Here is a 468,213-nt window from a genome sequence, read left to right on the forward strand (position 1 = left end):
GGTGCCTTTTGCACTCCAGAAGCAGGGCAGGGCGCCGCGCCCCGCTAAAACAGCCTAGCGGGAACGCTATGTGTATATATCTATATATACATATCTATATAAATATATACAGTATATACATACATACATATAGTATGTTGTTCACTATTACACACAACAGATTAATAGAGGAAAAAAGGGCCTTTGTACAACTAATCTTTTCATGTAGGTCATTAGCCTATAAATTAAATTGTCCAGATCAAAGGTAAATTTAGCATTAATTATGTGGGCACAACAAGCAGTCATTACAACAATAACATTGAATGCTGTGAATAGACTGGTTTAGAACCCTGGGCCTGATTCAGAGCTGCTCGTAAGCGGCCACTCGTTCGCTCCGAGCGATGTTCGCACAACTGCGCATGCGTATGGGTTGTAACCAGTCAGTGCGATCGGAAATCGAGCGCTCGCCAAATAGCGAGTGCCTGCTAATTTGAGTGATAGGATGAGGCGTTTGTGGGTGGTAACAGGGGAAGGTGCTTGAAAACGGGGAGTGGTGATCTGAACGCAGGCGTGCCAAACGGTCAAAACGGGCGTTTTAAGGCTGTGCATAATTAACAAAGCAGCGTCATCGACCACGTCACTTGGTTGTTTCTTAGCCTGAACTGTTCGCATGATTGCGGTAGGATAAACCTACCACAAGCACTGTGAGCAGTTCAGATGCCTTTCGATGTACTCGATTAATCAAATAAATAGCGGAGATGACGTATGATGCGAGCGGCCAGGGGGCGTCTTTGCAAAATAGCGAGCGCATGTTTCGTTCGCTCACTCAGACATAGAGGCGTCAACAGACCGCAAAGAGCGAGCGCTCAATTTAAATAGCCGGCCCCTTTTTCTGACTGAGCTAAGCGCAAATAGCGTCCGGCTCTGAATCAGGCCCCCTATCTATACAGGATCAGTGATCAACATGTGATCGTTTCTGGTTGCTATTGTTAATCTATTGTAATTGCGATTGCATACGCAACTGTGTTTGCTAACACAATACTGTGTATGGTGGGTGTTCAAAACCTCAGTCGCAGTCCTGCTGATAATCGCATTCGCACATGCGTACTCGCAGTTGTGATCCATAATGAATCAGGCCCTGTATATGCATTATATCGTTTGTAAGGGAGTTCAAGGGAAATCTGGATGACCATCACATCGTTTGCTGAACGTCTAATGTGTACCCAGCTTGAATGTCTGTATTTCTACAAAAAGAAAGGTTGCTCTAGCAAACGCTTTTATTTTCACATGGAAATGCGAAATAATTTCTGGTTGCAATACATGCATCGTTCTGCATTCAACATGATAGTCACCTTGTCATTAGTTTTTATAAAATGAGACACTGAGCAAACAGGACGTTCCGTCCCAGGAGCATTATAAGTCGGGTGCTGGATGCGGGGCACTTCCATGTCACATATTATCTCCCCACAGAACAAATCACCTGCTGTCAGGCCAGGACACCAGTGACCAGACACAGACACAGACACAGGCAGCAGCAGCAGCAGCAGCAGGGTCAGTCAGTGTGAGTGTGTGATGCGATATCCGAGCACAGCACGCTCTGACGTCACTGCCAGCAGGCTCAAAGTCATTGGCACACGCTGCGGCCTTCACGCAGGTGCAGCAATTCCGTGCGAACTGATTGGTTACTTGAGCTCTGGTGACGTCACCGAGGCGGAGCCGCCGCTGTCGTTACTCTGTCCCTGCTGCCCAGTGTGTCAGTGTGCACCTGCTGCCCGGCCCTGGGGGTGACGCGCTGCGCGGGCACAGGCTGGACCTAATCCCTGCATGTATTGTTCTTGCGGCGCACACAAGGTAACTTGCTGGTTCGGTGCTGGGGTGCAGTGTATGGGAGCTGGGGTGTAAGAGGCCAGTGCCCGCTGTTCCCTAGTCTGACGCGCTTCCCGAGAGAGGTGCGGGAGCGCGCCCCCCTCTGTCATTGTGTGTGTGTGTGTGAGAGGCGTCCAGCGTGCATGTAACACCCTCCATATTTACTCACTAGTGCCCGTGCAGTCAGTGGGGTGACACAGAGGGCGTCTCGTATAAACAGAGCAGTGCATCGCTCCCACCCAGGTGGTTTCATGTGGTAGTTGGCAACATAGTGTTACTGTTTCTAGGGACACTTTACAGTATGGTTTTGGATGTTCCTTGGTGGGCTATAATTCTCATCAGGACATGTTTACTAAAGTTAGTGGTAATATATATTTTTACATTTCTAATCCTCATCAATAAATATTGCATTCTAAATCTTAGTGCATGAGAACAACTAGTAAACATGATACAGAATAAGAGTCATTGTCAACTGGTCAATAATGGAATATAATTACATTTCCAGGAACAATTCTTTACATATTAGGACTGCCCTTGAAAAGGAGGAACAGAAGTCAACTAACATATTTCAATAGCAAGGTCTCCTTTAATAGGGATTACCACTACCAACCTTAATCAGATTAAAATTTACTTAAACAGATCATATTTAATCGGATAAAGAGATCTGTACCCGACATGGAATGTAGTCATTCTACCTACCATAGGGATGCCGGCTGTTGAAATCCCAGCACCGGAATCCAGACCCACGGCCAGAACACCGGCGCCGGAATCCCGACGTCAGTTGAGATGCTGACTACAGAATCCTGACAGCCGGCATCCCGATGGCGGGGCCGGGTTAGCTGTTAGCCACTGGGGGGTGGGAGGTTGGAATCGGTATGTATGACTGCCGGACCTCAGCCTGGCGGATCAAATCCCGACGCCGGAAGGCTGGCGGATGAAGATCCCGACTAAGGTAAGTAACTACCCAATCTCTGGAATGCCCAATTAGACATTCACTTAGCCTCCAAGCCTTTAAAAGTGCCCTTAATTACTCATCTCTTCATTCAAACATAACACCTCCTCCTAACTCTCCATTCTCTGCAGTCCCAAACTCTGCTCCCCTTGTGTCCTGCGATGGCCCCTCTAGAATGTAATCCCTTGGGCGCAGGGCCCTCTCTCTCTTATTTTTTTTTTTTTTTTGTTATTATGTGGGTTGTATTTATGAAATCACATATATATTTGTTAACTTGTCTGGATGATCGTATGTAATGGGGGAACTCTATTCAGTTTGCTGTTGAATAAAGCCAGGACTAAGTTCCCAAAGCTTTTTAATTGGGTGTGCTGTAAACCCGCGACTAGACGATTTCTGCTCGCACTCTCCTGAGGTGCAAGCAGAAATTCGACTAAACTAGTTCCGTGATGTTAGTTGCTGGCTAACAGCATCCCTCCCGGCACCTAAGGCCGGTTTTCAATTAGATGCGAAAAGTCGGAAACTTTTCGCCTATTGTACATTTTGCCGCATTCGCCTGTTTAGGACGCAAATTCGCAGCATGCACGCCCCCGCGTTTCGCCGTGATCATTGCAGAACAGGAGAAAACGCAAATAGGCGAATGCATAACAGGTGGAAAGTAGTGAATAGAATGGGGGAATTAGTCTGTACCCCAAAATAAGATGCACTGACACTGGGAATCATTACAGACGTGTACTATTAGCCCTAATAAATGTACTTTGTGTCCTTAAGTTGTGTTAAAAGCTTTCTAGAAGCATATTTGTAAAAGTGGTAAAGAATGATAGAAAACAGTATTTTTTGTGGAAATTAAATAGTCCAGTCAAATTTGGGGTACTTGAAAATGGGTGCTTGCATATTTTTGTGTCTCTAAAGTGCACTTAAAAAAAAACAAAATTTGAAAAATCCACATGCTGCAAGCACCTGCAATCCCTTTAAACACCTGTCCCATCCATACAGCCTCCCAAGAAACCTATTTTGCTACTTTTATTCTTGTCCTCCCCCCCCCGCTTTTTTAATTTTTGCCCCAAAAATGACGTCTTTTTTGGGGTGTTCTAAGGTCATTTTTTAATTTTTGGAGGGGGCTGATTTGTCCTTTGAGGGGGTGTCCAAAGGGTTCTGAATCAATTCCCCACATTTGCACCCCAAAGTAGAGATTTAGCATTTTTTTCCACATGCCATTCATTGGAGAAACCTTTCCGACTGTTTCAGTGCATTGAGTTTCCGCTTTGGTAAATTGGTCCTGGAATAGAATTTGGAGATAAGACGCAAACAGGCGAAAAGCGGCAATAGGCGAAACTTTTTCACCGATCGCGGCTTTTCGCATCTAATTGAATCTATTTACCGCGACTAAACCCCTGTCAGTAGGCGTGGTAAACTTCATCACCCTACTTAAGTGCTGGCTGTGTAGCAGACAATTTAATAGCCCCGGGCACTCATTCCCGGCACTATTCAACATCGCATTTAATTGAATTTAATGTGTTGTGTGTTTTATCCCATTTCTACGGCTATTCCTAGCTCTGTGCAGGGGCGTAACTACAATAGGTATTTGAAGGCCCCATATCCAAAATTTGTAAGGGTACCTATGTACCACCCAACACATGACTTTGCCAAGGAAGATGGCCCCCCTCAGCTCTGTGCCACATAGCAGCTGCACCCCTTGCACATATGGTAGTAACACCCATGGCTTTGTGGTTTAAAGTTGCAACATGTCATCCAGAAAATAGTCCCTCGATTTGCTTGTGTTGTCCATATTAGGATCGAGTGCCTAATTTAGACTCTATGGGGGCGATTCAATTCAGCACGCTGTTGATAGTACCGGGAAGTAGTTCCTGGAGCTATTCAATTAAGCGCCCTGTTAGCCCGACTAAAGGGTTTCTTCTGGCACCTTCCTGAGGGTGTGAGCAGAAATCTGACTAAAGCTTCGGCTGCGAGGCTGTTTGCCGGCTTAGCGTGGTGCTAACAGCCTCGCCACTGGCACCTTAGATGGAGAATGCGGGTTCTTGCGATTAAACACCCAGTTTAAGTCGTGAGAACCGGCATTGTCTGGCTTAAGCTGTAATAGTCAGACTAAACAGCGCGCTTAATTGAATAGATCCTGGAACTCCTTCCCGACGCTATCACTAGCACACTGAATATAATTGCCCCCTATATCAGGAATTCTTAACTACAGTCCTCAAGTACTACAACATATTCTGTGGATTTCTTTAATCATGCACAGATGAGTTAATCTATTTTGCTGGGTCAATAATTATCCCAACTGTTTCCACAGACAGAAGTGCTCAAAACTAGGTATGAGTGGTTCAGTTCTACTTGGTTACATTTGAATCGGAAAAATGGCGCCTGATTGGCTTTCTGGCTCTTATGTGCTTTGGATAGCTAATGAGATAAATCCGAACTTGTGTGAATTTGGCTAAAAGAGCCAAGCAGAACTGAACTGCTCATCTCTACTCAAAACATGACCTATTGGGTAAACTTGAGGGTTGAGAGCCACTGGGTTAAATTATGTTGAAGTGTTGTATTGATATTTTTGTTTTAACAAACTTGTGTATACACACTTAAGTGTCATAACAGAAACATTTTAATGTACTCCAAAATACTCTAAACACTTTTATTTGCTGAAATACAGTTGGCTATAATTTTGCCATCACTTATAAGTTCCAAAAATTAACCATTTTACACCATTTAGCTGTCTGCAATATTTTGCTTATGGCCACTAACAGCCTTCAGCACTGTCCTGCTATCTTATTTGTCATTTTTTGGGGGTTCAGGATGATTTCTGCCCTCTTTCATGTATTTCACAAGGTTGCACACTGCACAATTAATGCGCGACATCCACGTCTTATCATGTCTAATTGAACTGAGCAGTATGGGGAGCGTGCTTCATGTAAATATCCAGCAAAGATGCACGTAATGATAACCAGCGAGCCAAGTGCACAGAACTCACAGCTAATTGAATCTCCCCCTCAATGAAATGTTATACCTTACATAGTGTTCATTCTAGGTCCGGCACGAGACAGGGCTCTGGACCGTAGAAAATCGGGCGTGGTCATGAGTAAAGGAGGCATGTCTTTAAGATGCGCTCCCTTTTCATCACTCTTGGGGGTGTGCCCAGCACTTTTGGACATGCTGGGCTGCTCTCAAGCTATTACCTCACAATTAATTTATGCTGTGCGCATGCACACGGCATCTATTCACCGGCGGTGAGCGCTACACCGCAACTTTCCCCTCACGGAACACTGCGGCCCGCGGGTGGGGACAGCACCTGGCATGTTGTTTTAGCGGGGCGCTACCATAAGGGCAGGGTGCTTTCTAAATCAGCCTAGCGTGAACACTACCTTATAGTGCCTCACTGATAACATGGATAGCCCAATGTACAGAAGCATAATGATTACATAGCTAAGTATTCTGCTACTACACTTAACAAAAATCTGAATCTGCATTCTTTTTCCCATCATATTTCCATAAATGAAAAACAAGGTTTAATCTATATTTTGCATACAAAAATGTTAATTTCTAGTAGACTGTAAATAATAGAGTGAGGCTGTCATTTTTAGTTAAATCCTGCGTTAAACCTTGACAGTAGAATTAACAGGAAGGATTTTGATCTGCATAACTTACAAATCTATTACCCAGATACAGTGCAAGTTATAACTTTACAGCCTAGCTGTGTTACTTTCTTGTAATAAAATGGATTGCATTAGGGCCTAACCCTCTTCACATACAGTAAAAAGAACACTATTAACAACAGTTTAACCACACTGTTACCATGCTTCTGTGGATAAAGCAACATTTGTGAAACTTAGAAAACATTTAATAAGGAATTTGCAGAAAAAGTAAAGCAATACATACTACACGCGCAGAGATACTCTAGTAGATAGGAGTGAGGCTTCTATATAGTGGCAGTAACTGTGAGGGGATGGCCCCCGCTGTCAAAGCTCCATGTATGTGTGTGTTTTTATTCACAGCTTGATGATGACCTGGGTGGCCAGATCATACAACACTTGGTGCTTAACTACTTGGCATTTACAGTATACACCTGGCTGGACCATTGTACAGAACAAGCACCTGTGCATTGTATTTCTTTTCTCACACCTCTTATATTGTATGCTTCAGCAGGTAGACATCTATCACCTTTTGCTCATTGTTCTCCCTTTCTCTATATCCCTTTCACAGGAACATTTCAGAATTAATAGTGCATGGCCTGCTGGAAAATGTGTTGACTTGTATATAAATTGGGGTGACATAGGCAGATTGTGGTATGGTGTGTTCTTTATGTTCTATAAAAGACTGATACATGCATCCTGAATGTTGTTAGATACAGTATCCTACAGACAACACAATTTTTAGTATCATTTCTTCTAAAGGCCTAGTTTGCTGAGTAATTGCACACTACAGAAAATGGACCAAGCCCTTTAATCGGTCTTGGATAATGGCACTCCTGGCAGCTAAGATCGTCTTACCCAATATTCTTTTCTAAGCGTTTAGCATGCATTATCTTCCTCTCAATTTACTTAGCAGAATGTGCATTGTATATTGTGTGCTAGCTCAAAAATGTTGATGATGTAAGTTATACGCAGCCACTGGTAACTGCTAGAATATTTTTTGCAGTATTCTTCGTCTTGCCTGAAAGATGTAAGAGAATTGATCTTCCACTTGATGAAGAAGGCATCATCATTGTGCTTTGATTTATGGGCGCCTGGAATAATACAGGAGTAATCTACTTCTAGCTTCTGAGGCCTGGAATGTAGACTGTCAAAATAGATACTAGTTAAAGTTGTTATCTGTGAAGAGAAGCGAGCCTGCTTGTGAATTAACTTATTTGTTTGGAATGTTTACCTGCAGTCAGGTTGTTTGAATGAAATCCAATTGCTTACTATTGCTATTTTCGCCTTTCCATTTGTGTACAGATGATATACCCAACTTGGCAACTGTTAGTAAAGTAATCCTTCAAGGATATTTCATTCTGATTTGTTTGCTACTGTCTCTAGCAAAGCTTCCACAAGCTTCTCTGACAAATATAGCGGTCTCATGGAAAATATAGCCCAGCTCATGGTTCCAGATCCCATGACCTAAGCATCGGCAGAATGGGGCAATACCCTGATAGAGGCTAGATGTATGGGCCCCAAAACTCTTGAACTTATGATTTTACTGTGGTGGAGAAATGTAGCGTTTTGGAGGAATAAATCATTTATGATGGGAGCTGCATCCCCTCCACCACTTCCATATGGAATTCAGAGATCTATTCAGGATTTATGGACGCTTGTTTCAGCTCCGAAACAAGAAAACATTGTGACTAGTTTATAAAGGATGGATGATTTAGAAAATGTAAAAAGTTTGTTGCTGTGAATTTAACAAATTGTTTTATTGAACGCGGTCTGTCCTACATGACAACTGTAGAACAGATATAATTAATCTAGTAATTTCATGGTATATTATTATTTATAACAATTGAAAAAGCCCCCACTTTGGATATAGGGGCGAAATGCGTCAGTAGATCTCCATTTGCCATTTGAATGATTGAGACGCTGCTATTATTGCTGTCCGAGACGCAGATTTTGCAGGAAATAGAGTGCTAATACAATCCAGCGCTCTCGTGTATGCCGCTGTATTATACTCCTGCTGAGTACTGGAAGGCGGCTGTTGTCTGCAGACCCAGAAGGGAATTGCAGCATAAGACAGCTTTTTGCTGAGCCGCAGATACATCACCTCGGGAGAGGGTCTCTTTGTGCACTAACCTGGGTAAATATGGACTTATTCCCCAGCACCTGTATAAGCCGCAGCACACAGGATTTGCTATATAACATATGATTAATACAATTGCTTAATCACCCTTGCCTGCATGATGCTGTTGGATACTGATTATTGGACACTGGACATTAGGTGTTTCAAATTATTTTTTACACTACAGTTTTATGTCAAATTAATATTTGATGGCTAATGTTCAATATTTATTGAAATCAAATGTGTGATTTTTTTTTTTTTACATATAAGATCAAGTTCTGACTATTTATATTCTGCCATTTCAAAATACATTTAGAATTAATGAGCGCAGAGTCTAATTGTTTTCTGTAATATTATTATTTATGTACTTATTCCACTTTTGTATTGCTGAGCCTAATGATGATCACTAGAAATGTATGCTTTAGTGATTTTTGGAATTTCTTGGTTCTATTTGATGATGGCTACCAGATTTTGCTGCCTGGCTTCCAGATTTTCCAGTGAGGGAGGAAGCAGATCCTTATCAGCTCAGGCGGAGACTTGTGCCTATAGTATTGCGGTGTTCATATCATGCACAGGAGTGCATGTGCTGCGTGTCGCCTGCGGTGACTACTGTGTCCGTCCCGACCTGCGCGGACGACTCCTCTCTATCCTGGCCTGCTCTGATCCCTGCTGTCTGTCCCAGTCTACGCTGATCCTCCTGTACGTCCTCGCTGTCTGCCTCCGGCTGCATAGAGCTCTGCGGTAGTAGGGTCTATGCGTGGCCAGGGATTGCGGAGCGGCTTCAGAGGGATAGTGGTGTGACTACGAGGGGAGGGGGGTTCTGTTGTACTTTCTGGCACCATTGGTTTATGTGAAATGTGGTCCGTTATTACTGAAGGCTGTGGGGTGGAGCAGGGGAGCTGTGCAAAGCAGTGAGGGGGCCTCCAATTTACTCTATCCATTCAACTGTGACCATTTTGTGGACTAGTATAGTGTGTATAACAGTTGCATAACACACAGAGCTGTGCTTCTTCTGTAATAATTTTTTTTGGGAGGGCGGTGGTCTGGCTCCTGCCATTTCATCCTGGCTCCTAGATTTTAGAAAAAATCCACTTAAAATAAACAAAATTTCTGTTTATAAGTAGTTGTTGATTAAGTAGAGATGCAGTGGAGACATTCCTTACATACCAATCATATGTCTGAATTGATCAACGTTTTTATGCTCTTGCATTTATTAACTTTCATAACTTTCACATTCAGCGACGCTGGGTACACACTATTATGATCTATCACACAATATATCGTTCCGACGTGGATTGGAACGATATAAGTACACATCGTATTGTGTGTATGCCTGATCTGTCGCTCACTGCCTTCGTTCATTGGGTCATCCTATCTGCTGTGATGCACATCAGACTGGACGATTCCTTGGTGTGTATGGTGATGCAATGTATATTTACTTCGCATTGCAGGGTTGCACCTCCATTTAGGTGTGTACCCAGCTTTAGTGTATTCATAAAACCAAAACTCTCTCATGAGAAATTGATTGATATGTTTTTGGAGATTTCATTACTCCACTGTCCTAAGATGGGGCGTCCAACTTCAGACGGTAATGTTTTTTCTGTTTGGGCAGATATGTTATTTGTTGCTCTTGGATACAAGAAGCCGCCTTTTATAGCTGTTCTTTCACAAGGTTAGTATACTAACATTAGTGTTCACATTTTTTTTATTTTTCTGTGCACTAAAGCTGGGTACACATTAGACCAGTGGTTCTCAAACTTGGTCCTCAGGACCTCACACAGTTCACGTTTTCTAGGTCCCTAGCAGGTTCACAGGTGTGTTCATTACTCACTGACACATTTTAAAAGTTCCTCTGGTGGAGCTAATGATTTCACTTGTGATTCTGTGAGGAGACTTGGAAAACATGCACTGTTTGGGGTACCGAGGACCGAGTTTGAGAACCTGTACTTTAGACGATATATCGTTTTAAGGCGGATCAGAATGATATATCGGGTACATTGTCTAATGCAGAGGTTCTCAAACTCTGTCCTCAGGACCCCACACAGGTCATGTTCTCCAGGTCACCTAGCAGGTGCACAGGTGTATTCATTACTCACTGACACATTTTAAAAGATCCACAGGTGGAGCTAAGTATTTCACTTGATTCTGTGAGGAGACCTGGAAAACATGCACTGTTTGGGGTCCTGAGGACCGAGTTTGAGAACCTGTGGTCTAATGTGTACCTGCAATTGCGCGATTCCATGGTCGTATGCAATATTGTGTGATTGGCCGTGATGTACGACCAATCGCACAATATCAGGTGCTGTACAGTGTAATGAAAGTCAGAACGAGGTGTCGTTCATTACATTGGGTAATGTGTATCGGCAATCTTGCATGGTCCGGGGTGAAGGTAAATTTCCCCGAATATCGTCAAGATTGCCGGGTCGTTTAGTGTGTACCCAGACTTAGATTAACATTTTTAAGGGGTATTTCCTGGAGTATAGTGATTATATCAGTAATTAAACTTAATAGTATAAATGACTTCTAATGTTCAAAACTCAAGATATAAGCATGACAGCATCATAACAATATTAGCGGGGCACGGCGCCCTGCCCTCCTTCTGGAGGGCAAAAAGCACCCTGCCCTCCAGAAGAAGGGCAAAAAGCACCCTGCCCTCACAGCATGCGGGTGCCGTCTCCACCCGCGGGTCGCAGTGTCCCGCGGGTGGAGAAATGTGCGGTGACCCGGTCACAGCCGGAGAATAGACGCCAGGCGCATGCAGCGCTTGGTGGCTGACCGGCGTGTCCGTAAGTCCCAGACACGCCCCTAAGAGTGACGAAAAGGGGACGCGTCTTATAGACACCCCCCCTTTTCAATGGCCACGCCCCCTTTTCGGGTGCACGGAAGTGCCCTCTCTAGCTCAGGCGCCCTGCCTGCCGCCGGATCTAGAGTGATCACTAAATAACATGCATGTTTTGGTATAAATTAATATAAATATAAGCTTATGTAAACTGAGGGCCTAATTCAGACCCGCTCGCGAGCACTGAGCGCTCGCAAGCGGGTCGATGGTGCCCTAATGCGCATGCGCACGATGGAGGGAGCTAATGGTGACTGACAGCACGCCCCCTTTGGTGGGCGTGCTGGGGGCGTTGCCGCCCAGACGGAGGCGTTCCCATGGGAACGCCTTCCGTCTGGAGCCGGCCCCACTGACATCACTAGTGATGTCAGTGGGAGTGCTTTTGGCTCTGATAGAGCCAAAAGCACTCCTGGGCTTGCGGCAGCGAGACCCTACCGCAGGGTCTCGTCGCAAGCCCGATGGTCGCGATGGTCTTGACCATCGCTACCATCTTTTTGGCCTCTCGCATAAGCTGAGGGTGGTCACCCACAGCTATGCGAGCGGCCAGGAGGCCGCTCCATTTTTAGGTAGGAGGGGCCTGATTCAGAGCGAGCGCTCTGGTCAGAGCGTCCGGCTCTGAATCAGGCCCTGAGAGCACTAGGCAGTAATGATGCTGCCAACACTGTATATTGTGTTCATTCGACCACCCTGCAACACTTCATAAAGGGCATGATTTGTAGCCAAAAGATTCCACCTTAAACATGTCCGGCTTCACGCAATGCCATGTTGTGGTCAAATTTAGTACTTTTGCTTTTTTTTTTTTAAAGCTTCCGATCAGTTTGCAGACTATGGGGGGAATCTAACATTTGGAGGCATTTCTATTAGACATATTTTGTGGGATTTCCTGCAAAATGTTAGCACCCCCTGAATGTACTTCGGGGTTCTACATCAGATTTCGGAGATATCTGCTGTGGTTGCCCCATTTCCAATCGCAATAGCAGCCCCCATAGGTTTTTATGGGGGCTGCTACATTGTGAACTTTGCAAAACTCTAGAATGCTAGGAACAGCCTATATTTACTAATGGTGTTTTGTCACTGTATCCTTTTTTCCACCATTCAGTGTCTCCAGAGTACTGGAAATCATTATGGTGGGTTGGAGTGAGTAACCGCAAATAAAATAATGTACAAACGGTCTATGAAAAGCCTGGTACATTGTCCTGCTACATAGGGATTCCAAGACAGTGTGTGGTTTTGTTATAGTAGTAATAATCTAGGTCAGGGTTTCTTTTTTTTTTTTTTTTTCCCATTCTTTTTTTTTATTGAATCAGAGACATATATGTAAACAATTCGATTCAACAATAGGTAAAAAAAATCATTTGTGAGTACAAAATGCTTTCAATTTGATTTGACAAAAAGTCAAAATATATAACATACAGTCAGGGCCGGATTAACAATGGGGCGGGTGGAGCTACAGCTCCAGGCCTCCCATTGAAAATAGGCCCACGCAGATTGCATTGCAGTGCAGGCAAGAAAAAATTTTTTTTTTTCTTTCCTGACACTACCAACTAACAGCCCAGGCCACTCACCTAACAGCCGCCAGAACAGCTTAGCTTAGCCCATTCTGACCCCCTCCTCTTGGACAATCCAGCCGGCCAGGCTGAAGCCCCGCCCACCCGCGGCAGCCGAAGCCCCGCCCACACTCGGCAGATGAAGCCCCGCCCACCTTTGGTCCGCCGAAGCCCCGCCCCCTGTTCCTTCCTGCTCTCAACCAATCGCCAAGCTGAAGAGGGAAGGAAGCTCAGCCCAGCTTGTCCGTTTATACAGGTCAGTGTGAACATATTATACATGTATATGTTACATATACATGTGTATCCTGTATATGTACATATACATATGTGTGCATATATATATATATATATATATATATATATATATATATATATATGAATCCAAAGTACAGGGAGAAAGTGCAGCATTCACTGAGTGAAGTATAGTACAAACGCAGGGGAGCCCTGACAAAGTAATCCTTGCACCACCTACAAGGTTACTTGTATATCAGCCCAGCTTGTCCGTTTATACAGGTCAGTGTGAATATATACATGTGTGTACTGTATATGTACATATACATATGTGTGTATATATTTATGTATATATATATATATGCATATTATATATAAAAAAATCATTAATAATTGTTTTCTATTAATAATTATTAGTTTTATTAATGTCGTTATTTTCTCTTTTGGGGTTTTATTTGAGTGCGCCATATTATATGTTCACATTTATTTAATATGGTGATTGGGCCATCTGTGTATCTTGGCGCTTAATATCTTTGTCTTATATGTTAGTCTGTTTGCCAAGTTTTTGGTGCCTGTCAGACACTCACACTGTTAAGGTGCGTACACACTACACGATATGCTCCCTGAGCGATATCGTCTAGTGTGTCCCCGGCAGGGTGTGCTCAATGTCGTTCATGACATTGAGCACAGCCGCTGAACGATATCATTAACGATATCGTTCAGCGCCGGGCTCTCTCCCCCATTCCCCAACATGCAGCAACCTGACGACATCGTCAGATTGTGCTGCATGTTCAGGCGATGGACAATGTTGGAAACGACCAGCGGGAGTGCGCATCGCTGGTCGTTTCCGACATAAAAGTGCACGATTTGTGCACGATTACTGAGCGATTGCACGATTACGATGTTGTAATCGTGCAGTCGCTCAGTAATATCGCCCAGTGTGTACCCACCATTAGATCTTGTCTATGTTTACCTATGTTGATTTCTATGGCAACACCTATAACATTTATGTCAACGCCTATAACATTGATGTTCCATTGACTGAAACAAACGTGATGTATGTGAGTCACGTGCTTCTAGCTATTGGTCCTTGTTTGATGGCCGTGATCACATTGCATCGTGTCCGGCCCCCAGGAGACACACTGGCATTGGCCCCTTTGCAGCGTGTTTCTCCCTCTGGGCGGACCTATTATGCCTGACCATGTGTCCGGCTGGTTAGATGGAACTCTCTGTGACATTGATTCCGGGACGCGGCTGCCAGCATGTAGTCTGGCCCCCGGGTGACAGGTGAGATCTATGTATGTTTGTTTGATTTGGCGCCACACTCCCTATTTAACACCATGCTTTGACACTTAAGGGGCCTATCCATTAGGTGACTTAAAAACTGAACGACTAGCGTTCAGTCCTTCAGGTCGCCTAGGTGCGGTGCCCGCACTGAACGGCGTTCACTGAACGTCATTCAGTGCAGGAGACCGACCTCCTATCTGAGAACATTCCGAACCTGACGATCATCGTCAGGTTGACGGGCATGTTCCACAGATAGTCGGCAGGGACCCAGCTTGCACACGCATCGCTGGTCCTTGCCGGCTATCCATTAGATGATTTTCTGAGCGAAGCGACCAAAACCTCCTGGTTTTGGTTGGATTATTCAAAAAGTCTTCTGATGGATAGGCCCATTTACTCTGTGCTCATGATGAAGGTGGTTTGCCACTGAAACGCCTGTCGGGCTCTTGATTGAATATATACATATGGTCACCAGGCACTGATAAGTATAACAGGAATCTACTGCATAGCAGATGTGACGTGCATTTGTGTATAACCCGATTAAGCATGGCTGTGTTTTAATACATTCCATTTTACATGCATTAAGTTAAAGGTGTGCTGGTCTCGTTTTTTGATCCCTTGGGATTGAATATGATATATGCTACAATATGTAACCTCAGCATCCGCTAATTCTATTAAGTGTGTGCGGTGCTTCTTTGTGGATTTTTACACAAATGTGTGTGTGTGTATGTGTATAATATATCTCTCTCTCCCTCTCCATATATATATATATATATATCTCTATCATACACACACTGGTAAATAGGGAGGGTACAGGAGCTTGAGGCACAGTTAAGTGGACTGAAGCGGGTGTGGTGTGATATGTCAACATTCATCATGTTGATAGGAGATTGTCAACATGGTCATAGTGTTGAAGTTATTCATGTCAGTGATAGAATGTCGACATATCATCCCTGTTGGCCCAGTGCTGTCGAACCTGCTCCTGACGGCTGCAGTGACTCTAGTGCGGCTTCTGGGTCCCAGCGGTCATGACCTCTGCTGCTCTAGCCTTCCTGTGCGAATTCCCCCCTAACCCTAATGCCTACCCCTACCTTATAGGTCTTTACCTTAACCTCCTCCCCCCCGCAGTCTAAAGGCGTGTATCCTCTAGACGATATGCTCCATGAGCAATATCGTCTAGTGTTTCCCCAACAGTGATGTGCTCAATGTCATTAATGACATTGAGCACCAACACTGAACGATATATTGTTCAGTGACGTCACCCTCTCTCAACCCCGTACTTGCAGAACCTGACGATATCGTCAGGTTGCCCTGTAAGTACGGGCAATGATAGATGTCGTCAGCGAACATGGGGTGCCTAACCACCCCATGTAGCCTAATCCTAACCTCCTCCATCCGTAGCCTAACCCTAACCTTCCCCTAGTGCCTAACACCTGATGTCGACATTTTCATGTTAACATAATGAATGTTGACATTATGACTGTCAACATATCTCACCACACCTGCTTCGGCCCCCTTAAGTGTGCCTCAAATTCCTGTACCCTCCCAATTTACGTGTATATGTGTGGGTATGGGTAAATCTGTTTAAGTTTTCAACGCTTCAGAACTTGTATTTATTCTTACATCAGGATTACTGAGAGGACGAATACAAGTTCTGAATTGTTGATAACTTAAATGGATTTTTAGTGTGTTTTATACAATTCGCCCAGAGTGCCTGCCGCCCATTCAACTGCTACATGGTTCCCTCCCTTCACAGGCAGAGGTAATTAGGAGGGCACCAGACGCCATAGCACTATACTTTGCACAGGAGTGCCGGCCTACACATACACATCGGCGTACCAGGACCGGCTCCGGAGCGCCCTGTGACGGCCCTGTACCTCTTAAGTGCATGGCGTCATGCTGTTGCGCAAAAGTACTGAGGCCGCCGGCACCTGGAAATGCAGCACTGCATTGAGCGTCCTAAGAGAACGCTGCACAGGCTACACCCCTATGTAAACCCCAACCACACTGCACTGGGCATGACCCCACATTACCAGTCACACTGCTATGGCACTTGCCACACCCCTTGCAGCAGCACACAATAGGCCCATCATAAATTTCAGCTCCAGGCCCATGTGTACATTAATCTGGCACTGCATACAGTACATAAATATCATTGTACTAAAAATGTAAATATAAATAGTAATATAGTTGAAGGGTGCATCTAGGTCAGGGTTTCTTAATCATTTTATCATGTACCATCTTATGTAAAAGGTTGCCAAGTGCACCCAAACACCTAAATGTTTAATGATTATCCCTCTGTTTCAATGTTTCACTTTAAATAAATGTGCCCAATATAATGTTTTATAGTGGGCACATAGGTCTAATTTAAAAGCTAACATATTGGATATTTCCCTTTTTATTCCTTAGACTTTGCAATTTAATTCCAATGATTATTTTGTGGGCCTTTTGCACAATATTGTAAAGTTGTTCCATGTATCAGACTGGAGACTTCTGCCATCTTTGTTGTGCATTGTACTTACTGTCTTTCTCTTTGTATTGTTACTCCAAGCTCCCCACTAAAAAAGCATTAAACATGCATGAGAAGCCTATCTCATATTTGCTTTCCTACAATGCTGTGTAATTTTACCCTTGCACGGGGCATTCTCAATTGCAGTGTACTGTAACATGAGGCTAGCATTCCTAGAGCTTCCCATTAGCAAAGTAACACTGGTCACATTGCTGTAAAATGAATCAATATTTTGCTACTTCTATTAATATTTGTAGCCATTCACTTTTGTAAATTAGTTACATTATGCATTCAAATAGTCATAGTTCAAATAAGCAGTATGTGTTGTGTTGTAGAGCTGGTAGTCTTTTAATTATGGGGTTTATATGCCACTTTAACTACTTGCTGACCTGAATATTTACGAACTTTTAGAATTATTTTTTCTATTCATAATGAGAATAGCATTGTTACATGCTGTTTTCAACAGACACTTGTTTTTCTGTATTGTTCCATATATTAACATTTTGCTTCTTGTAGAACAGTGACCACAATGGACGCATTTTATGTAATGGTAGATGACATGCTTGACTTTACAGACCAATATTAGTTTTGTCCATATGTTTTGAACTGTTCTATATATACAGTTGACCTTTTGTGGCCCAAATGCTATATTATTAAGGAGCAATTCTATAAAATGCACACTTTGTAAATCTTTCTGCCTTTTAAAATTGGTCCCTTCCAAGTCCGCAAGACAATTGCTGTATTGCTTTTTTCCATTGATACATTAGTTTCATTTTATGTTGCTAGCAGAATCAATATGAACAATTGCAATTATCCAAAAATACAATGTTCTCTATACAGAGTAATGTCTACTTATGTTTACTTGCTGATAAATTGGCTATGTACTCTGTTTATGGGTTAGACATGAATTATTTTTTTTTATTTGGGTTTGGTAAGGGTTAAACATTATTATTTCAGTATATTTAAAAATAAATAAATAAATTAAAGAAAATATTGAGCAGTAGTGTGTATATGTGTGTGTGTATATATATATATATATATATATATATATATATATATATAGCCACTATAGGCAGAGTTGGTATCGTCTATAATTTAACTTGACCAAGGAGGCAACTTATTGTAATGGCCTACAAATACGCAAAGTGAGGTTATTCAGCAAAGAGAACTACTTATGTATTATGTTGAACTGTTGTTGTGGGTGGGAATAAAATGTAGTTATACATTTTAGTAGTTTTATTGGGGTGCACTTATTGGCCAGTTACGGTGTCCCATACATCGCAAGTTTTTCCTTGTACCTTTATTGGGAGTGAGGGAAAACCGATGCCAGGATATGGGATGTGCTGTTCCAGAATGGTACATCGCATATATGTTGGAGAATTAAATTCCCAACAATGTGTTTTAGCTTATCAATATTCTAAGCACATGGGTCTTGCAAGGTGGAATGGATCAAAGTTTGCATCTTCCAATGGAAGGATTTGGTTGTGCCCATATTTTTCCTTTAGCTATGTGCTATCCTGTGCCACCTATTGCACAGTGATGCACAATATGGCAGTCACTCAATCGATATGTGTCAAACTTTTTAGTAATGAATCTATAACAAAATCCTCTGGTCAGTCTTATTCTTGTGTGATGATTCTCTTGTAATACAAAAACTTGGTATAGCCAGGGTTGTATTTTGTTGCTGTTACATGGCCAGATCAGAGGGCCAAAAAAAGAGAGCAAACACAAGGAGACCGTGACAATTTCCTTGCTTGGCTTGACCTCTATAGAAGAATAGACTGTGGTAAATCATGACAGTTCTTTTAATACAGAAGATTAGAAATTTCAAGCTTGTCTCCATTGAAGGCAACCACCTGGTTAAATAGGAGCTTATTTGGTTAACTACAAATTCATAGAGGTCGATTCAATTACCCGCGACGGACGCAAGTTGAACTTGCAACGGCACCTAAACCTCCCCCCCTGCCACGGCCTGGACTTGCCCTGGACTCTGTGAGTTACTGTAAGTGATGCATACAGCTGCACTTTCTCGTGGTCGCTAGTCATTCGCAGCTAATTGAATAAACCCCATAGAGTAATAACCAGTACAATTTTATACAATTTTTGTGGGTGCAATGTTTAAAAGGGAACTGTTACCGGGTCATCTAGGATTCTATTATTATTATATATTTATAACTTTATTGCATAGGACTTTGTGTACTATGTACAGATGTGTATTCATACACTAATCCCTTTTGTGCTACAATATATGGCACTATTCCCGTGTTACATACATACGTACATTCCTCAATTTTGCTACTTTTTCCTGTACATTTCCTCAATCTTACATTTTAGTTCACCAATTGTGTACTAGGCTTTTGGAGATTAAGCATAATTATACACGATGAGGGTAACTCGTATTAGACTTATTGTACCTTGTCATGCTCTTTCATCAACTTTGCTACTTTATCGACCTTGCTATGTTTTGTTGCTACTTTATCCTCATCATTTTTTTACTTTTTCCTGCTATTTATTCTTTCATTGTGCTACAATTTCCTCAATCTTGCATCTTAGTTTGCAAATGGTGTTCTAGGCACTTAGGATTAGCGTGTTGGTGCCGCTAAGTAGCAAAGTCTATCGGTGCGAGAAACAGGGCTATGTGGCACGATTTGAGGATAGATGTATGCGGACACAACTGTAGTATACCGAAAAAAGTCAAGATTCCGTGGAAAACAGCAGTTCATTCATAATGTTCTTTTAAATCCAGACAATTTATTATACATGACAAATTTTTGAGGCTTAATTTTTTTTGTTAATGTAATATTTAATTGCAGAAGTTGCCAGACTAGGATACTGTAAATGCTGAATGTGGGCCTGGCATCCTTGTTTTAAAAATATGGATAGTTACAGATGTGTCCTCATACACCTAGTACCTATGCGCCATGTGGTGCTAGACTGAGATACTCCAAGAGGAGTAGTGTACTGCAGTTTCCTTTAAATTTTGCACTGTGTTCGCATTGCGGACACAGTTAAACACTACTCACATGTACTAAAGACGCTGTCCTGCGACTTTATCCGCACAGGAATAAATTTTTAACACGTACAAAGTTGCACATTTTGAGCTAGAAAGACGCTTGGTGTGGCCGAGTCGCCTACAACCTGGCGCACAGAGAGAGTCTATCTGCAGGGACTTGAGCGATAGTATTTGTAGACCTATCTGTACAGCATTTAGCAGGGATGAGAGAGTGCTGAAAGGAGGTGGAGGAGGGTTTAGGAATAGCCATCAGAGATACAGCAGGACAAAGGAAAGGGAATTAAAGGAATTTTGAAGGAGGTGAGGAACGTTTTTGTCTTCAGACTGGACAACCAACTAAAACGCAGAGTTATTTATATTTTCTTCTTCGGGGTCCATGGGGTCCACAGCCATTACGTTGGGGTATGAATCCCGGTCACCAAACAGTTAATACAAACGAGCTCTCTGCTTCCAGGATGCACCGGGTTTCCTCCTCATATACCCCACCTCCTGCCTCAGGTAGCCAGTTCTTCCTGTTTGGTGTGTTCACCACACAGATAATGGGACTGCTGGAGCAGTCCTGCAGACAAGTACAAAAAAAAAAAAAAAAAAGAGAGAGTTTTACTCTCTATCTCAGCGGGTGGTCTGAGCTGTCCTGGAAGCAGCCTCACGCCAATTGGAGGCACACCGGCCACGCGCTGCAACTACCTCCTCCGGCGCCACACCACTAGCCTCGGCAGGTCCTTGGCAGGGGATTCGGCATTGGCTTCTGGCCCTGGACCGCAACCGGATCAAGGGGATGGCAGGTAAGCAGGTGGTCGCGGCGGCCGCTGACGCCGGGACCACGTGGCGGTCCGGCCGCCGGCGGTGAAACTGGCCGGAGGCGCGCTGCAGTCAGGAGACATATGGCTTGTTCTCCTAGCCTAGACCGCCGGGATTTGATGTTCCTGACCAGCCGGGGCTTGTGGCGGCAGCCAGGTCAGTTTACCGGGCAGGTCCAAGCAGCATAGGGGAGGTACGCTTCCCCGGCGGCCCCTCCCCCAATCCACACGCTAGTTCAGTCCTCTGGCACAGTTGATTGTGGATTGTTCCTCCCAGCCTCCATATAGGGCAGCCAGAGTGTATGTAAAAGAACTGTAATTCCTGTATACTGTCACTGTCTCTCCCCTTCCCTTGCTACAGGTGTGTGGGTTGAGAGTAGAAAGCAGCACATATACACTCAGAACCAGTGGCATAGTGTTATGTCTAAGGAGTCTGAGGGTCAGGTGGCGGGAGCCCCGTTGCTGATATCCTATGTAGCCTGCGAGACAGGTATGCCCCACAGGACTTTCTACAAAATGGGCTTTGTGGGAACTGTTTCAGACAGCCACCACACCAATTAAGTTTGCCTGTTTCAGGCCCTGAGCCTCCTTGGGCATAATTTTCTCAGGTTATGGCTCAGGTGGCGGGACGGCTGGCTGCCCCGGTACCACCGGTTTGGGGTTTGCCTCAGCAGATGCATCCTATGCCCATGATGTGGTCGCCTTGGATGGACCCTGGTGCTGGTAAGGTTATGGCATCATCCTCGGGGGTTTTTCAGCCTCAGGCTGTCAAGCCAAAGCAGCCTAAATCTAGGCGCCATGTACCGCCTTACATGGGTGGGTACTCGAGTGCCTCCTTCGAGGAGGAACAGGCACAGGACTTTTCGCAGGAGTCTAGCTCCGAGGAGGGTGGTGATCATTTCCCAGTAGCCGATGTCCCTTTTCTGATAAGGGCTGTAAAATCTGTGTTAAATATCGAGGAAGGGTATCTTCCGCTTAGGAAAGCCCCCCTGTTCAAGTGCCAAAAAGTGGTTAAGGCAGAATTCCCAAAGTCTGAACACTTATCAGAACTTATGGAGGAAGCCTGGGTCTGTCAGGATAAGATAAGCCATTCTTCTAAAAGAATGGCGCTTCTATATCCTTTTCCAGCAGAGGACTGTGCCAAGTGGGAGAATCCACCATCAGTTGATGCGCATGTGGCACAGCTGATTAAACGTACCACTTTGCTAATCCCAGCAGTTTCGCTGAAGGAAACCACGGATAGGAGACTGGAGTCTTGTCTCAAATCAATTTTTTCGCTGGCAGGAACGGCCACCCGCCCAGCTATGGCTACTGCCTGGGTAGTAAGAGCTATTGAGGAGTGGGCCAAAACTCTAACGGAGTCTTTACCAGATGCCTCTAAGGAGCAACTGGATATGATCTCCTTTATTAGAGAAGCGGCCTCTTATTTGGGTGATGCTGCCTTGGATGCAGGGATCCTTTTCTCTAAAGTTTCAGCTGAGTCCGTGGTGGCACGTAGGATCCTCTGGTTGAAGGATTGGAGGGCAGATGTCTGGTCCAAAAAGGCCCTAGAATTCCTTCCAGTCACAGGAGGTGTGCTCTTTGGTCCAGAACTGGACAAAATTGTATCCTCCATGGCAGTCTCAAAGACGGCAGGTTTACCATCAGCAACCTTGTCTAAATTGAGGAGGGCGTCCTTTCGGGGGTTTCGGCCGCAGGGCAAGGCCAAAGGTCAGAGATTTCCACTAAGAAAGGCAGGACCCAGGAAGCCCTGGCAGAACAAACGTCCAGGATAAACCAGTGGCCTGATGGGACGGGCCTCCCCCTGGGGGATCCCATGGTGGGGTGCCAACTGCTTTGGTTCTCAGAGCCCTGGCACCTCACGATGGAGGATGCCTGGGTTCGGGGAGTTGTTCCCGAGGGTACGCCCTGACGTTTTGGAGGACTCCTCCTCAAAGGTTCTTTTGTGTAAACCCGCAGGTGGGTTCAGAAAGAGCTTTGGCCCTTTAGAAGGCTATTCTTGCCTTACTAGCATCAGAAGTAGTGATTCCGGTGCCAGAGAACCAGTTCTGAGAGGGGTTTTACTCCAATCTGATCTTGGTTCTGAAACCGAATGGGTCATACCGGCCTATTCTAAATCTGAGAGAGCTCAACAAGTTTGTTCGAGCCCCCGAGTTCAGGATGGAAACATTGCGATCGATTGTGTTGGCAATGGAACAGGGGGACTATATGGTGTCCCTAGACATACAAAATGCCTACCTTCACATCCCAATCACACAGGCTCATCAAAAATTTCTTCGTTTTGCGGTAGGGGAGGAACATTTTCAGTTCCAGGCCCTGCCATTTGGCCTGTCCACAGCCCCTCGGGTATTCGCCAAGGTGATGGCAGTGATGATGGCATGCCTCAGGCGCCAAGGCGTCAGGATTTTGCCTTACTTGGACAACCTCCTTTTGCTGGGGCAGTTCCCACAGCAGTTACAGGATCATTTGAGGCTGACAGTATCATGTCTGTACAGTCACGGCTGGATCATAAACTGGCAAAAGTCACCCTGTCCAGTACAACAGATGTGTTATTTGGGAGCAAGATTGGACTCCGTGGTGCAGAGAATATATCTGCCGGAGGAGAAGATCCTTGCTCTACAATCACGAATACACAGGTTGCTTCGCAACAGGCAAATATCCGTTCTAGTAGCCATGCAGGTCCTGGGGTCGATGGTGGCCACCTTCAGGATGGTGGAATACGCTCAATTCCCCTCCAGACCACTGCAGCAATTTATTCTGTCTCGCTGGAACAAGGATCATCGCACGATCAGGTCCCAGCTGCTGCATCTCTCTCCAGAGGTACAGTTGTCCCTGACCTGGTGGTTGCAGACAAAGCATCTCAGGCAGGGTCGCCCCTTTTGGGTGTCGGATTGGACATTAGTCAAAACCGACGCCAGTCTTCAAGGTTGGGGGGCGATGACGGGGTCACACACTTTCCAAGGAAAGTGGTCAGTGACAGAAAGCCGGCTACCGATAAATATCCTAGAACTAAGAGCTATATTCAAAGCTTTAGTGCAGGCTCAGGAAATCTTAAAGGGTAGGTCGGTGCAGATACAGTCGGACAATCGCACCGCGGTCGCCTACCTAAATCATCAAGGGGCCATGAGGAGTCGGGCCGCCTTGGCAGAGGTATCAAGAATCCTGGTATGGGCAGAGACTCATCTGCCCACGATATCTGCCGTGTTCATTCCAGGAATCCTGAATTGGGAGGGCGATTTTCTCAGTCGGCAAGAGATAAATGCAGGGGAATGGGCCCTACATCCACAGGTTTTTCGGAACCTTGTGGACAGGTGGGGTCTACCAGAAATAGATCTGATGGCATCAAGAAGGAACAACAAGGTTCCCAGGTACGGATCCTGGACAAGAGATCCGAGAGCCGAGTTTGTAGACGCACTGACAGTAAAGTGGCGTTACAAGCTGGTATATCTGTTCCCCCGTTTGCTCTTCTGCCCAGAGTGGTCAGAAAGATCAAACAAGAGGGCAGCACCGTCATATTAATAGCTCCAGCGTGGCCGAGACGGAACTGGTTCACAGATCTACGGTCTCTCTCCATAGACACTCCATGGCCTCTGCCATTGAGACCGGATCTGTTGCTACAGGGTCCCTGCTGGTACCCGGATCTTCATCGGCTATCTTTGACGGCACGGCTCTTGAGGCCTCAGTCTTGAGGGAAAAGGGGTTTTCCGAGTCTGTTATACGGACGATGCTGAAGGCACGGAAACCATCCTCACCCCGTATATATTATAGGGTTTGGCATACTTTCTTTCAGTGGTGTGAACTGAAAGGGTATGATCCACATAAATTCCTGATATCCAGAGTGCTGGATTTTCTTCAAAGCGGTCTGGAAAAAGGGCTACGCCTGGCCTCTTTAAGGGTACAGGTGTCAGCTCTTTCAGTCTGGTTCCAACATAAAATTGCTATGAGACCGGATATAAAGACCTTTTTTCAGGGGGTGTTGAGGATTCAGCCTCCCTTCGTTTCCCCAGTTGTTCCGTGGGACTTGACTCTAGTTCTGAAGGTTTTACAGGCTCCTCCGTTCGAGCCTTTAAATTCAATAGATATCAAGTGGCTAACAGCAAACACGGTATTCCTCCTTGCTATGGCATCTGCACGTAGAGTGTCGGATTTAGCTGCGCTTTCCTTCCGGGAGCCGTTCTTGATATTTCATCAAGATAGAGCAGTACTACGTACTAGGGAGGGTTACCTTCCGAAAGTGGTGTCTAAATTTCATATTAATGAAGAAATAGTAGTTCCTGCATTTCAGGGCACAAGTCTCTCACAAGGTCAGGCTTCCCTGGATGGGGTCCGTGCGTTTAGAATTTATGTTAAACGCACGAGCAAATGGAGGAAGTCCGATTCACTTTTTGTGCTTTATGGTTGTCATAAGCGTGGCTGGCCAGCCAATAAACAGACACGGGCCAGGTGGATTCGCATGGCAATTTCATTGGCTTATACACAGGCTGGTATGCGTGTGCCGGATTCAGTGACTGCACATTCTACTAGGGCGGTAGGTCCATCATGGGCGGCCAGCCGGGGTGCTTCTGCTGAGCAATTATGTAAAGCAGCCACATGGTCTTCCATCCATACCTTTGTCAAATTTTATGCCTTTGACACTTTTGCCTCTCAGGATGCCTCCTTCGGGCGTAGGATTCTCCTCTCTTCCGAGAGTCAGGAGCGTCCCCGCCCATAGGGTTAGTGCTTTGGGATATCCCCAACGTAATGGCTGTGGACCCCATGGACCCCATGGACCCCGAAGAAGAAAATAAGCGTTCTGGTATAACATACCTTTTTGTTAACTTTTTCTTCGAGGTCCATGGGGTCCACAGGACACCCACCCAGACGCACCTGTAGTTCTGGGGGAGGTTTTCCGTAGTTTCTTCTCTTGAGAGTCTGGACTCGTAAGTATGGGTCTTTTCTTTCTTACCCTTTGTTTGTCTCTGCCTGCTTGAGCTTGGTAACGAACTGGCTACCTGAGGCAGGAGGTGGGGTATATGAGGAGGAAACCCGGTGCATCCTGGGAGCAGAGTGCTCGTTTGTATTAACTGTTTGGTGACCGGGATTCATACCCCAATGTAATGGCTGTGGACCCATGGACCTCGCAGAAAAAGCGTTAACAAAGGTATGTTATACCATAACTCTTATTTTTGTACTAAAATAACTTTTAGTTGCAAATGGGTCAAGCAAGGAGTACAGTCACTGCAGTCAACAGCGATTTGTGACACAATTGACCGTCATGGGGGCATTGCCTTTTAAGTGACTTTGAAGCACACAGCACAACCTCTGTGCAGAGGTTCCAATCAACGGGAAGGGATATGTGATCTCCAGGGCATGGGCTCTAGTGAGCAGGAGAGAGTGCCCCCAGTGATTATAGCTGGAGCTGGCATTTGCAATGCTGTTCTCTGCCACCATTTTCAAAATGCTTATTGTGTAAAGCTGTGACCTATTTTCCCCACATACTTCTGTCTTTACTATAATTAAGGTCACTGGCTGGTGTAAGATTTTGTATATTGTCTATTTAGATACTGTAACATTGGTTGAGTTATTACAGCTGAGCAGTGCTACTCTGAGTAAAATATATACTGTTCATAAATCCTGTGTATGCCTTTTTTTTTTTTTTTTTTTTTTGTTTAGAACATTTTTATTGACATGACAATAGACAATTCATACACAAGTCTATCAGAAAATCAACATGCCAACATAACACAAATAGGCACCAGTCATAAAATATTGAGGAATATTAAATAATGGCAATAAGACACACTTAATAAAGCTGTAAGAGTATCAAAACAGCAGGCAATGTTTGACTTCAAAATGAATGCAAAGAAAAAACCCCCCACATAAGACAGTCCACTAGTCCAATTTCAATAGTTGTTGGGATACTGTAAAGTTGCAAGAATCGAAGACATAGTGGAAAAACAGGTGGGGTTGCCACCCACTAGAGGTAAAGAAACTGGGAAAGAGGAGGAAGAAGATAAGTAATGGGGGTGACGAAGGAGCGTCAGGTCAGCCAGACCTTCCCATGGACTCAAGAGGGTATCAGATGTTCACTCATGTGAGTACCCATGGCGTGGAGGTTGTGTTGAAAGTTAGTCCATGACTAACATATTTAAAAAATGTACTTGGAGGAATCATGGAGGATATTAGTCATGTATTCCATTGTATAAATATGCCAAACTATAGCTACAATTTTATTGTAGACTTGGTACTGCTGTTTTTTTTTCCTTTCGCTGCCAATTGACACATGGCAGCCGAAATGATGCGCCTAATTAGTTTATTTTGATGGCGTGATATGTCTGGGATGCTTAATGGCCCACATATGCCTTTTTAGCACCAACATATTCTTCATATTTTCACAGTAATATCATATTATGATAGTTGAAGTAGATGAAGATTTGTCATTAGTCACCTTCCTATTGGGTGATTCTCAGAGAGTCCTGTGCATTGCACAGAGCTTTAAAAAATTCCAGAAGGAACGCTTTACTGTAGTGAAATTTTTTCTGGTGTATATTTTCTACAATGTAAGTATTTAAGAATTGGACACTAGAAAAAAAATTGTGATATAGAAACCGTTCACGTACTTGAATGTGTGTAAATGTCCTTTGCGTCACACAGAGAATCACTGTATTTCTATTTTTGGACATTGTTTTATTAGATTCTGCAAAATTCCCTTTACATTAGCAAAGGCACCATGGCATTCAGGGAGGGAATTTCTGTGTGAACGCTCTGATGGTATGTGTGTGTGGAGTTCTTCATTGTTATTATACCTGATCAAACAGAACTGAATTTTAATTGGTCTATTCATACTACCAAATCACATATGCCGGAAGGTATGCACAGGGCTAAATTTAGAGGTGGTAGCGTGCTCCTCAAGTGGGGATGGTGCATTCGCGCCAGATCTTTGCTTTTTCTACAAAGTATTGATCAGTGTCTCTTGTATAAGCGAAATGGGTTTTGTTCAAAATTTCCTGGCACTTGCATGGTGCACGTTTTCTTTATATTATTTTATATCCTAACCAAATGTTGCATAGAATTTTGGCTTTAAGATATGAGTCTCAGCAACACTATATTTATTTCAGGTCTTTGTCTGATGCTTCTACTATGGCCAGTGACCCACTGGAAGGCTTTCATGAAGTAAATCTTGCTTCACCCACAACTCCGGACATTGGTGCTATTGATGTAAAGCCTCAGGAACCAAGAACTTCACCTAAAGTTCTCTACCGACATTTAAGTGTCAGTTCAAACCCCGCTCAACCAAACACACTAAATGCGTCAGACCTTCCAACTCAGCCTGTGTACTCTTCTCCAAGGCATTTAAATTGCCGGGACATTACAGGGATAAGGTAATTCATATGTTAACCAGAAAGCATAATAATTATAGGTATTGAACTTTTAGATTATTGACTGCATTGTACTAATAGGAAGGATACCAATCTCTGTTATTTAACTTGAAATGGTGTAATACTGACTCTCATACCAGCTAGTATTAGAACATTATTGCATGTCAGCTAAAATGAGGGGAATGTAGTTATGAGACCGGCGGGCGCGATGTTGCCGGTCTTAATCCCGATGCTGGAAGGCCGACAAGGGACTTAAAATAGGCATCAATATACTGACGCCTATCTTAATCCTGACACCGGAATCCAGGCGCCTTTAGTGTTAGCCGCGGACGGGAGGGTTAGGTTTAGGTAAGATAGCGGGGTTAGTGGTAGGTTTTGGGGGGGTTAGGGTCAGGCACCCCTAAGGGGGGGTTAGGGTTAGGCATTAAAGGGGGAGGGTTAGGTTTTAGGCACTAAAGGAGGAGGGTTAGGTTTTAGACACTAATGGGGGGGGGTTAGGGTGCAGGGTGGGGAGGGTTAGGGTTAGGCTACAAAAAGGGAAGGTTAGGGGGAGAAGGGGGGAGGGTAAGTATACTTACTAGACCTCTGTCGGGATGCTGCTGTGGCCCATATGTTCTATAAAACATATTTTTGTGGACTAATTAGCAGCTTTATGCGTTTAGCAATAAATCAGTGATCTTGATCAGTGGTGGCTCCTACCGTCTTAGATGAGGGGTGCTGTCGCCACCGAGAAGAATCACCCCGATGGGGACTCGTCGCCGGCGTAGCTATTGGCCGGGTCCCGGCGCCTGCAAAATCGATGCAACAGGCGCCAGGACGGCGCATGCACCCTAGCGGCGGGGAGCAGCGCATGCGCATATTCACCGGCTTCCAAAGGGCTGCATCGTCTGGGCTGGCGGAAAGGCAGAGTAACGTCTTCCTCCTGGAAGCCGCTCTCTGCAGTAGCAGTCCCGGGGGGAGGAGACGCCTCTTCCTGAGACTGCCTGTTGTGTATCTGACTGGCAGATGGCAGAGACTGCCTGTTGTGTATCTGACTGGCAGATGGCGCTGACTGGCAGATGGCAGAGACTGCCTGTTGTGTATCTGACTGGCAGATGGCGCTTCCAATAGGAGCCACTGCCAGTCAGTGTAGAGAGTGTAGTCACGGACTGCACTGACTACACTGAGGTGGCGGATTTTGCTGGGGGGGCTGCAGCCTCGCAGCCCCTAGGCAAAAATCCGCCACTGGCTCTTGATCATACATATGTAATATATGTATACATTTTAAGCTTGGCTCATTTAGCTTTTATCTCAAGGAAGAAAAAAATTCAACCTTTCCTTAAAATAGGTAAATAAGAAATAAGTACTTTTGCATGTTTGCCTAGCAAGCAAATTAATTGAAACACTGTCTATATATTTTATGTCATTTACAGCACCAGTCTAACAGATACTTTATCTTGTTCTACCTCTGGATGTCAGACATGTTCCCCCAAACACAGCCGGAGGAAGGACAGCAATCGCGCAGAGAGAGAGTTCTTGCAGGGGGCTACAATTACAGACACAGTGGATGGGCCAGATGATGTCCTTGGCTGGAGTACAGACAGTCTATCCCATTTGCGGAGCCCATCTGTACTAGAAGTCCGAGAGAAAGGATACGAGAGACTAAAAGAGGAACTTGCTAAAGCGCAGAGAGTAATATGCACTTTTACGCATGTGTTGCTTATTATTTTTTTATTGGTTGTCTCAATCTGTTTCTATCAAATTCATGATTTATCACAATTACTGTATATATTCTCGGTGATGTGCAGAGGAATGTCTCCTGAGCGGCCATGAAGAAAATTCACAGCAATGTTTCCTTTATAATTTTTACTGGTACCCTTTAGAGATGCGCAGGAAAGTGAGCGACGATTGCTTACTGTATTGAGTGATAATGTGTGAAGCAGGACATAGCAGTGCTATCCAGCAACACATTGCTGTGAATTGAATCATTGTGATTAGTTTTCATTAATAATATTTATAATCACAGTCATTGTGAAGGATTTAGAACATGGGTATTCAATATGTAGCCCTCCAGCTGTTAGAACTATAATTCTCAGCATTCACTGCCACAGTTTTAACATGCCCTAATAGCAAAACTGTGGCAGGGCATGCTGGGATGTGTAATTCCACAACAGTTGGAGGAACACATGTTGAATATCGACCTTGTATACCACACTTGTATGTAAATAGAAGTCACTGCTATGTGCTTGTATCATGCAATTCTATGTAGAAAAGATGGAATGCACAGAGGGACAGGCTGGGGAATTAGGCCCCTGTATATTGTCCTCTGAGGGGCAGTGTGAGAAGACCTCCTGTGGAGAGTAATACCACTTGTGAAGCGTAGAATGGCAGCTGACCTACAAGTCATGTGCTGTAGTGGAAAAAGGCGCTCAATACTTATTTTAATGTTCTTGTACCCCATGAGGTGTAAGAGATGGTCTGGCACCCAAGTTGTTATCTGATTTATCATCATACACCTGTACAAACACCTGTGTATACGTCTTTACCACTTTAACTAATAGTTATTTCTTCTTCAGGGTCCATAGGGATCCACAGGGATACCATGGAGGGTAATGTGGTTGGAGAGATCCAGGCACCAAACTGTTAAAGCTTTCGGCTCCCAGGATGCCTCGGGTCCTCCTCCATATATACACCATCCCCAGCCACAGGCCTTCAGTTGTTCGTTTGGTGCGGCAGGATTCAGACGCACCTTTGTAACAGGGGACTGCCCAGGCAGTCCTAAGCTTTTATTTTTATGTTTTATTTTATTTTCTATGTTTTGGGTTGGCAGTACGTAGTGTCTGAATTAAGACGCATATACTGCGACTCCTACTTCCGCTGAGTCACAACAACAGTAATAGAGCTGTTGATTCCAGTGGGTCTTGGCTGAGCGTGCTAGCAGCGATGCTGGGACCCGGGCTGCAACCTGACCACGGAGATGTCAGGTAAGGCGATTCCTCGCTTACGGGGAACCCCGCGCAGCAGTCTTTGCTTCCGCCATAGGAGGCGCACCGGAAGCCGCTGCAGTCAGGACCCGGAGCGTCCGCGTCCTCATTAGACCACTGGGACCTTATTGTCTGAAGGTGGGGATCGGTAGCAGACTCTTCTGCTTCCACGAGGCCAGCATACCTGGTTGATTGGCGCAGCTTAGGGGAGGTAGGCGCTCCCCCGGGAAGCTTCCCTCTCGACCCAGACCCTGTCCCATCAAAGGTTTTCGCGCGTCTGGGTCTCTCCTCCTACCCTCCTCGTGTATACGAGACGCTCACGGTCCACTATCTGTGCGCTGCGGAAGCCGTTGGTCTCAGGAGGTTTTGGGTCAGGTATATAGTGCTCTATATCCTACCAAGCATTGTATTTTGAGTAGTTGATTCAGAGCCCATTGCAACTAAATTGCATATGCATTGCATGTGACTGTTTGCTAGCTGCTGTGTTTATACTGCCTTTTTTCTGACTCCGTTATAACTATCATTGTTTTTCTCCTCATCCCTCTGTTGCAGGTGTGTGGGGTTTTTTTTCTTATGTTTCACATTTAATTGTTATTTGTGAAAGTTATCACATTACATTGCATTGTTACCTTTAAAATTGATATGTCAAAAAGTAAAGGCAATCAGGAATAGGGGGCCCCTGTGCTGATTTCATGTAAGGCCTGTTTAGCTGCTTGACCTCTCTGGACTTGATTAAGTATGGTTTGTGTGCTGTCTGTTATAAAGAGCCACCTTACCAGTCCAGTATACCAGTCCATGTACAAGAACCATCTTGGGTGTCTTCCTTGTCTCAGGTTATGAAGTAGTTTGTGGATCGTGTGGCTACTCCCATGATGCCTCCTTGTATGGGGTACCCACAGCATGCTATGTTTACACCTCCTATACATCCTTCCTGGATGGATGCTTATAACCACTCAAGTCAGAGTATGGCTCAGTCAGCGGTTGCAAGTAGACCGGGAGTTACTAAGGCGTCTAAACGCAAGTTATCTTTTTATCGGTCTGTTCAGCATTTGGATTCAGACGCATCATCAGACAAATCAGATGACGCGCAGGGTTCTTCTCCAGGGTCTAGCTCGGGAGAGAAGGACCATCCGTCTTCAGTGGATGTTCCTGCTTTAGTGATGGCTGTTAAATCGATCCTAGATATTCAGGATGATGAACAAGCTCCTAGTAAGAAGGCTCCAGTATTTAAACACCAGAAGGTGGTCAAAACGGAGTTTCCTATATCTGAGCAGCTCACTGAGCTTATGGAAGAGGCATGGGGTAACCCGGATAAACTGTTTTATGTGCATAAAAGATTAACATTGTTGTATTCTTTCCCAGCTTCTGAATGTACTTAGTCAGAAATGCTACGTTGCCTATTCCGTCAGCATCTTCTCTTAAGGATTGTACAGATAGGAAAATTGAAACATGTCTTAAGGCAATATTTTCATCATCGGGAGCCGTTACTCGTCCAGCTGTGGCTGGAGCCTGGGTAGCCAAAGCTTTTGAAGATTGGACGGGGGCATTAGAAGACTCTCTACCAGATGCTACCAGAGAACAGATGAAGTATATCTCCCACATATGGGAAGCGGCCTCCTATTTGGGAGGAGCTGCAGTAGTTGCTGGAATTTTATCTTCTAAAGCGTCAGTAGTGACTCACAGGGTCCTTTGGTTAAGATCCTGGAAAGCGGATACAGGATCAAAGCAGGCTCTGAAATCCTTAAATTTTTATGGAAATATACTTTTTGTAGTAGAGTTAGATAAGATCATCGCTACTCTGACAGCTTCAAAATCTGCAGGTCTGCCATCTACAGCTACATTGAAGTCTATGTAGTTTTCTTTTCGGTCTTTTCTTCCTCTGGGACAAGCAAAGGAACAGTCTTCCTCCATGTCGTCTAGTTTTTGCCGAACAACCAGGTGTCAAACTAAGAAGTCTAGGCCGGCCAGATGTCCAGCTTCTAAGCCGGACCACAAACTCTTCGGCTTGATGGGACTGGACTCTTCCTGGGGGGGCTGACTTCTTCAGTTTGCAGATTGCTGGCATCAAACAACAACAACAGATGCCTGGGTCCGAGAAGTGGTCTCTCAGAGGTATGCTCTCACTTTGCGGAGGTATCCTCCCCAGAAGTCTTTTTTTGTGCAATTCCTCAGGTGCGGTAAAAGTGGCCCATCAGGAGGCCATTCGTTCCCTGCTGCAGGCATGGGTAATAATACCAGTTCCTGTGTTACAACAAGGAAGGGGTTATTATTCCAATATATTTTTGGTTCAGAAACCGAACGGGTCTCATCGGCCTATTCTAAATCTGAAAACCCTCAACAAATTTATCCGTGTACCCAAGTTCCTTATGGAAACTCTCCGGTCAATTATTTTTCCAATGGAACCTGGGGATTTTATGGTTTCCCTGGACATTCAGGATGTGTATCTGCATGTTCCTTTACACCATCCCACCAACAATTTCTACAGTTTGCTGTCCTACAGCAACATTATCAATTCCAGGCGCTGCCTTTTGGCCTATCAACAACCCCTTGGGTATTTACCAAGATAATGGTGGTCATGGCGGCCTATCTCAGGCGTCAGGGAGCCAGAATACTACCATATCTGGACGACCTTCTGATATTGGCACAAACTCCAGTTGTTTTACAACACCATCTACCGCTAACCATAGCCTGCCTACAGAAGCATGGCTGGATCATCAATTGGAAGAAATCCTCTATTTCTCCAACACAGCAGATGGTACATCTGGGAGCACTTCTGGACTCTCGGGCACAAAGGGTCTTTCTACCAGAGGACAAGATTGCGGCTCATTGAGAGTACGCAAACTGCTACGCAAGCGAAGGGTATCCGTTCTATCGGTGATCCGGGTCCTGGGATCAGTGGTATTCACCTTCGACATGGTGATTTGGTGGGGTATGCTCAATTTCACTCCAGACCTCTGCAAAAATTGATTCTCTCCAGGTGGAACAGACAGTATCATCTATGTCCCAGGATGATCCTTCTCACTCCAGAGGTTCGTCTCTCTCTCCTGTGGTGGCTGAAAAAGGATCATCTGGACAAAGGGCGACCATTCTGGATTTCAAATTGGGTGCTTCTCACCACGGACGCCAGTCTTCGCGGTTGGGGAGCAGTGACAGGTCATCACACCTTTTCAGGGAAGATGGACAAATCAGGAAAGTCTTCTACCAATAAACATTCTGGAGCTGCGAGCAGTATACAAAGCACTCATCATGGTCCAGATCCAGACCGACAATGCGACCACAGTGGCCTATCTCAATCATCATGGAGGCACGCAGTCATGCAGCCATGAAGGAAGTGACAAAGGTTCTGATTTGGGCAGAAACTAATTTTCCGGCCATCTCGGCAATATTCATACTGGGAGTCCTCAACTGGGAAGCAGACTTCCTAAGTCATCAGGACATACACGCCGCAGAGTGGTCTTTCCACCCGGGAGTGTTTCCCCAGGTATGGGTCCAGGTCCAGAGACCCATCAGCGGCGCACTGGCAGTAAGATGGGGCTTCAAGTTGCTGTATCTCTTTCCTCCAATTTCCCTCCTCCCAAGAGTCCACAGAAAATTCACACCGGCAGGCGGAATAGTAATACTAGTGGCTCCGCCTTGGCCCAGACGTCATTGGTTCACCGACATAAAGAATCTATTCATAGACAGTCCCTATCCTCTTCCTCCTATGGAAGGATCTGTTAAAGCAGGGTCCCTGCCAGCATCCGCACTTACCTTGTCTGGCTTTGACGGCGTGGCTCTGAATCTTCTATGTTAAAAGCCAATGGTTTCTTCAGCTCTGTGATTCAAACGGTGCTTAGAGCACGAAAGCCTGCCTCTGCCCGCATTTATTACAGGGTTTGGCATTTTTTTTGGTCAGTGGTGTTCACACAGGAAGTATGACCCTAAGGAGTTTAGGTTTCTCAGGTAATGGCTTTTCTCCAGACTGGTTTAGACCTTGGTCTCCACCTGGCCACTTTGAGAATGCAGGTTTCTGCATTCTCAGTCTGGTTCCAGAGAAAGATTGCTTTGTTACCAGATGTTTCGAAATTTTTTTTTCAGGGAGTTCTGCGAGTTCAGCCTCCTTTTGTCCCACCAGTAGCACCGTGGGATCTGTCTTTGGTTCTTAAGGGGCTACAAGCTCTCCCATTTGAACCTTTGGACTCTCTAGATTTGAAATGGTTGACCGCAAAGACATTTTTTTTTCTCCTCACTATCTCTTCTGCATGCAGAGTCTCTGATTTAGCAGTGCTCTCTTGTCGCTCCCCATTTTTTATTTTTCACCAAGATAGAGCTGTTCTTCGTAGAAGGGAGGGTTACCTTTCTAAGGTAGTGTCACGTTATCATATAAATTAAGAAATTGTAGTTCCAGCTTTTCAGGCTCCAGACCTTTCTGTAGGTGAAGCCTCCCTGGATGTAGTTCGTGCCCTCCGTATATATGTGGAGCGTACAAACTCTGTTGCTCATTTTGTATTCTATGGTTTTCACAAACGAGAATGGCCAGCTAATAAGCAGACCCTGGCTCGATGGTTCCGTATGACTGTCTCTCAGGTGTATATACAGGCTGATCTCCCTGTCCCAAACAAGGTGACAGCGCATTCTACTCGTTCTGTAGGGCCATCATGGGCTTTTAGCCGTGGTGCCTCTGCTGAACAATTGTGCAAGGCAGCCACGTGGTCTTCTGACCACACTTTTCTTAGGATCTACGCCTTTGATACTTTTGCTTCTCAGGATGCTTCATTTGGATGACGAGTTCTCCGTTCTGCTCAGGAGCGTCCCCCACCCTTAGGGGAACTGCTTTAGGACATCCCCATGGTATCCCTGTGGATCCCTATGGACCCTGAAGAAGAAAATTAGTTATGGTAGACCTACCTAAATAACTCCTTTTTCTTCGAGGTCCACAGGACACCCACCCTGATGCACCTGGCTGCATTGGGTAAATTTTCTTTTCTTTCGACCACGGATTCCCTCATCTTGTGTGAGGAATGTTTCTGCCGTTCGATTGTTCTTCCTTCTCTTTCCTTCTCCTGCCTTGAGACTTGTTTGTCTGAATGTCTGGGGATGGGGTATATATGGAGGAGGACCCGAGGCATGTTGGGAGCTGAAAGCTTTAACAGATTGGTGCCTGGATCTCTCCAACCACATTACCCCCCATGGTATCCCTATGGACCTAGAAGAAAATGAGTTATCAAGGTAAGTCAACCATAACTCTAATTTGTTTTCCCAAAATGCCCTTTAAAAATTAACTTTTTAAAAAAATGTTAAGAGCATATTTTAAAAAATGTATTAAAATATTTTATTAAAACTAACATATATGCCAATGTGGTATCTAGCACCCCTGTGTGTCCATAGGTCGCCATTGTAAAATTACCTATAACGCCTCAGTGTCTATATATCTCTGCGAGTATTAACCCCCCACCACCTAATCGTAATATATCCAAGTGGCATAAAGCTCCCACTCCCAGTGGCACTACACTCCCAGTGGCATTTGTCACAATGTACATAGTTACCCCCCTACTACCTTCCGGAGCCAATTGTCCTATGTGCCATTACCCATGTGACGGTGCCAGTTCCGTGGTTAATGACTTTGATTTAAAACCAATATGAACAGGGATACTTTGTATGCATAACAGCCACATCCATGAGCTTGCCTGCTCAGAGGAAAATGATCGAGGAGAGGTGCACTACCACATATGCACATTGCACAAAGTATGCAGTGAGAGGGGTTTTCAACATTATTCAATAGCCTTATCTTATATTATGTGTTTTCTTCTAGGAGCTGAAACTGAAAGATGAGGAATGTGAAAGGCTTTCCAAAGTGCGGGACCAACTGGGACAGGAGCTGGAGGAGTTGACAGCGAGTCTGTTTGAGGTAAGTGTAAATACTGGAAAAGATGAGCACACTCCAGTGGACTAAATCTGTCTGCGCATATTCCTGCAAAGTTTCTTGGGCAAATTTGGCAATTAAGTGTAGAAATGTCTTGCCTAATTCTTTTAGATAATAAAAATGTTTTTCTATTTGAAGGAACTAATCTATTTTTTTTCTTAAATCTCTTTTTTTTAATGTTAAAACAACCATGCCCTTATTACAGAAACCTCAGTTGTAGCACACTGGTAGAAGAACTAGGGCCACTAGAGTATAAATCAGGCATTTCTGTAAGAAAAAAAACAACTTTGTTCACATATGGATGGTATAGGTTTTTGACCAATATAAACAGTATGTTTTTGATCCATTTTACTTTTATACTTCAATACCTTAAACAAGCAAGCGCAGTGTGTAGTGAAACTTATGATATTTTAATATATTTTTTATGCAAAGTTAGGCTTATTAACTACTACAGTACTAAATCTTTATCTTACTGATTTCAATTTGTATAGCAGGTAGGATTTCATTTCTTCTTCTTCATCTTGGGAACAGCAATGTATAATTGACGAAAATATTAGATGATCCAGAAATATCCAGTAGTGCTTAATAAAACTTACTAGCAGTAGAAAACCCATTCATTCAGCATTGTCCATGTTATAGCAAGTACTGTCCTTCATATGCCAACTCTGCCAAACACAGTATAGGTAGAGCTTGTAGGAGGGCAAATTTACAGCTGGCAAACTCTGGAATCTCAATTGGAGTGCAAATTTGATGTGGGCTGGGCTAACATTTCCTGTGCGCTGAGTATATCTGTTATTTTATAAGTTCCTGCTCCAGTGCTTCCAGCATCCAGATAGATTTTAGCCTGCCGCAGCAGATTGTATATCTGCCACTCATTGCTCCAGCCTTCCCAGGAGAGCATAGTGGTAGAAGATTGATCCCTCCACCCAGGTCTCATCGTTCCTAGCAAGCATTTCTATTGCTACTCTAGCAGGTCTAGCAAATGGTAAATGAGGCTCATACTCAAGAAGATGGCAGATTTGGCTAAAGACAGTTGCTCCCTTCTGGGGTTCGGGCACACTGATCCTCAGGAATCCATGAGGGGCAGTAGACCCCCTCCAACCTTGGGAGTTCACACTTGTATATTTTCCAATTGCCAGAATAAATTACCTGCATCTCTCTACAGTCCCAGGCAACACCCTTAGGGGCCTAAATCCTCCAGGTAATGTCCGGACCAAAATTCACTCTGTACCCAATGCACTCTGAGGTTTGTATTTTCCTTCTACCTACCATGGCGTTGAGGACTCGAGGACCTTGGATGTTTCTGCCCTGGCATTTGCCTGGACTAAGCTTGTGGTTTAGTCTGTTACAGACACTTCGCCAAAGATTAAAGGCTTACAGTTGTCTTGTATTCTTAAATGCAAGTATTGTCCTTTTTCTCAGATTAAACTCTTGGAGGATATTTTGGATGGGGGTGTGGTGGAGACATCTCTGAGTGAAGAGTAAGTCCAAAACTAGGCAGCACTTCTGAAGTCCTGCAAGTCCCTCCCTGAAACCCCTACTGTGTCAGAACATTCTGGAGTCACAAAACCAAGGTGAACCACTGTGTTCTCTATTCAGAACTCTATCCCATTGCCTAGCTGTTTTTCTTCTGCAGACCATGGCACCCCTGACATATGGGTTAAAACCTGGTCAACTGAGAAGAGGCAGGAAAAAGTTTACACCCAATGAAAGGTATACAGTATGACCAGAGGTGGCCCTGGGTCATACCGTATCAAGTTTTGCGGAGTCCTCGATGAACAATTAAAAGGGGCTCCATAAAACAATGTTGCATTAAAAATAATACATTTGTTTTTTTTTATTATATGGGATGTAAAAATATCACAGAACACCTTCTACATCTATTGTAACTCGCAAGATGATTTTTGGAGCAAAACAGTAAAATGAAGAGTGTAGTACACAAGGTGATTAAATATCTATTGGATAAGGATACAATCAAATGGAGAAGTACAAACTTATTTTAAAAATGACACAATGTTTTCCCTTCAAGAGACTGCTATACCATTGGAGGATGGAGGTCCAGATCCTCTGATTGCAAGAGCCCTGAATATTATTATAAAACATAATACAAGTGATAGCAATGCTTCTGTTTTGCACTTGCATGTCATGGTTTTCTGTACCAAAAGTGATCCTCCTAGAGCAACCGTGGCATCTACCTCTTCAGCCAGACCTTCAGCATTAAGGACTAGTTTTGAATCCAAATCTAGAGAATATAGAGATTCCAGTCATACTGAATAATAAAGGTATTGTTATTGAAAGGTAAAGTTATTGAGTTATTAGTACAGATTAGAAAGAGAGTAATTCAATTCTAACTACAAAGTAAACATTTATATATTGGTGAACATCCAACTTGATAATTCTACAGGATTCTACAAATATTGAACTTTCTTAAGGAAGATTTACAGAAAGGTGTTTCAATTAGTACATTGAAAATACAAGTATCCGCACTAGGTGTAGTATTGGATACAGCAAAAACACATAAATGTTTTAGCAGGGGTAAACCTTTATAGTACTGAAATAATAAATCAGGTGTAACCTGCAGCTGTACACTAGAGGGGATTTGCCATTCCCTCAAAACTGATTTGCAGTTTTACAGAGATGGTGCAGGCGCCGACAGTCTGGTAATAGATCAGTGTTAGCAAAGTACTTAAAGTTGCAATTCAAAACAATATACAATATTTAATAGAACATAAAAGTTAAAACCTATAATGAGCACATAAATGCAGAAAAGGGGGAGAATAAAAAAAGAGACTGGAAGATCTCAAATATATTTGATGCACAACATAGTTCTCCAGAGAAGTGAATGTGTGTAGATAATACACTGTAGATGTTGATGATCAAGTCAGGTGAACTAAATGTCAGTCAGATGAGTGTTGGTCAAAGCCCAAGTCCAAGTAAATAATTTAGCCTTAGCATCACAGCTTGTAAGCAGCAGATGTTAATAGAAACATTTAGGAAATCTAAGTAGAAATGAACCAGTGGAGAGGTTGACCTGCTTTAAACTGCATACATCCCTCCATGTAGCTTAGTGTATGTGTAAACATTGGCAGAATTGTATTGCAGGGTTAGTAATCATTAAGTCCAGTCTTTTGTGTAAAATCGCTACTAGGAATACAGCTGCTTGCGGGTAAAACATAAGATGATGTGCAGCGTAAGGCGCAGTATTCACCAGTCAGCGGTGGCCACTTGTCACGTATCATGTGCTTGGCAAGCCCGTGCTGTACTTGATACTCCTTTCAAACTTTGACACATTTCAGTGGGAATCCTGTTTGGGTTACAGGTTTCTCTTACGATAACTGCAATTATTAGTCACTTGTGGAATTTAGGGGTGTGACTGACGTGTAATGAGCAACTTTTTATTTGTTCCAGGAAGCACACAAAATGGTACGAGAGGCAAATGTAAAGCAAGCCACAGCAGAGAAACAGCTTAAAGAAGCACAAGGAAAGGTATATGGAGAAAAGTACATACAACAAATCACAGTATTGGCCCAGTCTGCACACACATTCAAGGGTCAAATAGAGAGCATTTATATGTGTTGCACAGCACACATTCAGCAAGGACATCCGTAAATACAGAAATTCCACTCAAGTCGCTTCCGGAAAAACCATAACCACTATGGACACTGTCACACATCAACTTAGCCCTCCTCACATGTGCACATCAGCAGAATCTAAGTCATACACCTATGACAATACAGCTAAATGTGTGCTGAGGCCTTTGGTAAGCGTGCATTCTGTAAAGGTAACTTAGAAACCGTGGCTTCACAATGTTTATTTACAGTATATAAGCAAGTATACTGTAGCTATTTGTCTCCTAATACATTTATATGTGTTCACCCACTTTATGGTATTCGGTAATTCCCTCGTAAAATGGCACCTAGCTTTGTGGGTTGACCGATGCTCTGCAAAAAGTGCAAAATAATAACATTTAAGGGGCAACAGTGGTGTATAATCTGCAGATCTTAAGCTGCATAAGGTTGTTTTTTGTAACCCTCGAATAGCATGACAAATAGTTGAGGGACTTATGAAATTGCAGTAGTATTTTTGCCATGTACCACATTGGTTCACGCTGTGGCTGTGGGAGTGGAAGTCACTTGGAATCCTTAACCCAAAAATCTAAATGATACCAGCCCCTTGCCAGTGCAGTCATTGTGGCACTGAATCAGAATGAATGAGCTGCTAGACTATTGCTGTACTGCAGAGCTTAGTTTCGCTACTAAGACATGATCAAAGTCTTGCTTGCGAGAGTGCATTACACTGCCGTCTATTATATTATGTAGCAATTATGTGCTCTAAAACACATGCCATCTATTCATAATGTACTGTTCAAACCATATTTGTGACACAGCATAGGGAGCCAGACACCTACAGTCTATACGGCAGCTTGGTGAAGATGGCAGCAGCTTCAGGGCAGCTAAGTGCTACATAACCGCTGCCATGTTTTTTTTAATAAAAAAATGGTCACAGTTAGGATATGGGTTATATGCACTGCTTTGTTTTGCACATTAAACCATAACTATATAAACAATCACAAAAGTAGAGTTAGCCTTTAAAAGTAAAAACAAAAATAAAGGAAAAGTAATGGTATTTAGGGTTTCTATGTGTGTTTTTTTTTTCCTTTTTTTTTCTTTTTGGTTAATGAGACAATATTTCATCATATTAATCTATTTTATTATAGATCGATGTACTCCAAGCAGAGGTTGCCGCTCTCAAGTCTCTTCTATCTACCTCCCCAACCTCCCCCACAAAAGAGCTGCAGACGGGTGGGAAGACCCCATTCAAAAAAGGCCATGCACGGAACAAAAGCACAAGCAGTGCTATGGGTGGCGGCACTCATGACCTCTCTGTAATGCAGCCACTTGTGAAGAAATGTAAAGAGGTAAATACATTTTAATTTTTGTTTTATAAATATCACATTTAAATACTTTTCTGTCATCCTATTGGGGTACACTGAATACCATGGGGCGTAGAGGAGCAGGTGCAAACTAAGCTTGTTTGAGGGCTACCTCCTCCCCCTCTACATCCCATAGTGTCTGGGGAGGGACTTTTACTTGGTAAGGTAGCGCATCTTGCACTGCAAGGAATCAAGCTCTGCGTGTTTCTGGAGAAATGGCCGCCAAGATGGTGTAATCAGCCTGGGTAAAGGACTTAGTGCAGTACTTACTTAGGAGACTATCCTAAGATCAGATAGTCAGCATCTGGTGAGTAACCAGTTCTCCCTGTCCCCTTCCCCTGTAGCAGCCCCTCCTACTGATCCCAATCCTTTACAAGTCCCTCTGTATCTGGTTGGGGTCGATTTCCAGTTAGGGAGTCGGGCTCCCTCCTGTGGTTAGTTCAATGCAGCAGACGATGGCCTCCATGTCCTCGTTGCTGGATAGGCTTTGTTGGGCCGCCCTCACAAGCGTCAAGGCTCTGCGCATGTTCAGCTTCCAGAGGATTCTAATTTCTCTGGGGCAGACGAGGGGAAAGTTGGTGGGAGCTTGGATCTGGAAGGGGTGGGGGATTCTACAACTCTTCAAGGAGTGGAGGAATTGGTTTTGGCAATCTGGCAGGTTTTGGATCCGGTGGAATGGATCTGATGTTCCTTTGTTCTCCCTGTTGAAAGCTGCTATTCTTTTCCCCTCAATCTCTCACCTTACACATGTTCATTCTGCACTGCATGAATTTGCTGGACAGCATGGTATCTTGCTTCTTACAAATCCTGACTTGGCGTCTCAAGTGTTTCAGTTGTCGCATACAACTCGCCAATCACTGTTGTGGTGACTCAGTAGACGAAACCTGAAACATGGTCGACCTGGCAGTAGGCCATAGTGACCAAAGATGCCAGTCTGCAGAGCTGGGGTTCAGTGAGGTTGGGTCTCTGTATACGAAAGATTTGGACTCAGAAAAAGGTAAGACTTCTATTAAACATCTTGGAGTTAAGGTCCATTCATCTGGCTGTCCTTCAGGCACAGTCTCGTCTTCAAGGAAGGTTGCTCAACATCCAGTCGGTTAATGCCATAGTCGTGGCTTACATCAACCACCAAGGTGGAACATGCGGTTACATGATGATGGCGTAAACAGTCAAGATCTTTTGATGGGCAGAAAGGCATGTGCCAATGATATCGGCAGTGTTCATCCCAGGCATAGACAACTGGGAAGTGGATTTTCTAAGCCAGCACGAAACAACCACAAGGTACCAGTCTACGGCACGCGCACGAGGGATCTGAAAGCAATCCTGTTGGATGCAATGACTGTCTCCTGGATGTTTTGCTTAGTGTATCTGTTTCTAATGATTCCACTGCTCCCTCACATGCTGAAAAAAAGCAAAAGCCAAGGGAGTTCCCATCATCCTGGTGGCTACTAACTGGCCAAAGTAGTCGTAGTACGCAGACATCCTCATCATGCCGATGGATCATCCTTGATGACTACCCATCTGACCAGATCTGCTTAGTCTTTGGTCATGTTTTCATCAGGCCATAGCTCGATTGACTTTGACGGCAATTCTGTTTCAGCCATGATCTTACAAGTTAAGGGCCTCTCTGAGCAGGTAAGTCAGACCATGATAAAGCCATCCTTGGCTGCAAATTTACATCTTCTGGTGTGAACAGAAACTGGCCCATACTTTCATTCAACTTGGCTCATGTGCTGTCATTCCTGCAGAACAGCTTAGACAGTGGGTTGAAACTATCTACATCGAAGGTTCAGGTTTCAGACCTTTGCAGGTCACCTTTCTTTGTTTTTCATGAAGCCAGGGTAGTTCTGTGCACCAGACCTTCTCTTCAGCCAAAGGTCGTTTCAAGGTTTTATCTTAACCAGGCTATTGTGACTCCAGCTCTGAGTGATGACTTGTTTTCTGCCAGCAAGAATATTCTGGGCCTTCTTGATGTTGTCAGAGCCTTGCATATCTATGTGGAGAGATTTGCGGTATACCATAAAACGGACAACCCTGGTGCTCTATGTTGCTCACAAGAGATCCAACAGTTGGTGGCCAGATGGATCACGGTGATCATCCGACAAGCTTATGTTTTGGCGGTAGCTCCAATTTCAGATCCCCTGGTGGCCCATTCTACAAGATATGTGAGCGTCCCTTGGGCGGCCCTACAGAGTACCTCTGTGGAGCAATTATGCAAGGCGACCACCTGATCCTCAATCCATAATTTTTCGAAGATCTACAAATGTAATGTTTTTTGTAGATAGAGATGCCAGTTTTGGGTGAAAGGTTTTGCATGCAGCCTTAGCTGAGCGTACCCTCCCTTAGGGGCATCTTTGGAACATCTCCATGGTGTCCAATGTTTCCCAGATAGGATACTCACTGTTAAATCCATGTCGCATAATCCATTTGACGGACTCTACTCTCCCTCCCTAACTGTATTCTACTCTGCTTTCACTCTCTCTTGTTTGAGTGTTGTTCTTGTTATGTGCGTTAGCTCTATCTCCTATGGGCTTATTAAAGTTGAAACTAAGGCACTATGGGATGTAGAAGAGGGAGGAGGCAGCTCACAAATAAGTTTAGTTTGCACTTGTGCCTCCTTCTTGTACAGCGCCCTCTACACCCCATGGTATCCAGTGTCCCCCAGATGGATTAAGAGAAATGGATTTAATAGTGAGTGGCAAAAATCTTATTTTCTATCTGAGCATTGTCCAAGATAAGTTCAGTACTGGTAAAATGACATCTAACCACAAAATGTAGCTGTCCTAGAGATCCTGCGCTCTCACGCCTTGATGTACTATGACCACTAAAACATGTTCTGTAGTCTAGTTTTTACTAGCAAAAGAGACTCTGATGTTTTCACTGGACAAATGGACAGATAAAATACACAAAAATAAGGATAGCGTGCTGCGCTTGAAATTTGTATGCAGCAGCTCCGTAATTAATGTTATGTTGAAAACACTACAACCTTGCGGCTGTGGACTGAGCGCTAAGCTAAATCACCCAAAAAAAAGGGGCGGGAGGGAAATCAAATAAACAGAATTGAAGCGGCGAAAGGTAGAAATAAGGATGGGGAAGGGTTAGGACTGGGGATGAGAATAGAAAGATTGAAAAGCCAGAGAATTAAAAACAATGGGTCATATGACCACAATGGTTATAGCCTCTTAGGGACTGGTTGGGGGGCCAGTTGCCGGTTTAGTCCGGGGTTGTGGAAGTGCTGTCCCTAACTTACCCTATGCTGTGCTAGGACAGCTTCTTTCCTCTGCAGGGTGTCTTGCAAGGAAGCCGTAATGCTTTAACCACGGCGGGTGCTGATGACGTCAAACGCTGCGAGTGTTGTGGCGTCTGGGTCCCGTTTCCTTGCGTCCTGCCCTTGTGTGGCCCTTTCATCTGACTCCATCAACCCCGAGGTTAAAGCATTACTGCTTCCTTGCAAGACACCCTGCAGACTAAAGAAGCTGTCCTAGCTCAGCATAGGGTAAGTTAGGGACATTACTTCCACAATACCGGCAACTGGCCCCCCCCCAACAGTCCCTAAGAGGCTATAAGGCTATAACCGGTGTGTTCATATGACCCATTGGGGCAGATGTATGATAGCGGCACTTAACGTGCCGCTATAACGCTTCGCCTCTTTACCGAGGCGAAGCAGGAAGCACTACCGATGAGATGTATGAACATCTTATCAGCCAGAGAGGGGGAGCGTTAACTTCCCTCCTCCGGCGCTACCCGCTAGAGACCACAGCGCATCAGCCTAGTGTTGATGCACTGTGTCTCAGTCCCGGCCGGCTCCACTGAGCACGCGTGGGATCTAACAAGTATCGCGAGATCCCCGCGTGCAGCCCTGGAGCCGGCAGCCGCCACAGCAGGGACAGCGCCAGGCATTTACCGCCCAGACCCCCGATCATACATCAGGGAGAAGCGGTATCAGCGCACATAACATGCGCTGATACCGCTTCTAGGCTTCGTACATCTACCCCGTTGTTTTTAATTCTCTGGCTTTTCAATCTTTCTATTCTCATCCCCAGTCTTAACCCTTCCCCATCCTTATTTCTACCTTTCGCCGCTTCAATTTCTTTTACTTTTTTTTTTTTCGGTGGCTTTAGCTTACCACTCAGGACCTCGTTCAGAGGCGGTCGTTGGATGCAAGCGGTCGCATAGAATCAGGGCGGCCGCTTGCATCCTGAACGGCCGCCTCCTTGTCTATCGTTAAACTGTGGGTTACCACCCACAGTCACCATCGATACCATCGGGGCTTACGACCAGACCCTAGAGTAGGGTCTGGGCACTCGTAAGCCCCAGGGAGCTTTCTGCTCTGAAAGAGCAGGAAGCTGCCCACTGACATCACTGATGATGTCAGTGCGGCCGCCCACAAAACGACAAGCGTTCGTAAAGGAACGCCTCAGTTTTGGAAACCACTCTCCCCCCCCCCCCCCCCCCCCTCCTACCAAACGGGGGCAGCTGTCGACCATCGACAGCTGCCCCTTTGGTAACGAGCTCCGGAGCGACAGAGTTTCTCTGTCGCTCCGGGGCTTGCTCACGCGCAGTGTGGCCACTGTGCGTGTGCATGCCAAACCATCGAGTCGGTTACGAGCGCATCGGCGCTCGCTCGCGACTCTGAATGAGGTCCTCAGTCCACAGCCACAAGGCTGTAGTTCTTTTCGAGATAATAAAAATACACTGCTCTTGTGGAAAACAGTTTTTTTGTGAAAGCTTTTTTTGTGCAGGGGAGGTGGGAGAAAGACCACCTGCTAAAAGAAGCTATAGTTAAATAATCAAGCTGGGGAATGTTTGGAAGAAGACTAGAGAGGGAAAGAAGCAGGGGAAGGGACAGCTAAATTAATAGGATGGCATTAGGAAGAGCTGGTGGAAATGGATTTACGGAAGAGGAAGAAAAAGCAGAGAAAAACCAGAGGTTTATGTACAGGGTGTACAGTATATGACCTGTTTTTTGCCTTTTTACCCTATGAGCCGTATTCACTTTGAGCCGAGCCGCGTTAAATTAACGCGGCCCGGACTTAACGCCGACTTCGCCTGTTTTGTAGGCGTGAAAGTATCGCGCGCGCACGCTTTACCCCGTATTCAATTTCAAAGTTCGCGTAAACAGCACCCGGCGATAGTGTAACAAGCGGAAATTAGTGTCATTTTTGGGGAAATCAGCCTGTCACCCCCCCCAAATGATGCTCTGACATGGGGGTTCACTATGGTACCCCCTGATTTGGCTCGCTGAAGGTATTTGGTGTTTTTAAATGGGCTCAATAGCTGCTAAATAGCGTTTTTCTATACCTAATGCAGAATAGTATTTAGGAGTATTTTTTCCAGAAAATAACTTATCCCAGCAAATTTGGGGTACTTTAAAATGGGGGTCAGCATATTTAAAGATGAAAAAATCGTGAAAAATCCACCCGCCGCAAACACCTGCAATGAAAAAAACACCTGGGGCATACTTGGGGACCCCCTAGAGTCAAGTTCGCTAGTTTTTAACTTTGTACCCCAGCATTTTTTTTGCCCCCTTTTTCAAAGTAAATTTTTGGGGTGTCCTTAAGTTTTTGTTTTGTTTTGTTTTTTTTGACACAGATTACCTTTTGGGGGACTGTCTGAAGGCAGCATGGGGGTTCCTGAAACGTTGCACCCCAAAACCCCAATTCTGAACTTTTTTCCACCTGCCATTCATAGGCGATACTTTATCGCCTATTACATTGCATTGACTTTCTGCCTAGGCAGAAAGTCTTTCAAAAGAATACGGGGTAAAACCAAAACAGGCGATAATGACGTCATCGGCAGTAACTTAACGTGGATCCGGACTTAACGCTTCAAATTGAATACGGGCTTATATTGTGTACATTTTCATCGATTGTGCTACCTTATCCTAAATTTTGCATCTAATTTCACCTAGTTACTTAGAATGTGTTTTGGCGGCTAAGGGGCTTATTCAATTTGAAGCGAAAAGAACGAGGTCGGATTTTTCGCCATCAACGCTGTTTTTGCAGGGGATAAAGTATTGGGGTCGTGCCTGCTTATCCCCGTTTTCAGTTAGGAATCAGCGAAAACTGGACCCAGCGGAAAGATAAGTATCAAAGTCCTGTCGCTTTTGGGGAAATCGGCTTGTCACCCCCCCAAAAGATGGTCTGACATGGGGATCACTATTGGTACCCCCAAATTGGCCTGCTAAAGATAATTGGGGTTTTTGAACAGCTGCGGCAGGTGCATAAATGCGTCTTGGAAGAAGTGGTGAAGAATAGCATTTAGCTTTATTTTTTTTTTTTAATAACTAGTCCCATCAAATTTGGGGTACATGAAAATGGGTGCAAGCATATTTTTAAGTCCCTAAAGTGAATTTTAAAAATTCTTCAAAAATCCACCTTCCGCAACCACCCGCATTCTAGAAAACACCTGCCGCATACTTGGGGACACCCCCTGAGTCAATTTCGATAGTTGTTAAGTTTGTCTCCCAACTCTTTTTTTTTATTTCTTTGCCCCCAAAACGAAAAACACTTTTTAGGGGTGTCCTATGCTAATTTTTTGTAAAATTTTGACACATTACATTAAGGTGACATTCCATAGGCTCCAGGCTATTTTTTTTTTTTATAATTCTGTACCCTAAAACCCCAATTCTGCACTTTTTTTTTCGCCACCTATGCAGTGGTGAAAACTTATCCCCATTTTTTTACAAAGACTTTTCGCACCTGCGAAAAGTCTTTGAAATTGAATATAGGGATAAGTGACAATGGCGAAATTTACGTCATCTGCGATAAATTATCGCTGATAACTGACTTTTCGCTCCAAATTGAATATGGCCCTAATTCGCAAAGTTCATGGAGCGCTAAACAGGACTATTTGGAGCAATTTGAGGATAGGTGTATGTGCACACATCTGTATGTTTAGGTATGCACAATACTGTGACAGAATAAGTCCTTCAATTAATAATATCTAAAATAAACTCATCTGCTTATTTAGATCTATGTCATACGTCCCCGCAGAGACCCCAGAACCAGACCCGTTACTTACCTTTGCGGGCGCTCACCCGCGGCGTCCTTGGCACTCACATAGTGCGGCAGCGGCTCTCTCCTCTCCCGCTGGCTCTGTCAGTGTCCTCTCTCCTGCACCCGCAGTCTGCTCAGGCATCTGTGGGGTTGGACTGCAGCCCTCCGGTCCATGGGCGCGGCCATGTTGGATTGCCCGTGTGACTCCGTCTCCACCAATCAGCATCCAGCAACCTAAGTAAAAGGATTTCTGCTGCAGCAACCAGTTGCCAGTGCAACAGGACTCTTAGCCTAGTCTAGTGAGCTCCCTTACTGTGCTCCATATAGCGTTCTTGCTGACTTTTCTAGTATTACATTGCTGTGAGTTCCAGCCATCCTCCATTATACCTGGAGTCCAGTTACCCTCCGGTCCAAACCGGAGTTCCAACCGTCCTCCATTATACCTGGAGTCCAGTTACCCCCCCCCGGTCCAAACCGGAGTTCCAGTCGTCCTCCATTATACCTGGAGTCCAGTTACCCTCCTGTCCTAGCCGGAATACCAACTGTCCTCCATTATACCTGGAGTTCAGTACCTCCTGGTAGTAACCAGGGTACCAGGCGTCCCGTTCCACTCGTAGGATCCTCCTGTCTATTTGTTCCTTCATGCGCAGGAACTTCATCAGACCCAGTCTTCTTTAGAGAGCATCTGAGTAACCAAACAGATCCAAGGCCAGGCCCGGGAACACAGCCTCAATCCCCTTCGCCTGTGACAATCTACTGATCATATTACTTTAGTTTTTACCATACATGTAGAATTTCCAACATTATATATTTTTATTTTATACAAGTACATTATGATTGGGATCAGTACATCTATTTAAGATGAGGAGGCACTGCCCTGGCATTTTGTGCCTGCATAAAAACGAGATTCCTCATAATGGGAATCTTATTTCACCCTCTTCACCTCATTATGACATGGTAGTTTTAATTCTGTGATGGGCTAAAAAAATAATAGATCTTACTACTATTTTGTTTTCTAGGTGTAAATTACAAACAGCATATTTCCCATAAATAAATATTAAAGTATGTTGTTCCCATAGATGTGTAGGAATTCAGATCGGTATTCTACATTTATATTGGTTTATGTAGGAAAGATTCCTGGACTGCACACCCTGAATATATATAATGGGAGGTGCTACCTGATGAGACTAATTGTAGGCACAGAAACAGACAAATCTCAGGTGCACAACTCCAAATTGTTATTAATATATAAATGCAATAACATTTTTGCAATCAATAGAGGTTTTTATCATAATCATGGCCAAGGTTATAGGCCTACCCACCAATTCAGATCGGTATTCTACATTTATATTGGTTTGTATGGGCATATTCAAAAAATAAATGCAGTCAATTGCATTTTTTAATTCTGATCTATGTGTTTTCATTTTACCCTATCTGTGACAGTAAACAACGTAATTGTCCTATTTTTACATACTGTGTAGGGGATTTCTGTTGTGATGACTCATTGGAGATTGTTAATGCATTTTTTGCATTCCTGTCATTGCAGCTGGCACTGTCGGTTCCCTGATACTGTCTGGTATTTTTGTCACCATTAAATACTGGCTGCTGAAATTTTGGGACAGTCTTCAATTTGATATCCAGATATATTGTTTTCTTTCTCTTAGGTCTCGCTTGTTTTAATTATTTGCTGTCAACGCACATTTGACCTCTGCTTATTGAAAGGTCACAAGTCCAGACTTCTAAAAAATAATGTATATAGGGTAAAAAGTTGAATGTGGATGTTGCCGTCATCCTAAATATAAAATTAGGGTTTTCCAGCCTTTAAGCCGCGTACACACTAGATGATAAATTGAACGACAACAATATCATTCATCACGTTCAATATTGTCAAGTGTGTATGCAAGATATAGTTTGATGAGCGCTCCCGCATATCATTAACGGTGTTTTTCATCGCCCATACTTTCAGGGCAACCTGGCGATATCATCAGGTTCTGCAAGTTTGGGGATGAGGGAGGGTGCCGTCACTGAACGATATCGTTAATGATATCATTCAGTGTGTATGCTCAATGTCGTTAACGACATTGAGCCTGGCAGTGCAGGCGAAACACTTAACGGTATTGCTCATGGAGCATATAGTTAAGTGTGTATGAGCCTTTAGTCTCGCTCTATGTGGGTTATTTTACCGAAAAAGAGGATAACATTGTGTACACTGGGCCTGATTCTGACCTGGTTGCAAGCGCTGTGCGCTCGCAACCAGGTCGATGGTGGGGCAGTGCGCATGCACACGACTGAGCTGGCTCCGTCGTGCGCATGCGCGAGACCCGGATAGCGACTGACAATCCGTCGCTCTGGGTCTTGTACCAAAGGGGGCGTGCTGTCGATGTTGAGTGACAGCACGCCCCCTTTGATGGGCGGGCCGGGGAGTGGCTGCCCAAACGGAGGCGTTCCCATGTAAACGCCTCCGTTTGGGGCCGGCCCCACTGACATCACGAATGATGTCAGTGGGAGAGATTTGGGCTCTGTAAGAGCCCAAATCTCTCTGGGGCTTGCAACAAAGAGACCCTACCACAAGGGTCTCGTCGCAAGCGCGATGGTCTTGACCTTCGCGACCATCTTCCTGGCCACTCGCTATAGCTGTGGGTGGTCACCCACAGCTATGCGGAAACTTATCCCCATATTCGCCAGTGCGGAACTCAATGCATTGAATCCGGCGGAAAAGTTTTGTCTATGAATAGCAGTCGAAAAAAAGTGCAGAATTGCGGATTTGGAGTGCAAAGGTGGGGAAACCACCCTGCACCCTTAGGACAGGTCCCCAAAGGTAAACTGCGTCAAAAAAATCCTAAAATAATTTAAAGAGCACCCCAAAAAAAATATCTTTGAAAAAGGGGGCGAAAGTTCAAAGTTGGGGTAGAAACTTAAAAACTAGCAAAATAGACTTTGGGGGGTCTGCAAGTATGGGGGTGTTTTTTTTTTTTAACTGCAGGTGCTTGATGAAGGTGCGTTTTTCACATTTTTTAAAACCTCACTTTTGCGATTTTTAACCATGCTTGCAACCATTTTCAAGTACCCCAAATTTACTGGGAGTAGTTATTTTCACCATAAAAAACTCCTAAATGCTACTCTTCACCACTTGTGAAAAGACGCTAATTAGCAGCTAATGAGAGCATTTAAGGACCCCAAATAGCTTCAGCAGGGCTATTCGGGGTCATCTACATCAAACCCCAATGTTAGTGCATCTTTTGGGGGGTGTCAGGCTGATTTTCCCCAAATCTGACAGCACTTTTCGCCTGTTTGCATTTCGCCGGCTGCCGTTTCTGGTGATTTCTAATTGAATACGGGGATAAGTGGGGACGCGCGCGATACTTTTCCGCATGGAAAACTAGCGATGCTGGCAAAAAGTCCAGCATGTGAAAAGTACAGGACTTTTCGCACCTAATTGAATATGCCCCCATATATAAAATTGTATTTATTTAAAGGTGGAGAGTGAACTTTTCAAGCTAAAAATAATTGCAAATCACCTATAAAGACCAATAAAATAATATAAAGTAGATGGTAACCTCAAAATAGCTGCAAAGCCTATCACAGATTTGTTTGCTTCTATATAAATCTCTCACACCTCAATATGCGAATGACCTACCTGTGGAAGCAGAGGGAGTTAATGATAGAAAGATAAACCAAGTCACAAGGTTAGCATAATAGTTAAGGGATCTGTTAAAAGTAACTCAAAGTACTGGCAATATATGAAAAAATGCATATGAAAAGATATAGATGTAAATACATCTATTATATATGAAAATGGGCACTATAGTGTGGGAAGAAGAATGTAAACAATCAATTAACTTGCATGTGGGGTCAGAATTGGAGGGATTTGTGCCACCTTGGTCTGGATCCATTAGAGAGGAGTGAAACTTTTAACTGAAATAGCACATTGCCATGGCATCAGGCAGTGGATTCCTATTGGTGGATGCATATGGTAGTGTCTAAATCAGTTGGGCAGTGAGTAAGTTTCGTGGATGCATTCTGCAAAGGTTGCTCGTTGGCTTAGCACTTGGCAGTTGTTTCCCAGTGTTCTGCCAATGCTATATTTTTCGGGTGGCATGGCCAGTAAAATTTCCCTGCCACTCGGCACTGACACGTGGCGAAAGTAATGCTGCACTGACGTTTCCAGATGATTTAAATGTTGTCAATGTAGCGACCCCATAGGACCAGGTTCATTAAAAATGTTCTACTTTTAAATTTTATTTTTGTCTTTTTTTTTTTAATACTTATGTTAATTGCAATTATTTTATGCTTTAAGGTTGAAGGGTCTTCATATTTGAATAAATAGTATTTTTTTTTATATATTGATTGTCTCTTAAATTGGGAGGACCATCCCTAATTAGACATTCATCTTTCTAAGAAGATCCTAGTAAACCAAGTTATTTATTTCCTTATACCGCCTTATAATGAGATAACTGGAAATTATTCCATGACAATTAAACTGACATTATAAATGAATGTCAATGACGAATAACCTATTCAGAAAAAGGTAAGTACGACCTTGAAGGATTTATTTTGTCCGATTCACCATATGCAATAGTACTCCGTTATTTTTTGTATAACCCTTTGAGTTTCCTGAGGACGACCTACCAAAAGGTTTGAAAGAACACCATTGCAATCTGCAATCACTTATGAGTAACGGTGCAATATTACCTAAGGCTTGATTACATCCAAGAATCTGTATACAGTATATCATTGTGTTATAGTGTACACTATGCGAGTCTAAAAATACTATATATTTGTTTTCCTCCTTTTTTGGTAAAATAACCCACACATCCTGAGAATAAAGGTTGTAGAAGTGCTGGAGCTAACCCCCATTTGATCCCGCTATCTTCTAGGAACTTATTGGTTGAGTTTCAAAAGTTCAATACTCCAAATCTTCTTTTTTGTTCACGCAAGTTCTCTTCACTTCGCATTATCATCCTAACTATGTCAAGAATAACAATATATGACATCCGTTTATGTAAATTTACCTAAATATAGCTCTGCCTCTACAAATAACGGTGCATACACATGGTCAGATTTTGTGTCAGATCTGAACGATAACTATTTTAAAAATCGTTCATATCTGAAAGAAAATCTGACATGTGGGCCTGCGACGATGAGCGATGCCTGTTCCCGCATGTCAGATAACGATATCTGACATCGTCTGTGCTTACTGTCAGATTTTGATAATTTCATTCATTTTAATACTGTCTGAAATCGTTCTGAAATCGTTCAAATCATTGGTAAAATCGTTCAATCGTTCATCTGACAGATCTGACGGTGTGTATGCACCATAAGTTTAGTATTTAGCATCTTTACTGCAACTAATGAGTGATATTCTTGTGATCACTCGCTACTAATCTTAAATGGTGCTCCAGGTCCTAGCTGTCACTTTTCAAACACATGACAGTTAGGTCCTGATTGGTTGGAGCACCATCTAAGATTAGTAACAAGTGATAACAAGAATGTCACTAGTTGATAAATAGGGCTAAATGTAGTTTGTCTAAACAAAATGAATTATATCCGGAGCTGAAGAATGGATTGTTTTTGACTGGCAGCTAAACTTCATTGACCAAGACTTTCAAAGCAATCAACAATGAATCGCTATCATAATTCTTAAACTATCACAGAACAGTAGTGATGTCGCTGCAGGTTACTTCAGCCAATTTTAGAGCTTGGTCAACTGTTATTCGGCTTCTGTAGGGAGTATTGATCTTATTTGGTATTGAGAAATGTTACAAATTAGATGACTTCAACATATGTATGTTCAGAAATATGTGCTATAATTTATCACATGTATGTGTTATGTCCATCTTTTAGGCTGATTTATCTCTTTACAATGAATTCAAAACTTGGAAAGAGGAGCCATTGATGGACAGGTCATGCTTGTTTTTAAAAAGAATTTATGAGGAGGACATCTGTCCCTGTCTAACATTTCCAAAGAATGAGGTAAATAATCCCTCCAGCAATTTTTGTGTTCTTTTGAAATCCCACCTACATGCTGGGACAACAAATGTTAACTTGTACCTGTATGTGGACATATATTTTTGTATTCCCTGTTTGCATGGGTGCTTTGTGTTAGCAAATTATCCTTGATATCTAACTGGTGAGACCCCATTGCAGCTCAGGGAATTAGGATTAATGTAGGCAACTAGAAGTTCCTACACATATGTGTTGTAGATTAAGCATAAGTGGAGCAAGTATGTTTAATTTTACATGGGCAGAATTGTTAGACTGAAGGGCAAAAGCTTGCTACACATCTAAAGATTCTGTCCAACCAGCCAACTAGTTGATTGGTTGGAATGAAAATCTGGTAAGGTATGAAAGCAAATGACAATCAGCAATTTGCTCCCAAACGCCGGAAAATGGACAAAAACAGTTTTTTTAACAAATTGTTTAAATCAAACATTTACAAACTTGTCTGATGACCATTTTCATCTGTTTTCTGGCATTTAGGAGCAAATTGCTGCTTATCATTTACTCTCATACATTACCAGATTTTCATTCCAACCAATCAAGTAGTTGGCAGTAGTTTAGATGTGTGGCCAGCTAAAGTCTAGCAGATTCCTTGCACACTAAAGGGGCCTGTGTGCAAATTAGTCACACAGATGTAACTAGAACTGAACAACTGTATCCTGTTGGGAAAAATTAGTGTTGATAAAATGCTCTGCTTGGTAGTCTGAACGAAAAGTGTATGAGTCTTAATATTAAATGTTATGTAATCTAGTTGCAGTTTACGTATATCCAGGTTACCGTTGTACCTAATGCAGTTAGTGAATAAAGAGAGCCAATCTTCTCTCCGATCTCCTACCTGCTCTCCTATAGTGCACCTCTCTGAGTTAATCCTCCTTACATCATCGTGATGTTACTGGGTCTCCCACTGAATATTAAATATGGCCTTACTTTGCCATATACATAATCTAGTATTTAATCATAATAGATGTTAGTCTCTACTGAGAAGTCCCTATAAAAATGCTGAAATAGAAGTAGCTTTACAAATAAGCAGCCAACAAAAATAATTTTCTTGTTTTGTAGTTGGCTGCATCTGTCTTGGAAGCTGTTGAGAATAACACTTTGAGCATTGAGCCTGCTGGTCTGCAGCCTGTGCGATTTGTGAAGGCATCAGCCATTGAATGTGGAGGACCAAAGTAAGTAACAATGAAGATAGAAAGGTTGAATGCCAAGTGGTAATTTTAAATAATTTGAATAAACGCATGCTCTGGGATCACACATTCTGCAGACTGAAATGCTGTTCTATAAAACGTATCGTGTTCCAATTCCAGCAATTTACTTAAAGTGGATATTAAAAAATATTGAATATAATATAGAGTTTAGACCCTGGGTATTGAAAGTGTAACAACACTGTTGCAGGGTATTCTGTAGTTGGCCGATTGTACATGAACAGTTGACATATTTTGATGATTGTACAGCTGCTCGCCTTGACAAAAGGGCTAGTTAGGCTCTCTGAAACGCTGACTGTACGATGTATATGTCCTTATAAAAACTTGTTGAAAATTTACCTTTTGAGTGCCACTGCCTACTTTCTTTGAATATCCTAAACCTTTGCAGAAGGCACCCAAGTTCTGTGAATTACAAGGAGTTGAGTGCCGGACCATGTGGAACATGGGGCAGCACAGACAGTGTAATGTCTATCACTACTGCCTCACAGCACTGCGGTTGTTGGTTCGATTCCCACTACAGTCCTAACTGTGTGGAGTTTGTATATTCTCCCTGTGCTTGCGTGGGTTTTTTTCCGGGTACTCCGGTTTCCTCCCACACTCTAAACATGTACTGGTAGGCTAATTGGTCCCCAACAAATATTAACCCTAGTGTGTATGTGTGTGTACATGTGGTGGGGAATACAGATTATAAGCTCCAGTGGGTCAGGGACTGATGTGAATGGCCAGATATTCTCTGTAAGCGCTGCGGAATATGTGTGCGCTATATAAATAACTGATAATAACTGATAATGGTCCATAGTGCTATATAAATAACTGGAAATGGTACATAAGTCTTAGGCCCATATTCCATTAGAGGCGAAAAGTAGAAAAAGTTTCTCCTGTCTGACTTTCCGCCTGCTTCGCCTGTTTCAGATGCGAAAACTTTCCGTGCGCGTCCCCGCTCTTCGCCCTATTCAGTTGCTAAACAGACGAAAGCCGGACAGGTGGAAAATACAGTCTGAATTGGGGAAATCAGTCTGTACCCCCAAAAAAGATGCACTTACATAGAGAATAAATATAGATGTGTACTAATAGCCCTAATAAAAGTGTTTGGGGTACTTAAATTGTTTTAAATTGCTTCTGCTTAGCGTCTTTGCAAACGTTGTGAAGAATGGCATAAAGCAGTATTTTGTGGTAAAAATAAGTTGTCCAGTCAAATTTGGGGTAAAGTGAACTTTTAAAAAAAAAGGCACCTGCGATGTACCTGCAGTCCTAAAAACACGTGACACATCCTTGCAGACCCCCAAGAAGTCTATTTCGCTAGTTTTATGCTTGTCACTCCACTTTTTTACTTTTTCGCCCCCAAAACGAAAGTACTTTTTTGGGGTGTTCTGAGCTAATTTTTAGAACTTTTTTTGTTGATTTTTCCTTTGGGGGGCTGTCCCAAGGGTTCTGAGGTGTTTCCCCATGTTTGCACCCCAAAATAAAGATCTTGCACTTTTTTTTACCTGCTATTCATATAAATACTTTTACTTATAAAAGATACTTTTATACCGCCATAGAGTTACCTGCACCACAGATTGTGGTATATGCTCTCATTTGTCCCTGCTAATTGTACTATATTGGCAAAACTATAAGACCATTTCGCGAGCAAATGGCCAATCATAGGTCATCTATTAGATCAGCCCTGACGAACGGGACTTCTGATAAACCGGTCGCTCGACAATTCTGTGAACGAAAGCATCCATTATCTACTGTGAAATGTATAATTATCGACTGGGTGCCACCACCAAGCAGAGGAGGAGACAGCGGTAAATTGCTTCTGCAGAGGGAAGCATTATGGACACATAAACTTGACACTATTTATCCAAAGGGACTTAACGAAGCAGCCCATTGGAGTATGTTCTTGTGAATTTTTTCATGATGGGTGCACTTCCAGCATTTTTTCATATATTCCAGCATTTTTTCTTTTATTTATTATTTTTTTTATTATTATTATTTATTTTTTTCTGGAGACTAATGCTGGGCATACACAGCCAGATAAAATGTCTGTCAGACCGACAGACATTTTATCTGGCCGGCTGCCAGCCGCAGATGTCGCCGGCATACACTGAGAGAGAAATCTCAGTGTATAGCCCGACATCCGCGCTCCGCCCCTGGGGGAGGAGACATTTCCCTGTTCTTCCGTAGGAAGGAACACAGGAAATGTCTGTCTGTCGGCCACGCTGGACATACACTGCCAGATGCGGCCGACAGTTACCGGGTAAACGTCGCATCGGACAGGCATGCTGGACAATCCTGCATGCCCGACCGAGCAATATTTAACCCTCAGTCGCCCGCACACACGCTACAATTATCGGGGCGATCCGCCAATATCAGGTGGATCACCCTGATAATTGTAGCGTGTATGGCCAGCATAATGGAGAGCCATGAGTTGTGTGTCAGTGGGTTATAAATATTTTTTTTATTTGTTTATTGTTTTGTTTATGTTTGACATGCATTATTTAAATATGTATGGCATGCATTTCATGCAATATATTTGCATGTTTTTGGAGGATTGCACGGTTCCTTTGCCTATCACACTTGATTTTTCTTTATTGTAAGAAGTTTTACAGTTCACTAGAAATACTAATGGTCACTTTGGGTCGCTCTGTGTGCGTGTTGTCCAGTATAAGAAACAATGACTGGAACACACGCGATTGGCACATAAACCTGGCAATATTATCTTTTTCCGTTGTTTATGTATCCATGGTAACAGGGGAGTTTGTATTGCAGCCAGATGACTGGACAGCGTTCCCGTAACTGGCGCTGTTCATCATGACTCTGGTTTGAGTCACATGATTTAAGTGTTTGTCTACTTCCTGGATGCATCTCTAGATTTTTCTGGTAACCAGGGTGTGTGCGTTCCAGAAGGGGGAAGTAGTAGTAGCTGGAATGCACGCTGGCACTTCATGCTGGATTATGGTACACAGAATGGTGAGCAATCTTTATAGGTCAACTAAGCTGCATTTGTGCTCATTATTTATCTATTACTGAGTTTCAACAACAACTGTTTGTTTAATCTAAATGCTAGATATGATTGTTTATAGTAGTACATTGGTATATTGCAGGTGACCTAAGTGGAAAGTACTTGTTTATGTTAATTGTTTAATCATGTAATTAGTATGTGTATATGTGCTCAGTGTTACATGTACTTGCATCTTGACAAAGGTCCTTGGACTGGACCGAAACGTTGATGGCTGTACTTTTAAGATGACCTAAATAAAATCAAATATTTTATGAACATTCCTTGAAGTCTGGTGAGTGCACCCTCATTTTTTGGAGATTGTCTTTTAGCAAGGTGTTTACCTTGCTTGGGTCAGCTACCCCAGCATTGAACTTCACAAAACGTGAGTGTGGACACTATGTGGTATACACGAGAGCCGGTTGGAAAGTAACGAAACTGATTTTTTTAAATTTAGTATCGGATGACTCCACAGGATCTGAACATTTTTCTTTTTCAAAGTTGTGTCCTTCACATTCAATAAATGTTTGTAGCGTTTCAAAAACATGCAGTAGACTGTTATGTGACATCACTTTTAGTGTTGCAGCTGTGGCATTTTTCACTTCATCTTTTGTTGAGAACTTCTTTCAGGGTTGGGAATGCCCAGAAATCACAGGGTGCTAAATCCGGGCTTTATGGAGGATGTTCCAGTGGTATCCCATTAATTTCAGTCAGTGATGCCAATGCAACATGTGGTCGGCATTGTCTTAGAGTAAAAACCACTGTTTCTTCAGCAAATGTGGTCTTTTCTTCCTCATAGCTCCATGCAAATGGGTTTTCAGGACGTTGCATAGTAGTCACCATTAATTGTTTGTCAACTGGGAACCCAGTGCTGTAGGATCATACCATGCGCATCAAAGAACAGCAGAAGCATGACTTTACATGCCGAAGGAATCGCACAGAATTTTTTGGGCGGTGGCAAATTAACGTGTTTCCAATACACTGGACTGTTTGGATTCCGGATCATAATGACAAATCTACAATTCGTCACCTGTCATATTCGATGACAGGAAATCGGCTATACTTTCCGACATTCGAACTGTGGGCCTGATTCAGACCCGCTTGTGAGCGCTATGCGCTCACAAGCAGGTCGATGGTGGCCCAGTGCGCATGCGCACGACGGAGCCGGCTCCGTCGCGCGCATGCACGAGACCCGGATAGCGACGGGCAAACCGTCGCTCCGGGTCTCGTACCAAAGGGGGCGTGCTGTCGATGTTGCGTGACAGCACGCCCCCTTTGGTGGGCGGGCCCGGGGCGTGGCTGCCCAGACGGAGGCGTTCCATTGGGAACGCCTACCGTCTGGGGCTGGCCCCACTGACGTCACAAGTGCACTCTTGGGCTTGCGACAACAAGACCCTACCACAAGGGTCTCGTCGCAAGCCCAATGGTCACGATGGTCTTGGCTATTGCGACCATCATCATGGCTGCTCGCTATAGCTGTGGGTGGTCACCCACAGCTATGCGATCGGCCAGGAGGCCGTTCTGCAAAACCAGAGGGCCGGCCCTGATTCAGAGCAAGCGCTCTGTCAGAGCGTCCGGCTCTGAATCAGGCCCAGTGTTCTTGCACGATTCAACTCATCATCTCATTTACTCTTCCGTGAGATTTCGGGGTACCCACCTGGCGCACACACGATGCATTTTCAGTTTCTTTGTAACAATATGCTGAACCAGTTTGAATGAGATGCCAAGTGAAGACGAAAGTTTGCGAAAAGTTAACCTTCTGTCGTTTTGCAACATCTCCACAGCTTTGGCAATGTTGACATCTGTAACCACAGTGGATGGTCTCCCAGAACGCGCTTCATCAGTCACTCACGTATTGCCTTCTTCTCAGTGCTTACACCACCAAAATACTGCAGCATGGCTAATTGTTTCTCCACCGTATGCTTACTGTAACAATTCATGAGTTTCGTTTCCACTTTTTCCAAGTTTAACAGAAAATTCAATTGCACATCTGACGTAATCTCGCAGACACGTCTTCCTCATCCGCCATGACGAAACGTACGAAGATCTTCCACTCACTGTGACCAAACAAAGACGACTATGGCAGTCCAACCGCAGGTTCAGACACATCTATGTATGAGCTAGACACATCTATGTATGAGTTTCACAATAACCAGCATAACATTGTAATGTTTATCTATGGGACAGAAAAACAGAGGCAGTCTCCTTACTTTTCAATCAACCCTCGAGTGTGTGTGTGTGTGTGTGTGTGTGTGTGTGTGTTTATAAATCCAGGTATATTTCCCAGGTGTGGAAAATAGGGAGCTCTCACTAGAGTTAAAGTATCACGCTATTTAATCTTTCAACTTCATGGCAAAGCCAGGTATTAAGTTGTCGACATTTCAGTCCCGGAGGACCTTTATCAAGACTCCAACATCACAGCATAATCACCATAGTGTATATACGATATTTCACAAAACCAGGCAATATACATAAGTGTAATATGGACCCTCATTTATACCCCCCTTACCTTGAAAAGTGCGCCAACCAACATCACCTCGTCGGGCAGGGATGCGGTAACAGATGCTGGCAAGACCGGAGGTCGCATCATTTAAGCATCCGGGTTGCTAAGCAATCGAAGTTGCCAGCACACAGAACGCGCCCTAGCAACTTCACCAATTTGAACCCAGAACATGCAGTACATACGAAAAATGCTTCGCTAGGTCTGTTACTACGACTGAATCGGGTAATAACAGATGTGTTTGAAACCTAACCGGCTAAGCCATGCCTTTTTATGGTTTTTGGGGATTTTTTTTATTGTAACATTTCGCCAATTTGTAAGTGCAATTATATTTGTCCATGGACTCCATTGGCAAACGCAGGGGGGGTTTCCGTCTGCCTGGAAACCCCCCTCCCAAGCCCACACCATGACCACAATAGAAATAGTAATGTAATAGAATTTTAGTAGTGCTGCATGTTCTTCACAGTATCACAAATGAAATAATTAGCACCACCTGTGGATCTTTTAACACGTATCAGTCAGTAATAAATAACCTGTGCACCAACTAGGAGATCTGGAAAACATTCACTGTTAGGGATGCACTGCTATAGAGCCCAATATGTACATATATGTCCAGGGCAGTGCTAGGTTCTTCTGCTGCTCCCCCAGACTCCCGGACTTGATCTAATACTCTGGAATGGTGCCCACATCTAAAATAATGGCTTCTGTGATTGCTGGTCCTCTATATGCTGGAATTATGACACACAATATACTTTGTATGATGCATATTAAGCTGGTTAAGTGATAATTATACCCTCTTCATGGACTGGCCACACTCACTCTAAAATCAAGCATTTGGAACCCCCCCCCCCCTCTAGAAATCCTGCGTTTGACACTGGACTCTGATTCAAAATGGATCATTTCCAGTGGGTATTGAAAGCTGAGCCCCTATAGATGCAAATGATAATGCACTGTTACTCCGCCTTATCGTCTCCCAGCCTCCTGCCAATCAGTGGCTCGTGGAAAGCAGAGAAATGAGGCGTTGCTTTTGAGGCGCAAACCCGGTGGCGATTGTCTGGGAGTTGCGAGTCTGGAATCGACGTGTTAGAGAAAGGTGAGAGAAGAGCGTCCTCCGCAGCAGTCTCATGTATTGTGCCGACTGCGCGCCCTCCCTCATTATGTAATAGCTACGTCACGTAACCAGACGTCCAATCAGGAGCTGAACTCTGCAGAAAGTAAACAGTGTCCGCACATGGCTAGGGCGTCGCGTCCATGTGAAAGCATAGACCACCAGTAGTGCGTGAGAACAGCAGCTGGCGGCGATCACCCCTATCCCGCTTCCCCCGGGTCACTGTGCTGGCACTGTGTTCTGGTAGTTTTCTTGACATTTTAAGGTTCGCTATACCAAAGTTTATTATGGTTTTTGTGTCTTTTTTTTTTTTTTTTTTTCAATTCAATTTTATACAGTTTTTACAGTTACAAATTCTGTAATTTATTGATGCTTTGAAATCCGTTGCAAGAGAATCACATTAATATCTTACTTAGGGCCTGATTCAGACCCGCTCGCTCTCTGCATACGCTTGCTTATGCATATGCAAATTTGTCAAGGTGACGCCATGGGAAGCGAACGCTCGCCAAGGCATAAGCACGCCCAACATGTCTTAGCGAGCGGCCACTTTGTCTGGGCGTACGCCCAATCGCACAGGCAGAACCGCCTACAAGCACACGTCATCTCCAGGAAGTGTATTAAAACATTGGTACATCGAGCACCATCGGATGCTAACGCAGTGCTTACGGTTGCTTTACCCTAACGCAAGTATTGCTAGGAAATCAGTGTAAAAAGAAAAGGCAAGTGACGTGTACTATGACGCTGCCTGTTAATTATGCATGCCTCTAAAACGGCGTTGAAACACTCAGGCACGCCTGCGTTCGCATCTCCAACCCCCCATTATTAGTGTCCTGCCCCTGTTACCGCCCACAAACGGCCTCTCCCTTCACTCATTACCCTGGTTTGCCTTTGCTGGGCGAGCGAGAGGGTTGCGATCGCAGTGTGTAGTTCGCGCATTCGCAGAACGAAGCGTGTGCATATGCAGAACATCGGGCCGCTTGCGAGCGCACAGCGTGAGCGAGTGGCTCTGAATCAGGCCTTTAGTCTTTGAGATATTCAAAGAGTGGTCCGGTCAAAGAGACCAAGCAAAGAATATATATGTGTGTGTGTGTTCTCCCCAGAAAATTTTTCTAGCCGGGTGGGGGCCTTCGCAATAATAAACTCTGTTGGCACCACAGATTTTTTTTTTTACAGCTCCCAGATCCCCACAGGTTTTTTTTTTCAGCTCCTGCACAGACAGAGAGTGGACACAGGTCTACTCTTTCATGTGTTCAGGCGACTGTTCCCACCCGAACAGCGAGCCCTTGCTTTTATACAGGGGGAGGGATCTCTGCCCTCCAGCCTGTCACCACCCTGTGCAAGGCCCGAGATGCACCACCCGGCACTCTCCCCTGCCCCAATGCTCCACATCCCCATGCAACCTACTGCCCGGCACTCCCCCCGCCCCCAATGCGCCGCGTCTTGTCGCCCAGAACCCTCACGTGTCCTGATGGTGGGCAGACACAGATGCCAGATAGACTGGGAGCCTCTGATGGGAAGAACGTGACGTCGGCACAGCTTGACGTCACATCCAGCATCTGTGTCCATGGCAAGGCTACATTGAGGGTGACCGGGCAACAGGGGATGCGGCGCTTTGGGGCGGGGGCAAGTGCCGGGCGGTAGCTGTTTCTTGCAGAGTGGTGGACACACATGCGCACACACACATGTGCCATGGAATAGAACCCTATTTCTTGTAGGACCCCATCTAGCCTGGCGAAGTGCAGCAACTCGACAAGTGGACGTTTTGGGACCGAAGACACTGTGCATTATCCTGCTGGAATTTTCCATCATTGTGGGGTACATGAAGTCTTGAAGGGCTGCAAATGGTCATCAAGCAGGGCAATGTAGCAGTTACCGGTCAATGACTTCTTCAAACGGATCAGTTGATCCAATCCATGTCACGTTAACACACCCCACACCATTATGGACCACCACCAGCCTGCACGGTGACAACTGGGATACATGGCTTCATGGGGTCTGCACCACACCGAAACCCTACCATCTGCTCTAAACAACTGGAATTGTGACTCATCGGACCATGCCAGTTGCCAGTCCACCAGGGTCCAATTAGCAACGTCACGAGCCCAGCTGACGCACTGTGTCCAGTGTCAGCAAGGGCACTCTCTTGGGTCTTCTGCTCCCATATGCTGTGGAAGCTAAAGAACGCTGCACTGACCTGCTGGATATGCGTCCGGTATCTCCTGCATTGAATGTGGATGGGATTTGAGCCAGTGTCGCTTGTCTGTTATCACGGACACTTCTGGCCAGACAACGCTGGCCATGATCATTAAGCACCTGTGGTCAGCCACTGTGCTGTCCATGGTGGAGTGGTAATGTCTTCCATGAGGTATTCTCGGTACACACGTAACAACATAGATCGATTTATTGTTGAATGGCCACACAACTTCGTAAGGAATATCCCATCCGTCGGGCACCCACTATCATGCCTCGTTCGAAATCTGATAACTTTGCTGATTTGTACAGTTGGATGATATATGCACCCACAGGCAGAGTGAAAATGTAGTTGACTCTAAAATGTTTTAGAGTAGGATACCATTTTTTTTGTGAATGGGGGAAACACACAAAAACTTTAGTGTCCCTTTGATCTATCAAATATAATGCTTAAACTGTATCCAAGGAAACAGGCAGCACCAACCAGCACATCAGCTTTGTAGCAAAAAAGACAAACATTTATTTAAATGCAAAAAAGGCATATGCTGCATTCCATCCATATAGATGACATAATGATACTTATCATATCGTAGTTATTATAGGCATATTGATAGCTCCCAGCCCGACAGCTGTTTCGGTGTTGCCACCTTCCTCAAGGGTCAGCTATGCCAACTCTAGCAACGAATGCCCTTAAATACCTAACACCCCCATAATGAGTACTCTCACCTGTGCATGCACCTGACATGCATCACCTCCCATCTGAACGGCCATCACATCCCGTAAGACGGACTCTCCGCAACCACACCATGATCCACATGGCGGGACGCCGTCCTCCGTCAAACCGGAAGTGACGCGCCGGACACAACGGAACTACTGTGGCTTCCCCACCAACTACTATCAGCCACAGGGTTCCGTCTGACAGGAAGCGGCTGTCAGATCTCTAACATTACAACCCAATCCAAAGCTACTAGCGTCTCATCACCATAGCAACCGGAGGCACTCAACTCAAATAGCTGTCCTCCAGCGCTGCTCATCAAACGCAGCAGCGCTACCTATTTGATCTAAATAGATCATAATGGGCAACAATTTGTAAACTAGTATGATCAGCTCAAGTTGTGTATACTGCATAATGTAACGGTTAACTATTGATTTTCATCCCAATATTAAGTGTTAATAATTACAGTGTTGTGATTTAAATTTTTTTAAAGTAATTCTTGTAATTTAAGATGCTTCTACATTTTTATTTATTTTTAGGAAATGTGCTCTGAGTGGTCAAACAAAGTCTTGTAAGCACAGAATCAAACTCGGAGACTCTAGCAATTATTACTATATTTCTCCATGTTGTAGATATAGGGTGAGTAGTAATTACATTTTGTTTTGTCGATCATCTGTGCATAGATGAATATGCTGTATGCTAATGCACTGTATTGTGATTGTTTTAACAGATTACCTCCGTATGTAATTTCTTCACATATATTCGGTACATTCATCAAGGACTTGTAAAGCAGCAGGATGGTGAGTAAATCATTCTAGAATAGTTTTTAGGACAACACATGACGGTACACATTTTGTGACACGTATTTCAATAAAGTAAGGTAAAACTATTACTTTTAATTTAATGTTATTCTAAATGTTGCATTTCTGACAGTTTCCACAGAGTGTTATTATGTTAAGATAATTATACAAAGTCAGGAATAAGACTTTTAAATATTATGGTGATGAAGGACTTGTGTATAAATGATTATCAATTTTTTTTTTTTTTTAATATATTTCTGGCAAGTTACAGTACATAGTAATATATTGGCACTTTATAATATTTAAAATAAAAATTGTCAAAAACATTTTATTTTGGTAATTGGTTCTTTATTATCCCTAACCAGTTTAGTGTAAACATTTATTTTGAATATTTATTTTTAATATGACAAAAAAAATGACTAAACGCCCACCAGATAGGCAGAAGTCAAAATTAAAAAGCATAGAACACTTCCAAGCACTTTTCACATCTTCTCAATTTATTATTAAGGATATTACTAATGCCAATGGTGGTGTCACAAGCCCATCACAATCTAATTTATTTAAAGCAGCACCAAATGAGGTCTGAGGAGATACAATACACAGAATGCCCACACTAATTTATTCAAGCATTATTTTGATACATAAGTAAACCTTATAAGAACTACAAATTTGTTTCGACATAATGTTGGAATTGCAGGGTATTTTAACATCTAGTGATCGTTTTCTTGGCATAGAAAGCAATGCTGCCTTTAGATGTAAGAGTGGGTTGAGGAGATTTCCAGACATCCCCATAGGTCTTAAAAAAATAATAATAAAAATTAAATTAAAAAAAATATATATATATCTATATCTATATATATATATATATATATATATATATATATATATATATATATATATATATCTATATATATATATCTATATATATATATCTATATATATATATCTATATATCTATATCTATATATATATATCTATATATCTATATATATATATATATATATATATATATATATATCGGCAGTAGAAACAAATACAAGGTGAGAAAATATTTAAAACAACTATGTTAGAAGTAGAACAAAAGCATTTGCAAGAGGAGGAAGGAGGTCCAATATCCATGATGGACAGTGATGCAAACAACGATGATAGGGCTGGAGGGGTAACAAGTGGCAGGGGTATATTGCAGTAGTGCTTAAGGATGGAGCATAGGCGAAGATGATAGGTTTAGATAAAATTAGCGAAAGGGACAAGTGGAGCATGAGAAGGGAGGTGCATGGGATGGACGGATGGACCAAGATGGACATGCACGATAGGGTTGGGTTTTGAAGAAGCTCTTGAAATGGCATGTCAGGCTGCACATGGAGTTTCAAAGGAGGGTACTGTGAGGTGCTTAGAGAAGGTGATCTGAAGATCATTATTAATACTCCCATTCTCGCCAACTCTGTCAAAGTTGGTGATTTAAAGAGGGAGGCATTAAAGAAGTATTTTTACTTGAGTGTAAGCAGCTTAAATTGTACTGTGGAGAGCCAATGGAGTCCTTTGCAGAGAGACACAGTGGAAGAAATTTGGTGTGCGAGAGAGATTATTTGTCCTGCCACATTTAGGACAGACTGCAGAGAGAGACAGATATGTGACAGACAAGCCAGAGAAGAGCAAATTGCAATAATTAAGTTTGGCTTTGACGAGACTAAACAATGGTCTTGATGACATCCAGGCAGGAGAGTGCGAATTCCGGTAATGGTGCAAAGATGGAAGCGACTGGATCATGCAATTGAGTGGATGTGGGGAGTGAAGTTGAGGAATATGTCAGTGATGACGCCTAGCCTGTACACATGGGAACATGGGTGAAAGCATCATCTTGAACCTTAAGGAAAATGGGAGGAGTGAATACAACACTAGTGATGGAAAGATCTGCTAAGTTTTGCATATGTCGAGAATGAGCTAGCGTACAGCCATCCAAGTGAACATGGAAGAATAAGAGAAAGAGAGGTCAGTGGATAGTCATCGGCATAGAGGTTATATTGGAGACTGAAAGAGCCGATTAGTTGTTCAAGAGAGGAGACCTAAAGAGTGGGAAATAGTGAGACGAGAACAAAACCTTGGGTGACCCTGGTAGACAGAGGGAGAGTAGGGATGCAGGTGCCAGAGGAAGAGGCAGAAGGAGAGATAAGAGTGGTAGTAGGTAAATCACTTTGAAAGTCTCAAACAAGAGCCATTGCTATAGACTTGCTACCTATATCTCTATGTAAGTGAATATCCTAAGACAAATGACATGAGTTGCTGGATTGGAAAACCTCAACTGTGTACAGATACTTTTTCTGCAGTTGATCACTAAAAAACCTCAACTGAAAGTACAGATACATTTTTCTGCAGTTGAACACTTATCAACTGTGTCTCCATTCCGGTGAAGGGAATATGACCTTATTGGCGGCCACCAACTAATTGCGAATTGATCAAACCTCATAGTTTGCATTTATACTGCTAACTGTCCGTCTATTTACATGTGTGTGTAAAATCTGTTTATTTGGATTTTAAATAAATGCAGTACGTTAGTTACATATTATATACTCGTAGATGAAAAAGTAAAAAATGGGTATCTTATATGGCGCAGTAGAAATAGTAAAAGCAGCAGAAAAGCGTATAAAGAAGTAAAAACTTGAATAGAGGTAATTCAAATGGTAATAATACACCCTATAACGCGCTATTACTTATAATGATGTTCAAGTATGAATTACCCAAAATAAATTGGGAGATCTGCACTTGAAGAAGGGCTCTGTTCCGAAATGCATCGTGCAGACGTTATGCTTACCATTCGGGATTCCTGAACACATTTCACCCAGAAGGCTGCATGCCCGTGGTATTCTGTTAAACCTAGCCCGAAAGATTCCGAACTTTTCTTTGGCTGATTTTTCCATCCGTTTACAAACACCACTAGCCCTAAAGGGTATGTTATAGGAATTTCCCTTTTATGTTTTACTATGTTTTAATACACTTGCACTGTTCCCTCTTTTTTTGGACCTGCAGTCAGGTGCATAAATATTGGGATATTGACAGAATCTTCATATTTTGACCTCTTCACCACCACAATGGCTTTGAAATGAAACAAACAAGATGTGCTTTAACTGCAGACTTTCAGATTTAATTTGAGGGTAATTACATCCAAATCAGGTGAATGGTGTAGTAATTACAACGGTTTCTATATGTGCCTCCCACTTTTTAAAGGGCCAAAAGTAATGGGACTATCAACTCAAAAGCTATTTCATGGACAGGTGTGGGCTGTTCCCTCGTTATTTCATTATCAATTAAGCAGGTAAAAGGTCTGGAGTTGATTCTAGGTGTGACATTTGCATTTGGAATCAGTTGCTGTAGACTCTCAATATGAGATCCAAAGAGCTGTCACTATTAGTGAAGCAAGCCATCATTAGGCTGAAAAATCAAAACAAACCCATCAGAGAGATAGGAAAAACATTAGGTGTGGCCAAATCAACTGTTTGGAACATTCTTAAAAAGAAAGAACGCATTGAAGAGCTCAGCAACACCAAAAGACCCGGAAGACCACGGAAAACAACTGTGGCGGATGACAGAAGGATTATTTCCCTGGTGAAGAAAAACCCCTTCACAACAGTTGGCCAAATCAAGAACACTCTCCAGGAGGTAGGTGTATATGTGTCAAAGTCAACAATCAAGAGAAGACTTCACAAGAGTGAATATAGAGGGTTCACCACAAGATATAAACCATTGGTGAGCCACAAAAACAGGAAGACCAGATTAGAGTTTTCCAAACAACATCTAAAAAAGCCATTACAGTTCTGGAACAACATCCTATGGACAGATGAGACAAAGATCAACTTGTACCAGAGTGATGGGAAGAGAAGAGTATGGAGAAGGAAAGGAACTGCTTATGATCCAAAACATAACACCTCCTCAGTGAAGCATGGTGGTGGTAGTGTCATGGAGTGGGCATGTATGGCTGCCAATGGAACTGGTTCCCTTGTATTTATTGATGATGTGATTGCTGACAAAAGCAGCAGAATGAATTCTGAAGTGTTTCGTGCAATATTATATGCTCATATTCAGTCAAATGCTTCAGAACTCATTGGACGGCGCGTCACAGTGCAGATGGACAATGACCCGAGCATACTGCAAAAGCAACCAAAGAGTTTTTTAAGGCTAAAAAGTGGAATGTTATGCAATGGCCAAGTCAATCCCCTGACCTGAATCTGATTGAGTATGCATTTCACTTGATGAAGACAAAACTGAAGGGAAAATGCCCCAAGAACAAGCAGAAACTGAAGACATTTGCAGTAGAGGCCTGGCAGAGCATCACCAGGGATGAAACCAAGCGTCTGGTGATGTTCCAGACTACAGGCTGTAATTGCCTGCAAAGGATTTGCAACAAAGTATTAAAAAGTGAAAATTAGATTTAGGATTGTTTAGTTTGTCCCATTACTTTTGGCCCCTTAAAAAGTGGGAGGCACATATAGAAACCGTTGTAATTCCTACACCGTTCACCTGATTTGGATGTAATTACCCTCAAATTAAATCTGAAAGTCTGCAGTTAAAGCACATCTTGTTTGTTTCATTTCAAAACCATTGTGGTGGTGAATAGAGGCCAAAATATGAAAATTCTGTCAATGTCCCAATATTTATGCACCTGACTGTATATTAAAATTTAATTTTATGACTTACGCCATGGTTTTCCCAATTTATTTGGGGTAATTTATACTTGAACATCGTTATAAGTAATATTCCTAGATGAAGGCCACCTTGTTACTAAATGTTGACACGATCAATACCAGCAATTATGCCTACTGATTTTTCTCTGAATTAGTAATTCACAGCATTAATATCAGCGCAGGGCCATTCTGTATATGTTTTCGTAGTAGGTAAACCAGAAAAGACTGGTGACACAAAAGCCATGGAGTGAGGGGAGTCAAGGAGGAGAGTGATCAACTGTGGCAGATACAGTAAGTCAAAAAGCAGGAGCAGGCAAATGTGGCCCTTCGACTTTGCCAATAGTAGATCATTAGTTGTAAGGGGAGAGTGAATGGTGAGAAAATGTTAAATGTTTGTAAACCAGCTGCTCCAGAAGTTTGGAAAGGTGTAGAGCATGGCAAGTGGGGGAAGGGAGTGCCATCAGGAACAGATGTTGCTACTGATAGCATTGATATTTTCGTAGACCTAAGTAACAGTCATGGGTGGTGGGGGAGGAGGTGGAGGGCAGAGAAGGGTGTTGATGGCGAAAAAGAAGCAATGGAGGTTGTTGGATTGGGTGTTTGGAAGTAGGACAATTTGGCAAGAGAGAGGGAATTTTAATAGACAGGATAAATCTGAGGTGGATAAAGCCGGCATTGCATTGGAACTTTCCCCAGAGGTGCTCAGCAGAATGTGAGCACTTTTGTAGGTACAGATGTGTCCTCTTGCATCTCTTCCGCTTTTGCAGCAAATTGCGCCACGCATAGCATGAGTTGCATACCCGCGAGTGGGTATGCGCGCTGCGTTCGCACCCGCGACTCCATAGGATTGCATGGTGCAAACGCAGCACGTGGCATGGTGTAGCATAGCACACGCGGTTAATTGCATGGCGCCATGTGTGGCACAATCGGCGAAGATGCAAAAGGACACATCTGTAGCAACTGACTTGAAATGCCAGGGATGGGGGCTTGGAATAATGGAGATGAAGTGTGATAACAGGAGCAACTTCATCCAGGGCTGCTGAAGTGGTGTAATTGCAAAACCCCACTACTGTTTTAAGGAGAGAGATGGTTACAATCATTCAGGTTGTGCAGTGTTCACTAGATTTTGGATTTGGAAGGGGGAGGGGGGAAGGGTGAACTAGAAATTTTGAGATGTGAGAGAATTCAAAGTCATTCGTGTGTTAAGGTGAGTGGGAGAGGAGGCCTGCTGGAAGAGACTATGGGCATCTCCATATAGCTAAACTTGCTTAATTTTGGGTTAGCCCATGTGTGATTCGGCAGGAAGTCAATGGTGGAAGAGGGGGTGTAACATAGCCATGTCTTTAATGCCATGTCACCTCCTGTAAAGGAGAGCCTGTAAAATACACTTTGGGTAGTTTGATGCCCTCCAGACAGACCAAGAAAACTGACTATTGAGAGTATCGATATAATGGACCATGTATTAAGATATCATAACTGAGGAGTTGTGGAACATATCTAAAAACTTTGACAAAACAATATATTTTTTGACCAGTTGACTGTCAGGGTTATTTTGCTTCAGGTTGACAGTCTGCTGGACAGGGAAATATTAGGGTGAGGCGACTACACCAGGATAGTTAAAGCAGTCAACCCTCTGTAGTGGAGTCGATGAGCCATGCATCATCCAGGGAAAAATAAATACACAGACCAATTTATTACAGACCTGAATATTTCTCAAAAATAGTTTTAAACAATCCAATCTAAAACCAGGGATAGCACCAGTAACTTTTAAAAACGCTATCAAAAGAGAAATTGATAATGGAATTGCCTACACGGGGACCCCTCTGTGTTAAGAACACAGCGAACACTGAATCAGGAATTGTAAGCCCTGACATAGGCTATTCGGTCCTGCCAATAGCCTATGTCAGCTTGTACATCTTCAAGGGTAAAATAGAAAGTAGTGGAGCTGCATTTAGGTGCTGACTCTGTTTATTGCCTTCTATTAGAGAACAGCAGTATAGTTTATAAGGTGATACATAGTGCAAGTTCTATAAGGAGAGAGTGTCTCCTATGGTGAGGGTCCTCCCAGCGTTAGCTGAGAACTGTATATCGCAAGTCTTACTTATATAACGGACACCGAATAAATCCTTAGCAGTTGTGAATCAAGTCACCGTTAAAATACCTTGTATTGGTCCCTTGTGGTTGTACCGCTCCAGCCGTTTCTGTGGATATCTTTTATTAGCAGTGTTCCTCTGGTTGGTCTTACTGATAAGTATCGTCGCTCCCTCCGATTGCCCTGCAGATAATATCCCTGGCCTTCCTACTTACACCTCCTTCCCCAGTATTTATGTCCCAGTGTAAACTGGTCCGGTGTTTGCGGAAGTAAGTCAGTCTCTGATTAACCCCCTCTGCGGGGTGAAACGCGATAGAGGCTACAGGTGCCACATAAAGTACGTATCTGGTGGAATCATCCTTGCTTGAACCGCTTTCACTCTGCAGACCCACTGATCAACACAACTCACCTCAGCAATCACTGGAACATCCTGAATATTGACATAATTAGTACATACCATTTGCTGAATTTCTGAGAGAGCCCATAATATTGGATTGAAGAGTTCTTTAGCTGGCAACAAGACATAAGCCAGTGATGCCATCAGAAGACCAGGTGAAATGCTGTGGGAGGTGTATTGCTTAAATGTTATATATACAAAAGTAAAGACACATCTTTTGCAATGTTTCTTCTCCCAATCAGTAGACATGCAAATCATGACACAATTGCAGTATAGGATTAAAATAAAAATAGCAGGTGTTCTTCATTACTAGTGGGCTGATTTTGAACAGATCCAGTTCTTCAGTATTAATGGCCCATGACCTTTCATAGATGCAGCATGAATCTGTTCGTACCAGACCTCCCTACTGAGGTGCGACCAGAAATCCACAGTAAGTAGTGATTTCATGGCTTACCGCGGCTGCCTACGAGCGATCAACCCTCAGCTCTGGGCGCTTAACCCAGATCTATGGGTTACCGTACAAGAAAACAGACAGTTGATTGATTTGCTCCAGGCATTAAACCTGGGAACTGCAGCCACGTAGTAAGACCTGCAACTAATTGAAGTGCGCCCGTAGTGTTTTGGTCTTGCTGTTAAAGCCAGCCATCTTACTCCTGTGGGTCATTAATTTACAATAAAGGCAGTTAAAGATCCCGGAGCCTATGCTCATACATTTGGTTATTTTTACCTGTAGGGGAATAATTTAGGGTATGGGAAGAGATTTGTGTAATTTTTTAAATCCCTCCACTGTATACAATCGGGAAGTCGGCTGCCTTAATACCGGCAGCCGGCTTCCCGACTTTCATATCCCGGCGAGGGTGAAATGCTGGGTTAAGTTAGGTTAGTCAATACTTGCCTATCGACGATCGGGATTTTTCCAGCGCTGTCGGGCTTCCGCTGCCGGGAACTCTGCTTTAGTCGGCCAGGCGCTGCTGGGAATTGAACCGCCAGCCATGCGGCCGGCTGTATTTCATACTGATTCCCTCTCCACAACCCCCCTCCCCCAGTTTGTAGCATTCTATTTCAAAAGCTTTTCAAGGTATAGTCCTCATTTTGGGTAGGGGGAAAACAGTACCTGAGAATCGGTATATTGTACTACATTGTTAATTAAATATATGATTGGAACATGTTATGCTTATGGGACACTGTTTTCTTCAAATAATTTCGATAAAATTTAAGTTCTATCAGACCCATTTGATGTAAACAAGCCAATGCATACAGCTTTTCTATATAATAAGTATTAACAGGATATTTCCTTACTAGCTGAGTCAAGGCTGTGTTCAAGATGTTGAAACACATAAGTATATGGCATCATTCCAGTAAACACATTTTCATTTCCACACAGAGGCTGATGCACCAAGTCGGATGCAGCTGTACCCATATTATGTGCATGAAACTAAGGACCGTATCCAATTACACATGATCATGTGAAAAGTTAATCAGAATTTAGGGAAGTCTGTCTGTACCCCCTAATAAGGCTAACTGACATAGGAAATCAATATACAGTAGAAGTGTCTAGCCACTTCTTATCAGCTGATTGCGGATTGACTCCTCAGCTGATAGTACTTAAATTATTAACAAATCTGTTATACTATATGAAGTTGCTACTGTCTACTTGCATTACTTAATTTCCAGTTGGCCATAGACAAGGGATTTGTTATATATAACCCATTTTGATATTTGGGCTGGATTTAATATCACCACCCCAAACTGTTGGAAAAAATTCAATCCTGCCTTCCCCTCTTTTGGATGGGTTAGTTCTGCTTTAACCATACTACTGTAGGGATTAAGTGGCCCATATATCTGATTGTTGCCATTGCCCAGTCCCCTGATTCCAGGGTCTGGCATCGGGGAAATCCAACATGTTGGATTTCCCTGATTTGCCGATCCCAACCTAAAATGATCATGATCAGCTAGTCGGGGAGTTTTTAACATGCAAAATTTCCCTGATTACCCGATGGATCACCAATAATCGATGCCTGCTGATCGACAATTTTGATCAGCATTGGGGAACTGCGGTGCTAATGGATGGCCCACATTAGGTGAATCAGAGTATGGGGGGAATGTAAAGGAGTGCGATTTGATAAAGGCCCTGCTGTAAGTAATAGAGGCTAAGAGCCTGAGTCTTAGTAGGGAGTAAAGCAGGGCAGATTTAAAATGTGCAGAGGGATTTAGATTTGGGAGGGGTGTGTTCAAACTCAATCTAAATTGCAGTGTAACAATAAAGATGTCCAGAACTTGTGCTCTATATAAGCAAAAGCAGCAAGTATTTACCCTACATGCAAAAAATAAATGTATTTCTACCCCTTGCATTGCAACATGGTTTGTTCCCAACTGTGAATCTGCCCCTAAATCACAGAAAATTGGCAGAAAACTGACGTTTTAAAACACGAATCACCATGCCAATTTATTCCTGGATATTATAAGCACTGAGCTCACAAGTCACCGCCAAACATGCCACAAAAAGTTGGTGAACAATAGAGGTGCCCCTGGACTGCAAGGTAGCTGCTATAACCTGTCCTACTGAGGCAGCAAAAGGTGTGCTGTTCTCTCTGTCTGTACAATTGGCCTGTGCTAGTCAGTTATTTTAACCAAGGTACCACATATAGTGACTTTAAAACAGGACACCCCCAGAGGGGTTGTTTGCTTGGTACGCATTGTGTGCTGCTATACTACGTAGTATCTAATCAATTTAGATACCGTATAGTACAACATCATAAAACTTGCAACATTGATCAAGAGCTTAGAGAGCTTGCCAAAGGCTTGGTATCAAAACCTTTTTTTCACATAAAACTACAGATATTGTAGATTACTCTTCTAAATCAACCAGTGTTCGACAGACAGTGCCCACAACCTTTCCCCATGATAATCAGCTCTAGGGTAGTGGCATGGCACAAATGTATTTGTTTTCCAAAAAATTCAAGCAATAAACAACTGTAAGCTAAAGGCTATAGTACTACAAGCAGCAGCATGCACAGACAGACAGTGGCTATTAAGAGTTTGCTGGAATTTGTTATTCAACAAATGAGCTTAAATAATTTTAACACTTTAAGTCATTACCCTTTACACCCACCACCCAAAGGATGACTGGCGAATCTCCATTGCTATTCAGCATGTGGCTGTATTTCCTTAGGTGGGTGTTCAACATGGATTTTGCAATGTCTCATTACAGTGTGAGTATCCCAGGCTGACCATGCTAATTGTTTCTCTGCTGTAGCAGTAATTAACCCAAGCTGCAACAATGGTGCTGATTATAGGGTAAGGGCACACAGTGTTTGTGTGTTTGTGGAACCTCATACAGTATCAGTGGGAAAAATATATCACTATGATGTCTGTAGGAGAAAGCAATACTGAATTATTTTTTAATTGAGACAATGCTTTTGAGTATCTTGCCAAAGTGATGTAATATGTTCCCTTAAAGCACCACAACACATACCTTGAATGGCAGTGTGACATGCCCGATGTCCGTTTAACACTTGCTACATCTGTCCCTAATAAGACTTCTCCAATTCTTTCATTAGAGAGTAAAAAAATTAGTTTGATTAACTCCATTGTTTGGGATGACCGTAAAAAGCTAATGGTGCGTACACACGGTACAATATCTATGAATGATAACGATATTTCGTTCATATTGTTAATTTTTATGCAGTGAACGACCAACGATGCTCGTTCCTGCATGAACGATGACGATATCTATGATCGTCCGTACATGCAGGCCAACTGGCACGATATTGTCAACGTTGCCTGTTCAGAGATGTGCCAGGATGACTTTACTGAAAGATATCTTTCAAGTTGTTGGTGGTACAGATCGTACCAAGTGTATGCAGCTTTACTCTTCAGGTTTTGCATATAAGCACGTGTTTATTTAATAAGTGCAAAAACTCCCTGTATATTTGAACTGTATTTAGCAAATTTGTATCTGCTTATTTAAATGTATGAGAATTTTATCATCTATATATACTCCATTGCATATTATATACAGTAGATTGTATTTTTTTTTTTTTCACCAACTCCTAACTTGAAAAACAAAATAATAGAAATAATAGAAAATCTCTGGGTGGCAGCTCTGAAAGAGACTGAGGACCTCATTCAGAGCCGGTTGCACAGAGCGTGCGGTCGGTCTGAATGAGGGGAGGACGTCTTGAATTTTCAAGACGTCCTCCTTTGCGGTGGTAAGGCTGTGGGTTAACACCCACAGCCTTACGACCGCCTAAGGTGATGGTCGCGATGGTCAAGACCATCGCGACCATCGGGACTTACGACGAGACCCTAGGGTAGGGTCTCCCTTGTCGTAAGCCCCGGAGAGCTTCTGGCTCTGTCTGAGCCGGAAGCTCTCCACTGACATCACTAGGGAACGCCCCCATTTGGGCTGCCACCCCCCCGGCCCGCCTTCCAAACCGGGTGAGCTGTCAATCAACATCGACAGCTCGCCCCCTTTGGATCGAGACCCGCTACGACCGGCGCTGTCGGTCGTAGCGGGTCTCACGGCGCCGTCGTGCACATGCTCTGTGGGGGGCCATCGACCCGGTCCGAGCGCATCAGCACTAACGACCGGGTCTGAATGACCCCCTGAGAGCTTTGCTTTAAAGTTGGGTACACATGGGAGTGATGTCTGCCCGATTTGCCGTTTCGTAACGACAAATCGCCAACATCGCTCAGTGTGTACGCTAAATATGCGCGTGCCCGCGGTTGCTAGTCAGGATTGAAGTGTTGCACATTAAACCTGACTATATTGCATGCGACATAATGTATGTTAATGAAGGCTGGAACGATATATCGTTCCGTCCTTCTAGTGTGTATGCTCAATCCCCGCTCAAGGGAAATTAATGGTTAAACCTGACATAATGTGCATCTAACAATGCAGTGCATTCATGGATGCAGGTTTTTCAGCATACAAGTGTCCTAATAAAAGTAGGATTTTTGCAAGTGCCAATTTTAAATTTTAAAACAATTAAGCATACGTTGCTCCAATTATGCACATGTACTACACATTTTATATTTGTGGTCATCAGCATATATCTACCTGTGAGGGGAGTCTCAATGTTTAGAAATAAATATTTAAAGTTACAATGTATTTACAACAATCATTTAAAGTTCTATCATCCATCTGGGGGACCCTGGGGTGTATTGAGGTTATGGGAACTAGCTCTTAACTGGTTAAAATTCTCGGGTATAAGGCTCCTACCCCTTTCTTAGCTTAAAACTAAAAGGGGGATTCAGACCCGGGCGCTAAGCCGCAGACGCACGCTATGGGCGATTGTCGCCAGTCTACGCATGCGTATGCATCGCAGTGTGCATGCATGAGCCAGTCATTGCGATCGGGAATCGTGCGCTCTTAACACAAAGACTAAGCGCTACTTTGAGTGAGAGTGCCGTTTGTGGGTGGCAACAGGGGAAGGTGCTTGTGAACGGGGGAGTGGTGGTGCAAACACAGGCGTGTCTAGGCATCAAAACGGAGTTTTACGGGTGTGCATAATTAGCATGGAAGCGTCATTGTACATGCCACTTGGTTGTATTTCAGCCTGTAGTGCTTGCAGTGGGGTAGAGTCTGCCCAAAGCGCTGCGAGCAGCTCCGACGGCTCTCGATGGTTCTGATTAATCATACACTTCCTGGAGATGACGTGTGCTAAGGAAGAAAAGTGGGCGTCTTTATACCGGCGTGTGCTCACTCTGCCGTCGCTCTCTAAAACATAGAGGCGTCCTTACAACAGACAGTGCGATCTCGGAATTTGCATACCCGGCCCCTTTTGGCAGCGAGAGAGTGCAGCTTAGCGTCCGCTCTGAATCGACCCCTAAGTTCTGAAGGAGTAGGCAGCACTGGTGGGTAGTTCTTCTGCTAAGAATTTCAGTTTATGTATCCACAGGAACTGCTTATGAATACCTAATATTTCTTCAGCGTGGGTTTCCAAGGCTACAAAATAAGTGATTGTATACCTTTCAGCAAAAGGTCAGACCAGATCTCAATAACACAAAAAGTTAGTGACTAGTGCGCTAAAAAAGCAGCTAGTGGTGTGTATCCTAAAGAGGTACCTCACTCCTCCACCAACATACAGTATATAGAAACAAGAATCAGAATACCAATCCACCAGCACTTTCAGATTAATTAGTGTACAGTTGAGCTTGGATTAATCCCACAATCATTCTCAGGTTGGCAGGCGTCTCGTAGGGTTGATCAGTTAGTTAGTAGCCCAAAAAGTAGAGGAACAAAAAATACATAGTATAGTTCCGTTTTAATAATAGATTAGACACATATAATAAATAAAATGAATAAATACCATAAAAAATATCTGTAACAATTTATGCACCGTGACTAAGAGGGAGACCCAGGACTGCAGCCGGGAGTTTCTTTCTGCTCATGCGCTTAAGAACTGTCTGCTGCCATTTCTTACTACTAGCTGGTAATTTTCATCTTTTCAGCCACATACGGATTCTGCTTATGAATGCCATAAATAGCTTACAGATATTTTTTGTTGTATTTATTAATTTTATGTGATTTATAGATTGTCTAATCTAGTATTAAAACTGAACTATACTATGTGTTTTTTGTTCCTCTACTTTTTCGGTTACTAACTACTGATCAACCCTACGAGACGCCTGCCAACCTGAGAATGATTTGTAGGATTAATCCAAGCTCGTCAGTAACCTAATTTATCTGAAAGCGCTGGTGGATTAGTATTTTTATTCTTGTTTATATACAATCAGAACTATCTAAATCTCTGCTCCTTTCGATTGCAGATCAGATTAAGATGGGAGCAGATAATTTTGGTGAGGCTGCATTGGATGCATCCTTACAGAATTCAAAGATTTCAGGGTTAATGTGGGTGTACACCTGATAGACATATCTGCAGACTGTGCAGAACATATTTTCTGCAAACAGTATGCACGGTCCGTCGTGACTGACGTCACAACTGGGCGGGCATTTACATGCGCCTTTAGAAAAACACGATATAACAGACAGCGCTGCAAATTAGTAAGATTAATCACACATTTAGTTCAAATACTTTTGAAAATATTTAATAGATAAATAAAAAGAAAAATAATAAAAATGGCCATGAAATATCCAAAAAGACAATTTATTGGGATATAACCCTAAAATTTGCAAATACAACAGACAACTCCTGTAAAAAATTACAGGAGTGATTGAGGAGCACAGCTCTGTGTGTTATGCAACTGTTATACACGCTCACAAAATGGTCGCAGTTGAATGGATATAGTAACATGGAGGCCCCTCACTGCTCTGCACAGCTCCTCTGCTCCACCCCCACCCTCCAGTAATAACGGACCACATTTCATATAAAAAATGATGGTGGCAGAAAGTACAACAGAACCCCCCCTCCCCTCGTGGTCACACCACTATCCCTCTGAAGCTGCTCCGCAATCCTTGCCCATGCATAGACCCTATTACCGGGGAACTCCATGCAGCCAGAGATAGGAGACAGACAACCGGGGCGTACAGGAGGATCAGCGTAGACTGAGACAGACAGCATGGGTCAGAGCAGGCCAGGATGGAGAGGAGCCATCAGCGCAGGATGGGATGGACAGGAGGAGTCAGCACAGGCTAGGATGAAGAGGAGGAGTCTGCGCAGGCCGGGATGGACTCCGGCACAGCAGTCACTGCAGACGACACTCAGCACATGCACTCCTGTGCATGAAATGAATTCTGCAATACTATAGGCACCAATCTCCGTGGGAGCTGATGAGGATCTGCTTCCTCCCTAACTGCAAAATCTGGTAGCCAGGCAGCAAAATCTGGTAGCCATGGCGACCTGGCCCCTGGGATTTGTCAAGCCCTGGCTTACTCCAATGTATTAAACATGGCAGTAGGTCCAGGGCTCAGACTCCCGCAATTAAACAATCTGTTTTTCCGGTGACCAATTCTCTGTCAGGACATTCATTATCTAAATTTAATGGCATGGCTCTTGAAGCAATGATCTTAAAACAGATTGGTTATTCAAAACATGGTCAAGTCTAGGATGCAGGTATCCTCAGACAATTCTCAGAGTATGGAAAAACGACATAGTCTGGTGCGAAAAAACAAGTTATCCTTCATCACCATTTTCTTTGACCAAGGTGCTTTAGTTCCTTCAGGCCGGTCTAGAATTGGGACTTTGCCTAGGTTCACCTAAAGGGCAGCTGTTGGCTCTGTCAATATGCTTTCAGAGAAGGTTGGCTCCTATCCCGGAAAAGACATGTTTACAGGGGGTTTTACACATTCTACCTACATATGTTCATCCCAAAGAACATAGGGACCTTAGCCTAGTGTTATCACCTGTTCAGTTACCACCATTTGAACCCTTGGAAAGAGTGGAGATTAGGATATTTTTACTTGGAAATTGTTTTCCTTTTAGCTATTACATAGGCTAGAAGAGTTTCTGAATTGGGGGCCCTGTCTTTCAAGTCTCCATTTCTAATGATACATGAAGGCAGGGCAGTTTTAGCACACAACCATGCTTTCAACTAAAGGTGGTGTCTGTTTTTCACCTTAATCAGGAAATTCATTCCTGCTTTTGGGAAATCTAGTATTGCAACCAATCAGGGTCAGTTGCCACTCTTGGATGTTGTAAGAATCTATCTTGATAGGACGGTCAGTATACATACTGTAAGACTGGGAGTTTACTAGTTCTTTATGATGCTAAGAAAAGAGATTTTCTGGCATCTAAGCAGACCATAAATAGATTGGTTAGGTCCTTAATTCAGCAAGCATATCTGGGAGCTGGATGCCCAGTTAGTATGTGTCCAAAGATGCTAGTTTTTGGATTCAGTTAAGTCTGAGCGTATCCTCTTCTAGGGGCAGCTTTGGAAAGTCCACATGTTCAGCAGTGTCCCCCTGATGGATGAGAGAGAAAATAGGTTTTTTTTGTACTTACCATTAAATCCCTTTCTCTGAGTCCATCTAGGGGACACACTGATCCCTCCTTTTTGTTTTGTCAGAGTAGTGTGACTTTTATCATATTCTTGTACAAACCTGTCCTTTTGGCCTTGTAAGTTGAAATTGAGTAGGGAGGGAGAGCTTTACACCTGAGAATTTTAACCAGTTAGGGTTAGCTCCTATACCCTCCGTACACCCCATGGTCAGCAGTATCCCCCCAGATGGTCTCAGAGGAAAGGATTTAACTGAAAGTACCAAAAAGCCTATTATTTTACACTGAATATATTTCTATATGCACGTTTCTTGCAGGTTAATATGTGATTTCTGTTTTTGTTCCCTGTACAGTTGAGCAGATGTTCTGGGAGATAATGCTACTGAGAAAAGAGATGTCTCGAGCAAAACTTGGATTTTTCAAAGAAGAACTTTAATACTCTAAAAGACTGTACTTGGACTTGATCTCTTCAATAGTAGAGAGACAGAAGATCGTGATAAATGTATCTATGACACTGAATAATTGCATATCACAATATATCTATCTTCTGTACTTTGTAAACTGCGTCCATAGAGTTCATGAGATACGTGAGAAACTGAGCTATACTGTGAGCGTTAGAGACTATTTGCTGCTGAGTTCTGGCAAACATTTGTAGACATGTACTGTACATTACTGGTGGCACATGCAAATTTCAAGAAATAAACTGTAGTTTTCAATTTCCTCCATGTATTCTACTGTGACATTGTAGTGGAAATACTTTGTGGGAACAGGTATCATTGCTTTATTTTGCAGTACTTCTCAGGCCTGCCTAATAGTATCAACACCTATAACTTTAGTAACACTTTGCTTAGATTCTCTTCAGCCCCTCCAGTTTAGTGCAGTATTTTGCCACAATGCTAAATAAAAAAAGAGATATCCTCATAGGCGCTAAGGTCAAATTAGAACCACCAGCAGCTGTTGGGAGGTAATGTGGTAGTGTGGATCCTCTTATTTTATCCACCAGGCATAAACAAGATACAGAGCAACAAAATTACTGAATATATAGTATATAATTACCTGCAGGCTGTGTGTATAGGGTGTATATAACACACAAATGCATTCTGTGTTTAGTTTTGGGTCCCATTCCCAAGATATCTCATTATGGTATGCAATTATTCCAAAATACAAAATATTCCGATATCCAAAATACCCCTTGTCCCAAGCATTTTGGATATGGGAGACTCAACCTGGGAACAAAAATAGATAACAGCGTTTATGGTGCCTAAAATAATCAAATGTGAATTGCACAATCTGCGGACCAAATAAAATGTAACAAATTTTAATAGAATGTATTACCTATATGGTTTTTGTCAAGTCTGTGTACTAATATGCTCTAATGGCAATAAAACAACAAACGTACTCAGATGGAATTTTCAGGGTAAAATAAAATAATGTCTTTGAATATTGTCATTTACCACATTAGTGGTGAAAGTAGAAATGTATATGTTGTAATAAGGGGTATATTTATTAAAGTGCAGGTTTTTAGAAGTGGAGATGTTGCCCATAGCAACCAAACGATTCTTGCTATTATTTTCTAGAAGGTGCTAGATAAATGTTAAGTAGAATCTGGTTGCTATAGGCAACATCTCCACTTCTAAAAACCCACACTTTAGTAAATATACCCCTAAGGGTGAGCTTGAATATCAAGGAGTATGGATAATACTGGAAGTCAGTCCAGGGCTCAACAGGCAAAGCCAAATCTGATTCATTGGCACAATAATCTAGCAATGTTGATACCATTTTGCTTTTTCCTCTATAGGGGACACAGGCTTTACTCTGGTATAGGTTGGTGGGATAAAGCCTGGGCATCACACAGTTAATACATGAAATGCCTCAGCCCTAGTCCCCCCCTCTCTATACCTCAGCCAGAGGCACCTCAGTTTTAGTTTTGGTGCCTGCAACAGCGACACAGGTTGTCAGCTGTGCAGACACTTTATACTTTATTTACTTTATGTTATTATTTTATTTTACTGAGTAAGCAGTGCTATGCATCCTAGACGCCCGCGCTGCTGGTCAATCAGCCCATGCGCTGGCGACTAGGCTAGTGTCCTCGGCCGGAGCTCCAGGCACACGGAGTTTGAAGCCTCAGCTGGCGCAGAAGGGGTAAAGGTAAGAGCTTTCTGGAAGCCATGTGATCACTGCTTCTCACTGCTGGTCTGGAAGATACCGGTGGTGCTGGCAGAGGGGCCCAGGTCCTCTCCGCATCCACACTAGACCACCTGGGCAACAGGGCGCCGCAGTGTATGCGCCCTGTTAGTTGGGGTCCATGCCAGAAGGGGGAGGTAGGCTCTCCCCGTTCGCTCCTCACCCGCCCCTGGGTGCTATCCCTTAAGAGGCATTCCATCCCAGGGTGTTCTCTCTCCCTCTCCCTCTCCCTTTCTCCCTTTCTCCCTTTCTCCCTTCCTCTCCTATACAGCTCCTTCCTCCCCTCTTGGGTCTGGTTTGTTGAGCACTTATTGCCTTTTGTTTAAAAAATTGCATTGAATATTCTATGTCTGTGACTATATTGTGCACTTTGTGTAAGTCTCAAGTCTTTGCATTGTCCCACTTATTTTTTTATTTGTTGTGTATTTACATTCATTGCTCTATCCCTTATTGGCACATTACTGTTTGTTACTCTAGTGTGTGGGGACTTCCTTGGAATTCTATACTATATCTTCCAGGGAAAGGCCCCTAGGGAGGGGGTGCTTCTGTGCTGCATAATTGTAGGACTTGTGCTGCTGTGTTTTTTTTTTTTACAAGGTCCGGGCCATGATGATCTCTGCATTCGCTGTTTTACAACCTCACAGTAGGAGACTCCTTCAGCTTCACCTGCTAGTCAGGAGCCTGCTTGGGTTTCCTCGCTGTTCCAGGTAATGTTGCAAGTGGTGGATAGGCTTGCATCCCCTGGGTCCATTCCTTTTGGGTTGTGTCCCTCCAGGCGCAGCTCATTTATTTAGTGTGATGCCGTCCCCTTTGTTGCCCTCTGCTGTAGAGCCTCCTTGCGTGCAGTCCTTTTTCACAGTCAGTGCAGAGTTTAGCGCATGTATCTGAATCTTTCAAACAAATGCTGGACAGGGACCGAACTTCTAAGCATAAGCCTTCTAGAAGGGACAGCTCTACACCCTTATCTGATATTGAGTCAGATTCTGAGGTTTCCTCTGACCATGAGGAAACTGGGACTATAGCCTCTGACTTTGAATCCTCTTCTATCCCGGAGGATTCTCAACCCTAAGTGGATGTAGTTTCTTTGATTGAAGCGGTTAAGGCGTTACTGCTAATCAAGGATGCTGAGCTGGCCCCTCTGCTCCAGTATTTAAGCATCAAAAGAAGGTAGTTTCAGAATTTCCTTTCTCTGTGTAGCTTGAGGACCTTTTGGTGGAGGTATGGTACCACCCTAATAGGCACATTCAGGTTTCTAAGCGTATTACTTCCTTTATCCTCTGCCTGCTGCTGATTTGTGCTAAATGGGAGTCTCCTCCAGTTAATGCTCATGTTGCCCGCCTGATCTAAATATCACTCTTCCTCTTTCTAATATTTCATCTCTTAAGGATCCGACTGTTAGGAAACTGGAAGCTTCTCAAATCTATTTATTCCAATGCAAGTGCGGTAGCTCCTCCGACCCTGGCTTCTGCTTGGGTTGCTAAAGCCATCGATCTCACTTCAGGTACTCATAGGAATGAGCTTTTGTCTCTCGTGGAGCATATCCAGGAGGCATCTTCCTATCTGGGGGAGGCAGCTATAGACACGGGTATATTAACTTCTAAGGTATCAGCGTCTTCCGTGTCAGCTAGAAGAGCCCTCTGACGTGCTGATGCTGACTCTAAGACGGCCCTTGAGGCTCTCCCCTTTTCAGGGGATATTCTCTTTGGTCCGGAATTGGACAAGATAGTGGCTACGATAGCAGCATCTAAGACGGCTTGTCTCCCCTTCTGGGGCAGCCCCTAGGGCGATCTTCTAATTTTCGTTCCTTTCGTCCACAGGGTAAAGCCAAGGACCTGTTGTAGGTGGCCGGCTTCTACTTTGTTCAGAAATTTGAGGGGGGTAGTTTCCCAGGGATTCACATTGATATTTCGGGAGTGCCCTCTGGCCCGTTTTTTTTCCATAGGTCTTCCTTTTGGATCAAGAAAAAGCAGGAGCTTTGAGGGAGTCTATTCACTCTCTTCTGGCCTCCAAGGTTATAGTTCCGGTTCCTTCACCTCAGTGGGACAAGGGATTCTATGCCAGCCTCTTTCTGATGAGGACACCAAACTGATCCTTCTGGCCGATTCTCAACCTAAAGTCACTCAACAGGTACTTGAAAATTCTCAAGTTCCACATGGAATCTCTTCGCTCCATCATATTGGCTATGGAGCCGGTTGACTTCATGGCCTCCTTGGACATCCAGGATGCCTATTTGCATGTTCCCATCTGTCTCAGTCACCAGCAGTTCAGGGGGAGCATTTCCAGTTTCGGGCTTTGCCATTTGGACTGTCCATAGATCCTATTGTCTTTACAAAGGTCATGGCGGCTCATCTTCAGAGCAGGGGAATCCGAATATTTTCACACTTGGACGACTTGCTTCTCCTAGTCCAGACTCTGGAGATCCTCAGGGATCACATTGGGGTTACCTTCTCCAGGCCCACGGATGGGTCATCAATTGGAAGAAGTCTTCTCCGGCGGCCTGCTGAACTCCAGAGTTCAGCGGGTGTTTCTTCCGTCGGACAAAGTTCGAGATTTACAGTCCACAAATTACTTTATTTCTGAATCATCAGAGTGTTAATACACTCTCTTGCATGCAGATTCTGGGTTCTCTGGTATCCACCTTCGACATGGTGGAGTATGCTCCGTTTCATTGCTGACCTCTCCAGTTCGAGATTCTAGCCTGATGCAACAGGTTCCATCTGCAGCTTCTCTCTCAGGAAGTGCGTCATTCCCTCATGTGGTGGCTTCAAGGGTCTAATCTGATCAGGGGACGCCCATTCTGCATTCAGGACTGGGTCCTTCTCACCACCAATGCAAATTTTCGAGGGTGGGGGGCAGTAACCTGTCATCAGATGTTTCAGTGTCAGTGGTCGGCTCAGGAGAGCCAACTACTGATCAGTGTCCTAGACCTCCGAGCGGTTTACAGAGCTTTCTGTCTAGCTCTGCTTCTCTTCCAGCGTTGTGCGGTCCAGGTACAGTCCGACAACGTGATGGCAGTCGCCTACATAAACCATCAAGGTGGCACTCTCAGTCGGGACGCCATGAGGGAGGTCAGTCGCATTCATAGTTGGGTAGAGAGACATCTTCCATCCCTGTCGGCAGTCTACATTCCCAGAGTACAAAATTGGAAAGTGGACTTCCTAAGCCAACAGGATGTTCATTCGAGTGAATGGGGCCCTACATTCATTCTCATTTCAACTACCGGTTGTTCGCTGGGGCCTGCCGGACATAGACATGATGGCGTCTCGGCACAGTTGCCAGGTACTGCTCATGCACCAGAGATCCAGAGGCCTTTCTGGTGGACGCCTTGGCGGTCCAGTGGACCTTTCTGCTCTTGTACATCTTCCCTCCAATCTCTCTGATTCCACGGGTCTTCCGCAAGTTGTAGTTGGAGGGCGGCAAGGTGATCCTAGTGGCTCCCGATTGGCCGCGAAGGGCATGGTACGTGGATCTTCTGGGTCTCTCCATCGATGCTCCTCTGCATCTTCCACTATGGCCAGACCTTCTGTCTCAGCGCCCGTGCTTCCATCCGGATCTAGCCCACCTCGCTTTGATGGGGTGGCTCTTGAGACATCAGTCTTAAGAGCTAAGGGGTTTTCCAGGTCAGTCATTAGTACGATGCTCAATGCCCGTAAACCCTCTTCTGCCAGAATTTACCATCGGGTTTAGAAGACTTACTTTGACTGGTGTTCGGCTAGGAATCTTGACCCCAGGTCTTTTCATCTCTCTCTCGCCTGTGTGTACCGGCCTCCAGTCTCCTTCTCGTTCCTTGCTTTAGGCTTGTTGACTTAAATGAGGTGCCTGTGGCTGAGGGGCAGGGTATAGGAGAGAGGGAACATGGGCTGAGGAATTTCATGTATTAACTGTGGTGCCCAGGCTCCATCCCACCAAACCATACCAGAGTAAAGCCTGTGTCCCCTATGGAATCAAACAAAAGGATTTAACCAGTAAGCACATAAACCGCCTTCTTTGGGGTTTATATAGTTGCTGAGGCATGTCAAGTAGAATCATTCTGTGAAATCTAGAGTCACGGCACAGCTCTCACCACACAACTTTGCCAATACCCGCCGGGATCAGAGAATCATGCAAAACATTCCCCCTGCATCTCAACGGGAATGCTATAGCTATAAAAGATCACAAAGCTTACCTGCAGGCAAGAGGTTTATAAAACGGTCTCTAATACCCAATCTTGTTACATATTATAGGGGTTTGTGACCGTGGTTTCTTCATAATGAAACAGTTGTCGTGTATGTGCCTTCAGAGTTGCTGCACTGTTAAGTTGTATAAAGTAGATGTTCTATTTGTGGTATTGCATATGTTTTGTATTTAATAATGAGTATTTTCATAAAGTTTCATTATAATAGTCTCTCATAATGCCTCACAGCGCTATTAGATCCGTGTAAACTAGATGAAAGTATGATCGTTTCAATTTGCCCTGAATTTATTAGTGATGGTAAAGGGGAAAATGATGGGCCTGATTCAGAGTTGGGAATAGAGTAAAATATACCAAGTAATTAGCATCTTGGTAAAACCATGTTTCGCTGCTGGTAGAGCAGATTTAAAATGTGCAGAGAGATTTAGATCTGGGAGGGATGGTCCAAACTGAAATCTAAATTGCAGTGTAAAAATAAAGCTGTCAGCATTTGTGGGCTACATGCAAAAGCAGCCAGTATTTACCCCACATGCAAAAATAATGTATGCATTTGCACCCCTTGCATTACAACATGGTTTGTCCAGGTACACAGTTACTTGCCCTATCTTACTCTATTCCCAAGTCTGAATCAGGCCCTATTTGTACTAGTGTTATGATACACCTGCCTATTTTGCATAATCCCTCTAGAACCATATGCTGAGGTCTTCTGCCTATAACAACCGCCCATATTACTCTCACCGGTACTGAGATACTCAGAGTAGTAGAGGTTTATACAAAATTACAGGCGATTACATGATAAAGGCTGAATTAGTAGAAGACCACTTGCAATACAATGAGACTGGTTGAATATGTGTGTAGATAATCACAGGGGGGAACTTAGTACACATGGGGCAGATGTTGACGCTCTGGGAAGTGATAAAGTGGAGAGTGACAAACGATCAACCAGTTGGCTCCCAAATGTTGTTTTTCAAACATAGCCTGTAACATGACAGTTAGGAGCTGAGTGGCTGGTAGTTTATCACTATCCAATTTATCACTTTCTAGAGCTTCATACATCTGCCCCACAGACTGTAACAGATAGCAAACAACAATGTCATGGTTCCAAAAGTAAATAAGGTGATACTTGCCGTAGCAATAGATGTTTTGCATGCAGTATGAGACCAAAGATCAGACTTGCTACTCACACAGCAATAAAGGAATCCAACAGCCATGAGTAGACACCAGAATCAGCAAACTAACTTCAAGGCAAGAAGCCATAACCGGCAATGCAGAGAAAGGCTGACTGCCTTTTAATTACAGCATGGGCCAATCACTAGTCTCCACAGAGACCAGCCCTCTTATGAACAAACTAATACTGATGAGCGGCTGCACGTACAACTAGCATCCCGGCTGCTAGGCAACAGGTGCGACCAAAAGCCATTGCGACTGCCTGTAGTCCCAGTTGCCTAGTTTATTATATTTTCATGTTGGCAAAGGGGGGCTGTATAAATTTTGTTTATTTCTAAGAAGTATTATCTACATTCTGTTTAAAAAGTCAGAAAACATTCATTACTGTTCTCATTACCGGCTGATTGATTTAGCTTCCTCACCTCACGAGTATTTGTGAGCAAACGGATCTGCAATGTAGGAAGGCAGTGCCTTGGAGTCCAGATAGAAAACTGTATGGGACCACTATTGAGCAGAATGCCTATTTTGGTAGATCAGACTTATTCCAAAAATCCATATTTGATATGGTTGGTTGCGTATGTGTGGTTTCACATTCATATGTTTCACAATGATTATGTGTAGCGTATATTTACACAGTTTATTCCAAGTATTTTATTATCAATCTATTATCTATTTATTATAATTTTATTATCAATCTAGTTCATATAGCACCAACTAAACTAAAACTGTGGGCCCCATAGCAGCATTTTAAAGGGGCACCCAATGTTATTATAGACACCTCCCTAAGCAGTAGTTTATTTTATGTCCCCAGTAGTGCCCCTAGTTTATATTATGACACTTTGGAGAACTCAATTCACATTATAGAGCCCTCCATTTAACATTATGCCACATTGTAGTCACCCCCAGTTTACATCATGCCACATTGTAGTCACCCCCAGTTTACATTATGCCATTGTAGTCACCCCCAGTTTACATTATGCCATTGTAGTCACCCCCAGTTGACATTATTCCACACTGTAGTCACCCCAATTTCACATTATGCCACATGTAATGTTAATTATACCCATTCTACCCTGATATAAGCCAAATTAAAAGATGTTGATGGCTGCTTAGAAACCTGTTGTGCAAGGTGATTGAGCAGTACACTTTGTCATTGGGCTGCACGGTCTCTACAAAGGGCGGAATTAATTACTTTATCTGGATGGTCAGGAGCCACAGAACGTGCCCCTCTCTCCTCTCTCCCTGTAAGTTCTTTTGATCTTTTTATTATGCAAAAAATTGTGATTGTAATTCTAACAGCTCAGTGAGGTCAAAGCCATTTTCTCCCTTGTTGATCCAGGCACTGGATGTCAGCTGGGTACAGGGAAGGCACCATAACAATGGCACCCCCTGCACCAACTATAGTTACACCCCTGGAATTATGCTTTATATATAAAATGTGGGTAAAGAGCAAGAAAAATACTGAATTAACTAAAGCAAATACTGGTAAAACAATGCATAATACTGAACATACAAGGAGGAGATGGAAACATGTAATCGGAAACCCCTTCAAAAATAGGCAAAAGTTTTGTGGGAACATATTTTCATTGAATCTAAAAGTATTTGATTAATTTTCTCATTACTTAAAATGTACCTGTTACTGTACTTTTTCATAGCATAACAATTATAAAATGTGTGTATTCTCACCTTCACCTGTACATGCGCTGCAAGAGAAATGGGGAGCAGACCTTTCTATACACTGGCACAATTAAATCTAGACAGGGAGATATAGGGGTCTATGTACTAAGCCTTGGATAGAGATAAAGTACCCAACCAATCAGCTCCTAACTGTCCCTTTACAGGCTGTGTTTGAAAAATTACAGTTAGGAGCTGATTGGTTGGTAATTTATCTCAAACTACTTTATCTCTCTCCAGGGGGTATATTTGCTAAAGTGCGGGATTTTAGAAGTGGAGATGTTGCCCATAACAACCAATCATCTTCTACTTAACATTTAACTAGCACATTCCAGAAGATAGTAGCTAGAATCTGATTGTTGCTATGGGCAAGATCTCCACTTCTAAAAACCCGCACTTTAGGTTATTTACCCCCAAGGCTTATTATATAGACCTCTTAATCTTTAAATCTCCCACCCTCATTACTTCCAGGATACCTACCCTATCTCTCCTTTCCAAGCTAAAATTAGCTCCAACCTGTGGCAAGCCAGATCCCAGGTCAGCAGTCTACCGGTTCATCACAATGCTCGGTTTCCCATGAACTGGAACCAGAATGACAATTGAATAACACTATAGGACCCCGATTCCCATTGGACTAGTAGGGCGAGTTAAAACATTATTTTACTAAACACATTTTATAACATTAAAAATACATTTATATACTTTAACAGTGGACCTAATGCTTTTCAATTCTGCAGTTCCGAACATCTAATTCTTCTGGTGCTATGGTGCTGGCCATTTTCTATAACCTTACCCACACCACACTATGGTGTGTCAGTATGTATATGAGCCCACATAAACAGGTTGGCAATCACTGTTCTAATCCCTTGTAGCCAACACAGTACATTCTTTCTTTCCTTGTTAATATTCAGGACATTTGAACCTCCTGGGAGATATTGAAGCTTGATAAATTGTAATTTTGTCATCACTTCGGGTGTGTGAAAATATAACTTGGATTTTGCTGGGTTAAAATAAAAATAATTTTTCAGATCAGTGGAACAGAACCAACATCTCCTCATGCATCCTAGACCTAATTTATGGTAAAATATTAAAATGACAGCTACCTGCGATGCCCATACCAATCTTTGGCTTGCAAAGCGGCACATCATCGTTAAAGGGCAAAATTTACTAAGCGGCGGGTTCTAAACCCCAGCGGTTTGACGGTGGGTTCTATTCTGTTCTAAACGCCGGGGGCTTGGTGGCGGTTTTGCACCAGTTTCTAAATGACAGCCCTGTTCTATTCCATTCTAAAATGTGTTTTGCCATCGGTTTTGCTATCTGCAGATTTACTAAGGCCAAAACCGCTGAAAACCTGCTGCAAAACTGCCGTCAAAACACACTTTAGAATAGAATGAGCTGTCATTTAGAAACCGCTGCAAATCTGCCACCAAACCACTGGGGTTTAGCACAGAATAGAACACGCCGTCAAACCGCCAAGGTTTAGAACCCGCCGCTTAGTAAAGTTTGCCCAAAATGTGCATTGTTTGGACAGATGGACATGGTTTGTGTGATTTGGAGACATGACTTAATTTGTAAAGAGTACACACACACACAACACTACAGTTTTACAAACACTGGAGAACTACATAAAGGTACCTTGAATGGGTACCACTTAGAGGGAGAGAGCATGAGCCAAGTCAGTTTGAAATGAGAAGAAACGGAAAACAGAAAGTGGGATAGTGGGCTGGATGCATCAAGCATCGCATTTTGCATCTGATGCATCCCGCCACTCATCACATTCATGCCAGCATAAATAATGCAGGTATGCGGGAATAAAATAGCAAATGGCAGCTCTCCCGAAAAGAGCGGTCCTTTTGCAAGAGAGTGTCTTCCGAGTTAATGACCCAAAAGTCCCTCTGGTATCCTGCGCATGCACAGACTGACGCACATAGTCCATAGGCTTCTATTGGGCAAAGCTATCTGAAGATGGCGTTGCCCACCGGGCCAAGCTTCGGAAAGTAAAGTGCATATGAGAAATGTGGTCAGACCCCCATAAACGGCATTTTCGAGTGTTTGACCGTATAAGAGATCATAGTGCATCCGCCCAGTGTGGGGAAAGGGAAGGAGAAGCCATTGGAGTGGAATTTCAGAGCTACGGTTTAAGTAGTGATGTGAAGAAGTAGAATAAAGTGTGAATATTGCTAAACAACTTGTAGTCTCGGGCGATACAGTGAATTTGCAAGTAATGATACCAATTGAAACAAAAGGAGGGTGTGTTATCTTAACTGCGAGAGAACATCGTTATAAGCTTGAATGAAGGGCTTTGGGACAAGAAATGCTAATGGGAGAGAATTTCTCTAATACTGTACCTGAAAGGTTTGAGCTGATATACAGACAATAATTACTGTGATGTAAAAATTCTTTGAAAAACGTTCACGCTTTTCCATACGTATCTGAGTGCAGATTTCAGTAAACAAAATTATAATTTTTTCACAAAATGAAAACTTAATTTGGCTATCCATTGATTCTTCTATTATTATGTATAAACCTATTATTTCAATTTTAGCCCCTTTTATTTACAGAATTTAGTATGAGAAATCTACTGTAAATGATTAATATAGGCTCCTGGCACCTCTTTCTTGTGGTATAGAAATAATGAACAATATATTCATCGCATACTCCTGGGAATTGCAACATATAGATACATGTACTATATTTATAGAAGACTGGATAACCTCATACAGTTATTTTATCTCACATTTGTCTTTACACATGTCTTATTTGCAGTTAAGAACTGCAAAAATCCCGGCGCTAATTTCAAAAATGAGTATGGTAATCAGTGCCAGCTGCGAGTATTAGGGTTTTAGTCAATAACCCAGAGACAATAGTCTCTATAGCAAAAAGCAGAAGAAAAACAAATCTATACTGCGCTATGCACTGATGTATTATTAAATATAGATATCTATAATAGGTTTGCTGTCTGTTAATAAACAGGAGGCTTCATTTGAAAATAAAATTGATATTTTAATCAACACAATATAATCCACATAAAAAAAACGCCAAAATTGCAATCATGTGCACATGAAGGAATATATCCTATAGATACATATGGCAAGTAAATAACTTTTTAGCTGTAATGTATTGCTAAATGCATTTAAAAAGGTATCGTTTAACTGAGGTATCACAGCATAACATTCTAGAGAGAGCCACTATTGTAACAGTGTGGCTAAAAAATAACAAATGAATCCTAGTGGAAAGATGGTCAAAGCAGCTGAATTCCGCTACTGTGTTACAATCACTGCTGGCGTCCCAGAGTGAAGTAAAGTTAAATTGGAGGATGGACAGTGGAAAGGGGGAAAATTGCATGTACCTCTACCCCTGAATGGCCGTGTCCACACTGGTGTCCGTCCTGGCTTGTCTGCTTGTTGTAAAGCCGCGGCTGAAAGGGGTCAGCTGCCGTGCAGTGGGAGACCAAAATGCCTGTAAGGCAGTTGTCGTGTTCCGGCTAGCAGTAATCCAGGGACAAGTAGTTGGCCGTGAGTGGCTGTGTCCACACTGTCGTCCGTCCTGGCTTGTCTGCTTGCTATGATGTCACGGATGAATGAGGCCGACTACCATGCAGCAGGAGACCAGAACTGCCTGTAGAGTGGATGCCGTGTGCGGCTAGCAGTGCTCCCGGAACAAGTGGATATTTCTGTAAAAATCGTCCAGAATGCCAAACGGCAGGTAGTATTGTTACTGTGAACGAACCTCAGATGCCTGGGTGATGACATCAATGCGTTTCGTCCCGCAAAAACCGGGACTTTTTCAAGACACATGTCTTGCAGTATATCACTGTATTTTAAATATTTTACTATCAAAACAAATATATATTTTAAATCAACATAAGTTACATTTTAGTTAGTATTTAGTACACCCCATATAGACTCCCCCCTCCCCCACTTTTCTCTAGTTTCTTTATATTTAGTCTGTGGCAGGGGATGCGGTCATAATACCAACAGTCGGGAGGCCAGCGCATAGAATGCCGGTGCCGGAATCCCGACACTTGCCAGAATCTCGGCGCCCGCATCCCGACCAACCGCATTCCGACGGTACGTACTGGGGTTAGGGGGAGAGTTTGGGTTAGGGACTAAGGGAGGGTTAGGTTTAGGCAGTGGGGAGGGTTAGGATACTGTCCGACAGGTGTCTGTATTCTTCTAACCCTCTCGGGATGCCAGCGTCGGGATTCTGACCATCAGGATCCCGAGCACCAGCATCCGGTACCCAACAATGTGGCAGAACCCTCTATCCCATAATGAAAATTGATATGGGAATTTGAGAAAATTAGGGTTTTTTCTTCAATTTGATAATAATTACTTTAGATGTTCTGTGCAATAGACCCCTTTCTCTCTTTTACATAAACCCTAACCTTAAAATTTCTATTGACATTTTGGTTATCAATATTGTGATTGTCATAATGGCTACATTCCATTCTTGGGGAAATTCAAAGATCCCAACTGTAAGCAAATAGTGGTAAACTTGGTAAAAAAAATAAAATGCATTAGTTTGTTTGATAAGCTGGATAGTGCACTTTATGAATGATCACTTGGAATATTTTCCTGAAAACCTTGGCACCATTAGTGAGGAGCAAGGCAAAAGATTCCACCAAGATATGAAGGAGAAGTAAATGTCAACATGATTGGAGACTACAGTTGGATGATGCACAGAAAAGACTTGCAAGCAGTATACTGAAGAAAAAGCACCAAGCGAAGCTTTGAAGGAAATAAAAAAAGGCATTATATACAGCATGGCCAAAAGTTTTGAGAATGACACAAGTAATGGTTTTCACAAAGTTTGCTGCTTCAGTGTTTTTAGACTGAAGTAAAATTACAAGCATTTCATGAAGCCCCCTATCCTAAGAAAAGTTGGCTCCTCACAAAGATGTTTCTTGTTTTAATTAACCTGAATGAAGACACTTACAATTGAAATGGATTCAAATGGTTCAAAGATTTTATTACCATGAAAAACTATCCTTTTAGGTGGCGAAGAAAATAACATTGCTTCCAAAGCTCTAGTCCACTATATAATACTAAATGAGGCTACTTGAAGGCCTCTGATGCAACCTAAGTTACTTGGCTAAGTACTACTGTGCCCAACCTCTAGGAAGAAGTCCAGGTCCCCCCTTAAGGGCAGAGACAACTTGCCCTGCGAAAGGAAGGTGTCCTGCAACTACCACTTGCATCCTGTTGGGCCGCTGAGAAGCAATGCTTTCTTCGGGTTCCATAGGGTCCAAAGGATCTACTTTGGGGTATGTAGTTGAATTGCATCCAATACACCAAACAGCAAAGCTTTGGAGCTCCCAGCATGCACTGGTCCTCCCTATATACCCCACCCCCAGGCAATCCGGTTTTTTTGTTTGGTGCGCGGCAAGACGCACCTGTTAACAGCGGGACTGCTAGGCAGTCCTAGGCTTTTTTCTTTGATGTTTTACCTTTAAGTTTTTTCGAACTTCAGAGTTTAGCGGTACCAGGCACCGTGAAAGACGCTTGAACCTCGACTCCTGCCGACGCCGAAACACCAGCACCACTATATGCCCTGAGGTTCTCGGCAGGCCTATGCGTGGCTTGCCTATCGGCTTCCTCTTGGGAAATCGTGAGCGAAGCAGTCCCCCTGCCTCCGGTGTTGAGACGCATGACAGGTGGCTGCGGGTGAAGGCCTCGTGCAATGTGTCCTCACAAAGGCGGCCTGGGCCATGTCTTCTGTTGCCGAGGACGGGTAAGACGCACTAGAGCACACTAGTCAACATCTTGCTGTCGTGAGGTCAGCTTACCCAGCTGTCAAAATCGCAGCCTAGGGGAGATCGGCACTCCCCCACCCACTCCTCCCCCCAGATGCAGGCTTCCAGGTACGGATTCCCATGTCTGGTTTGCTATAATTGACCACCTTGTGTGTGAGACACGCGCAGTTTAGCGTTTGTCTGTGCACTGCTGAAGTGGTTGGTCTCAGAGGTTTGGTCTGTCTCTCTACCTCTCCCTAGGGTTTGGCATATAGCGCACTCTATATCCTACCATTACCCCTTTGGAGCTGGTCAGTTGATCCAGAGTCCATATTGCTTTAGCAAATCTGCGTATTTATGCATTGTATGTGACTGTATGCTAGCTGCTGTGTGTACTGTACACTGCCTGTTTTTTCAAAACTGTCGGGTACATCTATCACTGTGTTTCTCCTCATCCCTCTGAAGGTGTGTGGGGTGTTTCATTGATACAAAGTCACATTGTGTTTATACTGTATACCTTATACCATTTTTACATTGTCATGTCTTTTACATTGTCATGTCTGAAAGGAAAAGGTGAGGAAGAGAGCCCTCCAGTGCTTTATATCCTGTAAGTCCTGTTCTGCAGGCCTATCGGACCAGGATATTAACCAGTATGGATTGTGTAATAATTGGATTGCAAACAGCTATCCAATATATCTGGTACACCTGCACCAGCACCAGAGTCATCTTGGATGGCCATTACGCCTGAGGTTTTGTCTTATTTAATAGGCAAAGCCACGGAGGTTCGGGCTCCAGCTGCTGCAGTGCCTCATGCTATGGGGTACTCACATCATATGCATCATGCTATGTGTATGCCCCCCATGAATTCCTGTTGGGTTAATTCTGCTGCTCACTCTAGTCAGAGTATACAGCCGTTTTCAGCCTCTCCGCAGGTGGATAGACCAGTGGTAGTAAAAAAGCAGGGACATAAAAGAGGTTCTTGTCATGTGTTGCCTCAGGAGTCTGACTCGACCTCCTCATCAGACTCTGATACTCAGAGTTCTGGGTCTGTCTCAGGGAAAGAGGACCATCAGTCCTTGTGGATGTTCCCAGCTATCTTTTTAGGTGGCGAAGAAAAAAGTATTGCTTCCAAAGCTCTAGCCCACGATATAATTCTAAATGAGGCTACCTGAAGACCTCTGACGCAACCTGAGTTACAATAGACTACACCCCCCTTTATTTGGCTTAGCACTACTGGGCCCAACCTCTAGGAAGAAGCCCAGGTCCCCCCTTAAGGGCAAAGTCAATTTGCCCTGCGAAAGGAAGGCGCCCTGCAACTACCACTTGCGCCCTGTTGGGCCGCTGAGAAGCAATGCTTTTCTGCCAACGGTAGGTTCATAATGAACCACAGTTCGCCACCCAAACACTACAACTCCACCCCTAATGCGGAAAAAAGGCTACGCAAAAACAGGAACAAGCCCGCTAAATTAAGATGAACCCCATCAGAGAGCGGAATAAACTGGGGTCATCATATTTGATGTAAGGGTGTTTAAACAAAAAAAACCTTTTTGATATGACAAATTTACCAACAGTCATTCACTTTCCTTCTCACCTGGTCTAAAACCGCTGCAGTATAAGAGCATCGCTGCTCGCGATGCTGAGTGATATCTGACCATACTATTCTAATGGGGCACCGAGCCTGCACCTCCTCTAAATCAGCTTTAATTTGGAGGATAAGGCTGATGCCTGTTCCTTTACCCAGATCATTACCGCCGGCATTAAAAACCAAGCACCCAGGTACGCCCCATTTCGCAATGGACTCTTCAATAAGTGGAAGGACTCCCTCCCACTTAAGCCCTCTAACTCTTAACCTCCCGACCACCAACTAAAGCTGCTGCCTTGGCAAATAAATGGGATTGCTCCACCCAGAAAATGAAGGAATGCCCGATAAACCAAATAGGGGAACCGTCTTCAGATGCATCTGTAATCCGATTAATCCCAACACAGTCCATAGCCATACCAGAAAAGAAAAAATATAGCTATAACATTATACGCTCATTCAGAAAAACAAAAACAGCCAATACAAGAAAAACAAAAGGGGGCAGCAGAGAGAAGGGAGGGAGGGGTGGCGCAATAAGAGGAAACGGGCGACCCAGGCGAAGATAAATCAATCTAAAAAACCCTCGAGGACCTTATATTTCTTTTGTTTATTTCTTTGTTTCATCTTTTCTTTCTTAGTTCTTTTGTATTTGTTTTTATTTGTTTTTTATTTTTATTCCCTCAGGCAATAGTGTAAGCATTACTGCCATAGTAGTAGCATTTACTCTGCAACCTTACTGTATATGCACTATGTGCCTGATATATTATGGATCACAATTGCAACCGTAAAAACAGATCGGACGATGGTGCGTACTGCATCGCAGTGTGCGTGTTCGCATTGCTATCGCATAGCAATCACCCACGCAGAAAGAAAGCCATCGCAGAATGAGGGACGGGACATCGGCGTTTGGGGGTGGTGACGTGGGAGTGGTCGAAGAAACGCAGGCATGTCTGTCCATTTGAACACTGTGTTTCATGGGCGTGCATAAATTAGCCACTGTGACAGCATACGCAGCCTGATTACTTACTGCGTGCGACGAGGTTAGCAATTTCTGAGTAAGGTTAGACCTGCTGTAAATCTGCGATGTTCCCGTTGTATATGCAGGACTGCAAGGTATTACGGATGTGAGATAGCGGTAGTGGGCGTCTCTATGCTGGTTGTGCGACGGCTTGCGATTGCATTCATTAGCATATTTTTGCAGCAGACCTGCGTGCACAATTGCGTCTGCGATCGCTATAGCGATTCATAGTGAATAAGGCCCTATATCAGAGCTGGCCCACAGTGAGGGCAATGTTATGTCTATAATTTGTATGTGCTGATGAGTCAGCTTGGCTTGTTAGAATACAGACACTGGCTTTGCTTGAACACATCTCTCTCCATGGATAGGGTATACACACAAAAAGGAGCCGAGGGACAGTTTAGTTGGACAACAGGGGGTCCACACACGGAATACAGTACAATGACAAATGGGGGCTATAAGAAAACAAGCCATACAAGAGAACAAGGTAGGTGTGATATGTGGGGAGACTTTGGCTCAGATCATGCCAGGTATGTGCTGCAGAAGAAAATCATTGTAAAACACTGTTAGAACCAATTATGGGAATAGTATTTAGGTGGCTCAGGAAAGGACTTTTAAATGGTTTTCTTAAAATAAATAAAAAGCCTTCTAAAATCATAATGTTCAGTATCAAGTAAAGTTTGCAGAGAGTGAAGAAAGAAAAATTTTGTGTAAAAACAGTACTGATTGGCTGAATGTTTCCCAGTGCCTTGTAGTATTGTAAACACCAGACCATCCAAGTTACATTCCATGACGATTTCCTGGATTGCATGTATTGCTTCCTTGCAAGTTTTCAATTATTATATTTAGACCTCCTATCTAATGTTTTTTTCCCCAGGAATTATATGTATGTTATCTTCTAGTGAACTGTGAAATGATCATTTGTAAATACTGGGCAAATGTTGCAATTGGCTATTTCTATTTTTTGCAGCTGTACAACATTTTAGCTCCATCACTTGCTGCAACAATGTGAAACTCATTACTGAATGCTTCTTATATAAATTATTTTTAAATTGCATAGCCCTGGACGTTGTTCGGGCGCTAATGGATCCTCACAATCGTCGAAAAACGGGGATTTTTGCCGATTATCCCCATTTTTCGCCAATGTTTTTTTCATCCTATCCTAATATTTCGAACGTAATAATAGGATATATTTCACAAAAACACATAGGAACAAATGTAATAGGGTGTCAGTTTTAGTAACAGTACAAGCTCGCAGTTTCTCGCATATTTTAAAGGTGCAAGTTTGTGCTGTTACTTGCAAATTCAATAGCCTGCGAACTTTTCAGCTCGAGGCTACTCCATTTGCGAGTTTAGGCGAGTTATTCCCTAGGTAAACTGACACCTTTTAATGCTGCTAGCATTAAAAGGTGTGAGTTTTAGAGAAGCCATCACAGATCAGTGAGATCCGTGATGGCTTCTGTCTTTATTTTTATTTTTTAAATTACATGCAGCTTCCCCCCAAAGCCTTAGCACACTTTATTTTACACCAAACACTAACACTATCAACCCGGCACCCACCGCCCTAGGGTGCCGGGAATAGCCCCAAACTATCAGTCTAGGCCTGGGGTGCCCTGGAGAGGGGGACCCCTTTATTGGGGAGGGTCCCCAACTCCCCAGGGATCCCTGGCCTGGACTGACTAGCAGTCAGGGGTAATGCTTTGGCTGGGGAAACCGGTGAAAGGTTTTCCCTGGCTGTGGCATTACCCCCCCCTAGAAAGAGTCTGGTACTGGTTATGGAATTTTCAGGGGACTCCTACTCGTTTTGTCCCCTGACTTTCCAGAACCAGGACCAGCTCAACAAAGCCCTGTGCTGGTTCTTAATGTACAGGGGCCCCCTATGCATTTTGGCCCCTGTATTTTTAGAACCAGGACAGGCTTTATAAAGCCCGGGGCTGTTTATGCTTTTGGGGAACGGGTGCACGTCATTTTTCTTAAATTATAAAACCTTTTACATAAGTACACACAGAAACATGCACGTATCTCATGGATATGTGCATGTTTCTGTGTTAAAATTACCTGCTCAGGATATACTCGCTAGCCTGATGCAGGTCTATTATTTGGGGACTTTTGGTTATCTTTTTTTTGCGAGTCTAAAATAGACACTCTATTACATTGGGCAAGTTGATTGTTTTCAATGTGAAAACATCTGGATGCGAGTTTGAGAATGGGGATTTTTAGTAACTGAAAAATGCGAGTTAGAGTGAACAGACACCCTATTACATTGGAGAGTTGTGAAAAATTGCGAGTTTAGCACAAAACTCGCAATTTACCAAAACTGACACCTTATTACATTTGGCCCATAGGGTCCGTGATAAGCTCGCAGACCTATGTGTTTTGGTCTCTTTTGGGGTGAAAAAACGTCACTTATCGTGAATTATTTTTCAGGACACAACAGGTTCCGAAAAATGTCCACGACAAGTGCTGGCATCGGGTGGCACTTCAAGGCTAATAGGATAGCCCAGCCGCAATCAGTTAGTAGCTAATTGGATACCGCCCTAAGTATGAGAAAGCAAATGTGAGCATTAAACTTATTTCATAAAAAAAAAAGACTAGGACAAATCCCATTTCACTTTTTTTTTTGGCATTATGTGTAGTATCCCCTCACACACACAATCACAATGACCTCTGCTTTATGTAGTTAAGAATTTAATTTTGGAGTCTAAAACACAAGAAGATTAATGGTTGGAGCCAAATGACACAGCACTAGTAATATAATTGGGTTTCCTAGGAAATGTTGTAGGGTAGAAAATAAAAACCCATAAAGTGATCATAGGATAAAGCTCTGGGGAAAAAAAAAAAAAAGATTTACTGTACTAGGGCCCCCATTTACTAACGAGTTTTATCACCAAAACAAGTGATAAATGTCACTGTGTATGATAAATGGTGCTGCAGCCAATCAGCTCCCAACTGTCATTTTTCTAACAGTTGACAGTTGGGAGCTGATTGGCTGGAGCAACATTTATCACACACAGTGATATTTATCACTCGCTTTGGTGATAAAACTCATTAGTAAATGAGGCCCTATTTTAGCTATTAACGAAAAGATATTCACTGTAACTTACTGCTTTAACATGTAGGCACGATATAAATAGCTGCTATCTACGGTATTATAAAATTGGGGCCTGGTTTGAATTGGGTCGTCATGTTTGTTTGTGCGATAACCTAATCACTGCTTTGGTGCATGCACAGCGCCCGCCCCAGCTCCGGCTGCGCACACCGGCCGTATTAGTAGTGACATGCCTATGCATGCCAGGAGAGGTGAGGACCGGGAACAGGGGAGGTTAAGTATTAGCAATGGGTGGGAAGGGAGAGGATGGAGAGTGGGCTGGAAGGAGTGGGTGAAATGTGGCTGGCAACCAACTGAGCTTACCTCAGCAGATGCCGCATCCATAACTATCAGCAAATAATAAATAGCATTTACTTTAGAATATCCTTTACAATATAAGCTTTCAGGAGCGAGGTCCTCTCACCTACTGTTTTGCAATGTAATTATGTATATTGCAGGTTGTACTTATATAACTTATGTATTTATGTTAATTTTTGTACCCGTCTGGAACTGTCTAAATTGTTTACTTTGTACCTTTTTAAACCTGTATGTTCTATGCCTATTGTGTATATATGGCACCCTTGTGGTCCCATATAAATAAAAGATAATAATATGTGTGTTTTGCATTGCATGAATGACTTCCAGCCAGCTTGAGCAGGTAATGTGTGCATCTTCCTCAGGAAACACAGCAATTGATAAGAGAGGTTTGTGCTATATACTTTCATATGTACAAACAGTTTGGCTTTATAGTCAGTAGTGCAGATCTGTCCCCTGTAAAGGACCTGGTACAAGAAGGATTAAAGGTTTTGTGCTTCCTGTATTATTTATTATAAAATAATTTCTTTAATTTTTGAGTGAACACTACTAGTAACTGCTTATATTGCATACTGTGGGATGCAATCGGGAAGCCGGCTGACATTCTACCGACAGCCGGCTTCCCGACTGTAATATCCCGGCGAGGGTGAAATGACCGGCGTCTTAATGTAGACGCCGCTCATTTCACCGACGCCAGGTGCCGTGAGCGGACAGCCGCAGGGGAGGGGGGGGTTAGGTTTAGGGCTCCGGGGGGGACTTAGGGTTGGCACCCCCCCCGGGAGATTAGGGTTAGTCTAGGGGGAGGGAGGGTTAGGGTTAGGCACCCCCAGGGGGAGGTTAGGGTTAGGCACCCCCCCGGGGGATTTGGGTTTAGGCAGCGGGTGAGGGGGGGTTAGGGTTAGGCACTTAGAGGGGGGATTAGGGTTAGGCACTTAGAGGGGGGAGGTTAGGGTTAGGGGGTAGGTTTGGTTAGATCATACTTACCTGGGGACGATCAGGATTTCCAGCGCTGTCGGGCTGCCGCTGCCGGGATCTGATCCACTGTCGGCCTGACGCTGCCAGGAATCAAACTGCTGGCCATGCGGCCGGCGGTATTATATACCGATTCCCATACTGTATAACACCAAACATGCAGTATTTTCTGCCTGTGTAGTATCAAAGCGTGAATCACTGAAATGTACGAGACTGTATGTAAGTATTTAGATTTGCATTGTTGCCCCCACACACATTTAGCATTTGGTGATCATCATAATGTGCATTATGTATTCATGTTCTAGAGCACAGGTACTCAAACTCGGTCCTCAGGACCGCACACAGTGCATGTTTTCCAGGTCTCCTCACAAAATCACAAGTGAAATAATTAGCTCCACCTGTGGATTTTTTAAAATGTGTCAGTGAGTAATGAATACACCTGTGCACCTGCTAGGTGACCTGGAAAATGTGACCTGTGTAGTGTCCCGAGGACCGAGTATGAGAACCACTGCTCTAGAGTCATTGGGTTAATACAAAGTTGAATGTATGACTGTTTTATGTGTGTTCGCACTGCGCATGGTTCGGAAAAGAGCGCTAGCATACACATTTCATTCGCATCTACACTTGTGACAGAAAATGCAAATCTGTGCTGCAATGGTGTGGTCTGACCATAGGCCTGAATGGAGGCATAGATTGTGCACCTAGAATAGGGAGCAAGTTTGGGACATTATACGCTCAATTTGCTTTCATTTCTATATTCGTCCTAATGTCTGCAAAGAATGCCAACAATGATGAGAAGACTGACGTGTGTCACCTTTTGAAATAAGCATTTTGCCACTTTCTGTAGAAGTCTGTATACATATTTGTATAATGTACATTATTTGTTTCCTTTGTGCTCAGAAGTTAATGTTTGTACATCATAATACTGCAGGGGGTACTCTAACAAGTTGTCTGTAGAATTAAGCTGGTTTTCAGAAATACATGAAGCTGCTTTTGAGCCACCTGACCATTACCTGAAGGGGCGTATCATGATCCCTGATTGCATACATTGTAAAAATATTTTTGCTGCATGGAAGGACAAACGTTAGATAAGAATTAATGGTTATTACTCTTGTGTCTACGCATGTGTTGTACAGAGCTTGTATTCCAAAGGTCTTATAACCAGGAAGAGACGGATATGGAATGATCTGCTGTATATAGTGAAATTAAAACAATCTTTCGAACCTACTTTAAGGGATACTCTGCCATCATTTGTACATTTTGGTCTCAAGAATGAGTGTACAGAGGTGACCAATTACCGGGACAGAAGCAGCTTTAAGTCTGTTATGCCACAAAATGTCAGGAGTGTGCATTATGCAGCCTCACTTTGGCATTGTGGCCTAGCCAAATCACTTCTGGATTTTTAACCACGTTTGTCAATATTGCCGTCTTTGAGCAGAGCCGTGGAAGTTGTCATGGATCGTCTGGATGTATTAGGGGAGAATGAAGCATTGCAGCAATTCTTTGAAGGTATGTCCCTACTACAGTATTTAACATTGATATAATAATCTCTTTAGTAGCAGAGGTTTTGGATGTAGTGGCTTATTGGCTGTTAAATTTCAAATTTTTTTTAAATAGAGTTTGGATTACCATTTTGTATTTAAGTGTATTTAAGTTTATACATAAACCATGGGTTGTGAATATGTATATGCTGAACTTCTGCATTTTTACTTAACTTAGGCTGTTCTTTCTCCTGGGTCACTTATTTGGACTGCAGGCTCTCCTTTTTTTGTTTTACTGTGGCAGCTGTTACTTCTACTTAGCATTTTCCTATAATTTTATAGTGCTTTCTGTACTCTAGGACTCTAGGATGACCAGTTAAATTAACTTATAAGTACAGCAGGATCCTGATGGGGGAAATTGAGGTGATTGCTCCCCCAATCCCACCTAGCAGGGATGGGCTTTTCTGGGTAGCCCCAAGGCAACTCCCTACCAATAACATTATTACTTACTATGCCACACTGTAGTGCCCCCAGTTCAAATTGTCACTGTAGAGCACCCAGTCTCATTATGTCACCCTGTAGTGCCCCCAGTTCACATTATTTCACTGTAGGGTCTCCAGTTTGCATTATGCCTCCCCAAGGCTAATCAACTCCCCTGTATGCTGATTTGTGCTCCTCCAGAGTCCTCTTGTAGTGGCAATAATGGTCACGGTTGTGATGTAACGCTTAAAGGGCACGGAGTCGGGAGCTGTTCTGAATTAGGGATGGCTATCAGAAGAGCTTTGGGATGTTGCAGTGTTGCTGCCTTCGTTACAGTTACATGCCTTATAATGGCAAGCGACCATGCTATTCCATTCCATTGTGCATTTGGGGAGATGTGCACGATACAAAGCTGGTCTGCACATGTGCAAAGGAGTGCTGCCAATGGGTCAGTGTTTCTCTGTGTAAAAGCATGCAATGTGGCATCAAAACTAAGCATAAGATGGTGGCAACAATAGCGATCTGCACATCAAATGTCAATATTATCTCCATTGGATCTAAACAATCGATTTATAGTGGCCAGATGCATCCGGAAACTGGTGCTGATGGGTATCTGCTCTCGGGAATTGGGAAAAAAAATGCAAAAGCATTGGGACCAGTGTGACCCTGTGTGGGGGCCCCCAACCACCCCATCAGTAATCTGGCACTGAATTTAGAAGTTGTTGCAGTATTTCCAGAATATAACATTGATTTGCTTACCTTTTGCATCACTTTTTAACCCTGTGAACTCCATTTTGGTTATTGTGCCTAACCAGTTAAGGTAATGATATAGGCATGTGAAATAAAATAAATCGGATTGATCCTCATCTTTAGAAGTGTACCCTTCTCAATATGAAGCAGGAAGGTGTTTTAAACCCAAATCAAATATTGGTCCCTAATCCTTAAACAGCAAGCTATAATGATAACCCTATGACAGATATATGTATATGCATACTTATAACAGTTTCCAAATTCCAAGTAAATGTATGGGATCTAATTTAATAATACTTGGGGTTTAGCAATCTTCTGATGGTTTATTTACCATAATTGTAGCAGCATGGCTAGTGTCTATTAGATGACTTGTTATACATCTTTTCTTTATGTATTCTTTTATTTTTATTTTAGTAATTTACAAAAGCAAAATAACAGATTATTGATGAGACACGTGTGATACATTCACAATGCAATTTATCTATATACTACCTCCTTTATTAGAAGATAATAATACAGCTAATCATAGTCCTGCTTTTTAATATCCCTTAGCCCAGTAAAGCTACTACATCTGCAAATAGGTGATGAGAATATCTCTCAAGTTACTTTAGAAGAGACATCTTGTTACATTGCATAGTCATAGCTATATTTGATCCAGGGTAATGTTTCAAGCTAGATCTTCCTCTATAGGTGGCATTGAAGGTGAAGCATCGGTTGCAACTTTAACCTGATCTTATTATCTGGATAGATTACAATCTGTGATTGCTGCAATGCATATGAAACAGGCCACAGTTTCTAAGCCATGGTACTGCCGCCACCACACGCACACACACGCACGCATACAAACACATACACTATTTTTGGTGCCAATGTCATCAATGTACACATTATACTCCCAAAGTGAGTCAGTCTGAGATAAGTTTCATTCATGTCAAAGAACAAACTTGTTAAAAATAAAAATTGGAAAGAATTATCATTTAATGGGGTAGATATAGCAGTGGAGAGAGATAAAGTACCAACCAATCAGCTCCTGTCATTTTTCAAACACAGCCTTTAACATCACAGGAGCTAATTGCTTGGTATTTTATCTCTCTCTACTTTATCTCTGTCTAAGGCTTAGTACATCTACCCCAATAAGCTAATACATGTAAGGACAGACACTGATATGACCAGTTGTTAATGCTTTATTGCTTTTTTTCATAAATATGTTGTACCAGTCTACAAAAAATACAGTATTTTAAGAAAGATATCTATTGTTACCTAGCATATTTAAATTCTTCCTATTTTGTGCTGTGAGAATTGTCTGGCAGTGGATCGCTGACCTCCCGATTGTGTCACAAGATGAGACTAAGAATAAATGTGTTTGTACTGCAACTTCTGATTTTAATATTCAAATATTTGGGACGTGAATGAGACGTGCAGTAGCCGGTTCCCTAAAAATGCATCCAATTCCCATAGTGATGCATCTGGTGTCTGTTTCTAGGTTCCATTCATTCTGTGATTGTTCCATTGGTCTGGCACTATATAAGTAGAGACTCCTACTTCTTTGCAGTGCTGATTATATTGCTGGCCTGGGACTACCTGCTCTGCATTGTTTGTTGCTCTTAATGATTCCTGTTGCTGACTCAGATTATCTTGACCAGCGTTTGAGCTCTGGTTTTCCTGACCTTGGCCTTTTAACTGCATTTTCTCTCTTCTTCTTGCCTGTCCCTGGACCATAAATCCCTCCCTTCACAAACACCTGTGAAAGACCATTAAGTTGATATGAGTAACCACTATTTTGTATTGCTATTCTGAGAGGCATGGATGGGACCAGCATTGGGAGGGTGTGCTGGTTCCTGTAGTGCTTTGGAAGTTTCTGGGGTTCCTCCTAGGTGAGTTGTCTCTCAGCGTAAATATATTTATATATGTGCTGTTATCATGTGGCACAATAGTATGCAATTATATGACCCAGAGTGGGTGCTATTATTATGTAGCCTTAGGGACGCCGGTATAGAGGAGCCTTGACTGGTCCCGGACCTTAACCATATATTTGAAAATATATGCAACAAAGACCTCTGAATTGTTATTATCATGTAGTATACAAGCCATTCTGCTGGTTTTTTGCAGTGTGCTGGAGGGAAACTTAAAAAAAAAAAATGTTTTTCCTGTAGTTCAGAGTAAACCTCGCCCTTATAAGCACCTGTGAAAGACCATTAAGTTGATATGAGCAACCACTATTTTGTATTGCTGTCCCTGGACCATGCCCTAGACTCACCCATAGTCTGCTACATTTGATTATCAGCATGTCTGTCTGTGTCCTGCCCAAATCCATCCATATGCGTTTGAAATTAACCAGGATGGCCATGACATGCGGGGTTCCATGGTTAACACCTGACCCTCGGTAGACTCCACGCATGGGCGTCTTTAGAAAGGTGGGGGCCCGCGTGCATCCCCCGTCACGGACCCCCTCCTCTCAACCCGGCGGCTGGCAGCCGACTAACGCGGCTGGTCGGCCACCGCAGAATCAGTAGACTCTGGGCACTAGCGTGTGCCCAGAGTCTACTGCAAATGTGCAGATCGCTAGGGAAATGGTGCGGACGATATTTTCCCAGCGGTTTCCTCACCGTGCATGCGCAAAACGCCGGAAAAATGTCCATGGTGGCCATTTTCCGGCATTTTGAGCAGCGCTGAGAGACCCGACATGGGACCTCGGAGAGGTAAGTTTTAGTTAACATGGGTTCAGGGTGTGCGGTGCGCCCCCCCTGGACCTGGGTGCCCGTGCACACACCCTGCACCCATTATAGATAAGCCCCTGACTCCATGCCCTTGGCTTAATTGTGCCAAACCATGTTGGTTGTGTCAGAACCTCATCACTTTCCTAACTTGTTAGTTGTTTGGTCTCATGTCTTTTTAATGTTTTCCACTCAAATGTCTTTGTCTATTTGCATGCCAGTGGACAGCTACACTAACCATTCCCTGTCTTTTTTAAATTGAATAACATTTCTATGCTGAATTACAGATAATTTTACACCATCAATTATTTTCTTTCTACATACTCCTCAACTGCTTGAATATTCTCTACATTTAGGAGAACTGAAGCAATTAATTTGACACTGAGTTACAACCCACAATTAAATAACCTATAGTATATTGTAAAACACATTTTAGATATACTGTACATTTACTCAAATTAATATCAGTAACTTCCAAAATTATATATTTGAGTGCAGCTTATCAGCGATGCCTGTGCCCACATCTGTCATCACGTCTGTCCTACCTATATTTTGACATGACCATGCCAGTAGTGTTTCTACAGAAAATACAAAAGTTGTACTTTTTTTTTTTTTTCAGTACTGTATCCATGAACAAGAGATAAATTACATTAAGAAAAAAAAAAGAATAAAATAAGCAAAATATGAAGAGGAATTAAGACAATTTTTTTTATTAAAGCCAGAGCTTGTAAAGACCTACACAAAAAGTTCATCATGTAGAGTTAAATGCAATTTGGCTGCAGATTTCCCCACATAGCGTGAATAATACAAAATTCATATATTCACCTGTATAACGGAAATATACAAAAGTTAATTTTTAAGGGACTTTAAAGGATAGTAAACTTGCAGACTACATTATCCAGTCTAAGATGCCTTAAGACTCGAATGGACACTAAGCATTCTATGCAGGGCTGTAACTAGAGATGCGTAAGCGGTGCCATCACACAGGGCCCTGAGCAAGAACAGAACTACTACCGGTGAGTCACACTAGGTGCCCCTGGGGAATAAAGGACCCCCTACCGCTGATTGGATCATCATTGATGGTCCGCACTGCCGGCAGGCTTGGAGAGGTGATCTCGTGAGTGACACGGGCATAAGGAGAGGGCCTCTTGGAGTCCTTTGATTTGTCTATCCACTACTTCCCGGACTGCAGGCTCACTGGGACCGGTGAGCTGCAGGAATGAATGATGTCATCAGTATTGTCAGTATTGCTCCTCCCACTATCACCCTCTACCTGTCACCCTCTGCCTTTTCCTCCATCACCCTCTGCCGGTCACCCCATCACTCTCTGCCAGCAGACCAATATGTGCTACCTCCGAGCAGCGCTGCTGACATCAGACACTGGTGAGTTTAAATGGGGCTGGTAGCTGCAGCCTCTCGACACCCTGCTGTCTGTAGAGCCACCTGGATCCGGATCGCCCTAAGGGGTCTATTCACTGGTTCCAGCAACCTCGTCCCTCTGGCATGACATCACATGCTCGGTGGCTGGGCTGGTACAGGGCGGCACAAAGCATTACTCTGGCACTGATTATCTGTCTTATTAAATGGAATCACAGGTCTATGTTGAATAACAGATAATTTAGACCATCAATTGTTTTCTTTCTACCAACTCATCAAATGGCTTGAATATTCTCTACTTTAAGGATAATTTATTTTGGAAGAGGTGCTTTGAGTAACATAGATCACATAAAAAGACCAACTTCTTTAAGCCGCGTATTCACTATACGATATAAATGAACGATTACAACATCGTTATCATTCAATCATTCATTAATCATGCAGTGAATATTCTGGCAACAACCAGCGATGCGCGCTCCCACTGGTCATTTTCTGCATCTGTCATCGCCTGAACCTACTGTCCAATCTGACAATATTGTCAGGTTCTGCAGGTTCGGGGGATGGGCACAATATCCACTGCACAGTATAATGAACGATAACGATGTAATTATCATTCAGTCGTTCATTAGTTGTGTAATGGATACGCGGCTTAACACTTCTAAACTACCTCTTTCATTACATACAACAGCCTACATAAGCCTGTAGCTTGGTACTTTGGTTGTCCAGCATGACTGGCGCATGGTTGCCCTACTTAATATACTGTAGAATAAGAGCTGTACTGCATCATTTGTACAAAATTAAATAAATAAGGGAATATTCCCAGAATGTAGAAAATGCTGGCAAATAGATATAACATGGTGCTCAAGCTATTTAGTACTGGTGCAGTGTCTGAATTATTTTAACTGATTGTTTATGATGTGTAAAGTTTATTTACTTTGCTTATCTTGGGGCTCTGTAACTGATGGTGTCCAATATGCTCTTTCAGCAAAGAATGAGTAACAGTAAGAAATACTAATGATTATATTAGTAATTCCTTATTATAAATTCAGGTCATAAAACCTGTTGCACTGTGTTTCATACAACCTTACAATTGTAGTTAAAACATATTAAATGTCAAACTTGCAGGGCAAGACTTGCACAGAGCCCTGGACAATCCGATGGTGGACACAAGTATGCTGGAGGAATACATAAGCAGTGACTTTGGGCTTGGAGCGCTGTAAGTGATCATACAAAATTATAACTTGTTACTGTCTCTGAGTGACATATTTATTTTAAGGCACCAATGCGATAGGACTTCATCCTATATATCAAGGAGACAGCACTGGCGATAGCACTGGGCTTTCAGTTCCACTAAGTGTGAGCAAAGTTACACATATATCCCCTCAGATCTGTCCGGCAAAGCTCCGTATACAACTGCTCTGTGTCAGTGGGAAATTTATTACAACTTCTAAAGAGGGCCCATAGCAGCCCCTGAGATTCTACAGTAGCTATCACTTTTATAGAATGCACTAGATAATGGCAAGTATCTGATTGGTTGCTCTGAGTAACACCTCCACATGTCTTCTTTAGAAAGTTTGATAAATCTTCCCCTTGGTGAATTCATACTGATAAACCACTTCATTCGTACTGCACACTGATACTATGGGCTCTATTTATTATCATTATTTTTACTAAAATAAAGTGAAAAAGGGTGTTTTCACACCCATTTCACATTATTTTAGTAACACCTATAGTTATTACAGGGCACTCCAACCCCTAAGTATCACTTATTTTTAGTAATCAGATTGCATGTCCCATAATTGTAATGGGAAATGTGATCTGCCTGGTAGTTACTAAAAATAAATAGTGAAAAAAATACCTAGGGAGGCTCTGTGATAATCCAGGGTCTCCCCCGGTTACTGGGCTCCTACTCTGCTGTAACGGGCAGAGCAGAGCCTGGAGCCGGTCCCAGTGATCAGTTGTGTGGTCTAAACAGACCGCAAGCTGATCTCTGCTAAAAAAAAAAAAAAAAAAAAGTAAAAAAAAAAATGTACTTACCTGACTCCAGGGACCGGTGATCGCGGCGCCGGTGATGTTCTCCCTCCGGTCAGCTGGTCTCCCATAGAGCACTGCGGCCCGGTCATCAGGTGACCGTGTCCCAGTGCAGTATGGGATGTCAGCTGACTGGAGGCATGGAAGACATCACCGGAGCACCGATGACTGCAGGTAAGTGCTATTGAGGGAGGGGGGGGTCGCGGGGGGGGGCCGCGATTCGGGGGGCAGGTCTTAGCAGCGACGGTCGGTCGGCGCATGCGTCAGCACTTTGTCACTGTATTTTTTGCAAAAATACCGTGACTAGTGTGCGGAGGGGATTCGCAGGTACAGAGCTTTATCGCAAGCTCTGTCCCTGCAAGGGATTTGTAGTAAATCCCTGTGATATTGCCTGAATTCGCAATGCGAATTCAGTCGATAATATCACACTACAATCTGCATTACAAATGCGGATTGTAGTAAATAGAGCCCATAGACCCATTAGTTTGGATTCTCATTTAGGGGAATTGTTTTTTTCAGATCAAGTATTTTTATTCTATTTGCAGAGCATGGTGCTATCACCAATCCACAAAGCACTTGAAAACATCCAATCCGCATGTCATAGATTTTATTGTGACTCTACAATGTTTTCCATTACCAATCAGGCTGCTGCTAACTCCACACTGCAACTGGAGCAGCAGCTTATGCGCAGAAAATAAACATTGGTCAATTGCGACCGAATCGAAATTGTGTCCAGGTCTGAATCAGGCTCTGAGACATAAATATTTACAGCTATGCTACTATAGACATGAGTGCTGAGAGTGAGTGGGGTAGCAGTGCTGCAAATACTTTTTTTTTTTTGTGCAAGGAGGTGTGGCCACGTCACCTTACATTAGGCTACGCCCCCCGAGATTGCCAGGGCCCGGAACAGCTCTCTAAGGCCCTGACTATAGGTAGCTAGGTAATAAATAAAAATCAGAATGAGTTATAGAAGTCAGTACAGTGATTGTTGCCTTGCACTGTAGAGCCTAGGGTTCATTTCTGACCCGGGTGTTATCTGTGTGGAATGTGTGATTAAATATTCTCTGATTGCACAGTGCAGTTCAGGCTACATAAATAAATAATGTATAATATTTCAAGACGTATGCAAATGTTTTAAAGGTAGGGTTGACAGACTACATATTTCATGTTTGCATCCCAAGACATTTAAGTGCATGGTGCTTGCATAATGAAAAGTTGATATGGCAGCACTAAATTAACTTACATGATGTTATTGTTGTAGAAAACACATTAGGAAGTTAAGGAGAAAATGGGGTATATTTATCACAGTTTGATTTTACATTCGATTTGATGTTCGATTTAGCTCACCTCAAATCAAATGTAGAAATCCCTCATCAAATCCCACATTTACTAAAATTAGATTTTAGAAGCCTTTTCTAAATCAAATTCGATTTGGTTCGATTTTGAACAGTAATTTGATGTGCGATTTTGCATGCCCATTTACAAATTGAACACCAAATCCCACTCAAAGCTAACTTGAAATCCCCAAATGAATAGATCTGCCTCATGCTTTCAATTTTAGCATGAGCAGGTTTGATTGACACAGATGCATGCATGGTTTAGTGAGATCCGTGCATGCATGTGTGTGTGTAAAAAGCGTCAAAAGTTTTAAAATTAAATAAAAAAATTACGTGGTGTCCCCCCCCCCCCCCATTATCAAAACCAGCCCCAGACTTTCAGAGTCAGTCCTGGTTGTGTAAATAAGGGGGACAAAAGACGTAGGGGTCCCCTGTGTTTAGCACAACCAGCACTGGGCTCAGCGTGCCGGTCCTGCTTTTGGAAATACAGGGGACAAAATGAGTAGGAGTCCCCTGTACTTACCATAATCAGCCCCTGCCAAAGCATTACACCTGACCGCTACTCAGCCCAAGCTGGGGATCCATGGAGAGGCGGGGACCCCCCAATAAAGGGTTTCCCTTCTCCAGGGCACCCCAGGCCTGGGCTGATAGCCGGGGCTATCCCCGGCACCCCTGGCCGGTGGGTGCCGGGTTGATGGTGTAAAGTGTGTGTTAAAAAAGATATAATAACATTGTCTTTTACAGTCGAACTACAGCTCCCAGCAAGCCTCCCCGCATGCTGGTCTTGGAAAACCACAAGTACCAGCATGCGGGGCATTAGGTTCCGCTGGTACCTCTAGTTCACCTGTAAAAGAAACGTTAAAATAAAGACAACACACACACTGTGAAAGTATAAGTTTACTACACACTCTCACACATACTCCCATACAATACCTGGACAGGTCCTTTTGTCCAAGTAGGCATCCAGCGTCTTAAAACAAAAAAAATGAGGAGCCCGAACAACAAACTTTCGGAATGACAGCTCATCCGCTGCATTTCTCTTAGAAATGTCAGGGTTGAGCATTTATTTGCTGAGAGAGGTGAGCCAATTAATGGTTCCCACCTTTTGACTTGAATGGTGAGAACCGCTAGATAACCTTTAGTAATTTAGGACCTCATTCAGAGGCGGTTGCACGGGAGCGATAGGTCGCACCCAAAGTGATCGAGAATATGCAAAACGAGCGCTCAGTCGCAACGTACATCGTAAGCGCGGAAACACCCACAACAATGAAAGCACAACTCCTATCTCTACGGCCTAATTCAGAGTCGGTCGCAGGCGGCAACCTAGGTCAGCACGATTAACACCTGTTACATTGTTAATTGCCTACAAACATCGGTTGAGGCAGAAACCATCGCCAGCACTCGCAATGCTTAAGGTAGACCCTGGGCTACCCTCAGCTCTGCGAGCAGTAGCGTCGTTATTGCAATGAGATGACGTGTGTGATGACTCGCTCAGTAATATATGCACGCCCTTAAAACGCCCTTTTTAAGGTCAACCACGCCTGCGTGCGCACCACCACACCCCCGTTCACAAGCACCTTCCCCTGTAACCACCCACAAATGGCACGAAATGTCAATCACAGCTACGACCTCGTAGTGACTAGCGAGCAAGAGGATTGCGGTCGGGAAGACAGGCTTGCGCACGCGCACTGCCATGTACACGCATGCGCAGTTGAAAAAAACATCGCTCTCTACGACAAATCGCTCCGTGCGACCGCCTCTGAATGAAGTCCTTAGTTCGATTTGGTGTTCCTTTTCAAATTGACTAGTAAATGTTGGATTCGTATGTTGGTCTATGTAAAAGTACTGATGTTTTTCCAATGTTTGATTTGGAGTGGGATTCGGTTTTATGTACGATTTGACATTCAGTTTTGCCTTTATTAAATCTCCAACTGCAAAATCAAATGAATATCGAATGTCAAATCACACTAAGATCAAAATTGAGCATTGCTCTGGATATAATACACATGAATTATCATACACAGGGGCATATCTATTTGGCCGCCAGATTTTTGCGGCAAAAATGAATGCTTCTATAGCGCCCAATTTCCGATTACTGCGACTATGCATGCTCAAAATTCTTGCGCTATCCAATGGAAATTTATTTTTTAAATCAACCTGTACCCTAAAAAGAAAAAAAAATTAATATTTGTTAACATTATTGATATCTATTACTATTCTAAAGAAAAATATGATTTTTCTATTATTTAACAACTGTTTAAAAATGCTAGAAATCTTTTTTTTTTTTTAATGCAAATAAATGCTCTACTTATTTTTTAGGGGTGCTTTAAAATGCCTGTTAGCTAATGTTTTAGTTATTTGAAGTCACTTAATTTTTTTTCTTTTTAACTCCCACCTGCAATGTTTAAAACACATGACCAATCCATACAACACCCCCATATACCTGTCCCACATCTTTTAACACATTATTCCAAAATTCCCAATAATGACATGTAATTATTAGCCTAATTAAGCTAATAAAAAATTCCAATTGCCTAATTAATCGTTAGGGGTGGGTGTCCCAGAGGTTCTGAACCAAGTCCTCTAATTTTTTTTTCCTTGAATTAACAATTTTCCCTAACAAAGCACCTGCTCTGGGGCTGTGAGAAAAAAGCTGCGTTAATTCCTTTTGATTTTACCACAGCTAAAATTCTGACAGCCAATAGGAAAAACCCCAGGCTCAATTTCACGCACAGCGTGAACAAAAAAAAAAATAACACGGCCAACTGAATATGCCCTACAGTGTCAAACACTAGTCCCTCGTCTGTTTATTTTGAAATAGGGGAGACGTGATTGAGTGAAGGCATGTCTATAATCTAAATGGTCATTTTGTATGTGTGTTACTTTAATATGTGTCATAAAATTATTTAACGATTTACATTTTTTTGTATGTACTTTGATTGTTTTGTCAAATTTTCTACATCTAAAAATAATATATATTGCCATCTGGTGGCAATTATGTCCCAGCTGTAATCTATGATTTTTTATCTCCCATCCCTCTTATCATCCATGTATTAATCTCTGGAGGGCGGATTGTTGGCAAGGTACAAGAAGATATATAGATAGTGGCTGACTAAGACCAGTGTTAGCAAATGTTACCCAGCTCTATAAGATGCCCTTTAGCAAAGTTAAAAGCAAATCAGCTACAAGGAACTGATATCCTTAAGGTGCGCATTCACTACACGAGAGTGGAACGACTGTACGATTACAACATTGTAATGGTTCAATCGTTCACCAACCTGTGCAGTGGATAATGTGCCCACACTGAATGATATGTCATTCAGTGCAGGCACCCTCCCTCATCCCTGAACATGCACAACCTGACGATCTCGTCAGGTTGGCCTGCATGTTCAGGTGATGACAAATGCCGGCAACGACCAGACGGAAGGCGCATTGCTGGTTGTTGTCAGCATTTTACTGCACGATTAATGAACGATAACTATGTCGTAATCGTTCAATCGCTCATTTTTCTCGTCTAGTGGATACGCGCCTTAAGAGTAACCATTGCAGAATCATTGTGATGGCAGGATTATTAAAAAAACAAAATATATCACTAACTTAGCTTCCAAAATAAGTAATAAACGCAAGTTATATAATGGAGCTATTCCACAGTGAATTTTTGAGGTTATCCTTATGAAAGGACTCTTATAACATATTGCAACTAATTATAGCCTAAGATACTGATACAGGTCAAATTTCAACAATTTGAAGACCCCAAACAGTTTGAGGGCCTGATTCAGACCCGCTCGCGAGCGCTTGCAATCGGGTCGATTGGTGCCCTAGTGCGCATGCGCACGACGGAGGGAGCTCCGTCGTGCGCATGCGCGAAACCCGGGTAGCGATGGGGAAGCCGTCGCTCCAGGTCTCGCACCAAAGGGGGCGTGCTGTCGATGTTGATTGACAGCATGCCCCCTTTGGTGGGTGTGCCAGGGGCGTGGCTGCCAGACGGAGGCGTTCCCATGGGAACGCCTACCGTCTGGATCCGGCCCCACTGACATCACTAGTGATGTCAGTGGGAGTGATTTTGGCTCTGATAGAGCCAAAATCACTCCAGGGCTTGCGGTCACCGAGACCCTACCGCAGGGTCTCGTCGCAAGTCCGATGGTCGCGATGGTCTTGACCATCGCGACCATCTTTTTGGCCGCTCGCATATGCTGTGGGTGGTCATTTACATCTAGAGTTCCCATTAAAATTAATGTTTTTAAATATTTAAAAGTTAATTGTGCAGCAATTTAAGCCTGAGAATGTTTGAGTTCACACGTGAACCGATTCAGCGTACTTTTTAAATTGCTCAAACATTCATGAAATTCCAGATAATTTTTGTATTATTGTATTGATTTGTCAAAACTGTTTGACAATCGATCTATAACTGGTGAAATGAAATTCCATCTAGGGTAGGGTTTCAAACCACTAGGCGACTACAAGCCAAAAGACATGACTTTTTTTTTTTTTTAATGCAAAAGCTGTTTTTATTCTTTGTTCAATCCTGATCATATATGATGGAAATTATGTTAATACATATTTTTTAAAATATTTTATTAAAACACTGTATCACATTACAAATATAAACAGAATGTCAGTTGAAAAAAGCATTTGAATAAAGTGTTGGTTTGAATCACAGCAGGACACCCAATAGTGACACACTGAACAAAAAATAGTAACAAGAAATAGCTAGCACAGTCAGTATATGAATGCAGGGGCGGATTGGGATGGAAAACTAGCCTGGGAAATTTCTGGTCTGTTGAGAGGGTGGGGTCTGTGAAGGGAGGCGGGATACTCCATCCTCATAGGGCTTGATTCTGTGATTTTGAGTTGAATGCAGTCGCAGCTTTGATTGCGTCTTTTGGCAGTTGTGTCTGTGACTTTATGCTAATGCCACTACAAAGTTCTTCCCTGATGTACAGCCCTTCCCTGATGTACAGCCCTTCCCTGATGTACAGCCGTGCACCTGAATGTGCAAGGACTGAGACGCTCACTGTTAGTGTGCACAGAAGCTGCAATCATGCTTTGTGCATCTTTACACTCCACCTTAGGTTCCACCATTGAAACTTGCACCAGCCTTATCCATCTAAGGGACTGAGGGCCTGATTCAGAGCCGGACGCTCTGACCAGAGCGCTTGCTCTGAATCAGGGCCCTCCTCCATGAAAATAGAGCGTCCTCCTGGACGCTCGTATAGCTGTGGGTGACTACCCACAGCTATAGCGAGCGTCCATGATGATGGTCGCGATGGTCAAAGACCATCGCGACCATCGGGCTTGTGACGAGACCCTGCGGTAGGGTCTCGCTGCCGCAAGCCCAGGAGTGATTTTGACTCTATCAGAGCCAAAGTCACTCTCACTGACATCATTACTGATGTCAGTGGGGCCGGACTCAGACGATAGGCGTTCCCATGGGTCACCATCGACAGCATGCCCCCTTTGGTGCGAGACCCCGACCAACGGATTTCTCGTCGCTCGCCGGGTCTCGCGCATGCGCACGACGGAGCTCCCTCCGTCGTGCGCATGCGCAGTCTAACAACATCAACCCGCTAGCGAGCGAACTTTGCTCGCGAGCGGGTCTGAATGACCCCCTGAGGCCAGGGCCGGATTACTAATGGGCCGGGTGGAGCTCCAGCTCCAGGCCAACCATTAAAATAGGCCCAACGCAGTGCAGACAGGAAGAAAAATCCCTGTGAACACTGTCTGCACTGCTTTGAATCCGACAACACTGCATTGCAGTGATGGAGGATTCGAAGTCTGGTCCATTCACCCCCCTCCGCGCATCGGCAGTCCGAAGCTCCGTCACTGACTGTCCAATTTCTCTCCCTGGCCCTGCAGTCTGAGGCTCCGCCCCATGCCGCCCGAAGCTCCGCCCCCATGCCGACCGAAGCTCCGCCCCCAGGTCGTACTAGCTTCCCTGGCCGTGTGAAATTGGCTCCCGTTCCCTGGGTCATCTGAAGCCCAGCCCTTTCACCCAAGGGGCCACTACTCCCCTCCTCCCTGCGCAATGAAATTAAACTATAAGGTTAGCCTTTTGAGCAGAGTGCAGAGGCTGAGCTGCTGTGAGAAGAAGCCAGCATGCTTAACCAGCGTTCCTTCCCACAGGTCAGTGTAATGTCTGGCATCTATTAAGTGTGTTTATGTACTGTGTGTATGTGTGTGTGTGTGTATGTATGTATGTGTATGTATATATGTGTATATATACACAAATGTGTGTATTTGTATGCATATATATATATAGTGTGTGTATATATATATGTGTGTGTGTATATATATATATATATATATATATGTGTTTTTGTATATGTGTGCACATGTATGTGTATATATATGTATATGTTTGTGTATATATATATATGTGTAGTGTATATATATATATATAGAGAGAGATAGATCAGTTGTTGAATCTGGCACTCCCATACTCGCAGTGGTGTATCTATAATGAGTGCAGTGTGTGTGGTGCGGGGCCCCCGGGTCCAGGGGGGCCCCGCACCGCACACACTGCACCCATATTTTTTTTAAACTTACCTGTCCGAGGTCACGCGTCGGGGGTCACTACTGCTCAGAACACCGGAAAAATGGCTGCCCCGCCCATTTTCCGGCGTTCTGCGCATTTGTAGTAGATTCCGGGCACACTCTAGTGCCCGTAGTCGACTAATGCTCCAGTGGCTAGCCAGCCGCGTCAGTCGGCTGCCAGCCACCAGGGAGAGAGGAGGGGGCCCCGCACGAGGAGTGCACACGGGCCCCCTCCTCTCTTAAAACGTCCCTGCATGCTCGTAAATAGAATTTGCGCCAGTGTCCTCCTTAATTGCCAACTTCTGCAATAGGTTGGCATCCACACAATTATGCCAATAAATGCGACCCTGATGGTGATTATGGACCACACAGGACATCCAATTGCTTTCAAAATACAATAACTCTTTACTTAAGCTGGGTACACACTGATAGATATATCCCCCATTCCACTGAACAGGCGATATATCCATAGTGCATCACCGTGTGTGTACAGCGGATATGTCTGTGAACGACATGTTTCTCATACATATCCGATCTGCTGTGCAGCTGTCAAGGCCGGGTCATCGGGCAGATGATTGGCAAGTGTGTATACACTTAAAAATCGACAGATAGGTCGCGGGTCAGTCCAACGTCGACCTAGTTTGTACCTGGCTTCAGGTTCTTTCATGATTAAAGAACCTAAGTAAAGAATTCTGAAACATTGAAAGCATCTTGGGGGTCTTGTGTGATCCACAATCGCAGTCAGAGTGTCGCCTTCACTGGTATTGGATGCGGTCATTATACCGACAGTCGGGATTCCGGTGCTTACAATGCCAGCACTGGAATCCTGACACCTGTCAGAATCCTGGTCCCGGCATCCTGACCGCTGGCATTCTGACTGTAAGTACTGGGCTTAAGGTTAAGCATTAGGGGGAGGGTTGGACACTAAGTAGAGAGGGTTAGGTTTACGGGTGCAGAGGGGAGAGGTTAGGATTAGGCACTAGGGGGGAGGGTCTGGATACTGACCAGCAAGTGTTATCCTAACCCTGGCGGGATGCCGGCGCTGGAAACCCGTACCCAACCCATTGATATATATATTAGTGTTTATATACAGTGTGTGTGTGTGTGTATATATATATATATATATATATATATATGTCTCTGTGTGTATGCATATAGGGAGCTGCTGCATCTATGAGGGGTGATTATTGTCAATCATAACCTCCAGAGGTGCCGCAGGCCGTGGATGGCAGCTGTGTTTGCACTTTCACAAAAGAAACAAAACTTTTTTGTTATAGCTCCACTATAAATTTGTTAAAGGTAGGCGCAAGTTTTGCCCCCATGGACATAGCCATGCCCCCTGTGTAGACCACATCACTGGTCACACTGCCACAGAAGTTATCACACTCCCCTGCAGCGCCACACAATAGGCCATTCATAAATTTCAGCTCCAGGCCCATGTGGACCTTAATCTGGCACTGCCTGAGGCCCTGATTCAGAGCCGAACGCTCTGACAGAGCGCTCGCTCTGAATCAGGGCCGTCACTGCTCCTTTTTGGAGCGGCCTCCTGGCCGCTCGTATAGCTGTGGGTGACCACCCACAGCTATAGCGAGTGGCCAAAATGATGGTCAAGACCATCGCGACCATCGGGCTTGCGACGAGACCCTGCGGTAGGGTCTCGCTGCCGCAAGCCCAGGAGTGCTTTTGGCTCCCATGGGAACGCCTCCGTCTGGGCAGCCACGCCCCCGACACGCCCACCAAAGGGGGCGTGCTGTCAATCACCATCGACATCACGCCCCCTTTGGTGCGAGACCCTTAATGACTGCTTGGCCGTCGTTATTCGGGTCTCGCGCATTGCGCACGACGGAGCCGCCTCCATCGTGCGCATGTGCACTTGGGCACCATCGTCCCGCTTGCGAGCGCTCAGCGCTCGCGAGCGGGTCTGAATCAGGCCCTGATTCAGCTAGGAATGTAGTTCCTAATACGCATGCAATCGGTAGATTGTTGCGTTCTGCACATGCTTATGCATTGCAGTGAACGTACGTGAACTAGCAATTGTGATGGGAACTGCAGACCCAGAGCAGAGTGATTGACAGGAAGTGCCATTTGTGGGCGTGCCAGTGCATTTCAACGCCGTTGCGGGCTCGTACATAAATTATTCACTGCGTGGCCATAAGCAGCCATAGCATTGATGGCGTGCGTGGGTGATAGCAAATTCTGAGTAAGGTCAGGACATATGCAAGTGTGCCTATGGGTCCGATGTTACCGATTGTTTTGCTAGTTCCCCTAGTATACGGATGTGAGTAAGGGGAAGCGGGCGTCCTTATATCTGACTACGTACGCAATGTGAATGCACACATTTAAATAGCACCGCTGATATTAGCAACTGCGGCGCTTGCGTATACGCAGAATTGTGATCCCTAGTGAATCAGGCCCTAAGTATGGCCTCCAACCACTTTCAGCAACAGGCCTGTGTCAACCCAATAACATCCCCATCACTGCATCTGCATCTGATTAGCCAACCCCCTGTAACCACACACAAATGCCCGGCACAAGTCTGCTGCACTTCTTTGTGCGTGTGTCTGGATCTGTACAATCACCATCGGGATGTATGTGAGGTGCAACTTGTTGATATTAAAAAGAACCTCTATATACCCCTGCCTGTACCTTCTAAAATCCTTCCTATAAACCTCTAAGGATGACGTTAATTTGCGTACGCAGTCACACAATAAATAGAGACTCCAGACTCAGAACATGTGGTTCCGAAGCACAAAGTATTATTCAAGTAAAAGTACAGTCAGTTACACGCTATGATCTGTATACAATAAGCGCAAATAAATTCAATGAGAGAGACAGAGAGAGGCACCCAGAGAGAGAGAGGCACACACACACAGAGAGAGAGAGAGGCACACAGAGAGAGAGAGAGAGAGAGAGAGAGAGAGAGGCACACAGAGAGAGAGGCACACACACAGAGAGAGAGAGAGGCACACACACAGAGAGAGAGAGAGAGGCACACAGAGAGAGAGAGAGAGGCACACACACAGAGAGAGAGAGAGAGGCACACACACACAGAGAGAGAGAGGCACACACACACAGAGAGAGTTAGGCACACACACACACACACACACAGAGGTGCACACACACACACACACACACACACACACAGAGACACACACACACAGAGAGGCACACACACACACACACAGAGAGGCGCACACACACACACAGAGAGGCACACACACACACACACACACAGAGGCACACACACACACAGAGAGGCACAGAGAGAGAGGCACAGAGAGAGAGAGAGAGAGAGACACACAATTTAGGCGCAAAAGGAAATTATACAGACCCCAAGTACAGTATACATACGCAGGCGCTTCCGGACCCGGAGATAGGCATCAGCAAGAGACCCTTAGTCATACAGCGTTCAGCATGAAGACTGAAGACCAGCATTCGTGCACTCATATTTATACCCCCCCATAATAAACAGGACAATGGGGAAGTTTCTTGCTGATGTCATTGGTTCCCAGAGGAGAAGCATATGTTACAGCACATTTAACAGGCTGGTTCACATAGACTCTCCCTGCCTCTAACAGCTGGGGATCTTTCTAATCACGCCCTCTGTGACATCCTAACAGTTGTTCATGAAATAAAACATTTTGTTGCTTGTAGGTTCTGCGATCCATAACTTGCGAATGCACGATGCGATCTCCACACCGATAGTACCAGAATTCTGTTGAAAGAGTACACATCAGTACGGACCCAAACACTGCTTTCTTATCATGTACAGAACCTAAGTTATCAACTATCTTTATTTCACAGCATTTAAACTAACTGAACCAACTTAAATCATATACTTTAAAGCTTATTAAACCTTATGTGTGAATATGTAATGTGTGAGTATTCGGGGTTTGATATAAAGACGTATTAATGTGTGTATGAAGATGGGTGCATTTGACTCTAACATTTTAGCAGCGTGACATGCTGGGCCAGATAGTTCTACATGTCTTCTGTCAGCAGGCCCCCCCAGCTTTCCTGTGTTCAAAGGATTCTCCTGGTCTCTGTGAAAAGGCAAATGTATTACCACCTCAAGCTGTGGAGTTTGGGGTCATCCTGTCTAGGATTCAGACAAATCCAATTGTGTATATCAATGCCTGGATTATATTACAATTGCCACAACTATACTTTATCTGCATCCAGGGATTCCCAATTGTATGTAAAAATACCCATTGTCTATTCTTATTTACTTTTACTCAGAAAGCTTGTTTTTCCAGTTGCCCTTGGTAGATTAACAAAAACATTGCCATCTGTTCTTAGCACCTGAATTGTAACTTGAAATGACGCTGGTCATAAAATGGCGTCTTGCAGATTCTTGTTTCTAAAATGGAGTCTAGCTGCCATTTGCAAGATGGCGTCGCATACGCTTCAATTTTAAACTGATCTTGTCTCAGCTAATAATCCAGTTTTGACAAATTTAATAAACACCACTCACTGTGTCCAAATTCACCCGACTCAAAATAAGGCCTGTAAAGCTGTATACTATGCCATAGTGGTGCTTGTTATATAACATAACTACAAAATGGTCATGCATATTTACAGAATGTAATTTCCCTTCTATCTACTGATCTCACACATTAGTTCAGAGGTGCAATAAATGAAAATAGCAAATACCAAAAGAAAAAAAAAATTAAACATTCTGCCTGGCAATGATATGTTAGTAGTCAGCAGCTGGCGTGACATTATGGTGATATCTATCTATCCATCCATCCGCACAATAGCAAAAGGGTATAACATAATAATACTAATATATTTTAAAATCACTAACGTGATTGGGCACCATAGGGCACATGACTGCATTATTCCCCAACGACAGCAGTAACTGCAAACCTGCACTACTTCCAACTGTCACAGCACCATCTGTAAACAGATCCAATTGTAAACACTAGCATCACTCACAGAGACACTACTGACAGAATAGCAGGATATCACTGACGACAGCACATCACAGCCTCAATAGGGAGAAGTCAATTCAGCGCAATGTTGAATAGCGTCGGGAAGGAGTCCCCGTTGCTACTCAATTGACTGCGCTGATTAGACCGACTAGAAGATTTCTGCTCTCACCCTCCTGAAGTGAGAGCAGAAATCCGACTAGAGTGCCGTTTGCCAATTTAGCATGGCACTAACAGCCTTGGGGCCTGCACTTTAGTTAGAGAATGCCGGTTCTCGCGACTATACACCCAGGTTAAGTCGCGAGAACCTGCATTCTCCGACTAACATTGTTTTCAATCAGAAATAGCGCACTGAATTGAATAGCTCTGGGACCAACTTCCCGGAGATAGCAAGTGGCACTTTAGTTGTGTGTGTATAGGGATACCTTCGGCATCCCAGCGGTCGGCATGGCAATGCTTACATTACCGGTGCCGGAATTACCAACGCCGGCATCTCGACGGTAAGTAGCGGGGTTGGGGGGGGGGTTAGGGTTAGGCACTAAGAGGGGAGGGTTAAGTTTAGGGTGCGGGTAGGGCTATGGTTAGGTTCAGGCACTAGGGGGGAGGTTAGGGTAGGGAGAGGGGGAGGGTTAGCTGTCAGTGTGTGTGTGTGTTGATATACACACAGAAATATAATTATATATATATATATATATATATATATATATATATATATATAATGTGCGGTGCTCACAGCTATTTTCATCCAAAATAAAGGCTGCAGACAGCGTTTCAATTTTATTAACGTTTCAATATATTATTTTGTATTCTCATCAGGATAAATACAAGACAAAGAAACCTACCTTATATACCCATGTCCACCCCGTGAATGCCGGTGTACAGGAGGGGACCACTCACCAGCCCAGCTGCCACGCCAGAGACTGACGTCATACACAAAGGACATTCAGTCACATGTTTGTTCATAGTGTACAGTCCCCATAGCTACCGCCAAAATACTGCGGGAATACAAATGTAACCAAAATGAATTAACTTGGGATAATATTAATAACATTTGTAGCAAAAACTATTTGTAAACAACATTGGATACATTCATATATAGTACTCTGCAACAGATATGTATGCAAGAACCACAAAAATAAAACACAGTAGTGATACTACTGATGGAGTGCTACTTAAAGGTATAATAATACAATTGAAAGCAGCTGTAAATGAGAGGGTAGTCAATCCTCAAATAGAGAAAACCATATAACAAACTAACAGCGCTCAATAGATAGAAGATGTAGAGGGGAATTCAATATGAAACGTAGACTTCGCTGTCGAAGTTTACGTTTCATATCGGAGCTGTTACCTGGGATAAAGTATCGGGCGTGCGCCCGCTTATCCCCGTATTCAATATGAAACTAACGAAAACGGGACCTGGCGAAGTGGGATTTGCGTAAAGTTACGAAATTTTCCTTAAAAAATTGTAGGACCCCCCTAAAGTTGTAAAAACATGGGGGATCACTATGAGTACCCCCGTTTTAGCCTGCAAATGAAAGTCGGGGATTTAAAGAGCCGCAGCAGGTGTTTTTTTTCCCGACATTGAAGAAGTGTTGCAGAAGAGCACTTAGGTTATTTTTTTCGTTTTTTTAAGTGGTCCCATTAAATTTGGGGTACATGAAAATGGGTACTAGCAGAATTTTATGTCCCTAAAGTAAGTTTTTAAAAATTCTGCAACTATGCACCTGCCGCTAATAGCCTATTCTAGAAAACACCTGCCGCATACTTGCAGAATAGCCCTGAACCTATTTCCCTATTGTTATACAATTTTTTCCCTTTTTTTTTTTTATCCCAATTTTTTAAATAATTTTTTGGGGTGTCCCTATTTTTTTTTTAAACTTTTTTTGACACAGTTCTTTTTTAAATGTCATTCCCAGGGGTGCAGGCTATTTTTTTTAAGCCTGCAACCCTAAACCACAATTCTGCACTTTTTTTCGCCACCTATTCAGTGGTGAAAAGTTATCCCCGTTTTTTTTCAAAGACTTTTCGAACCTGCGAAAAGTCTTTGAAATTGAATACAGTGTAAAAGCAAAACCTGCGATAATGACGTCATAGGTGCGAAAACATCGCAAAAACGATGTTTTCGCTCCCATATTGAATTCCCCTAATAAAATGTTGAATATTTAATATATTACCATGGAATACAATCCATACATAAAAAATAAAACATGTACAAAGAATCATCCACCAATTGTATATCTAGCCCATGGATATTGGAGGCATATTGTAATCGAATACTGGTAAAGTTATGTGCTGTAATTATTAGTCCAGGCCAAAATAATTACCAAAGTCCAGTGTCCAAATAGTAAATTGGGGTCCTAATTAGTTATGCTGGCAAGCCTTTGCATAGATCCTGGTCCCACGTCATATATCAAAACAACAAGCAGATAATATATACTAATAATAAATACTCCAAAGAGTATTATCTGCTTGTTGTTTTGATATATGACATTCTTGCATACATATCTGTTGCAGAGTACTATATATGAATGTATCCAATGTTGTTTACAAATAGTTTTTGCTACAAATGTTATTAATATTATCCCAAGTTAATTCATTTTGGTTGCATTGTATTCCCGCAATATTTTGGCGGTAGCTATGGGGACTGTACACTATGAACAAACACGTGACTGAACGTCCTTTGTGTATGACGTCAGTCTCTGGCGTGGCAGCTGGGCTGGTGAGCGGTCCCCTCCTGTACACCGGCATTCACAGGGTGGAAATGGGTATATAAGGTAGGTTTCTTTGTCTTGTATTTATCCTGATGACAATATTAAATAATATATTGACGTTGAAAATTGATACGCTGTCCGCAGCCTTTATTTTGGATGAAAATAGCTATGAGTGCCGCACCTCGATGAATATACCATTATACGTGTGAGGGCACCAGCTGGAGCTGACTTTGAGTGGGCAGTGCCAGACTTTAGATGAACTAAAATATATATATATATATATATATATATATAAAACTTTTCTTGCCACTGCACTGCTGCTATGGCAGATTTTAAATATAGTTCGCAGTTTTGTTTAATTACTGACTGTCAGTCAGAATTGGCTGGGGGCTCCCGAGTCCTCCTGTGCTGTGTGTGTGCAGTAGGGATGGCCATCAACCATCGATGATTCGAAATCATCGATGGTTTATGGCTGATGTTGAATACTTTTAGCATCAATGGCACTGAACCAATGGTTGTCTGCCATCTATTGATGACCGGGAGACGATATATATAAGATTTTCTGCACTGGACGGAGCTAAGCACAGCTCCACTTTTTGACTGGCCCGCGGATCGCCACCCCATCGGTGGCCATTGAGGGTTGCAAACCATCAATGGTTCACCATAGATGATTTGTGTGCCATTGATGGTAACCACCGATGGACCCATCAATGGTAACCATCGATGGACACCCCTCCAATGGCCATCCCTAATGTGCATGCAAGGCAGACTGCTGCAGATGCCAGAGACGGGGCGGGCTACGGACTTGGCTGTAGGCGGAACCCTCAGAGGTGACTGATGAGCTCCGCAAAGGCTTATGGGTGGAGCTGCTGCAGCAGGGCATGCGCAGCAGCTCTCCCGGCAGACATTTTTTTTGTTTACTTCAGTGAGCTGCCCGATCAGAGCTGAGCTCCAAATGGCAGCCCGGCCACTAGCAGTTGAGCAGGGGTGAGTGAAGGAAGGGCGGCGGCCACTAAAGGGAAAAACAGACTGGCCCACCGGGAACCGTCCCGGTGGCCCAATCTACCCCTGTATGAATGTATACAATGAGAAATAATGGACACAGAGATAAATCTGCTGTAGACAAACACTAATAGATGCAAACCAAAAAGAACAGCATAGACATGACTTCAAAATAAAAGAAGACATAGAGAGTTGTATGGTGGAACCATATGCTCGAGAGGAGAAAAGGGAACTGAGTAGGCAATATTCATTTAAGAATCCAGGAGAATCAGGGGATCATGAGATAAATGACTGTAACCATACCACACATTTCAGTAAGTCACATATTTTCAATTTAAAGTCTGGGAGTAGTGTATTCATATTACTCCTCCCACGTATTAAAGAACCTAGAGGCCTGGTTTTCCTTATACAAAGTGGTTTCAAGCCACTCCATGTAAAATACATGGGACAGTTTCTCTTTAAATACAGCTAGGGTAGAAGGCAAAGCGTAGATCCAGGTCTGCGATATGGCCGTCCATGCTGCAGCACTAGTAATTTAGTTTTTTACAACCTCTAGTTACTCTTCGACCACTAAATAGAATTCCATTCACCGGCTAGTAATTGACTAGATTAGCCAGAACAACTTTCCTAACTTGTAGTCAAAACTGCAGATGGAAGGGACCACTCCAAAAATTATTAAATGCTTGTGGGTTCTGACAGCGAGATCAAGAATGAGAGGTTGACATACCAACTAAAAAATGTCTCCTAGGTGAAAAAGAGTATTTGTGAAAGATGTTGAGAAACATAACCTGATATTGAACTGCAGATAATATCTTACCCAAACTGTTGAGAGCACTGAGTAGAGTGTTGCAGGAGAGAAATAGGACTAGTGGCCATTGACTCATACCAGTGCGAGTCTGTCCATGGTCCATAACCATTCTCAAAAATAAGTCATTTATGGATATCACATGTTGGGAAGCTGGAAGAGATAGCAGAAAATGGTTCTGACAATCTTGGTCCGAGAACCACTTAATGAAGCCACTGACATAATGCTATGCTTGTAAGAATACAAGGTGGTAGTGACAAAGAATAAGATACTTCTCTATGGCTGGTGCGTTTAGTATGTTTATCCGTCAAGCAACCAGTGAAGTCACCTCATCGTAAGACAATTTGGTAAATGGAAAAGTTGCTGCTCCACACTGAAACTCAGGATTACCTAAGAATGGCAGAAACTGATATGAGCGTTAATATTATGTGCACTCAGTAGTATGTGAGCTCTGTATTCCATGTATGTGTAGACCATGATAGAGGGCTCTCGTACAGATGCTGCAGGTTTTCTGAATCATGTTGATGGAGAAAGCTACAGTCTGTAGGAAATGCACTTCAACGGAAGTATTGGCGTAGAAATGATGAGCATCAAGCCAATCCCATAAATACCTAAGTAAGGCAGCATGGTTATAATGTAGCACGTATGAAAAGTTGATTCTTCTGGTAGATTTAGATTCTTGTAATTTTCCGACACAATACAGAGACGTTTGCCCTGCCAAATTAAAATTTCCCAGTCAGGGAATTATATATTTGTACATCTCTTTGAGTAGAAGCAGCAGAGATTGCAATAAATAAATAAACCAAAGAAATGTCACCATTTTAACCAAACTAGTCCTACCCAAGTAAAATAAAAGGAGATGGCTCCACGCCTCCATATCCCTCAAAATGTCTGAAATGGCTTTAGTAAAGTTAAGTCAATATAACCCATAAAGTTGCTTTGGGAAATGAATCCCCAAGTCAGTGAGAGAAGGTTTCTCCAGTTCGGTCTATGTATTTTAGGGTGCAGGGGAAGGCCCGTGGATTTAGTCATGTTGAATGCAAAACCTTAAACAGCACCAAACTCCGCAATTTATCCAGAATTAACTTAAAAGATTCTTTAGAATAACCAATATACAGTAAGACATCAACAGCAAAAGCCGACAGTTTGAAGTCAGCATTGCCCACATAGATGCCTTTAAATGGAGACCAAGGGCCAAATGTAATAGGTAGTCTGTTTTGGTAAATTGCGAGTTTGGTGCTAAACTCGCAATTTTTCACAACTCTCCAATGTAATAGGGTGTCTGTTCACTAAAACTGGCATTTTTCAGAGTTACTAAAACTCCCCATTCTCAAACTCGCATCCAGATGTTTTCACATTGAAAACAATCAATCAACTCGCCCAATGTAATAGAGTGTCTGTTCCAGACTCGCAAAAAAAAGATTACCAAAAGTACCCAAATAATAGACCTGCTTCAGGCTAGCGAGTACATCCTGAGCAGGTCAGATTAACACAGAAACATGCACATATCTATGAGATATGTACATGTTTATGTGTGTACTTATGTAAAATGTTTTTAAATAAAAAAAAATTACGTGCACCCCCTCCCCAAAAGCATAACCAGCCCCGGGCTTTATAAAGCTTGTTCTGGATCTAAAAATACAGGGGCCAAAATGCGTAGGGGGCCCCTGTATATTAAGAACCAGCACATGGCTTTGTTGAGCTGGTCCTGGTTCTGGAAAATCAGGGGACAAAACGAGTAGGGTCCCCTGAAAATTCCAGAACCAGCACCGAACTCTTTCTAGCGGGGGGATAATGCCACAGCCAGGGAAAATCTTTCACCGGTTTCCCCGGCCAAAGCATTATCCCTGACCGCTAGCCAGTCCAGGCCGGGGATCCCTGGGGAGTTGGGTATCCCCCCAATAAAGGGGTACCCCTTTCAAGGGCACCCCAGGCCTAGACTGATAGCCCGGGGCTATCCCCGGCACCCTATGGCCGTGGGTGCCGGGTTGATAGTGTTAGTGTAAAGTGTAAATATGAAGTTTCCATATTGTCTTTAGTTGTAGAACCACAAGTACCAGCAAGCCTTCCCTGCATGCTGGTATTTGGAGAACCACAAATACCAGCATGTGGGGCATTACGGGCCCGCTGGCACTTGTAGTTCCACAACTAAAGGAATACGTAAATAAACAAACATACACAGTAAAAGTAACATTTTAATTAAACATACATGCACACTCACACATACTCACCTAGTATCCGAAGTAATCCATAGGGGTGTACCTGAAAAAAAAAAATCCATACTCACCTCTCCTATGCGTCGATCACGTCCACTGGTAATCCAGGGGTTAAAATAAAAAAACGCAAAAAACCCGATCCATGCCGGACTGAGCAAAGGTATGTGTGTACACATACCTTTGCTCCGCGTAAATGACCGGGGCACATGTGTGCCCCGTCAGTGAAGGGGCCGCCAGCCAATCAGGGAGCATCTCCGTCGGAGCAGCTCCCTGATTAGCTGAATGCGGCCAGCCTTTGACTCCCATAGACTTCTATGGTGAGAAATTCCCATTGAAGTCTATGGTGGGAACCGCTACATCGTAGCTGCAAGATTAATTGAGGTTAATCTTGTGGTTACATCAATGATACAATGTCGCGACCATAGAAGTCTATGGGAGACACAGGCTGGCCGCATTCAGCTAATCAGGGAGCTGCTCCGACGGAGATGCTCCCTGATTGGCTGGCGGCCCCTTCACTGACTGGGCACACGTGTGCCCCGGTCATTTACGCGGAGCAAAGGTATGTGTACACACATACCTTTGCTCAGTCCGGCATGGATCGGGTTTTTTGCGTTTTTTTATTTTAACCCCTGGATTGCCTACTTGGAGAAGTGGACGTGATCTACGCATAGGAGAGGTGAGTATGGTTGTTTTTTTTTTTTTTTTTTTCAGGTACATCCCTATGGATTGCTTCGGATACTAGGTGAGTATGTGTGAGTGTGCATGTATGTTTTATTAAAATTTTACTTTCACGGTATATGTTTGTTTATTCACGTATTTCTTTAGTTGTGGAACTACAAGTGCCAGCAGGCCCGTAATGCCCCGCATGCTGGTATTTGTGGTTCTCCAAATACCAGCATGCAGGGAAAGCTTGCTGGTACTTGTGGATCTACAACTAAAGACAATATGCAAACTTTATTTTTACACTATCATCCCGGCACCCACCACCCTAGGGTGCCGGGGATAGCCCCGGGCTATCAGTCTAGGCCTGGGGTGCCCTGGAGAGGGGTACCCCTTTATTGGGGGGGTACCCAACTCCCCAGGCATCCCCGGCCTGGACTGACTAGCGTTCAGGGATAATGCTTTGGCTGGGGAAACCGCTAGAAAGAGTTCGGTGCTGGTTCTGGAATTTTCAGGGGACCCCTACTCGTTTTGTCCCCTGATTTTCCAGAACCAGGACCAGCTCAACAAAGCCCTGTTCTGGTTCTTAATATACAGGGGACCCCTACGCATTTTGGCCCCTGTATTTTTAGAACCAGAGCAGGCTTTATAAAGCCCAGGGCTGGTTATGCTTTTGGGGAGGGTGTGCACGTTTTTTTTTTTTTTTTTTTTACACACACAGAAGCCATCACGGATCTCACTGATCTGTGATGGCTTCTCTAAAACTCGCACCTTTTAATGCTACTCGCATTAAAAGGTGTCAGTTTACTTTCCTAAACTTGCCTCGAGCTGAAAAGTTCGCAGGCTATTGAATTTGCGAGTTTCAGTACAAACTCGCACTTTTTAAAAGTGCGAGAAAGTGCGAGTTTGTACTGTTACTAAAACAGACTACCTATTACATTTGGTCCCAAGACTGTAAAATGCAGAAAAGTGAGTCAATTGAAAGATTAAAATTGATAGATGAGAGGAAAACCCTAATGTGTACCTTTTTACGTTGGTATAGGTTTCCCTTTACCTACATTAACCAGCAATGAAGTGGAGGACTGTGAGTAAAATAGCAAATTTAGCTGATAAAGGAGGGGTCGGATTCATGTCTCTCTAAAAGGTGGGGCAAAGCAACAGTGTCAAAAGATTTGTGGATGTCCATACTGAGTAGCATCCCTCCCAGAGTCCTTTTGTTAAGCAGTGGCCAACACTGTTGCAATACCTGTACATAGAGCCCTCACAGAATGGCTGCCATGGATGCAAACACCTTGGTGTGAGGTCAACACGTATGATAATATAGCCTATTAGCCATTATTTTCGAGGGAATTTTGAAGTCTGTATTGAGGAGAGATATGGGTCAATAGGAGTTGTGACAAGAATCACATAGACCAGGTAAAATCCATCAGTAGCTTTATTGCTCACCACAGCCAGGTACAGAGGATAAGGCAGTTTCACAGGAAAGATGTTACACAGTCTTCCAAACAGCAATATTTTTCACTAGTCACCCCCAGGCCTATAAGCTGGGCAACTATCTCACCATCAGGCTCAGTTTCCCCAGTGTGTCTGCAGTTTTTAAACCAGCCTCACACAGGTGTCTGTAATCAGCTGCCTTCTAGATTCTGATTCAGGCAACACCTGAACTGGGCATTACACATACCTAATGCCTTTGCTCTGCCAAACCTAGGAGATATGGATATTCCACAGTTACCTCATGTGGAATTATGCCGACCCTGTCACACTCCTCCCCCCTTAGCTTCAACCACCCTGGTGAAGCTAAAACACTTTCAGGTGAGCTATCTGCCTTGCCCACATCTATTTGTGCCATCCGTCTCTACCATTTTCCACCATTCGTCATCCTCACCCTCTTCCTCCTCTAGCTTCACCATAGGGTTGCTTGGAGGATCGGGCCCAACAAACCACCTGGAAAGGGCATCAGCATTGAGGTGCTGTTTCCCCAGACTATGCTGCGCCTCAAACTTAAACGGCTGCAAAGACAAAAACCAGCGGGTTACATGAGCATTTGCTTCTTTGTTAGTGTGCATCCACTGTAAAGGGGCATGATCTGTAACCAACAAAAACTCCAGCCCCAACAAATAATATTTTAACGAGTCTACTGCCCACTTAATTGCCAAGCACTCTTGCTCCACAGTTTAGTACTTGTGCTCCCTGGGTAGCAATTTCTGGCTAAGGTAGAGGATAGGTTTCTCTTCCCCTTCTACCACTTGGGAAAGGACTGCCCCCAATCCCGTAACTGAGGCATCTGTCTGCAATATAAACTGCTTTTTAAAGTTAGGAGCCTGCTGAACAGGTTCTGCACACAAGGCGCGCCTTAAATTCTGTCATGCAGCTTCTGCTGCTCTAGACCATACGATCTTGTCTGGGGACTGTTTATTAAGACACTCTGTTAATGGTGCTGTCCTAGTGGCAAAATCATGAATGAATCTGTGGTAGTAACGCACTAGGCCAAGGAATGTTCTGAGCTGGGATTTACATTTTGAGTTTAGGCCATGTGAAGACTGCCTCCACCTTACTGGGCTGAGGTTTTACCTGCCCTCTGCCTACAATATATCCCAAATATTTTGCCTTCACCATTCCTATGGAACACTTCTCAGGATTAGCTGTAAACCCATGTGCCCATAAAGATTGCAACACTGCTTCTACTCTTGGTAGGTGTGACTCCCAGTTGGGGCTAAAGATGACTATGTCATCTAGATATGCAGCTGCATATTCCTTGTGAGGCCGCAGCAACCTGTTCATAGACCTCTGGAAGGTTGCCGGAGCCCCATGCAAACCAAACGGCAGCATTTTATACTGAAACAAACCTTCTGAGGTAGAGAAGGCTGTTTTGGCCTTAGCAGTCTCAGTTAAAGGAATCTGTCAATACCCTTTTGTCAAATCTAGGGTGGTGAGATACTGGCTGTTTGCTAAATTCTCCACCAGCTCGTCCACCCAGGTCATCGGATAGGAATCAAACTGTGACACTTTATTTAATTTGCGAAAATCATTGCAGAATCTTAAAGCACCTGAAGGCTTAGGCACTAAAACTATGAGATTCTTCCATTCGCTATTTGATTCCTCTATGACCCCTAGGCGCAGCATCTCCTCTGCTTCCTGTTTAACCGCTGCCCACTTTGCTTTGGGTGTACGGTATGGCCTCTGTTTTATTACCACCCCAGGAGGAGTAACTATATCATGCTGGATAATGTCGTTTTTTTCCGGAATGGCAGAGAACACATCTTGGTGCTGTGCTACTAAACCAACCGCCTCCTGTTTCTGGCAGGGATTAAGGGCAACTTCAATGGGTACCTGACATTCCGGGGTTTTCTTGGCAACCAAAGAGGGCTGACCAGCGCTCTCTTTCCAGGGTTTTAACAGGTTTACATGGTAGATTTGCACTTCTTTCCTTCTACCCTCCTGTCGAACTTTATAATGAACAGGTCCCACTGCCACCCTTAACACCAACTGCTCGTGTTTCTTGGGAACCAACAATTGGTCTCCTCTCTTACCTTGCAAATAGGTTACTCGATATAACAAATAATTTTTCAATGCAAAGTAGGGTACACCTTCTGCTGGTAAAACCGTGATTACTCTACCATTTATCTCTACAACATTTTCAAATGCATTTATCAAGTTCCCATCATTCTGTTGATCCTGGCCAAAGTCCTGCAAGGACACTTCCTTGCCAATGGGAACTCACTATGTCTCGGACTCACTCCCCTCCGGTTGCTCACTGGCCAAGGAGGGCATTACAACCACCAAACTTTGGGAAACAGCAGAGCTTGGCTCCAGGGACACCTCTGATGTGCACCTTCTGCTGTCATCATTCCATGTAACCACCTCTTGTAACAACGGAAAGTCCCGACCTAGGATCAATGGGTAGTGTGGCCTGGCGGCTACTGCGGCTATCACCTTCAGGGATCGCCTTTTGATCACTATTGAGAAGTGCACTCGGGGGCATTCTTCTACATCCACATTTACACATATAATCTTTACCGGGGGTAGCACCTGATCAGCCCCAGGTGGAAGCAGGTTGGCAGAGATGATGGTTAATTCGCTGCCAGTATCCACTAAGGCCCAGATCTCCCAGCCTTCCACTTGCACCATCAAATGAAACAAGGTAGTTTGTGCCGGTAAAGTGCTTCTAGCAGCCATGCTGACCACTGGTCGAGTTGTTTTTCCAGCACTACAGTCCATCGGCTTGCCCTGCTTTGGGCAGTGCTGGCGCAAATGACCGGGCTCGCTGCAGTCAAAACACGCAGCTTGAGGTTGGTTGTTGGCTTTAACAACCCGGACCTGGGTTCTAGGCTTGGGAACTGGCTGGAATCCCTGTTTGGCTTTGTTTAACTTCCCAAGAGTCAGGTACCATTCAATCACCACCGCTAACGCCTCAAACATTTGAGGATCAGCCTGTAGAGCCCACTGTTGCACCACACGATCTAGTACCCACACAGCATGGTCCAAAGCCACCATCTCTACTATACACTGAGCAGAGTTCTTGTCTGGCTGCAACCACACCTTACTCAGCTTGGCTAATTTGGCCAGCTGGACCTGGCCTTTTTCAAGTGCTGATAGGAGTTTGCCTCAGTCACGTTTAAATCAACATATGCTCTCTGAGGTTCCCCTGTGAGACAGGGAGCAAGTCTGGCAGCCTACTCCTCCTCAGGCCATTTTAAATGTGAGGCAGTACGCTCAAAGGTGCACAGAAAAGCTTCAATGTCATCAAATGGAGTAAGCTTCTGTAACACCTCTCACTCATGCCCACCATTCCTCACTTCAGTTAACTCTGCATGTAACATCTGGATTTCAGTTTGTTGTCCAGCAGCCAAAGCTTGCTGCCCTACAACCAATTCTGGAAACAGTTTAATCAATTCCTCCATATTACACTGCTTTATCCCTTAATGGACAAATTTAGCAGGCTTTATAAATTCTATTTTGCAAGCCAGATACAGCACTCTATAACAGCAGCTTTAAAACTGCACTACATTCCCTGGGTACTCAACCACAGACATAGGAATTAAGCAGTTATTATATTGTGCACAATGTGCATATACACAGACATATTATCACTGTGAACAACTGCCGTTTTATGGCTGGCCTGCCACACTCGCCCAGCTGCTAGTAAAGCGACTCACTCACCAAACCGCTGCGCAGTGGGTAGCTTCCTGCAAAGTGCCTCACTGCCGCTGTGCGTGGATCCGGTCACTGTATGCGGGCTCCAGCTACGTAGTTATTTCCAGCAAGTCCCTGTTTGGGCGCCAAATGTGACAAGAATCACATAGACCGGGTAAAATCCATCAGTAGCTTTATTGCTTACCACAGGCAGGTACACAAGATATGGCAGTTTACAGGCAAGATGTTACACAGTCTTCCAAACAGCAATATTTTCTTCAGTGGACTCGCAGGTCCTGGATCCCTAACACTAGTCACCCCCGGGCCTATAAGCTGGGCGACTATCTCACAGTCAAGCTCAGTTTCCCCAGTGTCTCTGCAGTTCTTAAACCAGCCTCGCGCAGGTGCCTGTAATCAGCTGCCTTCAAGATTCTGATTCAGGCAACACCTGAAATGGACATTACACTTTCCTAATGCCTTTGCTCTGCCAAACCTGGGAGATATGGATATTCCACATTTACCGCCTGTGGAATTATGCTGATCCTGTCACAGAGTCGACTAAAAGGGAGTCTTTGTCAGGTTTAGGATTAAGTGTTGTGTGGGCATTTGTCACGTAAGGGTAAGATGGATTGTCCTAAAATGTTGGCATCAGTCTGGTTGTAAAAGTCTGAACTATAGTTGGTAAACCCGTCAGGTCCAGGAGTTTTATGCAGTAATAAACGGGCAATGGTAGCAGTTAGTTCTGACTCAGTAATGTTAGTTGGGTACTCAATCCCGGCGCTGATAATGCAGTTAGAATCCCGTCAGCGAAATCCCGGTGGTGGAAATCCCAACATATGCTGGTAAGTATTCTAACCCTTCCCTCAACTCTACTCGTAACCCACCTTTCCTGCAGCCTAACCCTCCCCTCCCACAGCCTGCCCCTAACCCTCCTCTCCCACAGCCTAACCCTAACCCTCTTCCCCAGAGCCTAACCCTCCCCTCCCGCAGCCTACCTTAACCCTCCCCTCCCACAGCCTAACCCTAACCGTCTCCTCCCACAGCCTGACCCTAATCCTCCCCTCCCACAGCTTAACCCTAATACTCACCATTGGGATTGCAGCAGTCAGGATTCTAGAGCCAGGATTCTGACCACCAGCATTATGTACACAGGGTGGCTGACTACATCTCGTTTATAGAACATTTCTTTGAGTTTGAGTAATGCCGCATATCCTCTAACAGATGAGGCAATGACATGACGATTAGGACATCGTAATTGTACTGTCGTTGTCCAGCCCCTGCAGTGCCTACACTGAACGATTAGTCGTTCAGTGTAGGCACCCTCCATCATCCCCGAACATTGTCAATCTGTCGTTATAGGCAGATTGACCGGCATGTTCGGGCGATGATTGATGTCGGAAACGACCAGCGGGAGCGTGTATCGCTGGTCGTTTCCAACATTTTAGTTCACGATTAATGGACGATTGAACGATAACTATGTCGTTATCGTTCAGTTGTCCATTATTATCTGCTAGTGGATGTGCGCCTTGAGTGTAGGCAATTTTGTTTCTGTGAGAACTCTGTGATGAATCGGTCTGACCACCGATATAGGTTGATAAAGTTTGGTATATAAGTCATGAAAATGGGGCAATATTTAAGAAGTTTGGATATGGGTTTCGTCTGTAGCAGGATTCCTAATAGCCATAATAATATAAGAGCGCTTCCTCAATGGTCCAGACATCATCCACAGCAATTTCCCCAATTTGTTTCCCCACGTATAATAATGTGTAACCAAGATATGCCTGTGCTGTAAGGAACATCTCTAGAAACCATTTACACTGTAGATACAGTAGGTTTCTAGAGTGGAATTCGATGGTTGAGTATTGTAGCGATGAATAGCTGTAGCCACATCAGGCCGTAGGGAAATTATACTGTTTACAGGATTAATGCACATATTTAATAACACTCAGAGACCTATTTTGAAATGTTCAAAATAGTGGAGTTTCCGCATTCAAGGGCCTAAGGGCCTGATTTAGAGCCGCTCGTAAGCGGCCGCTCGTTCGCTCCAAGCGATTTCGCACAACCGCGCATGCATATGGGTCGTAATGCGCATGCGCCAACCGGTCAGTGCGGTCGGAAATCGAGTGCTCGCCAAATAGCGAGTGCCTGCTAATTTGAATGACAGGATGAGGCGTTTGTGGGTGGTAACAGGGGAAGGTGCTTGAAAACGGGGAGTGGAGATCCGAACGCAGGCATGCCAAATGGTCAAAACGGGCGTTTTAAGGGTGTGCATAATTAACAAAGCAGCGTCATCGACCACGTCACTTGGTTGTTTTATAGTTAGAACTGCTCGCATGATTGTGGTAGGAAAAACCAACCACAAGAATAGCGAGCAGTTCATACGTCGTCCGATGTACTCGATTAATCTAATAAATAGCGGACATGACGTATGATGCAAGCGTCTATGGGGCGTTTTTTTCAAAATTACGTTCGCATGTTTTGTTCGCTCGTTCAGACATAGAGGCGTCAACAGACCGCAAAGAGCGAACGGTTAATTTAAATAGCTAGCCCCTTTTTCGGGACGATCGAGCGCAAATAGCGTCCGGCTCTGAATCAGGCCCATTGTGCCGATCCCCCGAACCTGCACAAACTGACAATATTGTCAGGTTGGACAGTAGGTTCAGGCGATGACAGATGCAGACAACGACCAGTTGTCTCTTAGCCTGAACTGTTCGCATGATTGCGGTAGGATAAACCTACCACAAGCACTGCGAGCAGTTCAGATGCCTTTCGATGTACTCGATTAATCAAATAAATAGCTGGTGATGACGTATGATGCGAGCGGCCAGGGGGCGTCTTTACAAAATAGCGAGCGCATGTTTAGTTCGCTCGCTCGCTCAGACATAGAGGCATCAACAGACCGCAAAGAGCGAGCGCTCAATTTAAATAGCCGGCCCCTTTTTCTGACCGAGCGAGCGCAAATAGCGTCCGGCTCTGAATCAGGCCCCGATTCAGCAAGGAACGCACGGATGCAAAGCACGCACCTGTCCACCGCGAGAATATGATAATGCATACGCATGGTGACCGTGTTTACCTTTACTCACAGCCTGATCAACATGCAAGGTAGCGTAAATATCGGTAACATCGAGAACCATCGGACCCATTAGTATAATAGTGGTTGACCTGACCTGCCGCAGGATTTTGGCTGCTTCCTGCGTACAGTTTATGGAATGGCTGCGTATGCCGCCGAACTGCCTTCATTATGCATGCCCCTATAACTGCGTTAGAACGCCTGCATTCGCCTGACCACCCCCCGTTACCACCCACAAATGGCACTTCCTGTCAATCAATTTTGTACACACTGCATGTAATCTGCGTACCATAATCCGCTTGCACTGGCAAGTTCGCGCCCACACAGTGCCATGCATACGCACGCACAGAGCAATAACTTCGGGCAAGTGCGTTTTCTCCTGTACGTTCCTTGCTGAATCAGGCCCTCAGTTCTACTTACAGTTTATCTAAGTTATAATGACTTACCTAATTGTGTTTGATTAAGAGCATTGCTATCTTTTATCCTTGCAATACAATAAAATTGTTAAGTCAGGCTCTTTAATGTACCCTGTGGTGTAATATCAATTTTCAGTACAGAAAATATTGCAGGCAGCACTTTGACCTAAAATCACTGTGGTGCAACACGGGAACAGTGTTCTTCATCACAACTGCTGTTTCCCAGACAGAAATTTCTAATGATCTCAAACATCCACCTGACACTGCCCTACAGACACAGAAAATGTAATAGTTTGTACTATGGGTGGCCATCGTTCTTAAAAGCAGTGCTGGAACTCAGCGGTACGCAAAATTGGAAACATTTTTAGTGTCATTTTTAATTTCTTATTTTTATAACTGGTTCCAGAAACAGAAAGAAATAAGTGAAAGTATTCCGTTATGAAAGCTACTGTAAACCTTGCATCAACCTATTTTCGTAGACAAAATGCACTGATTACAAGCTAGAAAAGTGTGCAACTACTTTAGGAAACACATAAACAGAATGAGATTAATGATTAGCAACAGGTTCGTTTTAGTATGTTCCCTCGGATCATAGTAGTTCATGCTTTAGAATAGTTTAATTTTGTTATGCTTATTTGTTCTTCATTTTGTTCTACTAATTGCCATGGCTTTATTATATTTACTGTAATAAACCTAATAGATTATTTGTAATATGTTATTTTTTATATGTTAATAAGAGTTATTAAATCATTATGCATAATCTAGATTACCGGACTCACCACCTGATTCTGGATCAGAGCCATGTTCGCCACCACAAATCAATGGTAGGTAAAGTTCATTATTACTAGAAACTTTGAACTTGGTCACCTGTATAAAAGAGCATGTGGATAGAAGTCAGGATCAGGAATTAAATCATCATTTACACTTACCTTATGTAAAACAGTATGATCAATATGGATTGCTCTAGATCCTGCAGTTTTATGGATATGTTAGGGACAAGGCATAAAAAATATCAGCAATATTGCCAGCTATATCAGACAAATGACCTGACTTTGCAATGTTTGTGGCTCAAAAGCTAGACGCAGAAACTCAATATATATATAAACATACATTCTGTTCAAACTCTGCAGGTAGAGCCAAGCATCCACATACATTCTGGTCAAACGTTGCAGGGAGAGCCGGGCATGCACATACATTCTGCCCAAAACTCTGCAGGTAGAGCAGGGCATGCACATACATTCTGCCCATACTTTGCAGGTAGAGCCGGGGCATCCACATACATTCTGCCCAAACGTTGCAGGTAGAGTCGGGCATGCACATACATTCTGCCCAAACTCTGCAGGTAAAGCAGGGCATGCCCATACATTCTGTTCAAACTCTGCAGGTAGAGCCAGGCAGATACATTCTGCCCATACATTGCAGGTAAAGCAGGGCAGGCCCATACCTTCTGCCCAAACTCTGAGGGTAAAGCCGAGCATGCACATACATTCTACCCAAACTCTGCAGGTAAAGCATTCATTTTTCGTGCCATAGTCGCAAGTTTAAGTCTCTGAAAGCCTTGTCAATGTTAAATATGCCAATTAATCTCAGAAATTCCCTTATAAAATCAATATTCCTGTGTATAAGGTATAGCATGATTTTTTTGAGCCAAGTACATCATATAATTGTAATATTTTGCATGAACTGTGGGAGTGAGATTTTCATGGAGCATCAGACCTATTCATTTATTATTCAAACTATATATAATCACATTGCTAATGCAGAATATGCTCTTGAAAACACACTGCCATTTCATTCATCTTATATCTATCACCAAGGGAGAAATCACTTATTATTACACTGGGAACAATAGGCCTGATTCAGAGTTATACGCTATTGCACAGCCGCTGCGATTTTGTACGCAGTAGTTCTGCAATAATAAGCTATTGCTACAGGAGGCATCTTGTGTAAATAGACGCCTCCTGATGGCTTCTGTGATCTGTTGCTGCGTCTGAGGATGCAGCCATAGGATCACTTGCTTGAACATCGCCCATCTGAGTAACCCTCCGGTTCACGCAGTCAAGGCCAGTGAAACTGCGTAGGATGACGTAGACACTATTGTTGACGCGCCTTGAAAACGGGGCTCCTTGCCGGAAATTTCAAAAGCGCTCCCCGTCGCTGCCCCTTCCCCACCCCCCCAATCATGCTGCGGCTTAGAGGGGATGGCGACCGTCATCGAAGACACTGATCGGCATATGCACAGTAACGATCCTGCACGCACGCAAATCGGCAACCATTGGAGTTGTAAGAAACCATGGGGTTTGTGTACAACTCTGAATCAAGCCATAAGGAGAAACTGCACCTGCCATAGGGGACACACCAGACGGGATTGCAGCTTCTCTAGATGCTGAGTGGGCGTCTCCGCACATTGGGACGCACGTATGTACACAAGGGAAGGGCTTTGTAGCAGCATTAGCATAAAGTCACAGGTGCAACTGCGGAAAAAAACAACAAGGACGGCCCTAAAAGTGCAAGGATTTTTTTTTAGCAGTGTTTGATTATGAACTGTACAATTGGAGGACATGGCATGAGCATGGAGTCTAGAGTCTACCCTGAAATGGCTATGTCGGAGAATACAAAATAAATGTATTTATTAATTAAAAACTGGTATGATATGGTGCTTAAAGGCACATAAACGTTGGTTACTGTTGCCCTTTCCGTAGTCAATCTATTGGGGACTCTTCTCTTGATCCAGAAGACTTACTTTACTTTTCAGGTGTAATCCACACTCCTTGCCGGTCCAATGGGTTTCAGCCCTCCCTTCCATCACATTCTTCAGTATCCTCCCGATACATGGAGCGAACACCAAACTCTGGCTCTCAGCCAAACACCAAACTCCATTCTTTCAGTGCTTCACAGGACAACTGTATGAAAGTGAATAATCAGGGGACTCCATGGAATGTTTCTCCAACACCATCCTGCATGGAATATACTCAGTCGTATAGTCAGCAGAGGCTATCTCCAAGCAGCAGGTAACCTTAAGACATTCTTGTGGTGTATTATACTGTTTGGCCAATAAAATATTCATGTAAGTCCCACAATCAATCCATAATAATGTGATCATGTTGCATTTCTTTTTTTCCAATGTTATACTGTTAAACACTGTGCAGATCTTCTATCTAGTTACATGGAATTGCATAATTCTCATAGCAGACAGGTAGAGAATTATTTGCTTGTATTTGCCACTAGCAACCTCATTATGTATAAACTATAAAGCCCGGGCACATATTTCTTGCTCCATATTATATACAATTCCAGACCCTAACCCTTTACTCTTATACTGACACCATGTGTCCAAATGGCTCTCTTCTTAGAGATTTGTACTCACCAGACTGCTAAAAAAAAGGGTTAACCCATAAGTCACTTGATCATTTTCATGATCTCTGTAGGCACTTAGGGGTCTATTTACTAAGCCTTGGTAGGAGATAAAGTGAACGGAGAGAAGGTACCAGCCAATCAGCTCCTAAGTGTCATTTTTCAAAGCTGGGACATGGCAGTTAGGAGCTGATTGGATGGTACCTCATCTCCGTACACTTTATCTCCATCCAAGGCTTAGTAAATAGACCCCTTAGCACCAGTCCTCTATCAGTCCATTTTCAGTGATTAAACAACAGCCCACTTTGGTGGTGGTGATGGCGAGCGTCATGAAAACATGTACTGTAACAAAAACCCTGCTTGTATGAAATCTTATAACATGCACACATGATATGTCTCCATGTGATGACATTTTTCTGGAGCACCTTTACTACCTGCTACACAGATTTTGCTCTAATATATTTGTGTAAAGATCAAGCTCTAATTTACTTCAATGTAAATGGTGAATGAGCCTCTGCCATGATTTACTAATACCCGCCAAAGAGATCCTTTGCATTCATAGGTTGCTACAGATTGGCTCCAACCTTTACTATTACATCTGGAACTGCTTTAGCTTGTCTGAATGGTGTTTTCTGTTTGAGATTTCTCATTGAGTTGTTGCAAATGTACTGATAACTTTAGGTGTGGCTCAATTTATTGTAGGCAGATGTTCATTGCAACAACAATCGATATGCATGACCATTTGAACCTGTTTTCTTATCTAATCTAATAATAAGCAATACATATAATATTTATAACGGGTACAGTAATATAGATATACTAAGTCTGATGTTTGTGTATGAGGAACATTTAGATGAATTAACGCTATCAGTGTTGAACATATTAAGCACACATTTTCAAATGATAACCTGGTTTATCAGCATATGACAATTACAGTTAAATACAATTTGCATATTGTTATAGATTTCAAGAGTTGTCAGACCAAGCAACTTTTTTCTTATCTACTCCTGTCCATTGTAGCCTCAGTTTCCTATTTTTATGCTGGGTACGCACTGGCCGATATATTGGCCGTCGGCAGTGTGTACAGATGATATGTCTGTGAACAACGTCGTTGACATATCGCATTGGCTATGCTGCACAGCTAATGAACAGATATGTCTGCAGACATATCTGTCCATCAGCAAATGTGTACGGGCGATCTGCCGATTGCCCATACACAGGGGTGCCGAGAGGGGGGGGGAGCCGCGAGTGGGTACTACTTACCCAGGTCCGGCACAGCTCCCCATCCACAGCAGCCCAGCTGGGCTGCAATGGCAGACTGTCCGAGGCTGCTAAAGCAGCAGCCCGAGCTGCCTCCTATGCCAAAGGGGGGGAGCGATCATGCTGATCGCGCCCCCCATTGGCTGTGCGCCGGGCTGAGGGGCACAGAACGCCCCCTTCCCCAGCACGCAGTGCCGCAAATGTTTTTTCTCCGAAGGGGGCATGGCCACGCCTCCCGTGATTGGGCCACACCCCCAACCCGCCCCTAGTCCGTCCCGACCGACTGCAGCATGCAGATGATGGTCGCTCAGTGTGTATGAACGACCATCATCTGCAGATATATATGCAGATCACTCGATCTGCAGATATATCGCTATAGTGTGTACCGACCTTTAGCTGACAAGAGTGGAACCTGATGTGGTGTTCTACAAGTGTTAAGGCCCCCAAACACGGTACGATGATATGCACGATCTGGCTGTTTTCGACGCATCAGAGCGGCAGATCGTGCATATGTGCACATCTTGAGTGTTCACTCACGATGACGATGCGCGTACCCGCAGGTCATTCATCATCTCGTCAGATCCTTCTGGCTGAAGGAAAGATCTGTCTATCTTGTCTACGATCCGGCGGCATAACGTTCAATGTGAATGCCTGAACGATATGTCGTTCGGTTCTGCATGATGCTGCATGCACAGATCAGGGAGATACGTGATGCATACATGAAAACATAGATCACACTGATCCGTGCGGCAAGCACCTGCGATAAAAGACACAGATGCATTGACTGACCAATGAGGTCCATCTGTGCATCTGTGTAAAAAGAAAAAATGGCTAAAAGTGTAACAGTAAAAAAAAAACATCGTGGCCCTTCCTCCCCCCAAAGCACAACCACCCTCATGCTTTGGAGACCCAGTACTGGTTGTTCTAAATACCGTACAAGGGACAAACAATGCATGGATCACATCGTTTGTAGCTAGAAAGGGTTTGGTGCTGGATATGGATATACAGGGGACCCCTACACTTTTTGTCCCCCGTATTTCCATAACCAGGACCAGCTCAGAGCCCAGTGCTGGTTGTGCTAAATAGAGGGTACCCCTACATTTTTTGTCCCCTGTATTTTGACAACCAGGGCTAGCTCTGAAAAGCCAGATGATGGTTGTGTTAAATACAGGGGACCCCTATGTCATTTGTCCCCTGTATTTAGCACAACCAGTACTGGGTCTCCAAGCCCGGGGCTGGTTGTGCATAGGGAGGGGGGCACACCGTTTTTAAAAAAAAAATGTTTTTTTTACACTTTTATTAATTTTTTTCACACAGTTGCATGCATCATGGATCTCCCTGATCCGTGCATGCATCTGTCTGCAGTCATGCATGATCTAATGATATGCAAATCATTAAATTATGATCAATAAATCTTGTGTCTCATTGTGCAGCTTTTGCTGCTTATCGTGCCCTGGAGTGCCCGGGAGAGTTCAAGGTAAATTGCTCACAATATCGTATCGAGTGTAGGCTTTTTTAACCATCCACTTGAAGGTTCTACTTGCTGTGTATTCAGAGATGCTCTTCTGCATGTCACTGTTGCAGTGGCGTCACAAGGGGGTGTCACCAAAGTGCCGACTCCTCAGTGACAGGACTGTACGTACAACACTCTGCTCCTGACAGTGAGGGAGTTGGCACTAAACACAGACTGGTCCCGGGGGCAGTCCGCATCTCTGGGACCCCCAGAGTCACTAAAATGGGGTTTGGGCCATGGGGCCACACTCACTACCCACAGGGCCATGCCCCCTACCATCAAGGCCACACCCCCTTTGTCAGCACACTGCATTACAATTCTATCCGCATCTGGCGTCACCACGGGGAGGGACGCCACTGCACTGTTGTTGCACATAATTGTCTTCCTGTTAGCATAAACCAGTCTGGCTATTCTCATCTGACCTCTCTCATTAATAAAGCACTTTTGCCCACAGAACTTCCACTCACTGGATGCTTTTGTTTCGTAAACTCTAGAGACTTTTGTGCATATAAATCCCAGGAGATCAGTAGTTTCTGAGATACTAAAACTACCCCATCTGACAAAACAAATATTCCACGGTCAATGTAACTTAGATTACAATTCTTTCCCATTCTGTTGTTTGAGCTGTACAGCAACTGAGCCTCTGGACCATATCTGCATGCTTTTGTGCACTGACTTGCTGCCACATATATGATTAATTGCAGGGGCGTATCTATAATGGGTGCAGGGTGTGGAATGCACATGGGCCCCCTGGTCCAGGGGGGCCCGCACCACACACCCTGCACCCATATTATGTAAAACTTTCCTCTCTGAGGTCCCACGTCAAGTCTCCCAGTGCTGCTCAAACGCCGGAAAATGTCTGCTGCCACCATTTTTCTGGTGTTTTGCACATGTGCTGTGAGGAAATCGCCGAGAAAATGGTGCCATGCCATTTCCCTGGCATGCGCAATAGACTCCGGGCACACTCTAGTACCCAGAGTCTATTGATTCTGCGGTGGCCGGCCGGCCAACTGCTGCTCAGTCGGCTGCTGGCCGCCAAAGTGAAAGGAGGGGGCCCATGACAGGGATGCACACGGGCCTCCTCCTCTCTAAAGATGCCCCTGATTAGCTGCAAGAGAGAGCGTGTGTAGGTGTAGCTAATAAATTAGATAATCGTAACTACGCAAATAAATCTATGATTATGTATTTTGGTCAATATGCGTAAAATGTTCATCCATTGTACAGTTATTGTAATTTCCTTGCCTTTGTCTTCATTTCTACGATTAATTTTATTTACCTTGTAAAACATATAAAGATCCCGCTCAGGAAAGAAAGGCTCCCTTGGCTTGATAGCAGAGCCCCTGTACATGCCCACACAGTAATTCTCAATATGTCCCCAGTATAGCCCTATATTGCCCCCACAGAAGTGCTGCATATGCCCCAGAGTAGTGCTCCATATCCACAGTAAGACACCCAGCTCTCACCCAGTCCTTCCCCATTTATATCTCTGACCTACTCTCACTTCACACTCCTGTCTGCCCTCTTCGCTCCACAAATGATTGCCGCCTTTCCTGCCAACTGATTACTTACTCCCATCTACAAGATTTTCCCGTGCTGCTCCCTACCTGGAATTTTCTCAATTCCTATCAGACTCCCCAACTCTCTACGACACTTCAAATGGGCTTTTAAGACCCACTTATTCATCAAAGCTTTCCAGCTCTTATCCTAACCCACTGCTCCATGCTCATTGTCTACCCCATCTGTGTCACCCCTATCTGTCTCCACCTCTACTTCAGTAGTGTACCAGAGTTAATAATATGCCCCCACAGTTGTGCTCTATATTCCCCTACAGTAGCTCTCCATATTTACCCACAGTAGTGCCTCATATACCCCCAGTAGTTCCACATGTCCCCCTACAGTAGTGCTAAAGAGTTAATAATATGCCCCCTCAATAGTGCTCTATACGTCTCTACTGTAGCGCTTTATATGTTCATACAGTAGTGCTCCATATGCACCCACAATTGGATATTTCCACATAGTAAAATAATAAGGGAAACATTGAAATCACTAATATCATTAAAGCAAATTGAACACCCCAATACGCATTATACCATGCCTTCAAGAATCTCATTAGTAGAAAGTCCCCCATTAGATAGCTGGTTTTGTAAATTATGGATTACAGTGGTAATTTTAGTTGTCTATATCCCCCATCCCCCAAATGGAATGGGTATGTAATACCAGTAGTCTGGATGCCTCCTGTCAAGATACTGACAGCAGCATCCGATGGACGGTATCCCGACAGGGTTTGGGTAAGTATAGTAACCCTCCCCCTTCTCCCCCTAAGCCTAACCCTCCCTTCATGTAGCCTAACCCTAACCCTCCCCCCTTATGCCTAAACCTAACTCTCCCCCCTTAATGCCTAACCCTAACCCCCCCAGTGGTACCTAACCCTAACCCCCCTAGGGGTTACTAACCCTAAACCCCCCCTCCCAAAACCTAAACCTAACCCCGCTATGCTGCCTAAACCTAACAGCCCCCCCTGCGGCTAACAGCTAAGACACCTCGGCTTGCCTTTGCCTCATTTGGGATGGCGTGTGTCTAGATTCTGGCATCGGGATTAAGATGGGCGTCAGTATTTCGATGCCTATCTTAAGTCTCATGTCAGGCTTGCACAGTCGGGATTTAGACCGGCGGCATCCCGTCCGCCGGTCTGCTAACTACATCCCCCCCAAATACACTGTAAGCACCATGACCCTATTTCATCCCTCACACTATTGCTCCCATATGGTTCCCATTATAGCCTCCAGATGTGGCAATTGACTGTACCATTTATACAGGATGTGAGTACCCCAAACCAGCTCCCTGTCATGTAGTGAGGGCCCTTTCACTGGACACTACACAGGTGACCACTCAGTCACTGAAATCTGAAAGAGGAATCCGCTCTAGCAACTGTTGAGGATGACTCAGGAAGTGACATGCTCATAGTCCTGCCATCATATGATGGGATGTAGTCAGGATGCCGGCGGGCACCCCTGGGGGGAGGTTAGCCTTAGGCACTAAGGGGAGGTTAGGGCTAGGCACCACTAAGGGAAGGTTAGGGGGAGGGAGAGGGGGAGGGATAGTGTTAATACTTAACCTGTCATAATCTCCATCTGCCGGCCTTCCGGCATCGGTATTTCGTGTGCCGGGCTTAGGTCCGGTGGTATAACATACCGATTCCCATATGATTGGGCTCTGATTTTTCACTTTTATTACAAACTGCTATTGTACACAAATTACGTTAACCTACAGTATATTCTAAGCCGGTTCTGGATCAAGTGGAGTCCAAGGTGAAAATTTCCTTTGCCCCATCATCATATCTCAATTTAAGCTTAACTATACATAGTGCAAGGCATGGCGCTGGTCACTCGTATCGAGTGGCAAAGTAATGGACTGGCACCCCCCCTCCCCCCCATATTTTCTGAATAATTACACTCTGTACTTGTAACGTCTATACAGTCAGCCCTCCTTCTGTATCCCCAACCAACCACCATGTTTTATCAGCCAGCACCCCCTTTTGTTTCTTCAGGCAGCGCCCTTTTTGTCTCCCCACCCCCACCACCCCCCTCCTGTCCCCCCAGCCATCCCTCTCATGTCTCTCCAGCCCCACCATCCCACTTCTGTCTCCCCAGTCATCCCCCTCCTGTCTCCCCAGCCACTCCCTTCTCTCTCCCAAGCCATCCCCCTTCAGTCTCTCCATGGTCGATATTGACATTTCAACAATGTTGATGTCATAATGGTCGACATTGTGGTGTTATATGTGTACATCCCCAACAGAAGCAGGTTACAACAACCCTTCATGGGGGCAGGCTGAAAGCTAAGGCTTGTCAGTTTCATGTCAGTATGGCCATTTATTCCCTGATGTTACAGCCACTACTATACTTTTTTTTTTTTTTTAATATATATAATTTCCCCTTTCTGATATTGTAATAAATGTAATTGGCATATAGTATATTGCCTGCCTGTAATGCGGGGCTCCAGTCCCTGGCCCCCTGGATCCAGCCCCCTGCTCCAGTCCCTGGCCCCCCGCATCCAGCCACCGCCCCCCCGCAACCCACAAATACTTAACCAACTTCAGTCTGTGGCTCGGTGCCTCCTCAGTGCAGCAGCGACGAGGCGCACATGACGTCAGTCGCGCCTTGTTTAAAAAAAAGAGCTTTATTCATTCTATGTACCAGGCAGCTGCTGGCAAGCGATGCCGGCTGCCCGGACTTGACATCTAGGAACCAGGGGAGTACCCAGAACTGCAGCCCTGGCGGCCCTGTCTTGATTCTACCCCCTGGCCGCGGGTGGCAACCCCTGATGGTGCCCCCCTCGGCCGGCGCCCCTGGCGAGTGCCATCCTGGCCATTGGGTAGATACGCCCCTGAGTGCAGAGCACGCCTCTAGTAGTCCGCCCCCTGAGCCACCCCTCTCTATATTGCTACAGTAGATAATAGGTAAACAAAAAGTTCTGATGTCATCACTACAGTGTTCACAAAACATGTATTAAATAGTATAACATTCTCTAATCTGTTTTCTAAGTTTTTCATGATCTACAGTATATAAGCTCTCCGTCTACAGCTTTGTGTCACAAAAGAAAGCGTGCAGCACTCAAATCAGATGCAGTATGAACGCAGTTGTGGTGCACGAGTCCATACAATATTGATAAATAACTGTCCGCTCTCCACATGGAGATAATTAAACAACCAAGAACTGGCACTCACTTCAAAGTATATTCAGTGAAATGTATTAAATATTCATTACATTCCTATGTCCTGAAACGTCCATTTTAACTAGGTACAGTTTTCATTAGAAGCAATGGAGGTTAGTGGTGGTCCATGTGAACTAACCATCAGGGTTAAATTATCCCTGATGAAAGCTACAATGATGTACAATGTCTGATAAATTTCAATGAATATAGTTTAAAATGAGTGCCGGTTCCTCATTTATCTGTATGTGGAGGAGTGACTGTTACTTACTATTTATAGATATATATTATGGCTTCATACATTGGGTCCATGCTAAAATTCTTAATTTGTTTTTTAGATGGAAAAAAAAATGTGGTTTACTATAGGAACGTTCATTCTTGAACATACAGACCTTCAATAAATTCTGTGTGACAAACTCTAGCTCCCCCACTAGATGGCACTGGAATACTTACATAAAACCACACAATAAAAGTAAATAAGTTTGTCATTACACTGTGCAGGCAGCATATTCCACAGGGCTGTGCAAAATCATGAACAATAGTTATTTAAAAAAAATTAAATATACAATATAGATAATGTAGACAGTACAATATAAATAATAGGGACTGACCTGTCAAGCACTGGGCTTCCCACTACAGAACTCATTTCCAGCCCTTAAATGTCTGGTAAAAATAACTCTGCTCTGTGCAATTGAACTAACTTAAAGAACTTTTTCCCTTGTAGTGTCATATATAATACATTTAAATGATGGTTGGGCTCAGGTGCAATATATTTCATGGAATGTCTCTGAACGCCCCGTTAGTTTAGCACAGGAAAGGAATCCACCATACTGCCTACAGCTGTCACCATCATTTTCAGTTATAGGACATATTTAACTTTAGGGGCAATAGCATACTTGTAATCTGGCTGTGAACTTACTAAATTACACTATGGGATAAATGTAAAAGGCTGCGAGTACTGAGAAGAGCTGTCTATCTCAGCTGTAGAATTAAAGCAGCACAAATTTAAAAGATAAACCAGGATGGTTTTGCTTGTTAAATTATTGGCGCATTAAATCTACAGCCGAGAATCGCGCTGCATCACAGAACTCGCAACTTATTACACATACCCCTATAAGTACAGTACAATGACAAATGAAAGAAATCTTCTGCCATTTTTCCACTTTATTCCCATGTATGATTAACAAATCGTTCATCTCCTTTCTCAATTAACATCTGGACAACTTTATTACAGGACTTCATTTTCTCCATCAAAGAAAAGGAAATATTCACATTTGGAAGAAAGTGAGAAATGGCCACAGACTTGGAATAGAGATACAAGACAAAGTAATTATGTGATGTGTTACATGTATAAGGCAAATGGGAATTCTCACACTTTCAAATCAAATTGAACATAGCCGATAAAGTTGTTCCCTATTGAACTCTACATGCTGATTCTCATAGAGAGCAATCGGGGAATAAGCTAAATATATTGAGGTCTATGCAGCTATATTCTTTTATAAACAAGTTTGACCTTAAATTGCCCATTTGTCTGTTATGCATATCTTATTAGTTACAACTTAAATTCATATAAGACTGCATGATAATTCTCTGGGCGCTTTACATGCATGAAGACTGTTGGTTTCATTGTAGCATCACCAGTAGATTGTATCATGGATATACATGGATATGAAAGTGATGGGCAGACAGTGTCTTCTATGGACAAATGTTATCAATCATTAACGTGGAAACCTTACCAGACATCACACTGGAGCAGCCTGTATAATACCCTTTCTGAGCAAATGTAAGTATATCACAAACTTCTTCACCATAACGAGCCTTACACATAGCAAAGAGCAAATAATGACATTTGTGACAGACATACCATATTTCATTATTATTAGGGATGTGCAGGGTCAGATTAGTTCGGATTTTCCTGCCAAGTTTGGATTTTTCCCGCCAAATATCGGGTCTCAGAAAGAGGCAAAACGACCATCTTTCATGGACAAACATCATCATTCCTAGACAAAAGTCCAAGAAAGATGATGTTTGTCCATGAAAGATATGAAAGATGACATTTTGCCTCTTTCTGAGACCCGATTTTTGGCGGGAAAAATCTGAATTTGGCGGGAAAATCTGAACTAACCCGAGCCTGCACATCCCTAAATATTATATGCCACACAGAAACTCATCACTCATTACTACAGTACACTGTATTAGAATTAAAGCTTACATTTTAAGTATTGCTCCTGCAATGTGAAAGAGGGGTGGCGACTCCCTGGGTTCACAAGATGCACTAAAGGAGCCTCATCATCCAGATTCTTCAGATAAGAGATTTTTTTAGATTCATTTCAATTCCTATCTCTTTGAGGTACTCGATAATTAAGTATTCAACTCGTCGTGGTGGTTAGTTAAGTACCGAAACAATTCAGTATTGCTCAAGCGGACCTCCTTCCCATAGAAAATAAGATGACATTGGTTCCCACAAACAAACTCTGAAAACTTTCAGTTTTCGGTATTTGCTGAATATTAGATGGCCCTATCAGGCCCCTAATAATGAATGGGCCCGTTACAAAAAACATGTAGAAACAAGTATTTACATATGTGTAACAGGCCCATCTGTTATGATGAATAGGCCTCTTTATCACCATCACATGTGAAGCACCCAGAGAATCATCACCCCTCTTTTTACTTAGCTATTGAAGGTTTTCACAGGTGGGAGTACTCTTAGGCTGCTTTTATATACTTGCTAGAATTCACTTAAATTGCTTTAATTTTCCATTGAGTCACACAAGTTTCACTCCTCTAATACTAGCAAACTATATTAAGTCAAATCCATATGTATGGACATGTTATTGTGTGAAATAGAATAATTTAAATGAAAAAACAAAGTTTTTCTTAAACACTTAATTCTGTAAATTTAATTCTTCCCCTATTCATACAGTCAATGAACACTAATTTCCATTCCACAACAATCCTTTCAAACAGGGGCAGAGCTTAAATTAACAGATGTATTGTAGTGGGTGACTAATCCAAATGAGGGGACATTGGCCAAAGTGGATATTTAATACTTACCTTGTGATGTGCATATGGCTCTTGAATAATTTATAAAAGACCAATAGAGTCACACTAGGAAAGACTTCTGCCTATAACAACTGCCCATTGTTCCCTTAGAGTTAGATGCACTCATTGGCATTTAGGATGCCGCCAGGTCTTAACCTTCCGGACAGTAGGGGCTTATATACTTAACAGGAAATCACAGGATAAACTGAATGGTGGATATAGGACAATAACTGAGGCAGAATTAGGATCTCAGATAGTAAGCAATGGTAGAAGGCCACAGAGGTAAATCGCAGGGCTGGACAGAAGCAACAAAGGCAATTAGTGCTGTAACAGTCACATCCACTGAGCAGGGCTAATGCTGGAGTAGCCTGCAGGTGGTAAATGCAGCAGTGGAGAATGGACTTGAGGTTGCACAGAGACTGAACAGCTATAGATAATAAATGCAAAGACAAGGTTATAGACAAACCCAGTACAAGCTAGAATAACCAGGACCACTTCACAGTGTGGAATGCAGGCAGTAGCATATTTCAAGACACAGAGTGACAGGAACAGGGGCAACTGGTTACAACAAGGTATAGCTATCACTGGCAATAATCTGTGTGGCTGACTGCCTTTTAACAATGGAATGCAGGCAGAGGAACCAGCCCCCAACTGTTAAGATTGAGAGCAGCTGCAGCATTGCACATAGACCCAGCGTCCGGCTACTAACCCCCGTCTGGGATCAGAATTCCCCGTGGGGCCAGGCGTGATTGCAGCCGAGGAGATGCTGCATCCCAGCTGCCTAGCAAGTACAAAAACACTAAATCAGTCAAAGTACAAGAAATGTATATACTCTGCAATATTTTTATTCTATATGCTCTAATTTTCAATTGGGTATCCAAATTGTTCTGCAAGCGAATAAAGGTGTTTACAAAAATAATAGTCTAAACAAATTAATCACGACATAGTTCTAGGCTTGCAATATTATCATGTCTTCTTCAAGTACTTCGGTATCTTATTAATCAGAATGTTCCCTCTTGCAGTCCTGCCATGGGGTACCAAGTAATCACAGATAAAGGATTTAACTTTTCAACAATAGATGAAGCCTATGTATGCCAGAAAAAGAACCATTTCCAGGTCACCATTCATATCAGAGTTCTTGGGAACCCCAAATATATCAAAACACAGCTGGGTCTGATTCCTATTAAAAACTTTTATTTGAAAGTTTTTGGGGTAAAGGTAAGCTGCGATACAATTCTAAATATGTGTATTCTTTGTATGTTCTATTTATAAAGTGTTAATATATTATTGCTGTGCTGTACAGTAGGGAAAGAAAATATATATAAATATAATACAATATATTACTTGTTGCAAGAAGTGACGTTACAGGCACACGCTAAAGTATACAATAGACTGTTTGTTTTATTGTTTAAATAAATGTTATTGTATGTTAGAGGTGTAAGTAATTGTTAAGGGCCTGATTCAGAGGTGGACGCAATTCCGATAATTTCATAGTTGACCAGAGTTTTGTCTGCTTTGCCAGCATCTCAATGCATGGCTCATGTGCTGCAATGGTCTTGTGACAGCGGTCGTAGTGTGACTTAGTGATTGACAGACAGTTGTGATTTGTGGGAGGTAATGAGGGGTGGCTAGAAAAACACAGGTGTGCGTGACTGTTTTGTGGGCATGCTACAGCAGCGACTGCATCTTCGTATACAGCTGTACTGGCCCCGGCGGCTTAGTAGCGACAGACATTCAGAGTAACCATAGAGTTGCTGAGAGGTCTGATGGTGCGTATTTGTACACAAGCAGCGGATCTGAGAATCTGGCAGTGGGCGTCTCTGTACAAAAGATGGTGACTTCAACATTTGCATAGCTTCTTTAGATCTGCTGTGTACTAAGATGCAGCAGTGACGCAATTAGTGTCCACCTGTGAACCAAGCCCTAAGTCTGCAACTCCTTATATCATGAGTCTGCTCTTCAATCCATGTCGTGAGCCACCTATTTTGTTCATGATGCTGATTTCCACCACTCAGGGCAAGTAGCTGGATCAGTTCAGACTTACACTGGTGCCTGTTTGAGTAATCACAAGAAAATCACACAAGGAAAATAGCTGCCATCATTTTACTGCATTTTCCCAACATACCCTATAGTCCCATTGAGTTTATCACATCATTATTGGCCATGGTGCTTGTTTTGGGACCACACTGTGAGATAGGGCCAATTGCTGGATAGCAACAGTAATGTCAAAGAGTTTGTGGTGATCTTCAAAGGTAAGTGGTTCTATAGCCTAAAATAATAGGCAGCTAAATAACCACTAAATGCACATGCCCTACTTGAGTGCAGAGGGTGTTTCATTAGATAAAGCAATCATTCTGGGAATAAGTGGAGTAATTATCAGACTGGAATACTATGTGATCAAGAATTATGGCAGCACGTGGATGAGTCTGATTGCACATAAGGGGCATGTGAAATGGACTGATGGCACTTAAGGGGCATCTAAAGGGGTCTGATGGTTCATAATGGGGTACTTTGAGGGGTCTGATGGCAAATAAGGATCACCTGGAGTGATTTAATTGCAAATAAGAGGCACTTGGAAGGGTGTGATAGCACATAAGGGGCACATATAGGGATCTGATGGCACAATAGAGGCATCAGAGAGGACCTACCGCACAAAATGGGCATGTGCAAAACGGATTTCCTTTTTATAAACTGGGGGATAGAGGTGAACAGCATGGTCTCTTGGGATATGACTGTGAATGAGTTTTGACCATGTCAGAGAAAGCCCAGCTGGATGCATCTCATATGACTGCAGCAGTTAAGTGGTTTAAGTGGCCCCTGGAAAAAAAGCAAAAAGTGGCCTCATGTCGGTGGGGCCAATAATCAACTGTAGGTGGGGCCAACACAAAAGTAGGCAGGGTTTCCACACAATTAGTCTTTGCCTAGGGTGGGCAATCATTTCAGTTGGGTGGGGCACTTAACAAGTGTCATGCTGCACATCCACTAGAAGACAGGCAAAAGACTGCACGATTACGACATTGTAATCGTGCAGTCGTTTGTCAGTCTGTGATGTGCCTACACTGAATGAGCAGTCGTTCAGTGTAGGCACATCAATCATCTGCAAACATGCTGAACCTGATGTTATCGTCACGTTGTCCAGCATGTTTGCCCGATGATAGATGTCTAAACGACCAGCAGGAGCACGCATCGTTGGTCGTTTTAGACATTTTTGCAAACGATTGTACGATAATGATATCGTTATCATTCAATCACTCAATTTAAACTTCTAGTGGATGGGCACCTTAAGTCAACTGTTATGAAGTGCACAAAATATATTTTGGTCTCCCTGGTGTTAAACGAAGAGCAGTAGTTGGAGGTCTTTGGACGCAGCAGCATAAATATTCTAAAGCTGTAGGAGGCATCTGAGGACAGAGGACAAATTACAACCCCTGACAGCAACGCAGATCGGAATGCTGCATCTGAAGATGCAGCATCGGATTACCATTGCAACCATCGGTCATTATGGCCACAGTTATCACCCATCTGAGTAAGTAAGCTTACTCAGAATGGGCAACGGAACTGCTCAGCTGAGACCAGTGAAGCTGCATAGGAAGACACAGAATCTGCACTCCCAGAAAATGGGGTGACGCCCCCATTTTCAGAAACTTTGGCCATCCCCGCCCACTTCCCGCCCCTAAACGGCCACAGCATGTCAATCATGCTGTGGCTTAGGGGCACTGCGAGCGTACTTGCACGTACAGATCCTGGACTTAAACCCAATGGCCCTACTGTATGTCAAGACTTCTCTGGGATCCTAGGGAAAAGCACTGTGAGTGACAGCGAGGGAATCTTCATTATCAATGGTCTGATGGCCAACCCTAGGCTCTGCTGCATCAGCCCCACCCCCTTCCCACCCACCAGAATAAAAATCCTTTTTAAAATTCAGAAAGAAACAATCAAATGGATTAAGTGGCCCCCGGCAGCCAACGCCCTACTGGGAAAGTTCTGTATGGCCCCTGCTAATATATTTTGCCTTTTAACAATGCAGGTTCCTCTGAAGATCTGCCATGATATGGGCATTCATTTCAGCACAAGAATGTGGGGGAGTTAGTAGTGTCTTGAACTGTCAGCATACAGACAGACCCTGACCATAAGACATCTAGTTGGGTCTCTATTAACGACTGCATATATTCATACAGCTGCCTAACAATCACAGGTGGAAATAGACTCTTACCAGCAAGTTTTAAAATCTAATGCTCCATACCCTTTCATTTTTCTTTATTGAATACTATGTTACTCTGCATATTACACGTTTTTGCTGCTCACATCATTCTCTGTATAGTGTTACAATTGTTGTTGCTGTGAAAGTGTAATGCTTTGTATTACTATAATACAGCACAGAACAGGAAACATTTGTTTTTATGTTTAGGTAGAATCTATGAACCAGACAATCACCATTGAGCAGTCTCAATCTGATCGCAGCAAGAGACCTTTCAGCCTTGTTACGTAAGTCTTTCTCATCACCCTCTCTCTCATACAGCTGCATCTCTAAATGGTTGGTGTGTTATGTTATTATGGATATATACTTTCCTCCTAGCAGATGTAAGATTAAAATCATGTATTATTCATGAAATACACTGACTTTTTGTTTGTTTATCACTACCAATTTCTTTGTTTTAATTGGTAAATCAAATGTGTAGGAGTCCGACATTTACAAATGACAACTTAATAAGCATGTGGAAATAATAGCTTTTTGTAAAGCTCTAATAATAATTGTTGATTTGCTATTGTCAACAGATTATGAAATTTAGGTTAAACAACTCTGTTGAAACCACACATATACTTAGCTCATGGAAATCAGGGCCTGATTCAGACCTGCTCGCGAGCGCTAAGCGATCGCAAGCGGGTCGATGTTTTCCCAGTGCGCATGCGCACGACGGAGGCGGCTCCGTTGTGCGCATGTGCGAGACCCGGATAGCGACGGGCAAACCGTCGCTCCGGGTCTCGTACCAAAGGGGGCATACTGTCGATGTTGAGTGACAGCACGCCCCGTTTGGTGGACGGGTCGGGGGCGTGGCTGCCCAGATGTAGGCGTTTCCATGGGAACGCCTACCGTCTGGGGCCGGCCCCACTGGGGCCGTCTGGGGCCGGCCCCACTGACATCACAAGTGATGTCAGTGGGTGGACTTCTTGCTCTGTAAGAGCCAGAAGTCCACTGGGACTAGCGGCAACGAGACCCTACCACAAGGGTCTCGTCGCAAGTCCGATGATCGCGATGGTCTTGACCATCGCGACCTGGCTGCTCGCACTAGCTGTTGGTGGTCACCCACAGCTATGCGAGTGGCCAGGGGGCCGCTCTAAAAATACAATAGGCGGGCACTGATTCAGAGCGAGTGCCCTGAAAGAGTGTCCGGCTCTGAATCAGGCGATCAGTCAGTTTGTACCAACTTTGTAAAGAATTACTTCTTGTGCATAAAGATATAAGGACCTGTCTGAAATTTTTTTTTAAGAAGAATATTTTACTCGAAAAGGATTTCTTTATAGTTTTGATATTTTAGTTTTAAATTCAGTCTACTTTGCTCAAATTAACTGTGTGGTTTGCTTTGCATCCCAGGCGGTATGAAGGGTTTGGAAGACAGTACTACTCCAAAACAGCAGTGTTATAATGAATGACACTGGGGGCGAGGTCGGGTTGGTAGAGCACTCCTAAATGTTTGAGGACATCTCAGGCAACTGAGAACAGTGGTTAATGCTTTTCATGAGGGTAAAAGATTAAACGTCTGGAAATGCAGCACCTGCTTCTATGAATTCTATTCATCATCATCATCATCATCATCATTATTAGTAGTAGTAGTAGTAGTATCAGTTTTCTTTCTTATAACGCACAACAAATTTCTGCTGAGCAAATATGGTAACAAAGTAATAGAATAACATAGTTACATAATTATGAATTTAGGCAAAATGATAGCAGGTACCTGCTGGCTGAGTTAGTGTGTATAAGAGGAAGGAGGGCACTGCTTTTAGGAGCTTACATTCTAAAAGGGAAAAGGAAGGAGTGGGGGTATTGGGGAGTATCAGGAGTTAGGTATGGGGGTGAAATAAATAGATCAGGCAGAGATCTGATAGGCTAATGTGAAGAAGCAAGTTTTGAGAAAGCATTTGAAGCTTTGGATGTTGGGGAAGAGTTGGATAGAACAAGGAAGAGTGTTCCATAATTTAGGGACAGTTCGGGAGAAGTCTTGGAGCTGGGAGTAGAAGGTGGTAATTAGTAGGAAGGAGAGGAGGCTGTTACTGGCTGGAGGGGGTTTGGAGGGAAATGAGATTGGAGATGTAAGAGGAGGAGGAGAGTAAAAGTGCTTTGTAGGTGGAGGATTTTAGGGAGGATTTTAGGGAGGATGGGGAACCGATGGAGAGTGGAGACAGAGTGGATGGAAAGAAAGATCAGTCTATCAGCAACATTAAAGATAGACTAAAGAGGAAAAGTGGTTGAGGGAACGACCTGAGAGAAGAAGGTTGCAGTAGTCAATACGAGAGATGATATGGGAACAACAAGTGTTTTGTTAGCGTCAAGGGAGAGGAAAAGTCAAATTGTGGTCATGTTCAGGAGATGGAGTTAGCAGAAGTGAGTAAGTAACTGAATGTGGGAAGTGAATGAGAGAGCAGATTCAAGGGTGACACACAGGCAATGATCTTGAAGGACTGAGGAGATAGTGGTGGTGTTCATGGTGATAGAGATATGGGGAAGAATGCTGACACAAGAAGGCTATAAGACAATGAGCTCAGTCTTGGACGTAGTAAGCTTAAAAACCATTCAGATATCTAGGAGGATAAATGGTTGATAGACAGTTTGAAATGCATGAGAGGCAGGAAAGTCAGATGTCAGGGAACAGTAAAATGTGGGTGTCATCAGCATAAAGATGTTACTGAAAACAGAAGGAGCTGAGGAATTCACCAAGTGAGAACATACAGAGTGAAAAGTGTAGGGGGACTAAGAGTGAGCCTTGATTGTCTTATATGTGGGGAAAGAGGAATCGGACAATCTGATGAAAAACGACCAGGGCCAGAACCACTACTTAACAAGACGTAGTCGTGACACGCCCAAGAAACTGTCATGATGTGCCTGTATATGAGTCGCCACACACCCGATATCTCCCCTAAATGGACGCTGTCTGTCAATCACTCTGCATCCTAATCTGTAGTACGACCGTCGTTGCAAGACCATCGCAGCACATGTGCAGTGTGAGCATGATGTATGCACAGACTTAAAACATCATCTGCTTGCGACCGAAAACAACACTGCGTCCAGCTCTGAATCGGGCCCTATGTCACTGAGTCCGAGTGAGTGTAGAGAGCGGAGGAGAAGTGCTTGGTTAATTGTGTCAAAAGCTTCGGAGAGGTCAAAAAAGATGACGACAAGGAATTGACACTTGAATTTGGCAGAGAGAAGATCATTAGTGATTAGCGACAGGGCTGTTTCTGTTAAGTGGAAAGGGCAAAAGCTGGATTGGATGGGGTCATAGAGGGAGTTGGCTGAGGTAAAGGTGGAGAGGCCTGTGTATACAAGCTTCTTACGACTTGTAGAGGTGAAGCGAAGGAGAGAGACTAGACTGTAGTTTGGCCAGGCACTTGTGGATACTGAATATAATTAATAAAAGCAGGTGCTGCAGTTTCATGTGTTTTCTTTGCACTATTGCAGCAGTTTGTTTATTTTAAGCAAGAGATGCTAGAATTCCAAAAACCTTACTGAGCAAAGGGATAATACATCAGATTACTCTATGTACAAGGACAGAACACTACATATACTGTACCTGTGTCCCCTCTGTAGTACATTCAGTACCTCTACTCAGCTGGTATAATACAATATTTGTAATGTCAGTGGTAGTAACGACTGTGCTCTGACAGTAACACTGCTTTTCTACTGGCTGAACACTAAAATTACATGTTTGTAATGTACAAAGGAGTGGATGACACTTCTAAAATTAAAGTAATCACTGGCGATTGGGGCCCTGCCCCCATTTTACATCACACGGAGCGGGTGTGGTCTGCACATACATAAACATTACACCAACTATAACGAGCACTATAACCAAGGTCATACGCACAGAACCCCAACATCCCTCTGTGCGTGCATGCAGACGGACGGAATAAAGGCTTTGCCACGCCTCGCAGCACCCGCAACGTCTCTCTCCGTGCTGGCCGAGCAGTGCTCTGGGAGGTGGAGCTGCTCAGATAGGCTTTTGGCTGGACTGGTCTATTAGTGTGTATGCATTTCAGGTCATCTGAGATTTCTGCCCATAGTTCATTTAAAATTATTAACTTTGTTATAAGCTTTAGGAAAGATAACACATGTTAAAATGTTCACACTTTCCATAAAATTTTGGGTGCAGATTTCAATGAAAATACAAAACAAAATTCCATCACGTACCATTTTTCCACAAAATGAAATTAAATTTTTCTGATCTTACATATAAACCTTTTATTTTAATTTTAGTCCCTTTTTATCAGAATTTAGAATAATTTTACATAGTTATTGTAAAAGGATTATTTTGAACAAAAAGAAGGAATAGTGTGGCAGGGGGTGGCTGTACAGCGCTTTTATGTGGTATAAAAATAGAGAAAAATATTTAATCCCATACTTCTCTGAAGATATTGTTTTGTAATGATGATATTGGATTGATGCAAGAAATCAACATTGAATACAACATGAATGAGTGGAGGTTCTTTATTGACTCATCTCAAATTAGTGTTACACAATGGCAGCAGGTATGTTTCAGTGCCAGTTGATCATACTGTGCACTTAAAAGAAACTTGTGAAAATGTAGCCTTCGTTCTTATGAAGCTCAACTACAAGGATCACAGATGGTGATATGCGGTGAACAAAGCAGTGTCCAGGCTCCTTGAACAGCAAGAAGGATACACAAAGTACTCATGGTTTTTGTGTGAATGGGACAGTGGATCGAGAAAATAAAGGCAGGGCTAATTTAAAACCTGGACACAAAAATGTTATCTGGGAAAGTTTAGTTGATCCCCAAAAAAGCCATCCTACCCCCTCTTCATATCCAAATAGGACTTATGAAGCCGTTTGCTTTTCCAAAAGTAGAGTGTTTTAAGTATCTGTGTAAAAAGATTCTGGGACTGTCGGATACCAAATCTAATTAAAAGAAATAATTTTGTCATACCAGACATTTGAAAATGCCTAACAAACAATGAGTTTTTAAAAAAAATGGAAACTGTTGAAAAAGAGGCTTGGAATACTTTTAAGGAAGTTGTAAATAATTTCTTGGGGAACTTCGAAGATCCCAACAATAAGCAAAAACATGCTAGAAACCTATAAAGCATTAGGTTTGATGAGATTGAAAGTGCACTTTCTGAACGATCATTTGGAATTCTTTACTAAAAAACTTGGAGCCGTTTGTGAAGAGATTTCACCAAGACACAAAGGAGATGGAACCACTATACTAGGAAAGATGGAAGGTCAACATTATAGTAGACTACTGCTGGATGCTGCAGAGAGAAGAACTACAAGCAGTGTATAGAACAAAAAGCACCAAACAAATCTTTGAATGGCAGTATAAGAACTTATAAATACTGTCAAATCAGAATACTTTTTAACTTATGGCAATAAAATGAACATTTCACAGAATACACATGAGTGGGCTACAATATTTTCACATGCATTTTGTGAAAAATCAGTTATTTTTTAAATCAGCACACCAAATACCTTTGGAATCAGCCAGAGAATTGCATACAATTTTCAGTGAATCACATTTTGCAGACGTGTATTTGCTCGGGTCAGAATGATAAATCACTAGTGTATACACTACATATCGGATGTTCTCAAGAGCATTTCATCACTGAGAAAATCATAAAGTTGGTTGGAGCGTTAGTAGAATTAAACAGATGTGTACCTAGCTTTAGAAATCAGCACTTTAATAGGGGAGCTGTGATTTGGTTATTGCAGTGTCCTGGTCATGGGAATTGCAAATTACTGACATTTTTAATTTTTTCTCTTTTCTAGGCTACATTTGCCCCCAGACCAGGTCACTAAAGTAACACTGGGAAGGTTACATTTTAGTGAAACTACTGCAAATAACATGAGGAAAAAAGGAAAACCAAATCCCGATCAGAGGTACTGTGTATTATTATTAGGTGTGCTTAACTGGTTGATTTATTCATTTAGTGTTTAGTTCACTGAAAAATAAATATAATTACCCAATAGTTGTCAATAATACTAATCCACATTCATTCTGCAACCTTGTGAAACATTTCATTACTACTTCCAACGTTCTAATGGCATTTGTTGTGCATACAATATGTAGCTACTGCTGCTGTTTTTTTCATAGTCTTTTGGTTCAAAGATGTTAGTTTGTTTCCTTTATACTGTAGCTCTGTTTTATCTATTTTGTGAGATTTGCCTAGAGTGGACGCTGTGTGGGTTCCCCCCTGTTAATCAGATACTGTTTGTACATGTACTAGATCTGATCTGTTCTGGTTGTCATCTGTGTAGGTATTTCATGTTGGTGGTTGGTCTGTATGCTGAGAATAAGGACGAGTCCTCTCTGGTAGTGGCACATGTCTCTGAAAGGATCATTGTAAGGGTATGTCTGCATTTCTTTATATATTCTGCCATATACAGTACAAACGCCTGTTACACTTAGGGCACTCAACCATTTTCATTGTTTTAAAAGCTGTTTATACCGTCTGTATATACAATGCTAACGAAGCCAGTCTTTGGTATTATTGATATCTGTGAAGGATGTACGTTCAACGCAAATTGATGACAGGAAAAATTGGCAAAATACAGAGTTTTTGACGTTTTTTTTCAATCTTCTTTGAAAAAAAAACAACAACTGTATACACTACACATGCATTTTACATATAGACAAATGGGCCTGATCTAGAGATGTACGCTAATGCAATCCCAGCTGTTATCCTGCACGCAGCTGCTGTGCAAAAATATGCAAATGCCGCAGACAACGTGATATGTATTTAGTCGTCCACCAAGGACATCGCAAATCCAAGCAACTGCGTACACATACGCAGCCACCATCGCAGATCATTCCATCACAGGCCATCTGAGTAGTCCTAGAATGGCCGTCTGAACTGAGATGTCAGAACCACTTTATCTGCAAACGGGATCGCAGTTGTTGTCCAAGACAATCGCAACATGCCTGCATTTCTTACGCCGATCCCCGTAACCACCCCCAAATGGCCCTGAAATGTTAATGACTTTGCAAAGAAATCCTCACAGCTAGCGGCATTGCTAAGGTACCTTAGCGCATGCACAGACACATGTGCAGTCAGCTGATAGATGCTCAACTGTGTAAATATCTGCATTGTACACATCTCTGAATCAGGCCCAATGGTCCCTAAATAAGGCTGCCTCAGTGCTGTGTTCACAGTGGGCTGAGCAGAAGTTATAAAAGGCAATATAATTATCCTTTAGTCACTGGAATATATTTTATAAGAGTGGTAATGTAGGTAAACAACAATTATAATCGTAACTAATAGTACAGTATGTCTATGTGTATTTAGTAAATAAGTGAGTGCATGTGTGATACCCGTCAGATGGAGTCTGTCATATCAACACATGTGAATTGCCATCACTGACATTTGGATGTCATCAAGATATTTCACAATGGTTTACAGATGACAGCAGAAGCAATACATTGGATTACAATAATCCTATTTTAGCCTTGAATTACAAAGACTTTTGAGAGATCAAAGATGTTAAAATGGAAGTAGGATGAGGTTAGGCACATCTGGGGTGAGTGTCTATGTGGAATAAATTGGCAGCTGTGTTTGAATCTGGGATCCCATCTGCTGACATGATTAATTAGCTGTTTTATTAAAGTGAATATTGACTCCTTAAACATAGGCTTTTTATCACTTTCTCAAAGTTCAGAGAGAGGGCCTGATTCAGCAAGGATCGCAGTTTATATGCACGTAATTGGCCGATTGTTGCGTACTGTGCATGAGTACGCATCACAGTGTGCAAACTAGCTATTGCAATCAGGACTGTGATCGCAGAAAATATGCAGACCCATCTAAGAGTGATTGACGGGAGGTGTAGTTTGCAGGTGGTGATGGGAGGGTGGTCGGGCGAACGTAGGTGTGCTAGTGCATTGGGACGGCATTGCAGGGGCGTGCTTAAATTAGCCACTGCAATACCAAACACAGCCTAAGGCCGCATATCGTGTGCTGCTGTAAGCAATTCCTGAGTCAGGTCTGACCTACCGTAACTGTGGGTATGGGTCCGATGTTACCGATTGTTTTGCTATGTTTCCCAAGTATACGGATGTGGGTAAAGGGAAGTGGGCATCCTTATGTTAAGCTGCGGTCGCAATGCGAATGCAAACATTAGCATATCACCGCTGATATTAGCAACTGTGCTATGTGCATATAAGCAAAATAGCGATCCATGCTGAATCAGGCCCAGAGAACGGATTGCTAGAGCAGAGTATCTTATTTATATATATTTACTTTTATATGTGTGTAGGAGCTGTCATTTTAACTTTGAAATAAATAGGACACAGATGTCAAAATTAAATTACCATTTAATAAATGATAATGAAAAATTGTCAGCCCTGGGGCATTATAATGTTATATGCTCTTCTCATGAAGAATAGTGTATCTAGAAGTAGGATAACTTTCAATACATTGCTATTTTTTTTTTTTACAGAGTTGCCTATAGAAGGTTCCTTACAGGTGTGCAAATGAATACATATAATCACACAAATATACCTACCTAAAGTCATGACTTGTATTGTACAGAATAGTTTTTGGCACCCTAAGAGGGTGTGACCTATTGGGAAATGAGAATGTCCTCAGTGGAATTCGGCATGGCTTGGGTAGATAAAGCACTTCTGTGTTATCAATGGCAATGTATTTGTACTTGCTAGGAATCTGCACTTTATAAATAGTAGTTTGTTAGTTAAGAGCTCAAAGCCAGTAACACAAGTTTAATGCCCTAGAGTGATGGAATAGTCACCAAGCACCACCTTCCTAACTGTGTTATCTGCTTTCTCTTGTACAAAGTGCGATATAAGAGCCAATCAACTAAATAAAAGAGCAAAGCTAATGTTTGATGTTGTCCCTCTATTTTCATTCGTATAAGCCGTCCCCATAGCTTTCTATGGGGTCTGTGCAAGTAGCCAATTTACCAAGTTCTGGAAAGTCTATGTCACCCCGTGTCAGACCCTGTCACTTGCCAGTTAGGAGGATATGCTAGCGTGCTGGGGATCTTGGTGTCCCCATTCATCATCCGCAGCCATAGCGGGTCCTGCTGTTCTGACTCACTGGCGGCAGCAGGGCAGAGTGCTGCTCACCGCTGTCCCACTGACGGCGTCCTGCTTCACTCCACGGGCAGCCATGTCACAGTTTTTTCAGCGTCCCACGTGGGTTCTTTCCCACCAGCTTCATTTGCTGGGCACAGCCATGTTGTTTCCAATCAGATGACTAACTCACAGCCAGTGGAATCCCAATCTGCCATCACTTCACTTCACTATCCAATCCTTGTCTAGCCCGGGGTATTTATGGAAGTTCCCAGTATTTAGCAAGTTGTCAGTGCATTGCTGTCTTCAGCCTAGCTGTGAGATACTGTTTGAGCTCCTGCAGAATTCTCGCTGCACTGCTGGCTCCAGTTGCTGTCCGGTTTCATTCCGATAATCCTGTCCGGCTCCATTCCGATAATCATATCCGGTTCCATTCCAAAAATCATGTCTGGTTCCATTCTGGTGTATCTAGTCTGGGCCTATTCTGGTGTATCTAGTCCGATCCCATTCAGGTGTATCTAGTCCGGTCCCATTCAGGTGTATCTAGTCCGGTCCCATTCAGGTATATCTAGTCCGGTCCCATTTCAGTGTATATAGTCTGTTTCAATATCTGTGTATCCAGTCCGGTCCCATTCCGGTCCAGACATATAAATCCCTATCCAGAGTGTTCCTCCTTGTCTCGGTCTCAACCCAGTATATGGAAACCCAAACGGGACCGCGACCTGCACGTAGGGCGCAGCTAAGCCCAAATCCCCTTGCTGGGGTCAGTGGAGAAAACCACCAGCATTTTTGATTCCACACCTCTGACTTAGGTCTCTGTCAACTGCCCAAATACTGGTCTTCCTTCAACAATCGGTTATCATTCCATGAGTCGAAACTAATTTAAGCCTCCCAGCTTCACTGTTCGCACTCCTGAATCCTCACCTACCGGTGACTACAACTCGGGTCCACAAACAAATCAACTAGTGTGACATTTTGCACTTGCCCAATGGATTCAACGAACAGCTATGGTAGTGGGGTAGATATCCTGCAAAACATTGTAGGTCGCCTTGAAGGGCTCGAGCCATCTCAGTGACAATTGGTCCAGGTTCTGCAAGACATTTCAGCTCACCAAGATAGTCTTCAAATTAATGTCTCAGGTTTACAGGCTCCTAACACATCTAAACCATCTAGCTCCAGGAGTTCAGCTCCTGTTTCATTCACTTCAGTCACTAACCTCCAATTGCCCACTCCAAGTAAATTTGATGGAAGTCCTCAATTATGTCTTGGGTTTCCTCAACCAGTGCGATGTCCATTTTACCCTACAACAATCAAATTTTCCCACTGACAAGACAAAAGTGGCATACATTGTGTCGTTGCTTACTGGGTCAGCACTTACCATCTACTGGTCTTCCTTCACCAGTTATCATTCCATGAGTCGAAACTACATCAATCCACCCAGTTTCACTGTCCGCACTCCTCAACCCTTGCCTACCAGTTATTACAGCTCGAGTCCACAAACAAATCACACAAGTATGACAGTCTAGCTTTTACGAGCTGGCGTCTGGGAGATAATGTCATTGTTGCCTATAGACGACCTTTTTGCAATTCTTTTGCTGGAGAGGGATCTTTGGATCCCTCCCTGACAGCATAATACTTGCACATGTGCAGACCAATGGCTGCCTTATTCTGGGTCTGAACCCTACATTAAAGTAATGGTGTGAGCCAATGGTTCCCAAACTTTTCTTAATCACGGCGCCAGAGAATCAGCATTTTTCCACAGCACCCCTAGGCCAAAAGTTTCTTATTGAGAAACTGTAAACTTATTAAATGAAGTAAATTGAACAGGAAACAAAAAAGGATGACAAGAAGCACAGTTATATGGTGGTAGACAGGTTTGTGCTTCTCTTTGTCCACATACTTTGATTGGCAGCAGCCAACGCTGGTTTTGCCTGTGGTACCCCTTCAAGTGCCCTGAGCAGGGCCGGATTAAGGCTTGTGGGAGCCCCAGGGCAACCTAGTTGTGGGGGCCCCCTCCAAGCCACACAGAGCCAAGCTTACTCTCCCCCCCTAAAGCCCCACACGAAGCCCCCTGTCCAGGCTACATGAAGACAGGGGCAAACACTCACACATACACACAAACAGTATACACACACTAACACATATATACACATTAACACATACATACACAGTATGCACATATGCACAATATTACATACATACAGTACATATACACACCACTAAAACAGTACACATATGTACTTACACTTGATGCAGCAGCAGCTGCTGCTGGTACAGGTTGCAAAAGGATCCGGGCACCTTCTCGATTCATTAGGCTCTGCCCCCCACGATGTAATGATGTGATTCGCTGGGATATGGGCTTCGGGCTTGCTGTATTGGCTCCGCCCCCAATGCGGCCAGTGGAGGGGAGGCATGGGTGGGGTGGGGAGAGTTATGTGATAGTGTAAAGCTGGCCCCTCTCCCCCTTAGAAAGCTGATACAGCAGCACTGACTATGCTGTTGCATACAGTCTGTCGAATAGCTTCGGCTCCAGAGCCTCTGTTTGGGAACAGGTGCCGCTGGACACCTGTTCTTGGCAGGGCCACATCTGTGTGTTGGGGCCCCAGGACAACAACCCCTGCCCCCCCCCCCATTAATCTAGCCCTGAGCCACCACATTGATCTAAGCTATTACTTTACTTTTCATTCTTTGCTGTGACCGGCTTCTGTGTCTGCAGGAGAACGTGAATTAATTGATCTTAAAAAAACACTGCTTATTGCAGCAATATGTATTGATAAGCAATGACACTGTTAGGGATTACATAGCGAAGGATCATCAACAGACCTCTTAAAGAAAATATTTTAAAACTTTGGCGATGGAGGTACAGTGTTGCACTCTATCAATTTGTGTTGCCTTCAGGTGTAAATTGATCAAGTTAGGTTTGGTGCTCTTCTTACCCAAACTGAACAAAATAAGGTTCAATTTAGAAGAAATATACTGAAATTTGCAAATTGCGTTTATTTTTAGAATCATTAAATAGCTCCGAATATTTGCAGAAATGTTCATAATGTTACATACCATTCTGATACAGTACAACTTATTTTGGCCCAAATTTTCAACATTTATTTTGTAATACATTTATGTGATGAGGGTTTTAATATTTTTGTGTTAAACTTAAGAATTTTCAAATAATGATATTGTTTGATGTATGTATTATATTTAAATTTACTAAAGGCCATATTTAGCCTACGTTTCAGAAATGATACTAGAGTTAATATAAATATGCCGAAAGTGCAGAAATGAAAAATTGTCACCTGTCTCGGGCCAGATGGCATTTTTTTTCATCCTCTTTCTTCAGAAGGCACAAATATTCTCACCTGTTTCGTTTCCAGTTAACTTTTGATTGCAACACATACTAGTGATGACATGGTGCAATCTTCAAATATATCAGAAGCCTAAAAATATACCACACTATAAATACATATTGTTAAGTTACACTGAGTAACTCTCCTCTTTTAAAATTTCTGTTTAAACACTGTTAAAAAGACACACAATATGAAATCTCACCAGCAAAGTATTTAATTTTTTTCACAAAGGTGTGCAACAAGCTTCAGTAATATTAAACTGAGATGCACTAAATGATAAACCATTCTAAGGGGTCACAGCATACCTGAAATGTCAAATAAAAAATACATGTAAGCGTAAAGAATGAAGTCTAAAAATGCTGCAATATTGATACAGTAGATCATTTTTTAAAAACGTTAGATTCATAGTTAATAATTTTATCTAACTGGGTAAGCTCATATGCCACTATGGGTTGGGTACATTTGTTAGACAATCAAAATTTAGACATTCAAAACATAGATACCATAATGTCGATTGTAGAGATGTGCGACGTGCCATTTTTGCTGGTTTGGGGTCTAATTTGTCGTCCTGTTCTAGTTTTGCCAAAACGCTGAGACTGGTTTTAGTTTGGGATTTTTTCCAAAACTTGACAAAAAAAAGCTAGAATCACATAATTGGGGCCTTTTTTGTTCCTACCTCACAGTATTGTTCACCAATATAGGCCAAAGGCTGGCTGGCTAAACTAAGAAACAGAGCAGCGGCACAAATATGCAGCTGTTACTTCTGTTTCCAAATGTTTTGCAAATTAGTAATGTGATCAATCAGCCTTTTTGCTAAACAGTTCCCCAAAATCTCCCCAACCGTAAAAACAGCGTTCCGTACCTGCAGGATGAATACAGTGCAGGTTACAGTACGGGTTGGATATAGTGTAGGTCGTTTACAGCTCACGTCGCATACAGTCCTGGTCGCATACAGTGCGGGATCATACTTGCCTACCCTCCCGATTCAGCCGAGAGCCACCAGAAAATCAGGTGCCGCCCCCGACTAGAAACCCCTGCAGTGGGGGGGAGGGGACGTGGTGACACGATTTGCGCTGAATCGCATCATCATGACCCCACCCTCTGCTTTACAATGCCATTACTTTCGAAATTGTGAAGAGGGGGCGGGCCATGGTGATGCGGTCACGCCCCATGCTCCACCCCCAACCTGCATCATGGCAGCGCCACTCCCCCTTTTTGCCACAACACGCCCCCCGCCATGGAAGCCGAACAGCTCCCTCTCGGAAGGAGGGAGCTGAAAGTCGGCAGGTATGTGCGGGATACAGTCCTGGTTGCATACAGTCCTGGTCGCATACAGTGCGGGATACAGTGTGGCCTGGATACAGCGTGGGTCGGATACAGTGCGGGTTACAGTGCAGGTGATATACAGTGTGGGTTGGATACAGTGCAGGTTGGATACACTAATGGTGCACTTATTGTGACTGTGGGTGCCGGCACTGACGGCCATGCAGGAGGTGTCAGCTGTGTGGGGGAGCTGCCAGTTTGGGGGTGACACCGGTGTCCTCAGTGTGGGAGTGCTGGAAGTGTTCTAAGTGGTGGCGGTGGCAGAATTGCAGGTGTCTTCAGTGCGGAGTTCCTGGCGGTGTCAAGCAGTGCTGGGGTTCCAGCATTGTCAGCACTGCAGTGCGGCCACTATTTTGCCTCCGTTTGCCCCATTGAAGTCTATGGGGAAGCGCTGATTGGCTGAGAGACGTGACAGACGGCTTTCTCAGCCAATCAGCGGACAGCCCATTGATTTCAATGGGTCTTTTGAAATTGGCGCCTGAGCCAAAACCGTAAGATCCGACAGCACGATCTTGTGGTTTTGGCTCGGTTAGGGATCCGAGGCAGACAGGGAGATCCGAGCTGCAGCCTGGATCCCGGAAGTTTGGGCGTGTCCGGATTCCAAGGAATCTGAACCGCTCATTTCTAGTCGATAGGTACAATATTTATACACCCAAAATGTCAACATGGACTATATGTAGACATTCAAAATGTAGACAGACATTTTGGTTGTCAACCATATGATTTGTCTATAACTTAACTGTGTCTATATTTTAACTGTTGACATTATGACTGTCAATATTTTTTTTTTTTCACTGTCGATATTTTCACCTTAAGACCCTGTCAACCTTTTGGTTTTCAACCTTTTGACCATATTGACATTTTGGTTTCTAAGTTTTGACTGTCTGAATTTTGACTACAGATGTGTCCTCTTACATTCTTGCTGATCACGCTACAAAGTACGAACTTGTGCACGCATTGCGCCATGCGATTACCCGCAGCAGCATACCCTACGGTATGCTATGGCACGCACTGCGATCATACCATGCAATACTATGGAGTCGCAAGTGCAAACACAGTACACGTATTCGCTCGTGGGCGCACACCTCGTGTCATGCATGGAGCGATTTGCCACGTACGCAGCAAAGATGTAGCAGGACACATCTGTACATCCTGCCACTACACAGTGACCTCTTAAGGTGCCTATTATGCATGATCTGCCAGATTTCTACGCATCTGAATGACAGATCGTGCATAACATGTGCAAATCGATAACCGCGAGTCGTCCATCGTATCTTCAGATTTTACCTACAGTAGGTAAGATCTGTCAATCTCGTACACGATCCACAGTATATCGTTCAGTGTTCATGCCTGAACAATATGACGTTCAGACCCACATGATGCCTGACGTCATTTTGACAAAGATGCATTAATGGATCAGGGAGATGCGTTATGCATGCATCTGTGTTAAAAAAAAAAAAATGATTTATAGATGCACGCACGGATCGGTGAGATACATGCTACAAGCATCAAGACACAGATGCATGGACAGATCAGTGAGATCTGGGCCTGATTCAGACCCAGACGCAAGTGGCCGTTCGCTCGTCCGCCGTACGAGCGGAAAAATTTAAATTCAAGCGCTTGCTCGCATGTTCGCTCGTAGCTAACCTTCCGCCCCATATTCTCCCAACCCCTCCTCTAGCTAGCGAACGTTCAAAATAGCAAGCGTCCGTCTCCTCTTTGGTTGCATGGAGTGCTCGCACAAGTGGCCCTGTCAGTTTTCGATTGCCTGCTATTTCATTCTGCAAACATACTTGAATCGATTACTGGCAATCACTATTTTAATTACCTTAATTGTTATTCACATGTTTGCAATCCTGTTTTTTTTTTTCAATGTCAATAAACTTTATTCTTGTTAGTGTGTGTCATTTGTTCCGCAGAATACGTACAGTTTGACCAAGGGGATGGTTTTTCTAAATTAAAAGTTTGTTTGAATGCTACTATTGTTTTGCGTTTTTTTTTTATAGGCAGATTTTACTACTTTAATTTTTATATTTAAATTAGCTTACGCATGTCACTGCATCAAGCCTATCATAACTCACATTATATTTGTGAGGGTGTAGGTCACATGACTCATACAATAACCAATAGAATTGTTCCTGTTAATTTACAAAGTACATTAGCCAATCAAATTTTTTCTAGGACCTTTATTAAAACTGTTTTGTGTAAAAAAATCATTGCCATCATGAGAGCCACCGCTTTTTGTAGGCGTGAGCTACTGGTCCTCACTGAGGTGATGGACCAGCGAATAACGGACCATCCGCCCCCCATCACCAACCTCCGCAAGCGGAGGGCCTACGCGGAGGTGCGCCGCCGCCTGCGTTCCCTCGGCTATCGCCGAAATATAGGCCAGTTAGAACGCAGGTGGTCGGATCTGCGGCGCAGATCACCACGCCTGCTGGCCCTTTTGCATCTCCGGATTGCCCAAAGTAAGTCTTTCTGTGTATGTTTTTAAGTTTCTGGTTTTTTTTTGCTCATACCTGCGTGTGCATGTTTACAGTATGTCCCTGTTGGTTTATTTTGGACATACCTGCGTGTGCATGTTTACAGTATATCCCTGTTGGTTTATGTTGGACATACCTGTGTGTGCATGTTTACAGTATATCCCTGTTGGTTTATTTTGGACATACCTGCGTGTGCATGTTTACAGTATATCCCTGTTGTTGTTTTTTTATTTTTGGATAAAAAAATTTTTAAAAAAAGGTAATTTGTAATTAAAAATGATTTCCACCATCATTTAGGGGCAGAACGGAGACTCAGACATCGCCGACGTGTGGCTCGTCCTCTATCCCCCACTCCCACCCAAACATCCTCTGCCCACTCTTCCCCAAATTCCCCCTCCATCCCAGACCTTGCCGACCGTCAGTCCCCTCCCTCTCCTCACATTACCATCCCTCCAACTTCCCCCTCCCCTCAAACCCCTCCTCTCTTTTCCTCACCCTCCACTTCATCCCACATTACCCCTCCTCCTTCCATGAGCCACTAGCCCACCTCAGAAGAGGAGGAATTCGGGGCTCCAGGCCCAGTCAGCAGTGTGCCCGGTATGATTACATTTTAAACTATGTTTTGTTTTTTTTTTGGTTGATGTTGTCCTTTTGCCTGTGCAGTTCAAAATAGTAAAGTAGTTCAAATGTTTTTTATATATATCTTTGGGAAACAATGTCAAGGATGTTTTCCCCTTACACATATGACACATGTCCAAACACTCACACTTGTTTCTTTCTTGTTTACGGTACCAACAAATGTCGTAGTTTTGCTTAGTTTTACATTTTTTTTTTTGTTTTTATTTCTTCATTTTGGGCCCTTATTTGTTTTAAATCTTTTCGTTTTGCATTCCTTTTGTTTTGGACATGTTTTGGTAACTGATGTTTTTTTTTGGATAGTCTGAATTTTTTGTTGGTTTTTAAAATCTAAATGAAGGTGTCATTTTAGTAATCCGCACATTTTTTTAACCCACAGAGGACCAGAGGCGTAACGAGGCAATTGCTGGCATATTGCTGGATCTCCGGGGACATGTAATTGCCATGCTGGTGGCATTGGACCACCTTTTGGCGATCCTGCGCCACTAAGTTTTTTACTTGCACAAAAATAATTATCCCAAAAATAAAGTTTATTTTGAATTATGTAAGTCTCATTCTTGTCTGTAAATCATAAGTCTACTATTTGTCCCTGAGTTTTTAAGTAATGTAAATTTGTTTGTAGAAAGCTCAAGTAAGTATGTAAGCTTGCACATTAAACACATAACAATACCAATAGGTTTGTAGAATTAACCTCAAAAATCGATTATTTTTTTGGGGGGGGTAATGTAAAAATTAAAGCTACCTGCTTAGGCCTAGAATTGAAAACATACTGATTCACCATAATACCTTTGGTGTTTGGTTTTAGCAACAAAGCAGGGTACAAAAAGTTTACAAATTAAGAAATTACAGTATTAGGCATTAAGCAAGTTTGCATTTTTTTGAACAGGTTACACTTGGTTGTAATTTACGAAGGAAATGGTTGGTTAACGTAAAAAATAAATTTAAAGCACACAAATAATAAACACCAAGTGAATTGACACAATAAATTCACACATTGAAAACACACACAAAAGTCCAAACAACACCAAAATCCACCCAAAAAAATAATAATCAGGAACTGTTTGAAGAAGTAGCATGCCAACAAGAATCCACAAATGAGGATAAGAAATCATTGTTCCCAAAGTTATATCCAATGTGTCCACATAAAGTCATTTGTGTTGATCAGGTAGTATGCATGGATTTTTATGGTCATTTTAGGGAATAAAACAAAAACAAAACAAAAAAAAAGTTAAAAGTGTACATTAAAATATTACATGTCTACATTGTGTCAATTAAATTAATTTGCGGAAATAATTACCTAAAAAATCATGCAACAACTTCATCACGTTTGGCCCCCCCACATACTGACCTCCGACCAACCTCTGGGGGGCCGTCCTCAGGCAAGGCATCCTCTGGCTGCATTGGGACACCACTCCTTATGGGGATGTTGTGAAATATCCCACACCCCAACACAATTTTCGAAACCATAGCCGGCAAATACATGAGGTCGCCACCAGAGCGGTGGAGGCATCTGAATCGGCCTTTTAAAAGGCCGATACAGCACTCCACCACCTGCCTGGTGGCTGTAAGTGCGGAATTATACTGACTTTGTGGCCCTGGTGTGGGAACCAAATAAGGAGTGAGCAGACAGGGCGTGCAAGGGTAACCACTGTCTCCTGTGAAAATATAAAAAACAACATCAGGACCATTGTGTACCAAGCTTTGCATTGGTTTCAACAGAAGGTGTCAACTTACCCAGAAGCCATGCATCACCAGCTTGTAGGTTGTTTAATTTGTGCCAAATCCCTGATTGCCGGATGATGAAGGAATCATGTCCACTGCCAGGGAATTTGGCATTCAGGGACAGGATCTGGAGGGAGGCATCACATACCACCATTACATTCATCGAATTAAAGTGCTTGCAGTTCCTAAATATTTCCTCCAGACTTGCTGGAGGCTGAAGTGGTATGTGAGTGCCATCCACGACCCCTATGATGTGTGGGAAGCCAGCAATTTGGTAAAAATTAGCCTTCACCACATTAAGGGAACCCATATCCAATGGCATTTTAATAAAATGATGGAGGTGTTTAAAAAGTGCATCCATCACTGCCCTCAGGATCCTTGAAAAGGAGGATTGGGAGATTCCTGCCACTATTCCCACGGTGGTTTGAAAGATCCTGAGGCACAAAAATGTAACACCGACATTAATTGCGTAAGTGGTGGTATTGCTGTAGGACTGTCAATTTGCCGTTCAAGATCACTCTCTATTAATGAGAGAGTGTCTATGATGATTTGTGGCGGAAGACGGTAGCACCTTAACACCTCATCATTTGGCATTCCAAAAAGGGTGACACATGTTCTATAGATCTGGGGACTTGCACGCCTACGAGGCCTATGCCTGGGACAAAGTTGAGGTTGGTCGGATCCTGGAAAATGGCCAATATAATACGACCAACATCAACCTGAAATGTTAAGCCAGGTAGTTATTGTTTTAGACAAATGTGTTAAGAAAAATATACTTATCTTTTCAAAGAAAACCAAAGATTCTTACAGGCCTGGGTTGTGTCATGTGAAAATCCACCTACATTTCAAAAGTAGAAAATATTTTTATGATTAATTTAATAAACTAGGAATTAAGCCAAATATAGTTGTCGAAAATTTAGAGAAGGGAGCACACATTAGTTTGCAAAATAGTACGCTACATTTAGAGTTAAGACATGATTTTACACAGAAGAAGCACACATTAGTTCGCAAAATAGTACGCTACATTTAGAGTTAAGACATGATTTTACACAGAAGAAGCACACATTAGTTCACAAAATAGTACGCTACATTTAGAGTTAAGATTTTACACAGAAGAAGCACACATTACTTAGCGAAACATATGCTAAGACCAACACATCTAATTTGTTAATTAATAAAACCAAAAACACTTACCAAAAACAGACAAATATCACAAAGTTAGAAGTTAGAAAAGGTCACTTGGTCACAGCCAAAATAACTGTTAAAAAAAATAAATAAAAAATTTGAAAACAATTTAATAATAAATATTTATGGGAATTATTGAAATACTTACTCAAAAATAAAAATAAAAAAAGCAAAATGAAACGCAAAAATGCTAACGTAAACAAAGAAAGTAATAAAAAAACGCTCCTTCAAAAAAATACCAACTACTCCTTCACGAACCAACAAACAAAGAACCAACCACTACACCGAAAAACCTCCAACAATCCAAAAATGCCACCTAGAATGGAGTCACACCAAGCCATAAATAGTCTTTATTTTCCCGCTTAAATTAAGGACGGACAATAGGAGCGCACAAGGAATGATGCGGCCGAATAATGCTGACGCATGTATAAAAACGTCACTGAAGGCCAAAATCGGTCTGCTACATTGAGAAAAGACAATGAGTACAGAGCAGCAAAGTACTAGCCAAGAGGCGCCATGTAATTATTTTTTTAATTATGTGAAAATGCTTATGTTTAACATTACATTTTGAAACATTTAACTTTAAATTTTTTTAAACCATTTAAAAAAAAGGTGTGGAGGATGCCATGGAAGAGGCTACTGGGCCTAGTAGGCAAACTAGGGCCCAAAAAAAAGGCAGCCACAATTCACAAGGAAGGAGATGGAGGTTTTGGTGCAAATGTGCAACGACAACCTGGCACAGGCACCAAGGAATATGGGTGCAACCCAGAGATGGAAACTGTGGGACGACATAGCCAGTGCTGTCAATGGGGTGGGTGAGTTTGAACGTTCAACCCGGGAGGTCAAACGCCGGTACGTAAAAACTACATTTGACTAAAAAGTGTTTACAGGTCCAAATACTGCAGTAATAATGCCAACTTTTTAAGCAACAGATGGAGTGACTTCAAATATCGGCTTAAACAAAAACTGTCTGATAGGGCTAGGCATGCAGGGGGAACAGGTGGGTGTCCCATTCCTGTGTCACTTGAGCTCACGGATTTGGAGGAGCTGGCCCAGGGGTGTGTGCAGGATGAGGAGGTGTTTGGCGTGTCGAAAATGGATACCGACATGCCAGACTTTGCGGCTCCTCATGTTGCCCCAGGTAAATGTTGTAATGTTAACAACTCAGAAATGTGTTTTGTAAAATATCTCGATTTTAATTTTACTCTTTTCTCTTTTTTCTCACAGAGACACAGGCGGATGAGTCTGCTCCAGAGGTGAGCTTTGGCCGCAGAATTTCTTCTGGCTCTGCAGGGGAGGAAGCAGTAGATGCGGCTGGGGACCCTGTGGCAGACAGTCCAGGGCATTCCCCCTAGCAGGCAATGGCCCTCCTCACTGATCTCAATGTTAAAACGGATCAGCACACCGAGATTCTGCTGAGGATGGACGCCAATCTGCTACAGGTGGCGGACGCCCTGGAGGAAAATACTGCGGCCAACGTGAGAATTGCAAATGCCCTGGCGGAAAATACTGGGGCAAACGAGAGAATTGCAAATGCCCTGGAGCAGCTCGTTCGCCAGCACATGTTGGAGCCGGCCTCCCTCCCTGCCGGAACATCAGGACCCTCCACCTCTGGCACAACAACAGCCATCCCTCCAAATGTGCCTAGCCCTATGCCTAGTCCAGAGGCCACATCATCTGCCTCTGGCCAGGCCAGCCGCAGGAGCTCCCGGGCCCGTTCCGGCTTCCACCAACCCCTGGCCAAATGGCCTAAAAGGCGATGACAGCACTGGCTAATTACCCCACAATCCATCTCTGTGTTTGCCCCATATTCCTTCATAACAACAACCTCCCTCTCCTTTCTTGTGAATTGTTTTTTTTTTTTTTTAAGTTCAAATGCCACTTATTTTGTGTGTGTGTGGCCCAAATCATTTTTACAATTTTTTACCTCATAAAAAATATGTTTATGGAAAAAAAAGGACACAATCATTTAATAAAATTATGATAAAAATCTGCAAAATTCTATTGTTGATTTATTCAAAAACGGGATAAAAGGTAATCCCTCAAACAAACTTAGAAACAATACAATGGAAATAGAAACATTTAATTTTTAGAAAAAAAACAAGGGTTAAAAACAATTTATGAGTTTTAATTAACACTTAGCAAAAAACAAAAGGACAATTGGTTTCTTGCCCCCCAAAAAATTAAGAAAAAAACCAAATGCGTACAATATTGTTTCCCTAAAAAAGAAACACTTACAAATATTTTAAAGGCCCCCCCCAAAAACAATTTGTTAGCTAATTGATTGTATGACCCAGAAATTAGCAGCTGAGTATTTCACCTGCGTTCGGTTTTTAGCTACTAAAAAAGGTCTATTTGCTAAACACCTTACAAGCAGTTTTGCATTTAAAAGATGATTGTTTTTGTGGCCTCAATTGATAAATCGCTACACCATCGATGAGCCCAGGGAAGTACGAAGAGACCATCGTCATTGTGGTACACTATACCAGACCACAAGCTGAGCGAGCAGCCTTAATGGAAATTGGATGAGACAGTGACGTATCACTTGTTCCGTTCACATTTGGCGCTCGCATAAGATAATTTATGTACGCCCAAAAAACGCCTCGACACGCCTGCGTTTTTCCGTCTCCACCCCCGTCACCACCCCAAAATGGACAATTCTGTCAATCACATTTGACATGTCACTTCCTGTTCGCTGTGTCTACGATCGACTGAAAAATGACCGCAATCAGACGTACGCACATGCGCACTGTTACACCGACGCATGAGTAGTTGGACAACATCGACTGACTATGAACAAGCGGCCTCTCTGAATCAGGCCCTCTGTCCATACATCTGTGTTTAAAAAAAAATAAATAAGCAGAGTAAAATAATTAAAAATTTACGTGCTTCCTCCACCCCCCCCCCCCCCCAAAGCACAACCAGACCTGGACTTTTCACAGCCGGTCCTGGTTGTGAAAGTACAGGGGACAAATAAAGTATGGGTCCCCCTGTATTTAGCACAACTGGCACCAGCTTTTTAGAGCCAGTGCTGGTTGTCAAAATACAGGGGACAAAAGATGTAGGGGTCCCCTGTATTTAGCACAACCAGCGCTGAGCTGGTCCTGGTTTTGGAAATACAGAGGACAAAAAGAGTAAGGGTCCCCTGTATTATCCATAACCAGCACTGAGCTCTTTCTAGCAGGGGAGTAAGGGCCTGAATCAGAGCTGCTCGTAAGCGGCCGCGCGTTTGCTCTGAGCGATGTTCGCACAACTGCGCATGCGTATGGGTCATAATGCGCATGCACAAACCAGTCATTGCGGTCGGAAATCGTGCGCTCGCAAAACAGCGAGGGGCTGCTAATTTAATTGACAGAATGTACCGTTTGTGGGTAGTAACAGGGGAAGGTGCTTGAAAACGGGGGAGTGGAGATCCGAACGCAGGCGTGCCTAACGGTCAAAAGGGCGTTTAATGGGAGTGCATAATTAGTAAAGGAGCGTCATCGACCACATCACTTGGTTGTCTTGTAGCCTGAACTGCTCGCAGTGATAACGGTAAGAAAAACCTACCACAAGCACTGCGAGCAGTACAGATACCTTTCGATGTACCCGATTAATCAAATAAATACCGGAGATGACGTGTGATGCGAACGGCAAAGGGGCGTCTTTACAAAATACTACATTATTGTTTTCCCCACTTAAGATGAATTTACCTGATCCCCCGATTTTCTTCCTCCTGGACAGGAGAGGAGATCATTTTCTTGAACCAATACTGGAGTTAAATTAATGCAATACTATGTTATGTGTTTACCAGTCTAGCATGTACAGCCAGGGCCAAAAGTTTTGAGAATGACACATATTGGTTATCACAAAGTTTGCTGCTTCAGTGTTTTTAAACCTTTTTGTCAGATGTTACTATGGTATACTGAAGTAATATTACAAGCATTTCATAAGTGTCAAAGGCTTTTATTGACAATTACATTAAGTTTATGCAAAGAGTCAATATTTGCAGTGTTGACCCTTCTTTTTCAAGACCTCTGCAATTCGACCTGGCATGCTGTCAATCAACTTCTGGGCCACATACTGACTGATGGCCGCCCATTCTTGCTAAACAATGCTTGGAGTTTGTCAGAATTTGTGGGGTTTTGTTTGTCCACCTGCCTCTTGAGGATTGACCACAATTTCTCAATGGGATTAAGGTCTGGGGAGTTTCCTGGCAATGGACTCAAAATTTCGATGTTTTGTTTCCCAAGCCACTTAGTTATCACTTTTGCCTTATGGCAAGGTGCTCCATCATGCTGGAAAAGGCATTGTTCTTCACCAAACTGTTCTTGGATGGATGGGAAAAGTTGCACTTGGAGGATATTTTGGTACCATTCTTTATTCATGGCTGTGTTCTTAGGCAAAATTGTGAGTGATCCCACTCCCTTGGCTGAGAAGCAACCCCACACATGAATGGTCTCAGGATGCTTTACTGATTTCTAGCTGTTTTCTCTCTGTATATCAAAATTGCCAGAAACACTCTTAATATTTAGAGTAGTAATTTTCTGCTGTGGAGAACCACAAATAAGAAATTGCCAGTATGACAATGCTTTGAGAAAGACATTTATTATTATTTTGTATTATTATTATTATTATTATTATTATTATTTATTAACAATTATTTATATAGCACATATTCCGTAGTGCTTTACAGAGAATATATGGTCATTCACATTGAGTGACATGAGCCACAAGCGCACACTGCCATATCTGCTGTCTGAGGGGCTTGGAGTACTCTGTCTATGCTAGTACAGTAGGTACAGTATTCTGCGCTTTGTAAAATAGGAAATCCAAATGTATTTCTAACTGAAATAGTAAAATCTGTAGACCTCAATTTTAATTTATAACCATACCACTATTACAAATATGACACCAAATTTACATGACCACAAAATACACCTGTATATATTGCAAATTAGCAGCTCTGTTGAGTCAGTTTAATAATTAGCTGTAATAACAATAATAATTATTTTTAGATATAATAAAGACTGTAGCCTCTTATTGCTTTATGAGGCAATTAAAGCAATAAGGGACTTGCTTGGTAATGCATTGGTTAATATAGTACACCACGGTACATAGGGGTGCTGTGGGGTGGGGGTGTGGAGCGAGTACTGATTAACCAGGCCCAATCCTATTGGATCGGCCCCTTCAATGTCTTAACGGCCCTTATTGTACATATGCAATTAAAAACAAACATGTGGAGCAATTTATAAATTGTTGTGCTGTGTATCTTAGGCATCAAACCCTGGGCAGTTTGAGAATGATAATGATGCCCTATGGCAACGAGGACATATCCCAGAGACTGTGGTGTCTCATGGTCGTGTAGGAATTAACACTGACACGCCGGATGAAGCGCTGGTTGTCTGTGGTAATATGAAAGTGATGGGGACAGTGATGCATCCGTCTGACAGAAGAGCAAAGAAGAACATTCAGGAGGTGAGCCTCAAGAAATAGCTGTGCCACTCTGTTGTACATTACTGAATATGACTGTAATTCAAGTGACATATAAGATGTGGCTTCTTCAGAACAGTGAACTGAATTTTAGAACAATTGAAAAAAAAACAACCTACTGCAGATTGTTGGCAAACGTTTCAGTGTATTTAAAACACTATCATTGTCCTGATAATAATGTTTTATATACACTGAATGTTGACCAACAGGTTGCAGTACCGTTTTTATAGTTCTGAGTGCCACATCGCTGAATATGAATATATATATATATATATATATATATATATATATATACTGTGCAAATGTTTTAGGCAGGTGTGGAAAAAATACTGCTGTAATAATTTATCTTTATCAATTAACATAATGCAAGAAGAGAAATCTAAATCAAAATCAATATTTGGTGTGACCACCCTTTGCCTTCAAAACAGCATCAATTCTTCTAGGTACACCTGCACAGAGTTTTTGAAGGAAATCAGTAGGGAGGTTGTTTCAAACATCTTGGAGAACTAACCACAGATGTATTGTGGATGTAGGCTTGCTGAAATCCTTCTGTCTCTTCATGTAATCCTAGACAGACTCGATGATGTTCAGATCAGGGCTCTGTGGGGACAATACAGGGCTGGCTCTAGGGGTGTTCGACCTGAGCGGTCGAACAGGGGCGCCACCCATAGAGGGCGCACCCTTCCCCAGCATCCCAATTTCACCGGGACAGCAATGTCCCGCTGTTGCACCCGTGGGCCAAAGTGGCCCGCGGGTGGTCAAATTGGGGGGTTGAGGACCCCCACCGCCGCAGCTGTGCGGCGGTGCCGGGACCCCGGAGTCTGAATGGATTCTGCGCACATGCGCATGGAATTCATTCAGTGCCGTGAGAGGGCTGGGGGAAGCCCAGCTAGTGAGGCTCCCCCCAGCCTGACGTTATTTGAAGGTGTACCATGCGGGCACGCCCCTCAAATAACATCACAAGGAGGCATGGCCTATGGTAATTAGGCCACACCCCCAATTGAGCCCCACTAATGAGCGCAGAGCACACGGCCGGCACAGGGCGCTGTTAGCCCTGGAGCCAGCCCTGGGGCCATATCATCACTTCCAGGACTCCTTGTACTTCTTTATGCTGAAGATAGTTCTAGCTGTATGTTTGGGGTCGTTGTCCTGTTGCAGAATAAATTTGGAGCCAATTAGACGCCTCCCTGATGGTATTGCATGGTGGATAAGTACCTGCCTGTATTTCTCAGCATTGAGGACACCATTAATCCTGACCAAATCCCAAACTCCATTTGCTGAAATGCAGCCCCAAACTTGCAAGGAACCTCCACCATGCTTCACTGTTGCCTGCAGACACTCATTATTGTACCGCTCTCCAGCCCTTCAGCAAACAAACTGCCTTCTGTTACACCCAAATAATTCCAATTTTGACTCATCAGTCCAGAGCACCTGCTGCCATTTTTCTGCACCCCACTTCCTATATTTTCATGCATATTTGAGAAGGTATGGCTTTTTGGACGCAATTTTTCAATGAAGATAACTTCTGGCCAGACTTCTCCGAACAGTAGATGAGTGTACCCGGGTCCCACTGATTTCTGAGCTGATATCAATGCTGGACATCTTCCGATTTCGAAGGGAAGTATGATGTGTCTTTCATCTGAGCAACTAAGTTTCCTTGGCTGACCACTGCGTCTATGGTCCTCAACATTGCCCGTTTCTTTGTGCTTCTTCAAAAGAGCTTGAACAGCACATCTTGAAACCCCAGTCTGCTTTGAAATCTTTGCCTGGGAGAGACCTTGCTGATGCAGTATAACTACTTTGTGTCTTGTTGCTGTGCTCAGTCTTGCCATGGTGTATGACGTGACCTAAAACTGTCTTCCACAACCTCACCTTTGTAGCACAGTTTGGCTATTTCTCTCCCAGTTTTAGGCCTCCTACACAGCTGTTTCTGTTTCAGTTAATGACTGTGTTTTAACCTACATATGAAAATGATGATCATTATCGCCTATTTGGTATGATTGATCAATCATACAACTGACTATAATCCTACAAAATCCCTGACTTTGTGCAAGTGTACCTAGCAGAATTGATGCTGTTTTGAAGGGAAAGGGTGGTCACACCAAATATTGATTTGATTTAGATTTCTCTTCTGTTAGATCATTTTGCATCATGTTGCACAGTATTGTGTGTGTGTGTGTGTATATACTGTGTGTGTGTGTATATATATATATATATATATATATATATATATATATGTATGTATGTATGTATGTGTTTCCTAAAAGTGCACCTTGTCTCAATAGTTTATGTTGAATTATATTATATTGTAGCTATTTTACCTAATCTATTGGATTATATTTCCAACAAAAGAAGCTATTTATTTATGTGCACCATATAACGCATTACTAACTGGCACCAAATTAATGTAAAACATTTCTTTTTTGCAGTTTACAGAAACATAATATTTTGGGGGCAATGTGTAAATATTCCCTACCTAACACATCCTCTGAGATTCTACTTTTATGATTATTATGATCTAGATGTCATATAACAAATTACATTTAATTTACGTCTTGTGTATTGTAATTTGAAAGCCTTATATTTGTTCTTTCTATTTTTAAATGTAGTTGTGTAGAGAGGAGTGACCATTTGACATTTGGGTTGATTTTTCATATTTATATTATTATTCAGGTAGACCCAATGGAGCAGCTGAGAAGAATAGCTAAGATGAGACTGGTAGAGTATGACTATAAACCTGAATTTGCAACAGCCATGGGAATAGATTGTGCTCATGAAACAGGTAACTGTTTCCTTTTCCACAGACTAAGATTTCTTATTTTAAAGCCAGCATTCATATTCAGATCTGCTTCTGTGCAATGTCTACCTCACAATTTAACCAGCAGAGCCTACTTGTAACAGGGCTTTTCTGCGCTCTGTTACAGCCACGTCCCCTGAGCTCATGACATATGCGGAAGGGACGGTGTGCCAGGAATTACAGCACTACCCGTAGCATTCTCAGGATGCTCTGTGGGGCTGTAAGAGCTGCAGTGTGCAGGAATAGGTGTATACTTATTGAATCAGATCATAAAACCTCCCTTGTATTAGGAGTTCTCCACACACTTCTTTCTTTAATGGGATCTTCTTTGTGATTCACAGTCATTTACCTCCGTATAATTTGTGCATAAAACATGCACACCAAAAATGCATATCATTAACTCATTAACTTGTGTGTTTCCAGAAAAACTTTATACTCCAGGTATTTCCAGAAACTGATTTGTTTTTATGCCAGTTTTTCCTTTTTTTGATTGCTGTATGGAACATTCTTTTATTGTGTTTTTTATTGTACATTTTATATTGGAACCCATTTTTGTTGGGGCCACCAATTTCGTGGGAACTTGGACTGCATATGAATAAATGTTTTGATTGATGATAACCGGGGGTATAAAGTTTTTCTGGATACACACAAGTGGGCTCATACCCGAGGGAATTTTCTTAAAGAAACCTTGATGTGTAAGCATAACATAAGAGATTGTGTGAGTGGGGTACGCCATTCTAAAGAGACCATTAGCTAACTTTAATCATCCACTTTGGAGTGAGTTAATGGTACGCAGTACCTCCTTTCTCTTGACACACATTGGGTGAAGCATTTCCGATCTAAAATGATACCTTTATGGGAGCCTACACAGTGTTTTCTTTGTGAGTTGGGTACGCTCTATGCCCTCTACAGACACTTATAGGGGTATTCAATTTTAAACTTAAACTTCGCCTTCTATGCGTGTCGAAGCTTTCGCCGCACATCGGAGCTTTTGTCGGCGAAAAAGTGTCGCGCGCACCCCCGCTTATACCCGTATTCAATTTGAAATCATCGAAAACGGCACCCGCCGAAAACTTCGCAGATTTTTGGGGAAATCACCCTAACACCCCCAAAAAGATGCTCTGACATGGGGGATCACTCTGGATACCCCCAATTAGCCCTGCTGAAGGTTTTGGGGCTCTTTAAACGGGCTCGATAGCTGCTATTTTGGGGATTTGGGAAGGTGGTGAAGAAGAGTATTTAGAAGTTTTTTTTGCAGAAAATAAGTAGTCCCAGCAAATTTTGGGTACTTGAAAATGGGGGTGAGCATATTTAAAAGTTGCTAAAGTGAAGTTTTAAAAAACGTGAAAAATCCACCTGCTGCAAACACCTGAAATGAAAAAAGCACCTGGGGCATACTTGGGGACCCCCCTAGATTGTAGTTCGCTAGTTTATAACTTTGTACCCCCCAATTTTTTTTTTTCGACCCCAAAATTAAAGTGCTTTTTTTGGGGTCTTCTGAGGTATTTTTTTTTTTTTTTTTGACACAGTTTACTTTTGGGGGACTGTCTGAAGGTTGCAGGGTGGTTTCCGAAATGTTGCACCCCAAAACCCCAATTCTGCACTTTTTTTCGCGACTCATTCCTTGGCGATACTTTTTCGCAGGGTCGAATGCAATATACTTTTTGCACCGGCGAAAAGTTTTCAAATTGAATACGGTGTAAAAGTAAAAGCGGCGAAAATGACGTCATCCGAGCGAAAACATCGCAGAAACTGAGTTTTTGCTCCATATTGAATACCCCTATTAGTGTGTGAATCTCCTTTTTTCTTTTCACCATATTGTTGAGTGTGCTACACATCAATGACATCTTATGTTTTCTCTGTTTTATGCACAAATTATACGGAGGGAAACGACTGTGAATCACAAAGAAGATCCCATTAAAGAAAGAAGTGTGTGGAGAACTCCTAATACATTGGACGTTTTATGATCTGATTCAATAATTATACACCTGTTTAAGCGCCTATCTGTGTACTTTGGTTCATTTATTTTTCATGTGTGCATTTGTATGGACAAGGTGATTCCATTTAAGACCCAAGAGGTCCTTTAGGCTGCTTTTAGCGCATCTAGGGGTCTATTTACTAAGCAGCGTTAGGAGACAGAGTGAAAAGTGATAAGGTGCCTGCCAATCAGCTCCCAACTGTCATCTCACAGGCTGTGTTTGAAAAATGACAGTTGGGAGCTGATTGGCTGGCACCTTATCACTTTCTTATCACTTTTCACTCTGTCTCCTAACACTGCTTAGTAAATAGACCCCCTACTTTGAAATCCTACACATTTAGGCCCTGATTCAGAGCTGCTCGCTGCCGATGCCCGCACGCTGGGATTGTGTGCATTTTTTTTTTGTTCTCCGGCTGCTTGCAAAGCTGTGGGAGACCACCCACAGCTTGTGCGAGCAGCCAGGAGACCATCGCGATAATCGCGACTATCGACATTTCGATGAGACCCTACGGTAGGGTCTAGGCTGCCGCAAGGCTGAGTGGACTTCCTGCTCTTATAGAGCAGGAAGTCCACTACTGACATCAGTAATGATGTCAGTAAGACGTCCTAAGGGAACGCCTGCATTTGTCCAGCCACCCCCCCCACCCGCCCACAAAATGGGGCGGGCTGTCACTCACCATCGACAGCCGCGCTGTCTTGTTGCGAGCCCTGTAGTGACTAAACTTCAGTCACTCAGCTGGGCTCGTGCACACCGTATGTGGTGCATGAGCAGTGCCTAAACATCGGGCCGCTTGCGAGCGGCTCTGAATCAGGGCCTTAATCTTTATTAGCAGCAGTGTGCATGTCTAGAACATCCCAGGGATGCTTCGGGCAGCACTTCAGCAGCGGATCTGATTGCAGAGTGCCGTTTCAGGCACCCTGCTAGCCAGATGCAGGGGCTGTGGGTGAACGGCGGTGCCGCCCACAGGGTGCTGTACGACGGCACTGTTCGCACACCCTTAGTTATGGCCCTGTATGAATCCCCTGAAATTCTGAGTGAAATCAAGGTAAAGGGAGACTAGAATTTGGGAAAAACATTACTAATTCAGGTTACAAAAACACACAGAAGAATTTGCGTGCTGAATACTAAATAGAGTAATGTAGGGAGTTGTCCTCTGCAGCCATAACTGTTCTTTTGTTCCGGTCAAGGTTGCATTGAGCATCATCACGGCGCTGGTGTAATACTCCCACCACAACTGTGTTAAACATACTGTAGTGCCTCCAGTACACGTTATGCCATGCTGAAATGCCAGGTCACATCATGCCATAGTGCTCCCCTTGCCGGTCTTGTAGCCATTTGTGGGGGCCTCCTGTATTTGGGGGGTCTCTGGGTGACCGTTAAGGTCATATAACTAAATGCTATGATAAAAGTTTAATTCGAGGGGAAGCAGGAAATAAATACAGGGCTGTCTCCTGCCTAGCCAAAGAAGTACCTTCGTACAGTAATAATCACAAGCCAGGTAAAATCCCAGTGCAGAATGCCATGCAGGAGATGTACCCAAACGGTACTCCAACACTAGGAATGCTATGTCCATATTATTTCCATTACCATTTACTTTCTATTTAGATATTTTCTGTTCTCTAATACATCCAAATAAAATAGATAGGAACCAGATAACCGCTAAATGCAACATTAATGTCTGATCTAAAAATGGGTCTGTCTTGCAGGCATAATTGCTCAAGAGGTGAAGCATGTTTTACCACGGGCTGTTAAAGACACTGGAATTGTTACATGTGAAAATGGAGATACAATTGAAAACTTTCTCATGGTAGATAAGGTAAATTTGTACCTTTTACTACTTTCTTCTACAGCATCTAAACTAACTAAATATCTATAATTATCTAGTACAAATCAAAACCAAGTGTGTAGCAAGACTTTGTTGCTCACATTTTCTCATCCCTACTTACTTTCTGTGATACAGTAAGCTCAGTTTCTCCATGTTTCTCCATGCAGTCCTTTTTCTTAGGCTGCCCCCAATTTATCCTGCACACTCTCTTTTTAAATCTATACTAATTTTGCTTCTCGTCCTTCGGGCTACATTGTTTTCAGGTTTTCTCAGGACACTCCCATTTTTTCCACTTATAAACTTTAACAGGCAGAAGTGGATCATTGTTATATTATTCTATAACAATTATTTAAAAATAAATATTATAGATTTACAACTTAAAGCCAGTACTCATGTACCTAAAATCAGCCGTATACAATATAATAATAATTATTTGCTGATTCTATATCTTACCAAATGGCTACAGACAATAATATATATATGCCTTTATAAAATATTATTGATAATAAAAAATGCATAATGGTTGTGACAGAAACTAGTCAGGAAGAATAGGAGGGAAACAACAGAAGGAGAGGCACAAAGATATATCCACAGTTATTGGGGTACACCATCCTTACCATGTGAAGAAGGCTTTAATTAAAGGGCTATCAATCCAGTTTGACCAAATGTTCTAAAACCTAACAGGACAAAGACGATTAATGTGTATTTGTACAACGGTAAAGCATTATTAATGTGATTTAGCCAAAAGGAATTGTGGGGAGATTAAACTCCCGATCAGTTACCTCCTTGGTGTAGGTCTTCATCTTTTAATTAAACATCTTAAATTAAACTAACGACACAAATACAGGAGTTGGAGTTTCCAAATTGGATCAGATTTGTTTAAAACCAATTAATTATTATTATTTTTTAATCATTTTCAGATTAATGATTAATGTTAGTATGGTGATGGACCAATATCAAACATTGGTGTTCAACTCTCCGAAATCACTTTACACACCCGGATTGGCTTGTGTTAAATTCCCACTTATCTAATTAGCATTAACACTGAGATAGGGATGTTTGTATTACTTGAATATTGGACATTAGGGGAATATCAATGCTAAGAAAAAGCCAAGAGTTTCCCAATTTTGTCCCCATCTCAAAAATAATCTGAGTGAGATAAACAGAAGGTGTGTTTGCTACTGGTGGCAGTAAGTCCACATGTGGTACAGTTTAACCAGTTCTTAGGTTTATTGAACCAGGTACGAAACAATAAGCAGTATAAAGACCCCGGGATATAACAGATGTAACAGTAGTAATTATACTTTAATGTACCACTGGGTGTTGTAGTGCACCAGTTGTCTTAGTGGTAAATGCATTGACGTATGGTAGTACTATGCCTCTTAACTATAGCGGTGGTGGTATAGTATACTTGTGGTGAGTTAGCAGGCTCTGCCCTTCTATTAGTGTGGGAGAGTCTCATAATTGCGTCCATTCGGTAAGAATGCTAGGGAGAAAGACCTGCCAACTGGGTCCCAGCAGGTCTTAGAGACCGCCGGCTCAGTTACCTTATATGCAGTGTGAATGGAGGCAGCGAATTAGTGCTTCTCATCCAACAATGATAAGTGCAAGTACTATGTGCCTGATTAAGATTTAACACTATTCCAATGTTCACGCAGGTAAGTGATTATTGGTAGTCAGCAGCCGCATTGCGCACGCGCGCCAATTGAATTGCAATTATAGTTGCAGTGAGGATTCAATCGCAAGTGATGGACAGGAAGTGAACATTTTGTGGGAGGAAACGGGGAGTGACGGCTAAAACTGAGGCCTGTTCTGGACTTTTCGGGGCATGTTTCTGGCAATGTCTGCGATCCTGTATGATAATCATCACATAGTGAGCATACTGTAGCTTTAGCCAACTGGCTTCAACTCAGAAATAATGAGTTCAATAATAAGGCAAAACAATGGGAGATAGGTCACACTAATATCTCATGGTTAGGTCAGGCCTTATTTTATCCCATTATTTCTCAGGGAATCACTCTGACGGTCAGGATGATTCCCTGAGAAATAATGGGATAAAATAGGTACTATATAGCATTCATCCTTCTCTTTTTCAGGACCAAATCTTTATGGAAAATGTGGGTGCTGTGAAACAGCTTTGTAAACTCACAAATAACCTTGAAGAAAGGATTCAGGAGCTTGAAGTGTGGAACGAAAAGCTTGCCAAACTAAAACGAATAAGCAGCTTAAAGCAGACTGCCACTGACCGCCCTCCTTCAAGGTTAGAGGATGTCTGTTCATTCAAGGTGTACTTGGAGATGACCCAGTATTCATGAATTACTATAACTTGATATGATGGTTGAAGTTCACATTAGGATTCACAATGTAGGGTAATTGCAGAAGAAGGTGTGTACATACACGTGTGTGTTTGCTTTCACATTAGAATTTTTTTTTCCAATATATTGACTGAGTGAAATATGCATGTCGGCAAAATAATAAATGGCAGTGCAGAGTATTACTAACACAGTATTATTATTTTTAATTAAATAACCTTATGAGATTAAGTAGACTGCAGGCTGTTTTTATTTTACTGTGTCAGCGTGTTCTAATTCAATTTACCTTTGAGCTTCAGGTGTACACAGTCACACACATTTCTCTTATACATTGTGCCTATGCTGAGTAAATGCATTATAGCAAAATACTGGCAAAGTACCAAATTCTGCCACTTTCCTGCTTTTGATAATGTTGTGGCATTTCATAGGCTCAATGGTCATCTTCAGAATCAGACATGAAATACACCAATGAAATGGACTAAGGCGCTTCCAGCCCATTATTCGATACTTTTATGCAAAATAAAGTTTTTTTTTTTTTTATATGTATGCACTAACATCATGGCAACACAAACATTAAAGTAGTGACATCTGTGCTGCCCGTCCACTTTTTTTCACATTCAGAAGTGACAAAATATGGAGCTAATATAAAATTTGTGCATTGTACATACTGTTCTGCAACCAATTACTTTAAATATTATTTTCAAAATAAAAGCAAATGGCTCATTGAAAATGTTATGTATCAAGGCCTAATGTGTTAGGGTTAGAATTGTATTTGGTTTTCCTAGAATATAATACACCATATATTTTAAATGCATTCCCCGGAGATTGTGAAAGTAACACCTGTGAGCACAGCAGTAAAATGGATGTGTACTGCTACATATGTCCAAATGTAAATGAGCCCCAAAGCAGTTAGTAAGATCTACTTCTTCTTGTACTTGTTGATGAAAACACACTGATACTCTTCAGAAAATACATGTAACCATACAGTAGGGATCATTGTGCCTTATAAGTCATAACCAATGCAGAGACATGATACTAATGGTCCCATTTGAATGTATATCTCTGTTCTTTTATATAACAGCTTCATCAGGGACGTCTTAAGAGGAGGGGGCTCGTATGCACTCACCGTGCGGGGCCCCCTCCTCTGTCCCTGGTGGCTGGCAGCCGACTGACGCGGAGCCTTAGTAGACCCAGGCAACTAGAGTATGCCCGGAGTCTACTGCACATGCGCAGAATGCCAGAAAATGCCCGTGGCGGCCATTTTCCGGTGTTCTGCACATGCGCAGTAGATTCCGGGCACACTCTAGTGCCCAGTGTCTACTGCGCATGTGCAGAACACCAGGAAAATGGCCATCGTGGGCATTTTCTGAGCAGCGATGAGACCCGACGCGGGACCACGGACAGGTAAGTTTAAAAAAAAAATGGGTGCAGTGTGTGCGGTGTGGGGGCCCGTGTGCCCCGCACACATTGCACCCATTATAGATGCGCCACTGAGCTTCGTAATGGGATGCGGGTAAGGTGCAATCAGGGAATCACCCACAAGCTCCCCCCCCAACACAGGAAGGGGGGACACTGATGGGAGGAGCATAGATGGGAGGAGTGACAGAGACAGATGGGGAGGAAAGATGAAAGGGACAAGCTGGGCGACCACACAAGGTAGCGACTCGGTAAATGACGGGTCAACAATACTAATACTTTGCCATATTTATGCTCTTTTTTTTAGTTAACATCTTATTTATTCACATGTCTTTATATAGTGGCTGCACATTTCACAGCACAGTTGGGAAAAGCACAGTAATAAAGCAAGATATGGTAGAGGGGATGTAGTTAGCAGATTGGCGGATAGGATGCTGCTGGTCTAAATCCCGACGTTGCAAACCCGACACGGGACTTAAGATAGGCATCTTAATCCTGATGCCATAATCTAGACTGATGCTATCCCGACCGAGGTAAGCCGGGGCATTTTAGCTGTTAGCAGATCCTCGGCCCAGGTGAAGGGGGCATGACCTAATCGCGGGAGGCATGGCCACGCCCCCTTAGGGAAAAGTACAAATACTATTTTTGCAGCGCTGCAAAGGGGGGAGCTGTGAGCACCCTGAGCCCGGCGCATAGCCAGTGGGGGGCGCGATCAGTGTGATCGCTCCCCCACAGGCATGAGACTGCTGCGGCTGGGCTGCTGTAATGAAAGAGGGAAGGGGTGCGACCGAGGCCCCTTCAGAAAGGCCGGGTAATTAGTAACCGCTCCCCCCCTCTCGGCGCCTCTGTCTGTTAGCTGCTGGGGGGGGGAGTGTTAGTTTTAGGCAGCATAGTAGGGTTAGGTTTTGGGGGAAGAGGATAGGGTTAGGCACCTCTGGGGGGGGTCAGGATTAGGCACGAAGAGGGGAGACTTAGGTTTAGGCACTAATGAGGAGGGGTAGGGTGCGGGGTGGGGAGGGTTAGGGTTAGGCTACAAGATAGGGATAGGGGGAGAAGAGGGGAGGGTAAGTATACTTACCCAACCACTGTCGAGATACCAACTATCGGGATGCCGCTGTTGGTATTTTGACAGGAGGCATCCTGACTACCGGCATTTCATACCCATTTCGGGTAGAGGGTAAGAGGGACCTGCTCACAAGCATGCAGTCTGTAGGTAAAGAGAAGTTTGATATGAGGTTAAATGCTACAGATTGCCGATTGGTCCAACCAGATTATATTAGGTAAAAGTGGGAAGTGGGGCTACATGATCCAGTCATACAGCAATGTTGGTTTGGTGGCAAGTAGGTTGTATTAAGTGTCCCTTTTACAGGATACCCATAATATTGTAATTCCAAAAAACAAAATACTTAATAAGCACATTAAAAAAATTCTCATTCAGCCTGGATTGAATAGTCTAAAATACTTTTTAGAAGTATATTTTGTAAATTGTATAGTTGTATGGTTCCATAAAGGCCATTTAAAGGACATCTAGTTTTACTGCAAACATGCTATGTAATTACTGGACCAGTAAATAGCAGCTGTAACATTGTGATTTTATGCTTACAGACTCAGCAGAACTAGCGCTGTTCCGCTTCAAAAGAAACCTGTCCCTGTAAAACAAAAAGAGGTTAGTAGAAGGAAACAAGACCATTGCCAGGTAAATGATACATTAATGCTCTACAGAATACATGTGAAATGCAGTAACACAAATGTAATCTAGCACTTGGGGCTTTCATCAGAAACCTTTATAAAATGTATCTTCTAAGGACACTGAGAATGTGTAAACTGCTTATTTACAATCTATTAGTTATTGTCATTTAAGGAACAGGAAAAATGGTAATCTGTCAGTGTAGTCATTAAACACTGGTAATGAAAAGTAATTATCTTATCTATATTTAGACAAAATGATAATGTGAGGAACTCAGGAACAGACAACATAATGTAGTGATTTATAAATAAAAAATATTAATGATAAACAAAAATATTATGAAATTACTGCTGCTACCATAAATATCTATGCTAACCTAAATAGCATTCACTACCAGTGAATTCTTATCTCAAAAATTATAATGTTATTATTACTGAGTATAGGAGTAAGACCTTGCATGGCTTTCTCAATGAGCCACTAGGTGCCTGGCAATACTTACTGTATATGGGAGCTTTGACAGTTTGCACACAAAGGGGGAGATGTACTAACGGCGAAAATGCGGAAAACCCCCCGAAAATGCAGTTTTCGGGGGTTTTACTGCATTCCCTGTATGTACTAAGTGCTTTGCGTCGCTAGGTAACGCCACCTTCAGGTGGCGTTACCCAATAGAAGCCTATGGACTTCTTAACGCGATGCTCCTGGTTGGGAGGGATCCGATTGGATCCCTCCTATGAGCCCCCACGGCCTTCTGCGCATGTGCAGAAGGACTTCTGGATGTTCTACCTGGAAATCCCTTTGCTCGGCAGCATCGTAAATGACAGATCTTATCGAGAGAGCTGTCCTTTGCAAAATCCTTTGTACATACCGCAGTAATTAACCGCGGTATGTATGCGAAGTCAGGAGGGATGTACCGCATTGTGATAGCGATGTTAGTACATCTCCCCCTTAACACACAAGCAAACGGAATCAGCATGATTTACCTCGATGATTTACCCCCGACAGTGGAGGAAATCCTGAACGTCTATTTAGGTGATGTGATAGGAGCACTGGAGAAGTTAGGGATGGCGTGTATATGTGTCCCAGATTCCTGTAATATGTATTTTAACCCCCAGGAAAATTCTGTTTTACAAACAGATCTGAGTGTCGGCTTTTGGTAAAAGCCGGAGAATGGGTCCTGGGGGTGTGGATGTGAGAGAGAAGGGAAGGCTCCATCTACAGGGCCATTTCAGGTGTTAGGCCTTGCAGCCTGAGAGCAGGCTAATTAGGGATTACACCTGGAAGTGGCTCAATATAGCTGTGTAAGAGTTTAGATGCCATGTCTCACACACCCTGGGGAGAACAGACACAGAGGTTTGTTCAGAGACACTGTGACCTTTTGAAAGTGCTGTGTTTGTGGTGAGGTAGTAGGCCTTGCCACTTGTAGAGAGGAAATTACCTGTCTAGTCAGTGCTCAGCCGGGCTAGGAGTTATTTTGTGTTTGGTTTATATGTCTATTGGTGTTGCACAATAAAAACTGGTGCCGACCAACTTGCACAAAAACCCACGACCCTACCCCAATCATATCACAGTGATTATAACTAACCTAATTCCCACCCCTAACCCTCCTTTAGGGGTGCCTAACCCTACTCTCCCCCCCTAGTGCCTAACCTTAACCCCCCGCTAAGTGCCTAAACCTAACCCCCCCCTTCCCCACAGCCTAACCCTAATTCTCCTGGGGCATGCCTAACCCTAACCTCCTCCCGGGGGTGCCTAACCCTAACCCCCCCTTCCCCTAGTCTAACCCTAACCTCCCAGGGGGTTGCCTAACCCTAAGACCCCCCATGACTGTCCACGCCCCGTGCCTGGCTTACCTTTGATCGGTAAGCCAGGGTGTCGGGCTTCCGGCGTAGGTCTAATGACAGGCATCGAGATTCTGATGCCTGTCATTTGTACCTTGCCGGGATGTGACCGCTGGCTTCCTGACTGCTTCCCAAGCAAACTAGGGGCCAAACAGGGACAATCCACATTAATAATTATTCTGCCTGCCAAAGCATATTAGAAGGAGGAGCACAGACTTAGACCTTATGATAATGTTTGTCTTTTGAAATTAGCTAATGCTGCCACTACTGATTTGTGCTAATTTGTTAATCGTGGGAGTCTGCTGTGAAGTCAGAATGGTCTTTCTTGGATCTTGTAGCTGCCAGGCTTTCTATTTACACATTTTGGGTGTTTGCTACTGCCAGCTGCTAAAAATGCAAGTGCCGTGTAGCATCTAAATGATAACAGTGATAAGCGGAATTAAAAGCTATGTATCCAGGAGGAATTGGAGGAATGCTGGCAGTCTCACTGTTTCGGATTACTGCCATGGCTGCAGAACTGGGCACTATGCAGCCATTTGGGTAAATTTACTAAAGTGAGAGCTTTTAGATGTGAAGAAGTTGCCCATAGCAACCAATCAGATTCTAACTAGTTAAATGTTAAGTAGAATCTGATTGATTGATTGATTGCTATGAGCAACATCTCCACTTCTATAAACTCTCACTTTAGTAAATGTACCCCTTTGTGAGATAGAAGGGAAGCAAGAGCATTCTAGCCGACATTATACTTCTTCTTTCCGGGAGAAACCCGGGAGGTGAAGCAGGTGGGAGGTGTTGAGGGCAGGGCCAGACAAAAATCACATCATTAAGCCCCGCCCCTCACTGTAATTTGCCTCAAATGGCACATATTTAAATAAGGGGGTGGTGCCAAATTACGCAATCCTCATAAAATCGCGTCATTAGGTCACGGTCCCTGCTCGCGGACTCGCCAAGAAAATTCTCCTTATTCTGCCCACTGCAGCTGCACCAATGGTAGTTAAACCCTTAAACCCCACCCTGCCGCCTGGTAGTTACAGGCAGCAGAAAAGACTGAAATAATAACCTGATGGTCCACCCTACCACCACACACATCAGAAAGTCTTAAGGGTTCTGGTTCCCGCGTAGTTTGCTATTACATCACTGGTAAATAAATACAAATCTAATCTAATGTAAATATTAATTATTATTATTAATTAATTAGATTAATGAAATCAGTATTATGAATTAATGTAATTCTGAAATAATCTATACATTTTTGTGTTACTGTATGTTCACCATATTATGCTACAATAACCTAGAACAAACTCCTAAGGGCTAAAGTCCAATGTGACTAACAGCAACACCTAACACCTGTTTGACATGCACTGGCTATTTTGCTTTCTGTAAAGAAATGTGCAATGCTTGGAATCACATTATGTTGTGTTACATTCTGCTGCTTTTCCAGATTCCACCCAAACAGCAGCAATGCCCCAAGAGGATTTTTCAGACTACAGTAATTGCTTTGATCTCTGTTATGGCACTCTGGTACGTAACTACATAATAGAGCAATATTATAACCAAGAGCATACTGCTCAACAAACTATAACTAACTACTGTCTTTGGCATGGTTTTATATCATGGCGTGCCATAACAGGCGAGGTCTGGCAAGTTTTATTTTGAGGGTGCAAATACAGGTAAGTGGCCAAGGCTGTTGTATTTGTACCATAAAATAAAATTTGGCATGGTCAGATCATGTGGATATGGGTTATCTAAAATAGTGGGATTAGTCTAGTACATTGTTGACCAATATTATAATATACGAGGCAGTGATCATATCTAACATGAAGAGCATTCTCTATACAATATGGCATGAATTCTAGTGGCTTTTATACAATACAGAGATAGCTCTAAAGTTAATTATAAAATACTGAGGGCATATAATATGTAGGAGTGGCCCGCTGTTGCAGCAATGTTTATATACCATGTACTTGTCCTGCAATGTCTTGTACTGTATGTCACTGTATTCTTGTGAATGTACTTTGTTAGGCGCTGCGGAACCCTTGTGGTGCCATATAAATAAAGGATGATGATAATCTATATTGGGTGCAGGGTGTGAAATGAACATGGGCCAATTAGGCAAGGGGGGCCTGCACCGCACATCCTGTTCCCAGAACTGACCCCACTGTTTGCCATGCAGCGGGTCCCCTCATGTAAACTTCTGGCTGGCCATCTTTTGGGTGATATTTTTGGAAATAACAATATGATTAGGATTACTGAGAGCATATATTAGTCCCCCACACACAATATCTCTATGATGATCCTCTCTATGGATGCAGAAGTGACATTCAATAGAGCTAATTGTGTGTTTATGGAGTCCTAGGCCTTGGGACAAAAAGTTTGGCATGTATAATTGCATTTATATGTCTCCCACTGTTAGAATTCAGATGAATACATCTCTGTTTATTTAAACCAACTTGAATTTCAGACCACACAAGAGAGGGATGCTCCCTTTCTCCACTTTTATACATTATAGCAATTGAACATTTAGCTGTGTCAAGTGAAATAATCAAAATATTTCCCAGCTAAAATATATAGCATTGAATGTAAAAATGATGATTTTGCAGATTACCTCCTGCTCTTTATTACAAACCCTTCACTCACTCCCAAATTTGATTACGTTTTGAAACTTTGGTCAAATCTCATTCTGTAGTTCTAAATAAATTTCTCAGTCTGAATCCCTTAATATTACACTCCTACAATATCTAGCTGCTAATCTTGCCCGACCCATTACTTTCAAACAGGACCGGTTCCAGGGATCTGAGCACCCTGTGCCGGCCCGTTACGATGCGCCCTGTAATCGCGCGCGTCCAAAATTGTGAGTGTGGCCTCATTACTATAGGCCACAACCCCTAAGTGCCGTTACTAGGAGGAGTGCCCGCATGTCACACCTCCAAAAAACGTCAGGCTGGGGGTAAAGCCCAGCCCTCTGTCACTGGCTGGGCTTCCCCCAGCCCTCTCCCGTCAGTGAATGGATGCCGCGCTGCATCCATTCACACTCCGGGGGTCCGGCACCGCCGCACAGCTCCGGCGGTGGGGGTCCCCAACCTCCCGATTTGACAACCAGCGGGCCACTTCGGCCCCCGGGTGGAACAGCGCGACAGTACTGTCCCGCTGAAATCGGGATGTTGGGGAGGGGTGCGCCCTCTATGGGTGGCGCCCTGTGCGACCGCACTGGTCGAACACCCCTAGAGTCGGCCCTGCTTTCAAAGACATAAGTTCTAGCCTTGTTACTGTATATGTACAACCTGTTTGAATGGAACAAGCTACTGATAACTTTACACATCTCCTCCTTACCTGCCCTGCACTCTAATTACAAACCACTATTAATTCTATGCCAATACCAAGGATTATTTTGAACATCTCTGTATTTATATTCTGTAGATGGCAGTTAGCCTATATGGAATACTTTCTGGGCTACAATAGTACTTCAGTTCTACATTACTTTGTATTGGTTCAACTCAAACACTTCCTAAGTAAACTTGTAGTATTCAGGACAAAGCAATACCCCATATGGCACTTTAGATTTTGTTTCTGGAGCATAAACTGAAAGCTCATATTATCTCTAGGATATTTCTCATAGTGCTAGCAAAGGACGCGTCTTATTCCGCACCATTTCTACAAAATGGGGAACAGACCTTAGTATGACCCTGCCCAATTTTCAGTGCTATAAGATGTTAAAACTCATTACTAAAAGTTTTATAAATTCTAAGAAACAAGAGAAAAATGATAAGATATAAATGAGATGGCACTGAAGTGCTACACGTCTGATACACTGATACAATGAGAACAAATGGTGACCATAAATTGTCTTTCAGTGCCATGACTATATCCACGTTATATATCCTGTATGTGCAAGAAGCCACTGAAAGAGATCCGCTGCCACAGTAAGTTTTCTATCTTCGCATTTATACATTCTTTTCAAAGAGATGTTGTTTTGGCAGAACCTATGGTGTTGATAGGTATCAGTGGTGTGCGATAGAGGTATATAACAGAGGTATACAGCTGTAGCCAGGAGTGTATAGTTTCATGCAGGGTTAATGGATATTCAGTCTAACCAGTGGTGACAGTGGTAGTTACAGTATATGGATATATCACCCAGTGGTGGTTATATAGTGCCACTTACTGTATGTAGGCAAACATTCTCCGTTATAGAGAGATGCTCAGGGGCATGTCCTGGAGGACAGAGATGGAAGAAGAGGCAGTAGTGCATTCGGGTCAGTGGTCGCACTCTGACATAAGGTACAGAGGGCCTGATTCAGCAAGGAATGCAGTTGCTTATATGCACGCAATCGGTCGATTGTTGTGTACTGCGTGTGCGTATGCATCGCAGTGCGCAAACTAGCCACTGAGATCGGGACAGCAGAGGATACGCAGACCTATGGCAGAGTGAATGACAGGAAGTGCCGTTTGTGGGTGGTGACGAAGGTGTGGTTTGGCAAACGCAGGCGTACCAGTGCTCAGTGCTTTTCAATAGCGTTGCATGGGCATGCATAAATTAGTCACTGCTATACCAGAGTCTGCCGGAGGCCTCATAGGGTGCGCTGAAGAAAGCAATTCCTGAGTGAGGTCTGGGCTTCATTAACTGTCCGATGTTACCGATTGTTTCTCTCTGTTGGCCAAGTATGCGGATGTGAGTAAGCAGAAGTGGGCGTCCTTATGTCAGGCTGCAATTGCAATGTGAATGCAAACATTTAAAAATCACTCCTGATATTAGCAACTGCGTTGCGTGCGTATAAGCAGGATAGCGATCCGTAGTGAATCAGGCCCAGAGTCTCCGACCCGGCAGTGGAGGGAGCACACTCCCCTCTCAACACGTTGTGCCTAATTTTGTTGTGCAAGTGCAGTTACATAAGGTGGCCATACTTACCAACCTGTAGATCATTTATTGAAAACTAGCCATGAAAAATCACATTACAAGTGAACTTTTCATCTAAACACAGTGCAGTCAGGCATTTTATGGACTGATCAAAATTTAAATAATTCAGCTTATTTATTCATAAGGAACCTGGGTGTCATTAATAATGGTCACTAAGGGGCATAGTTATCATTTATCATGTCAGACCCGATAGTTGTAATTTGTTATCGCCGCTGTTTGTTGTAATAAGGAATTATATACCAGGCAAATGTATTAACATTCACATGCAGGGATAGGGTCTCCGTGATCCCTCCTTGCGATGTGTTAGAAGTGAAGTGACTGCATTAGCTGTCTTTTCACTCCTCTTTCGGGAATCCTGCCCATGCGCAGTCTACTGACCATGCATGTACAGCAGCCATTGTTAGGGAGGGTTTCAGAGATCGGTAAATCTGACAGCTTTGCAGCCCCATGGGGCTTCTGCCGGAAATGGAGATACCGCAGTAGATATGGAGACATCTGCTGCAGTATGTGTGTGAATATCTTGAAAATACTATTTAATAAATAGGCCCTAAAGTCACTGGATCTTGATTGGCTGTATTCTCATGAATTTTGGTTCCACTCACATCCGTCTTCACTGTGTGCATGTAATATGATCAGTATAAATCAATGCAGATTCATGTAACTTCTACACCCTAGCAGGCTTCATAGAAGTTGTATGGACTGCTGTGACTATAGTTAAAGGGTTGTCTTCCATCTTTGTTGGAGAAACATGGCATCTTGTTTTGTTCAAGCAAAAATGTTAAATCTTCAACCATTACATTATTTCAAATTGTTTCCTTTATTTTATGCTGTAACGTCCCATCAATATAGCTATACTGTTTTTCTATTTCTCTTTTTACCACAGGAATAATTATACCAGCATTGCAAGCTCAATACGGTCTTCTAGTTTCACAACAATGATGGGTATTATCCATTTTATACAGGAATTCTGAATGTTGTTTTCACATTTATCTCCTTTGTTACAAAATGGCTACAATATAAGTGAGCTCATTTGGAGCACCAGGCAACAACTTTCTACAACTCTTGAATTCCTTATATCACTAGGAAAGGAATGTGTCACCCAGTACATCCATAAAGCACTCATTTCAGTAACATATTGCTGGGTACAGAGCCGTATCTACACTTTTTCAAATAGGCACATAACACACCCAAAAAAGGGGAATGGTCTCATGGGGAAGGGCCAGGGAAGAGATAGGGGAGGCCAGGAGATGTCCCTGGGGATGAAATAAGAGGAAGCTACAAGTGAGAATGATAATAAACAGAAAATTGACAGGACCAAACAGCGCCCCCTGCGGTGCCCTGTGCCATGGCACAGGTTGCACTACCCTAGTTACAGCCCTGGCTGGGTATGGCAATGTATGTACTGGCATAAATAGTTGCTATAATATTAATAAAACTTGCTTTATTCGCTTTATCTACAGCTGTAAGCACGACTACAGCAATAATGACTACAACATTTGAAGAAATGGAATTAAGTTTCTGCGACCTATTCCCCTGTAACAAAGAGTACTGCTGTTCACTACATAATACAAGGCTGAGAAGTGATGTTTCTGAGAGACTGCAGACAACAGAAAAGCGTATGTACACATATGAATACACTCTACGCTGCCTTGTATTATTAATCATACTATTACTACACATTTAGGCCTGATTCTGAGTCGTAAGCGAAGCAGCCAATAATGAAAATGATGGTGGCAGCCAGACTTACTAACTTATGCTAGTGAAAGTATGCGTAAGGTTTCATGCGTATGGCTGCACTGCCACTGTTTTTCCGTCCGCAGCTGCAGCCGTCATCATTAATATCGCCATTTGTATCAGCCCCATGCTGAATGCAAAAAATCCATCAGAAACAGGTGTTTTTTCTACGGTCATACACCTCACACCAGCATGGAAGTTTGGCTACACCCCCATGACACTCCCATGAGATGGATGTTTTCCGTGCGTTTGCAATGTAGCGGCCCAGTTGTCACCCAGAAGTGCCCATTTCACGGACAGAGAGGACAGGCCACATATAGCATAACTAGTGCTCTCGTATCCTCCATCATGGTGCATATGCATTGGTGCAGTGCATGCACGATCTGCAATTGCCGTTTGTAGCGCAGTTTATTGACAATGGTGAAAAGCCCCCGCAGGCAGCACTGTGCCCGACCATTATCTTTCTACTGTACATAGTTCTTGGTATTATTTAAAGGAGATATAAAAGCTAAATCTTGGAACACTTTATAAACACAACTGGAGGGAGGGAGAGTAGATACTTGGAATGCATTTCTAGTAGATGTAGGCAGCAAAACAATTTAAACATGCTTTTGAATTATTTAGTAACATATATTTATTTAGTACCAACATACTCTGTAGCGATTTACAATTGGGAACAAACAGTAATAAAACAAGACTCTGGAGGAGGACATCGCTTGGCTAGGAAAGGTGCAGGATGTGATTATGTTCTGCTTCTATTGTCTATTTAAATTCAGCTTTCTAGAGTGTTTCTACAAGTCCTGTTTCATCAGTGCCTGTGGCCTTACTGATCTGTCCAGCGTAGCCATTATTTTGGAAAGAACTAAGCCTACATGGGCAACTTGGTGGCCACGGGCGGTTCCACGCTTCTGTCCTCCTATCTGCCTGGTGACCTTCTGTACCCACTGGCCCTCTGTTGTTTTCCACCTGGCAGGTTATCATGAAAAGCCTTTCCAGCTCCATCATTGCAGATTGGCTCATCCATCGCTCCTGTGTTTTGCTCTCCTGTCTGCTTGTGTGACAGCAGCCTGGGACTCCTGCTGCCATGGAGATAGCCTGAGTCCCGTCATTTTTAGGACTTGAACCCATGTATGAGTGGCTCCTACTGAGCTTTTTTTTTTATCTTCGTGGCTCACCTGATATGATCTCCTACCCCTAATGGTATCCTATACTTCTGGTACTACCAATGCACCATTATAGCTGACTGGCCTCTGACACATCTTTTCACAACTTCCTCACCTGTTCACACACCAGAGGCCAATTCTTCTTTGTCATGTCAGCCACACACTGTTGGTCTCTATCTGAGCCAGTACACACTCCATCATGCAGGCTCTATTTGGCCCCCATACTTCCTCAGTCCCTGAGGAATTACTGGGCCGTCTATCCTGCAGCCACCTCTCTGATAGTCACAAGCTTTAACCTCTGTCTGTTGCTCTTTTATTGATATTACCCTTTAGATCAGTCCCTTTGGAATACCTCCTATAGCCAGAAGCATCTTTATATTTTCCATCCCTGGTAATCCTATTAGAGCTATTATCTAGCCTCTACTACTGTTACCAATCCTATACATGGCCATAATCCTATACATGGCCATACCATGCCCCACAGGAGTGAGCCTGTACCCCCTGTTTTTACCCATTTTTCACTTTCAATGTCACCTGCATAACTGCATTTTCCTGTGAGAATTCACATGGAATCAGCCTAACTATACCTGCTACAACTCACCAGTTACTTCCTGATGCCTACTCCAGTGGTTCCCAAACTGTGTGCCACGGCACCCTGGGGTGCCCCAGGACACTTGCAGGGGTGCCTCAGGTTGGTGGTCCAGCACCAAATCAAATTTTTTTATGGTCAATGTAATGTAAATATGTGGACAAACAGAAGAGCAAACCTGTCCACCACCACATAACTGACCCTAAGGATGACCGGTAAGAACAATTTACTTTACTTTACTACTGCACTACATGTTTTTCTGAATTTCTCAATAACAAACTTTTGACTTAGGGGTGCCATGAAAACAATGTTTGGGAACCACTGGCCTACTCTATACATTGTACTTCTAACAACTGTGCATAAAACCTTCTATACTCCAAAAAAGCCTTGATCTCTGGGATCCAACACTACTTAACACATCTAGAAGAACCACTGCCCCAATCACCACCTTCATCTTCCCCTGCTTTATTTATGGACACTGATGTGGAGTCTACATTAGGATTGACCAGTATATCCAATATTCAATATATGCTGCTCAAACTGTGAGACACATTAACTGCTGAATTCCAGAAGACTATTGGGGATATATACGCAAGAACTTATAAAATAAAAAATGGCCACTATTTCTAAGCGCCTTAATGATGCCCATCGCAAAATTGAAATTTCTATAATTTAGAATGCAGAAAAGTATTGTGAACTCCTGGAGAAACTCTCCATTTGTCTTCATTGAAGTAGTCAAGACTTGGCGCCTTGTACTATTGATAAGCGAATCACTATTAATAAGCATCACAGCCCGCACAACATTATAATTACGGCTCTCAGGGATCATGGCTACTGCTACAGATGGGAGTTTCCTTTGTCTGATTCTGTAAAAATTGGATATGGCTCACCAGACCTTGGAGAGACTCCCAACACAAACTAATGGAACTGGAATATCTTCTCTCCTGATTGCTCTTCACAGTCACCTGATTGTTTATAAAAAAACAAAACCAGGTGACGCTTATTAAACTAAAATATAACACAAGTGCATCAATTATTTCATAAAAAATATATTCAAAAAATACATACATAAAAAATAACCAATAACTCCCGGGAGTAGGGCAGTAAATGACACCATACAACAATGGTCAATAATATATATATTATTAGTAGCAATTAAGCTCAATCTAATGACCAATAATCAGCAATAACAATATACAGTCAGGTGCATAAATATTGGGACCTTGACAGAATTTTCATATTTTAGCCTCTATTCACCACCACAATGGCTTTGAAATGATACAAACAAGATGTGCTTTAACTGCAGACTTTCAGATTTAATTTGAGGGTAATTACATCCAAATCAGGTGAACGGTGTAGGAATTACAACGGTTTCTATATGTGCCTCCCACTTTTTAAGGGGCCAAAAGTAATGGGACTATCAACTCAAAAGCTATTTCATGGACAGGTGTGGGCTATACCCTCGTTATTTCATTATCAATTATGCAGGTAAAAGTTCTAGAGTTGATTCTAGGTGTGACATTTGCATTTGGAATCAGTTGCTGTCGACTCTCAATATGAGATCCAAAGAGCTGTCACTATCAGTGAAGCAAGCCATCATTAGGCTGAAAAATCAAAACAAACCCATCAGAGAGATAGCAAAAACATTAGGTGTGGCCAAATCAACTGTTTGGAACATTCTTAAAAAGAAAGAACGCACCGGAGAGCTCAGCAACACCAAAAGACCCGGAAGACCACGGAAAACAACTGTGGGAGATGACAGAAGAATTATTTCCTTGGTGAAGAAAAATCCCTTCACAACAGTTGGCCAAATCAAGAACACTCTCCAGGAGGTAGGTGTATATGTGTCAAAGTCAACAATCAAGAGAAGACTTCACAAGAGTGAATATAGAGGGTTCACCACAAGATGTAAACCATTGGTGAGCCACAAAAACAGGAAGACCAGATTAGAGTTTGCCAAACAACATCTAGAAAAGCCATTACAGTTCTGGAACAACATCCTATGGACAGATGAGACAAAGATCAACTAGTACCAGAGTGATGGGAAGAGAAGAGTATGGAGAAGGAAAGGAACTGCTCATGATCCAAAACATACCACCTCATCAGTGAAGCATGGCTGCCAATGGAACTGGTTCCCTTGTAATTATTGATGATGTGACTGCTGGCAAAAGCAGCAGAATGAATTCTGAAGTGTTTAGGGCAATATTATATGCTCATATTCAGTGAAATGCTTCAGAACTCATTGGACGGTGCTTCACAGTGCATATGGACAATGACCTGAAGCATACTACAAAAGCAACCAAAGAGTTTTTTTAAGGCTAAAAAGTAGAATGTTATGCAATGGCCAAGTCAATCCCCTGACCTGAATCCGATTGAGCATGCATTTCACTTGATGAAGACAAAACTGAAGGGAAAATGCCTCAAGAACAAGCAGGAACTGAAGACATTTGCAGTAGAGGCCTGGCAGAGCATCATCAGGGATGAAACCCAGCGTCTGGTGATGTCTATGCGTTCCAGACTTCAGGCTGTAATTGCCTGCAAAGGAATTGCAAAAAAGTATTAAAAAGTGAAAGTTAGATTTAGGATTGTTTAGTTTGTCCCATTACTTTTGGCCCCTTAAAAAGTGGGAGGCACATATAGAAACCGTTGTAATTCCTACACCGTTCACCTGATTTGGATGTAATTACCCTCAAATTAAATCTGAAAGTCTACAGTTCAAGCACATCTTGTTTGTTTCATTTCAAAGCCATTGTGGTGGTGAATAGAGGCCAAAATATGAAAATTCTGTCAATGTCCCAATATTTATGCACCTGACTGTATGTTGTGAAAAATAGAGATCACGCAATAAAACGAATTGCAGCTGCCATATATGTTAGTCCTTCAAATTCTAATGGTACATGTACCAAATAATAGCCACTCCACTTGCAATTCCACTTGTGGCAATAACAGTCTCTCTGTGTTTGGAAGGAGAGGAGAGTGGATCAGCAGACAAATAATAAGCAATCCACGAATGTAAAACTAATAGCATTTCTCACCACAGCAATACTTGAGTTGTGTGTCCCATAATGGTGATTTTTTAATCCATAGGCGGCCTGCCGGGACCAGCAATTCGGCTGGGATCAGTGCACCAAAGCACAAGCTGCCGGGGAAATGTCCAGATTGAATAAATGATGAGACCTGTAGGACAGTAGCAAGGTCCTCTGGTGGAAGATGCTAAGCCCGTGGCCAGACCAATAACTCTGTCAGCGTCCTGAGGGTCAGTGGGCACGTCGGCAGGGTGAGAGATAGCAGTATCACTGTGGTAATGGCTTGAAGCTGTGGCTGGACTCCATATTCTCAATGCCTTTCTCTGCACAGTAAGGCAGCCTTCTCAAGAAGCAGAAGTCCCTCCCATTATGAACATACAGATCTCCCAGCACTAAGTTCTCCAAAGAAGACATTTGAAGTTATGATATACCTGGTCAGTCTTCTTCAGCTTATCACACAAGGGAAGGAAGTGGATTGCCACCTTTCGTGTCCAGCTGTCTGATTGTTTATGTCCTGTTTCTTGCTGTGTCCTTTCTCCATACAGTATGGTTCATCTTATTTTATCTTTACTCCTATTTACTATTGTGCTGTTCTTATCTCTCTGCGCCTCCTTTCGTCATGTCCTATTTAGTTTTACGGAGATGTTAAGTGGATTTATTTTGCATTTGTTATTGTCCTGTTTTTCTAACCATATGTAATCTAGGCTTATTGGCCCTTTAGATATCTGGTTACACCTAGGCGAGTGGGTCCTACTCAATTCACTCCCACTTAGACTACTAAGACTGGAGACTCTGAGTCTCCATTGCCTCTCTGTTGTTTTAGACCACAGTTGTTGTACTTAAAAGCCCTGTCAGTCTTTTCATACAACTAACAATTAAGAGCGCACCCTTCCCTGGGTTCAACTAGTGTGGTCACTCTCCACATTTTCTGTAACAACTGACTCTCTACCTCCCTCTTCCCTTCACATTTACCTGTTGTACCAGTTAGCACAGTTTCTCTCATAATTAACTTTTACAACTCACATTTGTCTGCCCTTCTTGCAGTTTTAGCTAGAGATGAAATGTGAATGTATTTCTATAAATGCTAAGAGCCTCTATCGATATGTCCTCATACATCTAGCCTCCATACACATGCAGTGTGACTTGCCTGGCATGAATGAGCTGCACAAGCAGACTGTGCTGAATAACTGCGACCTGCAGCCAGGATCCAGCAGTGCCACCAGGAGCATCGGACACTCCAGACAAGCACCCTGCAGTCTGAACAACTTCTGTCAGTGCTGCTCTTACCGGTACCATACCATATATTAAGCTCAAATAAATGGATTCTGCTGGATAGTTTATCTCCAGTAGAACTGTTACAACAGGTGTATTGTGGACATAAACAAAAGAATGACCAAATGCAAATATATCATTGTCTGCAAAAGTTGATGCAGCCAAGTCTTGATCCTGGGGATACAACATGATCAATTAAATGGATTCTGCTGGTAGTGGATCTCCAGTAGAACTGTTACAACATAAGGTGTATCGTGTACATAAACAAGAGAATGACCAAACACAAATATATCTGCAAAAGTTGGTGCAGCCAAGTCCTGGTCCTGGGGATACTGCTCAGGGACTTTTCTCTCAATTGCAAATACCAACACCTTTCATGTATAACGGGCATCCTACAACATGCAGAGTGTTCCTGGACCAATGCTCCATCCAGTTCGAACTGTTTCTGGCTAATTTTCCTTATAAAAAAAGCAAAAGTTGCCTGTATAATTTTCTTGTTCAGGCATTGGCCTGGGCTTCTCCACTATGGAAAACAGAGGATCCATTAATGCATCAGTATTTATTTTGTGGAATCTTTCAGAAAACGTTTTGATGAGCCTGGATGTGTTTCTTTTGCTGCTTCCTGTATTCCATGCCATATGCCGGGCAGGTTGTTGATGGGACAATATGCTGTCCAGTGTAGAACTTTGGCATCCTCTCTCTGTGCCAAGTGGTAATTGGTTGCATATTTCCATGGAGTATACTACTAACTTTCTATACTATCTGGGTGATATTGGATCAATTTTCAAAAGCTGCCCATTTTGTACCTCTCATGTGTTTACCTTCTGCTCCAAGGCTTGCTCATCATTTCTTTAAATGAAGCCTTTTGTCTGCATGGCTGTCCACAAGATATTGTATATGATAACGAAGTATAGTTTGTTTCTAAATTTTGACATTCAACATCAAACTGAACTTCTCAGCTCACCACCCACAGACTAATGGCCTAACAGAGCGGATCAACCAGGATTTGGAAACCTTTCTGAGATAGCATGTATTCTCTAAGCAAGATGTCTGGGTAGAGATTCTTTCTTGGGCAGAATTTGACCATTCTGCACGAGGCAGTCCTTTGCTCAATTGAAGCGTGCCTCCTCCTGGTTCTGAAATTGGTCATTATTTTGTCTGCTATAATAGAAGGGACTTGGCACTTCCTGGGATCATACCTGCAGTTCAAGCTGACTATTTAAAATCCACTCTGGCTACAAGAAGTTGCCAAAGTATTGGGCTCACTACCTAGCTCCAGCATTATTATGACTCCTATGTATGTGCCTGTATATAACCTGGCTTGTTTCCTGACATGTCCTTCTGCATTATCTTGTGACCATATCAATCTCCTGGTTTCCTGACCTTGGCTTTGCTTGTGGCTCCTCTATGTGCAATATGTTTGTGGCTCATCCAATACTTAGTGTACCAACTCCATCTTGGCTGACTATTCCCTCTGCATACATTCAGTGGCTTATTCAAAGACCTCATATGTACCAGACCCCTGGATTGCAGAATATTTTAGTAGTTACCACTTCCTATCACGCTAGTGGCCAGTGCAGGGGACTGCAGCCTGCATACTGGGTGCAACAAAGTCCAACTTCCTTGCAGGGTTACAGATGAAAAGACTGGTGCGTTAGACTCCGCACTCTTATTACTGGCTATGCAAATACTAGCTGATAGTATCAATTTGATCCCAGTTGGTCCGTATAAGGGACAGAAAGCCAAAAAAAAAAGCAAGAGCCACTATAAGTAGATATAAAGGGGGGAGAGAGGAACTAATGGGAGTTCAGTAAATGGGCAACTGAGAATTGATTGTGAGAAGTATTGAGCGGAAGTACAGAGTTAGAAAGAGGCATGGAAAAGAAGAGGTTGTTGACATTTAGTGGCATAAGGTGTTAATGAACACAAAACTTATTATGGGTGCAAAGGTTTGGAACCACTATACTATTTTATTTTATACTATTAGGTGCCACAAGGGTTCTGTAGTGCTGGACAAGATCAATACAACTGACAATTAGTTACATCATTACAGAATAATACATACAAGTTAACACGTTCACAAAAATACATAATTACAGTGTCTCATTATCATAATTATGTAGAGAAGACAAAGGGCCTGATTCAGAGATGGACACAAATGCCAAATCGACTGAGATTCCATACGCAACAGAAGTGCAAAAATATGCTAATGAATTTGCTGGTATCCTAGGCACTAAGACGCCAACCTCCTGCTTTGATACATGCGTGGTGGCAAGAGTAGCTCCATTCTGTCCATCTCTGAATCCGGCCCAAATGGGGGAGGGTCCTGTATGCTCTAGAATACAAAATAGCGAATTGTTTAAATGGCACGTTTCAAAGCTAGGGGGCTAGATGGAACTGAACAGAAAGTCAGAGGGCACCCCAGATGATGGGAGCAGCCCAGAAAAAATCCTGAATGCAAAACCAGGAGATCAGGGAGGAAATTGGGTAACTACTGCGTTAGATAGGATATTTCTCCAAATGTTAGAACTGACAGTCTAAGGTCGTTATGGGTACAACCATCCTGATATTCTAATCTTTCAATGCTTCATTAATGACACATATTGTATGGTTTCTTTGCAGGTAAGGTTGCATATAAAAAACGGTGGCTTGATAGACCTTCATTTTCAAGTGACTGTAAGTAGATGCTTCTTAATGTTGTATTGGACTGTAAGCATTTCAGCCCATTGATAGGGCAATGCTTGCCTGTGATAGGCTGTGCTAAAATATTTCTTTTCCTCCTTTTTTACTGCATAGCAGCAAGTTGCAACTCACTATTACTCCCTTCCAAAAATATCACAAATAGTCCCTGGCAGCAATAAAAGAATGTTTTGAACCCAGTGACAGTAAATGGACAAGTATTCAAATGAGCAATAAGATGTAAAGAGTGCACTAAATCATGTGACAAAAGAAGGCCATCAGTTAAAGTGTTTCATTGGGATATGTAACAAACCAATTTGAAATGCTTACCTCATGATGTTCTTTAAATTTACAAAAATTAACATTAAGCCTTTCATATCATTTTTATTATGTCCTAGATCAATAGTTCTTAAACTGGCGCACTTATTCAAATTAACAAAAAATACTAAATATGCTCCATACGTCTATTCATTTTTTTATATTATGTATGGCAAAACATGGTTCAAAATATGTTGCTATTTACTAATGTGTTAGAGAAATAACCAATAAAAATGTTTGTCTATGCAAAAATACAATCACCAATGCCCCCAAATAGTCCATAATGAAAAGAAACACAGAACAGTTTTATTTTATTATTTTGTAACACTGTGCCTGAACACACAACACAGTGCCTCACAGCTCTTCTAGTAATAACACCCTAATGACGTTATTTTTTAACACAGTGCCTGAACACACAATACAGTGCGACTCAGCACTTCTAGTAATGGAACCCTAATGATGTTGTTTTTTTTTTTCAATACAGTGTCAGAACACACAACACAGTACCACACAGCTTTCCTAGTAATGGCACCCTAATTACATTAATTTTCAACACAGTGCCTGAACACACAACACAGTGCCTCAAAGTGCTTCTAGTAATATCACCCTAATGATGATATTTTTTTAACACAGTGCCTGAACGCACAACAAAGTGCCTCAAAGTGCTACTAATAATATCACCCTAATGATGTTATTTTTATTTAACACAGTGCTGAACACAGAACACAGTGCTTTACAGTGCTTCTAGCAATGTCACCCTAATAATGTTATTTTTTAAACACAGTGCCTGAACACACAACACAGTGACTCACAGTGCTTCTTATGTTTGTTTTTTAGCAAAGTACACACAGCAGTATTTTATTTTATATTTTAACACAGTATCGGAAGAACACACATTGTTGTCCTAATGGCTTTTTTTTTTTTAACACAGTGACTGAAGACACAACACAGTGCCTCACAGTGCTTCTGTGGATATGGCACCTTATGGTGTGTTTTTTTTATAACACAGTGCACCTTTAATATAGTGCTCCAAATTACTTTTTTAACACAGTGCCTGTCTGAGCACACAACACAGTGTTTTATGTAACACAGTGCCTGAAGTACTGAACACACAACACAGTGCCTCATAGTGCTCCTATGTTTTTTTTTTTTTTTAAAGCACAGTGGTCCTTTAACACAGTGCTCCTAATGGTGTTTTTAGTGCCTGAAAGTGAAGTAACAGTGCCTCACAGTGCTGCAGCCCACAGTCCACACCCTCTCTCTCAATCTCCTCTGTGAAATGGCACCATATCACACAGGAGGAACTTTTATAGTCAATCCAAAAAATGCAAGAACTAACGGCGGGAAGATGACGCAATCCAAATCATGCGAGATCCGGCGCCAGGAAGATGACGTTTTGCTGTGTTTTGGGATCTGAAGTTGGCAGGAAGACCCGAGCTGGGGCTCTGGCCCTGATTCAGAGCCAGACCCCCCTGCCACGCCTACAAAATGGGGCAAGCTGTCAATCAACATCGACAGCCGCCCCTTTTGTAGTGAGCCACGGAGCGAGTGCTTTTTGCGCTCGCTCCGGGGCTCGCGCGTGCGCACTGGGCCACCATCGACCCACTTGCGAGCGGGTCCGAATCAGGCCCTCTGTACGACTCATAACCCCTAAGTTTGGGTCTGTTCGTATTTTCGAAATCCAAACACGCACATCTCTAATTTTATTATAACTATGAAATAAATTACTTTTTAAACATTTTCAGATTTTTTTACATCTTTCATGCACATGCAATTATGTATCACACACATTAGGCTCAGCAAATCTTGTTGATCAGATTTTTATTATTTACTCAGTTTTATTCAATTTAACCCAACCTCCTGATTCCTTTATGCTGCTCTGATCTTTATGCGCAAATAAATCCATTTAAATGGGAAAAAAATACATTCATATGCTTCTGACATTGTAATTCATATGTTTTATAATAGCATTTAAAACTGTTGTATATATCAAAACTTCATATATTTTTGTATTTTACCTGTACTCTTTTAGGGATTGATACATCAATCAACTCTTTACAGATATTGGAGAATCAGCAAATAATAGACCGGCATTATTGCAGAAAAAGCCTGGAGTGTGGGTAAGAGAGTCACTACACAACAAGACTGGAGCACAAAGATTAGTCTGAATTACAGAGGAAGTTTATTTTTGGCTCCATGCAATGTAACCATTTTGTTCTAGGAGCATCTTTCAAAAGATCTGTTATGACAATTTAACATTCTCAGATTGGGCCTAAATCAGAGGTGGTCGTCTTTTCTTGCAGCTGCTACTGCATCTTTATACAAATGCTGCACACAATGGGCTTCCCACTGGCCGTGGTGCTAATTCGTGTATGTATTTAGACGCACCATCGGTCATTGCACCAGCCCTTTCGATGCGCAGAATCTCCGTCTTAACATGGGCGCTGGTGTCAATGCAACTGCTACGCTGACCGTGACATGCCCGTGTCTGGCTAGCCACCCCCATATTACCTCCCAGCAATGCCCACTGAAATCCCCAGCTCTTGTCTCCAAAATAGTCTTTGGGGAGAATCCAATTTGCTGTGGAATTACCTTCGCCATACAGGGAAATGCTATTTAATGAAACAGCATATCCTCCGCGCGGTACATCAGAGATTAAAGGTGCCTACACACTACGCGATTTGTTCAAGATGCGATATCGTGAGCAATTTCCCTTGAACTCTCCCCGGCAGCTCCCTGGCACTCCAGGACATGATGTGCAGCAAAGCTGCATGATGTGTCACAAGATCTATCGTGCACGATCTAAAGATTTGCCGATCTTTAGATGGTGCAGGATAGCAGACAGATGCTTGCACAGATCAGGGATATCCATGATGCATGCGTCTGTCTGTAAAAAAATAAACACAGATGCACGGACGGGATCAGTGAGATAGAAATAAACTTTAGTAACCCTGCGGCTCTCCATTGACTTCAATGGAGGGAGCCGTTCATTGGCTGAGAGAGGCGGGGGCTGACCTCTGACCTCTCTGTCAATGAACGCTCAGATACGGCTCTACAAAAGGTAGAAGCCGAGTCTGAGGTCTTAATTTGGGAAGTAACAACCATTGTGGTTGTTGCGTGGATCGTGTTTCTCATTTTTTTTAATTTTATGAAGACCAAGGATGCCTACAGAGAGAAGCAGACCAGTCCAGGTAATGTAGGTGAGTATGTGTGAGTGTGTATGTATGTATTAAAACTTTACTATCACGGTATGTGTATATTGTGTTTATTTAAACATTTCTTTACAGGTGAACTACAGGTACCAGTGGGCCCTTAATGCCCCACATGCTGGTACTTTGGTACTTGTGATTTCCAAGTATCAGCATACGGGGGAGGCTTGCAGGGCCCTGCAGTTCTACTCGTAAAATCAATGTTTATACTCTTCTTTTTTTACACTACACTTACACTATCAAAACACCACCCACCACCCAGGGGTGGCGGGGATAGCCCTGGGCTATCAGCCTAGGCCAGGGGTGCCCTGGAGAAGGGGACCACTTTATTGGGGGTTCCCAGCTCCCTAGGGATCCCCGGCCTGGGCTGATTAGCGGTCAGGGCCCGGTGAAAGGACTCCCCGGGCTGTGGCATTAGCCCCCCCGCTAGAAAAAGTCCGGTGCTGGCTCTGGATAATACAAGGGGACCCTATGCATTTTTTGCCCCTGTATTTCCAGAACCAGGACCGGATCAGAGCCCAGTGCTGGTTGCTCAAAGTACGGTGGACCCCTACATCGTTTGTCCCCTGTCCCCAGGGCTGGTTCTGACTAGCCCGGGGCTGGTTGCTCTTTTAGGGGAAGGGGGGGGGCACACTGTTTGTTTTTGGTTTTTTTTTAGACACGGACGCACGGACGGAGATCCGTCCATGCATCTGTTTCTTCCTGCATGCAGTACGGAACTTCTTGTTCCATGCCTGCAAGCATCGTATCTAAACGACATATCGTACAGGCATAAACACTGTACGATATGGCGCAGGATTGATCAGAGATTGGCAGATCTTGCCTGCAGCAGGCAAGATCTGAAGATGCGATGTACGACCCGCGGGGACGTGCATCGGCATCTTGATCGTGAGTGGACACTCACGATTAGGACATATTTTACAAGATCTCTCGTTCCGATGCATCGGAATCGGGCGGATCGTGTAAAATATCGCCTAGTGTGTAGGCACCTTTAACACCTGGAATCCCATGGATTCCGCGTAAACTGCGGAATCAATGGGTTTCCCCGTGTGTTAAACCCCAGATGGTGCCTTTTCTCTTGGACTTCCAGGAGCTGAGAGGAAGAGTCCATCTAGGGAAAAAGACGTGCTGGGTTAATCCCGCTAGTTAAATTGCCGGCCATGGGTGATTGGATTCCCCCCTTATTGCAGTAACCATTTGGACGCATGAATAGTGCGACTCAGGTGCTTGCGCAGACTGGAAACATTGGCTGCTTGCATGCGATATCGACACTGATTTCACCTCTGAATATAGGACCTGATTCAGACCCGCTCGCGAGCGCTGAGCACTCGCAAGCGGGTCGATGTTGGGCCAGTGCGCATGCACAAGGGTCTCGTCGCAAGCCCGATGGTCGCGATGGTCTTGACCATCGCGACCATCTTTGTGGCCGCTCGCTATAGCTGTGGTTGGTCACCCACAGCTATGCGAGTGGCCAGGAGGCCGTTCTAAAATAAGGAAGGACGGCCCTGATTCAGAGCGAGCGCTCTGTCAGAGCGTCCGGCTCTGAATCAGGGCCATAGCCCATTTTATCTCCATTTGTCAGTGCATCCAAGGGTTTTTTCAGACTTATCCCTTTAAAGGATTTAAAAATATGCATATAGTTTAATGATGTTATATAACCCATTCACATATACTGTACTTCAATGGTACAGTGTATATATAATATATATATAAAAAAACACAGATTGGGCTAAATCTGCATTTTTCGTGCTTGTTGCACCAGGAAATTAAATTGGAAAGTTATATATACCAAAGCTAGGGCAGAATTTATGACCATTAGTTGCCAGCAGAGGGCACTATTACCTATGATGACAATATTTTCTACGGCAACCTAAGAATATTTTATCTGCATGCTCATCCACACTTTTATTTCAAGACTACAGAAACTCTTTCCCACTTTCAGGGGGAGATTTATCAATTCTTGGAAAGAGATAAAGTACTAACCAGTCATTTTACAGCCTGCGTTTGAAAAATGACAGAAACTGATTGGTTGGTACTTTGGGCCTGACTCACTGTGATTGTAATAGCGATTACGCACGCAGTCTGACTGCGATAGTATGCGAATCCATTGCGATCACTATACTGTTGCATCATAACATAAGGACGCCCACTTTACCTCATACTTGCCTAACCTCCCGGAAGTCGCGGGAGGTTCCCGATTTTTCGGGTAACCCTCCGCACTCCCGGAAGGGTAGGCACTTCTGCATTGTGCCCACTTCCTAGTGAAGTGGGCAGAATGGGGAGAATATTACTGGGGATCGGCGGGTCCATGCTTTGGGGGCGGGGCCTAATGATGCGATTCTATGAAAATGTAGTAATTTAACCACACCCCGTATTTATAATATCCGACGTTCACTGATAATTCCCATGAGGGGTGGTGCTTAATGACGCGACCCGGCTGGCCCTGCCCCCAACTCTGCCCACCTGCTTCTCCTCCCCAGGCTTCTCCTGGGGAGGAGAATTTATAAGTCGGCAATCATGCTTTACCTTACATACATCCATAATGTTTAGAAAGACTGCGAATCCATCGCTACAATCGAGTTACCATCACAGCCTCAAGCACACTTGCACAAGATCTGACCTTACTCAGAAATTGCTAACTTCATCGCACACAATGAGTAAGGCATCGCAGTGGATAATATATGCACGCCCATGCAATGGTGTTCAAACGCACCCCTGCGATTCGCTGACCACCCCCCTGTCACCACCCACAAATGGTACTTCCTGTTAATCACTCTGTGATGGGTCTGCGTAGCTACTGCAATAGCAGTCCTGATCGCAGTGGCTAGTTTGTGCACACACTGCGATGCATATGCATGCACAGTACGCAACAATCGGCCGAATGCGTGTGTATTAGCAGTTGTGATCCTTGCTTTGTCTCTCTCCACTTTCTCTCCAAGCTTTGATAAATCTCCGCTTGAAAAAACAGGAAAGAGCCTCATCACTGCTATGTCCTTCATTTAGCTTCTGGTAAAGTTAATCCATAATGCTACAAATGGGCTTTAATTGATTATAGGAGAACTCTACTTTACTATACTATAAGTCATTTTTAGGGTACATTTAATTAGGTTTAGTAACTTCATCTCTTTTTAAGTGGCTTGCTGTTGAAATTGGTGCAGTCAGCCTGTGGAGTGGAGGTGAAGAGCCCACACATTGCGAGACATGCGGCTAGCACCTACGTTTAAGGGCAGGGCTTGACAAATCACGGTCACCAGGGCAACCAAGTTTTCAGATCTGGTGACTGGATTTTGCAGGGGTAGAAGAATTCCTCAGAAGCTCCAGAGATCTCAGCAACAGGTGCAGCAATCTCCAGTGGTCCTAGCAATCCCTGGAAGTCTCAGGTCCCATCATCCCCGGTGGTCTCAGGTCCCAGCATCCCTGGTTGTCCCAGGCTCCAACATCCCCTTGCTATGGATTGGAGGCTCTACTATGTGTCATGCAGTGGATTTTGGGGCCCTACTGTGTATCATGCAGTGGATTTTGGGGCCCTACTGTGTATCATGCAATGGATTGGTGGCCCTAATGCGTGTTTTGTTATGGGTTGTGATCCCTGCTGTGTGGCATGTTATGGATTGGGGACCCTGCTCTGCGGCATGCTATGGTTTGGGATCCCTGCTGCATGGCATACTATGAATTGGGGGCCCTGCTGGAAGGCATTCTATGAATTCGGGGTCCTGATGTGTGGCAAACTATGGAATGGAATCCCTGTGTGTCATACTATGGATGGGCCCTGCTGTGTGGCAAACTGAAGAGTCATGTGTGGTGGTCTAATGGCATGCGGTGAGGGGCATTTAAGGGGATTGTATTGTGGTCTATACAAATTTTCATATATTTTGGTTGATGATGGATCCTAGATTTAAAAAAAAGTCCTGGCTTAAGGAGTGTTGTTATGTGATTGTCTGACCTTTAACCACTTAACTGACTAATTATTTTTCAAAAAACGGCTTAGAAATTGTCTGTTTTTTTTTTATGATTGAATTAGGTAAAGAACATCTTTTTTGAAACTTAAAAAAAAAAAAAAAATTATAAATGATTTTGGATAACACAGTATACCATAAAAATAGCAAAGTTACCCAAGCCTTTGGGGACCGCTGCATTCAACACCCGGACTTTAACACTAATTGCGCAGGGTACTGCCAGAAGGCTGGTGTTTATTTATCGGGAGTTAGGTTGTATTTGTTTAACAACAGGTTGCAGGAGGCTATAGAGGAGGTAGCGGTCATAATGGTCACAGGATGTGGAGCTCAGGTCCAGATAGGCGGTCCATAAGGACCTTGTGTGGCGTGGGGAACGAGGCGCGCAAGGTATGGCCATAAACGGAGGCTCGCAGCCACACACACCCTAAAGCAAAGCGGATCCATGTTAGGTTCCAGCTTCAACAGTTGGGCCGCTATCTGTGTCGTGCCATGGCTAAGCAGAGGTGTGTGTGTGTGGGCAGGACAGGTAGAGTGCTTGCTTACGGGTAGGGTGAACATGCTTTTGTGCGACACTTTCCCACGGTTGCAATAGTGGTTGGTTTTGGTTGGTTTTACTAAGTTGTGACCATTGTGTTTTCCACAAGTGACCAGTGTGCGAGTATTTTATTTAGCTGGCAAGCAGCCGCAAGGGGTAGGCCGGGGTAGGATTATGCTTACATAAAACCTGACAATATCAAGGGAGTAGTCGGGAAAATCTTCTTACCTTGATGCTCTGCAGGGAGTCTGTGACTCTGTGTAGGAAGCTGCACAGAGGAAGAGAAAGAGAATAGAGAGGAAATGGAGGAGTAGGCAGGGCCATACACCAGTGCAGCCTGTGTAAATGGCCATGGGCTGCCTCTCTAAAGCTACATGTAGCACGTTACCGAGCACACAAAAATGCCAACCCAAATCATGTTAGTGCTGCAATGTCTCAGGGTTCCGTGGTACACCATTTTGGTATCAAGGTGTTAGAGGGAGCATTTGCTCCCCCCTCTGGCTAGACTATTGGCTTCCATGTGTGTAAAAACTGCATTTGTAGGTCAAGATACCACCATGTAATTGGTGTACCATCTTACCTTATGGATTATTACCCATACCACTAACTGATTTGTAACAGTGTAAGTCCATCCTGTCCTTCCTGTCAAATATATACTGCGCTTTGTGTGACTGCAACTATACTATTTAACCTAGCAATATTAACTGTACTCAAGTATAGCTACTGTATCACCAGCTAAGATGCCGATCCTTTCAGTGCATCTACGTCATTTCAGCACCCTTGTCCTACGTGTGCTGAGCACCTCCAGTGAGAGCTCAGAACATGCTCCTCTCTCTGGGGGCACTTTATCATTAACTATTTGTGGCATGCAGGTGCTGTCAGGGAATAACCGCAAATAATTAGTATCCCCCTGATGAATTATGGAGGGAGATGTTTCTGATATCTGCTGCGGTCCATCTATTTCCGACAGCAGCCCAACCCCCATAGGCTTCTATGGGGGATGCAATGCTTGCGGATTTACCAAGCTCCGGAATGTTAAGCATTCCCGAGTTTGGCTAACGCCATCTAAAGGTGGCATTGTGCTGCAGTAGCCTATGGGCTACACATCGCAAAAATTACCGGAAGAGTCACTGGCCGTGGAGCATGTGTGGTCTGTAGACCTCAAATGCGCTGGAGTCCCAGCACTGGAGTATACAAACCACTGACGCGGTCACTTCACTCCAAGCACATCGCAGGGATGGGCTCCTTTTGCAGCCCCTGTCCCTGCGGGTGCAATGCATTACATCTGGGTGGTATGATCGCATATTGCAATGCGATCATGAGTGCTAATATCATGCCCAGATCGCATTGCAAATGTGATCACTGATAAATGGGCCCCTCTGACTTGTAGAGGACAGCCCAGTACAGTCACCAAGAATATGCTAAGAACTTACTCAACTGGTCTCTTGCTGGGTGGGATGTACTAAAGTGCGGTAAAACCCCCGAAAATGCAGTTTTCGGGGGTTTTATTGCGTTTTCCATATGCACAAAGCAGCGGAATGTGATGCATTCCAGTGCTTCGTCCCGGTGGGTAACGCCATTTTCAGGTGGCGTTACCCAATAGAAGCCTATGGGCTTCTATTCGAGGTGCTCCCCCCTGAGAGGGATCCAATCTGATCCTTCCCATCTCCCCCCACGGCCTGCGTCCTTCTGCGCATGCGCAGAATAAACAAGAGGGACTTCTGGATGTTAAACCCAGAAGTCCCTCTATTCGGGGGCATCGCAGAGGACAGCTCTTATCGGGAGAGCTGTCCTTTGCGATATTCTAAGTACATACAGCGATAATCAACTGCGGTATGTTCCCGATGAGGGGAGGGACGTACCACATTGCGGATGCGATGCTTAGTATATCCCGCCCGCTGTCTGCATATTTTCCCTGCACTCTAGAAGCAACAGTATGCTTATTAGACATGCTCTCTATCTGAGGACATTTTGGGGGTACTCAGTATTCTAGCTAATACCAACCCTTACAATGCTTTTATTACACATGTCCACCCGTGCCTGTGTAGTTACTACTCCTAGCTCATCCTCCAGTATGCATCTAGCTGTTACAGTGGCAAGATACAACTACACTACAATCGTCTATGTAACTTTGCACTGGTTAATTATAGATTTCCTTCTATTCAGACAATGTAATTTGAAGATGTTAATAAGGTGATTGGGGTGGTCAGAGAAGCGTTAATGATTAATGAGGGTAAAGGATGAAGAGCGCAAAAAAACATTTTCAGAAGCTTCAGGTATTAACATGTAGTCCATCAATAGCAGAAAATGAAGTTTGTTTTCACCTCAGGTAGACACTTAGGGAAATTTCTCTTCCACTTTTCTCTGGGTATTTTTTGCAAAATATAGCCTAAGAGTGTGCCTGCCTATGCCCAGGCTGCTACACCACCCTTGTGACCACCCACTGTGATCCCCCCTCTCCCTCACTAAGCTAACACTTACCTGCATGACGATCGGTTACATCGTAATCGTTCAGTTGTTCCTGATCCCCTGTAGTGCCTACACTGAACGATCAGTCATTCAGTACAGGCACTGTCCATCATCCCTGAACATGCACAATCTGTCGTTATCAACAGATTGGGCTGCATGTTCAGGCGATGGACAATGTCGGGAATGACCAGCGGGAGTGCGCATCGCTGGTCGTTTCCTACATTTTAGTGCACGATTACTAAGCGATTGCACGATTACAATGTCGTAATCGTGCAGTCGCACAGTAAAATCGCCCAGTGTGTATGCACCTTTACTTCTGTCAGCTGATCGTTGGGCTCCTGCTCTGTAACCCCCGGTCAGCTGCTCTGTGCATCTGGCATCTCAGATAACAGAGGACCTCACCGGATCACCGGTCCCTGGTTGCAGGTAAGTGTTTTCTTTAAGAAATAAATATATTATATATATATATATTTATTTATTTAATGTATTTTTTTTTTTTACAGAGATCAACTTGTTGCCTATTTAGACACACAAAGCTGGTCACAGGCACCTGCTTCCAGCTCTGCCTCAGCAAATAGCCCTACTTTTTTCTTTTTGTTGTTTAACATATGTAGTATTGGGCTTTGGGATCATCACCAACAATAATTAATGATATAATTAGTTTGTTAATGATATATGGTTGGTCATACTAATAAGGCTTAGGTTCTGTGCAGAATCTCCTTTTTTCTTTTTAGAGATCAGCTTGTTGACTATTTAGACACACAACGCTGATCACAGGCGCCGGCTCCCAGCTCTGCTCTGCCTGTCAGTCGGTGAAACGGGAGGGAACGTAATAACGCCATTTGCAGGTGGCGTTATTATGCAAGGCTCCCCCGTCTTTAAATTTTATTTTAGTAAATTTGTGTAGATCACATTTCCCATATTAATTATGGGAAATGCAATCTGCTTACTAAAATAATGCGAATTGAAGGGCTTTGAGTAGTTTTTTTAAAAAAACTGCTGCAAAAGTCCTTTAATACATTTAAATAGAGATGAGCAGTTTGGATTTACTCGGAAATGTTTGGATCTCAAAAATGGCATAATATTGACTATCTGGCTCTCACATGTTTTAGATAGCCAATAAGATAAATCCAAACTTGCGCTAATTTGGCGAAAAGAACAGTCAAAACCGAACCGCTCTTCTCTACATTTAAGTGATACTAAAATAATGTGATGTGTTCACATTATATTAGTAAAAATAATATTGATAAATATTCCCGTTAGGGTAATTGTTATGTTTGGTTAGGGTTTTATTTTAAGACAGGAGTCTATTGATGCCTCTATGTATGTAAAGGTTAACTGGCCTTGCTGGGCTCTTAATGATTTTAGATACAATATTGACTAGGAAAGTTTCCTTTTTAACCAATCTCAATGATAAATGTTATTAGAGGGTTAGTGTTGTTCTGATCATTTGACTTGCAACACTAATGGGTCTATTTAATATGATTTTCTATTGTTGCTTGCAATTAGTTATCATCGCAATTCAATATTGTACTAATGCACAGTTATGAAACTAATTGCTCATGTCTTTATATTTTAGGTCTGGAATTTACAGCTATGTCATTCCAGTGAATAAATACACGCCCATCAATATGCGGATTACTTTAGAGATTAAGTAAGTAAAATAACCTGAAGGGTTTTCTACTGTAGATTTTCAAATAAAATGACTAAGAGTTTCATACAGATAGTGCTACTTATAACAGCAGGCAGTGTTTAGCATGGCTTACTGCTGAACCTCATGCTTTCTGGCTGATTCTGAGGTGAGAAAGGTGACACATGATAGTATGTACCAGTAGCCAGGATGGCATATTGTGTGTATACTGTATGTGTACAAGAAACATGAGGAAAAAGATGTGGGAAAATTAATATATTTGGTATATGTCAGGAGCACAACTTGTAATTTTGGTGTCTCATAGCAAAATGTTGATGATGTTTATAGGGAGGAACACCATCCTCTTCCCAGCTTACTTTATGGGGCCGGGATCAGGTTATTTCAGTAGTTATTGTCACAAACTGACGGATAGAAGTAGATACTAGCCCGTACTTTGAGATTGGCGAGACCCAGTACTGAGGCACAGAGTCTAACGTGCCGGCAGTATTCACCAGGGATCCCCGCAAAGAGGTTTGGACCTAGCTGCATCTGACACGCAGATTGTGTCTCACAAACTTGGTTCCCTGGTACATGTGCTTGTGTACTCTGGATTGGAGCAGAGTGCGATGAAGCATACAACGCAGTTGACAAGCTGGGTCAGAACCAAACTTACTAGATGGTATCAAGGATCAGGTCAGGAACTAAGCCAAGGTCAAAACCGGAATGCCAAGCACAGTACCAGGGAGAAGACAGAATGAGGTCACAAACAAAGCCAAGGGTCAGTAACGGGATTTAGTTGAAATATCGATGACCAGGAAGCCGTCTGCCTAAATCCCGACATCTAAATCCCGACTCAGGACTAAAGATAGGCGTCAAAATCCCGATGGCCATCTTGATCCTGTCGCCGGAATCTCGACAGATGGCTTCCCGAACAAAGCTCTTAGCCACGAGGGGGGGGAGGGAGGGTTAGGTTTAGGCACCCCTTTAGGGTTAGGTTATGGTTAGGCTGTGGAGAGGGGGGGTTAGGGTTAGGTTAGGGATAGGCACCCCCCCGGGTAGTGTACTTACGTGCCCCTGTCGGGATCTCTCATGATTGAGTTTCCAGCATCGGTATTTCACCTGGTGGCTATTCAGCCACCTAGATATCATACCCAACCCGTCAGGAACGAGCAGTAGGAATCACTTGGAGGTAGGAACGCTGGAGTATTGTTTGGGAGCCTATACTCTGGCACTGAATAGCGAGGGATTTCAATTTAGGCGCCATTGTGATGTCACACTTGGCGCACCTGGCAGTGCGTTCTCCCTTATGGGAGTCGCGGCCACTCGATAGAGAAGCTGGCAGAAGAGCTGGAGCCATTTTTACTGCATACAGGATCACAGTTGCAGACTGAGACACTCCCAAAAATGGTCACAACCTGTCTGTGTGTGAGTTGCCACTCCTGGTTGCCGCCCACAAACAGTCCATGTCTCTCAATTACTTTGCAAATAAACCTTCTCTGTGAGCGACAATGATAATGAAACTTGACGCATATCAGACACATGTGCAAATCACTGATCACTCAACTGCATAAACAGCATTGCGTCCATTTATCAACTGTTTTCTATTTATAAACCCTTTATTTATATATTTAATGCACACGAAAAAAACAGAAATACAGCAGTGTCCGTTGCCATTGTGCATTTAGGGAGTAGTTGGAGAGCTGTTCTCTATCTCATGTAAGTCTAGCTGCAGAGGTCATATTAAAACATAAGCACCTACCTCAAGTTTGAAAGTGGTGAATGACAAAGTTCCCAGATTGCATGGAATAATGTAATATTATTCCCTTAAAATACTTAAAAGCCTCTGATTAAAGGTCATGTGCCATTTGTTTTATTGTAATAGTGTATGGTTTAATGTTAGTGTTTATACAGTATTTTGTGTTTTTTAAGTATGAAATTGCTAAATGTTTGCAGTGAAATAATTTTAGGTGCTCAGATCCTGGGAGATGCGTGTTGCTTAATTACAATTTGTTTTTCCCTATAATCTGAATGCATCACATTTATTAGCAAACACATCACCTAATAATGCACCAGTAAAACTAGCAAAACATCAGGTTTTATTACTGTTGAATCTAGAAAGAGTGTATCTGTTTCTTTGCTGCAGTACCCTACAGTTGCTATGGTTTTTAGTTATATTTCATCCTGAACTGGGTCATGTCCTTCACTATTTATCTCAAACAAGTTCTAAAAACAAAGCTTATTAAAGGAAAAAATAAAATTGATGATCCTTGAGTTTTCCACAATGGCTGGAACTAGTATACTGCATATAAAATGTTTTGAACTGAAACATTGAGCTATTTTGATGATGAGATCATTAAATAGTTGTTTGTTCACTTGTGTTAGTTCTTTGTCCTGATTCACCGTTGCTCTCAAGTCCGAATGTGCTGTGGCACCTGCATGTGCTGCAGCAGACTTATACGCAACGTAGAGCAGCTATGACTGACTGAGTCATACCCTGCTCAATATGGCTGGATGGCATTACCGGGTGGCAGCTGGGCATTCACACATAAGAGGAGCATCCCATTGATGTGTATTCAGAGTTGCGTTGTATTCTGATTTGTGCGTATGCAAAGTGATTGCCATTTTCAGTTACATCTTCTGCACCAAGCAAGGTGGAATTGCCGTTACCAGTTATGATGGTTAAATACTGTAGGTTTTCCATTTTAAAGAATAGAGGAGATTTAATACTACAGGTTATTTATTTAGCAGTGTTCCGCCAGTCTCACATTGGCAGGACCTCTGCCATTCCTATTTTGGGGTAAATGTGATAGGGTGCGGAGTTCTGACATCTGCGAGTCCTGTGCGAGACTGCCCCATGTTTTAAAGTAGCAGTTATTTAACAGGCAAAATCAACCTGGTTTTGTCTGTTAAATGACTACTACTGTAAAACATCGGGCAGTCTCGCATGGGACTCGCCGATGTCAGAACTCCGCTACATTTTTCAGCACGTTCAGCTCCGAGGTGCGAGGTGGATATGGAGTGCTCACCTTGTGTCACCAGACCCATTGACACATCTGCATATTTACCCCTGGTGTTGCCTCTCTCTCTCTCTCTCTCTCTCTCTCTCTCTCACTCTCACTAGCTGAGTTAAGTTATTGAATTTTCAATATTGTTGCATGTCAGTCAAATATCAATTCATCATATGCAGCTAAATCCTTCACAAACTGTGCTGTGCAGTTGGAGTCAAACGTTATTGCTATCATGCCATGAAATTGGATTGAATTTCTAAACGTGTAAAACATTGCATTTACATTTGTTGTTTTATGAATGTCAACATCTTGGATCCATTAATTGGAACAGGGTTCATGGCCACATCATAACATACCTCCATGAAGTGCTAGGCCACCCCTTAGCCACCACCCCTGCCTCCAAACACCCATTCATTGCTGCACACACCAATAGCAGATGTGTGAGGCACCCTTTCACCAGTGAACGGGCCATTCCTTCTAACTTACCCACTGTATATCTTACCACTCTCAGGGGTCTATTTACTAAGCTGTGCTAGGAGATAAAGTGAACGGTGATAAGGTACCAGCCAATCATGTGACAGGCTGTGTTTGAAAAATGGCAGTCAGGAGCGGATTGGCTGGTACTATATCACCATTCACTTTATCTCCTAATACAGCTTAGTAAATAGACCCCACAGTGTCTCAATTGCTGTTGTGTTTGGTGTTTACAGAGAGTTTCCATAAAGCTTGAACATAATCTACTATACATGAATCTCCAGTATAGTACACTGTCCAGTTATTTTATTAATGACAACTTTTGATTTTTTTTCTTTATTTTAAAATCAGATGTAAAGCAATAAGAATAACTAGATTGAGGTATGTACTGTATGACCAATTTCTCAGACTGATCCCTGATTTAGATGATTTACAAGATAACAGCGAACAAAGGTTATATCCCTTTTCACTGCCGCAATAACCCGGGTTATTGCAGAGTCTACCTGGTTGCAGCTCGGTGTAAAAGGATCCTTGAAAAATAACCCAGGTCGCATCCGACTCTGGTCACTACCAGGGTTGAACTCGGGAAGGACCCAGGTAATGGTGCAGTGTAAAACCCCTTTTACTGTAAACCTAAATCCCAGGTCCAGCCCGGGACTCTGAACTCTGGGGGTCATTCAGACCCGTTCGCGAGCAAAGGATGCTTGCAAACGGGTCGATGTTCCCCCACTGCGCATGCGCACGACGGAGGGAGCTCCGTCGTGCGCATGCGCGAGAGCCGGACTGCGACAGCCAAGCTGTCGCTCCGGGTCTCGCACCAAAGGGGGCGTGCTGTTGATGTTGATTGACAGCACACCCCCTTTGGTGGGCGTGCCGGGGGCGTGCCTGCCAGACGGAGGCGTTCCCATGGGAACGCCTACCGTCTGGAGCCGGCCCCACTGACATCACTAGTGATGTCAGTGGGAATGATTTTGGCTCTGATGGTCAAGACCATCGCGACCATCATCATAGACGGTCGCATATGCTGTGGGTGGTCACCCACAGCTATGCGAGCATCCAAGAGGACGCTCCATTTTCAGGGAGGAGGGCCCTGATTCAGAGCGAGCGCTCTGGTCAGAGCGTTCAGCTCTGAATCAGGCCCTCTGTTTCAAGCTGTGTCAGAGCAGCTTGAACCCTTTTTACTCTGCAGACTGGACCCGAGAAATAGCAGAGCTTACCCATCTCCAACCGCCGGGAATGCGGCTCTCCCTATGCAATGAACTGCCATGTAACCTGGGTCAACATGGGTAGCTAGTCTGGTTGAATTTCCAGGTCACTGGACCAGGGATAACCCTTTTACACTGAGCTGTGACCCAGATTAACCTGGTAATAACATGCAGCTATTTAAAAGGGGTATAACTGGTGCGACCTAGGTCACGATGATCTGGGTCATGCCTCAGACCAATGGATTGACTGGATTCAGTAGCGCTTGGAGATTAAATAATCTGCAAGCTTCCACTGTAACACCAGAAGATCTGGGTCACTGAAGCCCCGGGTCCGGTGTGGATAGCTGGACCCGGGAAATAACTTGGATCCAGCCGATAGTGTGAAAGGTGTAAAACCTGACTCTGACCCATGCTCAGTGTCCCGGGATGGAGCCGAGGTTTTGGAGGAAAAAGGGTATCAATTCTGCTTCAGCCACAACAGAATTGTACACAGAATACTGTAGAAGACTTCAGTATTTATGCCAAAAGGAGAGACACTGAAAATATTAAAGTAAAAGAAAATAACAAAATACACAAAATTAAAATATTTATCTTAATAAATGAGTAATATTTTTCTTTTACTTATAACTGTTCTACAATCCTAGCTTTGAACAATATTGGGCTGCCACAATTATCTCACTGAAAGTGGATGTTATGCTGTTGTAAACTGACACAGAGAAGAGCTCTATGATACAGGAAATGTTTTGCATTCAGTGTCTATTAAGAAAAAAGTTGCTTAATATGTATGTGTTTATACAACCACATACATACACCCCCACCCCATCCCTCCCACACGCACAAACACCAGTCTCTCTCCCCTCCTGGGCCCCCTCCCCCCAAACACACCTCAAGGCAGTCTCTAAACAGACCACCTCTCTTTTCGGAGAAGTCTCTGATTTATCATCATCGGTCTGCATCTGGGCAGATATGTCGCCCAGGGCTATAGACCTCTCAGAAATGATATATTGGGTTACAATGGAAAATGGACAGGTTGGAAAAGAGAAAACAATGGGAGAGGCACATGGTGTGAGGGAGGGACTGGTTGGCAACTTTTAGCCTTGGGGGAAAATGCAATGAAGTGGCCCCGGCTTTTCTACCAGCCCTCCCTGATTGCCCCCTCCATAGCTGTCTTTCACTGCCAGGTTCTTCCATACGACACTGAGCCACTTGCATCACACACTGACCTCACAGCAGTCACTGACCCCTACACAGCTCACTCACTGTCCACCTCAGAGCACTGTCTCTCCATGGCTTCTCTCAGCTCTCCCCTTCCCCCATGTGTCTCTCCATGGTTTACCTCAGCTCCCCCCCCACGTGTCTCTTCATGTCCTCCCTCAGCTCCTACCATGTGTCTCTCCATGGCCTCCCTCAGCTCCCCCCACCCTTCTGTGTCTCTTCATGGCCTCAGCTACCCCCACCCCATGTATCTTCATGGCCCTCAGCTCCCATTCTGTGCCTCTCTAACATGACTTCCCTCAGCTCCCTCCCATACCTGTTTCTCTCTCCAGCCACACTTTTCTCTCCTACCCGGGACTGGTCAATGCTGGCTCATCTGCTGAGCTCCTCATTGCAACGGCAGTAGTTCCTCCTGTGTTATTCTGTCACAGCACTCGAGCATCAGGATGTCGCCGAAAACAAAAAAAAAAACTTTATTGCGCTGGATAGATAGATATGAGATAGATAAAGAGATAGATATTTGATAAATAAAGAGATAGATACAGGGGCGTCTTAAGAGAGAAGGGGGCCCGTGTGCACTCCCCGGTAGCCGGCAGCCGACTGAGTGTGCCCGGAGTCTACTGCGCAGAACACCAGAAAAATGGCTGCGGCAGCAATTGTCCGATGTTCTGAGCAGCGCTGACACCCGCCGCGGGACCATGGACAGGTAAGTTTAAAATACTATGGGTGCAGGGTGTGCGCTGCGGGGCCCCCCTGAACCTGGGGGCCCGAGTGCCCCGCACACACTGCACCCATTATAGATACGCCACTGGATGGATAGATAGATGGCACTTAGGGATGTTAAAGGAAATAGACAACAGCCTTTAAATTGTCAATAGATATATAGATAGAGAGATAGATATATGCATATTTACTACTTCATTGAACCATCCATATAGTCCCACATTGTCTGTAAAAGTTGCATTCTCCTACAGTCACCATTGTGCACCACAAATGTGCTGAAACATGACTTGTAAAAGAAACTACAGTGAGAGAACAACATGTAGCACATAATCTCTGCTGATATAATAATGCTGGGCATACACGGCCAGATAAAATGTCTGTCAGACCGACAGACATTTTATCTGGCAGCCTGCCAGCCGCAGATGTCGCCGGCATACACTATGAGATTTCTCTCACAGTGTGTTAGCCGACATCCGCGCTCCGCCCCCGGGGGAGGAGACATTTCCCTATTCCTTCCGTAGGAAGGAACACAGGAAATGTCTGTCTGCCGGCCGCGGCTGGGCATACACTGCCCGATGCGGCCGACAGTTTACCGGTAAATATCGCATTGGACGGGCATGCTGGACAATCCGGCATGCCCAACCGAGCAATATTTAACCCTCGGTCGCCCCCCCACAAGCTACAATTATCGGGACGATCCGCCGATATCAGGCGGTTCGCCCCGATAATTGTAGCGTGTATGGCCATCTTTAGAGGCAAATCCCTGAGCAACTCACAGTTTAAGAGAAACTTATCTATTCTTGCATATACTGGACAGTCAGTGATACACATCCGTTGCCCCTGCAGTATCGTTGGCAGCAGAGAGAGATGCAGGCTCATGAGCAGCTTCAATCAGCACTCCATACATCCAGGCTGAGGCAGACTTTACAATCGATCTACAATCCTCCCAGCAAAGCACTGCTTCTGGGGGAGGAGAGATTGATTGCAGAAATCACACACCACACTGTGTTACGGGGACCGATCTCCCCAATCGCCCATCTCTGGATCCGCCATTGGCATTGGGTCATGTGTCCGAGGATCCGGCCCCTTCATGCCTACACCTGCTGATTTCTCCAGCAGAAGGGGAAACAAATGATTGGCTGTGGAGCATTTATTCCTCTGCCTCCCGCGGTTGTGCCATGTACATGCAGAGCACGGCTGCGGGGGTAGCCCTGAAACATCAAAATCATAGTGCCCAGAATGCAGATGGCACCCTGCCCCCCAGCCCAGCCCGCCCCTGGTGTGAGGAGAGAGTGATAAGAGAGGTGGGCTTGGACCAGATAGGCAATGCCCAGGGCCGGATTAACAATGGGGTGGGTGGAGCTACAGCTCCAGGCCTCCCATTGAAAATAGGCCCACAGGAAACTGACTGCCGTGCAGACAGGAAAAAAAAACATATATATTTTTTTTCCCTGTCACAACCAACAGCCCAGCTCACTCACCTCCTGGTCGGCAGAATCATAGCCCATTCCCACACCACCTTGGTCCTAACCTCTCAGCTGGTGGAAACACAGGTCGGCTGAAGCCCCGCCCACCTCGGACCCACTGAAGCTCCACCCCTAGTCACTCGAAGCTGCTCCGCCCCCTGGCCATCTTGCTCTAAAGCTCTAAGCTGCTCTAGTAGCCTAGTACATGAGGGGAAGAAGGCAGCCCTGAACCCAGCATGATGAACTTTCAGCACAGCAGGTCAGTGTAACTCTAGCCCCCTGTGTACTTATGTTACCAAATATAATATATATATATGTGTATATATATATTTATAATTAATCCAGTAGTGGACCAGCACTCCATCTCCTATTGTAAAGTGCCCGGGTGACCTCCTCTATATAGGCGACTACAAAGGTGAATAACAGGGAACTTCGGAAATTATGTCTGACAATACAAATGATTAATGAGAGGTCCCTCCTAGGTAGGCGGCTGCTAGAAGATCATCTTCCAGCAGCCGCCCACTGAGCTTTTCTGACTGGTCGTATCAGATACGACCATGTCAGGGAAAGCCCAGTCTGGTATGGTCGTATCTGATATCACAGATCATGTACGATTGATTAATAAAACTCTGTCAGTCACATCACTAGTTATAATACATTGAAGAATACTGCAGGTTGATTTGTGTTGTCATTTGCCATAATCCTTTTATATTGTACTATAACACAAACTTTCTTTTCCCTTGGCACACTGTCATGTAATTGTTTTCTCATTTAAATCCCAATCACTTAATAATGTTTTATTCAGATTTATTCACATTTGTCCCCTGCATTGATTTGAGCTTTAAAAGCCTCTGTGGAAAACACTCTGGAGAGCCCTTGACCTATTTGTCAGCTTACCCATTTCTCAGAGCGAGTATTATGGCCAGCACTCAACCATAAGCTGGTAACAATAAGTAACAATAAGCTGGTGCACTGTACAGCAGAGATGGAACGATTTTACTTAACATAAGAGAGCCAATTGTATTTTTTGACATACCTGCCCATTAAACTATAATGAAATAAAGGGATGTAGTCAGTTTGCCAGCAGATGGGATCCCGGACGTCGGTATACCTATGCCGGAGTTCTGCCGCCCGACATAATGCCGACGCCAATATCCCAAAGGTAATCGGAATACTGGTGCCGGCATCCCGAACGTCTACAGCCGGGTAAGTAGCACACTGTCCCCGTGGATGGGGGGGTTAGGTTTAGGCACCCCCGGGGGATTCAGTATGATTTACCGCTGGTCGCATGGCCGGCGGTTCAAATCCCGACAGCGGCAACCCAGCAGCAGTGAAAATACCAATCGTCAAAAGGTAAGTATTGATTAACCTATTCTACCCCCTAACCCTCCCTTAGGGGTGCCTAACCCTATCCTCCCCCCAAGTGCCTAACCCTAATCACCCCTCTTAGTGCCTATACCTAACCCCCCGTCCCCGCCGCCTAATCGCAAGTTCCCCGGGGGGGTGCCTAACCCTAACCTCCCCCTGGGGGTGCCTAACCCAAACCCTCCCTTCCCCTAGCCTAAACCTAACCCTCCCGGGGGGTGCCTAACCCTAAGTCCCCCCCCCGGGAACCCTAAACTTAACCCTCCTCCCTCTTCGATCGGTAAGCCGTAGAGAAAATGACAGGCACCGGGATTTCGACGACTGTCATTTAACCCTTGCCGGGATTACACAGTCGGGAAGCTGACGGTCGGGATTCCGTCCACCGGCTTCCCGACTGCTACCCCCCGGGGGGAGATTAGGGTTAGTCACCCCCCAGGGAGGGTTAGGCTACAGGGAGGGGGGTTAGGCACCACCGGGGGAGGTAAGGGTCAGGTACCCCCCTGGAGGGTTAGGTTTAGGGTGTGGGAAGTGGGGGTTAGGCACTGGAGAGGGAGGGTTAGGGGGGGAGAAGGGTAGGAATAGTATGCCTACCTTCCCTGAAATAAATAGTAGCTACTGTGAATACAGTACACAATGTATATTTCATTGCCTTTCATTACTAGGCCATGATGTCCCATTAAGTCATAACATATCTGTCTTAGCAGCTCTCTTGAGGGTGAAACTACAGGTGTCACTTTGAGTCACAGGTTAAGCCAGTCAGATAGGCATATTTAGTCAAACCAGGCAACATGGTCCATTTTACATATAGTACAGTACTTTCATACATTTGTCAATATGAACCCGCTATAACGGCAGGTACCCCCCCCCCCGTAAACTGTATTTTTGGGGGTTTAAACGCATTTTCCATATGTACAAAGCACCCATCCCGGTGGGTAATGCCATGTTCAGGTGCCTATGGGCTACTATTCAGGATGCTCCTCCTGAGAGGGATCCAGTCGGATCTCTCCCATCTCCCCCCGTGGCCTTCTGTGTACGCGCAGAAGGACACCAGAGGGAATGCAGTCAGGAAGCCGACGGTCGAAATGCCGACCGCCGGCTTCCTGGCTGTCAAATCCTGGCAGGGTACTAATGACAGGCATCGAAATCCCGACGCCTGTCATTATACCTATGCCGGGAGCCCGATGCCTGGCATACTGAATGAAGGTAAGCCAGGCAGTGGGCACGGACATCCACAGGGGGGGAGGGTTAGGTTAGGGGCTCCTGGGGGGGGACTTAGGGTTAGGCAACCCCCTGGAGGGTTAGGGTTAGGCACCCCCATGGGGAGGTTGGTGTTAGGCACCCCCCTCCCGGGGAGACTTAGGTTTAGGCTGCGGGGACAGGGGGTTAGGCAGAGGCACTCACAGGGGGGTTGAGGTTGGAGTTATGCACCCCTAAGGGAGGGTTAGGGTTATTTATACTTACCTAAATACCCTGTTGGGATTTTCACTGCTGTCGGTCTGCCGGCATCAGGATTCCCACCAGAGGGACTTCTGGGTGTTTTTTTTTTTTTTTTAATTGGATTTTTCATAAACATACACAAAGAGATCAGACATAAAATATCATAATCAGCAATGTACAAATAAGGTATAGTATGACAATGAGTTGTAGTAGTAGTAGAATGAAATTGACTAAAATCTCCGGTCCAGCCTGAGGCAGTAAGAAGGATACGCAAATTACTCATATATTAAGGAAGATCTGTCTAGGATAACTATACAGCTTACTGTTATGCTTCAAATCTGAACTCTAATGCTGGGTACACACTGACAGGTACATTGGCCGATCAATTGATCGGCCAATATATCTGCTGCCCGTCGGCCAGTGTGTACCCGCGATATGTCGGTGAACGTCGGCATTCACCGACATATTGCATTGGCTGTGCTGCACAGCCGATGGACAGATATTTCTGCAGACATATCTGTTCATCGGCAAATGTGTGTACGGGCAGTCGGCAGACCGCCCGTACACACACAGCGGAAGACACTCCCCCGACCCACCCACCAGCCAGCGGGTCCCATCCCCCGGCCGCCGGGACCCGAGGGCACAAGCAGATGATGGCCGTTCAGTGTATGAACGACCATCATCTGCAGATATATCTGTCAGGTGTGTACCCACCTTAACTAAATAATTCTTATCTCTGGATAACAAAATTGAATACACCTCCAACCAGTAAGAAAATATATTGAGATCTCTATGAAATTCATCAACATATAATTGAACATAAACAGACATACAAAAGGGTAACTAGTACAAAAAGGGAAACACAATAGGGAAGAAAGGGAATTAAGAAATCAAATATTTAGGCTTCTCGAGTCACCAAGTATTGTTGTCTCTATAAACATAATCAGAATAAGAATAAGCTACATATTGTAATTAAAGGATTCACTTAACCTTATCACTAGAACTCAGAACAGGTATGGTGCCAATTTTAACTGTCTAAGAAGAAACCATTCTGTTGAATCGAACATTTGGAGTACAGTGCCTTTGATTGTTCAGCTGAGTCTAGTGAATCCACACACGGCCCCCATCTCTTATAAAATCTGACCACACCTTTCTCAATGTCCGGTAAGGTGGATTGTTTGTCATAATACATTATACATATCAGTTTTTGACTGACTTCTCGTACAGTAGGGTGACTGCTAGCTATCCCATGTCTTAATATAATTTTTTTGGCCACCGTAACCACTAAAGTTAAGAATGGTACTGTATGAATTTCTTTTTAAATTAATCTAATTGCCAATCCGAGAAATTTGCACATAGAAGTGCTAAAGGATCAAGTGCAAGAGTTAAATGCAAAGTTTGGTGCAAAAACACTAGGGTGTATATTTACTAAAGTGAGAATTTTTAGAATTGGAGATGTTGCCCATAGCATCCAATCAGATTCTAGCTATTATCTTCTAAAATGTGCTAGTTAAATGTTATTTAGAATGTGATTGGTTGCTGTGGGCAACATATTAATTTCTAAAAACTCTCACTTTAAAAAATATACCCTAGGAGTTTGTTTCAGAATCTCTTTATAACACCACACTCCCAAACATTACGGATAAACGTGGCCATTGAACTTTCACACTTCGGACAAGACCCCAACTCACCTGTTGTCATATGCTTGCGCTGAGCATGCAATAAATACGATCGGTTTATTATTTTCACATGATTTTTGTAATTCTACTGACTGAAGGGACCTCATAATAGGTTCAAAGTCCAAAAGAATATCTTGACATTCCGCAATATTAGAAAAATTAGCTTGCTATGCCTGAAAAGATTGTTTTCAAATCTTCCCTACAGTAGGTTGTATTAAATCGTGATAAAGATACCTCGTCCTGTAAATGGTATTTGAAACAAGTTTAAGGGGCCTATTCATCAACACTAAAATAACGTTTTTAAGGACATTTTCCTTAATTAACGTTATTTTAGTCTTCATGAAGAGACTTAACACAGGAGATATCACTGATGTGTCCTGGTTAAGTCCCCCTGCGTTAATTTCCACACTCCCCATACATTAGTATGGGGATGTGGAAATTATGATATTCATCAAATTCCAAAAATTATGTATTTTCGGAATTTGATGGAGTTACTATCCGCCACTGTGAGGTGGCGAATAGCAGGTAACAGTTACCTGCTTCCAGCGTGTGCAGGTCCCCCGGTGTCTCCCTCCGGCGCTCTGGTCCGTCCTCTGGCTCCAGTGTCTGTTCTGAGACGTGTTCTCTCAGCAGAACACAAAGTTTAGATAAAAAAAAAAACTTTTATTTTTTTTCTAAACTATACTGTGTACTGCTGGGAGACCACGTGTCAGAACAGCAGAATGGAGCTGGAGGCGCTGCAGCGGGCAGGTAAGTGCAGAGGGGGGGTGATGGGGACACAAAATTACCGCATCTGTAGGCACTGCTGCGCATGCGCTGGTTTTACAGATGTAACAGCACATTAGCAGCACGGATTCCAGATTTGGTAAATTAGTGTAGAGAGGGAAAACTATCTATTTCCCAAAAAGCTGTCATCGCAAAAATGACAGCTTTTCGGAATACTTATGGAGAGGAGGAATGATGAATTCCTCCGGTTATTAGGTAGAACTCCATGCGAGTTCTAAACCTAATTACCTACAGAGAATTTTTAGGTATGATGAATAGGCCCCACAATCATGGGCTGTGGGATAGATTGGCTATAGTGCCTTATTTGAAGATATAAATAGAATTTGTATGGAGGTCAGATTTTTCTTTCAATGCTGAGAAAGACATTAACTGACCCCCTGGGTCAAATATGTAGAGTGAATACCTTTACATTTCCAATGTAAATAGGCCCTATTTTCCATAGCTGGTATAAACAAGGGATTCCCCCAGGTGATGTAGTCGGCATCACATCGTGCCGGATACTGATGGTCTAAATACTATCGCCAAAATTCCACAGGTCGGGATCACGGCACCAGTATCCAGTCCGTCGGCATCCCGAAGGTAAGTATTGGGGTGTTAGGGAGAGGTTAGGGTGCGGGGTTAGGGTTATTCACCGGGGATGGAATTTGAGGATTAGGGTGCGGGGAGGGGGAGGTTAGGCTTAGGCACTTGGGGGGAGGTTTGGGTTAGGTATCGGGGAGGGAGGGTTAGGGTAGGGATTAGGAAAACACTTACCGTTCGTTCCTATGGGTGTCGGGATTCTGGCTGTCGTTAATCTGACCAGCGGCATCCCAACAGCCAGGATTTCATACCCAACCCTCCCCCAGAAAGTGATGTGTGTGGAGTGTCTGGGATTTCTGTCTTATTTTATTTGGTGGTCAATTAACAAGAAATAAGTGTCTTTAAACAACACAGTTAAAATATCTACAGGCAGTACTGATTTTGGAGCATGAAGTAAAGCCCCTGGGGATATGGGTGTAACGGCACACAATCAAGTTATAATTAGTATGGATACTTCTAGAGCAGGGCTCGACAAAAAATCGGGGGCCAGGTCGCCATGGCGACCAGATTTGGTTGCATGGCGACCAGATTTTCAGCAACCCCCGGGCCCTGTAGTGCAGACCGCGAGCGCGGTCCACACTACAGAGTAACAAACACACTGTCACGGCTGCCGACACTTGAGACTCCTGGGAGGAGGCAGGCCTACTAGGCACAATAAACAGGGGTGGCTTTAGGAATGACCTTTTCATGAAATCTCGATAGCACGGAATAAAAGTAAATAGAATTTATTCACAGGAGAAATATAATGGCAACGTCTCACATAAAGTCTCAACAACACTGAGGTTCACAGAAGCAATAATGAGTATAGGAGAAAACCCCCCATATAGTCTTTAACTCAGAAAAGTTAATATGGTAGGGAACCCCGAGTCCAGTATGAGGCTAACACCTCAGGATGGCATAAAGGAGCTTCACCTGGGTGGAACCCTGTAGTGATGGAGATCTGGAGCAAAGTGAGCCCTGTGATGTGGTGAAAAATGGAGCAGGGTTGAGCCCTGTTATGCTGTGAGGTTGAAGCAGGGTTGAACCCTGTGATGCAATGAGGTCAGAGCAGGGTTGAGCCCTGTGAAGTGGAGTGGTTCCGGAACAGTGTTGAGCCCTGCGGTGTGACTAGAATACGGAACGGGGTTGAGCCTCGCAATGCGGTGATGATAACTGTAACAGTGCAGTTGACAACTGTAATGAAGATGGGTTCTATGTCCACAGGAGTGAGAGGTAACAGGCAAAGTAAATAAGTGCAGCAAAAGGTGAAACCACAGCAGTGGAGCTAAAAGCAATACTTAGGCAATGGCTATGCTGAGCTCTGTAGTGCAGCTGGTAACTGGCTTCTGAAGTTTAGCTGGAACATAAGTGGAGATATAGCAAAGTCCACAGCAACCCACAGGCACAGCAGGGATCTGGCAAGAGTCCAAGAAAGACCTGAAAGTAACGTTGCACAGACACTGAGACACAGTTAGTAACAGGCTTTATACTAGAGGTCTGTGATCCATAGGAAGTTCAGAACATGTGACCCAAATGGAATCAGGTTTGAAATAATGAGCAATCTAGGAATCCCACAACCTGACAACACCTTGGAAACAGATGATCACTTTAACTCTCTATTCCCTGTATGTGAAGTACGCCAGCAAGCATGATAGCTCCTCCAACAACCACAAAGGAACTTTGAAAAAAGTAATCTATCTTTATGTACTGAAATAGTCGCAGTCCTGACACACACAGCCGCCAGCGGTGGCTGTATGTTTGTTATAGCAGCCGATGAGAGTCCGCCAGACTCTCATTGGCTGCTGCGTCGTCCACGGAGTGAGCCGGCTGGAATTCACTCATGAGCTCCGCCTTCCGGCTCACCCCGCAGTAGGTTGGGAGAGACGTCATGGTGTCTCTCCCATAGTGCAGAGTGGCCAGAAGGAGTGGACAGCTGCGGTTGTCGGCAGGAGTGTGGATCAGGTAAGTTGCATTTTCTTTTTTTTTAAGGGGCACTGCATAGGGGGGGTGGCCGCTACTGGAGACACTGTGGGGGCACTGCATAGTTTGGGTGGCCGCTACTGTGGGGGCAATGCATAGGTGGGGGTGGGACACTGTATGGGGGGGCCACTACTGGGGCACTGTACAGGGTGGGGCCGCTACTTGGGGCAATGCATAGTGGTGACTACTACTGGGATCACTGCATAAGGGGGACTACTATTGGGGGCACTGTATAGGGGGGACTACCACTGGGGGCAATGCATAGGGGGGACCACTTCTGGGGGCACTAATAAAAGGGGCACTACATAGGGGGACCACTACTGGGGGCAATATATATGGGAACCACTACTGGGGGCACTGCATAGGGGGGGTGGCTGCTACTGGGGCACTGTATAAGGAGGTGTGTGGCCGCTACTGGGGCACTGTATAAGGGGGGTGTTACTAGGCACTGTATAGGGGGGGTGATACTAAGGGCAATGCATAGTGGGGACTACTACTGGGGGCACTGCATAGGGGGACTACTACTGGCGGCACTACAGGGGGGGACTACTAATGGGGGCATTGCATAGGGGGCCTGCATAGGGGTGCCCCAAGCATATTCTTGCATCTGGGCCCACCACTCTTTAGTTCGGCCACTGCCGGCGGTGGCTTTGTATGCCCGGGGTTTTTTGGCTGCGGAGGGGTGGTCTTTCTGGGGGTTGGTTGCCTGGAGTGGCAGGTTAGCTGCTCAATAATGTGGCTGTGGGAGGGTGGTTTACCTGGGGTACCCCGTTAGTGGTGTGGCCATGGGGGTTGGTTGCCTGGGGCGTAGGTGCTCAGTAATGCTGCCCCGGGGGGAAGGGGGGGTTTGGCTCCTACACTTTCATCCTGGCTCCTAGGTTTTAGAAATATTTGTCAAGCCCTGTTCTAGAGAGTAACCAATCTGCTATATATCAAAAATGTACAACTTGAGTAAAACATGTTAGATCAGGTAAACCAAGACCCCCATCTTTTCTAAAACAAAGCTTTTAGTTTGGCCTAAGCAATTTTAGTTTTTTTTATTTTTCCATATATAACGATACTGGATTTAAATCTCTATGCGCTCCTGCCTATACCTTCTAAATCCTGCCTATACCTTCTAGAATTGTCGCTATTTGCGTACGCAGTCATATAGTAAATAAATGCCTTCAGACTTTGAAATGTGTTTCCAACATAAAAAACAGTAGGTTACACGCTGTGATCTAAAGACAATTTAGCGCAAAGAAATCATGCAGACCCAAGGTACAGTTATTAAATACGCACGCGCTCTTGGACCAGTTACCGGCATCAACAAGAAACCTCCGTCAACAGCATCAGCAAGAAGACTCCAGATTGGGGTCTGAACGCACATATATACCCTTACAGGGATAAGCAATACAATAGGCAAGTTTGGCATGATTCCATTGGTTCTCCATCACGGTGCTTCTGTTACAGGACATTTAACAGGTCGATTCAAATGGACACAGGTCAGCCTCCAACAGCCTTTTGTCTCCTTTTTCCCGCCGCATGCAAATCTAACCTGCTATCATCACATAGTACATTTTAGTATTTTAACTCTCTACAGTCCATAAGTTGCGAATGCATGTTGCGATCTTCTCACCAATGACACCGGAAAGGTGTTGAGACAGAGTAGATCAGTACAACACCAAACACGGTTTGCTTATCATGTACTAAACCTTAGATATCAAATAGTCTTTATTTCACAACATTAGTAATAAATGCATAAACTTTGAATATTACACTTCGAAGCTATGGAACCTTTTATGTGAGTGTGCAGTGTGTAAGTATTAGGGGTTTGGGAAAAGATGCTAGTTAGATTTATGTAGTGAGGACTTTTAACTTAGGGAAGATGCATACGCATGAAGCTAATAAACAGCGTCCGTACGCGGGGTATTATGCATTCGCTAATGTGCGTATTTTTAATGTGTGTATGGGGTATGGTGAAATATGCGATCACATGATGCTAATAATAGCATTGCCGTCTGTACTTAAGTGTGAGTTTCTCTAAAATGGCGCTGGGCGGCCATTCGCAAAATGGCGTTGTGCAGATCTCATTTTTTTAAGATGGTGTCTTGTGGCCATTCACAAGATGGTGTCGTTCCAATTTAATTTTAAAATGATTCTGTCTCAGCCAATTATCCAGCTTCGACACATATGAACTTAGAGAACCCTCGAGACAAAGCCTCAAAATCTGAAGCTGACAATTTACCCAGCAGTATTTGGAGTGCATACAAAATTTTAGGGAAAATTACAGATTTAACCACTGCAATCTGTCCCAGCAAGCTCAACGGCAGAAGCATCAAACTCTCCAACATATTCTTTACTTTGTGAATTAGAGGTGAAAAATTTATAGCATATAGCTTGTTAAGATACTCCCAAATACTTAAAATGTGATTATTTGGTTCTGCCATATTTGGTAATAGTATTGAATAGCATTTTTATATAATTTTTTTATACATCAAATTAACGCAAAACCCGTTAATTTTCTAGTGATTGGCTTTGTAGTTTTTTTGTGTGAACTTTCCAGCTTTATAAAATTTTATTTGTGCACTAAATATACTGGTATACATTATTTTAAGTATTAGCACACTGCTAATTAGTGTGTTCTTATATTAAATTTATACCCTGATAACTCTCCAAAGGTGGAGATAATATGTAATACTATCGGAATGGAGTGATGTGGGGATGACAGGAATAGAACAATGTAATCTGCAAATAAAGTAAACCGTAAGTCTATATTTCCATCCAGTATTCCATGGAATAAGGGAAATTGACGCAATTTTAAAGCTAGAGATTCATGGAGTATTGCAAACAACATGGGCAAAAGAGGGCAGCCTTGATGAGTGTCCTGTTTAATTAAAAAGGGATTAGCGATATGGCCGAACCAACGCAATCTGCGTTGACGGTAAAGGGCATGCGTTTAAATTACCATTGCCCGGAATGCCGGCCATCTGAATCCCGATGGCGGAATGCCGACCCATGACTAAAGATAGGCGTTGAAATGCTGACGCCTATCTTTAGCCCCACACTGAAATCCTGATGCCCTCATCCTGAACAAATTAAGCCTGGGATAGTTAGGTTGTAGCTGCGTGGCGGTGGATGGTTAGTTTTAGACCCCCCCTGGGGGACAGGGTTAGGCACTTCGGGGAGGGTTAGGGTTAGGCTAGGGAAAGGAGGGGTTAGAGTCAGGCACCACCGGGGGTGAGGTTAGGGTTAGGCACCCCACTGGGAGGTTTAGGGTGTGGGAAGGGGGAGTTAGGTTTAAGCACCCCCGGGCAGGGACTTATTGTTAGGCACCACCCCAGGAGTTTTAGGGTTAGGCACCACCAAGTGTGAGGGTTAGGGGGGGAAGGGGAGGGTTAGAGTACTTACCAGCCACTGTCAGAATGTCCTTCTTTCAGGCTTCTGACGTCGGTATGAGAACCGGTGGGTATTCAGCCATCGGTATTTCATACCGATTCCCAGTAAAGTATACAGTGTACGTAATATACAAATATATTGTTCCAAAAAACAAACCTAGACATGGTATCATAAAGATGAGGCCACAACACCATGTCAATGGCCTTTTCCGCATTCAACGACAAATTGGCTCTACCCGTTGCAGTTGCAGCTTGTGTGGACGAATGGATAGCCGATAGTAACCTATGAATATTTAGGACAGAATGTCTGCCGGCTATAAAACCCATCTGATCATGATGGAATAGATGGTAAAACCTGCTTTAGACGATCTGCCAAGATTTTAATCAATATTTAATAAAGAAAATAGTCGGTAAGACCCTGGATCATTAAGGTCCCATCCTGGTTTTGGTAGAATACGCAATATGTCTGCATTAAAATGTTGAGGCATATGCACAGTCGAGTCACATTATTATGACCATCAGCTAATAGCCAGAGTAACCGCCATGTGCAGCATGTACAGCAGCTAGACGGGCTGGGAGTGACTCAATAAGGTGCTGGTAGGTTGGCACAGGTATCTGAAGCAATGCTGACTGCAGTATAGCCCACAGCTGCTAGAGGGTGCGTGGTGGAGTATCCATAGAGTGGACACAATGATCGAGGTGGTCCCACAGATGCTCAATCGGGTTCAAGTCCAGGGAATTAGCAGGCCAGGGAAGTACTTGGACATTTCTACCGTGTGACATGTTGCATTGTTTTGCTGGAAGATCCCATTCACCTTAGGGAAGACAATCAGCATGTATGGGTGTACGTGCTCTGCAAGGATGGATTCATAACCATAACAGTTAAGGGGGCTTTCCACATGGATGAATGGGCCCAGAGAATGCCATGAAAACATTCCCCAGACCATAACGCTGCCACCACCAGCTTGTGTTCTTCCAGCAATGGTTTGCTCTGTGATGTCTCTCGCCTGACATGCCAAGGTCCATCCGTTCGATGAAGCAGAAAACTTGACTCATGATTGAAGGCAATCCTTCGCCAATCAGCAGAGGTCCAATTCTGATGCAGGCATGAAAATTGAAGCCTTTTACACCAATGCACTTTCGTTAGTATCAGTGCAGTGGCCATCCATTTGCTTCGTAGCCCATACGCAGCAGGGTTTGCTGAACTGTCATTTTAGACTAGTGGCCTCCAGGTTCATTTTGACGGTGAGCTGCTCCACTGTAGCGTGTCGGTTGGCCCTCACGCAACTTCGTAGCAGACGTTCACCTCTCATCAATGGCACGTGGTGCTCCACAGTTTTCACGTCGGTTATTCGCAGTGGTGCTACAGTATTTGTCCAGTCATGATACACCTTCACCACAGCAGCATGCGAGCAGTTCACAAACTGCGCTGTTTCAGAAATACTGCCACCCTTGGCCTGAGAGCCAATAATCATCCCTTTTTGCAACTCTGATAAATTGCCCCTTTTACCCATGACAGCAACAATTGATATGTGTTCAGACAGCCTATCGCACTCCTTATATACCCACCAAGCCAGAGCACGGCATGTGACATACTTCAAGGGCTATGCGCTGCCGACGTCAAATGTAGAAGGTGGACATAATAATTTGACTCGACTGTGGTGGTAGTTTATTAGCATGTGATTATAAACCTTAGGTAAAATCTGGCATATCCTGTTAAAATCTTGTAGAACTCTCCAGATAACCCATCAGGTCCAGGAGCTTTGCCATTGTGTAAGTGCGCTATGGCAGTTTTCACCTCTAACTAATAGGGGTGCCTAGTAAATTATTAAAATCTGAGGATACTTGTGGGATTATCCCAAATCTTCTGGTAGTTACTAGAAGGTGAAAGAGGAGAAACAGGAGCATCATATAATTTCCCATAAACCGCACACATAACCTTCATAACCTGTGTGCCTGATGTTGTGAGTGAACCATCTGTAAGGCGTAAGGGGCGTAAAACCATTGGTGGCTGTAGGGTGGCCAATCCCGGGATCGGTGAGATCCCAGGATTTGGCCCCAAAATAACCGGGATGTGACTCCCAGGATTGGAGTCTCCGATCCCGGGTTGTCCGGATTGTCCGGCACATGCGTGCCGTGTGTTGTTTCTGACGGGCAGCACTAAAAACCCTAGCACTCGGCTCAGACACGCTGCCCAGCTGCGTTCGGCACTACGTGACGTCAGAGGTTACGCAGCAGCGCACAGTGCAGCCCCACGCCGCCCGTCCCCCTTCAGTTCAGCTGCGCCAGAGCAGCCATCTTTAGCTGAGGAGGCGGCAGGACAGTGAGTGGCGGTTTGGCTCAGGCATGCCTCAGCAGTTAGGCTCTTCTTTAATCAAAAAGAGTCTTCTGGACTGTCTTGGCAATAGCAGGCCCTGGAATGGACTAGTAGTAGTCTCTGAGGGACGGAGTGGGAAGAGGAGGGAGACCTGCTGCTGCTGCCCTGCCACTGCAAGTCCACTGCTGCTGCTGGCACTCCGCCCAGCCCAACACCCAGTAAGAAGGTGGGTGTCTGCTGCCTGGCACCGGGGAACCCTTCTGTTGCTGCATGCTTCCTGTTTTGGAGAGGACTGGAGGAGTCAATTTTATAATATTCCTTTGCAATCTGCAATGGTGCATTGTCTCATCATGGCACAGCCCAGCTCCAGTGCCAACAAGAAAATGCTAAAACTGTCTTGTTGCATACTCTGCTGCATGACCGTTTTATAATTTTCCTGTGGGCACCGGGGCTGGGCCATGTTGAGAAGATTATGTATATTTTATTTGATAATACATGTCATGTACCTTGGGCCCGTTGTATGTAGGGGGGATAGGGTAGGGCTCTGCTGTGGGCCCTGAAAGTTATTTTAAGCTTGTGAGGGGCAGGGGCCATGAATGTTATTTTTTTCCTGTGGACACTGTTGGGGGGCCCGGCCAGGGGCCATGAAAGATTTATTTTTTTCCTGTGGGCCTGTGCTGTAGCATGAGTTCTATTTATTTTATACCTTGGTGTTGGGGCCACGACTGAGCCCTAACACCACAGAAATAAAATAACATTCAAATATCTTAGAAAAAAATATCTTAGAAAAAGTACAAAATAAATAATATTTTCATTGACAAACTCAATCCCGGGGATTGAACATTTTTCAATCCTGAATCCCGGAATTGAGAAAATGGCCCAGGATTGGCCTCCCTAGGTGGCTGTGAACCTCGTAATAAATTTGTTAGCAGTTTTCCTGACTTGTTGCCAAATCTGTGAAATCTGTAATCCTTCCTGAAGCAATAGCGCTCTTCCAATTTTATAAACAAACCATGAAATTTAGATTTGTATGCAAGGTATTTAGCTTTCTTCCGTCTAGTTCCAGAAGCTACATAAGCCTGATAATCCATGTTTAGTTGTTACTCACTTTATAAATCAGCCAGCAATTGTTTTTTGTGTACTATAGGTTAAGAAATAATAACACCTTCCGTTCAGCACTGCTTTGGATTCTTGCCAAAAATAAACTCTGATTCTCCTCTAAGGGGCATATTCAATTAGGTGCGAAAAGTCGTTTTCAGCGAAGTTTCGGCGGTGACGTAATTTTGCCAGACGAAAACTAACCCCCGTATTCAATTCCAAAGACTTTTCGCTGGTGCGGAAAGTCAATGCATTGGAATAGGAGTAAAAGATTCGCCAATGAAAGCTGTCGGAAAAAAGTGCAGAATTGGGGTTTTGGGGTGCAAACTTGCAGGCACCCTGCACCCTTGGGACAGCCCCCCAAAGGTAAACTGTGTCAAAAAATTTTTTAAAAAATTAAGAACACCCCAAAAAGTACTTTCATGTTGGGGGCGAAAAAAAAAGTTGGGGGACAAACTTAAAAACTAGCGAAATAGACTCCAGGGGGTCCCCAAGTATGCCCCAGGTGTTTTTAAGATTGCAGGTGGATTTTTTTCCATTTTTTTCAAACTTCACATTAGCAACTTCAAAATATAGCATCCACTTTCATGTATCCCAAATTTGCTGGGACTACTTATTTTGATCAAAAAATATTGCTTAATGCAATTCTTCACCACTTATGCAAACACGCTAAAAGCAAGATTTTGGAGAAAACCCCCCTGCCCAGATTACCTTTTTATTAGGGCTACTAGGACACCCCTATAGTTATCCCCTATGTTAGTGCAGCTTTTTGGGGGGTACAGAGTGTTTTCCCCATTTTTGACAGAACTTTTCGCCAGGTCCAAATTCGCCGGGTGCCGTATTCGCTGATTTCTAATTGAATATGGGGATAAGCAGGGACGCTTGCGATACTTTTCCCCATGGAAAACCAACGTGTCATGATCCGGTGCAAATGTTCCTCTGTGGAGGACAGTGAGCCACGGGGTTCTGGTGACTATGGGAGTGACTGGACTAGGTCTCCTAGTTGCGGCCAAACCCAGGTTTTGGCTAGACCTGCCCAGAGGCGCGGAGTCTAACTCACTTGGTGGTTTTCTCCAGTGACCCCTCCAATTGGGATTTGGTTTTCAGCTGCACCAAGTGAGCAGGTCGCAGCCCTCTGGACAGGTACCTGGGAATGGCAGAAGACCGGAAACTATAATGAATGCTATAATACTGGTGGTGAACCAAATGCTTGAACTCTGGAGCTGGATCTGAATACTTAGAAAACAAGGAAAGAATCTGGATGCTAGAACATCGGCATGGACTGGAAATAGTTAAATATATTGGGAATGCTAGAAATGTGGGTGCTGATTGCACAGACAAGACACAGAGAGAAGACAGGCATATAATGGGAAAGCTAGAAATGCTGGTACTGGACAAAGGCAAATACTGGGAGAGCTAGAAATGCTGGTACTGGACAAAGGCGAATACTGGGAGAGCTAGAAATGCTGGTACTGGATAAAGGCAAAATACTGGGAGAGCTAGAAATGCTGGTGCTGGACAAAGGCAAATACTGGGAGAGTGCTGGGAGGTCCAGCTGTGAGCTAACTAGTGATTAGCACAGTGAGACACAGAGAGGTAGAAAGGCTGGGAATGCTAAAAGGTGCAACTGGGAGCTAATAGTAATAGCAGGTAATCTGACACCTCAGTTACACAGGGTAATAGCCACAGAACTAATAGCACTTAACAAGATACACAGACATAGAAAACATGAAAGACAGGATGCTGGGAGAGAACTGATCTCTCAGACTGAGAAAAGCATGGAAGCTAATACTGGAAACTTTAGAGAACTGTGAACAGGCTGAGCAACACTCTGAAGGAAATAGCACAGAGCAACAGTGGTGAGTATCACAGGCACTGGAACAACGAAGTTGAACAGCAGTTACTTGTTCCTGGAGTCAGACTTAAATACCCCTGGGTGGCTGATCATTGCATCAGAGGATCAGCTGAGTGACCACAGGACTATCATTGGGAGAGACTAGTCAGTTGATATGAGCCAACATGGCTGCGCCCATGCCCGGCACCCCGGAAACCAGGACGCATGCATGGAAGCCCTAGCGGACCCCAGGGAGAATACTCAGTTACCACTCACCTCCACTCCCAGCGTCTGGACACCTAAGCCCAAGGACACCAGCGCAGGAGTGAGTAGCGGCCGATCCCAGGCCGCATCCTGACACAAGGATGACGGCGAAAAGTCAGGCATGCGAAAAGTACGGGACTTTTCGCACCTAATTGAATATGCCCCTAAATGTACTAAATTATTAAGGCGGTATTCCTCCCATGCAGCTTCTATTTTATTGCGGAATTTGAGTGATTGGGCTAAATAAGTTGGACATCTCCACAATTTAGATGAACCCTTATTAGAGTTAATATGTAGCTCCAACCATAAAAGTGCAGGATCAGATAGACATATGGGTTCTATTTTAACCTTGGCTATATTAGGCAATAACCTTGTGGATGATAACAGATAGTCTCTTCTAGACAACGTGCTGTGAGCTGCTGAAAGAAAAGTATATTTGTCCACCTGGTGAAAAGTTCTCCACACATCCATTAGGTTAAGAACTTAAGACTAGCAGACAGAGCAGGAATACATAATTTAGGTGGCCTAGTCTGCCTCCCAGCAAAAACTTGTTTGCCTAAATATGATGAAGATATTAAATTAAAATTCCCAAATACTAAAAGAGGCTCAGATTGATAAGGGCTTAACAGTGCTATTAAATTATGCAGGAAAGCTTTTCAATAACTATTTGGAGCATATACATTACAAATAACATACCAACCTTTAGGATCAACCTTAGAAGAAAGGAGCGAAACTTGTAGATGCTGTTTGACCAAAATCACCACCCCACTTTTGATGTGGATGGTGCTGACTGGGCCGTAACTAGGGTAGTGCGACCAGTGCCAGGGCACCGCAGGGCAGGGGGCGCTGTTTGGGCCTTTCAATTTTCCTGTTTAGCGCTCGCGAGTGGGTCTGAATCAGGCCCTCAATTCCGCATCAAATAACAAACATAAGAACATATCAATGATGATAATAAAGGTATCAACAAGGTATCTGCAAACTAGCGTTGCCCAGTGCAGGCATGGTGATAAACCAGATGTTAGATGGAATGTGTTGAAACTAGGTGACTCCAAGAGTCCGCAATTTAAAATGATGAGGAGAGTCAGCCCAGGGCATCCATATCTATCTTTCTTGCCTTTAAGTAAGCGTGAGCAGAACTCTTTACGAATAATCCTGAAAAATATGTAATTTAGGCGACTCCCGTTTTAGATCACAATGTTTACGTGAAGCTGCCCAAAGTTGGTAATTCAAACACGTAAAAATGACCACTCTAGCACATGCATCTGCTTGTGAGCGTTGCGGTCTTAATCTGTGTGCTCTCTCTATGATTAGATCTGCACAGACATCCTGGATTTGTAAAAGGGAAGGCAAAACTTTATGAATAAAATTGTGTAAGGCTGGGCCCTTCAACGATTCAGGGACTCCCACAATGCGTAAATTGTTCCGTCTAAAATGATTTTTAAGATCATCGATCTTATTCCATATCTGATAATGTGCCTTCTCCAATTTCGTGGAAGATTTCTTTGAAAGAGTCACATCTCCAAATAACTCTCCACCCTGTGCTCATTATCTGACTCACTCTCTTGGTGAGTTGTGAAATTTGTGATTTTATCTCCGCCTTCTGCGCTAACACCAGGGGACCAATGGCCTCACTTACTGCAGAAACAAGGCACGCATAAGTGATTGATGTGTCAGCAGTGTGTGATGCCTGTGGGGCAGTGTAGATTACCTGGGAACTCTCATCTGCCTGTGTTGAGATATTGGTTGCAGCTGCAGGATCAGGAGACATTGCTAACAGAGCCAGTGTGCTGGCTTCCTGCGCCATATTGGATTCAGCCTGTCTCCTGTCCACCCTCTGTCTCTGCGACTTGCCGGGAGTGGGGGCCATCAGAGATTTCAGCCCCACCATTACATCACCAGAGCTTGGGGTGCACCTCCCTAATTCTTGGAAACCGGTTACTGGCTTTGTAATCGCTGTGCTGCAGGCAGAATAACAGCCTCTCTTAACAGCGTCTGCACATGCCGAAACAGGAAGGGGGACTTCTGGGTGTTAAGTCTCTCTATCCGGGGGCATCCCAAAGGACAGCTCTTATCGGGAGATCTGTCCTTTGCGATATTCTAAGTATATACCGCGGTACCCGATGACAGGAGGGATGTATCACATCGCTGATGCGATGCTTAGTATATCCCGCCCATAGTATTATATTTATAACCCCCTGACACTGTACACATGTTGTGAGGTGCCTGTGTAAGTAGTGCACCTCTCAGTCACTTTCCTCTGCCCAGGCACTCTCATGTACATATTCCCCAATTGTCAAGATTGTGGCAGTACAGTCCAGCTTTCAGGCACTGCCCATCGTCCAACCTGTGGGCTGTAGTGTCCTGCAGGGAAAAAGTTTGGGAGGTTTAGGATGTGCATGGCTTTCAAACTATCTAAAGCGAGTCTGGAGGCAGCTCAGAAAGCACTGGGCACAGCCGCAGCATGACAGGCAAAGAGGGTGTGATGTGACTTTTCATGTACAAATGTTGGGTAGTATGTTATGGGTGGGTTTATCAGGGCCGGCGTCACGATTAGGCCGCTTTAGGCAGCTGCCTAAGGGCGCCGGCACTTGGGGGGTGGCACTAAATCTGTAAAAAGAAAAAAATTAATGATGTCTCTGGACATTCTTCTACTAGAGGACAATGATGGCCGCCTTGGGTCTTATTAGCCGCCGCTATGCCCACTGTGTTACCCCCACTCCAGGGCCACCTAGAAGCGCATCCAAATGTGGTAGCTCCTCCCATTCCCAATGGCCCCTGCGAGGTCTGCTAATTCAACACTCCTCCGAACTACTCATGTTACAGGCCAGGCTGTGGCAGAGACACAGTAATGGGACAGGTCAGTGGGAGGGAGCAGTCAATGACTGGGTGCACCACCGGTTACTGAGGAGCCCCACTGTGAGAGGGGAATGTAGGCTACGTATGTGCCTCCTGTAGGTTGCGTGGTGTAGGCAGGATACAGTATGGTGAGCTGCGTAGGCACTCTCTGCAGTAAGTTCCCTGTGCTCTATGGGTTCACAGAAAGGCTGTGCAATGATCAGTTACTCAGGCTGTGGTGGCTGACCCTTCCCCCTTAACTGGCGAACGATGAGGGGACTGATTGAACTATTCTCTAAAGCCCACCACACCTGAAACCTCAGCCTGCCCACTACCCACCATGCACAGCCACACTACAGTACCATCCATCCCCAGCCCACTGTAACACAATGAAATATGCTCTGTCCTAGCTTATCACAAGCACCCCTCACTGTCTGCCAGGAACATTCCACCTACCCCCCCCACCCCTCCCTCTGAGCACACATACCTGCATCCTGAATTCTGCAAACATCCCATATGGTGACTTTACAGAGCTGACTAGCCAGGCACCTCCATGCTATGGTGGGTGAGTACTCCTGCTCTCCTTAATTACTAAATATCCCCACCCAGCACCCTTCATGTCCACCCCTATTAGTCTTGCCTGTACCCCACCCTAACACTGTGGCACATCCACTGTGGGCTGGGGATGGATGGTAGCAGGACTTGGTGGGGTGGGGTACTGGGCAGGTTGAGGGATCAAGTGTGGGATGTAGAGAACGGGTTGACTGTGGAGTGTTCCTATTGCATTGCAGATGCTGAAGGTGGAGTGTCAGTATAAATTTTGCAGTGCTGTACATGGACAAGGTATAGTACACAGGCTGAAGATGGGGTGTCTGAATAGAAGATGCAGGGCTGTATATAGACAGGGCATAGTATACAGGCTGAAGGTGGGGTGTCTGTATAGAAGGTGCAGTGTATATGGACTGTATAAAGTGTGAAAGGTGTTAAATAAGATGTTCAAAAATATATGGAAGATTATAACCTGAACAGGTTACAGTTGATATAGAATTTTAACATGTGACATGTTCGGAAAGTAGTGAAGATGGTCTTGAGGGGAGAATGGGTGGCAAGCTGAAGCTTTGCCTAGGGCGCTGAGAATCCTTGCACCAGCCCTGGGGTGTATGCAGGTTTTACAAGAAAGATTTACAGATTTTTGTACAAGTGTATGATAAAATAATGCAATACACTTTCTGATAATGCAATGCAGCATAATACACTGAAGTGCCAAAAGTTATGGGATAGCAGTATGTAAAGGTAATGGTAGGTGGTGTCAGCGTACTGTGACATCTGGGAAATGGCCAAACCTGCATCAGTTGTAATTTCACATATCGTGAGTCAGTTTGAACACCAGCTAGTCTGCTCATGGCAAGGCGACGTGAATTAGGGACATCCCATTTCCAAAGTTGTGCGGACATTTAACATTCCTCAATCTATGGTGTTTCGTGTGTACAGGAATACCTCATGGAATGCATAACCACCCAACACGGACAGCGCAGTGGCAGACCACAGGTGCTTAATGATGGTGACCAATAGCGTCTGGCCAGATTTGTCAGAGATAACAGACAAGCAACACTGGCTCAAATCACATTCACATTCAATGCAGGAGGTAGCAGATACATATCCAACAGGTTAGTGCAGCAGTCTTTTGCTTCCATGGGATAAGAGACCCATGAAAGTGCCCGTTAACACTACAACAACGGACACAGTGTCTCTCCTGGGTTTGTGATGTTGCTAATTGGACCTTGGAGGACTGGCAACATGTTGGCGTGGACCGATGAATCAAGCTTCCAGTTGTTTCGGGCTGATAGTAGGGTTCGGGTGTGGCATGGACCCTAGTTGTTAACAAGGCATTGTCACGGTATGGTGTAGGCTTGGATCTGGAGTGGAGTCGGATGCGGAATGGTGGCTTGTCTGTTGGTACTGAAAGGCAGCTGGTCTTAACGGAGTATGACTCATGAGGTAAGTGGGTACTCGAGGGGGCAAGGTGCCGCTGATGGGATGCGGACTATGCTCAGCGACCGGGGTCGGTTGGTCCGCAGCGGGTAGCGGGTACAGGTGGCAAGCTGGAACGCAGAGGCAGGCAAGGTACAGAGCTATGAGGTGGTAACACTGAGACACTCTGGAACTGCAGCAAGTACGGAGCAAGGGATCACAGTAACTAGCTCACAGCTATGCTGTGATAAACGTTGCACTGGCAACTAAAGGACCTCTTGACAGCCCTTTAGTACCCTCATGTAGTGCAGGATTGGCTGCAAAGCACTCCCAGGACAGCTGAGACCTGATTGGCTCCCACCAGACACCTGACCAAAATCCAACATGGCCGCGCCCAGAAGTCTCCAGCACGATAGCGCCGTCAGTTTCACCTGCTCACACCTCCCTCCAGATGAGCCCCCTTAGTCTGTGGGAACCCCCTGTGCCCAGCGCCGCTCTCCAGGACCCCGCTCCACCGCCGGAGGGACCGCGCCAGAGCACCCGGCGAGGTAAGAGTCACGATCCTGGCAACCTGACAGCCCGAATCGTGACAGGCACCATGCAGGCTGGTGGTGGTTTCATAGTGGGTGGGGTGTATTCACGTACAGTGGCGTAACTACAGAGGGTGCAGTTGCTATAGGGCCCGAGTTCCAGCATCTGCATTTTTTTTAATATATAGTTTATTTCAAGACCGCCCCTCTACCCTCTGTAGTTACGCCAGCCTGGCCCCACCACTATCACTGCTTTTGGGTCCATCTCACTCTTACTGGGAAACCTACCCGTACCAGAGCTTCCCGCTAGAAGACTCATGAGATGATGACGACGACGACGTCATCATCATCACATGAGCGGCAGTCAGTCCAGGAAGGAAGGAGAAGCACAGCGCCTGCCGCCCAGCATTCAGGTAAGACACGGCGACGGCTGCATCCTCACTGTGCAGATAGTGTCTCGGTCCCGGCGTCCCGCCATCACTTACTTACATCGAAAGGCTGAAATGACCCAGTGGAGGGAAGGCTGGGGAGCAGTTCCAACTTCCAGTACTACCAGTAGGCAGCAGCAGAGCCGGCTGCGGTGGGTAGCCGGCTCAGGTCAATGTGATGTGTGGAGCGGTTCCGGTAGACAGCAGCAGGGTGGATGAGATATAGCCACACTACTAGGGGCATTACTGAGGGCACTGCATAAGGGGCACTGCATAATGGCCACTACCGGGGGAACTGCATAAGGGGCTTTAATACAGGAGGAATTGCATAAGGGGCTCTAATACAGGGTTCATTGCATAATGGGCACAATTACAGGGGGCATTGTATAGTAGGCACTGAATAAGGGGAACAACTACAGGGGGACTGGATAGGTAGACCTATGGGGGCCCCGAGGAAATTTTGCTATGGGGACCCTATACCTCTGGTTACGCCCCTGTTCACGTGGTATGGGTTGAGTCCGCTAGTCTGCCTGAACACGTCATTGACTGGTATCACTATGTTGCATGCCTTGATAACCATTTGCAGCCCTTCATGGACTTCATGTACCCCCACAACGATGGAATATTCCAGCAGGATATTGCACCATGTAATCGGCCCCAAGTTGTCCAGAATTGGTTTGAAGAGCATTCTAGATAGTTCCAATGAATGGTGTGACCACCATGTTCGTCCGACATGAACCAAATTGAGCATTTATGAGACGTGGAGGAGAGGTCCATTCCCACCCAAAATTCTGCACCTACAAATATCAGGGAGCTGTGGAAAGCTATCCAGACAGCATGGGGTCAACTTCTACAGAGGTCTTCCGTTCAGTTGTAGAATCGATGCCACATCGAGTTGCTAAACTTCGCCTGGTTAGAGGGGATCCTATACGATACTAGGAATCTATACCATGACTTTGGCAATTCAGTGTAGATCACATAAGTTGGGGTGCTAGACCATGTCTTATCTCAAAAAATGCTATTTTTCTTACAGATAAAGATCGACATGTAAAGAGGAGTGAATACAGGAAGTAAATAAAAATGAGACAATTTTCATAAGCATAGTGAATACAATAATAAGCACTATACATAAAGTGAATGAAGGGGGTAGGAAAAAGGGATTCAGGGGTTATAGGACTACAGGGAGAGGAAAGGTGTCAGAGCATATAATTTTGTCAGAAAACACCAGGGGAAGGAAATGTCACACATTGTAGGTACAAGGAGAAAAGAGATGTGGGGACCAGTAAGAGTAGAGCAGGTACAGCATATCGGGACATCGCGCAAGGGTCAAGTGGGGACAGTGAATGGAAAGGATAATGGTGAGTGGGCACTTTTATAGGAAAGCCAGGGGGCCCACACTTTAGAGAACAGGTGTTCCCTATTGTGGGAGGTAATAAATAATACTTTCCATCGAAGCTACATGACAAATTTGTGATTTTTAAAGCGGTGAGAGGTGGTGGACAGAGTTTTTTTTTTATCCAATTACGGGCTATGAGACTTTTAGCAGCAACTAAAACGTAGGATAACAGTTTGATGGAAGCTTTAAAGAGATCAGAAGGGGGTAACCGAGAAGAAAGCTCCACTGATCTTTTGGTACAGGAGATTCCAGGCAGAAGTGTGTGTACCGTGGTCCAAAAGGGTTTTAGGACAGGACAGGTCCACCAGCAGATGGGTGAAGTAGAGGGGAATATTTTGGAGAGCTGCACTGGAGTATAATACCAGCGGTAGTATAGGTTATATGAAGTTCCCTAAGGCGAGTGGAAATGGAGGATTTAGCAATTGCCAGTCTCATGTCCTTCCAGGTTTCTTCCTCGGGCTAGGGGGCAAGGTCCTCCTCCTAGGAAGATTCAGTGAAGATACCATAGACCTGGAGCATAATACCCTTGGACATGGGATGGTATTTATAAAGATTGAACGTATGATTTCCAAGGTCTAGGGTATGGAGAAGTGGACCTGCGGTAGAGAGTGTAAAAAGTGCCATGTTTGCAGATGTTCTAATGGGTTGAGAGGTTAGGTAGGAGAGTTCAATTGTAGATCCGAGAGGGGAAGCCAGACTCCATGTGAACTGAAATCAGCAGGAAAGTAAAAGGATACTGTAATCCATGATTTCAAATTGGTGATATGCAAACCCAGTGGAAAATCAGGATTATTCCATATAGGTGTGAAGGGAAACAAGGGAGGTAACAGAGTATCAAACAGAGAATAGGGTCCAAATGTGTAGGGGGGGGGGTTGCCTTGCCAAATAAAATGATTAATATATTTCTGGAGTTTATAGAAAAGGGAGAGTGGGACCGATATGGGGAGTGTTTGGAACAAATAGAGCCATTTTGGAAGAATATTCATTTCTACAGCTATGATCCTGCACAACCATGAGATTATGAGCTGTTTCCAGGAGACCTTGGAGCTCATTCAGACCCGCTCGCAAGTTGCGGTCGCTCGCTGGCAAAAAGGGGCCAGATATTTAAATGAAGTGCTCACACTTCGTCGCGTTAAGACGCCCACTATGTTTTAGCGAGCTACGGCAAAGGGTGCACGCAAGTGTCTAAAGACGCCCCCTTGCCACTCGCAACACACGTCATCTCCGGGAAATGAAGGATTAATCGGGACCATCGAGAGCCATCTGGCACCACCACGAACCTGGCCTTGAGCATTTTAAAATAGACTGTTTAAAGTTCCCCCATCACAAGTTTTGGGTTACAACAAATATTAAAATAGGTACTTAATTGAACTCCTTTCTCCACTCAAGACGATAACTTGGTTTCAGCAAACTTTAAAATGATATCAGCAAAAGCAACTTCTTTTCTGTCATCTTCTCCCCCTGCATCTCGCATCCTGCAGACTGCACATTAGTCACAATTCTCACAATGCAGCTCTCACACTACACAGTATAGCTTCAGCTGCCACTCAGCCCTTTACAAGTAATATTACCCTCCACAAGGGGTCTCCTCACACTCTTACAGTCCCCCACATAGGACAATATAGAGGTACCTCATTCTCCAGTCTGTCTCTTTGTGCTTTCCATCTTTCCTACATACAGTAAAACTGCACCACAAAAATTAGAGGCCTATGCTGGGTCCACACTTAACGTTGTGTACCCAGCCAATGTGTCGTGCCGGCATCGGCAAGTGCATACACACTTGCCGATGCCGGGAGCGATAGCGGAGGCCATGCTGCATTTGGCAGCATGGCCCCTGCTGACAATATTGTCCAGCGCGCATCGTCAGTGACATAGCGGGTACACACTGCCCGATGTGGACGATATGTCGTCTGATGGGACGACATGTCGTCTAATTTGTACCCAGTTTAATACTCACATAGAACTCTTTATCTTGGAAGTTTGCCCCTTTGTTTCATCCTTTCTGCATCCTGGTTGAGATGAATGGCCGAGGTCAATACAGCCATGACAGCAGCGCAATGAGGCATAGGAAGCTCAGACCGACGTGGCACAAGCACAGCACAACTTCTGAACATGTTTACTCTAAACCTATAAATGAGTTCAGAAATTATCTGGATATCTCTACACTATGGCATAATATGTAATGAAATCTCTGAAACAATCCATGTAATGCATAAGTACCAGGTTACATGTATTGGGCCTGATTCTGAGTCAGACTCGTCTGCGGCTGCTTATTACCTTATGTTAATATGAGTATACGCCCGTCCGTCTTCATGCGGAAGGACGGCCCACCCACTGTTCTTCCATCTGCAGCCGTCATCACTAGAATTGGTGCTTACACCCACTCCATGCTGTGAGCAAAAGATGCTTTAGAAACAGGCCTCCCTTCTCTGTCCACTTGCTCCAAACAAACATGGAAGTCTGGCTACATGCCCACCATACTACCACAAGATGGATCAGTTCTGCGCGACCGCATAGCCACCGCCCAACTGTGGCCCAGAAATGCCGTTTTCACAGGAGTGCTCCGTCAACAGATGGATCAATTTGTCTGCGCTCTATATCTATGTCGCTGGCGATTGCTCTCTATAGTAAATGCAGTTTGTAGATATCCTTGAGATCGGTCTGCATTTGGACTTGTGTCCAATTCAGAATCAGACCCATTGTGTACAGGGGGCTCTCTATCCTAATGTTACTTACAGCAAGACTTGCATGCAAATTCAAGTAATCTTAATGCATTGTTTTCAATAATACAATTACCAATCATCTTTCCATTCACTGTTGTCCTTTGTGTGTGATGGGTGTTTAATATGCTGCTATGAAGTGAAGATTAGTCTTAGTTTAAAAGTAAATGCAGTTGTAGTGTCTCTGTATTGTGTTTGCCTAGATTTCACTTATGTTACAGTTCTAGAAGCAGCACTGCATATAGACAGCAGCAAGACAGAACTTGTTACTTTAGAGAACAAATAATCGCCGACTCAAGGACAGATTGGGAATTTAAAGTAGCCCTGGAAATATTTCCTGAAAGTGGCTCCATGTAGGTAAGAAGAAATTAACTGTAGACGTGGTCCAACACAAACTTTGGTGGGGTAGCAAACTGTTAACCCTAGTAACATTACAATATGTCAAGCATCCCAGTGATCGCCATACAGTACATTGAGCATCCCAGTGACTCACATTCAATTCATAGAGCATCCCAATAACCACCATGGAATACCTCCATAATAGCTTTAAACTACATATGTGGGCAAATACTACAATAATTCAAACAACATCTTGGAAACCTCACAAATGGCAACATATAATCTAATAAATATATATATATAATTGTATATATATATATATATATATATAGTTTGCTTGTTGGTGAATATCTTCCACAGCTCTCAAAGTAATCTTAAATTGCTTGCTTTTTTTATACTAAATAACTGTTAGACAACATAGCGACAGTGCGACAGTGTCACAGCGATAAATCTTATATATAAAATTCAATGGTCTGTTTGTCCGGTTATGCATTTGGGCACCCCTGCACCGATTGGGATGAAATCAACATGAGGTGTAACAGTTGGATCCTGGCCAGGTTTAAGGGGGGTTAGGGTTCCCATCGGACCTCCCGTTGGTGTATGCTGAGCAGAACTTTTACCCGTGGAGCCTGTTCTGCGCCTTCACATAATAAAACTTAATAACTTGAAGATTTAAACTCTGGCAATGTCGGGTACTTCAGCTAGTTTACTGTATAAGCATGAAGCATCCGCAGGTGGTTCTACAGACCTACATAGCCTGGAGGGTGGAGACTCAGAGTGACAGATATTGTTCTGACCTCTCAGGATAGAGACAGTGGGACACGTGGGTGGGGGAGGCAGTACATTCAAGGTGAGAGAAGCTGTGGACGGATCCTAGAAAGCGAGGAGTTGGCTCACCCCCTTCACCACATTGCTACCTGCACTGAGCTTATGTATTCTGACAGCACATACCAGTTTACCCTGTGTGCCGCTACTACATTTACTAAGCTATCATCTGTGTCCATAGATACTAGCCTTTCCCAGGTGACAAAGAACTATATGAGTGTACTATGACCGTTTCTGTTTTTGTATTCTATTATAAAAAACTTTTGCATTAAAACTTGTTTGTCAATTTGATATCACCATTTTTAATCAGTCAACATTGTACCTTTTTGTCCATTTAACTATGTCCTGTCTTTGTGTTCTTAAAGAATCCATGTATCAGACTTGTATCAGGCTTGGTTATTATAATGTAACAGCTATGCAAGTTATTGCTTTGGTTTTCAGTACCTGTGATTAATTTAGGTTTAGAGATGTGCAGTTCGGTTTTTCCTGCAAACCGAACACACCAGAACTTTGGGGTTCTGAGTAGGGTCTTCTGCCAAGCTCAAAACTCAGATCTAAAAACCGGGTTTTGAGTATTTTGGATAGAGATGAGCTGGTCCGGTTCTCTGAGATCCGGACCCACCCGAACTTCCAGATCCAAGGCGAGAACCGAGCTAGGCTTGGGTTTTCCCGTCTGACTCGGATCTGAAAACGAGGCAAAACGCGTCATCCTCCCACTGTTGGATTCTCGCAGGTTTTGGATTATATAAAGGTCTCCGGGATCGGCGCCATTTTCACTTCAGCTGTAAAGGGAGAAGCTAGCAGACATAGTCAGTCACTGTCAGTCAATCAGTGTGTGTATCCAGCTGGGGTCTTGGCCTGAAGGTTGCTGTTGTGTTGTCCATAAAGGGGCTTAGGCTGCAGTAAATAAAGGGGGGCTTCCTTCAGTGGGTGCTGCAGCTGCTGTGCTACTTGTCCTGTCAAATAACTGTGGCTGCTTCTGTGTTTTTGTCCTGTCCATCATGCTAGGGCTACAGTACATAAAGGGGTGCTGTGCTGTCCAGGGGGGAATGCTCTGTCAATTAGGGGTGCTCTTCCCCAGTGTAAAAAAAAATAAGTTATTTTTTTAGTGTGTGTGCTATTATTGTAAGGTGACACTGCCGCAGTTTATTATCCACGTATTTGTGACTCTGCATGTGGTCTATACTAGTCCATCTACATCATCTACTAAAGTCGGTGCCCATGGGCATACAGGGCTTAAGTCAGGGCATCTAAAATCAAGAAGCAATCTTTTACAGTGGTAAAGAAGAAAAGATCACAAGGAAAGTTACCTGCAGAAAGACATAAAATTGGCAATATGCCAGTTTCACCACATGAAGTGGCAAGGAAAGGCTAAGGCAGTGGTTCCCAAACTTTTTTGAATCACGGTGTCCTGGAGTATCAGCAATGTTTTCACGGCACCCCTAAACCAAACGTTTGTTATTGAGAAATTCCAATTATTATTTTTTTAGTAAAGGGAAGTAAATTGTACTGACCTGTCATCCTTCGGCTCAGTTATGATTCGGTTGGACAGGTTTGCACTTCTGTTTGTCCACATATTTAAATTACATTGACCATATATAACTTGATTTGGTGCTGGATCACCAACCTGAGGCACCCCTGCAAGCATCCAGAGGCACCCCAGGATGCCACGGTGCACAATTTGGGAACCACTGGGCTAAGGCATTGGCCTTTATTTATGACTGGCGATCCTGCCTCTTATGATGATGTAAGCACAAGTGAACATGCTGACAACAAATCGAGGATGCTTCTGTGAAAGTGCACCAGGATGAGCAGGATATTTGTGTAGCTGATGCTAATAAGGATGTTGATAATGAGGATTTTGTTGATGAGGATGTTGTTTGTGTAAATTAGGCACCATAGAAGCAACAGTTGTTGCCCATGATAAGGAAAATCCCATTGTCATGCCTGGGCACAAGACAAAAAAACTTGGTTGTGTTGACTCATCTACATCACCAGCTGTTTTTTTTTGGGAAAGTTTAGTGTTTTCTCGGCAGATGCATGTGCTGGAGAAACTGAAGGAGAAGCCACCGCTGCATCACGTGTCACTTGAGCTGACAATTTGCTTACCAACAGCTCTTTGCATCTCTTCAGATCTGTGTCTGTTGGGAAGAAAGACATGTCTTCATCCCTGCTGGGATGAAAGTCCACTCCCAGTAGCAGCACCAGCAGGCATATCACTCTAGGATTCTCAAGAAAGACACAACATAAGTCTTCCTGGTCCCCTTCTGGGATGAAAATCCACTCCCAACTGCAGCAGGCAATAGCGCACAAGTATTCTCAAGAAAGACACAACATAAGACTAATGGAGCGTACACACGGTCAGATTTGTCAGACTTGTCAGATTTGTCAGATGAACGACTGAACGATTAAACGATTTGAACGATTTGACCAAAGATTTGAACGATTGAACGATTTTTGACTGCATTAAAATGAATGGAATCGTCCAAGTCTGACTGCAAACCCATCAGATGTCAGATATCGTTATCTGACAAACGGGAACGCGCATCGTTGATCGTCCATCGTTCAGGCATGTCAGATATGAACGATTTTCCATCAGATATGAACGACTGAACGATTTTTAAATCGTTATCGTCCATATCTGAAGAAAAAATCTGATCGTGTGTATGCACCATTAAACCTTAAATCTTGCATTTGCTCTGTTCAGATTGTCCACATATTTGTGGTTAAGTGGACAGTGGGTACAATGGCATTTTGGATGCCACTAATTAAGTTTTTTTTAATGTCCCTGTACAGATTAAGAAATTATTTTTTCTAGTGAAGTGGAATCTTTTCAAAGGATTGTTTAACAGTCAATTGTTTTTTAAAGCACTACTAGTAGTCTTCTTGGTCCCCTTCTCAGGTGAAAATCCACTCCCAGCAGCAGGCATAGTACTCAAGGATTCTTCTGGGGCAAGGACTGATGTGAATGAGTAAAATTATTTTTTTGTAAATGCCTCCCCTCCCCTCTTCCCTCATAAATTTGCTTTGGAATCAAAACATTAAATTTACTACTATTGAAATCTTTCTTTCCCTGCCTTCAACTATATAAGTACATACTCCAACTCTCTCAGGCCTCTTGAATAATAAAAACATTTGTTACCTGATGTGCCATGTTGAAAGTTGAACTACCACGTGTTTGTGCTGCCCACTGCTGCTGCTTAGCTTAGTCAGACAGCTAGCTTAGTGCAAATTAGGGGCCTAAACCGGATGAAATCAATATTGTGAGCTGGTCAAAATTTACTGGAAACGTGTGAAAATGAATGTTATTGAGGTTAATAATACTGTAGGAAAGTAAAGAAAAACAAATTATGTGATTTTAGCAGATTTTAGCAATTGTTTAAAAAAAATACAGATCAAAAACAAAAACACGCAAGGGGTGATTTTGGTAAAACCAAAGCCAGATTCAAAACAGAAGCATGGGGGCGCGCGCATCCCTAATTTTGGATTGTTTTGAAGTCCCTTCCTCGTGATTTCAGGCACTGTGAGGTGGTCAAAATTGTCTAGAAATTAATGTTATTTATGTTAATAATACTATAGGAACAAAACCAGGTCCAAGTTACATGATTTACAACCGAAACTGAGCCAAAATACTTGAGGGTGGTTTTGCCAAAACACAACAATGATTTAGAACCAAAAGCAAAACATGGGGGTCTGCACAAATCTCTATTTCGGTTGTGATTCCAGTCAGGGACTAACTGAAGGCTTCTAAGAAGGTCAGCTCTTGGATTAAATCTTAGTGGTGGCAGAACTGGGTTTTTAATAGAGATGTGCGCCAAACCCCATGTTTTGGTTTTGGTTCTGTATCTCCTTTGAGGTTTTGTATCTGGATTTGGCTTTGCAAAACCACCCTTGTGGGTTTTGGTTTGAATCTGTATTTTTATAAAAAAAAGCTCAAATCACATAATTTGGGCTTGTTTTTGTTTCTACAGTATTATTAACCTTAATAACAATAAATTCCAGGTATTTCCAGTCATTATTAACCACCTCACAGCTCACAATATTGTTTTCACTACTATTTTTCACCAATATAGGCCAAAGGCTGCAGCAAACTGGCTGGCTAAAGTAAGCGACAGAGCAGTGGCCAGTCCCTTATTTTGCCTGGGGTGCTCTGACCCTTAGATACACCCATGGTGGTGGAGATTGCATGTGCTGGTCCAAACGGCAGGTAGCTGATACTGGACTGCTTGTTATTAATTTACAAATTATTATAATTTTGTTAAATAAATTGCATGAACTCACTGCAATTGATGTAACAGGGAGGAGGTGCTTAGATGGTTAAAGTCCCTACATCTACTAACTTTGGCTTCACAAATGGTACAAATGCCTTCACAACTGTTGTCAGGGTTTGGGTTAAAATAATTCCACACCCAAGATGTGGCTTTTCTGGTCTTATGCCCAGGCATGACAATATCTTTCTTTCACGAGCAAGAACTTATTTACACAAACAACATCCTCATCATCAACTTCCTGATTAGCGTCAGATAGGACACAAATATGCTCCTTATCCAGCTTTTGAACTTCCTTCACATTATCATCCTCAATTTATATTATTTCACCATGTAATACTAGCACAGCCGTCATGGCATCGGTGATCAGGTGTGCAGCTGGATGACAGCTGTTATACTTGCTTCCTCTGTCAAAGGATTGTTTAACAGTCAATTGTTTTTTTAAACCACTACTAGTCTTCTTGGTCCCTTTCTGGAATGAGGATCCACCCCCAGCAGCAGATCTAGCACTCAAGGATTCTTCTGAGGAATACTGGATAAGGGAGGAGTCACCTAGCCTTATCCTAGATGCAGATCTACGTCCGATCACTAGTGAGGATATTGATGACAAAGTTGTTGGTGGTGGAGATTGCAGATGCTGGGATCTAGCTGAGGGAAGGGAGCTAACTGATGCTGTTATTATTTTTTTAGCACCAGTATCTGATTTTCCCAAAAATATTACATGAACTTGCTGCAAATGATGTAACAGGGATAAGGTTTCGAGTTGGTTAAGGTCCCTACCTCTACTTACTCTGCCTTTACAAAGGGTACAGATGGCTTGACAATTGTCTGGATTTTGGTAAAAATAATTCCACACATAAGTGGATTTTTTGTCATATGCCCAGGCATGACAATGGGCTTTTCCTTATCATGGGCAACAACTGTTTCCACTGGTGCCTGATTTACACAAACACCATCCTCATCAACAACATCCTCATCAACAACATCCTCATCATCAACATCCTTATTAGCGTCAGCTACACAAATATCCTCCTCATCCTGGTGCACTTCCACAGAAGCATCCTCGATTTCTATGTCAGCATGTTCACTTGTGCTGCTCATCCCCACATTTGCAGAGCACGCACAAGTGGTGGAAGGATGTTCCTGTTTGAGTGCAGTATTGGAAAGGTCAGGCTCACACATGGCAGCTGCCGACTCAGACTCTCCTCAGGGATTTGTGACATTTCTGAGCACACAGTTGATCCTGTTCCTTAACGATTTTCATGTTTTTAAAACATCTACAGGGAGAAGGGCTTAAATCATCATAATAGGCAGAACCACCAGTCATAAATAAAGGCCAAGGCCTTAGCCTTTCCTTGCCACTTTGTGTGTTGAAAGACATATTGCCAATTTTATGTCTTTCTGCAGCTAACTTTCCCTGTGACGTTTTTTTTCTTTACCAATGTAAAAGATTGCTTATTTGATTTCAGATGCCCTGACTTAACACCTGTATGCCCTTGGGCATTGACTTTAGTAGATGAAGTTGACAGACTAGTATTGTCATGACTGGTGGCACTGGGAGCAGCTGTTAGCACTAGTATGTAGTTCCTGCTCTACTCTCAACTGATCGTTGTCAACAAACATGAATGAAGTGGGGCACAGCACACACATCAATTTGTAACAATTTTAAATATTACACTGCGGTATCAATGACCTACCGTGTCACAATATGTTTATCAATATTACACTGTGGTATTTCTGACCTACAATGTCATAATACTTGTATGAATATTACACTGTACCACCTACAGTGTCACAATACTTGTATGAAATTGGGGTACCACCTACAGTTTCACAACACGTGTATGAATATTACACTGCCCTTCCACTTACAGTGTCACAATACTTGGATGAAATTGGGGTACTACTTACAGTGTCACAATACAGTGCATTCGGAAAGTATTCACAGCGCTTCACTTTTTCCACATTTTATGTTACAGCCTTATTCCAAAATGAAATAAATTCATTTTTGTCCTCAAAATTCTACACACAATACCCCATAATGACAACGTGTAAAAAGTTTTTTTGAGATTTTTGCAAATTTATTTAAAAAAAAAAAAACAACCTAAGAAACCACATGTACATAAGTAGTGACAGCCTTTGCTCAATACTTTGTTGATGCACCTTGTCACGCTGGGAGGCAGTTTTCTGGAAGCTGAGGCTGCGGGAGGAAATGGAGGCGAGGGGCCTGAATGTATGACCTCCGCATCCACGGGTCTTGGTCGTTGGCGAGACCTAGTCAAAGGTGCGGAATCTAACCCACGAGATGGTGTTCGCCAGTGACCCCACCAATTGGGATATGGGCTTGAGCTGCACCTCGTAAGCAGGTCGCGGTCCTTTGACTAGGTGACCAAAGCCTGCGGGAAAAAGGAGAGACGAACACTAGTGGCCCAAAGGGTCGGTGCCAGTAAGGGGAACGTAGGGACACTGTACTTGATGTACAAGGAATTGTGCACTGCGGACACACTCTACCGGGTTGCCGGTCAGAAAGAGTACACCACGGTGCAATACTGTAACACGTAGGTAGGGACCACAGAGTCCAGTAACGAGGTGGGTAGTAGTACTGGAGCCAGCCAGAGATTATAACGCTGGAGATTTTGGTACGTATAACTACACTCAGGCTGTGATGGTAAAGCACTGGTGAAATGGATAGTATACTGCACACAGGCGGCGGTGGTAACGCACTGGTGGAATGGAGATATACTGCACACAGGCGAGGTGGTACCGCACTGATGAGATGAATGATATAGCTGCACACAGGCTGAGGTGGTAAAGCACTAATGATATAGCTGCACACAGGCTGAGGTGGTTAAGCACTGATGATATAGCTGCACACAGGCTGAGGTGGTTAAGCACTGGTGAAATGGACGATATAGCTGCACACAGGCTGAGGTGGTAAAGCACTGGTGAGATGGACGATATAGCTGCACATAGGCTGAGGTGGTAAAGCACTGGTGAGATAAACGATATAGCTGCACACAGGAATAGATCACTGGAAGCAAGGGAACCTGGAACGAGAGACCACTAGTAACACTAGCAGCGACAATGGTTGTGCAGGCAACTTACTGATACACAGGAGCCGGATATATACCCCTGGAAGCCCACTGATTGGTCCACAGTGTCAGCTGACCGGCCAGACTGTCAGGGAAGGAAGGACAGTCAGAAAAGGAAGTGTCATGGTGGCGCCAATGACAGGGACTCCGATCCCCGCGCACCAGGCCGCCCGAGACACCAGCATCAGGGAGAATGCTCAGCACCTCCCACATCGCCGCACCAGCTGCCCGACTGCCCGGGAAGTCAGAGGAAGCCGGCGGGACGGTAAGGAACGGCCGATCCCCGGCTGAACTCTGACACACCTTTGGCAGCAATTACAGCCTCAAGTCTTTTTGAATATGATGCCACAAGCTGGCACCAGTCTGAGGTCAAGAGTGCTCTGGAGCAGGTTTTCATCCAGGATGTCTCTATACATTGCTGCATTCATCTTTCCCTCTATCCTGACTAGTCTCCTAGTTCCTGCCACTGAAAAACATCCCCACAGCATGATGCTTCCACCACCATGCTTGACTGTAGGGATGGTATTGGCCTGGTGATGAGCGGTGCCTGGTTTCCTCCAAACATAATGCTTGGCATTCATGCCAAAGAGTTCAATCTGTCTCATCAGACCAGAGAATTTTGTTTCTCATGGTCTGAGAGTCCTTCAGGTGCATTTTGGCAAACTCCAGGTGGGCTGCCATGTGCTTTTTACTAAGGAGTGGCTTTTGTCTGTCCACTCTACCATACAGGCCTGATTGGTAGATTGCTGCAGAGATGGTTGTCCTTCTGGAAGGTTCTCCTCTCTCCACAGAGGAATGCTGTAGCTCTGACAGAGTGATCATCGGGTTCTTGGTCACCTCCCTGACTAGGGCCCTTCTCTCCCAATCGCTCAGTTTAGACTGCCGGCCAACTCTAAGAAGAGTCCTGGTGGTTCCAAACTTCTTCCATTTACTTATGATGGAGGCCACTGTGCTCATTGGGACCTTCATAGCAGCAGATATTTTTCTGTACCCTTCCCCAGATTTGTGCCTCGAGACAATCCTGTCTCGGAGGTCTACAGACAATTCCTTGGACTTCATGCTTGGTTTGTGCTCTGACATGCACTGTCAAGTGTGGGACCTTATATAGAAAGGTGTATGCCTTTCAAAATCATGTCCAATCAACTGAATGTACCACAGGTGGACTCCAATTAAGCTGTAGGAACATTTGAAGGATGATCAGTGGAAACAGGATGCACATGAGCTCAATTTTGAGCTTCATAGCAAAGGCTGTGAATACTTATGTACATGTGATTTCTTCTTTTTTTTTTTTCATAAAATTTGCAAAAATCTACAAAAAACATTTTGCATGTTGTCATTATGGGGTATTGTGTGTAGAATTTTGAGGACAAAAATGAATTTATTTAATTTTGGAATAAGGCTGTAACATAGCAAAATGTGGAAAAAGTGAAGTGCTTTGAATACTTTCCGGGTGCACTGTACATGTATGAATATTGCACTGCAGTCTGACCAGCAGCGTCACAGTAAACAAAATAAATAAATAAATATAAATATATAATTCACTCTCGCAGCACTCCTCACTAGTACTTCTTGAGAACAACGCAGGTGCCTTCCTAGCATAAACCAAGCACGTTATATATATATATAGTACACTGGGGTACACAGCACAAAAAAAAAATTAAATTATATTATTAGCGTTTAGGTTTTTTGCACTGGGCACCCTTCGACAGATAGAGCATCCCTAGACCGACTGAACACCCCTGAAGGACACAGAAGCCCCTTTATGGATGGACAGAGCACCCCTAGATGAACAGTGCACCCCTGGAAGACAGCAGCCCCTTTATGGACAGACAGAGCACCCCTAGACCAACAGAGCAGAACACCCCTGGAAGACACAGCAGTCCCTTAATGGACGGACAGAGCACCCCTAGACCGACAGAGCAGAGCACCCCTGCAAAACACAGCAGCCTTAATGTACTGCCAGAGCACCCCTAGACCAACAGAGCAGAGCACCCCAGCAAGACACAGCAGCCCATTGATGGACGAACAGAGCACCCCTGCAAGACATAGCAGCAGCACGTCCATTCACTAGCACTCTCCACAACCGGAGTGAAATGGCACAGATGACCGGGCACCTTTATAGATTTCAAAACCTGCGAGACCCGGAAAACCTGAGCCTGACTCTGATCCTACTCGGATCCCCTATGTTCAGGTGGGTCCAGTTCTCTGCGAACCGGACCAGCTCATTTCTAGTTTTCAATAGCGATTGTGTGCCTGATTCTGAATATGATGTTTCTTTTGCTGCAGTCACGTAATAATGCTAAGACCGCAACCGATTTTCTGAAAACTTGCAGTGTCTCTGAGCATCTTTAGATGCACATCGATTCCACCATTGAAACTTACACCAGCCCTGTGGTACTGTAGTTGCATTTTCTTCCTTTGTGAATGGCCTCCTGTGTGAGTGGCTGTGTGTCTTTGGCCGCAGACCCTGTCACAACACACATGCATCTGCTTAGCCACCCCTGTTACCTCCGAAGAATGCCCACTAAAATCCACAGACTCTACGTCCGATTCCGTACTGTTGCTCTGAGTGGTGACAATTGTGATGAATGCGCTGTGTGATTCAGACACATGCAGGCTTACAACATCGGCCAACAGGCACAGTGAGTCATAATTTACGGTTTTTTTATGCATGACATAACATCCACAAGTCGTGGATCCTAGGTGGGTCTTCTCATGACAGTTTTCAAAAATCAAATTATCAGAAAAGTACTGAAAAAAATCTGCAATAATTTTGGCTACATATAATATTATAGATATAGATTATCTATATATAGGTACACAAGTACTAATAACAGCAATACACCTAATAATTCTAAATGTCTCGTAGGTTCTTTAGTTGAATCCTTTCCACTCCACACTTTCCATATGCACGGTGGCAGCTAAAAGTTCTTCCAAAAGGACCATTGATGCGGGGTCCCAAAAGAATTTATGTAAAACAATAGGTTATAAACTTGCGCCTTATAGTGTAATAACACTGGAACACACATGTAATAAATATGCATACCATGTGAATTCAAACATCCAGCATGTATTGATTATCTTTGTCCTCGGACCTTGGTACAGCAAACAAAAAGGGATCCTCACATTATTAACGATATTGGTACTTCAACCCTTTTTTTTTACCCCACCATTCAGGGTGTTCAATTGTCAGATATTCCAGAAATCACATGCATAGAAATGGAACATGTGCATAGTGTAGTATTAAAAAACATTTAACAAACACCACACATATTAAAATTTACATTAAATAAAGCCTATCTGTATTCTGCACAAGTCAGAGTATGGATGTCACAGCTTGTCCCCAAAGCGTTTAATCTCTTACGCTAGTATGTGGCAGGACTTCATCAGGAGGATGTCCCCAGGGTGTCCCTATTCGATATTTATACCCATTTGTTTAATTAACAGGCCCATCTACAGTATTTCCGGCTATTTCCCGGCATTGCCATTTTGGAGCCTATTACGCATGGCAGGGATATCCCTACTATCGCGGTAATACCTAAATGTCACTATACCGCAATGTACACTCAGGGAATAGCACTAAACATATCCCTCGTCTATGCCCTATATAGCCACTAACTTTGCGGCTTCCCACTCTCAGCACTATTATATTTACTGGCTGAGGTTAACTATATCGGTGGCCATTATCAATCCTCACCGGACATCGCCATTTTGGCTGGGGCTTATAGCTTTACCCAGAGCTCCCATCTAGTTGTAACGGAGGCCATTTTCTTATAGTCCTTTGGGCGTGGCCATTTTGGATGAGCTGGTTTAAACCATATTAGTGTTATATCTCTACTTACGCAATTAAACCTTATTGCATCAATATCCTCATACAATGGTGGCTCATTACATAAAAAACACATTTTAAATTAACAATTCATATTAGATTAAAGTGCATCGGATACATTTTTTTTAGAATAACAGTTTCTAACAAACATTTATCATATGATAATTCATAAATAATAAAATCATACACTAATACATTACATAGACAATAATAATTTAAAACTGAAGGTTTTTTAAAAATGTGAGTATATAAATATATAAAAATATTACAGATATAAAAGGAGAAAGATGAGATCTTTTAAAAGGATAAATCTGCAGGGCAGAATGGGGAGAGGGGCAGGGGGATGTTTCAGAGAAAAGCAGTTTTTTCATATGATTCATTCAGTCCATATGGAGCCATAGTATTGAGGGTAAAAATCCAAAACATCTCCCGCTTGGAGAATTTTCTCTTCCAATCTCCTCCTCTTTCCCCTATTTGTACTAATTCAATTGATTTGAAATGAAGATAGTAGGTAGGATCTGCATTATAGTATTTCAGAAAATGTCTGGGTACCGAATGGTTCTCTACCTTGTTCCTAATGCTAAGGACATGCTCCTGTATACTTATCTTCAGGTTCCATTTTCTCTTCACGTGACAAAGTTGAGAGAACGGGATATTAGTTTTCTAGCCTGTTACATGGCCACTTCTAAAATGTATGTAACTATATTTATCCATAATTTTGATATAATCATTGCTTATGATGATCTCATTATTGCTCCTTAAAACAAGGTCCAAATATTCAATTTCATCATCATTGATTTTCTACGTAAAAGGTTATATTCATTGACCCCCAGGTATTCCATAAAGGCCAAAAACTCATTGGTTCCATTCCATTTTATTAGAATATCATCAATATATTGTGCATACTTAAAAAGTTTAGTTTAGTTTTAAAAGGATGGTCTTCATAAATGTATTTACACTCCCAGCTCCCTATATGGAAATTGGTAAAGCTGGGAGCAAACACCGTGCCCATTGCTGTGCCTTCTGTTTGTATAAAAATGTATCCAGAAATTTACTTAAAATTAATTTCATTAAAAGACATATGAACTCCTTATGTTGGTCATCCATTGATTAATCCTCATTTAGGAACTCTTTGCAACTTTCAATTCCTTTGTCATGTGGTATCAATGTATAGAAAGACTGTACATCTATTGTAGCCCACTTATACTCTGTTTCCCATTCTACTTCGTTTAAAATTAGCAAAATATATGTTGTATCCTTAACATAAGAATTTAAAATCTTTACATATTTATTAATAAAAACCTTTACATACTCTGAGCAGTGAGCAGTTAAAAAATTGATACCTGCCACTGTGGCCTTCCCGGTGGGTTATCTAACCGCTTATGTTTTTTGGGCAAACAATAAAATGTAGCAATGGTCTGATTGTTTTTAAATGAGGAATTGATATTCATCCCTTAAGATAACTCCTTTATGTAATGCCTCTACTAAAATAGTACGCAATTCCTCCACAAATGTAGCCGTGGGATCAAAATAAAAAATTTTATAGGATGTTTGATCCCCTAGCAATCTGTACATTTCTTTTTCATAATCCTCTCAGTTCATCACCAATGAACCCCTACCCTTATCTGCCTGTTTGAATACCAAAGAGTTGTTGCTCCTTAGTTTTTCAAGGCCTTTTCAAAATTCATCAAATTAGATTTATTGAGTTATTTCTGGTCCCCAATACAGAGATCTCTTTTTACCATTTCATAAAAGGTTTCTATCTGCGTGCTTCTAGACTCCACAGGACAGTACTTGGATGGGGGTTTCAAACCAGATTTAGACCTTTCCTCAAAGTTTTTAATAATCCCTGTGACTTTTCCTAAAAGTGTCTTTTCAGGGTTAAATTTCTAGTGTATTTATTCAAGTCCACAAAAAGTTGAAAATTATTTCCTTTTGCTGTGGGGGTGAATTAAAAACATTTATTCAATAATGATACATCTGTTTTAGTAAAGTTCTGATTAGATAGATTGAAAATGCCCTGTTCCCTTAACTCTAAGTTGGTGATTGGTGTCTCAGGTTTCTTTTGATTTCTTTCCCCAACCTCTTCTTCCCTTTCTTCTACAAACCTTCTTTTCAAGGTGGGATGCTCTTATGACGTCTTACTTGAATAGGTATTTGTTGTATCTGTCCCGTGAGTGCGGAGTATAACCCGGAGATAGATAATCATTGTCCTTTTCAGATTCCAATCTACTTAGGGCTGAGTACCTATTTCTTTGTGTGAAATTCACTTGTCTCGGTGTAGTGGGCTGAGTGTACTGTCTATGTCTCGATTGTGATGAAACTCTTGACCAATCATGCTTTTTTTCTATCTTTGTATGGTTTCTTAAAAGGTATAGTAATTTTTATCCTTCTTGATCCAATCTTTAACTCTATTATTCTGATAATCAAACTTATCCCTGAGGATTTTTATCTCTTTAATAAGTGTGACCTCCATTTCTACTCTTTCTAATTTTTTATTTAAAACATTTAGATTGGCTTTAAAATCCTCATTATTTTTCAGAGGTTCCAATATCTCCTCTTTCTGTTTTATCTCTTTCTCTATGCTCTCTAATTCTCTTTTTTTTCTGAGGTAATGAGTTACATTAGTTTCAATGAGCTAGTGTGCAAAATACGTTCCCATTCTTTCATAAAAGTTTAATTATTCAACCCAAAAGTGGGATTTTTGTTAATTCTCAAGCCTACTAATAATAGCACTACACCTAATAGTTCTAATTGGTTCTTTAGTGGAATCCTTTCCACTTCACAATTCCCGTATGCACAGTGGCAGCTAAATGTTTTTCCATAAGGACCTTTGTTGTGGAGTCCCAAACAAACTTATGTAAAACAAAAGGTGAAAAACATGCACTTTATAGTGTAATAACCTTGATAATGCTGGAACGCACAGGTAATAAATATGCGTACCATGTGAATTTAAACATCCGGCATGTATTGATTATCTTTTTCCGCTGACCTTGGTACAAAAAACAAAAAGGGATCCCCACGTTATTAATAATACTGGTACTTCAACCCTTTTATCCCACACCATTCAGGGTGTACAATTGCCAGATATTCCAGAAATCACATGCATAGAAATGGAACATGTGCACTCATAGGGGGATATTCAATTGAGCGTGAGGTTTAGCAAGGAAAAAACCTTGACCCCTTCCCGCCCAATTTTGGATTACTGTAGGTATGCATGCTCCCGATACTCGTGGTATCCAATTAAAAAGAGTGGTTTCGGGGTTTTCTGAGCGGAAAACCCCACACCGCATGAAAAAAAAGAAAAACAATTTTACACTTACCTGCCCGGTGGTCTCCGGAGCTCCCAGTGGCCTCCCCTCCATCTTGTCACTGGAGAGGGGTCTGCTGGGAGTCCCAGGAGCTGCTGGGAGGCTCCAGGGGCTGGTGGGAGAAGCAAGGGCTGCTGGGAGATGTAGTTCTCCCAGCGCCCATTACAGGGGGCACATAGACAATGGGTGGCACACCCACCAGGGGGTCACACACACACAACACTCATACACAGACACACTTACTCATACACACGTACAAACACTCACACACACTGACATACGCACACCCTGCTGCAGAAGACAGCACTGCAGAAGGTAAGTAATTATGGACTAATTCAGCTAATTGGAAATTTACTTAATTAGTCATCAGGGTGGTGCCACCAGAGTCCCAGTCTTGCTGATTTTTCCTAAAATTAAGGATTTAAGAAAAAAATCACACTTGCTCTGGTTGTGCGAGAATAAAATGCTCCCAGCACTCAAAAAAGGGCAAAATCTGCACCTAATTGAATAGCAATTATCACGCACCTGCAGGAAAAAAATCTAATTTGATGAATTTTGAAAAGGAAGCCCTTAAAAAACAAAGGAGCAACAACTATTTGGTATTCAAACAGGCAGATAAGGGTGGGGGTTTAGTGTTGATGAACCGAGAGGATTATGAAAAAGAAATCTATAGATTGCTAGGGGATCAAGCATCCTATAAAAAATTTTATTCTGATCCGACGGCTACATTTGTGGAGTAATTGCGTACTATTTTAGTAGAGGCATTACATAAAGGAGTTATCTTAAGGGATGAATATAAATTCCTCATTAAAAATAATCTGACCATTGCTACGTTTTATTGATTGCCCAAAGTACATAGGCGGTTAGATAACCCAATAGGAAGGCCATAGTGTCGGGTATAAATTCTTTAACTGCTAACTGCTCAGAGTACATAGAGATTTTTATTAATAAATATGTAAATATTTTAAATTCTTATGTTAAAGATACATCTAGTTTGCAAATTTTAAATGAAGTAGAATGGAAAACAGAGTATAAGTGGGCTACAATAGATGTACAGTCTTTATATACATCAATACCACAAGTTGCCAAGAGTTTCTAAATGAGGATTAATCAATGGATGACCAACATAAGGAGTTCATATGTCTTTTAATGAAATTAATTTTAAGTCACAATTATTTTACCTTTCTGGATACATTTTTTTATACAAACAGAAAGCACAGCGATGGACACAGTGTTTGCTCCCAGCTTTGCCAATCTCCATATGGGGAGCTGGGAGCGTAAATACATTTATGGAGACCATCCTTTTAAAACTAAACTTGTTAAGTATGCATAATACATTGATGATATTTTAATAATATGGAATGGAACCAACAAGGTTTTTTGGGCCTTTATGGAATACCTGGGGATCAATGAATATAACCTTTCTTTTACGTAGAAAATCAGTGATGATGAAATTGAATATTTGGACCTTGTTTTAAGTAGCAATAATGAGATCATCATAAGCAATAATTATATCAAAATGGTAGATAAAAATAGTTACATACATTTTAGTAGTGGCCATGTAACAGGCTGGAAAACTAATATCTCGTTCTCTCAATTTTGTCATGTGAAGAGAAACTGCAGCTCGGATGTAGTGTTTAACCAACAACTAGAAATATATGCTGACAGGTTTAGAGAGAGGAATTATCCTGAAGATGTTATTTAAAAAAGCAGAAACATGGGACAGAAGGATCCTCTCAAATTCAGAAACAAAGAGAAAAGAAAGGATAACGTGGTATTTGTTATACAATATAACAATAGAGAAAAATAAGTGGAAAGGGGGCTAGACTGCACACCCTGAAAATATATATAATGGGAGATGCTACCTGTGGAGACTATTGTTGATACCAAAAATAATTACAGATGCACAACTCCAACATTACTCATTATATATAATAATACATTTTGCAATAGAATTTTGCAAATAATAAAAGAGGTTTTGGCATAATCATGGCCATGGTTATGGGCCTACCCACCGTGCCCAGGTAACCTCTGAGGGTAGGTCCCTAACATACTGGGGTTGAAATCCAGAGCGCAGGACACCCCCAAACCAGCCCAGCTGAGCCACATTATTTATAATGAGTTGGAGTTGTGCATCTGTAATAGAGAAAAATAAATAAGATATTTTTTTTTAATAAGCACTGGGGTATTCTAAAAGCAGATACAGTCCTTAGTACCATTTTACCAGCAAACCATTCCTAGCCTTCAGAAAGGCAAGGAACTTGAAGGATTACATTGCTCCAAGTTCTCTCAAACTGAAAGAGGGGGCAAAAAAGCTATGGTCACAGGGAACAAATGGATTTTTAAGTGCAGTAATTGTAATATTTGCAAGTATACAAGTAATGTGTCTGGATTTTTTTTTAATTCAGATGATTCAAAGGAATTTAAAATTAAAGACTTAATGAATTGTATGACAATGTGGGTTATATATCAATTGGAATGCTCCTGCAATTTAAAGTATGTGGGCAAGACAAAAAGGAACCTGAAGAAAAGGATACAGGAACATGTCCGTAGTATTAGGAACAAGGTAGAGAACCATTCGGTACAGAGACATTTTCTGAAATACCATAATGCAGATCCTACCAATCTTCATTTTAGGGCAATTTAATTAGTACAAATAGGGGAAAGAAGAGGAGATTGGGAAAGAAAACTCTCCCAGCAGGAGATGTTACCCTCAATACTATGGTTCCATATGGACTGAATGAATCATATGAAATAACTGCTTTTCTCTGAAACATCCCCCTGCCCCTCTCCCCATTCTTCCCTGCAAATTTATCCATTTAAAAGATCTCATCTTTCTCCTTTTTGTAATATCTGTAATATTTTTATATTTACATTTATATATTTACATTTTTAAAAAACCTGCAGTTTTAAATTATTATTGTCTATCTAATGTATTAGCATATGATTTTATTATTTATGATTTATCATCTGATAAATGTTTGTTAGAGACTCTGTTATTCTAAAATATTTTCTTTTTTTACTTTATCCAATGCACTTTAATATAATATGAATTGTTAATTTAAAATGTGTTTTTTTATGTATTGTATGCTGGGTATTGATGCAATTAGGTTTAATTTTGTAAGTAGATATATAACTCCAATATGGTTTAGACCAGCTCATCCAAAATGGTCACGCCCAAAGGACTATAAGAAAATGGCCTCCATTACAACTAGATGGGAGCTCTAGGGGAAACTATAAGCCCCAGCCAAAATGGCGATGTCCGGTGAGGATTGATAATGGCTGCCAATATAGTTAACCTCAGTCAGTAAATATAATAGCGCTGAGAGTGGGAAGCCGCAAAGGTAGCGGCTATATAGGGCATAGACGAGGGATATGTTTAGTGCTATTCCCTGAGTGTACATCGCGGTATAGTAACATTTTGGTATTATCGTTATAGTAGGGATATCACTGCCATGCGCAATAGGCTCCAAAATGGCGATGCCGGGAAATTGCCAGAAATACCGTAGATGGGCCTGTTAATTAAACAAATGGGTAAAAAAATATCGGATAGGAACACCCTGGGGACATCCTCCTGATGAAGTCCTGCTACATACAGCTTAAGAGACCAAATGCGTTGGTGACAAGCTGTGACATCCATACTCTGACTGGCTTGTGCATATTACAGATAAGCTTTAACTAATGTAAATTTTGATATGTGTGGTGTTTGTTAAATAAATGCTTTTTAATACTACACTATGAGTGCACATAGTGTAGTATTTCTATGCATGTGATTTCTGGAACATCTGGCAATTGTACACCCTGAATGGTGGGGGACGAAAGGGTTGAAGTAATGGTATTATTAATAACGTGGAGATACCTTTTTATTTTATGTACCAAGGTCCGAGGACAAAGATAATCAATACATGCCGGATGTTTGCATTCACATGGTATGCATATTTATTACCTGTGTGTTCCAGCGTTATCAAGGTTATTACACTATAAGGCGCATGTTTTTCACCTTTTGTTTTACATATACAGTATCTATATATATTTAGGAATTATACAGCAGCTTGAAAAGGGTTCAGCTCATATTGGTGTCCAGATACAAAAGTTATGCAACATACACTATGGGCTAAATCTTTTTAGCAGCGATTTGGGTCCAGCGAGCTGTTCCCACTGAGAACTTGCGCTGCGAATTACATTTACCAAACTCGCATTGATTTTTCAGTTGAAATTGGCGTGCAATAGGACTGATTCACCATGGATCGCAATATAGCATATGTACGAAGTTCAGTGCGATAGTATGCTAATCCATTAGCGATCGCAATGCCACCGCAGCACTACATAAGGATGCCCACTTTACCTTAAACGCACATCCGTTATGGTTAGCAAGACTGCGAAAACATCGGTACAATTGAGTATCATTGGACCCATATACACAGTAAAGGCAGGTCAGACATCACTTAGGAATTGCTTACTTCAGCGCACGCTATGAGGTCTCAGGCTGCGTATGGCTTCACAGTGGATAATTTATGCATGCGTATGAAACGCACTGGCACGTCTGCGTTTGGCCGACCACCCCCCCATCACCACCCACAAAAAGCACTTCCTGTCAATCAGATGCGATGGGTCTGCGTTGTCACTGCGATCCCAATCGCAGTCCCGATCGCAATAACTGGTTCACGCACGCGCACTGCGATGCATACATAGAATACAACAATCGATTGCATGTGTATAAGCAACTGCGATCCAAACTGAATCGGGCCCAATGTCTGTGAGTTTCATGAAATTATTTGTATATGCAAACTCGCACCTAAGAGAATTGAGCCCTCTAACAGAAGTTCTCATCCTGTCATGTGCTTGGGAACCAGTATTTTATATATACGGTTTGGATTAATTGCTGCCATAAAAGGTACGATGCTATATGCAGGTTGAGTTTCCCTATCCAAATATTCCGAAATACGGATTTTTTTTAGCTTGACTGAGATAGTGAAACCTGAAACCTTTGCTTTTTGATGGTTCAAAGTACACAAACTTTATTTACGGCACAAAATAATTAAAAATATTGTATAAAATTACAAGCAGGCTGTGTGTATAAGGTGTATATAAAACATAAATGCATTCTGTGTTTAGATTTGGATCCCATTCCCAAGATATTTCATTATGATATGCAATTATTCCAATACACAGAATATTCCAATATCCAAAGTATCCTTGGTCCCAAGCATTTTGGAAATGGGAGACTCAACCTGTATTTGTTTCTAAGTCCACGCTTAAACACCTATTATTTAAACTCCAAAAATCTTAATATTTTAACAAATGAAACCATAATGTTTAGACAATCTACTTGTAATTCTTAACTTTGTCCACACCTGAATCTTCGTAATGATTTGCATCCAAGACATTTGGAGCCTGTTGCAGAGTTAGAAGTACTTTGGGCAGGGCCGCCGACAGCCGCGCCGGGCCCAGGTGACAGGGCGTGGCCTAATTGCAGGAGGCGTGGCCACGCCACCTTAGAAAAAAAAATAAAATAATTTTTGCAGTGGCGCTGCACGCTGGGAAAGGGGGCACTATGTGCCCCTCAGCCCGGTGCACAGCCAATGGGGGGCGCGATCAGTGTCTCTCAGTGCAGCCCAGCACACAGCAGCGTTTGCTGGGCTGCTGTGACAAAAGAGGGAGTGGGAGTGGTGCCGGACCTGGGCCCCTGCCTGGCCCATCCAGCAAGCCCTGGCTCGGGTAATTAGTACCCACTCCCCTTCCCCCCCCCCTCTCGGCGCCCCTGACTTTGGACATGCAGTGCTCTAAAGAAATGTGCAAGAAAAAAGTGCATACAGTATATTTGCAGATTTGTACAATGTGCGACCTAGGTGTACTCATCGTTTGCTACTAGTCACCTTGTATCTGCCCTATACTAGGTACAATACACATTCCACTTAGTGAATGTATTCTTGCATTTGTCCGGCTTTGCTTAGCCCACATTTATGTGAATACAGCTCTCTGACCTTTTGTAGATGCAGTTGAAATACGTACAACTCTGCATCAGGACATGCACAGTGCAAAGTCACTTTATATACTGTCAGCAAATGGCCCTCAACTCTGCATAGCCACCTTTATATATTTAATCGATAAATAGTTGCTTTATAAAACTTCCTTAAAGGAAGACTTAAGCCACCATAGACGGTGCGATATGCACCTTGCGATGCGACGGGGGATCTGACAGCTGACATATTGGGCGGTCCTCACACACGGTGCGATCAGGTGGCTGACCGCCTGATATGCCGGAACCCCACCCCCCCCTCCGCATAGCGCAGCATGGGATGCACATCGCAACCCCAGACCAACTGAACCTGCTGTAAGATCTGGAGGTGCGATGTACAAACCCATGGGTGCACACTATATGATATCATGCCCATACACAGTACGATATAGCAGCGATATTGTATCAATCCGTCGGATTGGCTGCTTTATCGCACCGTGTATGGGCACCTTTAGGGGGGAGATATATCAAAGCTTGGAGAGAGGTAAAGTACTAACCAATCAGCTTCTGTCATTTTACAGGCTGTGCTTGAAAAAATATAGTTAGGAGCAGATTGGTTGGTACTTTCTCTTTCTCTACTTTATCTCTCTCCAAGGTTTGAGGGGATTAAAATGTAACCTTTTTTTAATGTATGAAAAAGTCCTTTATGTACAGCACAGTTTCAACATTAAGGGATTTTTCTAAAAAAATATATATAAAAAATTTGTAGAAATAATTTAAAAAAATGTGAACTTAACCAGATTTTAGCTGTAGAAGTTAAAGTACCGTCTAGGAATTGAAGTCAAGCATTTGATCTTGCTGTAGGAGCACTACATCCATTGCAGGCACTTCTGCAACTGTTGTCTGGGGGAGGCTGCCGCTTGTCTGCCAAGCTTATACAGTGTGTGTGTAGTAACTGAGCTATGTGGAAGAAAGGCAGCAGAGAAAACCCAGCTTCCTGAGATCACTATGATCACAGCTCAGACCAGCAGATGAGTTTAAAAAGCGTCAGTAGAAGTTTATAAAGTTAATTGAATGCAGTTCCCTTTTAATTTTGCTTTGTGTTTATTTGTTCTTACAGTACTACAGAGCCATTGATTGTCTACCAGTGTAAGATGAAGCTGGGAAATATATGTAACCAAGGATCATACAAAGGGAGTAAAAAAGAAGATTCTTCAGAGGCAACTCAGGTGTGAATTCATTTAATTCCATATATTAAAGTGAATTTATTTGTCTAGACAGGCGTTCTTGTGTGGCCACCAGGAGGTTTTGCTATAGCCATTGGGAACTTTCAGGATTCAAGTGTGGCCACAGCACTGTAAAATCACTGCAGGGGGGCATGGACAGGCTGTCTGTATGCAGTATTGGTAAGTATGCAGGTTTCTTACCCATTATGGATTCTCAAAACCAACTGAAAGGAGTAGGAGTGAAAGTAGTATCGGTTACTTAATGATCGGCTGTTGGAGATCACAAAAACAAACGGCAAACAGTTCTAAAAATTTCCAGATTGGCTACAGAATGTCAGGGACGCGAACTGGATTTCCATTCCTAATACACAACAGTCATTTGGTCATTCAGTTAATGCAGAACGGCTATTGGTGGCCAAGGAAAGGCAGCAAGCATTATACCAACCAATCACTGTACTGGCTGTCCAGGAGATTGGGAGCAAACTCTTCTCTTGGTCAGCAGTAAGGGAGCAGAACAGCAAATTACAGGCAGTGGAGACACTAGGGTACTGCAGGACAGGAACAGGTGCTGTAAACATGAGAAATAGCTGCCAGATTCTGAATAATAAGACTGCACAAAGTACCACTTTGGCCACTTCTCATTTTTAAAGAGGTAATTTTTTTTTTTAATTGCATTTAAAATTAAAAGCAAACACTACATACCTTCGTTATCATCCACTCAGATGTGCCAACTCCTGTTATTCTCCCTTACTTCCACTTCCCTCTCTTGCTTCTAGAGCTTCTCCCATGTTGCACGTATAATACAGAACTCCATCCATCTAAGCTCTACTGTTCCAACTTGTTAGTTTTCCCTGAAAATGCATCTGATCATGAAAACCTTTTCAAATTCCATAAACATCCCTGGGTCTAGTTCCACTAGCACAGAAACCAGCTGAGTGAATGGTCAATAAAGAACTGTTAACAAAGTACATACTGGTTATACTTGCGTGCCTCGCCCAATGTATTATGTAAGCATTTGTTTCTTTATTCCTTATACCTCCTTGGTGCTATAGGATGTACTCTATCATATTCTGTTTTACTCAGTGTTATTCTATGTTCAAATTACAAACCTTTCTTTTACTGCTGAATATGATGGCAGTTAAAAAAAGAAAAGGAATACTAATAGTTTGTTACTGGCTTGCTGAAGTTTGAGGAACACTCTGGTCACTGGTTAATTTTATAATCAACACGACACTCATAGCATGAGGGAGGGGAGTATAATGGGAATATCATAGTAAATCTGTCTAGCATAAAAATAAAAACATTGGAAAACTGTATTTAAATTGATATTCATTTTTTTTGTGTTAGATGTCCTTTAATAGACCACTTAACCCAAAATACATAATGGCTTAGTGACTGAGCTTCTAGTTACATCTACAAATATAAAAGTAACAGCCCATTAAATATAAAGTTGTGATTGTGGAGGGGAGATATGTTCACCACAATATACTTCTTATCCATTACTCCCACTGTGGGACACTGCAGCCTATGTAATATGACTGATGGAGCAATGGTTGCACTCAACTACACAGCAAGAGGTATATTTACTAAAGTGCGGGTTTTTAGAAGTGGAGTTGTTGCCTACAGCAACCAATCAGATTCTAGTTATTATCTTCTAGAAAGTGCTAGATAAATGATAAGTAGAAAGTTAGAAACTGATTGGTTGCTATCAGCAAAATCTTCACTTCTAAAAAAGCTGCACTTTAGTAATATACCCCCAAATGTTAGTGAAATATCTTATGGTATCTGAAACTACTGGGGGCAGTAAGACCAGTGGCGGAACTTCCGGAGGCAATGGAGCATTGGCCTCCGGGCGCCCAGTCAGACGTTCCGCCACTGAGTAAGACACTGTGTCAGCGGTGCCTCTCACTTACTGCACCAGCCAAGCAGCACTGTGTGGGAGGGGGTTCTACCTGTCGTAGTTGCTCCTAGAGAGTTTTAAGACAAGAAACCCTGGGAATTTCAGACATCTTGTAATCTTAGTGATATTTTATCTTACTATAGTGGTGGTGGTGCAGACCCTCCAACATGGTCCCATCCACCAGATATAAAAATGCTCTACTCCTGGGAAAATCTGGAACTGGAGAAGCACTTTTTTTTGTAAATGAACTGTAATGTTAAATGATAGTCATCCACTTAAATGGTACAAATGGGGCCCAGATGCAGCAAAGTAAAACAGGTTCAGACATAGACAAATCATTGAATGAATATGGTTATTTTGTGAAAAGGTGATATGTGTGAAGTACATCTCTCGGGTGAACTACTAGGGAACATAAGTCTTATTCTACTTACTGTCCCTATGTTGTCCCATGTGTGTCTAATGCTGTCTCCCTTTAAGAGTGTCTTGCTCCGGTGTCTTAACAGGCATCGGGCAGTATTTTCCATGGTGGTCCACCAGTGGAAGGTCCTCCACACATATCACCTTTTTCAAAAAAACTTTATACTCATTTGAATGTTTTTAGTCTGTTTGTCTATGGGGCTGATTCAGAGGTAAAGACACCGCCGCTGTGCTAAAATATGCAAAAGCCGCAGGAGGCATCTTGTGTAAAAAGACGCCCACTGCTGACTCTAATCTATGCTGTGTCCGAAGATGCAGCAACACATCAACTGCATGAACATCACCGGGTCGTTGGACATTACTATTATTATTATTTATTTATATGGCGCCACAAGGGGTCCACAGTGCCTTACATAGTACATAGACAAAAACAGTGTGAACAAAACAAGAACAAAGTCACTTACAGTGCAGGACATGGACATGTTTATAAACATTGCTGCATCAGCAGTCATAATACCCAAGGGATAAGTGAGGAGGAAATGAGGGTATAAGTGAATTAAGGCAAAGCATATGATGGAACAGGGCCCTGCTCATGAGAGCTTACATTTTAAATGGGAGGTGCAGGCAGACAGACCCTCAGGTCACTCAAGATGTCCGGCAAAACTATGCTGCTGGGGCCAGTGAAACTGCATCCGAGGACACAGCAGCTAGGTAGTGCACACGCAGTAAACGAGGCCAACAGGACCCTGTTTTCTGGAACAATCCCCATTTCCGCCCCTAAACGCCAGCAGAATGTCATTCATGCTGCGACTTTCAGGGCACTGCGACGGACATCGCAGGACCAGATCTGCAAATGCTTAGAGCGGCTTCTGCGCATGGGCAGATCTACAAAAAATGTTAGATTTGCATGAATATCGAATCAATGTGAATCTCTGAATATCTGGGCCCCATTTGTACAATTTAAGTGGTTAGCTATCATTAAACATTACAGTTCACTTAATGTCAGCTAGGGATGTGCGCCACCGCACCGTGTTTTGGTTTCGGATCTGTATCTCCTTGTGTTTTGAATCTGGATTTAGTTTTGCCAAAACCACCCCTTGCATGTTTTGGATCTGTATTTTTTTCAAAAATTAAGCTAAAATCACGTAATTTTTTTTTGTTCCTACAGTATTATTAACTTCAATAAAATTTAATTTCCACTAATTTCCAGCCAATTTTGACCACCTCACAGCTCACAATATTGTTTTCATCCAGTTTAGACCCAAAATTTGCACCAAGCTAGCTCGCTGACTAAGCTAAGCGGCAGCAGTGGGTGGCACAAACACGTGGCAGTTCAACTTCCAACATGGTACATAAGGAAACATATGGTTTCATTAATAAAGAGGTCTGAGGGAATTGGAGTTTGTATGTAGTTGAAGGCAGGGACAGGAAGGGTTGATTGGTAGGAAATTTTATTTAATTTTTTGATTCTGAAGAAAATTTATGAGGGAGGAGAGGAGGTGAGGAATTTCCAAAAACATATTTTAGTCATTCACATCAGTCCTTGCCCCAGAAGAATCATTGGGAGCTATGTCTGTTGCTGCTAGGAGTGGATTTTCATCCCAGGAGGGGACCAGGAAGACTACTAGTAGTACTTTAAAAACAATTGACTGTTAAACAATCCTTTGCAAGGTGGAGCAAGTATGACAGTAGTCACCCAGTTGCATACCGCTTTTATTGTTTGGTGACACTGCCGGCCAGACCGTAGTTTATTATCTACGTATTCAGACACTATAAGTCATAGCTCAGTATGTTATTCTTATACATAAAAAATCTTGTGACACTGTAAGTGGTAGCGCAATGTTTTACTCATAAAAAAATCTTGTGATACTAAGTGGTAGCGCAGTCTAATATTCAACTTTTCACTTCTTTCCTCAATCGTGAATAAATGAATAGTATACACGCTGACTACAAGACCACAACAAAGTGCTAAATAACATGCATTACATATAAAACATAATGACATCACTGTAAGTGGCAGCGCAGTGTGTTATTCTTTTCTTATTCATAAAAAATCTTGTGACACTGCAAGTGGTAGTGCAGTCTAATATTCAACTTTTACCTTCTTTCCTCAGTTGTGAATAAATGATTAGTCTACTGGACACACACTGAGCGACTGACAGTGACTGACTATGTCTGCTAGCTTCTGTCTCCACAGCCGGAGTGAAAATGGCGTCGATCGCGGGGACCTTTATATAATCCAAAACCCGCGAGAATCCGACAGCAGGAGGATGGTGCATTTTGCCTCATTTTCAGTTCCGAGTTAGGTGGGAAAACCTGAGACTAGCTCGGTTCTCGCCTTGGATCTGGAAGTTCGGGTGGGTCCGGGTCTCAGAGAACTGGATCCGCTCATCTCTAATGTCAACATGCTGAAAGTCAACTCAAGAATGTCGACATTCAATTTGTTGACATTCCATTGTTGACATGACAATGTGGACATTGTGAATGTCAACAGCCATTTTTTTGATGATGCTAGGGTTAGGCTTATGCAGGTGATACATCTACGACCCAATTTCCTGCTCATACGATCTACAGATTGCCGGCCATCAATGATTGTTGATCCTTCAGCAGATTAGGGAATTTCAACATCTAAAATTTCCCAGACTCGACAGTTCCAACCATAATTGGTTCAGGATCGTGGAATCGAGATTGTCCAACATCTATATAATAAGTGAGAAAGTGTGTGTGTATGTCTGTATGTTTGTCTTATATCAAGAAATAACAACGGCAGAGTGTGAAAGTTGCAAGTAAATTCACTCAAAGCAGTTACACTTTATGTAAATTGTTTAGTAAAAAATAATAAAAAAAGAGTAAAACATTTACAGTGTGTGTATGTACATATATATATATATATATATATATATATATATATATATGGAAATAACGGCGGCACTCACAGGACTTGTTTAAAGAAGACTCACGACTCAGGAAGGTCAAAGTTCAATTTTTCAGTCTGGCGACTTTTATCAAGAACTACAGACAAAAGATACAGTGCATACCTTTATACCCAGTGACATCCCATAATGACAATGTACACCTGCTCACCACGCTGCTGCTGGCGTCATCAACATGGGACAGAGCGCCTGCGCAATGATGCAATCGCGCACAGCGTGGTTACCATCGCTCGCTCTGAATCAGGGCCCTCCTCCCTGAAAATGGAGCGTCCTCTTGGACGCTCGCATAGCTGTGGGTGACCACTCACAGCATATGTGAGCGTCCATGATGATGGCCGCGATGGTCTTGACCATCGCGACCATCGGGCTTGCGACGGAGACCCTGCGGTAGGGTCTCGCTGCCGCAAGCCCAGGAGTGATTTTGGCTCTATCAGAGCCGAAATCACTCCCACTGACATCACTAGTGATGTCAGTGGGGCCGGCTCCAGATGGTAGGCGTTCCCATGGGAACGCCTCCGTCTGGCAGGCACGCCCCTGGCACGCCCACCAAAGGGGGCATGCTGTCAATCAACATCGACAGCACGCCCCCTTTGGGGCGAGACCCGGAGCGACAGCATGGCTGTCGCAGTCCGGGTCTCGCGCATGCGCACGACGGAGCTCCCCCCGTCGTGCGCATGCGCAGTGGGGGAACATCGACCCGTTTGTGAGCTTCCTTTGCTCGCGAACGGGTCTGAATGACCCCCACAGTCAGAATCACTTGCACCTACACATATCAACATCCTTCTGACATGTTTTTCAAGGTGGATATTATTCCCCCAGTCTTGTACGTTTAATAGTGTCAATAATTAAAATCATCATTTTATCATCATCTGGTTTGAGTGAAACAGAATATATCACTGAGAGATTGTTAATTGGAGACAACATATTGTGGTCTATAATCTATATACTGTAGAAACACTCCACACTCCACAAAAAAAGCTGATACTTGCCCGGGTGCCCTCCAATGGAAAAACTGCCAAACATGTATGGAAATAACGGCGGCACTCACAGGACTTGTTTAAAGAAGACTCACGACTCAGGAAGGTCAAAGTTCAACGTTTCAGTCTGGCGACTTTTATCAAGAACTACAGACAAAAGATACAGTGCATACCTTTATACCCAGTGACATCCCATAGTGACAATGTGCACCTGCTCACCACGCTGCTGCTGGCGTCATCAACATGGGACAGAGCGCTTGCGCAATAATGCAATCGCGCACAGCGTGGTTACCATGGTAAGTAACCAGGACAACTACATGTAAATACACAGAACAAGCTCTGCAACGAAAGCGTGCTACAATCCCCCCCGCTTGCGCACTGGGGAGCGAGCACGCTGTCGCTGTGACAAGGCAGACACATAGCAATACTGTGTGATGATTCCTGGTGAGGTGGCAAAGCAAGCGGTGACATACAAATTAAACAACAATGCGAATACAGAAACAACAATATAATACATGCGGGTAATAACAACACAATTTCAATGTAATAAAGAGTCATATTATCGATCTTGCTACATGAGCAAGCATGTACCATGTAACATACATGATAACAACAGGTAAGTGGCATATGTCTTGGGTAATATTGAAAATCAGAACCCACAGGTCAAACATGTTATCCAACTCTTGAACGAGTGTGAAGCCAAGCAATGCATGTATACAAATATATGTATATGAATAATCAATATATGAACTTGTGAGGATAGAATGACCTCCACATGACCAAAACTGAACAAATGAAACCTTTAGGCTTAAAATGGAATGGTTCTGACCCTGCCAAGCAGGAAAAAATGTGACATATAAAGCTGATATGAAACAAATGGCAGGTCATAAGGCTCTGAAAGGTCCACCATGTAATATAGACTGGTGGATCCTAAAGGGGATTCTGCAGTGCACATTACAAATAATAAATAATCAAAACACTGCCCAGCTGGATGTTTCTGACAAGAATCCATCCACTGTGTGGAATAAGGAAAAGTGACGGCAAATGCAACCGGCTGAACATCAGATAAGGATAACTCCATGTTACAGCACCAGGTATTCCTAGATGGTCTCCCATTCAAGTACTAGCCTGGCCTACACTGCTTAGCTTCAAAGATCAGACGGTATAAGGCGTATCCAGTGTAGTATGGCAGTAGCAGAAGAATGATAAATCCAAGTGTGATCATCCTGCATATGTCTAAAACCGAGACAACATCAAATCAACACACAGCAGATAGCTCCAAACAAATCAATACCACCTGGCATTAAAAATAGAAAAAACATAATGAAAATTACAAACATATAAATTAGACAAAGCAATAATGAAGCCTGAAAATGTGGGTAACAACTACCCTGTGAGTATAAGTGTAACTGCATTATGTGGCAGTGATGTGAGGAAACCCTCAAAAAAAACAGGAAAAAGAGAGTTGTTCATTAAGACCAAATGGTGATATGGTATTCATTTTATGAATCCAAAATGTTTCAAGTTGTAACAGCTTTTTATCCCTATCCCCTCCTCGTTTGTTGATGGGGACATGATCAATGAGTTTGTATACCAAAGTGGATAATGAATGTCGGAAATTCTTGAAGTGACGAGCCACTGGCTGGTCTATTTCCTTTCCTTCTAATGCTTGTCGAATAGCTGTGCGATGTTGTGCCATTCTGATTCTGGCAGTGCAAGTGGTCTTTCCGATGTAAACCAGTCCGCAAGGACACCATATCATGTACACCACACATTTGGTAGTGCATGTTAGAGTATGTCTGATGGGGAAGCGTTTCCCTGAGTGTGGGTGTACCACATCTGGGCCGGTTTCCATGAAACTGCATGTCGTGCAACCAATGCACCGATAGCATCCTGGTTTTTTGAATAAGAAATGTTGTTCAGGGCTGACAGGAACATAGTTGATGTCATTGTGTACCAGCCAGTCTTTTAAATTTTTCCCTCGTTTGTAGCCCAACATAATCCTCGAGTTTTTTAAAGGCATGATGGAGTTGTCGGTATTGATTAACGGCCAAAGACGTTTGGCAGTGGAGTTGATAAATTTGCTGGCAACGTTATGTTGGTTAACAAATAACATTGTATCTGTTTTATTACTTGTTGTTTTAATCCCTTTATCTGTTACTTCATGTGCAGAAATTGCCTTGGATTTGGCTGCAGTCAGATCCTTAAGTCTGTACCCACGTTGTACAAATTTGATTATCATGCAGTCAATTTCTTGTTCAGCTCGAACTGGATCAGTGGTGATTCTTAGTGCACGTAAAAACTGAGAATATGGGAGACTTCTTTTGAGCGATGTGGGGTGATGGCTTTGTGCATGTAGTAAGGTGTTACTGTCGGTTGGCTTATGGTAAATGGAGGTCTGAAAATCTGTACCGGACCAATGGATATTTATATCCAAAAAATGCACATCGCTGTGACTTTGTTCATGAGTGAAAGTGATGTATTGATGCATTGTATTGATCTTAAACATAACCGAGGTGAATTCCACTTCCGTGCCGGACCACAGGACCAATATATCGTCGATGTATCGAACAAAAAAGATTAGAAATTTGTTGAAATCCGGATTGTGGAGAAAAAGTTCTTTTTCAACAAAAAACATGTAGATATTGGCAAAGGAAGGTGCCACATGGGAACCCATTGCGCAACCCTTCTTCTGGAGAAAAAATTTATTGTCGAAAAGAAAATAGTTGTTGTTCAAGGTCTGTTTCAATAGACGCAGGAAAAAATCTATATCGGGGCCTTTGTAATTAGAATGTGATCTCAAAAAGGCACCCATATAATCACAACCCTCCTGTTGTGGTATACTGGTGTAAAGCGAATTGACGTCTATCGTGCACAGTAATAAATCATGTGGAAGATTATTCAGACTGTGCAATTTATCAAGAAGAGTGTTCGAATCTTTCAAGAATGTGGGCTCAAGGGAAATGAGGGGTTGTAAAAAGGAATCTAAGTATTTGGACGTGTTGCTGTAAAGGCTATCCCTAGCTGAGATTATGGGACGGCCAGGTGGTGCGGAGAGTGATTTATGAATCTTGGGTAGTGTGTATAGTAATGGAACCACGGGTTTATCTGCCGTCAGAAACTCCTTAATATCTTTGTTTATGTACCCCCGTTTGTGAGCCTGTGTTAAACTATCATCGGGTTGTTTTTTAAAGGACGGGGTAGGATCTCTGATGAGAGGAATATATGTTTTTTCATCATTCAACTGTCGATAAATTTCACCACTATACTGGTCTCTGTTCTGAATGACGATGGCGCCCCCTTTATCCGCTGAACGGATAATTATAGAATTGTCCTTCCCCAAAGAGATCAATGCATTATATTCATCCTTGGATAAATTGTGTCGAACTGGTGTTCTCCCTTTGAATTGGGAGCTTACCTCATGATCCAACATTCTAATGAAACTTTTAATGGAGGCATTATTGGAAGGGGGATCAAAAGAGGAGGCTTTTTTAAAAAGTGAACTAGATGTTGTGATGGATGTAGAGTCTGAATTGCTGAAGAACTCCTTGAGCTTCAAACTCCTGTTTAATCTCCATAAATCCCCTGACTAATATACCATCAGATGGGAGTGGTTTTTTGAATATACAGTTACCAATAGGGGACATTCTCAGTTTCAGTGAGTCGGAAGCTGAAAATTTGTATTTCAAAGAAACCCTTTTAGACACAGCTGGCACACAATCTGTAGATGAATTGTTTACACAGATTCTCAAACTAAAGAAAAAAGAAATTGATTACCACCTACATGGGGTTACACTTTCAGATTATCATAAAGAGAGAAAAATCCCCAGAGGCTTTAGGGTTAAGAATGTTCCCACCATTGGACGAAACAACGTTGAGTTCTGTAAAAGATGGGTGGCAGTTCTAAATAAATGTTCGCTGGACCTCATCTTATTAGTCATAGAGGAATCCAGCAGAGAACTTAATATTATTCGTGATAAGATCAAATCGTTTGATACCACATACAAGACCCATCTCATTAATGACAGTTCCAACAACTGGTTTGACAAATTAAACACCCAAGTTGAGGAATACAAAAGAGATTTAATTAAATATAAAAAAGACAAATTAGCAAAGGTGAACACGGACTACCAGGAACAGCGTGTATATTCCTGGGTAACAGGGAGATCCCTTAATCCCAAATTCCAATGTAATCGCTTTAGGAACACTCGGCGACCCTTTGATACAGAAGGGTCCAGTGGTGCTAATTCATCACAAAGTGATCAGGATATCCCTTCTTCTGTACTCCCAATCACACAACGCCCCCCTTTAGGGGTAGCCACTCGAGCACAAAAAGGAAACGATCCCGCACTCGACGTGGTAAACAGGGGTCGAGGCAGACGGGTATACAAAAAGAAAACGTAATCATTAATTTATCCTCCCGTGTCCTTACCATGACAGAATCCAAACTATTACAAAGAGGCCTTACATTCATCCCCACATGTTCCTTTAATAGCTTCCATTGGAAGAAAGATTTATGGAGATTAAACAGGAGTTTGAAGCTCAAGGAGTTCTTCAGCAATTCACACTCTACATCCATCACAACATCTAGTTCACTTTTTAAAAAAGCCTCCTCTTTTGATCCCCCTTCCAATAATGCCTCCATTAAAAGTTTCATTAGAATGTTGGATCATGAGGTAAGCTCCCAATTCAAAGGGAGAACACCAGTTCGACACAATTTATCCAAGGATGAATATAATGCATTGATCTCTTTGGGGAAGGACAATTCTATAATTATCCGTTCAGCGGATAAAGGGGGCGCCATCGTCATTCAGAACAGAGACCAGTATAGTGGTGAAATTTATCGACAGTTGAATGATGAAAAAACATATATTCCTCTCATCAGAGATCCTACCCCGTCCTTTAAAAAACAACTCGATGATAGTTTAACACAGGCTCACGAACGGGGGTACATAAACAAAGATATTAAGGAGTTTCTGACGGCAGATAAACCCGTGGTTCCATTACTATACACACTACCCAAGATTCATAAATCACTCTCCGCACCACCTGGCCGTCCCATAATCTCAGCTAGGGATAGCCTTTACAGCAACACGTCCAAATACTTAGATTCCTTTTTACAACCCCTCATTTCCCTTGAGCCCACATTCTTGAAAGATTCGAACACTCTTCTTGATAAATTGCACAGTCTGAATAATCTTCCACATGATTTATTACTGTGCACGATAGACGTCAATTTGCTTTACACCAGTATACCACAACAGGAGGGTTGTGATTATATGGGTGCCTTTTTGAGATCACATTCTAATTACAAAGGCCCCGATATAGATTTTTTCCTGCGTCTATTGAAACAGACCTTGAACAACAACTATTTTCTTTTCGACAATAAATTTTTTCTCCAGAAGAAGGGTTGCGCAATGGGTTCCCATGTGGCACCTTCCTTTGCCTATATCTACATGTTTTTTGTTGAAAAAGAACTTTTTCTCCACAATCCGGATTTCAACAAATTTCTAATCTTTTTTGTTCGATACATCGACGATATATTGGTCCAGTGGTCCGGCACGGAAGTGGAATTCACCTCGGTTATGTCTAAGATCAATACAATGCATCAATACATCACTTTCACTCATGAACAAAGTCACAGCGATGTGCATTTTTTGGATATAAATATCCATTGGTCCGGTACAGATTTTCAGACCTCCATTTACCATAAGCCAACCGACAGTCACACCTTACTACATGCACAAAGCAATCACCCCACATCGCTCAAAAGAAGTCTCCCATATTCTCAGTTTTTACGTGCACTAAGAATCACCACTGATCCAGTTCGAGCTGAACAAGAAATTGACTGCATGATAATCAAATTTGTACAACGTGGGTACAGACTTAAGGATCTGACTGCAGCCAAATCCAAGGCAATTTCTGCACATGAAGTAACAGATAAAGGGATTAAAACAACAAGTAATAAAACAGATACAATGTTATTTGTTAACCAACATAACGTTGCCAGCAAATTTATCAACTCCACTGCCAAACGTCTTTGGCCGTTAATCAATACCGACAACTCCATCATGCCTTTAAAAAACTTGAGGATTATGTTGGGCTACAAACGAGGGAAAAATTTAAAAGACTGGCTGGTACACAATGACATCAACTATGGTCCTGTCAGCCCTGAACAACATTTCTTATTCAAAAAACCAGGATGCTATCGGTGCACTGGTTGCACGACATGCAGTTTCATGGAAACCGGCCCAGATGTGGTACACCCACACTCAGGGAAATGCTTCCCCATCAGACATACACTAACATGCACTACCAAATGTGTGGTGTACATGATACGGTGTCCTTGCGGACTGGTTTACATCGGAAAGACCACTTGCACTGCCAGAATCAGAATGGCACAACATCGCACAGCTATTCGACAAGCATTAGAAGGAAAGGAAATAGACCAGCCAGTGGCTCGTCACTTCAAGAATTTCCGACATTCATTATCCACTTTGGTATACAAACTCATTGATCATGTCCCCATCAACAAACGAGGAGGGGATAGGGATAAAAAGCTGTTACAACTTGAAACATTTTGGATTCATAAAATGAATACCATATCACCATTTGGTCTTAATGAACAACTCTCTTTTTCCTGTTTTTTTTGAGGGTTTCCTCACATCACTGCCACATAATGCAGTTACACTTATACTCACAGGGTAGTTGTTACCCACATTTTCAGGCTTCATTATTGCTTTATCTAATTTATATGTTTGTAATTTTCATTATGTTTTTTCTATTTTTAATGCCAGGTGGTATTGATTTGTTTGGAGCTATCTGCTGTGTGTTGATCTGATGTTGTCTCGGTTTTAGACATATGCAGGATGATCACACTTGGATTTATCATTCTTCTGCTACTGCCATACTACACTGGATACGCCTTATACCGTCTGATCTTTGAAGCTAAGCAGTGTAGGCCAGGCTAGTACTTGAATGGGAGACCATCTAGGAATACCTGGTGCTGTAACATGGAGTTATCCTTATCTGATGTTCAGCCGGTTGCATTTGCCGTCACTTTTCCTTATTCCACACAGTGGATGGACTCTTGTCAGATACATCCAGCTGGGCAGTGTTTTGATTATTTATTATTTGTAATGTGCACTGCGGAATCCCCTTTAGGATCCACCAGTCTATATTACATGGTGGACCTTTCAGAGCCTTATGACCTGCCATTTGTTTCATATCAGCTTTATATGTCACATTTTTTCCTGCTTGGCAGGGTCAGAACCATTCCATTTTAAGCCTAAAGGTTTCATTTGTTCAGTTTTGGTCATGTGGAGGTCATTCTATCCTCACAAGTTCATATATTGATTATTCATATACATATATTTGTATACATGCATTGCTTGGCTTCACACTCGTTCAAGAGTTGGATAACATGTTTGACCTGTGGGTTCTGATTTTCAATATTACCCAAGACATATGCCACTTACCTGTTGTTATCATGTATGTTACATGGTACATGCTTGCTCATGTAGCAAGATCGATAATATGACTCTTTATTACATTGAAATTGTGCTGTTATTACCCGCATGTATTATATTGTTGTTTCTGTATTTGCATTGTTGTTTAATTTGTATGTCACCGCTTGCTTTGCCACCTCACCAGGAATCATCACACAGTATTGCTATGTGTCTGCCTTGTCACAGCGACAGCGTGCTCGCTCCCCAGTGCGCAAGCGGGGGGATTGTAGCACGCTTTCGTTGCAGAGCTTGTTCTGTGTATTTACATGTAGTCGTCCTGGTTACTTACCATGGTAACCACGCTGTGCGCGATTGCATTATTGCGCAAGCGCTCTGTCCCATGTTGATGACGCCAGCAGCAGCGTGGTGAGCAGGTGCACATTGTCACTATGGGATGTCACTGGGTATAAAGGTATGCACTGTATCTTTTGTCTGTAGTTCTTGATAAAAGTCGCCAGACTGAAACGTTGAACTTTGACCTTCCTGAGTCGTGAGTCTTCTTTAAACAAGTCCTGTGAGTGCCGCCGTTATTTCCATACATGTTTGGCAGTTTTTCCATTGGAGGGCACCCGGGCAAGTATCAGCTTTTTTTGTGGAGTGTGGAGTGTTTCTACAGTATATAGATTATAGACCACAATATGTTGTCTCCAATTAACAATCTCTCAGTGATATATTCTGTTTCACTCAAACCAGATGATGATAAAATGATGATTTTAATTATTGACACTATTAAACGTACAAGACTGGGGGAATAATATCCACCTTGAAAAACATGTCAGAAGGATGTTGATATGTGTAGGTGCAAGTGATTCTGACTGTGGGGGTCATTCAGACCCATTCGCGAGCAAAGGAAGCTCGCAAACGGGTCGATGTTCCCCCACTGCGCATGCGCACGACGGGGGGAGCTCCGTCGTGCGCATGCGCGAGACCCGGACTGCGACAGCCATGCTGTCGCTCCGGGTCTCGCCCCAAAGGGGGCGTGCTGTCGATGTTGATTGACAGCATGCCCCCTTTGGTGGGCGTGCCGGGGGCGTGCCTGCCAGACGGAGGCGTTCCCATGGGAACGCCTACCATCTGGAGCCGGCCCCACTGACATCACTAGTGATGTCAGTGGGAGTGATTTCGGCTCTGATAGAGCCAAAATCACTCCTGGGCTTGCGGCAGCGAGACCCTACCGCAGGGTCTCCGTCGCAAGCCCGATGGTCGCGATGGTCAAGACCATCGCGACCATCATCATGGACGCTCACATATGCTGTGAGTGGTCACCCACAGCTATGCGAGCGTCCAAGAGGACGCTCCATTTTCAGGGAGGAGGGCCCTGATTCAGAGCGAGCGCTCTGGTCAGAGCGTTCAGCTCTGAATCAGGCCCTGTGTCCCTGGACTACTCCTTGGAAGTTGTCTTACTTAAATAAGGGAGGTTGGATTCACATTCCTCCACAGCCGATTATATCTCCGGCAATTGAAGTAGCTCTGTAGCCCCAGTACAAGTACGCTATTTGGGACCCACCGGCTTATCTCCATCTAAACACAGGATTCTGGAGTGGCTATCACACACATACTCTTAAGCTCCCCGGTTGTAAGAAGCCAGCCATCCGTGGACGCAACTATTTGCACCGCCACAGCCGGATCCCTATTCAGCGTAAGATGAGTCAGTTCTGTCTGACCAGCAGGTAAAATATCTACGCTGTTACACAGTGACCTCATGTAGGGTCTCTCTGATAAACCAACAGATAATATACATACTGCTAATAACTGATCCCATTTAATAGACTAAGACACTTCCCACAGGAATAAATACTTGCTGCTAACTATTTCAGTGACTTGATCCCGGGGCATTGAAAAATATATATTTATATTCACCCAATACATTGTATTGGGACTTCCAGTCCAGTATTGTTTTACTACTATACAGTTGATATGGAAATTTGATATATATATATATATATATATATATATATATATACATTTTTCTGTTTTTTATTATTATTTTTTATTAAACAATTTACATAAATTGTAATTGCTTTGAGTGAGTTTACTTGAAACTTTCAGACTCTGCAGTTGCTATTTCTTCTTTTGTATCTACTGTATGTTATAGTGAGTGACTCCCCCACACAACTGCATTGAATCTGAAAAGTTTTTTTTAACTCTTCAGCGCCTGGGCTACTTTTCTGCTTTATGTTTGTCCTTTATGCATGGCCAGAGTTCTGTACCTAGCTCCACCAAATTTGGCATGGTGGTGTAGTTTGCCCAGAATTAGGTTTTTGGCTATGTTTCAAGTTTATAAGTGCCATGGAGGTCTACATGGTGCCTACCAAGTAGGCTCGGGGAGTCTCTGATTTGAAATTTTGGTTTAAGCAAGTTCGCTCAGGATGTCTTCCAGTACCTAAAACTGAACTGATCTGAAAGCACAGGCTGATATGTACCAGTAGGGGGCAGGCAGAGCTCCAACGGAAGAGCAGCGAGTCGGAGGATCAACTGTCACACTGCACCTGCACTGACAGTTACTAATTTCCTCCAAGCACATTTTCATATGTCATGATCTCAAATGTTGGTCTGCAGAGATTTCTGTTCTGCAGTGATTTCTGAAACCACAGTGATTTGGGAAGCTATACTGATTTCTGTCCTATAAGTCACTCTGTACCTGATATACCCCATTCCAAACAGTCAGAGTGGGGTCTTGCAACAACCTTTTCATTCCGACTCCTAATGGAAAAATAAACCACATTGTTTATACCTCAGTGTTGAGGTAACAGTGTCTAAATATAAATTCTTTTCAGGGCTAAAACCATAATTAAAACGAAAGTGACTGCGCTGGTGTATAAAATTCAGTAGTACTAGTACATACTCCTATTGTCAAATTATCTCAAGTGGCTTCTCTCAAGAAAAACACATTTAATAACAACACACATAATATAAATAGAAATATATCAAAAACATCTTTATAAAACTGCAATTCCCATCATCTTGGTATAAAGGACAGCAAAGAAATATGCATTAAATATGTTCGTATAAATAAAAAAGTCTGCGATTTTTTTTTTAGGGGTGCTGAATTCATAAAATAGACAGTCCCAACCTGGACGTTTCAGTATTTGATATATATCACAAAAGTTCCATAGCAAGACAGTGTGTCACTTAATATTAATATCCCCAGCTTGAAGCATTTAAAAGTTAGATGTAACTCACCGCTGTGCCCTATGTCTAGGGACTTGAGAGTGTGTGTAGGGGTGGCAAAGGTATGCACAAGCTGACAGTCCTAGTAAATACAGCGAGGCAACATTCGGCCAATTGCATGCGTAATCGCAGTTGTGGTTCTTGCTTAATCAGGCCCTAAGTGAGAAGTCCAAAAACAAAGTTTTGTGCCTGATGGAAGGGGTTATTTGAAGGATGTGGTGGTGACAAAAAGGTCTGTATGTGATATGACAAGAAGAGGATGTATTTTTTCCAAACTGACTATTTGTGAGTTCACTTATACCCCTTTTACACTAGCAGCAATAACCGGGTCGAGTGACCCAGCATTTCAATCCTGGTCATGAGATGCAGTGTGAATGGGTAACTTGGGTCGATGCGACCCGGATCCCGTTCTCTGCATAGGAAGAGCTGGTGCTTGGAGATGAGATCCAAGCGCCGGCTTCTCATGAGATATGATGATGTCATTGACCCGGCAGTAGCACCAGGTCTTACCGTCTGTCTGAAAGGGGTCTCAGCTGGGTTGCACCTGGGATGGGCGCGTGAACATAATCCCGGGTGCGACCCGGCAGTCAGATGAAAAAGTAGTATTAGTTAATGCTTCTGATATTGAGGAAAGTGCTGTACATTGGTAAGTGCTTGATGAGTGTTATTCTAGCTGTCCCCCAGCATTCATACTGCTAAAACTATAAACATACTGATTAGGTTACTGTATGTTAAAGAAAGATTGTGAACAAACATGTGACAACTGAAATCAACACAACAAATGTGTTTTATGCATTTTGTTATACACTGAGACACTTCAAGTTACATATGCACAAGATCATTTCCTTTTGAAACTAAAAAAAACAAACTGGAAACTACTGAAGAGGAAAGGGATCTAGGAGTCACTATTTCAGGTGACTTAAAGGCAAGCAAACATTGTAACAAAGCAATGAGGATGGCAAGTCAGAAGCTTGGTTGCATAGGGAGAGGAATCAGTAGCAGAAAGAAAGAAGTGATAATAACACTGTATAGGTCATTGGTACGTCCTCATCTCGAATACTGTGTTCAGTTCTGGAGGCCATATCTCCAGAAGGATACTAATACATTAGAGACTGTATAAAGAAGGGCAACTAAAATGGTGCAAGGTCTACACCACAAAACGTACCAGGAAAGACTAAAAGATCTTAATATGTATAGTTTGGAGCAGAGAAGGGAAAGGGGGGACATGATAGAAACGTTCAAATATATAAAGGGTTTTAACAAGGTAAAGGAAGGAGACATTCTTCAAAGAAAGAGAAGTATTAGAACAAGAGGACATGTTCTAAAACTGTAGGGTGGTAGGTTCAGGGGAAATTTGAGGAAAAATTACTTCACAGAAAGGGTAGTGGACAAGTAGAATAACCTCCCATCAGAGGTGGTAGAGGCTAAGGACCTCATTCAGAGCCGCTCGCAAAATGCGAGCGCTTGCTCTGAATGAGGGCGGCCGCTTCACATTTAAAATCCGGCCTCCTGGCCGCTCGCTAAGCTGTGGGTGACCACCCACAGCTTTAGCAAGTGACCAGGTTGATGGTCGCGATGGTCAAGACCATCGCGACCATCGGGGCTTGCGTCGAGACCCTTGTAGTAGGGTCTTGTCAGCCGCAAACCCCAGTGAGCTCTCGGCTCTAATAGAGCCGGAAGCTCACCACTGACATCACGAGTGATGTCAGTGGGGCCGCCCCCAAACGGCAGGCGTTCTTTCGGGCACGCCTCCATTTGGCCAGCCACCCCTCACCCCGCCTCAAAACGGTGTGAGCTGTCGATCACCATCGACAGCCCCCGCTTTTGTAGTGAGCCCCGGAGCGAGAGAATTTCTCTCTTGCTCCGGGGCTTGCGCACGCGCAGTGTGGCCGCTGCGCGTGCGCATGGCTTCAACATCGAGTCTGAATGAGACCCTAAGACAGTAGAGCAATTTAAACATGCATGGGATAGACATAAGGATATCCTTCAGAAGAAGTAAGGATCAATAAGGGTTGAGGTAATAATATGATTAAAAATGGGGCAGACTAGATGGGCCAAGTGGTTCTTATCTGCCGTCAAATTCTATGTTTTTATGTTTGCATATTTGTAATACTTCAATGTGATAGCCTCCCTGCAGTGTCAATTGTCCACCGGCTTCCACCAGTTCTTCCTGTGCAAACAATCTCAAAATATAACAAAAGCGCATGGAGAGAGCAGAAGTAATGTTTTTGACAATACAATGAGTAACGCTAGAGTTACATATCATTTAGGAGTTGACAGCCCTTTAAATCAATCTTTGTGCTGTCTTCTACAATTACTGTACTGTCCGGACTCCAGGCCACGAATTTCAGCTACAGTAGCTGTAGGCTGTGTGTGTTCCACATTTGTTTCTCACAATGCTAAACACTTAGGGGCCTATTCATCATAACTAAAAACTCAATGGAGGTAATTAGGTTTAGAACTTGCATTGAGTTCTACCTAATTACCGGAGGAATTCATCATTCCTCCTCTCCATAACTATCTATTCCGAAAAGCTGTCATTTTTGCGATGACAGCTTTTCGGGAAATAGATACTTTTCCCTATCTACTCTAATTTACTGTAGCTGTAATCAGTGCTGCTCATTTGCCGTCACATTCACAAAAGCGTTGCATGCAGTAAGTCTGTGTCCATCTGCTGTAGGGAGGGGGGTTACAGTTAGGCACCACCAGGGGAGAGGTTAGGGTTAGGCACCCTCCCGAGAGGGTTAGGTTTAGGATGCAAGGAGGGGGGGGGGGGGTTAGGCACCACTGGGAGAAGGTTCAAGTTAGGCACCACCGGGGGCAGGTTAGGGCGGGTGAGGGGTAGGGTTAGGGTAGGGTGGTACTTACCACCCCTGTCGGGATCTTCAGCCTTCGGCTTGCGGCGTCGGGATTTCAGTCCCAACCCTTACTGCATATCTATTCGCATACAAATAGAAATGCCATTAATGCCTGTATATGGATAGCGAATCTATCTTTAGATTGCTCAAAAAGCACTTCTGGCCTGATTCTGAGTCGCACGCAATCTGCACACAATGCTTATGTTCACGTAGATAAATGATTAACAACTGTGTATGCGTGAATATTAGTGAAACCTTCTACCGTGCATGCGTGAAACAGTGTTTGCAGAAGATGCTTTTGCGATAGCGGTATCAAAAATGGGGTGGAAAAGTGATGGGTGGTGACTGGGAGGTGACTAGAAATGAACGCAAAAAAGTCCATCTAACAGGCGTGTTATAGGAGTGTCGCAAGCGTGTAAGTGAAAGTGGTTGCGTTCCTAAATGCACAGCTGCACACAGGGGCGAAGGGAGGGCAGCTCCGGTGGAGCGCAAGCTCCAGGCCCCTAAAAGTTTAGAGGGCACACCGCAGCCTGACTCTGGAACGGTACCTAAGCCCGGCCGCCCGCGGCTCGCAGCTGTCAGTGACAGCCTGAACCAAAAGCTTCCACACTCTGGCCCTGATTCAGAGCCGGACGCTCTGACAGAGCACTCGCTCTGAATCAGGGCCGTCCCTCTGAGTTTTAGAGCGGCCTCCTGGCCGCTCGCATAGCTGTGGGTGGCCACCCACAGCTATAGCGAGCGGCCAAAAAGATGGTCAAGACCATCGCGACCACCGGGCTTGCGACGAGACCCTTGTGGTAGGGTCTCGTCTGCCGCAAGCCCTGGAGTGCTTTCAATGTCAGTGGGGCCGGTCCCAGACGGTAGGCCTTCCCATGGGAACGCCTCCGTCTGGGCAGCCACGCCCCCAGCACGCCCACCAAAGGGCGTGTTGTCACTCACCATCGACAGCACGCCCCCTTTGTAGCGAGACCCATAGCGACAGCTTGGCCGTTGCTAACCGGGTCTCGCGCATGCGCACGACGGAGCCAACTCCCTCGTGCGCATGCACACTTGGCCAACATTGACCCACTTACGAGCGGTCGCGAGCGGGTCTGAATTAGGCCCTCTGCACCCACATGCATGTGTGTGACGTCGTTACATGTGACGTCAGATGGGCGGAGATTAGACAGAACCGAGTCTGGAGAGAGGAGCCGCACTGACACAGGCTGGACTTTGTTTATATTCTGGCTACATACAGTATGTACTTTATAATTTATAGGGGCGGTCACTGTTGGTGCAATATTAAATATAAGGGATGGGGACCTGCTGCAATCATTGAGGGGGAGGAAAGTCAGTGGCAGTGCCCCCCCCTCACTGATTGTTGCAGGTCCCCATCCCTTATATTTACTATTGCACCCATCAGCCAGTGTCCTGTTGATCATATATCAGTGTGCCACTGATATATAATTAACAGGTCACTGACTGATGGGTTTAATAATAAATATAAGGGATGTGGACATACTTGCCGACATTTCATTTATCCTCCCCGGGAGAAGCCCGGGGAGGAGAAGCAGGTGTTGGCGGGGCCGAACCAGTTGCATCATTAAGCCCTGCCCCATCGTGACAATTTGCAGTGAACAGGGCTTATTTAAATAAGGGGGTGGAGCCAAATGACATGATTCTAATAGAATTGCGTCATTTGGCTCCGCCCACTACTCGCGGACCCGCCGGTCTGCAAAAAAATTCTCCTTATGCGGGAGAAGTGCCTACCCTTCCAGGGGTGTGGGGGGTTACCCGAAAAATCTTCCGGGAGGGTAGGCATGTATGGTTGGGGACCTGCAACAATCAGTGAGGGGGGTGAGGCACTACCACTGACAGTCATAAAAAATGAATGTACTACTGTATATAAAGAAAAGTGTGAACTATATTAAAAAAATGCATGTACTATGTAAAAAAAAGTGTGAACTATATGAAAAAAATGCATGTACTATATAAAAAAAAGTGTGAACTACAAATGTTTCAAACTAAAGTCAATGCTGCCTCTTCTCGTGTGTGTGTGTGTGTGTGTGTGTGTGTGTGTGTGTGTGTAAAGTAGGGGTAAGGGCAGCATTCAGAGGGCCTGATTCAGCAGTGCACGCTAATGCACTACTGAACGCAAATTCCCAATGTTTTGGAATCGGCGCAGGACCCATTCTGCGAGTGTGCAGAATGGGTCCTGCTAACCAGTGCTGTCTTAACAGCAGTGTGGCCCCTGGGCAAAGCAATACACTGGGGCCCCTACCCACCCATTGTGCCCCCAGTAGTAAGCCCCTTAGTAAGTCCCCCAAATGCAGTTTCCCCAGTAGTGGTACCCCCTATGCAATGCCCCATACAGTATATAGTGCCCCCAGCAGTAGACCCCCCCATGCAGTTCCCTTTAAATAGTGGCCCCAGTTGTAGTCCCCCTTATGCAGTACCCCCAGTATTGCCCTTTATATAGAGCCCCCAGTAGTGGTCCCCTGATGCAGTGCCCCCAGTGGTAGTCCCCCCCTATGCAGTGCCCCTAGTAGTAGTCCCCTCCTATTGTAGTACCCCTAGTAGAGTTTCCCCATTGTACTGCCCCTATTAGTTGTCCCCCCTTGTACTGCCCCTAGTTGTCCACCCCCCTTGTACTGCCCCTAGTAGTTGTCCCCCTTGTAGTGCCCCCAGTAGTAGACCCCCTCTTGTAGTGCCCCCAGTAGTAGACCCCCCCTTGTAGTGCCCCCAGTAGTAGACCCCCCCTTGTAGTTCCCCCTTGTATTTCCCCAGTAGTAGATCCCCCCTTGTAGTGCCCCCAATAGTAGTTCCCCCCTTGTATTGCCACTAGTAGTAGTTCCCCCTTGTATTGCCCCCAGTAGTAGTTCCCCCCTTGTATTGCCCCCAGTAGTAGTCCCCCCCCCTTGTATTGCCCCCAGTAGTAGATCCCCCCTTGTATTGCCCCCAGTAGTAGTCCCCCCCTTGGATTGCCCCAAGTAGTAGTTCCCCCTCATATTGCCCCCAGTAGTAGTTCCCCCCTTGTATTGCCCCCAGTAGTAATTCCCCCCTTGTATTGCCCCCCGTAGACACACACATAATACAAATAAAAAATAAACACTTACCTGAATCCCCGCCGCCGCCATCCGCTCCTCCGTCAGTCCTCCCAGGCCGGGCTGCTCTGCATTATGGGAGAGACGTCATGACGTCTCTCCCATTACCCACTGTGGGAGCCGGAAGATGCCCGGCTCCGGCAGTGAGAGCAGCAGTCGATGAGAGTCTGTGTGACTCTCATCAGCTGCTAAAACAAACACACAGCTGCCGGCGCTGGCGGCTGTGTGTTTGTGCTGTGTAGTGCTGACCGAACTCCGTCCGGTCAGTGCTACACATGTGGTGCAGCTGTGTCACAGAGACACAGACTGCCCGCGGCTGCATACCAGAGGGGAGGGAGTCGCTCGTCACGGCGGGGACGGGGGGAGGAAAGGTGACAGACTAGTGCTTAGAATAAAAAAAATTTACTAACAGGCAGCGGCTGCAGGGGGCTGGAGGACCTCTTGAAGCTTTGGGCCCTTGGGCAACTGCCCTAAAAGTCCAATGGAAGAGATGGCCCTGCTGCTAACTCGCACGCAGACTGGCAGTGATTGAGAGTCTGCTGCCATTTGTGGGCGGGGAGGGGGCAGTGACACGCCTTCGTTTCCGCTGTTGTGGGGGAGGGAAGAAGCCAGTATCTTCGGCTGACGGGAGATTTCCTGGTCTCTTCCTCTTAACTTTAGCGGCCGACTGCGGGACCACATGGGTCACCGCAGCCGGCCGATGGTATGCAGATTATCAGATGCTGCATTGGACTAGGCAGCTTGGATAAGTAATGCACAGGAGGCTTGATGCCTCCTGTGTATTACCATATCTGCAAGAATCGCAATTGCAAAGCTGCCTGCGCGCAGCTTTGCAATTGCGATTCTTGCTGAATCAGGCCCCCTGTCACCAATTTAGGAGTTTTAAATATTGTTTATTTTCATATGTAACATGCCCGCACATGTTAGCCATGCCCCAATTCAATACAGGGGAGGGACGGGTGCCGAAACATACCCTTGCTCCGGGCACCATGGCACCTAGCTACACCTCTGGCTGCACACAAAGGAGGCCAGAGTCAGATGATGAAACTGCACCTGCCATAGGGCGGATGATGCGCTGATGGTGGTGTCTAAAGAATCATCGGCGGTATTACAGTGTGCAGAGACACAGACAGTAGGTGTCTCAATCCTAGCACATTCAGACACAGGCTACTACATCAGAGGAAAAGCTGATACTAGCATTTGCATATTATTACAGCCACGACTTCAGCAACAGATACAAGAGTGGCCGCACGCAGCTTCAGCAGCCATATCTGAAACAGGCCCTCAAGGGATAATGCAGAGTTTGCTGCAATTGAGACCCATAGTGTAGGTATTTGCTGGAATATGCAAAGCGGCAACTATGGGGCTGATTAGGAGGTTAACGTTGTTTCAATTTGGCTGCAAATTAAATGTGTATCATTTTTCGTCTGCATCGGAGCCGCAGTGTGCATGGTACTGCAATGCTGATGCGTCTCAGGTCACAGGAATTTGAGTGACATCTTGCAGGCGTTTAGGGGCGGAGAGGGGGAATGGTCTTGAAAACGCAGACGTGTTGCTGGCATTTTATGGGCGTGCCAAAGTTAATGGCTGTGTCGTCGGACGTAGGTTCACAGGCCTCTGCAGATTAATTGTGGCGGACATTCTGAGCAACCTTAGGATTGCTGAGATGCCCTATGGCCAGCACAATGTTCCTGATGGTGATCCAGTGTTGTGTCTTCAGACGCTTGTAGCAGATCCGAGAAAGCACAGGTCGGTGTTTCAATTCAAAAGATGACACCTGCACCATTTACCGTGCATATCTTCTCAGATCTGCTTACAATACATACCATCTCAGATCTGCTTACCATACATACCATCTCAGATCTGCTCACCCTACATACCTTCTCAGATCCACTCACCATACATACATTATCAGATCTGCTTCAACATTCATACCTTCTCAGATCTGCTCACCATACATACCTTCTCAGATCCGCTCACCATACATACATTATCAGATCCGCTCACCATACATACCATCTCAGATCCGCTCACCATACATACCTTCTCAGATCCGCTCATCATACATACCTTCTCAGATCCGCTCACCATACATACATTATCAGATCCGCTCACCATACATAGCATCTCAGATCCGCTCACCATACATAGCATCTCAGATCCGCTCACCATACATACCATCTCAGATCCGCTCACCATACATATCTTCTCAGATCCGCTTACCGTACATACCATCTCAGATCCGCTTGCCGTACATACCATCTCAGATCCGCTTACCATGCATACATTCTCAGATCCGCTCACCATACATACCATCTCAGATCCTCTCTCCATACATAGCATCTCAGATCCGCTCACCATACAAAGTATCTCAGATCCGCTTATCATGCATACCTTCTCAGATCCGCTCACCATACATACCATCTCAGATCCGCTCACCATACATACCTACTCAGATCTGCTCACCATACATACATTATCAGATCTGCTCTCCATACATAGCATCTCAGATTCGCTTACCATGCATACCTTCTTAGATCCGCTTACCATGCATACCATCTCAGATCCGCTCACCATACATACATTATCAGATCCGCTCACCATACATACATTATCAGATCCGCTTCCCATACTGTACATACCATCTCAGATCCGCTCACCATACATACCTTCTCAGATCCGCTCAGCATGCATACCTTCTCAGATCCGCTTACAATGCATACCTTCTCAGATCCGCTCACCATGCATACCATCTCAGATCCGCTCACCATGCATACCTTCTCAGATCTGCTCACCATGCATAGCATCTCAGATCCACTCACCATACATACATTATCAGATCCACTTACCATACACACATTATCAGATCCGCTCACCATACATACCATCTCAGATCCGCTCACCATACATACCTTCACAGATCCGCTCACCATACATACATTATCAGATCCACTCACCATACATAGCATCTCAGATTTACTCACCATACATACCATCTCAGATCCGCTCACCATACATGCCTTCTCAGATCCGCTTACCATACATACCATCTCAGATCCGCTTACCATACATACCATCTCAGATCCGCTTACCATGCATACATTATCAGATCCGCTTACCATGCATACCATCTCAGATCTCCTCACCATAAATTCATTATCAGATCAACTCACCATACATACATTATCAGATCCGCTCACCATACATACTATCTCAGATCCACTCATCATACATACCTTCTCAGATCCGCTTACCATACATAGCATCTCAGATCCGCTCAACATACATATCTTCTCAGATCCGCTCACCATACATACATTATCAGATCCGCTCACCATACATAGAATCTCAGATCCGCTTACCATACATACCATCTCAGATCCGCTCACCATGCATACATTTTCAGATCCGCTCACCATGCAAGCATTATCAGATCCGTTCTCCATACATAGCATCTCAGATCCTCTCTCCATTCATAGCATCTCAGATCCGCTTACCGTACATACCATCTCAGATCCGCTCACCATGCATACATTCTCAGATCCGCTCACCATGCATACATTATCAGATCCGCTCACCATACATAGCATCTCAGATTCGCTTACCATGCATACATTCTCAGATCCGCTTACCATACATAGCATCTCAGATCCGCTTACCATACATAGCATCTCAGATCCGCTTACCATGCATACCTTCTCAGATCCGCTTACCATGCACACCATCTCAGATCCGCTCACCATGCACACCATCTCAGATCCGCTCACCATACATACCTTCTCAGATCCACTCACCATACATACCTTCTGAGATCCGCTTACCATACATAGCATCTCAGATCCGCTTACCATGCATACCTTCTCAGATCCGCTTACCATGCATACCATCTCAGATCCGCTCACCATACATATCTTCTAAGATCCGCTCACCATATATATCTTCTGAGATCCGCTCACCATACACACATTATCAGATCCGCTCACCATACACACATTATCAGATCCGCTCACCATACATACCATCTCAGATCTGCTCACCATACATACCTTCTGAGATCCGCTTACCATACATAGCATCTCAGATTCACTGACCATGCATACCTTCTCAGATCCGCTCACCATACATACCATCTCAGATCCGCTCACCATACATATCTTCTCAGATCCGCTCACCATACATACATTATCAGATCCGCTCACTATACATACATTATCAGATCTGCTCACCATACATACCTTCTCAGATCCGCTCACCATACATACATTATCAGATCCCCTCACCATACATAGCATCTCAGATCCGCTTACCATACATACCATCTCAGATCCGCTTACCATACATGCATTCTCAGATCCGCTCACCATGCATACATTATCAGATCCGCTCTCCATACATACCTTCTCAGATCCGCTCACCATACATACCTTCTCAGATCCGCTCACCATACATACATTATCAGATCGGCTCACCATACATAGCATCTCAGATTCGCTTACCATGCATACCTTCTCAGATCCACTTACCATGCATACAATCTCAGATCCGCTCACCATACATACAGTACATTATCAGATCCGCTCACCATACATACATTATCAGATCCGCTCACCATACATACCATCTCAGATCCGCTCACCATACATACCTTCTCAGATCCGCTCACCATACACACATTATCAGATCCGCTCACCATACATACATTATCAGATCCGCTCACCATACAATGCATCTCAGATTAGCTCACCATATATACAATATCAGATCCGCTCACCATACATAGCATCTCAGATCCGCTCACCATATATACCATCTCAGATCCGCTTACCATGCATACATTCTCAGATCCGCTCACCATGCATACATTATCAGATCCGCTCTCCATACATACCTTCTCAGATCTGCTCACCATACATACCATCTCAGATCCGCTCACCATACATACCTTCTCAGATCCGCTCACCATACATACATTATCAGATCCGCTCACCATACAAAGCATCTCAGATTCGCTCACCATACATACCATCTCAGATCCGCACACCATACATAACTTCTCAGATCCGCTTACCATACATACCATTTCAGATCCGCTTACCATACATACCATCTCAGATCCGCTTACCATGCACACATTTTCAGATCCGAAACCATACATAGCATCTCAGATCCGCTAACCATGCATACCTTCTCAGATCCGCTTACCATGCATACCATCTCAGATCCGCTCACCATACATACCTTCTCAAATCCGCTCACCATACATACATTATCAGATCCGCTCTCCATACATAGCATCTCAGATCCACTCACTATACATACCTTCTCAGATCCGCTTACCATACATAGCATCTCAGATCCGCTTACCATACATAGCATCTCAGATCCGCTTACCATGCATACCTTCTCAGATCTGCTCACCATGCTTACCATCTCAGATCCGCTCACCATGCACACCATCTCAGATCCGCTCACCATACACACCTTCTCAGATTCGCTCACCATGCATACATTATCAGATCCGGTCTCCATACAAAGCATCTCAGATCCTCTCTCCATACATAGCATCTCAGATCTGCTCACTATACATACCTTCTCAGATGCGCTCACCATACATACCATCTCAGATCCGCTCACCATACATACCATCTCAGATCCGCTCACCATACATACCATCTCAGATCCGCTCACCATACATACCTTCTCAGATCCGCTCACCATACATACATTATCAGATCCACTCACCATACATAACATCTCAGATTCGCTCACCATACATAGCATCTCAGATCCGCTCACCATACATATCATCTCAGATCCGCTTACCATGCATACATTATCAGATCCGCTTACCATGCACACCATCTCAGATCTGCACACCATACATACATTATCAGATCCATTCACCATACATACCATCTCAGATCCGCTCACCATACATACCTTCTCAGATCCGCTCACCATACATACCTTCTGAGATCCGCTTACCATACATAGCATCTCAGATTCACTGACCATGCATACCTTCTCAGATCCGCTCACCATACATACCATCTCAGATCCGCTCACCATACATATCTTCTCAGATCCGCTCACCATACATACATTATCAGATCCGCTCACTATACATACATTATCAGATCTGCTCACCATACATACCTTCTCAGATCCGCTCACCATACATACATTATCAGATCCCCTCACCATACATAGCATCTCAGATCCGCTTACCATACATACCATCTCAGATCCGCTTACCATACATGCATTCTCAGATCCGCTCACCATGCATACATTATCAGATCCGCTCTCCATACATACCTTCTCAGATCCGCTCACCATACATACCTTCTCAGATCCGCTCACCATACATACATTATCAGATCGGCTCACCATACATAGCATCTCAGATTCGCTTACCATGCATACCTTCTCAGATCCACTTACCATGCATACAATCTCAGATCCGCTCACCATACATACAGTACATTATCAGATCCGCTCACCATACATACATTATCAGATCCGCTCACCATACATACCATCTCAGATCCGCTCACCATACATACCTTCTCAGATCCGCTCACCATACACACATTATCAGATCCGCTCACCATACATACATTATCAGATCCGCTCACCATACAATGCATCTCAGATTAGCTCACCATATATACAATATCAGATCCGCTCACCATACATAGCATCTCAGATCCGCTCACCATATATACCATCTCAGATCCGCTTACCATGCATACATTCTCAGATCCGCTCACCATGCATACATTATCAGATCCGCTCTCCATACATACCTTCTCAGATCTGCTCACCATACATACCATCTCAGATCCGCTCACCATACATACCTTCTCAGATCCGCTCACCATACATACATTATCAGATCCGCTCACCATACAAAGCATCTCAGATTCGCTCACCATACATACCATCTCAGATCCGCACACCATACATAACTTCTCAGATCCGCTTACCATACATACCATTTCAGATCCGCTTACCATACATACCATCTCAGATCCGCTTACCATGCACACATTTTCAGATCCGAAACCATACATAGCATCTCAGATCCGCTAACCATGCATACCTTCTCAGATCCGCTTACCATGCATACCATCTCAGATCCGCTCACCATACATACCTTCTCAAATCCGCTCACCATACATACATTATCAGATCCGCTCTCCATACATAGCATCTCAGATCCACTCACTATACATACCTTCTCAGATCCGCTTACCATACATAGCATCTCAGATCCGCTTACCATACATAGCATCTCAGATCCGCTTACCATGCATACCTTCTCAGATCTGCTCACCATGCTTACCATCTCAGATCCGCTCACCATGCACACCATCTCAGATCCGCTCACCATACACACCTTCTCAGATTCGCTCACCATGCATACATTATCAGATCCGGTCTCCATACAAAGCATCTCAGATCCTCTCTCCATACATAGCATCTCAGATCTGCTCACTATACATACCTTCTCAGATGCGCTCACCATACATACCATCTCAGATCCGCTCACCATACATACCATCTCAGATCCGCTCACCATACATACCATCTCAGATCCGCTCACCATACATACCTTCTCAGATCCGCTCACCATACATACATTATCAGATCCACTCACCATACATAACATCTCAGATTCGCTCACCATACATAGCATCTCAGATCCGCTCACCATACATATCATCTCAGATCCGCTTACCATGCATACATTATCAGATCCGCTTACCATGCACACCATCTCAGATCTGCACACCATACATACATTATCAGATCCATTCACCATACATACCATCTCAGATCCGCTCACCATACATACCTTCTCAGATCCGCTCACCATACACACATTATCAGATCCGCTCACCATACATACATTATCAGATCCGCTCACCATATAATGCATCTCAGATTAGCTCACCATACATACATTATCAGATCCGCTCACCATACATAGCATCTCAGATCCGCTCACCATATATACCATCTCAGATCCGCTTACCATGCATACATTCTCAGATCCGCTCACCATGCATACATTATCAGATCCGCTCTCCATACATACCTTCTCAGATCTGCTCACCATACATACCATCTCAGATCCGCTCACCATATATACCTTCTCAGATCCGCTCACCATACATACATTATCAGATCCGCTCACCATACAAAGCATCTCAGATTCGCTCACCATACATACCATCTCAGATCCGCACACCATACATAACTTCTCAGATCCGCTTACCATACATACCATTTCAGATCCGCTTACCATACATACCATCTCAGATCCGCTTACCATGCACACATTTTCAGATCCGAAACCATACATAGCATCTCAGATCCGCTAACCATGCATACCTTCTCAGATCCGCTTACCATGCATACCATACATACCTTCTCAAATCCGCTCACCATACATACATTATCAGATCCGCTCTCCATACATAGCATCTCAGATCCACTCACTATACATACCTTCTCAGATCCGCTTACCATACATAGCATCTCAGATCCGCTTACCATGCATACCTTCTCAGATCTGCTCACCATGCTTGTCATCTCAGATCCACTCACCATGCACACCATCTCAGATCCGCTCACCATACACACCTTCTCAGATCCGCTCACCATGCATACATTATCAGATCCGGTCTCCATACAAAGCATCTCAGATCCTCTCTCCATACATAGCATCTCAGATCTGCTCACTATACATACCTTCTCAGATCCGCTCACCATACATACCTTCTCAGATGCGCTCACCATGCATACCTTCTCAGATGCGCTCACCATACATACCATCTCAGATCCGCTCACCATACATACCATCTCAGATCCGCTCACCATACATACCTTCTCAGATCCGCTCACCATACATACCTTCTCAAATCCGCTCACCATACATACATTATCAGATCCACTCACCATACATAACATCTCAGATTCGCTCACCATACATAGCATCTCAGATCCGCTCACCATACATACCTTCTCAGATCCGCTTACCATACATACCATCTCCGATCCGCTTACCATACATACCATCTCAGATCCGCTTACCATGCATACATTATCAGATCCGCTTACCATGCACACCAACTCAGATCTACACACCATACATACATTATCAGATCCATTCACCATACATACCATCTCAGATCCGCTTACCATACATATCTTCTCAGATCTGCTCACCATACATACATTATCAGATCCGCTCACCATACATAGTATCTCAGATCCGCTTAATATACATACCTTCTCAGATTCGCTTACCATACATGCCTTCTCAGATTCGCTTGCCATGCACACCATCTCAGATCCGCTCACCATACATACCTTCTCAGATCCACTCACCATAAATACCATCTCAGATCCGCTCACCATACATAGTATCTCAGATCTGATTATTATACATACCTTCTCAGATTCGCTTACCATACATACCTTCTCAGATCCGCATACCATGCATACCTTCTCAGATTCGCTTACCATGCATACCTTCTCAGATTCGCTTACCATGCATACCTTCTCAGATCCGCTCACCATACATACATTATCAGATCCGCTCACCATACATAGCATCTCAGATCCGCTCACCATACATACCTACTCAGATACGCTCACCCTACATACCTTCTCAGATCGGCTTACCATACATACCATTTCAGATCTGCTTACCATACATACCATCTCAGATCCGCTTACCATGCACACATTATCAGATCCGCTTACCATACATAGCATCTCAGATCCGCTAACCATGCATACCTTCTCAGATCCGCTTACCAAGCATACCATCTCAGATCCACTCACCATACATACCTTCTCAAATCCGCTCACCATACATACATTATCAGATCCGCTCACCATACATACATTATCAGATCCGGTCTCCATACATAGCATCTCAGATCCTCTCTCCATACATAGCATCTCAGATCCGCTTACTGTACATACCTTCTCAGATCCGCTCACCATACATACCTTCTCAGATGTGCTCACCATGCATACCTTCTCAGATCCGCTCACCATATATAGCATCTCAGATCCGCTCACCATGCATACCTTCTCAGATCCGCTCACCATGCACACCATCTCAGATCCGCTCACCATGCACACCATCTCAGATCCGCTCACAATGCACACCTTCTCTGATCCGCTCACCATGCATACATTATCAGATCCGGTCTCCATACATAGCATCTCAGATCCTCTCTCCATACATAGAATCTCAGATCCGCTCACTGTACATACCTTCTCAGATCCGCTCACCATACATACCTTCTCAGATGCGCTCACCATGCATACATTCTCAGATCCGCTCACCATACATACCATCTCAGATCCGCTCACCATACATACCATCTCAGATCCGCTCACCATTCATACCTTCTCAGATCCGCTCACCATACATACCATCTCAGATCTGCTCACCATACATACCTTCTCAAATCCGCTCACCATACATACATTATCAGATCCACTCACCATACATAGCATCTCAGATTCGCTCACCATACATAGCATCTCAGATCCGCTTACCATACATACCTTCTCAGATCCGCTTACCATACATACCATCTCAGATCCGCTTACCATACATACCATCTCAGATCCGCTTACCATGCATACATTATCAGATCCGCTTACCATGCATACCATGTCAGATCCGCTCACCATACATACATTATCAGATCCGCTCACCATACATACATTATCAGATCCACTCACCATACATACCATCTCAGATACGCTCACCATACATACCTTCTCAGATCCGCTTACCAAGCATACCATCTCAGATCCGCTCACCATACATACCTTCTCAGATCTGCTCACAATACATACATTATCAGATCCACTCTCCATACATAGCATCTCAGATCCATTCACCATACATACCTTCTCAGATCCGCTTACCATACATAGCATCTCAGATCCGCTTACCATGCATACCTTCTCAGATCCACTTACTATGCGTACCATCTCAGATCGGCTCACCATACATACCTTCTCAGATCCGCTTACCATACATACATTATCAGATCCGCTCTCCATACATAGCATCTCAGATCCTCTCTCCATACATAGCATCTCAGATCCATTCACCCTACATACCTTCTTAGATCCGCTTACCATACATACATTATCAGATCCGCTCTCCATACATAGCATCTCAGATCCTCTCTCCATACATAGCATCTCAGATCCATTCACCCTACATACCTTCTCAGATCCGCTTACCATACATACATTATCAGATCCGCTCTCCATACATAGCATCTCAGATCCTCTCTCCATACATAGCATCTCAGATCCATTCACCCTACATACCTTCTTAGATCCGCTTACCATACATACGTTATCAGATCCGCTCTCCATACATAGCATCTCAGATCCTCTCTCCATACATAGCATCTCAGATCCATTCACCCTACATACCTTCTCAGATCCGCTTACCATACATACATTATCAGATCCGCTCTCCATACATAGCATCTCAGATCCTCTCTCCATACATAGCATCTCAGATCCATTCACCCTACATACCTTCTCAGATCCGCTCACCATACTTAGCATCTCAGATCCGCTTACCATGCATGCCTTCTCAGATCCGCTCACCATACATTCCATCTCAGATCCGCTCACCATACATTCCATCTCAGATCCGCTCCCATACATATCTTCTCAGATCTGCTCACCATTCATACATTATCAGATCTGCTCACCATACATAGCATCTCAGATTCGCTTACCATGCATACCTTCTCAGATCCGCTCACCATACATAGCATCTCAGATCCGCTCACCATATATATCTTCTCAGATCCACTCACCATACATACATTATCAGATCCTCTCACCATACATACATTATCAGATCCGCTCACCATACATACCATCTCAGATCTGCTCACCATATATACCTTCTCAGATCCGCTCACCGTAAATACATTATCAGATCCCCTCACCATACATAGCATCTCAGATTCGCTTACCATGCATACCTTCTCAGATCCGCTTACCATGCATACCATCTCAGATCCCCTCACCATACATAGCATCTCAGATCCGCTTACCATACATACCATCTCAGATCCGCTCACCATGCATACATACTCAGATCCGCTCACCGTGCATACATTATCAGATCCGCTCTTCATACATAGCATCTCAGATTCGCTCACCATACATACCATCTCAGATCTGCTTACCATGCATACATTATCAGATCCGCTTACCATGCCTACCATCTCAGATCTGTTCACCATACATACCTTCTCAGATCTGCTCACCATACATACATTATCAGATTCGATCATCATACTTAGCATCACAGATTCGCTTACCATGCATACCTTCTCAGATCCGCTTACCATGCATACCATCTCAGATCCGCTCACCATACATACATTATCAGATCCGCTCACCATACATACATTATCAGATCCGCTCACCATGCATAGCATCTCAGATCCGCTCACCATACATACCTACTCAGATACGCTCACCATACATACCATCTCAGATCCGCTTACCATACATACCATTTCAGATCCGCTTACCATACATACCTTCTCAGATCCGCTTACCATGCACACATTATCAGATCCGCTTACCATACATAGCATCTCAGATCCGCTAACCATGCATACCTTCTCAGATCCGCTTACCATGCATACCATCTCAGATCCGCTCACCATACATACCTTCTCAGATCCGCTCACCATACATACATTGTCAGATCTGCTCTCCATACATAGCATCTCAGATCCACTCACCATACATACCTTCTCAGATCCGCTTACCATACATAGCATCTCAGATCCGCTTGCCATACATAGCATCTCAGATCCGCTTAACATGCATACCATCTCAGATCCGCTCACCATGCATACCATCTCAGATCCGCTCACCATGCATACCATCTCAGATCCGCTCACCATACATATCTTCTCAGATCCGCTCACCATACATATCTGCTCAGATCCGCTCACCATACATACATTATCAGATCTGCTCACCATACATAGCTTCACAGATTCGCTTACCATGCATACCTTCTCAGATCCATTCACCATACATACCATCTCAGATCCGCTCACCATACATATCTTCTCAGATCCGCTCACCATACATACATTATCATATCCGCTCTCCATACATTGCATCTTAGATCCGCTCACCATACATACCTTCTCAGATCCGCTTACCATACATAGCATCTCAGATCCGCTTACCATACATAGCATCTCAGATCCGCTGTCCATGCATACCTTCTCAGATCCGCTCACCATACATACCTTCTCAGATACGCTCTCCATACATAGCATCTCAGATCCGCTCACCATACATAGCATCTCAGATCCACTCACCATACATACCTTCTCCGATCTGCTCACCATACATACATTATCAGATCCGCTCTCCATACATAGTATCTCAGATCCACTCACCATACATATCTTCTCAGATCCGCTTACCATACATAGCAACTCAGATTAGCTCACCATACATACATTATCAGATCTGCTCACCATACATAGCATCTCAGATTCGCTTACCATGCATACCTTCTCAGATCCACTCACCATACATATCTTCTCAGATCCGCTCACCATACACACATTATCAGATCCGCTCACCATACATACATTATCAGATCCGCTCTCCATACATATTATCTCAAATCCTCTCTCCATACATATTATCTCAGATCCGCTCACTATACATACCTTCTCAGATCCGCTCACCATACATACCTTCTCAGATGCGCTTACCATGCATACCTTCTCAGATCCGTTCACCAAACTTACCATCTCAGATCCGCTCACCATACATACCATCTCAGATCCACTCACCATACATACCTTCTCAGATCCGCTCACCATACATACCTTCTCAGATCCGCTCACCATACATAGCATCTCAGATTCGCTTACCATGCATACCTTCTCAGATCCTCTTACCATGCATACCATCTCAGATCCGCTCACCACACATACATTATCAGATCCGCTCACCATACATACATTATCAGATCCGCTCACCATACATACCATCTCAGATCTGCTCAACATACATACCTTCTCAGATCCGCTCACCATTCATACATTAGCAGATCCGCTCACAATACATAGCATCTCATATTCGTTCACCATACATACCATCTCAGATCTGCTCACCATACATAGCTTCTCAGATCCACTTACCATACATACCATTTCATATCAGCTTACCATACATACCATCTCAGATCCGCTTACCATGCACACATTATCAGATCCGCTTACCATACATAGCATCTGAGATCCGCTAACCATGCATACCTTCTCAGATCCACTTACCATGCATACCATCCAAGATCCGCTCACCATACATACCTTCTCTGATCTGCTCTCCATACATAGCATCTCAGATCCACTCACCATACATACCTTCTCAGATCCGCTTACCTTACATAGCATCTCAGATCCACTTACCATACATAGCATCTCAGATCCACTAACCATGCATACCTTCTCAGATCCGCTCACCATGCATACCATCTTAGATCCCCTCACCATGCACACCATCTCAGATCCGCTCACCGTACATAGCATCTCAGATCCACTCACCATACATACCTTCTCAGATCCGCTTACCATACATAGCATCTCAGATCCGCTTAATATACATACCTTCTCAGATTCGCTTACCATACATACCTTCTCAGATTCGCTTACCATTCACTGCATCTCAGATCAGCTTACCATACATACCTTTTCAGATCTGCTTACCATGCATACCATCTCAGATCCACTCACCATACATACCTTCTCAGATCCGCTTAACATACTTAGCATCTCAGCTCCGCTTACCATGCATACCTTCTCAGATCCGCTTACCATGCATACCATCTCAGATCCGCTCACCATACATACCTTCTCAGATCTGCTCACCATACATACATTATCAGATCCACTCTCCATACATAACATCTCAGATCCCCTCTCCATACATAGCATCTCAGATCTGCTCACTATACATAGCATCTCAGATCCGCTTACCATGCATACATTCACAGATCCGCTCACCATACACACCTTCTCAGATCCGCTCACCATACATACATTATCAGATCCGCTCTCCATACATAGCATCTCAGATCCTCTCTCCATACATAGCATCTCAGATCCGCTCACTATACATAGCATCTCAGATCCGCTCACCATACATAGCATCTCAGATTCGCTTACCATGCAGACCTTCTCAGATCCGCTTACCATGCATACCATCTCAGATCCACTCACCATACATACATTATCAGATCCGCTCACCATACATTCATTATCAGATCCGCTCACCATACATACCATCTCAGATCCACTCACCATACATATCTTCTCAGATCCGCTCACCATACATACATTATCAGATCCGCTCACCATACATAGTATCTCTGATCCGCTTAATATACATACCTTCTCAGATTCGCTTACCATACATACCTTCTCAGATTCGCTTACCATACATAGTATCTCAGATCCGCTTACCATACATAGCATCTCAGATTCGCTTACCATACATACCTTCTCCGATCCGCTTACCATACATACCTTCTCAGATTCTCTGCTACCAAAGTCGCAGCACGGGTTGCTTATGTTTTTACCTCTGAATCAGGCCATATGTTAGTTGGTAAATGCAGCTTATACACCTCGTTGACATTTCTATGTCAGATACACATACTGTTCGTCCTATCTGCACCAATTCCATAGTAAGTATCAAGAAAATTGCTAAACTGCATTAATTACTTAGGGCCATATTCAATTAGCTTCGCATCTGTGAAAAAGTTCCGCCTGCCTGACATTTCGCCTACATCGCGTGTTTTGGACATGGAAACTTATCAGATCCTCTTACCATACATACATTATCAGATCCGCTCACCATACATAGCATCTCAGATCTGCTTACCATACTTACCTTTTCAGATCCGCTCACCATACATACATTATCAGATCCGCTCACCATACACCGCATCTCAGATCCGCTTACCATACATAACTTTTCAGATCAGCTTACCATACATACCCTGTAACTAGTGGCAAGTTATTGAGAAAACATTTACTCTATATAGTAGGATTCCTAGGATTACAGTAGCATTGTGTTAACGGTCTGGTCTGGAGTTGGATCCTTAGAGGATTGGACAAGTGTGTATCCATCTCAACTCATGCAGTATCATGTCATATCAGATGCATAATTTACTTTATCCATCATGTCTAAATTAAAAACTGCAGATAAAATGGAGGGAAACGTCTGAAGGGGTAAGGGAGACAGGCCAAAATTTGTTATAAAGTCCTTACCTGAAGATGTTATTGAGATCCTTTTTCTGAAGATGTTGCTGTTCAGGACCTTATTGGAATATGTAATCCAAAATTCATATCAGTAATCGTTATCCAAAGTCGCCTAAATAGAAGCAGGAACTACTCAGAGAGCATCAATGTAGTACAAAATGCCACCATAAAATGGCTGCTAGTAGGTGGGCATCCTTTATATAGGGCTGTGACCTGCATTGTGACATCACAATGCATGCAGGCAGCAGCTAGAGATGGCTGTAGCTTGGAACAGCTCTGGGCCCAGATGCCTTGTAGCAGAACTCTGGTGATGATAGAAAAGCTGGGGCTCAGGAGATGGCAGTGTAGTGCAGGGATAGGGTTGGGCCCCAGTGGTGGCCTGGGCCCCATAGCAGCTGCACTCGTCCCACCTACTATAGATACGCCCTTGAATGGGATGCTGTTTGTGCTGTACGGAAGGCACAAAGATGCTTTCTGTATTGTTTGGCTGTCAAGTTGGCTGTTTGTTAGCACCACTTATGTTTGTGTTGGGGCATCTACAGTTTAAATTTCAATGAGGCCACTCTCAGAATTTTTTCCAGGGCCACTTTAAGGGCCTGATTCAGACCCGCTCTCGAGCGCTGAGCGCTCGCAAGTCGGTCGATGGTGCCCTAGTGCGCATGCGCACGACGGAGGGAGCTCCGTCGTGCGCATGCGCGAGACCCGCATAGCGACAGCCAAGCTATCGCTATGGGTCTCGCAGCAAAGGGGGCGTGCTGTCGATGGTGAGTGACAGCACGCCCCCTTTGGTGGGCGTGCCGGGGGTGTTGTTGCCCAGACGGAGGCGTTCCCATGGGAACGCCTACCGTCTGGGGCCGGCCCCACTGACATCACTAATGATGTCAGTGGGAGTGCTTTTGGCTCTGATAGAGCCAAAAGCACTCCTGGGCTTGCGGCAGCGAGACCCTATCGCAGGGTCTCGTCGCAAGCCCGATGGTCGCGATGGTCTTGACCATCGCGACCATCTTTTTGGCCGCTCGCATAAGCTGTGGGTGGTCACCCACAGCTATGCGAGCGACCAGGAGGCCGCTCCATTTTTAGGTAGGAGGGCCCTGATTCAGAGTGAGCGCTCTGGTCAGAGCGCCCGGCTCTGAATCAGGCCCTGAGTTCCTAATCCGCCCCTGCATGTTTTAAATGTTTATTGGAAGAGAGTATAGAGTTTTCTCCTCTAATCACAGGCAATGGCCATGGCACACAGTCTTCCATGTTCTCACGGGAGACACTGGGGGGGGGGGGGGGTGAGAGAGTTTTATTGGTCTAATTCTCTTTTAATATAAAAATGTGTATTTTGCATCAAACAGATGAAGACATTTAATAATTTAGTAAAAAAAGTTGGAATTTACATCACAGAGGCTGCTGCAGAGAAAGTCACACATATTGGTGGTAACAAATATATTCAGTGGCGGGCTGGGCCGGGGGGCAGTGCCCCCTAGGCCGCAGCACCATGCGGGCTACGGGCAGTCTGTGTCTCTGTGACACAGCTGCACTGCGCGTGTAGTGCTGACCGGACGGAGTTTGGTCAGTGCTTCACAGTGACTGACAAACACACAGCCGCCGGCGCTGGCAGCTATGTGTTTGTTTTGAGTGGCAGCCAATGAGAGTCTGTCAGACTCTCACTGACTGCTGCTGCGCCCACTGCAGGAGCCGCTCCATCTTCCTGTAGTGGTAATTGGAGAGACGTCATGACGTCTCTCCCATAATGCAGAGCGGCCCGGCCCGGGAGGACGAACGGAGGAGCGGATGGCGGAGGCGGGAGCGGGGATTTAGGTTTATTACGTGTGTCTACCGCACTACAAGGGGGAGACCACTACTGGGGGCAATACAAGGGGGGGGACTACTACTGGGGGCACTACAAGGGGGAGACCACTACTGGGGGCACTACAAGGGGGGGACTACTACTGGGGGCACTACAAGGGGGAGAGTACTACTGGGGGCACTACAAGGGGGGGGGGCTACTACTGGGGGCACTACAAGGGGGAGAACACTACAAGGGGGAGACCACTACTGGGGGCACTACAAGGGGGGGACTACTATTTGGGGCACTGCATAGGGGGTACCACTACTGAGGGAACTATATAAGGGGCTTACTACTGGGGGCACAAGGGGCACTGCACAGGGGGGACCACTACTGGGGGCACTATATAAGGGGCTTACTACTGGGGGGCACTGCACAGGGAGGACCATTACTGGGGGCACTGTATAAGGGGCACTGCATAGGGGGATCACTACTGGGGGCACTACTGGAGGCCTGCATAAGGGGGTCCTCTCCTGGGGCACAGGGTGCACTGCATATGGGGACCACTACAGGGGGCTGCCCCTAATCTGTATTTTTACTTTACATTAATTCCATATGGACCCGCCTCCTCCCTGGAACACTTGAGGGGGGGGCGCCGTAGCACGCACGTGCTCCGGGCACCCTGGCTACACGCTACTCCTCTGCCAGGGCCATCTGCATGCTTTTGCCCTTTTTCTCTGCTAGTCATCGCTCTACTATACAGTTTATAATAGTATTACACTGATGTTGCCAGGTGTAATCCCATTCGCACAGGCAACATTTTTCAGCCATATAATAAATACATGTTTTGCTTCACGTTGCCTGTATTATGTCTTTACTGTACATAAAGTTTGAGCTTTTTTGTCTTTATAAATTGCAAATATTGCTAATATGATTTCTACATTTTTTTCAGTTGACTAATTTGGTATTTTTGGAGCCAAAAAACAAAATACACATGGCATCAATACATTTTTGTAGACATAGCTATAATACAGTTTAAACATTTTCTTACTGTGTTTACCAAATGTTATGATTTATTATTATATTTCATAAGATATGAGTTCTTGAAGATGCTTGTAATTCAGGAACACTACCAACAGCTATATTTCACACTCTAATGTGGCAATTTTCCTATGTTAAAGCTGTATTACTACCTATGTAAAAGATTTTACTAACATTCCTTTCCCCGTAGCCAGAGCCAAAGGGTCTGTAAACGCAGCTGTTTTTCCTGGGGCTCAATCAGTTTAGTTAATCACTTTTAAGGTAGAGGAGAGTGTGTGACAAGCAGGACAGTCAATCACAACCTGCAGTCTTTTTATTGCAGTTTGTAATTGGTTCTTTGGCTCTCACAATAAAAATGGAGAACCCCAGAAATATTGGTTGAATGTAGCAGCCAGTCCTACCAGGCACTGACTGGGAGGAAAGGAACGGAACATTAACTAAATCTTATCCATAGGTGCCAGTGCAGCTTAAAGAGGTTTGGCAATTTCTGTTGTGATTCCTTGTATGGGTTTTCATTATAATAACTTATATGTGTTCTGTGGTATCACTAGGGTCTCCAGCATCACTGGATTCTCCCAGTAACCCAGCTGTTTGACAGTGAATATCATTTCCGTGTGGCCACTCCGGTGAGTTCATTTTATGTTTGAAAAATGTACATTATTCAGAATACAGATTGCAAATCTTGAACAGCAGAACTTCACACACTAGAAATATTGAGGGATTTTCACTGAATTACAGCTTTCAGATTACACCTGCAAATGTCAAGATTTTAATAATTCCTGTCTTAAAATGCAATCCTGCTGGTCTGTCCATTTTAGTCCCTCACATTTGAGTCCATATTGGAAGGACAAAGATTCTAATGTTAACATTGAGAGACTGCTGCTGATTGGCTACTTAGTTTTCTACAGAAAGTTCCAGAGAGTGGGTTGTGCCTACACCAGCGGTTCCCAAACTTTTTTGATTCACGGCGCCCTAGAGTATCAGCATTGTTTTCACGGCACCCATAAGTTTAAGTTTGTTATTGAGAAATTCAAAAAAATATCTAGTAAAATAGTAAAGTGAAGTAAATTGTGCTTACCTGTCATCCTTAGATTCAGTTATGTGGTGGTGGACAGGTTTGCACTTCTGTTTGTTCACATTTTAAATGACATTGACCATAAATAATTTGATTTGGTGCTTGATCACCAACCTGAGGCACCCCTGTAAGTGTCCCAAGGCACTCTAAGGTGCCATGGCGCACAGTTTGGGAACCACTGGCCTACACTAATATAAATATTATTTTTTAATTAAGAAAGGGCAATTACTAATTAATATCTAAAATTATACATGATTACTAAGGGCTCTATTTACTACAATCCGCATTTGTAATGCAGATTGTAGTGTGATATTACCGACTGAGGGCCTGATTCAGAGCCGCTCGCAAAAAGCGTGCGCTCGCTCTGAATCAGGGCGTGTGCTTTTTTTTCTTTGTTGTAGCCTCTTGGCCGCTCGCATAGCTTTGGGTTACCACCCACAGCTTATGCGAGCGGCCATGATGATGGTCGCGATGGACAAGACCATTGTGACCATCGGGCTTGCGACGAGAACCTTGCGGTAGGGTCTCGTTGCCGCAAGCCCCAGTGGACTTCCTACACTATTATTCCTGCAGGAACGCCTCCGTTTGCTCAGCCCAGGGACGGCTCTAGGGGTGTTCAACCTGTGCGGTCGCACAAGGGTGCCACCCCTAGAGGGCGGCACCCTTCCCCAGCATCCCGATTTCAGCGGGACAGTACTGTCCGGCTGCTCCATCCGCGGGCCGAAGTGGCCCGTGGGTGGTCTAATTGGGAGGTTGGGGACCCCCACCGCCGCAGCTGTGCGGCGGTGCCGGACCCCCGGAGTGTGAATGATGGAAGAGGGCTGGGGGAAGCCCAGCCAGTGACGGATTGCTGGGCTTTACCCCCAGCCTGACGTTATTTGGAGGTGTGCCATGCGGGCACGCCTCCAAATAACGTCACATAGGGGGTGTGGCTTATGATAAGTAGGCCACGCCCCCAAATTTGGTCGCGCGCGATGAGAGGGCGCCATATGATGGGCCGGCACAGGGTGCTCTGACCCCTGGAGCCGGCCCTGACTCAGCCACCCCCCTTCCACGCCTTCCAAACGGGGCAGCTGCCTTTTGGATGCGAGCGCTGGAGCGAGTGCTTTTTGTGCCGCACGTGCGCACTGGGCCACCATCGACCCGCTTGCGAGCGGGTCTGAATCAGGCCCTGAATTCACATTGCGAATTCAGGCAATATCACAGGGATTAACTACAAATCCCTTGCAGGGAAAGAGCTTGTGAGAAAGCTCTGTCCCTGCGAATCCCCTCCGCACTCTAGTCACAATATTATTGCAAAAAAATACAGTGACTAGTGCCCCGCGCATGCGCTGACTGACCGTCGCTGCTACCCTCCCGGGCGCTAAGCCCAACCCCCGAGACTAATCCCCACGACCCCCCCCCGTGACCCCCCCCTCCCTTAATAGCACTTACCTGCAGTCATCGGTGCTCCGGTGATGTCTTCCATGCCTCCGGTCAGCTGATATCCCATACTGCACTAGGAACCGATCACCTGATGACCGGGCCGCAGTGCAGCATGGGAGACCAGCTGACCGGAGGGGAGTCATCTCCCCGACCACCGGTCCCTGGAGTCAGATAAGTGAATTTTTTTTTTTACAATTTTTTTTTTTTTTTATACTGTATCAGCGTGTGATCTGTTTAGACCGCACAGCTGATCACTTTGACCGGCTCCAGGTTCTGCTCTGCCTGGTAACCGGGGGAGACCCTGGATAACGCCACAGGGCTTTCCCTGGTATTTTTTTACAATTTATTTTTAGTAACTTTGGTCGGATCACATTTCCCATTACAATTATGGGAAATGCAATCTGCTTACTAAAAATAAGTGATACTTAGGGGTTGGAGTAGAATTTTACAAATTCTACTCCAATTGCCCTATAGTAACTGTAGGTGAAACTAAAATAATGTGAAAAGGGTGTGAAAACACCCTTTTTCACTTTATTTTAGTAAAAATAATGTTAATAAATAGAGCCCTATAATAATAATAAAAAAGGATGCACATGTTAGTTTTATTAATTTATAGGTGCCATATTTCATTTTTTTGTGTTGAAGGGGTCACCTAGCATTAGGCCCTAGAGGTCCGATGTGAAGCTGTGAAGCAGCACAGCCCATTCAAGTTTTAATTTGGGCAAATATATAGAAAAAGCATATATATCCATTGTAATTTATTTGTTATTCAACACTGGTCATTAAATTGTTCTGTAGCTCTTTTGTTAAATCTGAGTTTAGAAAGAAGAAAAAATCTACTACAGTATATGGCACAAGGTCAGCCATTAGCTGTACTGCTCAGTATTATTTACTTAATTATATTTTATGTTTTTCTCCCTTTTTCTCTAGGATCTTGCAAACTGTTCAACAGATCCAAACTTTGCTGGAATTCTCTTCACAGACTATTATTTGTATTTTTACAGAGCTTGCAAATAGAACTGTTCCACTGTACCATACCTTACCTACTCTCCTGGAATGTCCGAGAGACTCTCGAATTTTGAAAAGCTCTCCCAGGAGATTAGACAACCCATCCACATCATCCCGTTCACTGCTGTAGTTAACTTGGCGGGGGCTAAGATTACATGATTTGCTGTGAATTGCAACTTTGTGGCTCTACCTCCCACTGCACAATGGAAAAAGAGCGCCTCATTTTTGCAGTTGGGGTGGGGCCATGATTGTGTGATTCACGGCATGTTACCCCTGGGACCTTCCCCTGAGGGTCTCCAAAAGTGGAGTACCATAAAGGAGGGAACTATGCTCTGTACCTGTTCACTATTCTAAATTTCAATAAACTGTGTATCTCATTGTCCTGTACTGTACATTACGTATGTCATGTTTAACTTTGTTGTTACATTGTTGTATGTGTGTACTAATAATGAAGTAAGAATTAAGTAAGTGGCCTGTTGTGGAAATATTCTTCATTTTCTGATCTCAGAGTTTCTCAACCCTCTCCACACAGTATTTCAAACAACATGCAAGTTCAATTTATATAATGTGCCTACAGCAATTTTCCCCAAATTCATATTTTTCCCATATTTTATGCGCTTGCTGAGACCAGAAGCTTTATAAATTCCTGCTGCACCTCCTGCACTTCCTCTTCCACTGGCATAACTACCATAGGTGCAGGGGGTGCGGCTTCTTTGGGGCTCGGACTGCCTCCGGGGCCCGGCCCTCCCCAAGCACCTAAGGTGCCTGGCCAGCCGTGGTCGCGTCCTCCAGCAGTGTGCTGCGCAAGGCAGGCACATCTGCCTCCTGGTCGGCTCCGCCTCCAGCTCTCCTCATTGACTGATACTGAGAGTAGGCGTGGCCATCTCCTCCCAACATCAGTCAGTGAGGAGTGATGGAGCCCACAGGAAGTGGAGGTGTGCCTGCACTGCGCAACACACACTGAAGGAGGATGCGACCACCAGAGGTAAGTCGAGGAGGGGAAGTGGGCGGAGGGGGGCCCGTGAAAATTTGCTGTGGGTCCCCCTAGGTCTAGTTACGCGCCTGTCCTCTTCCTTTAAAGTTCTTAAGAGATACATTAAATTACATGAATTACTTCATGTAAATTAATTCCTACACGGAATGCGACTCCCCTCTGTCTCATGCTACATTGTTAACTGCAGTCCCCTGCCTTAGTTTCTGTGTCAGCAAGGGAAATTACTGTTCATCAATTTTTATTTTGACTCTGCAAAAGTCTTGGCTGATGTCACTACCAACTTTGGACTGACCATTAAATTTACCAGACGCACTATGGGCCTGATTCAGAGTTGGGAATAGAGCGAGAATTAGCACTTAACTGTGAACCTGAATAAACCATATTGCCATGCAAGGGGTGTAAATACATTAGGGATGTGCAGGCTCGGATAGGTTTGAATTTGCACGCCGAGTTCGGATTTTTCCGAACTTTTGTCAAGGAATGATGATGTTTGTCCATGAAAGATGATGTTTTGCCTCTTTCTGAGAACTGATTTTTGGAGGGCAAAATCCGAACTCGGCATGCAAATTTGAACCTATCCGAGCCTGCACATCCCTAAAATACATTATTTTTTTTTGCATGTAGTGTAAATACTGGCTACTTTTACATGTAGCCCACAAATACTGCACAACTTTATTATTAATCTGCAATTTAGATGTCAGTTTGGACACCTCCCTCCCAAATCTAAATCTCTATGCACATATTATATCTGCCCCACCTGCAGTGCAGCATGGTTTCACCAAGATGATCAGTTGAGAGAGATATCTCACTCTATTTCCAAAGCTGAATCAGGTCCTATAGCCCCTATGGTATAAGGAAAACATGTTGCTTTATTTAACTTTAAAATCCCTAGTTTGCAGGCTTTGGTAAGTGATTTGGGGCTCTATTTACTACAATCCACATTTGTAATGCAGATTGTAGTGTGATATTATCGACTGAATTCGAATTGCAAATTCAGGCAATATCACAGGGATTTACTACAAATCCCTTGCAGTGACAGAGCTTGCGATAAAGCTCTGTCCCTGCGAATCCCCTCCGCACACTAGTCACGGTATTTTCGCAAAAAATACCGTGACAAAGTGCCAGCGCATGCGCCGACCGGCTGATATCCCATACTGCACTGGGACCCGATCACCTGATGACCGGGCCGCAATGCACCATGGGAGACCAGCTGACCGGATGGGAGTCCTCACCGGAGCCCCGACCACCTATCCATGGACTCAGGTAAGTAAATTTTTTTTTTACTTTTTTTTTTAGCAGAGATCAGCCAGCTGATCACTGGGACCGGCTCCGGGCTCTGCCTTTTAGAGCAGAGTAAGAGCCCGGTAACCAGGGGAGACCCTGGATAACGCCACCTCCACGTGGCTTTATTATCACAGGGCTTTCCCCGGTATTTTTTCACATTTTATTTTTAGTAACTTTGGTCAGATCACATTTCCCATTACAATTATGGGAAATGCGACCTGCTTACTAAAAATAAGTGATACTTAGGGGTTGGAGCAGAATTTTATGAATTCTACTCCAATTGCCCTGTAATAACTGTAGGTGATACTAAAATAATGTGAAAAGGGTGTGAAAACACCCTTTTTCACTTTATTTTAGTAAAATAATGTTAATAAATAGAGCCCTTGGTAAGGTATGTGGAGGTGTAAAAGATGTGGGACAGGTATATGGAGGTGTAAATTATGTGGGGACATGTATGTGGAGGTGTAAATGATGTGGGACAGGTATGTGGAGGTGTAAAAGATGTGGGGCATGTACATGGAGGTGTAAATAATGTATGCTAGGTACATGGAGGTGTAAATAATGAGGGACAGGTATGTGGAGATGTAAATGATGTGTGACAGGTACATGGAGGTGTAAATAATGTGGGACAGGTACATGGAGGTGTAAATAATGTGGGACAGGTACGTGGAGGTGTAAATGATGTGGGACAGGTATGTGGAGGTGTAAATGATGCGGGACAGGTATATGGAGGTGTAAATGATGTGGGACAGGTATGTGGTGGTATAAATTATGCGGAACAGGTATGTGGAGGTGTAAATGATATGGGACAGGTATATGGAAGTGTAAATGATGTGGGACAGGCATGAGGAGATTTTGTATTGATGGGAGAGGGGTTTTTAGAACTTGAGAGGTAAAAGTATTTATTCCAACTTTTTACGCATTTGTTAATTACTATACAGACATATTTCGGAATTGGTATGTAATGCCACTGGACAAAATACCAACGCTGGAAGCCCGAACCATCAGGACCCCGACTGGGGCTGGAAAGTACCATAACCCTCCCCTCCCCCCCTAACCATTCCTTAGTGGTGCCTAACCCTTACCTCCCCCTTTTGATGCCTAAACCTATCTCCCCCTCCCCGTACCCTAAACCTAACCCTCCCGGGGTGGTGCCTAACCCTAACTTCCCCCCGGTGTGCCTAACCCTAACCCCCCCTCCCCGCACCCTAATCCTATCCCTCCCAGGGTGGTGCCTAACCCTAAGTCCCCCCCAGGGGGTTCCCTAACCACTCCCCCCGTGGCTAAGCGCTAACACTGCCCGGATTACCTTTATTCGGGAAGCTGTCTGTCTAGATTCCGGTTTTGGGATCTAGACTGCTGTCGGGATTTCAACGCCTGTCTTTAGTTCCACGTCGGGATTTAGACGCTGGGATTTAGTCAAACGGCTTCCCAGCCATCGGCATTTTGTCCACATCCCCATGTTTCTATAGCCCAAAATGCTGGAAAGAGTTTACTTTCCTGAAATACACTTGCGCGCTATCATTTTTCCACCATTAATAAAAAGTGCAAAAATCAGCTATTTGACACCATTTAAGAACCTCCAGTACTTTCCTTATGGTCACTAAGCCTTCAATATGGTCCTGCTATCATAGTTGTCAATTTTTTAGATTCTAGGATGGTGTCTCCACTTTTCCTGCTCCTCACCCAGGTCGCAATAGTCGTTCAATCTCGCCGCAAATGAGCATTTCTAATTGAATCTCTCATTTCTAGGGTGCACACATTCATGTGATGTCTGTGAGTTTCATGAAACAACCTTGCTTTCGCAGACTCTCTCCTATTTGGATAGACCCCATGGTGTTGATCATTCATATGGAGTAAAATAAAGGGCTTATATATTCTACATATTTGATTATGGCTGCTTATCTTTTACACCTTTATTGGGATCTTTTAGTCTTTTACTGGGATGACCATCCTCTGCAGCCAACACCTCATTTACATTGTAGGTGCCCACAGACTAAGCAGTGGTGAAACACATGGCTTACCTCTAATGGTGAATTTACCAGTGCAATAGCTGAGCACTGTTGAAGCTGTTCTCAAATCAGGTTATAAATGTTGAATACAATGCATTAGTTAAAATAAAATGATGGTTTGATGCTTATGTACTTGAGGTACCAATTGACACCAAGGGGCCTATTTATCAAGCATTTTTTTCGTACAACTATGTAGAAATTGCAGTTTTCATTAGAATCTCCTGCAGAAGGCTAATTAGCACTGCAGATCGAAGTCCCTATTATTATCAATGGGGACTACTGCCTGACCCCTATGTATCAAACTCCGAAAAAGTTAAACTTTTTGGTCCTGTTAGTTTACACCATCTTCAGATGCCTATGGAGACTTTACTTACAGGAGAGAGATCTTCCGATCCCACTCCTGCAGCCTACGGCCGGTTCCAGAAACTGTTCCTGTGCGCTTGAGCCATGTCAGAATCCCCCGGAGGAATCTTTCACAAATGCCAAAGACTCCTCTAAAATGCTGGGAAGTAACTCGCAGGGACAGTGATTAGCGCTACCGCTGTCCCTGCAGGTTCAGTTTAGTAAATAGCTGGGATATTTTCATTCAGAATAAATGAAAATATCTGCTGTGATTATTATTACATAGGCACCTTGTAAATTAAGTACCAATAACAATCGTTATAACAATAATGTAACCCTTGTCTTAAATGGCTTCAAATTAAATGTGGTGTTATATAATATGTATACTGAGATCCATTTTGTCTTACTTGACATGCTAAACAATGTATGTTCACAGCTCTTTATATTTGTTGATAAATGGTGCCCTTTGTGTGGTTGAGTGAATGTAAATTTCTGGTTCACTAACAGAGCCAGTTATTAAACTTGGTTATATTGAATATATTTTTGGACAGGATGTAGTCAGCATCCCGGCAGTTGGAATGCCGGTGGTCAGAATGCCGGCGCCAGAATCTAGACAGTTGTCAGAATCCTGGCTTCAGAATCCAGACCGGTGACATCCCAACGGTACGTTTTAGGGTTAGGTTTAGGGATTAGAGTTAGGCTGCGGGTTGGTTAGGGTTAGGCTGCAGGAGAGGGGTTAGGGTTAGGATAGTTACCTAATCCTGCTGGTATTCTGACTGTTGGGATGCCGCTGTCTGTATTCTGACTGCCGGCATCCCGACTGCCAGAATCCCGTACCCAACCCAATTTGGACTATTGCTGACTATCAGATAAAGAAATGAAGCAACACTACATGAAATAAATGAAATGGTATAAATGATATGTGGCAAATGCACTAAATTACTTACACTAACAGATTGGAAAGAATTCTTTAATCTGGTTGGACAACTGTTAAAGTTAGAATGTGTTGGAGTTCTTTGTGACACCCCAAGATCGGACTACTGTTACGTCACCTGTCTCATTATGAGGTCCCCATCTATGGAAATGTCCCTGTATTACGCCTATGTGGCCAACATCTCTAGCTTAGTATTGCTAAGTGGCCATGGATGTCTTTTTACTCTAAAACAGAATGATTGTCATATGGGCTCTCGCTCGCTTGTGTATAAATGAATAATAAATGTTTTGGATCATTTACAATTTTATGTCTGCTGCATATTTCATGCGACTTTAAGGTTTGTTATATGCAAGTACAGTACAGCATTAACAAATACTGCTGAATATTATACCCAGTTTCTGTCCATGCTGCTGAATACACCCTAAAGGCATTGATTTTCATTATTATGGAAAGAAGTTAAGCTAAATTTCAGGGTAACCACTAACCAGTCATTACTTCAGTTCTCGCTGGCAGTTTGAGTACTGTACCACTGAATATATTATAAGGAGAAAAGTAGCTGAATTCGGCCATACGCTGATTCACCCAGTCCATGCTCTGATACACCTACAGTAGATCATGCCTATCCAACCAATACTAAGGACTCTATTTATTAACATTATTTTTGCTAAAATAAAGTGAAAAAGGGTGTTTTCACGGGTGGGTGGGGCTTAGCGACGGCCGATCGGCGCATGCGTCGGCATTTGTCACTGTTTTTTTTTGCGAAAATACTGTGATAAGTGTGCGGAGGGGATTTACTAAAAATCCCTTGCAGGGACAGAGCTTGCGATAAAGCTCTGTCCCTGCAAGGGATTTTTAGTAAATCCCTGCAATATTGCCTGAATTCGCAATGCGAGTTCAGGCCCTGATTCAGACCCACTCGCGAGCGGCTGTCCGCTCGCAAGTGGGTCGATGTTCTGCACTGAGCATGCGCACGACGGAGGGAGCTCCGTCGTGCACATGCGCCAGACGCGACGAGCGAAGGAAAGTCCTTCGCTCGTGTGTCTGATCAAAGGGGGCGTGCTATCGATGTTGATTGACAGCACGCCCCCTTTGGTGGGCGTGCCGGGGGCGTGCCTCCCTGACGGGGGCGTTCCCACGGGAACGCCTCCCGTCAGAAGCCGGCCCACTGACATCACTAGTGATGTCAGTGGGAGTGATTTTGGCTCTGATAGAGCCAAAATCACTCCGGAGCTTGCGGTTGAAAACCTCAACCGCAGGCTCCGACTCGCAGTTTCGATGGTCGCGATGGTCAAGACCATCGCGGCCATCAAACTGCACGCTCGTATAGGCTGCGGGTGGTGACCCACAGCTATACGAGCGTCCAGGAGGACGCTCCATTTTTTAGGAGGGCGGCCCTCATTCACAGCGTGCGCTCTGCTCAGAGCGTACGGCTCTGAATGAGGGCCTCAGTCAGTAATATCACACTACAATCTGCATTCAAAATGCGTATTGTAGTGAATAGAGCCCTAAATCTTTACAGATAGGCCACGCTTCTCTGTGCTGTGAATCTCAGGTTACTGAGGAATTCACCTTATAATTATATATATATATATATATATATATATATATATATATAGTAATCCAACGGACTAGCACTCTACTGAACCTGCATCAAACGTACTCCAGTGCCTCCTGTATAATAGCAATAGGTCGACAAAAATCAGCGGCACTTGAAGCTTTTGCAGAAATTTGTTTAATGTGTACCCAAACACATGTCACCAACGTTTCGGGGCACTGCGCCCCTTTGTCAAGGTAAAAATGTATAGCAAGAGAAGAACAGAGTAGCTTACCTTATACCAAAGAAGCCCGCCAAGTGTAAGTGTCAGGACGCCGCCCGGGACCCCTCGTGCCGTTGCCGGAGTCCCGCATTGATGACGTCACCGCGTGGGGCGTCTATGGGAACCTAGGTAACCAGGGCGCCCGCGCTGTGACGTGGCTGGCCGTCCTGTAGAGGAAAATATGAAATGTTAAGAACTGATGCTAATGGAATCAACGTGTATAAAAACAAAAGTAATCATACACTGCCTGCATCATTTACAACACCACGAAAACCAAGCCGATAGGCCAGGTAACAACATGTGGAAAAGAAGGGGGAAGGCAGAACAGAAAGAGATATTACATGCATTAGCTCCGGATGATAATCCCATTTCATGTGACAATAGTCAATCAACTGCTGCATGTAGTAGAATGGACGAAAAGGGGAGAGAGGCAAAAGGGATAACACTTAGAGTACGAAAAATTCAAATACTGTATTACTATTTAAAGTGAATTAATTAGAAACTATAAAGTCCAAAAACAAAAAATTAGAAAAACTTAATAAAGTATAACACTGCATGGCTTGACCCTACAGGATCAATTGAACACATTCCAATTAATCCTCTCATTAAGGCCAAGGGGACTGATGGTCTGTAGATTGTGTATCCATTTGGCTTCTACCTGAAGGAGACGGGTTGCCCGGTCCCCACCTCTTATGGTTTTAGGCACGTGATCTATGGCCATGTGTCGAAAGTCACTGAGAACATGTTTTTATTAAAAAAAAATGTTGAGCCACAGGTTGATCAATGGACTTGCCGGAGAGGGCTGCTTTAATAGCAGAACGGTGAAGGGCCATTAGTCCTGGTGGTCTTCCCCACATAGTGGAGACCACAAGGACAGCTGACTAAATAAATAATAAAAGATGACGTGCACGTCAGAGTGTGCTTGATATAAAAAATTCGTTGGGAATGGGGATGAGCGAATGAATGACCAGTGATCATATGTTGACAGGTGGTGCATCCCAAGCACTTGTAACAACCCGGCTTTTTTGTCAAAAACATACCACCGGAACTACTGTTGTTCTTCTCAAAATTGGTAATGTCATTATGGACTATCATGTCCTTGATGTTACGCCCTCTAGTAAAACAAGCTAGTGGTCTCTTGTTCCTTAACGATAAGAGATCCTTATCTGAATTGATGATGGGCCAGAGTGCCCGGGTGGCCCGGTGAATAACCGCACTGCTCGTACTATATCTGCTTTTCCACGGAATGACGTGTTCCTTATTCCTGTCTTTTGGAATGAACAGAGAGCTTCTAGGCATACTCAAGACCTCCTCCTTTTGTTGCTGTAACAAGGACGAATCATATCCTCTCTGCAGAAATTTCCAAATAATACGATCAATGTTCGCCTCAACCTCTGTGACTTCACTAGTGATCCTTGCCACTCTCACCATCTGTGATTTTGGAAGACCCTTTTTAAAGGCTGGAGGATGGTGGCTGTTGGCTGACAGCAAGGTGTTTTTATCGGTAGGTTTGGAATAAATGCTGGTAATGATACGTCCTTCACTGATAGAAACTTGTACCTCCAGGTAGTTCAAGGATTGTAGACTGTATTGGTAGGTAATCCTTATCGGAGAGTCCCTGGAATTGATGCTGGATAGTAGTGACAGGAGTGCCTCTTCACCCCCTGTCCATAGCATAAAGAGATCATCTATATATCTCGCTGATAATGTAATGTATTTTGACACTTCACTGTTGGTAAAGAACATATGATGCTCTTCCTTGGACATGTAGATGTTCACATATGAGGGGGCGACATTGCTCCCCATAGCGCAACCGGTGTGCTGAAGGAAGTATCGCCCGTCAAAGAGGAAATATTTCCTTGTTAAAGTTAATTCCAGTAGTTTCAAAAATAAATGGTGGTCAATAGAGGACACGTTTTCCAAAACTAGGAACTCTTTCATGGCCTCCAATCCATCTCCATGAGGGATGGAAGTATATAGGCTGCAGATGTCCATAACACAAATCAATGTGTTATCCGGTACCACATGTACCTCCCCTAGTACCTTCAAAAAACTGGAGGTGTCTTTAATGTAGGAGGGACGTCTCAAAAGTAATGGTTGGATAATACTGTCCAAAAATTGAGAGATGGGTTGGTATAGGGAATCTCTGGCTGAGATTATCGGACGTTATGGTGGTCTCTCCAACTGCTTGTGAACCTTCGGCACTGTGAAGAGGATGGGTACAATGGGGTATTCTGTAATTAAAGCCTTCACCAATGAGTCCGATAACTGTCCATCTCTAAAGGCTTTATGAAGTACTTGGTCCAGTTCAGTTTTGAAGTCCAAAGTGGGGTCGCAACTTAAGGATAGATATGTGTCGGTGACTGCCAGCTGGCGGTATATTTCGTGTTTATAATCTGATAAATTTTGTACAACAATCCCGCCCCCCTTATCGGCAGGGCGGATAATGATGTCCTGATAGTTTGCTAAGTTCCTCAGCGCCTCCTATTCAGCCTTAGAAAGATTATGATGGCTGGTTGGGGACGCAGCAGTATACCTAGTGACTGACTCATCCAATAGTCGAAAGAATGTCCTTATGGAGGAGTTGTTTGATTGAGGGTCAAAATGTGATCTTGATTTGCTTTTAATAAACTCTGAGGGAGGATCGGTATTAGGTGTCGCTGGTTTATTCCCGAAATGTTCTTGAAGACGTAATTTGCGTGAAAATTGGTGTAAAGATATTTCCCATGACAATTCATCATGGTGATTGGTGGGGATAAACGAGAGGCCCTTATTCAATACCTGCATCTCTAACTCAGTAAGTTGACGGGTCGATAAATTGAAGACTATGGGCCTGATTCAGAGCCGTTCGCTATTTGTGGTCGTTCGTTCAAAAACAAGGGGTGGCTATTCAAATGATCCGTTCGCAAATTGCAGTCTGTTCCCACCTCTAAGTCTGAACGAGCGAGCAAAACATACGCTCGTTTTTTTGATAAAAACGCCCCCTGGCCGCACGCACCATACGTCATGTCCATTATTTATTAGATTAATCGAGTACATCGTACAGCGTATGAACTGCTCGCTATTCTTGTGGTTGGTGTTTTCAACCGCTATTTTGCGAGCAGTTCTGAGTTAAAAAAAACCAAGTGACGTGGTCAATGACGCTGCTGTATTAATTATGCACTCCCTTAAAACGCCCGTTTTGACCTTTAAGCACGCCTGCGTTCGGATCTCCACTCCCCGTTTTCAAGCACCTTCCCCTGTTACCACCCACATATGCCTCATTCTGTCACTCAAAATAGCAGGCCCTCGCTATATTGCGTACCAACGATTTTCGGCCGCACTGACTGGTTCGCGCATGCGTACTAAAAACCGTACGCATGCGCAGATGTGCGAACATCGCTCGGAACGAGCGTACTGCCGCTAGCGAGTGGCTCTGAATGAGGGCCTATGTCTTCTTTTTGATGGCTGCCCCTGCAGAGCCTCTTGAACTGACCCCCGCTACGGGTGGGCGCCCCTTGTTTTTTGACAATTTGGACTTCTCCCGATTAATCACTGGGGGGTTGGAAATCCCCTCCTGAGGGTCCTCAGAGTCAACCGGATTATATTCGCTGTCGCTGTTGGATGAGACTGCCGTGCGATTAAATCCTTCCCTGCGTTGTCGCCAGCCGGATCTGGGTCTGAAAGGTCTCTGTGTCTGACCTCTAATGTCCCCTCCCATAAGCCAACGATAGACACGATTATCGTCATAATCACCTTTAACAATTAAATACTTACTCCTCTTGAATTTGGTCAGATCCCTGCGGTAATTTTCGCACTGTGTCTGTAGTTTTCCCAACCAGTCATTGGACTGGTCATGTTGTAGAATAGGGTTAGAATCCATTTCGCTGATGGAAATTTTCTCTTTAATCGATTCCAATTCTCTCCCAACCGCCTCGATTACTAATAGGATGAGGTCCAGACTACACTTATTCAGTATTCCTACCCATTTCTTGCAAAAATCCGGGTTGTACCTCTCTATCGTGGGTACATTCCGAACTCGGAATCCACGAGGGATCATTTTCTCTCTGTGATAATCCGACAATGTGATTCCATGCAGAAGGAGATCGATTTCTTTCTTCTTTAATTTCAATAGATGGAAATATGCATCCTCTGCTCCCTGATGCTTGTCTGTGAATGAAAAATGTTCTTTAAAGCGGAGTCGTTCCGCATCATCGTCGGTAAAACTGTATATTTCTCCCTTCTGAATAAAGGTACCCTTGCATCCAGGGGTATCCTCTGCTGACATTGCTGAATCACTTGTCATGTTGTAATATAATGCAACAGCTGAGAACCGATAAATAAAAGGCTTGCTACCTTGAAGGTAAGATATAACAACACTCGAGAGGTGCCTTGTCCCAGAAAGATCCTGACAACAACCAGGACCTAAATAAGTAGTAATCCAACGGACTGGCACTCTACTGAACCTGCATCAAACATACTCCAGTGCCTCCTGTATAATAGCAATAGGTCGACAAAAATCAGCGTCACTTGAAGCTTTTGCAGAAATTTGCTTAATGTGTACCCAAACACATGTCACCAACGTTTCGGGGCACCGCGCCCCTTTGTCAAGGTAAAAATGTATAGCAAGAGAAGAACAGAGTAGCTTACCTTATACAAAAGAAGCCCGCCAAGTGTTAATGTCAGTACGCCGCCCGGGACCCCTCGTGCTGTTGCCGGAGTCCCGCATTGATGACGTCACCGCGTCGGGCGTCTATGGAAACCAAGGTAACCAGGGCGCCCGTGCTGTGACGCGGCTGGCCATCCTGTAGAGGAAAATATAAAATGTTAAGAACTGGTGCAAATAGAATCAAACGTGTATAAAAACAAAAGTAATCATACACTGCCCGCATCATTTACAACACCACGGAAACCAAGCCGATAGGCCAGGGAACAACATGTGGAAAAGAAGGGGGAAGGCAGAACAGAAAGAGATATTACATGCATTAGCTCCGGATGATAATCCCATTTCATGTGACAATAGTCAATCAACTGCTGCATGTAGTAGAATGGACGAAAAGGGGAGAGAGGCAAAAGGGATAACACTTAGAGTACGAAAAATTCAAATACTGTATTACTATTTAAAGTTAATTAATTAGAAACTATAAAGTACAAAAACAAAAAATTAGAAAAACTTAATAAAGTATAACACTGTATGGCTTGACCCTACAGGATCAATTGAACACATTCCAATTAATCCTCTCATTAAGGCCAAGGGGACTGATGGTCTGTAGATTGTGTATCCATTTGGCTTCTACCTGAAGGAGACGGGTTGCCCGGTCCCCACCTCTTATGGTTTTAGGCACGTGATCTATGGCCATGTGTCGAAAGTCACTGAGAACATGTTTTTATTAAAAAAAATGTTGAGCCACAGGTTGATCAATGGACTTGCCGGAGAGGGCTGCTTTAATAGCAGAACGGTGAAGGGCCATTAGTCCTGGTGGTCTTCCCCACATAGTGGAGACCACAAGGACAGCTGACTAAATAAATAATAAAAGATGACGTGCACGTCAGAGTGTGCTTGATATAAAAAATTTGTTGGGAATGGGGATGAGCGAATGAATGACCAGTGATCATATGTTGACAGGTGGTGCATCCCAAGCACTTGTAACAACCCGGCTTTTTTGTCAAAAACATACCACCGGAACTACTGTTGTTCTTCTCAAAATTGGTAATGTCATTATGGACTATCATGTCCTTGATGTTACGCCCTCTAGTAAAACAAGCTAGTGGTCTCTTGTTCCTTAACGATAAGAGATCCTTATCTGAATTGATGATGGGCCAGAGTGCCCGGGTGGCCCGGTGAATAACCGCACTGCTCGTACTATATCTGCTTTTCCACGGAATGACGTGTTCCTTATTCCTGTCTTTTGGAATGAACAGAGAGCTTCTAGGCATACTCAAGACCTCCTCCTTTTGTTGCTGTAACAAGGATGAATCACATCCTCTCTGCAGAAATTTCCAAATAATATGATCAATGTTCGCCTCAGGTTCGCCTATTCCAAACCTACCGATAAAAACACCTTTCTGTCAGCCAACAGCCACCATCCTCCAGCCCTTAAAAAGGGTCTTCCAAAATCACAGATGGTGAGAGTGGCAAGGATCACTAGTGAAGTCACAGAGGTTGAGGCGAACATTGATCGTATTATTTGGAAATTTCTGCAGAGAGGATATGATTCGTCCTTGTTACAGCAACAAAAGGAGGAGGTTTTGAGTATGCCTAGAAGCTCTCTGTTCATTCCAAAAGACAGGAATAAGGAACACGTTATTCCGTGGAAAAGCAGATATAGTACGATCAGTGCGGTTATTCACCGGGCCACCCGGGCACTCTGGCCCATCATCAATTCAGATAAGGATCTCTTATCTTTAAGGAACAAGAGACCACTAGCTTGTTTTACTAGAGGGCGTAACATCAAGGACATGATAGTCCATAATAACATTGCCAATTTAGAGAAGAACAACAGTAGTTCCGGTGGTATGTTTTTGACAAAAAAGCCGGGTTGTTACAACAAGTGCTTGGGATGCACCACCTGTCAACATATGATCACTGGTCATTCATTCGCTCATCCCCATTCCCAACGTATTTTTTATATCAAGCACACTCTGACGTGCACGTCATCTTTTATCATTTATTTAGTCAACTGTCCTTGTGGTCTCCACTATGTGGGGAACACCACCAGGACTATGAGGGAATGAATGGCCCTTCACCATTCTGCTATTAAAGCAGCCCTCTCCGGCAAGTCCATTGATCAACCTGTGGCTCAACATTTAAAAAAAAAAAAAACATGTTCTCAGTGACTTTCGACACATGGCCATAGATCACGTGCCTAAAACCATAAGAGGTGGGGACTGGGCAACCCATCTCCTTCAGGTAGAAGCCAAATGGATACACAATCTACAGACCATCAGTCCCCTTGGCCTTAATGAGAGGATTAATTGGAATGTGTTCAATTGATCCTGTAGGGTCAAGCCATGCAGTGTTATACTTTATTAAGTTTTTCTATTTTTTTGTTTTTGGACTTTATAGTTTCTAATTAATTCACTTTAAATGGTAATACAGTATTTGAATTTTTCATACTCTAAGTGTTATCCCTTTTGCCTCTCTCCCACTGTGTCCCCTTTTCGTCCATTCTACTACATGCAGCAGTTGATTGACTATTGTCACATGAAATGGGATTATCATCCGGAGCTAATGCATGTAATATATCTTTCTGTTCTGCCTTCCCCCTTCCTTTCCACATGTTGTTCCCTGGCCTATCGGCTTGGTTTCCGTGGTGTTGTAAATGATGCGGGAAGTGTATGATTACTTTTGTTTTTATACACGTTTGATTCTATTTGCACCAGTTCTTAACATTTCATATTTTCCTCTACAGGACGGCCAGCCGCGTCACAGCGCGGGCGCCCTGGTTACCTAGGTTCTCATAGACGCCCGCCGCGGTGACTTCATCAATGCGGGACTCCGGCAACGACACGAGGGGTCCCGGGCGGCGTCCTGACACTTACACTTGGTGGGCTTCTTTGGTATAAGGTAAGCTACTCTTTTCTTCTCTTGCTATACATTTTTACCTTGACAAAGGGGCGCAGTGCCCCGAAACATTGGTGACGTGTTTGGGTACACATTAAACAAATTTCTGCAAAAGTTTCAAGTGACGCTGATTTTTGTCGACCTATTGCTATTATACAGGAGGCACTGGAGTATGTTTGATGCAGGTTCAGTAGAGTGCCAGTCCATTGGATTACTACTTATTTAGGTCCTGGTTGTTGTCAGGATCTTTCTGGGACAAGGCACCTTTCGAGTGTTGTTATATCTTACCTTCAAGGTAGCAAGCCTTTTATTTATCGGTTCTCAGCTGTTGCATTATATTACAACATGACAAGTGATTCAGCAATGTCAGCAGAGGATACCCCTGGAAGCAAGGGTATCTCTATTCAGAAGGGAGAAATATACAGTTTTACCGACGATGATGCGGAACGACTCCGCTTTAAAGAACATTTTTCATTCACAGACAAGCATCAGGGAGCAGAGGATGCATATTTCCATCTATTGAAATTAAAGAAGAAAGAAATCGATCTCCTTCTGCATGGAATCACATTGTCGGATTATCACGGAGAGAAAATGATCCCTCGTGGATTCCGAGTTCGGAATGTACCCACGATAGGGAGGTACAACCCGGATTTTTGCAAGAAATGGGTAGGAATACTGAATAAGGGTAGTCTGGACCTCATCCTATTAGTAATCGAGGAGGTTGGGAGAGAATTGGAATCGATTAAAGAGAAAATTTCCATCAGCGAAATGGATTCTAACCCTATTCTACAACATGACCAGTCCAATGACTGGTTGGGAAAACTACAGACACAGTGCGAAAATTACCGCAGGGATCTGACCAAATTCAAGAGGAGTAAGTATTTAATTGTTAAAGGTGATTATGACGATAATCGTGTCTATCGTTGGCTTATGGGAGGGGACATTAGAGGTCAGACACAGAGACCTTTCAGACCCAGAACCGGCAGGCGACAACGCAGGGAAAGGGAAGGATTTAATCGCACGGCAGTCTCATCCAACAGCGACAGCGAATACAATCCGGTCGACTCTGAGGACCCTCAGGAGGGGATTTCCAACCCCCCAGTGATTAATCGGGAGAAGTACAAATTGTCAAAAAACAAGGGGTGCCCACCCGTAGGGGTGGTCAGTTCAAGAGGCTCTGCAGGGGCAGCCATCAAAAAGAAGACATAGTCTTCAATTTATCGACCCGTCAACTTACTGAGTTAGAGATGCAGGTATTGAATAAGGGCCTCTCGTTTATCCCCACCAATCACCATGATGAATTGTCATGGAAAATATCTTTACACCAATTTTCACGCAAATTACGTCTTCAAGAACATTTCGGGAATAAACCAGCGACACCTAATACCGATCCTCACTCAGAGTTTATTAAAAGCAAATCAAGATCACATTTTGACCCTCAATCAAACAACTCCTCCATAAGGACATTTTCTCGACTATTGGATGAGTCAGTCACTAGGTATACTGCTGCGTGCCCAACCCACCATCATAATCTTTCTAAGGCTGAATGGGAGGCACTGAGGAACTTAGCAAACTATCGGAACATCATTATCCGCCCTGCCGATAAGTGGGGCGGGATTGTTGTACAAAATTTATCGGATTATAAACACGAAATATACCGCCAGCTGGCAGTCACTGACACATATCTATCCTTAAGTTCCGACCCCACTTTGGACTTCAAAACTGAACTGGACCAAGTACTTCATAAAGCCTTTAGAGATGGACAGTTATCGGACTCATTGGTGAAGGCTTTAATTACAGAATTCCCTGTTGTACCCATCCTCTTCACAGTGCCGAAGGTTCACAAGCAGTTGGAGAGACCACCAGGACGTCCGATACTCTCGGCCAGAGATTCCCTATACCAACCCATCTCTCAATTTTTGGACAGTATTATCCAACCATTACTTTTGAGACGTCCCTCCTACATTAAAGACACCTCCAGTTTTTTGAAGGTACTAGGGGAGGTACATGTGGTACCGGATAACACATTGATTTTTGTTATGGACATCTGCAGCCAATATACTTCCATCCCTCATGGAGATGGATTGGAGGCCATGAAAGAGTTCCTAGTTTTGGAAAACGTGTCCTCTATTGACCACCATTTATTTTTGAAACTACTGGAATTAACTTTAACAAGGAACTATTTCCTCTTTGACGGGCGATACTTCCTTCAGCACACCGGTTGCGCTATGGGGAGCAATGTCGCCCCCTCATATGCGAACATCTACATGTCCAAGGAAGAGCATCATATGTTCTTTACCAACAGTGAAGTGTCAAAATACAATACATTATTTATGAGATATATAGACGATCTCTTTATGCTATGGACAGGGGGTGAAGAGGCACTCCTGTCACTACTATCCAGCATCAATTCCAGGGACTCTCCGATAAGGATTACCTACCAATACAGTCTACAATCCTTGAACTACCTTGACGTACAAGTTTCCATCAGTGAAGGACGTATCATTACCAGCATTTATTCCAAACCTACCGATAAAAACACCCTGCTGTCAGCCAACAGCCACCATCCTCCAGCCCTTAAAAAGGATCTTCCAAAATCACAGATGGTGAGAGTGGCAAGGATCACTAGTGAAGTCACAGAGGTTGAGGCGAACATTGATCGTATTATTTGGAAATTTCTGCAGAGAGGATATGATTCGTCCTTGTTACAGCAACAAAAGGAGGAGGTTTTGAGTATGCCTAGAAGCTCTCTGTTCATTCCAAAAGACAGGAATAAGGAACACGTCATTCCATGGAAAAGCAGATATAGTACGAGCAGTGCGGTTATTCACCGGGCCACCCGGGCACTCTGGCCCATCATCAATTCAGATAAGGATCTCTTATCTTTAAGGAACAAGAGACCACTAGCTTGTTTTACTAGAGGGCGTAACATCAAGGACATGATAGTCCATAATGACATTACCAATTTTGAGAAGAACAACAGTAGTTCCGGTGGTTTGTTTTTGACAAAAAAGTCGGGTTGTTACAAGTGCTTGGGATGCACCACCTGTCAACATATGGTCATTCGTTGGCTCAATCCCCATTCCCAACGTATTTTTTATATCAAGCACACTCTGACGTGCACGTCATCTTTTATTATTTATTTAGTCAGCTGTCCTTGTGGTCTCCACTATGTGGGGAAGACCACCAGGACTATGAGGGAACGAATGGCCCTTCACCGTTCTGCTATTAAAGCAGCCCTCTCCGGCAAGTCCATTGATCAACCTGTGGCTCAACATTTAAAAAAAAAAAAAAACATGTTCTCAGTGACTTTCGACACATGGCCATAGATCACGTGCCTAAAACCATAAGAGGTGGGGACCGGGCAACCCGTCTCCTTCAGGTAGAAGCCAAATGGATACACAATCTACAGACCATCAGTCCCCTTGGCCTTAATGAGAGGATTAATTGGAATGTGTTCAATTGATCCTGTAGGGTCAAGCCATACAGTGTTATACTTTATTAAGTTTTTCTAATTTTTTGTTTTTGTACTTTATAGTTTCTAATTAATTAACTTTAAATAGTAATACAGTATTTGAATTTTTCGTACTCTAAGTGTTATCCCTTTGCCTCTCTCCCACTGTGTCCCCTTTTCGTCCATTCTACTACATGCAGCAGTTGATTGACTATTGTCACATGAAATGGGATTATCATCCGGAGCTAATGCATGTAATATCTCTTTCTGTTCTGCCTTCCCCCTTCTTTTCCACATGTTGTTCCCTGGCCTATCGGCTTGGTTTCCGTGGTGTTGTAAATGATGCGGGCAGTGTATGATTACTTTTGTTTTTATACATGTTTGATTCTATTTGCACCAGTTCTTAACATTACATATTTTCCTCTACAGGACGGCCAGCCGCGTCACAGCGCGGGCGCCCTGGTTACCTAGGTTCCCTTAGACGCCCGACGCGGTGACGTCATCAATGCGGGACTCCGGCAACGGCACGAGGGGTCCCGGGCGGCGTCCTGACACTTACACTTGGCAGGCTTCCTTGGTATAAGGTAAGCTACTCTTCTTCTCTTGCTATACATTTTTACCTTGACAAAGGGGCGCAGTGCCCCGAAACGTTGGTGACATGTGTTTGGGTACACATTAAACAAATTTCTGCAAAAGCTTCAAGTGCCGCTAATTTTTGTCGACCTATATATATATATATATATATATATATATATGTATATATATATATATATATATATATTAATGTTGAGGTGCCATAGTGTCTTTTTTTTTAATTTTTATTAACTATTCAATATGTATCTGTATATCTGCTGATGTTGGGGAAGCTCATATACTGAGTGTCACGTGCCTGAAAGGATGAAAAATATTGCATTCAGTTTGTTTCTTTTACACAGCTGGGACATCGTGGAAGTTAAAGCCAGGGGGCTTGGCAGTGAAAGACAGAAAGATGAGACCTTTAGATTTCAATTGTATTTTTTTATTTTCTGTTTCTGTTTTATCTCTGCTACACCTGTGTGGCTGTCAAATTACATGATGTGTATTAGAATATGACTTTATGCTCAGAGGCTTAAAGTCCTGAGCCACAGCTGGCATCTCTGATGCCCCACTAAGCATTTAAAAATGTGCATACTATTTTAATGCAAGTGACTGGAACATCAATATTTTGACTGCTGTGACTCTCCATCACAATTGTATTTATTACAGGATGTATGAGTATGAAAGAAGAGCAAAGATAAAAATGTAGGCCACAGCTTTATTATTTTTATGATAGTCCTAATACAAGGTTAGTTTAAATGGCCATATAGGAACACAATTAATTCTCAGTTAGACATGCGCATGAACCTCAGCAGGCTTTCAGATGCATGTTGCCATGACAATGACACATAGGTGATTATGGAAAACAGATGTGGCTGTTATCCCTTAAATCCAGTACACAACCTATGTAGCTTTGCATTTCTATATAATAAAAATAAAAACACACATCCAAATTACAAACATTTTCGAGATCCATATTTAAAGAGAATAGTTAGACCTGTAGTTCCCAAACTGTGTGCAGTGACACCCTCGGGTGCCGCGGGGCACTTGCAGGGGTGCCACGGGTTGGTAGTCCAGGAAAAATGTTTATATTTATGGCCAATGTGATAGGCAAATCTAGTGCTGGTGGCTGCCAATCATAAAATATGTGGACAAACAGAAGTGCAACCCTGTCCACTACCACATAACTGAACCTGAGGATGACAGGTAAGTACAAGTTAATAATTTATACTGAATTTCTGATAAAGAAGCTTCTGGCCTCGGTGTACTAAGATGAAAATGTTGAGGCTTTTGGGCGCCGTGATTCAAGAATGTTAGGGAACCACTAAAGGTTTTAAGAAAAACAAAATGTTAAGGGCAGTAATGAAGATGTCTCTACCTTGCTTTCTGGTCCCTCCCCTGTGTCATTCACTACTTCCACAAGCAATAATTGGCTTTGACACAGTTGAGTAGAGAGCGAGAGGGTGGCACTCCCCAAACTGGGCACCAGCTGCTCCCACTCCATGTCAGCATTATGCTAAGAGCAGTTAGATGAGTTAGATGTCCCAGAGCAGCGCCACACTCAACAGAGGAGCACAGGATGGCACTACCTCATGGGCATTGAATGGGGGTGGCAAGGGGGCAGCTCACTCCCCCAAACATGTGAAAGGCGCGGCGACCGCAAACCGTCAGGGGCTGTGCTTTATAGCAATAGGCTACATGGCCTCTGCACTGTACGGAGGAGAAGGTGTAATGTGCGGTCTTTAAGTTAAAAAACAGAACATCACACCTCCTCCTCCATGCAGTGACGGGGCTGTACAGCCTATTACTATGAAGCACAGCCCCTGACCATCCACCGCTCCTGTCTGCATGCATCAACAGGTAAGAGAGAGGGACGGAGGGGGAGGCGCCAGGGCGATGGAACAACTTTATGTCCCCCCCAACATAAAATCGTTCTGATGCCCCTGCACCACCTCCCCTACTCTACACGAGGTAAGTATCTGGGGCAGTGCCTGAGAGGGTAAACATAGCCTTTCTGAATTAAAATTTCTGTGCATGAGATTCTTTGGTTTAAATTTTTATTTTAAATGTTCTTTACTATGGGATAAATTTACAAAGTGGTGTTTTTCAAAGCCTTCATATCTACACTCTACAGCCGTTTCTTCCGCTGGATTTAAAAAAGGGATGTTTTGTATTTCATACTACAGTTGTTTTGTATTTCATATTATTGTCTACTGCTTTTTTTTCTACAAAAAAGGTGCTGGTACTCAGACAAAAGGTGCCAGTACTCACTTGGGCTCTATTTATTAACATTATTTTTACTAAAATAAAGTGAAAAAGGGTGTTTTCACACCCTTTTCACATTATTTTAGTTTCACCTAAATTTATTAAAGGGCAATTGGAGTGGAATTCTACTCAAAACCCTAATTATCACATATTTTTAGTAAACAGATCGCATTTCCCATAATTGTAATGAAAAATACGATCTGTCTGAAATTTGCTACAAATAAAATGTGAAAAAATATTTGGAAAAGCCCTGTGATAATAACACCACCTGGAGGTCGTGTTATCCAGGCTTTCACCCGGTTACTGGACTCCTGCTCTGCTCTAAACAGACCACAAGCTGATCACTGGAAAAAAAATTAGTAAAAAAACAAAAAACTTACCTCTGTCTAGGGCCGGTGTTCGGTGCTCCGGTGATGTCCTCCCTCCGGTCAGCTGGTCTCCCGGCTCCTGCACTGTTACCCTGGTCAGCTGCTGCATTAAATAGCTGAGCGGGTCACAGTGCAGGATGGGAGACTACGGGTCACTACTTAGGTTCCTCTGGAATTTCCTTATTCACCAAATGGACGTGTCACACATGGCCAACGCGTTTTGGGAGTGAGTCCTCCCTTCTGCAAGGCAGTGTGACAGGAACTGAATCTTATGGTCCTTAAATACCATGTGTCAAAGGTTTCTCTCTTCCAACCGTCAAACTCCCATTCAAACTCGTCTCTATTATACTTCATTAGTCCCTGGCATTCAGATCAGCATGCTTACACCAAGGCATGAAGCTATAACTGGTATTTAAGGACCAAAAGCTTCAGTTCCTGTTACACTACCTTGAAGAAGGGAGGACTCACTCCCGGAAGACCCGTGGAAGAGGCATTCCGGATAGCCTCCAACTTTACATCTACTTACCCTACTATATGGGACTTCTGGTAATTCCCCATTTTTAACAAAAACGTGGACACAGATATGCAAATGTGATATTCCTCCGTGATAGGATACAATTGCATTGAATTTTAAAGAATAAATGTTTGTAATTGATAATATTACACTATGATCGCGTTATGATTTATGTTTTTCATAACATGGATACTTGACATAGCAAAAGGATTCTATATGAAGAAGACGATTCATCTATTTAAGAGGGAAGTACCCTTAGTGTGTTAAGACACTAGCGCAATAAAGTATTCAATATTATATAAATTTGTTTGTTTTAAGGTTCAGGGGGTAGAACTATTTTGGATTGCTTGTCTGCTGCTGTAATAGTGTTAAAGCGCCCAAGGTCAACACAATCACAATATTACATGTTTCACCCAAGGGTTGGGCTTCATCAGGATAGTGGGTCTGTGTATCCTCTGCTCCATTTAAACCCACTTGTTAATTAGGTCCTCCTCATCACTTCTGCCTGAACTCCGGTGACTTCACTTTAGCATGGTTTCGCTTTGTGTACTATCACCTCGTTCCGGAGTTCGCGGGGGCCCTTCTTACACGGGATGCTGATAGTAATAGCCCACTTCTCTGTCCTTTCGGGTGGGAATGTTTGTGGTGTTTTTCCTTCATACTGTTAAGTGAAACACCAGGGGTGATTATTTTGCTTTTTATTCTGAAATAGCGGAGTGCCGATGAGTGTATGATTATTTATATATATATATAATATGATGAAACCGCTGTGTCATAGGGTGGAGAAACGCGTCAGTTGACCCGTGGAACGCAAACCGGAAGTATAACACCGGAAGCAGCGGAGCGCTAGCAGCCAGCATGCAGCAGCGTGCAACAGCCTATTGATACACCGTGAGCGGTAAGAAGTGCCAGGATCCAGGAGTAGAGATCCCTCTGCCTGAGGACACAAGCACCTCAGGATCGCATGGTGCACACAGTGGACTAAATATCTGGGTGTCTTACACCTATTCCCCCAGCAGGCCACTATTGCAGAGCTTCCTCCCCCTGGGATTGGGGTAGAGGTTAACTGCTGTACTGCATCCCATTTTCCAATCTGAGTGGATGGATGGTAACGTACTGAACATAGAATATTGATATCTATCGCAGTAACAGCATCCTAATTTGCATCATATTAGCTGTTTTTCATTTTTACACCAATTAACTGTGATTAAGATCTCTCTTTTACCTGCATACTAACTCTTCGTGACTGGATACAAACACTAACAGCAATTAACCCATGCCTGCTGGCTGTGATTAGCAACTGCATTCTACGCTTTGCTTCACATTGAAGTTAAATCTATTCATGTATGAGTGATTTTTATTCACTTTTTTTGAGAAAATATATATATTTTTCATTTTATTTAATTATCATTATACACTGTGAGCCAGATCCGTGCTTTAGATTGTGGCAATAAGCCCTACTAATTATTCCATCTGTATTCAATGTATGATGAATTAACTTTTAAATTGTATTATGTGCAATAAAATTATTAATATTTCTTAAACCAGCAGCCATTATTAGCGCTCCCATTTCTTTCTTTTTAGTTGGGTTTTCATTCTATTAGGTCAGTGTTGGCTAACCTTGACACTCCTGCTGTTGTGGAACTATATATCCCAGCATGCCCTGCCACAGTTTTAGCATGCCCTAATAGCAAAACTGTAGGAGTACATGCTGGGTTATGTAGTTCCATAACAGCTGGAGTGTCAAGGTTAGCCAACACTGTATTAGGTGGATTCCCAGATCCACCTTGAGGGGGCAGCTTAAGTGGTTTTTCTTTTTAGCATATATCAATTGGTGTTTTGAATATTGGTAGCGCCCGCCCTTTTTTTCCTATCATATTTTTTGCGCACATGCAGTAGAAAGAGAATTGCTGACTTCCATGACCAATGCTTTGTGAGCATGTTCCTCCCCTTACACCAAGGGTTCCCAACCACGGTTCTCAAGGCACACTAACAGTCCAGGTATTAGTGATAGCCATACTTGAGCACAAGTGACTTAATTAGTACCTTCGTTATATTGATTTAACCATCTGTGCACAATCATGGATATCACTAAAACCAGGACTGTTAGTGTGCCTTGAGGACCGAGGTTGGGAATCACTGCCTTACTCTATCAGCCCCAGTGTCTCACTAAGGGGGAGATGTATCAAAGCTTGGTTAGACATAAAGTAGAGAGAGATAAAGTACCAACCAATCAGCAACTGTCTGTACTTTACAGGCTATGGGGTCTATGTACTAAGGCTTGGAGAGATATAAAGTGGATGGAGATAAAGTAGCAACCAATCAGCTCCTAACTTATTTTTCAAACATTGGGGCCTAAGAGGGAGATGTATGAAACGGCAATAGGTGAGAAAATAGAAACTGCACGCGTTAGGTGCCACAGTTACCATTTCTCCCCATGTATTAATGTAGTTTTCTGCATTAAATGGTGGTGGAGCCTAGCGCCCCTGTCACTTTTGGCATCTCTGTTTTAAACATATGTGGCAATGTGACTAGTCAATGTAAGAACAGTAGCACTTACTGTTCTGATTCCTACCATTATCGATTTCACCACTTCAGAGTGGCGTTGCTGCAGCCTCCTCCTCGTTTTTCTGTCCGGCAGCCATCTTTGTTCTTTTTTTGTCAATAAAGTTTGCTGTGCTCTGAACAACAAATGACTGCTGTGCAGCGCTGCTGAGTTACTGCATGCGCATTGGAAGAAGCACAGGGACCGTTGGGAAGAAAAGAGCCTGCAGGGGGACAGCTAAAACGCTGAACGGAACAGCCGACTGAGGGAGAGTGGATTTTACTGAAGAGGTGAATTAACAATCTCCCTCTGAATTAACACTCTCCCTCTTCGGCACAACAAAGAATAAAACATCCTGTCGAAAACTGGACCTGGTTTACCACGATAAATGGGCAAAGCAGGTCCAGAGAAATACCAATTGTTAGCCACCAGATAATACATCTATCCATTTGTACTAAGCCTTTGAGAGAGATAAAGTACCAACCACTTAGCTCCTAACTGTCACTTTACAGGCTGTGTTTGAAAAATGACAAGTAGGAGCTGATTAGTTGGTACTTTATCTTCGACCACTTTACCCCTTTCCAAGGCTTAATACAGCTCATCTGTTTCAAAACCAACAGTTTGAATCTGCACAAGACTGCTCAGAACATTAATTTCTGATACTTTATATAGCTCTCTATTTTTGACCAGACACACAAAACTTGCTTCATATACGAAGTTACAAGTTCTAACATTGGGTCTGATTCAGTAAGGATCGCTATTGCGATTGCACCTGCGATTACGCATGCAGTCTCACTGCGAAAATATACTAATGACTGCATTCGCAATGCCGTCGCAGCCTAACATAAGGACGCCCACTTTACCTTACACACAGCCGTAATACTTTGCAAGTCTGTGAAACTATCTGTAACAATGAGTACAATCGCAGCCTCACACACACTTGCACATGGCCTGACCTTACTCAGAAATCGCTAACCTCATTGCACGCAGTGAAAACCCAAGCTGCGTATGGCATTGCAGTGGCTAATTTATGTACACCACTGTAACGGCATTCAAACGCACTGGCACGCCTGCGTTTCGCCGACCACGCCACCATCACCACCCCCAAACGATCACTTCCTCTCAATCACTCTGCGATGGGTCTGTGGGCTTCACTGCAATGCATGCGCAAAACGCAACAATCTGCCGATTGCATGCGTAATCACAGGTGCGATCAGTAATGAATCATGCCCATTTTGACAACATAGTCAATTCATAGTTGTGAGTTATATGTGTTATTCTCACAAGTGATATTGCAGATGATTATATTATAAATGTTTAAGTATCTACTGTATATTATTCTGATTAGCTGTTTTGAATTGTGCATTTTGTAACCATCACTACAACATTGCTCTATAAGAATTGGCAATTGGATAACTTTGTGATAACACAGTTGAATTAAGGCTGTGTAGTACCTGTTGTATATTTATTGTGAATAGACGGATGACTCATTATACCTATAATATATGTACAATTTTTACATTGTAACTTTCTACTTTCTAATACTTTAGGGAAAAGCACCGTTATTCGCCATTGTCTTATACTCACTAATTATGAAATCTAATCATAATTTCCTCATATTGTGAATATATAAATTAGTGAAATATGTTTAACTCATACGAATTATTTCAAAATGTTCACCTTTTTAAAGTGTATCATAATAAAAGTAATATTTTAATTATTCCTGAAGTGCGCCACAGAAAAAGCATATAGGGAGGAATTCAATTAGCAACGGTACTTTACCGCTGGCTAATTGATCCACTAATCCAATTAGCCCCGAAGCCCAAACCTATCATCAGGGGGCATGGCCTAATTACGGGAGCCATAGACACGCCTCCAAAGGGGGAAAAACAAGTATTATTAGCGCTGTGCAGACTAAGGAGGGGGGGCGCAATCAGAGTGATCTCTCCCCCACACAGGGAGCGGAGACTGCTGCTGCTCAGCGGCAGTAGTCTCCCTGGTCCCACTGCAGCCCAGCAGTGTAAGCTGGGCTGCAAATGACCGATAGCTATCTATTTTCGGGCAGGTGCCAGTGCTAACACATAGGATGCGTGAACTTATCATGGATCCTATGTGTATTCACCCGAACACAGATATTTTTTAAGGCGAATAAGATGGGATCTAATTGTATTGCCCGAAAGCAGTTCAAGCATTAGAATGTGTCCTGCGCACGCACAGATTCCCGAAAATCGGGCGTCTGCCATCAGCAGTCCACTTGCTGCTGAATCAAGCCCATAGTCTGCTTTTTGCTTCTTAGCAAGTATCCTTTGATATACATCTCATCTGTGTATGTAAAGTAGACAACTTGCTTAATTATCTGAACAGAAATACAATTTTAGTAATCATTATCATGCTGTCATGATGATTGGCTTTTTTTATGTGGAGGCCTGGGGCTGTAGTCCCATCCACCACATTGTTAATCTGTTCACACACACAGGGGCAGATGTACTAAGCCTTGGAGAGTGATAAAGTGAAATGATAAACTACCAACCAATCAGTACCTAACTGCTATTTTTCAAACACAACCCCCCACAGACACACACACACGGCAAGTAGCGATTTGTAGATTTGATAAATTAATTTATTCTGGTGGTCTTCTTAGGCACAGAATTCCTTTTTTTACCATTTAGATCTGTAAGTATAGGCTGGTGTTATCATGTAAAAGCACTGTACATTACTGCAATGGATTTTATGTAACTGAAGCTTGTGTTTTATATAACTGAGCTAGAAAAGTGGGCTCAGTTATGTATCAGCACAGAAGTAGACAAGTACTCTGAACATTCGGTTCAGAGTACTTGACTACTTCTGTGCTGATACAGTAAAAATTAATGGGGAATGTTCTTCCCTTGTTACACAACATCGTTTACTCTCAGAAAATGCTGCATGCAGCGTTTTCATAGCTTAATTGCTTTCATGCCAATCGCCCATCTCTCACCACTACAAAGGTGCTCACATCAAAGGTTTGTTTTCAGTATACATTAGTAACCATCATCAGTTAACTTTTCATTCATAGGCTTTTTTATAATGTAAATTGCAATAGTTGTGTGTGTACCTAGCACAACCAATTATAAGGACACTGCAGTGTCTTTACTTGTCCATCTCAAGTACTGCTCTGAGCAGCTGAGCCACATGATAAAAGCTTTTCCTACAAGCTTTTGTACATTTCAAGTTCAATTGAAAGGTAATCTCCTCTTGTCAAGTCCCATTCTCTGATTGCCTGAGAAAAACATTTACTGTGTGTTTGTAAAAAAAAAAAAAAAAAAAACCTCTGGTAGCAATCCCCATTGTATAAAGTCATTTTGCCTTTTCATTTGGCATGGTTTTCTCATAACAAACAGAAGTTGGCAAAGGCCTTCTAGTCTAGTATAGTATAGTAAGGCATATTCTTGTGTAGACTCATACATTAAATTGTATAATGTGATTATATTTTGGTTGTTCTGTATTTTATGTTATATCACATATCAAGCTTGGGTGACCCTTGAGAAAGGTTGTAACACTGAAACAGCTGTCGGGGCTGGGAGTCATCTAATATGCCTGAAAACTTTTTGATGTCATTCTGATAAGTATCAAACTTTATGCAGCTAGATGGCATTTGTTCAAACTAAATAAATGTATTGCTATACCTTTTGCTATACGGATGGTGTGCTGGTCCTCCTTTATTGTTTCCTAGGAGGCAGTTGAGGAGTTGTTTCTGCTATGATAATTTGTACATATTGTGTGTAATTTTTCATTGATATATTATCAAATGCCCTGACTCACTGACTTATGGCAAGCCCAAACCCCTGGACCTAGAAACATGAAAATTGGGCAGTATATTCCTTCCATGATGTAGGTCCCCAAAAGGAAGGTATTTTTCAAAATTTTACTCCTAAGGGAGTGAGAAGGGCTAAAATGTTTCCTGCCCCTGCGTAATGCCCTGACTGTTTGTCTCATCGTGGCTGCAGCACAGTTCATATTCAAACTCCAACTGTCATCCCAATTGCTGCCAAACATCACTGGCATTTGGGGTGGCTCCCTTATTTGAATAGTGAGGGGAAGGGAATGTGTTACTACACAGGTAAGTGAGGGGAATGTGTTACTATAGAGGTGAATGTGTTACTATAGAGGTGAGGGAGGGGAATGTGTTACTATAGAGGTGAGGGAGGGTAATGTCTTACTGTGATACCCGACAGGAATGGTAAAACTGAGATATATTGTCTATTCTTACCAGGCTTGAACAGGTTCCTTGTTTCTTCTTCGTTGATCAGAGAGGTAAGGAGGTTGGAGCAGACTTAGGAAGCTACAACTTTAAGTTACAGTTAATCTTTATTACAGACTAATGCAGATTCGACAATGTCATAACAATCTGCAATGTTACCAGTTTTCATTACCAAGTGATCACATATCCAATAAAATGTATATTTTATTACATCGGAACACCGAGGGCCATATTCAATTTGAGGCGAAAACCCGTTATCGGCAAGAAATTATCGCCGATGACATCATTTTCACCTATTGTCATTATCCCAGTATTCAATTACACTGACTTTTCGCCGGCGCGAAAAGTCAATGTAAAAAAACTGGGATAATTTTTCACCAGCCTTTAGCAGGCGAACAAAAGTGCAGAATTGGGGTTTAGGGGTGCAGGCTTAAAAAAAATAGCCTGCACCCCTGGGAATGGTCCTTAAAAACTATGTCAAAAGAAGTTAAAAAAAAAAAATAGGAACACCCCAAAAAAATAAGTTCAATTTTGGGGTTTAAAAAAAAATAATATGGGGAACAAGTTTTAAACTAACAAAATAAATTCTGGAGGGGTTCCCAAGTATGCGGCAGGTGTTTTAAAGATGCGGGTGGTAGAGGCAGGTGCATTTTTGAAGAATTTTAAAAATGCATCTTAGGGACTTAAAAATAGGCTTGCACCCATTTTCATATACCCCAAATTTGATTCACCTAATTTTTATTTGTAAAAAAAAAAAAAGCTAAGTGCTTTCCTTCAACCCTTCTTCCCTGACGGAAAAAAACACGCCGCAGCAATTTAAAAACCATACTTACCTTCCATAGGCCAAAACGGGGGTACCCATAATGATCCCCCATGTCAGGACATCATCAGGGGGAGTGAGGTTCTGGTTTTGTTGTGGACCCGGGGTGGTAATAGGAGCAGACACTGAAGCAGGTTTAAAAGTAAATGTGGAGTTTTTAATGAGTGGCTTAACAGACATGAATGTGGTAAAACAGAAAGTCCGGGTATAGCACTAAAGTGCACTTGGGAGCAGTAGTGAGGCAAATAGGAAAAAGTCCAGGTAGTGACTGGTTAATAGAAAATGTCCAGGTAGTGGCAGACAAGGGGAACTGTCCAGGTGGTAACTGATTAATGAAGAATGCAGACTTAGGAAGAAATATCCAGCAGAGTGTCAGTGGAGGGAAGGTGCAGGGTGAACAGCAGGACTCAGGTACTCAGGCAAGGGGAAGGTAATGGAGGATGCAGGGTAGTCCAGTGGGGTTGGAGCAGACAAGCAGACAGGCAGGTAGCGTTTCAAAGGTAACAGGTGGTGAGCACAGGGAACTCTCTCTCAGCTATGCTGAGAAACACATTGCACTGGCAATGAAGTGAGGCTCTGGACCTCCCTAAATACCAAGTGCTGTGCCGTGACTGGCCAGAGAGAGCATGTGACAAACCAGGATTGGGCGAGCACATCACATGGCCAGAGGCAAGATGGCAGCGCCCATGCCAAACGGAACGGAAGCACTGCCAGGCCACACCAGCCCAATGTGACAGCATGCCCACGCAGAACCACACACAGCCAATGCCCCTCGCCACACACCAGCACCACTGCCAGACGTCCCCTGCCACAGTGACCTCACAGGTAATACCCGTCGACCACCATGCCGAGAAACTCTGGTCGTGACAGTGCCCCCCCCTTATGGGTGGTCTCAGGACACTGACCAGGTTTTCCAGGATAAGCCAAGTGGAATTTCCTGACGAGTGTGGGAGCATGGATGTCTCGGGCATCGGTCCAACAGCACTCCTCTGGGCCATAACCCCTCCAATCTAGAAGATACTGTAGTCGTCCCTTGTGGATATGAGAATCCAGGACCTGGGAGATCTCGTACTCCACGCCTCTCTCAGTGTGGATGCAAGGGGGAACAGGGAGGACCTTGCGAAATTTGTTCAAGATTAGGGGTTTCAGGAGGGAGATGTGGATTGAGTTAGGAATTTTTAGGTAAGCGGGCAACTGAAGGTGATACGCCACAGGGTTGATGATTTCTGTGATGGAGAAGGGTCCGATGAACCGGGGAGCAAATTTCATCAAAGGTACTCTAAGGCGGAGGTTCCAGATGGACAACCAGACTTGGTCTCCAACTTGCATGCAAGGTACCTTCCTACGTCTCCTATCTGCCTGAAGTTTGTAGCGAGAGGACGCCTTCTCCAAATCAATACGTACTTGTGACCAATTAGATGCAAATCTTCGTACGGTATCCTCCACGGCTGGCACATCAAAGACAGGCAGACTTCGGAATTCAGGAATTCGAGGATGAAGACCGTAGAAGATCAGAAATGGGGTTTGATTAGTAGAGGAATGGTAGGAGGCATTATGTGCAAATTCCGCCCATGGTAGCAACTCAGACCAATTGTCTTGGAATGATGACATCAATATCCTTATGAAGGTCTCAAGGTCTTGATTGGCCCTCTCTGTGGATCCATTGCTTTGAGGGTGATAGGCCGTGGAAAAGTTCAACTTTACTTGTAGAACAGAACATAGGGCTCTCCAGAATTTTGCCACAAATTACGTACCACGATCAGAAATAATTTCGGTAGGAAGTCCATGGAGGCAGAATATGTGCCAGACAAACAGATGAGCCAAGCCAGGAGCAGTAGGCAGTTTCTTTAGAGGTACATAATGGACCATCTTCGAAAATCGGTCTACCACAACCCAGATGGTGGTGTAACCCTGAGAGTTCGGTAAATCCATTACAAAGTCCATGGAGAGATGCATCCATGGATGTGATGGAATAGGCAGGGGCAACAATTCACCAGCTGGGGTTTGATGCGAAGACTTATGCTGAGCACATGAGGTACATGAGGAAATAAACTCCAGCACATCAGCCTTCATGGATGGCCATCAGTAACTTCTTTTTAAAAGTTCCAGAGTCTTCCGAGCACCTGAGTGACCTGCAAGGCGAGAGGAATGAGCCCAGGTGAGGAGCTGCTTCCTTAACTCCCGGGACACAAATGTCTTCCCAGTAGGGGGTTGTATTTGTACGGTGGCAAACACTGTTGACTCCAGCACAGGGGCACTACGTAGGGTCTCCGAATTGTCGTTACAGAGGAGAGATCTAGACAGAGCATCCACTTTTTGATTAAGAGCTCCAGATCGGAAGGTCAGGGTGAACTGGAAATGAGCAAAGAAGATGGCCCATTGGGCCAGACGAGGACTCACACACTGGATATTATTGAGAAAGAGGAGGTTCCAATGGTCAGTGAAGACAGTGAAGGGAAATTTGGCCCCTTCCAGTAAGTATCTCCACTCCTTCAGTGCCAACTTCACTGCCAAGAGTTCTTGTTCAGCTATGGCATAGTTCCTTTCAGCAGGAGAGAACTTTTTGGAGAAAAACCCACAGGGATGAACTCGGTTGTCTTCATAACGCTGAGATAAAACTGCTCCCACTACTTCTGATGAGGCATCCACCTCTAATAAGAAAGGTCTATCCAGGTCCGGTTGTCTCAGGACAGGAGCTGTGATAAAGGCTTGTTTCAGAACCTGGAAGGCTGTCTCTGATTCGGGTGACCATAAGGCAGGATTGGCACCTTTACGGGTCAGGGCCGTATTGGGAGCTATCAGTGACGAGAATCCTTTGATAAAATGTCTATAATAGTTGGCGAATCCAAGTAGTCTCTGGATGGCTTTCAAAGTCTGAGGTCGGGACCAATCCAGGATCGCCTGTACTTTCTTGGGGTCCATTTCTAGGCTGGAGCCAGAGATGACATAACCAAGAAATGGCACACTGGGGACACTAAAGACACATTTCTCCAGCTTACAGTAGAGGTGTTTCCCTCAGATGAGACAGCACCTACTTCACATGTTTATGATGTTCCTCTGGAGAAGACCAGAAAATCAATATATTGTCCAGATAGACAACAACAGACACGTACAATAAGTCCCAGAAAATTTCATTGACAAAGCCCTGAAAGACAGCAGGGGCATTGCACAAGCCGAAAGGCATCACAAGGTATTCGAAATGTCCACCTCTAGTATTAAAAGCGGTCTTCCACTCGTCACCTGAGCGAATACAAATGAAATTGTAGGCCCCTCTAAGATCTAACTTGGAGAATATGATGGACCTCTTGACTCTGTCAAATAACTCTGTGATTAGTGGAAGCGGATATCGATTCTTGACCATTATATCATTCAAGCCTCGGTAGTCTATACAAGGTCTTAAGCCACCGTCCTTTTTGGCAACGAAGAAGAACCCAGCTCCGGCAGGAGAGGTGGAGGGGCAAATAAATCCTTTCTCCAAATTCTCCTGAATGTATTCAGACATAGCTTTGGTATCCGGTAAGGACAGAGGATAGGTGCGACCATGAGGTGGCATCTTGTCTGGCAATAGATCAATTGGACAATTCCACTCTCTATGAGGAGGTAAGAGATTTGCATGTTGTTCAGAGAAGACATCAGTAAACATTTGATATTCCTTAGGAATTGATGGAGATATTACTGAAGCTGTTTTCCTTACAGGTCGTATCTTGGGAAGACAGGACTTCTGACAGTCAGCTCCCCATGAAAGAATTTGCATAGAACACCAGTCTATCATAGGATTGTGCAGGCGTAACCAGGGTAGTCCTAAAATGACATCTTGAGATGCCTCAGGTATCACTAAGAACTTTAAAGACTCAGAATGGTGTGCTCCGATACAGACTAGTACTGGTTGAGTCTCTTTGGTGACGACTCCATTAGCCAGAGGCCGACCATCTACGGCAGTCAAGGAAATCACATGATGGAGGGATGAACAAGAAATCTGTAGTCTGTCCACTAAGCTGAAGGCTATATAAAATTTCCGGCTGCTCCAGAATCTAGTAGAGCAGTAACAAAGATAGGTTTTGGCTTGATATCTATAGCTAAAGTTATGATGAAATCTTTATTATTTGAGGATGAACTCATTACTCCTAACTTGATGTCTCCAGTGTCAGTTAGGAACGGGCGTTTCTCGACTTGTGGGAACAGGAGGCCACCAGGTGACCAAATTTCCACAGTATAGGCAGAGGTTTTTTAATATCCTTCTCTGATGTTCCTCTTTGGAGAGATGGGTATGGTTCACATGCATAGGCTCTTCGACCGTAGGAGGAGGGGCTGGACGGGTAGGCAAGGGAAGGGTAGATGACCTTTGCCTGTCAGACTGATGCTTTTCAGCATGACGTTCCCTTAAGCATAGGTCGATCTTGTTACAGAGCGAAATCATGTCATTTAGGTTAGTAGGGAACTCACGGGTGACCAGATCATCTTTTAGTCGGTCAGAAAGTCCATGCCAAAAGGCTGAGGTGAGGGCTTCCTCATTCCACTTCAGCTCTGATGCCAAAATTTGAAGCTCAGAGTCATGATATCGGACGATGCTGATACAGTACATCCAGGTTCGTCAAAAATCCTCCTGAATGATGACACAAAGCCTGCATAGTTATCCAGCAGAGGATCTGAATGCTCCCAGAGTGGGGAAGCCCAATCCAAGGCTGAGCCGGACAACAGGGAAACGATGTAAGCCACTTTGGTTCTTGCAGTGGGAAAATTATCAGGCTATAGGGTGAAATGTATATCGCACTGATTCAGGAATCCGCGACAGAGTTTAGAGTTGCCGTAGAACTTGCTTGGCATAGGGAGCTGTAAGTGGGGAGATGCCCTGCTTCCTGTATTCCCGGACATAGATGCAGGTGTAGTTGATGGTACCCCACAGGTGGTTAAAGAGGTTTGCAGATTATCCTGTCGTTTAGACATTTCTTGCAGACACTGAGCCATTTGGTGCTGCATGGTTTCCAGGTTTTCCAGACGGCCAGCAATGCACCAAAATAAATCTACTCCAGACTCCTGTTTCGTGGCCAGATCCATGGGGCCAGTGCAAACTGTGAGGTTCTGGTTTTGTTGTGGACCCGGGGTGGTAATAGGAGCAGACACTGAAGCAGGTTTAAAAGTAAATGTGGAGATTTTAATAAGTGGCTTAACAGACATGAATGTGGTAAAACAGAAAGTCTGTGTATAGCACTAAAGTGCACTTGGGAGCTGTAGTGAGGCAAATAGGAAAAAGTCCAGTTAGTGACTGGCAATGGAAAATGTCCAGGTAGTGACTGGTTGATAGAAAATGTCCAGGTAGTGGCAGACAAGGGGAATGGTCCAGGAGGTAACTGATTGATGAAGAATGCAGACTAAGGAAGAAATATCCAGCAGAGTGTCAGTGGAGGCAAGGTGCAGGGTGAACAGCAGGACTCAGGTACTCAGGCAAGGGGAAGGTAATGGAGGATGCAGGGTAGTCCAGTGGGGTTGGAGCAGACAAGCAGGCAAGTAGCGCTTCACATGTAACAGGTGGTGAGCACAGGGAACTCTCTCTCAGCTATGCTGAGAAACACGTTGCCCTGGCAATGAAGTGAGGCTCTGAACCTCTCTAAATACCAAGTGCTGTGCCGTGACTGGCCAGAGAGAGCATGTGACAAACCAGGATTGGGCGAGCAAATTGCATGGCCATAGGCAAGATGGCGGCGCCCATGCCAAACAGAACAGAAGCACTGCCAGGTCTCACGAGCCCAACGTGACAGCATGCCCGCGCAGAACCACGCACAGCCAATGCCCCTCGCCACACACCAGCACCACCGCCAGACGCCCCCCGCCACAGTGACCTCACAGTTAATACCCATTGACCACCATGCCGAGAAACCCTGGTCATGACAGGGGGTCCCTGGATGCTTTCCCGAAAATTCCCAAATTTTTCCGATACTTACTTTTTCTGCCGAGTCCCGTTTTTGCAGCTTTCAAATTGAATACGGGGATAAAGCGGGTGCGCGCCCGATACTTTATCCCCATCAAACCAGATGGGAAAACGCAGGCGTGTCGCGCATTTTGTGGGCGTCCCTAAATTATCTCATGCGAACGGCAAATGTGATCGTAACGAGTCATACGTCACTGTCTGATCCACTTTCCGTTCAAACTGCTCGCACAGCTTGTAGTCTGGTATACTCTACCACAATGTCGATGGTCTCGTCCCCCTCCCCGTGCCTCTTCGATGTTTCATCGATGTTTCAATTTTAGCAAGAAAAGCAATCAACTTTGATTACAAAACTTGCTTGTAATGTGTTTAGCAACTAGTTTTTTTTTGGTAGCACAAAACCGTACGCAGGTGAAATACTCTGCTAATTTCAGGATTAGACAATCAATTAGCGTACCATTTTTTTATTTTTATTTTATTTTGTTTTTTTATTTTGGTTTTCTGTTATTGCAACAACATTGTCATCATGTTTGTGTTTTAGCAACATTTTTAATGTTCCCTGAAATTTCACATTCATTTTGTTATGGAAAAGTGTTCCTTTAAACTCCTAAATGGTTTTTAACCCCTTGGAATCAGTTTTTGTTTTTTTTTGTTTTTTTGGGGCCGGGATTACCTAAAAACCATTTTTAGAATAATGTCACAATACAATGGAGAAGATTTTGAATTGTTTTTATTTTTTACACACATTTTTTTATTTTCAAGGCCATTTGCCAGTTTGCAGGTCTGGCTAACGTAAAAAAAAATGACATAATTAAATAAAAAACAAGAGTGGCATTTGGCCAAAAAAAAATAACACACATTAAAAACAATTCACAAGAAAGGAGAGGGAAGTTTTGGCCCTTAAGGAATATGGGTCAAGCACAGAAGGATTGTGGGAAAATTAGCCAGTGCTGTCATCGCTTTTTGCCCCGTTTGGCTGGGGTAGGGTGGGAGCCTGACCGGGTCCGGGATGTCCTTTGGCTGGCCTCTCCAGAGGCAGATGTTGTGGCCTCTAGACTAGGCAGAGGGCTAGGCACATTTGGAGGGATGGCTGTTGTTGTGCCAGAGGTGGAGGATCCTGATGTTCCGGCAGGAAGGGAGGCCGGCTCCACCATGTGCTGGCGAACTAGCTGCTCCAGGGCATTGGCTATCGGATGTTGGCCCTGGTATTTTCTGCCAGGGCTTGACCAATGGTCACATTGGCCACAGCATTTTGCTCCATGGCCTCCACCACCCGTAGCAGACTGGCGTCCATCCTCAGCAGAATCTCCGTGTGGTGATCCGATTTAAAATTGAGATCCGTGAAGAGGGCCACTGCCTGCAAGGGGGATTGCCCTGGACTGGCTTCTGCAGGGTCCCCAGCCGGATCTACTGCTTCCTCCCCTGCAGAGCCAGCAGAAATTCTGCGGCCAAGGCTCCGCCCTGGAGCAGACTCATCCGCCTGTGTCTCTGTGAGAAAATTGAGAAAAGAGGAACATTACAATCTACATATTGTCACAAACACATTTCTGAGTTGGTAACATAACAACATTTACCTGGGACAACATGAGGAGCCGCAAAGTCTGGCATGTCCTTATCCATGTTGGACACGCCAAATACCTCCTCATACTGCACACACCCCTGTGCCAGCTCTTCCAAGTCATTCAGCTCCAATGACACAGGGGTGGGACCCCCACCTGTCCCCCTTGCATGCCTAGCCCTCTCTGCTAGTTTTTGTTTCAGCCGATATTTATAATCGGTCCATCTGTGGGTGTTAAAAAAATGCATTATTCCTGCAGTATTTGGGCCTGTAACCACTTATATTAAAAATGTAGTTTTTACGTACCGGCGTTTGACATCCCGGGCGAGACGTTCAAACTCTCCCACCCTATTGACAGCACTGGCTATCTCCTCCCACATTTTCCACTTCTGGCTTGAACCCATATTCCGGTGTGCCTGTGGCAGGGTGTCAACACACATTTGTACCAAAACCTCCATCTCCTTTCTTGTGAATTGTGGCTGCCTTTTTTTTTTGGTTTCTTTGGTTGGCATACTTGGCCCAGCAGCCTCTTCCATGGCATCCTCCACACCTTTTTTAAAACACATTTTTTACATTTAGATGTCCAACTTTCTCTAAATTCGGGTTCTAATTATTCCTTTAATCAGAAAGAGACAAGTACTTACTGGGCGCCTCTTGGCCATCGTTTTGCTGGTCTGTAGCCATTTTGATCCAAACAACTTGAACTACACCAGACCGTTTTGGATTTTCAGTGACGTATTTATAAATGCGTCCTTATTTTTGGTACGCATCATTGATTGTGCGCTCCTATGATCCGTCCTTAATTTGAGCAGGAAAATAAAGACTATTTATGGTTATGGGCGACTCGAGTCGAGGTGGCAGGTGATGATTGTTGGAGGTATCGTGTGTAGTCGTGGATTGTTGGTGGGATTAGTGGTTGTGAGACGGATTTTTGGAGGAGGAGTTGGTGATAGTTTTTTTTTCTTGCGGATATTTTGTTTGTTGGTTTTTTTTGGAGTAAGTATTTTTTACAAGTCCTTTTAAAAATAAGGGATCTACAAACCGAATTTCTTCATTTTTATATTTAATTTTGTTTTCTTCAGTTATTTTGGCTTGGCCCCATAGAAGTTTTTGGACTGTGACTTATTGTTCGAATTTTGGTAAATTTGTATTTTTTCATTATTTTATGAATTTGATGTGTTGGTCTTCGCATATATTTTGAACATTAATGTCTTATTTATATTTTTGCTATCATGTATTAACACTAAATATAGCGTAAGTTTTTGGCAAATATATTTCCTTGGTTTTTCAATGTCAAAATGCGAACTATTTAGCGCACTAATGTTTCCTTATTCTCCATGTCAAAATGCGAACTATTTAGCGCACTAATGTTTCCTTATTCTCCATGTCAAAATGCGAACTATTTAGCGCACTAATGTTTCCTTATTCTCCCTGGCAAAATGCGAACTATTTAGCGCACTAATGTTTCCTTATTCTCCATGGCAAAATGCGAACTATTTAGCGCACTAATGTTTCCTTATTCTCCATGTCAAAATGCGAACTATTTAGCGCACTAATGTTTGTTTGGGTATAAATTTGCCCATTCTTGTTTGTCCTCTCAATGTAGGGTTCATTTTCTAAATAATGTGTGCTCCCCCCTATCTTTTAACGCATTTTTGGATTTTGAAAAGAATCAAATATGGCCCACCAAAAATCAAAAATCAATTTTGGAAATGTAGGTTGGTGCACTCATGACAATACCCCGGCATGTAAGCATCTTTGGATTTATCACCTAAGATAAGTATATTTTTGGCTTTACATTTTCAAAAAACATTAACTACCTGGCTTCCCATTTCAGGTTGATGTTGGTCGTATTGTTTTGGCTATGCTTCCGGAACCCGACCAACCTCAATCTCGTCCCAGGCGTAGGCATCGTAGGCGTGCAAGGCCCAAGATATTTAGAACACGTGTCACCCTTTTTGGAATGCCCGATGATGAGGTTTTCCGACGATACCGTCTTCCTCCACAAATCATCATAGACACTCTCTCATTAATAGAGAGTGATCTTGAGCAGCAAATTGACAGTCCTAAAGCAATACCACCACTTACGCAATTAATGGCGGTGTTACATTTCTGTGCCTCAGGATCCTTTCAAACCACGGTGGGAATAGTGGCCGGAATCTCCCAATCCTCATTTTCAAGGATCCTGAGGGCAGTGATGGAGGCCCTTTTCAAGCACCTCCATCATTTTATTAACATGCCATTGGATATGGGTTCCCTTAGTGTGGTGAAGGCCAATTTTTACCAAATAGCTGGCTTCCCACACATCATAGGGGTTGTGGATGGTACTCACATACCACTTCAGCCTCCAGCATGGCTGGAGGCCATTTTTAGGAACCGAAAGCACTATCACTCACTGAATGTAATGGTGGTATGTGATGCCTCCCTCCAGATCCTGTCACTGAATGCAAAATTACCCGGGAGTGCACATGACTCATTCGTCATCCGGCAATCAGGGATTTGGCATAAATTAAACAACCTACAAGCTGGTGATGCGTGGCTTCTGGGTAAGTGGAGACCTTTAGTTGTAATCAATGCAAAGCTTGATACACAGTGATCCTGATTGTTGGTTTTGTTTTTTCACAGGAGACAGTGGCTACCCTTGCACGCCCTGGCTGCTCACTCCTTATTTGGCTCCCACACCAGGGCCACAAAGTGAGTATAATTCTGCACTTACAGCCACCAGGCAGGTGGTGGAGCGCTGTATCGGTCTTTTAAAAGGCCGATTCAGATGCCTCCACCGCTCTGGTGGCGAACTCATGTATTTGCCGGCTATGGTTTCGAAAATTGTGGTCCTGTGTGGGATCTTTCACAACATCGCCATAAGGAGTGGTGTCCCAATGCAGCCCGAGGATGCCTTGCCTGAGGATGGCCCCCCGAGGTTGGTCGGAGATCAGTATGTGGGGGGCCATACGCGATGATGTGGTGGCCCGTTTTTTCAGGTAATTATTGACAAACATTAATTTAATTGACACAATGTCGACATGTACCATTGTAATGTTCCTTTTTGAAATTAAATTTATAATTTTAACTTTTCTTGTCTTCCTTTACACACCTCGACGAAACGATGCCTACTACCTGCTCCACTAAATTGTGTACATGTGGCCACATTGGATCTTACTTTGGAAACAATTATTTAATCGCCTCATTTGTGGCTTTATGTTGTCCTGCTACTTATTTCATCAGTTCTTGATTGTTGTTTTTTTTTGGGGATTTTGGTGTTGGGGTTTTTGGGAATTGTATTTTCACTGTGTGAATTGCTTGACACAATTCACTTTCTGTATGTGTTTGGTGTGTATTATTTGTTTGTTTGCCATTAAAAAGACTGTTTTTCACTAAATTCTAGTCACGTGTAACCTGGCACAAAAAGGGCCAACTTTCGTAATGCCTAATCCTGTAATGTCTGAAATGTTTCCGTGTTTGAACCTGTTTTTTGACTTATCCAAAACCTCAAAGGTATTATGTTGAATCAGTAGGTTTAAAAATCTAGGCCTAAGCTGTTTTTATGTTAATAAAACATTACCCACCCAAAGAAAAACAAGAAAAAGTTTGATTTGGTAATAACCTATTGGTATGTTGAGGTGTTTAATGTGGCAGCTTACATACTTCCTAGCGCTTTGTACAATCTAATTTACCTTACTTTAAAGAACATAATCAAATAGTGGACTTATGGAAGGCTAATCAAAGTAATTGTTTCAGACAATGAATGAGACTCGTTAAAATACAAAATTTTATTATACAAACAATAATTTTGGCCAAATAAAAAATGGAAAACAAAAAATTAGCGGCGAAGGGCCGCCGCCATGTGGTCAACGACCACTAACATGGCTATCATGTGGCCACGCAAGGCGGCCAATCCTTCCTGGATACAATGCATCCACCTCTGGTCCTCTGTTGGTAAAAACAAAGAGAAAAAAGCAAAAACCTTACATTAGAAGTGTAAAAAACCAATTCCGCCCAAATAAAAAGTGTAAACAAAGATCCAGTTGTGCTGAAAAAAACAAAGTAATGGAAAATGCAAAGATGGCAGAAATACTAAATTACAAATGAACACACAAAAAGGCAACCACAAACAATAAGACGTAGCCTTATTAGGGTAAACAATAACTACACAAGTATGAGTGTTTGGACATGTGTGATATGTATCATGGCTAAAAAAAAAAAAACATTGTCTAACAAAATAAAAAGGTCAACGCAACAAATGGTTACATTTAGAACAGGGAAACCTACCGGTCATCGGTATTTGGGGGTTTGTAGGCCCAACATCCTCCTCTTCCTCGGAAGTGGAACAGTGACGTAGGCTCCATGGAGGGGAGATCTGTGAGCAGGTTGATGGCGAAGAAAAGCGCCGGGGGGGGGGAGGGGAGGGTGAAGAAAAGAGAAGGGGGGGAGAGTGGAGTCGGGAATTTGTGGGGGGCTCCAAATTCCAGAGGGAGGTGCCTCAGGAAGTGGCCGGTCAGGGGTGGAGGGGGAATTGGGAGCCAATTGCGGAGTGTCTGCTGTGCTGGGTGTTGGACTGAGGGCCCGAGCCTGGCGTCTGTGCCTGCGGCGATGGCGGATTCTGCGTTCAGCCTCTAAATGAGTAGCGGAAAATGTTTATAATTTATTTTGGGGTGGGGGGGTTGGGGCAAAAAATTAACAACTACACAAATGTTAGAACATTTTAAAAATTTAAACATGCACACGCAGGCCTTTCCAGAAAATTACAACAGGGCGAGAATGAAAACATGCACATGCAGGCCTTTCCAAAATATCACAACAGGGCGAGAATGAAAACATGCACACGCAGGCCTTTCCAGAAAAATACAACAGGGCGAGAATGAAAACATGCACACGCAGGCCTTTCCAAAATATCACAACAGGGTGAGAATGAAAACATGCACACGCAGATAGGGCCGCAAAAAATAAAGGAAAACAAACAAACAAATACTTACTTTCAGCTATCCGCTGTCTAAAACAGGCCAACAAGCGTGGCGTGCGGCGGCGCAGATCCGACCACCTGCGCTCGAGCTGCCCGATCTGTCGGCGTGAGCCGAAGGAGCGCAGGCGGCGGCGAACCTCCGCATAGGCGGATCGCTTCTGGCGGTTGCTGATGGGGGAGGCTGGCTGGTGATCCGCCAGTCCATCACCTCCGTTAGTACCAAAAGCTCCCGACTGGTAAACGCGGAGGCTCTCATGATGGCAATGGTTGGTTTTTAAAAAAACAGTTTTAATAAAGGCCAGAGAAAAAATTTGATTGACTAATGTAGTTGGTAAATTAACAGGAACCATTCTATTGGTTAGTGTATGAGTCATGTGTCCTCCACGCTAAAAAATATAATGTGAGTTATGATGGGCTTGATGCTGTGACATTCGTAAGGTAATTTAAATAAAGAAATGTAAAAAGTAAAATCTGCCTAGCACAAACACAGGAAAACAAGAGGATCATTGGTTCAAACATGTATTTTTTAGAATGATACACATTGTTGAAACCGTATGTATTCTGCGGGAAAAATGACACACGGATAAGATTAAAGTTTATTGAAAATGAAAAAAAAAAACGGATTGCAAACAGGTGAAGAACAATTAAGCTAATTAATATATTGATTGGCATGAAACAATTAAAGTAGGTATGCAGAATGAACGAGCAGGTAATCGAAATCTGACAGGCCCACTTCCGGTTTGGACTTGTGCGAGCGTTCCCTGCAACCAAATTGGGAGATGGACGGTCGCAATTTTGCTCGCTCGTTAGCTAGAGGAGGGGTTGGGAGACTTTGGGGTGGAAGAATAGCTATGAGCGAACTTTCAAGCGAGCGCTGGAATTTACATTTTCTCGCTCGTTCGGTGAACGAGCGTACTGCCGCTAACGAGCGGCTCTGAATCAGGCCCTCAATTTGTCTTTTACCTAAATATATACTGCATGCAAGTCAGTAATAAGGTCCAGCGCTTACTGTAGAGGTGGTGCACTCAGGAACTTGTCTTTCTGGTTTCCAGTTTAATGTTGTATAAATGCTGATGGACACTATGCTGTAGGCCAGGGGTCTTCAACCTCACTCTGCTGCTTGATCTGGGTGTCCTGAAGCAGGTGCCTGTCCCCAAAGTAACCACAGCTCTCTCTCTCTCCTTTCCTCAGAGAGCCGGGTCTTAGCCTACAGATCTTCCTGGATCCACCTCCAGCTGCTGTCAATCATAATATGGCTTCCCTTACACAGCCGCTGCCAGCCCAGTGTCATCGCACTACTGTCTCCCTCACTGACAGCCAGGGGCAACACACTCAGCTAACCTCTGCAGTGCAGGACCGCTCACTGACTGATGCCTCACCTGACTCCTCCAACTGTCAGCACCTGCTCCTTATAACACTTTTGCCAAGCTACTGGAAGGCAGTTTACTGGTCACTCAGGGGCATGCAGGGCACCCCTCTAAAGTCCAGTCCTTGCCCTGTGCCGCAGGAGTATTAGTCAGTCTGGTCTAGCAGGGTGAAACCATCATCCTCTTTAAGAGGGAAGTACAGTCAATGGTATTAAATATCAATTACAACCGTAACAGTAGCTGGACCAATTTAAATACAGAGAAATATAAAATTCGGTACATATGTAGTCAATGCATACATAAACATTTTAAATATACACAGTCATTTTAACATAAGTGGTACTCCCAGGGTATGGGCTACCACATATCTCCCCGCTAAAACATGCATGTCCTCACGCATTATGTAGCACTTAGGAGAATATTTGAATATTTACTACTAACAGTTTTCTCATGAACTATTTACACATAACAAGTTTGCTTGATACATGCATCACATACTTACTTCATGCAACTTTTTGTACAACTTTTTTTTACCATCATATACACTACTGTATATATCTAATGGGTAGAGGTCACTTTGTTTCTCTTGTTCGTGGGTCTTGATGCTCTTTGCAGAATTTGGGCCACTTCACTTGAATCTATAATCATATATTCATCCTCTGGGACCCCATACTGCACTAGAACAGGCATTACGAGCTTCTCGGTTACGTTATCAGGTTCTTCGGGAACGACATATGTCAACTCCTGCATAACAGTACCCTGACAATTTTGTTCAGAAGATTCCAAGGTCTCTGCTCTGGGTGAGTCAGCAACCCTTTCTTTGTCTTTAGGACAATCAGGAGCACACACCCTGGGTTGGCTAGGGTGGACCATATTGGACTGGGTGTCATTGGAATTTTGTTGTCTATGTCCATATGGTCTCTTTAGAGGGCATGATGGATAGCAGTGGCGTATCTATAATGGGTGCAGTGCATGCGGGGCACACGGTCCCCCGGGTCCAGGGGGGCCCCGCACCGCACACCCTGCACCCATATTTTTTTTAACTTGCCTGTCCGTGGTCCCGCATCGGGTGTCGGCGCTGCTCAGAACATGGGAAAATGGCCACCACGCCCATTTTTCCGGTGTTCTACGTATGCGCAGTAGGCTCCGGGCTCACTCTAGTGGCCAGAGTCTACAGAACGCCAGAAAATGGCCACCGCGGCCATGTTTCCTGCGTTCTGCTCATGCACAGTAGACTCTGGGCACACTCTAGTGCCCGGAGTCTACTAATGCTCCAGTGGCTGGCCAGCCGCGTCAGTCGGCTGCCGGCCACTAGGGGGAGAGGAGGGGGCCCCGCACAGGGAGTGCACATGGGCCATCTCCTTTGTTAAGACGCCCCTAATGGATAGCAACAACTTTGGTAAGGCCGTTGGGGATTAACACTTCCTGCCGCACTTTCAACTTCTTCGGAATCCATTCCGCCTTTGTGGTCATGATAATTTTGCTGGTAGGTAATTATGTGGAGGACCTTTGCGATGTGGATATAGCCAATAATGATTGTGATCTTCTGCATATTTGCTGCCTTGAACCAGAACACCATCAGGATCTGTTACATTAGCTGCCTGCAGACCTTTCTCTGCTTTAACACATCAAATTCTACAGTTTCTACAGCTCCTACACTGAGGAGGTACTTTCTTGAGTTATTATTTTGAATGGCCATATAGTGGATAAAAATATCAACCTTGGTGTCATCATGTTTTATGAACCCATAGCCACGTCGTACGTGGAACCATACAACTTTGCCCGAAACTCTTGTTGTGACGTCTGATATACCATCGCCTACAGGTGGCATGCTCACAGTTTTCATTTGGTTCTGTAATATCGGGCCCAGACTGGTCTATATGGGTTGCACTCCTTCCATTAGTGGTCCTATTCTGTCTGTCCCTCCTGAGTGCTGGTCCTCAGCCTCAGGACCTGTGTTCAAAGGCTCTCCCTGGATATGATAGCATTCAATGTGATCACAGTGGTTACATCTGTGACAGTTGAGTCATCCCTGTGAATCAAAGCGATCAGTCACTCTCCTCCCATTCCTTTGAGAATGCTCCCACCAGGCATTAGGGGACCTTATTCTCTTATTTCACCACCTGGGTTCTGTGGCAGTGGTATTCATTTGATTTTGTAGGTGGAAGATCTCTCGACACATCTCTACTAATCTGGTGGTCAACTCCTCCATTTGGCTTTTCAGTGCCTGGAGTGGGTCAATGACAGGAGCTTGAATGCCTTGGACTGCTGCCTGCACGGGGTGTTTGGCTTCTTGGTACCTGGGTATTTCAGGGAAATTAACCTCTCGGACCACATTGGGTCCTATTACTTTTATGGCAGCCTCCTTGAAGTCCAGAAACAGATGAGCAGGCAACTGCATCCTCAACATTCATAGCTGAGTTCTCACTCCTTCTCCACTAGTGCCCTCAGTGAACTGGGCCGCCAAAGCTGCGTCTATGTTCCTTATTTCCTTGTCATCGCTTGCCTGTATGGCCTGTAAAGCTTCTTGTAAACTTAAGGCACAATCTCGGAGGGTTTCTCCTGGTAATTGTTTCCTTGCATAAAATTTAATCTTCAGCTCGGAAATGGCACTGATGTTACATGTATCAGCTAATCTCTGTAAAATTTGGTCAATGGTTTGCCGTTTTTCTCTTGGCCAGGTTACCTCTCGTAAAGCAGATCCTTTCAGTTGTCCAATGAGGACTTCCACCTGCTGTCAATACGTCAGTGGGTATAACCGGAACAGGCTTTTCATCTTATTCTTGAACTCCTTCAAGGAATTGCTGTTAGAATCCACATCATCCCCGTATATACGTTGGGAGCCATGGGGCCCCAAAGTAGTACGGCAGTGTGATTGGATTTAGTTGAGACATGATGTGACTATGACTGGCTGAGTCTCCTGAAGAATGTTTTTCCTGTGTCATCTTTGCCTGCTTTAAGATTCCTCCTTACTTTGGACTCTGAATCCTGTTTTTCGTGATGCCAAATGTGATACCCGACAGGAATGGTAAAACTGAGATGTGCTGCACAGTCAATCACACAATATCGCATGTGGCGCAATACATATTAATGAAGGACGGAACAAGTAATCGACCAGCGACCATCGGGAGCGCGCAATTGTGCATACACACTAGGCGATATACACGATTTGTCATGCCGATACGACAAATTGTGCCGATATTGTCCTGGTGTGTATGCACTCTAAGTAGCTAAAAAAGGTGCTCAGCGCATGACTCACACCATCTCAGAAATGATTGGAAATGTTTTGGGTAATCCTGGGCAGTGACTGGGAGGTACCATCTTATGGGTATGTCGAGGGCAAGTCACAGAAGTAACTGCAAACTCTGATGCTTAATCACTTACATTGGAGGCCATAATCTGACAGATAATTAGCAACTAGCATAGGGCATGTGCAAGTTTTGACTGTGCGTCCGATGGTAGCGTCTAATGATGCACCAAGCAGAATTGTTGCATCTAAACTCGTATAAATGTTAAGGACAGAACTTTAACGGACACTCATCTTAAAAGCTTTATTCTTTTTCCATTCTGTTTTCTCAAAGTTTAAAAATATTTGATTGGTGAAGCCAATAACATATTGTACAATGTTTTGCATTGAGATTTCATTGCATGGTAATAGAGCATGAAATATGGTCTCTCACAAGGAAATTTACATATAATTTGGTATGAGTTTTGCGGTTTCAAAAGATCCTTCTATTGCTTCATGTATAAACAGAGAACTAACAGTACATAATACATAGGAATAAATGCCATGTAAGAATATCTGTCCTCTCTCATCACTTGAATAAAAATAAGATCTGCATGAAGATTCCTATATAATACTTCAAAACATTGAGCTTACGCCTTCAGCCCTCTCATTTGCTACCATGGTAACTAGTTAAGGTCTTATTACAAGGGAAGTAAAAAAAGTCCCCATTTCCCATTGGTTATCACATGAAAATAGAAACATATTTAATCTTCAAATCTTAATTATTTATAGAATACTGTTTCCAGTTCCATCTAACCACTCAAGTAACACATTAATCCTTCACCTCTATAGTAATGTATCAGTGCTATAGTAATGTGGTACCCCTTACCCGGGGAGTACCACTTATGCTAAAATGACTGTGTATATTTCAAATGTTTATGTATACATAGCAACCACAGCTCAGGTAGCTGCAAATTGTACACTTCCTAAAAGGCATATCTTAAAATACAGCCTCCTCTTAAGAGGCTGCATCACCTCATGACATTCCACATTTAAGTGTACCCACCGTAAATTAGTTAGGCTTGCATGCCCCCAAGCCATCACCGCAGGCTTAAGGACCATAAGTGCCCACTAACATTCAACTTAAAATTCCATATTGTTTTACTGCACATGTGCTGTGATTAGAACGATAGATGCAAGAGTATAAACCTATACCACAGTGCCAGTGAAGATGGTGATACATATGTTGTATACTTGATTGTAATTATACAAATAAAATCTTCCTTCAAAAGTCTCAGCAATATAAGTTTATAGACACATTTTGAGTGTATACAGAAATCAAATTTTTACATTTAATTTTAAATCAGACCATGGGGCTTATGTAATAGGGTGCGACTTGTAGCTGTGGCTGGAACTCCTGCAGTCGCACCCTATTACATAAGCCCCCATAACTGTGTGACTCCATGGCCATAAAACTAAGGGCATTTAAGTTGTCACACAAGCTTTACAAAAGGGAAAACAGGTTTGATTTACTATTCATATTTTTGGATTGTGCAACTGATTTCCACTAGAATGGTGTAACCATATAAAATATCAGGTTTTTTTTGCCATAATAATAAATGCTCTTCCTTAACTGTAAGGCAGATTCATTTACATGTGAGCAGCCATTAGCAGCTTGTGTAGTGCATTTATCTGCCAGTTACCTTAATGCAGATTCACAAACACTGTCCTCAAGGCACCCCAACAGTTCAGGTGTTAGAGATATCCATGTTTGAGCACAGATGGTTAAATTAAATTGACTGAGTTACTAATTAAGTCGCCTGTGGTCATGCATGGATATTCTTAAAACCTGGTCTGTTAGGGTACCTTGAGGGCTGCATTTGGGAACCTCTGCATTAATTTCTAAGGTATATATACTTTGTAAAGCTAGAGAGCCCTATATCATAATGATTAATTTTCTTTTCTTGCCAAAATTATTTAAATAGTGAATCTAGAACAATCAGAAGACAGATGCGAGACATACACTTTCTATGAAAACCCTACAGCAGTACCGTCTAACTAAGTAGTAATTAAGGACACAGGTGACATCCAGTGTGTGACAGGAAAGGGATGGAGTAACTAGGAAGCCCTTGTATTGATGTTGAGAATTGTCTGAAAAAAGAAACTGTAGAGTTTTCATCTATGCATTATTGATTGATTCACTACACGTAAGATGCCTTTAGACAGAGAAATAGGTTTAGGTCTTCCGAAGGATCCAGACGGAACATGCAAGAAATGCAGCATGGACAATAACAAGAAGACAGGGACTATGGCAAAGGTAAAGACATATGCATTTTAGTTTATTGCTAACATAAAGGGGTTTGTTTTTTTTAGCAAAGCATACAAATATCCAATACTGTGTAGAGTTTTAATAAGGTATTAGCTCTTAGGGCATGTATATTTATATGGTGTGCTAAGCCTAAAATACAAGCAGACTGACAGGTCTGCCCAATTTTCTGGGAATCACCCAAATTTAGTCCTCTGTCACAGCTGCTCCACGATCAGGAAGTATAGGGGTACAGCATACAGTAACAGCAACTTGAGGTGATCTATAGGTAAAGTTTCTGGGACCTTTCATAAAAGTTACTAAACGCTTCTGGTATTCTAAATTATGAAGACTGCTGCTCAATGGGCTCTGGCAACCAAAAGGAATGCACTAAAAGAGTTAGTCACCATTATTCACCAATTAGGGCATTCTGGGTTGTGCTATTAGGGCACCAGGCACTAGGGATGTGCCTATAAGGAGGCAACCTTTGGCAGCTGCCTCAGGTAGATAGTTTTGGAGGTCAGCAAAATGAAGAAAATGAATAAAAAAAAATAGATTTTGATATTCAACATAGATATTAGTAGTATTCACCTATTATAAGACCATATTACACAGTTGCCCTAAAGGTGCCTACACACTAGGCGATATTTTACACGATTCCCCCGATTTCGACGCACCGAAACAACAAATCATGTAAAATGTCAAAACCGTGAGTGCCCACTCATCACGATGCTGATGCTCGTACCCGCTGGTCGTACATCGTATCTTCAGATCTTGCCTGCTGCAGGTAAGATCTGCCAAACTTGGACACGATGTGGTGCAATAGATGAGTTTGTGCACGATAGATCTTAAGTCAGATTGTACACTTTTTAGCACCATATCGTGTCCAGGACTGCCGGGGAGCTGCTGGGGAGAGCTCAAGGGAAATCGGACACGAGTCAGTTGCACAGTAGTCACCAGATAGAGGTCTGCATTGTATAGTAACCACTATACTGAAATATCAGTAGCCACCAGAGATTGGGGTCTGTATTGTAGAATAACTACCCTGTATTGTGGTTTGTATTGCTTAGCATCCACCATAGATTGGAGTTTGTATTGAACACTATTTTAGAACAAAATTGAGCTCTGTATTGCATACAATTCATTATAGATTAGGTTCTGACTTGCATGCTAGCCATATTTGGATTTGTACAGTAATGCTTAGTGTCCGCTGGCTGTCTGTATTGCCTATTCACTACCTAATTGAGGTCTGTATAGCATAGTATGAAAGAACATCTTCATTATACCAATTAAGCCAAATCCTTTATTCTAACAGAGTTCCTTTAAGGAAGAGGTTAAATGATAAACTGAAGTATAACAAGCATATACACCCTACACGGTATCTACAATAACATTCGTATTGTATGTGTATTTATAATATAGTATATGTGGTGTTAATGATTAATTTGCATAGCAGGAGTAGAACTTGATGGAAATGGAAACACTGACTATATAAATAGTATGCTATGATATAGAACACATGTAAGCATGCTTATCAACAATGTAAAAATGAAGTGGTAATGGTTCTCACACATTCGTAGCCGAGTATCTCTAAAATGAAAACACAAATGCTGATAAGTGTGTGATACGCTGAAGTGGTAAGGTTGGTAATGGTGTGATGGACGTGCAGATCAGAGTTGCCTTTTTGGGGAAGTCTACTTTCAGCAACAGCTATTCACTATACCACACCCCAGCAGATAGGCAACACAGTTCAGAAGCAATAGAACAGCAATATTTGTTCCGCAATCTGGTGTAATAAAATCTGTAACAGTTGGGTAATCAAGATAAAGTTAAATGAAGAGGTGAGTGGATTAAGGTGTTATGTTAGGGTTAGAAGAAAATGAGATATTTACAATTAAAGATAAATTATTAGAATTTAAGAATTGGACATAGCACTTTTATCCACAAAATATATCAGTAAATAGACTACCAACATTTAAAATAGCTTTGTTACTATGATCCCTAGGTGATAACACCTTCATCCATTAAAAACAGTCATTATTTTTAGAATATTGTTATATAACACCACAGGTGTCTGCAGGCATTATGTCAGCATATGCGATCCGAGTGCTGTGTCCAAAGATGCAGCACTGGATCAAAATTGCGACCATCGGTCTCTGTCTTTCTCTCTCTCTCTCTCTCCATCCAACACCTTCTTATCCAGCCCTGCCTCAACTGAAACTCATTAATACCCCTTATACACCAGAGCAAAAACCTGGGTTTTTGCTGGGTCTACCCGGGTCGCAGCTCAGTGTAAAAGGGTCCCTGAAAAATAACCCGGGTCAAGTGACCCAGCTATCCAACCCAGGTAGCTACCAGGGTCGGACCCAGGATGGATATAAACGGCGTAGCCCGGGTTATGCGACCTGGGTCATGCCTAAAATGAGCTGATTGGTGGTTGTAGAGCAGTCACCTTCCACTTTTTATGACCTCACAAGTCTAGCAGGGTAGACCCGAGTTCAGTGTGAACGGGGCTGACCTGAGAATAACCCAGATCAATTGTGCTGTGTAAACGGTGTCTAACCTGGGTTGGAACCATGTCTGAAAACCCAGGTCGGACCTGGGTTTTTGGTGGAAAGAGGTATCACTCTATCACTTCAGGCTGTGCATGTGCTCATCTCCATGCAGGGAGATGCACTAAGCCGTGGAGAATGATAAACTATCAACCAATCAGCTCCTAAATGTCAGTTTACAGGCTGGTTGAAAAATGACAGGAGCTGACTGGTTGGTACTTTATCTTTCTCCACTTTATCACTCTCCAAGGCTTAGTGCATCTCCTGGTAAATCGTGGGGCAGTAGCAGGGGTGCATTTATAATCGGTGCAGGGGGGCCCACACTGCACACTCTGCACCCATATTTAGATAACTTACCTTTCTGCAGCTTCCGGTGTCCTGCTCTGCAGCAAAAAATCACAGGGAAAATGACGGCTGACATTTTCCCTGTGACTTGCACATGCGTGGAAAAGATGTCCCTGGGCGCCATTTTCCCGGAGACCCGCGCATGTGCAGTACATTCTGGCATGAAGCCAGAATCTACTGTGCTTACAGAGAGTAGGGGGCCCAAACGGAGGCTTCACACGGGCCCCCTCCTCTCTTAAAAAACCCCCATGCAGTAGTTCATTATGGCTGCAGCAGCCTGAGCAGCATTGGCAAGCCAATTAATTGGTACCTCATGGTCGTGGTATACCACAACTATAGCAATAATTCTATGGCTTACAGATTAAAAGAAAAACAAAAACATGTTGTTGCTAAACAATCTTTTTTATCAAAATTGCTAGCATAGTTTGAAAATAAATGATTGGATAAAAAGAAAAAAAAACTTTGATATGCAGAAACAGATTTATCACTTATCTAACATTCAAAATTTTATTACAAGCCAAGGAATAATTAAAATGTTCTAAACACTATCCAAAGTGACTCTCATCTTATCTGTACTTTATCTTCAAATCCACCCATTCTTTCAGTTACCATACCTCTAATTTCATGTGATACTGTGCATGTACAAAGTATAGAGCATCTGATTTACCCTCCTCCCTACTTATTACATTCTTCATAGCAACGCTACCTTATTACATGGTAAGCCGTTGGTTAACAGTCACTCTGATAAGTAAGGTGCACTCACACAGACTGACAGAATGACATCATGTAGCCAAATGTAATAGGGTGAGAGTTTAGCAGTAAAGTCACACATTTTAAACTCAGCCAATGTATTAGAGTCCGAGAACACTCAAACTCACATGTTTTTAGACTAAAAAAACTCTCACGATTTTAATTGTCATACAGATGTTTTCCCATTTTGAAGAAGAAACTCGACCAATGTGAAAGTTTACAGCTAAACTCTCATATATTCTAAACTCTCACCCTATTACATTTAGCCCGATGCGTTTGTTTTCATTAGTCTACTTTGCTGTGTTGAGAATATATCACCAAAAACTTACTTGATAGAAAAATTTACATTAATATGATACTTTTAAAACTGTTCCCTAAAGAGCACCATAGTCTTTCCCACATAACATGCAATCCATATTTGTATAATTTATTACCACTAGATGGAAAGACGGGACCACCAATTAAGGAATTACACATATCACAGTTATATAGCATTCTAGAAGAAAACATTGAGAGTTTTCCTTTTTTGTTAAACTAGGACAGTATGAATTACCAATGGTTCGTGGGTAAGATTTTGGTTTCTTTGATAATGTGGGATTTTATTATAATATTCAAATGTTTATTAAGGTTATCTCAAAATGTGATAGAGGTGTTATAGCTATGTTCGGAATCGGTATGGAATCCCGGCTGCCGCATGTCCGGTAGTTCGATTCCCGGCAGCCCGACAGATCAGCAGAGCCCGGCAGCGGAGCCCGACAGCGCTGGAAATCCCAATCGTCCCTAAGGTAAGTATAAACTAACCTAACCTAACCCCCTAACCCTAACCCTCCTTAGGGGTGCCTAACCCTAACCTCCCCCCCAAGTGCCTAACCCTAATCCCTCCCCTTCCTCGCTGCCTAAACCTTTGTTCCCAGGGGGGGTGCCTAACCCTAACCTCCCCCGGAGGTGCCTAACCCATATCCCCCTTCCTAACCCTAGCCTAACCCTAACCCTCCCGGGGGGGTGCCTAACCCTAAGTCCCCCCCGGGTGCCCTAAACCTAACCCTCCCCCCCCCGCGCGGCTGTCCGCTCGCGGCGCCCGGCATCCCTTCAATCGGGATGCCGGGCGCCGGTCTCCTGGCGTCAGGTAAATGACAGGCGTCTAGATATAGACGCCGGTCATTTATCCCACACTGGGATAAAGCAGCAGGGCAGCCGCTATGTTCAAATGCTCTCTCTACTGCTTTTAAAGCTGCACAGCCCTCAAGCAAAGGGTACATATTGTGTTCTTTCCAAGGTCTATGCCAGTCTTCTGCCAGGACTGTGAAAGAAACTAAGCAGCTAGAAAACATGGGAAAAGGGCACCTTAGGAAAATATTTTCCTTGATAGTAATATGACTTTAAACTTTGTTTAACTGGATGTTTCAGAACTCTCTGTAGCCTTTCAAAGAGCATTTGCTACAGTCATTAAATAATAACCTTTTTTTTTTAAATGAGAAATTGATCATCTATAATTTCAACATTTCAGATGAAAACTATTATAAATTATTTAAGTAATAAATTCCTATGAAAGGATTTGCTAAGAGAATTTTTGCTTCCTTCACATCTAAACATCCATAAAATACATTTTATCTTCCCATATCACTGGATTTAATATGATCGTGTTGTCAATTAATGGAATGAGATTGTCCCTTGCTAAGCATCAATCTAGCATCACCATACAGATGTGTCCTCATACACCTAGCTTCAATACGCCATAAAGACACCGATTGGGACCCCCCTTTCTCAAACAATCCATAATACTACCTCACTGACAGCAGCACATCGCCTCTTCACTGACAGCAGCACATCACCGCCTCACTGACAGCAGCACATCCCCGTCTCACTGACAGCAGCACATCACCGCCTCACTGACAGCAGCACATCACCGCTTCACTGACAGCAGCACATCCCCGTCTCACTGACAGCAGCACATCCCCGTCTCACTGACAGCAGCACATCACCACCTCACTGACAGCAGCACATCACCGCCTCACTGACAGCAGCACATCACCGCCTCACTGACAGCAACACATCCCTGTCTCACTGACAGCAGCACATCCCCTGACAGCAGCACATCCCTGTCTCACTGACAGCAGCACATCCCCTGACAGCAGCACATCCCTGTCTCACTGACAGCAGCACATCGCTGTCTCACTGACAGCTGCACATCACCGCCTCACTGACAGCAGCACATCACCGCCTCACTGACAGCAGCACATCATCTCCTCACTGACAGCAGCACATCCCCGCCTCACTGACAGCAGCACATCCCCTCCTCACTGACAGCTGCACATCACCGCCTCACTGACAGCAGCACATCACCGCCTCACTGACAGCTGCACATCACCGCCTCACTGACAGCAGCACATCCCCTCCTCACTGACAGCAGCACATCACCGCCTCACTGACAGCAGCACATCACCGCCTCACTGACAGCAGCACATCCCCTCCTCACTGACAGCTGCACATCACCGCCTCACTGACAGCAGCACATCACCGCCTCACTGACAGCTGCACATCACCGCCTCATTGACAGCAGCACATCACCGCCTCACTGACAGCAGCACATCACCGCCTCACTGACAGCAGCACATCCCCTCCTCACTGACAGCTGCACATCACCGCCTCACTGACAGCAGCACATCACCGCCTCACTGACAGCAGCACATCACCGCCTCACTGACAGCAGCACATCACCGCCTCACTGACAGCAGCACATCACCGCCTCACTGACAGCAGCACATCACCGCCTCACTGACAGCTGCACATCACCGCCTCATTGACAGCAGCACATCACCGCCTCATTGACAGCAGCACATCACCGCCTCACTGACAGCAGCACATCCCCGTCTCACTGACAGCAGCACATCACCGCCTCACTGACAGCAGCACATCACCGCCTCACTGACAGCAGCACATCACCGCCTCACTGACAGCAACACATCCCTGTCTCACTGACAGCAGCACATCCCCTGCCAGCAGCACATCCCTGTCTCACTGACAGCAGCACATCCCCTGACAGCAGCACATCACCGCCTCACTGACAGCAGCACATCACCGCCTCACTGACAGCAACACATCCCTGTCTCACTGACAGCAGCACATCCCCTGCCAACAGCACATCCCTGTCTCACTGACAGCAGCACATCGCTGTCTCACTGACAGCTGCACATCACCGCCTCACTGACAGTAGCACATCACCTCCTCACTGACAGCAGCACATCCCCGTCTCACTGATAGCAGCACATCCCCACCTCACTGACAGCAGCACATCCCCACCTCACTGACAGCAGCACATCCCCGCCTCACTGACAGCAGCACATCACCGCCTCACTGACAGCAGCACATCCCCGCCTCACTGACAGCAGCACATCCCCGCCTCACTGACAGCAGCACATCACCGCCTCACTGACAGCAGCACATCACCGCCTCACTGACAGCAGCACATCCCCGTCTCACTGACAGCAGCACATCCCCGCCTCACTGACAGCAGCACATCACCGCCTCACTGACAGCAGCACATCCCCGCCTCACTGATAGCAGCACATCACCGCCACAGACATCTGTGTATACACAGATTAATATATGAAAGGAGTATGTGGATGCATTTATGTATTTGATTAAAGCCATTTGTTTATCTATCTCATATATATATATATATATATATATATATATATATCTATATACTCCTTTCATAAAATATCCATCAAATTATTCATGAAATATTCTCTGTAAAGCGCTTCTATAGTCTACTACAGGAACCTGTGAAAATGACCGGTGACAGCAAGGCTTACTGTTTGGTAAAAGTGGACAGTAGATGGAGTTTGTCGTTGCGGATGGGTCAATTGTTTTGCAGAAAATATTTCCTTGGAGGTATTTGTCCTTTAGCTAGTATACACCAAATATCCCCTGCAATATCAAGAGTCACTTTTTATTCTAATTAGTGCAATGATATGAAAACAAAGGGCTTGATTCAGAATTGTATGCTAATGCCATGGCAGCTCTGTACGAGATCGTGCAAAAACAAACAGTTCAAAAGTATGCAAATGTCGCAATTGCTGAGGAATGTATTGGGACGCCCACCTGCGGCTTTGCAAATCCAGGCGGCTGCGTACAAAGACGCAGCATGGGTCACAGATCGTTCTATTATTGCAGTTCTGAGTATGCTTCTCATGTCACCTTCTTACCCCTCGGTATTGCCTGGTTTTACATTACTAATAGTTATATAAACCAAGTAAATGGGCGTATGTGTTACTACAGCTTACTGTGCATACATGAAGTACTTGCATGTATTCGTCTGTATGCCAAATTAGAACTATGGGCCTGATTCAGAGATGCCATTTTTATGCAGATCGAGCGATTGTTTGCCATTACACATGCGTGTAAGTCGCACTGTGCACGTACTGCGTGTGCATTGCGATTATGCACGCACAGAGGATCCATTCACAAAGTGAGTGACAGGTAGTCAGCATTTGGGGGAGGTAATGGGGCGGTCAGAAAAATGCTGGCATGTCGTTTAAAACGCTGTTACATGGACGTGCATAAATTAGCCCTTGCACAGGGGCGTATTTATAATGGGTATAGGGTGTGCGGTACACATAGGCCCCTGGGTCCAGGGGGGCCTGCACCACACCCCCTGCACCCATCCTTTTTTTGTCATACTTACCTCTCCGAAGTCCCATGGCGTAGCGCTACACAAAATGCAGAGAAAATGGCCACTGCAGCGTTTTCCCAGTGTTTTGCGCATGCGCAGTATGAAATCATCAGGAAAGTGGCGCGGAAGCCTAGTGCCCAGAGGCTACTCCTGCTGTCAGTTCACTAACGGCAGCCGAGTAGAGAGGAGGGGGCCCCAGACAGGGAACACGAGCCCGCTCCTCTCTTAATATGCCCTTGCAATCCCTAACCCAGCATGAGAGATCTCCTACGCATCTCAGTAGAGTTGCTGAGTATGCGGCTGGTCAGGCCTACCGCAAGGCCAAGATGGCCGCTCTATGTGTGTTGATGTTACTAATATTAACGTAAGTGACAATGTATGCATATGAGCAGGCAGTGGTGGGTGTCCTTATGCTCTGTTAAGCTTTGGAACTATTAGCATATTTTCAAAGCTGCTTTCTGTGCGAAATCGCAGCTGCGATCGCATTAGCGTCCATCTCTGAATTAGGCCCCAGGTGCTCTTTGTAAGTGTTTAGTATAACAGTTCTAGCATACACTTCTCTCACTTTTGGGTATAAATATGTCTCACTTCATTGACAACACTTATGTAACTAATGTCGAGCAGTGTGCAGGAAATACAGAGATTCTATTACATTACACAGAATATTAAATAAGGACAGATTGAATGTCTGCAGACAATGTCACATGAACTGCTACTTTAGAGTAATGCATGTATAATGCATGATGCATTCACTTCTTGTGAAAAGCTATAAACACACATAAGTCAGCAAGTATTGAGTGTACATTAAGTATCACAGAAACTTTATTTGTATCTCTCCCAGGAGACAATTACTGACAGCTCTGGAATTTTTATTACCTACTCAATCTCATTAATAAGCTGCAGTACCCCTGATTTGATATTTATCGTGGTAGTGATGTTGTGTTGCTTGAATGTCCAGTGTAACAAAAATATTAACATCTCAAGCAAACTAATTTCTGATCTTCAAGAATAACCGGACTGTACCTAAATGTTAGAAAACCCCTAACTCAAACACATGTTCACCTACACCCTATCTATTAATTGTCATTATTATTTATTTAAAGGAAATTGTAAAATATATAGCTACACTTTCATTTGTACAGGTGCTTAACAGTTATTTTAGAATTAGTTCTTCCTAAACAATTATAGGAGCTTCATTATAAATTACTAGTCCATGGGGGGGGAATTCAGGGCCTGATTCAGACCCGCTCGTGAGCGCTCGCAAGCGGGTTGATGTTGGCCCAGTGCGTATGCGCACGACGGACCCAGCTCCGTCGTGCGCATGAGCAAGACCCGGATAGCGATGGGCAAGCCGTCGCTATGGGTCTCGCTACAAAAGGGGCGTGCTGTCGATGGTGAGTGACAGCACACCCCCTTTGGTGGGCATGCCGGGGGCGTGGCTGGCCAGACGGAAGCGTTCCCATGGGAACGCCTACCGTCTGGGGCCGGCCCCACTGACATCACAAGTGATGTCAGTGGGAGTGCTTTCGGCCCTGATAGAGCCAAAAGCACTCCAGGGCTTGCGGAAACGAGACCCTACCACAAGGGTCTCGTCGCAAGCCCGATGGTCGCGATGGTCTTGACCATCGCAACCATCTTCCTGGCCGCTTCCACCGCAACCATCTTCCTGGCCGGCCAGGAGGCCGCTCTAAAATTCAGAAGGACGGCCCTGATTCAGAGCGAGCGCTCTGTCAGAGCGTCCGGCTCTGAATCAGGGCCTCAGTTCCCAATGATGCGATGTAGCTCCAAGGTTAAGCGCCTGGACCTATTCAACTGACTGCCCTAAAGCACTAGTTAGCGTAGTTTTCTGCTCTCACCTCAGGAAGGTTAAATAGCTCCGGCACTTAACCTGTGGGCTCCATTGCCTGTGAGCTCCATTGCCATGCTGAGAATTGAATCCCACCCCCCTTCCCCCCAAAAAATTAATAAAAAAAAATTTGGGTAACATAATACCAGAATACAAATACATTATATATAAGCTGTCACGGTTGGTGCTTGAGAGTTACCTGACTCTGGTGTTGAACTGGATTCAGTGGAGACCGGCTTCACTGGAACCATGGATGATGTAAATAGCTATATTTGCATATGAATTGTATAGCAGTGAGAACTGCCTTTGATAATAAATGATAAGAACAGGAAACTTGTAACGGAGTGGAACCAATAGAAAACTTGGAGGAACCGGACTGGGACCGCCAGGAAGGCTTGCTGAGCTGGACGGGGTACCAGTAGGTGGGCTTGCAGAATTGGACTGAGAACCAGTAGGATTTCCAGATGCACCAGGTATAGCTATTAGCAGGATTGCTGAATGAACTGGTCTGGGAACCAGCAGGGTTTCCAGATGCACCAGGAATAGCTATTAGCAGGATTGCTGAATGAACTGGTCTGGGGACCAGCAGGATTTCTGCATGTGACAGGTATTGCTGCCAGCAGGATTACTGGATGAACTGGTCTGGGAACCAGCAGGATTTCAGTCTCAAGGCAAAAGGTGAAACACTAGCCAGGGTCATTACATAAGCGATCCGGTCAGTTGGTCGACAGTTACCATGCAACAATTCATAATGTCGACACCACAATGTCAACATTAGAATCTCAACAAACTTTAGTTCAACATGTCGACATCCTCACAATATTGACATGTTCACAATGTCGATAATTTCAGTATGCCAATGGTTAGGGTTAGGTACCGCCAGGAGGGTTAGGTTTAGGCTGTGGGGTGAGGTCAGGGTTAGGCATTAGGGGGAAGGTTATAGTTAGGGGTAGGGATTAGGAATAGAGGGAAAAACAAGAAACAATTTAAGTGTAGTGTATTGTCATTTTTTGACAGGTCTTTTTATCTCCTATAGGGGCACCTTTGTAAAGATAAATCCAGAGCTCAGATTAATCGTTTTGTAAATGTAAATTACGTTAGTCAGTGGCAGTGGCAAATGCAGGATTTTGAAAGGGGGGTTTCCAAATCTTTAGTTACCGAACCAATGAAAAAACATCTAGCCAAAAATAAATACATATATATATCTATATTTATATAGATATATATATATAGATAGATAGAAACAGTTTACACAGGATTTAGGATCACTGCAGAAAAATATACCACTCAGCCTATGACGGGGTACACACACACACGCACACCTCTATCACTAAAAAACATGAATGCAGCAGTCAAATAAATACAGCCAGCATGATTTATTAAAGACCAACCTTCCCCCAGTAGTGCCCTTTATACAGTGCCCCCAGTAGTGGTCCCCCTATGCAGTGCCACTTATACAGTGCCCCCAGTAGTGCCTCTTATATAGTGCCCCCTGGAGTGCCCCTTATGCAGTGCCCCCAGTAGTAGTCTCCCTATGCAGTGTCTCCAAGAGTGGTCTCCCTATGCAGTGCCCCTAGTAGTGGTCCTCCTATGCAGTGCCCTCAGTAGTGCCCATTATACAGTGCCACCTTATACAGTGCCCCCAGTAGTACCTCTTATACAGTGACCCCAGTAGTGCCCCCAGTAGTGGTTGCGTCTGTGCACAGAAACGAACAGCAAGTTTTTGCATGCGCAGAAGCGAATTTACCCATTTTTCTGTATGCAGTGAAGTTGGGCATTTCAGGGCAGCTACCATGTGAACACTTGGAACAGTCCTATCTTCTGGAAGTGTTGTTGGTGTGTATCTAAAGGTCTGCGTAATTCTGAGTTGTGCGTACAGGTAAGGGAAGCCTGAGGCTGGTGACTGAAGCCTGTGTTTGAGGCTGGTGACTGAAACCTGTGTCTGACTGAGGCTGGTGACTGAAGCCTGTGTCTGACTGAGGCTGGTGACTGAAGCCTGTTTCTGACTGAGGCTGGTGACTGAAGCCTGTGTCTGACTGAGGCTGGCGACTGAAGCCTGTGTTTGACTGAGGCTGGTGACTGAAGCCTGTTTCTCACTGAAGCTGGTGACTGAAGCCTGTGTCTGACTGAGGCTGGTGACTGAAGCCTGTGTCTGACTGAGGCTGGTGACTGAAGCCTGTGTCTGACTGAGGCTGGTGACTGAAGCCTGTTTCTGACTGAGGCTGGTGACTGAAGCCTGTGTCTGACTGAAGCTGGTGACTGAAGCCTATGTCTGACTGAGGTTGGTGACTGAAGCCTGTGTCTGACTGAAGCTGGTGACTGAAGCTGATGACTGAAGCCTGTGTCTGACTAAGGCTGGTGACTGAAGCCTGTGTCTGACTGAGGCTGGTGACTGAAGCCTGTGTCTGACTGAGGCTGGTGACTGAAGCCTGTTTCTGACTGAGGCTGGTGACTGAAGCCTTTGTCTGACTGAAGCTGTTGACTGAAGCCTGTGTCTGACTGAGGCTGGTGACTGAAGCCTGTGTCTGACTGAGGCTGGTGACTAAAGACTGTGTCTGACTGAGGCTGGTGACTGAAGCCTGTGTCTGACTGAGGCTGGTGACTGAAGCCTGTGTCTGACTGAGGCTGGTGACTGAAGCCTGTGTCTGACTGAGGCTGGTGACTGAAGCCTGTTTCTGACTGAGGCTGGTGACTGAAGCCTTTGTCTGACTGAAGCTGATGACTGAAGCCTGTGTCTGACTGAAGCTGGTGACTGAAGCCTGTGTCTGACTGAGCCTGGTGACTGAAGCCTGTGTTTGACTGAGGCTGGTGACTGAAGCCTGTGTCTGACTGAGGCTGGTGACTGAAGCCTGTTTCTGACTGAAGCTGGTGACTGAAGCCTGTGTCTGACTGAGGCTGGTGACTGAAGCCTATGTCTGACTGAGGCTGGTGACTGAAGCCTGTGTCTGACTGAAGCTGGTGACTGAAGCTTGTGTCTGACTGAGGCTGGTGACTGAAGCCTGTGTCTGACTGAGGCTGGTGACTGAAGCCTGTTTCTGACTGAAGCTGGTGCAAATGCCGGTTGTGGTGGCTGGTATAAACTCACTGGGCGGCATAACGTAATCCTCATGCATATGCTATGGTTGTTGACTACGACACATCTCGAGCTCTGCATATGGGTGAAAATACTTTTTAAATGAAGTGATCTTTGTTCACAGAAAAGCTAAAGAATGGATGGTTTTTGATGGACTTTCCATGTTGCTATTTCTTGCTGCCATCATTCTGATGTTAGGAAACGTACATTTTATTTGAAAGTTCGGTGTTTAATACATGCTCATTTTCCATGAGCATACTTTCTTCTAATACAGTTTCTCCCATAAAATAACTGCTTGGTACATCGTCTGTTCTCTGCAGCACAGCTCACAAGGATGCGTTGAGTGATGGTTGCTGTTAATGTTAAGAGGTGATAATCTCAACACAGCTGATGTACTCTGACTTTCATGTTGTTTCACAGTGCTGTCATTCACGGGACCAGAGAAATAAACAGTTTGGGTCACACGCGAGTGCCTCACACAAGAACATGAGACAGATAAGGAAAGAAAGTGCAACACCCACAAGGCCAAGGTACAGGCATTCTGTATTACAACTTCTCATCTGTAACAAATAGTACAATTTAATTACATACCACAAATGAGGCAGCGTAGCGTGATAAACGGGCAGGACATAGCGGTGAAGGGGGCAAAGGTCCCTGTTGGGATTATGGGTAGTGCCTCTTTCATGCTGTACTGACTTGTTTTTGTTCTGTAATATTATCTATCTATATGTATAACCTATGTGTATATATAATATGGTGACTTTGATAACTATTTCTCATTAGTCCTCTAATGAGCAGCCCCCCTACTCTTTGCTGTCATATTTACATTTATTTTGTGTACTTTGTACAGTATGTACCGGCTTCATGTATGTCCTGCTTTCCCCATTGACTGGTGTTGTGTGGTGCATTACAAATCAAAACTAGTTTTATTTATTTATATATATTTTCTCATGTACATGTAGTAGTTTTGCACATTTGTTGTTCCTTCATGATAATTTTTAGGTGCCCTACTATTATATTAGATTGTATCACACATTGTGGCTCATTATTTCACATGACGTATGTTTGCTGTTTAAAATGAGCATTATTGGTACAAAGTATGACATTTTAAAAAGTATATACAGTATTAAACACATTTACAATTCAGTTAATTGGATAAGGACCGAAAAGTCTAACATGAACTTGTTCAGGGATCAACATCCCAAGGCACGCATGCCTGATGTGGCACATGGAACAGTTTTATGTAGCACGCTGGATTGTCAGAAGATTTACAGTGCATCCGGAAAGTATTTACAATGCTTCACTTTTTCCACATTTTATGTTCCAGCCTTATTCCAAAATGGAATAAATTATTTTTTGTCATCAAAATTCTACACACGATACACCAATTTTTTATATTTAAAAGAGCAATTGTTTTAGTTATTCAAATAGCAAATAATACCAATAAGCCTGAACCATCCAATTTACCTATAAACTCGGATGGTGTATTGGTCTTGCTGTCTGCCACCTACTCTTTGATCCTTCCTCTCGCTACTTCCCACACTCTCGCCTATTCAGTTCTCTGCACAGTAACAGGCAGTGAGTTAGTGGTGTTTGTGCTTTCCAAATCTATAACTATGCAGTAATCTGCTATTGGCATGAGAAAATACTGCTTGGAAGCCTTAGATGATGGAACTGCAGAGCTTTCTTTCCACCATCATATCCACCTAATCTGGCTCCATCATGTGGCCAAATGTAATAGGGTGAGAGTTTAGAAAATGTGAGTGTTTAGCAGTAAACTCTCACACTTTTTAAACTTGTCCAATGTAATAGAGTCCGAGAACAGGCAAACTCGCATGACTAAAAAACTCTCACGATTTAAACTCTCATTCAGATGTTTTCCCATTTTTAAGATAAAACTCTACCAACATTTTCTAAACTCTCACCCTTTTACATTTGGCCTATGGTCTGGCTATATTATCTTGCTAGAATTCTACATCTACAGGTTCCTGATGTGCTGGAGCCTGGAGGGATATTCCATGAAAATGAGTAAATTGTAAAGAATTTTTTATTTTGTATTTGTTAATTATAATGTTATTATTAGCTTCTTCAATGCCTAAAGTTAAATAATCCAGATGCCATTATTAATAATTTTTAGTTTTTAACAGTTGGAAGTATAATTTAAGATGGCCACCATCATCAACTGGTGTCAGCATTGTTTGTTTGCATGTTATGGGAAATTACATTATTGATGTTTATGTAATTTTTTTTTATATATGAAACTTTTTATTAATACTTTTAAGGGTTCCATATAAAGAAACAAAATTGTAAATTTAATTCCAAAAGTTCTTGTCTTTAATGTCCCATTTGTAACAAAAGTGAGGTTTCTTTTATTTTTCTACAAAAAAATGAATTTGTAAATGTTTGCCATACTGATTTATAATTATAAACAGTGTTGGGTCATACATAGCCTTCAGTGATATTTAAAAAATGCCGTATCCTTACAAAAGAGAAGTTATAGTTGATTTTGTTTTGTCCTATACAGGACAGAGATGACATTCTTTCATTAACATTTTAAACCTAACTTTCTGGTGCAATTAGATGTCTCCTTCCCACAAGTGAATTGGCTGCATACAGATTTGTCCTTATAATCTAGACCCAATACGCGATGTGACGTGAGTGAGCCCTGAGGTCAAGTGCAACTGTGCTTGCTCTGAGCATCTTTTTTTTGCGTCTTCTTCGCCCCAAAAACGGCGTCTTAGTCGTGATGCAATAAGGACACACCAGGAGACTACACTAATTCATTTGATATGAAACACTTGTATATCTGTCTGTGCAAGTAGAGTTGCATGGGACCTCGCACACTGAGAGGGGCTGTGTGGCATGACTGCAGCAACAATCTTTGAGGACACGTCTGTCCATTCAACTACGCAAGCTACTCCAACGAGTCAAAGAACTTCACATTCTGTCCTGCATCAACAATGTTGTGTCTGGCAAGAAGACAGGTACCTTTTCAATAGCGGGTGGATAAAACTTAAAACTTCTTTCCTGACCAGTGGGTAGTAGTGAAATATGATGAGAGAGCGAGTATCCAGAAGAAATTATAAAGATCATGTCTCAAGATCAACTCACTGTCATGGTTCCAACTGGAGCTCCTGGTGATTACGGATGGCCGCAAACCCCCAGACTGTATCCCTTACAGTTAAGGGGGGTATCCACTAGACGATAAAGTTGAACGATTGAACGATAATGACAAAATCGTTCGATAATCGTTCAAACATCGTTTGAACATCGTTTGCAAATCGTGCAGTAATTGTTTCTAACGATGTACGATGCGCGCTCCCGCTGGTCGTTTGATCGTCTCCTCCATCGACTGAACATGCAGGTCAATTTCACTTGATTGCTTACAAATCGTTTACACATCGTTTACACATCGTTTACACATCGTTCATGCTGAACGATCAAACGATGAACCACTGTCTGCCCACTATAGCTGAAAGCTCTCAATTACAGATTAAAACAACATAGTTTATTGTTAGATCTTTTGCAAATCGTTTGCAGATCTTTTGCAAATCCTTTGCAAATCTTTTGCAAATCCTTGCAAATTGTTCAGAGTGGAAGATCATATTTCAAGGGAAACTTCAAGGGAAAATCGTTAAGAGGTTGGACAGGGATAAAATCGTCTAGTGGATGCCCCCCTTTACGAGGAAGTGCTGAAATTAATTTCTCCTCCCATTGTAGTGAACAACAGAAAACTGTTCAAGTTCAGTGATTTTTTTAATCAGTTATAATAGTTGATAATTAGCATTATAATGCTTATTAATAATAATTTGAAAGTATAAATTTTAATAGTATCTTGTGTATGTTACAAATACTCCCCTTTTCTGTATAATTAGTTAATTTTGTCTGAATTATTACTTAGTTTTCTGCAATGTTTCTTTAGCCAATAAATATTGTGTTTAATCAGTAATAGGCCTAGTTTTAAATTAAGGACATTTGACCTAATGGTGCAAAAGTCCCGTACACAACGCCCTATCTGTCCCATATGTGACACACTAAAAAGAAATCTGTAGCTGTGTATCTCTTCAGTTTTCTACATAGGTTAACAAGTTAGATTATAGCTCTTTCTGATAGCTCAAGAGTTGAGCTGAATTATCAAGTAGAAGTTTCCTGTTTCTTTTACAAACCAGTGGTGGACTTGGCTTGTCCCGTACGTGACAACTACATTTTGGGATATTGTGTTGGTATAATGGAGAATTTTTATTTTCTGCCTAAATAATAAGCTCAGTTAGGCACTTTGATATTACATCCATCTTTTTAGAACAATAACTTCCTCGTGTTAAAATTGATATGTTAAAAGTTGTACAAATGTCCCGTACTGTTGTCTGGCTTCAGGTCTTTACTCTCCCTGTAATGGAGTCCTGCCACTAACTCACATGGAGGTCACTGCCATAACTTGGTGGCATCTACATTCTTCATGCTCTTCTCCTGGTAGCTTCAGACCCCACTTACATCTCAGAGTCCCTTCATCTACAAGGACTGAGATCCTAAGCTGATTCCAGCTGGACTTGCCTGCTCAGATCTCTCCTGTCACTGCTGGCAGCCCCACATGGTCCCGAGTGAGCTTTACTGGGAGTGTATTGGCCTAGCCATGCCCCCACTCCGATATGGCAACTGCTGACTGTCACGCCTGAGGTTTGGATTTGATTGGAACAATCATGGGAGGCTGCAGAGAAGACTTGGGAGGCGTGGATGAAACTGGGTGGCTTGAGCCAGGACTTCCTCATGTATGATGTGAGGAGTTATATGAACTGTCGAGGATGATGGGCCCTAATGCGAGGACAGTAAAGTAAATGTCTTTATTGAACAGCAGGTTGGAATGGGAACTGGATATATGATACTGAAGAGATGGGCAGAATCTGATTAGGACCGATGTTGCTGGATTGAGAACTGGATTGGTTTGAGACTGATATTGATGAATTGAAGAACTTGATCGGTTTGAGACCGATATTGATGAATTGAAAAACTTGATCGGTTTGAGACCGGTGTTTGAGGATATCAAATGGAACTGGCATTTGGAGAAATTGGATGGGACTGATGTTTGGAGATATCGAATAGGACTGATGTTTGACGATATTGGCTAGGACTGATGTAGACAGATAGAAATAAGTCTCTGTGGTAAAACCAGTCTGGAGTGTTAGATGGAATGGAGACTTGTAACCAGACTTGGAACTGGAATCACATGGATTGTAACCATTCAGATACATAGTACCCGGGAGCTCAGCACAAAGCTGTAACTTCAGCAGAAGCGACATTGTACTGGCAACAGAGGCCAGTCAGGAAATGCAGTTTAAAGGGGAAGATCCCCAAGGATTGAATACTGCGATCAGTTGGTCTGGGAGCAGCACTCTAAGTGGAGGAAGTGTCAGGTGACAGAGTCCAACATGGCTGTGCCCATACTGTGGTTTAGGAGGGAACTCTGGTGTAGCTTGTGTGCCATCATGCTGGGAAGACATGCTGTGAGCAAGGGGCTGCATAGAGCCATCTCCATGCTCAGTGATAGGACACAGAGCAGACGGGGTAGGAGCAGCACAGACAGACCTCATTACCAGCCAGGGGCGATGTGCAGTGTGAGCGGACCTTTGTGCTATCCGGGAGTGATGCAGACCTAAGCACTAGCCTGGACAGACACTGGAGACTACCGAAGTGACCACCTCGAAGGCTCTGTTGAGTGGCGTGCTTTCTGAGTAGGACCTGGATGTGCTGAGGGAGTATCTCATCCACTCTGGCAAATGTGCTCTTACCCACTTGTTTACTGAGTTCTAGCTGAGCTGCAAATTTTCAGTGCCTGACCAGCACTCCATGGTTAAAACTCTGAACTAGGCCCGGAATACTTTATCATGTTTCCAAAAAACCCATGTTGCACTGGGATTGTCCCTCACATTTCTGAGGATGCAGCTCTTTTGATAGCACCACTCCAGCAGCTGTTTTTTTGTGTCACTTTGTTCGACAGGCATCAAGAAGAAACTTCTATGGTACAGCAGCACAGCACTGCTGACCTCTAGAGATCTAGTATCACCTAACAGGTAGCCTTTATTTTATGCCCTGGCTCAAGTCCTCCACCACAACTCACTCTCAGGATCTGACAAGCAATAGTGAGTCCAACCAGAGCTGAATTTAGACCTCATGGCGCCCTAGGCAAGATATTGGTTTGGGCCGCCCCTCCTTCAAACAATCTATAGCGCTATATTTTAATAAAAAAAAACTGCAATTCATCATTTACCTTGAGTTATGCTGGTTATAAAGTGGATACACACTGGACGTTGTGTAACGGGACGATATGTCAGCCCATCATATTGTACCATGGGTACACATCAGAATGATGGAATGATCACTCGTTCCATCCTTCATTAACATGAATGGGGCCGCATATTATATTGTCAGGTTTAATATGCAGCACTTCAAACCTGACGACGTTGCAAGCGAACGCGGGAGCGCACATATCATGCATATACACTGCACGATATGCCGTTACAATTTGGCCAAATCGTAACATCATCCCAGTGTATGCCCGCATTACACTAGACCAACTTTCCTCCAACCATCCAACTGACCAACTTGTCTTTCTAACTAAATGGTGCCACACATAGCTAACCCCAGGGTGACAGGAGAGGATGTCAGGTACTATATGGTGGATTGTCAAAGATTGTTAACTGTACTGAACAGACAAATCCTTGACTGTCATGCTGTAGCAATACAAGTTTCTACTGCAAAAAAACCTAATCAGCTGAAGAGCTGAGTGAATTAGAAAAGTGGATTATAGACTGCGATGAGAACTTCAAATAGTAAACTAAAATTTGAGTGAAAAATTACCAAACCAGAATAGTTCATCTACAGCATATAACAATCTAATATTAATAATCATAAAAAAAATTCTGAAAAATTCAGTAATTGAACAAACAGCAATTATATAAACAATGAATGTAATTCAGAATTGGACAATGTCTAAGATAAAATATAGTCCAGTTCAACCTAAGGAACATGCAATTCCAGGGAACAGATACAGTACTTTGGTTAACAGCAGCAGCTTTAGCAGGAGGTGGGGGCAACCGCTGGGGGATAGCATGGGGGGTGGGAGCGTGGGGAAGGGGGAGCAATCTCTGGGGGAAAGGCTGCAAGATAACAAATTAGGCAGACAACGACAATCAACCCTGAGGAGAGACTCCAGTTGAAAGGAATCTATCCACTACTGCAGCAATAGCTGCACTGATCCACCTGGGCTGACAGGTAGTGATGGGTAGTTCAGGAATGATTAGTTCAAAATGAACTATTATTTAAAGTGAACTAGTTTATATAGCTCACAGCTCTGGCAATGATTAGTTCATCAGAAACTAAAACAAGTGGGAGGAGTTAGACAGAGAGAGAGAGAGAGAGAGAGAGAGAGAGAGTACAGCAGCTCCATTAGGCATGAGTCAGTACTGCTAAACAACCACATATGGCACTGCTGTGCTCAGACATTGTGAGGACTTTGTGGAGCTGATTGAATTAGATTGTCCTGATGACTCATGAGTCATTCTCCTGGCATATAGCTCAGTAGTTTGTTTAGGCCAGTGGATCATTTAGTTGAAAAGTCACATGGTACATTCTCCATCAGCTTTCTCATGCATTCATCATGAGTCAGTACTGCTAAACTACCACTGGAGACACTGCTGTGCTCAGACATTGTTAGGATTCTGTGTAGCTGATTGAAATAGATTGTCATGATGACTCATGAGCCATTCTCCTGGCATATAGTTCAGTAGTCAGTTTAGGCCAGTGGCCCATGTAGTTCAAATGTCACATGATACATTCCCCATTAGCTCAAGACACAGTGCTGAGTGCTGTATGCTATATACTGTAGTTCTGTTTATTCACAAGACATAGGGTGATATGTATCAAACGTTCTAGATAGATCAAGTAGAAAAGTTGCTCATAGCAACCAATCAGCTTCTGTCATTTTATGGAATGTACTAGATAAATGACAGAAAGTGGCATATACAACAACTACACTATCAGACCCATTATCTCCCTAAACACTTAAAAATAGAAAAATGTTATAGTTTTGAGAGGAAAATAGAAATGCAATTATAAAACTTAATACTTAATATAATACTTTATTGCAGACTGTGTGCCAGCTAGGCAGCTGGGTATCAAAATGCTGTAATTATGATAGGCCTATTTTTATGGGGAGGCCTGGTGTGGAGGCCTGGAGCTGTAGTCCCAACCATCCCATTTTTAATCTAGCCCTGGTGTGCATTAATTGGTGCAAATAAAAAAAAAATAAGATTGTGGTAATGGTAAGGTTTTTCCAATTATTGTGTTTTAAAAGCAAAAAAAGTGACACATCACAATATTCTGAATTTGGGTCTTTCTCAAAAATAATTAACATTGCAGAGCTAAACATGTCACTACATGTTTGCTGTATAAGTGATTTTTGTTTTAAAATATTAAAAGATTAGACATATTAAACATATTTGATCATTTGAACAAGACTCATCTCATTCAATGAGCTAGTAGTAGTAGAAATGCCTACTGTATGTGTAATAGACTAGTTCTGTTTCCAATCACTTCTCTCAGCAGTGTTTCAGAGCCAGTGATGTAATGACCTAAATAACTGCATGAACTAATCTTTTGAACTAATCTTTTGAGTGAATTAGATCATAATGAACTAATCACCAAAATAAACTAGATTTCCCATCACTACTTACAGATACATAAAGAAGTGCAGGAGGGCGAGGTAGCACCATGTGATGTCATGAGGCTGTGCGTTGCTCTTTTGGGACATGCTTCACAGAGGCCAGGCAGTAACAGACCCTCTGCAAAACGCCAGTATCAGCAATGTTACTGGCCTGGACCCCATTAAGGAGCCTCAGTGAAACATTTAAATGACAAGAAGAGAAGCCTTTGTGATAGACAGGCGGGTTGCATAGGTTGCCTAGTGGTAAATACTGCCCTGAGTCCAACTCTGCAGTTTTGTCACTGAAGCCAGTTTCATTCCTACTTAACTTGAAATTCCCCATTTGAAATTAACTAATTTGATGTTTGCCTCCCTGTACCTGTAATTGTGATTATCTTCTGATGTCCTAATATATTTGTGGCTCGAAACCTGGGGTTTGCACATTTTCTTATTTGCTTTTCCATAAACTACACTCTGTAACTTTTCACTAGCAGAGGCCTCCTCCTTCCTCTGGTATCCTTGCACCTCATCTCACCCACACTGCTTCCATGTCAAACCCTCTTGCATATTTCATAGGTTCCTTGTTTTTTTTTTGTGTCCCTTACACTGTATTTTGCTTTTATACATCCAGGGTTTTTTGTTTTGTTTTTTGCTGTGTACCGTTTTTGTTGTTGTAACATGCTTTTATGTCTCAGTTATGTCCTCCTGTTTCTCTGTATTCAGCTATGTAAAGTGTGCTCTGTAACTCCATTTATCTATGTAAGTTGTGTTATGTTACCTATGTTGGACTTCCACACTGTAAAGTGCTGATACATTTTGTGGCACCATATAAATAAATTATAACAATGTTTTTTTTGTTTATAGGTCTGAAAACACATTAATATCTAAAGAGTCATTGCAGACAAAGGATTTGAAAGAAGGGGGATGTAGTTTTCTAGAAGAGGTAAAAAAGTGTTTTTAATACAATTGATGTCCACAAAAAAAATAAATAAAATGGATTCATGAAAAACTAATTGCACTGTTTAAATAATGCATATGAGCTCATCTTCAAGATGACAGAACATGGTAAAATTTCACGTACTATTAAAAACAAGAAAGACGAGTATAATATACATTCTGCTGTCATAAGTCCATGCATTCAAAATGAAAAATGTTCTATATATTGTCTAACTCTTGTTAACTTTCTATTTTACAACATAAAATAGATTTTAGGTAAACTATAACAAATAAACCACAGTCAGTCAGTATACAGATGAGTCTTAATTAAATATCTTTTTTAAAGAACCCACCAGCATACTAGCAATGATCGATGCAAATTGCCATTATCTAGAAAAATATGGTATTTCACTTTACCGCCAGCCAATGACAAGCATTTTCCCATGTTGGCCTTTTGGTCATTTCACATTGTTCAGTCGTGTTGTAAGGGAGCGTCCTATTTTTATGTGTTTTCTTTTTCTCCCTGGGTTTGTTCTAACCACTTTATTATTTATTTACGGTTTTTTTAATATCTAGTTAATTAGTTATGCAAATAATGGGTGTTTTAAATCTGATCAATATATATATTTTTTTAACAAAAATGTAAACTAAAGTTGAAATAGCTATTATTTAAATAATGTGATAATTAAAAATCTACAATTTTGGGGACATTTTAAAAACAAAAAATAGTATTATAGTTTAAAGAAACAATACTGCGTTAGTGTGGAGAATGGACAGGATGAAGTGGTGGGGAAGGGGCCGAGAGGGAGGCAGAGTCTGAGGTGATCCGGCATATGCAGTTTCCAATATACTAGTGTTTATATACATATATATATAGATACATACCACTCCTGGGTGTGCGGTGATGCTCTGATTTAAGCATGCCTTGGTGTACGTTGTGAAGCATGAGGTCAAAGACTGAGTGCGTTCAACCACCCAAGGCGTGCGTATATAAGAGAGCAACCGCACATCCAAGAGTGGTATATTTATCTTATAAAATGACAAAATAGTTCTATGTGGTGAATAATGTATGGTGAAACAGATACAGAATAGGAGGCAGTGGCGGAACTCCCGGAAACAATGGAGTCATTTGCCGCCGGGCACCTGGCTCCATTGTCACCCGGCCGTTCCGGGCACTGTGTGAGCAGTGTATCTCTGAGAGATGTTGTTGTTTACAATTGTTGAGTGATACAGTGGTGGCTTTGTAATGAGATTTAGATTACAGTTGGAAGTAGACTGAGGGCCATATTCAATTTGGAGCAAAAAGTCAGTTGCTGGACTTTTCGCTATCATCGGAGGTTTGCCGTCGAAAACTTATCGCGCGTATCCCCGTATTCAATTCCAAATTGCAGAAAACGGGACCCGGCAAAAACAAAATCGCCAAAAAACCCTGTCGTTTTTGGGGAAATCAGCCTGACACCCTCCTAAAGATGCTTTAACATGGGGGTTCACTATGGGTACCCCCGCATAGCTCTGCAAAAGGTATTTGGGGTTTTTAGATGGTCTCAATAGGCGCTATTTAGCATCTTTGAGCATGTGGTGAAGAATAGCATTTTGCTATTTTTTGGGGATGAAAAAAGTAGTCCCATAAAATTTGGGGTACATGAAAATGGGTCCAAGCATATTTAAAAATCGCTAAAGTCAAGCATTACAAAGTTTCACCAAGAACGACTTTTCGCCTCTAATTGAATACAGCCCTAAGTCTGAAGTTTGCGGTCGTGTGATCTAATGTATCCAATCATGTTGGTTTTATTAGTGTTCATTCTAGCACCCTGCACCTGTCACAACCCGTGCAGTTCCCCTTTCCTGCCTGGGGTGTCACTGTCTGCTCTAGTGCATCTAGCACACACTGGTCTGTATCTCAGCAGTTTGTTGCATCAGCTGGGTATCCTATAAGCACCAGAGCAGAGAGTGACACCCCAAGCAGGAACGAGGAACTGCATGGGTTGTGACACGTACAGGGTGCTAGACTGAACACTAGTTTTATCTCTCTCAATATACCACACCATTATATACTAGTATGTGTGTGTAATAAATATATACGATGGCAGATTGAAAATTAATTAGACTGATTTTTTAATTCAGAATCAGATGACTCAACAGGATCTGAACATTTTTCCTAGTAGTGTCCTTCACATTCAATAAATTTTGTGCAGTATTTCAACAATGATTCAAAGATGTGCAGCAGACTGTTTTGTGACATCACTTTTAGTATTACAGCTGTGGCATTTTTCACTTCATCATTTGTTGAGAACTTCTTTCCGCGCAGTTGTTTTATCAGGGTTGGGAATGCCCAGAAATCACAGGATACTATGCCCGGGCTATATGGAGGTGAGTTCCAGTGCTGTCCCATTAATTTCAGTCAACATGTGGTCAGGCTTTGTTTTGGAGTAAAAACTACTGTTTCTTCAGCAAATGTGGTAATTTCTTCCTCATGGCTCCACGCAAATGGGTTTTCAGGACTTTTGCATAGTAGTCACCATTAATTGTTTGTCCAAGGGGAACCCAGTGCTATAGGATCATACCGTGCACATCAAAGAACAGCAGAAGCATGACTTTACATGCCGAAGGAATCGCACAGAATTTTTTTGGCGGTGGCGATTTTGCGTGTTTCCATACACTGGACTGTTGTATGGATTCTGGATCATAATGACAAATCCATGATTCATCACACATCACAATTGATGTCAGGACATCGGGTATCCTCTCCGACATTTGAACAGTGTTCTTACACAATTCAACTCGTCATCACATCTGCTCTTCTGTGAGATTTCTCGGTACCTCAATGGCACACATGCTATGCATTTTCAGTTCCTTTGTCACAGTATGCTGAACCAATTCGAAAGAGATGCCAATTGAAGCTGAAAGTTGACATCTGTAACCTTGGTGGATGGTCTCCCAGAACGCGCTTCGTCAATCACACACGGATTACCCTCTTTGAAGTGCTTCCACCACTGAAATACTGCAGCACAGCTAATTGTTTCTCCATTATATGCTTGCCATAACATTTTCATGAGATTCATTTTCTCTTTTTCCAAGTTTAACACAAAATTTAATCACACATCTCTGACACAATATCACAGACACGTCTTCCTCATCCGCCACAACGAAATGTACAAAGATCTTCCACTCGCTGTGGCCAAACAAAGAAGACTATGGCAGTCCAACCGCAGGTTCAGACACATCGATGTATGAGCTTCACAATAGCCAGCATAGCGTTGTCACATCTACCTATGGAAAAGAAAAACAGAGAAGGTATCTTTACTTTTCAATCAGCCCTCGTGTGTGTATATACTGTATATATATATATATATATATAATGAGTACACACACAATTACATTGTGTCCCGACCACTGTGGCCAGTAGTGAACGGACAGACCAGCCCCAGCAGTACCCTCTCCTGCAGGCTACTTTGTATCTTTTGCACTCATGGCCGCTCTGAAGCTGCTGGATGTGAGTGCTGCCGAAATTGACTGATCACTGCTGTCTACAGTGCATGCTGACATTCTAACTGCCCTTTCCGGTAGTGGTCAGCCAGGTTAGAACAGTGGGGGGGCATGAGGGGAGTGTCGAGGGGACATGACGCGGCACTGGGGGTGTGACCGGCAATTGCATCATCATGACCTTGTCCCCGCTACACAATGCTGAGATTACCGGTACTGTGAAGCAGGGGGCGGGGTCACAATTACATAATTCTGCGTGAATTACCTATCACTGTGCCCAGCTGTGATTGGGACACTGGGGAAGGAGCAGTGAGTGCAGGAGGATCAAATATAGGTGGCTACTGAAACAAACTTCTAGCAGTCGCCCAGTGGGTGTTTCTGATTGGTCGTATCAAATGTGACCATATCAGGGAAAGCGCAGCCTGGTGTGGTCACATCTGATGTAACCATGCCAGGCAAGTGGTTAAGGTCTGCTTATATTGGAACCATTGTAGTGTGAAGTTTCAGGAATCAAAAAATTGCTAATCACTCTAGCCCAAAAAAATTCAGCACAGAGCTGGTAGGTGATGCAAAGAACAAAATTGTGCCCATTTTGCTATCCAACATAAGGTTGCCATCATGGGATTACTTTTCACTATAGGAACTGCACCCCATGCTTGTTGTCACCCTGTTACACTGGAAATTGCCAAGGCTGTCTAGCTCTAGGCCAGAATGATTTGGGGAGGAGAAATAGTACTCATTTTAACTTTTGTTTTATACAGTATACGTACAAGAGTCTCATTTAAAGTATAAGATGAGACCAGGGGGTATAGTTACTAAAGATCGGTTTTGCAATCTGCTCATTTACAAAGTGCAAATCAGCAAAAAATATTACCAACTAACTGACTTAGACCATCGACTCATAATTGATGTTATGTAAGTTACATGAATAGAAACCTCGGGTTGACCAGTTTGGAGCTGTTTGCAGTTATGGTTCAGCCTAGTGCTGATTATTGGGAAAAAGGGGTGACCCCTTGTCTTTTTTCTCCCCGGTTTTCCAATACCAGCTTAGGCAGAGGCTGGTTATTGATTTGAGGGGAAACCACACTGTTTTTTTTTTTTTTTTTCTTAAATATACCTTTTTAACAAAATTAATAAAAAGAAACCCTGTGCTTTGCTTTATATCAGCTGCAGATTGATGGTGGATTGCCGTCGGATATGCAGCTGAAATCCAAAGGCTACCGACGGCGGATGACAAATGACAGTCAAAACCGATGCATTGTAAATACTGTTTTTAGACTGCAATCTGCCGTCAATGCCCATCGGTTTCAATTAGACTGCAAAACTAACTTTTAGTAAATATACCCCCAGTTCTCTACCAGTTCTGAGCTGGGTAACTCAAGGCCTTTCACAGAGGGAGTATAGTCATGCACATCAAGGAATGTCCCTGAAAATGCTGAGCCTGGGCATGCTACGAAGCCACGTCCCATGACTTGCCCCTTAACCACACCTCTTTTTGAATGAGCACCTATGCCACGTTCGCTAATAATCCCAGGGCCGATTTGCGGCCCCAATATGTCGATGGCGCTAACTCAGTATTTTGCTAGGAACACTTTCTCTCTGCCCAATACATCACCTTTGTCTCTGTCAAATTCTGCTTCTCCAATCTTGCTTCTACAAATCTATGTGCAAATCTAGGAACACTTGAGCAAAGTGAGGTGCATGGTATGTCTAAAGCTGAATTTGTTCTGTGGGGATGCAATAAATTACCTCCATATACATACAGTATATGTCAGACCATACTGCCTGATCTGTTTTTGTTCTATGCAGCTCACGATCTTTGAAGAACAAAGAAAAGAGGAGGAGAGAAAAGGGGCAGAAGAAGAATACTTTAAACAGCAAGAAAATAGAGAGCGATGGAGAAATTTGCATTATATAACTCTTAACCAATGTCTAAGCAAGTAAGTACTGTACACTGAACAAATAGCATTCAAAGCAAATGCAAAATTACTACTCAAGCAACTATAAAGTACTCACCTACTGTAGCCAAGTTAAATCTGCGGCACCCCTGTACCTTTTTTGTATCTTTTTTGTATAGGTTTTATAATAAAGAAGACACTCAAAATGGCCTTTAAAGTAAAACTTATCTAATGCAAAATAAATTTGGCCCAGGACATTGCATCATAGTTAATGAGAGGCTCAGGAGCTGAGTGTCACGACCAGAGTTTCTCGGCATGGTGGTCGACGGGTATTACCTGTGAGGTCACTATGACGGGGGGCATCTGGCGGTGGCGCTGGTGTTTGGCGAGGGGCGTTGGCTGTGTATGGTTCTGTGCGGGCATGTTGTCACTTTGGGCTGGTGAGGCCTGGTGGTGCTTCCGTTCCGCTCTGGCATGGGCGCCGCCATCTTGCCTCCGGTCACGTGACCTAATCGCCCAATCCTGTCACATGCAATTTGTCACATGCACTCTCTGGCCGGTCACGGCACAGCACTTGGTATTTAGGGAGGTTCAGAGCCTCACTTCATTGCCAGTGCAACATGTTTCTCAGCATAGCTGAGAGAGTTCCCTGTGCTCACCACCTGTTTCCTGTGAAACGCACCTGCCTGCCTGTCTGCTCCAACCCCGCTGGATTACCCTGCATCCTCCATTACCATCCCTTTGCCTGAGTACCTGAGTCTGCTGTTCACCCTGCACCTTGTCTCCACTGACACTCTGCTGGATAATCCTTCCTCAGCCTGCATTCTTCATTTCAGCCACTACACCTGATTTCTCCAGCCTGTCATCAACTGGACATTTCCCTATTAACCAGTCACTAACTGGACAGTTCCCATTGTCTGCCACTACCTGAACATTCTCTATTAACCAGTCACTTCCTGGAAATTGTTCATTGCCTGTCACTAACTGGACTTTTTCCCATTACTTAACCACAGCTCCCAAGTGCACTTAGTGCTATATCTGGACTTTAGTTTTTGTCATATTCATGTCTATCAAACCACTCATTAAAAGTTCCACCTTTTCATTTAAACCTGCTTCAGTGTCTGCTCCTATCACCACCCCGGGCCCACAACAAAAACAGAACCTTACAGTTTGCACTGGCCACGGAACAGGAGTCTGGAGTAGATTTATTTTGGTGCATTGCTGGCCGTTTGGAAAACCTGGAAACCATGCAGCATCATATGGCTCAGTTTTTACAGGAAATGTCTAAAAGACAGGATAATCTGCAAACCTCCTTATCCTCCCCTGGGAGGATACGCTCCCTATGCTCTCTCCTGCATCTGGAAATACTGGTAACAGGACATCTCCTTGCTTACACCTTCCTATGCCCAGCAAATTTGACGGCAACCCTAAACTCTGCTGGGGGGTTCCGAATCGATGCGATATACATTTCACCATACAGCCTGATAACTTTCCCACTGCAAAAACTAAAGTGGCTTACATAGTGTCTCTGTTGTCCGGCTCAGCCTTGGATTGGGCTTCCCCACTCTGGGAGCGTTCAGATTCTCTGCTGGATAACTATACAGCTTTTGTGTCATCATTCAGGATGATCTTTGATGAACCCGGACGTACTGTATCAGCTTCATCTGGTATTATGACTCTGAGACAAGGAATCCGTTCTGTCAGCCAGTATGCCAAACAATTTCAGATTTTAGCATCAGAGCTCAAGTGGAATGAGGAAGCCCTCACCTCAGCCTTTTGGCATGGACTCTCGGACCGACTAAAAGATGATCTGGTCACCCGTGAGCTTCCCACCAATCTAAATGACATGATTTCGCTCTGTAATAAAATCGACCTACGCTTCAGAGAACGTCAGGCTGAAAAGCACAGGTCTGACAGGCAAAGGTCATCTACCCTTCCCTTACCTATCCATCCATCCTCTACTCCTATGGATGAAGAGCATATGCAGGTGAACCATACCCGTCTCTCCAAAGTGGAACGTCAGAGAAGGATGTTAAAAACCTCTGTCTGTACTGTGGAGATTCGGGACCCTGGTGGCCTCCTGTTCCCGCAAATCGGGAAACGCTCATTCCTAACTGGCACTGGGGACATCAAGTTAGGAGTAATGAGTCCGTCCTCAAATAAAGATTTCGTAATAACCTTAGCTATAGATCTAAAGCCTAAACCTGCCTTTGTTTCTGCTCTATTAGATTCTGGAGCAGTCGGAAATTTCATAACCTCCAGCTTAGTTGACAAACTACAAATTTCTTGTTCAACCCTCACTCATGCGATTTCCTTGATTGCTGTGGATGGTCGGCCTCTGGCTAATGGAGTTGTCACCAAGGAAACTCTACCAGTGCTAGTCCGTATTGGAGCACTCCATTCTGTCTTTGAAATTTTTAGTGATACCTAGACATTATTTTTGGACTACCCTGGCTACGCCGGAACAATCCTAGGATAGACTGGTGTTTTATGCAAATTCTTTCATGGGGGACAGACTGTCAGAAATCCTGTCTTCCCAAGATACGACCTGTAAAGAAAACAGCTTCATTAATATCTCCAGCAATTCCTAAGGCGTATCAAATGTTCACTGATGTCTTCTCCGAACAACAAGCGAATGTCTTACCTCCTCACAGAGAATGGGATTGTCCTATTGACCTGCTGCCTCATAAGATGCCACCTCGTGGTCGCACCTATCCTCCGTCCTTACCAGAGACCAAAGCAATGTCTGAGTACATCCAGGAGAATTTGGAAAAAGGATTTATTCGCCCCTCCACCTCTCCTGCCGGAGCTGGGTTCTTCTTCGTTGCCAAGAAGGATGGCGGCTTAAGACCTTGTATAGACTACCAAGGCCTGAACGATATAACGGTTAAAAATCGATATGCGCTTCCACTAATCACGGAGTTATTTGACAGGGTCAAGGGGTGCATCATATTCTCCAAGTTAGATCTTAGAGGGGCCTACAATCTCATTCGTATTCGCTCAGGTGATGCGTGGAAGACCGCTTTTAATACTAGGGATGGACATTTTAAATACCTTGTGATGTCTTTCGGCTTGTGGAATGCCTCCGCTGTCTTTCAGGGCTTCGTTAACAAAATTTTCCGGGATCTATTATATGTGTCAGTCGTTGTCTATCTGGACGACATATTGATTTTCTCGCCTTCTCTAGAGGAACATCATCACCATGTGAAAGAAGTGTTGTCTCGTCTGAGGAAGAACCACCTCTACTGTAAACTGGAATAGTGTGTCTTTAGTGTATCCAGTGTGCCATTTCTTGGTTACGTCATCTCTGGCTCCAGCCTAGAAATGGATCCCAAAAAAGTGCAGGCAATCCTTTATTGGTCCCGTCCTCAAACCTTGAAAGCCATCCAGAGACTACTCGGATTCGCAAACTATTATAGACGCTTTATCGAGGGATTTTCGGCACTGATGGCTCCCATTTTGGCCCTGACCCGTAAAGGCGCTAATCCTGCCCTATGGTCACCCGAGGCAGAGACAGCTTTCCAGCTTTTGAAACAAGTCTTTATCTCAGCTCCAGTCTTAAGACAACCAAACCTGAATAGACCTTTATTGTTAGAGGTTGATGCCTCATCAGTAGCACTAGGAGCAGTCCTATCCCAGCGATATGAAGACAACAGAGTTCATCCCTGTGGGTTTTTCTCCAAGAAGTTCTCTCCTGCTGAAAGGAACTATGCTATAGGTGAACAAGAACTCTTGGCAGTGAAGTTGGCGCTGAAGGAGTGGAGATACCTACTGGAAGGGGCTAAATTTCCCTTCACTGTCTTCACTGACCATCGGAACCTCCTCTTCCTCAAAAACATCCAGTGTGTGGCCCTCGTCTGGCCCGATGGGCGATTTTCTTTGCTCGCATTCAGTTCACCCTGACCTTCCGATCTGTAGCTCTTAATCAGAAAGCAGATGCTCTGTCTAGATCTCTCCTCTGTAACGACAATTCGGAGACCCTGCGTAGTGCCCCTGTCCTGGAGTCAAGAGTGTTTGCCACCATACAGATACAGCCCCCTACTGGGAAAACATTTGTGGCCCCATAGTTAAGGAAGCAGCTCCTCACCTGGGCTCACTCCTCTCGTTTCGCAGGTCACTCAGGTACTCAAAAGACTCTGGAACTTTAAAAGAGAAGTTATTGGTGACTGTCCATGAAAACTGATGTATTGGAGTTTACTTCCTCTTGTGCCTCATGTGCTCAGCATAAGTCTTTGCGTCAAGCCCCAGCTGGTGAATTGTTACCCCTGCCTATTCCATCATGTCCATGGACACATCTCTCCATGGACTTCGTAACGAATTTACCTAGCTCTCAGGCTTACACAACCATCTGGGTTGTGGTAGACCGATTTTCGAAGATGGTTCATTATATACCACTAAAGAAACTGCCTACTGCTCCTGACTTGGCTCATCTGTTCATCCAGCACATATTTCGCCTCCATGCACTTCCTACCGAAATAATTTCTGATCGTGGCACTTAATTTGTGGCAAAGTTCTGGAGAGCCTTATGTTCTGTTCTACAAGTAAAGTTAAACTTCTCCACAGCCTATCACCCTCAGAGCAATGGATCCAGAGAGAGGGTCAATCAAGATCTTGAGACCTTCCTAAGGATCTTCATGATGTCATCCCAAGACAATTTGTCTCAATTGTGTTAAATTTGTAAATACCTTTTAATACATTCCTGCCTATAAACCTCTAAGATTCACCTGCCTAGAACCTCTAAGACAAAACCTGCCTGTACCTTCTAAAACCACAAGATGTCGCTATTTTGTTTATACCATTAATGAAATACCAAGACAGTTGAATAGCGGTCCGAAGCGCTAAAGATTATTATTCAGGTAAAAGTACAGATGTTACAACGTTATGATCTAATAATGAGCGCAAATAAATTGTACAAACATCAGGTCATCAGGTACAGTTAAAATACATGAAACGGTTATTAAAGATCAGAATACAATGAGCAATGAGAGAGAGAGAGAGAGAGAGAGAGAGAAAAAGAGACACATTAAAATACAATGAGAGATATATCAATGTCTGCTGAGAGCACACGTTCAAGAAGGCTGGTGATGGAGTGTGTGTGTGTGAGGGGGGGGTTGGGAATGCTTCCTGCCCTATTGTCCAAACCGCATGGTCTACAAACAAACTCCATTATGAAGCTACCTCATTGAAATCTCCCATAATGCCATAGTTAGTTAAATATGCAAGCTGAATATCATATGCCAACACATCAGGCAAACACTGCACCATTTAATATTCCAACATGTACCACACAAGCTGATTCCAATATACAACAATACCATCCTACAACAGACCTCATCCAGTAGTCACTAGACCGTGGGGTGGGGGAAGGGCCGAAGCACATGTTTTTCCTTTGTTTGCAAGCCTCATGATCCCTAGGCAAACTCCATCCTGCACCAAGCTGCAACTCCGCAAATCATCCATCAATGACCACAACCACAACAAAGACAATATACCTATCTGACCCACACAACACCACAACTGGGCAGAATCACAATTTCCCTTGTTCACCCCACATGGAGGCAAGCCATCTCCAACAAACCGCAGACAACATACCCATCTGACTCACACAACACCACACGGCAACCACCCACGACCATTCAAAGCTGCCATCAATTCAACCTCCACGATACAACACTGACACCACCCTATGATCACATTCATGAGTATACAGCACACACAAAGCTCATCTCTCCAACCAGCATCAATCATTCACAAATGGGAAGGCAAACACAGAACACATGGCAAGGCCCCAACACAGAACACATGGCAGGGCCCCAACACAGAACACATGGCAGGCCCCAACACAGAACACATCAGAGGATCTCAATCAACCAGCATCAATCATTCACAAATATCACAACAATTCCACAATCAATCCCTTTCCTGCATGCTAACAACAGACTATTGTACCCTACAGTGTAGATGAAGAGTACAGATTAGATAACATATCATCCACTGTATGCTAACACAGACTCATGAATATCCTTAGAAAACTACAAACCACACACCATGCTAAGCTAATAACAGATTAACATCAAACATAGCTACAGACACCCAAATAGGCTAAATATTGCACATTTTATACTCAGCTATAACCCAGGGGAACTGAGATCCATATTCCGTTGTCTTGTGAGAGAGGAAACCTCTCTCTCCTCCAAAGATCTGCCAGTGTGTGTGTGTGTGTGTGTGTGTGCCGGCCTTTGTGTCCTCAGAATGCCATACTCCTCCCCCCACCTGTGAAACTCCTATCCCAACAGTGTGATACAAATACTAAACAGGTCACTTCAAATGGACACAGATCAGCCTCCAAAAGCTTGTTGTCTCCTTATTCCCCCCTGCATGCATAACTAAACTGCTAACATTTTACAGGGTACATTTTGGTGTTTTAACTCTCTACGGTCCATAAGTTGAGAATGCATGTTGCGATCTTCATATTGATGTCACCGGAGCGCTGTGGAAACAAAGTCGATCAGTACGGTTCCACACACAGTCCAATTGTCATTTACTAAACCATAGTTACAGAACAAACATTAATTTCTTTATATACTGACATTGCGTTTAAACCAAGTAATAATTATCCTTTTTGCGTTACGGGACCATTGCTTTTAAATGTATGTATGCGGGGAAAACAGCACTGAATTGCATTGTGCGTCTGATTGCAAACAGATTCTGTCTTCGCCAATTATCCGGTTTTGACAATTGCTACCATGGGCAGAAATTGCACATAATGCCTCATATCATTCCTCGACAAATCAAACCCCATTTCAAATCGTCTACGGTCTTCACCCTCGTATTCCTGAGTTTCGAAGCCTGCCTGCCTTTGATGTGCCAGCCATGGAGGATACTGTACAGAGATTTGCATCTAATTGGTCTCAGGTACGTTCTGATTTGGAGAAGGCGTCCTCCCGTTACAAACTTCAGGCAGATAGGAGACGTAGGAAGGTACCTTGCATGCAAGTTGGAGACCAAGTCTGGTTGTCCACCCGGAACATCCGTCTCAGAGTACCTTCGATGAAGTTTGCTCCCCGGTTCATCGGACCCTTTTCCATCACAGAAATAATCAACCCTGTGGCTTATCGCCTTCAGCTGCCTGCTTATCTAAAAATTCTAAACTCATTCCATATCTCTCTTCTAAAACCTCTAATATTGAACAAATTCCGCAAGGTCCTTCCTGTTCCCCCTCGCATACAGACTGAAAGAGGTGTGGAGTTCGAGGTCTCTCAGGTCCTGGATTCTCGCATCCGCAGAGGACGATTGCAGTATCTCCTGGATTGGAGGTGTTACAGTCCGGAGGAGCGCTGTTGGACCAATGCTCGAGATATCCATGCTCCTGCCCTGGTCAGGAGATTCCATACTGCTCATCCGGAAAAGCCTGGTGAGTGTCCTGAGGCCAACCATAAGGGGGGGGGTACTGTCACGACCAGAGTTTCTCAGCATTGTGGTCAACTGGTATTACCTGTGAGGTCACTATGGAGGGGGTGTCTGGCGGTGGCGCTAGTGTTTGGCGAGGGGCATTGGCTGTGCGTGGTTCTGTGCGGGCATGTTGTCACTTTGGGCTGGTGAGGCCTGGTGGTGCTTCCGTTTCACTCTGCCGTGGGCACCGCCATCTTGCCTCTGGTCACGTGACCTAATCGCCCAATCCTGTTTTGTCACATGCTCTCTCTGGCCAGTCACGGCACAGCACTTGGTATTTAGGGAGGTTCAGAGCCTCACTTCATTGCCAGTGCAACATGTTTCTCAGCATAGCTGAGAGAGTTCCCTGTGCTCACCACCTGTTTCCTGTGATACTCTACCTGCCTGCCTGTCTGCTCTAACCCCCCTGGATTACCCTGCATCCTCCATTATCATCCCCTTGCCTGAGTACATGAGTCTGCTGTTCACCCTGCACCTTGCCTCCACTGACGCTCTGCTGGATAATCCTTCCTCAGCCTGCATTCTTCATTTCAGTCACTACACCTGATTTTTCCAGCCTGTCATCAACTGGACATTTCCCTATTAACCAGTCACTACCTTGACAGTTCCCATTGTCTGCCACTACCTGAACATTCTCTATTAACCAGTCACTTCACTGTTAATTGCCTGTCACTAACTGGTCTTTTTCCCATTACTTCACCACAGCTCCCAAGTGCACTTAGGGCTATATCTGGACTTTAGTTTTTGTCATATTCATGTCTATCAAACCACTCATTAAAAGTTCCACCTTTTCATTTAAACCTGCTTCAGTGTCTGCTCCTATCACCACCCCGGGCCCACAACAAAACCAGAACCTCACACTGAGTTCCTGCTGAAAAATAGCACTGGTTATAAATAATATATACATGTTTGAGACAGATTATATATATATATAATATACATTGACAGAATTTTCATGTCTTGGCCTCTGTTCACCACCACAATGGCTTTGAAATGAAACAAACAAGATGTGATTTAACTGCAGACTTTCAGATTTAATTTGAGGGTAATCACATCCAAATCAGGTGAACGGTGTAGGAATTACAACGGTTTCTATATGTGCCTCCCACTTTTTAAGGGGCCAAAAGTAATGGGACAAACGAAAGAATCCTAAATCTAACTTTCACTTTTTAATACTTTGTTGCAAATCCTTTGCAGGTAATTACAGCCTTAAGTCTGGAACGCATAGACATCACCAGATGCTGGGTTTCATCCCTGGTGATGCTCTGCCAGGCCTCTACTGCAAATGTCTTCAGTTCATGCTTGTTCTTGGGCATTTTCCCTTCAGTTTTGTCTTCATCACGTGAATTGCATGCTCAATCAGATTCAAGTCAGGGGATTAACTTGGCCATTGCATAACATTCCACTTTTTAGCCTTAAAAAACTCTTTGGTTGCTTTTGCAGTTTGCTTCGGGTCATTGTCCATCTGCACTGTGAAGCACCGTCAAATGAGTTCTGAAGCATTTTACTGAATATGATCATATAATATTGCCCGAAACACTTCAGAATTCATTCTGCTGCTTTTGTCAGCAGTCACATCATCAATAAATACAAGGGAACCAGTTCCATTGGCAGCCATACATGCAAACGCCATGACACTACCACCACCATGCTTCACTGATGAGGTGGTATGTTTTGGATCAAGAGCAGTTCCTTTCCTTCTCCATACTCTTCTCTTCCCATCACTCTGGTACAAGTTGATCTTTGTCGCATCTGTCTATAGGCTGTTGTTCCAGAACTGTAATGGATTTTTTAGATGTTGTTTGGCAAACTCTAATCTGGTCTTCCTGTTTTTGAGGCTCACCAATGGTTTACATCTTGTGGTGAACCCTCTATATTCACTCTTGTGAAGTCTTCTCTTGATTGTTGACTTTGACACATATACACCTACCTCCTGGAGAGTGTTCTTGATTTGGCCAAATTTTGTGAAGGGGTTTTTCTTCACCAGGAAAATAATTCTTCTGTCATCCACCACAGTTGTTTTCCGTGGTCTTCCGGGTCTTTTGGTGTTGCTGAGCTCTCCGATGCATTTTTTCTTTTCAAGAATATTCCAAACAGTTGATTTGGCCACACCTAATGTTTTTGCTATCTCTCTGATGGGTTTATTTTGATTTTTCAGCCTAATGATGGCTTGCTTCACTGATAGTGACAGCTCTTTGGATCTCATATTGAGAGTCGACAGCAACTGATTCCAAATGCACATGTCACACCTAGAATCAACTCCAGACCTTTACCTGCTTAATTGATAATGAAATAACGAGGGAATAGCCCACACCTGTCCATGAAATAGCTTTTGAGTTGACCCCTTAAAAAGTGGGAGGCACATATAGAAACCATTGTAATTCCTACACCGTTCACCTGATTTGGATGTAATTACCCTCAAATTAAATCTGAAAGTCTGCAGTTAAAGCACATCTTGTTTGTTTCATTTCAAAGCCATTGTGGTGGTGAATAGAAGCCAAAATAAGAAAATTCTGTCAATGTCCCAATATTTATGCACCTGACTGTATATATATATATATATATATATATACATACATACACATGTTTGTTTAATAAACGCACAGAGTATGTGAATATATATACATACGTACTGTGTATGTATGTGTATATATATATAAATATATATATCTCTATCTCAAAAGAAAAAATCAGAGGGTGCTAACAACAACGGTGTATCAATTTGATGTTCACATATTAATATTAAAAAAACAGAAATATTCAATATAAAAGCTATACAAGTATACAAGGGTCCTTACCTGTATTAGTGGCTCTTTGTTCTCTAAGATTCTCAAGATTATTTTATTGAGGAACTTGGTGCTCCAAATGATGTTCCTAAAGGATACACCCTCTCACCAGAAATTCACCCAACAAACATGGCCAAATTAGTATTCAAATATATATCACTTTGTTGCAATCTTTGATTGGACCTAAAGATTTCCAATGTAACAGTATTTGGTCTGATTTTAAAGTTCCACAACAATGTCCATGTATACCGTTTTAAATTGACAGGCTACAATGTCATAATAGTTAATGAACATGAAGAACCTGAAGACAGCTGTTTCAAGCGTGTCCTGTATGTTTACCACTTGACTGTTAGAGAAAGCCCCCACTTCAAAGGGTTGAAACGCGTCAGAGGACCCCCTAATTGACAGCACCCCAAAGTGTGACAGCTACTCTGGAAGAACTTAATCAGTTACCAAGTGTAGTTAAAAATACAAGGTTACAACAAGCCTGTCAGATCTTCACGGGCACGGGAGACAGCCCGGCTCCGGCGACTGACTAAAGATTACTGGAGACCAGATCCACCACCCAGTGTGGTAAATATATAGGACACGCTTGAAACAAGCTGTCCGCAGGTACTTCGTGTTCATTATCTATTGTGACATTGTAGCCTGTCAATTTAAAACGGTATATATGGACATTGTTGTGGATCTTTAAAATCGGATCCACCACACGGTGTGGTAACCATACAGGACACGCTTGAAACAGCTGTCCACAGGTTCTTCGTGTTTAATAACTATTGTGACCTTGTAGCCTGTCAATTTAAAACGGTATACATGGATATTGTTGTGGAACTTTAAACTCAGAATAAATACCGTTACATTGGAAATCTTTAGGTCCAATCAAAGATTGCAACAAAGTTATACATATTTTTTAGAACTACTTCTGGTAATTTTCTATTAAATGTTTATTGAAGTGCATTGTGATATATAGTTTAATAGCTTATATGTGATTAAATACAATATTATTTTTCAAACTAACGGAGCCTTGACTACTATATTTTCTGCCATTTCGCAATCTAGAGGGTCTAAATTAATAGTGCAGTCTTATTGAGTTTATTCTTATTTAGTTTGTTTAATGGGTGTTCACAAGCCCCACGGTATAAGACATGCAGCTGAATTATAATTAACCAACCATACATTAGAGTTTTACAGTGGTAGTAGTGTGATCTATGAGCGCCGAGATCATTCAATAGCAAATTAGTATTACAACGTTTTTATTCTCCATAAAATCAATACATATTATTAAAACTTTTACTTACAATGTAAAAAGGTGACAGAATATCCACAACTGACAGAGAAGGAGATGGTAAATCCCGCCTGCGCCCTCAAGGGTGTGATCTTAATAGGCGTGTTTTTTCTGCTGACTGTGTGGGCACTGCACCAATAACCCTACGTGTTTCGGCCAAAGGGGGAAAATCTTCATGAGTAAAATCTTTATAGCAATAAATGTGTACGTTCATATTAGGAATATTTTACACTTACAAAATCCATTCATAAAACAAGTTAACTAATTGCAGTCGAACAATTAGTCGGAAATATGTTTACAAGTTGTCTATAAGGTCTGTTAAAAACAATAATGAAACTATCCTCCAACAGTGGTGGTTCACACATGAAGAATTGCACATGTTTGGACTTTAAAGGACTTTGTGCGTGATTCACACCCGCTCGCAAGCGGATCGATGGTGGCCCAGTGTGCATGTGCGGAGTGCGCGAGCCTCGGAGCGAGCACAAAAAGCACTCGCTCCGTGGCTCACTACAAAAGGGGTGGCTGTCGATGTTGATCGACAGCTTGCCCCATTTTGTAGGCGTGGCCGGGGGTGGCTTCACAAACGGAGGCGTTCCCAAGCGAACGCCTGCCGTTTGTGGGCGGCTCCACTGACATCACAAGTGATGTCAGTTAGAGAGCTTCCGGCTCTATTAGAGCCTTAAGCTCTCTGGGGCTTGCGGCCATGAGACCCTACCACAAGGGTCTCGTCGCAAGCCCGATGGTCGCGATGGTCTTGATCATCACGACCATCATCCTGGCTGCTCGCAATAGCTGTGGGTGGTCACCCACAGCAATGCGAGCGGCCAGGAGGCCGCAACTAAAAGAAAGCAGCGCCCTCCCTGATTCAGAGCGAGCGCTTGCTTTTTACGAGCGCCTCTGAAGCAGGCCCATTGTTCTATTATAGTAGTTGATCTATTTTTAACTCATAAGTATTCCGTCTCACTGAATTCTTGGCCACATTTTATTGCACGTGTGCAGAAGGACAAAGCACAATTTTGCATCCTGCAGCTGGAGTTGTCCCCTACACTAAATCTGGCCCTAAATGTGTAACCTTGGTAAAACTGAGAAACATACATTTTTCTGTTCTTTCCTAGGCCATGGGTTTCAAGCTACTTTCGAAATATCCCACTGCGTATCTACTGTCTGCCCTACAGTAATAAACCACAGATGAAGACGAAAAAGAAGAGATAATCATAATAAGCATGTTCATTAAACATTTTTATGTTGATGATTTCTACCAAACCAAATGTCAGAAAAACAGGTTAAAAGTTCTTTCCATATATCAAGCCCCTAGCACTAATGTTTTTTCAGGATGACATGTAACTATTGTGCTCTATAGGGTCCCAGGCCTGACCCCTCAGTGCATGGACTGTAGCTTCTGCAAAGGGCACCCAAGGGGGACTAGTCACGCTTGCCCAATTTATGACTGCACATCATAATGCATCCAAATGTAAGACACACAATTTCGTGTTGCTGGCGAAGATATTTAAATGGGCTACAAAGGGTAATGGTTTTGCATTTGTCAGGGCATTCCATGTTTAGCGGGTGTTGATAGAGCAATTACTTGATTTTCACACAAACTCAGAGGTGATAATATTGAAAATGTGCATTCAATGGGGCACTTTTTGCACCAAATTCATAATTTATAATGTTAATTTAAAGCTAACAGGGTATACCTGGACTTGTAGTTTCACAACACCTGCCAATTTTGCAGTGAGATTATAAGCAGTCATTTTTTTTAAAGGCAATACACATTGTTTAATTGATAACACAAAGGTTGTTGCAGAAAAACAAAAACTATTTCATATAATCAAATGAAATTAAAGTTAGGAAAGAAACATACAAAAGCTTTGTTTTTATTATAGCTGTAATAGGTCTGTCCACATCAGATCAAAACAGTAAGTTGACACAAGAAAATATATATACTATAAATTTACAAATATACCTCTAGAAAATACAAATCAAACAATAAAGGATTTAAAAATTTTGTCTCAACTTTTTAATTTAAAAAAAAAAAACATTTTTATTGAAGCATGTGCAGCAATACAAATTACATAGGAAGTAAATAGATTGCATACATAGTTGAGAATATAACAAACATGATAATACAGCATGCGACTCAAGGTGTTTAACAAATTACATGAGGCACAGTATGCAATATATGTAATATTCGTGATGCACTATTTCTAACACTCTAATTTTCTTATTTTCCAACCATAATGAGAAGAATGGGAGCTACAACCGCAGCCCACGTCCTGAGAATAAACTACATACTACTAAAATATAACATAAAATGCGAAGACAAGTGTAGAATATAGATATATATGAGGCATAAATGAACACTGAAAAATACTAGAAAGGTAATGTGAGCAGGATCTATTATTGCAAGGAATACTTAGAAGACCTCAAAACCAAATTATATGATTTATTTTATTATTTATTTCCAGTTATTTATATAGCGCACACATATTCCGCAGCGCTTTACAGAGAGAATATTTAACAGTCTATATTCCCCTAAATAACCATTTCTTTCTAATGAGTAAATGCAACATCAGGTGAGATTGGAAAGTAAAGATCAACACACCCAGGTTTGTACACACTTTGTATATTCCACTAAGAAGAATCATGGTTAGCATATGTAGGGATTGATCCTTTTTCAAAGTGTAGATCCTGAGTTTCAAAGGAAAGAAAAGCAGATTTCCCTCCAAAACTGAACACTACCGAACAGAGATCAGGTGTCGGGGCAAAAGTATTGGTGGTAGCTTCAATTAGAGGCATGGGCATAGGCACAACAGACTCTGATGGGGAACTAGCAAGTGCTGGGGCATTAAGCTCAAAATCACTCAGTAACTGAGTCGGGTCAGTTAAACAAGGGGGCTGATCATTCATAGAGACCAGGTCGGGGTCCAAACAAGACATATTAAACCTTTTATCTATGTGAGGTATCAAGATAATAATTCCATCGCCAACTGATTAACCAGTGCTTCCACATCAGTCACCGCATACACCATACACCACTGACGAAGCAGAAAGAAGTGGTGAATAACAGTCTCCCAATTGGGAATGCCCATATGTTAGCATATTGCAATATTGAATGACCCACGGTAAGTATGATATGAATGATACCTATCAATTAGCTAAGATATCACTGTAACATTGCGGAGATAAGGAAAAATGAGCACAATGTGGCAACAAATTAGTGAAAACACAATGTCAGACTTGAGTAATGGCTAATCAATAGAGCAAGAACAAGAATGAAATAAAATAGATGCAAAAAGAAACACTCAAATCTCCCATTAAATGACATAATAAAACCTATTAAAGCAAGTGGGTGGACTTTAGCACAGCAACTGTCCACAGAAGCAGAGGAGATAGAAGACAAATGGAAGAGAGGTGATATACTGGTAGGTTAATTGGTTCCAATCAAAAATGAACCCTAGTGTGTGTGTGTGAGCATGTGATAGATAATTTACCGTAAATTGTAAGCTCCACTGGGGCAGGAACAGATGGGAATGGCCAAATATTTTCTGTAAAGTGCTGCGGAATATGTTTGTGCTATATAAATAACTGGTAATAAATAATAATAAAAGTACAAGGGAGCAAGAGAATGGGAAAGAGCAGGACTAAGTGTTGGGGAGAGGGGGAAACACATAGAAAAAAGGGAGGTGGGGTGCAATGCGGGAACAAAGAACAGACTGGGGAGAGACACACTCAAAGCCACCAGTCCCTGAAGAGTCAGTTGTGGAAACTTGGTAGGCCGACCACTGAGTCGGGAGATCACAGAAGGTGTCCCCAAGGGCTAGAGCAGCAGCATGGCTTCAGCAAACAATGCAGGGACGCAGGCTCACCCAGCGTTGGAGCTCCTCCTGATGAGGTGATGGGCACCCGCAGTTCATGCCTGTAGACCAACTGCGGGACTTGAGGTGTCACGATCCTCCAACCTTGGGCAGGGGGATAAGCTCAGGTAAGCAGGAGGGCTGAGTCGCTCTTCACTCCTGGATCTCTATGGGGATGACAGGCACTGCAGACAGTGACCACAGCAAGAGGTAGAGCCAGGGGAACTGGCACTTCAAAGAGAGTGACAGGGGCAGGTAGGCAAAAAAAAGTTTGATCTGCACGTTCCAAAGTAATGGAAGCAGGAGTGTTTTAAAAGAAAGGGGGAGGGGACCCGTGTGGAGACTCAGTGCCGGCCCCCTCCTCTCTCATGCAGTGTCACGGCGGCCGGTGGGTTCAGTAGATTCTGGTTTAGTGCAAGAATCAACTGCGCATGTGCAGGTTTCCGGGAAAATGGCACCAGCTCTGTTTTCCCGAGGACAGCAGTAAAGCGCATGTGCGAGACACTGGGAAAACGGCTGCTGCCATTTTCCCAGTGATTTTCGCTGCTCTGCAGAGCCAACCCGGCGCTGCAGAGCAGCAGTTTGGAGACAACGGATGGGTAAGTATAAAGACTAAATGGGTGAGCGGTGTTGGCTTCCCTGGACCCAGGGGTCCGACTGCGCTGCACACCCTGCACCCATTATAGATACATCCTTCAATGGAAGGGCAGCTGAGGTGGGTAAAGTCCAATAAAGCTCTGTATTAGCTGAACAAAGAGCAATGAGAGCAAAGTATCCCCAGCCGCGAGGAGCAGTAACTCCAGAAACTTCAGCAGGGTATTCCAGGCTAATGGGAGCAACCAGCAGGGTACAGGAGTCACTACCTGGCTGCAGTGCAAGGAGAGATGGAGTTCCGCAAGGAGGAGAGCTCCAGGAGAAGACACCTTACCGATGAAGACAGTGTTCCCAGAGGCAGGGAGGACAGATCTTTTGCAGGGAGCAACCAGCTCCAGGAGGAGGACTGAACACCAAATAGTCTAGCAGAGATACTAGCCAGACCCCGCCGGTGGGAGAAGGCAGCCTGAGTGGGATCTGGCTCCAGGAGTTGTAGAGGGGCACTGCTCTCGATCACCAGTTCACAGCTAGGAGAGATTCTCAGTTAATCCCAGTTTTCATGCCCAAAGCAGTACTCCCTGTAGGCTTGACTCCGGTGCATAGAAAGTGACTCCAAACCTAAGAATAAGTCCATGCTATAGTATTAATATAGTTGAGGCACTCACCTAATGGTATTTTTAGGGTAAAGTCCTGATTTAATAGCAGTTAAAACTAGCGAGGTCTGGAGCCCATGTAAAAAGTGGCCACTCTGGGTGCCCCGCCCACCGGAAGTCAAACTTTTTACATTTTTATTTTTCTTATTAATATGCTATATACTAATCATGTTAAAAATAACAATAGTATATACTGTACTAATGCAGATTTCAGCTTACCACCAAAAATTACAAAGTCTGGATCATATTCGCTTAATGAAGATAAGTAAATAATTTTAATTTATGATGTTACAAACAAAATTCTATTTCATTAAACATAAAAATATGAAAGTTCGCCTTGTGTACAGGTTGAGTCTCCCATATTCAAAATGCTTGGGGCCAGAGGTATTTTGGATATCAGAATATTCCATATTTTAGAATATTTGCATACCATAATGAATGCACAGAATGCATTTATGTTCCATATACACTTTATACACACACAACCTGCACGTTTTATTACAGATGATTCTCACGGGTTTTGGATTCTATAAAGGTCCCGGTGATCGGCACCATTTTCACTCCGGGTGTAGAGAGAGTGCAGAACAGACGTGCTCTGTCTGTGCTGCTGTTGTTCAAAGGTGCAATTTTGTCGGGCTGGGGGTCTGTGCTGCTGTTGTTCAAGGGTGCAGTGTTGTCGGGCTGGGGATGCAGTGCATAAAGGGGTGCTGCTGTGTTGTCCATAAAGGAGCTGGGGCTGCAGTACATAAAGGGGTGCTGCTGTGTTGTCCTGTCCATCAAAGGGCTAAGGCTGAAGTACATAAAGTGGGGCTGTGTCATCCAGGGGGGAATGGGTATGAAATTCCCGGGTTCGATTCCCGTCAGCGGCAGCCCGACAAAAGCAGAGTTATAAGCAGCAGAAGCCCGACAGCGCTGGAAACCCGATTGTGGATAGGTGAGTATATACTAACCTAACCTAACCCCCCTAAGGGTTGCTAACCCTAACTTCCCCCCCAAGTGCCTAACCCTAATCCCCCCTCTAAGTGCCTAACCCTAACCACCCCCTTCCCCGCTGCCTAAACCTAAGTCCCCGGGGGGGTGCCTAACCCCAAATCCCCCCCGGGGGTGCCTAACTCTAACCCTCCCTCCCCCTAGCCTAACCCTCCCGGGAGGGTGCCTAACCCTAAGTCCCGCCGGGAGCCCTAAACCTAACCCTCCCCTCCGCGGCTGTCCGCTCGCGGCGCACGACATCACTACGATCGGGATGCTGGGCGCCGGTCTCCCGGCGTCAGGGAAATGCGGGCATCTACATCTAGACGCCCGGCATTTCATCCTTGCCGGGAAATGACAGTCGGGAAGCCGGCTGCCGATATTTAGGCAGTCGGCTTCCCGATTGCTTCCCTCCAGGGGTGCTCTGTCAATCAAGGGGTGCTCTTCCCCAGTGTTAAAAAAATAAAAGTTAATAAAATTATCATTCCACAAAAGAAAAGAAAAGATCTGTTTTGAGTTTGTTTTTTGTGTGCTACTGTAGCTAGTGGCTACGCTATTACTGTGTGGTGACGCTGCAGGCCAGACCACAGTTTATCATCCACGTATTTGTGACTCTGCAGGTGGCCCATCCGCACTCCGCTGCTCCGCAGGGGTGCTTGTTCCTCAAGGGGCTGCTGCCTCGTCCAGGGGTGCTCTTCCCCAGCGTTATAAAAATAAAAGTTACATAAAATTATCATTCCTCAAAAAATAAAAAATATATTTTTTTGATTTTTTTTGTGTGTGTTAGCAACTTAGCTGCACTATTTGTTTTGTGAAACTGCCGGCTAAAAAAAAAAATTATCTGTTTTGATTTTTTTTGTGTGTGTGCTTACTGTAGTATTTGTGGCTCTGCAGGTGGCCCGTCCACACTCCGCAGGGGTGCTTTGTTTTCTATAAAACGGGTGCTGTGTTGTTCATCAAGCGGCTGCTGCCTCGTCCAAGGGTGCTTTTCCCCAGTGTATAAAAAGTAAAAGTGAAATAAAATTATCATTCCTCAAATTATAAAAAAAAAATATATTTTGATCTTTTTTTTGTGTGTGTGCTATTATTTGTTTTGTGAAACTGACGGCTATTGTTCACCCACGCTCTCCCCTTCTCCCCCATAAATTTGCTTTGGAATAAAAAAATTAAATAAAACTAACTACCAATCAACCCTTCCTGTCCCTGCCTTCAACTACATACTGTACATACTCCATCTTCCTCAGGCCTCTCGATTAATGAAAACATATGTTTCCTTATGTGCCATGTTGGAAGTTGAAATGCCACGTGTTTGTTCCGCCCACTGCTGCTGCTTAGCTTAGTCAGCCAACTATCTTGGTGCAAATTTTGGGCCTAAACCAGATGAAAACAATATTACAATATTGTGAGCTGTGAGGTGGTCACAATTGACTGGAAATGAGTGGAAATTAATGTTATTGAGGTTAATAATACTGTAGGAACAATAAAAAAGCCCAAATTATGTGATTTTAGCAGTTTTTATACATTTTTGAAAACCAAATCCAGATCCAAAACACGGAGTTACAGATTCAAAACCAAAACACGGGGTGGGTGCACATCCCTAAATTTTATACAATAGTTTCAATTATTTTGTGGCTCAAACAAAGTTGGTGTACATACATGAAATTAATTTATGTTTCACATACACCTTATACACACAACCTGAAGGTAATTTTATACATAATTTTAATAATTTTGTGCGTTAAACAAAGTTTGTGCGCATTGAACCAACAAAAAGCAAAGGTTTCACTATGTTAGTCATGCTACAAAAATTCCGTATTTCGGAATATTTGGATATGGGAGACTCAACCTGCATTACAATAACAAATCTGATGGGTGTGTTATATGTCAACAGTCATAAAGTCAACATTCATTATGTCACAATGGAGACTTGTCAAAGACAGCTGGCTCTATGCCTACAGGAAATGTCAGTCCCTCCAATTTCCAAGCATCCCTTTTGGGAACAGGACCTCCTTCTCTTTCTGAATCTACAGCCATGAGGTCTGCCTTACCCCCTCGCTATGCCTGTGTCTCAACTTGAATTATCTGCACCCAATAAATTTGGGAGTCTGGAACAGTGCCGTGGATTTTTAAATCTATGCGAGATCCATTTCACTCTTCAACCAGCCAACTTTACAACTGCTAAGATGCAAGTGGCATACATAGTTTCATTATTAATGGGTCAAGCCCTAGACTGGGTCTCACCTCTGTGGAAGAGATCTGATCCTCTATTGTCTGATTATTCGTAATTCATTGCTACTTTCTGCAAAATTTTTGATGAGCCACGGAGGACTACCTGCTTCGGTGGATAGCATTCACCTTTGATAGGGTAGCAAAACCTGGGACAGTATGTAGTTCTATTTCAAACCCTGGCTTCTGAACTAGAGTGGAATGAGGAAGCACTCATGGCGGCATTCTGGAATGGACTTTCAGACAAATTGAAAGAGGAATTAGCAACTCGTGATAATCCTGCTAAACTAGATGATCTAATTTCTCTTTGTAATAAAGTGGACTTGCGCCTTAGAGCATTTCAAGGAAAGATATAATTTGGGGGCACTTAATTACTCTCCTCAAAAACCCAATTCTGTTTTTTCGGTGTCCCTTGTGCATTCCAACTGGTCTGAATCACCTCCAGCACTGAAATATTAGTTACCTACTAAGGATCTATTCGCAGTTGATGGAAGTCAAACTCTTAATTGATTAGTTACCTGTCAAACTCGACCATTGAAACTTCGTGCAGGAATTATACACTCTAAAATCTTCTCGTCCTGTAGTCCTAGGTCTACCGTGGCTACAGAAACATAACCCACAAGTGGACTGGACTACATTACAAATTCTTTCCTGGGGTCAATCGTGCCTCCAAACCTGCCTGCAGAAAGTCTTCGGAAGTGTCTAATTCTGAGAAGTTACCTTCGAAGTACCACTCATTCCTCAATGTGTTCAGCAAATGAGTTGCAGATGCTTTCTCACCTCATCTGAAGTGTAACTGTCGTATAGACCTGATTCCAGGCAAAACTCCATCCTAGGGGGCATATTTATCCTCTACTTATACCAGAAACTGAAGCAATGTCTGAGTACATTAAAGAAAATTTGGAAAAAGGCTTCATCTGTCCTTCCTCTTCACCAGCTGGAGGGGTTTACAATGTCAAAATGAAAAAAGGTGGACTTCATTCGTGTATAGATTATAGAGGCTTGAACGATATCACTATCAAAAATCGCTACCCATTACCATTAATCACGGAACTCTGTGATCAAGTTAAAGGATCCACAGTATTCACTAAATTTAAGGGGAGCATACAATATGATTCGGATCCATGTGTGTAATGAATGGAAGATGGCCTTCAACACCAGAGATGGGCATTATGAGTATCTGGTTATGCCTTTTTGATTTAGTAATGCCCCAGCCATCTTTATGCATTTCCTTCCGTGATCTTCTCTACAAATCTGTGGTAGTATACTTGAATGATATACTCATCTTTTCACAAGACTTGGAACCCCACCGCTCTCAAGTGAAATTACTTTAAAGACTGAGCTCTAACCAACTCTTTTGTAAATTAGAAACATGTATTTTCGAAGTACCCTCCATTCCATTTTTAGGGTACATCATCAAAATGGATCCGGAAAAAATGCAAGCAATCCTCCCTTGGTTTGAAACTACTTCTTTGAAAGTTATTCAGCGATTCCTCGGCTTTGCCAATTATAATCTCAAATTTTTCAAAGCATTCACCACTCTAGCGGCACTAATCACAGCGTTAACACATAAAGGTGCAGATCCCACTCAGTAGTCTGCAGAAGCAATTTCAGCATTTCAACTTCTGAAGCAATCCTTTATCTCTGCACCTGTTCTAAGGCAGCCAGATGTTACTCAACCGATCATTCTTTAAGTGGACGCTTCTTCTGAAGGAGTGGGGGCAATTCTTTCTCAGTGACTTGCAGGGAACTTCCAGCAGAAAGAAATCCTATTAGAGAATAAGAGCTTCTCACTATTAAATTAGCCTTCAAAGAGTGGCACTGCCTTCTAGAGGGTGCAAAATTCCCTGTAACTGTACACAGACCACAAGAATCTTTTGTACTTACAAATTGTACAGTGCACAATGTCTCACACCCAGGCAGGCTCGATGAGCATTGTTTTTCTTAAGGTTTGACTTTAAGTTATCTTTTCGTCCAGGTTCTCAGAATGGCAAGATGGACGCTCTCTCACGCTCAACGTGTTCTGATGATGAGCCTCATGTTACGGAGCGATAACCTCTTTTGAATCCTGCAGTCTTTGCTTATACAAAATTTGTCTCCTGCTCCTCCTCTAGGGAAAACTATCGTAACCTCTAAGTTTTGCAAGAAATCACAGACGGATGAAAGCCAATAGATGCAACTGCGGACACTTTTGAATCAGACCCACTTTTTTTAAATTCCAGTGGGATGTTACATTCTTTTTTTGTTTGTATTATTTTAAAATCAAGTTTGTTTTTATAGGTTTCCAAAAGCAATAACAAAAATAACCAATTAAATAAACTACCCACCCAACATAAAAGTACTGATAAGTAAGAAAAGCTATTGCCATCTCAATATGAAACAGACAAACAAGTACAGTAGTAAAAATTGATTGAGAGTATGTCACAGGAGTAAAAACAGTTGCAGAATCACACATTGGACCGAATTCAGATTTGCACGCAATGCTGATATTTACGCAGTTTGAGCGATCTGGAGGTACGCACGGAGGATTCACTTGCAAACTGACAGGTAGTTACCGTTTGGTGGAGGTAACAGTGGGTGGTTGTTAGAAAAACAATGGCATGTCAGACCAATTAAACACTGTTTTCAGGGTGTGCATACATTTGCCACAACATTCTTGCTCACAACAGGAGAGCCCTCTGCATGGCTGGAGACACGCTGTGTCGGCGGCACCTTTGACACACTCAAAAGGCCTATGACCGTTGCATCTACGTTTTTCGAAGTTTCCGATTTTGCGTATGAACGGTGGATGTGAGATGCTTTCAGTGGGCGTCTCTTAGCCCTGGACGGCAAGTGGGTCATTAGCATATTTTCACAATTGCGTACCTTGAGAAATCGCAGCTGCGATGGCATTTGCATACAGATCTGAATCAGGCCCATTATACAGTAAAGCCCAGAAGATCAGAGAGCAAATTTCATACAGAACCAGTAAAGCAAACAGATAACACAAGTCACAAAACCATCAGTGCAGCCTCACCGGGTGCCATCCAGTTGACGGGTGTAACCACTTCAATACCATAACTTGAAGTGTCCCACAAACCACTTCATTCATTAGCCAACACCATTCAGCAAATGTATGGCCTCTAAAGACCAACCAAGTTCAGGCAATACAGAATTTGACCAGGGCATTGAGAATGTATTGGTCAGTCACACAGTTGACTCTGAACACAGAAATGCCCTGCTCCCCCCAATCTTGGTAATACAACTGGAGACCTGGACCCAGACTGAAATGATAGCAGAGCATTCCCTGAGGAGGTGTCAGAGCACTTAGGGCACCTACTCAAGGCTCCGGACCCAAATTTACCTAGAGACAGCCTAGAATCATGTGGTAGACCATATGCGAAATGAAAACTGGATTTGCTGAATGCACGCTGCAGAGGTAGTAGTCAGGGAACTACCTAACACCAAGGACCCTTCCTCCAAAGGGCCAAGATCCTCTTCCCATTTAAGCCTAAACTCCTACAGTGCAGGATCCAAGTTCTAGGTAAGTAGATAAGAGTAGACCCTACATATCCACTTCTCACCAGGAGCCTGATTCAGAGTTGCATGCTATGCCAATATTTAAGCAAATGGGTGATGATGATGCATGGATGTTGTGTCTAAAGGGAGTATTGCAGGTGTGTTGGACGCATGTTACTGAAAGTGGTTGTGTACAAAGATGCTAAACTGCTTGCATAAGAGGCCATACTCAGATGGAAAAACTGCGCCAGCCATAGGGCTGGTGCAAGTTTTGATGGTGCGACTGATTGTGCATATAAGGACATAGCCGTGTCAGAAACTAATAGAGTAGGATGAGAGAGAAACAGTGTATGAAGGGCATGTTGGAGCCACAGATATCGGAAAACATAGTATTCGGGACCCCAAATTCTCTATACATATGCCCAAGGGAAAATAATTCCCACCCAGACCAAACAAGACCATTATCCAAGAGGGCAAGCTCTTTAAAAGTTATAGAATTCTATAACGAAGGATCCAAATGGTCACAAAACTGGGAGTTAGGGCCATATTCAATTGCTGGCGAAAAGTTCTCGCCGGTGACATCATTTTGCCAGGCGAGAACTTTTCCCCGTATTCAATTGCAAAGACTTTCCGCCGGTGCAATAAGTCTGCGCCTTGTAACCAGTGGACAAGATTCACCACTGAAAGGAGGCGAAAAAAAGTGCAGTTTTAGGGTGCAAAGTTGTGGGAACACCCCTGCAGCCTTGGGACAGCCAACCAAATGTAAACTGTGACAAAAAAAAAAGTTTAAAAAGCTTTAGATCACCCAAAAAAAGTACTTTCGTTTTGGGGGTCCCCGAAGTATGCCCAAGCTGTTTTTTTGTTTGCAGGTGATTGCTGAAGGTGCGTTTCCGTTTTTAAAAAATGCACTTTAGCAACTTTTAACCATGCTTGCACCCATTTTCATGTACCCCAAATTTGCTGGGACTACTTATTTTAGCCAAAAAAAACCTGCTAAATGCTATTGTTCACCACTTATACAAAGACGCTAAATAGCACCTATTGAGACCATTCAAGTATACAAAATACCTTCAGCAGGGCTATTCGGGGGTTTCCATAGTGATCCCCCATGTCAGTGCATCTTTAGGGGGGTGTCAGGCTCATTTCTCCAAAGCTGACAGTACTTTTTTCGCCGATCTCAGTTTCGCTGGGATGCATTCTCGTGTCCTTTGCAACTGAATAAGGCGAATGGCGGTGACGAGCGCAATACTTTTCCGCAGGCAAAACTGCCGATGACAGCGAAAACTCAGACATGCAAAAAGTCTGGGACTTTTTGCCGGCAATTGAATACGAGCCTATCACTCTTACCCTGTCCGGCGGTGTTTCATTAAGGTTGGTCACTCTATCCCAGAGCACTGTCACTTCATTCCTGAGGGACATGGGTGCAGCCATGTTGGCTCTGCCCAGATGAGCACCAGTATCCAGTTTCTACCTTTCTCCTGCTCTCCCATGATCGTCTCATCCATCCCTGACAAGAGCGCTCTATTTAAGCCTGCATCTGACACTAGCACCAATGTGGTTCTTCATTTCCCAGTGATCTCACTCACTAGTGAGTACTACCTCCGATCCACTGCCTGAACCTGCGCTACTGGATTTCAGCAAGCTGCTGTCTCTGAGTCTGTTCCATCCACTCTGCAGCATTGTGCAGTATCCTGCTTCCAGCCTACACCTACCAGCCTGTGTTCAAGCAGGTCCCCATTTGGCTCAAGCCTGTGGTTTCACTCCGGCTGTCAGGTACTCTATCTGTTCTTATTCCAGTTCAAACCTGGGGTCCAACTCTGGCTGACTATTCTCTCCTGCCAAATTCCAGTTCAAGCCTGTAGTCCCACTCCAGCTGGCTGTTGTCCTCTCTGGTTCCATTGCGAGTCAAGTTTGCAGTTCCACTCTGGCTGGCTGCTGCTCTCTCTGGTCCCATTCTGATTCAAGCCTGCGGTTTCACTCTGGATGCTGTCCTCTCTGGTTCAAGTCTCCAGATTCAATCCGGATCCAATCTAGCTAAGCTGCTGTTACCTCTGATCCCATTTCAGTTAAACACTAGTTCTGGCCCATTATCCCTATATTCAGGGTAAAGGGCTGAGTTCCACTCAATTGGTTTCCGCGACAGACAGGGAGCCTTCCAGGTGTCACTGACTTTTCTGAAGGCAGCATGCATTTACCACATGGGTCTCACCCCATGAATATACGTCTTATTCAACCACCACTTGTCAGATTTGGATTATTTTTTGAACCCAGGGTGGATGCAGGAGAGAAAACTGGAGCGGGTTTGCAGTACTGAAATGCAGCCGGTTTAATAGGAGTATTATGATTCATGAAACGGTGATAAATATATAAACTGTCAGAAAACAAATCCAAGTGATGTGTGGCTTAATTACAAGTGACTGGCAGGGAAACAAAGTTCAATTAATGAAGCTTGAAACAAGTGTTTAGGTAGAGAAAACAAAGTCCAATGGAGGTGTGACTCAGGAACAGAGGTTTGAAGTGCTGGAGTGGGCTCTGAGTCTGGAGAGCTGAAGGGATCACAAACCGTGGGGTGAGTAACGGGGTATAGCAGGGTAGATGCGGGTATCCGGGGTCAGCCTGAGGTGGAGACAGAGCAGCAAACGGAGCACTGCTGGGACTGCAATAATCACACTGAGCTAAGGAGCACAGAAAAGTCTCACACAGCTAGCACTGTGTACACGTTGCACTGGCAACTAGAGGGTGCGCTGAACACCCTTAAGTACCAAGGCAAAGTGCATGATAGGCTGCTGAGAGTCACATGCCAGAAGCTCCAACCTGATTGGCCTATTCAGGTCGCATGCCCAAAACCAAGATGGCGGTGCCCAGCACGGCAGCGCTGCCAGTCTCACCTGTCACCAGATGGCCTCTGGTCATGACACCACTATTCTACTATGAACTGTCAGTTTGGTCCACGGGTCCTGACTTTGATCTCAAAACCCCAAACGTGACACAAAGCTTCCTCTTACCAAGGCAAAGGCTTGTTTTAAAAGTGTAATGACCTGTGTGACCACTGGAGCCCTAAGAGGTGGAGTTCCCTGGCATAAAACCTATCTGGTCTGAGTAGACCATCTCACCAATCATCCTATTAAGCTTAAGTGCAAGAATCTTAGCCTGGATGTTGATGTCATTGGAGAAGAAGGAAAATGAACAATATGAGCAAATATCAAGGGTAGGTTTAGGTATCATAACAATTATCACCTCTAACATAGTACAAGGGAGAGAACCCAGACTACACAGTTCATTAAAGAGGGCTAGTAATACCATGTTTCTTGTAAGGATTGATGGGAATCCCATCCACATCATGGGCCTTGGCAACTGGAAAGAGGATACCACAATTTGAAATTCCTCTAAAGTAAACAGAGAATCTAGGAATGCTCTGTTGATCGGGGGGAGGGAGGGGAAGGTATTGTGTTCCAATTAGTCTACTCAGGGGTCCCAAATTTGAGCTATGACAGTAGCAGCCCTTTCTTCCCTGGGCAAATAAGCCAAAAAGAGTGTCAGTTTTATTATATACAGTGTAATGACTATGCATAACAAAAAGTAGGCGTCTCTTTAACGAGGAAATTAGAGAACAATTTGTCAGTCTTTATATAGGAGGCACTTGTATCAGGGGACCCATCATTCAGATACTGCTGCTTGAGCATTTTACAATGGGCTTCCAAATCAACTTTTGCCTGTAAAAGGTTTTGATGCTTATCATCCTCCCAATCAAAAAGCCCTGCAGGACATCGTTCAAGGCATCCCACCGAAGAGTAAGGGAGACCGAATTATGAGAAGAAAATCTCTCATTGGGCTTCCAACTCCGAGACAGCAGCTATAAGAGTGAGCCTACATTTCCAAAAACAGTGACCACACAGATTAGCAATATAAACAGAAAAGGAGAGGGGGCATGGCCTGATGCTCCAATGGATCGATACTCCACCTCCACAACCATGGGCACCAGCCTCCTAGCTATTAGAGCAATATAAATTCTAGAGGAGTGGTGGGATGCCGAGAAGTAGCAGCAAACATCCACCATCCTAAATTTGTAAACTAAGGGCCTGATTCTGTAAGGATCGTAATTGCAAAGCTGCACGCAGGAAGCTTTGCAATTGCGATCCTTGCAGATATGGTAATGCAGCAATAGGCATCACGCCTCCTGTCCATTACTTAACCGAGCTGCATTGTTCAATGCAGCATCGGTTAATATGCGTACCATCAGCTAGCTGCGGTGACCCATAGGGTCCCGCAGCCGACAGAGATCCTGGCCTCCCCCCCCCTCCAACGGAGGCGACGCACCTCCGTTTCGGGTAACGTAGGCTGTCGCCGCCCCAAACAGCAGCAGACTGTCAATCACTGACAGTCTGCTACCAGTTTGCAAGCGTACTCGAAGGCCCGTTCTGCACATGCGGGCAAGTCGTCGCTCTGGGTCTCGTACCAAAGGGGGCGTGCTGTCGATGTTGAGTGACAGCACGCCCCCTTTGGTGGGCGGGCTGGGGGCGTGGCTGGCCAGACGGAGGCATTCCCATGGGAACGCTTACAGTCTGGGGCCGGCCCCACTGACATCACAAGTGATGTCAGTGGGAGTGCTTTCGGCTCTGGTAGAGCCGAAAGAACTCTAGGGCTTGCGGCAACGAGACCCTACCACAAGGGTCTAGTCGCAAGCCCGATGGTCTTGACCATCGCGACCATCTTCCTGCCCGCTCGCTATAGCTGTGGGTGGTCACCCACAGCCATGCGAGCGGGCAGGAGGCAGTTAAAAAAAAAAAAAAAGCTCGGCCCTGATTCAGAACGAGCGCTCTGCCAGAGTGTACGGTTCTGAATCAGTGCCTGAATCAGGTCCTAAGTTAGCAAAGGAGTGAGGGGAGTGACTGGTCACAACAGGATGTTCCCACCACCAATCTAGAGCGGGTTGTAGTACATTGTTAAAATCACCAACACATATGACCGGGGTGTCAGGAGAAATAAATTTGGCTCACTTTTTCAGGACCTCACTGTAGTATGGAGGGGGGAAAAACTACCAGAATCATAAAGAGAGAGGAGTGAATAAATGCATATATAAACACATTGTGGCATAAGGGGTTGATCCAAACTTCAAGTACAAAACTAAGGAACCTTTGAATGAGGACTGATACTCCCCTGGAATACGAGGAATGTGTAGAGTGATAAGCTCACCCCACCCAGGGCCAAGATTTCCTTCCCATGCACGATATAAAGGGAGGCACCCGGTGAGTAATAATAGAGACATCTGAGGTAAGGCATAGTAATAATGGCAATCCAGAGGACAGAGACATAACAGTTCACAGTAGTACATAGTGCAATGACATGCATATTATATACAGAAAAACAACCTCTAGAAAAATCTCCCCCCCCCCACCCTGTGTATCTATCCCAAAATGGATCCCTAACCTGCTAACTACAACCCCCAAATAATTACCTAAACAATTTACACTAAGGGGCATATTCAATTAGCCGCAAAAAGTCCCGGACTTTTCGCAGGCAGGACTATTCGCCGACATCGCTGGTTTTGCATGCAAAAAAGTATCGCGCTCGTCCCGTTACAAATCAGCGAAAACAGAACCTGGCGAATTCGAAACCAGCGAAAAGCCCTGTCAGATTTGGGGAAATCAGCCTGACACCCCCCAAAAAGAAGCACTGACATTGGGGATCACTATCGATACCCCTGAATAGGCCTGCTGAAGGTATTTGGGGTATTTAAATGCTCTCAATAGCTGGTAATTAGCGTCTTTGCAGAAGTGGTGAAGAATAGCATTTAGCATTTTTTTGGGCAGAAAATAAGTAGTCCCAGCAAATTTGGGGTACATGAAAATGGGTGCTAGCATATTTTCAAGCTGCTAAATTGATGTTTTAAAAAAAAAAAAAAAAATCCACATGCCGCAAGCACCTGCAATCATGACAACACCTGGGGCATACTTGGGGACTCCCCTATAGTCTATTTCGCTAGTCTTTAAGTTTGTCCCCCAACTTTTTTTTTTTTTTTTTTGGGAGGTTCTAAAGTATTTTTTTTTTTACTTTTTTTTTTTACACAGTTTACCTTTGGGGGGCTGTCCCAAGGGTGCAGGGTGGTTTCCGCAAGTTTGCACCCCAAAACCCCAATTCTTCACTTTTTTCCGCCGGGTTTCATAGGCGACACTATTTCGCCTATTCCAATGCAGTGACTTTCCGCACAAAGGCCCTCATTCAGAGCCACTCGCTAGCGGCAGTACGCTCGTTCCGAGCGATGTTCGCACATCTGCGCATGCGTACGGATCGTTATACGCATGCGCGAACCAGTCAGTGCGGCCGAAATTCATGTGCTCGCAATATAGCGAATGCCTGCTATTTTGAGTGACAGAATGAGGCGTATGTGGGTGGTAACAGGGGAAGGTGCTTGAAAATGGGGAGTGGAGATCCGAACGCAGGTGTGCTTAAAGGTCAAAACGGGCGTTTTATGGGTGTGCATAATTAATACAGCAGCGTCATTGACCACGTCACTGGGTTATTTTATAGCCAGAACTGCTCGCAAGATTGTGGTAGCAAAAACCAACCACAAGAATAGCGAGCAGTTCATACGCTGGTCGATGTACTCGATTAATCTAATAAATAGCGGACATGACGTACGGTGCGAGCGGCCAGGGGGGCATTTTTAACAAATAAACGAGCGTATGTTTTGCTCGCTCGTTCAGACTTAGAGGTGTGAACAGACTGCAATTTGCGAACGGATCATTTGAATAGCCACCCCTTGTTTTTGAACGAACGACCGCAAATAGCGAACGGCTCTGAATCAGGCCCAAAGTCTTTGGAATTGAATACAGGGATAAGTTTCCGCCTGGCGAAATGACGTTACCGGTAAAAACTTTTGCTGAAAACGGCTTATCGAAGCTAATTGAATATGCCACAAGGAGGGTTAAGATGAGGACAAATTTTAACCTTGGCAGATACAACTAATTAGAATTCAGGGCACCCTCAGCCCAAGATAGATCAATAGTACTGACCCGCAAAACATGGGGCAGATCTACTAAGCTCTGGAAAGTGATAAATTAGAAAGTGATAAACTACCAACCAATCAGCTCCTGTCATTTTTCAAGCACAGGCTGTAACATTTGGGAGCTGAGTGGCTGGTAGTTTATCACTTTCCAATTTATCACTTTTCCAGAGCTTACTACATCTCCCCCATAGAGCTGAAAAAAGACAACATCAAATCAAGGCATCACCCAAAGGCAACCAGAGGCCATATGATAGCAGACCAATGCCAGTTCGGCCAGGGCCCCTGAGCTCCTGCCATGAAGTAGCTTCCAAAGGGGAATCCAAGAAGTGGGATCGTCCATCAGCCACTACTACCCCTTTTACAGCAGAGCAAAAAGCTGGGTTTTTGCTGGGTCTACCCAGGTCGCAGCTCAGTGTAAAAGGGTCCCTGAAAAAAACCCCATGTCAGCTACCAGGGTCGGACCTGGGTAATAGTGCAGTGTAAACGGCACAACCCGGGTTATCTGACCTGGGTCATGCCTAAAATGAGCTGATTGGTGGTTGTGGAGCAATCACCTCCCACTTTTTATGACCTCACAAGTTTAGCAGGGCAGACCCAGGTTCAGTGTGAACAGGGCTGACCTGAGAATAACCCAGAACGATGGTGCTACGAAAACGGTGTCTGACCTGGGTTGGAACCAAGTCTAAAAACTAGGGGTGAGCGGGTTCGGATTTCTGATATCCGAACCCCCCCGATCCGAGGCCGATCCGAGTCAGGCTCGACTTTTCCCGCCTGACTCGGATCTGAAATCGAGGCAAAACGTCATCACCCCGCCTTCCGGGTCTTGCGGGTTTTGGATCCTATATAAGGTACCCGCGTCGGCGCCATTTTCTCACTCGGCTGTGGACAGTGAAGAGGGAGGGTGGGAGTTAGGGCTGGCTGGGCTGTGTAGTGTAGTGCAGAGTAGTGTTGTGCTGTGCTGCTGTTGTCCATAGGGGCTGTGTCCACTACTTCAAAGTCCATAGGGGCTGGCTGTGTTGTGCTGTGCTGCTGTTGTCCATAGGGGCTGTGTCCACTACTTCAAAGTCAATAGGGGCTGGCTGGACTGTGTTGTGCAGTCAGTTGTCCATAGGGGCTGTGTCCACTCCAAAGTCCTGTGCAGTGTCCCAGTCCTAAAGGGGTGCTGTAGTGTTGTCCAGGGGGTGCTCTGTCCGTCAGGGGTGCTCCCCCCAAGTGCTAAAAAAAAATATATTTTTTCTGTGTTTGTGAATTGTGTGCGCAGTAGCCGCACGTGCATCAACAAAGTAGTGCCAAGCGTGCGCCTGTGTCATAAGTAAAGGGCCGGCTGGCTTGACCGTTAAAGGGTGCTGTAACCCCCAAAGTACACTCCAAACCAAATAAAAAAATATTTTCTGTGTTTGTGAATTGTGTGCGCAGTAGCCGCACGTGCATCAACAAAGTAGTGCCAAGCGTGTGCCTGTGTCATAAGTAAAGGGCCGGCTGGCTTGACCGTTAAAGGGTGCTGTAACCCCCAAAGGGCACTCCAAACAAAATAAAAAAATATTTTCTGTGTTTGTGAATTGTGTGCACTGTGGCTGCACGTGCATCAACAAAGGAGCAGCGCCAAGCGTTCGCCTGTGTCCCATAAGTAAAGAGCCGGCTGGCTCATTTCTTAAAGGGTGGTGTAACCCACAAAGTGCACTACTCTCCAGCAAAAATAAAAAAATATTTTCTGTGTTTGTGTGCGCCTTAGCCGCACGTATAGATCAATATAACATAAATGGAGGACTAAACTTTCTCCGATAAAAATAAAATAGGGAAAGATCAAGAACCACTTCCTCCTAGTGCTGAAGCTGCTGCCACTAGTTATGACATAGATGATAACATGCCATCAACGTCGTCTGCCAAGGCCGATGCCCAATGTCATAGTAGAGGGCACATACAATCCCAAATGACAAAGTTCAGGAAAATGACCTTGAAAAAAACATTTAAATCATCTGAAGAGAAACGTAAACTTGCCAATATGCCATTTACGACACGGAGTGGCAAGGAATGGCTAAGGTCTTTCCCTATGTTCATGACTAGTGGTTCAGCTTCACATGACGATGGAAGTCCTCCACCCACTAAAAAAATCAAATGAGTTAAGCTGGCAAAAGCACAGCGAAGAACTGTGCTTTCTAAGAAGATATCACAAATCCCCAAGGAGAGTCCAAGTGTGGTGGTGGTTGCGATGCCTGACCTTCCCAGCACTGGACGGGAAGAGGTGGCTCTTTCCACCATTTGCACGCCCCCTGCAAGTGCTGAAAGGAGCACCCACAGTCCACTTGCTGATATGCAAATTGAAGATGTCACTGTTGAAGTACAACAGGATGAGGATACTGGTGTAGCTGGCGCTGAGGAGGAAGTTGGCGAGGAGGATTCTGATGGTGATGTGGTTTGTTTAAATCAGGCTCCGGGGGAGACAGTTGTTGTCCGTGGGATGAAAAAGCCCATCATGGTCATGCCTGGGCAGAAGACCAAACATTCCACCTCTTTGGTCTGGCAATATTTCTATCCAAATCCGGACAACAACTGTCTTGCCATATGTACCATATGTAAAGGTGAAATAAGTAGGGGTAGGGACGTTAATCACCTAGGAACATCCTCCCTTATACGGCACCTGCAGTTCGTTCTTAAAAAATTACTGTCAAATTCAGAAACTTTGGCTAAGACCGTAAGCAGTCCAGGGACACCTAAATCCCGTTGTCCTGTTGTATCCAAGCGCCTGCAAACCACACCGTCAACTCCCTCCTCGTCAATTTCCTCCTTAGTCAGGATCGAAAGTAGTCCTGCAGGCCATGTCACTGGCATGACTGACTCTCCTATCCGGGATTCCTCCGGAGGATCCTGCATTGCTACGCCTCCTGCTGCTGTTGCTGGGAGTCGTTCATCATACCAGAGAGGAAGTAGGAACACCACTACTTTTACTAAACAATTGACCCTCCAACAGTCCTTTAAGTACGACAGCAGTCATCCTGAAGCAAAACGTATAACTGAGGCCTTGACTGCTATGTTGCTGTTAGACGTGCGTCCGGTATCCGCCATTAGTGCAGTGGGATTTAGACAATTGATGGAGGTAGTGTGTCCCCGGTTCCAAATCCCATCTAGATTCCACTTCACTAGACAGGCGATACCGAGACTGTACAGAAACGTCAGAAAAAGTGTCCTCGGTGTCCTGAAAAATGCCGTTGTACCCAATGTCCACTTAGCCACGGACATGTGGACAAGTGGAACAGGGCAGACTAAGGACTATATGACTGTGACAGCCCACTGGGTAGATGTATCACCTTACGCAGCAACAGCAGCAGCGTCACCAGTAGCAGCATCTCAGAAACGCCAGCTCGTTCCAAGGCAGGCTACGCTGTGTATCACCGGATTCAGTAAGAGGCACACCGCTGACAACCTGTTAGACAAACTGAGGGAAATCATCGCCCAGTGGCTTACCCCACTTAGACTCTCCTGGGGATTTGTGATATCTGACGCCACCAATATTGTGCGGGCATTACATCTGGGCAAATTCCAGCACGTCCCACGTTTTGCTCACACAATAAACTTGGTGGTGCAGAATTTTCTGAAAAGAGACAGGGGCGTGCAGGAGACGCTTTGGGTGGCCCGAAAAATTTCTGGCCACTTTCGCCATTCAGCGACTGCGTGCCGAAGACTGGAGCGCCAGCAAACACTCTTGAACCTGCCCCGCCATCACCTGAAGCAAGAGGTTGTGATGCGGTGGAACTCAACCCTCTATATGCTTCAGAGGATGGAGGAGCAGCAAAAGGCCATTCAAGCCTATACATCCACCTATGACATAGGCAAAGGAGGGGATATGCACCTGACTCAAGCGCAGTGGAGAATGATTTCCGTGTTGTGCAAGGTTCTCCAGCCCTTCGAACTTGCCACACGTGAAGTCAGTTCAGACACTGCCAGCTTGAGTCAGGTCATTCCCCTCATCAGGCTTTTGCAGAAGCAGCTGGAGAAAGTGAAGGAGGAGCTAAGACGGAGCGATTCCGCTCGGCATGTGGGACTTGTGGATGAAGCCCTTCATTCGCTTTGCCAGGATTCCAGGGTGGTCAATCTGTTGAAATCAGACCACTACATTTTGGCCACCGTGCTCGATCCTAGGTTTTAAGCCTATGTGGTGTCTCTCTTTCCAGCCGACACAAGCCTGCAGAGGTGCAAAGACCTGCTGGTGAAAACACTGTCAGCTGAAGCGGAACGTGACACGTCAACAGCTCCTTCTTCATTTTCTCCCGCAACTGGGGCTGCCAGGTATCCTAAGCAACCCGCTGGCGGTGATGCAGGGCAGGCAGGACCAAGTTTGGACATCTGGTCCGGACTGAAGGACCTGGCAACAATTTCTGACATGTCTACTGTCACTGCATATGATACTGTCACCATTGACAGAATGGTGGAGGATTACATCGGTGACAGCATCCAAGTAGATATGTCAGACAGTCCATACCTGTACTGGCAGGAAAAAGAGGCAATTTGGAGGCCCCTGTACAAACTGGCTCTATTTTACCTGAGTTGCCCCCCCTCCAGTGTGTACTCCGAAAGAGTGTTTAGTGCAGCCGGGAACCTTGTCAGCGAAAGGCGTAGGAGGTTGCTTCCACAAAATGTGGAGAAGATGATGTTCATAAAAATTAATTATCAACTCTTCCAGGGAGATCAGCCTCCAGAACGTACAGAGAGACCTGTGGTGGTGGATTCCAGCGGGGAAGAGTTAATACTCTGTGAGGATGAGGATGTACACAACACTGAAGAGGGTGAGGAATCGGTGGATGAGGACGACATCTTGCCTCCGTAGAGCCAGTTTGTGCAGGGACAGATTAATTGCCAACTTGTTTTGTGGGGGCCCAAACAAACCAATCATTTCAGCCACAGTCGTGTGGCAGACCCTGGCGCTGAAATGATTGGTTTGTTAAAGTGTGCATGTCCTGTTTATACAACATAAGGGTGGGTGGGAGGGCCCAAGGACAATTCCATCTTGCACCTCTTTTTTTTCTTTGCATTTGCATTATGTACAGTTTGGGGCCTAGTTTTTCAAACTGCCATCCTGTCTGCCACTGCAGTGCCACACTCCTAGATGGGCCACGTGTTTGTGCCGCCCACTCGTATCGCTTAGCATAGTCATCCAGCTACCTCGGTGCAACCTTGTGGACATAAAAACACTATTGTGAGGTGTTCAGAATAGACTGCAAATGAGTGGAAATTAAGGTTATTGAGGTTAATAATAGCATAGGAGCAGAAAAACCCACAAATTCTGTGATTTAAGCTGTTTTTATGCTTTTTAAAAAAAAAAATACAGATCCAAAACACAAAACCCAGAACCCAAAACACAGAAGGGTGGTTTTGGCAAAACCAATCCAGATCCAAAACACGAAGAAAGATCCAGATCCAAAACCAAAACACGAAAAGTGGCCGGTGCACACCCCTACTAAAATCCCAGGTCAGACCCAGGTTTTTGGTGTAAAAGAGGTATTATACTTTCAGCATGGTCTCATTTCCTCTTCTGTGCTGGTGTCAGTCTGACCTTCCTTGTCAAACGTCTGCAGCTCTTGTACTTTTAGGTCCCTTTTTAAGCCTGCCTACATACCTTGTTTGCTGTATGGATTACCTTGTCTTCAGATACCAACAAACGTCTGCATGTTATTCGGGATATCTTGTCGTCTACCACTCAACCTTCATCTGGAATCACAGACCTCTGCATGTTTACTGGATATTCTTGTCTGCTACCACTCATCGCTGCAAGTGAGAAGTTTCCCTCATTTTCAGACTAATGCATGTTTACCGGATGTTTTTGTCGACTAACAAACATCTCTGCAAGTGAAATAGTCGGCTGCATCTTCAGTCATAGACTTCTGCATATTTACAAATGCCCTTGTCTACTACCACACATCACGGCAAGTGAAACAGTTTAATTGTCAATTACAAACCTCTGTGATTGTTAACTGGATTCCCATGTCTGTATCCATTCATTTCTAAAGTTTAATGGATTACCTCTTCTCCCTGCCACTAACTGTTGATTGATTGATTGAACCAGTTACAGCACTGCTGAACTTATCACTGCACTGCAACTGGTGAGCTACTGTTTACTTACATGAAATCTATGCTGGTTGTGCTCTGGGCCTGATTCAGAGCCGAATGCTATTTGCGCTCGCTCGTTCAGAAAAAGGGGCCGGATATTTAAATAGAGCGCTCGCTCTTTGCGGTCTGTTGACGCCTCTATGTCTGAACGAGCGAACGAAACATGCGCTCGCTATTTTTTAAAAAACGATTCCTGGCCGCTCGCATCCTATGTCATCTCCGCTATTTATTAGATTAATCGAGTACATCGAAAGGCGTATGAACTGCTCGCAGTGCTTGTGGTAGGATTTTCCTACCGCAATCATGCGAGCAGTTCAGGCTAAAAGACAACCAAGTGACGTGGTCGATGACGCTGCTTTGTTAATTATGCACACCCTTAAAACGCCCGTTTTGACCGTCTGGCACGCCTGCGTTCGGATCTCCACCGTTTTCAAGCACCTTCCCCTGTTACCACCCACAAACGCCTCATTCTGTCACTCAAATTAGCAGGCATTCGCTATTTTGCGACCCATACGCATGCGCAGTTGTGCGAACATCGCTCAGAGCGAACGAGCGGCCGCTTACGAGCGGCTCTGAATCAGGCCCTCTGTTCATATAATAAAATTAGAACAGTTTCTAGCAGGATTGCAGTTCTGATATGTCAACCACAACTTTGAGTATTATGGGTTTTTGTTTTATGCATACTGGGACCTGGGTTAGACCTGTGTTCATAACACCTGTGACCATCAGATTCCAAGGACCATCCAGGTGCGCCAGATGAGGGATAGCATCTCTCTCTATGAACTGCAAGATATTTGCAATGAAAGTGCGAAGAGGAGCACCTGGGTAGAAAAATGATGTGCCCTCTCCACCGCGAATTGGGCAGTGAAGTCATCACGACCAAAGACGTTGACCAGCCATTTCTCCAGAAACCCCTTTGGGAACCCCCAGCCTTCTTGAATGTTGTTTATGCTGAGTCATCCCTCTAGGTTGGACATTTTGGAGTGGCAGGCCGCCATCTGAGATGCCAGAATAGAAAACCTCCCAGTAAAAGTAGAATTTTCCAACACATTCCTGCATTTTCTGCATATCCTGTCGGTGTAAGGAAAGGTCAATATGAACCTCAGAAATGTTACCTATCACTGTTTTTGCCAAGGCTCTAATGGCTTGCATCAGATGTTGCATAGTGATCTCATGCTCTGGAGGAGTAACCACAGAGTGTCACAAGCCGTGGCCGCGGCTTGTTTCCCACCGGCTCAGGACCTACACTGATTCAGAATCCGGTTCCGCTGATTACCAAGCACCGGGGATGCTGCAGAGAGTGACTCATACTCCATATGCTGCTGATTGGCTGCTCCTCCTATTTGTAGCTTCCAGATTCATTCCCCCTCGCCGGTTATAGAGTTTCCTCCTACAGCTCGGTCTGGTTGTTCCAGCGATCCTCCGTGATTGTCTACACTTCAGCCGCTGCTTCTATTTACCACTCTTCGTCTCCCTCCACGCTGCCTTCCAGGCTTCAGCAGGTAGCTCAATTATTCAAGACTGTTGTTCCACTCTGCTCTGAATGCTGTTAGCTTGCTGTCTGTTTTCACCATCCACATGCTGTGCTCAGTGTATGCAGGCCCAAGCCTTTGGGTCCGTGCTTCCTCTGTATAATCAGCAGCTACAGTTTTCTCAGCCCTACTGTGTGTAATCAAACTGTACATTTACACCTGAACTATTTTCAGCCTGTGTTATCCTGCCCTCCTGGCAGGCAACTCATCTAGCCAAGAAATCCTTCCCTCCTGGCAGGCAACTCATCTAGCCAAGAAATCCTGCCCTCCCGGCATGCAACTCATCTAGCCAAGAAATCCTGCCCTCCTGGCAGGCAACTCATCTAGCCAAGAAATCCTGCCCTCCTGGCAGGCAACTCATCTAGCCAAGAAATCCTGCCCTCCCGGCATGCAACTCATCTAGCCAAGAAATCCTGCCCTCCTGGCAGGCAACTCATCTAGCCAAGAAATCCTGCCCTCCTGGCAGGCAACTCATCTAGCCAAGAAATCCTGCCCTCCTGGCAGGCAACTCATCTAACCAAGTTATCCTGCCCTCCTCGCAGGCTACTCTACAAACCAAGTTTTCCTGCCTTATCTGGTGAGCCACTTTTCCATAACACAGAGGCAGACAGGGAGGGATGCAGGGACAATTGAGAGGGAGAAGTGGAAGTACTGGATCTCGTGGCACCTACAGTCCCAAAACAGAACCTCTCCAGCCATGCAGCAGTAAAAGGTTGAGAGTATTTACCCATAGCGACAGTACCCGAGGGAAATAATATTCCAGAGGAGGCTCAATCCCCAATGTAGAGAAGAAAGTAAAGTCAATATAAGTGGATTCCAACACAAAGGAGAGGTAAAGAGACTGTTCTCCAATAGAGCAGCCAGCAATGTGTGCAGGGAGACTGATGGCCTGATTCAGTAAGGATCGCTATTGCGATCGCAACAGTGAATACGCAAGCAGCCTCACTGCAAAAATATGCTAATGATTGCAATTGCAATGCCATCGCAGCCTAACATAAGGACACCCACATCCCCTTACACACATCCGTAATACTTTGCAAGTCTGCAAAACCATCGGTAACATCGAGTACAATCAGAGCCTCACGCACACTTTCACAAGGCCTGACCTTGCTAACCTCATTGCACATAGTGAAAGCCCAAGATGTGTATAGCATCGCAGTTGCTAATTTATACAATGGCTAATTCAAATGCACTGGCACGCCTGCATTTCGCCAACGACCCCCCCCAGACGTCACCCCCCCCAAACGGTCACTTCCTGTTACTCTGCAATGAGTCTGCGTAGTCACTGCGTTCGCAGTCCCGATCACAGTGGAGTGTTCGTGCACTCGCACTGCGAAGCATACACATGCGCAGAATGCAACAATCGCCAGATTGCGTGCGTAATCTCAGTTGCGATCAGTAGTGAATCAGACCCTGAATCTGCAAGGGTCCCCAAACAACAGACCATCCCCGCACTACCTCCTAAATGCCTGTGCCCATCAATCAGTCAGAGGCATATGGGGGTCTGTGTGCAATCATACAGGACCCGTTTTGCATACAGTAAGTCGGGAATCTGCAATCAGCTGAATCAGGCCTCAGAAACAGTCTCTCTCCAAATTGCTGCTCCCCCAACAAAGGACAGCACATTGTGAGTTCTCCAGGGGTCAGATAAGCACCGGTGGAGCCACCACAAAAACTGGGGCTGAAATGAAAGAGAGCACCTGCAACTAGGAGTATCTCCTCAAATTGCAGTCTCCCAAACAGATCATCGCAGATGGAGATTCAGCACAGTATGTCGCCTAAATCAAGCCCATCCAGGCCACGCCCCTCCTAATTTTAGTTTCTGTAATTAAAGTTCACCTGATTCAGAGTTGTACGCTTATGCACAAAGTAGCTGCGTGCTTATATACTAATGCAGTAGGAGGCATTTCAGGACAAAAGTTGCCTCCTGTCAGCATCACAGATCCAAGTGCTGAAGTTGTATCATCAGATCACCATAGCGACCGGCAACAGTCATCACCCATCTAAGTAAGCTGAAGCTTAGATTGGACTACCGAAACCTCCTCCTCCTATCTTGTCTCCCTCACTCTCTCCACTCCAATCAGTTCTTTTTTTTCCAACATATTTTTATTAAGGTATATTAAAATGAAAATACACAAAACGGAAGTAAGGCATTGCAGACCTCATAACAAACACAGCTTGTCAATATAGAGTGAGTTCAAAAAGAAGGAACATATAATCTAGAGGTCTTTCACAATCAGTGTATATAAATATACCAATATTTTTTAAACTTTTATATATTTAACTAATCGTTACTATAATATAGAGATTTAGAAATGTATAATTATCTCTATTGGATAATATTGAAATAATAAAGAAAAAAAAAAGAAAAGAAAAAAAGAAAACAAATAAGTAAAAATGTAAATGTAACAATTTCAACCTTAACCTGTGCTCATCTACACCCAAGGTCGTCGATCCATCCATGGGATAAAAAGAGAAAGAGAGAGAAAAAGAAAAAAATAATATGACAGATATAGAGAGAGAAAGGGGGGAGAATACAGATGCCTGGCTGTGATATAGAGGAACAAACAATTTAAGTGGTGATAGGAGTTTGGTTATCTAATAACTGGTAAGAGTACCACGAAGTGAATTGAAAGCACCGTTGTATTGCCAGTTTAGTTGAAGAGGGTAATGTTTGAATATATTTGCCCCAGCATTGAAAAAGCGCAGGGGTTAGAGTTTCCTTATCTAAAGATGCCTGCAGCCAATCCATATTAAACAAAAAGAGTAGTCTAGAAGTGGCCATACAAACAGTTGGCGGTGTGTTATGAATCCATTGTTGTAGTATGGCCTTCCGACCCACTGCGGATAGAATTACTATAAGTTTTTTTATCAGATTTGGGAATCTCGGGTTGGTCAGCTAGATAGCCAAATAGAGCCCATGACGCAGTACATCTAGCACCTCAGACCCATAATGTTGTAACTCACTCCAAAACTTCCTTATGTGTCGGCATTCCCAGAGGCAATGCATGATATCTGCATCTGTAGTTGAGCATTTGGTGCATCTCAACTCGTCCGATATACCCATCAAATGGTGTTTTTTGGGTGACAAATATGCCCTATGTAGTAGTTTATATGCCATCTCTTGGTAGGAGCTGGCAGGAATGAGCTTTAAGTTAGTTTGAAAAGTCTCCAAAATTAGATTTGGGGACATAGAGGGAATCTGGGAGGACCATTTACCCAATTCTAAAAGTTCGGTTTCTGGATCTATTTCTGTGCGTATACGTGTATATATTGTTGAGATGGAATATGTAGTGATGTACGTAAGAGAGTCTAGGGGGTTTACATAATCCTGTTCATCCAATTGGAGAAGGATAGAACGTAGATAATGGATAGCTTGGTAATAATAGAATTTGTGTTGGGGTCTAAGGGCCTGATTCAGACCCACTTGCGAGCGGCTGTCCGCTCGCAAGTGGGTCGATGTTCTGGACTGAGCATGCGCACGACGGAGGGAGCTCCGTCGTGCGCATGCGCCAGACGCGACGAGCGAAGGAAAGTCCTTCGCTCGTTGTGTCCGATCAAAGGGGGCGTGCTGTCAATGTTGATTGACAGCACGCCCCCTTTGGTAGGCGTGCCTCCCTGACGGGGGCGTTCCCACGGAAACGCCTCCCGTCAAAAGCCGGCCCACTGACATCACTAGTTTTTTAGAATGTAAGCTCTCACGAGCAGGGCCATCTACCCTCTTGTGCTTCTCCTTACTATAGTGTCATTTACTTCTTACTCACCACTAGGGCACCTAACACTTGGTTGCTTATGCTCTGTTGCTTATCTGGGTGATATGGTCACTAATGTAGCTATATATTATCCATGTCCTGTATTGTATTGTTCTGTAAGTCACTTGTATACAATTTGTTTTTGCACTTTGTAAGGCGCTGCGGAACACTTGTGGCGCCATATAAATAAATGCTAATAATAATAATAATGTCAGTGGGAGTGATTTTGGCTCTGATAGAGCCAAAATCACTCCGGAGCTTGCAGTTGAAAACCTCAACCGCAGGCTCCGGCTCGCAATTTCGATGGTCGCGATGGTCTCGACCATCGCGGCCATCAAAATGCACGCTCGTATAGCCTGTGGGTGGTGACCCACAGCTATACGAGCGTCCAGAAGGACGCTCCATTTTCATGGAGGCCAGCCCTCATTCAGAGCGTGCGCTCTGCTCAGAGCGTACGGCTCTGAATGAGGGCCTAAGTCCATATTGTTCCATGGCTTCATTGAAGGTGAGGGGGAGGTGTGAGTCGTTTAAGAGTGTTCGTAAATTTAAGATTCCAGAAGAGCACCAGGCGGAAAAGGGCAATGATATCTCACCTTTCTGAAAGTCTAGATTACCAATAAACGGTAGTGCTAGGGAGTGGAATTGTTGGAGTTTGAGTAGTTTTCTAGAGGATTGCCATGCCTGGATAGTAGATATGAGGAGAGGGTTATTAAAATTAAGTGACTGCAATCTCGACATCCGCATATGTAGCAAATAACTAAGAGATAGAGGAGCGCATAACTGAGACTCCAACTCAACATCTGTGTATATATTGTTTTCAGTGATCCAATCTATAGCGAAGCGTAGAAGACAGGCTAAATTATATTGTCTAATATTCGGTAAGTTTACTCCCCCCCTTGGTACGGTTTGAGACAGTTTCTTTTGGCTAATTCTAGGCCTTTTATTATTCCAGATAAATTTTGAGACAGTGGCGTTGAGTAAATATAGATCTGATTTTGTAAGTAGAAGAGGAGTCATCTGCAGGATATACAGCAGTTTTGGGAAACAAGCCATTTTAAATAAATTACAGCGTCCTAACAAGTTAATAGGTAGATTTTGCCACAGGCTGAGTTCGGTTTTTATTTTGCGAATAATTGGATCAATATTTAGGGTATATAAATGGGCTAGATGAGATGGAAGTGCCACCCCTAAATAAGTAAGGTGGTTGTTTGCCCACTGAAAAGGAAATGTATTACTCCATCCCCTCTCCACCTGTCTAAATATGGGCAAAGCTTCTGATTTTTCAAAATTGATAGAAAAGCGTGCAAATGAGGAGAACCGATCTATGGCCCCAATTAAAAGGGGGATGGATTGTCTGGGGTTGGACGTAAATATGAGGTCGTCTGCAAATGCTGTAACACGTATCTCTCGTTTGCCAATTTTAATGCCAGTAAATCCAGGCAACTGTATAATATACCGAATAAAGGGTTCCAAGGCCAGGTTAAAGAGAAGGGGCGAGAGAGGGCACCCCTGTCTAGTGCCCCTCTCAAGTTGAAATGAAGGAGAGGTCACGTTATTTACCACTATTTGGGCAGTGGGTGTATCGTAGAGGGTTTTTATTAAATTACAGAAGGCTACACCAAAGCGTTGATGGTGCAATACTCTATCAAGATGGGACCATGCTATTTTATCGAATGCTTTTTCTGCATCTAAATTAACGAGTATGTTATCCATAGCTTTGTGCATTTGAGTATATGTTATTGCGGCAATAGCGGCTCGTATGCCTTGTACCGATTGCCTATTCTTAACAATACCAAGCTGCACAGGGGAAATTAGTTGGGGTAGATATGTCTGTAGGCGATTTGCCATCAATTTAGTAAGGATTTTAAAATCCTGATTCAACAGGGAAATGGGGCGATAGGAGCCCACCAGAGTTGGGTCTTTTCCAGGTTTCGCTAACACAACAATTGTAGCTTCATTGAATCTAAGAGGAGTCTCTTTAGTAGTGAGAATGTGATTATAGAGTTTTGTCAATGTTGGGGTTAGTTCTTCTCGAAGCATCTTATAAAACTCTGCTCCAAAGCCATCGGGGCCAGGGATTTTGTTATTTGGGAGAGATTTAATAGTGTCAATCACCTCTTTTTCTGTGATGGGATCATCCAGGGATTCTCTTTCTTCCTGAGATAATTTAGGAAGATGGGCCTCCCTCAAGAAGGAGTGTCCCTCGCTAATGTCATCTGGACCCCTGGTGTATAGTGATTTGTAAAAATTTGTAAACTCAACGCAGATATCAGTCGGAGTGGTAAGGATGGTATTAGAGTTTTTTATGGCGTTCACCCAAGTCTTAGTGTGTGGGCCTTTAATAAGATTGGCCAATAACTTCCCTGATTTATTTCCCCATCTATGGAATTTATTTCTCTGATAGTCATGTTTAGTTTGGGCTTGTTCAGTGAGAAAGGTGTCGTATATCTGTCTAGCAGAGAGATATGCTTCCCTGTGTATAGGATTATCAGACCGTTTATAGGTGAGTGAAGAGCTTAGCTCTTGCAGACGGGTGGTGAAGTGTTTGCGTTTGGAAAGGATATATGAGATGATATGTCCCCTAAGGACGGCTTTGGAAGCCCCCCAGAATAGCGGCGTGTCCACCATGTGTGGTGAATTGTCGTTAACATAGGTCAGCCATGTGTGTTTAAGAAATAGAAAAAAGTCTTGGGATTTATTAAGGTATGCAGGAAAACGCCAGCATTTGGAGAAGTGTCGGGGCAAGGTTAATTGAATAGCCATAACTATCGGGGCATGATCTGATATGATAATGTTCTTAATGGATGTATTAGTGACTTTATGAAACAGGTGTTTGGATATAGATAGTCAATACGAGAGTGGGTGGAATGTGGGTGAGAATAAAAGGAGTAGTCTCTCTGGAGTGGGTGAAGTACACGCCACGGGTCCAGTAAATCTAGTTGTGTACAAAAGGAGGAAAGAAGAGAATGGGAGTGGTCAAGGACCTGTGCACTCACCCCAGATCTGTCCAAGGATGGATCGACAACTGTATTCAGGTCACCCCCCAATATAAGATTCTGGCTGCCCCAGGAAAGAACCTTCTGTAAAAGTGCTGCAAAAAAAATTTGATTAGAAGTATTCGGAGCATATATATTAAGTAGGGTATAGACCACATCATCAATCTTAGTATCTAATAACATATATCTCCCATCGGGATCTAAGTATTTCCTGCAGATGGAGTACTGTAGATTTTTATGGAGTAAAATGGCCACCCCTCTGGTTTTGTTGCAGTACGGAGCGGAGATACAATCTCCGATCCACACGGCCCTCAGAGAATTTCTGGGATCATCGGTCCAGTGGGTTTCCTGGAGAAAAGTTATATGTGGAGACATACGGCCAAGGTGTGTAGTCACCTTTTTTCGTTTGATGGGACTATTAAGCCCTTCAACGTTCCATGATATTATATTAAATGGAAGAAGTGGAGCATCACTCTCTACAGATGATTGAGGTGGGGTAAGGTTTGCTATGTTAACCTACCCCCACAGCTGGAATCGGCAAAAAAAAAAATTCAAGGACACAAAGGGGTCCCCTCCTGTCCCAGCACGAGAGGAAGGGAGAGCCCCTGGAAGATCCAAACCCCAGAAACAGACAAGCACAAAACATATCAACATTCAACAAAACAATAAACATAAAAAAATTGTGTAAAGAAGATAAAAAATGGTATTTTGTGTGCATATATGGTTAATCAACATATCCACAGTGTGGCCTATATTCATAAGTAAGACAAGCAAAGTGGAATGTAAGAAAACTCAAATGCAGATCAGTCAAGTATCAGGGCGCAAGAAATGAGCTCTTGCTGCATCTGGATCTTCGAAGAAGAGTGGTTTTCCTCCCTCAAATACCCGCAATCTGGTCGGGTATAGCAGAGAAAATTTGACTTTAGTGTCAAATAGATGCTTGCATATCGGGGCAAAGTCTCTGCGTTTGTTAGTGACGTGAACAGAAAAGTCCTGGAACATGAGCAGACGTTTCCCTTTGTATGATAAACTGGCTGTTTTGCGGTAGTGATCCAAGAGCTTGGTTTTATCTGCGTAATTTAAGATTTTCATTATAAAAGGACGCGGGCGATCGGAGGTGTTTTTGCGATCTGGACCAATTCTGTGTGCCCTCTCAATGGCCAGCGGCACCCCCTTTAAGTCCATGGCTAGTTGTTCCGGAATCCAGTTAGAAAGGAGATCTAGTAATTTGTGACCCTTTATTGATTCTGGGATGCCTATGACCCGCAGGTTGTTGCGCCTGCTACGGTTCTCTAGGTCATCCAGTTTGTCGGTGAGGATAGCGATGTCCTTATGTTGAGATTCGATGGTTTGTTAGGCAGTGCTCAGGTCGTCTTCTAATGTTGATACCCTCTGCTCCATTTCGTCTAAACGAGTAGAATGTTGGGTTAGTTGAGATAAAGTAGACTCAATAGCTTCTTTGATTCCTGCAAGTTTTTCATCAAGCAGAGGGCCCAAGATAGCAGCAATATCAGCAGGTTTCATCTTGGATGTTTTAGAGTTGGTTGATGATTTGCATTTGCGGTAGGTGGCGGAGCGAGTGGTAGAGCAGTCTGAGTCAGAGGAGTTTCCACCAGGGGTATCGTCTCGGGGGGCTTGAGTAGAGCCAGTAGGGGTCATCGAAGAGGGAATTAGAAATTTTTTCATAAAGAATGCAAGCTCAGGATCAGATGTGTATTTATGTTACGCAGAGGTTATTAAGGCCACACACGTGGACACATCCAAAAAAGGTCTACATGAGGAGATTTGAGTTGAAAGATGTAAGCTTGAGTATTGTCGAAGGTGTCATTTCAGCATGGATCAGAAACAGGAGTTTGGTGTCACTTTCACATGAGTGTAATTGCAACAGGTTACCACAGGGGGGAGTCAGATCCGTACACATGTGGCAGTATACTGAGGCAAGTGAGAAATGAGCTATGGCAGCACCCCACCCCCTCCAAACAGGCAAACAGGACGACAAGGGAGAGGGAGAACCTCACCACCCGGTCCCAGGAGGTCTGTAGCAGCGCTGGTCCAGGCACAGGGGCTCCAGAATCGGTCAGTTGATCCCCACAGCGCCGCAAGATGCACAGCGGGCATCTCCAGCACACAGTAAGATGAGAGGTCGGGTCCCCGCCGGCCTCCCAGGACACAGCCACAGTCAGTAGGAGAGTCAGGTAAGGCTCCGGAGGCGCGGGGAAGCCCAGTGGGTATAGGAGGAACGGAGGCGCCATGTCGGGGGCCTAATTAAAGATGGCGGCCGGGTGTATTCACTGGACCAGAGCTCTGCCATTTGTTTCTTTTATGGCACCCCCCTGGCTCCCCAAGGGCATCCGGAGGCGGGAGGTAGCAGCACCGATATCTCTCGGAGAGGGGCAGGCAGCAGTGGTAGTGGCGGCCCAGCGGTATCCGCTAGATGTGGGCCCGGTCAGAGCCACTAATTGAGGCCCCGGCTTCTCGCTGTGGGTAGGCCGCGCCTTGCAGCAGGTCGTCGGAGCCCCTCGGTGCTCACAGGCAGGTGCCGGCAGGGTGGGCTAACAATAGTGAACCCCTGTGCAGGGGTTGAGGGTGGGGATTCCTCAAGAAAATGCCACAAATATGGGTATTGTGCGGGAGCCGAGGTGAAGCACGTCCACCCAGTCTTCCGGTCAGGACACGCCCCCCTCCAATCAGTTCTATATGCTGTTGCCTGGCTCATCTTCCTCTCCATAAATCTGCCTCCTCTCTTCAGCAAGCCCTACACTGGCTCCCCTTTCCCTTCAGAACCCAATTCAAGCTTCTCACTGTCACATATCAGACATTTATTCGTTGCTGTCTCAAAACATCACAGGGATGTCTCCCTGTGATAAATTGCTGCACCTGTTCACTTACCTGGTCTGCTAGTCCAATGGCTAGAGATCACCTCCCTATTTAAACTAGTTCCTGTGGGCAACCCATTGCCTGAACAATGAGTTCCTACCCAGGATAGGTCAAAGCTCCAGGTTTTCCTGTATTCATGTCCTCTGTGACTTAATTGCTACTTTGTTGATTTCAGCTATTTATCATCTTCGCTGAGTATCGCTCACCTGCTGGCATCACAGCCCCCACACTGATACAGATCTGTTGCTGTGTTACTATCACCTGCTAGCACCGCAGCGTTCACGCTGTCCTCCTGAGTTCCATCTGCCGATGTGTTCCGGTACCTGTCAGTGCCACAGCTCTCACGCTGCACACGAACCCGCTATTCACTTGCCGCTTTGTCTCCAACACCAGCCAGCATTGCAGCGTCCACGCTGTCTAGCATCTTGGAATCATCCACAGCTGTGGTCTGTTACTTGCCTGTCCTGCAGTTCCCATACTGCAGACAAGTCAGCTTAACCATCGCACCCTAGCCAGAAAGTATACCACTTCCATTTACCTGTGAACTATTGCCTGCCTATACTGAGTCTGTGTGAGCACCTGCAGTCTTATTCCATCATACCGCTGGGATATTGCATGTTAGTTGTTTATGCTGTTCCACTCTGTGCACTGTGGGGGATGTAGTCTGGAAGCCAATGGTCTAAATCCGACGCCGGCTTCCAGACTCTATAATCATGGCGTGGTACTAATGACAGGTGTTGAAAACTCGACACCTGTAATTAACCATAGACCGGAAGACCGACACCCGGCACACCGAACGAAGGTAAGCTGGGCGCCGGATGCGGACAGCCACGGGGGGGAGGGTTAGGTACCCCCACGGGTGGGTTAGGTTTAGGCTAGGGGAAGAGGGGGTTAGGCACCCCTGGGGGGAGGTTAGGCAGCAGGGAAGGGGGGGTTAGGTTTAGGCACTTAGAGGGGGGATTAGGGTTAGGCACTTGGTTGGGAGGTTAGGGGGTAGAATTAGGTTAGCGATACTTACCTTAGGGACGATCGGGATCTTCACCCTTGGAAAATGGAAAACCATAACTATTGCAGGTAGAACAGTGCAGGGTGGGCATCCAGTGTCCCCTGTGGAATCGGAGAAAGGGATTTATCGGTAAGTACCAAAATCCTGATTTCTCCTTCATCCACTAGGGGACACTGGAGCCTTAGTAACGTGGGGACGTCCCAGAGCTCACATCCCAGGCGGGAGAGCTCTGAGATCCCTGCAAAACTGCACGGCCAAACTCTGAAGCAGAGGCCACAAAAGTGTCAAAATGGTAGAACTTTAAAAAGGTATTCCTGCCTGACCAAGTGGCCGCACGACAAAGCTGATTTAAGGAAACTCCACGAGCAGCCGCCCATGAAGGACCTACTGAGCACGTTGAATGCGCTGTAATGGAAGTAGGTGGTTCTCTGGAAACCGCCAAATAAGCCTGGCTGATAGTCAGACAAATCCATCTATAGACGGTCTGCTTTGAAGCCGGCCAACCTGGACACGTCAGATCAAACCGAACAAACAAAGCATCAGACTTACGTGAAGAAGCAGTTCTGTCAACATAAATCCGAAGCTCTCTGACAACATCTAAGGATTTAGAGGCTGGAGACTCATCTGTAAACACAGGGACCACAATTGGTTGGTTTATATGAAAAGCAGATACTACTTTTGGAAGGAAAGACTTATGAGTGCGCAACTCCGCCCTATCCTCATGGAAAATGAGATAAGGCGGACAACATGATAAAGCACCCAGGTCAGACACACGCCTCGCAGAGACGAGGGCCAAAAGAAGGACAACCTTCCAAGTTAAATACTTCATCTCCACCCTCTGCAACGGCTCAAAGGTGTCAGACTGGAGAAAAGATAGTACCAGATCAAAGTCCCATGGTGCCATAGGATGCACAAAAGGAGGCTGAATTCTGACCACTCCTTGGAAAAAGGTCTGGATATCCAGCAATAAGGCCAATTTCCGCTGAAAGAAAATGGACAGTGTGAATACCTGTACCTTTAATGAACCAAGACGAAGGCCCGCTGTTAACCCGGCCTGAAGGAAAAGAAGAAGGCGTGATACCTTAAATACTGACTGAGGCGAATTGTCATTCGCACCAAGCCACGTTTGTCTTCCATATACGATAATAATGTTGCTACTTCCGAGCCCGAATCATGGTAGGAATCACACTAGATGGGATACCCTTGTACTTGAGGACGGCCCTTTCAGTAGCCATGTTGTCAAACTAAACCATCTTAAGTCTTGATAAATAAACGGACCCTGAAGAAGTAGATCTTCTTATAGAGGAAGAGGCCACGGTTCGTCTATCAACAGACTCTGTATGTGCGAGTACCATGCTCGTCTGGGCCAATCTGGAGCCACAAGTAGCACCTTGACGTTTTCTCGCTTGATTCTATGAAGCAATCAGGGGATGAGTGGGAAAGGAGGGAACAGGTAAATGTATTGAAATGGCCATGGAGTTGTCAGTGCATCCACCGCTGCTGCCTGCGGATCCCTCGTTTGGGAGCAGTAAATCGGTAATTAGTGGTTTAACCTCGACGCCATAAGGTCGGCCCCACCTCAGAGTCAGTTGGTGAAAAACTTGTGGATTGAGGGACCATTCCCCCGGATGAATGTCCTGCCGACTGAGATAGTCGGCCTCCCAGTTTTCTACCCCTGGGAAAAAGATGGCAGAAATCGCCACTCCAAATTCCTCTGCCCAAAGCAGAATTCTGCTGACCTCCCTCATGGCGGCTCTGCTTTTGGTGCCACCATGTTTGTTTATGTACGCCACCGCTGTTGCATTGTCCGACTGTACTTTTACTGCTCGACCCTGCAACAGAGGATGCGCCATCTGGAGTGCATAAAATACTGCCCTTATTTCTAGAATATTTATAGGCAGTCCTGCCTCTCTCTGAGTCCAGTGACCCTGAAAATGCTTTCCTAGAGTCACAGCTCCCCACCCTCTCAGACTTGCGTCTGTGGAGAGAATCCAATCCCACACTGCATACCATCTTCCTGCCAACAGGTGAGAGGGATTCAACCACCAAATGAGAGATGTTCGAGTTTTGGCAGACAACAGGACTCATTGGTGGAGAAAGAGGTGTGATCCTGACCACTGGGAGAGAAGGTCCAGTTGAAAAGGCCAGGCATGAAATCTTGCATACTGAATCGCCTCGAAGGACGCCACCATCTTCCCCAGAAGACGAATACAGAGATGTACGGACACTGCGATGGCGCAGTATCAGACGCACCATGTGTTGATTGGAGGCGGCTTTGTCCTGGGGTAGGAAAACCTTTTGTTCCACCGTGTCCAATATCATGCCCAGGAATATCAAGCGTTGTGTTGGTATCAGAGACGATTTTTGGAAATTGAGAATCCACCCATGTTCCAAGAGCAGACTCAGAGTTAAATGAATATCCCCTAGCAAATGAGCTACTGACGGTGCCTTGATCAGGAGATAGTTCAAGTATGGAACAATGACAACCCCCTGAAGACGAATCAAGGCCATCATAACGGCCATTACTTTTGTGAACACTCTTGGTGCCGAGGAAAGACCGAAAGGTAAGGCCTGAAATTGCAAATGAGAATCCAGCACCACAAATCGAAGAAATGCTTGATGAGGAGGCCAGATGGGGATGTGGAGGTAGGCGTCTTTTATGTCTAGGGACACAAGAAACTCGTCTTTCTCGAGTCCAGCTATAACGGACTGGAGGGACTCCATCTTGAACCGGAAGACTCGAAGATAAGGGTTTAGATCCTTGAGATTGAGAATGGGTCTCATTGAACCGTCCGGCTTGGGCACCACGAACAAGCTGGAATAAAAACCCAGACCTCTCTGATGGGTCGGAACATTCACTACCACCTGAGATAATAACAGCTTCTGTATTGCTTCTTGAAGTACCGCTTTTCCGATACCAGAGGTAAACCGGTTGGGAAAAAACGAGAGGGCAGTTGGATTTTGAAGTCCAACTTCAGGCCCTGAGTAATGATGTCCCAGACCCAGGCGTCCGGACAGGATTTGAGCCACACTTCCTTGAAGTGTCGGAGACGAGCTCCCACCCTGGGATCCCCCAAGTGAGAAGGGAGAGCGTCATGCGGAAGGCTTTGCGGCAGTCTTGTCCTGCTGAGCTCTGGATGCAGAGGCTGCCGAGGCTCTACCACTGCCTCTGGACCCACGGGAAAAGGCCGGAGCTCCTCTGAAACGGCCTCTAAACCTTCCAGGGGGACGAAAGGATGGTCCTGCTGTAGGTCGTCTAGGAGGGGGAGCAGCAGATGGTAGGTAAGTGGACTTACCACCTGTAGCTTGTGAGAGCCACTTATCTAACTCCGTACCGAAGAGCACGTCCCCGTAAAGGGAAGGGCCTCTACTGCTCTCTTGGACTCCGCATGTGCTTGCCACTGACGTAGCCAAAGAACTCTTCTAGCTGAAATAGCTAAAGCCGAGGACCTAGTTGAAAGACCACATATGTCCTTACAAGCTTCCCCAAGGAAAGAAGCCGATTCTGCAATCAGTTCGGCCAGCTGAATGAGATCTTCAGTCTGTGTACCAGACCAAAGGCCCACTGCAAGTTGCGTTGCCCAGACTTCTACAGCCTTATTTATCCAACAGCTAACCAGCGCTGGACGCAGGGATACCCCTACAACCATATATATAGACTTTAATGTATTTTCCAGCTTCCTGTCAGGGGATTCCTTAAGCGAAATAGCCCCTGGTACCGGGAGTACTGTCTTTTTAGAAAGATGGGACACTGAAGGATCCACTGCTGGAGGAGTTTCACACAATTTCCTACTTTCTGGAGGAAAGGGATAATAAGATAAAAGTTTCTTTGAGATTTGAAACTTATCTGGGTGTTTCCATGCTGAGGTGAGGATTTCATCCAACTCCTCTGACGCTGGAAAAGTGACAGCTTGTTTAAGTCTCTTACTAAAAATAGACGGTCTAGCAGTCACCTCCAAGTCCTCCACATGTAAAACTTGGCATACTGCAGTAATTAATGCTTCTACGCCCTGACTAGCAGTTTCTGACTCTGAACCTCCTCCTCTTCAACCTCGCCCTCTTCAGGATCCTGCATTTCCTCCTCCTCTGATTCATCCCACCGCAAGGGATTTTGAATCAGTCTCCTATTAGGGACATTATTAGATGAGGTTGCAGGAGGGGCCTGGGACATAACCTTAGTAAGTCCCTCAACAGATCTGGCTAATGAACGAGCCCAATCTGGTTCTGAAACTGTCTGCCTGATCACTTCCGTGTCTCTGCGAGCCGCTTCCAGCTCTGCCAAAAGGTTAGACAGAACGGATGTCAATTGATCAGACCATGATGGTTGGTTAGGTGAGTCAGCAGTCTGAGACTGGGCAACATACTTGTCACACAGCAGGGAAGTATTAGACTGTCCCTGTGTGAATTTCTCTGCACAACCTTTGCAGGTGAAAGATTTTTGTGCAGCTTTAGAACCTTTGGTTGATGTGGTAGACATGCTGGCAATACACTGTCACACACACACACCAGGTGAGGGGCAGAGTTAAAATAGACTGTGCAGAAAAGGGGCATAGAGGGAGATATGCTATGAATCCTATTTAGCGCTAATTAAATAGTGCTATTTGATTGCTGTTGAACAGCTGTACTGGCCTGTACTCTCACAGAACCGGGAGCAGTCAGTCTCCGTCTGCAGCATGCATAAAATGGCCACCAGCCTCACTATAGTAGCACTGGGGTTGCTGGGAGGCAGGAGCAGAAGCCTGTGTCAAGTTCCGCCCTCCCCACTATGGCGCTACTCAGCGCTAGCGGTCCGCTGCCTTTACATACCCGCCTGATTGTCCTGGCTCCCTGCTAGCCAAAGAGCCAGGACACACTAACCTTAAGGCTGCCATGCTGCTGGCGGTGGGTTTTGCTATGGGAGCCCGGACGTGCACCGCACGCAGCGCTTCCTGGGCTCCCCAGAGACTGAGGTCTCTGTAGCTGGAGACCTCAGTGCGCACCGCAAGCATTGGCGGTGAGGTCTCCCCGGCAGCTCCATCGGCGCAGACAGGCATGGGCAGTGAGCTGGCTGTCTGTGTCCTCAATTGCTGATTGGAGGTAATTTTTCCTTTTTAAAATTGAGTGAGCCCTAAAGAGCACTGGTCCAGCTCCCAGGACACACATTTTAGACTGCCTGTAGGGGGGTATAGAGGGGGAGGAGCTAGCTTCCATTCACATTTTTTAAAGGTGCCAGCTCCCGGTTAACCCACTTCTATACCCACGGTACTAAGGCCCCTAGTGGATGAAGGAGAAATAAAGGATAATAATAATAAATCAGAATGGGCAGCAGAACTTTCAATCAGGCTGCGGCATCTGCATATCCTGAGCCTCTGTGCCCTGGCGCCATTCTGCTGAAGTTCACCTACCTCCAACTCCTTCAGGCGTCCTCCAGTCCGTTTCCAGCACTGACATACTATGCAGCACTGAACACTGAGGGAACCATGACAAAAACAAATTACATGCAATGACATGAAACTAAAGGTAAAAAGTGCCCTAACCAGATGAGCTTACAAATTAAGGGGTTTATTGAACGTGTAATCCTGCAAAAAAAACCTCCATCCACTAGCCTTGCTGAATGGCATGTCTGTGTAGCTACCAGTGGTGTATCAGGGCTAAGCACAAAGCTGAGACACATGATAATACAGAAACCAGTCACTGTTTAAACCGTACACTAGACAGCTGATGTCAAGCATAACTGTCCTTTATTATTTATAATAATTGAACCTCCATCTTCTTCTGGTTGTGTATAATGCTTTTGTAGTTTTACTGCATGGGCACTATTGTGATTAAGTGCCAGCTTGAAGTAGCCATTACTACTAGATTAACCCACAGAGCGAGTGGAATGCGCTGTAATAGAAGGCGGAGGCTCCTTAGATGAGGCCATATACGCCTGTCTGATGGTCAGCAGAATCCAGCGGGCCAGCGACTGTTTGGAAGCTGGCCAACCAGGACGAGCAGCATCATACAAAACAAATAGAGTGTCTGTTTTATGTATGGCTGCAGTCCTCTCCACATAAATACGAAGAGCCCTAACAAACATCCAAAGATCTTGAAGAAGGTGAATCCTATGGAAGAACCGATACAATAGGTTGGTTGATGTGGAACGCCATAAACACCTTTGGAAGAAAGTCCATTCTTGTATGGAGTACTGCTCTATCCTCACAAAAAAACAATTATGGAGGACGACGGGATAGAGCTCCTAGTTCTGACACCCTCCTGGCTGAGGCCAGTGCGAGAAGAAGTGTTACCTTCCACGAAAGATATTTTAGCACCGACTGCAAAGGTTCAGACAGAGGAGACTGTAAGAAGGAAAGTATGAGATCCAAATCCCGTGGAGCCGTAGGAGGGGTGGTTGTAACCGAATCACACTTTGAAAAAAAAATCTGGTATCAAGGCCAACTTCTTCTGGAAGAAAACTGTCAGAGACCGGCTGAGAAACCTGCTTGCAGAAAAAGCAGAAATCTGGCTAAGTTGAATTCTGTAGGAGGAGCCCCTCTACGTTCACCCCCTGAAACATAAACCTTCCAAATATGGTGGTATTGTTTAGAAGTAACTTCCTTCTGGGCTCTAAGCATAGTAGGGACTACCCTGGATGGGATCCCTGTATGTCTCAAAATGGCCCTTTCAACAGCCACGCAGTCAAGAGTAGTTGCTTTAAGTCTTGATAGACTAAAGGACCCTGTAGTAATCTTCTTTCAGAGGATGTGGCAACGGATCATCGATCGGCAGAAATTGAAGGATGGAATACCAAGCTCTGCGAGGCCATTCCGGAGCTACCAATAGAACCTTGGCCTTCTCCCTTTTGATGCATTGTAGAATGCAAGGGAGAAGTGGAAACAGAAGAAACAGACAAATTGGAACTGCCACGGTGTTGACAATGCGTCTACTGCCTCTGCCTCCGGGTCTCTCGTCCTAGAGCAGTAGAGAGGCAGTTGATGGTTTTGTCTGGATGCCATGAGGTTGACCTGTGGAAGACCCCACCATTGGACCAGCTGTTGAAAAACCTGCGGATGTAGTGCCCATTCCTCTGGATGCATGTAGTCTGCTTCCCAATTTGTTACAACTGGAATGAAGATTGCGGAGATTGCCATTACGAACTTTTCCGCCCAGGTTTAAATCCAGCTAACTTCTTTTAAAGCTGCCTGACATCTGGTGCTGCCTTGATTAATGTACGCCACTGCCGTGGTGTTTGTCGTCTGAACCCTGCCTGCTTGTCCCCACAACAGGTGATCTGCTGTCTGAATAGCGTAGAACATTGCCCGCAATTCCAAAATGTTTATCAGCAGACTCACTTCCTGTAATATCCAGCGGTCTTGGAAGTGATGGTCCTGAATAACCACTTCACATCCTCCCAGACTCGCGTCTGTGGTGAAAAGAGTCTCATCCCACACTACGAATCTCTTTCCCTCCAGTAGGAGTATCGAGTTTAACCACCTAAGAAGGGGTATCCGAGTTCTGGGACTTAACCTTGCCCGTTGGTGAAGGAAAAGATGGGATCCTGTCCACTGAGAGAGGAGGTCTAGCTGAAACGTCCTGGAGTGAAATCGTCCATAAGGAAAACGTCTCTAATGCCTTGACCATCTTCCTCAGGAGTTGAATGCAAACATACACCGATACCAGACGATGTCGAAGGACCGTCCTCACCATCTCCTCAATGGAAGTTGCTTTTTCCTGATGAACAAACACTCTCTGACATAAGGTGTCCATGAGCATACCCAGAAACTGTAGCCTCTGCGTCGGTTGCAGATGAGACTTGGGAAAATTCAGAATCCACCCATGACGAATGAGACAGCTGTGAGCCACTGTGATGTTCTGCAGTAATTGTTCCCTGGAATGGGACTTCAGCAGAAGAACGTCCAGGTAAGGGATAATAGTGATCCCGTTTCCGAAAGAGAAACCTAATCACAGTAATGACCTATGTGAATAACCTGGGGACTGATGATAAGCCAAAGGGTAAACCCTGACTCTGGAAATGAGAGTTCGAAAATACAAATCTCAGAAATGCCGAGTGAGGCGGCCAGAAAGGGATGTGAAGAAATTCGTCCTTGATATCCAGAGATATCGTGAAATCGCTGTCCTCTAGTCCCGCAATCCCCGACTGAAGGGACTCTAGGCCTCATTCAGACCCGGTCGCAAGCGCTGAGCGCTCGCAACCGGGTCGATGTTTGCCCACTGGGAATGCGCACGTCGGAGCCGGCTCCGACATGCGCGAGACCCGGCTAGCGACGGCCGCTCCATTGCTCCAGGTCTCGCACCAAAGGGGGCGAGCTGTCGATGTTGATTGACAGCTCGCCCCGTTTGGAAGGCGGGCCGGGGGGGTGGCCGGCCAAATGGAGGCGTTCCCGACGGAACGCTTGCCGTTTGGGGGCGGCCCCACTGACATCAGCAATGTTGTCAGTGGAGAGCTTCCTGCTCGATCAGAGCAGAAAGCTCCCTGGGGCTTACGAGTGCCGAGACCCAACGGTCTCGTCGCAAGCCCCGATGGTCACGATGGTCCTGACCATCACAACCATCTCCCTGGTCGGCCACTAAGCTGTGGATGGTAACCCATAGCTTAGCTAGCAACCAGGAGGTCGCACTTCAAGATGCAAGCGGCCGCCCTCAATCAGAGCGACCGCTTGCATCTAACGACCAGGTCTGAATGAGACCCTCTATCTTGAACTTGAAAATCATTAGGAATAGAATGAGATTCTTCAAGTTCAGAGTAGGTCTGACCGAGCCGTCAGGCTTCGGAACCATGAAGAGACTGAAGTAAACAAAAACTTTGTCCGGTCTGATGTCTGGGACCTGGACCACCACTCTCTTGGATAGAAGCTAGTGTATAGTTTGCTGTAAAACGATACTCTTGTCGTTGGAAACTGGCAAACCTGTGGTAAAAAAAAAAAAAACAAGGTAGAGGAGGAGACTAAAAAGTCAAGCATGTATCCCCGAGTGATGAGATCCCGCACCCAAGCGTCTGTACAAAATTCCGTCCATACTACTCTGAGGTCCTGAAGACTCGCTCCCACTCTGGGGACCCCTCGATGAGAGTAAAGCCCATCATGCACTAGGCTTAGTAGTGGACTTAACCTCATGTTGAGTAAATGTTGTTGTGACTCTGCCCCGACCTCCGGAACCACGGGAAGTTGATGGTCCCGTACACAACCTGGAGCACTAAAGGACCGAAACGAGGGTCCTTCGTAACAACTTCTAGGGGGAGGAGCCACAGACGGAATATAAAAGGATTTACCACCAGTAGCTTGAGAAATCCATTTATCTAGATCCACTGCAAGTAATACACTATCCGCAAATGGAAGTGTTTTCACAGCTTTCTTCGATTCTGCAGCCGCCTTCAGCAGATTACAATGACAGGATGCAGTAGCACACCTGCAGCTGTACAAATGGACTTTAGGGTATACTTGAACTCTTAAAATGTGCAGATTTTACCTCATACAGCAGGCAATGGCCGCCAGCACACTTCCAGGAAGGAGCAGGGCTTCGGAGCTAGGCTCCACCCCCCGCTATGGCACTTAAACTTAGCGCGCTTATAGTTATGTTCCTAATGCTGTGTGCTCAACCTGTTGGGCCACAGCTATACACTTATACTGTCTGCCGTTTAGCTGCTCCGCTAGTCGGAGCAGCCTTGCTGCTATACCGATATAAATAATAAGGCGCTGTCATGAGTAATTTGACCAAGCAGCTGCTATAAGGAGATAGTAAGTCTCCTAAATAGACTAATAAGGAAAAGAAAGCAGCGCTTCAGTGAAAAATGTTAATAAATTTAATAGTTAGATATTTATTAATAAAACCAAAATCTTGTAAAAACATCAATAATTCACAGAAATTAATTCCTAAGAAATAAAAAAATAGAAAAAGATGAAAGCACAAAAATTCAATAACAGACATGCATGTCAAAAAAATATATAAGCTCTTGAGAATAGAAAAACACCCTTGAATGGCACAATTAGAGAGTGCACTAAGCAGAGTTCAGTGGTTGGTAAAAATGGCAATAAATTAGTGGAATATTACCAACTCGCAGAGTTCTTCAGTGTAGATATAAAGAGGGGAATTCAATTAGAGGCGAAAAGCCATATTCGCCTGTTTTTTTGTGAAAAATTTGCCTAAAAAAATAATTCGCCAAATTCAAGTCCAGGACAATTTCGCCTAAGTGGAAACAATTCTCCAAAAATTATTCTCCAATCAATAGCTGGTGAAAAGAAATGCAAAATCTTTATTTTGGGGTGCAAACGTGGGGAAACAACTCAGACCCCTTGGGACAGCCCCCCAAAGGACAAATACGCAAAAAAAAACAGAAACTAATACCTAAGAACACCCCAAAAAAGACATGTAATTTTTGGGGTGAAAATTTAAAAAGTGGGGGGATAAACATTAAAAGTAGCGAAAAAGACTTCTTGGGGGTCCACAAGTATGGGTCAGGTGTTTTTGGGATTGCAGGTGCATGCAGCAGGTGGATTATTCACGTTTTTTAAAAGTTCACTTTAGAGACATAAAAACATGCTTGCACCCATTTTCAAGCACCCCAAATTTGACAGGACTACTTATTTTCTCCAAAAAATACAGCTTTATGCCATTCTTCACCACTTTTACAAAGACGCTAATAGCAAGCAATTTACACAACTTAAGTACGCAAAATAGTTTTATTAGGACTGTTAGTACACATCTATATTGATTCCCTGTGTTAGAGCATCTTTTTCTGGGGTACAGACTGATTTCCCCAATTCTTTCAGTACTTTTCACCTGTTCCGCATTCGCCTATTTCCGTTTTCGCCTGTTTTGCAATTGAATTAGGCGAAAAGCGGTGACGAGCACGGAATAAATTCGCCTCTGAAACAGGCGAATAAAGAGAACAGTCGGATAGGCGAAAACTTCGCCTCTAATTGAATATGGCTCAAAGTCTGTGGGTCTAATGACTGGCAATGACCCATACACTGGAGTGAATTCTCTGGAAACTTTGGCCAGTAATGGAGTACTTGTATCCTGCATGGATTTCTGAGTCAACCCCGGAGCTTGTTCTGGTACTGGAAAAACGTGGGAAAAACAGCACAGGGTTCCCCGGTATTTTTCCTTCATCCACTAGGGGACACTGAAGGCTAAAGACAGTGGGGTATAGATGGTGCTGAGTGGGAGCTTGGTACTTTAAATTCTAAGAAGTGTGACTAGCTCCTCCACCTCTATCCATAAAGCGTCCCACTCTGCAATTGCACATATGCATCCATTTGCTTTCTGGGCATGTGCATTCCTAAAACAAGCAATGCTCACTCTGCATCAGCCCCATTGTATATCATTAATAAATACTGTTTTTAACTACATTCGCTGAAACATTACAATTGTTCTTTTCAATATTTGAATTGATAGCTGTGTTTTTCTATAACACCCTGCTGCTCATTAAAACAGGTTTTTGGGCAAATTATCATACTTTTATTGATACATTTTGATTTATGCTACTTCCTTATTATATTAACAGTATTGCCATAAAAAACTAATTACTTTTCTTTGGCTACATCATAAATGGGGAAAAGCACGGTTGCATAGTCAAAGTGACCTGTAAAAACATTAAAAAAAAGTTTTCACCGGCGTAGGGCCTAATTCAGAGATGAATGCTAATGCTGCTGCTGTCTCTGTGTACGCAGTGGATGTGCGAAAATATGCGAATGTCACAGAGGATTGTATTGAAACGCACACCTGCAGCTTTGCAAATCCATGCATCTGTGTACAAAGATACAGCATCGGTAGCAAATCATTCTATTATAACAGTACTGAGTAACCCCATGGCTATGCCGGAGCCATTTTTACTAAGAACAAGATCACAAACACAGGCTGCAACACACCCCAAAAACGGTTGTGACTCCTCTGTATTCTTAGCAGCCACTCCATGTTACCTCCTACAAATGCTCCCTGTCAATTAGGCTGTGAGCGACTACAGTTTGTACCTTGATGCATAAGCAGTTTACTGATACTTGCTCCCAATGACAGGGAGTCTGGATGATGGTGGGGATCCTGCAGAGATTGAGTAGACAAGCTACGGGGTAAATGTGCCTGCGACTTGAAGGCATCAGCGATCTCCCGGAGAGGCAAAACAAATGTAATAGCCTGCAACTTGCAAGCATTGCCGAGTTGCCCGCAAGTCTGTCCAATGTTTTAAAGGGGCATTCATTTCAAGGGTTGGTTTTGCCTTTTAAATTATTTCCCCTTTAAAACAATGGGCAGACTCGCCGAGAACTCGCTGATGCCTGCAAGTCACAGGCTGCTACATTGGTTTTGCCTTGCGTGGACCTCGCTGACGCCTGCAAGTCATAGGCTACGAAATTTACCCCAATGGTTTTACAATCCCCCCACATGAGCAATCTAGAGTTGGGGATTCAGCCCCAAACCACGTTGGGTATCGATGAGGTGATCACAGGGTATGCAGTCAGTATGACTACATCCATAATGGCGACATGGGTAAAATGTTGACATATCAAAAATGTGGACATGAACAAAATATCGATATATGACATGTCGACATTAGCATTAGGCTTACCGTTAGCGATACCTTAGAAATGGATTGTCGTCATTATGA

At 43.8% G+C, this 468,213-nt stretch overlaps 2 protein-coding genes and 2 pseudogenes across 4 annotated transcripts; 3 read left to right on the forward strand and 1 right to left on the reverse strand.

Moving 5' to 3' along the window:
- The first annotated feature begins 1,510 nt into the window (after nucleotides 1-1,510).
- On the forward strand, nucleotides 1,511-83,214 carry RAB3IP (RAB3A interacting protein). 2 transcript variants are annotated; one of them, XM_088452521.1, is made up of 11 exons: nucleotides 1,511-1,530; nucleotides 27,872-28,135; nucleotides 29,545-29,803; nucleotides 36,887-36,982; nucleotides 40,406-40,483; nucleotides 41,715-41,915; nucleotides 54,773-54,901; nucleotides 55,988-56,100; nucleotides 66,169-66,268; nucleotides 66,360-66,429; nucleotides 82,848-83,214. In XM_088452521.1, exons 2-11 carry the CDS (start codon nucleotides 27,894-27,896, stop codon nucleotides 82,928-82,930), a joined length of 1,371 nt encoding a protein of 456 aa, XP_088308647.1. In that variant the 5' UTR covers nucleotides 1,511-1,530; nucleotides 27,872-27,893; the 3' UTR covers nucleotides 82,931-83,214. The 2 variants fall into 2 exon arrangements, with proteins under 2 accessions (XP_088308647.1, XP_088308646.1); XM_088452520.1 differs by lacking the exon at nucleotides 1,511-1,530 and adding an exon at nucleotides 1,615-1,830.
- Nucleotides 83,215-105,850: 22,636 nt separating this feature from the next.
- MYRFL (myelin regulatory factor like) lies at nucleotides 105,851-330,067 on the forward strand. Of its 2 annotated transcripts, none has more exons than XM_088452465.1 (26): nucleotides 105,851-105,905; nucleotides 112,324-112,414; nucleotides 142,810-142,868; nucleotides 144,800-145,055; nucleotides 154,113-154,204; nucleotides 154,511-154,661; nucleotides 156,943-157,138; nucleotides 160,329-160,405; nucleotides 165,918-166,028; nucleotides 166,407-166,497; nucleotides 185,123-185,323; nucleotides 188,012-188,120; nucleotides 191,821-191,930; nucleotides 194,036-194,199; nucleotides 197,273-197,363; nucleotides 200,634-200,713; nucleotides 203,044-203,112; nucleotides 204,988-205,046; nucleotides 205,565-205,724; nucleotides 206,933-206,937; nucleotides 214,511-214,564; nucleotides 216,918-217,005; nucleotides 226,634-226,708; nucleotides 284,094-284,202; nucleotides 326,792-326,866; nucleotides 329,671-330,067. In XM_088452465.1, the coding sequence occupies exons 1-26, from the start codon at nucleotides 105,851-105,853 to the stop codon at nucleotides 329,755-329,757; spliced, it is 2,715 nt and encodes a 904-aa protein (XP_088308591.1). In that variant the 3' UTR covers nucleotides 329,758-330,067. The 2 variants fall into 2 exon arrangements, with proteins under 2 accessions (XP_088308591.1, XP_088308592.1); XM_088452466.1 differs by having other exon boundaries at nucleotides 205,565-205,720; nucleotides 206,929-206,937.
- On the reverse strand, nucleotides 291,506-291,623 carry LOC148538654 (5S ribosomal RNA; annotated as a pseudogene).
- On the forward strand, nucleotides 297,324-297,441 carry LOC148538655 (5S ribosomal RNA; annotated as a pseudogene).
- Nucleotides 330,068-468,213: the final 138,146 nt, after the last annotated feature.

The sequence above is a fragment of the Taudactylus pleione genome, unplaced genomic scaffold, assembly GCF_031769625.1.
Source record: "Taudactylus pleione unplaced genomic scaffold, aTauple2 ptg000038l, whole genome shotgun sequence".
Classification (NCBI taxonomy): Eukaryota; Metazoa; Chordata; class Amphibia; order Anura; family Myobatrachidae; genus Taudactylus; species Taudactylus pleione.

Excerpts from the sequence above, each read along its gene's own strand:
- RAB3IP (XM_088452521.1), top strand. The coding sequence starts at position 27,894 with ATGGCCAGTGACCCACTGGAAGGCTTTCATGAAGTAAATCTTGCTTCA. Across the intron at positions 36,983-40,405 it reads TGACAGCGAGTCTGTTTGAG|GAAGCACACAAAATGGTACG; the intron begins GTAAGTGTAAAT and ends TATTTGTTCCAG. Across the intron at positions 41,916-54,772 it reads TTGTGAAGAAATGTAAAGAG|GCTGATTTATCTCTTTACAA; the intron begins GTAAATACATTT and ends TCCATCTTTTAG.
- MYRFL (XM_088452465.1), top strand. The coding sequence starts at position 105,851 with ATGGATCGTCTGGATGTATTAGGGGAGAATGAAGCATTGCAGCAATTC. Across the intron at positions 112,415-142,809 it reads GACTTTGGGCTTGGAGCGCT|ATTACCGGACTCACCACCTG; the intron begins GTAAGTGATCAT and ends TGCATAATCTAG. Across the intron at positions 214,565-216,917 it reads ACCTTCATTTTCAAGTGACT|GGATTGATACATCAATCAAC; the intron begins GTAAGTAGATGC and ends GTACTCTTTTAG.